The 565,000-nt window shown below is 40.0% G+C and overlaps 14 protein-coding genes, 1 long non-coding RNA gene and 1 pseudogene across 39 annotated transcripts in view; 7 read left to right on the plus strand and 9 right to left on the minus strand.

Moving 5' to 3' along the window:
* The window catches only part of ppfia1 (PTPRF interacting protein alpha 1), a 60,716-nt gene extending 45,617 nt beyond the window's left edge, over window positions 1-15,099 (minus strand). For 11 of the 12 annotated variants that reach the window (XM_086072470.1, XM_086072465.1, XM_086072472.1 and 8 more), the window contains exons 1-5: window positions 14,107-14,886; window positions 11,762-12,028; window positions 4,360-4,461; window positions 1,682-1,846; window positions 1,474-1,548 (exon numbers count right to left, since the gene is read on the minus strand). In XM_086072470.1, coding sequence (XP_085928596.1) covers window positions 1,474-1,548; window positions 1,682-1,846; window positions 4,360-4,461; window positions 11,762-12,028 — 609 coding nt within the window. In that variant the 5' untranslated portion in view covers window positions 14,107-14,886. Of the gene's footprint in view, window positions 1-1,473; window positions 1,549-1,681; window positions 1,847-4,359; window positions 4,462-11,761; window positions 12,029-14,106; window positions 14,887-14,965 lie in introns of those variants that run through there. The other variant, XM_086072471.1, reaches the window with a different exon arrangement.
* On the plus strand, window positions 14,202-18,101 carry LOC147178082 (uncharacterized). The gene is made up of 4 exons (XR_015094480.1): window positions 14,202-14,480; window positions 16,661-16,767; window positions 16,844-16,916; window positions 17,454-18,101. It is a non-coding gene; the product is annotated as an uncharacterized LOC147178082 (long non-coding RNA).
* A 3,800-nt stretch (window positions 18,102-21,901) lies between these two features.
* LOC147178083 (uncharacterized) lies at window positions 21,902-31,350 on the minus strand. 2 transcript variants are annotated; one of them, XM_086071606.1, is made up of 14 exons: window positions 31,184-31,350; window positions 29,612-29,817; window positions 29,334-29,471; window positions 28,221-28,359; window positions 27,576-28,134; window positions 27,206-27,347; window positions 25,346-25,492; window positions 25,212-25,256; window positions 24,934-24,998; window positions 24,642-24,832; window positions 24,139-24,539; window positions 23,834-23,933; window positions 22,688-22,883; window positions 21,902-22,598 (listed from the first exon to the last, which is right to left on the minus strand). In XM_086071606.1, the coding sequence occupies exons 1-14, from the start codon at window positions 31,301-31,303 to the stop codon at window positions 22,462-22,464; spliced, it is 2,586 nt and encodes an 861-aa protein (XP_085927732.1). In that variant the 5' UTR covers window positions 31,304-31,350; the 3' UTR covers window positions 21,902-22,461. The 2 variants fall into 2 exon arrangements, with proteins under 2 accessions (XP_085927732.1, XP_085927733.1); XM_086071607.1 differs by lacking the exon at window positions 25,212-25,256.
* Window positions 31,351-45,318: 13,968 nt separating this feature from the next.
* On the plus strand, window positions 45,319-62,540 carry cttn (cortactin). 2 transcript variants are annotated; one of them, XM_086071311.1, is made up of 16 exons: window positions 45,319-45,467; window positions 46,425-46,530; window positions 46,647-46,720; window positions 46,811-46,940; window positions 47,624-47,734; window positions 49,070-49,124; window positions 49,447-49,557; window positions 53,007-53,117; window positions 54,529-54,639; window positions 55,644-55,754; window positions 57,543-57,598; window positions 57,678-57,747; window positions 58,427-58,677; window positions 59,515-59,626; window positions 60,852-60,920; window positions 61,214-62,540. In XM_086071311.1, exons 2-16 carry the CDS (start codon window positions 46,447-46,449, stop codon window positions 61,348-61,350), a joined length of 1,593 nt encoding a protein of 530 aa, XP_085927437.1. In that variant the 5' UTR covers window positions 45,319-45,467; window positions 46,425-46,446; the 3' UTR covers window positions 61,351-62,540. The 2 variants fall into 2 exon arrangements, with proteins under 2 accessions (XP_085927437.1, XP_085927436.1); XM_086071310.1 differs by lacking the exon at window positions 55,644-55,754.
* Window positions 62,541-66,502: 3,962 nt separating this feature from the next.
* Window positions 66,503-304,804, minus strand: LOC147178085 (SH3 and multiple ankyrin repeat domains protein 2-like). Of its 3 annotated transcripts, XM_086070562.1 has the most exons (23): window positions 304,450-304,804; window positions 257,136-257,363; window positions 240,780-240,983; window positions 239,805-239,876; window positions 233,872-233,980; window positions 231,993-232,144; window positions 226,080-226,247; window positions 222,221-222,337; window positions 217,476-217,553; window positions 199,604-199,670; window positions 171,742-172,156; window positions 156,014-156,147; window positions 155,755-155,868; window positions 144,738-144,819; window positions 136,102-136,184; window positions 134,486-134,610; window positions 103,688-103,823; window positions 101,840-101,920; window positions 97,637-97,660; window positions 95,739-95,851; window positions 93,992-94,097; window positions 90,746-93,242; window positions 66,503-72,491 (listed from the first exon to the last, which is right to left on the minus strand). In XM_086070562.1, the coding sequence occupies exons 2-23, from the start codon at window positions 257,343-257,345 to the stop codon at window positions 71,981-71,983; spliced, it is 5,598 nt and encodes a 1,865-aa protein (XP_085926688.1). In that variant the 5' UTR covers window positions 257,346-257,363; window positions 304,450-304,804; the 3' UTR covers window positions 66,503-71,980. The 3 variants fall into 3 exon arrangements, with proteins under 3 accessions (XP_085926688.1, XP_085926689.1, XP_085926690.1); XM_086070563.1 differs by lacking the exon at window positions 226,080-226,247 and having other exon boundaries at window positions 304,450-304,803; XM_086070564.1 differs by lacking the exons at window positions 199,604-199,670; window positions 217,476-217,553; window positions 222,221-222,337; ... (5 more) ...; window positions 257,136-257,363; window positions 304,450-304,804 and adding an exon at window positions 179,539-179,783.
* LOC147178086 (uncharacterized) lies at window positions 244,098-245,678 on the plus strand (annotated as a pseudogene).
* A 47,321-nt stretch (window positions 304,805-352,125) lies between the features above and the next one.
* Window positions 352,126-359,316, plus strand: LOC147178087 (tubulin alpha-1C chain). Its single transcript, XM_086070833.1, has 5 exons — window positions 352,126-352,344; window positions 354,048-354,075; window positions 354,613-354,835; window positions 356,045-356,193; window positions 358,183-359,316. Exons 2-5 carry the CDS (start codon window positions 354,073-354,075, stop codon window positions 359,158-359,160), a joined length of 1,353 nt encoding a protein of 450 aa, XP_085926959.1. The 5' UTR covers window positions 352,126-352,344; window positions 354,048-354,072; the 3' UTR covers window positions 359,161-359,316.
* A 1,593-nt stretch (window positions 359,317-360,909) lies between these two features.
* On the minus strand, window positions 360,910-428,819 carry LOC147178088 (uncharacterized). Of its 6 annotated transcripts, XM_086070723.1 has the most exons (30): window positions 428,659-428,819; window positions 425,034-425,087; window positions 422,453-422,608; window positions 417,805-417,942; window positions 413,601-413,714; window positions 409,839-409,991; window positions 409,526-409,705; window positions 409,244-409,366; window positions 409,008-409,121; window positions 406,904-407,207; window positions 405,678-405,793; window positions 399,042-399,159; window positions 397,396-397,487; window positions 397,168-397,306; window positions 394,979-395,088; window positions 394,380-394,503; window positions 390,995-391,128; window positions 387,396-387,505; window positions 386,924-387,092; window positions 384,726-384,830; window positions 380,200-384,594; window positions 373,198-373,271; window positions 370,566-370,649; window positions 368,944-368,971; window positions 367,621-367,767; window positions 366,086-366,202; window positions 365,669-365,763; window positions 364,286-364,378; window positions 364,086-364,203; window positions 360,910-362,455 (listed from the first exon to the last, which is right to left on the minus strand). In XM_086070723.1, the coding sequence occupies exons 2-30, from the start codon at window positions 425,076-425,078 to the stop codon at window positions 362,297-362,299; spliced, it is 7,854 nt and encodes a 2,617-aa protein (XP_085926849.1). In that variant the 5' UTR covers window positions 425,079-425,087; window positions 428,659-428,819; the 3' UTR covers window positions 360,910-362,296. The 6 variants fall into 6 exon arrangements, 5 of the variants coding, with proteins under 5 accessions (XP_085926849.1, XP_085926848.1, XP_085926850.1 ...); XM_086070722.1 differs by lacking the exon at window positions 370,566-370,649 and having other exon boundaries at window positions 373,573-384,594; window positions 394,413-394,503; XM_086070724.1 differs by lacking the exon at window positions 370,566-370,649.
* A 1,109-nt stretch (window positions 428,820-429,928) lies between these two features.
* LOC147178089 (guanylyl cyclase-activating protein 2-like) lies at window positions 429,929-435,994 on the minus strand. Its single transcript, XM_086071138.1, has 4 exons — window positions 435,600-435,994; window positions 435,229-435,378; window positions 433,085-433,184; window positions 429,929-432,253 (listed from the first exon to the last, which is right to left on the minus strand). The coding sequence occupies exons 1-4, from the start codon at window positions 435,798-435,800 to the stop codon at window positions 432,126-432,128; spliced, it is 579 nt and encodes a 192-aa protein (XP_085927264.1). The 5' UTR covers window positions 435,801-435,994; the 3' UTR covers window positions 429,929-432,125.
* A 3,696-nt stretch (window positions 435,995-439,690) lies between these two features.
* On the minus strand, window positions 439,691-444,424 carry guca1g (guanylate cyclase activator 1g). The gene is made up of 4 exons (XM_086071431.1): window positions 444,136-444,424; window positions 443,899-444,048; window positions 443,350-443,446; window positions 439,691-441,243 (listed from the first exon to the last, which is right to left on the minus strand). Exons 1-4 carry the CDS (start codon window positions 444,328-444,330, stop codon window positions 441,122-441,124), a joined length of 564 nt encoding a protein of 187 aa, XP_085927557.1. The 5' UTR covers window positions 444,331-444,424; the 3' UTR covers window positions 439,691-441,121.
* A 7,095-nt stretch (window positions 444,425-451,519) lies between these two features.
* Window positions 451,520-457,560, minus strand: LOC147178091 (retinal cone rhodopsin-sensitive cGMP 3',5'-cyclic phosphodiesterase subunit gamma-like). Of its 3 annotated transcripts, none has more exons than XM_086071143.1 (4): window positions 456,588-457,560; window positions 452,487-452,602; window positions 452,372-452,409; window positions 451,520-452,299 (listed from the first exon to the last, which is right to left on the minus strand). In XM_086071143.1, the coding sequence occupies exons 2-4, from the start codon at window positions 452,591-452,593 to the stop codon at window positions 452,223-452,225; spliced, it is 222 nt and encodes a 73-aa protein (XP_085927269.1). In that variant the 5' UTR covers window positions 452,594-452,602; window positions 456,588-457,560; the 3' UTR covers window positions 451,520-452,222. The 3 variants fall into 3 exon arrangements, with proteins under 3 accessions (XP_085927269.1, XP_085927268.1, XP_085927267.1); XM_086071142.1 differs by having other exon boundaries at window positions 455,060-457,560; XM_086071141.1 differs by lacking the exon at window positions 456,588-457,560 and adding an exon at window positions 454,363-455,046.
* A 152-nt stretch (window positions 457,561-457,712) lies between these two features.
* LOC147178092 (retinal cone rhodopsin-sensitive cGMP 3',5'-cyclic phosphodiesterase subunit gamma-like) lies at window positions 457,713-460,449 on the minus strand. Of its 2 annotated transcripts, none has more exons than XM_086071145.1 (4): window positions 460,302-460,449; window positions 458,382-458,496; window positions 458,280-458,314; window positions 457,713-458,200 (listed from the first exon to the last, which is right to left on the minus strand). In XM_086071145.1, the coding sequence occupies exons 2-4, from the start codon at window positions 458,492-458,494 to the stop codon at window positions 458,124-458,126; spliced, it is 225 nt and encodes a 74-aa protein (XP_085927271.1). In that variant the 5' UTR covers window positions 458,495-458,496; window positions 460,302-460,449; the 3' UTR covers window positions 457,713-458,123. The 2 variants fall into 2 exon arrangements, with proteins under 2 accessions (XP_085927271.1, XP_085927272.1); XM_086071146.1 differs by having other exon boundaries at window positions 458,382-458,515; window positions 460,302-460,436.
* A 21,842-nt stretch (window positions 460,450-482,291) lies between these two features.
* LOC147178093 (ras association domain-containing protein 8-like) lies at window positions 482,292-487,581 on the minus strand. Its single transcript, XM_086070522.1, has 5 exons — window positions 487,452-487,581; window positions 485,756-485,883; window positions 483,150-483,797; window positions 482,810-483,066; window positions 482,292-482,715 (listed from the first exon to the last, which is right to left on the minus strand). Exons 2-5 carry the CDS (start codon window positions 485,856-485,858, stop codon window positions 482,596-482,598), a joined length of 1,128 nt encoding a protein of 375 aa, XP_085926648.1. The 5' UTR covers window positions 485,859-485,883; window positions 487,452-487,581; the 3' UTR covers window positions 482,292-482,595.
* Window positions 487,582-498,555: 10,974 nt separating this feature from the next.
* tpcn2 (two pore segment channel 2) lies at window positions 498,556-541,212 on the plus strand. 2 transcript variants are annotated; one of them, XM_086071603.1, is made up of 26 exons: window positions 498,556-498,659; window positions 498,733-498,915; window positions 510,654-510,706; window positions 513,195-513,271; window positions 518,649-518,826; window positions 518,909-519,025; window positions 520,125-520,231; window positions 522,200-522,272; window positions 524,763-524,862; window positions 524,943-525,008; window positions 525,100-525,164; window positions 529,175-529,266; window positions 529,743-529,824; window positions 530,656-530,745; window positions 530,835-530,954; window positions 532,716-532,775; window positions 532,890-533,018; window positions 533,657-533,706; window positions 534,148-534,247; window positions 535,498-535,569; window positions 536,930-537,003; window positions 537,197-537,302; window positions 538,704-538,786; window positions 538,869-538,950; window positions 540,034-540,125; window positions 540,212-541,212. In XM_086071603.1, the coding sequence occupies exons 2-26, from the start codon at window positions 498,777-498,779 to the stop codon at window positions 540,297-540,299; spliced, it is 2,295 nt and encodes a 764-aa protein (XP_085927729.1). In that variant the 5' UTR covers window positions 498,556-498,659; window positions 498,733-498,776; the 3' UTR covers window positions 540,300-541,212. The 2 variants fall into 2 exon arrangements, with proteins under 2 accessions (XP_085927729.1, XP_085927731.1); XM_086071605.1 differs by lacking the exons at window positions 498,556-498,659; window positions 498,733-498,915; window positions 510,654-510,706 and adding an exon at window positions 512,147-512,694.
* A 4,697-nt stretch (window positions 541,213-545,909) lies between these two features.
* Window positions 545,910-559,584, plus strand: pop4 (POP4 homolog, ribonuclease P/MRP subunit). Its single transcript, XM_086070414.1, has 7 exons — window positions 545,910-546,306; window positions 550,315-550,370; window positions 553,346-553,566; window positions 553,710-553,787; window positions 554,884-554,945; window positions 555,542-555,643; window positions 558,602-559,584. The coding sequence occupies exons 1-7, from the start codon at window positions 546,300-546,302 to the stop codon at window positions 558,736-558,738; spliced, it is 663 nt and encodes a 220-aa protein (XP_085926540.1). The 5' UTR covers window positions 545,910-546,299; the 3' UTR covers window positions 558,739-559,584.
* A 1,537-nt stretch (window positions 559,585-561,121) lies between these two features.
* plekho2 (pleckstrin homology domain containing O2) overlaps window positions 561,122-565,000 on the plus strand; it is a 31,455-nt gene continuing 27,576 nt past the window's right edge. Inside the window, exon 1 of the mRNA XM_086071590.1 lies at window positions 561,122-561,551. Coding sequence (XP_085927716.1) covers window positions 561,543-561,551 — 9 coding nt within the window. The 5' untranslated portion in view covers window positions 561,122-561,542. The remainder of the gene's footprint in view (window positions 561,552-565,000) is intronic.

Genomic DNA, 565,000 nt, shown 5'->3' on the forward strand with positions numbered 1-565,000 from the left:
AAATCTTGAATACTGTGCTTAAATGTAGGAAAAGGAAAGGGTACTAAAATATTCAAATGTATAGAAAATGTTAAATGACAATCCTACTCCAATAAATGTTTGGCAATACTCTATCATGAACAAGTCATGCGCATTACTGAGCTGGAGTCTTAGAGGAGTGAAGCAAAGCTACATTAAAATCTTGCTAGCAGCTTCAAGACTGCAAACTCTACATTTAGGCCACGTCCACACGGAAGCCAGTTTCAATGTATCCTCATAAGTTTCTTACCGTTTAAGCATTGACGGCGCGGTTTCGGAGCTTGAACCCGATCACTTTTGAAAGCGGGCTCCAGAGTGGAAAGATTTCAATACGCGCCCCGTACGCGGCCGTCTGGACACCATATGCAGGATACTCCTCCAGCGATGACGTAATGGTCGCAGCTCGATGACAACGCATTGTAGCAGATTAATGACGCTCGCGTGACTGTGCACGAATCGTCAGTCTGTCAACAACAATGGCGGATAGCCGTGTCGTAGTCGTTTTGCGCAGCCTCCTTTGCTTTCTTCTGCTTTTACAGCAAAATATTTTGCTCATTTATTCCTACGTTCAACAAGCGTGTTGTACTTGAATCACCCGCAATTGTCACTTCTCTTGTGTTCGTCTTCTTCATGTTGTTTTGATACATGTAAAGCCATGTTTGTTCTGTAGATTGCAATAAAGTTAGGGGAAAAAAAGTGTTCGCCTTCTTCGCTGGTTCTTCTTTTACGCTTTCCGTTAACTCCCTGTGGCTGTGCTACAGCGGCACTCCGGACTTGGCATATACATTACTACCGTTAAACGTCCTCAGCGTCTTCTTTTGGACACACGCAAGTCTTAACTTTACTTTACGGCAAACATAGTCTTGGAGTATTAAGTACAGTTTGATGTGAGAAATGTCTTTTGAAGTTTAAATACCACTGATTGCCACACCCACCTAAGTGAGGCAAAATTTGCTCTCCGCATTTGACCCATCCCGAGGGAGCGGTGAGCAGCAGTAGGAGCCGTGCTCGGGAATCACTTGGTGATCTTACCACCCAATTCCAACCCTTAATGCAGACTGTCAAGCAGGGCGGCAATGGTTCCCATTTTTATAGTCTTTGGTATGACCCGGCCAGGGATTGAACACACAACCTCCCAGTCTCACGACGGACACTCTACCACTAGGTCACTGAACTTTGTAGTCTTGTCTCTACAGCGGAATTATTAGATTAGATAAACAAAGGTGTCAAGTCTGTCGACTATCAAGAACACAAACTATATACAGTTGTGCTCATAAGTTTAAATATGTATGCTTACTGCTGCTGAACACAGTGGCCATATTCATGCATCATTTCTTGGTAATAAACTATACGGTTCATAGAACTGATAGAATAAAGTAAGAAAGAAAAATGAAAAATTAAGAACAGCAGTTCATCAACAAAAGAATATTGACAAAACAACAGAAATTATCTTACCTCTTTGTGTGACATGGTGAGTTGTTCCTCCAAAGCACTGCATCTTTCCAAGGCGACTCGCAGTCTCTCCCTTACCTAAAAAATTTGAAACAAATTCAGACGCAACCATAACTTTTAACAGTCAAAGAAATTATTGTTCACACTCTAGCAAATGCATGCACACAATGGTACTCAATAGCTAGCTTTGCATAAAAGATCCAAGTCCTACCTTCTCATCAAGGGCTTTATGGTGTTCAAAAAGTGACTTAAGGGCTTTTAGGACTTCCACTTCACTTGAGACTCCAGCGGGAGACTGAGCTTGTCGTTTCACTACTGTCATCCTCAGACTACGTTCATGACGAGAAACCAGGCACTCCAAATGCTCCAAGAGGAGCTGCACATATCACCAATTATGTGAGAAAATAATAACAATTATATTGCATTACACAGAATAATATTATTATTATATATATGAATAATAATTCAAGACACAATTATTTCCTAAATATAACTAGGTTATTCAAAATATGAAATGCTGACTATGATTGAAGGCTCAAAATACATTTGTTTTCATTGCAGAGCAGTTTTGTGAATCAATGACTTAATTTGAGGAGCAACTTTTATAATTTGGAGGACCTTTTTTTTTTGCAGGTTATTAGGTTAATCCCAGAGACCTGAAGCAAGGGTAGTATGAAAACAATAAAAATACTGCAATATAATCTTATCTGATTTATGCTTTCAACAAAATCAATTTATTTTCAGTTCTGTTTAACAAGTATGATTTTCTCTCCACAGTCCCAGACACTTAGTAATTTGTCAGTTATTTAGCTGTTAAAAATTGGATACGCTCTGCTTTCACACAGTTCTAGCCAGACATTTGTTAAAAATGTATTCAATCACACATTTCATCAGTCCATCAATAGTGACCAAAACGGGCATCCATCCGTACTTGACTCGGTTACAGGGCTTAAAGTAAAAAAAAAAATCCTGAGCCTGAACTTTTTCCAGGGAGCGGTGTTGCAGTGTCCAACGTGCCTATTTGCTGTTCGACCGACATCTAGCCATTACTATTTCATTCGTCACTGTGGATGGACTTGGCATTTGGGAAAATCATGAAATCCTCCCCAAATGTCAGGAAATCTATTTCATTATTCATTTATATTATGTATATTACAGTATATCACTGTGGGTTGCAGTCCCCTTTTAGTGCTGCAGCTATCGAATATTTAGGTATTCAAATATCCTACGGAAAATTCTATTGAATAATCAGGTAATTGGATAAAAATATATTTTTGCATGGTGAAAGAACAATTATGAATACAGAAGGCATTAAAAATATATTTTCACTTACTAATGATCGACCAAGTTTCATTTGTAGATAATAAACTTCTTTTTGTTTTTAATTAAATTAAAATTGTGCTTAATAGCACATTATTTTCCTCTCTAGAATGTTAAGGAGATTTTAGACAAATCTCTCCCCGTGGATTTTTGAATGACCTTCTGTTAAATATTAGGCAACCTCCCTCTCTACCCACTTTTAAAACACATCTTTGTTCTCTGGCATTTGACTCGGCATGAGACTCATCATTGTTTCAATGTTTTATGGTGTGTGCTGTATTTTGTTATCAATTTATTTATTTACTTACCCACTTAAGATATTTATTCATTTATTTGGTGTTATTTTTGTTTTAACCGTCTTTATTCTATGACTGATTTTTACTCCATGTACAGCACTTTGTATGAAATGAAATTCCGAGTTGAGTAGTTTTTGGTCTGTGAGAAAAAGTGAGGTCAGAACCACAATTGTGATTTTGTCGACCGTCAACTGCACATTTGAGTGAGCTTAGTCTATTAAACTCATCTCTAGGAACGGCAACTGTTTCCGTCTGCCAGCATCAAAGTGTGCAATCATCACGTCGATTAGACTGAATTTGAAAAGTAGTCAGATAGCTACAACCGCTAGTACCATTAGCACGCTAACACTGTAGATGCCCTAAACACTGGCAACAGGCACCGTGCAATAAAATGTCAGCGTAATTAAGTCTTCTTTTAATGCCCTTATTTGGCGATTGAACGTGATTTCTGTACGAAGTTGTTTTGTTGACTTTGGTCGCAATTGTTTATTGCCGGCAATAAGAACGGCAGACACACGTTCCGCAGGACGAGTCAAGTCATCCGTTGCGCCGCGACTGGCAAAACGCTCCCGGGAAAAACGTCAAAATAAATGCATCCATTGGCATTGCGCTCCACATATTACTTGGTATGGGGAGGTTTATTTTGAAGTGGGCCTTCTCCGCATTGCCGGTGTTTTGCCAGACGTGTCAAATATTCCCCACATGTATTTGTTTACTTCGCGGAGTACTTTAAGCCCTGCGGTTAATGACGATTACACTGATGGATAAAAACTCACTTCCGTCAGTGCATAGTCATCAAAACAGCAAAACAGGCGTCTGTCAGCGACAGACTGACAAGACCGTCCGTCAGTAGTAAGGAATGCCTACTTCTGCTTATTTGTTGCCATAGAGGCGATAATTACTGACTTGATAGCGACTCTGCAACAAGTTTAGCAGTACTAGCTAGCCAGCCGAAGCTCATTGCTAACTAGGTGGTGTGGCGTAAATAGTACAAAGCTTGTATCGACCTGTGACTACTCGCATGTATTGGTGTGAGAGCATCCAGCCCAGTGAAGCCTTTTGTGACCGTTTCTTAGTTCTGCTATTCAATGTGTTTTGATGAGACGCAAAATGCAAATTTTGACTTGCAAACTGCAATGTGAAACAGCTTATTTCGAGCCTTGTAATTGGTTAGTTCAATGAGATATAAACCTAAGATGGGAGACAGTAAAGATTATCTCCCATTTTTGGAAGTTCATACCACATTCAAAAGCATGACAACAGTTCAACTAACCCGTGTGTTGTTTCTCTCAGCTTTCAGTTCTGCAATCTCTTCCTCCTTTTCTAGAAGTTGTTCCCGGCACATGTTTACCTCTTTTGTTAGTGCTGCAAACTCCTACAACAAAACAAATGTAATAAAGTCTTTATAGCAAGCTCTTACTTCTGTGCCTGTCACTTTACAGGTCACAGTTTTCCCATTTACTTCACTGACACATACACAAGCGGAATCCATTATTTTGTTCAATACCAAATTACAAACTAACTGTAAACTTGTATTGCGCAAAGGCAACTGTTAGTTTTGTTGTTCTAGTAATATCATAATGACAGTATATAACTGAAAGGCCAATAAGTAGAGCTAGAGCAACCAATACACCATTGTTGTGAATCAATAGTTAATATTTGTGCTTGTTTGGCCATCTGATTGGTCTTTTGCAGGCTAATTCCTGATTCGTAAGGGGATGACCAACTGATTGGAGGTACCCCTATAATTCTTGGAGGATTATGGTTCCAATTATACCATTTTGACCCAAATTGTATAAATACATTCCAGTACCTGCACCTTTCTTAAGCTCCTCACCAACATATGAGGTTTGTCTTTCCTGTATACTTCTATAATTGTTTGTTCCTTCCGTCCAACACACTCCATCCACACACTTGAGGAAACTGGATGATTGTTGTATTTATTTTTCTGTAATGCTCCTTCTGTAATGTGTGTGTCCTATTATCTCAGTTTAAAATGTCCAAATGACAACTGCTGAGGGGAGGGGGTGGGGGGTGGTATGGTAACACTCAATAACTGTCTATGTTAAGAAAAAAAAAGAACAAAAGAACAACAACAGACAATCAAGAGGAGGGGAGGGATTCAGTGTAAATAGGAGCCAATGTGGTACTGTATTTTCCTTTATCCCCAAAAGTATTATTTTTGCCTTCAGTCCAGTCACGGAGCTACTCCAGGGTCTGGCCCAAATTCTGTTCCAGGGGTCTGGGACTGCTATTGGCTATCAAGGTCTGCCCTCTGCCAGCCAATGACACACCACTGGAGGCAGGCCTTTGAGTAATTACAGAGTAGCTCACTTCCTACATTCCAGAGCAGAAGCAAAGGTTGTGTAGTACAGCGCCTTTTAAGATCCTCGATTCACTCCCATGCTCAGCAGTCAACTCCGGCCCGCTTTTCTCAACTGATTTTCTTGGTCATAATAAATCGGCCTCTTGTCCTAAAAAAACCCAAAAACTATCCCTGAAAAGTAGGTGAAGCCTATTAATTTGAAAAACCATGACCTGCAGTAAAATGACACGGAAAATACTGCTTTTTCAAATGTTGTAACTGACAAGCTAGGAGTCAAAGATGAGCTCAATCAACAGTTAATTCTCCATAAAAGTAACAATGCATCAATCGGTATTCTGTTTACGCGACATAACACAGCAGCAAGAACAACACCTCCTAACCCCGGAACCAGAAGTCATGCAATGCCTCTCAAGGCAAAGCTGCTTGGTAAATGTCTCAACAGTAGAGGGCTATTAGGGATACATTTTGAAATTAAAATGTCTTTTTTTTTCTTCAAATTATCAAATTACGTGGGGTAGTTTAAGAACCCAATCTCCACTTATTACAACGCAAAATATTAATAAGAACATTGAGCACTACCACTTCAACTTATATTAATAATGATGATAAAATTGATTTTATATGGCAGATACCAACAGGCTTATCCATTCTGGGACCCTGTAATTTGGTGTCAGTATTTGTAAATGAGGGGCATGCTGATTTTAACTTGATTGAGCTGCCCTGTAGGCCTTTGAACAGAGGAGAGGATTATCGGGGAGTACATTAATGTGTGCCAACCCATTAAAGCCACAGTGTTCCAAAACACAACCTAAAATCTTTTTAGGTGTACTACACAAGGAATCGATCCTTTACACTTTTATATTAAATGTACATTACAAAAGGACAGTGGAATTTTGGTCTACAAATTCTTTGGTTTCTGAACAAAAATGAATCTGTGTTCATGCACTATTGACCATTTGCACCGACGTCACGTGATCACATGACTGCCCTATGACGGACGGCGGAAGGAAATGATTGTTGAATGGAAGTGGACGTGACCCGAAGCGACTTAGCGACTGCTATTTTACAAATTAAAAGTTATTATTGCCCATAGAGCCATGGAATCTACTACTTCAACCGAAGTTCGCCTGTCAGTCGAAGTGGCACATTTAGTAGGGACTCATAGATCGCTAGTTTGATAACAGCCCCTTACCTTGTGTTGCCTGCTGTTTTTACCAAGTTAATCAAATCGCCGACTTTGCCGAAATTCACAGCACACGATCTATATCATTATGTAGTCAATGCCGGTGTCTAACCGGCTCTCCTCCTTACACCGGAGCTGATTTAAACGCTCGTCACTGGCGGTCTCTGGGACGAGATGTTACGCTTGCATCGGGGGACAATATACCTCGTAATGCAAAGGTAAAACTTGTTCATCATGCTAACTGACTTATTTTGACACTTTCAGTTCTATATTGAAACGCTGTGATGATGTTATGTTGACCAGCATGGGGGGAAAAAAGACTATCGTAGTGGCAATCTATGCAGTCATTTCATAAAAAACAAAGACGAAATCCCCCATTATTAAACAGTCAAATGCACTTAATAGTTTTGAAGAAGGTACATTTTTAAACTAAGCTGTGTGTTTTGATGTTATGTTGACCAGCATGGGGGGAAAAAAGACTATCGTAGTGGCAATCTATGCAGTCATTTCATAAAAAACAAAGACGAAATCCCCCATTATTAAACAGTCAAATGCACTTAATAGTTTTGAAGAAGGTACATTTTTAAACTAAGCTGTGTGTTTGTGCAGTTGGAGTGGACGCTAACTATCTGGCACCTTAATGTGATTTGAAACTTCGTAATTCGACACTTCTGTTATTAGAGTGTACGTTTACTAGTAAAATGTATGAACATTTATCTACTAACCTCGCAAAAAATTATCGCTACAAATTCGTGAATACTTTGTGGGCTGCCAGTCCTTTCTGTTGATTGCTGCTATCCATCAACGTCTTTTGTCTTCATTAGTAGGTATGCGATAAAAAAAGCAAAATTTGGTTTACTCCTTTGTTAGTCTGTACAACCGACCGCACAGCAAGATATAACCATTTTATCAGATAATTAATTAGATGAAGGACTTTACGCTGTACAAGATTCAATGGTTACAATACAGGCAAGTGGTTCTTTTGCCGTCCAGCGTCCCGGACGGGGCGTTCCCATGAGGGCGGTTACGTCACATGCAAAAGGTCAATATCCTATTACCCATTATGTTTTTCCCCCCTCAGTTTCTGACATGCAACCCTCAAATGTCGAGTGGCAGTCATTACCGGTTAGCTACTGTTGGCAAAACACCACCGCAGTACATTTGAAGGTGGGTCCACAATACTTTGAACCAACTCAAGAGATTCCTTCTTTGCCTCTGGTTGTGCAAAACAAGTTATCTACATTAAACACCTGAAAAGTTTGGATTTCTGTACATGCACAAGTATGAACATCAAAAATTTCCAGCCTGCTCCACCAGATTTGTTGAGAAATAATCAAGTTATACTGCTAACGTCATCTAATTTTTTTAAAACATATTTTCTGTTTTCTAGCACTCAAAAATGTTGCCCCAAAAGGCAATTTTTCCTGACACAACCCCCCACCCAATTTTATTACCAGAGTTTCTCAATTTTGCATGTGTTGTACTCAGGTTGAAATGGCCATACCAACCACATTAAGCCTGTATCTTACTGAGCAGTGAAGGCTTGCGAGGGTTGTGCGCACGTAGACAATGTTTTTTCGTCAGGGTTTGTTCAAACATGCAAAGATGTTCGCCCGGCGTTCACAAGCAGTTTTTATGGTCACAAACAAGTTTTTCTTGTCGTCAGGGCAGCAATATTTTGGTATTCGGATATCCTACTGAAAATTCAATCAAATAATTGAGTGTTCAGATTTAAAAAAAAATAATAGAAAAAATTGCACTTGTCAACAATGGCTGCGCAGAGCGCGACAGAAGATTTGCTTTGTAAAAAAATAAATAATAATGAAGAAGAAGAAGAAGAAGCAGTGGCTCGAGATGCGCAACAAAATTACAAGGGGTAGGGAGGGAGTAAGCAGGCCCGGACCGGCGAGTGACAGAGTGAGCAGGCCAGGACGGGCGGGTGACAGAGTGAGCCAGCGAGCAGCCCGACAACGAGGAGCTAGTGTTAGCGTTAGTGGCTAGCAAAAACTCACTGAGTGGCTAACACTGAGCCGAGTGCAATAGACAAGTACTAGTGAGGGGTGGAACATGGAAGAACTACAAATCCTTTTGACCATCTAAAACAGAACCACAAACTTCAGTATGAAGTGTGTGTGAAGCTGCGCGCTGCAGGAGCCCCAGTTGTAAACCGTCCACAAGTTAAGGTTTGTCATATTTTGTTATTTTGTAATGAAGAAACCTGTTTATTATGTATTTATTCATTTGATGTTGCCACTGTTCACTGAAATATCTAGTTTCAATAAAACTAGTTGTGACATGTCATATTTGCCCTTAACTGCAAATTTTCTTGCGGTAGGGGTGTGGGGGGGGGGGGGGGGGGGCGTTGGGGTGCATATCGATATTACACCAAAATATGACTTTTGATCCATATCACCCAGCCCTACCCTACACAAACAAGGTATTACATACATCTGTCACATTGGGGACGTTAAAAATCATTTTGGAATAAGTGTATTTTTCTACAACATCTAGGTAGCAGTAAATGTCTATAAATTGTGATTTTTCTCTCTCATTTTTTTTATGAATCCGTGTATAATACCATAGGATGATTTGTAGTAATTATTTATAGTAAATAATGTGTTGTATTCATGGTATTTAAAAAAAATATATATTTTTTTTTACAATCATCGGACATCAGTGCTAACTGACAATTGATCTCTCTTTTGAATGACTGTGGTGGCTCAAAACACAACTCATTAATGCATCAAACTGATGGACAATACATTGGTCTCTGTATTGAGTGTCAAGCCTGATAATGTGATCATGTACGCCTACTTGTAACACTACTCCAATAAGAGACACCTGATACTACACAAGAACATCAAGACATTGAACATCCATCGTTATATTAAAGCTACAGCCCGTAGCCATTGACATTCAATTTTGTAGGCAAAGTTTTGCTTTTCCTTCAACTAAAAGACATTATACATGTGAAGCAATTTCACAACTTTCACGGTAGCGAATCAACATGTTCAGTTAACAACGTGCTATAGACGGGGCTCTTACAAAAATTCTACTTGAGGTGACAAAGGACAATACTAACAACAAAATCAAAGAATGTTACTTCGTTAGCTCTCTGAAGACCTGCCCATCTAATTTTTTAACAGTTTCCAAAATTAGGGTTGCCAGTACCATCTGTATTTTTTTTTAAGCATTGTTAATCTGAACAAAAAGCAGAGTACCCCTATCCAGTCTGTTTTCCATCTCTCCCACAGCCAACACAGGTTTTTCAAATAACCAGCAAGCTCTGCATGAAACCTGATAACAATCCTCAGCTGTGTTTGCTGAGGGAGAAATGGAAAACAGGGAAAATAGGGGTACTCGAGGACTGGGGTTGAGAACCAGTGTCATAATCAATTAATTGATGTTTAAGAATTATTTTGCTTGTTAAGAATTAGACCCTGCAATTGGCTGGCGACCAATGCATGGTGTGCACTGCCTCTCACCTAACATTAAGATGTGAGAGGCTCCAGCTAAACAGCAATCCATTAAAGCTTTTTTTCCCCCTACATAAGGCATGCTCCATAACTGCCCAAATGAGTACAAAGAGCCCTGACTATTTAACTGTGACTGCGCGTATCATCTTGTATCGTCCCTTCGGTGTGGAGTGTTCGTGGCAAACACTCCACACTGGGATTGAGGAGGTGTGGAGCGGTGGATGGTGACATCATGCTTGTCCCCGCGGCCACAACTGGGATGAAAACTGGAAAAAAAACTAAACAATACAAGAGGCCAGCTTCGAGCACAGCCCAAACTCCAACTAAGACTCCAAGAAAACAAATTTTTTTGGGGGAGTTTACTCAAATGCACAAACTCGCACGAGCACCATATATGCGAGGCTGTATTAAGCCAGAAGTGGCCGTCACACAGGGCTCTATACTAATTTTGGCACTGCTAGCACTGGTGCTACCAACTTCTTCACTTGGTCGCACCTTTTTTTTTGGCCCTGCAGTCAAGAGTAAAAAAAAAAGAAAGAAAAGAAAGTGGCAAATTCCAAAATGCACTTTTAAGGTAATGGATGGATGTTTGGAATCGGATCACCTTGAAGCACTTTCAGTATTTTACCAAAATACATAATATTTGGCTGCAACCAACAGAAGCACTGTTGATGGAATCTAAACTTGTTTGGTCCAAAGAAAAATAACATGAAATCTATGCTTACAGGCTCTTGTGCTACAGTGTTGTAGATCTCTACTACACAATAGATATAGAAAGGCTAGATGCCCCTGTTCAAATGCCAGGTTTGTGTACTTTCAAAAAATGTGGCCAAGATAGATTATTCAAAATGTTTTCAACCATTAATATGACTTATAAACTGTACAACTATTGAAAAAAAATGTATTATGAGAGTGAAAACACAAGTAAACTGAAATAAGGTGAGCATATGTGCACAACCCTCTTTATAAATGGGGACATGACTGTGTTCACATTGCATATAACTGGACTTTTCCTCCAAAACTGATGTAAAGAAGAGAAGAAAACTGGTCAGACTGGCTTCCAAGAGGCCAACAGAAACATCGAAGGAGCTGAAGACATTTCTGGCAACTACTGACTGTTTGTACATGTAATAACAATCTCCTGTCTTTTTCACACTGTATGTCTGAGCTATGTTGGATAGTGGCGGGACAGGAGCATTTGCTTGCAAAGAAAAACGGTGCATCCCAAGTTTTGGTATAGGTAAAACCGTAAAAGGTTACATTAGAGGTGGAAAAAAGTTTTGAAATTATTTATCTTGGTGTCATTCTTTCATATCAAGAAGACCTGGAGCAAGGAACAGCTCAGGTCACAAAGCGGCGCTCTCCCTCTCTCACTCCCCCTGGCTTAGCACCAGGCTAACCTTAGCTGTTCACAATGGGTACTCCTGCAAGCCTCTGGCCAATAGTTTTCATACTGGATTTGGGTTCAAATTTTCCGCCCTCTGTCTGCGGATGTGACATCATGTGCGCATTGTACACGTGAAGAAGGGGGTGTGTGTAGTTAAATTTTTGGCAGTAGCGATTCAAAATTAAATTTTCTGTTTCAGCAGCTTCAATATAGTTAGAGAACGGTGTGCTTGGTAATTCATCATCAGCAAGAAAACGATTGAAGCCTGGATAAAATTTAGACTGTGTCCATGTTCATTTTTACCTGTGGTAAAGCACTGTTGAGTTGTCTCTGGAGAGAGTCCCTTTCATAGCCGACCTCATGCAGTTTACCCTGAGCCAGGCTCAGGTTTTCTTGAGTCTCTCTCAGAGTCTCAAGAAGACGATCCCTCTCCTCTAACATGGACACCATCAGCGATTCAAAATGACCTTCAGAGTCAGACTGTAGTGGGGAGCCGGACCCTCGGCGGCCTGTGCCACCTCCATTAGGTCCTTCTGTCTCACTGATGGTGGGCATCACTTCACACATCATCTGTAATTGCGGATTGGAAAAGACATTAGGACATTGGCCGGAAAATAATCAGAACAACAATATGAAAGCATGACAAACAAATAATGCTGGCTTTTACAGGCAAAACAAGAGTCTAATAACTGACTACAATTACTTTCACTATAGGCTTTATATTTTGCGTGCAAGTTATTAAATTTTTTCAGTTTTAATATTAAGTAAATGCATGACGTTGCTGATAAGTGTTTATGTTCCAAATACTTTGGACAGATTTGAGGCCAACATTTAAAAGGTTTAAAATGCATTTGCTGCGTGACATAATCAACACACTCTATAGTCAACAAAACATAACTATTGCAATAGCCTATTGATCAAACAAATCAGCTGAAACATCTTACAAATGTTGCGGCAATACACTTGCTCAGCAAAAACAATCCTTTGGTTCTGTTCACAAAATAACTCTGGTCCCTGTTCAACCATAGGACAGTAAGCAAGCTGCATATTTAAAAGCTTATGGGAAAGGTTGCCATGACAATGGAGTAAAAGGAAGTTCTAGAGAATTACAATCAGCCTCAACAACCTGGAGATTTAGGTCCTTCAGACAGATTGCTAGACAACAGCTTGGAATCATGTGAATTGGATTTTGCATTCCAGTAAAGGAACAATTTGAACCAGGAATAAGTTAGTGGAAAAACAAGCAAAATGGCCACACAAAACATGCCAACAGCATTTATCTTTCATGAACTATTGGTTGTTTAACTGCATCTTCTGATAAGTGTAGTTAAACAGCTGGATGATTCTTACAAGTAAACCTAACAAAATGCCTTCAGTCCTCTCTAGCCTTCAACTAAAAAAGGGGGGGGCGGCACACACAAATCACATGTATTTCGTTAAACCAAGCCTAATTTGCTCTGAGCAATATATATATATATACACACACACACACACATATATATATATATACACACACACACACACATATATATATATATACACACACACACACATATATATATATATATACACACACACACACATATATATACACACACACACACATATATATATACACACACACACACATATATATACACACACACACACACATATATATACACACACACACATATATATATATACACACACATATATATATATATACACACACACACACATATATATACACATATATATATATATATATATATATATACACACACACACACACACATATATACCAAATATGCCTTATACACTTGCAGGGTTCTCTTTGCTGTGGCTCTGATACTACCTCCAAATGCAAACCATGACCGAGTTGTCTGCATCCCGCCATTCCGTGTCACTGAGTTTTATACAGGACAGAGACCCAGAAAAAGTGGTAACGTTGGCTATTACCCGTAATGTAAAAGCTAGACTAGAGCTGTAATAGAGGCAGGAAAGGGAAAGACTAGAGCGGTGTCAAGTTTGACGGAAACTCAGTTCTCTCACCCTGTTGTGCTCTTTTTTATTTTTTTATTTAATGTCACCCAGAAGCTTTTTGCGGGATGCCATGTTGCTGTGAGAAAGCGAACACAGTTGTGACAACATTCCGCTTTGCTGGGTTTTGTGTAAAAGGCAAATAAATGCCAGACCGTGTAGCGATTTTTGCAGGGTGTCTGTGTGCAACAGGTTAAGAGTTCATGAGATGGTTGAGGTAAGCATATGTGTAGTGACAAATGGTGGGTGCAAAATGCAAATACGTTATGGACATCCCATGTATCTCAAAAGACAAAGTTAAAATAAAAGGAACAATACTTGAATTTTATTCTTGCTCAATATCATCTCTCTGTACTAGACCTAGCTTCTGGACTACCTACTATATTCAATGATTGACTTATGAAAAAATTAAATAAAAAAACAAGAACCCAGTAACACATTTGTTGACTTAACTTTTAGTCCACTTTGGTAATGGCATTTTTCTTGGTAAAAGCTCATTAAGTCTACAATACATGTATAGAAGCTGGACGTCTGCACATGTAACACTGTACAAACCACTTAGCACACACCTTAATTGTTAATGGGTATTTATGATAGAATCTAACTACTGTTGTGTTAGTAGTTACCTTGTAATCAACAATATTTCCAACTGGAAGGTAAACGAGGTCCAGGTACTCCTATCAGATCGTGAGGAGGACTATCAAATATCCAGACATTAAAATATTAAATCCACTCAGACGCTGGGATATTGTGTATTAAGGCTTTGGATATGTTTTCCACTGTAGACAAGGCCTCAAATCAAGCCCATTGAGTAAGGGGCAAGAACGGCTAACTCAGTCAGAGCTAGCTAGCGTTAGGCAAGTAAACTGCTGATTGATTCGGTGATTGCATATCTAGAAGTGCTTTATTTACGTTTCAATCGAACAACGACTTTAAAAAGTAAAGCTCTTCCGGGTGGATGTAACAATTTCAAACAAGAAGACAGAAAACGATACAATAAGTAAGGTGACGTGGAAACCGCTATGCGCTTACTAGCCTTGGCTTAATTTAAAGCTAAATTCTTTGGCTTTAAATCCGTTTGGAGCCAACGTTAGCTACTAGCCTGCTAGGTGGCTAACGTTCGCTAGTTTGAAAGACTAACTTCGCCAAGATAACGACGCCGTGTTACCTAAAAGTTGATCAAATGCCAACATCTCTCGAGTCTATGTGCCCGACATCGTCTAAAGTGTCGATATGGTTTCGTAATGCTGAAATAAGACGATAAAATACACTAAAACGATTAATCGCTCGAGTAACATTAGCGCGTCGGCTAGCATTAGCTTCCCGTCGACTCAGAGCAGTAGCGTCACCACATCGGGATCAACTCTGAAACTTCCAGATAACGTTGAGCGTCAGTTTTCGTCAAGCAGGGAAATCCACAAGTCGTATAAAAATCCCACTGTTCGAGTTTCCAATGTTATATCCTTTCTTTTTGGGTATTTCCACGTTAGCGTCTGTCAGCCCAGTTCTTCCCTGACGCCACTGCCTGCCAGCTTGGGCAGTCGGGACAGCCAATGGTGGGCTTTCGGTCGCGAGCTCTTTCATTAGCCTCAGCCTGGTAGTCCACGGCAGGGGAGCCCTTCCCGGCTTTGCAACAGGAGAGGAGGGGAAAAGCTGCCACGCTCTGCTTTATGACAGCAACTCACTGGATAAAAACTGACAACAACAAATGTGACATAAGTATATAAAATATTTACGTGGCGTCCACGGTACGAGAAACCCACACCTTCAGAGTTTATTGGAGAAGTAGCTACAGCTTGGTCGGCATAATTAATTACAGTATTTGTGAAATGATCGGCAATGTAAAGCTAATGTAAAACCTATTAGGGAAATGTAACTATGTATAAACGAGCCTAAAAATATAATGTCCCAAAGTATATACTTTTTATTCCACCATTCTTTTGATTTGATTTTTTTTGCACTCTTGTGTAGCTATAATTAAAATGCATCTATTGTAAACAATTAGATCAATTTCAACTGCACAAAAATTCGAGGGATTATTAATGTTACAAATACTGTCCAGTATAGAACTGTACTCAAGAAACTGCATTTGTATATGTGACCTACATTCTTGGTTGAATTGCCGACAAAACAATTACGCCATCTTGTGGGAAATCGAGGCAGTATTACCCCCATTCATATCCAATGTTTATGATAGCTGAGGTTACTAACTGTTCTATCTATTGAAGTATATTCATATTTTTATTTAATACTACAAGTATACTTTAAATACCGTGTTTTTAATTACAGCAGATTATTCCAACGTTGCCTCTCCCACTTTATTACATCTTCACTTTATTATATATATATATATATATATATATATATATATATATATATATATATATATACATACATACATACATACATATATACATACATACATACAAACATACATAAATACACACACACATACATACATACTCCCATTACTTAAAGAGGAAGTCAAGTCAAGTATTTTTTTCTCTATTTCTCTCATTTGTTCCTGCTCATATTATGAAGCTACAGTAAGAATTGTTTCTCCTGTGTTCAACTGTAAGTTGTTGCCTGAAATAAATTAAATTAAATGAAAAAAAAAGGGGGGGGGGGGTCTTTACAATAATATGTGCTATGCACCCCCTGTATTTTAAGCACAAAATTCTGATTAATATGTCATTGAAATATGAATTAAGTTGAAAAATCCACCAGGTTGGGGTACCATGTTGCCTTTTGCCGTCGACTGAAAATGACATCACATTGCCTAGGGTTCAGCTTGTGAGCATCACATGCCCAAACCCAGAAAACAGGTGGGCCATGGCAGTCGTTCATTCTTGTCAACGTTCTTTCTCCTAAAACTTTTATGTTATGAAAGTGTACTTGTTTTCTGTGTTTATTGTAAACTGACAAGATTGCTTTAAAAAAAAAATATCTCAAAAATTTGCACAATTATTTGGTACTTTGTGTAAAGTGCTGTGAGTATACACCAGATGATGTGTACATACAGTATGATTTTGGTATGTTACGTAGTGAGGAACACAAATGTGCAGCACATTGGGATTTTAGGAATCAGTATAAGTCCTGAAAGTACATTTTAAACTGTCCTAACACGTGCTTAGGGATTCCCACATTGTTGTTGTCAAAAGCTGCCATGTCTGTTTGTAGCTGGCACAATTCTGTGGGCGTCAATTTATGTGGCAATGGACCTCACCACTGTTCCTCCAGTTCACAGCTGCACCGAGACGGAGCAGCGGTGGCATAAACCAAGCATGGTAACTGTCCTGTTAAAGTTTACCTACAGATTTGTGTTTACCCTTTTAATTTAATATTTGTCTTCTTTCACTGGAGTGTATGAAACCAGGACCAGTAAATAACATGGTGGTCCTTTCAACCCGGCCACGTGAAAGATGACTTGTGGAAGGTTTGTAATTGTATTATCCCACTGCCAGGTAGATTTACACACTTCTATCACATCATCTTAGTCTTCCGCTTTTGTAAACATGGCCTTATGCAAGCTCAGCAGACAAGATGGTTTATCTGTGATGGAAACAGCAGACTGACTTGTTTGCACAATTGAGTTGAGGGAACTCTTGTTAAGTGTTAACTAGTGTTCCTATGCGTTTGAGATTTCAAAATGCCATACTTTTTCCAGACCCTAAATTCCAGACTTCTCTGGGAAACAAAATAATAATAATAATAAAATTACATTTGAGTAAATAGATGTGTTATTCTTACTCTATGGGATAATTTACATCTACCCATAACGAGTTATGTCTCTATTTACGTCGGGATAAATGCTCAACGACGTGCAGAATTATTCCAGACCTGTTAAATGTAATAAATCAAATTCCATACATCTCCACACTTGGGTAGGAACCCAGATTTGTGTCAGTTGTAGTTTGATTTTCATGTTGTTGTTCTTTCTTCTTTTAACGGAAGCAACACTCTCAATGTCTAGGACCACGCACCGGACAGCAGATTTGCTTTGCCTGGAGCCTGCTGCCGTGCTATGGATGTCAATCACTGTCCATGCGGGTTCCTCCTCTATCCTGATGCCCCACGGATGGGCTCATTTTCCGATGGTGTTGTGTATGATTCAAAGGGACAACCAGTGTTTGGCCTTGTTGAATTTAAGTGCCTAAATGTACAGGTTATGTGGACTGTCCATATATCATAAGCAGTCAAGTCAAGTCATCTTTATTTATATAGCGTGAAGGCACACACTGTCCATGCAAGACCCATCCTTACTTTTGGCAGATTCAAGGCCAGATGCAAATTTCAGGATGTTTAGTATGTTTAGTAAAAAAGACAAAATATGTATGGTTAAAAACAAAACAAAAAAACAAGTCATGTTTTGAATTAAAATAACATTTCAAAATGGTTCATGATTTTTAGATCTATATACTTAATGGCAGTAAGAGAGATTAATTAAGAGATGATTTTAGAGGCCTGAAGAAAAAGGCCAAAAACATTGAATGGGTGTCTCTTTACAATTCAAACAATTTATTACAAAGGCAGTTGTTGAGATGCTTTAACTATTTATTAGGAATGTTTGTTAAATTTTTTAAATTTATTGTTAATTACACAAAGAACGCTGGTCACAAAGAACGCTGGGGTGACGACCGGGGCCTTCCCCCGCTGGGCCTGGGGTTCGGGGGTGTCGGCCGTCCTCTGGTGCCCCCATCTCCCCTTCTGCCCCCGGTGTTCCGTCCCTCCACGCGGCGGGGGGTGGGGTGGGCGCGGCTGCCCTCTCCGCTCCGCTGTCCGGCCCCTCTTCGGCGCCGGTGCCTGGGTGCGGGTGGTCCTGGGGGGTTGGGGGGCTGCCGGTTGGTCGGGGGGGGGGGGGGTGCGGGGGGGGGTCTGGGGGATTGGGGACCTGGGAGCGGCTGGGGCTGGGTTGGGGTGGATGGGGGGCGGGGGGCTCGTGGGGGGTGCAGGGGTTGGGGGCCGGTGGGGTGCCTGGCGGGTCTGCAGTGCCCCGTCCTGCTGCGTTGGGTCGGGGGCGCGGGCCGTGTTGGGGTGAGGAGCGCTCCTGCTCCTGGGTTTGCTCTCCGGCCGGTGGCCCTGGCGGGGCCCAGGGGTCGTCCTTTGCCGTTGCCGCGGCCTGGGGGGCCCTGAGGTGTTGCGCTTGCTCTGTCCTGGCAGGGGTCGACGGCTCCCCTCTTTGGTGGAGATTTTCATGCATGCCAGATCCACCACACCAGCATCTATCGAAACTCAGACACAATCTGCTTCCTCCTCAGGTCATTGAATCGGTGGAGGCTGGTGTCTGTGGATCTCACTCGGCTTCGTCTGTCCTTCCTTCCTTTCCTCAGTCTCTCCTTCGGTCTCTTGAGGTCTCCCTGATTTTTTATTTTTTATTTGGATTTGTTGGAATTTAGATGTTTCTTGGGTTGGGGAAGAATTCTGGTGGGTGGCCCGGTGGGTGGTGTCTGGTCGGTGCTGGATGTCACCTTCCTTGGTTTTCTTTGGTCCCCTCGAGTCTCCTGACGGCGGTGTTCGGTTTAGGTGAACGGTATGGGATTTTTTCTAATAGGTTTTTGGTGAGCTAACAAATACACGCACGCACGCACACACACACGCACGCACGCACATACACATACAAAAAAAAAAAAATATATATATATATATAAAAAAAAAAAAAAATAATAATAAAGAGCAATGATGATGACATTTCCGAATGAACAATACTGAGCTCTTTATAAAAAAAAAAGAAAAAGAAAAAAAAGAAAAAGGAATGTTTGTCAAATTTTTTAAATGTATTTTAAATTTTTTAAACTTCATTAAATAGACCTCTTATATGGCACCATTATTTGCACAAAGTGCATCAAGATGGTACTTGATTTCTTTCCAAGTCCTGTGTAGAATAGCCTCAACATCAGTTTCCCATCCATCAACACAGTATCTGAAACAAAATTTTAATGTGAATAAAAACACTGATTACAATAAAACAAATCTGGTTAAGATATCTAATCAACTGCCTTTGTGTTTATTTTTTATTGTAAAGAGAGTATCAGACGCTCTTTACAACATTACACTAATTAAACAGGGGAGAGCGCTGTTGTTCAAGTTATATGCCTGATACACAAAAACCTGTGGAGGGAACCTCCAACGTGAAAAAGATGGAGCTCATCGCTAAAGATGAATGGGCAAAAATATCAGCCGAGACATGCAAAAAGATGATCAACAACTATAGGATGTGTTTTATTTGCTGCAATAGCCAATAAAGACTTTTCTATTGATTTTTGAGAAGGGTATGAATAATTTTGGACAGGCCACCTTTTGTTCAAATCCAAATAAGAGCTGAGAAAAAAACAAAAACACAGTGATGCCTCTTGTACAACATCCGATTATCTTCTGAGAGAAACCTGTGTCATTTCCAATCCAGGAAAACTGAAGTGAGCAGTTGATTATTTGCTGTAAATCAGTGTGAACAGATTTTCCAATAGTTTAAAAAAAGTGAGATAGAATGAGTCAAGACAGCTAGTAGATGGTTTCAACTGCTGAACCAAATCCGTTATAGTTTATTGATCCATTGAAACAAATTCTGTCATGGTAATTGAATTATTCCAGGGTGATTTTAAGTGCTGAATCATTTTGTAACTTTTCTGGTTTATGACAATGTTTGAGCTGATGGATTGTACTTTCTCACCAAAGTAGCAGGCAAACTAATTGCATTTATCTTTTGAGAGGAGTTCCGGTGCTATTTGGATTTTAAAATTTGCAGCATGTTTATCATTTTGTCACACATAGGCTACCACTGACAACATATAGCATGGCTATTAATCTAATGTTGATATGTAGAGTAACTGTTCCATACTGTACTGGTAAAATGTGAGCAAACAAAATGCAACTTAACTGAGGTCAAGGCTTTGAATCTGGTCTCTGGCCTTGCTGTGTGGAATGTACGTTTTCCCCATGCTTGCTTTGCTGCGTTTTCTCCGGGTGTTTCAGTTTCTTCACAACCCCAAAACTTGCCTTTAGTTTGTAGGTTCATTGAAGACCAAATTGTCCTTAGGTGTGAACGTGAGTTGAAAGGTTGTTTATCTATATTTTACCCTGCAATTGGCTGGCAAGCAGTCCAGGGTGTACCCTGCCACTCGCCTGAAGTCGGCTGGGATTGGCTCCAGTTCACCTGCAAACCTAATGAGGATACGCAGTATTGAAAATTGACGGATGTGTCGGACCACAACTGGACGGTATGGGTTGAAATTTAGCTCCACACATCCAATATATCACAAAGATAATTGAGTAGATTTCAGGTCTTCTATTGCAGTACTCTCCTACAACACAGTATAGCATAGAGGAATGGAGATTAAAGTCACCTTTGGTCACGGGATATTTATCATAGTGCATTCCTCACAGCTCTGTGTTTACATCACAAACAAATAAATCCAATTATTCCATGTCACAAAAGAAAATCCATTATTACAACTTGGTTTGATTGTATATCATGTATTTTGTTAACTAAGGTGTTCTATTTCAACCACAGCCACATAATGACATTAATACAATTGCAAATCCTTTTTAGTAATACATTTGATACAATAACAAAATGTAGCACATTTGCCTTTTTTTATGTGACCTTTACCGGGTGACCCTGAATGCCCATCACGTAGCTATAACGTGGGCACTAGCCAATAGGGCTGTGCAAAATGCAGAATTTCAGAACTCAATTCAATTAATGAATCTGAATTAACTCCACCCCACGGGATGTTTAATTGATTTTGAATTGTGTTTACCGGCGGACGACAACCATACACCGAATCCTATTCGTGTGTGTGTGTGTGTGTCTGTTTGTGGATGAGACGACAGACGTGCGCCAAATCCAATTTGTCGCGCTGTGGGGGGTGCCAGCCGACATCCAGCTATTACTATTATATTTATTTTTGTCACCAACTTTGTTATGTCATGTTTAGTTACATGAGGGGTGGCCAAGTTCAGTCCTCGAGAGCCACTATCCAGCCTGTTTTCCTTGTCTCTCTCCACTAACTCACCTGATTAATGATCAGGATTGTTATCAGGCTTCTGCAAAGCTTGCTGATGAGCTGATCATTAGATTCAGCTGCACTGAAGGAGGGAGACATGGAAAACAGGCTGGATAGTGGCTCTCGAGGACCGAACTTGGCCACCCCTGAGTTACATCATATCCTGTGACTGATCAATAATGTTATTCAGAATAAATAGAAGTGCTTTGTGGATTAGATGCTCCCGGATTGCTCCATTTATACCAGTTAGCACTACGCAAAAGCCACGCAAATCTTGAGTGGATTCGGCCCTGAGTGTAACCAAGTGTGACAGCAGCGTGCTACGCAAACACCTGAAAAAGAAGCAGTGAAATGTGTGAACAAAAGCAGTAGAATGATGGCAATCTGTTGTGCAACACAATAAACAGTTAGCCAAGGATTATACTGGCTAGTGTATGATGTCTTTTTATTGGTTGTCATATCAAATACAGAATGTTTTTATAGAATTTCATCTCCCTGTATTATACAATTTTGCCCTTGATTCACCCTCCCATTGTGGTATCATATCACAGATTTTATGCTCTCATTTGCATCACAAATGAAAACAGCTGCAATGCTGGTTGATTGTCTTTTCTGAGTTGAATGATTAAAAAAAGAAAAAAAAAGAAAAAAGGAACACACAGGTAAGTTAAAATTAGTATTTTGAGCAAGCACAATGCTAAATTGCATGAAATATGGTTATTGTATTATCTACACCCAATTGCATAATAACAACACAACGATCTTATTTTCTTAACAATAACAAATATGTATGATTACATTTTAAAGCTGAATAATTTTTATGTATTTCGTCCATTTCAATTTAGACATGAATTCCAGCTGTTATTTTGCATAGCGAAATTACTTGTGATTTCAAACAAGCTCAAAATAAAAAAAAATTATGTGAAAATTTCGAAATTTAGAAATTTTGTGTGTGCATAATATACTCCCAGCAAGTGTTTAGCTTTCAAATGTTGGCAAACGTTGATATTTAGCATGTGACATTTTGGCTTTGTACATGACAACAGTGCCGATCATGCCAACAGCTGCGAGAAGACATCCGGCGGAGAATATGATGTTCATATTCAAATTCATTGCTAGAGAGAAAAAGAGACACAATTTTTAGACAGAGGAAGAATGAAGGTGTGCTGTTGTAAAAATAAAGTCATGTTTCACATCATGTTACCTGTGCCTTCATTACTCTCTGCTGATCTCTTAAGGCGCAGTGGTCCTTGAGAAACAAAATGGTTGGCACTCTGGATGACGGCCTCTCTCTTTCCACGATGGTGGCCATTTGCCCATGTGTCGTTTATACATCCACGTGAGCACCTGGTGTGGGGGTTCCCTGCCTCACACATCATGACTGAACAGCTGATGTACACCTGAATGAATGAACAAATGAGCTGTGGTTTAACGATTGACAGTAGTTAAAGACCCCTCACTTGAAATGCGATTAACATTTTCCAGAATCAATATCTTAGTGACGTGCAAACCTCTACGTCATCTAGTACAGCAAACACACAAAAATGTTGTATACTATATATTTCACTTCATTGATAAATAATTTGTTAATTTGTTGGACATCAGTGATGGTGTAAGTGATACATTTGCCCAGGTTTCCCCAATCCTGGTCCTCAAGGGCCTGACTCCTGCAGGAGATGTTTCCGTCCTGCAACACACCTGATTCTAAAGATCAGGATCATTATTAGGTATCTGTAGAGCTTGCGGACGAGCTGATTGGAGAACAGAAACATCTAAAACCTGCAGGACTCCAGCCCTCGAGGACCAGGATTGATGAAGCCTGAATTTGTCTGAGTTGGGGGCAGGCAGCATCGGTTCAGTTCCCACTCAGTGACAATCTGAATGTCCATTCAAATGGTGTCTCATTTCTGTATGTGCAACCATACAGAAAGTCATGTAGGGTAGGCTTCAGCACCCTGCAACCCTGAACAAGATGAGCAGTATTGAAAATTGATGGATGGATGCGTTTGTTGCTGGAGGAACTAAGGTCCCTATTTTCTTAGACGGACGCTTGTGCACTCAGTGAAAAAAATGGGCTCATCTTCATTTTCGTGTGGGTCAAGTCTAGTTTACCCTGTTTGGGAATTGAGCAGACTGTGGTACACCTCGCTAGCAGTTTTCCATACCCCCTGGCGCAAGTCGAGTTGTGGCCAGTCCCACAATGGCGCAAACTCCCATTTGTAACTCTGCCCGTCTATGAAAATGCCAAAAGAAAGAAAACTCCACCCATGCGCACTTTGCGCTAGACTGCTTATCCCCTTCCATTAGTATTACTGTGAATAGACAGACAGACAGACAGACAGACACTCACATGATCATACAATCCAATGAACTTGAAGGCCTCTATGCTGAACCTGAATTCATGTTCATGAGCAGGGGAGTGGATCTCAATTGTTGGATCCACTGGACATCTAACCAGAGCACATAGAAGGACATGTATTATCTCGTAACTGGAATGCATTACACTGGACAGTAGATCACAAAATTGATAATTTATTCCCAATTGATACTGTCTGTAATTTCAGTTCAGTTATGTTCGAGCACAGTTGTCAATACAATAAATAAAGCCTGGATTACACAGTGGTAACCCACACAACCAAAGAGCTGTCAGCTTACCCATTTTCAATGATAGAGTAGGTTGGCCGATAATTGGGGTTGTCATATGGAGCAGCTTTGCACGATTCCACAAAAAGTTCTGTGCTGTTGATTGAAGAGAAAGCCTCTATCTTCATGTAAATCCTGCTTTCAAGTTTATAGTCCAGCGGGTATAAGGTTGGACTAATCATGGTTTGGAACTGGTTGTTTGGGTAGAACTCAAACTGGTAGGTGAACGTGCCAAAACCCTTTTCCCAAACTATGATAGTCTTTCTGTGTCCAATGAAACTCTGGGTAACATTTCCCCTTTTGGCATACTGGCAGTGGAAGCCTACTTCTAGCCTGTGTTTCCTGGTGATGGTGTCTTTAGGATCGTCCACAGTGGTTATTTCATTCTTGAAAATTAGATTCTCATCATCCTCCTGCGGAGTAAAATGTTACTGATTCAGACAGTTCTTAAATCAAAGCCAAGGTTCACCAGAGGAACATAAGAGGAAATTAAATAGTACATTTCACTCTGTTACCTCCAGCTGAGTGCCACAAGAGTTAAGGGGGACGACAGCAACTAAATGTGTTCTGTTGGAGTGTGTTTGGAGACTGCACTCAATGTTGCCGGGATCATTGAGACGTAAGTGATCCAAATGGATCCAAGGGAGTGATGCTTTTTCAACTAACACCGTCATACTGGACTGGTCGCAGATCACTGTAGCGTTAACTGAAAAGAATATTGAGCTGAAAACTGCATTCATGTTTTTTGTTCCCTTAATGAATTTATTTGGCATTGCTTTCAAAATGAACTACTAACTCCTGACTCACCTGTCTTCTTCTGAACTTCAAGCAGAACACATATCATTTCAGATTGATAGACAAATTGATTGTACCTGCACACAATTGGTAAACAAATTAATATGATGAATACAATAAAAATGCATAAAAGTTAGATACACAGTACTGCACAGACGGACGTATGTTTCTCACTTTCGGCCAACTTAGACATGTAAATTTCTTAACACTACAATATTAAAGTGGTGACAACAACATGGCCATTGCACTTCACTGCATTTCATTTCCCGTGTGCGCAGTTACTTACTTACCCATAATTACTAGTATAGTAATAGTGATGAGATGGTGTAGTAATACTAGTAATGAACAAGCAGAATATATAAAGCTGTTAAAAAATTGCTTCCTCATATTATTGCTAACATATAAGTTTCAAAGAAAGACTGACCTTGATGTGACTGATTCAACTGCGAAGCAGAGTGGGAAATGTCTGCCCTCATCTCCATGCCTGGGTATCCACCTTATGACAAACTCATCATGTGTGGTTCTGTGCTTATTGGAATTGATTGGCCCACTCATAATGATGTTGTGTATCCTGGATCATGACAAAATAAAACAAAAAGATTTTGTCATTGTTAAATGTGATTAGTACAAAAGCATACCTCTATTGCAGTTCTTTTGTTAGGTAATTATGAATACAATAATGTATCTATATACCGGTATACACAGATGTAATCACACTTAAATACATAAATAAATGTCAATAAATAACTGTGATTTCTGCAGCACATTTAGCATGGCGTATTTCCCATTGCATTGATTGCTTTACTGAATGGTATTGGTTTAGTGGTGTGACTCTTGCTGTGTACAGTGGGATGTACCTCCTAAACATTACAACACAACACAACACAACACACTCTATAAGTGAAAGAAGTGGACTGCAGGCTGGCCATTTCAATACCCGGATCTTTTTCCTACGCAGCCATGATGATGTAATTGGTGCTGCATGTGGTCTGGCATTATCGTGTTGAGAAATGCAAGATCTTCTCTGAAAGTGATGATGCCCGGATGGTAGCATATGTTGTTCTCCAATCTGATTACACCTTTCTGCATTGACGATGCCTTTCCAGATGTAGAAGCTGCCAATGCCACACGCACTCATGCAACCCTATACCATCACAGATGCAGGCTTATAGACTGAGTGCTGATACCAACTTGGGTTGTCCTTGTCCTCTTTAGTCAGTATGATATAGTGCCCCAGTTTTCCACAAAGAACTTCGAATCGTGATTCGTGTGACCACAAAACAGGTTTCCACTTTGCCACACTCGATTTTAAAGAACCCCTGGCCCAGAGAAACGCCTGCGCTTCTTGGTCTGCTTTAGAAATGGCTTCTTCTTTGTACTGTAGAGTTTCATCTGGCAACGACGGCTGGCACGGTGGATTGTGTTCACCCACAATGTTTTCAGGAAGTATTGCTGAGCCCATTCTGTGATTTCCCTTACAGTAAACATTCCTGTTTGCAGTGCAGTGCTGTTTAAGGCCCCGAAGATCATGGGCATCCAGTATGATTTTTTAGCTACACATAGAGATTGTTTCAGATTCTCTGAATCTTTGAATTATGTTATGCACTGTAGATAATAATTACTTCTACCTTTTTGCAACTTTTCGTTGGTAAACACCTTTCTGATATTTCTCCACTATCTTTCTGCGCAACATTGGAGGAATTGGTGATTCTCTACCCATCTTCGCTTTTGAGAGACACTGCCACTCCGAGAAGCTCTTTATATACTCCAATCAAGTTGCCAATGGACCTCATTAGTGGTAACTGGTCTTTCAGCTGTTTTTTTTATAAGTGCAATTGACTTTTCCAGCATCTTATTGCTACCTGTCACAACTTTTTTGAGATTTGTTGTCACCATGAAATTTACAATCAACATATTTTTCCCTTAAAATGATTTTTTTTAACTTTTGACTTTTGAACTTTTGACTTTTGAACTTTTGACTTTTGAACTTTTGACTTTTGAACTTTTGACTTTTGAACTTTTGACTTTTGAACTATGTTCTATTCTGAACAAAATATTGAAATTTGGCACTTCCACATAATTGCATTCCGTTTTTATTCACAGTTTGTATACTTTTTGGGAATTGGGTATATATATATATATATATATTTATATTGTTACCTTGTTTCAAATACATTTTTGAGAATACACTGCATTCCTGTTTTTGCCTCACCTGCTAACCTACACTTGGGTCCACCAATCCTTTTTTTGCTTTTTTTCCACCATGACATAATCTTTGACTTACGTGGCATACGTAGCTTGCGCTTTGACTCTGATTTCCACTTCTTTGTTGACCTCTGCATAAATACGTTGTCCATTCTGGGGTGTTGGATATAACAACTTCGGTATGTATTGTCCCTCTTGACAGGATGGAGCAGGGGGATCCACTGAAAGTCAGTAAGAGATTATTTAAATATTGTAAGGCTCAGTTTCTCTGCATATTGTGCTAAATGTGCTGTGGTATAGTACAGTATATTGCCCATTTCCTATCCAGTATGTTCATTGCCATAGCTACAATGCAATCAAATGATAAAAAACACATATGTCTATGTAGTCAAGTGATTCTATCCCAAAGTCATATATTTTCTTAGTACAACAAGACCATGTTTACCCACCCAGAAAGGAGAATTGCAGGGGTAGTTTGCTGAGAGGTGGAGTTTGTGTGTAAGGGTTTCTTGTGGTGGGTCTTAAATGCTGTGCGGTTTGATGCCACTGCCTTGAGGTTGTTGTTGAACCTGTATTATGCAACCACCAAGGTTGAGGGGTTGTATTGGGGTATAGTGTTGGGTATCTTGTAGTGGGTCTTAAATGCTGTGTGGTTTGATGCCACTGCCTTGGGGTTGTTGTTGCACCTGTAGTGTGCAACCACCACCACCAAGGTCGAGAGGTTGTACGAGGGGTTGTATTGGGGTATGGTGTTGTTGCACCTGTAGTGTGCAACCACCACCACCAAGGTCGAGAGGTTGTACGAGGGGTTGTATTGGGGTATGGTGTTGTTGCAGGCTGCTGAGGCCACCACCTCTTTCTCCTGGCCTTCAAAGGTGACCTTGAGGAATGGAAGCCATCGTTGTAGGAAAGTGTGATGGGCTGTTGTGGAAAGTCCTCCACCACCATCTCAAATCCAAAAATACGGTGATCAGATGAAGTGTAGTTGTAGTGCAAAGTGCAAGAGTCCTGGTGGATTATGAAAACAATGTATTCATTTAAGTAAACAAGTTTTTTTTTTTTTAATTCATGCCATAATCAAATTTTCAACAAACCTGATCCAGGTAAAAGCCTACAGGTTGATTGCACGAGCCACATTCTATATTCCGAATTTGTCCATATCTGCATCGTACTCGGTCTCCATCAGCATCAAAGGCCATTGGCTTGTATGTCCGCGGGCAGTTTTGAGGAACTCTTGCAAAAACAACATCTAGACATTTTCCTGTTTTGCATTGTCATTTCTTTACATTGAAAATTATTGCACCGTGCATGGATTACTTTGAATTCATAACCAAATCATATTCTTTAAAACAAATAATAGAATATACATCTTAATTTGCCTTGTAAGGTTCAAATAAATAATTCATCACATTGTATTTCACAGGAAAGGTAATGTAAACTGTAACACAGTAAGTCATTTACTCGCAACCTTTTTCACTGAAGCAACCCCCTTCGCTCACAGCTGTTTTACTGGATTTTTACAGTTTTTGCAAGGCCCACAGAATCACTGTCAATGCATAATTTCAGTGCAATAATGTAGACACTGGTTACTTGTATTGTATATAAGTCCCAGTCATTATTAATGGTCATAGACTGCTATAGCCTGTATATACACATATGTATCCCCAATAGTTTTTATGCCCATTTTTATTTTGCACTATGTACATAATGTATATTTTAATAATCACTGCTTAAAGCACTTCTTCTCTTCTTTCATCAGGAAAATAGTATATTTCTGTTTCCGTTTTGCAGCAATTAGCATTAGAATATTGCTAAATTTAATCATTATTCACATTCCTGTTGAAAACAGTGGCAAAAAGAGCTTGTTGCAACATGGCCCTGGTTGATCTTCTATACTCTACTGCCACCTGCGGGCCATTTTTTGTAAGAACCACCATTGCTTTAAACAACCTCTTCATGTCACAAGCTGCATTCAAGCCTTCAGTATGCTCTAGCATAACAAAAACAACAAATAAATAAATGTATAAGTACGTGTATGGGAGTGAAGAACAAAGTATTAAAAAATCATATTTATACGTTTTGGGGTTTGAATGAGTTAATGTAGCTTTTCACTGATGAGGAGCAGTTATGTGGCTTTCACAAGTACAGCACTTATTTTGCAGCCACCTTGTCTTAAGTAATGAGAGCATTTTGTTCCTTGAGTTTACCGAATAAAAGGAAGCACGGCAGTAACTGGTGACTTGTTTGGCCCTCCGGTGTCAGATCTTGTACCCAAATCCACAGTGGTCAGCAGTCTCCAACTATGGAGGTTGTGCCTTGTTGGAATCCAGCAACAGCTAGCTGACCTAGAAGGTGTGGAAACAAAACCCATGAAATACTGATACTCTACTAAATATGCAGGGCATAATATGACCAAGTTCTGGAATTTCTTTATGCAAGACAAAGTTAGCAGATTTTAAATGAGCATAACAAAGAAAAATCATACCGCATAGAGAAAGGTCTGTTAGATGACACACGTCTTGTCATCACTGTTTCTGCTTCACACCATTGCCTGGTGTATCTCGGAGAATTGGTGCTGTTGTCAAGTACGACTCTGTGACTATTCACTTGATATCCACAGTCGCCATTGTTACAATACATGGATTGCATGTGGCCACACCCATCAAAGGTTGCCTTGAAGCTAATGTTGACCTGTAAAAAAAAGATCCTATTTAAGGGATCGTGTTGGCATATTTATTTGACACAGTTTGTGTCATGACAGAGTTTAAGAATACAGTCGCCCACGGCTTCGCATATGGGCATGTTTTTTTCCCTTCAATTTGTGTGTGTGTGTGTGTGTGTGTGTGCGGGGGGTGGTGGTGGGGGGTATAGGTTGTTTTTTCATTTTTACACTCTCATCTCCCGACGCTTCCCACCTTCACGGTTTTTATGGAAATCCATTGAATGTTTATCAGCGATATCTACCTGTTCATTTTAAATGCCTAGTATACAACTAAGGAACTCCTATGACTTGAATTTAAGAGCTGATCGAGACTTTTTCCAGAGGTTTTCTTGAAAATAACCAAAATCACTAATTCTTGCATAAATAGCTATGGCATTGTACTGCACAGTACATTTGACTCCATTTATATTTGACTCTATTTAGAGTGGGACCAAATGACTCAGTTTTAGAGTAGGCTAATATTTACACTTAGAAGAGAGTAAAATAAAGAATTGAAAAATAAAATAAAAGTCACTCAAGGGTTGATGAATGAACTCACGACCTTCAGCTTGGGACACTGCCACACTACCATCTGAGCTAGGTACTGTTTGCTTATCTCTGAGACCCCCAAAATCTATTTTAGTCTTGGAGTTGGACCGATATACTAATAGGAACTGCGTGACTCAGGGACTAGATCGGCTATCACCCAAGTTGAAGGTTGTGAGTTTGTTCCTCAACCCTTGAGTGACTTTTATTTTTTTATATATTTTTTTTATTATTTAGTTTACTCTCTTCCAAGTGTAAATGTTACTCTAAAACTGAGTCTATTTGGTCCCACTCTAAATAGAGTCAAATTTACTCTACAGAATTTACTGTGTGGCAATAATTTTTTCTTTTCTGAAGTATTCTTTTGTGTCAGTTAGTCACTTGATACACTTTTAGTGGCCCCAGATATTAAAATGAATAAGAAATTGAAAAAATAATTTGTTTCCCATGACTGTATTTTTTTTCTTCCAATACATTCCAATAGGTGTCAATTATAGGCAGATTTTTGCTATTCGTAGGTCTGCCGGTCTCTATCAACGACAAATAGCAGGGAATGACTGTAGTGTCATGTTGAATTCTTTCATTAAGGGTTTGTCATTATCTTTGTGTTTCAAGACGATGTATAAGGTGAAATGGCAAACGTCACCAATATACAGTAAGTACAGTATAGAGGATAGTACATGTAAGATTGATAAAATACAATAACAAAATAACACACAATGATAATTAAGTATGATGAATATTTGTCTCATTCTGTGGGGGAAAATGCCATAATCTTTGATGATCACATAATTATATTCAATTACTCACTGTAAATGTTCCATCAGAGTTCATTTCGCCACGGAAGTTGCTGAGTCCTCCATAGTGGTGTGATGCAGACACCAATGAGACCAGGAGCAGCTGCAGCAGGAGCACTGATGTGGAAACCATGATGCCCCATACGCTAGCTGGCTCTGAACTGTTGCCTATTTATATATGCACGCAATTGCAGACCTCCCACAGAACAAGGGACAATAAATTCATAGGTAGGTATAGTATGCTTGATAACAATGGGCTAAAACTGGTTTTAGTGAATAAGCAAACAAGGTCAAGATTGCTTGGTTCAGTCCAAATCCTTTGCAGACAACTTGCAACTACTAAATACACACAGTAAAAAAAAGAAAAGAAAAAGAAAGTAATAGAGCTGCCCTATTAAATTTCAGGGAAACTATCTAACCTATTTTTATTTTTATTTTTTATTATATTACTATTTGATTATGCTTGTAGGTGTTGTGTCTTTGCTTGTGTAAAGCACCTTGAGTTGCTTTGTGTATGAAATAAAGCCGCCTTGCCTTGCCTGTTGTGTGAAAAACATTACGTTACGTTACGTTATGGATCTCAGTGAAATTGAAATCACTTCTTTTTTTTTGCAATACAAAATTTAATTGGATGTCTACTGTAATCAGTCATCATTCCACAGTATTGAGTCACAATGAGACATCTAAGTTGAGGTTCTAAACTTTTTGTTTGTGGTCATCTTTAACAGCTCTACATTTGTTGCACTGAACTGAATATCTGCAACTCCTCCTTTCAATTTAATGTGTACCTTTACATTTTGCTTCAGCATATTTGTTGTAATCTTTCAAACAAACCAAACAGCTCATTATCAATGTGTTTTACAGTGTACTGTAGTATTATTGAAAATATAAATGCAGCTGGCTAAATGACAGAATGAAGAGAGCAGGGATTGTGAGAAATGCACTGCTGACAAAATGAAACTAGTTAACCATTGTTTTACTTGTGCCTAATTCAATCCAATATATCTTGAAGGAAACCATACGTATCAAATTCAGAAGCTAATTATTATTTTGAGCACAATATATTGCTAATCTCCTAATTTATCTGGGTTAGTAGCAGTTACAAACTGTCCATTTGTTTTATTTGCTTTGCACGGCTCTAAGGGGCGGGGGGGGGGGGGGGGGGTGTATTGTCTCTGTTTCTATTGTCCAAATAGTTCTTAATACAAAAGCGACACATTTGTGTTCATTTTTAAAACATGCAGACTACTACAATGTGACCATTAACCCTGATGCCAGTCAAACTGAAAGCAAAACATTTGACTCCAACTTCTTTGTATTAAGAGGAAGAAGGAAGAGTGAAGTACCTTCGTGACAACCAGATTTGGAACATAGCCAGTGTGGAAAAATAAACAAGGCAGTGAAAAATGGATTCAGTATGCAAAACAATGTAAGCATTAAGAAAACTAGGAATGTTTTGATAGATAGATAATACATTGACGAAAGCATCTAAACTAAAAACACAATTAGGGGAAAGATCATGACGCACATGTGGACAATCAAATAACATCCATCCATCCATCCATCTCCTAAAACGCTTATTCCTCACAAGAGTCACGGGGTGCTGGAGCCTATCTCAGCTGGCTTTGGGCAGTTGGCAGGGTACATCCTGAACTGGTTGCCAGCCAATCCAGGAAACTAAAGAGGTGTTGCAGGTTAATGTAATAAACCAGAAAAGAAAAACATTAAGCCTAATTTAAAAGTGCAAGATCTGACACATTGGCAGTCATTTTTGTGGTTAATTTAAAATGAATTTGATAACCAACTAATAACTACCCAGATAGCAAAACGACATTGAATAAATGTTGACTTTGCATCCAAATCATCAGTATGGTTGACATTGAAATATCCGACCATAAGCAACATTGAATCACTGTTGCAAATACCGATGACACCTGACAGTGAGATTGAAACAACATTGTTCTTCAGTATATCAGGCGATGGTTGAGTTAACATTGTTTTCTAGTTGATGGACTAGTTGATGTTGACAACTAGTTAATTTTATGATTGACGGGGAAATATGATTGAGAAGTCATTGAATTATGGGTGAGCACTGGGGGTTATGGCAGAAAAATAGTTGTGTTTGTGGTTAACCAAACTCAGTTGAAAACCATTCGCGTGCGTGCGTGCGTGCGTGCGTGCGTGCGTGCGTGCGTGCGTGCGTGCGTGCGTGCGTAAAGGTGTTTCTCATTAACTGGGAAGACAGCGATCACCAAGAACAAAAAAAAAAAAAAAAAAAACATTAGTCGTCTTCAGGGTCTTTAACAGCAGTCTTACAGAATTAATCACGTTTGTCATTATTACTTGTATTTAAAACGCTTTGCCTGACACAACCTGGACCAACATTACTTGTAAGAAACGCCCCGTTTTGCTGTGATTGGCATACAAGTAAATGCCAGCCTACTTAGCTTGGATGTTAGCTGTGTAGAACTTAGTTCAGGCAAACAATTTTTTTTCCAATCAAAGCACTAAACTCACTGGATACTACACAATGGAGCCTATGAATTTATTGAACACCAAGACAGCGCGGTTATTTTTCCATTGTAGCTCGCTCTGTTCCCTCCTGTAAGGATTGTCTAAAAGCATCATCCCAACCACTCTGACTGCCGACTTATAGTTAATGCGCAACACCTGTGCACGCCATAGCGTCAGTCATCGGAGCATGCTGATGAGCTGTCATTGGAATCACCTGCGTTGGGAATAGAGATCAGGCTGGATAGTGTGCCCCGAGGACCAGGGTTGAGAAACACTGGTATAGGCTATAGCCTGCACTTCACAATGATGCCTTTCAAGATCCACGCAGCAATCTCTCAGAGGGCTGACGTTCTTGTTGACAAACTGAACAACTTCAACATTAAAATGAAACAATTGTGTCTGTTCGACTAATTGGGGCAGGGACGCCTACGTAGCATACACAAATTTGTCACTTGCCACATGGCCTGCCATGCTTTGTTGATTGGCCGGAGATCTGCTTGATTTGCATGATGTGAATTAACTGTGAATGTCGTTTTGTTTATATGCTTCAGATTCACTGAAGAAGCAGAAGGGAACGGAGGCGTCGGAGTACACGTTTGCTGCTGTTGTTCAGAAGTGGCTCCATTAGAACCCAAACCGCGTTAGTAGCAAGGGACGTTGCACTACAGAATTTCATCAGACTTAGGAGGAGGCTAATTAAGTTTTGAATAAATTTACTGAACTTGAATGACATTTTTTGTTGTTATTCATTTAAAAATCATTTGTTGTTATTCTTTTAAAAATCATTTGAAATCCAGCCAAGTTTTCATTAGTCAGCCTAGCTTCCCCTGTCTGTAAATAAAGGGCCTTTTAAATATAGGCATATTTGAAGCATTCATATTGTCGCGGTTGATTCAACATTGAAAACATAACATTGATTCAACGTTGTTCCAATATTAATAATAATCAAAATAATGTGTCGATTTTGTAAGGATTTCAACGTTATAACAATATTAATCGAGGGTGCAAGAGTGATGACAAATCAACGTCGGGTGTCAACGTTGATTCAACGATATATGGTCGACAACGGAATGTTGATTCAACATCTTTTTAACGTAGGTCTGCTATCTGTGTATGGCCTGAGTCGACAGCAGTATCTGTGCTATGGTGTGGTCGAAAGCCAGATTGAAAGAGCTAAATGGTTTATTAAAATATGATCCACTTTAATTTGATGAGGCAGTTTGAATTTTATTAATTAAGTGCAGCATGGCGGGATTCACATTTCTGACGTTTGAATTTTGAATGTTTTCTCACGGTACTTTGTCTTCCTGACAACATTTCAAATACATACTATTCAGGTTCAGTGAAGATTTGCTAGATCCCTCTTTTGTTGTGTTTTTTTTTTTACATTTGCAACTTCCTCATTTCTCCATCTTTGTTTCTCTATTGACATGTTAGCACCTCCCACCAGAGATCCCTTGGAGGAAAACAACAGAGGAACAGTGAGTGCAAAGGGACAAATACTTGATGTTGACATTTCACAGATATTTCACAGGAGTCTTTCACAAATGTATTGACTCTGTGGCTGATTTATTACCATCAAACACACGTCAAGATTAAATTAAACGTAAAAGTAAATATATCAACACTGCTATAACTAGGGTGACTGTGGCTAAGAGGGTGGAGTGTGTCTTGTATATACACTGGGTGGGGTCACATTCACGGTGTAGGGGTAGAGTCCGCCAGTCGGCGAGCTGGCAAACTCAGTAACAGGGTTGGTTCTCACTAGGCATGCTGGCGTGACGACCGAGACCTTTCCCTGCCGGGCCTGGGATTCTGGGGTGCCACCCGTCCCCCAGTGCTCCCTCCTCTTCTTCCACGGAGCTTGAGGTGGGGTGGTGGGCGTGGGTGCCTTTGCAGAGCCACTGCCCGCTCTTGCTCAAAAAAAGAGGGTAGAGTGATCATCTAGTGACTGAAGGGGCTCCGATTGTCCTTGAGCAAGACACTGAATGCTATATTGCCCACAGGCTGGCATTGTAAATGAGAAACTGTTATCAATTGTCTTATAGGTACCCGGTTAAAGAAATAATAAATAAAAGCATGAGAACAACTTCCAGATTGCCACCGAAGCGTCAAGGAGTGATGAATTTGGCAATTATGAGAAATGAGATCCACCTTGTAAATTGTCCATAGGTGGAAATATGAGTGTGACTGGTTGTTTGTCTATCTCTATATGATCAACCAGTCCAATGTGTAGCATGCCTCCCGCCAAAAGTCAGCTGTGATAAGGGAGTATAATAAGGACAAATGGACAAGCTTGGAGATGGCCTCAGTGCACAGGTGCATGGACATTACCACAATTTTGGTGGGTTGAAGTTAAAGCCAGACAAAGTTTGGAACCCTACAGACCTCCAAAGTCAAAAACATAAAGGCTATTTGGCTTTAAAACTGGCTAACATTTTCAAGAAAAAGATGCGCCAAATCTTGGAGGTCAAAGTGATATTCATGTGCAAGACATTAGCAAATCTCATGAGATCTCATCAGTGATGGCAATAAAAACTCCACAAATTTTAAATCCTAATGTAAATTTTGCGGCAGCAGTAATTGGCCAAATGATTTAATTTATTCATGAAAGTAACACGTGTTATAATCACTAAAGTGTTACACAAACATTGACATCAGCAAGTATGAAATGAAAATGATATTTTATTAATTCTAATTCAATAATTGTAAATATGAGTTAAAAATATTCTGAATCGTCTTAAAGTGCAATAAGTCAGGTCTTTCATGAATAATAGATAGTATTTTTAAATTTACGTGAACAGTAAATTTCAAGAAAACATTCATTTATGGGAAAAAAGAGATATTAAAATAATCGATTTATGGTTTTATGAATCGATATCGGGCTCGAAAAGGAAAATGGATTTGATTTTTAAAACCCAGTCCTAGGAATTAGTAGTTGGCATGCCTGTCTCAGTCGTCTTCCGGCCCTTCTTAGTGGATATTACATTGCTCCATATATAATTTTTGTTTTACTAACTACTACTTAATTTCTTTGAACCGAAAGTAGTAGTTCATGAAATACAGGTATATTGAATCATGGGGAATCAAGGAAGTAAGTGTTCTCTTTAAAAAACAAACAAACGAGAGGCTTAGCAAAAACAACATCACAAGTACTAACTGACATGTTTATGTTGATAAAGCCAAAAAGGCTTATCTGGATTGAGGAAGACAAGGCCATTATTATGGTCCGATGGATTTAAAATATTTAGTTTAATTTTTTGTCACGAAGTAGGTTTTTTTTCATCTGGGTCACTGGTAATGTTTGAATGCTGTTCATAAAGGGACAATGCAGTGCCATGAACTTTTGAAGAGCAAACTTCGAATCAAAGTAGCAGCTAAATGTCTTTGGTTGATTAATTACCTTTGTATGCAGGTAAATGTGCAGGTTGGATACACTGTAACTTGTCAGTGTGAGCTTGACATCATTGAAATGCTTCAATGATGTATAGGCCAACAAACCTACATCTGGCACAAATAAATTAAACAAGTAAAACTGTTACGGTCACGGCGTGGAGGACCCAAATGCAGGAAGGTAGGAGAGCCACGGCAGGAATGCTGATAACTTAATCAAAAACAAGGAAACACAAGATCACGCCCGAGGGCGGATAAAACAGCGAGTAGTGTGGGATATGGAGTAGCTCCACGGAGTAACGCTACTAGTCAAAGCACTCGTGGTGTCCACAGCACCTGGAAAAATTGCACCTAGAACGGTAGCAGAATCAGAACGTCAGGTCTGGTGAGTAGCGTCGACATTGACTCCTTCAGCTCGCGGGAGTATTGCTCGTGCTGTCCGAGTGAGCGCCCATGGCTGGCCATGGCCTGGCACAGGCTGTTGGGGTCTGCGGGGTCCATTCTGGTCGGGTTATTCTGTTACGGTCACGGAGTGGAGGACCCAAATGCATGGTAGGCACTGCGAAGGTCTAATTTGGTAAACACCGCAGCAGAATGTAATGGAACAAATGCTGACTCCATTAGCGGCAATGGGTATTTGTTTTTAATTGTTATGTCATTCTTTCTATCGCAAAAAAAACAATTCTTGTTAACTGGAAAAATAAACAAACTCTGAATATCGACCAATGGTCTAACCTCCTCATAAATCACATCTTAATGGAAAAAATATCTGCCTCAAATAAAAACCAAATGTCAAAATTTAAAGAAACATGGTCTACGTATATAGAATTTTTTAACCTAAACCTGGTTACTTAATTTTGCCTGTTAGCGAGAGCCACCGCAGCGTGATAACTTACATTGATGTTTCTGTATTTGGCAATTTGTAACTAATGGTTGTGTTTTTATAGTCAGGAACCCAGCTGCTGCCAACAGGATCGAGCAGATTCGCCTCCAATGGGCACTAAGGGTCAATATTCGGATTCACTGCATGCCAGTGGGTTAATTCTATAGGTGCTGCCCCCCCCTGGCTGGGCGTGGGCGGGTCTGCCCCTCTGTTGGCTGCTGGGTGGCGGCTGCGTCTTGGCCGTTCCCTGGGTCTCTTGGGGGGTGCTGCGTTGCGGGGCTCTCCCTGGTGTCCGGGGCGGCGCCGCTCCGGCGCGGTCCGTCGCTCTGGGCCCGGCGACGCGGTTCGGGGCCTGTGGGCCGCCGGGGTGCCCCATGGTTCCCTCTCCCCTCCCCCTTCCTCCCCCTTGCTGCCTCTCCCTCCTCGCCTCTCCCCGCCCATCCTCCGCCTCCCTGTCCCTTCTCCCTCGTCGCCCTTCCTCCTCCTCTCCCCCTCTCTCTGCGGCCCTGCCGCTGCCCCTTGCCCTTCTTGTCATCTCCTCGTGGGGGGAGCGGGGGCTGTGGACCGGTGGGGTGCCTGGCGGGCCTGCAGTGCCCCGTCCTGCTGCGTTGGGTTGGGGGCGCGGGCCGTGTTGGGGTGGGGGGCGCTCCTGCTCCTGGGTTTGCTCTCCGGCCGGTGGCCCTGGCGGGGCCCGGGGGTCGTCCTTTGGCGCTGCCGCGGCCTGGGGGGCCCTGAGGTGTTGCGCTTGCTCTGTCCTGGCAGGGGTCGACGGCGCCCCTCTTTGGTGGAGATTTTCATGCATGCCAGATCCACCACACCAGCATCTATCGAAACTCAGACACAATCTGCTTCTTCCTCAGGTCATTGAATTGGTGGAGGCTGGTGTCTGTGGATCTCACTCTGCTACGTTTGTCCTTCCTTCCTTTCCTCAGTCTCTCCTTTGGTCTCTTGAGGTCTCCCTGATTTCACTTGCTGGATTTCACTTTCCTTTGTTTTCTTTGGTCCCCTCGGGTCTCCTGACAGCGGTGTTCGGTATGGGATTTTTTCTAATAGGTTTTTGGTGAGCTAACGAATACACACACACTCGCACGCACGCACATACACATACACATTCTCACGCACATACAAAAAAAAAAAAAAGAGCAATGATGATGACATTACCGAATGAACAATACTGAGCTCTTTTACAAAAAAAAAAAGAAAAAAGGAAATGTAATATTTGTATTGTATTATTTATATTTAGCTCTGGATGGAAATACATAATACAGTTTGAGAAATGTATCACAGTACAAAATATATGATTCCATGCAAAGCATACTAAGGATGACAGTGATTTTCATTATGCCCAACAGTGTGTAGTGAATAATGTGTGAGCCACTTGGTACAACATTTTGATTTTGATAAAGCTATATGTAATTTTGGTTGCAGTGCGTCATTTTGCAGGATATGTGAGGGATTTTGCAGTTCAGGTGTTCAAGTATTTTGATAAAACCAGCCTAGCTTGAAAAATTGTGTTTTAGCAATTGGAGAAAACTTTCAGTTGACTTTGCCTTTTGTCACCCATTCTGTTCATTACCTTTATTACCAGTTTAGTGGCCTCTGCCCTCCATGTTGTATCTCTGCTTTTTGCAGATGATGTGGTACTCTTGGCTTCATCAAGCCCCAATCGCTAACTCTCATTGGAGCGGTGCAGCTGAGTGTGAAGTGGTTGGGATGAAAATCAGCACCTTCAAATCTGAAACCATGATCCTCAATTGGAAAAGGGCGGAATGCCCTTTCTGGGTCGGGGATGAGAGCCTGCAAGAGTGTCAGAGCAAATGGAGGAGTTCAAGTATCTTGGTGTCTCGTACATAAGTGAGGAAAGGGAGGAGCTGTGATGTGGAGTCTGTATCGGTCTGTCGTGATAAAATGTGAAACTCTCGATTTACCGGTTGATCTTCATTCCTACCCTCCCAATATGGTCACAAGCTGAACAATAGGTCCTGACCGAAAGAACAAGATCTAACACAAGCGAGCGTGGCGCTATATTTATAACTGACTATTGTCATAGAGATACCTTCAGGTCGTGGCTATAAATTTCGCGAAAACTCACAAACTTCGTGTTATGACATCTTGAAGGCCTAAACACTCTTCTGAGCAAATATGAGGTAGATCCAGTTAACGTGGTTGGAGAAAAAAGTTGAAGACAAATGTTTAAAAAAGAAATTGCAAGTAGGTGGCGCTATCAGTACGAATAAATATAAGTTCGTAGATGTATATGTATACAGAGCTGGACTGTCATCAAATATGTGAAATTTTGAGAAGATAGGCTCATCTGGGTCAAGTTAACGCAGCTTTTATTGTCATGGTGAATCATCAGACTTTGCGGCACCGACACGGCCACGCCCCTTTGGCGAAAAGTTACAATATTCGGTGTTGGGCATGATCAAGATCTTAAGGCTTTTCTGACCAAATTTCAACTGGATCCCTCAAACGGGCTCGGCACAATATATAAAAATGTAAAGTATAACATTTCTTGTCACCACTAGGTGGCGCTACATGAATAACCGAATATTGTCATACAGATGTTTTTAGGCTGTGGCTATTAAGATACATGAGAAGTTTGGGATTTTTTGGAGCTTTTACAGCAGAGTTATTAAGCATTTCCTCTTTTTTGATGAAGGAAATATTAAAGGCAAAATTTGAGGCCCCGCCCCCGTCATATAGTATTTTAAAAAGTCAAGATTTTTTCCCCAGTTGTTTTCCCAGGTCTTGAGATGATACATGCCAAGTAAGAAGTAAATCGGATGAAAACTGTCAAATGGGCAAAAAGAATGACCACAGTGAATGTACAAAAATGGTCCAAAATTGGACATTCCAAAATTTAGAGCTCACTTCCTGTACATTTTAGGATATGACTTCCACTTTTTTGTGTGTCTCGGGGTGCTTCACGTGCCTGCCAATTTTTGTAGCCCTCAGTCAAATGTGCCGGGATTGGTGCATATTTTTCCACGCTAAGGGCCGCTATATGTTGTTATGTTGCTATGGCAACTTCATAATGTCAAATTTTTCGCCGAGCCCGAGGAATGTGCAAAGTTTGGTGAGTTTTCGTTAAATGTTTAGGTCCCCAAAAATTAGATCGTTTACAAAGAAGAAGAAAAAGAAGAAGAACGAAAAAACAATAGGGACCTCACAGCGGTAGCTGCCTAGGCCCTAATAATTCTTACAAAAACAAGAGGGACCTTGCAGCGGTAGCTGCTCGGGCCATAATAATACGAACGAAAAACAATAGGGACCTCGCAGCAGTAGCTGCTCGGGCCCTAACAAGGTGTGCTGCTTGTTGACATAATTCCCCCATGGAACTAATGATTGTTGAGTGTGTTGGGGGGTGGTTTTGGAGTGGCGTACTTCCACAAACTTAACTGTAATGCGATAGACCCTCCTTCCCTTTGGCACCACAAAGAACACTTCAATGAAGAATAATTACCCAGCTTTGCACAGGACTTTGTATTAAATAAGAGTAAATGTCCTCAAAGCAGATGTGTGGCCTAGCGAACAGGTGAGTCGGACCAAAGTTTGTCATCATCCCACGTCTCATATGGGCCTTCAACAGTTTCAGTTTTGTCGCAAATACATACATTAAGCTTTTCTGTAAACCTCCTCCGCCCTTCGGCCGTTAAAGTGCTTAACTAGCGGCGATTTTTCCCGCTAACTTTATCGTGTAGGATGTTTCTATACTGTCTGCTATGTTTTCTGCCACACAGCCACCTGCGGCATGCGCTAAAATATGTCAACAAAGGCTCTTGCTATTGACCATTTGCACCGACGTCACGTTATCACGTGACTGTCCTATGACGGACGGCGGAAGGAAATGATTGTTGAATGGAAGTGGACGTGACCCGGAGCGACTTGGCGACTGTTATTTTACAAATTAAAAGTTATTATTGCCCATAGAGCCATGGAATCTACTACTTCAACAAAAGTTCAGTCGAAGTTGCACATTTAGTCGGGACTCATAGAACGCGATATATACTTAAGTTGGAGATCGCTATTTTGAAAACAGCCCTTACCTTCTGTTGCATGCTGTTTTTACCAAGTTAATCAAATCGCCGACTTTGCCAGAATTCACAGTGCACTACCTATATCATTATGTAGTCAATGCCGTCTCTCCTCCTTACACCGGAGCTGATTCAAAAGCTTGTCGCTGGCTGAGTCTCTGGGACGAAATGCTACGCTCACACCGGGGGACAATATACCTCGTAATGCAAAGGTAAAACTTGTTTATTATGCTAACTGACTTATTTTTAAATAGTCCGTTCTATATTGAACGCTGTGATGATGTTATGTTACTATGTTTACTAGCATGGAATAAATGACTATCGTAGTGGCAAGCTATGCAGTAATTTCATGAATTACTTCAGAGTGGAAAAACTCCAAGCACAAAGACAAAATCCCCCATTGTTAAACAGTCAAATGCACTTAATAGTTTTCAAGAAGGTGCATTTTAAAACTAAGCTGTGTGTTTGTGCAGTTGGAGTGGACGCTAACTATCTGGCGCCTTAATGTGATTTGAAACACGTAATTCGACACCTCTGTTATTAGAGTGTACGTTTACTAGTAAAATGTATAAACATTTATCTACTAACCTCGCAAAAAATTATCGCTACAAATCCGTGAATACTTTGTGGGCTGCCAGTCTTTTCTGTTGATTGCTGCTATCAATCTACGTCATTCGTCTTCATTAGTTGGTATGTGATAAAAAAGCAACATTTGGTTTACTCCTCTGTCTGTACAACCGACCGCACAGCAAGATATAATATTATTTTAAGATAATCGATTAGATAAAGGACTTTACGGTATACGAGATTCAATGGCTACAATAGGCAAGTGGCTCTTTTGCCGTCCTGCACCCCGGAAGGGGCGTTGCCATGAGGGCTGTGACGTCACGTGTAAAAGGTCAATATATGTGGCAGACGGCGTGTGACTGCCACCTAGTGGCTATCATTTACAATGCATATACAGTACTTTTAAAATCCTTAGTGAGTCGTGTTTAGTGGACCTTAATTTATTTAGCTTTATGTTATCTTCCTTATCTTTTACTTTTTGAATTTTTCTATTTTCTATGTTGATTGACGTTCTAATACTGTAAATGTCCATAAGCAAAGTTTCAATAAAGGAAAAATCAATAAATAAACAAATTAAACAAATAAATAAATAAAAGAGACAGTCTGACTGCCTGAAAAAAAAATCTGCACATGACTGCTCAGGTCCATTCCAAAAATTACACTGAAAGGCAAAACGAAGTGTCCAATCGGCATAACAAAACAAAGGCGCCACCATGTGGTATGGTACTACGGATTGTTAATATTCATCAAGATTTGCAACCCTGTTACCTGTTGCCTGTGATTACTGGCCGTTGCACTACATTAACTTAACAGGATTGTGATAAAAAAAAGAAAGAAAGATATATAACCTACCATTGATCTGTACGATGAGCTAATCAAGCCTTTGATAGTTTATTACATATTATTGATGAATATGTGCAGAAAATCAGAAAAGCTTTAAGTTAAGGTTTATTTTTCAAGAATTTTTTACGCCCAAATGTCCTCTAATTCTGCAATGACCCATATGTCCAGCTCTGGTACAGATGCTTGCATCATCCTAATCATTTAGAGTTGATTTGAGGTCCGATTTCCTTCATTGTGCATGGGGTGGCCTGGCACTGTGGTAGTTGCAGCTCTTGGTGGAAAGGCGCAAATCTGACTGAAGTCTTGGAGACATATTACTAAGGATCTTCTATGCCTCAGTCTTATTTTACGGCGTGGTCTGCTAGAGCAGCAGCATTTCAACTGCGGAGAGGAAGAGACTGAACAAATTGGTGAAGAAGTCTTGAGACGTTAGAGGTGGTAGGCAACAGGAGAATGGTGACAAAGCTGTCATCTATCCGGGGTAACGCACTACTGTGTTTTTCTGTTTTTATTTAACTATAGGCTACATAAGTATTTTATGTGATACATATTTATATATGATGTGTGATGATATGTATTGCTGCTGGTAACGCTGTGAATTTCTCCACTGTGAGATAAATAAAGGAAGGTGTATCTTATCTTATCTTATAACCATCACAGCAGATGTGAACAGCATTAGTGGCTCAATAAAGCCCTATAGACATTTTTAAAAAGCTTAGAAACAATTATTTACATGCATAATATCTCAAAACATGAAGAACAACCTAAAATATGGCTAAATGATTTTAGAATCATAGTATGTCTATATTTTTTGACAAACAATCAGTTATATGTATTCTAATATTTCTAAAATGTTCTGACATTCATGTACAAATTAACTCTGGTTAGGGAACCTTTTCCCAGTAATAAAACTGCCATGACCTGTTTCTTGTACAGCAGGGACACCACCCCAAACATGTTCTTCTGAGAGCCACATACAGTAACCTTGCCAGCAAGCTTAATTCTCGCGGTATTTGTGAGTTCACAAACGCCGTAGAATATAGAAGATACCATGAAGAACTCCCTTGAATGAATCACAATTATCAATCTGGCTTGTGAGGTTACACATACAGAAATATAGAAAGTTGCAAGGGCCGCTTTTTTATTTTTATTTTTTACTTTAACTTGCTAAACATGCATAGTAAAATCAATCAATCAATCAATCAATCAATCAATCAATCAATCAATCAATCAATCAATCAATCAATCAATCAATCAATCAATCACACAAGCAAGCAGTTATACATAATTGTTTACATAATTTTCCCCTGAAACGGCAATTTTATCATTTCCAGCATAACACACATGGTTACTATTTATTTTCCCTGAAATAAACTACCAGGCAGCAGATGGCAGCAGATGGCAATCTCTCTGTGTCTCTCAGTCATTTTCTAATAAAGAACTTTGAAGGAAAAACGTTTGTAAAATACAGTATTAAATAAAAGCCTATATATAAATAGAGCCTTCCCTCCTTGCACGTGAATTTTATTTCATTTTGGTGAAATGTAAGACTTTGTTAACCAGAATTTGACAAAAATCTGCATTTTTTTGTTTTATTTGACAAAATGCAATAATTTTAAACATTTATTTTCAAAGATCTAAATTCTTGACTCAAGAACAAAAATCTAAGATAAATGCTCTGCTAATATCAAAAACTACAAATTGAATTGACTCTACAAATTAAAACAAATAAAACTTGAAACAGCATTAAAAGTTTTTTATTGAAGTATTTTTTGTGCTTTTTTTCTGAACGAAAAGTTGTTATTTTATTATTATTATTATTATTTTAAATAAATTAAACAAGGTCAGTTGATTGAACCTGCCCATTTACAAATCAAAGGAGCAGCACGGAGCGCACCACGCCTATTTCGTGACGTCATCGCGTCTGACAACGGGATACAGGGAGAACAGAAAGATCCCAACAGCGTTCCTCTCCATCTAGATTAGGGTGAGAGCACGTTTTATTCACCTGAAGGTCAAGACTGACTGTATTCTGAAAGCAGCTCCATCTGTCGTGGACGGTAAGCGTGGAAATATTTATTTAATTCGAAAATGTCTTGGCCTCGCCGAGTTTGCGCCGACTCCGTAATCGCAGTTGGCATGTTAGCATAAGCAGCTAGCGCATTGGAAAACTGGAGCAGCAAATGCCGCAGACAGACAGTCGCACAAAATTCCGCAACCCCAGCACATTAGATCACATTGCGTCGCTTCTGGCAACCCAAGTGCGAGTCAACATATGCCGACATAACTCACTAAGGTGTTCAACACCTTTCCCCCACTGTTTTCTGCATTATTAGACGGCGCTTAAAATTTTAATGCCATTTCATGAGTGGCCTGATTGCAAAACACTGACTTTACATTTGTGTAGTTTAAGTCGAAAACGAATGATGTGCACTTATTTTCGCAACGATTTTAACCACTGGATCGAAACTACGTACCTGGCTTAATATTATAGACGGCAACCGGTTAACTTGAGTCCGTCAACTTCTTCTTATTCTTTCGAATACCCGATTCTGACGCCTACCCTCTCTCGGCTACGCTTTATGAACCTATAGTGAATCATCCCTTATTTCTGTACTGCGAGAATAGCCAGAAAAATGACAAGTTATTGAGATTTTTACACGATTAGCAGAAGAAGGGTGTGGTTGTGTTGTGAGAGATAAGCATGTCATGGGTAACACACACGCACACATAATTGCTTCCTGGTCTGTGTTAGCTCATCTGCTGGCTCTTCTGTGTCAGACTACACTTCACCCAAAGATCCAGGGAATTTCCACTTTACGACACTCTTCTTATTTTTCCTTTTAACGCACAGATCTTAAAAATAAAATGAGTAAATAAAGCAATGTATTTGAGTATTTATTGGCCTTGCGCCATCACTCTAAATTACAACACTAAGAATATTTATAATACCTATCAGAAAGCGGCAAAACTAAGCATTATTCTGCATTTAAACATTTGATCTTTTTTGTGTCAAGGTTTGACAAGGGCTCACTGAAGATGTGGAAGGCAGCAGCAGGACAGTCAATTAAAGTGACTGTAAATGATGGAGGTGACGACTGGGAAACGGACCCCGACTTTGAGGTAGTTTTGCACACCATCCTTTCCTTAGCCATGTCTGCTTTCATGCTGCGCAGAGTCATTGTCCTGGTAACCATTTTGCCATGTTAAAATAGTCTGTTTTCTCCCTGTATTTCCAGAATGATGTCTCTGAAAAAGAGCAGCGCTGGGGTGCCAAGACAGTGGCTGGTTCAGGACATCAGGGGCACATAAAGTGAGGAATCTGAGAATGCAGATGTTTTCTCTGTCTGTTTACAGGACCGACCACAAAGTTGTCACTAAATTATTTGTCTTGTTGGAATAGTATCCACCACCTGCGTGAAACCGTGTCAACAGAGCATACAAGCTTGAAACAGCAGGAGTTGGACAACATGCCCAAGGCCTCGCATGGATATGGAGGAAAATTTGGGGTGCAGCAGGACCGCATGGATAAGGTGCAGGAAAGCAAAATGAGTTTTTGTTTTATTGACTTATTGTGTATACACCCCACAATCTAAAATTCATCTCTAGCAGCTAAATCTATAGTTGTTTTCTTGCTCTTTTATGTAATTTATATGGCTTCATTATCGGTAGCTCTATTGTATTATTTCACACTGTATGATCTTCTTTGGCAAGCCACTCTGTCCATTCAGACTTTCCTCTTTGATGTGTTCAGCCACTGCAGCATGAATTTGATGAGTGAGCGATGGATGTTTCATTGTGTTTGTGCTGGGATCTCTGATGAGTCAGATGTCACAACTGCTATCTTATGTATCCAGCGATATTGCTCTTTTATTCTTCCCATCCTACTTTCACCGCTGCAAACAACAGAATATATTGCTGGTGTCGGGCCAAAACCTTGTTCCTCCAAAAAAGTCACTTTTTAGGAGACTCCATAACGACATGTTTTTTTCAACCATTACCATTGCATCATCAAAGAGAACAAGCCATTTGCAACGCTTTAGATTGGTCAATAATTAGTAAAAATGACACCCACATGTGTGAACTGAGCAAGTGTGTGTGTGTGTGTATATATGTATGTATGTAAGTGTATGTATGTATTTATTTATGTATTGAGCGATTACGCAGTTTTTTTTTCTCATTCTTGTGCGACATTATCTTGATATGTTTTGGACAGTCTGCGGTGGGACATGAATACCAGAGCAAGTTATCCAAGCACTGCTCCCAGACTGATAACTCCAAGGGCTTCGGAGGCAAATATGGAGTTCAAGCTGACCGTGTCGACCAGGTATTTCCTGTTTCTTACCACTTCTTGAACATTTCTGAAGTCAAACTACACTTCTGAACATTATCATTGCAAAGCAAATTTTTGTCTTGCATTCCTTTTTTAAGTTAACGTATTTCCACCTGTAGTTGCAGTTAATTATTTAAACAGAATTTTTATAATGCTATTAAATATAATAAACTCAGGTTTATACAATAATGTAGCCACAAAAACGGCAAATTCATGCATCTTTTTTCTATCATCCCCCACCCTACCACTGCTCCATTTTTCTTGAAAGTGTTTGTCCTATGGGAGGAAAAAATACATTCAAAGCTTTAGGGTTGGACCATTATGGAACAAAAAAGTAATAATCATGGTTATTTTTGATTGAGATTGAAATCACGATTAATAAAATGATTATTCATTGATTTTTAAAACCTAATATTTTTTGAGCTCCTAAAACTCAACTACTCAAAACTATGATCATGCCTTATGCCATATGCCCATTCATCCCTTAATATTGAGCACTTTATTCTTGAATAGTCAACACTATAGCTACTGTATATTCTAACGGTAACAACTAAAGAACGGAAAAAGATAGAAATACACTTTTTTCTGCTGAAAGAAGAGACTCTAATCTTTCTTATGGTAGGTTTAAAACGAATGGTATTGAAGGGGTTTCTCCAATGAAAATGGCTGGGATTAAATAAATTAAAGATCGAGATAAGCCAAACTTGAAATCACTCTAAAATTTCGATTAATTGTCCAGCCCTACAAAGATTTTTGTACTCAATAACTTTCGTTACTTCCCTCTCTATGTAACACACTCATCTTGTCTGCAGACATATTTTTTCGCCCTTTCTTCTTTTTGTTCAATGTTGGGAAGTTCAGGAGCTTTTCCGTCGATGCTGTATTCAACAACACTTTCACTTTAAAGTCCATTGTAAACCTCAGCTTTACAGATTCCTTCTTGGTTCTGCAGACTGTTGGTTGTGATACCGACTAACACCGCACATGGTAGTATCATAATGTTAGCTGGTTGCTAAAGAATAGCTCTTCTCTAGGTAATTCAATCTTTTACATGGCACACTCGTCATTAAAACATCACACTGGCCTGCCATGCCCTTTTCTATTTACACATGCGTTACACGGACTTTGGACTTTTGCAGAGCAGCTGGGCGCCCCCCTCAGTCCGTCTACTGTATGTCTCGTTTATATATAACTGTGAGACAGAGTAAATATGCATTAAACACCGTTAAAGGGATTTTAGTATTTGTACATTTGATCTGCCATTATTACTTGCTTTTTGTTGACCTATTTTATCTAAATATTGTCTTCATTTCCCCCTTCTTATTATAGTCTGCAGTTGGCTTTGAGTATGCTGGGAAAACAGAGAAACACGCTTCACAGAAAGGTGATGTTGCAACTTGTTAACTGAGCTTTAACCCCAGATCAATGTTTGAAATTTGCAGTATTATCTGGGGCATGCTTCTGCCTGCCTCATTTGGTTACTTAGTTGTTCCTGCATCCATCCTCTATATTTACACTTGATGAGACTGTCAATAGTGTGTGTGCTGCACCAGAAGGCCAACAAACTGAAATTTCATACTTTAAATCTATACAATTACTCTCCATTACCAGAAAGTTACTATGTAGGATTAGATGTTAAACTGTGACCACTGCTACTATTTTGTCTCACTTTGACCTCCTGATCTCTCGTTTTTCTTGCTGTTTAGATTATAACACTGGCTTTGGAGGGAAATACGGTGTACAGGCAGATCGTGTTGACCAGAGCGCGGTGGGCTTTGATTACCAAGGCAAAACCGAGAAGCATGAGTCCCAGAAAGGTTTGTTTTCATTTCATGTCTTCAATTCAAGCATGAAGTATTAAGACATGGAACATTATACACACACATATGGCCTTTCCTAATTATTCTAGGGATGCACTGAAATGAGAATTCACGGTCAATGTGAATATTAAAATTTCAACTTTATTTATTACACCCCCCCCCCCCCTAATTTACCTCATGCCTCTTTCATATGTGGGTATAAATCTGATATGTATCCAATTAGGGCTTGGCGATATAAACGGTATATTTAACATAAGGCATACATTTTGCTGAAGGTAGAGATTTTGACTCTACCGTTTTACCGCGGTAGCGCATTTTGATGATGTCATTGTATCTGCGTCCCGGCATGGCGCACGGCTCGCTGTTTAACGACCAACTTTACTCGTCTTCGTGCAACTGTCGACTTCGAACATAAACTCTACGCCACCTCAAAATTATATATAATTGCCAATTAAGGATGCTAAAAAAGGTAATTAGTTTGTTAATTAGTCTGCCATTGTATGGTACAAGACAAGTCTGCAGCGTTAGCAACTAGCCACTAACGGGAGCGTAAACCTGGGATGGCAAACTGTGGTCCTCGAGGGCCGGAGTTCTGCAGGTTTTAGAGGTTTCCCTACTCAAACGGCAGCTGATTCCCATTAACACGATCGTTATCAGGCTTATGCAGAGCTTGCTGATGAGCTAATCAGGAATCAGCTGTGTTGAAGAAGGGAAATATCCAAGACCTGCAGGATTCCGGGCCTCTAGGACCGGATCTTGCCATTCCTGGCGTAAACAAATGATAGCGTTTGGCGAGACAAACTGCAGCTGCATTCAAATACTGTTGGACATTTCAAACTCAGACAGAAAAAAGTCCATCAATACATTAAACGTTAATAATTGCAATTCGCAGATATCTAAAAAATTTAAGCTTTCTATCAATCTATGAAAGCTGGTATAAATTAAGAAGAATTATGGGTGTGATATCACAGTTTTTATTTTTATTTTTAACTGAATTACAATCAAAGGTCCAACTTGTCACTTCTATTTACAATACAGAATCATCTACTAGGCTTTCAACCTCCATTTTAGTTGTTGGTATGTCAATGTATCAAAAATAAAGAAGATACCTGCTGTTTTATATAATTCTTATAACATTTACCAACCCTAACCCAACATTAGGAGCACCTTTACTTATAGTCCTTTTTAAACAGGCATTAAATAAAACATTGAACAGGAAATACACAGTCTGAGTCATAGTATAGCAGTTTTATTTTATTTTCATCAGTTACCAGAGTTTACATATTATAGGCTACCCCCTGCAATGTGTTCACATACTCCTGGTTGGGAAACACTGCATCGGACGACCTAATCCAAAATAATGTTGAAGGGCCAGATTTGATTGATGCTGGGCATGCTAAGAGCTGCCCCCTCTGCATTGAACAAACTAATGTTCACAAAAGTAAAGCACCCCCCCCCCCAATTTATTTTAAAGTAATAGAATTGACCTGTTTTAGTGCAGACAAATCTTGTTACAGTAAAATATTATATGTATATATGTTGAGTCGCTGTCATTTTTACATAATCTGAAACTACGCTATGAAAATTGTGACAACTATACATGAGCAAATACAGTCAAGCTGTATCCCCCCCCCCCCCCCCAAAAAAAGGTGCGACCAAAACCTGTGTGTTGCGACCAACTGAAAAAGTTAGTTAATATTTTTTGTTTGCACTATTTTGCACCAGAGACTGCAAACTTTTAATTTTTTAAATGTTATCGAAAGCACTGTAAATTTATTCTTTCATTGTTTATATTGTATTATATTGTTTTATATAGCTTCTATAAAAGACTATGTAAACCAGTAAGCAAATTATTTATTAAAAAAACTAAACAAAACACTTATTTCTATACCGTCATATATACTGTTACCGTGAAGGGATGCAGTTTATGCTGTGATATGAATTTTGGGCCATATCGCCCAGCCTTATATCCAATGCAGGGGCAAACGGCTGTGTACCACATGGACCACAAACAGCTGAGTGTCTGTTATTATTGTTATTATTATTAGGGCCCGAGCAGCTACCGTTGCGAGGTCCCTATTCACTGCGACGTCCCCATTATTTCTTTAGGAATTCTTATTATTATTCTACGCAAAGAATCGTATTTTTCAGACACTAAACATGAATGAATGAAGAATTCACCAAACTTTACGCACACACATTGGGCCTGGCGAAAATTTTTATATTTTAAAGTCTCCTTACTCGAATCCAAAAAAATGGGTCTGTAGCACCCAATGGATTTAACGGAGCCCTGTCCCATTAAATTTGAACTACGACTACAAAAATTGGGTGTTAGGCACGAAAATTTTGAGGCATATGTAACAGCCAACGATGTACAAAAAAGTCTTCTGGAGCCATGTGATAAACCTAACAGGAAGTGTGCCATTTTGATTTACTTTTTAATTTGATGCTTTTTTGTTGTTGCCGTTTTATAGGGGTCATATTTTAACTCAATCATAATTCATTTTGTTTTGAGGGTCTAAACATGGGCGAAAACTCATGAAACTGCACACATCAGACCTGTCATGGACATCAATATTTTATAGATTTCTTGTGCAATTTTCAATAAATGACTCACTAGCACTCTCCACAATTTTTTTTTAATGAAGTATTCCTAGTTGTACGTTTCACCTAGATTTGTGAAGATTAGAAGGCATGTCTATCAGCTTCAGACCTCCCCAAAAAGTCTCTTTTAGCCATATGCTAAACCTAACAGGAACTCCACCACCATTTTGATGTTATTTTGGGAATTGCACACCATTTTTGGCCTTTTAATAATAAATACTCGTGAAACTTTGCACACACAAGGCCTGGCAAAACATTTATATTTTAGAGGGTTCTTGTCATATGTGCCAGGACCCCAACATGCCAATACCCCAATGTGGCCAGGGTTGCAAGGGCTGCTTGCAGCTCCAGTGCTATTATTATAATATTTATAACGCTTGACCAATCACCTCGAAGTGCAATGATTAATCAAATAGTCATCAAATTAATTGCTAATTATTTTAAACGCCTTAATCAATTAAGCGCATTGATGCCTTATTTAATTTAACATTGTCCAAATCCTTGAAATTTTAGCCTCTCAACAGTAAATATTCTCAGACTTGTCGCCCTTCATGAAAACGGATTGTTTATTCTTGTGCTGATAAATACTGGTAAGATATTTCCATTTTTGCCGATTTTCTGATGCGTTACAGATCAAACCAGTAACTCAATCATCAACGTGTTTGTGCATTTTCTGCACATGCAGAAGTCTTTTCGAACAGAACTGGAAATGCACTTTGGCTTTAAATTTTTAATTGGCTGAATGTTCGGTACATCCCTACTCCAAACAGGTGCGGACCATCAGTGTTTAACAAGCATGTTTCTCTCACTTTGTTCCGCCATTTGCTGTGGCCTTTTGGCAGATTATACAAAGGGTTTTGGCGGGAAGTTTGGTGTGGAGACGGACAAAGTGGACAAGAGTGCTGTGGGCTTTGAGTACCAGGGCAAAACTGAGCGGCACGAGTCTCAGAAAGGTTGGTAACATTGCACAGATGTTGACAAGCTAACCTCATATTGTCTGCAGACTGAAATGCGAAGAATATAATATACATTCTGTTTTGTTTTTTTAAGTTTCCAAAAGGGTCATTTTTTCACATATTCGCAATTTCACAACAGTTCATTAAATGTTTCCGTTTGTCACATTCTGTCATCTCAACCTTTTCCAATCTTGAATTCTGTGGACACTTTCAGTACATTCTAAAATTATCTTAATTGTAGAACACGGAAAACATACAATATTGCTGTAAATGATCACACAGTAGAGTAGGAACAAGACTTTGCGTGTTATAAAAAGGGAGCTGGTGAAAGTGTTTTCAAAAATTGAGCCAGATATCCATAGAAATATGTACTTTATCTGTGTTAAATGGTTAATGGATCTATAAATGGATTTGAAAATGCACAATGTGCTCAATAGAAAACATGTTTGTTTGTGTGAATATTTTGCTGTGGAACATGCCATAGAACAGTGGTTCTCACCCACAGTCCTCGAGTACCCCTGTCCAGCCTGTTTTCCATGTCTCCCACAACCAACACAGGTGTTTCAAACAACTAATCAGCCAGCTCTGAATGAAGCCTGATAACGATCCTCAGCTGTATTGGCCGAGGGAGACATGGAAAACATGCTGGATAGGGGTACTCGAGGACCGGGGTTGAGAACCAGTGCCACAGAATATTGATTCTCAAAGATAATGCAAGGTTTTCTAACAAATCTGTTGGTGTGTAATCATTTACCTTAATGTGGATTACTGTAACATGACACAGGAAAAAAAAAATATGGCATAACGTTAAACATAGAATTGTATGCTTTTATTTTCTAATCTTACTGTAAAACTATGACTTCTCTCTTCCCTGTTTTGTCAATTTTACTGGAAATGCCTGTGCTACTGTGTTATTTTGTGTGCCCAGAAGTTCCAAATGAGACACATTGTGGTCTGTCCAGACTTGTCCGGACTCTAAAGCACAGCGCAACAGATAAACTCTCATGTAGCTGCTTGTCTGACATACTTGACAATGTTTTACTGCTTGCTTAGGTAACCATAGACTGCAGATATATCGGTTCAAATAAGAGATGTGAAGAATTTGCCATTATGCTTTCTGCTCCCATATATTTCTAAATTGCAACTAGTTGTTGGAGTGATGCTAGCTTGCATCCTGATGATTTTTTAAAACATTTTTTGCATGGCCCATCACTCTTAACATCTCTGTGTGTGATCTGCTTCCATTAGTGATATACAACAAAAATATCCAACTGTGTGTAAAGTAATTTACCCTTGAGTGATTAAAGTTGGCACTAAGGATACAAATACATTTCAATCGTTTCAAACCTTAATTTTTCTTTTCTTATTCATTGAGCGGACAACAACTTTGTGTGTCACGTGTCTACAGATTATGTCAAAGGTTTTGGAGGCAAATTCGGTGTGCAGACAGACCGGCAGGATAAATCTGCTCTGGGATGGGACCATCAGGAGAAACTACAGCTTCATGAGTCCCAAAAAGGTACTGCATTTGTGTGCTTTAGGCATACTTTGATTTTGTAGATGAAATATGAAGTTTCAGGCCTGCAGCATGTGCTTACACGTCTATACTGGGGCGGTTTGGACAGATAAACGGAAAAAAGATGATTCCCTTTAGTGCATTGTTAATTGTGTTCATAAGTTGGACAAAAAGTTAACAAATGCCTATCCCGCGATTACTGTTGTTCGTCGTTCATCGTCAGCGGCATGCAAAAAAAAAAAAGGACCGTCCGTTCGGGAAACTAACGGAATTCCCGATGGCCAGTCCGCCCCTGGTGTCAGGTGTCTAGTCTTCTCTTAACTGCTGCATGCTGCAAACCCCTCCCCTCCAGCCTCCAACTGCTTTCCCGTTAGAATCTTGGATGTTTTATGGGTCGAATCAAAGCTTCTTGGCTATCACTGCCTCCAGCGGGAGGCTCGTAACCCGTCGCTTACCCTGCAAGCAAGCCAGGGCTGCCAGATACTATATCAAATATTCCCCATGTAAACTGTGTACCTCACTGTCAAATCGGGAGATTAGCGGGAGAATCGGCAAAGCTGGCAAGTATGCCAATAACTCTGAAATGTCTTCCTCTTTCTCTGATGTGGCTTCTCTTTGTTGTGTGATGTACTGTATAGTCTTTCAAAGGATGATTACTTCCTCAATGTGCGAGTCGAACCAAAAGGGGAACAGAGAGAGGAAGTTAAACCTTAGAGAACATTTAGCATTGAATGTCAAGCATTAATTTAGGAGATACTCTTAAATACAGCAGTTATGGACAAATTCAATGCCGATGTATCGTGGCTTTGATTATGGTAGGTTGAAAACACTAAAGAGGTCTATGAATGTGTAAGTCAAGAAACATACACACTCAAAAGCACATTTAGCTTTTAATCACTCAATCTGTGTCTGTCTTGAGAGGTTTGCCCTTGGATGTGAATGTTTGTATTGCACTGTATTGTCTTTGTTTGTCCATATTGTATATATTTGTGTGTGTTATGTTGCAGACTATAAGCGTGGTTTTGGAGGGCAGTATGGGATAGAGGTGGAGAGGCAGGACCAGAGTGCTCTGGGCTATGAGTACAAGGAGAACCTGGCCAAGCATGGGTCACAAAAAGGCACAAATCATTGCTTCCCATATCAGAACCCCCACCTGGTCCTTGTCTTGCCTTCCCTTGACAAAATACATATCATCAGCTTCATAGCCATTGATTATTATTATTTTTTTAATGTATTTATGAGTTCTTGATCTCCCCTTCTTTTCAATATATGGCCATGCCTTACTTTCTTGAATCTCTGGCTTCCTCTTTTAGATGACCCCCACCAACCTTGGGCTGCCCTCCATATACAGTCAACTTTGCTGATAACGGGATTCTATTACTGATATGCCCCTAACCCACCAATATCAATTCAACTGAGGCCAATATGTTTTGTAGGACATATTAATTGTAAACAATAACTAAATATTTATTTTCCCTGTTCAATATGCCTCCATTAGTCTAAACATGCTATTTTGATCGCTATTGAGTTAATGGGATAAGAAGTAAGCAGATTAACCCAGCCATTTTCCTCAATTTTAGAGGGCTTCCGTTTTGACCTTCTACAGCCCTCTGCTGTCAAATTGACCTTAAACTTCCCTTGGGCTTGAGCTGTGAACGTCACAGCTCACCTGTTTTCTGGGTTTGAACTTGTGATGTTCGCAATGCGAGCACGAGGGCAGTTATGACAGTTTCACAATCTGACACTTTGAGTCAACAGCAGAGGGTGGTATCAGGCCAAAATTGCAGCCACCTCAGATGGTGATACATGGATAGATTAATCTCAATATTGAGTTACCCTGTCATATTATTATGTTTAAAGTGTAAAGTAGCTCAATGTAAAAAAATAACAAAAAAAATAGCAGATAGGTGGCAGGCAGGTCGGCGGTTAATGTATAAGTTAATGGCCTACCAAGTATCCCCACCCTATTGTAAATACACACACACTGTGTTATTAATCCGATTACAATTCCGCCTCCTATGAGTTTCAGAATACTCCAGGAAAGTGTTGTAGTTTTCAAAAACGATTGACTGATTTATTGGTCTGTGGACAGTGTGGTTTCTCTCTTCTCAAACAAAACGTACTCCTGATCCTTACGGCAAAACTTGTAGTAAATGTTGCTCAGCTACAACAGTCACTATAACTGTACAGTACAGTAACTATATGCCACAATTGTGTGTGGAGTTTTCCCTGGGTACTTACTTGGACTTCTTTCCCAAAAGATGTGTGTTAATGGAAGACTCTAAATTGAGTGCATTTGTGAATGTGAAAACTTTGGCGCCCTGCATTTGAGTGGCGACCAGTCCAGTGTGTACCGTGCTTCTCACCCAGTCGGCTGGGCAAGGCTCCAGATCACCTGTGTGGCCCAGTGCATTTCATTGCATGGTAGTTGCTTTGTGGCATGGTCATTGCATTTGTATCGATGCCTTCCGATGAGACCAAGCAGAGACTTGGCTGATCTTCAGTTTGCAGCAAAAGTGAAATGGTTGCTTGACTTAGCAAGCGCCTTGCTTTTAAAATTGTCTTTCTGCTGTGCTTTTTTCTGTTCCTCCCTTAAACAGGTTTGCATGAGTCCGTCAGCCTGTCCTTTTTGATTCTTGCTGTTTGACTGTCGTGTGAACTAATTCAACCACAGTCTGCTTCATCTGAGCTCTTATGAGGTTTCATACAAAGACCTTTTGAGATGCCTCTAATGGATTAGAAGATGGTCATTAAATGAATGGAGATATTAAATAACAAATGATAAGCAGCACAGAAAACGGATGAATGGATTGTTAATTGAAAAACAAGTTTGAATACAGACTTTGGTTGAAATAACTGACTTAAAGTCAAATAAACACTCTAATTTATCACTTTTTCTCCTCCAGATTACTCCAAAGGGTTTGGAGGAAAATTTGGTGTCCAGAATGACCGGATGGATAAGGTACATTTCTGTTTGCTTCCTTGTGTTCGTGACCGTGTAGATTATTACTGTTACACGCTTCTTTGGTTGTGCTTGACAGAGTGCAGGCACGTTCGAGGATGTTGAGAAACCCAAATCCTCTTACCAGAAAACTAGACCTGTGGAAGCTGGTAAGCATCGACCGGTGTCAGTTGTAACTGGGGGAAAACTGAGAAAAACACACCAGATTAAATGCATTTGACTACACTCTCGCTACATTTATTTAAAAAACAAAAAATTAATCGAGGGCAGCATGAAAGCAGACAAATGCAGTTACATCATTCAATGCCATGTTTGTTTATATTGGCCTCTTTCCAGCCTGTCATCAACTACGTCATAAAGGTTGCATGCGCAACATTGCAGCAACCGCCTCATAGATGATTTGTCGTTTAGCGTGGGATTTTGTAGTCTGATTCAAACAATGTCAACATGTCTAGCTGTCGTGTGTATGGGTGTGCGACTCAGAGTACAAAGAAGTTAATTTCTCTCAATTCCAAGAGGAAACGGGTCATAAACACAGAACGAGCGTGTGCTTGCAACCTGCTAGACTCGACCGAGGACATAATCAAGAACGCGCTGTCATTTTCTCATTTCAAATATGTTATCGTGGCCATTTTGGAGGATAACTTAAACAGGATTTTTTAAATTTTTCTTTTGCATTCACCGTTTTCCCACAGTTTCAAAGACGCAAATAAACAGACGATTTGATACAGCAGGCAGAATTTAGACAGATACTAGAACTCATTCCTGGCTGTGCAATCGAAATAGCTGCTCGCCGATCTCACTTTTCCATTTCTTCCTGTCATCAAGCTGGCAGCAGCACAGGAAGTATTAAGGCTCAATTTGAGAACATTGCCAGGCAGAAGGAGGAAGAGGACAGAAAAAGAGCTGACGATGAGCGAGCACGTCGACAAGCCAAGGAGAGACAGGAGCAAGAAGAGGCACGACGTAGAATTGAAGAGCAGGCCAAAGCTCCTTCTCCAGTTCCTGTTGCGGCAAGCCCCAGTCCCACTCCCAGCCCCACTCCACCTGTCCAGTCTACCTTTTCTTCAGAGTACGAGGTGGGCTTCCTTCTAACGTTTGACTTTGTCCTTTCGTTACAAATTCATGAATAAAAAAAGAGAAACCGAAAACAAGACTGCAATGACACAGCACAGTACTTTGTTGACATTTTCTTCAACAACAACAAAAAAAACATGAACAACTTTGAATTGTCTCTGCCATAATATACTGGAAACTTTATTTTGCGCTGTTAAAGTTTTTGTACTTTTGTGATCTCATTGACTTGGGTCTGACAAATTAATATTTTTTTGTTTTTCAAAAGTGTGTGTGTTTTCTTTTCTTTTTTTCTTAAGACTAAGGCAATGGCAGTGAATCATCCCCAACAAATATTGGAAATTATTTAATTCCATATATATGCATGGGTAATTATGTTATTGGAAGTGTATTCTGCTACATATTGGAATTCACCTTATAAAATCCGTAGGGCCCTTGTACCAGCAGTTTGTGCCCCAGAGTACCAAAAAGTGGTGTACAAACGGCATGCAATTCAAACACACACAAAGAAAATTGTATCTCACAGACTAGCCCATTTTATTATTATAGCGCCAATTCACAACAGAAATTACAGTATCTAAATGCACTGTACACATTGAGCAGAGAGAACAATGGGCACAACAACAGCCATTATCATAATGTACTTTATGATGCTATAAATAATGGCAAAGAAACTTACGTGGCATTTAGACTTGGAGTCATGGTTACTATTAAGTTGCTATTACGTCCATTGCATGATGTTAAAGGACATATTATACATTTTTGTGTCATTTGGTCTTAATCTGCTATATTAAATATGAGTAAATTGGCACACGTATAACAGAATGTATTATCCTCTTTAGAATGCAGATGATGCCTACAAAGCTGCTGATGAGAATGGAGAGCAGCTGTATGAACCAGAACCACAGGGTCTCTATCAACAGTCAGAGCCGCTGTATGATGCCCCTGCTCAAGGTAAGCCTCTTTTTAGACTACCTTCTGGTACATTTAAAAGTGGAAGTCAACCTTAAACATTTATTGACAATAATATGTTCTACGTGACCTCACTATTAATATTACATTTGTGGAATATGAGTTATGAAGCAAAATCCAGCCGTTTTTGTCCATCTCAGGTGACAGCCATTCGACTGTTGCTCAGGCAACGAACAATCACAGCTCACCTGCTGTCTGAAGCTGAGCTGTGATTATTGTTACCTGAGCAACATTGATGTCATCTTCAGCAAGTAGACAACCAATCACAGTCCATCTTCAGAAAACAGGTGAGCTGTGATTGGTCATTGCCTGAGCCCTGAGCAACTGTGATGTCATCTTCAGTCGACAGCAAGTGGCAAAATGGCTGCCCCCTGAGATGGATAAAAATGGCTAGATTTTGCTGCTTAACTCATATTCTACTAACACAATATTAACCAGAATACCATATTTAGACTAGTGAGGTTACATATAACATATTGTCAAGAATTATTTTCTTGGGTTGACTTCTCCTTTTAAGTGCAATACATAAATTGTCTTGTAGATTAATCTGAATCAAAAGGCTTCAATAATAGCGCACCAATGATGACACATTGTGATTTCCTAGGAATGTTGTAGAAAGGGATCATTTGCAAATGTAAGCACTTTCAGAAGAAAAAGAAAACGTGGTGTGGTTGTTTCTGTTTCCTACTTTGTTAAATCCTTGATTTAGGGATAATTATTGGGATAAATCATTAGCACACCATGTTACGCGCCAAAAAGCGACTGAACTAGACAACTGAGAAAAATATACACTCAGGCACTTCCTGCCGCATACTGGCTAATTGACCCTTCCTGTCCAAAGTTATCACAAAGACGACCTGACATTTTTGGTTGGACACTATCGTTTGCGCCGCTGCTGCAATTGAAGTGCAGCAAAACTGGTGGCCGACAGTCGGCCGCCCATGGAAACTAATTGCACAACCTCCCACGCTGCGCGACAGTTCAATCAGGTTAGACTACATTGCCCGGTGTGTGGCGGGTCTAACATGATCCACGTCTTCATGTGACAAGCTCCTCATGAATGATGAATAATATTTAATTAGTAAAGGTGGTTGGAACATATATTTTTTATGACTTAAGGTTGTATCAAACTGGTAGCCCTTCGCAATGATCAGTACCCAAGAAGTAGGTCAATTTGTGCAATTAATGAACGGTCGTCCTGTTGCAGAGGAGCAGCTGTACGAGATTGGCGAGGACGCTGGGGTGACTGCAGTCGCCCTCTATGACTACCAAGCAGGTGAGGCTACTAAAATTAGCAGTTAGTGGTGTCATACTTACACGTTTTATCCATGATTGATTATTTAATTGCATCTTAAGTCATTTTAAAACTGCATTTTGTTTACTTGGGTCATCTTGGTCTGATCTTTACATTTGTTTGATGATCTTTAACATGAAAAAAGGGAAACTGCAAAAAAAGAAAGAAGCAATTTAGAAGTGGCAAATACTGTCATGGCACTACATGTTTTTTTTTTGCATCTCAGCTACAGTTGATTTGTCTACATTGATGACCAATTAGAATTTCCGTTCCAGCTGGCGAAGATGAGATCTCCTTTGACCCCGATGACATCATTACCAACATTGAGATGATCGATGAAGGCTGGTGGCGTGGTGTTTGCAGAGGGGCTTACGGTCTTTTCCCCGCCAATTACGTTGAAGTACGGCAATGAGGTCACTCGGGCAAAAAAAGGAGAGCCGTCAACTTCTCTCCTTCTCAACTTTGCTCTATTTTCTCTCCTTTCATTTTCGAGTGCTCCAACACTGTGCAAGACATCTTGGGTCTTCTAAATCAGCATTCGTTTGCGCCTTTTGCGATCACACCAAACATTTGCTTCTTCTTTTTTTTTTTAAGTTTCAGTGTAGTAGACAGATTTACCTTAGAATGACTCAACAGCCAGAGAACATGAAAGTGGAAAAAGTACACCTAACAAAGTTAAAGCTTCTGCAGCATTGGTCTCCAACAAAAAAACAACCACATATTGTATATGGGGATCAAAAGGGACTGCTCCTTTTAAGTTTCCTTTAACCAAAGACCAGATGTTGACAAAATTGTCTCTAATGAGCGTGAGGTAAATATTTAAGGTGGCCACTGCATAGGGGATATGATGACCTGTCCAGTACCCCACCAGGGACCAAAACATAATAGTAATGATAATAACCCCTTGTCCTTTTTCAGTTGACCTATGCTTGCTGTTCCACAGTTACTTTCATTGCCCTCATTTTTACTATTGCAAAGAAAATGTTGAGCTTTGTTCAGAAGTTATAATGCAGTATGCAAATGTGTTTTCGTCCACCATTGTTGGACAAACTTGTACAAGTTTGAAGCTGTTCACATATTTAAAGGGGCCATTGTGGCAAACTTAACACTATATTACAGCTCATCGTTGATTATTGTTGATACCATGAATTGTGCACAGAGATCAAGAATTATGATGATTTGAGAGACGGTAGATTTTAAAAGCATATTTTTACTCTCATCGCTTTTCTTTTTTTGCTTCTTTGGATGTGGACACGTCTTGTGGATTTGTGTGTGTCCAAAATCATGGGTCTTTTGTCTGTCGCGGCATGAGGTGCGGTTGTTAACATTCTTCAGGAGAATCCGTGGCATCCCACATGGTGACTCAACATGTCCAGCTCAGTGAGGGCCCTTTACAAAAAAAAATGCCTGGAGTGGAGGTATTATATCACAGTAATGGGATGGTTGACATACTCCAAGCACTACATATTTCAAACAGGCTGCTGGTTGGTTGTGTAGCGTAAATAAGTGCGTGTGTGTGCGTTGGTAAGCGCGTGTGCAAGAGCTTTCATTCTTTTCCATCTTTTGGGGTTTTTTATTAATAAAGTGACCTTTTAAAATGAATTATTTTTTATCTGTACTTGTTTGCTTGAGTCCCATCACTTCTATTTTTTCCAATAAAAATAAAAAAAGAATTGTACGGTGGCATATATGTATATGTGATTATTACTTGGGCTACAAGTATCAATGTTTTTCCCCAAGCAGCTATTTTGATAGGAAAGCTGCATTCTGCAGGTAAGAGCAGCTGTTGCCAAGTTAAGCGAGAAGTGTTGCGTGCACCCTTTCAGTGGCCATGTCAGGTTCGCTTAAAGTTTATCAAATGCAACCACGGGATTTTCTTATTTTTTTGCATTTCTTCAGTTGTGCGTTTTAGACGATGTGTTTACTAGTAAGGACACTGCAATATTCACAATGCGCTTTTCAAGATGCTGTAATACATAGAAATAAGGTCAATTATTTTGAAAAAGACAACTTGAGCACCTGTTTTGTATATTGCTTAACTAAACAGTGGGACCCAAGTAGAGCAAATCAAGGATTGTGCTTTCATAAGGATACCATAGAAAAGTTCATTTATTACAGATATCAGTTCAAAATGTGAAATTCGAATAGATTGATAAAACACGAAAATACTTTGGAAAAGTAGTCAATTCCTACCTAATTTCTTAAGTAATTTTAAATGTTTATGTACTAAATTTTTTGAGTTGGTAAATTTTAGACTTTTGTTGGTAGCAAGCTCACAGGTCTAATAAAAAAATATTTAAAAAAGGTTCATGAGGAAATATTTTACAATATGTAGTGATTCCATAATAATGCAAGAAGTTTCACATCTTGACTTCGACTACATAAACACAAAACATAAATTACGGTAAGTTTTTCAGGATACAGTGTTCTGAAATGCACCTGTACAAAGGTCTAAATCACTTATGTGAAAGAATCACTGCTCAAATAGGCTACAGTTAACTTGTAAATTCACATTAGCATTGAATCTTCAAGAACGGGTTGTTTTAAATGTTCATTTCGGTACACTTTTATTTGCTATGCATTTTAATTCAATCATTTCATTTCAAATTTTATTATTTTATATATACACACACACACGTACGTATGTCCCCGCCCTAGGCTGCCGCCCAGCCCACTAAGCACCTAACCCCTTTGGCCCCTCCCACCGGTGGTGAGCCCATGGGAAGTGGGACACACGTTGCCTCTTCGGGCTGTGCCCGGCCGGGCCTCATGGATGCAGGCCCGGCCACCAGGCGCTCTCCAACGAGCCCCACCTCCAGGCCTGGCTCAAGGGAAACGTAAGACCATTTATTGCATTCATCATTAGAGGTCTTTGAGCCGTGCTTTGTCTGGCACCTCACCTAGGACCTGTTTTCCATGGGTGACCCTGCCAGGGGCATAAAGCCCCAGACAACCAACATAGGATCATTGAGACACACAAACTCCTCCACCACTATAAGATGCCGGCTCACGGGGACGCTGGAGAGCATATGTCTGTGTGTGTGTATATATATATATATATATATATATATATATATATATATATATATATATATATATATAATTTTTTTTAGCCCAGTATTGATTTAAAAACTGCATTTCTTATTGTTACAATAATGTTGTTCATGAGCAAACTCGGTAAAGTAGCCTATAATTTTACCAGTACTTAGCATGTAAAAAGTTAATGACGTCCTTCTCTAAATCCTTCACCATGCCTAATTTTGAGTTTTAATGCCTTTAACTTTTGGAATTAGCATCTTTGAGCATCAACAAAGAAAGTGGCAACAGTCGTTATGATGGATATTGTAAGGAAAAAAATGTGTATTACATAAATATATTTCTTTACCTATCAGCCAAAGAAGTTTCCTGTATTTGTTTTCCTACACATTTGAAAAATATGGGTTTACGACCTATATTTAACAATGAGTCATATTCAATAATCGAAAAATAAGGTGTATGAAGCTGTACGATGCACAATAGTGACGCCTGCAGCTGCAAGTACTTAAAATTTCCAAGAGGTGGCGCAGTTTCTTCTCCTTAGACCACAAAGGAACTTCAGTGTTTCTTTGAATATTAAAATGTTATATTTTAATCTGTTCTGTTGCAAAACATAAAATATCCATACATTTTTTAATTAGTTACATTTGCAAAACAAAACATACCTACTCTAGATTCATTAACATTGTGGGGGGGGGGGGGGGGGGGGTGGATGTAACGATGTAATTTAGAAACAGAAACCCCAAAATGAGAAGATTATAAAAGTTAAGTAAATACAATTTTGGGGACAAAATCAAGAAATAATTTTCATTTCTATGCACTCAACTATTTGTGCTTAATTAATTTATTTAATGATTTAATTATTTTGCATAAATTACTCCATCTTAATGACATGACATTGAGGTGATTGGGCAGCTCAGGTCTAATAGAAGCTCCTGTTGCAATCTCATAGGTTCTATGGGGTTCAGGTCCGGGATCATTGAGCCCGCTTAAAAAAAAAAAAAGGGTAAATAACAGTGTGATGTACAAAGTGTGAGGGACAAAGTTTCATTTTACTGTTGATCGGCACCTTTTTGGACTCCGAGAAGACTGAACATTTGTCAAGAACAAAGTCCATGAATCCTTGTTTGTTCGGAACACTTTATTGAGGATAAACGCTTAGTAACGTTGGAAAACAAATGGTATGCACTATTCAGGATGTTTTTATTTGATTTTAAAATGTCTTATGCTACTATATTAAACATACAGTACATGTCAGAAATGTGTGATTCTTTGACTGCGTCTGACTACCATCATGCTAACCGCTATCTAGCCTTAAAGCAAAGTCAATGCTGTTTTAGGTCAAAAGTAAAGCCTACTGTTTCGGGTCATGGAATGAAGTGGTCACAGTTGTATTCCTGCTTGTCTTTGTCAGTTGTTTATGACAGCCGGTTTGTCATCGTGTTGTTTCTTTGCCCTTGCATTCAAAGTTTCTGTGCTCTTGTCAAATGTTTAGCCCTCATTTGATCTAAGGAGATTGAAACATTTAAATCATAGCTGCTTTTAACTACAAATGAATGAAAACAAGCACCAGGTGGTTCATTATCCTTTCCGTTCTAATCTCGACATTCTACATGGCGGACAAACAATACTAAATCTATATTTAAAACTACGGATGGGCCGGTGCCGATACCAACCTTATTTAAAGGAGTCTACTCGCGAAAGTACTAGTACTGGACTGAGAAATTTGAAAATTGGCATTAATTTTATGGAAATTTTAAAATGATGTCATTGTTTTTGGGTGGAATACTATGTAGTTGTGGTATCGGCGTGAACTCACTGAAACAAGATCTAATTCTGAGCTGATCCCTAAAGAACCACAATATCAGTTGGATGCAGGTGTACAGCTAAACGCTTTTGGTGTGTTCGAACCATATGCTTTTGTTCTCCTGCGTTTTCATCCTTCCCCTCCCAGGACCTTTTTCCAAAATGTTATGCATTCTTGAGGAATAGTTTTTATTTTTTTGACAATAATTAATATGTTGTAAGCTGTCCCACTAGTCTGGTTGATATTGTGTTATCCATCTCAGGGGGCCATTTTGCCACTTGCTGTTGACTAAAGATGACAACAAAGTTGCTCAGGTCTCACAGCTCAGCTTCAGAAAACAGGTGAGCTGTGATTGGTCGCTGCCTGAGCCCTGAGCAACTGTGATGTCATCTTCAGTTGACAGCAAGTAGCAAAATGGCTGCCCCGAGATGGATAAAAACGGCTGGATTTTGCTTCATAACTCATATTCCACAAATAGAATATGAATCAGAATGTCATGTTTAGACTAGTGAGGTCACATATAACATTTTATTGTCAAGAAATGTTTAAGATTAATTTCCCCTTTTAATCTTTTTGAGCTTCCAAGATAGACCAACTCCATCTTTAGATAGATGCAGTGATCAGGTGCACATTTATATCACCTCATTTCTCTCAATCTGTGGTGCTCCCAGCGTAACATATGATGACATCACACAAGCAAGCAGTGAGAGGACAACAGCACTAGTGCAATGTTATATTTATTTCTTACAGTGACTTTTGGTTGCCATACAAGAATTCTTGAGGATTTGAGGGGGCGGGAGGGAATGAAGAGTGCACTTACAGGAATATTCTCTCTATTCATTTCAGTAATTAGTTGATTCTATGATGACTTTCGAAGCACAAAATTACAGCAACATAGAAAAACAAACACAAGTCTTTTCACTAATTACTGAAAACAGCTTAGTCTCTATAAAGACTTAATCAAAGAATAAAATCTAATAATGAAAGCAAAATAAGTTAAGAAAAAGACAGAAAGGGTTGGCCAAATGTTGAACAATGAGAATAAGTGGGAGCGGCGTTAAAAGGGGGGGAGCGGGAGCCGGAGTGGGTTTCGTGAGCCACGTTTGTCCTCAAAATGGCTGGTGAACATTTTTACTGTCTACATCTACTCAGCTCCACCCTGTTTTCACACAGCTTATAGTGAGTGACCTGTTGACCCACTGAGAGTAAACAACAGCCACAACTATTTTTAGTAAGTGTACTTTTAGTTTCTATAAGGTGGCCTGCAAACATATATTAAAAATGTACACATTGATATATATATATATATATATGTTTTTTTTTTTTTTTTCAATACACAAGTTGCACTCTCGAGTCGGGGATTATTATTATTTTTTTTAAGAGAATGACAGATAGGCAAGTGGCGGTCAGAAGATACCTGGTTTTTGTGGTCACTTGATTGGCCAACAGATCTGAAATCTACCGCAGTAGTAGGCAACAGTTCATTAAATACAGACAAGTTAGCATAACGTGATATGTCACTTTCAAATGGGAAAATAAAACACAACAAAGGAGATTCATTCAGAATAAATATTGCTTCTTACAAAACCCATAACTCTAATGATAATATCCACGGTTGTATCTAGTTCATATTTCTGTATTTGACACACACCAGTGCCCAGCATATTTTTGAAGATAATCTCTATAAAATGTCATAGAACTCTATACAAATGTTTAAAAATACTGTGCTTTTCGACCCCTGCTGACACGACACTGTTTGAAAATAAGTGGCAGCTTTCTAGCAGCATTGTCCCGTGCCAGCCTCTCTGCCGCTCATGTTCACAGAACACACAACGTTTGTCGGTTTCATGCAACTCCTCCAGCCCAGCCAGATGAAACCAAAGTTCGCTTTCTGAATATTTCTTTGCAGACACTGGGTTCCCCCATGTATCAGGATCACACAGGAAGTACACTCCCAAAAAATTGGCTTAGTAGCAAACGGAGCTGCGGGAACGGAATCAAAGGGGGACCCGTGACCTTACTTAAGGCATCCTCACTGGGATGATGGGGCGCAGCTTTGGCCGTCAGGTCAGACAGGAACCTTCCTAAGGTTGTTTCTGCTCAAAGCCTTTTAATATTTCTACACATGCACTCCATTACTCTGGTTCAAACACTCTTATATACACTACTGGACAGTAACTGTGGCAGTTACATCATAATAGAAAATTATCCCGTTAAATACTTTATATCCTTTCATCTAATCCAAGCAGATGAAAACATCGGTGTCATCTTGTTTCTTGCAGTGGTTAGGGCAGGGGAGTGAGTGTGTATATATGTGCGTTAACACTCGTTCAGCATAAAACCCTGATGCCGACTAGGGGCACTTTCTTGTGAAAGTTGAGCACTCCAGGCAAGTCTCAAGCCATGAGCATGCCTTGGAGAGAAATATTTATATTACTTATAATCGCTAAAGACAAACCTCTGCTAAGAATGTGCTTCCTACTAGTTTGCTTTTTTGCTCCACGTCATTTAAATGTAATTTATTGCAGCAGCATTTGCAGTGGATATTCAGGTATGCCATTTTGAGGCTCGTCATGTATTTATACGACCATCTCGATTATTTAAAGTGAAGATGTTTCATCTAAATAGAGCTTTTGTATAAATATGAAAAAAACAACAACATTTTGAGTCATACTGCAAGAATATTGGTTCTGTTAAGTCATTAGTTAAACCAAAATAGAAAAAGACTAAAGAAGATTCAATTCTGAATTCAGATTAACAAAATATTCTTCTATCTGCGCTTATGAAACAACACACACACTCCCATTCCAGTTAACACAAAGCTGCTTTTACTCTGTGTATAATTGAATCATTATTATTATTATTATTTGATGATGTCCACACTGATGGACTGATGGCATTGTTCGTGTGAAGGTGTGCACATATTGCATTGTATACCGCATTATACACGCCACTACACTGTAATATGCACGTGTCTTCATTTGACACCATCAGCCTACTTAGTGCGGCATGGCTCATGTGGTAAGAGCGGTCTCAACCCAAAGGTTGTGAATTCAGTCCTCAGCCCTTGTTGACCAAGTAAGATACTCAACTTTTAACAGTTGCTCCTGATGCTGTGTCATCAGCACAAAATAAACCAAGTTAATACAATTATATGGATTATCAATATGCCTACTTAAAATGCTCCGTAATGTTTTTGTAGTCAATTTAGGACTAATTGATTAATCTGTCACTTATTTTTTCAATTAGTCATAAATCAGATAAAATGGAAAACAAACCTAATTGCCCATCTGTTTTTCCAAAACAGGTCATTATTTCAAAGTGACAGTGCACAAACATTTTACTGGTTTGGTCTGTAAGGTGAGGAAAATAGGCAAAAATGTTGATCTTTGTTTTCGAGTAGTAGTAAGTAAAAAAGCAATTGATTTATTTTGGTTCAAAACAAAGTTAACTGTCCTCCGACTACAGAAATCGGAGAATATTTACTCCTAAACTGAAATTCAGTATTTCATTTTAAAAATATATCTAAATTATTTAGCGATTATCAAAACAAATGATTAATTTGACAAGTCAATTCATGTCAATTACGTGTTGCACCTCAAGTACTCATAACTAAGTTACGTCTACAGAAAAATCATCTAGGATTTTTGTGAATGAGTGATTTGAACAGTTTTACGTTATGTAAAACATTTCCTTCTATTACATTGTACTGTTAATTCCAAAATAGTATCTAGTAAAGATGAAAGTCGACACTTCAAAAACATTTTGATTGATTCAATTCTCAATCGCAAAATCATGAAAACTATTAATGTTTACATACTTCTGGACCCACAAATTTGAACTTAAATGTCTTTCCCCTCAAAGTTGCTTCCATTTTACGTTTTCTCTTTAACATGCATCATCTCCTCGTCGAGACTTGAGCTGATCAATCAAACTGTTCCCTGAAGATGTCTACTCTAATAAACTCAAACTTTGAGTCAGGGCGGTCAGCACTGCAGAGATTCACAGTGCAGCTCACTGGAAGGAATTACTTGATTTGAAGCACTGGCTTCTCTATAAGGAAGTTCTTTAACGTCTATCAACCACGCATGCACGCACACACACACACCAAGCGATAACAAGGTGCCCTTTTGTCATCAGACAATCTCATTTGACTTTACCAGGTGAGCATTCTTGAAGCACTGGATGGCATCACGAAGGGTGTCGGAGGCCGGCTAGCTTGGTGCCACTTTGCAGGAGCTTTGGCTCAAGGGTGTGCCAAAAAAATCAACTCTCATAAGAATCGCGATTCTCATTTAGTACGATTCAGATTCGATTTTAAATGTCCCAAAATAGATTTTCCATCCATCCATTTTCTTAACCGCTTGTCCGCAAAAGGGTGGCGGGAGGCGCTGGAGCCTATCCCAGCTCGCTTCGGGTGGTAGGCGGGGTACACCCTGAATATGTTGCCAGCCAATCGCAGGGCACACAGAGACAAACAACCATCCACACACACAATCACACCTATGGACAATTTGGAGTGTTCAATTAAACTGCCATGCATGTCTTTGGAATGTGGGAGGAAACCGGAGAACACCCAGAAAGGCCGAAGCCCTGACTCGATCTCACATCCTTTGCACTGGGAGGCGGACGTGCTAATCAGTCATCCACCGTGCCGCCCCAAAATTGATTTTATTTATATTATTTTATACTGTCTTGCCCTTGTGTGTGTGTGCCTTTATTGGGAGCGCTGTTCATGTTGTAACAGATTTGGCCACTTAGGGGCAGCGTGGTTCCGCGCGCTCTGATACACAGTTGTAACCACATTAGAAAGTAGAAGGGAAAAGTCACGATCAAGTTATGCCAATACAAGTTGTTTTTTTGCAGCGTAGGAAGAGCATATGTCGGTGAGTAGTGTTAACTCATTCACTCCCAGCCATTTTTACTAAAGCTTATGGCTGTTTTACTAGATTTTGACAGATTTTTCAAGGTCCACAGAATATTGTGTTCTATTGCTATAAAAACATGGAACCTACCAAAAGAAAGATTAGTCTCTTCTTTTATCAGGAAAAAAAAGGTTCATTTGTATCTGTTTCCCTTTTGCAGCAATTAGCATTAGAATATAACTAAATTATTATATTATTCACAAATCTGTTTAGAACTGTGGGGAAATAATTTTTTTTGCAACATGGCCCTGGCTGATCTCTTATACTCTGCTGCCACCTGCTGGCCATTAAAAAATATATAACTACCATTGCTTATTGCGACCTCTTCAGGTCATAGACTGTATCAAAGCCTTCTGTATGCTCGAGCATAAAAACATATAAATACGTTTTTGGGACCATGGCAATATTTAAAATATATATTTTTTAAATACATTTTTAGGAGCAAATTAAGCTTCTTTGTAAACATTCTTGAAGCATTTTGTATGAATAGCCGCTCTTTTGAGTGATAGAAGTGCCGCGAGTAGCGTGCTAATTAGCATTAGCGAGTCAGACTGAAGTAAATTATGACAATTCTTTGAACATCTATAAACTGAAGCAGAAATCATTGTCAATCAAATCATTGCGAATGGAAAATCGATTCTGAATCGAATCGCAGACCCAAAAATCGGAATTGAATCGAATCGTAAAGCAGTCAAAGATTCCCACCCCTAGTATTCATGCTTTACGTGTGCACGTCTGTGAAGACGGTGTCGTCTTACTCAAGGATTTGTGCGCAGTGAGTGAGCGTGTGTGTGCTTCTTGTGGCCACCAGATACAAATTCAAACGTGAGCAAATTGTTCTGCTTTTCACAAAAACAGGTGAAAAGTGTTTCTCTACAACTTAGATACACCCAGAAATATAACTCCGGTAGGACTCAAGTGAAGAAATATTCTCATATTATTCTCTAGCAAAGATAGAAAAGGATCAAAAAGGAGAGAAAAACAAAGACCAGCTCTGCTGGTTTTCATGTGGGCCACATGGAAAAGGTCTTTAGTATTCCAAAAGCTGCAGTTGGACTTGCCCAGTTTGAGGAGCCATTGTTCCACGGACAGTTGCTTATCCTCGCCTCTCTCTCTCTCTCTCTCGCTCGCCCCCCCTCCTTGATTACCCAGCACCGGCCGTCCTCTCCGGAGGCTGATTGGACTGGAGTGAGAGGATGAGAGAGGACAAAAAAAGGCAAGAGCTTCCAGTGTCCTGTGAGTGGGACATCCGTCTCTTGCGCTGTCCTCGGGGCTTATCTGTCCTGCAGCAGCTTGAGGGCTCTCTCGATGTTCATGCGGTGACCCACCCTGGTGACGCCAAGGTCTATCAGGTCCTCTTTTTGCAAGGAGGTCAAGTGGGCGCCCTCAATTTCATTATCCAGGAAAGCGTCTCTGTGCTCTCCCAGGTGGAGGCTCTCCAGCCAGTCAGCCACGTCGTACTTGCTCCACAGCTCCACGGGCTTGGAGGCAAAGGGCTTGCCCGAGGCCGCCTGCATGAGGGTCAGCGGCGACGGCGACCGAGAGCTGCCGCCGCACGACGAGCTCAAACTGTAGCCGCCGCCGCTGCCCATGGGAGGAGTGGGCAGGCCGAAGACATCCGTGAGGGTGGGCGACACCGAGGGCGGGAGCGAGGAGCAGGGGGTGAGGGAGGAGGCGGAGTCTGGAGGGCTGCAGGGGTGCGTCTGAGATGGGAGGCTGCTCGGAGGCGTGGAGGTGAGGGCGGCGGCGGCGTTGTCACGATTTCCTGAGTCGTCCGAGGGCGGCCTGGGGGCGCGCAGAGAAGGTGAAAGGTTACTATAGAGGTCGAAATCATACGAATCAAGTCAACTTCATCAGCCTGATGACCACAGACTAACCAATTCAATACATTCATCTCTTAACTGTACACTCAACTGTCTTAAAACTACTGCGCTCTCCAACTTTTTAATTGATCTTTTCTAATAAAAAGGTAAAATGTGCGCAGTTTATTAGTCACCTGTGATCAGTAAAGTATATTAAAGTCCATTCACAATTTGCAGAAAATGTTTGAATCTTTCTTATTTATTTCACTTTTGACAGTAAATCGAGATTTCAAAGAATACATCCCATCTGAAAGAAAATATGTAAGAAAATGGTAGCTGATAAAAATGAAAATAAAACAAGCTGTTCTGAATAATGTAAAACAGAATACATTTGTAAACATACAAACTACATACAATAGATCATGAGGATGATGATCAAGGACATGTTTATGCACTCACCACACAAATGCAATGCCACTAAAATAGCAGTAGATGGCAGTGTATACAAATTCTCTGTTGTGCCTAAATCAGTTAAGGACAAAATAGCAACTACAAGGACTTAACTCAAGTAAGGTAAAGCCTTCTCACTGGCTTGCTGTAGATTTGCTTTACAAGAGAATAACAATACTAATTTAACTATGTTCATTACTGCCGATAGTAAATGGGTCACCAAACGTCCTCTTTTCCCCCGACATGTACACTTTTTACAACTTGTCCGGCGCGTCCGGGTGTTTATAAATTCATAAAAATGTCCGGTTTTCATTGTTTTTCAATCAACATTGATGGAATGCCCACCTCTGCTAATCATCAATTCGTCAATTTTGTTGATGATTGAATATTGACGAGAAACTTCAAAAAAATTGACAAACTAAGCATTGACAGAAGCATGTTTTCGTTCATCAATGTAATTCCTCAATGACGGACATGTCCACTTCTATCTGCCATGCAGAGTTGGAAATAAGCATCGCTATGATGCTGTATATCGTTATGAATAAACATGCTGCAAATGATCAAAGCCTGCTTTGTATCACATTATAACAGCACAGGAAGTGTGATTAGAATACCGGTTACTTTGACCAGACCCTCAAAGTCATTATCTTTCACCTCATGATGATTGAGGAACATGGCTGGCAGGTCATTATTTCTTGGGCAGTCCAGTCATGGGTCCATTAAGTGAAATGCATTAAATGGACACAATCTTGCTCAAAACATTCATGGTGCAGGCAGGAACAAACTTAACCTGGCCTTGTGGTAGAGTGTCTGCCCTGAGACTGGAAGGTTGTGGGTTCAATCCCCGGTCGGCTCATACCAAAGACTATAAAAATTCCTCCCTGCTTGACACTTAGCATTAAGGGATGGAATTGGGGGGTTAGATCACAAAATGAATCCCTTCTGTTTACTGCTCCCTCAGGGGGTGGGTCAAATGCACAGAACAAATTTCGCCCCACTTACGTCGGTGTGACAATCAGTGGTACTTTAAAGTAAAAAGCGGTGATTTTGATTCAAATGGTTAAGTATTAAGAGATTTTTCTGTCATTTTGCTTTTTATGCAAATTAGTGTTTGTGACAATCGCTGTGATTGGCTGTGCTAGACAGGAAATACAGATCATTTGTTATTTTTCCCCAGTGATCTTTTTTTCTATTTCATTTAGGGTTGTCAAAAGTATCGATATTTTGTAAAGTATCAATACCAAAACGTCGTATCCGGATACGCTATCACTGTGTCATGGTATCGATACTCTGGATACATGGTAGCGTTCCCGCAGCGCCCGCAGCTTCGGCGCTGCCTTCTCGGCACGGCAGAAAGCCTCCGGCGGCCGGAGAGCCCACACCGCGACCTTTCTTGCTTAGCTACGTTACAGCTGCTTTAGTATGGCCAGTGCGGCGACAGGAGAGCCAAACCAGCCAGTCTTGGTGGACAAGAGAAAGCAAGATGCCTTGTGTTTTTGTTATTAGCCATTAGCCACGGTCTCACGGTTAGCTTTATGCTCAGTGAATGTGTACCTGCTTCAAGTTGTGCCTGAGAGCGTGTTTACTACAACAATGGTGCTCATTTGCAACGCAATAAGGGCAAGACTCACAAAGTAGCATATTGACATGCTTGCCTATATTGTAAAAAAAATCTTCCAACAGCAAAGAAAATTCAGACGAGTGATACGACAAGCTTAGACAGTCATCATAGAATAAAGTGCACTTTCTAAACCCTTGTATGCCTTAATAGATATGTAATTTTTTTATTTAATCTTTTAGAAAAAGGTGTAGCTGAGTGCAAATGCAGCATTTGATTTTCATTTTTACTGATTGTTTATTTTTTGTATGTTTACTACCTCAAAATATACTTGTATAAGCCTCAAATTTTTTCTTATTGATGTTTCCTATGTGTGTTTTTACCACAGACAACCCACAATTTTGTAATTGTGGCAATTTTTGTATGACATATTCGTTCATTTGTGTTATTTATAATTTATTTGCACGTGAAAATGTGATTGCCTTATTTTTTTTTCATTTTCTGATTATTCATAATTTATTTAATTATTTGCGGTCATGTTAATACAAATATTTTTCTATGCATTTTTAAAGTATTTTTTTTTTTTCTCTCTCTCTCCGTGGATTCGAAAATGGTATAAACTACAGAGTATTTTCCTGGGTATCAATATCCAGTTTTAAATTTTAGTATCGTGACAACCCTAATTTCATTACAAAAATATATCAAAACACAAATCAAAGTTCAGTTAATTGTCATTATCTTTACTACATGGAGACTTCATGAATTCAATGAACAAACTGAACTAATAAATAAGCATATCTAATGGGGTGTAATGCAGTAGTGTGACGTCATCGGCCAGCGAAGCTCTTCGCCCGGAGGAATGATTTGCATTTTCTAGCTAAATAGCTAATCAGTGATCTCCATTTGACACCCTGCACTTAAATTGAAACCATGTCTAAAATGCACATTGACTCTTACTTCTTCACAATTGTAAACCCTGCATTTTACTTAGATATGTTCCACTTCCTGCCTGTATTTTTTAATGTTTGGTATTTTATTTCATGAAACCATGACAGTAAGTGGAGTCACAATCAATGACTTTGGAAGCGTGCACTGTATCTACAGATAGGTGTTGGTAATGCCTAACGCATGGAGTTTGTTGCAAGCCTGACCGATAAAGTGGGCATTCCATCAATATTGACGGAATGTTCGTCAATGACTGATGCCCTTTTCGCTGAGGGAATGACAGATTGATGATTACAATGCAGTTCAACTTGTGTTATTGACGATGACGGAAGGGTATCCTGACTGTTGACGATTGACTAACGGCGGAGGCTCAAATTTCATTGACGCGCCCACCTCTGCAAATTAGCATGTGTTTATTTGGACTCTGCTGACAAATGTGAGGCAGAGTGCACCGTGTTGCTGGCGTATGTAAATTGTGACGGTGGCGGAAGAGAACTCAGAAAAGTGGGTAAGTAGTGGGATTTAGGACAGCCACAAGTTATATGTGTTGTAAAGATAAGTGAGTGCCAGGGAAAGCTGCTGCTAAAATGGGATATGAATATAAGACATAATGCAATATAATAATAATAATACAAGCAATATTACATCCAATTAATTCATCTGTCTTTCACCATCGTTATTGAAATAGATCAACTTTTGCGTTAGTAAAACATCACCGGTGAAATGTTCGATCCCTGAGTTGGGTGGACGCCGCAAGCAGTAGTAAAAAAAATTAAAAAATGATTGTGCGTTGGGGTAAAAAAGGTTGAGATTTAGAATGTTGTCATAATTTATTAATTTGTTTTATTTTCTACCCATACAGGCATACGTTAAAATAGTTTTAATGTATGGCATGTTTTTTTAGTAAACTTTTAGTATCATTTAAGTACTTTTTTGGAAATGAAAATATGATCACCCTACGATAGTCAAGTGTTTGTGGCTTCTGATTGTCTAGCAACCACTTCAGGGAGCGGGGAAAGACCCCCATCCCCCAACAGGACAAATGGTATTGAAAATGGATGGATAGTTTGCAATGAGGTATCACTATTGTATCATACAGTTGTGCTTAGCATTTTAATGATTTCATGCAGTTAAATGAGGTAAACAAAATATTAGCAGCAGCTTGCCGTGTGACCCTACACCAGTGCAAATTACAACCACAAAACTAATGAGCATATTTTTCAGTGAATACTTTCCATCAAATCATTTTCTATAGCGCTTGTCTTCATTTGGGCACAAGTGAGCTTGAGCCATTACCTGTTAATTAGAGTGACATTTGTACAATGATTGTGTAAAAACTCTAACTTCACTTAATTCACTTATTACAAATTTATAAAAATAAATTTTCAGGTTGTTCATTCAAGTTATACTTATTATAGTTTAGTTTTGGTAGTAGAACAAAGGTACTTTTTGGTCGGGTATTCAAATAAGGAGCTAGTCATGGCTTTAACCATATCGTGTTAAGCATTTGCACTTTGAAGCGTTGGGTACGCCTCGCTTTGTGAAGGTCACACCCTGAGGATCAAGCATTTAAGTTCATTTGTTAAAATGTATATGTACTTGTACATTTATGTTTTCAAAATTATTGTTGACACATTTATACATTTTGGCTCTTTTTTTTGTACAAGTAGCTACAGTAAGTTGATGTGTCGAATCTGCTGCCCTGCGTCATTCACTCCTAAAGTATGATAGCTTTTGATTGGTTAGTGTTTAGTCAGCTGATAGGGGATCAGGAAGTGTTGTCGCTCTAGCTTTCGTGCATGACGAGTAAAGTTTTAATCAAGAATGAATTGTCTCCATGCTGCCTTTTCATTTTATATACAGTGTCCCATTAACCACCAACAAATCCTCACTTAGACTATAGCTAGACAGCAAAAAAGCCCAGTGATGACAATCAGAGCATGTAGGAGCACTGCTAGGATATTTTTGGATTCATCCCAAAAAATGTCTCTGGTGCCCTTTAGTGGAGGGATCTGCAAAAGCATTTTCAAAAAAGAGAGAAAACTGAGGCACTCAAAGGTGTTCCAAGTAAAAGGCCTTTATTGCCACATGGCCAGTTGATTAAAAATTGCCAATGCGTTTTGGCCTTGGTAGGCCTTCGTCAGGGCAAGCCCAGTGATGAATTGACTCTCACAGAGTTGATTTCAACAATTGTTCAGAGTTTATATAGCTCCACACTTTCCAGAGTCAAAGTTAACTCTCCTCAGACGCAAAATATGACTCCTAAATGGTCTACCACGACAGGGATTATACCGGCGCACTCCGGTACCACAGGTAGTAACCTTAACCACTAGACTTTCCAGCCACATAGTGTTTTGGGTGTTGTAAATAAATGTAACATGTAATTTTGGCCCGGCACTTTTATTTTTGTATTTTTTTAAATAGCAAACCCTAAAAAAAGATACACTGACATATTTTATTGAGGCATAAAGCCGAAAATGTGGTCCTGTCAACATCGGCCCGTCACGGGCGAAAGCGTCCGCGTTTAGTGAAATGCGGAAAAAATAAATAAATAATAAGACCGATTTTTTTTCTTCTTGGCTTTGTTCGCCTCATAAAGTACTTGTCGAAAATAAGACGCACACTCGTTGAAATGTAGTTATGTGTTAATGACGGCCGATGTAATGACGGTTTTCAACATTAACCTTAACATCTCTTTTGCGGAGAGCATTTGAAGTAGGCTATGTTAATGTTGACTACAGTCCGACTGAAAATGAATTAATGGCCCCAAACTCCTTTTGTCTTTAAAGACTGTCAGTATTTCCCAGTGATAAGGAAGAAAGGGGGACTAGGAAAATGGTGCTGACTTGTCTCTCTCAAACTGGAGACGAGCAGGTGAAAGGCGGAGCCCTCTGTGGAGGTGATTTAAATCTAGGCAATCAACTCTGTGAAATAACACCTTCTCTAATCACTACACACAATTGAATTCTGAAAACATTAAAATTACACTATGGGAGTTAAAATGAACTCTCACAAATTCAACTCTGCAATTTTAACTCTCTAATTTTTGCTGTGTACATGTATGTGTATTTCTCGTAAGGTTCTGAGTTTTCTTTTTTTGATAAAGTGGCAAATTTGCGAGGTTTTTTTTCCACTGAATATTACCCCCACCCTATAAAAAAATTATTTATACGTGGCCCTAATACGCCGTCGTAGTTTTCCAGGTGTGCTGTTTCAACTTTTAAAGGCGAAAGTTCGAAAAGGATGGGCACACATTCATCAAAATTATCATGGCGATAGATTTCTTCAATGTAACTCAATAATGCTGAATACTTGGTTGTCTTCCACTAACACATCCAATTTCACCACTTCAAACTTCAGTGCAACCTAAAGCACTAAATGCTCTTTTAAATACACGACTTAATTAAGCGCCCAAAGGGTTAAAATTAGAATGCAATTTAGCACCTGCTATTTTGGGCTATTTGTGTCTGCTGAGGGCAGAAAACAAGCTAAATCTGATCTTCATATGGTCAAAATGACTTTTCTTTTGTACCAGCAGCATTCTACATCTACCCTAGATATGGCACTTCCCTGCTTTGAACATATGGAAGAGCCTGAAGGTATGTGAAGGGGGCTAAAGGATAATTCTGCCAAAATGGAAGTGGGCCATTTGAAGTGCATGGCCACTTACTCGATGTTGTTAATGGGCACTTTTCAACACCAGCGTCTCTACAGGAAAACATGGGAGGGTGGATGGAATGGAAACAGAGCACATTTAAGACAACATTAGACGTGTGATAAACATCATGTATGAAGATGCACGTGTGCGCACGTACACACACACAAATGCAAACACGCACAAACGTGCATAAGATAGGAGGCAGAGGAAAAACATGATGCATTAATGAACTGACAAGTCTCTGCCATCTGTCTGCCTTCTGCTATAACATCAACTTTCACTTCTCATGCTTCCTTTATTTTTTCCCATGGACTAGTTGCATTGGACTTCTGCAAAACAAAAAACAAAAAAACTTTTCCCTTTTGAATCAATCACTATATTTGACTGTTAACAATATTGCATATGTAATATAGAAATAAAGCAAACCTCAAAGCTGCTGAATGCAGAAAACTGATTTCTGAGTCCTCTGACAATTTATGACTGTACTTAATCTTTTGCTTCAGCTAGAACTGGAAGCTAAATATTTTCACTTCAAAATACGATGTTAGCATGCTAAATAAAGTATTACTTTTGGTTTATTCAGTAGTTTACGCATCAAGCTTGGTGTCCAATAAAATCAATGGATACATGTTTTAATACATCTTTTAGTTGCGCACACATTAAAAAAAAAAAAAAATTCTTAGGCACAAGTGAGCCGGATTTGAAAGACGCACAGTTCAAATTGCAGGCATTTTGTGAAATGCACAGCTAATAATTTGTGGGTTCCACGTGATCCTTCAAGGCAACGACCGAACATGACACTCATTGTTTCCATCTGTTCACTATTCAGAGGTAATTTACTATGTATAATTGGTCATTTGGATTCGTTTTTCAACTGAATATCTTTGTATGACAGTAGTGAAACTGTTCAAGTGTAAAAGTAATTAATTAAAAAATAATTTGGTACTTGTCCGAACTGTATCAATATCTAACAATATTATTATTATTATTATTATTATTTTTTTTTTTTTATAGAGCTCAGTATTGTTCATTCGGAAATGTCATCATCATTGCTCTTTTTTTTTTTTTTTTTTTTTTTTTTTAATATATATATATATATATATATATACACATATATACATACATATATACATATATACATATATACATACATACATTTTTTTTTTTTGTGTGTGTGGGTGAGTATGTGTGTGTGCGTGCGTGCGTGCGTGCGTGCGTGTGTTTGTTAGCTCACCAGAAAACCTATTAGAAAAAAAAAATCTCATACCGTTCACCTAAATCGAACACCAGGAGACCGGAGGGGACCGAAGAAAACCAAGGAAGGTGAAATCCAGCACCGACCAGACACCCCCCACCAGAACTCCTCCCCAGCCCAAGAAACATCCAGACCCCAACAAATCCAAAAAACATAAAATCAGGGAGGCCTCAAGAGACCAACGGAGAGACCGAGAAAAGAAAGGAAGGACAGACGAAGCCGCGTGAGATCCGAGACACCAGCCTCCACCGATTCAATAACCTGAGGAGGAAACAGATTGTGTCTGAGTTTCGGTAGATGCTGGTGTGGTGGATCTGGCATGCATGAAAATCTCCACCAAAGAGGGGAGCCGTCGACCCCCGCCGGAACAGAGCAAGCGCAACACCTCAGGGCCCCCCAGGCCGCGGCAGCGCCAAAGGACGACCCCCGGGCCCCACCAGGGCCACCGGCCGGAGAGCAAACCCAGGAGCAGGAGCGCCCCCCGCCCCAACCCGGCCCGCGCCCCCGGCCCAACGCAGCAGGACGGGGCACTGCAGGCCCACCAGGCACCCCACCGGCCCCCAACCCCCGCCCCCCCCCCACAACCCCCCGCCCCCCATCCACCCCCGCCACCCACCCCAACCCAGCCCCAGCCGCCCCCATGCCCCCAATCCCCCAGACACCCCCCACCCCCAGCACCCCCCCACCCCGCAACCCCCACCACCGCCCCCCCCCCAACAAAGCCGCCCCCCCCCCCGACCAACCGGCAGCCCCCCAACCCCCGACCCCCAGCCCCCGGGGACCACCCGCACCCAGGCACCGGCGCCGAAGAGGGGCCGGGCAGCGGAGCGGAGAGGGCAGCCGCGCCCACCCCACCCCCCGCCGTGTGGAAGGACGGAACACCGGGGGCAGAAGGGGGAGATGGGGGCACCGGAGGGCGGCCGACACCCCCGAACCCCAGGCCCAGCGGGGGAAGGCCCCGGTCGTCACCCCAGCGTTCTTTGTGAAAATTAACCCCTGTTACTGAGTCCGCCAGCTCGCGGACTGGCGAACTCTACCCCTAAACCGTGAATGTGACCCCACCCAGTGTATATACAAGTGTGTGTGTGTGGTGCATTAAAATTAGGAGCAGGTGAACCGGAGCCGATGGAAATGATATTCCCACGCTCCGATCCACCCGCCACCCAAGCATGTTGCTGAGTGTATGTGGTGCATTAAAAAAAAATAGATAGGGCGGGGGGGGGGGGCGGGTGGCGACACGGACAGGGGACCGCAGCACTGCTCAATACTGCGGCCCCCAACCGATGGCACCCCCACAAGCCCCCCCCCCCACCCACAAGTTGTGTGGTGTATTAAAATTGGAGGGGAGTTGTAGGGTGAAGACGGTGTTTCCACCCTACCCCACCCCCCAAAGTGTGTTATGTGCCCTATATGTCTATAAAAGTGTATTGTGCAAACCTAGTGTAGTGAGTTAAGAGGTGTGACCAGCGGGGCCCCCCCCAACCGGGCGGGGGCAGGAGGCGCACCGGCCCACCAAGCCCCCACCCACCCCACCAGGACCCCGGCGGGCATATGGGACCCGTCCGGCGGGGCGATAGGGCTCGCCCCCCGGATACTGGGTCCCGCCCGAGGTGTCAGGACGCCCACCGGAGCGGGGCGGGCACGACACCAAACCCCAGCCACCCCCGCCGGCCCCCATAGCACCGAGACCCGGGCCATGGATGGAGCCCCCGGCCCAGGGGAGGGGAAGGAAGGCGTACCGGGGAAGGGGAAGGGAGGAGGGAAGGGGACGACAAGAAGGGCAGGGGGCAGCGGCAGGGACGCAAGGAGAGGGGGAGAGGAGGAGGAAGGGCGACGAGGGAGAGGGGACAGGGAGGCGGAGGACGGGGTTCAAGTGTAAAAGTAATTAATTAAAAAATAATTTGGTACTTGTCCGAACTGTATCAATATCTAACAATATTAGATCACACCATTCAACAACCATCTGCAAAAAAGGGATGAGATATTCATTCAAAGCACACTGCAGTTTGATTTAAAGCATATATCATTTTAAGTGCTTTTGCACAAGTTCATTTTTGGGCTCACATGCCACACTCCTGGACCATGTTTTCCGAGAACCACCAGTAATCTATTATAACTTTTAAAAAAAACACACGCACAAAACACACAAAAAAGGAAACAGTTCAACTGTGATATTAAACTTAATATAAATGATATGAAAGTATTGTATTTCACTTTTATGAAAATCCTTTGCAGTTGGTGAGTGAAGTCTGGAGCCCATGCACATGACAAAGTCAGCTGGTGAGTCAACTATTACTCAACTCAAAAACACTCTTGGTAACGCCAAATAATGAACAATGACCTTCATTGAGTGATTACTGGCATTTTGCAAATTACAAACTAGCATTGCATAACTTTTTATTTGCAGTATAGCAGTGTATCCAACCTTTATTGAGTCAAGGCACATATTTTACACACATCGCGGCACTCCACCAAATAAAAAGTGTGTGCACCGGTTAAATGCTACCTAATCCAGCAGAGCATTTATTTATTCTGCCTGTTGCTGTGGTCATTGGTATAGATAAATGAACAAAGATTCATTACATGTAGTGAATAGAAAATTCAGACCAATTAAGTGTAGTTGGATAATGTTCTGAAGTGATGTAACAAAGTTATGTTGCAAAGTATCAACACTTTGGATATTTTCACTTAGGAATGTACTCACTTTTGTTGCCAGAGGTTTCGACATTAATGCTTGTGTATTGAGTTGAGTTTTGAGGGGACAATAAAGTTATACAAGCTGTACACTGATTGCTTTACATTGTCAAGTGAAGTGTCATTTCTTCAGTGTTGTCCTCTGTAAAAATGAAATATGTGATGCATCAAAATCAGGCTTATGTTTCCAAAAATAAAACGCGAGCTGTTCATATACAGTATTCTAATTTTACACTTAATTCCCTTTCGTGATGTTAATTCATAATTTGATGAAGTTAGAACAATTTAAATGTTGGCAGCTTGAAATACTTTGTTTTGAGAAAAACCTGTTTAAAATTTTTGGCAAATACATATTTTAACCCGTCAGTGTTATTTGTCCATTTTCTGGCTTTTTTATGTTTTTCTGTGTTTCATCAAAGAAAAAGCATTTGAAAAAAATACACTAGGGACCTGACATTTCACCAGGATTGTTAAAAAATGTAGAAGTTCAAAATGGTGCAAATTATGATTATTGCAAACAGGAGGGAGATATTCACTCAAAATTCTTGTAATAATGCCCGATTTTGGCTCATTGACTCCCGTTATAAATCATTGTTTTTGTGGCATCCAAACCAGATGCGCGAGCCACCTCAACTGGCTCCTTTCAACGTGAAGGAATGGCGGCTCTACTAAGAGTCCCTCCTGAAAGACCGAGCTTCTCACCCTATGTCAAAGGTAGAGCACACACTGCAGAGGAAACTTATTTCGGCCGCTTGTATCCGGGATCTTGTTCTTTCAGTCACGACCCACAGCTCGTGACTTAGGTGAGGGTAAGAACGTAGATCGACCAGTAAATCGAGAGCTTCGGCTCAGCTCCTTCACCACAACGGACTGATACAGAGCCCGCATCACTGCAGATCCTGCAAATCCAAATCACTGTCGGCAATGGAGACCAAACTCTGACACCGATCATACAGGGACCAAACAGCTTGTATCAGGGTGTTCGGTACCCCATACTACAGAAGCACCCTCCACAAGACTTCCTAAGGGACACAGTCGAACGCCTTCTCCAAGTCCACAAAACACATGTAGACTGGTTGGGCAAACTCCCACGCACCCTTGAGGACACTGCCGAGTTGAGAGACCCAGCCCCACAACATCCAGAGCTTTTAGGAACTCCGGGTGGATCTCATCCACCCCCTGGGCTTTACCACCGAGGAGCTTTTTAACCCCAGAGATAGGAAAGCCCAATCTGCTTCCTCAAAGGAAGGCTTGTCGGTGGAATTGAGGAGGTCTTCGAAGTATTCTCCCCACCGACTCAAGACGTCCCGAGTTGAGGTCAGCAGCACCCCCATCTCCACTATACAGTGTTTATGGTGCACTGCTTTCTCTGCCTGAGACGCCGGATGGTGGACCAGAAGCCGTCCGGAAGTCATTTTCCATGGCCTCGCCGAACTCTTCCCAAGCCCGAGTTTTTGCCTCAGTGACTGCCGAAGCCGCGTTAGGCTTGGCCAGTTACCTGTTACCTGTTAGCTAAGAAAATTTGATATGAGTAAATCGGGCAAAATTTTTGATTTTGGCCTCAAGCCGAAAACAACTTTGAAGATGCTATTAAGTTTACAATTCATCTAATGAGGCATCATCTGCCAAAGTTTGCTTGTTTAATTCTTGCTACTTGTGTGTGTGTTTATTTTACTGAGGTCATATTCTGGATTGGGATATTTGATTTAAAAGTTTTGCGTCAAAAGATTATTTGCCATGCTGTGACAATAAAGTTTATTGATATTTATTATTTTATTACATCTCAAATACATTTGCCCACAAAGAAAATAAAATTATGACATTTTGATGGTCCAACACAGTTTGTTGTTCTCTCTCTCTCTCTCTCTCTCTCTCTCTCTCTCTCTCTCTCTCTCTCTCTCTCTCTCTCTCTCTCTCTCTCTCTCTCTCTCTCTCTCTCTCTCTCTCTCTCTCTCTCTCTCTCTCTCTCTCTCTCTCTCTCAATGTAATACATAAGGAACACATCAGTAATGTATAGTATTTATAAGTTACTCCAAATATGTATTGCATTATGGGACCGGGCATGGCTTAAGGACAATCACAATTTGCCATCATCTTTTTATCTTCAGGTTTCATATTTCATAGCAAATATTTACATTTCATCCAACTTAAACGAGCATAAAGTGGAAAATTGTGGTGGCAGTATGCAGCTGATTTGTCAATGACGTACGTGACGTGTCATCAGTAAGTTAACGTCACGTTAATGACGACATTGAGCAATCAAAACATTACATTAATTACATCACATTATTATAGTACATGATTACACAAAAGGCATTTAATTTTTTTTTTACACAACGCTCTACTCTCCGCTGGAGGAACGTGCTGTCATGTAAACAAGCGTCTAACGCTCTTGCGACATAACTGGCTTAAGTGCATAAATGAAAGCATTCAATTAAAAGTGGAAATGGACTTGTTAAAGAAAGAGATGCTGAAATTGACGATTAACTATATTTGGATTATTCGCTGATGTTTGGATCACATGATGATCTGCTTTAAGGTAAGAAAGAGCACGTACAGCCGTGTCGCATAAATGTGCATCTCGTGCATATTCAACACGGCTGCACATAAGTCTGGCTTCTGTTCGATTTCGTGCTGAGGGACACATTATGGTGTTTGCCACTTTTATTGGTTGTTATGTCCATTTATATAGACATAACAACCAATAAAAGTGGTTGTTAAAAAATATGTCACATATTAACACAAACATAAACGGTGTTCTCTTGTGAGATACTGTCAGCTGGAGAAAGAAAATCTATCACTACATTACAAGCTAAGGCAGTAGTTAAGTCATATTTACAAAAGATATTCCAATGAAAATGAAAGAAAAATAGTGAGCAACTGAGTATCTTCTAGTTCTGCGTGACGACATATTTGCCCACCAATGTGAAATTTTGTGTTTTAAGTCTAATGTGTAAAATATCTGAACGTATAATAAAAAAGAAAAGCGGATACAGTTCTAACACATCTTGTGTTGGCCTTCAGTGATGCTATATTGATATGGTGGTGGGAGACCTTGCTTGCACCACGCCTACACATCTTACGAGTCCTTGCTTCTTTCCAGCACACTCCGCTTCACACATAAAGGGTCCTTGGTCACTCATTGGTGAACATGCACATGCTGCATTTATTTATAGAAGCCAGAGCTCGCTCTTTCTCTCTCTTTCTCACACACACACTGTGCTTTGTTACGTAATGGTGGTCTACTAAAGCAGCGTGGCACGTGACCTGAATAAAATGATGCTGAACTCTGCTGTGGGTTAGGCTTGCCATCCTCCTGCTCACGCACGCACGCACACATTCGCTAACACGTGCAAACATGTCCCTCCAACTCAGGCTGACATCACTGCAGGCCTCAAGGCTGCTCTCATCAGCTGGTTGCTTGGCAACCGTTTCGTCCACAGGCACAACCAACGCACATTTAATCTGGGAGGCTAAGAGACAGGGATAAAAAAAGATAGAAAGAGGGAGAAAAAAAATCCCTATCAGCATCCCAAGCAGCAAATAAAAGGGATGTTACCACTGCTAGCGAAGTTCATTCCAGTACAGTGACGAAGAAGAATGAGAGCAGGAGATTGTGCACGAAAGCATGCGAGCCGAAGATGAAGCGAGAAAGGGTGAAAAAAAAAAGAGCGCAAGAGGCCGGCCATGTGTGAATCTAGGCCATCTTCTGTGTGTCTATGTTGTCATCTGTTTGACAGTTGCAGCTATACTCTCCGAAGGCCATTTAACACGAGGGCATTGTCACCAGCTCTCTAAGCAGCTCACATTCTGAGTTTGTTCTTGCTAATCTACCTGGCAAACCTCTCCACATGCGAGAGATACCCATCCCCTCCCCCATCCTCAAGAGTGTGGAGGCTGATAATCGGAGACCCCACCGGTGTATATCAGTGGGTTTATACACTGACACAACCACAGAAAGCAACAAACAAAAACAAGAGATTACAAGCAATTGACAGAGTCTATCAGGATGTTCGACGCTACTTTAGGGCTCACTACTGAATGCAACCTGTTCATCAGACCAGCCTGACAGTGACTTTATTGAACTAATCACATCAGACAGCGTTCCTGCAAACTATACTCACAAAAAACAACACTCACTGTACAATATTTTGAGCTACATAAGACTGTGCAATTAGTGGCTTGTATAGCGAGGACAACTATAATGGTTTGTCCCTTTAAGGGGACATTATATGGAAAACTAACATTTTAAATGCTGGTATGCAAATACATGAGTTAAATTCAAGTACAAGAAAGCGGGGATGTTGAACAGCAGATCATTTGAATGAGACAGACTCCACAAAAAAACTTCCGATTTCAACAGGCTACCAATAACCCTCACTTTAGACATGGACTACATGTAAATGGCTAATTTACTCTGAGAACCAAATCATTTTTAATCCAGTGACATGATGAATGTTGCATTAACGTAAATGAATGATAAAACAAAGTAATGTGTTCACCAACCAGCAATACATAGCAAACTATCATAACTACTGTAGAATTAACATTGGTATAAAGTCATGAAAAAAAAGATACTTCATTATGCATTATTCATAACACATTTATCATAATGTGGAGTGGCATTAAAAGTGTTTACCATCACATCTGATATGGGGAATTCAGCATACAACATTTTTTCCCCTTGCATGAATCCTAATGCATTAAAATACTTCAAGCTCTATTCAGAACACCCCTTCGATAGAGGAAGTATATAGTCCAACTATACAGTATATATTGTACCATATATTCACTTTCACGAGAGGTAATGATAACAAAAAAAAGCTATGTACTAATAAATTTTAAGAGAGCCAACTTCTCTAAAACAACAGCTTTATAAGCCAGTGGGCAGCCATCTTGCATTGCCACAGTTACTGAAAACTTCTGTTCGTTTTTTGAAAAAAAAGATGAAAAAATAAAATAAAATAAAAATAAAAATAAAAAAATTAACAAAATAAAAGAAAAATACCCTTCAGTGAGTGTTTTACCCTTGGATCCCCGTATGGAAGAATGGTGTCGTGAATCGTGACTTAAGGAGGTTAGGTTTACATTTAACACAGATTTTTTTCTTAATGGGCTTTGCTTTCACGTCATTGTTGATGGTTCTGACTACAAGATGCAGACTAAACTTTGACAAGCACTCGGATATACAGTATACCTTGTAAGACAAAATGTATAATTGCATTTTTATTGATGAAATGTGCATGTAGCGCTTCTCCCAGACTTATTGGTACAACCGTATGCTACACGTGATGGCATTTTCGCCGTGGAGACAGAAAATAATGAGAAAACGCCACAGAGGAATCAATGTATTCATTCAAGTTAGGCATGCTTTGGGAGTGGCAACACAAGATGGCCGCCAGTTTCACCTCTTGCTAAACCAAGTAAGTGGCATTGTTAGTCTGTGATTTAAACCCACTGAGTGGAATTTGATATGTTGATTTGTGTTTGATTCCGATTCAGCATTAGATGCAAGAGTTCACTATCTTATTCCAAGACACTTTGATAGGACTAAAGGGGAGCCTAGCAGTTTATCAATAATCTGAATGCCAGACAATTAGAGAGAGACAAATAAGATTTGTTACCTCATAATGTCTTATTACATGATTAAATACAGGCAGCAGAAGTGAACACAGATCCAGGAAGAGACAAAAAGGGAAGTGGTCTGATGACTCTGGGAAAAGGGGCTAATGTGTTGTAGTATCAACTGCTTAAAACTATAACAGATCCATTCGCAAGCAATTAAACAGAAATAATAAAAATCTTCAACAAACTTGAGCCATGTCATTTTTGTCGCCTCGTCTGAGGACTAGCCTCAACTTATGAGGCAGGTGCTCTACCAGTGAGCTAAACACCAAACCATTATTTTTGTCTCTGATAATATTCCTGTCTTCCGAACATATTGACACCTTTGTAGTCTACCGAATCGTATCTAGACTATGGCTGGGTACCATATGGACATCATCATTTCATCATCATGAGAAAATGTCCCATAAATATGACGGTGACAAAAGTGAATGAATACGCAAGCGGAGAGCCGAGTATGGCACGAAAACAGACAATGGACCCTACCTGTGAGGGTGGACTGGGGGAACATGAAGAAAGAAGAGATGAAGGAATTACGGGAGACTGGAGGAAATGGAGATGAGCTGAAAAATGAAATGAGTACAAAGTATAAGGTCAACAGACCAAGCACACATGATGGAAATGAGGATAACATGATAGCATGTGGCATGAAGTGTGAGAACAGTGCTGCAAGGCAGGACTTGAGCAGCTGCTGGGCATCTCACTGTAATTATAAAAAATGGATTTAACCATTTTGATCTAATAAAACAGAAAAAAAGAAATGCCCAAAGCAATCAAACCTTTTCCAGTGCTTTCTACACCTCTCTGATGAGCAATGGACTGACTGTCCATGCAAAATGCATGCCACCATTGAATTATTTATTTTGCTTTTTATTCCCACCCCCCATTCAGAGATGTGAGGTTAAAAAAACATGAGCTGATGTAGTTTCAGGTACTGCTTCAACAAAACCATTGTCCCACTTCTTTGGGTTTTATAAACTGGATTCTGACGGATTCTGTCTCTCGTGAAACATCATATCATCAAGTAACTCAAGTCATATTTGACACTTGTCATTTTTGCGCACACAAAAAATCGTGAAATTGAGCATTGGCCAAAAGTCAGAAAAAAAAAAGAGAGTTAACTTTGATTTATTGTTGAGGCAATTGCACAATGCAAGCACAACCAAAATCAGACAAGCCAAATCAAATAATGACACGAAAGGCAAAGAATCCCTCTTAACTCTAGAAAACAAAAAATAAAATCCCTATCTGAAAATGAAGCCTCCAAACTCCCACCAAGCAGTGTGTAGAATTCTCTCAAAATCTTTGACAGGAACAACATGCTTGATTTATTTCACAAACATTTTATAACCTCTACTACAGGACAAACCACACAGTCTGATCTGAGGACATTTCATTAAGTCAGACTTTTAATTTCCATCATTATACACAAAGCCCTCAACACAAGGTATTCATTTAAAATCTGCAGGTCTTGATTAATTGGACTGCTAGAAAGCTGGCAGCAAATCCCGTTACACCACATACATTTTTAATCTCTCCCTGATTATCAATGATATTCCTCAAGTGTGAAAGTATGCCTTTGTTCTCCTACTGTGCTGTTAATTCAGGCCCAACGAGTTGATACGCAAGTAAACACCCAAATATAAATTGGATTCTGACGGATTCTGTCTCTTATTAAAGCAACAGTACAGTGTCCCAACCTCGACAGCCCTGTTAGTCTCCCAGCAAAAAGCTACTACAAAGAGTAAAGCATAAGATGTAAAAAAGCAAAGTATGATGTGGTGGGTGCAATTCTGACATACAAATACATTTATCGTACTAATATATCCACAGGTCACAAACCCAAAACAACCTGGAAGACCTCACAATCTGAAATTGCTAACACAAACAAATGAAAGGTGGTACTGTCTCGTCTTGCATTGCATATATTTCTGAGATAATATATTTATAACAGTATTAGCGTAAAAACTGTCTTAACAAAGGACTAAATGAGAAATATGTTCAGCCAGCAATAAGTCAACAGTTAAAAAAGAAGTGTGTCATCATATATACCTTGTTCCAAAGGTCCCTTGGTTTTCTGTGGGGGAGTCGAGGCTTTCTCCCGACTTGGGTGGCCTATCGCGATTCATGTGTTGCAGAATGGAGCTCAACTCTGTGATAACTGTGTTCTTGGTGTCTGGTGTAGATGGAGGGCTATGAAGCTCAGGGGGTTGATCACCCCACAGCTTTGATGTCCTTTGAGTGGGCGTTCTGGGAGGTTCAGAAGATGAAGTTTGAGCAGGAAGAGCCTGAGGCGGTGAGCCATACAATTCTGGTGGCTCTTCAATTAGAGCATCATGGTAAAGTGAAGTTCTGTTGATGACTGATTTTCCTTTGGGTTTGGGCGGTACAGGGGGTCTATCCACCAGGAAGGAATGCCCATCTGCAGTAGCATAGAGGCTCTCCAGAGTGGTGTCACAGAAGCCTCCCTCTGACGAAAGGGTGGAGATGCTGGACACGGTGCTGGTGGTCTCCATGTGCTGAGGATCTCCACTGCTGCGGCTGTCTACCTCTTCGATACCAGAGTCACCGATCCCTGACTCTGGGTCTGGCGGGGGAGGAGGGTATGAAGGGGAAATACTGTTCGTTACCCGTTTGTGTGGATCCGTGACAAGTGGAGGGGCATGGACGTTGTACGGTGGTAACAGAGGCCCCCCATTCCTTCTCTGTTGCTGAAGCATCTGTGCAATGGCACTGGCCTTTTCATCTGGGATGTCAATGCTGTTTGCAAACTCTAGGGGAGGTGGGAGTGGCTCTGTGAAGTCAAAATCCTCATCAATGTCAACTGACGCCAGAGGAGGAGGGGGAATACGGAAGGGTAGCTTCACAGGTTCATCCAAGGATTCCCCTAAAGGAATGCTACGTCTTCGTGTTGAGGAGGACTGGGGATTAATAGACAATGTTGGGCCACTGCGAAGATCAGGTTGATTGGGGTCTTTCAGCTCAGATGGCCTGTTGCTGTCCTGCCCTTCCAACTCTTGGTTATTTAACTTGTTGCTTGCCTCTGTGCTGGTGTGAACCATTAACAGCCCAGCTGACTTCGGAGTGTCAGCCACATCTGCCGGTGCACTTTTCCTCTCCTCAACTGCCTGATGTTGTCGCACCTCTCGGGCCGCGTCAGTCTCGTATTTCTGCTCCGTCATCTGCCTCCGCAACCCCCGCCGCCCCGGACGGCCCATGGTTGCCGAGGAGATTGCTGCAAAACTCGTCTCAATCCCAGATCGCAGCTTGGTGTCAATAAAGAGTGGCTGGTTGAGGTCTGGTTTGTGGCTTGGCTGGAGGGGGAGGGACTGAGCTTCGTGTTTGGGAGTTTGCGAAACCTGAGAAGGATTTTGTTGTTGATTTTGATGATGATTTTGTTGCTCCTTCATTGCTCGATCACGAGCTGCGAGAGCCAAAGCAAGAGGAGAATTAGGGTCCAAGGGTTTACCAGTGACAGGATGAAGGTAAGTCCCATTGGCCCTGTAGTGGCTCTTTGGCGGAGTGGCTGGGAGACTGACAGGGCTGTCGAGGTTGGGACACTGTCCTGTTTTAGTGTTTAGAGGCTCCCGAACAACTGTGGGCTCTGGGGTGTTGAAATCTGTCATGTTTCCACTGCCTCCCCCGACAGGAGGTCCGAGATGCACAGGTGGCGCCATCATCCTTCTAAGTCGCTCGTCACTACCAAACATGCCTTCATCGATGGACTTTGACTGCCGTAGGCGAGGTGTTGGGGCGGGACCAATTAAGTCATCATCCCCCATATCTATTGACTGAAAAACAATAGAATGTTTTTTGGCCTCAAGCCTTTTCTCACGGTCTCGCACCGCACCAGCAATAGCTGCCGCAAATGGGTTGCCGAGAGACATTGGGTCTTCAGGACGCAGACTGCCACTTCCACCAACAGTTGGCATTAGAGATGGATGTTCTGGAGTGGTGGGCTCAATCTCCATACTGCTTCCCTGGCTGCTTTTCCCACTGCTGCTTGTGGATGGTTCCTTGACAATGATGGTAGGAATGGGGATGGAAGAGCATGTTCGCTCAACAGGTGTAGTAGGCATGGAAACTGGGCCCGAAGGGCTTGCTGGCATATGACATGTTTTTTCTGGACTGTCCTCGACATTTGACTGCTTTACTAGCATGCCCTTCCTTCGGGCTGGTTTTGCTGGCACATACAAATTTTTATTGCCTACTTCGGAGTAAGGGTTTTCGGGCACCGGCGTGCGCCCTCGATTGCGCGTGCTCTCAAAATGCTCTGAACTCTGTCTGTGATAGCCTCTCCTCAATGTACCAACATCTGTGGTTCTACTAATAGTCGTCACTGCGTTAGGTGAGTTCTGGGTGAAGCTAGGTCTAGTGGAACCGTAACTCTTGGGTGTTGAGCCAGCAGGCGAGTTGTAGGCAGGTGGTGATGGGGGTGAAATGGCTGGGGGAGGAGGAATATCCTCTGACGTATCTGGCATGGAGAGGCTGCGGGAGAACTTAAGTAGAGGAGGCGTAAGGAAGCCCTGTTTTTCCTCCTCTGTTGTGCCTTAAAAAAAGTGAGCAGAAAGAAAATATAGATTTACAATATTTTTTTTTAAAACTAAATGTTACAATGAATACATTACCCGACAATTTAAATGTGGTTCTATACTTTTATTATTAGATGTCCTTAAATCATTTAGTGAGTCTTTTTTCTTACACTTGACGGTATAATCACAGAATATCAAATTAAAGTAAAGCTAAAGTGTGTGATACATTTATTCAAAATGATTTAAATTTGCAAAGAAAAAGCGGACAATAATAACCTTTTTGAAAATAAATGAATAAATAATGTTAACATGAAACTTTAATCAAAATCTAGTCACTATCCAGCTATCTAATCAATATGAAAGGTCCACCACAGTATTGACAAAAAAACATTTGCTTTTATTGACAAATGTTTCATCTGTCAGTTTTAAAGGATCAAATTTAGAAGACCAAAGAACATTGTGTCAGAAAATGGCCGTGAATTTTGCTGTCAGAGGAATAGTGTTATTAATTTGAGTTGTTGCTGCAATGAAGCACAGTGACACAACACTGCTAAATGGCCTCCAGTTTTATCAATGAAGAGTGTTCACTTTGCTGACTTTTGTAATTCCTCCATAATTAGCTTTAATAACATTTGAGCACACACAGCACGTTCTCAAAGCATTAATATACTACAATGATACTGTATAACGGCACAATTTACTGCAACTTTTCAGGTTGCCAGTCACCAGCCTTACATACTACATACACACTCAAATGTTTTCATACCTATGGACTTTTGCTTCCGAAGCAGGCCCTTCTCTGGTAGCCCCAGAAAGGCCCCTGGCACAGTGGGTGGAACCACTGCTACTCCCTGGCGGTCATGGTACATGGACTGCAAACGAGAATATGGTTAATAACAGGGGAAACAAGCATTTTTCATTTACCCCAAACCCAAAATAGACCCCGGGGTTACCCCCTTTTCTATCCCGAATATACTTGGTCATATAAATGTGTGGGGTACTATACCTCCATTAAACGGAACATTAATTTGTGTTCTGCGCATGCTGTATTCACAAGGAACCTTGTCTACAGTAGAGGAACTACTTTTATGCGCGGCAGCCATCTTACGTTGCCTCTGTCTTTGTGAGCCTAATTTGAATTTCTTGATTGTTTTCATGTTATTTTCTGTCTCTATGGTGAAAATGCCACAAAGTGCACACACACACGCACGCACCGCCCCCCCCCCTCCCCCACACACACACGTGCGTATAGGTCCATGCGCCTGTTATACAACCCACTGAAAATACACAAGCAGAGTTTCAAATATTGACAGCATGTAAACATAGTAATTGATGATGTCATAATATCTATTTCATTTTGGACGAATATTTTAACTAACAATGCAGCAAATAAAAAAAATAGACAAACAATAAGTTGTTTAGCTAAAGTAGATGCTCAGTCATCCTCTGGGACCAATACTCTTTAACAACTCCCATGAGGTCTTCAATAAGAGATTGCGGCCCAGATCCAGAGCTAGACAACCTTCTACAAGAACCCAAACACTAGGGGTGTGAATTGCCTAGTATCCTGCGATTCGATCTGTATCACGATTCATAGGTCACGATTCGATTTGATACCGATTAATCTTGATACGAATCGATAAGTCAATTATTGCGATTTTTTAAAACTAAAATTTAGAAAATACTAATCAGTAAACTTGTACATGTACACTGTAAGATTTGTATGAAAATGTACTTCAGGCTTATAACTGTGAGCCACTGTATTTAACAAACAGGTTGGAACCTGTTTCATGTTTGAACAGCATTGAAATAAAATATTAAGGCTTAATGTTCCATTAATATAACATTCTTCCATGCTTAAAGTGTGAAACCTAACCCTAAGTAAGACATTTTGTTGAATATTTCCATAAAAAAATTATCTTTAAAAATCGATTCAGTTGCATATGAATCGATACGAAAATTATGTGCTGTAATATCGCGATATATTGCCAAATCTATTTTTTTTAACACCCCTACCAAACACATTGTCATTATTATTATTACTTAACATATTTGTAGAAGATAAACAGTAAATACACACAAAATATGCAGACCACTCTCGTGCATTGTTACTCCTCCCGCATGACATGATCACTCAAATTGGTTATTCAGGCAGGCAAGCAGTGAGAAAAGAAACAGTAGTTCAAGGAAGCAAGCTAAGGGTAAAAGGCTAAAAGTTGTGCTTACAAGAAAACAGCAAAAGGAAAAAAGGAGGTTAAATCCGGTTGTCAAAATATAGATCCATCCATATATCCAATAATTTTTGCTGATTTAGTTAATCATAAAACACAAATTGCTCAAATTTAGCTATTACCAAGTCATCTTTGTCCGTGGCCAAATCCGAAAAAAAGAAAAGAAAAAAAGAAAAGAAAAAAAGTCTGACCTACCTAAACCTCATCAACATACTTTTCTAGAATTGTACCTGTTAGAATTGAATAATTAAAAAAAAAATACAATTGAGTTGTTATTCTTACATTTAATTCAGTGGGTGTAATCAAGCACCGACTGGATGGCCGTGGCTTGATTGTTGCGATCTTCATATCAACTGGAAATGCCTTCTGGGCGTGCGTCATCTCATCAACTTTATCTGGAAAAAATAAATAAATCATAATTTCATGAACAAAAAAGACCGGTTTTCAGTTTGCAAAGCTTCAATAAGGATCTCATGAGCTAAATGCAAGCTAATCCTTCACAAGATCCTTTCCTCCACGCTCAATTGCAGATGAAACTGCAACAGAAAACACTAAGACGTAAAACAGGGGGAGCAAGTGGGCTGCGATGGAATGTTTTGGGTGTTTCAAGCCTTGGAAGCCGTGCAAACGCAGCCGACACAATAGCATCATTCAAGTATTAGGGTTGTTCCTCAGTCAAGACCAAATGAGGAATTAATTGTTCGTCTGTCAAGTATGCCGGGAGTTTTCTGTCAGGTCTCACTTCTTTTTTTTTTTAATTGAATCTGCAACAGGTAAAAAAAGTCAACGGCATGCTTGTCTAGACTGAACTCCCCTCTGCGATGATGCCATTAGATAGAGCCCACCTTATGTTATGCTGATAGAAGCTACATGCTAGCCCTAATCTAGCCTCACATTACCTCCCTGACTGTTTTTCTATAGTATGTAGAAAGCTTCCATGCATTACGGGGTGTGATTACTTAGGGTGACTCGGAAAACAATCCTCTTCTTCTGCGCATCTACACACAGAGGAGAGGAATGGGGAGGAGGGATGTTAAGAGGAAAGGAAAGTGGAGGAAAGGAGCATCAATGACCTTAACTCCTTTACAATAGTCAGCACAGTTAAACGTACACACACACACACACACACACACACACACACACACACACACACACACACACACACACACACACACACACACACACACACACACACACACACACACACACACACACACACACACACACACACACACACACACACACACACACACTCACACACACACACACACACACACACACTCACTCACTCACTCAAGAAGATAAACATTCCCTTTCTTTGGAAGCTGCCTTCTAATTGGATTGCAGCTCCATCACATCACAAAACATGTAACACGGTTGCCCTGGTAATCTATCTCTGACTGAAACATTTCTTGGAATAAGCCTGTCTCTCTCCTTACGCAAACACATATACACATGCACTGTAGTCACTCACAAATACACAAACACAAAAGCCTGCAGTGACACAGGGGGAAAGAAGAAACACACTCATGAAGAAAAATAAATGACAACAGATTTTTTTTTGTAGGTCTGACCTTATTGATAAACATTGACCTCAAGCAGAGGTGGCAAATCTAGGTCCAGAAAGTAAAATCCCTGCCACAGTTTGGCTTTAGCCCCAGGTGCTAGCTAGCTAGCTAGCATCAGGGGTTAAAGCCAAAATGTCGTAGGATGTTTACTTTCTAGAACTGGATTTGTCACCTCGTATGTATGACTTGTTTTATTTGTATGTGTTTTGCAACATACAAACACGATCACAAACACAACATAGCTCAGCATGGCAAGTTTTGGACAGTTTTCTGATGTTAGTGTTACAAAAGAAGATTGTGCGTCATCCTGCATAAAAGATTCAAGAAACAATTTTTGGTGGACTACCAACAGGGCAGTATCTACTTAAAACAAAAAAAGACCCAATGGACAACACACTTTTAAGTTACAACATCAAATCATGCAGTGGCTGAGAAAGACAACAACAGTATCAAAAAACACAGTAAATCAAAAACATTATGCTACAGGAGTGACATTATTTCATTTGACTGAAGCTAAAGTCACAATTACAAAAAATATGAGTGTTAGTTCATCGCAAAAAGGTGGAGAAAATAAAGTAAATATATAATGTTAGCATGCCTATGATAACTTACCACCTTTCTTTTTCCTTAGAGTGGCTTAGGGGGTGACAGAAAACATTGTTGAGTCTTGCGAGTACAAGACAGGCCCCATTTCTTTGGAAAACATATTTCATCAATTTGTTTGCTAATCATATTTAAAAGTGAGTTCCTGTGCTACACCAGTAAACTTTTTATTCATTCTAATGAAATCAAATATTATTATTTTTTTTTTACCAAGCTAGCTATAATACATACAGTATGCATTACACTTACCACAGCTACAAAACAGTTATGTTAAGTAACTGGAACATCAACATGTAAAATCAGCAGCGCAGGAAAGAAAAACATGCTGACCACATTTATCCTCAGTCAGCATTTTTCTATGGAAGTCAAATTCATCCGCTCGCCATTTATTTATTCACCCTTCACTCCTTTCCATGCTCTTTGTTCACTTTTGACACAGGGCAAAATATTGCAATTAGTGATTATGGATCCAAGTAACAGTTCTGCCAGTGTACAGTAAATCATGAGCTGCTAAGAGAAATAATTTAATGACAGATTGACACATTGATTTTGAGCATTTGCCTGACTCATTTAGCATATAAAAGCACACAAATGCAGGCAAAAATGCATTTCAGGTCCCTGGTCCCCAGGGAGCATGATATATATATTTTTGGAGCTGAATATTATATAATATTAGGGGCCAAAAATGAGTGTTTTAATAGTGTTTTGGCTTTCCGATGGCCACAGTGTCATTGCAATGACTTTTTCCAGTTGTGTGGTGGATATAGACCAATTTAAGATGGTAGGGAGTCTGGACCAATTGCCAGCGCTGCTAGACACCCAACAAGCGGGGAAGTGGAGAAGCAGAGGCGAAGGGAGCGTGACCAGGTCGCAAATTAATCAAGGGAGGGAAACACTGTGGGGTAGCTACTGCAACATATTAACAACTGCGCAACAATTAAAAAAAACTTTTATTTTATTCCTTCCCCACTCCGGCTGTACCGGCAAGCCCAACGGTCATTCGGTACTGGGGCATAGCTCATTAATACTGGGGCACGTGCTCCAGTAAAAGTCCACCGGCGTAAACAATGTAACAAAAAAATTGTGTAGTCTGTGCCTGGCATTATTGTATGACTATCGGCAGATTTGTGGCTTGTTTATTACCAAGGTGACAAGTACAGTATATGCCTGCCACCAGGGTTCTAAATTAACACCCGCCAAATGTGTTAAAATTCATTTTGGCGGGTGGTGATAAAAACTTACCAGCCACTTTGGCTGGTGATGCATAAGGCTATCGTGCCGGTGTCTGTACCAGATGTGATCGGGCTGCCAGATTGTATCGGAGTCGCCTACTGATGGCGCCACGCTACAGGATTGGCTGGAGATTATTTGTATACAATTGTTCAATAAAGTTATTTGGAAAAAAAAATCCGGTTGACGTCAAAACGTTGGAAAGAAAATATTAAAGATGTCATTTAAATAACAAAATTGGACTGAAATTCTCAAAACGTAAATAAACCTAAGGATACTTGAAGATTTAAGAAATAAAAAGATTGAAGCCCCGTCGAGCTTGCCGATGACGTCTGGACAGCAGCACTAACGAAATGCGCGATTCGGACATGTTCACTTCAGTTTGGTTTCCTTTTTAGTAGTTCACAAATCACAATACATCACAAAAATAGTCTTAATGATAATAGGACCACATTAGTAATCTAAACTGACAATATTTATCACATCTCAGGCAATTAATTTGTGTATTTATCATTTATTTAATCTATCTGATCATTTATTCAATTTATCTTGCTTTTATATTCGTAGATTTATTTACGTTTTTACAATTTCAGTTCATACATTTTATTATTTAAATTACATATTTAATATTTTCTTTCCAATGTTTGTCGTCAATTGGATAATTTCTAGCCAATCCTGTGGCGTGACGTATTCGTTAGGCGACCCCGATATGATCTGGCAGGTCGATCACATCTGGTACCGACACCGGACGCCGGGCCCTTCCATGGATCTCCCCAGCTGCAGCGCCCACCAGAATCCCGCAGTGGCGGCAGTTGCCCATCGTGTTTGAAAAGTGTTCCTGAAAGTTTGCTGAACTTCTCCTCCACACAGACAGACAGTCTTTTGCTTAGTGCAACAACACATCATAAATATCAAAAGACACATCGACCGCGCTGTAGACCAATCGGGTAAGTGTGTCTATAATGACAAAATTGAGCAAACAAGTTAAACTAAGGAGTGGATCAACACACAAATGCCAATGTCCATGCAAATATTTAGCTCATAACATACACAGCATATACATACATACATACATATATACACACATACAGTATATACGGCATATACTGCTTGGATTAGGTATGCATTTCCTACGTGCCCCTCAAATGTAACTTTGTGTTTGTCAACACTAGGGTAGCCCATCAATAACATGGTTTAAGTACCTGCGACATCATTGTCTTTTCTTGGGGTTTCGCAAATATAAAGCTCTCCTTTTGTGAAAAAAATCTAGTTAACTCATTCGAACCCCAAAACGTGTAAAAATGTTTTTTTAATACTTTGTCCTTCACTCCCCAAAACGTATTTACACTTTTTTTTTTAATGTTTTTTTTAAATGCAAAAGCATACAGATAGCTTTGATGCAGCTTCTGACATGAATAAGTGCCTTAAAGCAATGGTAGTTATTTAAAAAAATAAATAAAAATAAAATAACAGCCAGCAGGATCAGCAAGGGCCATGTTGCAACAAGCTCTTTTTCCCAGTGTATTCACCAGGATTGTGAATAATGATGAAACATAGCAACAGATACAGATACAAATATACTTTTATTTACTGATGATAAGAGACTCTAATTTTCTTTTGGTCGGTTCCATGTTTTTATAGCAATAGAACACAATATTCGGTGGACATTGTAAAATCAGTCAAAATCCAGTAAAACAGCCGGGAGCGAAGGGGGTTGCTTCAGTGAAAATGGCTGCGAGTGAATGAGTTAATAGGTTTGATATTATTATACTGGTTAAGCCCTTTGAGAAACTCATAGCAAAGTTCACAAATAGTTAAGAGTTCATTAAATTACAAAAATATTGAAAACAGAGACGTTCATACAATTTCATTAAAACATAAATAAACATTGCTTAACTCCCTTTCTTTCTTTTTTTTTTTTTAAGAATCAAAATTGATAATCATTAGTGGAAATGGAATAAAATCGAAAAACCATAATCTGAACTGGAATTCAAACGATACCAGACAGTGACTCCCACATTTCCAATAATTACTGTGCCATAATGCTACATAGTGACGTTAATTATGGTCATTGGCTGTGCGAATGCTGGTATTTCATGCTACAGTCTAGAGTGCAACCAGTGCGAGAAACAAACTGAGGTAGTGCGAGGAAGGTAGATTATAACAGCGGAGCTAAAGTTTAAAAGAAAAATGCCTGGTGGAAATTTATTTTGGCTGGTAACTTTAGAGAGTTACCAGCCACAATGACTGGTGATGTAAAAAAGTTAATTTAGAATCCTTCCTGCCACTATAATTATATTATACAGTGTGCTAATATGTACTATCAATATTTCGAGGCTGTTATTTTCAGGTCAAATTATTTTTTATTTATTGCATTTGTTTGGCTCCATTTCTGCTCATCACCTAGTAACTGGATACATTCATTTCATTATCTTCAGCCTTTTTCTCATGCTTCTTTTATTATGCCTTTTTATCCTTCCTTTTCTTATCTCCTTCATTCCGTACTTTCTCATTATCCGCTTGTATACGTCTTGGCAACATGGCATATTAATGTCATGAGACTACTCTGAGGTGATGCTCATCAACACAGATAATACAAACTAAGTGACAGACAAATAAAGACATTCATATCATACTAATGACATTTTGTTTATTTATGTAATGGTTTGTTATAGCGACAGCGGCTTTCATGCAGTATGGCATGAGTGGACAAGAAATGAGGAAGGAGCGGCAAACTCAGACGGAAACTTGAACAGCATCATCGCCAACTAAAAGTCATTTGGCTGCTGCAAGCTGGCGAAAAAACAAGCTGGGCAAAATGGGCAGCGAAAAGTTGTGCAGCGTAAGGTGCTTACCTTTTTCCACTACTTATTCAGTCAATTAGAATATGATAACGGCACAAGCAAAAAGAGAGGACTTGTTAGACAATAACTTCCCAACCACTGACCACCTGGAGTCAAATGAAATCCAGCAAGCTCTTACCGAGTTCCTCTAATTCGGACGTCATTGACTTGGAGCGCATGGACAGGGCAGTGGTGGGAGCTCTCTTTGGTGGTGGAGGAGCTGAGGGTCAGACATAGTTAACACAAGTACCAGTCAAGTTATTAAGATAACAGAGGCCAGCACAGAATATCCGACAATAGTTCTTCACTCAATGACAACATTTCATTCACAGAATCAATTCAATTTATTGTGTTATGTTCTCAGATGAGGTCAACTGATTAGCATTAGTTGCAAGATACAGATCTGCCATAAGACTTTCTTACAAGTGCCTGTAAGGCATTGGGGAGAAACCCCCCAATGCATATAAATAATGCAGAGGCTAAAATACTCCAGAAACAGCCTTACAAATGTTTTATAAGGAAGAAAAGTGCATTTGTTACCCCCCCCACCCCCCCACCCCCCACAACCCCCTCCCCCCCCCCCCCCCCCACGCGCGCGCGCAAACACCCCCCCCCCCCCACACACACACACACACACACACAAAATACTTTGGTTAACGGCTCTCTAACTCATGATTGATATTGCATATAGCTCAAACAGCATACTGGCTGACTTTTGAATGCAATAGTAAAAAATGTCATAGCGTCATCAAAATGAATGATTCTTTCTTTGGGCCATGTAAACATCTCAAGTACGGTAACCAAATAACATTATTTCCTGTGTTCAGCACATAAAAAAAAAAACTGATGATGGAGAGATGACTGAATCTAATCCATTCCTTGTGTCCCCTGTGGAATACAGTCTTCACTAGGATATTGAGGGATTTACTCATCATATTGATGTTTTATAAGTTTATTTAGACAAGGAGCAAAAGTTAAATCATAAAAATACAAGTTACATAGCAAACTGTTAATAATAACTACATTTGGTTAAACTAATGGGGATAAACAAACTGGGTAGTCAACACTAAGCTCAATGCCTTTCTTAAAAAAATGGACAGTGGACAGTAAACTTCATAGAGTTAGTTTTATTCTACAAAAAAAAAGACTATGTTCGGTCCCACTCTAAACAGAGTAACTTTTACACTTGGAAGAGAGTAAAATATATTTTATTTTTATTTTTTATTACTCAAGGGTTGAGGAACAATCCCACAACGTTCAGCATGGGATACAACTCATGTTCAATGGCTAATTTAGGACGCTAAGAAACTGCTAATTAATTATGCCATCATTGTATGATAAAGCAGAAGTCTCCGACCTAAGTGGCTAGCAGCTAGCTGTTAGCATTACCTACGAGTGCCTGGCTGGTAGCTGTAAATGAGTTTGACAGCTGGTAACTGGCTTACTTGAATTATTTTTCAATATTCTGGACCAAGGCTACTTTGTAATTCACTCTCCATGTTTAAAGGAAGGGAAGGTCTTTTCGATTATTTAAAAAAATATATAAAAATAACTTTGTCTTCATTTATTTTATAAAACACTTTTGCCCATGAAAAGAAAAAACAGCCTTTTAGATTTTAGGAACACAACTTTAAGCCCTTAGTACCTTGTTATTTTACACATGGTCCATGTATAAAATAAGAATCTTTCTGCCTCATATTGCACTTAAAGTTGTGTTCCTGAATCCTAAAGGACTATATTAGACATTTTGAATTTATATATATATTTTAATTTAATGGAGAAAAAGTGTTTTAGAAAATAAATGAAGACAAAGTACTTTTTTTTGCTGATCCGAAAAACGATTTCAATCCGTGACTCAAACCGTGATCCGAACCGTGACTTCTGTGCACCAATAATACCGACAGAATCTAATACCAGCCCATGCCTTGATGTGACAAAAATGTCTTTTTTTCTGTTTTAATTCTTTTTTAATCATTCTTTAAAATACCTTTTTTCCGTGCTGTGTCCTCAGGGTCCAGATTCCGGCTCACTGTCACCACTTTGATCAAGAGGCGGTTCCCACCCTGACGGATCATGTTGACCACCTGTCTGTGGCCCACCTTCACCACATTCTCCTGATTCACCTGCAACATCAACACACAGGCACCCACACATCATTTAGTGGCAGGGTTTTAAAAATGCTATTCTGACAGGAAACTCATAAGCGATAACAGATAACAGATTTGTGCAAACAGGGTGATACTTGCAAATAAATGACTAAAAGTACATATCAACAGGGTATAAAGTGATTAGTTAGTAAATTCATCGCAGTGGTTTGGATCCTGCCAGCCTCTTCTCCGCTGTGTATGTTTGTGGTGACGTCTTGAGTATGTGTACGCTCGTCCTCTTTGAGATCCTAAACCTAACAGAAGGAGTGACATCAGGATCGTACATTCCCTTCTAAAGCCTGTTGTCATTGCACCATGGTTCATTGCTACTTAAATGGCACATTCAGGATAATGCACAAATGAACAGTTTTCTGCTGAAGAGACATAACATAACTACTTCTCACTTGAATCATCACAAATTGTTGCCATCCCTGGAGTGCTTTTTCTTTCATATAAAGTTTAGAACTACAGTTCGTAGTTTTTACTATATAAAATGTATCTTATCTTAATTTTAACTTCAAACATAAACAGAAGGTGCAGAGAGTTTCCAGCTCTATTATCAGCCGTATAATTCTTCAAAATGGCCGAAGCCAATATTCGTCAAAATGCTGAATATTGGCGCCAATAATCGGCACAGCCGATAACCGGTATATCCCTAGTTTACGTGTGTGTATATTTCAAGAGGTAGACCCGCAATCTGCTCACCTTAAAACGCAACCCATTTTTAATGTTATACAACATAGGTGTCAAACTCTGGTCCTGGAGGGCCGCAGTCCTGCAGGTTTTGGATGTTTCAGTTCTCGAACACAGCTGATATATGATCAGCTCATCAGCAAGCTCTGCATAAGCCTGATAACGATCCTGCTGATTTGAATCAGCTTGTGTTGGAAGAGGGAAACCTGCAGGACTGCGGCCCTCGAGGACCGGAGTTTGACACCTATGTTATACATCATTCAGCAGCTTGGAGAAGCACATGCTGTTTCCTTTCTTTTTGCATTGGGCTCCTTTTTGGGGTACTTTGAATAACGGAAGGGAACATTTGAATAACGCTTAGTTTTCTAATGTGGTACGTGCTCAAGTATACTTCCGTGTATTTATTTATTTTTTGCTAAAATACATTTCCCCTCCAAAAACCAAATTTCTACTTTGGAGAAACTTAATATGTATTTCTTCTTCATGATGCATTTTTTGACTGAATCAACTTATACTATGGAGCAACGTGTATATATATAAAATACAGTAATAATTTTGACTGTGTAAACAGTTTGTTTACAGCAGATACATGAGAGAGCAGCTATGGTTAACATGCATGCATTGATGCATATTAGTTTAAATTGATATGAGATGTATTGTTACATCCATAGGAAAAAAAATACAAAGTAACAACAGAGGGCAGAAGGTCTGGGCGTAGCAAAGCATGGAGGAAAGCTTGACGTCCTGACATCGTGTCACTCAGTAAATCGAGTTTACATACTGAAAACATCAGGCCGCGGCCAACAGTGTGAGACAATAAAGGACCAAAGCAAAACACACAAGACAGTCAAAACAGCTAGTCAACTTCCGAAAGACTTGAATAATAATAATAATAATAATAATAATAATAATAATAATAATAATAATAATAATAATAATAATAATAATAATAATAATAATAATAATAATAATAATAGGTCCGGACTTGAATCGGAAATAAATGCTGTGGGATAACCTTCAAAAGGTCATTCATGCATGGCAACCTTCCAGTGTTGCTCAATTAAAACAATTCTGCAAGGAAGAGTGCGCCAAAATATCTCCATAGAGGTGTGAAAGACATTGGCAGTTAAACAAAACACTTGATTTCAACCGGTTATTAGATTGCGGAGCAAGTACTTTTTTCACAACAGGGCCAGAGCCAGGTAGCTTTAAAAATGGCACTTTATCTTCATTTGTATACATGGTATTGCCATTTGTTTGATGATCCAAAACATTATAATGGGGGAAATGATGCAAAAATAATTTGAGAAGTGGGCAAATGTTTTGTGAGCTGTGATGTCCACTGACAATATATGAGGTATAAACACATTTGAGATCATCTCGAACTCAGTCTCATATTTTAGCTATGGAAATTCCAGCTTGATGGACTCCTCCGCACACCCTCCAGTCCAGTCCTTCTCTACTCTGTCATACAATAATATCTATAATAACATGGATAGCCAAAGTGCAGGATGATGACACTGACAGAGGGAGGAGATGGCATGAAAAAGGATTTCAGAGAAAGACAGTGAAATCTCTTTGGGTTTTAATCTCACATAGTGTATTGGGATCAAACATGACCAGGACAGGGATTTTATTAATTAAAAACACCACAACAGCTGTTTCACAATGACCTTTTCTATACACAGACACACACACATTTACTTTGCATAGGGTTAGGGTTATGTAACTCCTCCACCCTATTATACAACAGTGATGGTTAGAGAGAGACGTACAGTACAAACTCACATGGTCACACAAGAAACTTTCTGCAACTAAACTAAAAATGTTTTTGTATCCTCTTTGTATGAAACTGCTGTGACTTTAAGGACAACAAATCCCTCCTAAATTAAAGATGTACTTTACTTCTAGTTTGAAATGACTGTGAGCAATAATGCTCAACATGACTATGAATGTGGATTCGACTATCTAAGGTTGTACATACTGGATTTAAAAGCTAAGTGGGCTTCATTGTAGACACTCATGCAGTCACACAATGATTAATGTCACTTATTGTAAAAAATAACCTGGGACCACCTAGCTCTGAGGTCACATTCTAGATTAGAACAACTGATCCACTATACAATAAAAGTTCCCCGTTAATCAGTAATTATTTCCCATCATGTGATCAAGTGGCAACCTGAGGCCTTCCCAATCTGGGTGTGTTATGAGTTCCCTCATGTGTTCTAAGTCTTCTTCCAATTGGATGTGTCATCAGCTCCTTTGGATGCAGAGAAGTGGCAACACTACTCTGAGCTTCTTCATTTAATGTCCAAACTGCTTCTCCTGGTTTCACTATCCACTGCAATCTCTTTTATGACCAGAGACTGGGACCTTCAACATCTTTATGGTCTGTTGTAACTTTACTGCTGATGCCTACCAGTGCTCACTCGTGGCATTGTCACTGAAAATCAAGCTTTACTGGATGTAGTCACTTAAGCCTCATTCCAAAAGGAAGACTATAATGTGATTTCATTGTCAGATCAGGAGGTTTCACTGGTTTCCATTTTCCATGTTTGGAACTGAGGCAAAATTCTACCAAATGAGCATCTAAATTATAAGCAATGAAATGTTAATGGTCTGTTATTGGCTGGCCATATGATCAAGGTGTACTCTACCGCTCGCCAAAAGTCAGCTGGATTAGGGTCCAGCTCACAAGACCCTAGTGAGAACAGATTTTATGCCAACTTTTTAAAACCTTTGTTGGAATACAGGATCACTTTGGAAAGTAGTGGAAGGAAATCACTGTTTCAAACGAATTTGACTCCACTCTTCCTAACTGACATGATTACAGACATACAATAAGTCTCTAGCTAGCTGACTACGTGGCTCGTGACTCTCTAAAGTTACTAGCCAAACACAATTCCCAACAGCCAATTAGTTTTTTCCCCAGTGGAAATTATCTCAGATTTTTTTTCCTTTTTGAATCCCCTAAACATAAAGTAACAACAGTATGTCTATGGCAAATTAGAGCTGTGCATGTCAATTTTGGTGGCGATTGGTTGTAGTTATTAACACGTTAAGATTTTTATAGTGAGCGTGAGGGGTAGGAAGGCTGATGAATGCCAATATAATCCAACATTCTATGGTGATTGTTTTTATATTTTCACAGGTTGAACTGGACATATGACTCTAATTTAGGCCTTCATCAGTCTCTTAAAATAGCAATGTGATCGTTTTGTTTATGATTGGTCGTAGATTTCTGAAATTAAGCCACGTACGAGCTCCCCCTACCCTCCGCCACAGTCTCTCATAAGGTACAAAGATAACCGCTAACTCTGTTGGCCGAATTCATAGTAAAGATATAGAGGACCTTATTTAAATATTATGGTCTGTTTTCAATGATGATAATGACAGCGTGTGATGTGTGTTTGTGTTTTTGTACGTGTGTCATATTCCCAGTATGTACTGACCACGTTTCCGGTGAGGCTCGTTTGCTTGCAACAGCATCCCATTGATCAAAAACACAGATTCCCTCATAAAATTAATCCGAGGGAAAAGGCTTGGAACAGCCTCGGGTTTTGAGCATCTAACACTTTAGCCCCAACACGAAATCCTCAAAGGTGAAATGCTACTGTAGACTTGCGTGCTGCCCTTTCCTGATGATAAAATATGGTCTTTAATCCCGCCGAGTCGCTCGAATCCACTTGTGTTTTAGTTCCGTGTCACAGGGAAATGAATGAAATGAAAGCTTTAATGCTTTAATAAAGTTTAAAACGCAAAAAGAGCATCCCAGTACGATAGTGTTTTAATTTTTCGCGCACAAGAATCACTTAACTTCCGGGTTTTGTGAAAAAGGTCTATGCCTCTTGCACTAGCATTGGCTAGTAAATATTTATGACCACCCGCCAAAATTTATTTTAACCCGTATTCGGCGGGTTGGCGGGTGTTAATTTAGAGCCCTGAAATAGATACTCCAAGAATAGTAGATAGATAGTATGTCATCTCCTGGATGACATAAATACTGGATGACTTTTCGGTTCTGTGTTTCCTGAATACAGGGTTCCTACACATTTAGAAATGTCAAAATTCCATACTTTTCCATACCCTAATTTGGAGACTTCTCTGATTACCCACCCCCCCCCCCCCCCCCCCCAGAAATATGCTACACCGGAGTAAATATATCAGTGTATCATAACTAAAAAATTTACTTAATCTATTCTTAATATCTTTATTTTAAAGGTGCATGTTGCAATAATGACGCAAATTGAAGTGGTAAAATAACCATATTTTTCACCCACACGTGTTTTAAGAATTGTATAATGGACAGGAGGTACTACTGTGGCACAATGGCTGTTGCCCCGATTTTCCTGTAGAGTGAAATAATGATCAAAATGAAACTTTAAGCTTTTGTGAAGTCAGGCGCGTGCACTCTCTCTCTCTTGCTCCGCGGAAGCGCTGAAAGGCGTAAGTGTTTGGGAGTGGGTGGACGAGACCGTGGAAATACATGTGTGTGCGACGGCGGATAGAAAAGTGTGTCAAAATAATAATAAACCAATACTGTAGTGCGACCCTCCGTCTCCCGGTGGCTCCTTTTGTTCGACCATCGGGCCGAAAGCTTGGCGACATGCGACAGGAGTTGTCCATGGAGGTGACTCTGACCGAAGGAAAAATCTACCCTGCAGAATACCGAGCAGGAAAGGATAACACTGTCTAGTGTGACAAAAAGGGAAAAACTGAAGTCGCACAAGAATCGCAGGACGACGTGGATCAGCGTTAATATTGGAGAAGGTGGAAAAACCTAAGAGGATGAAACGGGACCCACAGCTTGCTTTTTTCTTCAGTTTCAACTTATTGACAGTGTTTTAACGTGGGGGGCGAGGTTGTGGTTGGGGGCGGGGCTTTGAGCGCGAGAACGCCTTCCAGCTTTTCAGGAGAGGAGAGAGCCCTCTCTGTTGGCTAAAGGCAATACTCATGGATAGAAGTTCAGCAGGAACTCCTAAACTGCCTGTAAGCCATAAGGTTATATATGGTTATATATGTTACTTGTGGCGTTAAAACCACCATGTTTGAAATTACTTTATGCATTATGTCATGCTAATTAGCTAACATGCTAACTGGTTTACTACAGCAGCCATTCCCACACCGTGTTAATACTTGGGCGAGCCGCCCAAGTAAACTAGCCGCCGCCCAAGAAGTTTTCATGAAAATTAATTTTTTTAAACTATAAAGCGCACTTAAATTGGTCTTACGTGTGCACCGAGTTCCGGAGACGTTTTCCTTCCAGCAAAGCTTCGGGGCTAATGTTGCTGCGCCAACGCACGCTTTTGATTGGTGGTCTGGTTCACACTCGTTCTTGGTTGGCTGATGGCCTGTGTTGGGACTTGCGGCGGGGGCGGCGAAGGCAGAAGAGAGTTCTCACTGTATGTATTCGAATGTGGAGATGGAACGAGAAAGTGAATACAAATAGATCAAATGAGACGCCATTCTGCAGTGTGACCTCCTGTCTCCTGTAGTTCATTTCGTTTGGACCCCCACCCATTTAGCGATGTGTAGCGACCGGGCGCTATCCGCGGAGACAATGTGAACTCCGGCGGAACTCCGTAAATGGCTTCAGCTTAAAGTCGAGACACGCTTACAAGGTACAATTTATCTATCAGTTACGCGATTGTACTTGGAAATACAACAGCCGCGAGATAATTCCACATCAATAAATCCATGGTTCGGAAGGTGAGGAAGCAAGAAAACGTCGGGGTTTGCCATCATTCTGGGAGGATCCAACCGCTGGAAAAGCATTGGAGCGATCCACCAAAACAAACTGGGAGGCCGCACCGACCGTGCCGCGGTGTGTGAATGGATTGTGAACGCCTGTTAAAGTGCACAGCAACGAATAACAAGAGAACTGTGAGTTAAATAGTTGAATTATAAAGCACAACTGAACTCACTATTTTACTCTAGTTGCCATTTTAAAACACATAGTGGAATGCTTGTTACCGTATTTTAGCATACATGCTACCATTTGTTTTTAGCATGCATGTGCCAAGTATGGTACGGTGCGCTAGTTTCGGAGCTGCAGTTACCTACAGCTAGCCACCATTAGCTCTGCGTGTGTGTCGGTCTATGTGTGTGTGCGTGTGTGTGCGTGGTGAGGACGTATGTGAATTGGAAAAAACAAGGCAAACTGTCAGTGCAAGATAAGTGTAAAATTACAAGAATTTTTTTTGCTATTGTAAACATGGCTTGTAAACCACCCAATCCAGCATTCTGTAAAACTACAAAAGAACAGCTTTTAATAATCCAGGAGACAAAACTTGATTTCACAATTTAGCAAATTTTCTACAAATTTTACGATTTAGCTAATTTTCCAAGATTCGATTTTAAAAATGACGATAAATCGAATTCATTCGATTTAATGCCCAGCTCTAACAGTTCAATGCTCACAATTTTTTGGTGTCCAAGTGTCTGAACAAAAACTATAACCAAACACACTGCTGCTTTTAAAGGTCTCATATTATTCAACTTTTCAACATACTAAAATAGTTCTCAAATGTGTAAAAGACATGTCTGTGACATGCATTCGTCAAAATTTACTTTGGATCTAATATTTTTGCTGTCCCTAAATCAGCCAAATAACAGCCTGTTTTAGGGGTGTGTCACTTTTATGTAAATAGCTGCACCATACCACGCCTAGGCCATACCCTTCTCCCTCGAAGGGGCAGTGATTTCGGTCATGGTAGCCATGTGCTAATTTTGTGAATGGAACCGGAGCAGAAGAAAAGAAAAATACAGACATGTCTTTTACACATTTGAGAACTATTTTAATATGTGGAAATGTGGCATAACGGTTTAACCTAAGAAAAAGTATCATAACGTTACTACAAAAACTATGTTGTAGCGTTAGTTTGTGATTGTTTAGGCAATGGTTATTTTGCCATAACCTGCAAATCTCCCGTGAACGTTATTTTGCCGTGAATGTCTCTGATTTGCCGTGAATGATTGTAGACATTTACAAGCGGTTATGAATAACACAAATGTGCACATTTAGGCCACTGCGCGGTCGCAACGTGCAAGCTGTCTCGTCGAGACCACTTACCGGCCGGTTAGCATCACAAAGTCATGTCAACTAGGTGGCAAATAAACCACCGCGGATTGATCTTGACAAAATAATATGCAACCGCTTCATATTATCAAACCATCGTCTGCTTTAGCATATCTGACCTCTTGTAACCTAACGACCTCCACACGACAAATGTAGCTCCCACTTTAGGCACTAAAAATACACTACTAATATGGTAGAAGGTGCACATCTCTTATTAGAAAGGATAGGAAGGAAGGCTAAATCAAATATGTTAAACTTACATCTTTCCCGTTTGCAGTCCTGTCACACTGTTGGGACGATCCATTATGTTTAAACGTGTTGCAAATCCAGCTCTGAACAGGCTTTCACTAACAAAACAGTCCTTTGAGAAATTATATCGGTACACGTTCTTCAAAACTAAAATGAATCCACTGTCTTCTCAAAGATTTGCGATGAAGGAAGCAACCACTTTTTCCTGATAATTGTTTCCCCTCTCCACGGAGCACTTGCGAGCAGAAAAAGAGAAAAAGAAAGAAGCAGCCAGCTTCTTGAATTTCAGTGGACGTGACAAACCTTTACCAGAGGTGGTGCCACTAACCCGAGGGGGCTGGGTCGAGTGCACGTCCGTGTCTTTTTGACGTCACTAAGTCACGGAAGTTTAATCTGCCCGTTTGAAGCACACATTTTAGAAAGGAGGAGAAAGCTAAAGAAGTCGCGGACGGACTTTTTTCATGCCTGGTTGGATTGTAGACAGGCCGGGGATGCATATTATTGATAAAAAAACCCACTAAAAAACCCATACTATGGGAACTTTAATATTACTGACGTAAAGGCTTATGGATAATATAACTCATTTTCTTCCATAAAGGTTGGTCAAAGGTAACGTTTGCTAAATGTTGCATCCAGGCACCTTTCCTAAGCAATTTTAGAATTCCAACAACCTATCCTCCAAGTACTTACGGGTCAACTCGCTCGGATAGGCCATTATATATAGGATAGGTCACAGTTAGAGATTTGCGTTTGTGTCATTGAGAGCATAAAAGTGATTATTGTATACAACTGTGACAGATGAAGCCTGGAGGCCATAAACCAGTGACTACAAGACATCATTACAACACAGCAACTTTATAGTTGAACATTTAGTCTAATCAATACACGCACGCACAGGCACACACACACTGTAGTAAAAAAAAAAAAAAGGCAACATTCGGTCATTTGAACCAAGAGGAACTAAAGTCATTATTATCATCACTAAAGTTCCACAACATTAAGCATCAACCTGCCCATTTTGCTGAAAGTGGTCAGCCGCAAACTCATCAGATTTTTAATCCACTTTAATGACAAGCATGTTTTTCTACTGCAGCGACGGATACCTAATCCGACAAATCAATTCTAATCTCACCAATAAATGCATCAACTATAATGACACATTTATAATCTGGTCTGGTAGCTGAGGTGTCAGGTCCTCTGATCTCTCCAATAAAATAGAGAGGAAGGAAGGGAACGGGGGCAGAGCAACCAGTTTATTAGGAATCTAGCCACAACACAAAGTTTTTTACAACTACATCAATAAATGTGTATTCGGCTGATAACAATACATAATTCAGACCATTTCAGTTCGAACTTCACCACACTAGACCAGCAGACAGTCCCCAGCTCACACATGACACCAATGAGGTAAGGTGGTCTAAGAAATGGAGGTATGGATTTTGAATGAATCAATTTGGACAATGATTCAGAGGCATTGTCGCACGCTGTTGTCATATTTATGAATGAAATACGATGACATCCACCACACACCTCGCTGAACCAGTCTACCTTTGCCTGGATCACATACACTAAAATCAACACCTGCACTACAGTTTAGACCTGCTTTTACCGAGTCTAAAAATTTTTTTTTTCTGTGACCAAACTATGGATGCGCCAGGAGGCGCAGCAGCTCAGTGTGCTGGCACGCCCAGCGTCTACCAAATTCACAAACAAGCCTAAGACCTATGAAAATAGGTCTTGGGTACGCCGCTGCTGACAAAGTACAGCAAATTAATTGCTACCTCACCCGCAACATTAACAAGGAAAAGCGGTACAGATGGATGGAAGTTATGTATACATTTACAAATCAAATACTCATTATTAGGGGTGTGCCAAAAATGTTTGATTCTCATAATTGATTCACATTTATATGATTCAGAATCGATTTTAAATGTCAGAAAATCGATTTTATTTCAATTATTTTATACTGTCTTGCCCTTGTTTGTGTGTGCCTATATTGGGAGCGCTGTTCATGTTATGCACGATTTGGCCACTTAGGGGCAGTGTGGTTCCGCGTATTCTGTTACACTGATAAGTTGTAGCCACATTAGAGAGTAGAAGGAAAAAGTCACGATCAAGCTATGCCAATAAAAGTTGTTTTTTTGCAGCGTAGGAAGAGCATAAGCCGGTGAGTAATGATAAAATGCTTCTCTGTATACATTCCTGAAGCATTTTTTATGAATAGCCGTTCTTTTGAGTGATAAAAGTGCCGCGAGTAGCGCGCTAATTAGCATTAGCGAGTCAGACTGGAGTAGATCATGATGATTTTTGCACATCTATAAATTGGGAGATTTGGTACAGTACATAGGCGTGTCTCATGCCCACTTCATAAACAATGTTCAGCCTCTGGCTAGCATTGGTTAACTTACCCTTGTAAAACTGTTCACTCAAACATTGCCTTAGAAATGTTTCCATAACAAATTGGAAGTTCACCCATGCCACAGAACAGATTGTGTTCCTCATTGGACCTTGCACTGTGTATAAATGCCACTTCTAACCACATGGATATTGTAACATACATTAGCACACAAGCTACAATTTATTGGTCACTACGGCATGATAAAGCTCTCGAGTGGACTATGACTCCTTCAAGTTATCGCGTGGTCATCTCCCATGATCCAAAACAATATATCAACTCCTTTGTATGCCGATTCATCCATCTTCCAGCCCTCAACCCACTTCTACCAAGCTCATTATTTTTAATGCTGTCAACTCAGATGCAAAACAGACTTCCAACTCTGCGTCTGCAGCATTTCAGCGAGGCTTTACTCTTAAAAGCTGCATTATCAGTGTGTCCACAGTGACGCATGGCATGCTCGTGGTTGCTAAGCAACAGTTGCTGTGTGATACTGCTGGAGGTGGGAGTGGTGCTGATGTTTTGATCACTGTTTGGAGAGGTGGATCATAATAACAAGTCATCGTTAATCAGGAATTCATTGGATTCTGTTTTTTTGTCAATGGGCGTCTTCGCCGAATGTCACTACCCATTTGCTTTTCCTCCCTGTGAAGCCAACTTAAAAGGTTTTGGTCTCATGCCGCATTTCAACAGTGGGCTTGATTTAAAAATAAACAGCAGCTCTCTGAGCATAGTGGGTTCAGGCATGTTGCTCTTTATATGTGCTGCACCGATAAATTCATTATTTATAGGAAGACAAAAAAACTCTCAAAAATATATAACTAATATATAAATATATAATTACTTTCATATACTGATAAAATGTCTTTACCCATCTCGAAATGGGAAACAGACTTGTCTATAGCTCCGGAATCTGACTTTTGGATTCAAGTTTGTGAAAACGTATTTAAAATGACAAAACACACAAATTTACAACTTATCCAATATCAAATTACTCATAGAACATACATTACTCAATATATGATGAAGAAAATGGGACTCTCAGACTTCTGACACTTATTTTCATGCTTTACGGTTATGCACTACGGGCCCGGCGACGCGGTTCGGGGCCTGTGGGCTGCCGGGGTGCCCCATGGTTCCCTCTCCCCTCCCCTCCCCCTCCCTCCCCCTTGCTGCCTCTCCCTCCTCGCCTCTCCCCGCCCGTCCTCCGCCTCCCTGTCCCTTCTCCCTCGTCACCCTTCCTCCTCCTCTCCCCGCCCTGCCGCTGCCCCTTGCCCTTTTTGTCATCTCCTTCCCCCGTCCCTTCCCCCTCCCCTGTCCGCCTTCCTCCCCCTCCCCTGGGCCGGGGGCTCCATCCGTGGCCCGAGTCTCGGGGCTCCGGGGGCTGGGCGGATGGGTGGGTTGGTGCTGTGCCCGCCCCGTTCCGGTGGACCTCCTGGCACCTCGGGCGGGCCCCAGTATCCAGGCTGGTCCCATATGCCCGCCGGGGTCCCGGTGGGGTGGGTGGGGGTTTGGTGGGCGGGTGCGCCTCCTGCCCCCACCATTGTTTTTTTAATAGGTTTTAGGTGAACTAATGAATACACACTCACACGCACGCACACACGCACATGCACATACACTAACTCACCCACATACAAAATAAAAATTAATAAAAAAAATATATATATATAAAAAAAAAAGAGAGCAATGATGATGACATGTCAAATCGGTAAAATTACAGAATAAACAATAAATACTGAGCTCTCCAGAAAAAAGAAAGAAAAAAAAAAGGAAGTGATGTTGCCACTCTGTTAATTTAAGACTGTAAGTCATGTGACTTTTTGTGTCTTTTGGGCTTTAGTGTGTTCAAACAGATCTGTGAGAGTAGACATTAGTATTGTGTTAATATTGAGTAAATAATAGGCCAAACTTGAAATGAGGTCTGTTTGCCTTACACTAAAATTGAACTCCTCTCAAGCGACCTTCATGAGATACCACTACTGTACATTTATTTGAAGAGATTAAGGCTCATTCACACATGTAAACACATCGATATCAGATCTGGGTGGGGCATGTGAAGTTAGGGGTCAGCAACCTTTCCTGTCAATCTGTCTGGATCCGCAAAACTTTTGAACATTGTGATGACATTTTCTGATTCTTTTGAGGTGCAATTTTGTGTACTGTAAGTGGTCATGTTCAACTTTTTCACCTACCTTTTGTGTTTCATTTTCTGATAACTTGTAAATTTGCATTCTGACTTTTTGGGGAATATTTAATTATTCATATTTTTTTTTATATATATTTTTTTATAGATCCGAAGGGATCCACAAGAGAGGGACCAAAGAGCCACATTTGGCTACAGGTCCACAGGTTGCAGACTGGGTTAGGCGGTAATCAGGAAGAAAACCCCAACCCTGGCATTCTGCGCGCTGTAGGCAAAGGCTACAGTACGGTACTATATTTGTGCCACAATTACAAGCACGTAAGAGGAAATTTTGAGCACAAAAGCGTTTTGAGTCACTGAGTGCTCATCTACCAAGTGCGGACATATGCACGCCAAACCAAAAGATTAAAAGAACAAAATAACCGATAAGATTATACTGTGCAAACTAACCCGATAAAACAACTTGAGAAAGATACAAGGTGTAGTCAGGAATTCCCAGTAGTCCCAGTCTTTGTTCTGGTGTTTTTCAGCCACCTCCGACTCTCAGCATCACACAGAAGTGAAGTCACAATCAGGTAAAACAACAAGGCAATAATAAGCCGACGAGAGTTCAAATAGACCTAAGAAAGTTGGTCAACGGTAATAATGCAAACTTAAACATGTTACTTTGACGCTATTTTGATCTGTTTAGTAGCAAGTGTCCAGTATCTCAATCACTTCAGTCAGCTCCACAAAAACATGTTATATTGTTAATCAACGATAATTTATGTTCCAGTGTGTTAAGATACTTCACAACTGTTAAGGGAGTCACGGATGGTGTAGTGGTTCCCTCACATGACTTGTGTGCAGACTGCGTGGGTGCAGTTGCTTGCCACTCAGTTCAGTTGTGAATTTGAGTGTGAATGGTTGTCTGTCTCTTTATGTGCACTGTGATTGACTCGTGACCAGTCCATGGTGCAGTCCACCCTTCCCTTGAGATCAGCTAGGATAAGCTGCAGCTCCCCGTGGTCTTGAAGAGGATAAGGGATATAGAAAATTAATTATTCAATCAACTTTAAGGAGAACCTAGGGACAAAAACCCGTTTAAGTAACTCCCTCAAGTATTCAGAATCTTGTGTGTTTACTTGACAGGTAAACCAATAAAACAGACATTAAATTCGGCTGCTAAGAATAGTGTATCAACTCTAAAATATTTTACCACACCCTCCGACAATATTCATTGCATTTGTTCTAAAATGAAATCCACAATTGAATGGCTTACGATCCGTGTTTATTTGAACAAGTATGAGAACATAAATAGTTCAAATTGGCAAAGCTACAAAAAGGGACCAATAGGCAAACACATAATCAATTCATAACTTATTGGAATAAGGTGGTCTTAACTCAATTATATGTTGATTCTGAACAGACATTTTTGCCTTGACTTAACTAAAAGTGTATTTAAACTAGGACAACTTAAAAATCTCAGAACCATCCTTTAAAAGCTGAGTACAAGATTAATATGCCTGGACAGCAGGGCTAACACTTTTTATTATTGATAAATACAAAGACTGGAAATGTGACTTTTGTAATAAAGTGGAATCAATAAAAAATGGAATGTAAAAAAAGAGTGCTTTAAACAAAAGAGTAGAATGAGTAGAAGAATTGTGGTTGATATGTTGCTTTAATAATTTTTTTAATGCAACATTCAGATGATATACAATCATTAGATATTAATCTAAAATTTTCAGGACAACTGGACTGTATGCGAGAATTTACAATTTGCAACAACATGTTATCTGATTGGAGCACAAAAGCTTTGTAAGGGAAGACATACTCCAGAAGAAATGAAAGTGTCTGGCTAGATATTTAACCAACTGATTTAAAACAGAATCTGTAGTTATGGTACTAAACAAAACAAAAAAATATATCCAGCAAAGGGGTGAATGAAAACAAGTCTGTTACTACTACCAGAGAATAATTAACATCTAACATTAACAATAAAAATGCAATCCTACTTCCTACTAGTTGCATTGGGCCGCTCGGCATGCTGGGAATTCCAGCATGAATGTTCTCTTTCGCTGGAGTGTTTTAAGCGTGTTATGTGTGCACAAAAACGGGGATTTTGTGTGCAAGATTTCATAATTATATTTTTATGTAAATTTAAACTTTCGTCCATTTTTTCCCTTGTGCTGACTGTTACTCACTCGCTTGAAATCCCTTACCGCTGAACTCACTGCCACCATACCCATATAGTGATATAGCTTCATCAACAATTTGAAGACGCAACTCCTTTTGAGATTTGGGGGCCTGGGGGCGGCTGGGGCTGGGTTGTGGTTGGTGGCGGGGGTGGGAGGGGGGCGGGGGGGTCGTGGGGGGAGTGGTGGCTGTGGGCCGGTGGGGTGCCTGGCGGGCCTGCCGTGCCCTGTCCTGCTGCGTTGGGTTGGGGGCGCGGGCCATGTTGGGGTGGGGGGCGCTCCTGGCTTCTGGGTTTGCTCTCCGGCCGGTGGCCCCTGCGGGGCCCGGGGGTTGTCCCTTGGCGCTGCCGTGGCCTGGGGGGCCCTGAGTGGTTGTGCTTGCTCTGTTCTGGCCGGGGTCGACGGCTCCCCTCTTTGGTGGAGGTTTTCATGCATGCCAGATCCACCACACCAGCATCTATCGAAATTCAAACACAATCTGCTTCTTCCTCTGGTCGTTGAATCGGTGGAGGCTGATGTCTGTGGATCTCACTCTGCTTCATCTATCCTTCCTTCCTTTCCTCAGTCTCTCCTTTGGTCTCTTGAGGTCTCCCTAATTTGTTGGAATTTAGATGTTTCTGGGGTTGGTGAAAGACTCTGGCTGGTAACCCGGTGGGTAGTAGGTAATGTGTGGTCGGTGCTGGATTTGACTTTCCTTTCTTTTCTTTGATCCTTCCTCGGGTCTCCTTACAACCTCACGACTCTAGCTGGATTCTGAAGTATTCGGTTTAGGTGAACGGTATGGGATTTTTAATAATAAAAAAAAATATTACATCATGGGTTAAAGCAATTTTTTTTTTGACTGACTTTGTTAAAATGACTGCAGTCAAATTTTGCAGTGCAGTGAAGCGCACATGGATTATTTTAAATGATATTGTACATGACAAGTGTATATCTTGTCAAGACGGGGATATTTTCAAATACAAAATATAAAGGCAGAAAACAGTATTAAATGCATCAATTTGGTTTGAGTAATAATTAGGACTTTTGGATTAATCCAATTCCAAATATGCTAATGAGGACAAAATAAAAAAATCACTACAATACAGTGGACCCCAGCTATTTGCATGGGATAGCAGCCCCCCTACACACACACACACACACACACACACACACACACACACACACACACACACACACACACACACACACACACACACACACACACACACACACACACACACACACACACACACACACACACACACACACACACACACACACACACACACACACACACACACACACACACACATCTATCCCTGGCAAGTTTACATTTTAGTTTTTATAAATTGCGGTGAAGCTAGCCGCCTGTTCATTTTTTACAGAGTGAAGCCAGCCGCTCTTCATTTCAAGTTCGCCCTTTTTTAGGATATACGGTAGTGTGCGCAAAGGGATGCTGGCGCGGAGACCGACATCCGGTTTTCAAAAGAAAATGTTACTGACAAGCAGTTTAAAAGATTTATTTATTTTTATTTTTATGGAAAACCGTTTAAAAGATTATTCAGTATAATACATCACCAATTCACGTTTCATTGGGTATGCACTCTTGTAGGGTAAATAGGTTCCATGACCTGGTATTGAGCTAGAACGTTGATTGATATGTACAGTATTAAGTTCATTGAAAATGAGAGAAAGGTTGAAATGGAGAAAAAAGAGGTGTGCATCATCCAGCTGACATGCCACTATGATGACTGATTTGGGGTCAATAGGTCACATGACCTGGAAGCTATTGAGCTAAAAATGCTAATATTTACAAGAATTTCTTCTTTTTTTTAAATAAGCGGAGACCTAATATTAAAAATTAAAAGGTGTGCCTCATCCAGCAGAAATGCCACTACGATGCAGGACTGATTTGGGGTTAATAAGGCCACATGACCAGAAAGCTATTGAGCTAAAAATGCTCATATTTACAGGAAAAACATTATTACAAATAAGCGGAGACCTAAAAATAAAAAATGAGGTGTGCATCATCCAGCAGACATGCCACTATGATGCAGTACTGATTTGGGGTCAATAGGTCACATGACTTGGAAGCTATTGAGCTTTTATTTATTTATTTATTTTACTTCTAATGAACAATTAAACTATGCCAAATGTATTACCAATTTCTCTTTTTACAGTCCATATTTTAGTTATTTTGTTTATAGGTTCAAATAAAGCATCAATCAGTCAACCAATCAATCAATCATCAGGCAAATAACACGCTTTTGTTACGTTGATGTTATCTTATTAGCGTAATACAAGGGTTAAAGTTGTCCGTCTATCCATCGATCCATCGATCCTCTATACCAGTGGTCGCCAACCAATGCGCCGCAGTGGGCTGCACAGTTGAAAGAATATACAACTTACTGTACTTCCGGTTTATTTATTATCCGAGGTCAAAAAACATTTTATTTTGAAAGGTTACCACATTCGCTCTGTTACAACTGTCTATGACGGACTTTTTAATCATGACAAGATGCTAATTATCTCCGTCGCATAGTGTTGATACTAAATGGTAAATGGACTGCATTCATAGAGCGCTTTAACTACACTATATGGTGCCCAAAGCGCTTTCCAATTAAATCTCACATTCACACACACAAACACTCATACACTAGCGGTCGACTGCTGCCATGTACACTGGGAGCAAATAGGGGTTCAGTGTCTTGCTCAAGGACACTTCTACATGGTCACCAGTGGTGAGGATCGATTCACAACCCTACGGATGGGAGACGACCACTCAACCACTGATCCACGCCACCCCACTAAATCCACAAGCTAGCAAAATGAATTAAAAACAACAACAACACACAGACGTATTTGGAAAGTTTCTTTGCAATGGGGAAAAGCCCAAGTGATGAGACAACACGAGTCTATGACCAAAAAGAAAGAGGAAGGTGCATTCACAGACAATAGCAGGAGTCCTACTTGAAATATGGATTCACGGCGACAGGTGATTCTCACGCACAAGGCCTGCTCTGCACACTGAACCGAGTAGATGAACGCAATGGTGCACCCACTTATTATTGTGGGAATGCTTCAGCTGTTATTGTGATTTTTATTCTCCACACTTTTTTGCCTTGAAACAACTCCCACATTTAAGATTTACACCGTTCAAATTTCAACTTGCTTAAAAAATGCACGCCCTCCCAGTGTATATATCTGATTCCACATTACTTACAGTATTCACACAATTTAACATTAAATATAAACTTTTCCCCATTCATTTTCAATGGGACTGACGTTGAACTTGCCACTGTCCAAACCCAGTTCCATACATACAACTGATCATCATTGCCATCGATCTGATACTGCTTGGTGGTGCATTGTCCAGTAACCAGGAGGTTGGAGGTTCAAATCCCACCTCCAACTGTACATTGCAAATATATCCATGGCCGTTATGCTAAGTGATATACATGTATACCAACTGACTATCATATCAAGAAATGGATTATAATTTCACTGAAATGATTAAAGGCTTCTTAGCTTTTAGCATCACATGATACTTTTCAAAATAAATACGCCATTAGCCACAAATTTCAAAAAAGTTAAGTTAGCTCAGTTGTTAGAGCACTTGCCTGCCATCATGGAGAACCTGAGTTGAAACCCTGCTTGGACCACATTTAGTACATTCGATGGTTTGATACCAACTATCATATCAGGAAATGGTTAATGTTATTTCACTGAAATTATTAAATTCATGTTTTCTCTAAGCATCAGATGACACTTTTCAAAATAAATACCCCCTTAGCCATAAATTTGAACAAGTCAAATCAGTTCAGTGCTGAGAGCAATTGCCTCCCACCAGGGAGAACAAGGGTTCAAACCCCGCTTGGACAACATTTTAGTATATTCAATGGTTCAATACCAACTGACTATAATATCAGGAAATGGATTATAATTTCTCCGAAATGATTAAAGGCCACCTTAGACAGATTGCAGTTCAAGTTTTTTGTGTAAATGTGTAATTTTCACATAATTTATCTTTCAATTTACTTAATAAACACATGCATTCAAATCTTAGCAGTCAGCTAATAGCATTCAGCTTTTCAGCATTCCCACGCAATTCCTGCAGAAATTGCACTTTGTCTAGATACAATATTGGTATTGTTATTGTGCGACATATATGATTGAGTGGACAGTCAGTGAGATGACATTATTCCCTTTATTTGTGGATGGCTTGTGCAAGTTTCCATACGAGATTCAGAAAGGCAGACCGACAGAAGGTTGAAAAAATATGCATCCGTGCACGGAAGGATGCACACACACGCACGCACGCGCGCGCACGCACACACGCACGCCCCCCCCCCACACACACACACGACAGGGGAGGCAGATGCATTTGCATGTTACACTGGTGCTTCTTCTGGTTATAGTGGAAGTGTTATATAAAGGAAAGTGTCCATCCCCCTCTATTGGGCACACATATGCATTTGCACACACAGGCGCAAAACATGAACTTTTTATGCATGCTATGGTTCCGTGAGCATAACTGTACTACACAGATGTGATCATGGTACAACTGATTTATGAGTAAGAACTTGAAGATGCACAATTTTGTTCTGTAACTTTGAATCGTGGCATGTGAGCATTACAATAGGAAGCACAGTATGAGTTGTAAGGGCATACACTGTATAATACTGTAGATTTACAGTATATGCAAGCAATTATGGAATGGCTAATGTAAGTTGGAAAAGTGAATGAGCCAGCCTGTAATGACGTGTTTTGTCTTCAGCATCTTAACTCATTCACTCCCAGCAATTTTCACTGAAGCAACCCCCTTCGCTCCTGGCTGTTTTACTGGATTTTGACTGATTTTGCAAGGCCAACAGAATATTGTGTTCAATTGCTATAAAACCTACCAAAAGAAAGATTAGAGTCTCTTCTTTCATCGGAAAAAAAAGTATATTAGTATCTGTTTCCGTTTTGCAGCAATTAGCATTAGAATATAGCTAAGTTTCATCATGATTCACAAACCTGTTGAAAACACTGACAAAAAGAGCTTTTTGCAACATGGCCCTGATTGATTTCTTATACTCTGTTGCCCTTGCTGGCCGTTTTTGTAATAACTACCATTGTGTCAAGCATTCTCTTCAGTTGAGAGGCTGCATCAAAGCCTTCTGTATGCTATAGCATAAAAAAACATATACATACTTTTTGGGAGCATGGCAATATTTAAAATAGAACATATTTATAAGTTTTTGGGATCAAATGTGTTTAGGCATTTCGTATAAAACCACAAAATTATGTAGATGGATAACCTAGTGTTTCACCTGGAATGTCGATGGTCTGTTGCTATACTGGCCCACAAGACCAAGAGCCATCATTTACTCTGTCCATCTAAAATTGGATAGAGATGGAAGGGTTTCTAAATGTCACCCTTGACCTCGTTGCTTCTGGACATTTGGCAGCAAGAAAAACATCAATAACAAACTGTTCTCCATCATCATCCCACACCACAGGAGGAGTCTGCTGCGCTCATCGACTCGTCTTACCTACTCAAAGTCAACAAGCAGACAGTCTCAAGTAGCAGTTATTCATGACAAGCAGTACCTAAAATACATAAAGGTAAATTATGTGAATGTCTCCTGACAAACTACATCGGGCAATTAAAGATTGATGCTGCTCTGAGCTCTGAATCATGAATGTGGACGTTCTGCTAATGTGTAGCACACGCACACACATACATGGGATGCAAACTGACAAGTACAGTACATAAAATAACAGAACTTTCATCTGAAGGCATGTTCGCCACTGTACGGTTTTGGCCAAGATGCACAATCACGGGAATAATCGGAAACTACTTCATTCAGAATGTGACCCAAATATTGCAACACTAGCTAAATTTGCCCACATTCATCTTCCTCCTTATTTTCTCTCCCAAGCACATCGCCACTATGACAAGCCCTAAATTTCAGTGCACCGTCGTCATGACAACAAACTGAGTTGGACGCACAGTGACGACGTATAGCGCTGTGTTTAGAGCTGACGTTAACTCCGCTGCAACCAAGATTCAATGTATGTTACCATGGACAGTGTAAATATTCAGTTAATAAATGACATGGTACAGCACATAAATCAAACCAAATATTCGGTGTGTTAAATACAGTATTGAAGAGTTCCATGATTCCAATGTTCGAATGAGTGACTAATTAAGATTGTGAATTCACCTTGTGACTGCCAAGGTAACTGTATTACTACAATATTGTCACCACAATGTGATGGGATGAACAGCCAGCATTTTATTTATTTTTTTACAGTTTTAATTTAAGAGCAGTGTTCCTTTCATAAACCAAATACAAACACTGGTTACAGCACCTAGCTGCTACATTTCTTGTTTGTACACCAGATTACATAGATGCTAATTAACTGTCTTTTATTCAGCCAATGTCTCTGTGAAGAGAATTTGCTTTTAAAAAACAAGCTACTATTTCAAAACAAAAATGCATGTCCAGGCAAAATTTACTATATGACTCTCTGGAGGTGACATCCATTTTTTAAATGAGATATTTGCACAAACAAATACATAACAGCAGTTTTACTAAATCAACATGAATCAGAGGTTGAAAAGAATCATGAAAATAATTCATTATTGGAATAATTAATAAAAACATTTTTTTGCAAGCAACACACCGCTATACAGTTAAACACACCAAAGGCACAAATTAATCAACATGGTCTGATATTAAACATTGTTGAGTGTCTTGCGGGGCCACAGCGAGCCAAGTTGTGGTGGCCTTGACAGAAGGCAGCTTTATTTATTTAGATCCGGTACTGGCCCATATATTCATGATACAGTGGAGATCAAAACTTTGGGCACCCCAGGTAAAAATTTGTATGATTGTACATAAACAAGCCAAGACGGAAGAATCTCCAGAAGGCATCAAATTACAGATGAGACATTATTTTAACATGTGTAAAATAAAAAATAAAAAATAAAAAAGAAGTTACATTTCATTTCCATCATTTACACTATCAAAGTAACCGAAAACAAAAAAATGGTGTGAGGTTTTAGCATGCACCGCCCCCTTTGGAAGGCTGAGACTTGATATTGTTATGGATTATTCACAATTAAGGCTAGGGAAAACAGGCGACCAAGTTGGTTGGGTCAACTACATGCGTCAAAGCTATTTTAATATAATAAAAAACATATTTGCGGCACCTGTAAGTTGCCGGAACCAATATTTTGTGTTTCCGCACGGACACTTATTGCTGACAGACTTCAACCGGCATTCACCAAAACGCTTCTAGGATGCTTCCTAGGGTTTGTTTGTGGTCTCTTTAGACTGAAAAGAGAGAGAATTAGCATCGCTACATGTCTGATGCTTGTAACAGAACAATCCACGTCAAAATTGCTAAAGAAATATAAGAGTTCTAATGAATTTATTGAAGCCAAACACACGTAAGATGGTGGCCCTACCTGCGTCAGCAATGAGACAAGGCGGTATCTACTATCTATGTTTGACATAGAGCAAGACTCCAAGTTGCTTTATTTCCACTCTTCCAAGTAGCGTGCATGCTAAGCCATCCAGCGTTTGCCGTAAGGACTATTACTATGGTTTTACACCACCAAAACCGTGCAATAACCGAGCCAAATTGACCCAGTTGGTTACAATGCACTAAACAACAGACGCAAGGAAGTTTGCAAACGCGGACTGTTGCGGACCTTAGAAACGAACTCACTTCGCAATACCATTAGCTAGATTAGCATTAATCGATGGAATAATCGTTAGGAGACTCGATTTTTAGAAAAGTCGTTAGTGACAGCACTATTTACAATCATTGACTAGAAAGATCAAGTGATGCCAATCTCATATTCAGCATTTATATTTCTTTAATTGACCTTGTGAATATCAGCAAACTGTATCTTTCTTGTCTAGAATTTTCAGTGAGGCAATTTCAAACATAAATACCAATTTCTGTTCAAACTTATTTCTAAATGGGTGGTATGGTCCTTTAGCAACGCACTGTTGATTAAAAAAAAATAAAAAAAGATGAGCTCTACTGTAATGTAATTTTGATAACACTAATTGTGCGGATCTCAAAAGTCATACTGTAAAATTATGTGTATAATACGCTCCTCAGAAATCACCCTTAAAAAGCTTATTTTTTCTCTCTCTCTGTTCCCCTGATTTGCTGGCATGCTTTATTACACTGGCCAACAATGTATTTTTTTTTTCAAGCGCCAAGGACATTTTAATGATTCTAGTAATTCTGGGCTGCTGAGCCTGAAACTGAAATACATTTCTTTGAATTGGCTCTAGTTTTAGTGAGATTGATATTTTTGACAATTAATAGATAATTCAGTTGGGGATCAAAAAGGCTTATTGTTTATCCTCTAATTAAAGTGAAACAAGCTCGTTGTTTAATGCTAATGCCTAATTTTCTGAATTGCTGTCATGTTTCGGTTCTGTGGGGTTGGTTTTTGTTTGGTTTTGAGTGTTCTTGTTGTTTTTTGTCTGTGTGATCTGTGTTTTGTTATGTTGTTCCTGTGTCCTTCCCCTGTCTCGTCAAGCTTTATGTGGTCCACCTGTGTTTGCCTGCACTTCCTCGTGTGTCAACCAATCAGTGCCTTCAGCCACTTGTGTCTTGCCCAGGTTTGTCTCGATGTGTCAATTAGCGTTGGTGTATTAAGGCCCTGTTCATTTCTCACAAAAAATATCATACACACAGAAACGTTTCAAGACATGCGTGTCCAAAAGAAGATGCTGAGGACGTTTAACGGCTGTAATATATATGCCAAGACTGGAGTAGCGCTGTAGCGCAGCCACAGGGAGTTAACAGAAAGCGCAGAAGAAGAATCAGCGAAGACGACAAACCACTGATCTGAATATATTACTGGATAGCCAATACGCCAAGACTTTTGAAGCCGCGAGGCCGCCAAATTACTCCACTTTTCTTGGCATACGATCCTATACATTTATAGAATCGAAACTGGAGAATATTTGAGACAGTACTTAGTAGAAACAGCATGATTTATGATGGTTTAAATTTGTTCAGCTGCACTGCTTAAAACAAGCTGTCAAGTAGGATCAGGTAGGAAAAAATGGTAGCTAAACTAACCACTGAAATGGACCAATGAAACGAGAGGTTTAGCAAAGAAATTGTGCATCACTGCCTGAAACAGAGACAAAACCACGTCGCTTTAGTCTTACCAAGGTGAACCCATACAGGTCAGTCATGCTGAGAAGAAGACAAAGGGGACCTCAGGAAATGGGTAGTGATAGAACATAAGAAAAGTAAAACTTTAAAGTTTAATTTAATCCCAAAAGTTTTCTTTACAATAACGTGTTCTATGCAGCCCCACTAGTGAAAATACGGTTTTCTAAATGATATAGTCATTGTGCTTTGGGAATATGAACTAAGCAGCAAAATCCACCTGTTTTATCTATCTCAGGAGGAGTCCATTTTGCTACTTGCTGTCGACTGGAAATGACATCACAGTTGCTCAGGGCTCAGGTAACGACCAATCACGGCTCAGCATACGAGTGTCTCAAACTCAGAAAACCGGCACGGTGCCCAGAGGCGTAGCTTGCCATTAGGCAAACCAGGCAATTGCTTGGGACCACTTAGTCAGAGGGGCCCCCAGAGGAACAACAGATTTTACACAAACCGCATATCTTATTTTTTCACATTAGGAGTGCCAAGGTGCAAGGTGTAAATTGGGCATAAGTAAGAGTTGTTTAGGACTGTCTGTGTTAGGAGAGACTTTTGGCTTTAATTTCAATCGAGCACAGAGTGAGATCACTGAATTGTTAACATATAGCCTAATAACTGCTTTTGCACAAGCCAAATCAAGGAAGCACCACTTTTGAAAATAGCTTGAAAATATGTTGAATCGATGTTAAATCAACCTTAAATCAACCAAGTTTTGACTTTTGCGCAGTTTAATAACTTTAATATTGAATATACAGTGCAGGCCTTATGTTTGGACACACTTTCTTATTCAATGCATTTGCTTTATTCTCATGGCTGGTTACTTTGTAGATTCTCACCAGTGTTTCCCACAGATTTGAAATCTACTTGGGTGGGTGGCCTCCGGTGGTTTGGATGGGAGGCGGGTTGGACGGGAGGTGGGTCTCAGTCCTGTTACTACGTCTCTTCTAGCCTCACGATCCACGAGTGATGGCGAACAAACTTTGCATGCGGTATATCTTGTTGCTGTTTCTTTTTAAATATATTTTTAATACATTTTCTTGAAAACTTCTTGGGTGGTGGCCCACCCAAGTATTAACATGGTGTGGGAAACACTGCTCACCGAAGGCATCAAAACTATGTATGAACTGATGTGGAGTTATGTACTGTGGCAGATACCCTTACCACCATCTAATGTCAGTATTGTTTGAATTTAGCTTTAGCTTAATTACTAAATTATTTAATATTTTCAGTTATAATTAAGTTCGTAGTTTTGTTTGTACACATATTTTCTAAGGGGTGCACACTGTAGTTAATATTTGTCTGAATATTTCCTGCATATGTTCTTGTTTGAGGGAAGTAACCAGGCTGGAAGGTGGGAGGGGTGAACATCTGGCACCTGCCATTGTTCAAGACTGGAGGGGGGAATGTATTTGTTTAATGATTTGTTTGGAGTACTTCTTTTTGTTAATTTGGTTTAAATGCACTTTAGTTTTCACTCGTTAGTGTTGATATATATTTTTGTTCATTTGTCCTATAGAAATAAGTTGGTCATTTTGTTTGATTTGTAGTCCCTCTTGTGTTCATTTAGGTAGGTCCATCCCTATTTAAGCCACCTGAGTTGTTTGTCTGGAGGTCAGTCCAGTTTGAGTTGTGTTAAGTCCTCTTTTAAATTGGGCCCAAAATGTTAGCTATTAGTTGACGTTGGAATTTTTTGTTAAATCTTTTTGCTCTGATTTGATTAAATGGAATATTTTTTTTTTGGGAAGTGCCTGTGTCCTTGTCCATGTTTGGTCCATTACAGTACTTAGCAAAAAAAGGTGAAATAACTGAAAACATGTTTTATATTATAGATTCTTCAAAATAGCCATCCTTTGCTCTGGTTACTTTTTTGCATACTCTGGGCATTCAACACCTTAAAAACACCTTTAAAACTGTTGGAAAACCCTTCCAGATGACTACCTTTTGAAGCTCATTGAGAGAATGCCAAGAGTGTGCAAATCCTCAATGTACATGGTGATGAAAATAAAGCATAGTATTGAATGAGAAGGTATGTCCAAACTTTTGGCCTGTGTTGTATTCTATTTTTGGTTCCAAATTTTGTTTGTTTAAATAAATGGAAGCCCCTTTACTATTATATTACTGTTTTTATTTTGTTTCAACAAGTTATTTGAATGAAGTACAATTCATGTTGATTCTTTAAGATGCAGATGTGCAATTTTAAAATTTCAAAACATGCATCTGACAAATGGTTGTCTGTCGTGCCCCGTGCCAACCCCCCACCCATACCCCATCTGCCAGGGCTCCCAATCCCTTCCTGTTTGGGGCCCCTGGGCATCCTTGTTACGCCACTGCCGGTGCCGTTGATCCCTATATGCAGAGTACGCACAGTGCGTAGGGCATTATCGTCCGCGGGGTCCCAATCTGCGCGAGGGGACGCATTGCGACATCATCAAGATAATGCACTTGACATGTTGTTCAAATGTACCGTCATCGGCCCCCTTGACCAACCAATGTCTCACTCTAAGGTTTGGTCAATAGTCGACAGCCCTGCCCATGTCATCAACAGAGTCTGAAATTAGGGCGCATTTTACCAAAAAGTATGTATGTGGCTAATGCCTGATTCCATTTCTCACATAGGGAAAGTCATGTCTGGAAGCTAGCATTAGCACACACAGGTTATGATGTGTTTGAAATAACGTTGCAGCAGCGATGTCATGTTTGGTTACGCTAATGTATTGTTGCGTCTACTATGGATTACGGAGGCATTAGTCAGTGAGCTCCCTTTTGTTAACACCCAAAACACAGCGAGTGTATGGCTGTCTGATGCTGAAACAGGAACAGCACACGCACACAGTCTCTCTCTCTCTCTCTCTCTCTATCTCACACACACCCAACAGAATACTGCAATCAAGAATTTGGAAACAGGGGCATTCAAAGTAACAGAACTTGGCATGTTTTCCACAACCCCTCAATAGCAGCACATGACAATGAAACACACGTAACCCAGCCTGTCTCAGCTGTCTTTGGGCAGAAGGCAGCGTACACCCTGAACTGGTTGCCAACCAAATGCAGGGCACACATAGACAACCAACCATTTACACTCACAATCACAATCCCACCTAGGGACAATTCAGTGTTTAATTAACCTACCATGCATGTTTTTGGAATGTGAGGGGGAAATCTGAGTATCCAGAGAAAATCCACAGAGAACATGCAAATGCTGCACAGGAAGGCTAAGGCTAACGTGCTAACCAGTATTTTTTTCTTCAGAATAGTGCCTTTGGCAATTCAATTTCCTATCCAATTTAAATAGATAAATCAACAAATTAAACATTAAGCAAAAATTTGTTGATTTCATTGTATTTCTTTATGAAATTTAGACCCAGTTGAGCGAGCGTCTCTAAGCTTGGTAGTGGTCCGGCATATAGTGCTATACTGGCCCGGGCCATTGGGCTGCCGTTATTGTCGGATCCTTAAATGGATCAAGTTTTGGAAATTTGTATCCTGAAGAGTAGGACAAGATGCCGAAACAATGTTCTTTCATATGGGTGCGTGTCAATGATGATGATCTTTCAGTTGTAGCTGAATTTAGGTTCCTTTCACTTCCATGCATTCAAATGCAGACCAAATACACAGCCAAAACCATTCTCCTTGTACAAATAGAAGTACCATGATTGTGATCAGTCCCTGCAGACCTATTTTGTTCATGCTAATTAAAGCATATGAGCTGCAACACTAACAATTGATGGCTTACTAGCTAGAGGCTGGGCAGCTGTGAACATTATACACTTATCAAAGCCCATGAATACAGTTTTGAGCATGATGATGCAACGTGGCAACTGCATTCGTGACTTAAGAAGGAAGGATACGCATAAGACATGTAAAGAGGTCACTGGAAAAAAAAATATACAACAAAGGAATCGGGTGTAGAAACTGGGAAGAGCAAGAGCTGCACACACGTAAACACTGATGCTCCATTTAGCAGAATCACAAAATAAACCAATTTCCATTGCAGGGATGCTCAAAAGGGACATGGTATAAAGTCATAAAAAAGCTTAAAATAGGTTTGCACTGTCCTCTGATTGGGTATTCTTAGAATGCTATCAATTGTATGTGAGGTACATGCTGTAATACTTGCTGGTGACACTCAATTGCGGGGACTAAAGAGACAAACATTCACACTTACAATGCTGGATAACTTCAGAGTATTCAATTAACCCACCAAGCATAGAAAGAACATGTAAACTTCACACAGGAAGGCCTGAGCCCAGATCCAGACCCAAAACCTCCCAACTTCCCAACTATGAAGCAGATGTGCTAACCACTCCTCCAACGTGCTGTTCAGGATGACATAATTTTTGTTAATGATTTGGGTTGTTGTTGTTTCTCACTCATCTTCAGCTTTCTGCCACCTCCCAAAGGTTTTGTCCATCCAGCCATCTTCTGTATTGCTGATCATTATCAGGATAATGATAACGTCTCGGGTATGCTGGACTGGTCACCAGCCAATTGCAAACCAAAGGTTTTATGACACATTTTGAATATTTTTGGGGGAACTGCTGACTCCCTCCACTGTGACCATAACCCCCATTACAGATGAAGAGAAACATCCTCAAAGAATCAGGCATGATGTTATAGTTTGTAATAACCATGTCAATGTTGTACACCTACACAAAAAGCAGCTGATATGTTGTTAACTTGTTCTAAACACAGTAAGCACTTTTCTCCAGGTCTGACGATTTGCTGGTTTTTCAATCGTTGTTGATACAATCATTTGACAGCGTGTCAAAGTCACTTGTTATCGCTGTACCACTTATTGGCTGTGATGTCACTCAGTGTGTTCAAATCAGTCACGATTGTCCCAATGCTATAGCTATAGTACAACTGGTTCAGCAGCGCTACAACTACATTGGCACTGGAGATGAAGGTTTAGACAACAGGTGAGTATTATAGTTATTTATTAGGGCAAACAGGCTAGAGTAAGCTTGGTGATCTACTTTAAAATTAGGTTTGGTGTACATCTCTAAAGGTGTAGCTACTGTATTACTGTACATTGTTCAAAAAGGAAACAATAAAGCCGCATCAGAAATTAAAAACTGAAGGGATCAACTGTATTATTTTCCCTATGTATGTCATAGTTGTTGTTGTTGTTTTAAGGTCAGTCAACACAGTATCATTAGCAACAGATTATCCATAAATCCAAAGATTTTGTATACTGTAGCACCTTTCCTCATTAGGGTCAGCAATGAGCTGAAGCCTATCCCATCTGATTTATACACCTTGAACTGTCAACCAATCATTCTAACATCGATAACAAGATCAGCTCATGTTTATTGTTTTATTTTTATTGGATGGATCGGATGGTATTTATTTACGACGACTCCGCTCGACCAATGATTAACAGCAGTTTATGTCACCCAAATTGGCACTTTAATCCAGGCAGATTATGTATTTGCACTAGTACCTATTATTACTCATTATTCAATTGTCCTTAAAAGATGCTCTGTGTATATTTCCAGGCATGACAAAAAAATCACAGCATTTTCTCTGACTACAAATAATGATAACAAACTATCACAAAGGCGCCACACCAAAAAGTTCACAAATTGAAAGACCAGATCAGTTTTCACAAATGCTGTCAGCAAAAAAGAAACTAACTAACTTGAATAATGTTGAATCTGTTAGAATAAATATAATCTGTCACTGAACATTTAACTGAAAAAATACAGAAAAACTAACCAAATAAATCTCTGCAGCACTGTATGACCATCAATCCAAAGCAACCTTTCTTTTCCCTAGGAAGATTACAATAATATTGGTGGTACTAAAATAAAAAGTCTTATGGACATTAACAAAAGTATCTTTCACCCTGGGTTAATAAACACGTACAAACAGACAAACAAAAAACTTTCATCTTCAATCGTTATATTAGTTAGGACAACATTGTGAGCAATTTGGTGACGGTAAACTAGAGACCAAAACAAACATCACACATATTTGCAGGCTGCTCACAGGAAACTCTCCTTTTGTTGTCACCAACCTGCAAATCTATTTAAAAGCAGAGTATGACATTCTCATCTTATTTTAATTGCCATTCCTCTGAATCCTGAGCAACGGGAATGTGGCGAATGTCTGGTAATTGTGTTGTATTCCATTTGTGGGGTTATACAGTATCGTTAATTTCCATGTACAGCTAGCATATCGCTGGCGCTGGGCCAAAAAGTCAAAATTTGCCAAATTTTAATATTTTTTCAAAAGTCTGTAGTATTGGTGTGGGTGTCAATTTTACTAATTATTGACCTATCTAAAGTGTTGAAAATGACTTGTGCTATTTGATGATGCAATGTTACTTGTTGAAAAAAACGTGTTTTTTGGAGTCTCCTGAAAAGTAAAAATTTGGGAGGTACAAGGTTTTGGCCCGACGCCAGCAATATACACAACAGCATCAGTGGCGCAAAACAAAGTTGACAAGGCTCAAAACTAACAAATTCTACAAGTATTGATGAGTTCCTGTCTCAAGCAAAAATGGCAAAACTGAGCAAAGGATACGGACTTAAGATCTTGACTAACCATCAACAATAACCATAAAGATATTCCAAACGTTCATTTAAGAACAAGATATATGCATTATTTTGTTGAACACAAACATCTCACCGCCAATCCCACCTGACTGTTTAAATCAAAGTTTTCCAAACCAATTACACTGCAAACAGAGCAAAAACGAGGGAGAGCATCTCTTACCTCAATGAGGAAGTCCCCCGTCCGGAGCCCCGCCTGCCATGCCACACCCCCCTCATCCACTGACTCCAGATACTGCAGAGCCGGGAAGGCCGGGGTGGGAGTAAATTCCTCAATGGGCGTATCCGCTTTGCAGGAACAGGGACAAAAAAGGAGAAGACAATATGAACACTTGCACAATCTGATAATTTTGGTTATTTTGCCACATATAGGAGTCAGCTCTTTGTTGTCTTAACCGTAACAATAAACATACACTCAACAGATGAATCACAAATAACCCAAGATGAGTCAAAAAGGGACTAGCCCAACTTTTGAGTTATTCAATAACTCAAGAAGTTGAGTTAAATGCACAAAATAACTCAATTTTGGGGAGCTTGCTTTTTTTTGGGTCCAAAGTAACTACATTTTTTTGTGTAGTTGTGTACAAAACAGTTGGTGCTTGGAGCTCATTAGATTGTGAAATTGGGCAATATTGTGGTCAAAAGCATAACTTACAACATTCTGTATTGTGCACTAAACACAACAAAAGGTTGCAATTCCCTTTGAGTTGTTATTAATTGGGTTATAGCCAAGTTTGTGTTTCTTCCTTTTCCCACACATGGTTTCATCTGTTGCTTGGCTCCCGGGGAGGTTACAGAATATTGTGGGCGGAATGGCAACATGTGACACTTCCTATAAGTCATCCTACTGGAAGACAGACAGCCCACAAGCATGTTCGACTGTTGCGTGATGGGGATGAGTATTTTTGGGTGTCCGGCTTTGAGGGTGACAGTGAGATATGGACAAAGCGGTAATAAAAAAAAAAGAGGATGGTAGACGGGCAGGGAGCAAAGAACAGCAGAATATCAGGGAGCCAAAGAGGATGTAAGCCTATGTGACAGCTCGAGCATGAGTGTATGTTTGTATGTTTGCGTATGTGTGTTCACCCCCTTGCAGGATAAGCTTGGCTGGGTCAGTTCCCCAGGGTGATGGCAGTGTGTGTCAGAATGACTAAAACATTCCTCTTGTTTTTCAAGCCAAATCTCACTTTCCTTTCTGTCTATCTCTACCTCCCCCTTTCTTTGAGTTGCTTAAAGATGCATGAAACACTAAAATGCATCTCTTGACGTAGCCGCAGCATTCAATTGCTCCACACAGTAGTTGAAATACAACGTGGATTATGACATGGTGAGAATTGTCATAGAAACCGATGCAGCAGTACAAACTGTCTATTTTTAGAGTCAATCTCAAGGCTTGCTGAAATATCAAACAGCTTGGTGAGGCCATCACATCACAGGCAATTCATGGTGTGTTCAGAAAGCTGATGGCATCTGCAAGGTGCACCGAACCACAATTGGAAAGATGGATTTGTGAAAATTAGGGGAGCTTCCTCAATTGCACCAAAAAGGGATCACAAATAAAGTTGTTTTCAAACCCAAAATGGTGACTTAACATGACGAACCAACCATTCTATATTGGATGAGTCAAACAACTACTACAAAATATTGCACATCTCAAAAAGTAGGCTAGGCTTTGTCATCCATCATGAGTGGAACTCTTGACTGTTTTCAACAGTGACTGACTTCAAGGGAATGCTGAGAATAACGCTTTAAATTCATTCAGAGAAGTGTGCGAATTACCTTTTGCCCCTCGTAGGACGAAGCCGAATCCTTCATTCTCCTTCTTCTGGAGTACCACCGCCTTCTCGTCCACCACGCAGTCACTGTGGAGAAGATGCCGAGCAGAGCGGCCGTTAGCACAGCCCATCATTCGCAGCATGGCCACGGACGCCCTGGCCGAGTGGAGGTTCATGCTGGAGGAGAGCGAGTCCGGCCAGGGCAGGGCGACCCCGACCCCACCCCACCCCAGCGGGCGCTGTGAATATCACACGGTATGACAGTGGCCCCGGCAGCCCGGCGATAGCATCTCCAGGAAAGAGACGAGCCAAAACACACACAAAAAGACGACGCAGACGACGTAATTCCCTTCTTTGCCCTCCCTCCTTCCGCCGGCGCTCCGCGGGAGCCTCCTGCGCGGAGAAGCGGGCTTCACGCCGCGGTTACCCCTGCTGCTTCTTCCTCTGCGGAGGCTCCTGCCAGCGATGTCGGTCGGCGCGCTTCGAAGGAGGCGTCATCAGGATGGGTGGAAGCGCCTCATGCCTCAAGAACATGAGACGGGTCGGGAAGGCTGAATCTAGTCGGTTTGAAGACTCGATGAGGATGGAGCGCGATCGTGATTAGGTGCGCGCCACTTCTCATACGCAGACGAGGAGAGCTGGTGTGTGCTTGTGAGCGCGCGCGTGAGAACGTGTGACCCTCATTTACGACTGTCTGCGTTTAACTCACCGAGTAATCGGTTAATTGATTCCAATAAATCCTGAGGCGTGTCTGACGGTTCAATTTACAATCGTTTGTTATGTCGTTGCAGTTACGCTAATTACTCCAAATAACACATTAAGTGCTGTCAAATGGAACTGTCATTGGTTACAGTTCAGAATGTCCCACAAGACTCAATTTCCAAACCAAAACATTTGTGAACAAGTAATGTTTCGCATTAAAAAGAATGGAAATATATTTAATCTCTTCAAGCATACAAAATTATTTTACAGTTACCATAACAGTTATTTAAAATAATGATACAGTATCTAGAAATAGGCCTAAGTAAAAACACACTTTATTGTAAGAAACAAAATGGCTTTTGTTAGAAAATCATTTTGCATTTAATGCTAAACCAGTAAGCTTTATTTTTTCTCGCTTATCATGTTACGGTACATGTCCAACATATTTTTTTCACTAGTAAAACGATTAGGTTTCCTAATACCAAGCAGTTTTCAGTTGTTGTTTTTAGCTAAACTGAGGGCAAATTTGGAGCAAACAACAAAGATAACTGCAATGCGCTTATACACGATGCTTTCCATAAACAGAATTCATGAATCGGGGCATTTCTGCATTGAGGTTACACCGTATTTTTTATTCAAATCATTCACCTGGTGGAATAGAGTCCAACTACCTGACCTGAATACATTCTAAAGTTGTTGTCTTCTTTCAAAAACATTTTTGGCCTCCTGCAAAGTATGTCTCATTGCCATCATGGTCAATCTAGTGTGGTGAAGAAACAACCAAAGAACCAGCTGCGGAACAGTGTGACAGGTCAAGGATGCACTATTAGACATAGGGGGGCATTATTCATCTTATATTGGGTGCAAGGATTACACCGAACACATACATGAGCCATGCTGGAGAGAAAGGGTACAATATAGAACAGAGCTAGAGCTAGAGAGAGAGAGAGAGAGAGAGAGAGAGAGAGAGGTGCAATCCTAGCAACTGTTCCCTTAGCAACGCAATCTGTCTGGAGAGGAAGGAGGCCCACACTGTTGATACACTGAAGGTTATCTCACAGCATTCCCTTACACACGCACGCACACACAACGTTCATCCACCCGAATCTGACAGCTTCGATAGGTCAGTGCACTGCAGCATGCAACACAAGCTTGACAATTTATCGACAATGTTATCTTTTTCTACAAGTGATGGCAGGGAGTAGGGTGGGCATTAGTGTTAAAGGAATCTGACTCTCTGAATGAGGACATGCTGGACGACATGCTGTGAGGATGAAATGCAAGTTGACCACAGGGAACATTTAGATTCTGGACTGCAAAATAGGGGGTCTGGTTGAATAATGGTGAAGAGATGTTCAGCAAAGACATATTTTAAACTTGCTGAACATGACTATTAGTCATTATGGATGGGGATTCCTTGTACCTCAGAGAAAGGACAAATAGTGAATTCAACTGCATAGACTCATCTGCGGTGTGTGACCTTTTTAATAGGCCCTCAGTCAACAGCTTCATCAGCACTTTATTGAGAGCTGATGCATCATGTAGAAAAAAATAACATCTGGCTCCTCTGCTTGTCCACCTTTCTCTCTCAGCATGCAGCCCCATGCAGGCAACAAAGACCGATTGTTAGCACACTAGTCCGACGTCAAGGGCAATGTTGCTAAAGGAATACCAAAACATGTACTTATCTAAGGCTGTCCATTTTAACTGCTCACACTCGGAATTTCATTTCATAAAAAGTGTTGTACATGGAGTAAAAATGGAACGAAGACAGGTAAAACAAAAATAACACCAAATGAATTAATAATTATCTTAAATACAGAGAATTTTACTACAAATCAAGTTGTCTGATTAGAGAGGTTCTGATTCACTTCAAATCGCTTTATCAACCTGTAACAGACTTAGGGTTAGGGTTAAAAATAATAATGATAAACTGTGGACGTAGCGGAGAATGTTAGATTCTAACCAATCAATAACAAAGGTGCTTTGTTATTGATTGGCTCCTGGCTTGTCAATCACACTTCTTGCGTATGTGCCCCCGAGTACGTAGTTTGCGTAGGCCTCTAACGTAACCAACGTTACCAGCGCGGCAGCAGCAGCGGCAGTTTAGCTTCTTCCTACTGTAGCTAGCTCCTCGCGTGTGTGTTCAAAGTTAACCAACAATGGCAGAGAAGGATACAGGACCACCAAGCCGCAAAAGCAAGACTGTTTTTGAGGTTGCTGAATGGAGGAGGCAAGGACTGAAAGAACAAAGTCAAACAAAATTCATTTTGGGCGAGTCTTTTCAGCGATGCCGTTTGCTAAAGCAGCAGAGAGGTCTGAAGACGGATGCTTTGGTCGCTAAGTTTCAGCTAAACAAGTAACTTCAGGTTACTTTTTGAGTAGGAACTATAGTTTATGCAGCTCAACGGTTTGTTTATTGACGCTAACTTTTCCTGCTTACACAGCCAATGCTTTGCAAGCCTATGTTGTGTAGCTTATGTATGAACAGTGGAGTAGTGTAAAAAATATATATATATTATTGTCATGCAGGTTGTGTTCACAACATGTGTAAATGCTTTTTCAGTATATGCCCATGTCATTGCAGTTATGACAATATCACGTTGACCCCATTACCGCACTCAAATATACAGATTGGTACTGGGTTATTGCATGGATACACACAGACAGGCAGATAGATACCAAGTCTAGTGCAAGGCTCTACATAACATAGCTCTCCTCCCTCATCATGTTAAATCCCATGTCTACAGTACAACATAGGGCTTTGCCAGGGTTCACAAATAAGTAGACTCTGGTCCAAATCCCGACCAAAAGATCAGAAATGTAAACCAGTGTCTAAAGCTGGACTAAACTAAGTTTTTGTTTGCGTTCGTTTTATTCCTTCATACTGTATAGATTTTTATTATTATTCAGGACCCATGGAATATGTCATACCTTCCACATATTAGTGTTTTTCTTACTATTGGTAATTTTTATTGCAATTTTATCAGTTGTATAGAGATTCATTTATATTGAGTCCTATTTTAAAGTAATATGCAAATTGAATATTTTGTTTAGTATTTCAATATACCCGGTTCCTTTGTCCCCAGCCTCACTTCCATTATTCCACTGTGTGTGGGTGTGTGTACACTTGTAGGGAGGGGCTGGGGTACGTATGCGTGTGACCCTGTGTTTGCGTACTGTAAGTGGGGAATGGTTTTAATACTGCAAATCAAATTTTGTTGCAATTTTGGTAATAAAAGTGCTTTATAAATAAAGTTGATTGATTGACAATACTTCATCCAATTGCAGGGATGCAGATTTCTCTGTCAAAGGAATAGAGAAGTTGGGCAGCAGCAGCAGCAGCAGCAGCAACAAGTCAGCAGAGGGCTATGGAAGTTTCCAGTATGCAGATGACATGCGCTCTCTGCAGTTCCGGAGCGTGGCAGGAGATGGTGACACCATACAACATCGCAGGCAGAGTCTTGCTTACACACCTGAGTTTCATCAGTTTGATTAGCTGGCTGTCTACAGTAGGGGTGGCCAAGTTCGGTCCTCGAGCGCCACTATCCAGCCTGTTTTCCATGTTTCTCTCCACGAACACACCTGATTCATGATCAGGATCGTTATCACGCTTCTGCAAAGCTTGCTAATGAGCTGATCATTAGCTTCAGCTGCACTGAAGGAGGGAGACATGGAAAACAGGCTGGATAGTGGCTCTCGAGGACCGAACTTGGCCACCCCTGGTCTACAGCCTCTCCCTTTGTTCTGCACTGGAAGATTCCCTTCATAGCTGCAGCAACGAGTTAGACTACTCTTGTTGTAAATAAATACACGAGACTCCTTAGCACATTTCCAGAGAAGGCGTTTCCTACGTAAAAAGCAGGGGGGGTTACGCATGCGCACTATTGAGGAAACCACAAACAGCCGTTGGGCAACTCGTTCGCCGCAAAATCCTCTCCAATACCTCTAAGTGGGTGAATGAATAAGTCAATAAAATAACACAAGTAGGTAAGTAAATAAGTAAATAAAATAAATAATAAATTAATAACAAAACAGGCATCATAAAACATTGAAGCAATGATGAGTCTCATGCAGAGTCAAATGCCAAAGAACAAAGATGTGTTTTAAGAGTGGGTATAGAGGGAAGTTGGCTAATATTTAACGGAAGGTCATTCCAAAATCCATGGGGAGAGATTTCTCTAAAATCTCCTTAACTTTCTAGAGAGGAAAATAATGTGCTGTAAATTAAAATTTAAGTTGATTATCTAGAAATGAAAGTTGGTCGATCATTATTAAGTGGAAATATATTTTTAATATCTTCTGTATTCATAATTGTTCTTTCACCATGCAATTTTTTTTAATCCAAATACCTGATTATTCAATATAATTTTCCGTAGGATATTTGAATACCAAAATATTCAATAGCTGCAGCACTAGAGGGGACTGCAACCCGCAGTGCTATACAGTTATACACATGATATAAAAATATGACCTGACACTTGGGGAGGACTGGCCATCGGGAATTTCATGAGTTTCCCAAATGCCCAGTCCATCCACGGCGATGAATGAATCGAATAATAATGGCTTGATGTCGGTCGAACAACGCATTTATGGTTCAATCCCCGGCCGGGTCATGCCAAAGACTATAACATTTGCCTCCCTGCTTTACACTCAGCATAACGGGTTGAAATTGGGGGTTTAGATCACCAAATCATCCCCGAGCGCAAGCCCTGCTGCTGCTCACCGCTCCCTCAGTGGATGGGTCAAATGCGGAGAACGAATTTGACCCCACTTAGATGGGCGTGACAATCAGTGGTACTTTAAAAAGTTCAGGCTCAGGATTATCTTTTTTTTACTTTAAGCCCCGTGTATATATTTATGTATATACTGTATGTGCTTTCACATTACATGCCACTTTCTTGAAGTACTGTACTTGACTGCATTTGACGACATCTGTTTTAAATATTGGCAATACAGTGGCACTCCAATGACTCAATGTAATGTTGTTTGGATGTGCGTGCATGTCTCTCCTCTTCTCCATTACGCATCCAAATAGCTGAATGCTTAATCAAATACTACAAATTGGGAACAAAATAATTCACCCTCGACTTATTTTTTAAGGGAAGTGTCAAAAATGTGTCACAACTTGTTGCTCTGTCAGTCGTCTGAGCTTTTTCTATGCATGCCTATGTTATGTGTTTATTGAAAACATTCGTAGGCAGTGCTGTTGCGTGGCTTCCACGGATACAAATTTTTTACAAGGGTAAGTACTTTGGCACAACACCTGTTAGCGAGGTGCTTGGCCATATATTGGACGTGTTCCTGCTTGAGCCAAAGTAACTTAAAAAAAAAAGGCTTACGGAAGGCTTTGTCATGCCGGTTGGCTTGCCGTGGCTGTCGGCCATATAAGCAAAAAAGTTCCATATGACACTTCGCGTGTCATGCTTCTCAACGAGGAGTGGACGGCCTCCTTCCGTGTTCAGTGCGTGAAGCTATCTTTCTGCGCCCTCTCGCACACAGGCTGAAAGAGGCGTGCGCTTACTTAAGGCGTTTTCCACATGTAAGTAGACAGGCAGCCATTCGTGTATGTGTACCTGCCTTTAAAACACGAGTTGGCGGGCTGTCTTGTATTAATTTTTTTTAAATGCCGGTGCAAAAAAAATTATACCGAGCAGTTTTTGTCGCAGAAACATCGAGGTACGGTATACTGGTACCGGTATCCCGTGCAACACTACTCTCTACGGCTCATTTACTCGCACAGCCAACATATTAGAACCTGCTCAGAAGTCCCCTCACCCATATGAGTGACAGCTAGTATTGTAAACCACAGTAAATCATCAAACCGGTAATCGGCCCATGCCTAGTTTAAGCATTAGGCCTACAATCCACCCATCCATCCATACTGGTCATTATTCCAAGGTGCCTCACCCCAAGTTTTGACTGGAAAATAAGTGGCTTAGAAATCAAGTCGATGTGACAGTATGAAGCAAGACCTTATTCATCAAATGGTCATTCATTCACAATTTTTTGCTTGTGCTTTTCTTTAACAGATTTTCATTCAGTGAGCTTTAGTCAAGGGGACCCACCTTTTGGATTTAAAAGCTTAGATCCTTCAATTATTAAGATAATTGCAGTAATTTCACACTTAAAGCATTACCCACCATAATTTTACGTCACTGCCGTGTGAATCAATTTCAAGTATTGTCATGATCAATATCAACTGGGACTATATCAGAATAACTAAATTACTCTAGTGGGTATATTAAAAATGGCTTGTGAATAACTGCTTTCCACTTTTTGTAGTAAGTAGAGATAAACAGTAGCTATTGTTTGCCACCACAAAGCCATACTGTTAAAGGGGAAGTTAAGTCCAACTTTCTTTACAATAATATGTTCATTGTGCCACCACTAGTCTAAACATAGTATTCGGATTAATATTGCATTTGTGGAATATGAATTAAGGTGGAAAATCCACTTGTATTAAGCCATCTCAGGGGGCTGCCATTTTGACACTTGCTTAAAGGACAAAAGGACATCAAAGTGCTTAAGTGTTCGGCTTGGGTATGTCACATGAACAACCCCAGAAAACAGGTGAGACATGATGGTTGTTACATGAGCCCTTCCTTAGGCAGTTATGTCATTTTCAGTCAACAGCAAGTGGCAAAATCTGTTCCTTAATCCTAAAATGGTATAGGTCCTATTTGAAGGAGAGGAGTGATTCAGTGGCAAATCTGATCGACATGTGGAGTCCCTCAAGGGTCAGTCATAGTGCCCCTTTTGTTCAGTCTGTACATGTCACCGGTATTAGACGAGAGAGCATTGGGGTTTTATCATTTGAATTTGGAAGATTCCAGTTCTAGTTCTTCCATTCAATTCTTGTTCTCAATTCAGATTCTTTAGAACAACTAATAAATAAAATAGAATGAAAAGAAAGGGGGTTATTTTTGGACAGATCATATGAACTTCTCTGTTCTTTAATCTCATTAGCTTTTGACTGTTTGTGAACTTACTATGAGTTACTCAAAGGGCTGGAGGTTAGCGGGGAGTTTGGGGTTTTCTTTGTCCATTTGCCCCCCGTTTTTCATGTAAACTTAGCTGAATATTTATCAGCTGTTTTGAAGAACTTTTCTGGTTAAAAAAAGTGTAGTTTTGTTTCCCAGTGCATTTCAATGGGCGTCACTTGTATGCAGATTTTTGCTATTCGGTGGCCATATCTGGTCCACCATAATACAAAAATGCTAAGCAGAAACTTTTCTATAAGTGAAATATATTAATTAAAAATAAGCAGTCATTTATGCATTTTCTTCTGAGTTCATGTGTAGCCAGCCCTCCATGAGAAGAAAGGACACCATTATGACTTTAAATGTGGGTTATGACCACAGCATGAAAAAAAATATATGCTTGATGATGATGATGATGATGGACAAATGACAGCTGTGATCAAATCTAACACAACCCAGCACCTGCTGATAATCAGTCATTTGAAATCAACTAATTAAATAGCTTAAGAGATGAGATTCTACATGTCCACCTTTCAAAGTTTGCAAATCAATAAAATGCACAATAGTGGTTGAATAATTTTGCGTGTAATAGCACATGGCTTTACACAAGCACGCAAATGTACACACACATTCGCAGCAAAGTAAGACAAAGTAAGACAGCAAAGTAAAAAAAACCTTCAGCACACAACATCTTGAAATGTTTGGGATTAAATGTCACATTTAATTAAATTCTTTACTCAACTAAAAAGGAAAAGCTTGTATTCTGCATTGCACATGCACTTGCCTGATGATTGCAAGCAAAATTAATAACGTTTAAAATGTATTTGCCGTCTGTAACAGCCTTTAAAATTTTGAAGAGATTTAAAAACATGGAAAGGTTGATTATATATGATATAAAGGCTGTTATATTGAGATAAAGTTAACGTCACAAAATGAAGAGTGTGTAAAGGTTTACCTGGAGGCATCAAAGCTGTCGTAGGAGCCCACAGTGTAGTGTCGGAACAGTTTCCGTCTGTCGGCACGATCAGCTCGGGAATCTGGCACATCACAACAATGAGATCAATGTTAATATCCCACCATTGGCCATATTTTCAGGAAATCCAATCCAATTACTTCTAAACTCATGCACTCACAACTGTCTCAGTAAAGAATGAAACACATCATATTCAGTTTCCCATAAATTGATGAAAATTTACACTAGGGTACAATTGGGAAAGGTAAAGGTTGCAAAATTAAGTTGGTTACCATCTATTTTGTGCATGTGTGTGTTAATAATAGAGAATGAAACAATTTCAAAGCACATCAAAGTGGACGTTGCTTCTGCTTTTGGCCATGCAAAAGAGGCCCTCTTTTGCTTAAAATAGACTATAGAGTATTTTCAATAAGATGCTATATTTGTTAAGGGGTGAACCGGTGAGGACTCTTCGGACGAGTGTCGTTGCATAAAAAACAACAACATATTTTTTAAAGTTCGGTCCTGTGGTCGAAAACAATTTAATTTCCATAAATTCCAATCCTTTTCCAATGATGTCAAAAGCACAACACGGAATCACATGCAGAAAAAGGAAAAATAAAGAACACTGTAATATGGCCCCAACAGAGACTTTCCAATTTTTCTCAACTCTTCCTGTCTTTACTGCTTGGCAAGTGGCCACATGATGTTGATTTTGTTATCTCCTGAGTCGGAGCCTGAAAGAATGAGCCTGGAGATGCCAAAACAATTTGCTGACTGCGACGAACCTCACAGTCGGTGATAATCATTTCCAGTGACTCTTCCCAAGAGTCAAATTAACATTTCATGCGATGATAGAATACAATTCAGTCAAATAGCATTTAAATAAATAAAAAGAGCCGATCCCAGACCCGTTGCCAGAGCCCAGGCTTAAGGGGGTCACATGAAATGTATGGGGGTGGGGGTGGGGGGGGTGTTATTATGAATACCCTACAGACAGCATTAACTTGCCCCATATATTTGGATTAATTCACGTAGCACTGCCGTGCATCCATCCATTGAATGGCTCCCGCTGACAAGTATTATCATAGACAGCATTTACAGTACATAAACATACATACAGTAGACGGCAACACTGTCGTGAGTGCGTTGACGCCGCAGCCATATTGGATGAGGCAAAGTGAAGCTAGTTGTAAAGATGCCCTGTTCACTTTCTCCTTACCTTTGATTGGATTATCCCATTCTAACTCAATCTTACTAATTATTTGACGATTTAATGGTGAATACAATTGCCACATCCAATATGGCGAATGCGCTGACATCACTTCAAACAGGCCACCTGTTTGAACGGTGTCTGCAGCAGAATTAAAAAGAAAAAAGGAATGCAAAATCCAACCTCATTTTAGATGCGCGATATGTGGCTCCCGTGGTTTCTTTTTTCAAGTGGCCTTTTAGTTGCCGACACCACTGTAGTATGTCCCTCCTCACTTGCTGTACACTGTTCGTGTATGCCAGCGTCCTCAGAACTCCTTATTTACAACTACGTACATGTTATACAGATATATCTAGCCATAGTACACAATACCAAACAAAAAAAAAAGCCAAAAAAAATACATAACTCTCGCACGCCAACACTGACGTATTCGTCGCATGTAAGCCAGCGTACCCAACATTACTGTCATTAAGGTCGTGATGGCTGATGCAGATAAGACTGGCCATCAATCAAATAAAATCACACCACTGTTTCTTCATATTTTTAATGTCTTAGTGATAAACATGAGTATTTTTTAAAACAAAAGATTAACTACTATAAAAAAAAACATCCATCCATTCATTTTCTTAACCGCACAAGGGTCGCTGGAGCCTATCCCAGCTGGCTTCGGGCAGTAGGCGGGGTACATCCTTAACTGGTTGACAGCCAATCGCAGGGCACACAGAGACGAACAACCATTCACACTCACAATCAAAACTATGGACAATTTGGAGCATTCAATTAACCTGCCACGCATGTCTTTGGAATGTGGGAGGAAACCGGAGTACCCGGAGAAAACCCACGCAAGCACCGGGAGAACATGCAAACCCCACCCAGGAAGGCCGAAGCCCGGCCTCGATCTCATGTCCTCAGCACTGGGAGACGGACGTGCTAACCAGTCAGCCACCGTGCCGCCCTATAAAAAAAAACAACAACAATATAATAATAAAAAAGTTCATTTTTAGAGATACATGCCTCAAATGTGGGGGCACAATCAGACCCCTATAACCCACCCATGTCGACGGGTGTGAGAGGGCATCAATGTAGGGTAATGAAGTTGAAAATAAATACTTGAACAACAGCCCTACTAATCAAAATTGACTGTTGGTAATATTGTAAATATTTAAAAAAATGCACACTTCCTGTTAACATGGACAAGTTCTCTACAAAATGACTTTACCCTTGATGCTGATGCAAAAAAAATGGAGGGTGTGTAAAATAACTAATTCTAGACAGCAGCACCTTCAAAATAACAAATATTCAATGAAAATAAGACAATTTCATTTCAGTGTAAAGATGTCTCTTGTTTTCTATGTTTGTCTTATTCAGTCCCTATAATGCTCTGTCTTTTACTTCACATAGCCTCTCAGACCAGCTGTCACACTTTCACAGACATGCCATTCCCCCTGATCCGGCTTACGTCTTGCAATCTTTGCAAGGAACATTTTCTTCTACCCCTAACTCTGATCACAGTGTCAGATTGGAGGAGGGAAGATGCAACTGGAAGAAGATGATCAAGCAACAGCACAACACTGATTTAAAAAAAAAAAAAAGAGGCAAGGAGTGCTATAAAGTTGATACAGTATAAGCAAGAGAAAAAATAGGTATACAGGACATTTCCGTTTTATTGATGACAGAATCATGCAATTACAGTTAAAGAAAATTTATGTTTCCCTATTAGGGCTTGGCAATTTGAACAACAGTTCCCTCTTACACTTTGGGTTACACTTTTTAAAATTTTTATTCTGTTATCCAAATGGAATTGAAACATTAAAGAATTAAGTAGAATCACATTTACATTTCTTATATATAGTCAATTGTTTTAATTGTATGTATTGTTCACTTTTGTTTCTAATCACCCAGTACCATGTTACATTCCAATTGCTCTTATAGCAACTTGGTATTTGTTATCATCTACATTCAATGTTGAAAATGTTCAGCGAGTAAACAGTGATATGTGTATGTATCACATGAAATGCATGTGTTAATAGTGTCAGGCGACTACAGTTTTTAAATTCGTAATTAATCGCATGACTTCAATAGTTAACTCATGATTAATCGCAAATTTTATATATGTTGTATCTGTTCTAAATGTCCAATAAAATCTTTTTTTCTAAGTTTTCATACTCTTAACATAAAAGTGAACAAAATGTTAAATTAATGGAAATATGGCTGCATATTTTAGTCATTGATACAGTAATTTCATAATAATTCATAAAATTGAGTTAAAATTAAAAAGATTTACTGTAAAAAACTAATGTGATATTGATTTGTGAGTAGGTCATTTACCTGCCACTAGATGGCATTATTCAGTGCATTTTTCTTTTCATATTCAGAGCTATTTAATCTTTAACATGAAGTGACTTGTGAAATCCTGCACATTTTTAAAAGTGTAAAATACAACTTCACCCCTCTTCTTCTTCTTCTTTTCCTTTCGGCCCCTGTTTCCACAAATATATGCATAATTATAAAAATTATTACAGCTAAATTTTGAAGTGAATGTGTCTGCTGCGTTGCGAGTAGAATTCCCCTAGTACAGGCTTTACAAATAAAGGGCGGTCATTAATCCCGCGTTAAACAAATTAGTGGCGTCAAAGAAACTTTAAATTAAAGCAACAATTTTGACACCCCTAGTTAATAGGGTTGAATCTGAACTAGGCACTAAATCACCTCTCACCCTAAATTAGGTGGGATATGATCCAGTTTCCCTGTGAACCTGGACAAGATTCAACAGATGGATAGGTGCATAAACAGGCATTAGTGTACCTTAGTTACACTGTGCTTTAATTTACTGGGCTCCAGAAGGATAATAACCTGAACTTTAACACAGCATGTCTAAGCAGGGCCTAATCCTGCTGCATCACAGCTATTGAATGAGCAGGATTAGCAGAAAAATGTGTGTGTGTGTTTGTGAGTGAGTGAGTGAGTGAAAGAGTGAAAGAGTGAAAGAGTGAAAGAGTGAAAGAGTGAAAGAGTGAAAGAGAGAGAGAGAGACATACCAAGGCAGAAAATGTGTTCTCTCATTTTTCATGAAGAAGTGTGCACATCACCCAAGACTGTAAGAGGTAGTGATGTTACGAAATGTGCCGAGGTTTCGGAGCATGTATCGAGCAAAAGTGGGCGTTACAAATTAAGCCCCGATTCGGAGGGCGTGTTGTTTCCATGAAAATCCCGTGACCGATGACAAACGAGGCCTCGGATTGTGCAGATGACGTCATTGGTTCATTACTTCATAAGACTGGAGACCTTGTGCCCTTTTGCGGGTGTTGTCAACATTTGTTGTGAGCTTTAAATTAGTTGGCGAGTTAGAGACTGACTGTGTGTGTAAGAAAATATTTTTGGCATGTAGAAGCAGGGATATAAATTACCACCTGCCAAATGCGGGTTAAATTTCATTTTGGCGGGTGGTCATAAATATATACTAGCCAATTTGGCTGGTAATGCGAGAAGCATAGACGTTTTTCACAAAATCCGGAAGTTAAGTGATCGTTGTGTGCATCAACTTCCGGTGTTGTTCACAGCATCTGAACAATGTTGCTGCGAAATATAAAAGTCACACTGTATCGTACAGGGATGCTGATGCTCATAGTTAATTTGGAGCCCTGTGTAGAAGTACTCATGGATTAGCACGTGGGTTTATTTTCAAAACCGATTTAGTCATTGTATAAAATTATCATTGCTTGTTGTAAATTGTTATGCATCCCGTTCAGCTGGTGCAGTTGATAAAACAGGGCTGTCAACTTCTGACCAAACCTTGGAGTGAGACATCGGTCGGTCCCCAGTCAAGTGGGCCGGGTTATGGTGTCGGTACCAGATGAGATGGGGATGCAAGATTTTATCGGGGTCCTTCTGTGGCCTGCACGCCGGCCAATGATGTCATGATACGGGATATAAGCGTCAATACCGTATTTTGTGACTTTAGGAATTAAATTGTGGTTAATGATTATTCGGAGAGAAAACATGGACATGTTGTATGAGGAAATATTTTACATTATACAATTACATTATTGCAGCCCAATCACATCTGGTACTGACAGAAAATGTCTGTGCATAAGCGGGAATGGCATAGGAACTGTCTTAACTTTAACTGACAGTTGCAACGTCCAATTAGCATGCAGTAACAACAGCGCCGTTTTCAACATTGACAAACACTTTTCTTGAGTATTTTTTCTTGAGTGAAAAATTAAAGTTAAGCGTAAGAGCATGAGAGAGGACGGAAATGCGTGACACTCACACTGAAAGCGTGACCCTTGACAGCCCTGGATAAAGCATTGCTCTTTCATTCCCTGTGTCCTTGACTCAATTCCCGTCTTAGATTTGACAGTTTTAAATACATTCTTATTTATACCCATAAACATTGTACTTACAATTATATTTCTTACTTGTGCCATATTTGCACGACACACCTATTGCTAAAACTGATGGTCATATCTCAATATATGGTGGCAGAGGATCAAGTGTTTCAGTCTTATGTGACTGTAAACGGTAGTAAGGCGGGACTAATGATCTGCGCCATAAAATAAACACAGATTTATCCAATTATTCCCCTAGATGTAAATGGCACTTCATTTATATAGCGCTTTTCCTCCTTACAAGGCCCTCAAAGCGCTTTACATTCGATTACTCATTCACCTACTGATGACGCATCATCAGGAGCAACTTCGGGGTTCCGTATCTTGCTCAATGATACTTTAATGTGGTCACAATGGCATGGGATCGAACACACAACCTCTAGGTTGGGAGGCGACCACTCTAACAGCCATGCCGCCCCCGGTGTGCTGGTGGCCAATGAGGTGTTTGGAGAGTGGCCAATGGTGGTGCCAGCCACCACAGCTCAGCCGTTGACTTTGAAGGGGAAGTCAACCTTAAATATTTCTTGACAATAATATGTTATAAGTGACGTCTCTAGTCTAAACATGACATTTTGATGAAGTTTACATTTGTGGAATTTGAGTTAGCAGCAAAATCCAGCCGTTTTCATCCATCTCAGGGGGCGGCCATTTTGCCACTTGCTGTCGACTGAAGATGACATTACAGTTGCTCAGGGCTGAAATTGGTTGCTATCTGAGTTACAACAAACTTTCTGGATCACTGTACAAATCATTTCATTGAATCCATGATTGTTATAATCATCATTATTATGTTTTTCAAATCACCTCACTGGATGGTAAGCAGCTCTAAGGGGACGTCACTACAGATTGGGTGAGTGGGATACATGAGGTCCGAGGACAGATTTCAGTTGCAAGCGGTCATCAACAGCTCATTCTGGAAACACACTCTCTTATGTTGTCCGTTGCCACATCGCCAAAAAGCAGTGACAATTCTCTGTCCACGCAGAACTTCCTTTTCCGTACACAGATGTTGCCATGCAAGATATGAGTGTGCCACCTTTCAAGGGAACCAGAGGATCCGCTTTGTTTAACGGCGTATTGAGTTGCCCGCAATATGGAACAGAGGCAGGTGCACACAGGTTGACGACGATTTGAGACTGTAAGGTGGTGATGGGATAGAAAGGCGAGTGTATAAAAGGACTGCAGCAATGACAAAACGGAAGAAAGTTGAAGTTGAGCATAGGATCAAATGTTAGAAGTTTAAGAAAGGAAGAATGTTGTGAGGACTTAGGAAAAGTTCGGAGATGTATTTAGGACCTGGAAGATAATTGGGTTGATACAGAAACAGTCATTAGGAAGACAGGTAGGAAGGTGCTTGACGTATCCTCTGGGCAGACAAAAGAAGACAAGAGGCTTGGTGGAGGAAAGTGGATTTTTAGAAAAGTGCACAGAAAAAGAGGTTAACAAAGAAGAGATGGAATAGAGAGAAAAGTGAAGAGAGCAGACAGGAGGTACCGGGAGAGGTGGCAAAGGCCAAACAGAGGTCAGACACAAAGTAAGGAGGAAAATTAGTTGCATAGATTGGCATGGCAGAGGGCTTGAACTGGGAAGGATTTGCAGCAAGGTTAGGGGTGAAAAGTTCAAATGGGAACTTTCACCGACCGGTTCTTTTAACTTCAATACTTGCAATACTATTAATAACGACCAGGAGACTGCATATTCTCAGTTGAACTATTTACTGGATGCCAGAAAGATCGCGTACACAGCTGTGGAGCCTTATCTGCTGAATGCGGAAGAAGGCCTGATCTATTTAAAATGGTCTCTACTCTTATACTGTCTTGGCCACCCGACCCCCACACGGGGGACGGCTCAGCCTAGTCCATGTGAAAATGTGTGACCTGATAGTCTTAACTGGTTTCAACTGGATAAGTGTGCCAGAGTGCAGACAGATAGAAAGGCGCCAAGCCAGGACAGGTCACAGCGACAAAACGGCATAGCTCAAGTCACCTATCTAGTCTAAGAGGCCTAATCTAACAGGGTGGTTATAGTATAGACAAAGATGGAAATGTACTGATAAGTGAGGAGAGGGTGGCGGAGAAGTGTGTTATACTATTATACGAGTCCAGGGCATGTATGAGAACAGTAAAACAGTGAGGGTGAGGTGTGCTGGTGAAATGACAAAAAACTTCAACATGGAGGTGGGACTGCATTAAGCGCTCTGATACCCTCTTGTTGGCTTTTTTGAAAGATGAGCGACATGACTTCATAGATTTGCATTGTGATCTATAGTGAAAGTAGGGAGCAGTTCGAAGCGAACTAGAAAGGTGTTGGTACGCACTGGAGAAACGGGGAATGAAGGTCACTCGTAACAAGATCAAGCAAGTGTGAGAATGAAAGGAAGCAGGCACGTGCAGAAGGGGGGGGGGGGGGGGGGGGGGGTTGGCTATGGAAGCCCGGGCACATGCCCTTTTGGCACTGATACCCAAATTTCCCCTTTGTCCTTTTTTTTTTTTTTGTGGTGTGTGAGTGAAAGTCATTTTCTTGCCTTTCAAAACAAAAATTCAACATCATTTACATAAATTGAACTATTATTACGATATCTTTGGTCACGAGATCCTCAAACATGACGTCATACTACGGACGCACGCTCTTATTTGAAGACAGTCCAAGCCAGGACGCTCGTCGCTGCGACTGCCGTCGGTAAGTTGGTTGCTCTGTCTCACTCACAGTAAACAAAAGCCAAGGTCATAGAGTGCACTGAGGACGCGGGGGACACGTTCCCCTCAGTTTAATAAAGACCACGATCCTTCCCATCCACTTTCGCCATGGCAAAAATCTCCGGTAAAACTAATGTTCCTCTCCCCCATCTGCTACAACTACTAATGCGTCTAAGGTGCACAGAAAATGTCAGAATTTGTACCTCTGAGTCAGAATTTTGATCAACCCTCTTCCTGAAGTCAGATCTCCAACTCAACAAGGCAGACGGATCTTACAAGGCAGACATAGAATTGATGCTATCAGCTAATCATGTAAACACTAGAGTTACATGTTTTCTTGTACTTTCACACAGCTGACAAGCGCAAGGAGCACGCAGCTCTGGCGTTACTATTGCGAGCAGTGCGACGAAAATTTGATGTCTGCTCAATGTGAAAAATAAAAGGAACACTTTCAGTAGATGTTTGTAACTTTTTTCTCTTAGGCTAGATAAGTCTTATGGCATGTACTCAAGAGTTTATTTGAAATATACTTTAAAGTATCTGTGGAAATTGCTACATGATCTTTGTTTTTATTATAACCATCAGCTTCTTTTTCTTTCTTTTTTTTTTTTACATTGGTGAGGTTTGCGGCCAGAGTGAGGTCCTAAGAAACTGGTAGCAGTGTTTTTCATAAATTAGTGGAACAATGAAGAATCAAATAAAACATAATCACAACATTTTCTCAAAAACAATCTAGCTTGCCTAGATGTGGCAGTTAATTGTTGAGAACAGTTGCGATAACTAAAGATTACAAACAGTAAACGACATTTGCTCTTACCTGAATCAAGCTCAATGTAGAATAAGAATATTTTTTACGCTACATGCATTATAGTAAAATCATAATAGCACTTGTATTATTTGAAATGTAAATTTCATGTACATTTTACATAATCATTTTTATTTATGTAAATTTGTTGTTCATAATTGATTATTCATGCACAAATGTTAAAACTGTTTTTTGTGGTTAATTGGCAGTGGCATTGCAAAAAAATAACATTTTCGTCATATGTGATTTATTGTTTAGCCATTATTTCAATTAAGAATTTTACAATGGATTTTTTCACATGCACGCACGCACATACATACACACATACAAACACACACCCCCTATCAATTTTTAATCCTCCCCAGCTCCCCACCCCACGCACAGCGGCTTGATGGCATGGGTTCGAAGCTTGAACCCCAAGTGAATGGACAGAGCAGGCCATGCACATTATCATGTGCCCCTTTTGGATGACTTCAAGTAATGGTCCAAGTCGTTGGCATCAACTGCTCAGAGCAATGTTGAGTGTGGAATAGTGGTGAAGTAGAGAGTATAGGCAGGATGGAGTAGGTGGGTGAACGTGTCAGGGATGATCTGTGACAGAAGAGCACTGGGAAATGTTTTGGAAGAAAACAATTACAGCAATGGTGTATGGTCAAAAAGACCAGGACGGACAAGATCAGGAATGAGCTAATCAGAGACTGGAAGCTAGGGAAGACAGATTAAGATGGATTGGATGTCCAAAAGAGAGATAGTGGATCTATCACTACAGGATGCTGGTATTGGATCCACCGCTTAAGAGACAAAGAGCAAGACAAAAGGAATTTATGGACGTGCCGAGGGAAGATTTAGCAGATAGAGGTCACATGAAAGTGACACTAACCAAAATAAACACAAGAAAGCAATGGGGACTGTTTAATGACTCGACTCAATCGGTAAAACTTTTGGCATGCATATGTATCTTTGTGCCCGCCCAATAAACAAGACACACGCACGCATGCCTGGGCCGTGGCCTTAACTGAGGCTACAAGCCTTCAAGTATATGCTATCCTTGGATGGGATGTGTTTGCAAGCTGAGCTCAAGGCACTTTGGGTAGGACACAACATTAGAGGAGCTCTGCGCCAAAGGCCTTGGGTCAAACTGTAAAAATAGGCCACCCAGAGGAAGCCAAAGAACCAGAGATAGCAGAGTAACTTGCTTCCCATCTGCCTCGATCATTGGTGACACACTAGCTTAGGAAATAGAGGAAATTAGAAGACCGGACTTGACCTAAGCAACACTGAGCTTTATGAGAATGTCAGCAATCAAACAATCAGACAGCAGAATGCAGGGAGGTGAGCGAGTCATACTGTAGCTACAGGGAAACATTTAGAAATGCTTGAACAAGGATAACTTGTGATGTATATGGGAAATGTACCGTTGTGTGATACAGCATTATCTTGCTGCAACAGGAAATCAACACACAGCTGAGTTAGCGGGCCAATGCAACACTTAGCTTTGTGCACCACAGCCTTGGGAGACACAAAGGCTTTGACACATGAAGCTCATGTCGTGGAGAAAAAACAGAGGTGGCAAATCCAGGTTCAGAAAGTAAAAACCCTGCCACAGTTTGGCTTTAGCCCCTGATGCTAGCTAGCTCCCTAGCAGATAAACGAGCACCATGGGTGCTAGTTAGTTAGCTAGCACCTGGGGCTAAAGCCAAGCTGGGTTTTTACCCAGGGTTTTTACTTCCTGGACCTGGATTTGCCACCTCTGAGAAAAAATAGCCACTTACCATTGCATAGCTTTGGGAACTCTAGCATCCTACATTGACCTTGCCACCCTGCTTCGCATAGAACTACTGCTGCAGCTATGCCCTTGACTGTACATTAATGTTCCATGCCTCATCAAAAGTCATCCTCTGGTTATTCAACTTACAGCTCCTCTCCTCAGTGGCCTTAGCCAGGATCTCCTCCACACAGTCGGCAGGAAACCAGCCCACCTGGCCACGGGCACTGCCCTCCCAGTAGCCACCTTCTCCGATGCTCAGAACTGGGCCGAGGGGAAAGGGAAGGGGAGGTGAAAAAGTACATCAGTCTCAATAACACGAACATTATAACTTTAATAAATAACAATAACGTTTCGGTCTGACAAGATCAATGCGATTGTGTTCTGAAAGAGTAATTTACAGTCTCACCTTTGACTCTGTCATTCTTACAGAGGTTGATCTCTCCTTCAGCCTGGGGAGTGTAAGGACGAACCACCACAAAGTGTCTGCCTGGAACCGCACTGTACAGCTTCCTCCTGGTACCTTCTCCATGACTGCTGGGACTGACAAAAGCAGAAAAAACATTGTTGTTACTGGCACTTCACATCTAGATACAATGATTTTGATGACATGGAGACCAATTTGTTAATACTTCAGTAGAACCACAGCTGATCATACAAACATTTGCACCTGTACAATTTAATTTTAATTTAATTAAGGGGAATTTATTTGGACACTCTGCTGAATATTTGTGTTACACACTACAGAGATAATCAGATTACACACACAAGAGATATCAGAGTGAAGGAGGTGCACACACAGTGCTTGAACTGATCAAGGGCACCTCAACAATAGGCCGGAAGCAGGCTCTGATCGTTCCAACAACAAGTTGCTATTTTACTTTTTGTCCATAGATGAGCAACTGCGGTCCACTTACATACACATTTTGAACGTGCAAACAGAATCCTCTTGTCAAAAGTAATAATCACTCTCTCTAATTTGATTTCTACAATGATTCAGATGGTTCGATGCGCGCTAATGTCACATTAAGGAATAAGACATGATGCCATGTACGACACACATACCCGGAGCTGAGAGTCAGCCTGCGCCTCGATCAATCCACCAAAATTGCATTATACTATCCATGCCAATAATTAAGACGTGGTTCCAGCAGGTGAGCACTTGGAGACCGCCTTCTTCCACCCCTCATCATGTGTGCGTGATCCCCCCATCTTCCTCTCTTCCCAGCACCACCCATAAATGCCACACAATCAGGTGTGTGCTACTATTTTTTGGGGTGATGATAAATCATTCAATTCATATATGTCTACAATGATTAGAGGGTTTTATGTACGCTGATGTCATATTTATATGAAATACGATGACACCACACACATCCGCGGTGCTCAAAATATGTCTGCCTGTGCCTTGATCAAATTCACCAAAATTGCGTTACACCACCTGCACCAGAACTTAGACCTGATTTTAGACTGGTCTTAAGTAGAGTCTACTTTTGGTCACCAAATTACCACACACGTGGGGGGCGTGCAATAGAATACGCCGGAACAACTATTGAGCATAGCGCGGTCTACCAGATTCAGCACCAACACAAAAATGAAGATGCGCCCGTTCTTACGCTGAGCGCCTGTCTACCAAAATAGGCCGCTGCGCAAGGTGTGTGTAATAAAAAAAATGCCTTCAGGCCACTAGAACGCCCAACGAAGCGTTATGCGGTCTATCAAATTCCAAGGCTTGAATTGGAACGTGCCCATTTAAACGTTGCGCGCACGGCCACCTGTCAACGAAAACAAGGCCCAAAGCTTAATCTCAACTCACAGGCATCCCTGTGATTCAAGAAAAAAAAAAAATAAATCAATTTAGGAAATTAAAACCAACAACAAAAAGAATCAGAAGAGATAAAACTATGCTAAAAATTAGCCATCCATTTTGCTTTTATAGCACTTATCCATATTTGGGCTATCTGAGCTGTATTTGAGTGAGAGGCACGGAACTATATATATATATATATATATATATATATATATATATATATATATATATATATATATATATATATATATATAGAGAGAGAGAGAGAGAGAGAGAGAGAGAGAGAGAGAGAGAGAGAGAGAGAGAGAGAGAGAGAGAGAGAGAGAATAATTGAGATCATTACAATGCCGGTTGGTGGACTACAAGTGATATTGTAGCGCCTCTTACTGGTCAATCTTCATACAACAGATGCAGTTACAAGTATTTCATTTGAGTCCTAAAAAAAATAACAGAAATGAATTGAGCTAAAGGTTAAAGTCCTAAAGGTATGAATGTGTGAAGCCTCTTGAATATAGCAAATAAGTGACAACATTACAGCCTTTTTGCAGCCACCCTTAGCTATAAATCAATACTCAGTTTTTATCATTAAAATAAAAGGAAAACAATTATAAATCATGGGTTACTCGTAATGTATAAATTTTTACCCCCCCCCCCCCCCCCCCAACAAAACCAAACAAAAGGCAAACAGCACAAAACAAAACTAAAAACAAAACAAAGAAGCTGTTTCAAATAGAATTTTCAGAGTCACATGGACTCAAACGAGCAGGGAGGTGAAGAGAAGAGTGAAGAGGACATAAAGAGAAAAAATGCCCTATCTATTTTTTTTAATGCACCACATACACTCAGCAACATGCTTGGGTGGCGGGTGGATCGGAGCGTGGGAATATCATTTCCATCGGCTCCGGTTCACCTGCTCCTAATTTTAATGCACCACACACACACACACTTGTATATACACTGGGTGGGGTCACATTCACGGTTTAGGGGTAGAGTTCGCCAGTCCGCGAGCTGGCGGACTCAGTAACAGGGGTTAATTTTCACAAAGAACGCTGGGGTGACGACCGGGGCCTTCCCCCGCTGGGCCTGGGGTTCGGGGGTGTCGGCCGCCCTCCGGTGCCCCCATCTCCCCCTTCTGCCCCCGGTGTTCCGTCCTTCCACACGGCGGGGGGTGGGGTGGGCGCGGCTGCCCTCTCCGCTCCGCTGTCCGGCCCCTCTTCGGCGCCGGTGCCTGGGTGCGGGTGGTCCCCGGGGGCTGGGGGTCGGGGGTTGGGGGGCTGCCGGTTGGTCGGGGTGGGGTCGGGGGGGGGGCGGCTTTGTTGGGGGGGGCGGTGGTGGGGGGGTGCTGGGGGTGGGGGGTGTCTGGGGGGTTGGGGGCGGCTGGGGCTGGGTTGGGGTGGGTGGGGGGCGGGGGGTCGTGGGGGGGGGGGGGCGGGGGTTGGGGCCGGTGGGGTGCCTGGTGGGCCTGCAGTGCCCCGTCCTGCTGCGTTGGGCCGGGGGCGCGGGCCGTGTTGGGGCGGGGGGCGCTCCTGCTCCTGGGTTTGCTCTCCGGCCGGTGGCCCTGGCGGGGCCCGGGGGTCGTCCTTTGGCGCTGCCGCGGCCTGGGGGGCCCTGAGGTGTTGCGCTTGCTCTGTTCCGGCGGGGGTCGACGGCTCCCCTCTTTGGTGGAGATTTTCATGCATGCCAGATCCACCACACCAGCATCTACCGAAACTCAGACACAATCTGTTTCCTCCTCAGGTTATTGAATCGGTGGAGGCTGGTGTCTGCGGATCTCACGCGGCTTCGTCTGTCCTTCCTTCCTTTTCTCGGTCTCTCCTTTGGTCTCTTGAGGCCTCCCTGATTTTATGTTTTTTGGATTTGTTGGGGTCTGGATGTTTCTTGGGCTGGGGAGGAGTTCTGGTGGGGGGTGTCTGGTCGGTGCTGGATTTCACCTTCCTTGGTTTTCTTCGGTCCCCTCGGGTCTCCTGGTGTTCGGTTTAGGTGAACGGTATGAGATTTTTTTCTAATAGGTTTTCTGGTGAGCTAACAAATACACACACGCACGCACGCACGCACATACACATACTCACCCACACACACAAAAAATAAAAATAAAAAAAATAATATATATATATATATATATATGTATATATATATATATATATATATATATATATTAAAAAAAAAAAAAAAAAGAGCAATGATGATGACATTTCCGAATGAACAATACTGAGCTCTTAAAAAAAGAAAAAAAAAAAGAGAAAAAATGACAGATTGAGATAGAGGAAAGGATTTTAAGTAAGTGGGTCACCTTGTCCTGTAGACTGCTCTCCCCGTCCAACCTTCATGGGCCTTTGGAGATCTAACCCAATTCAAATCCTAGGGAGCATGTGACTGCTTGCACAATTTTCTAATGGAAAATCATGAACTGCAGGCAAACAGCAACTGTGTACCCCGAGCAACTAGAGACTCTATAAAAACACAAATTACTTCAGTGACATGGAACACTTAGCTTATTTGATTGATAGCCAGAGACGCTACTAATGGACAGGCAAAATATATAAACGGATGTTCCTTAGTTTCTTATGTAGAGGCCTAAGCAGGTAGCATAATAAAATTGTAATATATTTTTATGGGCTCCAATACTGGTTGTTCTATTTTATAATATAGTCAGCACAGCCTGACATAACTGCAATAACTGGCATAATCAATGTAAGCTTTCATTAACATTCATTAACTTAGAGAGATGGGATAATGCATAGGTGTCAAACTCCAGCTCTCAAGGGCCGCAGTCCCTCTTCCAACACAAGCTGATTCCAATCAGCAGGATCGTTATCAGGCTTATGCAGAGCTTGCTGATGAGCTGATCACATATCAGCTGTGTTAGAGAAGGGAAACATCCAAAACCTGCATGACTCCGGCCCTCGAGGAACAGAGTTTGACACTTATGGTATAATGGTAGATGGCAAAAATCCATCATTGATTGCTGTGTTGCACTGCGGTAAATGTGGATATGCTGACATCTAATATGTACAACTCAGCAGGACTAGTTTGGATGGAACTCAAATTGACATGCAAGGTCAGCAGGTAGTTAGATGAAAAAAACATCAGCTGTGCTTTTTCGCAATTTCCCAGGTGGCTTTGAGGTGCTAATTAGATAGCGTTGATTAAGACCAAGTGTGCATAATGTCAGCTATTATTGGACAATCACTAGAGAAAAGGAGTGCAGAGAAAAAGATGTAAAGATAAGAATTGGAAAGAGGGATTTCATGTGTGTGATAACATAACACTGCCACACTGAAGTAGCACAGATAGGAGACAATTATATAATCTGGATACAGACTACCAATGACAAGATGGTTGCAAAAGCAGACAAATGAATTCTGCAGTCTCAAGCAGTGGATGTGATCAATTTTAGGATAAGAAAAATATGCTGTGTTGTTTACTGTTTTGTAATCCTGCCTATGAATTTCTTTAGACCTTGCATAAAAATAATAGTCATCTTTTATGTGTTGTGACCAATTCCTTCAATGGACTACACTTGACTTAACTGTACCTGTAACACTACTACTGTTACACTGAACATTGTACTTGACTGTTATCTGGAACAAAGTTGATACTTAGTTTGTCCTAACATTCATCACATATTCTTTCTCACCACATTTCATCAGGAAGCTATTGCCATGACACCGCAGGGTTGACTGACAGCTGCAACGGTGCACGTGTGTGTCCGTGTGTGTGTTTCTTGCATGTTTGTGTGCAGTATGGGCTCACATGTATGTGTGCTCCACAACTAGCAAACACCAGCTGGGAGTGCGGGGATCCCACAGAGAGTGTGGGTGAATGATTGATGAAGAGGGGGTGCGGGTTGAAAACTGATGTGACAGATTCATTGAGGTAGTTTCAGATATTGCAAAACATTCAGATCTCCTTACGGTGGGCTGAACAATAGGGTTCACCAATTCCGGTCCTCGAGGTCTGGAGTCCTGCAGGTTTTATATGTTTCCACCTACTACCAACACACCTGATATGAAAGATCAGGACTGTTATCAGGCATGATGAGCTGATTATATGAATCAGGTGTGCTAGTGGGCGGAAACATCTAAAACCTGCAGCTCTTCCACACTTTGAGGACCGGAATTGGTAGCCCTGTGAATAGACTATCCCCAACAAGATGCCAATATTGTTCATGTGCAATTAAAACAGGCAAATATATACCATAATAATAATCTCTCTCTCTCGCTCTGTGTCTCTCTCTCTCTCGTATCAAAAAATAAAAATTGAGATATTCATTTTTTTTCTTCCAAATTATATATAATACATGGACACATCTCAACAATTGAAAAAGTTACAGCAAATTTAATGTTGGATGGTTAAAATCCCTAGTTTTGAGAAAAAGTTTAAATTTTGGTTCTTGCATCTTTCAAATGTCTAATGTCCAAAGATATTGACCCCAAATTTTCAGGAACTGTTAGAAAATCACTGGAAAATAATTTCTAATAGCAGGTAAGATATCATCCAATTATTTGAACCCTTTAAACGTTTAGGAAGTCAACAGATGACATCAGCCTCAACATTCAACTTACAATTCATCTTCTGAGGCATCATCAAAGTTAGTTTTTTATATTGATGCTCCTTGTGGTATTTTCTTGTTTAAATTAGGTCAGCTTACATTAGTGGGAAATTTGATTGAATCATTTTGTGTCAATTAAAAGATTATTTGTCATTTGGTGTGGTCTGTGACAAGTAAGTTTATTGATAACTTATCATGGATGTTATGTCTCAAATGTATTTGGTTCATATGCACTGCGTGCATTTTGGGGCAGGAGACTCACTTTGGGAGGACCATCACAATAATTTTTCATCTTCAAGTTTCATATTTCATAGCTCATATTTGATTATAATTTCATCCCACTTAAGAGCATAAAGTAAAAATTTGTGGTGATATTGTGCAGACGAATTAAAGGTAGAAATAGACTCATTAAAGAAATATATCCTGGAATCGACGATTACAAACCTTTGCCGCGGTGTTTGGACTGATGATGACATTTGCTTCTGTTCCAAGGTAGGATGCCGTTGTTACGACGTGCATCATTTTGTTCACTTTCATGCTGAATGGTCACATTATGGTGTATTGACTTCTTGTGGTTGCTATGTCCATTTATATAAATCATTTGTGAAGTGACATTAGAGGCGAAGAACTCACCTGCGTAAAGTTGGCCCCCCACCCCATGCAAAATTTGATGGAAATAGTCCCTTTAGTTTGTGCTGCATTTGTGCCACAAAAAGTTGTGTTTGTGCTATTACCGTTTTGCAGTTATAAATTATTATTTTTAGGTCATCCAGAGTTCACCCAGCCCCCCATCTATTGAGAAACGGACCCGAAATGGGTCAATTGTTTGTGCTGCGTTAGTGCTGGTTTGTGCTGTTAAAATTTTAATTTGTGCTGTGACACTCTCTTGATCTCTTGTAGCTTTTTTTTTTTTTTACATTTAGTTCAAGCATCTATCCATCTATTTTTTCAACCGCTTATCTCACAAGTGTGTGCTGGAGACAATCTCAGCTGTCTACGGGCAGTAGTCTCCAATAACCGTACCATATAAGCATATTTATGTAAAATGTTTTTCTCATGCGCATTCTTGATTAGCATGCATTAAGCCCATGTGATTATTTCTTAAATTATAGCAGATGTGAAAGAGGCTCACAGAAAATGTGCGAACAGCTTGTGAGACTATATCATTAGTGACAAAACATTTAATTAATACAACAAATTGATACATGTATTAGAAGTTTGACATTGCAGCCTGCAGAAGAAACTTATGTTGCAACAACAATTTAATGTGTCAAAAAATAACACACGCACACACACGCACCCCCCCCCCACCCCCCACACACACACCCACGCACGCACGCACACACACAATATCAATATGTGTTCATCACTGCTTTGTATAAAACAACTGTCTTGCTCTTTAAATGTGTGAGGACACTGAGATGGATTCTGGATTGGCCTGAGGCAGATAGAGTCAGGAAGGCTGAGTGACTCCTTCTTTAGCTGAGGCCAGGAGATGAGCCATTTCATAGGTCTGGCAGCATATCAATTTTGGTACACACAAATCATGCTTCTCTGACAGCATGATTTGTGTGTACCAAAACTGCTGTTATGTCCTGTTATAACAAACACCCTGATAAAGGAAGATATGGCCTGATGAGCCATTCGGTCTCACTAGTTTTTAAATACTGAGCCAGTTGCATCAAAACATACTGTTGGTTTAGATTTTTTGGATAATGTTTTGTACACATGCATCTGTGTTTGACTCCAGTAGTGACAGAAAAACGTGTCCAGTCCAATGTCTTTAATGCTACCACTGTGAGGTAGGTGCACTGTACTTCAGCATCTACAATGACAAAATGGGGTTTTTGTCACCGAATGCCATATTATTTTTCTCCTGTTTTGCCTTGCACAGGGTGGCCAAATTTGGGAGATGGCTTGGCTCAGGATCTCCAAAGTCCATCAGTTTCTTTGCCTGTGATGCCCGACATACATGTGGTTCCATCCTGCCCTCAACCAGACATGAAGCGCTTTGAGCTGTTATTGTGCTGGGAGTCATCACTGATTGTAACAATTGAGCATCATCGGACTATTGATCTTGGGCTCTTTATCACAATTAATGATTTCAATATACCGGTAATTATTTGTGGCATTTGCTCATTTATGATGTGGGTCCAGGTGCCAGGCTTCAAAATTGTATTATTTTCTTTTTGGGGTTTGCCAGTACTTATCTTTGTATATAGCATTTGGAATAAATTATATTAATTATATTTATATATATAAACATTTTCAGTCATTTTGCACTGGGCTGGGTTTCAAAAATTGACCTAAAAGACAAATACCAACCATGTGGGTGAATACACTGTTTATTATTTGTGCATGGGCCCACGGTGGGGGTTAGAGGGACACTGAAAAAAGTGTTGAATTTGTATTATTTATTTATTTTACGAAGAAGAAAAGGACATTGGTTGCACACATGGAAGATATGTTTTACCAACATGAATATTGCGCAAAATAAAATCATATTCATCTTGGGTACGCATACCTTGTCAAGGTCGACAGTTGTGTCTATTTTGAGGTTGTTTTTTTTGTTTGTATGTTTTTGGCAGGGGGGGGGGGGTGTTAAGATGGGTGGACTCTAGATGACCAAAAACAATTTTAAGATACGTGCAAACAGCATAGAAAATTAAGGAATGACTTGTAGAAATGTGTTTATTAAGTACTCGTGATCATTAAGATGGACAAAACTGTTGGTATGACAGAAAAAGTATATGTAATAAGTTAATTAAAATCAGACTTCCAAATTGTGTTTCAACATTATTTTAATAAAACAAGTTCATGAGACGAGCATGGACATAAATAAAGGTATTTGTTGCGCAACGTTTTGTGGCAATCACGGCATACAAAGGATATTTTTATTGAGACTTCTGCACCGCTCAAAAGGTATTGGGCCCACTCTTCATAGGCAAATTGTTCCAGTTATCACAGATTTGAAGGTTGCTTTTTCCAGACAGCATGTTCCATCTCCATCCACAGGTGCATGGTTAATAGTACATTAAGCAGCACAAATGCCGTGACGTGATCACACGAAACTTCACTGAGCGTGGTACCATGATGAGACGAACCTTCTCAATAGACCACATCCAAAACAAATGAAGACTGCGTCGTCAGACAAAACTAAATGTGCCATATCTATAAAACCGTTGCAGCACAAACGAAAATGTCAACAGCACAAACCAGCACTAACGCAGCACAAACGATTGGCACCATTTTGGGTGCATTTTTTAGGAAATAGAGGGCTGGATGACATAATCATAAATTAAATATGCCATATCTCTAAAATCGTCGCAGCACAAACGACAATTTTAATAGCACTAACCAGCACTAACCCAGCACAAATAATTGGCACCATTTCAGCTCCATTCCGAAGTAAACGGGGGGCTGGATAACGTCATCACACAAAACTAAAATGTTTAATACCTATAAAACCGGGGCTGGGTGAACTCTGGATGACCTAAAAAATAAATTTATAATAACTGCAAAACAGTTATAGCACAAACAAAACTTTTTATGGCACAAACCAGCACAAACGAAAGATTATTTCCATTAAAGTTTGCTTGGGGTGGGGGGCCAACTTCACACACATGAGGAACTCCAGGTTATTTCGAGGCATGTTTCCGAGACACACTTTTAGCTTAATTCGGGTAAAAAAAAACATTGGCTAAAGTTGCACTTATTCTAATTAATTGCATATTTTTTATAAACTTCTACTACAATTTTAACTTTTGTGCTGCTGGACAATGAAAATAGAGACCTCAAGTGGGCAATTTAAAAAAAATATATATATTTTTTTGTCCACATAATACATTTTTGTGTCTAGGTCAAAACTAATGTTGCTGACATGCAGACCCTTTTGCTGGAGTGGGTCACATATAAGTTTACTTAAAAAATACACAGTAACAATAATAATAATAATGATGATAATGATATATGATGAACTTCCTAAGCCACTGAAAGCTATCTGACAATGAAGACGAGCTTTAATATATTTTTTAAAGGAAACATTTGAAAATAAAGCTTCAGTACGTTTAGGTGTTAATCTGCATTTTTTACCACATTATCTAAAGTAGTTCTAAAAGTTCTAAATGACGCTATGTTGGACAAACGGTTACCTGCACTACTGTCTGCTAAAAATAAATGAAAAGAAAACGAGAATTTAGCTTTTTGGACTTTTTGTCGCTTTTCCTGTTATACCGAACTTGTGCCGAACAGTGACCTCAAAACTGAGGTACGTATCGAACCGTGACATCTATGAACCGTTACACCCTTACCAAGATAGCAAAGTCAGGCCACATGTGCTACAAAATCCGGCCCACAATCTCAAAACCGATCTGGTTCAGTGTCTTTTTGAACAACGGGCCTGATGTGTGTGGTGTGTGTTTCCCAGATCTGCTACAACTCCATGCCAGAACTGGTCCATAGCACCACAAGACAAGTTGATATACAACCCATATCTGGCACACACCCGTTAGCCAAACATTATATTCTGATCAGCTTTGGACAGGATGTGGTCTGTATATGGCTCTTCACTACTGCAAACTATTTCATTCTTTTCAAGTATTATAATAATAATGCATCAGATTTATATAGCACTTTTTTGGACACTCACAGATATGTCACAATGGATGCATTATTCACGCAGTCACACTCTGGTGGCAGTTAACTACATATGTAGCCACAGCTGCCCTGGGGCAGACCAACAGAAGCATGGCTGCCAGTATGCGCCTACGGCCTCTCCAACCACCATCAAATATTCACACCATCCGCACACCACTGTGAGTAGCACTGGAGGAAATGTGTGTGAAGTGCCTTGCCCAAGGACACAACGACACATGACTTAAGGAGAGCGGGGATAGAACAGCCGACCTACTGGTTATTAGATGACCAGGTTCAACCTCCTAAGCCACGGCTGCCACTGTTGAGTGAAGTGTCAAAACCAGGTCTAGAAACTTTGGAAGGGTGATGGCTGCCGGTGTGCATCTGATTGTTTTGTATTGCTGGCTGCCGTGAAGTCACTTGTTGAACATTGAATTTCAAATTCACGCTTGGTCTGGATTGGCTGCCCCAGAACCGCCCTTAACCACGCATTTCGACCTTCTGTTTGATGGTTCAGCCCACATCAGGCACATAGCCGTGTCATGCATCTGATTGTTATGTGGATCTGGCGACTTGATCGGATCAGGCACAGCGTCAGCTGCTATTTAGGTAGTGACTAGCAAACTGCAATGTGAAACTGGTGTCACGGTTATCGGTCAATTGTAACTTTTACAACCTCACCACAGACAAAGGAATATCATTTCTTTGCCCTGGTCACGCCAAGGTGAGGGTTTGGGGGAACCAAGAGACAGCCTGTCTCATCCTCCACAGACCTCCAGCCCCACCCAGCCCTGAATTCAGGAGACTGACTGACACGAAGGAAAAAAAAAAACTTTTCAGAAACCTGAGACACCAGAGTGTCTTATTTTGCAACAGAACAATGAATTATGAAATGTTATGTGTTAGCCATTTTTGAAATGTTGACTCCATGAATCCTCCTAAAGTTGTTTCATTTGTGTGGCATATTAACTTTCATTTGTTTTAACAGTTGTAAGGTAGGTATAATTTCTTTTGATGTGTCCAACTGTACTTGTTTGCATTGATTGAATTTTGACCTTAGAATCTCATCTAACATGGGATCCAAATGCAACCTGATGAGTCTTTACAGAAATTCTCTCCAAGGCTGGTAAATTTCTGCCCTGGTCTCTGTGAAATCTGAGACCGGACACCTGGTGAGGACGCTAGCGGTAGCCAACTATAAAAAGACAGGTTTCATGCTTGTCTCTCTCTTTGGTCCTTTGCTCTATTGCCCTCTTTTCCCTTTCGCCTCGTTCTATGGCTCACACTCCTGGCTCCCCTGCTTTTTGGGGGTCCCCTCTTCATCTGGCACAGCTGCTAGCAGAGGGCCAGCACACGGCTGGTGTGACTGCCAGCATACGACGACCTCACGGCTCACCATCTATAAGTGCAACTTTGCAAACATTAACCAGATTGTACAAATTGGTGCATCCAATTGGGTTAAGCAATTAGGTTAAATTCTGGGTCCCATGTTGGCTTGATTAGGAAGTTCCATCACCTCGTTTTCTTGTTTATTTTTCTTTGATTATTATTTTAGTTCTCGTTTCTATATCCTGTCACAGTAGAGTTCTGCTTCTTTTAAGTTCCCAGTAGATTTTCCCAAATAGATTACAATATAAACATGCATAAAATCAAAACCTGATTGTGTACTGTGCGTGTGTTTTATCAATTTATATTAACCTCTAAGCTGAACAAAGAACTCACAAAATTGTTAAAGGGTACAACCTTCATTTTAATGACTGATTCAACGAGGTTCTCAACTGTTATCCTGCTAAAATGATTAGTTTAAATATTAAATTTGCGTCTCCTTCAATAATGAGTCAATTGATTATTAATTTAATAACTAACAATTATTGATTTAATAATTAATTAAACCATTGTACCCTACACTGGTTATTTTGAGCCTTGATATTTGGAACACACAGTACAAGCAAGTACCGAAATGTAACACTGTTTCTACTTTAAAATCAGCAGATGGAATGGAAGGAAAGAAGGTTAAGAGAGAACAGTTAAACCAACATGGATAACTGTTTTGAAAGACACCTGTGCAATATATTTGCCAAGAAAGTGTGTGCTCAAAGTTCCAATATTCAGTTACGATCCATGCATCAGTCCTCAGCATAATGCTCCAGTTCCACAAGGGTAAGTATGAGGCATCCCCAGTTAAGCTAAGAGACAAAGTCCTCTCAGCATTCCGAGGTATTTCCATAAGATTCCTACTGATTGGACATGCCTGAAAGGGAGACGCATGGTGGAGCATCAGGGGTACAATTCATGATCACACCACCCAAGCTGGCTTCTTAACATTTGTAGAAGAAAATACTTTGAATCTTCACTTGGAGGACTGAGTATTTCTTTATGTATGAGCCCAGACACCTGTGACAGAAGCAAATTTCAGCTGCTTATATCTACAAACGTGTCCTTTCCAATTAAGGCCAGGGTTTCTTGAATTAATGAATTCCACCAAAAGGTGTGAACATCGCAAAAGTGAAAAATAGGTGAAGTAAAACTTGATTGAATTTGAATAGCTATGAGTTGAGACATGCAGCCCCTCTGTCAATGACATCACTTTGTCGACACCCCCGAAGATTTTGGTGAAGCGTGTCATATGACATGATGTTTTGTGAGACAACCGTCCTCCTCCGTTTCTCTGCCCTTCTTTCCATTTCTATTTACCGTGATTGTAAACTCTGTTCTTTTATTCAGCCATCAACAAAAGCCTACTCCTCATCCTTTATATTACCGCTGTACTTTCACAGTTTCTCTATAATGTGCAGTGAAACTCCCTCCCTCCTATGAATTTGTACAGAGAGTGGGTAGTGTTGGTTCTGCACAGTGCTTCCAAATGAGTCCATCTGCCAAGGAGGAGGAGGAGGAGGAGGCGGCAGAGGAAGAGGGCAGTGAGCATGTGTCTTAATCGGGATTGACAGTTACATCGCTCCAAGATAAACACCCGTCACACTTTAATCCTCCGCCGATCACATGGTCTCGCTCTTGCCACAGATTGTGGACGGACGCAAACAAATCAGGTGGAGGTGGCGACACACACAAACAGATAGCGTACAACATGTCCTCTTTATTGCTCAGTAATGAGGGCAGGCTGTATGTCAGTGAGTTCCGGTGTGCTATGAAGACACAGTTGGAGTTCTCTTCTCACCTCTCAGTTATTAAATGCATTACTTTCACCAAAATTACAAACAAAAAAAGTGTTACCGAGAGTCCAGCAACACATTCTGATAATGTTTATGTGAGTTAAAATTTTTGGCATGGCTGAAATAGCTATATATTAACTTATGACTATTTAGCAGAGATGGGTCCATTAATGAATTTTGAGCATCAGTCAGCCATCAACAGCCGGGACACCCTCATCGTCAACTGTCAATTATTTCAAACCGAACCAAACTGTAACAGTCAAACCATCAAACCGCCAACGATATTTTAACCAGGTCCGTCATCCGTCATCACTAAATTATACAGTGAGGTCAGACACAGCGGAAGGAACAATTCAGCTTTAATGATATCTCAACATAGTCCACTTGACATAATTATATTAAAATTTGTATTCTCATTAATGCCGCCACATATAGTACGTGCACACGGTCGTAACTGTCGTGCACAGACAACGGACTCAATACTTCCCCTTTTTAGGACCCTGAGCTGTTCAATAACCTTAAAATGGCACCTCTGTAAAACATGCCTGCTAACGATTAGATGTGGACGAGAATGAGAACACAAACGTGAATGTGAAAGAAATTAACAGTTAAATTCATGTTTTATTGGTTTAGCGTATGAATCGCTATGACAACTGTGATTGACACACACATGGCCCAAACAACTGGCTGGCTGACTGGACAAAAAAAAAAAAAAGTACTAAATGGTATTTCATTTATATAGTGCTTTTCCACCTTACAAGGCCCTCAAAGCGATTTACATTCGACTACTCATTCACCTACTGATGACATAGCATCAGGAGCAACTGGGGGTTCAGTATCTTGCTCAAGGACACTTCAACATGGTCACAATGGCATGGGATCAAACCCACAACCTCTGGGTTGCCGGACGACCGCTCTACCACTGAGCCACAAAAAACTAACAAAAACGGGACATTGAAACAGGACCTATGTAAAAATGGGGCAAAGCAATGGGGCTGGCAAAATCTGCTGGGACTCGGAACATAAAGCTCAAAGCCATGACTGTCCCGGTTAAACCGCGACGTTTGGTCACCCTATAGGGTACAGAGGAGTTCTACATTACATTGCAAAGATCTAAGCATACTGCATTACTGCAATCATACATTTGATATTGATAAATATACAGGATATGCCAGATCAAGATTTATTTGATTATAGAGATGTAAATGATAGCAGAAATTAATCGTCCATATTATAACTGTTTTGGCTTCATGCCAAACGACAAAGATCAGGCGAAAATCATATGCAAAGTGTACAAGGAGAGGATGAAGACAAGTTACGGCAACACTATGAACTTAATTCCATCATCTAAAACGGCAGCGTCCCGCACTGTACAGTGAGAGCCAAGCTAATAACTCAGAAGCAGCAACAACAGCTCATACCTGTGCCTCCAAAACAGCAGACCGTTACAGAAGCGTTCACCAAACTCGACGTCGCGTTACGAGCTGCCAAGTCGTAAGTTATTGATAAAATGTATTAACCGTGCTAAAATCTAAATCGTGATATTCAATTTTTGCAGGATTACCCACCCCTATAGTGATCCCTCGCCACTTCACCGCAGATCCACTATTTCGCAGATTTGTATTTGGGTCAAAAATTCATACATCATTACAGGGTTTATTTTGGCTAGTACCTTGCTATATTGAAGACTTTTCCAGAGACTATAAAACCCCCCACCCCCCACATCACCCCTCCCAGATTTACTGTATTCTTTAGTTATGCTGCTATTTTCCTTATTATATTTACAAGGGTGGGAACTGTGTGGTGGCTTCGTTATGGCTCAGTAGAAGCATAACTCGCCCCAAACACACAACCACCCCCACCCCCCACCCCCCAAAAAAATCACGGGTAGGCGTGGAACGTAACTCCCACGAAAAGTCACGAAACACTGTATTCTGTATTCTATAAAGACGGTTTGAGTTGACGCTCACCTGGGTTGGCGCTGTGAGGGTATAGCCCGCCGGGCCTCCTCCCCCAGTCGGCTCAAGGAGGGTGACCGGCTCCTTGACCCCCTTCCCATGGTCCGAACCACCACATTGCCATTGGGGCTACCGCTGGGCATCTGCTGAAGCAGCTGAGGTGACAGGCTGCGATGTAAAGCTGAGGAGCCAGGCTGTGAATGACCCTGCTGGGGGGCCCTGTTGGGGTGTTGCTGAAGATGGGGTCCCCAGTTGCTGGGTGAACCGTGCTGCTGGTATTGACTGACTGTTAGGTTGTTGTCACTGTTGGAGCGCACCAGGACCCGTGGAGCTGATAAAGATGCGGGGGATTGGCTGTTTCCACTGCTGTTGCCAGATGATGGACCTTGGCGTCGTTTGGAGTATGCCGGAGCCTCACGGAAAGGCACTGCAAGGAATGAAGGGTACACAGAAATAAACAGAAACAGAATAAACAGACATCAGCAGAGTGTCCAGATCAATTTACAGAGGTGGCAAATCCAGGTCCAGAAAGTAAAACCCCTGCCACAGTTTGGCTTTAGCCTCAATAAGCTAGCTAGCTAGCTCCCTAGCTATTTCCCATGGTGCTCGTGAGCTAGCTAGCCATGATTGATTGTCAAGCAAATACTGAGAGGAAGGCTCTTCTGGACAACTGTATCTGTACTCACACAACAGGGTGTTGAAAAGCAACATTAGGAGGGAACAACTTGAATCAATCTATTGAATCATGAATGCGTGTAAAAGTCATACTTTTATATATGCTCTACTTTCCCTATCTAAGAGCTCAGTGGCCTAGTCGTAGAGTGTCTGGAAAGGTCGTGGGTTCAGTCCCCGGCCATGCCAAATACTATAAAAATGTGACCCATATGCCTCCCTGCTTGACACTCAGCATTAAGGGTTGGAATTGGGAAGTTAGATCACCAACTGATTCCCGAGACCGGCTCTCGCTTCTGCTCACCGCTCCCTCAGGGGATGTGTCAAATGCAGAGAAAGAATTTCGCCCCGCTTAGGTGGGTGTGACAATCAGTGGTACTTTAACTTAACTTAACTTTAATGTACACACAAATACTGGATTGGGAGTTCTGGAAAGTATTCACACTGACCTGATTTTCCCAAAAGCTCCGCTATTAAGAACAATAAACTTGCTGTGTGTTTGAGAGTGAACGGAAGTCCTGCAACTACAAGTACAAGTACAAGCGCTTGCTTATGAAAATTTTACAAAGCTAATCCTCCAAACTGGTGTCCCACAAAGCTCTAGAATGTATTAAAAAAATGATTCAAGTCATCTCCACATTAAATTTACAACCTCTCTGAAAGCCATAATGTATTCCTCCCAAAATAAGAAAAACCTCCACTTTTGAATTGCCCTCCATCACTGACAACACCAAAGTTCCAACTGTCAGGAATGTTGGATGAATGCTTGACAACCAACTATCTTGGTCCGCCCACATCTCACCAACAACTCAATCTTGGAGAGTCTTGACGGTAATTTAATTGCAGACTTGGATGACAATTGAAGGACACTTACGCTCTGATTTATTCAGGGTTTGTGCACACAAAAACAAGCGGAAACTGGGTCATTTTAGTGACAAGTGATGTTGGACTCTGCCAAAGCAGTTTTCCAGGTGTGCTGTCGTAAGTTTTAAAAGCAATATTAGGCATAACGGGCACATACAACCAATTGCCATTCACTCGCGACAAGTTGAATCGGACAAAACGTGTGGCTCCTGCTGTCCACAAAATTGAGTGATTTTGCTATTGCAGTGCTCTCCCAAAAGTTTCATGATGAAAGGAGCACAAACTCTCTTTTAAATATGGCAGTCTCCACCACTTTTACACCTACAACTTACAACAACAACAACAACTTACAAGCTGTTTAGGATCGTAGGAAAATATCGCTAAATCTTAATATTTATACTTGTACTTGAGTAATGAACATCACAAGACTCTTGATGGTGGAAATAACGAGAAATTGAATAGAATACGACCAAGTGGCAGTGCTGAATGTCTTGCCTAACTGAAAACTGATGTTGACCAAAATAACATGAGGATAGTGAAGCTTGTAGTCATAACTACAAAATTCTGAACCGAATAAATACATTTTCACTCATTGAATACTTCTCCCCAAAGTAACAGGCATTTAAAAAATGGATAAATGTAATGTTAAACAGATCTGCCAGGGCCACGTCTTACCAAATTGGGACCCCAAGCAAATGTTGAAGGGTGTGTGCGTGTGTGTGAATGTGTGTGTGTGTGGGGGGGGGGGGGGGGGGCTTTTTACTCTTGGAATGGAATCTCGCACATGCACAAAAGTACAGGGCAAGCCAATTGACTTAACACAACCCGTCCAAGAAACATGAAAAACTACGATCAACAAAGGGAGACAGGACAGCAAAGCCCAGCAATTTGCTATTACGGTGGCCCAAGATCTCGATTAAGAAAATAAACAATTAGAAGGAGAGAGAAATAAAGGCTTCAGCTGCGGAGTTCACCCAACTTGGAAATCAAAGACGAGCCTCCGGTTTGGAAGTGCAGGGCGCTGGCAGGTGAAGCGAGAGTACGCGCTGCCGCCACACCCAATTAGAAGGTACAGGAAGCAAACGGAATTCTGTCAGGCAGTTCCTTCAGATTAGTTAGATGTCGATTCTCATCATTGCACCAACGCATCCCCTCGTGCAAATTGAGGCCCTCCCACAGAGGATGGGGCCCGGCCTACACACGATGCATGTTCGGTGTGGGCTGGTCTCAGCCATGCCCATGCCAATTTTAAAGCACTGTGTTAAATCTGTAAAATAATTCCTGGGTGATGGACAGACAGACTGAAATAAAAGCATAGGCAACAAGTCAGACAAAATACCATAACTACTTGAGGAACCCTCAGTGATATACAGTTGTGCTTGAAAGTTTACATATCCTTGGGGTAAACTTATATAAAGTAGATATGCTTCACATGAAAGCCTCTGCTGGTAACTCCAATTTAAAACGCCCTTTCATATTTTATATTTAAACTCGGGAAAGTATTCTGTACGTACACATCCATCTGGTCTATGCATACATTGACCTGCCAATTCCTTTCCCTATACACATTTTGTCCAAGTTACTTAATTAATACTGCACATCTAAATCAAATCTTTCATCTTAAGCCAATATAGGACATTAATGTCTCTCCAGTAACACAGAGGCACGTATTGAACTGAGCAAGTTCCATGACTACACGCAGAGCTCTGCTTTCTGTCCAACCGTCATTATCATGATTATCAGAATTAGAGTGAGAAGAGTTGCACTCCACTGGCCCATGGTGCCTGTGCTTTGGTGTCAGACTGAACCAGTAATGCAGGGAGGCCATGATTTCCTCATGGACACTTCCTTTCGTTACACTGTGAGATGACGAGCCATCACCAGTGCTCCTTGCAACTACAGCAATGCATGCGGGCAGCGCAGAACACAGCCGGAAGCCATTTCGATAAGGGGCACATGATAACGAGCTGATTAGTCATCGCAATCTCAGCTAGCAAACGTCTGCGGTTTGCTGCAGTGAAGTTCATGCTCTTCGCTTTCCTAGCTCAGATAACCTGATTCATGGAGTCATCATCACATTCCCAGAGCAGAATTAAGGCCTTTATCTCGCTGTATTAAACAGACGTGTTGATGAAGGGAAGAGGTGCTAATATCGAATGAGCTAGCACAATGTGATGCCACCACTCTATCTGTGTGAGTACCACAGTGCCCGTGGTATTGAAGCTTGTGGAGCTAGTATTATTTCTCCCTTGTATCATCAACCTGTGCCCAATTAGTGATTTCAGTCATTTATTTTCAGGTAAAATCCTGAAATTAAAGGTATTCCAAAATGCAAACATTGAACACATTATTAATAATATAACTCAACTGGCTAGTTAGGAAATTAGCATTGATGACAAGCTTTTATGACAAGCTGTCTGCAAGTCTGTATGTACCTGGATATGGAAGTCAAAAAGCAGTTGGTGAAGGTGCCACTGTAAAATTTGACTTGTAACAGCTTGTTTAGTTATATACAGTATATTGTTGACCACCTTATGGTTGTCTTAAAAAAGGTTTGCTATTAGCAAAGTCTGTTATTATAAATGCGTTTTTTATACTCGCAATGTCTTTGACCTCATTCAGTATTAGAACACTGTTAACTCTTTCACTCCCAGCCATTTTCACTGAAGCAACCCCCTTCACCCCCCGCCGGTTTTACTGGATTTTGACTGATTTTACAAGGTCCACAGAACATTGTGTTATATTGCTATAAAAAACATGGAAAAAGAAGAAAGATTAGAGTCTCTTCTTTCATTAGAAAAAAAATATATTTGTATCTGTTAACATTTGCAGCAATTATCATTAGAATAATAGCTAATTTTAATCATTATTAACAAACCTGTTCAAAACACTGTGAAAAAGAGCTTGTTGCAACATGGCCATGGCCAATCTCTTATACTCTGCTGCCACCTGCTGGCCATTTTTTGTAATAACTGACGTTGCTTTAAGCAACCTCTTCATGTCAGAAGCTGAGTGTCGAGTGAAAAAAACAACTTGGCGGTGTCACCGTATCAGGAAGAGTCTTGCTCTATACTATAATAGATACCGCCTTCCTGTTGCTGACGCACAGAGGGCCGCCATATTATATTATATGTGTCTGACGCCAATAAATTCATTAGAGCTCTTTTTATTTATTAAGCGATTTTGACGCGGATTGCTTTGTTACAAACATAAGACATGTATCGATGCTAATTTTCTCTCTAAAGAGACCACAAACAAACAAACCCTAAGAAGCATCTTAGTTAGTAGTGGGGAATGTCGGTTGGAGTCCGTCAGCAATAAGTGTCCGTGCGGAAACACGAAATATTTGTTCCGGGTGACGCAAATATGTTTTTTTAAATTATTAAAATAACTTCGACACATGCATTTTTGCGTCGACCAATTTTTTGTGATCGACCCAACCAACTTGGTTGAAATTTTTTCCCAGCCCTAGCTCTAGCATAAAAATAAACTAAATATGTTTTTGGGAGTAAATGACAAATTATTATTATTTAAAAAAACGTATTTGTACGTTTTTGGGTTTGAATGAGCTTTAATATACTCTTTGAAAGTATATATTCTGATTGGAGGCATAGCACATAAAGTTCATAGTCAAAAATTGAAAGTAACTGACACTTTGGTGTGCTAGGGGTCAGGTATCTTGTTAACTAACCTTGATAAAACAAAAACAGGTAGCCACATCATGTTGTTGTTCATCTCTCCATATTCTCATATTGCAAAGGAAGCACAGCTTGGGGGAGGTGAAAGTTCATTCTCTAGATGACTCTGGCTTGAAGAAGGGAGGTCGGTCAAGTCCCATGACAGCTACAAGTACAAAAAGTGGGACTCGTAGCTGGAGAGGTGCCTTCCTATTGAACTGTCTTGCTGCTCTGGTGCTGGAACGTGAGCAGAGGGACTAAAAGTATTAAAAAAATGAAAAAGCAACTCCTTTGCTATAGATTTCTACATCCGTTTGTTGTAAAACACTGTAGATATCTTACTTTCTAAGCAGTAGCGCATGCATGTATGACTGATCTCAATTCCATAGTGTCCATTACCAAACACAGTTTATTGGTAGACCAACAAGTCTATTTGTGAACATACCCAAAAAGCCAGCTAAAGTCATACTCATTAAGTTAATAATGATTAAGAAAAAAAAAAAAGATTTTTCAAAAATGGTCTTAACACTTTAAGACATGTTTTGTATAGTGTAAATTCTGCTTCTTTATTAATTGTCTTATTGCTTTGTATTCTATTACAAGTCTGTAGGAGTTTTATCAACTTTTGTTGTCCTGCTGTCCACTTTACACTGATTTATGTATTTGTTGTGTTAAGTTCTCAACTCCTACTACTTGCAATTTGCACCTGTCCTGTAAAGTATTTCGTGAGCATTATCTGTGAAAAATGCAAAAGACAATATTTACTGGCAAGTTACCAAAACAATAAAACTCCAACTCACTGATATATATATATATATTACAATGATTAAAGATAACTAAATGTAGACGTGAATTAAATGAGTGTAACTTGAAAATTGGAACGGCCTAAAGGTTGTTCAATTTAGAAACTGACCCAAACATTCAGCAACCAATCACACAAATACTAACATGTTGGATGTTAGAATATTTAGGAAATTTCTGCTAATCTCGGTGAGACTTGAAATCAGAGTGCCCATAGAGGGCCATGATTGTGTGGCCAGCGCAAGTCTAGCACAAAATACAGTCGAACTGTGCACATGGCACCTAGCTAAGAGTTTTATTTGAGTATTTTCCTAGACTTTGCACAGGTAGAATTGGGTATAAGATGGCATTTGCACCCTTGTGCAACATTGTGGGATGAAACGCAGCCGACTTCCAGACAATCAAAGCGGCTCCCCTCATTCCCATTCAAATCAGAACGGTGGAAGCGCACACATGTTTGTCATTGCAGAAGCAAATTGTCATGCGAGGGTCCAAGGAATGAGATTGGTGCGCGCAAAGTGCGGTTTAAACAAGTAAACTGCTAGATCTCCCCAGGCAGATGTCGTCGTTTGCTACGCATGTGACATGGACAATTGGAGACCGTCTGGCACCCCCTATTGTGCATCCATGTGTGACACCCCCCACAATTCAATCAAAAAAATTTCAATCTAGTCGTGTTACACCACCTGTGCCAGACCAAGTTTTTGTGAGTTGAAAATCGAATCTACTTTTTGTCACGTAAAACTAAACTTGAAATAAGAAACTGAAATAAATATGTGCCCGTTTTTACACCCAGCACAGTCTACTTCCTGTGCGTCCACATGCGTTCGAGGCGTGGCATCTGTGTCTGCCGGAACGCTCAGATGGGCACAATGTGGTCCCAAACATGGTAGACTAGGCTTGCCCTGGCATCAAAATGAAGATGTGTCTGTTTTTACAAGTGCATACATTAATAAATAAAATAAATAAATAAATCCCAGAGATCAATCATGACTACCTCAAAGATTAATGGAAAGAATAGCCGATGAGCTTTCAAAGAGCAAAATCTTGGACAGAGAGCCAGCACTGGTGAGCATGGAGTAGATCCCACCTGGCTGTGGTAGGTGGGGCTCAACAGTCACCTGTCATGCAGGACGCATATAGCCAAACATTCACACCAAAGAAGAGAATTAGAGTCGTCTATTAACCTAAAACTAAATACATCAGCGAGATGCAGCCCCGCGGCCGCTGCCATTGAGACACCAGCAGCAGGTGAAACCACCAACACGTTTTCGCATTCACACTCTGACAGATGGGGGTCGTTTGGATTCCGTTTGGCTGAGGGGAACAGAGCATAATTATGTGGTGGGGCGCGTGTGTGTGTGTGTGTGTGTGTGTGTGTGTGTGTGTGTGTGTGTGTATGTGTGTTTTTTCTTCTTTGGAGTTCAATTTTCTATCGCTTTTGGTGACCCAAAAACTGCTCCAATGTCTCGCTCTCCCTCGTCCGAGAAAAAAAAGTCAATTAGCGGATTTTTCCCAAGCACTGTAACCTAAATAGGCAGCGACCTACCTACATTCTGACACTCATATTTAAAATAATAATAATAATTATGAGCATCTTGACCGATGCATTGAGACGTACCAATGACAACAGCCGTAACTTCTCAATGTGGTTAAAAAAGAAAGAAAGAAAGAAAGAAAGAAAGAAAGAAAGAAAGAAAGAAAGAAAGAAAGAAAGAAAGAAAGAAAGAAAGAAAGAAAGAAAGAAAGAAAGCTGTAAATCTGATTAAGTACGCAAAGTTATAAAATGTCCTACCTTCCTTTTTTAAGGCATTGATGATCGACTTCATTGTGATTCCTTGGCTGCTCGACTCGCAGTTCGAGCATGTCCCGGTACGTTCCTTTTTTCTGTCTGGTCCGGTTATCCTCTCAGAACCACGGACAGCGAAAACGCGCAGAGGAGTAGAGACGGGCAGCAACCATAATCCCGCTCGCACTTTTCCTCTACAACTGCCTGCCTATCTGCCTGCCTGCCTGCTTGGAGAGTCTGCGCCACCCCTTCCACTAACACGCGCTCTCCGGGTACATACTCAAGCGCGAAGTAACTTGCCCCGCCTCTCACACACATCCCATGCGCCACACTACAAAGAAGCGCACAACAAATCTTACTGTTCTGAACTTGAAAATCACACAATAATTTGTGGGCAGTCACAAAGAATAGTGTATGAATGCACTCAGCGAAGGACGTTCAAGTACCCATGCAGCGACCTTTCTGTTAATGCTTGTCGGGCTAGGGTATTGTACTTCCAGGTGTCATAAATCAAAAATTATGACACCAGCTTCCACTTTACCCCAAAAGTTTGATTGTGGGATACAAAAGTAAATACAAAAGGTCTACACACCTCTGTTCGAATGTAACGTTTTTTTTATATTAATAAAAAAAGACCAAAATACATCATTTCCAAACTTTTTGCGCCATTCATGTTACCTATAACCCTTACAACTATTGAAAACAATGTAATCTTTTCAAGAAGGAAATATTAAATAAACGACTGAAGTAATGTGGTCGTGTGCTAAATTTGAACATGGAATTTACGTCTGTTAATCTGCGTTACAGGATACTATCTATTTCACCAACAAATGAACATGGCTGGGTCATTTATTCAAGCAGCAGAAATGTCATTTAATTAGCCAGCCCCTGAACGATCATGTTAACTATGTCTCATGTGCCAGCCTGTCTATTTTTTTTTTTTAAATCACTTTACCCAATGAAATGCAAATTATGGACAGTGTTCTGTCTCTATTAGAAATAATTCACCTGACGTAACAACTGACACTTCTCACATTTAAGGGTAATTTCAGCATTGGAGGACATTTGGGCTGCAAAATAATTAAACTTCTTCATTTTTTTTGCTATACTCTAAAAAGAGAATTGTTGAACCAACTTATATGTTAATATATTCCCTTGAATTAAGTTAACCCAAATATATTAAGCTTAATGAACTCATAATTAATTAAATCTAATATATTCACTTTGGATTAATTTAATTAAATTGTGTGTAATGATCAATTGAAGCAATTTTATTAAGTTGGTCAACAATTCAATTTGTAATCTTAAATTGGTTTAACAATTCTCTTTTTAGAGTGTATACATACATTCATCAATAATATATAGTAAACTATCAAAAAGGCTTGATTACCTCAGTTTACAGATCAATGGTACAATTTTGATCACAACCCTGTTAATGTAGCGCAACCATGTCAATCTAAGCACAGCAACAGGTGAACTATTTTCAAGCATTCTTTCCTTTATTTCTCTTTTTTTTTAGATTTGGCCTCAGGACAAGTAAATTTACTCAGAAACTGCATATTTTAGTATTTTGTATGGATTACAGCGTTCCCTCACTTTTCGCGGGTGATACGTTCCACAACCACATTATTATTTCCACAGTCCAAAGCAAACAAGTGGAATGTTCTGCAATGGCCAAGTCAGTCAAGTCAGATTAAGGGTGCATTTCACTTGCTGAAGACAAAACTGAAAGCAAATTGCCCCAAAATCAAGCAAGAACTGCATTACAAGCCTGGCAGAGAATCACCAGGGTTGAAATCCAGCATGTGGTGATGTCTATGCATTGCAGACTTCAAAGGGTTGAAATGCAAATATAAAAAATTGAAAATTTGATTTACAATTGTCAATTTGTAATTCCTACACCATTCAACTGATTTGGGTGTAAAAACCCTGGATTAAAGCCAAAAATCAGCACATCTTTTTTTTGTTGTTGTTGTAAATTTCAAATCCATTGTTTTAGCTTCATCCATATTATTCTAATTAAATTTTTATCTGTTTAGGTATTACTTTCTTGTGTCACTCTCACACATAGAAATAAAGTTAGAAATAGAGTTAGAAATAGAGTTAGAAATAGAGTTCCTCCATCCATCCATCATGGTATTGTTTAGAGTCAAAAAGATAAGAATTGTGTCGATGTCCCAATATTTACGGATATTGCATTCCGATACTGCTTGGTTGAGGAGCAGCTGATGTAGCGTGTGTGAACAAGCAATGGATTGGTGAGCAGCTTCTTCATGAAACAAATCCTTGGTGTTGCCAAGCAACTCAGAGGGGGGTGGCTTCATATATCATTAAAGCTACACATGCACATCAGCATATACATCAACCGTATGACGAAATGCACATTCAAATGACTTGCGTGTACTTGCTGTTATGTTGTGCTTTAATGCCACTCATGACTTCATGTTGACTGGGTAATGATGGCTGGATCACGGAGCTGTCTCCAATATGTAGTCCTCAATAGCACCATATATAATGGTGATTAAAAAAAATCAAAAAATTGAGCTCACGACTATGAACCACATACCAGATGGAAACATGCAAAATATATGTTGTCATAAAACACTGTGTGAGCATACAATTTAACCTCCATATGTATTCACTACTCCAGCCTTGCTATCCAAACTAGTCGAGATTGTATACAAATACCATGACTGTTTTTGCTCTTGTGACACATCAATGAAAATCATATTCTTGCATTGAAGATGAACATGCATGGGAGCCATGGATAGCAACCTGTTTCATAAAAAGCATTTCTAACCTGGCAAGACAGATTTCAGAATTGTTTTTACATTTCGGTAGACAGGCGAGCATGTGCTCAGGGGAAAAACTGGTGCATTTAAATTTTTGTAATGGGACAAGTAAAGTTGACCATGTTTGGGAATTTAGCAGACCGCGCACAAAGGGCACTTTCTATTAAACGTCCCTGGCACACCTGATGATTTGCTGACAGAAAGTAGTCTAGCATTTAGACTAGCTAAAATCAGGTTTAAGTTGTGGCACAGGCAGACAGATTGTGAGCTCTGCAGACTTGCGTGGTAGATGTCATCGTACTTAATTTATACATAAGACAACAGCGTGGGACAGTCCCACAGAATCATTGTAGAAATTAATTCACTGAAAAACAATAATATTATCCCAAAGCTATATGGGTGGATGTGTATGGGGGTAACTTATCACACAATCGGGGGTCTCCAAGTGCCTCTAAGTGACTGGGCACCAAAATAAGGCCTTTATCATGTAGATTCACTGACAAGATTTTTGCAGTAAAATGTAAAACCATTAATGTAAGGTAAAAACACTGTTCTAATGTCCAAGTTAAATTGATCGATCCCATTATGCCAACTGAAAAAAAGAAACATGTTGGCATGTTTTATGAGTGAATAAAATGTGGTTATCTCACCAACAAAATTGTGACAGTTTTATTCTGCTCTGCCACATGCAGCCAAAAATAACATGAACCAGAGAAAAAGAGGAGGAGCATTAGAATAAATGAATAGATTAGAGGTGTCATCATCATTTATTAATATGCACATCTAAATATATTTTTCAAAAAGACTGATAACCAATATTGACCGCATTTGTATTTTTTATTTTTTTTTTCAATTTTTTACACAGCTATCAAATACACCACTGCCATTTTAACATCACAAATCTGTTGCTTTAAACTATTCAAATTAACTTTGAACCTCTAAATCATAAATGAAAAAATAGATAATATATACTGTAAATAAAGGAGCTTACTTTTCAGTTAGCAAAGGAGGTTAATAGTAAACTTGACTGAATGACATGAAAATACTGACAACAAAAAATCTACAACTTCAGCCAGAGGCGATTCTAGCGTCAGAGGTTTAGGGGTGCTTGGGTGGTTTGAGATTGTGATAGGTCGCTTGTCGTGGTTTTGGGGGTACTTCCTGCTCCAAAAATTGCATGGGAAGTCAGTGAGAATCTAATAAAAGTTATTCAAAGGAGGAAAGTACTTAAAATATAAACATATCCCAACCCTAATTTCTTGGGAAGGGTACGCTTTTTAATACAACAGCTCCTCAACCCGTGCCGGCCTAAAAGAAACCATAACATATAACATATATTAACAGACATTAATTTAATACAGAAAGTGTGTTTTATTGACTATAGATTGCTTGTCTGTACTGTTATAAAAACATACATAAAATATACATCAAAAAAGAAATGTGCTTTAATCTACAAAAAATATCAATGTACAAGTCTGTGTATGGGTGAAGTGCAGACATATATAAAACATATTAACAAAACAAATTGACTTTAGCACTAGTTTGTCTCTGCCTTTTTACAGCTCGTCTTTAATACAAATACTTCAAAATGGAGCATATGTCTATGACTTACTCCGTAGGGCTACTTTTATCAGTGCAGGCACACACACGCAAGCACGTACACCACACAAACACGTTAAGTTTCCCTCATTAGGAAGTAGCAACATGATTGAGGAGCAAATAAGCAGACTAGTAATGAAAAATAATGGGTTGGTGTTGAGTGGTAGAAAGTAAAATACTTTTCACATATTCTGGTGTAAGTAACGAACACTTAATTTCGCTATTCTAGACAGACATACCTCATGAATGGACTGAGGAGGATGACATGCTCTGCCCTCTCCACCGCTTGCTTGAAAGCAAAAGCAGAGGGGTCGATTTGGATGAAACCATTTTCATTCAAATGGGGGGTGTACTGTTTTTTGTTGTTGAAATATTACTTTTAAACTCTATGGTTTATATATATTATAGCTATAAGTTTCTAGCTTGTTAAAAAGAAAACATAGTAAAATATATCTGTATCTACTCCAAAATTTGAAGCACCCCCAAAAATGGGCTAAATCCACGTATGACATTTGGAAGCACCTAAGACACCACAAGTCACTGTCACTGCATCAGGAATTTCCAGTTTAATTTTCATAACCTTTAAGTCAAATCTCTGGAAAAGTGTGACCGTGTCCCGGTCTCCCCGAAGGAACTTAGGTCACATTTTATCTCAAGAAAAGCAATTTAAAATGGAAGCTGAATACTTAATCCATGGTAAAATTGTTCCTTTGTAGCAAAGTAACCTCTGCTATATAACTTTGCCCATGGATGTGTCTAAACTCTGCTGTGTGCTCGCTAAACGGAAGTCATTTTCTGTCATGCAGAGTCTATAATCTAACTTACTAGAAAGTCTGAAAATAGAAGTGAGAGAAACAAAGTTTGAGTGTGTGCGTGCGTGCGTGTGTGTGTATCAGACAATTTGTTTGTGAGTGTATTTACAAGTGTGGTCAATAGTTCTCTGTTGGATTATCGCAGAGTGGCAGAGGATGGTCTATATGCCCATCTGTCCATCATTCTTAGACAAGCTTACAGCTCTATGGAGAGCAGCAATACAACAACAATCTTCAACGCGCACTCTGACTATACATTCTGTCATTGACTTTTTTTTTTTTTACTGAAAAACTCAGCAACCTATTATGCAGTCCACATTATGCCAAGTGATTCCCCCCATGTTAATAGCTTGACTACACTGCTACACCATGAAATGCTTAGCTGGAAGTCAAGTATTCATTATTGTCTCATAATATGTTGCAATATTCATGTGGATGTGATGAGTATATGGTGCAATCATAAAACTAAATAATTGTACTACTACACTAATTTGTTGTAAACACCCCCATTCACCAACAATTGTTATGAATATGTCTTAATTTAAGAAAGTTTCCACAAGTATGTAGTTTGCACCAAATCATATTTTTCATACACTTAAGAACATTCCTTTGCATACAAATGTAACATGATTGAGCAAACATTGTTTAGCTCAACTTAGTGGCGGCCGGGGCTCAGTGTGTAGAGATGGACGGTGCGAATGTTTAGTGGTGGTCGGAGGGGCCTTAGGCGCACACTTGCCACGCTTCCGGCAGCTGTGGCTATTTAAGTAGCTTACCGCCACCGCAGTGTGAATGTGTGAGTGCATGAATAATAGTATCCATTGTATTGTAAAGCGTCCTTGAGTATCTGATTAGATAGAAAAGCGCTATATAAATTTGATGTATTATTATTATTATTATAAGTCTAGCATTAGATAAAAAGTTCTAACTCATTCACTCCCAGCAATATATTTATTGCTATACAAACATGGAACCTACCAAAAGAAAGATTAGAGTCTCTTCTTTCATCAGAAAAAAAGTATATTTGTATTTGTTTCCGTTGTACAGCAAGTTTCATCATTATTCACAAAACTGTTGGAAACACTGGCAAAAAGAGCTTGTTGCAACATGCCCTGGCTTATCTCATACTCTACTGCCACCTGCTGGCCGTTTTTTTAATAATAACTACCATTGCTTTAAGCCACCTCTTCATGTCAGAAGCTGTATCAAACAAAGCCTTCTGTATGCTCTAGCTATATAAGAAAATTTAACGTATAAATATGTTTTTGGGAGTGATGGACAAAGTATTAAAAAAACATATTTATACGTTATTGGGTTTGAATGAGTTTTTTAAATTAAAACAATTATTTGTGTGTGATAGTGTGTGACTATCCCCTTAATGAAGGGCTTGTAAAGGTAATGAAATTGTGAGGTATTCTATGGGATGGGCAAACAGGGAACTCAAAGGGCAGCCTTGGTGCGTTGATTTTTCTAAGTGAAAGAAGTCCAAATGAGACTTGTTGATCCTACAGAGGCTTGTGGGGAGACGTTAAAACCCAGAAATCAGACAGATTTTATTGGTGTAGAAGAAATATTGCCACTCCAAATGACCAATCGCTTTGTATTTGTCAAATTAGATTAGCACTTTGATTTATTAATTTTTCCTTTCAGACCCATTATTACAACAGATTACATAAATCCCATCATTTGCAACATTAGCATCCAAAAAAAAGGCTGACGGGTTGAAGCCATGGCTTGTAATGTCTTAGTGATCAATAAACAACTCAACATTAGTATTTTAAAACACAAAATTAGTTTTAGATTAGATTGGGTTAGCTACTTTAGCAGATGGATTGCAAATAGTATTAAACAATGACCGTATGTTTAAGAAAGAATGTATGTTTGATCAAGTGAGGAAATAGATGAGAGGATGGCTTTCCAGGTGAGTTTCCAGAATTTTGTGAGTCATGTGACTCAGAGATTTGGAGATGAAGTCTTTTATGAAACCTGATTTTTGAATGAAAATAAAAACGAGACATTGGACTGTGCTTGACAGTTCCTCAATCGTAATTGGTTGTTCCTGATCATCTACAAAGCAAGGGATTTGAAGAAACTGTCCAGTTCAGGCGTAACGGCTACCATTTCTGTAGCGTTTAGGGACTGATAAAAGTTCTTGAATTTCCGGTTAATTACTAGGCTGTCCTGAAGGTGTGGATTTCAGGGATCTGATATGACGCAAAAAAGTCAAGTGTTTTATGGTCTTGTAATTTACTTACTTTGTTTCCATGTTCAAAGAAATTGCTTTAACGAGAAGCTCCACGACCCGTTCAGTAAGCAGCTTGTCAAATTAGGTTTGTTATATTAGGTATTTCTTTATATAGGGAACGGTGTTGCAGCATAAATGCAGAGGTGGGTAGTAACACGCTCCATATAATTCCAGGTGAGAAAGTTGAGGCCCTTCCCCTTAACTGGACAAGCACAGCCTGGCTGAGTCACATTGCAAATAGAGAGACAAGTCAAGTACAGGGCACCACTGAAATTAAATACTTTTATTACATCAATATATAAATTGGTAATTGGTCACACGTTCACAAAAACAGACAAACAGTCTATTAAACTACCACACAAACAATTACTATACATGTCTTTATTGGACATACCATTTAAATATTAACTTTGCAGGTGTGGCAGGGTGATTGCTACCACCTGCACTTGAGGATGTCTGCTCCTCTTGGTCAGCCAGGGTGAGCGTTTGATATAAAAGGGTGTAAACATCTCTCTGACTGTTTGGCTTCGAGCTGTGCCCATTTCCGGGTCTCGGTGGCCTCCACGATTGTTGTCAAACGTGCATGTCTGCTTTACCAGAAATCTTCCCTGCCCTGACCGTGGCAAATTTGAAGGCCGCCTGATCGGGACGGGTGTGCTACGGCAGTAGGAAATAAAGGGCATTGACGTTTTATTTGCCACAGCCAGTTTGCTTTGCTGGGTTGTCGTTTGTTTTTCCGTGCCAACTTCGCCAAGCTAGTCCTCGTTTGGGTCAGCTGATAATGCCAGTCTCCTGGCACTACACCTTGACCGCCTTGTGTACATGGCTGCCCCCTTCATAGGTCCATCACTGTGCCATCTCGGCTTCAAGAACAACATTTTAACAATTTGTCCAAAAATATCTTTACAATAGCCTTTTTATTTGAACATTTATGACGGAAAACTAATTAGTAGAGTGGGTACTCCTGCAAGCCTCTGGCCCATAGACTGGATTTGGGTTCAAATTTCCCGCCCTATGTCTGCGGATGTGACGTCAATAGCGCATTGTGTATGTGAAGAAGGGGGTATGCAGTTTCATTTTTCGTCAACAGGTGGCAGAAGCGATTAGAAATGGGATTTTCTGCATTCAGTAGCTGTAAATAACATTTGAACAAATTGCGTAATATGTTTGGAGTGATCAGTGTGGTTATGTAGTTTGTGATTTTTTTAATTTATTTTTTATTCATATAAATTCCATTTTCATTTTTTTTTTTTTCAAATTGTTTCATATTATTAACTTATTTGTTCTCTAACCCTCAGAGCTGAGCCCACTGAAAGTCTTGTGAGACCTTTCGTATGCTTTATATATTAAATACACTTCTATCTTTTCTTTCAAACAAACACTGTCTCATGTACATCAATAGATTCACCAAAATATGTATGTGGACCCCTGGATATATAATGTAAGTGCACTTGATTTACCACTGTGATCAAATTAGATAAATTTTTTTTTAGACTATGATGTGGTTTTCTGCAAAAGTTCAATTTATAACCCATTTGAGTTTAGGATTTGTTCCTTATACGTTAAAGCCCCAGTCTGTATTTCTTAGCGTCATTTAGCGGTGAACAAATAATTCATTCATTTTAAAAAGCGTTTATTGATTTAAAAAATATGTAAAAAAAATTAAAAAAAATAAAAATTGTAATCTGTAATTTTTTTTATATAATCGTAGGTCTACTAATCACTAAGTATTGTGCTGGTACATAGTTGGAGTCTCAGTTTACAAGAGGCTGCTATGTTTTGCCGCCATCTTCCTGCTATGGATGCCCAAAGGAAAACTTTGCGAACATAGTTGGTGGTACGCTTGCTAAGTGTGGTCTCTCTGAGCCACCGTAGTGTGCGTGCCTTTAAATGCATACATTTCGGCTGCATTCTTTGCTATAGCAACATCTAGTGGTCTCTTTTTACACTGTATTGCTTTAAACAAAGAAGGAATGCGGATTTTGGATGCAAGTCCAAGCTCTAATGTTAGGTATGGTGTGGTGTTCTGGTCGCTAGTAGTAAATTATCTTGGAATAGATGTATTCATTTGTGTTATTGAAATAACTTATTTTTTCAACATTCTGTTTATCCGACAAACACTATATCTATAATATTGTTTTTATGTTTTGTTTTTTTACTCTTACACTTTGTGAACATCAATGGCTTTTGCCCGGTGTGAAATGTTTGGCATGGTTCAAACGGTAATATTTTTTTGTGATATTACCTTCATCAGCACTTCACTCAGCACATGCATGCATACACATTATGGCAGTTCTGAATGTATTGCTGATGCAAGATTTACCCTATTCAAACATTGCAAACTATGTTAAAGCAGTCTGCATTTCCACTCCCTGAGCCAGAAAACACACACACACAACTATCTAATTACAGCTACCTCAAGTAAAAAAAATCGATCTGTCTGTCCGTCCGTCCGTACCTCCCTCTCTCCCTCCCTATATATATATATATATATATATATATATATATATATATATATATATATATATATATATATATATATATATATATATATATATATATCATACAGCTACTTTATTATCATAATAATACGTAAAACCAGCTCTCCATGCAGGGCTATGCCATTGATGAGGAAATGTCAACACCGTATATTTTTACATTCCTGTCCAGTCAAATAGTACAGACAATGTACAGGATTGCTTTATTGAAACACAATCTAAAAGTTTTATTTAAATATTAGTCCTAACTCCATACGCAAATTCCTATCATTGTGTCAACCATGAAAGGGGCATGTAAACATTTTAAATTGTTTATATAAAAAGACAGATCTCTGGAGTGCTTGTTTATCCATCAAGTGTGACATTACACAACTACAGTAAATTAAATATGAGTTTTGTATATGTGGACGTGTTTGCTATGTGCACCAACATGGATCTACATAAACACCGACAAGTGTTATGAAGTATGGGGTATCCTTCCACAAGATAAACTGATTCAATTGTCTAAACGGGCACTCTTTTTTCATACTCTAAGCTCCACCTCCGCAAGTTGAAGTTGCTTGCCTTGTCTTAACCCTTTAGCTGGGCCCTGGCCATCATGGTAAACAGCAGATGTACTAGGCATTGCCCCAGCAGAAGAGGGGTTGGGGTGAGTAGCACCCAAAGTTCTGGAAGGCTTGAAAATTGTTCAAGTGTGTTGTATTTCTTGATCCTTGTCACAGACATGTTATTAAGACAACCAGGGACTATTTAAAATTGATTGAAAAATAGTTTAAATGTCTTTCCATTTTATAGTAAGTCTGTATATGCCTTTATTTTCATGGATTAAATCATTCCCCCTGTGTGCATGTGTATCTTATACTGTAGCTATTGTGTGGTTAAGTATCGTTAACAGTTCATAAATTTGTAAACTGTTGTATAAACTTGTTTCCAACAACAATTTCTTCTGTCTTCATTTCAAAGCATGTGTCTTGGTTGCACATCTTGCAGTCATTTGTGTGTGTTTTTTGTCCAATCAGATTTCATCTTCCATGTGTTGCTGTATCAGCGTTCAACTTCCCAACACCTTCAGACTCAAAATTGCAGGCTACGTACAATTGAAACAACACAATATATATTTTTTTAAGAGTCTGAACCAATCATATTGCAAGTTGAATACAAAGAAAACAAACCAGCTCGAAGGCCTCAGCATTTTTTTGTCCTCTGATTTTTAATGTATTTGTTATTAGAGCTATTCTAGTGGTATTTCATTACAACATATGAAGCCGGGAGAGGACAAGGAACTGTATAGGACTGAAAATTAATTTTCAAGGCAGACTAAATTTGCGACTTTATGAAGTGGCAAATTTGCTACTTTATAAAGTGGCAGATTTAAGAGAAATAAACTCAGAAACTTACGACAAATACGCGTATAGCAATAGTCTAATGTGAGGATTCGTTGGTGGTTAATGGGACACTGACTTTGTCCGAATGTGCACCCTACTCCTTATATAGTGCCCTACTTAAGGGTCACGCCATTTTGTAGTGGCGTCCGAATGTCCAGGAAACGAAAATGTAATGCACTCTAAAAAGTAGTGAACATTGATGTTCACTCAACCGGGTTCATATAGACCACAATGCATTGCGAGTATGAAAAAAAAACATGGCGCGAGCAACAGCGCAAGCGCGAGAATCAAAGCGATGCATTAAATATATACTACGGAAATAATTAATTTTTTTTAGTTGAAAATATGTACAACAAAGGAAATAAAGTACCGTTTTAAAACATTTTCATTCACAATAAATAGTCAAAGATTTAAGCACCGGTGCGTCGTAACAGTTACGGTTGGTCACGTGATATGCGACGAGGAGAAAGTAGTGAGCTGGCTGTCCGAATCCCCAAACAGAATGAGGGCACTACATATTAGGCCACTATGTAGTAAGGTGTTAGGGGACAAGGGAGGACATTCTGACACAGCCACTGTTTATAAAATGAAAAGGTAGGATGGAGATGGATTCATTAATTAATTTGAACTTTACCCGTCATACACGGCAGCTAGAGCGACACAACTTCCTAATCCCCTATCAGCTGACTAACACTAACCAATCAGAAGTTAGCATACTTTAGGTAAATGCTAGTGAATGACGGAGAGCAGCAGATTCGACACATCAACTTAGCTACTTGTAAAAAAAAATAAAAAAATGTATGAATGTGTAAATAATAATTATGGATTATTGCTCTTTTTTATTTTTTTTATTATTTTTTTATTTTTTATTTTTTTTGTATGTGGGTGAGGATGTGTAAGTGCGTGTGTGCGTGCGTGAGTGTGTGTTTACCAAAAACCTATTAAAAAAATCCCATACCGTTCACCTAAACCGAACACCGCCGCCAGGAGACCCGAGGAAGGACCAAAGAAAAGAAAGGAAAGTGAAATCCAGCACCGACCAGACACCACCCACCGGGCCACCAACCAGAGTTCTTCATCAACCCCAGAAACATCTAAATTCCAACGAATCAAGGAGACCTCAAGAGACCAAAGGAGAGACTGAGGAAAGGAAGGAAGGACAGACGAAGCAGAGTGAGATCCACAGACACCAGCCTCCACCGATTCAATGACCTGAGGAAGAAGCAGATTGTGTCTGAGTTTCGATAGATGCTGGTGTGGTGGATCTGGCATGCATGAAAATCTCCACCAAAGAGGGGAGCCGTCGACCCCTGCCAGGACAGAGCAAGCGCAACACCTCAGGGCCCCCCAGGCCGCGGCAGCGCCAAAGGACGACCCCCGCTAGGGCCACCGGCCGGAGAGAAAACCCAGGAGCAGGAGCGCCCCCCAACCCCAACACGGCCTGCGCCCCCAACCCAACGCAGCAGGACGGGGCACTGCAGGCCCGCCAGGCACCCCGCCGGTCCACAACCCCCGCCCCCCACAGAATTCACAGAAATAAACCCAAAGAGAAATAAAATGATGGCTGATCTGCAGGGAACCTCTTGTCAAGACATGGATCCACTAATTCAGTCAGGCTGTCTGTGCCCCAGTCTCAGGCTAATAGAACACAGACTAATCTGCACTAATCTGATATGCAGTCAAATGCGGATATATTGCATACTGCCACCTCCTAGTGACAATCAAATTTGCAGGGAAATGCTGTAACCCACTTACTCAACACCAACTCCAATTTCCATCAAGGAATCTCTCCATGGCCCCCAGTACCTATCAGAGGGGTTAAGCAACCTAAGGTCTTCCAACTCTGGTCCCCTCTACCCCCTGCTCTTGTCTGTGGACTTTCTGGGGCCAGAGCTTTCAGGATGGCAGCCACCCACCCTCAAGAACATGGGTCAGCAATCTTTACTGTCAAAAGAGCCATTTAGGCCAAATAAATCACTAAAAATCTGTCTGGAGCCGCAAAACATTTGAACATTGTGATGATCGGAACATTGTTAGTGTAAATTTTATGTTTTGAGGATCCAAGAGCTAATTTGAGCTGCCCCACAACACTAAAATATGCAGCATCCAAGAGATAAATGTTCTTCTATCCTTCGTCTTCCATTTTTTGATTTTTTGGGGGTAATTTTTCAGACTTTGTTTTTTATACATTTTTTATTTGTCTGATGCATCAAATTTCTGACAATTTTGGCAATTTTATGCACATATTTTAATTGTAATAATTTTCTGCCTCCTTGGCCTATTAATTTTTTATTTTATTTATTTTGTTTTGCCTTTTTTTTTTTTTTTTTTGAATTCCAAAGACATTCTATGGCAAATTTCTGCCGTTCTTTTTTTGTTTTGGGACGTTTTATGGTTACTAATTAAACTTTTTTTTCCTGCCTTTTAAAAATGTTATTCTCTGCTGTTTTTAGCAATTTCATGGGCATTTTATGGTAATTTTCTGCTTTTCCTCTTCCTTTTTGAACATTTTATGGTCACTTTTTGGACATTTTAGGTATTTTTTAAAAACTTTTTCTCCACCTTTTGTCTCTTTTTCTGACAACTTAAACATTTTGACTCATCCATTTTTGGAATGTTTAATTATTCTTTTTTTATTTAATTCATTAATTTAAATAATATTTGATCTAGAAAATAAAAAGAAATATAAAAAATCCTACTATTTTTTTTATTTTTAGATATCCACAGGGAACAAAGCTCACCTCTTTCAAAAAGCTGTTGATGTTTCGTATCCTTATTTTGTTGTGTCTGTCCACTCTGTAAGCGGTCTTAGGTTCCATCAACAGTATTATATAAACAGGGGTACACATAAGTAGTGCGTAGGTGCACATACATACTGAAAATAGTCATGTACGCACCAGATTCATTGGCTTCAGTGCACATTTGTCAGTCAGTCCGTCAGTCAGTCACAGACATCCATGCTTACAGTTGGAAAGACACGGGCGGCGTGGTTAACATTCTTTGCCCGGTAGACAATACATGTTTGAAAAAGTAAATAAAATAAATAAATAAAGACTTCAGCCACCAGGCCCACTTTTTGTCCTTTTTCAAAGAAGCCCAGTTAACCACCGACAGCCAGGGCAGTTTATGCTTTGTCAGCGGGTACATTTTGAACATTGCCCGCCGACATGGAAAATGCAAAAAAACACAAGCTCACATCGTGGAAACATGTTTGTTACTTGAGCCAGCGAGCAAAGGAATTTACTCTTTAGTTGTTGGAATGTCAGTGCATGACACCACAGTGAACTGCGAACAATACTTTTCATTTACAGTGCATTTTGTATTTTGTACTATTTTATATGATTATTTTTTGGGTGCTTTTTATTTTGTGAAGTTTGTGTGAAAAATATTTTATTATTTTATTCATCTTATCAATAAATATCAAAAGGAGAAGAAAACACTGTGTTGATGATTTCATTTAAGTTACTTAGTGGCAATTAATGATTTATTTAAAGGCAAAGTGATAAAGCAACACAAGTTACCTCCAAATGAATTGTTGTACCCCCCGCCAACACCACCCACACTGTGAGCCATTAATTGTCTTGTTTCCACAACAAAAGAATGTTAGCTAAAATTTATCCAGTCACTGGACAGACCTGTGGGTGGAATGGTTAGTTTTGTCAACAGACTTGTTTAGGGGCATAGTGGTGTTAACTTGGTTTTTGCTTGACGTGTCTACGAGGTCCGCACGTCTCCATGTGACCACGCCCCTGCGTGTGGCGTAGCCTACACATTGCCCACACACCAATGAGAATAACACACACATGAGTAGAAAACACGGGGCACCCACCTCTGCAACAGGCTGAGCCCATGGTGGCCAGTGGAAGATCCAGGAGTAAAATTGTCCCATCTCAACATGCAACATTGACACATCAGTGAAAACAAAGCAAAGATGTCCAAGCACAAGAATACACAGACTGAACGAACAGCTTCTCTAAAATTCAAACATTTGCCTGATATGAAGAGAGAGGGAGGTTTCATTTTGGTTGTGTTTGAAGGTAATCCTGCACTATGTTCCATTTACAGTAGAAGTTGGTCAGGTCAGTGCTGTCTGATTCTGCCCACTAGTGAATGGTGTCCATGAGAGCGACATTTGCAGGATTATGTTTTTAGATTAGATTAAATTTGTGTCTCTCTTTTCATTCATTTCCCACTCAAACTCATCTTTTTCTCTTTCTTTAATATATTTATTTGCTTTTTCATATTTTCTCATTTTCTCCGAGGCCCTTGTAATCCCCAAGCTCACTCTGTGCTCTACAACCTCGCAAACTGGGCTGAACCACAATCCAAATAAAGATTTGTGTATTTCACTAGTAATGTTGGATAAAACTACTGCACAATGTTAAATAAACCTGGAGGCTAGACAAATCAATGCTGGTATATAAATATAGAATATATAGAATATATACAGTCAAGTCCAACGCCAACTTTGTTGTGGTAATTACATTTATCACAGCTGTAATGTCGGTATAATATAAAAAATTTCAATTTTATTGAGTGTGACGTAGTCGGTTTCTGAAGCAAATTGGCTGCTGTGAGGCAATGTGCGATGAAAGTATGCTACATTCTAGGAAAGTGGGAAGTCGGACTTCAAAGACTGGCTTCAATCTGACATTACTCGTCAATGATGAACCCTATGGAGAGACAGACCGCGAATGACAAAACGTAATTTGAAACAGATATTTATCTTCATTTGTTGTTACTTTAATTTGACATAGGTTCACGTAACACAACGTGATTTGGAATGACTGCGTTAACTTGAACAACAAACAATTGATCAGAATCGGCCATCTTTGTTGTTTACAATTTCCTCAAACGCTTTGAGGTAAAAACTGGGACAATCTGAGTGAGACAAATCCGACTTCCCACCTATCTATTTAATTTATTTATTATTTATTTTTTACCTTACGCATTTGCAATACCTTGACTTTACTTAGGTAAGTATATAGTTGTAGCAAAAAAATAAAAAATAATAATAAAAATGCTAAAATACAAAAAATTGGAACAATGTCTTTCTGTGTTTTTGGCCAGGCATTTCTCCTTGTTTATTTTAGGTTTCAGCTAAACGTTTTTATTTTGGTGCATCCCTAACATATATTTGTGAGTGTGAAATGTTGGTAATGTTACACATTAACCATGCAAATCCAAATGGCCAACTCTGATACAGTACAGCATGTACTGCATTATAGAGCCTCATTGGGTTCAAAAGGTAAAATAAGGATAGACGCAGCTTGAGCTGAAGTTTGTTCGCTTTTGGCATTGCACTTGTTTAAACACTCAGGATCTGATTTACTTAAATCCCATAGAATGGGTGTTAAATTGTGTGTTAACTGTAACACAGGGATGCTCAATTGGCAGCCCATGGGCCACATACTCTTGGCGTGGGGTATTTATTTATTTATACAAACCCCCAAATTCTTCCCAAAACGCTGATAAACTTTCAATATATGTAGACGCCCCCCTCAGTACATTCGTGGGCCCCCACCCCGTCAGCTCCGCCCTTTGCACACCACTGCGACTGCCACATCCAAAATCGTCACTTTTCAGGAGAAAAAAGTTTGTTCAACTGTTAACATTGCGTCATTAAAGAGAGCAAGCACTTTTCAACAATTTGGATAAATCTTCTTTTCCTTCTTTTTCCAGTTTGGATCAATAATTCGTAAAAATGGCACCCACACTGACTGACTAAAATTATAGTTTTGAAAAAACATGAAAATTGCCAAATTGTAACGTATTAAGTTTCGGCCTAAGTAAGGTTGAAGTAAGGGAATTGGAAGTTCTGCATACATATTACGGAGTTAGAGAAAAAAAAGTCTCCAAATCAGCCATGAACTCTTTGACTGCCAAGCATTTTCAGAAAAGAGGATATGTGGGTGCCAGCTGATTTAAGCATTTTTTACCAGATGAAAGATTGAACTCTCATCTTTCATCAGAAAAAAAAAGTTAGTTTCTACCTTATTCCGTGTTTCAGTAATCAACAATAGAAAATAGGTTAGTTTCATCCAAATGCTCTGTTTTGGACCAAAATACAGAGAAATCAAGCTTTTTGTGAAACGATATTATTTCATGCACTCTAGTGAATTTGACACCTTTTTTTTTTTCCATGAATGATGCCACAAACACCTAAACAGTGCTTTACTTCTGTAAAACACCACCAACAATGAAAAAGTGTTTTTTGATAGCAAAATACGTTTATTTACAACAGTGTAACAATTTGACAAAACAATTTGGCAAACTATTTACAAATGTGTACAACTGTGGTACTATTTACAATTGTGTGGATGTTTCAACTACACAGTTTTTCTTTTTGTGAGGTATATTGTATAAAACTCCCCTGCGTGCAAGGGGACGCAGCAGGATTTGCACCACAGATTAGTTTCACTGCGATTGCCCCTTCGCGTGCACTTTCTTGCCGGCCTTTTTTTCCGGGGAGTAGCAGATATATACTGCAGTGTGTGTTTGGCCATGTTGTCATCAAGTCTACTCTCAGGATCATGATACGGTGACCTGGTGTTACGTCTGGCTTCCTCATGTACTTCAGTTCCTATACCGGGTGGTAAGAGATGTTCTGATCCATCTTATCCACTCCATTCATGGTGGCATCGTAGTCCAGAACCAGTGTCTTCTCCGTGATCAGACTGTACCCACTCCTCCGATGAATATGCATTGGACTCGGGGTACTCTTCATCGTCCGATTGAACGTCCGCCTGTGCAGAAGTGCTCGTTTTCCGCCGTTAGCATCGCTAGCCGGTGAGCTTTACGACGCGATCGAAGCCGCCGCGTCAACGCTTCCAACTTCGGTGTCAACGCTTCCAACTTCGGCGTCAACCTCAGAGTCACCATCATCATCATCAATGTGCTCTTTAGCATTGGTCGATGCTTTTCGTCTTTGAAAAAAATGCTCAAGCATGAGCTGCTTGCAACCGGTCGCCATTTTCGCTTCCTCAGCCATTCTCCCCTCAACACTCTAGCTCCGCCTCACGTCTTCTACTGACGCCTACCCGATCTTGTCCAAAGAGAGTCATCGCTGCCATCTAGTGCCCAAAAATAGTCATTATATTAACTCGACCTGCTTGATACTTTCAGCACAGCTTGTCAAGGCTTTCCTCCACCCGTTTCCCCCCAAAAATAAAAAAAACATAGTGAATGTCTTTTAACGTCTTTGGCGGCACTCATTTGGATTTTACTAAACGTTATTAAACGTTTTTGGCGGTCAAAGAGTTAAGAAGCTTCAAAATTGCAACGCTTAATAGACGATCTGTCGCAATAATTTTTGTTTCTGGCATTTCAAAAAAAAATTAAGAATGTTCCATGTTACCAGAATCGGTCAGTCTCTTGTGGCCGTTTTACGAAGAAGGAACTAGAAATTTGAAATAAGAAGAATAGAAAATTGCCATTAATTTCATGCAGTTTCAAGGAAAAAAATGCTATATTGGGATAGATAGGTATTATTTAAAATTATCTGTCATTGTTTCCTTTTGGGAAATTTTATGTATCAAAACTACTAGTGGTACTGGTACTTTGTATTGATATCCGCTACTAATCAAAAGCTGAGTCTGGCATTGGTCTAAAAAAAACCTCTCTTGTTTTATTCATTAACTTTAATAATTAAGATCAACTTGTGCATGTTTGTGTTGTGTTGTTGTTACATGTATCACCCAAAGATGCATTTTCAATACAGTATTACTATGCTCCATAAAAAACGTATTTCTAAGTTTTTTAAAAATGTTTTTTATGCTAGAGCATACAGAAGGCTTTGATGCAGCCTCTGAACTGAAGAGAAAGGTTGAAACAATTATAGTTATTACAAAAACGGCCAGCAGGTGGCAGCTGAGTACAAGAGATCAAGGCCAGGCTTGGGCCATGATGCAAAAAGCAGTTTTTTTCCACAGTTCTAAACAGATTTGTGAATAATAAGAAACTTAGCTATATTCTATTGCTAATTGCTGCAAAACGTAAACAGATTAAATTATTTTTTTCTTGTTGAAAGAAGAGACTCTAATCTTTCTTTTGGTAGGTTCAAATTTTTTATAGCAATAAAACTGAATATTCTGTGAGACTTGAAATATCAGTCAAAATCCACTAAAACAGCCAGGAGCGAAGGGGGTTGCTTCAGTGAAAATGGCTGGGAGTGAATGAAGGACTCCACACTCAAGAATCACACTATTCCTAAACAATTCTATCAAATTTTAAAGTGTTTTAAATACCTTATCAACTCTCACACGAACACAGAAAAAAACTCTGACATCTTAATCCCAAATCCTACACACCACGCACGAAACTGAGCATCATGTTGTATAACAACACCCCCCCCCCCACACACACACATACGCACGCACCCCCCCCCCCCTCCCCCCCACACACACACAAAGGATGGAACAGTAAAACCTGAGGAAAGCAACCAATGGAAATCCCACATAACGGCCACTCCTAGCCATCAAGGCATCTAAAGCATTGGTCTTTTCTCTCAGCCTAATCGGACAGAGATTGAGCTGGTGTAAACATAAACTTTTATCCTCTTGCTACTCCTAATCCCATAGTGGAGATTATACTGGGAGGTCGTTTAAAAAGATCGTGGCATGGAGGATTTGTAATGTATCCCTGCAGCGATTCGGAAATATGCACTGGTGTCTGAGAAAGAAAAGATGAGGGATGGAAGGAGAATGGAACCAGGCCCGCACTATATCGTCTTATTACTCACCTATATCAGTCTCTTTGTGGTTCTTGATAAATTCAGCAAGATCGAAGTTCCCAGCAATAATCGCAACCTGAAGAGAGAAATCAAGAAACTCGAATTAAGAATGCTCTGAATTTTTTTTTCAGCTAAACGATATTGGGAAAGCTGTATTAGTTTTCACAAGCAGGTGTGTATTATTCATGTGTCAACGGATTTAAGTAGAAACAGAAAAAAAAAGAGAGAGCAATGATGATGACATGTTGAATCGGTAAGATTACCAAATGAACAATACTAAACTATCTAAAAAGAAAAAAGAAAAAAATATTTAAGCAGAAATGAGGGAGCTGTATATATTTGATCTAATCTCTTTCAGGATGCCGATCACTCAAGTTGAATGCAATAAAATGAAATTATTCTTCCCCCGCCTTTAATGAACTAGTCACGGATTCCTCTGACCTCTAATCTTGTGGTTTTAACCATCTGTACCGAGGAATCTAATAATCTGTCTCACACACACCCACACACACACACACACACCCACACACACACACACACACACACACACACACACACACACACACACACACACACACACACACACACACACACACACACACACACACACACACATGGACTCAAGGGAAACCCGGCAGCATTATATAAGCATGCCTGCTCTGAATTCTGCAGAATAAATAAATACGAGGAAGAAGAGAGCAATGGAGAGCAAGTGTGTTGTAAAGCTGCGGTACTCTGCCCCCTTCCTACACAGTTGACCTTCTTCTAAACACTGAATTTCTCAGACCCAACACTTGGGGGTCTCTTTTGATTACGCTGCACATAGGTACGGAACTTTTTTTCCCCTGATTAGTTCTTTAATGTAATGTATGGCTCTAATTATAAATACAAAGGCTTACATTAAACTTAAATAGCAGTTCATTGAGTAAGTATCTCAAGTCCCTATCTAGAAAATGAAACACCTCCCTTGGAGGTGACAGGAAAGGGTCATGTCATGTCTTTCAATGTGAATGGTGACCACATTGCAAGCTAACAATATGTATCTTCCATTTTCACATTGTGTGGGCATGTGTGACAAATCTTTGACAGACTACTCTGGAGAGAACACATGATCACCGTGCACAGGCAGAGGATGGGATGCAGTGCCAGTAACCTATTGGGACCAAATGACAACCGTGTTAGCTGAACTTGTCATCTTAAATTTGACGTTGTAGATGACTTCAGGTTTGTGATGTGTGAAGCAACAGTCAAGTGTTGTGACACTTTCAACACAGACAATAGCTCACTGGATTGGTCAATGCCTAATAATGAGTCCTGGATGACCGCACTTCTCACCCTATCTCTGACAGAGACTAGGGCTGTCTTTAGCAAATATTTTTTGGTCTCAACAACCAATCACAGCGCAGCTTCAGAAAACAGGTGAGCTGTGATTGGTCATTGCCTGATCAATGTGTAACATTGTGTTTAAAACTTGGGGTACGCCTATAAAACTGCTTTGGGAGAGACCAATTGATTGGCAAGTGTGCTGAAATGACCCAGACAAACAGAAAAAATTGTGATTTTTTTTTTCTACTTGAGACCGGCTCTAAGTTCTTAGATCAGTCAGATGTTCCAAAATTGTATTGATAAAAAACTAATATGTAGTTATATAAAATGTAGTTGTATAACAAAATACTTTTTTTCAGCTATGTGATAAGACATGTCTGTAGATGTGTTTAGTTATGTGCCTGCTGCATGTGTTCAATGCATATACAGTAGATTGAAAGAGTGACACACTAATTGTAGTGTAATTTGGTGACTTGGTTTTAAGGTGAGCAGTGGCTCATTTTAATTTTGTATAAGGCAAGGCAGCACCCCAAAACCAGCTGCTTTCAACAGGGCCTCATTAGAAAGGGTGATAAGGGCACTGTAATTAAAATAAATAAATAAATAAATCCATATTACTTAAAACGATTGATTTATGAGCAAAATGGCACAATACATCTTTAAAGCTTTAAATTCTTTCTAGTGCCATTTTAAATGATGATGCAAGAAAAAAACAACTAAAAAAAATCACACACAAAAGCAACTGGAAAGACAAGTGCAATGTATTCTTCATTATCATCGCACCACCCACTATCACCATTGCTACTGCCAACACCATTTCACTGCCCTCACATTGATTCTTTTCCTGTCCCCCTCTGGTTGCCATGGAGACATATGGTTGTGTATAACAGAAATAAATACAGTGTTGGGGGAGGGAAGGAGAAGCAAGATTATAGTTGGGCACTTGCAGCTGACGTGAACACCGAAAATGAGTCTGCTAAAACTGGGAGGGTGGGAGCAGTTCGGCTCACCAATCAAGAGTACTAATGAGGAGTAAGAAATTATGTTATTAGTCAATTATGGCAAATAACATGCGGGAGGGTTCTCATAAATTCTAACTATGACATGGAGAATCACTATTGCAAGGTTCCAATCGTCATGTGTATCCACAATCAAGTCATGGCTGCTCAATGTTGGATTAAAAACAATTTGGTGTGTTTTTGGTTTGGAAGCTGGCTGGGCCTGAGGTAGTGTGAATGCAGACTGCCGGGTTGGGACCTCAAAGTGGCCAAGCATGTGTCCATCTCTTTAGCTACTACAATACTATGTATCCTTCTTCAAATGATGATCAGCCACACCTGCCTAGGTTTGTTGTCTGAGAGGTGGTTCTCAATTCACCACTTGTAGTCAGTTTCTTTTTTGCCGATCATCCGTAGTCAAGTCCTATCTAGCAGCACTAGTTCTCAGAGCTGAAGGCAAAGGGGAGCAACTTGATACAGAACTTGATCCATGCTTTTTGGTGTCCAAACACCCGGCCGGATTCATCCATGCAGAATAGTGTGCTCAAAGACACTTCACTCAAGCTATGAGAAACAGTCCAGTAACTATAGGAGGATGTCAGTGGTCCACTTGATGATCACTTCTGGCCAGAGGTGGTGTTTTCATTCTCAGTGGTGTAACAAATATTGCCCGTCACCCTTAACTTTTTTTTATTTTGCCTTTTTAAACACTTCCCCCTGGGGAATGTGTGTGCAAGCCTCAACCTTGTGTTTTCTCAAACCAACCAGAGACGGTTCCAGTAGAAAAACTCTTCGAAATTCCTTCCTGCAGGGACTAGATTTCATTTTTACAACCCACAGGAAACACATACCTCAGCGCCTACCGAGATCTAAAAGCCTGTTTAGCAAGCAGACTAGCGATAAAACTGCTTTTCAGTCCCCAGACCACTTTTATGGTCTGGTCTATCTACAGGAATCAGCCGTATGTTTTTGGAAACAACGCCCCTTGGAAGTTATACGATACAACAGTGCCCTCCAGCGGTCACTATCGGTATTATCTTCAAGAATCCTGCCGCTCCTAATTAATCTGAAGTCTACATAATTCGGGACATAAACGGTTTCTATGTACTTGACTGACATCAAGTGACTTCTGTTGTTTATCTTTGTACACAACCTCTATGTCTATTTCAAATGAATGACGTGCGTAACTTCTGCAGCCATCTAAGTTTAGCTAATTAGTAAGCTTAGCGGATTCAAAAACTTTATCATCGTGGTAATGTTTGAAATGTGGTGGATTAGTAATTATCTTATTAAAGCAAAGAACTCCATAAATAATTTAAGTAGCAACTTTAGATTATGAATACTTGATAATAGGATTTTTATCCCCTCCGTGAGTCATCACCTTATCGTGGTGGAGGGGTTTGCGCGTCCCAATGAGCCTAAGAGCTATGTTGTATGGGGCATCATGCCCCTGGTAGGGTCACCCATGGCAAACAGGTCCTAGGTGAGGGACCAGACAAAGCATGGCTCAAAAGACCCCAATGATGAATGCAAACTTTGGATCTTGGTTTCCCTTGCCCGGACGCGGGTCACCGGGCCCCCCCTCTGCAGCCAGGCCTGGAGGTGGGGCTCGAAGGCGAGCGTCTGGTGAACGGGCCTATACCCATGGGGCCCGGCCGGGCACAGCCTGAAAAGGTAACGTGGGTCCCCCTTCCCATGGGCTCACCACCGGTGGGAGGGGCCAAAGGGGTCGGGTGCGCAGTGAGTTGGGGGGCAGCCAAAGGCGGGGGCCTTGGCAGTCCAACCCCCGGCTACTGAAGCTAGCAGGGAAGAAGCCCGAGCTGGTGTGCGAGACTAAGAAGTTCCGACTACATATAGTCGGACTCGCCTCCACACACAGCTTGGGTTCTGGTACCAATCCTCTCGAGAGGGGCTAGACTCTCTTCCACTTTGGAGTTGCCCACGGTGAGAGGCGCAGAGCAGGTGTGGGCATACTCATTGCCCCTGGCTAGGCGCCTGTACGTTGGGGTTTACCCCAGTGAATGGGTGGGGGGACGGGTCCTGACTGTTGTTTGTGCTTATGCACCGAACAGCAGCTCAGAGTACCCACCCTTTCTGGAGTCCTTGGAGGGTGTGCTGGAGAGCGCTCCCCCTGGGGACTCCCTCGTTCTGCTGGGGGACTTCAACGCTCACGTGGGTAATGACAGTGAGACCTGGAGGGGCGTGATTGGGAGGAACGGCCCCCCCGATCAGAACCTGAGCGGTGTTTTGTTATTGGACTTCTGTGCTCGCCACGGACTGACCATAACGAACACCATGTTCAAACACAAGGGTTTGCACTAGGCACCAGGACACTCTAGGCCGCAGTTCGATGATCGACTTTGTAGTCGTGTCATCGGATTTGCGGCCGTATGTGTTGGGCACTCGGGTTAAGAGAGGGGAGGAGCTGTCAACTGATCACCACCTGGTGGTGTATTGGCTCCGATGGCGGGGTAAGATGCTGGTCCGACCGGGCAGACCCAAACGTATTGTGAGGGTCTGCTGGGAATGTCTGGCAGAATCCACTGTCAGAAAGAGTTTCAACACCTACCTCCGGCAGAACTTCTCCCTTATCCCTAGGCAAGTGAGGGACATTGAGTCAGAGTGGACCATGTTCCGCGCTTCCATTGTTGAGGTGGCCGATCGGAGCTGTGGCCGTAAGGTGGTTGGTGCCTGTCGTGGCGGCAATCCTCGGACCCGCTGGTGTAAGGGATGCCGTCAAGCTGAAGAAGGAGTCCTATTGGGGCTTGTTTGCCTGTGGGACTCCGGAGGCTGCTGACAGGTACCGGCTGACCAAGCGGAATGCGGCTTCGGCGGTCGCTGAGGCAAAAACTCGGACATTGGAGGAGTTCGGTGAGGCCATGGAAAACGACTTCCGGATGGCTTCGAAGAAATTCTGGTCCACCATCCTACGTCTCAGGAGAGGAAAGCAGTGAGCCATTAACACTGTGTATAGTGGAGATGGGGTGCTGCTGACCTCGACTTGGGACGTCGTGAATCGGTGGGGAGAATACTTCGAAGACCTCATCAATTCCACCGACACGCCTTCCTTTGAGGAAGCAGGGGACTCTGAGGTGGGCTCCCCTATCTCTGGGGTCGAAGTCACTGAGGTGTTTGGAAAGCTCCCCGGTGGCAGGGCCCTGGGGGTGGATGAGATCCGCCCCGGAGTTCCTAAGGGCTCTGGATGTTGTGGGGCTTTCGTGGTTGACACGCCTGTACAACATCGCATAGACATCGGGGACAGTGCCTCTGGATTGGCAGACCAGGGTGGTGGTGCCCCTTTTTAAGAAGGGGGACCGGAGGATGTGTTCCAACTATAGAGGGATCCCACTCCTCAGCCTCCCAGGTAAGGTCTATTTAGGGGTGCTGGAGAGGAGGGTCCGTCGGGAAGTCGAATCTCGGATTCAGGAGGAGCAGTGTGGTTGGCAGAGTCCTCGAGGGTGCATGGGAGTTCGCCCAACCATTCCACATGCGCTTTGTGGACTTGGAGAAGGCGTTTGACCGTGTCTCTCGGGGAGTCCTTTGGGGGGTGCTTCGGGAGTACGGGGTACCAAGCCCCCTGATACGGGCTAGTCGGTCCCTGTACGACCGATGACAGAGTTTGGTCCGCATTTCCGGCAGTAAGTCGAATTCATTTCCAGTGAGGGTTGGACTCCGCCAAGGTTGCCCTTTGTCACCGATTCTGTTCATAACTTTTATGGACAGAATTTCTAGGCGCATCCGAAGCGTTCGGTTTGGTGGCCTCAACATTGCATCTCTGCTTTTTGAAGATGATGTGGTGATGTTGGCTTCTTCAAGCCGTGCTCTCCAACTCTCACTGGAGCGGTTCGCGGCTGAGTGTGAAGCGGTTGGGATGAAAATCCAAGTGGAGGAGTTCAAGTATCTTGGGGTCTTGTTCACGGGTGAGGGTAGGTTGGAGCGGGAGATCGACAGGCGGATCGGTGCAGCGTCTGCAGTGATGCGGGCTCTGTATCGATCCGTTGTGGTAAAGAAGGAGCTGAGCCGAAAGGCAAAGCTCTTGATTTACCGGTCGATCTACGTTCATACCCTCATCTATGGTCACGAGCTGTGGGTCGTGACCGAAAGAAGAAGAAGATCCCGGATACAAGCGGCCGAAATGAGTTTCCACCGCAGTTTTCCTCCGCAGGGTAACTAGGCTTTCCCTTAGAGATAGGGTGAGAAGCTCGGTCATCCGAGAGGGACTCAGAGTTGAGCCGCTACTCCTCCGCGTTGAGAGGAACCAGTTGAGGTGGCTCGGGCATCTTGTTCGGATGCCTCCCGGACGCCTCCCTGGAGAGTGCATGTCCCACTGGCAGGAGGCCCCGGGGACGATCCAGGACACGCTGGAGAGACTATGTCTCTCGGCTGGCCTGGGAACACCTTGGGATGGGGAGAGGGAAGTCTGGGCTTCCCTGCTAAAGCTGCTGCCCCCGCGACCCAACCCCGGATAAGCGGTAGATAATGGATGGATGGATGGATGGATGGAGGTTTTTTATCGTTTCTTTTGCGCCTACAAACAAGCAAAGTCAACGTGGTGCCCCCAGAGGTTGCTGAGGAAATTACAACTCCCCTCAGTACCGTCTAAATTTCTCATAAGCCATTACGGCAGAGGAGGGAGAACAGCTAGCTTCCTTTGACTTTGAAGGCCTCTGCAGGACGTTTACGCTGTTGATGCCCGAATGTTGCCCACAGTTAAAAATGAAAGATTACATTGTGGAATACGCCTTGCAGTCTGTTTGGCCTGCTAGCTGCACAGCCTTGTTGGGGACCTGCAAATTCTGCAATGTTTCTGTTATGATAGACACAGAAGTCCTGAATTTAGCAATTTTCCTCTATGACCAGATGTGTCTGTCTCTCTTGTGGGTTATTATGGAAGAAAGAAAAAGATGAGAAAAGTGAAAAGTTGGTAACAAGAAGATATAAATAACTTGGAGATTCTAATAAACAGAATGGTACATTAAATGAGGTCCATTATAGAATGAAAAGCTTGGAAGAGCATAGAGGGTAGATAGAAAAGAGGACATATCAAAGACAGCAAAGAAGAAGCATAGTGTTTTCCCACCTTAAATGCCCTTTATGAAAGAGAAATGGACATTTGACAGCTACATTTTGTTTATTTGTTTATTTGGTTTAGAATAAAGAACTGGGCTGTGATATACACACAAACACACACATTTAGACACTGCACTGAGTCTGACACATTATCAAACGATATAGTCTCACACCCACACAGTGATCTAATTAGTAGCACAAACATCAGCACAATGTAAACACGTGCCTCATTCAGCTGTGCCTGAGCTCCCGGGTTAATAATGTGGCTACTAATGATGCTGCGAGCAATAGTCAAATGTGCAGCGTGCCCACTCTCTTTAAGGATGGTTAGACCTGATGATTATACAAATAAAGAGCTACCATTAACGAGAAGCGTGTCCTTAACAGTATTCTGCCCATAGAAATATATAGTCATGTATTGTACTAATGCAATATTTTCAATCATAACACATTTCAAATGAGTGTGATTGTAGACAATACAAAAAGCATTATTGACATATAATATTTTGGAATCCTCCTCTAAAAATGTAATTACATAAAATGTTGCCAGCTACAAATATTTGGACAGAGTAGAGCACTGTTTGATTCCTTTAGGTGCGTTCGTAAATGTACTCCAAGCGTGTTCTGCTACATTCCAACCATTTGGAAAGTCAAGAGCATTGCTAGCATGTGCCGTTTGGTTAAGCCTGGTTCACAAGGCAAGATTTTAAAATTGTCGGATGACTTATACACTGTGAGACGCCACACGTGAAGAGAAAAAATCACAGGAGTAACAGTTTTGAACGTACCGTAAGTGGTGTGCAGCCACATGGCACAATCAACACAGCACACATGAACCGAGTTAATTTATGAATGTGACAGGAAGTCTCGCAAAATCTCTCGAGATTAAACGTGACTTCTGAGTCAACAAACATGCAGGACCAGTTGCGAAACTTCCTGGTTTGCTTTCAGCCGCAAAAGCGGCATAAAAAGAAAAGGCTTTTTTTAAAGGAGTGTAAATGGGCTCTGGGTGGCGAGGCATCGTTTGCCCTCGGTGCTGGTGGCGCGGGTTTGCTTCCCTGGAGACCACGTTTGTTCGTGTAGTATGTGTGTGTGGATAAAAAAAAAGAGTGTAATAGTGCAAGCACTGACTTTCTGCTGCGTCATGACTGTTTTGATTTTGGATTCCCCATTGTCTTCCTTGCCTGCTCACTTTCTGATTGGCTGTGTGGTGGTTTGTCCTAGGGGCACTCCGCACACGGAGCAAAGTCAGGCCAAAACAATACCAACATGTGGAAGATCACCGATTTCAAGTCGGAGGTGTCACGTTTCGGTTCTATGGGGTTGGGTTTTTGTTTGTTATGGGTGTTCTTGTTGTTTTTATCTGTGGTTGGTGTTTTTGTCATGTGTTCCTGGTTTCTTCCCTTGTCTCGTTGTCTAACCACGTCCACTTGTGTGTGTCTTCCCTTCCCCAGGTGTGTCTCATTAGTGTTAGTGTATTTAGTCTGTTGTGTTTGTCCAGTCGGTGTGGGTGCATTGTCGACGTAATGTGTGGAAGTTTGTGTGTCTCATCTTTGTCAAAGCTAAGTCTTTGTCACAGCCAAGTCTTTGTCACAGCCAAGTCTCCGTCACAGCCAAGTTTCTGTTACAGCCAAGTCTTTGTCACAGCCAAGTCTCCGTCACAGCCAAATCTCCGTCACAGCTAAGTCTCCATCACAGCCAAGTCTCTGTCACAGCCAAGTCTTCATCACAGTCAAGCTTTCGTCACAGTCAAGTCTTTGTCACAGCCAAGCCTTTGTCACAGCTAAACTTTTGTCACAGCATAGTCATCGTCACAGCCAAGTTTCCGTCACAGCCAAATGTCCGTCACAGCCAAGCCATCTTCATAGCCGCAGCCAAGTCATAGCCATTCTACAGCTAGTCAAGTCAAGTCAAGGCAAATCAGGTCCTGTCACGTCACGCTCGTTCCAGTCTAGTCACGTCCTGTCCAGTCACACTCGCTTCAGTCTAGTCACGTCCTGTCCAGTCTCGACGACCAGCCCAGTCACGTCCTGTCCAGTCACGACAACCTGTCCAGTCGAACTACGCTATGTCAGGCCCAGTCCAGTTACATCCTGTCCATGCCAATCCAGTCATGGTTGTTTGTTCACCTATTATATTGCACTTAATTCCTGTCTCACTCTCTTAATTGCCTGCATTTGGGTCCACTATCCCTCAACCACTCAGGTCCGTCATGACAGGAGGTCCTTCCAAGGGCCGATATCGGTATGAGCCGTGTGTGGTGTCAACACACACACGGCATGATTATCTGTTAAGATTATTGTTTGAATGTCGGCGCATCCTTACGATTGTCGGGATTGGAAATTCCGGGCTAAAATCGGGCCAATTCTCCTGCCGTGTGAACCAGACAATCTGAGGGTGCCCCTTGTATGCTTTTGCTTGTTATCATTACTATTTAGGCTATTATACAGAAGCTGTATGACCTTTCCCAGTTGGTAAATATGGTGTGGCCCAGTGGTGGGTCACACAAGCAACTTGCACTTACCTCAATGAATTATGGTCCTTTAGTGGCCCACATCTGGCATCCACAATGTGGGCCTCATATGGCCCATATCTAAGCCATAGCTGGCCCTACTGTGGCCTTACGCTGGGCCAGAAAACTGGTGCCGGATATCACCCTTAATTCAAACTTAACTAAGCCACTTCATTCATGTGCTATGTTTGACTCACATAAAAAAAGACTCAACAATTTCAGTATTATTAAAAGGTGTTCAACAGGATCAAACCCAAAACTTCAGGGATGGCAGACAACCACTGCTGTAAGTTCTCTGTCACTAGTTTCAATATTTGGATGTGGTGTAAGGTAGTTCGCCTCAGCTCTTCGGATTCTTATAATACTTTGTGGGTGTTTGTTCACCTGACAATGTCAAATGTAAAACAACGGTGAACAGCTTTTGCCATTTTTTTGGTAGCGATTCAAGGGTAAGTATTTTATTTTCCTGTTTTACATTTGACATTTTATGGCTTCATATACATTTTGGTCTAGTTTGTTTGACACATACATTGGTGTACAATCCTTGGTAAGGAAACAGTCAGGTGGACAAACACCTATAAACTAATATGAATCAAGGCACACTACCTTCCATCACACCCAAATGTTGAAACTAGTGACAGAAAATTAAACTGGGGTGGGATGGCTCAGTGGAAGAGTGGTTGTTTCCTTTCCGTGACGTTGTGTGTTCGATCTCCAAAGCCTCTAACATATGCTGTCCCTCTGATGTACTCATTCCTGATTCTATCCATCCTGGTCACTCCCAAAGAGAACCTCAGCATCTTCATCTCTGCCACATCCAGCCTGCTTGCACACGCTTCAGCACTTCTTTTCCACACTCTCCACTGCTCTGGACTGTTGAACCTAAATACTTAAACTCCTCTAACTTCTTAGTCTCTTCTCCCTGTAACCTCACTCTTCCACTTGGGTCCCTCCCATTCACACACAGATACTCCGTCTTGCTACGACTAACATTCATTCCCCTCCTTCCCAGGGCAAACCTCCACACCTCTAGCTTCTCCTCCACCTGTTCCCTGCTCTCACTACAGATCACAATCTGCAAACATCATAGTCCATGGAGATTCCTGTCTAACCTCATCTGTCATCCTGTCCATTACCATAGCAAACAAGAAACGGCTCATAGCTGATCCCTGATGTAGTACCACCTCCACTTTGAACTCCTCCGTCACACTTATAGCACACCTCACCACTGTCTTACAGTCCTCATACATGTCCTGCACCACTTGAACATACTGCTACTCCAGACTTCCTGATACCAAATCGCAGTTCCTCTCTGGGCACCCTGTCTTAAGCTTTCTCCAGATCTACAAAGGCACAATAGAGCTCCTTCTGACCTTCTCTGTACTTCTCTATTAACATCCTCAAAGCAAATACTGCATCTGTGGTACTCTTTTTTTTGGCATGAAACCCTACTGCTGCTCACAAATGTTCTACTCTTCGTTCTCTTTCTTCTCATTTTCCTCATTCATCAACTCTTCAAAGTACTCTTTCCATCTTCCCATCACACTACTGGCAACTGTTAACATACTTCCATCCCTATCCTTTATTACCCTAACCTGTTGCACATCTATCCGATCTCTGTCTCTTTTCCTTGCCAACCTGTATTGATCAGTCTCTCCCTCCTTACTATCCAACCGAGCATACAAGTCATCGTAAGCCCCTTGTTTGGCCTTTGCCACTTCTACTTTCACCCTACGCTGTATTTCCCTGTACTCCTGTCTACTTTCTCTAGTCCTCTCAGTGTCCCACTTCTTCTTAGCTAACCTCTTTCTCTGGATCCACTTCTCCTTATCTCTTTTCCCTCTAGATGACACACCAAGGACTGTCCTACCTGTCTCCCTGATCACATTTGCTGTAGTTGTCCAGTCATTTGGAAGCACCTCCTGACCATCCAGAGCCTGTCTCAACTCCTTCCTGAAAGTCATACACCACTTTTCCTTTTTCAGCATCCACCATTTCGTCCTCTGCTCTGCCTTTGCCGTCTTTGTCTTCCTCACCACCAGAGTCATCCTACACACTGCCATCCTATGCTGTCTGGCTACACTCTCACCTACCACTACTTTGCAGTCGCTGATCTCCTTCAGATAACACCGTCTACACAAGATGTAGTCTACCTATGTACTCCTACCTCCACTCTTGTAGGTCACCCTATGTTTCTGCTTCTTCTGGAAGAAAGACTGAAAATGTTCTTCAAATGAACCATCTTTTAATAATACAGAAATTGTTGTTGAGTCTTTTTTTTTTGTTTTGGTGCGTCAAATATGGCAGTATGGCACATGAATGAAGTGGCTTAGTTAAATCTGAATTACGGTTGATATCCAGCACCAGTTGTCTGGCCCAGCTATGGCTTAGATATGGGTCTTATGTGGCCCACATTGTGGATGCCAGATGTGGGCCACTAAAGGACCATAATTCATTGAGGTAAGTGCAAGTTGCTTGTGTGGCCCACCACTGGGCCACACCATATTTGCTGACTGAGTTGCTGCTCACTAAAACAATAAAACAATGTAAAATTTAAAACATCATGAGCTCACACAAGTGCTGTTAGTGTTAACCACATATGAGGTGTGTCAAAAAGGTTCTAACACTGGTGTTTAAGTGATGCGGATGGAGTTTAATGCATTCTTCCAGCCTTCCACATCTCGAAAACAGGTCCCCTTGTTGACCCCCTTAAGCTTGGGAAAGAGTAAAATAATCACCTGGAGCCATGTACAGCCAGGTGGTTGCTCCAGCATGGTGATGTATTTCTTGGCCAGGAACTGAATACTCAAGCATTTGAACAGGCACGTGTCATGGTGAAGCACCCATGAATTTTTCTGCCACAACTCCCGCTGTTGGATGAATATCTGGTCCACCTTTATCCTCTTCCACTTATCCGAGGTAGGGTCACGGTGGCCACTGATTTAATCATATTTATATTTATTTCAAAATGCTTTTTTTAGATGAACTGCCTTAGTTTGAGTCTTTCTGACTTGCCTGGGATGCCTCCTAGTCAAACTACGTAGTGGCTTTGTCTGCAATTGTCTTTGCACAAATCAAACTTCCACAGCAAATGCATACTTTCGCATCACATCTGAAATATTTAAGATGCCGATTATATATGCTTTTGAATTAATGGCAGCTAACTTAAACAGCTGTAGTAGTTCTGTAGAACCTTCTAGATAGCTACATCTAAGTGTCATTTTTTTCTTATGCTTTCTCTAATGACCACAGTAATGTTCAAAATCTCCTCCAATGCCAGCCACTTAGAACACAGGCACACATTTGTTGGAATCAGCTTTTGGCTTCATGTGTAGGTGGAGAGTGCAACCATGATAAAGATAATTAAGTGCAAGAGAGCGATATTTTCCTCTTGAAAACAAGTGAGTCCACAGCATGTCTAGTGGCTGCTTGTCATTGTGTTGAGGTCACTGTCCGTAGGAGAGCTTCTGTTTGTGCCTCTTGATGCCTTTGCTGATTTTATCCAGATTTTTCGCTGAGAACTAGTAGCTGTCATGTCAACCTGTTCTTTTTTTCTTCTGTAATCTAAAAATAATAAAAACAAGATGATGCCCTGCTCACCTGGAAATATATTCCAATGGCTGGGAAGCAGTTGCAGTTTCTTTTTATATGCTAATAGTTATTCTGATGCTAAATTACCGAAACATTGGATAGATAGATAGATGGATGGATGGATGGATGGATGGATAGATAGATAGATAGATAGATAGATAGATAGATAAATAGATAGATAGATAGATAGATAGATAGATAGATAGATAGATAGATAGATAGATAGATAGATAGATAGATAGATAGATAGATAGATAGATAGATAGATAGATAGATAGATAGATAGATAGATAGATAGATAGATAGATAGATGACTGCTGTGTCAAACCTATTGTGCACATAGTGTGAGACTAACGTACTTAATTTAACCAATCGGTTACATCTAAGACTATTTAGCGCAACTAATCAGAGGATGGAAAAATTTGCCATCACACTACATCTGCTATCAGGCCCGGTACAATGAATCTAAAATTAGATTGGTAAATAAAAAAAAATAAAAAAAATCATATTCCCCAAAAAGGGCGGCACGGTGGCTGACTGGTTAGCACGTCCGCCTCCCAGTGCAAAGGTTGTGAGATCAAGTCCGGGCTTCGGCCTTCCTGGGTGGAGTTTGCATGTTCTCCCCGTGCTTGCGTGGGTTTTCTCCGGGTACTCCGGTTTCCTCCCACATTACAAAAACATGCATGGCAGGTGAATTGGACACTCCAAATTGTCCATAGGTGTGATTGTGAGTATGGTTGTTCGTCTCTGTGTGCCCTGCGATTGGCTGGCAACCAGTTCAGGGTGTACCCCGCCTACTGCCCGAAGCCAGCTGGGATAGGCTCCAGCAACCCCCGCGACCCTTGTGAGGACAAGCGGTACAGAAAATGGATGGATGGATATTCCCCAAAAAGGAAAATTCATTGTGTCCGGTAGCAAAAAGGATATTCATACATCATACACAAAATCAGCCAAATAAAAAGATCCATAACATAAGATAAGTTACATTGTACTAATAGTACTAAAATGTGCATTAACAAGATTCGTTTGACAGCCTAATAGCAGCTGTTGTTGATATAATGTTGCACCTGCAGTTGACTGACTTAAAGTGGAACAAAAAGTACTGTGTGTGGCTTCACAATATATCCATGTTGCTAACCGCTTATTCCTCACAAGGGTTGCGGGGGTGATGTAGCCTATCCCAGCTGGCTTCGGGCAGTAGCCGGGGTACACCCTGAACTGGTCGCCAGCCAGTAGCAGGGCACACAATCATCCACACTCACAATCACACCTAGGGACAATTCAGAGTGCTCAATTAACCTGCCATGCATGTCTTTGGAATGTGGGAGGAGACCCGAGTACCCGGAGAAGACCCACACAGACACGGGGAGTACATGAAAACTCCACCCTCGATCTCACACATATATTAACTTTTAAGTAAAATTGTGTTGACGGTCCGCACTGTACTGAGTGAAGGTATAAAGGTATATTGTTTACATTTTCAAAGACATGAGCCGTTATCGCAAAAGTTAAGGTTCAAATGACGCATGTCAACCTTATCTCTCCCTTTATGTAGCACTTATGCAAATGAAGTGCTTCAAAAGGGTAGCTGTTGAGAATCGTGAAGGATGCTGTTTTACTAAGTAAAGAGGATTATTTTTTAACTCAGGCGTAGGTCAGCCATGCCACCTAAACTCTTAGTTTTTCCCTGAGATTGAGATGGGAGTGAGTCACCACAATTTATCCACTACAATTGTACACATGTACTGTATAATGTATAAGATAGAATGTAGCATACTTTAAGGAAATTGAGGGGAGGGGGGAGTGCACTATTGACTGCAAACAGCAATGGTGCTGTCAATTCAGTTGCAACTACTTTGGAGCCTGTAGAGGAAGAGCAGGATGTCAACTAAGGCCTATGCAGATCTCCGCTAAGACAGAACTACTCCAGGCATGATCATTCTGCTTAGTACAACACTGGCATGAAAACAGGAGTTCAGAACATTCTGAAATATATTCTTCCATTTTGCTAGCAACTTTACGCAATAATGAAATATGAATAAACTGAGTTTACCTGGGCTAGTTAAATTAGGACACAAACTCATCTAATCTCTACATTACTTGAACTGTGTATGTGTATTTACTGGCGGTCCCTAAACTTCTTATGTTGACAAGCTCATGGTTCTCAACAAGAACTAACAAGCTATTTTATGTGACATGAAAAGATCTCAGAGCATCGGTCCCGCGCATCCATCTGAGTAGGGGCATTGACAGCCACACCCTATTTGATGAAAAAGTTTCAATGAGCAGAAAAATGACGGCCAGGTAATACTCCAGATGCAAATCAACCAAGAAAATCTTCCATTCAGCCATTCCCCCTGCATGAAGGGGCATTCATTTCAGACTGAAAGGCATAAAGTCCATCAGATGGCAGATGTTCTACAACAAGTTTGAAAATCGTCCATCTGCATGCTCACACCACAAAACACTTTCATCAATTTTACTTTAATACTACTAAATATTAGGGATGTAACGATATCCAAACATCACGACATGATATTATCACAATAAGAAGGTCGCGATACGATAATTATCACAATATTGTGGGGAGGTTGGCGATACAAAAAAGAAAGGTCACAATATTGTAAAAAATCTTACAAAAAAAAAACACACACACAATATTGTGCCTTTGTACATTACAGCAATATTGCTGCTAATGCATGCACACATTAAGTTCCTATACATATTGACTCTTTTCACAAGTATATTATGTTCCCCTTCATCTGACCATTAACGTGGATTTTAAACATAGAAGGGCCTAAACATGCCTTGTGAAAATATATCTGCACTAAAAAGCTAGCCACCAGAGAGTGCTAGAACTGCACAAATGGCAATCAACCCAACTTTTTTAACAGATGTTCTGCTTTTAATATTGTGGCATGACGACGATGATATATTGTGGCAATTTTAATATAACAATATCACAATATTGCCATGATTGTTACATCCCTACTAAATATAGTATTTCATTATTTGTGAAACACCCGGTAAACAAAAATGTGAAGATGCTGCTCCACAGATATACGTACTTGCTAAAGTGTTTTGTATAATACTTTTTTTGTAGTAATAATTACAATTTTAGTCTTTACTACCCTTTTCTTGTAATAGTAGGTGTTTTTAAATGTCTTTCGTTCTTTCGTTTAGAGTGGACCCCTAATATGCACTTTGTTAAATATTAGCTTTATCTACATCTTGTGATTCTCAGGCAGGCTTCATTTTCATGGCATATCATTATGAAATAAAAAATGCAATTATTTAAGAATAAGTCAGCAAAAGTACACACATGTTTTGAATACAGGTCAGGAGCTAAAACTTGAGGCCTTCAAGATAATAAAATACAGTGGTCCCTCGCTACTTTGCGGCTCACTTATCACGGATTCACTATATCGCGCATTTGTATGTGGGTCCAAAATTCATTTATTACGAGGTTTATCTTGGGTTGTACCTTGCTATATCGCAGATCTCAGATATCAGATCTCAGATATCAGATTATTAACCTGCACTCATCCTCTTGCCCACCCCCACCCCTCTTCGGATTTACTGTATTCTTTATTTATGCTTTTATTTTTCTTATTATATTTACAAAGTTAACATGTGTTTAGAAGGTGGCTTACAGCTCAGTATATATATAGATAGATAGATAGATAGATAGATAGATAGATAGATAGATAGATAGATAGATAGATAGATAGATATAGATATAGATAGATAGATAGATAGATAGATAGATAGATAGATAGATAGATAGATAGATAGATAGATAGATAGATAGATAGATAGATAGATAGATAGATAGATAGATAGATAGATAGATAGATATGTGTGTGTATAGATGTGTGTGTGTTTTAAACGTCCTCTACTTCCTGAAAATTCACCGTGGGTGGCCGTGGAACATAACACCCGCAAAAAGTGAGGGAACACTGTATATCGTCGCTGTCCTGTGAAAAACACTTAGGTCGTTACGTTTTTGTTGTCTGCATTCAGTTTCATCCTATAAATGTAAAAATGTTTAAAAATAAATTTTGAAAGACAAAAATGTACCTAAGTGTTTTTCACAAGGTAAGCGACATGCTTGTTCTTCTTCATAAAATTGGCCGATAAATGATCTCAACGACAAAGACTCACAAATGAAACGCATATGCAACAAACCTAATCCAGTATTTTGCGGAAAGACATTTGTAGTCCTTGTTGAACCTAACCGTGGCCATATTGTTACCATGGAAACAATTGTGAAATGTACAATAAATGCTTTCCATATGTGCTGAAAGCTGAACTCAAGTCAGTTTTAATGATTAACATCATGCAATGAAAGAATACTTTTTTTCTTCTTTTTTTTTAACTCTACCTGAAAAGGACTCTGGCTGTTGTAGTTTCTCACTTCTTTATCAGCTCCACGAACAAGCAGCACCTTGGCACAGTTATCCTGGGGAAGAAAAAACACATATTAAAAAAAAAAAAGAAGAGAAGGATCTAAAACATTATCGAGGCTCTTCAACTCTCCTACTTTGGTCAGGAGAAAGGTTGCTTGTCTTCCAGTGACATAAGAAGAATTGTCCAAAGCAAAAGAAGTCAGTACAGCAGAAAGTGTTTAATATCATCCCATTCCTTGCACAAGAGACAACAGAACATCTACCACCTATGTCAGGAATGCAGCCTCGCTGGCTGTTAAGTGTGTATCTGTTCCTCCACTCCAAAGAAAAAGAGAGGGAGGACGAGAGAAATCGAGAGAGAAGAGCGAGGGAGAAGAACAGAGAGATGGAGACTGCTGAAGGGCTTGAATCTGCTACACAAATCGCCCACAAAGTGCTCAACCACGCATGGACTGTGCACGCACACGTACAAATACCTTTTTTTTTTGGATCCATTACAAGCTATTGAGGTTTAGAAAATGGCTCATACTGACTCCTATGCAGATATTGATACATAGCAATGCTGTTAGCAATAAATAGTATCACAGATTCAACATCTAAATACTCACACATTTGATATCACAGTGTTATATGACTTCAGACAGAAATGTGGGACATCTTCGGTATATTTTTGCTAACAAAACACAATAATCATACTGTAAGGAGAAACAACAATGAAATTGTCCAATAGATAAACACCAGCAATTTAGTTTAAAAAAAATCCCAAATGGGGCCAATTTTGTTGTCATCTTATTTGAGTTGTGTGCAGCAAAACAGTTAAATGCTGCTTCACCATATTCGGTTTCAACTCTGGGCTTCACTACTTGACCTGATTCTGCACACCTCAGAGCCATTCAAATCTATAACACATTGAAGTACATGACAAAATTTTTTTGTTAAATGACAAAATATGTTTGATTTGTTTAAGTGATTTTAAGTGACTACCGTTAGGCTATGCTAGACTAATATTGCAAACTTGAAATTACCATTTTTTTGCAGACTGACAGGAACGAGGTTGGTTCTTGGGTAGATTATTGTTTTACAGCTCAGAATTGTATTGTGACTCAGGGGTCTGGAATATGTAAGGATGTGTGTAGGCATAACAAAGTTGCTAGACATTTTTTACAAACGTTAATATGGCCCCTCCGTGAGTCATCCTCTTATCGTGGTAGAGGGGTTTGCATGTCCCAATGATCCTAGGAGCTATGTTGTCTGGGGCTTTATGCCCCTGGCAGGGTCACCCATGGCAAACCGGTCCTAGGTGAGGGACCAGACAAAGCATGGCTCAAACAGACCCCTTATGATGAGTACAAATATTGGATCTTGGTTTCCCTTGCCCGGATGCAGGTCACCGGTCCCCCTCTAGAGTCAGGCCTGGAGGCGGGGCTCGAAGGAGAGCGTCTGGCGACCGGGCCTTCACCCATGGGGCCCGGCCAGGCATAGCCCAAAAAGGCAACGTGGGTCCCCCTTCCTATGGCCTCACCACCTGTAGGAGGGGCCAAAGGGGTCGGGTACGTTGCGAGCTGGGTGGCGGCCAAAGGCCGGAACTTTGGCGGTCTGATCCCCGGCTACAGAAGCTAGCTCTCGGGACATGGAATGTCACCTCTCTGGCGGGGAATGAGCCCGAGCTGGTGTGTGAGGCAGAGAAATTCCGACTAGATATAGTCGGACCCTCCTCCACACACGGCTTGGGCTCTCGTACCAAACCTCTCAAGAGGGTTTGGACTCTCTTCCACTCTGGAGTTAGTAAGAGGCACAGAGCAGGTGTGGGCATACTTATTGCCCCCCGGCTTGGCGCCTGTATATTGGGGGTCACCCCAGTAGACGAGAGGGTAGCCTGCCTCCGCCTTCGGGTGGGGGGGATGGTTCCTGACTGTGGTTTGTGCATATGCACCAAACAGCATTTCGGAGTACCCACCCTTTTTGGAGTACTTGGAGGGTGTGTTGGAGGAACGGCCCCCCAATCTGAACCCGAGTGGTGTTCTGTTATTGGACTTTTGAGCTCGTCATGGATTGTCCATAAAGACTCAATGTCCCCCGACTCCCTCGGGACAAAAGAGAAGTTCTGCTGGAGGTGTGAGTTGTCTTTCTGACAGGGGATTCCGCCAGACGTTCCCAGCAAACCCTCACAGACTCTCACAGTACGTTTGGGTCTGCCCGGTCTGACCGGCATCTTCCCCCGCCATCGGAGCCAACACACCACCAGGTGGTGATCAGTTGACAGCCCCTCTCTTCACCTGAGTGACCAAAACATGCGGCCGCAAATCCGATGACACGACAACAAAGTCGATCATTGTACTGCGGCCTAGGGTTTCCTGGTGCCAAGTCCACATATGGACACCCCTATGTTTACTGCTAATTATACAGCAAATTACTGTACTTTGTTTTTACTCAAAATGCACTTTTTTACCCACAATGCCTTGCTGTATGCATTTAAATACTGTAAAATGTAAAAACAAGAAAACGCTGTAATTTTTTACTGTAGATTTTACAGAAATTTGTTACAGTGCTCCTCAATTCCACCGACACGCTTTTCTTTGAGGAAGCAGGGTCTGGGCTCTCCTATCTCTGGGGTCGAAGCCACTGAGGTGGTAGGAAAGCTCCTCTGTGGCAAGGCCCCGGGGGTGGATGAGATCCGCCCGGAGTTCCTAAAGGCTCTGGATGTTGTGGGGCTGTCGTGGTTGGCACAACTTTACATCATCGCGTGGACATCGGAGACAGTGCCTCTGGATTGGCCGACCGGGGTGGTGGTCCCCCTTTTTAAGAAGGGGGACCGGAGTTTGTGCTCCAACTATAGAGGGATCAAACTCCTCAGCTTCCCTGGTAAGGTCTATTCAGTGGTGCTGGAGAGGAGGGTCCATCGGGAAGTTGAATCTAAGATTTAGGAGGAGCAGTGTGGTTTTCGTCCCGGCCGTGGAACAGTGAACCAGCTCTACACCGTCAGCAGGGTTCTCGAGGATGCATGGGAGTTAGCCCAACCAGTCTACATGTGTTTTGTGGATTTGGAGAAGGCGTTCAACCGTGTCCCTCGAGGAGTTCTGTGGTGGGTGCTTCGGGAGTACGGGATACCGAGCCCCCTGATACGGGCTGTTCGGTCCCTGTACGAGTTTGGTCCGCATTGCCGGCAGTAAGTCGGATTCGTTCTCAGTGAGGGTTGAACTCCGTCAAGGCTGCCCTTTGTCATCGATTCTGTTCATAACTTTTATGGACAGAATTTTTAGGCACAGCCGAAGCGTTGAGGGGTTCTGGTTTAGTGGCCTCAGCATTGCAGCTCTGCTTTTTGCAAATTATGTGATGCTGTTGGCTTCTTCAAGCCGTGATTTCCAACTCTCACTGGAGCGGTTCGCAGCTGAGTGTGAAGCGGTTGGATTCGGTTGGACTCGGGCATCTGGTTTGGATGCCTCCTAGACGCCTCCCTGGAGAGGTGTTCCGGGCATGTCCCACTGGCGGGAGACGCCAGGGACGACCCAGTATACGCTGGAGAGTCTCTCGGCTGGCCTTGGAACGCCTTGGGCTGGGGAGAGAGAAGTCTGGGTTTCCCTCCTAAAGCTGCTGCCCCCACGACCCGACCACGGATAAGCGGAAGTAAATGGATGGTTGGTTAATCTGTTTTTTTATTGGCAGTTGATGGCTAAGTGGGGTGTGGTTTCGGAGCATTCAGCAAGTATGCCCACACAGTAAAAGACAATGTATATTTGTTTTATTATTTTATTTTTTTAGGCCTTTCACTTGCCAAAATGTTTGAATCACTCAAATTTGGCAGGGTTGTTATACATTCTTCTGTGAAATGCCAAATTTAAGACATTTATTTTTACTTTACATGGTACAATTACCCAAGTCATTTGTATGTGTGTGAGGGAAAGAATGAGAAAGAGAGAGAGAAAAAGAGAAAGAGAGAAAGAGAAACAGAGAGAAAGAAACAGAGAGAGAGAGAGAGAGAGAGAGAGAGAGAGAGAGAGAGAAGGAGGGACATACCGAGGCAGAAAATTTGTTCTCTCATTATTTTTAATTTTAATTGTTGTTCCCTTAATTGTTTTGATTTTTTGGTTTTGAAAGGGAACACTTTGTTCCTTATAAAAAAAATGTTGGGAGCAGTTAATTGATCCAGTATTAATCACCAGCTTAACTGTGACCTACAGGTTCCAAATTGTTAGCATGTGTACTGACATTACTCAAAGACTGCACCGGATTTAAATGTTTTTCATCAAAAACTTGTTTAGTAACAATTGTCTGTTCACTAACTTCTGGAAGAACTGGAACCAGTAAAAAAGCTTACAAAACCAATGAATGTACTCGTTAAACACACACAAACCTGTTATGGCAACCGCTGCTTGATAATATCATTGAATCCGTTTGTACAATCTCTTCTCAGCTGTAGTAACATTAGCACTGAAATGAGACTCAGCATGAGAGGTGCCAAGGATGGTGTGATAATATAATAGACCACGAGGTGATTTGAGATTGCATGCAACACCAGAAATGCTCTTCTCTCATTACAAGGCAGATGGTAATCAACATCTAATATTTAAAGTACAGTTACTTATACTGTAACTTTAAATTAATATATTTTTTTTCTAAATGATCCCTAATTTCTTAGGCATTTCTCGTGTCTAACTGTAAAAATGTTTATGTTAACATTCAAAATTCACAACATTGAACAAACTTTGTACCCACTCCTCACCTGGTTATACAGTGCACAGATGTGTAAGGCAGAGTTTCCTGAGGCGTTCTGAGCACTCATATCTGCTCCATAGAACAGAAGATGCTCCAGGTGTTGCACGTGTCCATGTCGACAAGCCTGAAAGCACAAGATAGCAGCGCATATGAAATGCAGTCTTTCCTCCCACCAGCACAAAGCAGATGTTGCAGTAGCATCCACTTTACACTAGATGTCAGTGTGCTGCAAATTTCATTGGAACCCAAACGGGAAGAAATCACCCTCAGTTTGAACCCAGCCTCTGCAAAATAGGGGAATACATATAAGGCAGCAGAAATTGAAAGGCATTAAATGAAGTCCAAATATGAGAAAATGTACCAATCATTAAAAAAGGATTAAAGTGTAAGGAACTACATTTCTTGAGCAGATCACCAGAAATGTTTTGGTGCCTTAAACAAGACAATCACATTCTGTTACTGTTTTGCCCAAAAATGTGTACTGAACTATAACTGTATAAAACGAGGATGGAGTTTGTAATATTTAAAATGTAGTTATTTAGTCTAGCATTTTATGTGACAGCAAAAATGTAAAATTACAACCTGAGTTCTTGTTTTTGAATGTAAATTGAATGAATGTAAAATTATGATGTGATATAGTACGTGCAATGTTACTGTACATATTTACAGTCAATTGACTCAGAATCACACCATAAGGAAAAACAGAATGTCTGCGTCGAGGTGGAGGATGCAGGATGTTTTGCATTTACTTTATTTCCAAGAACATGTACAGTGTAAGTACTGTTATTTTACTGTTTCAAATCCTTTTCCTTTGTTTTAAATCTTTTATTACATATTTTTGTCAGTAACAACTAATAAGTGACAAAAAAAACATCACTATCGATATGATATATTTGCAGATAATACATAAAAAACATAAATGGAAAATAAAATTAACAAGCAAAAACAAAAAAAAGTTATTTTGGATGACATATTTTCATTGTTTTTTTTGGGGGGGGGGGGGGGTCTGGGAAGTGTAATGTGCACGGCTTACCCAAGGTCTATAGAAATTATTGTATTGTTTTTGCATAATTCTACTAAGGAACACAACACAACCCATATCACCATGAGGCATTTAAACAATGCATACATGCTTGGTCAAGGTAAAGAATTGTGTCAATTCTTCTCCAACACATAGATTAGATGATGTGGAAATCGTACGGGTATTAAATTGAGTTGAACGCATGTTGAGTGCATTTTGTGGAAAGTGATAGCAGGGAAAATGCTTTTTTTTATCACTGGATCCAAACTGCCTTATATCGAAAGGAATGGCTAATTAAGGTAAAATGCAAACATTGTGCCACCAACATGTTAAGATTATACACAGTAGCTCAGAACAGAATTCCACATATAGATGAAAGTTACATCCAGCTGGACCCACCTACAATGTTACTGAGAAGTTGAGGTTTATGCTCAGTTTTTTTTTCTATACATACTGTATAGGGTTGGCGAGGAAGCTGCCATTGTAAAATGGTGCACAGGTGCTACTATCAGTATGTTCACTGCAAAAATGGTCTTTACGCACTCCAAGAGTGCGCCCTTGCCTCCTAGTGTCAAGTGTCCCACTAAAGTAGGCATGATTTCCTTTTTTCAAACTCAGAGATCTACCGATCCGGTATTTGGATTATTTTTCAGTTTTGTTCATGTTAGGGTCAGGTATGGCTAACACTCATCGTGCAGATTGACAGGCGTATGCATATACACGCACACGCGTGTGCACTTATGAGAGATAAGCAAAGAGAGCGGTGCGAAGACACGAGAAATGGTTTTGTGGTTAGGTACGGCAGGTATGGGATGTTGATGAATGATCTCGGAAGCTTGGCTACTCGAAAAGAAGATCTTGTGTCACAAAAGTTTGGGCACCCCTGATTTTCTTATTTACAGCTATTGAACTGTGAACCAAGATAGCAATAGCATTAACTAAAGTTTTAGCACAACATAATGTTCATATAAATTTTTTCTTTCATCATGTGCCATGGTGCGAATGAAGCAGCTACTTCTATAGTATCCCGTGCAGAGGCACCACTCCCTACACAGCAAATTCTGTAGAGTAAATTTTACTTTTAATATGTGCCACCAATCCCCATATATCCAGTATTTTTTTTTATTTTTTATTATTCTGATTGCTGTAATAAATTGCAGTGGTTGAACATACAGTATATGGTATCTGTCATTATGGAGAGAGGCATTTTGTGTGACATAAATATTCATGAAACACCCTATATTGACCATTTGCACAGACGTCACGTGATCACGTGACTGCCCTATGACGGACGGCGGAAGGAAATGATTATTGAATGGAAGTGGACGTGACCCGGAGCGACTTAGTGACTGTTATTTTACAAATTAAAAGTTATTAATGCCCATAGAGCCATGGAATCTACTACTTTAACCAAAGTTTGCCTGTCAGTCGAAGTTGCACATTTAGTCGGGACTCATAGAGAGCAATATTTACTTAAGTTGGAGATCGCTAGTATGAAAACAGCCCCTTTACCTTCTGTTGCCTGCTGCTTTTACCAAGTTAATCAAATCGCCGACTATGCCGGAATTGACAGCGCACAACCTTTATCATTATGTAGTCAATGCCGTCTCTTCTCCTTATACCGGGGCTGATTTAAAAGCTTGTTGCTGGCCGAGTCTATGGGACGAGATGCTACGCTCACACCGGGGGACAATATACCTCGTAATGCAAAGGTAAAACTTGATTATTATGCTAACTGTCTGATTTTTACATAGTACTTTCTATATTGAAACGCTGTGATGATGTTATGTTACTATGTTTACTAGCATGGAATAAATGACTATCGTAGTGGCAAGCTATGCGGTAATTTCATGAATATGACTCCGGCTCCAGAGTGAAAAACTCCAAGCACAAAGACGAAATCCCCCATTATTAAACAGTTAAATGCACTTAATAGTTTTGAAGAAGGTGCATTTTAAAACTAAGCTGTGTGTTTGTGCAGTTGGAGTGGACGCTAACTATCTGGCTCATTAATGTGATTTGAAACACGCAATTCGACACCTCTGTTACAATCTTTGTTAGAGTGTACGTTTCCTAGTAAAATGTATGAACATGTATCTACTAACCTTGCAAAAAATTATCGCTGCAAATCTGTGAATACTTTGTGGGCTGCCAGTCTGTTGATTGCTGCTATCAATCGACGTATTTTGTCTTCAATAGTAGGTATGCAATAAAAAGTATCATTTGGTTTACTCTGTCTGTACAACCGACCGCAAAGCAAGATATGACCAATTTATAAGATAATCGATTAGATAAAGGACTTAACGCTGTATGAGATTCAATGGTTACAATACAGGCAAGTGGCTCTTTTGCCGTCCAACGTCCCGGAGGGGGCGTTCCCTAAACAATTTAGTAGTGAAAATAGTAGTGAAAATAGTAGTGAACATAGTGAAAATAGTTACTTTGCTTGATAATGAGTACTTTTATTATGAAGTAATTCAATTACTAACTCTGTTACTTTTTTAGGAAGTAATGAGTAACTATACTTACTTTTTTAAAGTAACGTTCCCAACCCTGCTGAAATGTGACAGAATGGTGAAGGGAAAGGATTTCAATATGAGCAGTCTGATCAAACTGATGGTCTAAAGACAGACGGGGGCACATACGCACACATTGCAGACATGTGCATACTGTTGTCATAGCTGCGGGGCAACTTGCCCATGCCTTTTATTTTCTTCAGTGGGTAGCATCTGTGTGTCTGTCTGTGTGTTCACCCAAAGCAAACTACTCCAAATAACCAAACAGCCCAAAGTCCCTCTGTGAAAATGAATGAAGCTGGTGAGTCTCATGGTGTGCTTGTGTGTACCTGGTGAATTTCATGCCAGCCATTTTCATCCTGGCAGCACACAGAGGCGTGATGGTTCAAAAGGAGCTCCCCGCAAACTGGGTCTCCCCCCACAAGCACGCTGTGATACAGAGGAGTCAGACCACGGCTGTCCTTGTAGTCTGGAGATGCCCCCAGCTCCAACAGTGTCTGCAAAATGGGGGCATGTGAGGGTGTGAGTGGCAAATCCAAAACAAATAGGACAGAAAGAAGGGTATCTGAATTATTGAATAAGCTGTGTCAACCATTGCAGTCATGACTCTCATTTACAAACTGGAACCTACGTGTCTGTGTCATCTCTGACCTAGCTGCCTGGTACAAAAATGTATGACTAAAGTGCCAGTAAGTCGACATCAGAAGAAGAAGAAAAGTGGATACTGCAAAGTTTTACAGTGATCAACTCATTTAAACATTACTGACAGGTAATGATGTTAAAAAGCTTTACGATTGAAGCAAAGCAGCAGGAGTCACTCCCTCTCCTTACTTCCTTATTTGATCGACTATGTCATTATTATTAAGTAATTTTTGTTCTAATAGTTTGTTATTTTCATTCTTGTTATACAGTGGTTTGTGGCACACGCTAGAAGCCAAATGGCATGCATAGGAATTCAAAAAGGCCAAAGGGCTTGATGGGTGCTGGTCTGGGCGCATTCTGTGGGTGGACGGAACCTTGTGGTAACTGTGGTCCAAGTGTGGTGGACGGAGGTTGTGGCATTCTTCAAGTACTGTATAACACAGAAGGGGCTACAACCGGCCTCAGTGAGCCCAATAGAGATCCGGACGTCACGTGACAAATTCTCTGAACGCGCCCCCCGTGGCAGCAAAGTAGCGGCGCAGCGTTAATGGACTACAATGGCGAGGAGGGCTTAAACTAGTGTTTATCTGTCAAGAGCATTGACAGCCACTTTGATGAAAAGAACATGATATACATACGCGAGGTGGACAGGTTGGATTGCCTATGAAGTGCCAGGAGTGCTTTTTTTCATCTCGGCAACGCTGCTATGTGGAATTACCCCCTCTCTTACACCGGTACTTTTAATCAAGTTTGTACAATTTTCCCTTTATGTGTGTTAAAAATTATATCGAAGTTAGCTGTTTCGCGCAAGTCTTGGCAGTGTTATTTATGTAGGCTAGCAACTTAGCAGCTGCTAATTGGGTCGCGGCCGCCATCATTTGTGCCTTAAAAAGTCTTCTTTATGGTGTCAGTTATTAAATTTAACTGTGTAGTATCTATTAAATCGTAACAGCACAAACGGACAAAATTATTTTCCCCACATTTTGCGTGTGGTAACAGTTAGCATCTGCTGATTCAGCCACCATGTACAAAGAGCCCGATATACAATTGAGCTACATCTACACGACTAACAGTAATTGACTCGCCCGATATAAAGTGATTGCTACACAAACAATGAGGAGGATCCCAAATCCTCCGTCTTGTTGTTCACCCTTTTTATGGCTGCTGTGATCCATTGGCTACGCATTGATTCAACTTTTGGTGGCCTGGAGAATTCTCAATAATTTTGTTGCCTCTTCTCGTTGTGGCAGCTGGTCCACAACAGCTATCAGTCATTGTTAAAATGTGGCGTTTGCCGTTTACTCAAAGTGGCAGACGCATTTTCTATGCTGGCAAAATGGCTGCGCTAACGCTAACGCCTATTTTGGGACGCGTGTCGCCAACGTCCAGATCTCTATTATAATAAGCTGGCAAGTCTTAATACAGCTTATGAGGGGAATTTTGCTTATCTACTAAGATGTGGAGCAATAACTGAATGACATTTTAGAATCGGCATTCCAATATTAGTTTTAATCAGCATAAAAATCTAACTCAGCATTTCTTTTGTCAAATTGTTCCCTAGTGTTACCTATATATAAAAATGTTCCAATGCTAAACACTTTATTAACTTCAAAGTGATTACTTAGCATTTTGATGCGGCGGTTGATTTTAAGAAATACAAGGTGACTTTATATGCGCTTTTTATGAAAATGTGTAACTGTCTAAAATACCAAAGACAGTTAAATAAACAATGCGCATGTCAAAGGATTCCCATTATAAAACTGCCTTTTTACAAAAATCGATACAATTAAGTAATGAAACAGAGGTGACACGTCAGAAACATCAGACTGCAAAAGATCATGTTTAGCATATGCCAATAAAATAGAACATTGTTATCCCTTAAAGGTATTAGAGAGGATTTTACAACAAATAAAATTGTCACATTAGAGAGGGTTTTATTACAAATTAAGTTGTCTGATTCACTTAAAAATCGCTTTATCAACCTGTAAAATATATATTATTCATAAGCTGTAGACGAGGCGGAGAATTTTATATTATAGTCAATTAATAACGAAGGTGCTTCGTTATTGATGGGCTCCTGGCTTGTCCATCACACTTCTTGCGTGTGTGCCCCGAGTATGTAGCTTGCGTAGGCGTAACAGTGTTTACCAGCACCAACAATGGCAGAGGCTACAGGACCACTGAGCCATAAAAAGAAAGACTGTTTTTGAGGTTGCTGAACGGAGGAGACAAGGATTAAAAGAGCGAAGCCAAACAAAAGTCATTTGGGCGAGTCTTTTCAGCGATGGCATTTGCTAAAGCAGCAGTGAGGTCTGAAGATGGATGTTGGTCGCTAACTTCAGTTTATTTTTTGAGTAAGAACTATTCTTTATGAAGCTGGTTAAACATGTAAAGTTGTTTAATGATACCAGCGTCAATGCAGCTCAACGGTTTGTTTATTGACGCTACGTTTCCTGCGTAAAAAGCAAGGAGGAGGGGAGGGGGGGGGGGGCGGGAGTAGGGGTTACGCATGCACACTATTGAGAAAACCACAAACAGCCGTTGAACTACTCGTTCACCGCAAAATCCTCTCTAATACTTTTAATACCTCTTAGGCTGCAGGTGAAAGACATTAGTGAGTCTGTGTCGTCTGCAATCATGCCAGAACATGTGTATGCTTAGCAATGGGATTCCAACCACAAGCAGGTGAATAAAACATGACGCAAGCGTAGGTCTGATCTATGGGTCTGATTTTTAACGGTTTGTACGTGCAAAAACAGATGCAAACTTGATTGCTCATGTTGTGAAAATAGTTTTGAAATGCAAGAAATAAATTATTACACTATATCTAGAGAAAAGTGCACACTTGGAGCATCTGAATGCACACCCGTCGCCATGGGTGGGCCATAGGGGGCCGTGCCCTTCCACAAAGACGATTGTGCCCCCCTCCCCCCCCATTTGTGTCACAGATCTCTAAAAATGCTAATTTTGTGTTTTTAAATACTTATGTTGAGTTATTTTACTAATACATTAAAAATATAAAGAAAAAACAGTTGTGTTGATTTTGTTTGATTGATGGCCAGTCTTATCTGCAACAGCCAATCACGGCCTAACTGAAAATAATGTTAGCGTGCGAAAGCCATGCATATTTTTCAAAGTGAAGCGTCAATTTTTTTTTTGGTATGGTATTGTGTACTCTGGCAAGACATGTCTGTAAAATATGTACGTAGTTGTAAATAAGGACGCTAGCGCATCACAGAGTACGGCAAATGAGGAGGGACATATTACATTAGTGTCTGCAACCTGAGAGCCACTTGAAAAAATAAACCACGGGAGCAACATATCAGTTGGTCATTTAAAATTAGGTTCCATTTTGCTTTCGTTTTTTTCTTCTTTTTAATAACTGCTGCAGACACCGTTCAAACAGGTGGCCCGTTTGAAGTGAGATGTCACTGCATCCGCCATATTGGATGTGGCAATTGTATTTGCCATCAAATCGGCAAATAATTAGTAAGATTGAGTTACAAAGACATAATACAATCAAATAATGTATTCCTTATTAATCAAATGAGTTGTGGCTTGATGATACATCTCCAAGGAGAAAGTCTTCGAGGCATCTTTATGAATAGTCTCACTTCGCCACATCCAATACGGCGTAATCATGATGGCGTCGATGTGTTTGCACTGTAAATGCTGTATATTATAATACTGCCACAGGAATCTATCCAAATATATGGACCAAAGTAAATGCTGTCTGTCGGGTATTCATAATAATTGGGCTCTGGCGACAGGTCTGTCTCAATGATTTAGGGTTGATTTGGAGCCACTCACAAAAAGGAGTCATGCTATATCACCTATGACAAAACCATTTTCAACTCTGCATGTCCACGTGTCTGGGTAATTTCTGCGCATTGTGGAAAAAGGTGTTGGCCTCTATCAGAGGATTTCTTTAGGTGCACCATCTAAAGTTCTAGATGCAGTGTTTTATGCACGGTAGGCAGATAATAGATTTATTTTCTGTAAATGTTTTTTGTCTTCCACTTTCTCATCCAATTCAATCACTTCAAATTCCATTGTGTACTTACAGTATTATCACAAGTTCTATAGTAAAAAAAACATCAGAGATACCTAACGCACAAAACCATCTTTTCAATACGGTATTCTCTACAGCTTTTACACCTCTTGCCAACAGGTACATAGTCTGCTAAAGTTAGTGGACAAACAATTGAGCACCTGCTATTTGGGAACTTAGGGCCAAATCCACTAAGAATGCACTGTGTCCGCTGATAGCGCCATAAAGTGCTCTTCATTTGCACGTGCAATTTGCTCTCTTAACGTCCTATAGACCCTTCTAGTGTGACGTCACATTTAAGTGGCTGTGGAGGACAGGGCGTCAATGCGAGTGAATTAGAAAATCATCAATGTGACGTAGAAAATAGGTCAAACAGTTGATAAATCAGCGACCAATGCTATGGTGAACTTGTGCGCAGGCTACGGATGCTCTAATCGCTCAAAGAGAGATGACATCATTCTTTTGGCTGCCGGCAGTGATTCTAAACCAGGCGAAAGACAGTGAGGAGTTGAGTGAAAGACGGCACGGTGGCTGACAAACCTACGACGCGACTACTTTTCACCCACAAAAAGTACGACGCTTAAATCATTTTATATCAGGTAGTTTTTATCTTTTTCATATACAGTGGGTCATAACATTAACGTCTGATTGTAATTTCCAGGCAGACGTGATGAATGTGCCATATTATCTTTACTGAAACAATCATTCATACTTTTTTTTTTTTGCATAAGTATTCAAGTAATTTTGAACCAAAATTTAACGATTTAACATGATTATCACAGCACTTAAACTCAGGCTTGATCTCTGCTGAGGAATGTGTTGCAAACATATGGTCATTTTGTTAGCAGCTATTAAGCTAAAATAGCTTGAAAACTTCGATATACAGCAAGACGAGTATAACCGGACACAAACAATTTAATGAATGACAATTTACACCATGAAAGTAGTGATCGACGTACTGTTTCAACCAAAAACAATATACCTTAAGCTTCCACTTCCACTTTGCCCTCCAACCAAAATGTTTTGTATCAATCCAGTGTTTGCTCCGGCTGGTTCCAATGAGTCGCAGTAATGTAGTGTACTACTCGGGACGTTTTTTTGCGACACTTGACTCACCTTTTAACGAAAACGCTTGCCGAAAATCAAGCTTTCTCCATTCATTTGTTATAGGGGGCTTGTCCTCCAGGAGACAGAGCGGTAGATAAGCAGTGACGTCAGTCAGCTAGAAAGGGTCTATTCAGCAAGGATATTGCTCATTTCATGTACTGGCACAATATATAGCTGATGTTAGTGAATTAGATGCTGTTTATCAATTAGTCTCATTTGCATAGAGGTGGGAAATGTCTCCGCCAAATACAGTATAGGCATATTACCTAATTTAAATACGCGCAAAAGCCGCCAGCGCACCATGGCGCAATCTGGTTGGCAGCGCAGTTAGTAATGAATTTAACCATCTGCGCATGCTTTGTGGATTACACGCTCCCTGATTGCTAGCGCCGCGCAATAGCCACGCAAATCTTCGCTGGATTCAGCCCTTAACATCTCTTACCATGAGCGTAACCTGGTTCTTGGAACGTGCTGCTTTATGGAGGGCTGTCATACCATCTTTTGCTCTGAAGTCCAAGTGAGCGCCCCCATTCTTAAGAACCTTGATCATCTCCACCACGTTATCCAGATGTGATGTAACAGACAGGGGGCTCTCTAGAGGCGACATAGGGATATAGGGTGTGATGGCTGTTTTATTGACATAGGCTGTTCTTTGGGTATACAGTAAATCAACATTTCACAATCAGCTTCAGAATGTTTTTCTGTTCAAGTTCTACAAAGAATACTGTGCACACATTGAGAGCAGCGAACTTGGCTCCTATGTTATGAATGTTACCCACTCCATCTATAGGCCATTCTCAAGGTTCTTTTCCGAGATATTTCAGTTTTACCTTGCCCGGTTGTGGTGTTTAGGTCAGGGGATGTCATTTTTGTCAAATGAGGGCCTGTGAAACTATTTGAGGCTCTTTTGTGATTAGGGCTACACAAACACCAATAATTTACTTAGCTGATGTGGGCATCTACAGTAGTTTGGCTGCCTCCCAGAAACCGTTTTTGCTTCAGTGATTCTGCTTGGCCTGTCTGTACCCATCAGCTGCCTCCAAGGTCTCACCAGCCAAAAAGTCATGGTAAGACTCCTTGACCGCATCCCTCACTGCCTATATATCAACGGCAATGACAGGCGTTGACCACCTTACGGCCACAGCTCTGGTTGGCCATCTCAACAATAGAAGCATGAAAAAAGAAGTTCTGCCGGAGGTGGCAGTAGAAGCTGCTTCTGACACTTTAGTCTGCCAGACGTTCCCAGCAGACCCTCACAATATGTTTAGGCCTGCCAAGCCTAGCCTAGCCAGTAGTCAAATGATCAGCTCATCAGCAAGCTCTGCAGAAGCCCGATAATGATCCTGATTATTGATTTAGGTGCGTTGGAGGAAGGAGACATGGAAAACAGGCTGGATTGTGGCTCTCGAGGACCACACTTGAAGACCCCTACTTTAGGCTAAATTTGTTTCCACTCATTTTGCCACCTTTACTAATTGACATTCTTCTGTCATATGACAATGCGCAGGATTAAATTAAACTAAAATTGTAGATCAAAGTTGGCGAGCTGGGCAAGTAGTCTTTTGGCTTACTGGCTTTAAGTCAATACATCAGGAAAACAATGGAATGGGCAATTATTTATGATGACTTTTACAGTTTGATTAGAACTGGAGACAATATAAAGTTTGAAGGTGATTTATAAGTCATGTTTTCTAATGTACATTTAAATCTACCTGTCTAATTAAAAACACTGACCCAGCTCACTACTCCGATATTTTGCTTCTACACAATTTCATTCTGTAATTGTTTGGCAGTTTTTATTTCAATTATTAAATCATCACAATACATTGCTCTTATAAGATATATTGTTGTCATTAAGCTAGGGTTCCAATAAAGTATGCATTTGTGTGACACACCAATATCAGCGTATCTCAGATTATACAGTAGCTTTAAGTCATAAGTATTGCTGCTTCTGGGAAATTAAGTTTAAACCTACAAATATGGGCAGAAGGATGGGCAGACATACATATAAAATAATGAGAAAATACATTACATTATAATATATGCAATTATGTCATAATAATCCATCCATCCATTTTCTGAACCGCTTATTCCTCACGAGGGTCGTGGGGGTGCTGGAGCCTATCCTAGATGGCTTCGGGCATTAGGCGGGGTACGTCATTATAATAATAATAATTATTATTATTGTTATCAACATCATCATCATTATCATTATTATTATTATCATCATCATCATCATCATTATTATTATTATTATTATTATTATTATTATTAAAGAAATTCATTTTAATACTTATAGTTATCATTTGGTGTAGACTTACCACCAGTCTCGCTGTCATGGTAGTTGGGATCGAGGCCTCTCTCGAGCATCTTAGACACTTTAGCCACCTGGTTGTGGAGTATAAACTCCATGAACTTCTTCAGATTGGCCTGCAAAGCCATGGAAGACAAACTATTAGAATATAAACACAAATGCACTGATGGTTTAGGCAGCACAAGCCCATTTTCCACTTGGTACTGGTGTGAATGCGAGTGTGGATGGATGGATGGACAGACGGACAAATAGTGGTAGTGTGAAACCACTTTAGAGGCCCAGAATGGGTTTAAAAACAGGTTTTTACACGACAATGTAGGGGTTTAACAATAACATCGGGTGATAAAAAAAAATAAGAGGATGTGTTTAGAAATGAGGAACGAAATAAATTGCTTGTTATGACGCAGCAATGTAATAAAAGGCTTCTGTAAGCAAGAAGCCTAAAGAGGGAGGGGACAAAATTTAGAGAGTGGTGACAGAGTAGAATGGATGATCGTTTTTTCCAGTTCTGCTCCCATTTGCTTTAATTCCAGGCCACATGATAAAAATAGATAAGAGAACAGCTCCCTCAAGGACAGGAGAAAATGAGGAATGATATAGCAAAAAAATATCAAGCCAATGAGTAGCAATCATTTCATAGACTGGCAAGGAAAGCTGGGATGATGAAGACAAAAGGCAGAAAACACCTCAGCAATTTTGTCCAAAAATCAAATCTCACTGTTATTAGTTATCATTTGTGCTTCAAAATAATTTCAACATTTCCAGCCAGCCATTCTCCAGTGTTGTGGGGGTGTTGAAGCCTATAGAGTGGCCGATAGGCGGGTACACCCTATGCTGGTCGCCAGATAAATGCAGGGCATAAATAGACATACAACCAGTTTGGCAGTTGAAGTAATACAGATGGATGGATAATTGCAAAATGTTCGAAGAATTGCAACTAACCACAAATTGCAATACTTCTTACCACATTTGTTGAGTGGAATAACAAAAAAGTAGGACATTGTTTCTTGGCCATTTGTTTGCATTTATATACAATTTGCAGACACATCTATAGATAGCTAGATTTTTTATTTAATTATTTGTTTGCTCTACACACACATTGTCTATTTTGTTTACTGTATTGGATATTTTCATATATACTGACACACACACACACACATATATATATATATATATATATATATATATATATATATATATATATATATATATAGTGGCGAGCGGTGACCTATTTTGGGAAATTTTCATTATTAGTTTTTATGTTAAATATGTAATCATTATTTCATACCACTGTCTGAATATAAAATTAAAGCGGAAATATTCAGGACTGATGCACACACAATGTAATGTATCCAGCTCTGTTGTGAGTGAAAGGACACAATCACATGCAGTCAAATTTGTCAATACGTTGGAATTTACAGTAGTGTTCCCGCGTTTCTCGCGGGTGTTACATTCCAAAAACTACCCGCGATAATGGAAATCTGCATTAATAATTATTTTTTCCGTTAATTATATCTATTTTTTTGTTTATTATATATGTTTTTTCGTTTTGGTATGATTTTTTGTTTATTATGAATTATTTTTCATTCATCATATATGTTCTTTTTTCATTTGCATTCATGTTTCCATTAAAAGTATTTTTTTATTTACTTATTATAAATGAGGTAACAAAGTATATATTTTTTGTTTATTCTAAAAATAATTAATTCATACTAGATTTTTTTCATTTATTATATATGTTTGTGGTGAGGCTAACTCCTCACCACACACTTTATACATGCACTTTTCTTGATAGGCGACATTTTCTCTCATACTGTATCTCTTATTTAAACACAGTAGGCCTATACACTCTCAGTGTTCAAACCTTTGTAGATTTTAAAATAATAATAACAACAACAAAATTAAACTAATATACAAAACGTTTATTTGAGAAACAAAAATGTAACGTTGATCGATCAATTTTTTCCGGCCGGTATGTTTTCCGAGAAAAAATAAATAAAAATAGTAATAAAAACACACACACACACACAACAACAACAAAACTGCGGTTAGAAATGGCACTCTTAATTTTAATGACGATGATGAGGCTGAGAAATCCATTTTGACCGGGAGGCTCGGGAGCGCATTGCCGGCCATTGTCAGGCAGTCTCGGTACGACAAGCTGGTCGGCAGTCGATCCGAAGCGCATACGCAGCCGGTGTAATATGAACAAGCTGGAAATGGAAACAAATCGGCGGAGCGGACCCACAATGCACACGCATGCGGTGTAATCTAGGGTTGAGCCATGGGGCGGTGGCGGACGCACGAGCATTCCAGGGCATGAAATTGGGAAACTGTCGGGCCTCTATCTCCAAGTCGCGAAGGCGACGGGCAAGGTCGGAAAGCGACAGGCCATACACCGTTGGAAAGGTCTCGTCGAGATGAATCCGAGTGTGTCTCCGGTAGGACGTGGGGCTGGGGAGATACGGCTGGCCAAATACATTTTCAAAAAGTTACAAGGTCCACCAATCAGGGAGGAGTGCTCACACAGCCCGCATCCACCACTCACAACCACAAAAAAACAAACGACCACAAAACATTGTGGACTGTAGCACCGGGAGAGGAAGAAATGACATCGCAGCGGAGCCACAAGAGGTTTCAACCAACAATCAAGTTTGCTAACCTGTAAACAGCCAGCTTTAGTACATTTACATGTATCTCCACAATTGAGTAATAAACAGTTCTCTGTGGTTACACACATTTTCAGCAATCATTTTCGAACATCTACAATGTATTGAGAAACAAATCACTGAATTCACTCGACAAGGTCTTTTAACAAGCTGATTGAGCCAAGCAAATTTAGTGTGAGCACAGATCGAGGGCTGGTCCTTAGATCTCACTGATGAGTCATTGCTTGTTTAATATTTGGAAATGTCAGGAGTTCATAGTCATATTATTTTTGTTGTGTGGCTGATATCCTGCCTGTGTTTTTTCCTTCACAGTATAGAACAGGGATCTCCAAGTTTGGCCCTTTAGAGCAACTTTCCAGCCTGTTTTCCATTTCTCCCTCCTCCAACACAGCTAAATCAAATGATCAGCTCATTAGAAAGCTCTGCAGAAGCCTGATAACGATCCTGATTAAATGACAGGCTGGATAGGTGCTCTCAAGGTTCGAACTTGGAGACTCCAGGTATTGAAGAATGTTTAATGGCAGTGTGAGTATGAGCTTTCGTCAACCACAGAGCACCAGACATTACTGTAAATGATTGTTATGGTATTAGATCTGTAACAGAGATACAGATCAAGCCAAAAAAATAGCAACACTGTAAAAAAATAATATAACAGAATTTTAAAAATGTTTCTTCTGTATTTTAAAAATATCATTTAATTTACAAAAATAAACTCAGATTTTACATATCAAATGTAAAAATAACATGAAATCACTGTAACTGTAAAAACACACAATACTGTTCTTTTACACACAAAAAACACCATTAGAAATACATATATTGATTGTTAAAATACGTTGACAAATGTATTGTAATTTCACAAATATTTGTCTGTTATTTAATGGGATAAAATGTAAAATCCAACTTTAAAACCCCAACCCAGCTGACTTAGGGTAAGAGTCGGTGCACCCAGGACTGCTCACACAGTACTGCGACTGTCCATTTTATAACTTTAAAACTCAAATTAATCTGTTGCTCATGAACCAATAAAGGCTCAGTCTAACACATTCAAATCCAGGAAACACTCTGATGTATTACTATCATTTCACATAGACAGTGATGTTTATTGTTTTAGCAGTGCAAACGTGTATTTGCTTCACATTCTTCTGCACTTATTTCCTACCATCTTGCATTTGTGTAGCATTACAGTAGTATGCCAAAAACAGCAAGTAGCCAGAAACATTTACACTTTGGCTGCAAAACAGGATTATATACACTGTGGAATAGCTGCCTAAGGTGAGCCTAAAACAGCTCGGCAGAGGAAACAAATCTTCAAATCACTGAACACACTTGACTTTTACTCTTGTGGGTAGGACAGAGATGGAGTGAAAAAGTGCTCTGCTGTTGGAGCTGGCATGGAAAAAGAGAAAACCTGCGGTTACAGGTTTTCATGCAGCATCACGCTGCAACTAATTGATATGAAATCAGCACCATAGACTTATTTTGAATTTCTCAGCTCAAGCACAAGTGTAGTATTACATCCTTCCACTATATTTTTAACAGTTTAATCTGAATTTTCACTTTTCAACATTGCTCTTCCCAGCAGATTTTTTTTCTTTGAATTTTAAATCTCATAAGAGGAATAAGATGCATTTCCTCATTTGTAGTTCTTAACCATCGGGTCCTGAGTTACTAAAATGCCAACAAGCAGGCACTAAATTGCATATTCACTGACTAACTTATTGCACACACTGCTGGCAACGGGTGTGACAATGTTTGAAACTGCAGAATTCAAAAGTGAGTTTTGTGCTTTATGTGCTTTATGTGTTTTTGTGCTTTGATGGTTGAATGAATTAAATCGATTATTTCACATACAATAGAATACAATCCCAGGGACTATACAACATTGCCAAATTAGATGTGCACTTATTACTGAAAAGGATGTTTGTCCAAATATTGTTTTGTGTTTTTATTTTAGCGTTTCGCTCATTCACACCACTTATTATTCTCCTGCGGTTGTCATTATTTTTAAATGACTGATACTTGAGGGCCTGGCCCATTGAAACATTTTAATAATCAGTTTCAAAAGAAACATTTTTACAAAATGTGAAAAAATTTTGACTACCCGTAATTTTACAATGATGCCATATTTGTGGCTTTCTGATCGAAAACTTTAAAGCTTGTTTGTAGATTGAGGAAATTGGCCTGGTTACTGAATCAGTGGCCCAAGCGTTGATGCAGTAGAAGACTGGAAGTCTAAAACTGTTTAAACTGATTTTTACAGTTTTAGACAACTGTTTTATATGCACATTAAACTTTATGCTTGGAGCCATTCTAGAGCAAAACCCAGGTATTTAAAATAATTGATTATCTAAATTTATTTTGTCAGTTGTGAGGTGAAATTTGACTAAAACTTTCTTCCGCATTTGTAGTCTTAACTGATTTTTTTTTTAGCTATTAAAACAGCGACCATCGTCAGTTTAAGATCGCTAAAGGCTTGATGGGTTGTTATTTGCTGATACATAACACACTATGTCATTAGCATACTACTGCCATTCAGTGTTTTTGCAAATAATCGGTAATTTATGTAAAAACTAAACAGAATAGATCTCAACACTTATACTATCCCAACCTGCAGGAGGAGCACAGGTGTAAACCCTACTCTTCAGTCGTGGAATCTTTTACGAACAAAACGGTTCATTTAAATCTATCTCTAAATAATTAGGGCCCGAGCAGCTACCGCTGCGAGGTCCCTCTTGTTTTTATAGGAATTATTATTATTATTCTTGGTAAACGATCTCATTTTGGGACCTAAACATTTACAAAAACTCACCAAACTTTGCACACTCCTCAGCGAAAAATTTGATATTATGAAGTTGCCATAACAATATAACAACATATAGCGCCCCCTAGCGTGGAAAAATATGCACCATTTCCGGAACGTTTGACCGAGGGCTACAAAAATTGGCAGACACGTGAAGCGCCCCGAGACACACAAAAAAGTCAGTGGAAGCCATATCCTAAAATGTACAGGAAGTGAGCTATGAATTTTTTAATGTCCAATTTTGGCCCATTTTTGCACATTCACTGTGGTCATTCTTTTTGCCCATTTGCTAACAGTTTTCATCTGATTTACTTCTAACTTGGCATGGATCATCTCAAGACCTGGGACAACAACTGGGGAAAAGTACCCCAAAGTGGCCCGGGCTGCGAGGGCCCTTTAAAGCTGCCCGCAGCTCTAGTTATACTTAATTTTTTGTATATCTTATTTCTGTTGTAGGCAAATTATTACCTTCGTATGAAGCTTGGCAATCTGTTTCTCATCCAAATTGGGCTGCCTGTAGACTCGACTCTTGTAGCGAAACTAAAATGACAAAGACAAAAAAATAAGACATAAAATAACAAATCTAACAAGAAAAATAGGCAAAATAAGATGTTTATAATAGAGTTAAAACATGAAAAAATGACATGTCGAATCGGTAAGATTACCGAATGAACAATACTGAGCTCTCTCAAAAAAGAAAAAACTGGGGAAAAAAACATGAAAAAAAACAATGCAGGGGTTAACATTACAACATTTCAAAAGTTTTTGTCTGACTTGTTATGTATAAATATATAGAATGTCAGACTTTTAATGAAAGTTTTTCAACTTTTTCATCCATGTGAGTGGTGTGTATACACGTCGTTCACATTTAAACAACAACAAATACATTTACTTAGGAGATCTTGTCAAGTGGCAATATTCTAATGTTACAACTTGCAGTTCTGGCTCATGTTTTTTTTTTTTAATAGTTCATTTTAGTGTTGATTTCAGCAATGCAACACTGTAATGCACTATTAAGCAAAATGACAAAACTGAGTCATACATCAGTATAATGTATTTCAACTTGTGTCCACTTAATGATTCAGGAATCCACACCAAGGGCTCTGTTTCCATGACTGGTGTAAATAAGGCGTGTGGCGAACTCACCCGCAGGTAGGTTAGACCCACAGACAAGCTAAGGCTAGCAAATCTGCAAAACCGAGGACGGCACTGCTGTGGGAATGGTCACAGCTGACTTCTATCATGGCCATTTGCAGCAGTTTCTTTTGTTCCCTATAAGTGAGGTGTGCCAATTGCGTACTAGAGGCACTTGAAGACTGCCAAAACCCTGATTAACATTTGTTACATGTGTAGTCTGAAACATTTAAAATGATGCGTATTGTGTATTTTCTGCTTACTGATTTAACTGTTGTAGCAAAAAAAAAAATCAAAATGGATGTGTACCTCCAAACATGGAACACCTTTACTGATTGGTTGAGGGTACTCTCGGAGGTTACGTTCTTCGTCCAGAAACTTGCCATCTCTCCCACTGATGGCAGGCTGGAAAAGGCCGTAGTTGAGCATGTCCTTCAGGCTCTGATTAAGTGTACACAGGATCCGCTGTTTGGCAACCCAGACCGTTGCATTAGGGTTGAACCGCATACATTTCTGGTTTTGGGAGTGAGAGAGACAACAAAGTATGCAAGAAAAATTAATGCCATAGATAAGAAAATCCACACAATTTCTTCTGAACCGTTAACATTGCAATCCTGTCTGCGACTTTAGATTTGTTGAAGTTTAGATTTTGGAAGGTTTTGACACAACGCTCAAATTATCTGGTAAATATCTGAAATGGCTTCTCAATACAGTAGAAAATGAATGATTATCACTGAATTTAAACTAAATATAGTGATCATTTTTACACTAGACTAATTAAAATAAAAAGTCAAAATCTTGGTCAATTCCATTGAAATAAAAAGATTTATCATAATAGATTGTTGGGAATGGTAATTTATGTGGAACTACGCTGGAAGTTAAATATAGAGCATGCGAAAAGCAAAATCCCCAAAACCATAGTTATTCTCTAACTCTAACCGGCTCCATACGCAAGTCAACTTCACGTTTTAAGTGGGGAATATATTCCAAATGGATCTCTCTGTAATTCACGTCTCAGGAAAATGCCACAATCCGGGACTGCAGGCATCCTCAAAGTTCAATGGGTCACACCTCTTTGGTGGCTGTACAAGTTCTCACCAGTTACGCAGGTGGGTGTGTCAGAAACCAAGACGGGATAATTGCCGTGAATTGAAAGTGTTTTAAGAAAGGCGGGTAAGAAATTGACTTAGGCGCGAACGGAAGAATATGCCCCTAGGTTGTTGGAGGCTTTCTGCCCCAAAAAGGGTCATGAAAGGCACATAGGTCCTGGGTGAGGGTCCAGAAAAAGCACGGCTCAAAGACCCCTTATGAGACTGATACTTAAGATACTGATATTTATTAATTTGTTTTCCCACGCCCTGTTGCTTGTTTCGGGGATCGATGTCGAGCACCTGATGGCAGGTCCTACATCCATGGGGTTAACATAGGTTCGTCCTTTCTACGTGCTCACCACCTGTGGCAGGGGCCAAGGAGTCAGGTGCAGTGTGAAATGGGTGGCAAAAGGTGGGGAACTTGGCGATTCGATCCCTGGGTACAGAAGCTAGTTCTTGGGATGTGGAACATCATATTTCTGGTGGGGAAAGAGCTTCAGTGTGAAGTCGAGAGGTTTTGACTAGATATAGTCGGGTTCGCCTCTACACACAGCTTGGGTTCCGGTAACAGTCTTCTTGAAAGGGGTTGGACTCTTACACTTGGAGATGGTGATGGGTATGTTAGGGTTCATTCCGCCTTTCCTGCCTGTTGTTTGTGCCTATGCACCAAACAGCAATTCAGAACACCCACCTTTCTTAAAGTCCTAGGAGGAGGTGCTGGAGCCCGCTTGTGCTGGGAACTTCAATGCTTATCTCGGCAGTGATAGTAAGACCTGGACGGGAGTGAGTGGGAAAAGTGACTTTAACCTGAGTTTCAACTCCAGCAAAATTGTCCCACATCCCAGGGTAGGCAGAAGACATTGAGTACGAGTGGACCATGTTCCACCCTTCCATTGTTAAGGCAGAAGATGGTCCGCAATGACAATTTTTGGTGGCAGGGCAATATAAGTAGATAAGATACGCCTGGAGTTCCTAAATGTGCTGGATCTTGCAGGGCTGGCACTACTCTGCAACAACATGTGAACATCAGGGATATTGCCTCTTGAATGGCAGACTAGGGTGGTTATCTCCCTTTTAAGAAGGGGACTGGAGGGGTTGTTCCACTTACCAAGGAATCACACTCCTCAGCCTCCCTGGTGAGGTCTATTCAGGTGTGCTGAGGTAAAATATCAGATTCACAAGGAGCAGTGTAGTTGTCGTCCTGGTTGTGGAATACTGGAGAAGCTCTACACCCTCGGCAAGGTCTTTGAGAGTGCATAGGAGCTCACCCAACCAGTCTACACTTGCTGTGTAGACTTGGAAAAAGTGTTTGATCGTGTTCCTCGGGGAGTTCTATAGAGAGTCCTCCGGTAGTATGGGGTATCGGGCGCATTTATATGAGCTGTTCTGTCCCTGTATGACTGGTTCGGTCCAATTGCCGGCAGTAAATTGGATTAATTTCCAATGAGGGGTTGACTCTGCAAAGGCTGAACTTTTTCACCAATTCTGTTCAAAACCTTTATGGGCAGAACGTCTAGGTGCAACTGAAGCATTGTGGGTGTCTGGTTCGGTGACTTCAGTATCATATCTTTGCTTTTTGCAGACAATGTAGTACAGTATTGCTGGCTTCATCAAGCCGGGACCTTCAAATTTCACTGGATTAATTTGAAGACAAGTGTGAAGCTGTTGTGATGACAATCAGCAGCTTCATAGCTGAAGCCATGGTACTCTTGGAAAAGGTTGTTTTGTTCTCTCCAGGTGGAAGAGATCCTGCCCCAAGTAAAAGAGTTCAAGTACCTTTTGTTCATGAGTGATGGAAAAAATGAAGGAGGTCGACAGGCGGATCAGTGCAGCGTCTGTAGTTATGTGGACTCTGCATCAATCTGTCATGGTTAAGGAGCTGAGCCATAAGGCAAAGCTCTCAATTTAGCAGTCTATGTTCCTACCCTCGCCTATAGCTATGAGCTGTGGGTCATGACTAAAAGAACAAAATAACAGATACAGGCAACCAAAATTTGTTTCCTCCGTAGATATGGCGAGAAGTTGTGTCATTCAGGAGGGGATCAGAATCAAGCCGCTGATAACTTCGCATTGAGAGGAACCAAATGAGGTGGCTCAGGCATCTTGTCAGGATGCTGCCTGGACACCTCCCTGGTGTGGTGTTAGCTTCTAGGCATGTCCCACAGGGAGGAGGCCCTAGAGATAACCCAGACACACTGGAGAGACTATGCCTCCCAGCTGGCCTGGGAACACCTTGGAATCCTAACGGAGAAGCTGGAGGAAGTGGGTGGGGAGAGAGAAGTCTGGAATTCCGTGCTCAAATTGCTGCCCTTGCGACCGGACTGCATACAAAAAACATACCCTTGACCCAGAGGTCCTCTCAAATTACAGGCCCATCTCTAATCTCCCCTTCATTTCTAAAGTGCTTGAGAAAGTAATCGCCACCCACCTTCAAAAACACTTACAACTGAACAACCTCTATGAAAAAATTCAGTCTGGTTTCCGCCTCGCCAACAGCACAGAGACTGCACTGGTAAGAGTCACTAATGATCTCATCATGTCATCCGATGCTGGCTCTCCCTCTCTCCTCATGCTCCTGGGCCTATCCGCTGCCTTTGACACCATCGACCATGGCATCCTACTCAACCGGCTGGCTCCACCACACCTCTGGACTCACTGACACTGCCCTCAGCTGGTTTCAGTCATACTTGACAAATCAGACAGAATACATATCCCTGGGCCACTCTAGATCAAACCTACACACAGTCACCTGCGGTGTTCCCAAGGGGTCGGTTCTCGGCCCCATCCTCTTCACTCTTTACCTTATTCCACTTGGCCAGGTCATAAGTCATCATGGTTTTTCATTCCATTGCTATACCGACAACGCACAGCTCTATGTCAATGGTACTGCTGCAGCCCAACCCTTTTCATCACCGTCATCCCCGTCACAACTCACCACCTGTCTGGAGGAGATAAAGATATGGATGGAGCACAACTTTCTCCAACTCAACAGCTCCAAAACCAAAGCCATCCTGGTGTGCACTCCACCAGACCAAATCATCACCCATAACCAGCATCACCTTTTCTGGTTCCATTATTCCTCTTTCATTTACAGTCACTAATCTAGGAGTGAAAATGGACCCCCAGTTCACCTTTGAATCCCACATCAACCACCTCTGCAACACCTCCTTTTATCACCTCCGGAACATTTCCAAACTCCGTCCAATCCTCTCCCTCTCAGATGCCGAGAAGCTGGTCCACGCCCTTATTTTCACCAGACTGGACTATAGCAATGCACTTTTCAAGATCCCCAGCAAGAGCCTGCAGAGGCTCTAATACACCCCAAACTCTGCAGCTAGGATCCTGAAGAGAGTACGCAAATATGAGCACATTACCCCCATCCTCCGCTCACTTCACTGGCTTCTCTTCTCTACCAGGATTGAATACAAGATTTCTCTGCTCACACACCAATGGCTCTATGGTCATTCCCCCCTCTACCTCAAAGAACTCCTCAATCCACAAAACACAACACATTCCCACTGTTCTACCTACTTAAACCTCCTCCACAAACCCAGGACTAAATTCAGGACCATGGGAGATAGGACCTTCTGTGCTGCTGCCCCACGTCTGTGGCACGACCTCCCTGACACACTGAGGGCACTACAATCTATTGACTGTTTTAAAAGAACTCTTAAGACATTTCTTTTTAGCAGAACCTTTGGTCCCCCCTCTTAGATGTTTTTTTATAACTAAAAAATGCATGCCGTTTTCTTCTCTACTTGTAGCCCTTTGAGATCTTGTAATGGAAAGGGCATTACAAGTAAAATGCATTATTATTATTATATAAGCCAAATAAAATAGATGAAAATCAGTTGTTCTAAAACAAAAACCCTATGCCATATATATGGACAATGTGGCATCACGGATGGTATGGTGATTCACTTGCCTGAGTTACATGCAGGCATGCTGACTTACTGAGTTCAAGTCCCACTCACTGATGATGTGAATATGAGTGTGAAAGTCTGTATGTCTCAAAATGTGCCCTGTGATTGACTGGTGACCAGTTGTGTGTAGTCTGACTTTCACCTGAAGTCTGCTGGTATAGGCTCTAACTCCCTGTGACCCTTAACAGGCTTAAGTGCGGAAGAGAGAATAGATGGAAGTAATTCAACATTGTTGAGCTTTTTTATTGTTCTGAGTCACGGTACTGTATACTGCATGCCAACAGGGCCACTCTGCTCATTGTGACTGGAATTCAACACTAATTGCTTGGCTCTGGTTCCCCTAGTCTTAGTGGGCTCCATTAAAAAAATCTATTCAGGTTTTCTGGCCTTCCTTCAAATATGAAATGATTATGAGAGCTTCACTGTGGCAATTTGACTAAAAATTAGTCTTTACAGCTGGATGTGCTGCTCAGGGTGATAGCAACCCCAATCAGTGATAAAGTCTGTAGGGATAAGGAGTCTATGAACTTTACCCCCCGAAATCCTCACAGCAGGTGTGAAATAATAAGAACTTAGAAAAGCAGCAAATAGAATAGAAATGCATTGTCACCATCACAGGAACAATAAAATTAAGTTAGGCATCCCACAATTGTTACTGCTACTTCACCGATAACTTTCAAATTTAACATTACAAGCTTCACCTTCAAAACTGAATAATTACTGTCGACTATAATTAAATCATAAAATAGGAACACAAGTAATTGGTGTGGACATAATGGGACTGCCGACTGGTTGCCCAACTGCATCACTGCCTGGGCCGTTTAGGTACTTACAGTATACAGTAACTCATTCTGGGTGCCCAAGTGCATCAACGGATGAGCTTTCAAGTTTGCTGTGGTCTTGTAGAAGTGTAACTCCAGTGCCACCCTTGACTTTTTGCTACACTTCTACAAGGCTACAGCGTCCAACTTAGGTCAGAGTGCAATTTGACTCTTCAATTTATAAAAATAGACAACTTGGCTCCTCAAATATAAAATGTAAAAGTTGGCATTGAAATTTGCGTCTTGTATTTGGCCCCGCAAATGAACACAGGGCCAGATAAAATACCAACAGTTACAAACATTCATAAGAAGAGTAATGATCTTTCAGTGTCCTACACTTGACCAAAAAAACAAAAAAACAAAAAACATGGAAAATATTCATATAAATCACAGAATGGACATTTGATGCTTGTTATAAATAGCAGGATTGTTTTGTTGCAATAGCAGCTTGTAAAATTCTCCAGGCGGCATGGTGGTAACTGGTTGGCACATCCCCCTCACAGTGCAGAGGTTGTGGCTTCAAATGCGGGCTCCGGACGTCCTATGTGGAGTTTTTATGTTCTCCTTGTGAGATGTTTTTATGGGTTCACCAAATTCCTCCCACATTCCCAAGACAATTGTAAGTAGGTGTGAGTTTTGTCTATCTGTACCGTGGGTGTGCGTGCCTGCGGCTCTGTTACTGTCACTAACTACACTACTAAAAAAACTAAACGGAAATAAGAAAAGGGAAAAGTAACATAATTAAGATATTTGCACATTTGGATTATTTTTTAGCTTTGTGACCTTTAAAAGTTTAGATGTCCGCTCTTTTACGCTGGATACTGGATCAGCTGAAAATCACGTGAACAGATCCGATTTCCAATCTCGGGATTGGGACATCCCTACCAGTGACACCTTCAAGCCTTCATTCTTTTCCCAGTCCACCTTGGATACAGACATAAAAAAAACTACTAAGGCAGTTTTTACACCAAGTAGCCTACCATAAAACAAATATTTAGCACTCCAAGTGTAACAACATGATAACCAACATTAAAATGCAGCAGCACTGGCGGTCCAAGTATTTATTAACAATGAATCATACAATGTTTTGCTCCTAAAACATATACAACAGTATTGTTGTAAGTAGGGATGCACCGAAATGAATTGTTTTGGCCGAAACCGAAAATGAGAAATGCTTGGCCGAAAACCGAAACGCAGAGAAAAAATTATGCCAATTTTTTTATTATCATTGCATTTATTATCATTAATTAAAATTATAATATTACGCAGAGTGAGCAACTAAGCATTTTCTGGCGGTGCAATTGCACTTTATAGTCAATGTACTTCGCACCGGCCGGCACGGATGCGTGCGGTGCGGATGGCGCATTTGTAGGCTATTTGTAGCGGGACACGGTGCGGCGCACTTAAAATCGGCACATTCACATTTTCACCAACGTTTAAAAAAATAAATAAATAAATCGCACCAGTCAATCGGCTTTGGGAACGGACTGCAAAGTCACACACGGCGTCCTGTACAGATCTGTGGTCACCCGGAGATAGTGGTAAGTGTTTACTTGTTTAAAACTGTTGATAGCAATAGTGCTAACATTAGCTAAAATATTTAGCACGGCCACCAGAATGCAAGTGAAAAAGTAGAAGCGCTCGATGGGCTTTCATCAAAGAAAAAAAGGAAGGCGCTGCAGGAGAGTGGCACACCTGTAGTGCAGTACTCTGCAGCACTCTCTTTTTTGACATAGTTTACCAAGCGACACTCTCCTTCTCCGGTGTGCACAATGAAGCTGCCGGTACTCACAAACGGCAGCGAGCAGCAAGGCGGAAACTCACTCCCTCACTTGTTTGCAGCGGTTTTTTTGGTTGTTTGTATGTTTTTTGCTAGCCCCAGCACAACATCCTCTTTCGGCCATATTCTTTTGGCTTGAATTTTATTACAATACATATTTTTTGCCATTTTTCGGCCGAAAATTTTGGGTGGCCGAATATTCGGTGTATCACTAATTGTAAGCAGTTTAAACAGTACCACTATTCTCAAACAGTGGTTCACAAACTTTTCCAAGAATATAAAACAATTTTACTTAATGATCATTCATTCATTCATTCATTCATTCATGTATAGGCACAAATACAAGTAAACATTACCCAAGAACCTTAATGCCTGCCTTCAGAAAAAAAAAGTTTTCAGACCAGCAACCTATTTTTTGTTAATGACATTCAACAGGATGTGAGCTAAAATGTCTGAGTAAGATTTACAAAATTCTGCAGTCAGCACAGTCAGCCTTCAGCACTGCATGTTCTGGAGGGCTGTAAATGGTACGTGTACACTTAAAAGATTAACACTACCAGATGCAACATTTTATCCAGCCAGGACACAAACAGTGTTTGTCTTTAATTCAGGAAATACAGGACAACTTTATCCTGGCTAATGCTGAGATGCAGACAAAGTTCGCCACCAAAAATGAGGCTCACCACATGTCTTCCCCAGACCCTCGCTGGGTGTTCCGGTGGACACAGCTACCGCGGCCCCGGTGCATCACATTGATGGTGGGCAGTAACACAGTGTCGTCACCGGTCCGTCAATACCGATGGGAAGTCCGTCAGTCCTTCACTGATGGACTCCTGTTTTGCTTGCAGACTAACGACAGGCAAAAACTTTGAAACACTGAGGGAATATGTGCTGAAGGAAGCGATTTTTGTCCATCACCCGAACCGTCACTAACCCAAAAAGCAAAGACAAGGGGTAGTCTGGAAAGAAGCACAATGAGGAACAGTAATTGTATAAGAATTTATATTTTTTGTGTAAAGTAGTCCAAACTGTTTCTAAATGAATAAAATTGTGTACTGTTACCCTTGTAAACAGCTTTTTACTGATGGCCCCAAAGTAGCGGTGATAAAGTGTGATTTAGCGATGACGGAAGCGCGGTTAAAAGAACAATGACATAGTGACGGAGTGACAACGGATGGACTTGGCAGGCCTGAAACGACGGACTGATGATGATAGAATGGTGGTTCGGCCGCTGGCGAATGACGAATGTTTCAATGACGCCCCCACCACTGCAACCTACAATTCGGTGAAGAAAGTAGATTTTAGACTCGTAAAAAGCACGTCTAAGTGGTGGAGCAGGTGGTTTGTTTGTTTGCTTGTTTGTTTATATCCACAATGCATCCAGATACAAGACAAAAATTATTGCTAAGCAATCATTTACACTGTTAAAAATGGACTCCCTCTGAAGCTCAAAGCTTATTAACTGGGTTCCAGTAACCCACCACTTACATTGCAAACCCAATTAGGTTGATATCCACATAATTTACCAAAACTTGCAATGAAAAGTATGCCCGTCACATTTTACAAGAAAAAGAATAACAACTTTTTTTTTTAAACAAAAAACACATAGTTTCCACTTTCCAGTGTGGTCCTAAAACAGATTTGGAAAACTATGGGTTATGTTTACTTTTTTTAAACAAGTATAACCCTCGTAACCTCTCTGTTCCATGTACAAGAGAAACTGTTTCAATGCTGAAAGAAACTAGGCCGCAAAATTATCAGATGCATATAGAGGCCAGCACCAAATGTCACTGTGCTGAAATGATCCAGAGGCACAAATGTGCAGAGTTGAAAGGAGTTTTGTCATAGGTGATATGGCATGAATCCGTCTTGTTAATAGGTAGCTAGATCATAGATAATACGGTATCTTAAAAATTGCATTGCTAAATAGACAATACATCGTGATAATTTTTGTTTGTGGCATTTAAAAATCGTTTACAGTATGTTTTTGTTTTTAAAAAAATCTGCTCTCCCTGTCGACTCTCAGATGCACCGTTTAAAAACTTTAAATCAGTCATCCTGATTCATCTCAGATTTGATCAATCACATACTCTCTCTTTTGTGCAATAACTTGACATATTGTCAGGGTCATGCAGTGACTTTTGGAGGGGCAAGTAAAAAACAAACAAAAAAAAAGGGCACATGATAACGTGCCTGCACTGTCCACCCATTTATGGTTCAAACCCATGTCACCACCGAGCCACCATGCGTGGAGGGGTATTTTTCGGCAGGTCTAGATGTTAATATTTTATTCTTGGGACTATACTCAACAATTAACTGCCACATCTCAGCAAGCTACATTGTTTTTGATAGAATGCTGTTATTGTTTTTGTTTTTTGGGTTCTTCATTGTCCCCCTAATTTCTGAAAGCACTACTACTTGTTTCTTATTAGGACCTCAATCTGACTGCAAACCCCCAAAAATGAGCTGTTGGTTAAAATAAAAACAAAGATCATGTAGCGATTTCCACATATATTTTAAAGTACTGTATATTTCAATTCAGCCATCATTGAGTACATGCTACAAGACTTGTATATCTAATCTTAAAGTTACAAACCTGTACTGAAAGTCGTTACTTGTATTTTTCACATTGAGCAGATGCATACTTTTTAGCTGTTCGCTACCTAAATTTTTGCAGCGCGGTTAGACCCGTGCTGCTCGAGATGCTAACGCCAGAGCTACGTGCCCCTAACGCTTGCCAGCCCTTGTAAAAGTATAACAAAACTTGTAACTCTAGTGTCTACATGATTAGCGGATAGCAACAATTCCTAATGGAAGAGGAACGTTAGTTTTACTGTCTGAGATTTTTACCGTGGCGAAAGTGGATGGGAAGGATCGTCATGATCTTTATGAAACTGAGGGGGACATCTTCCTTGCGTCCTCAGAGCCAACCACGCCCAAATGACAGACTTCATTGTAGTTGATAGGCTGATTACAACTTGTGTCACTGCATTTCAACTGAAGCTAGGCTAGCACGCAGTATGCTCTGTGATAATATAATAATATAATATCTACAAGGTCTATCAAATAACGCATTTGTTTTGCTTGAGTTTTCGGCCTTCTTTGACCTTGGCTTTTCTTTACTGTGAGTGAGACTGCGTAAATAAAAACGGAGCGACAAATTTACCGACCGGAGGTGTAGTGGCGAGCGACCTGGCAGAATGAGGGCGCGGACTCGTAGTATGACGTCATCTAATGATCGCGTAATAATAATCATTTGTTTTATGTAAATTTAGTTGCTGAATTTTTGTTTTGAAAGGCAACAAAATTACTTCCACAAACCCCAAAAATTTTAATAAATAATAATATCCATCCATCCATCCATTTTCTTAACCGCTTTTCCTCACAAGTGTCATGTTTGATTTCTGTTTTTGGTTGTGTGTCTCCCTTGGTCTTGTCAACCAATCCGTGCCCTCAGCCACTTGTGTCTTGCCCCAGGTGTGTCTTGTCGTGTCGTTAGTGTGTGTGTATATAGTCTCCTGTCTCTCCTCTGTCATGGTTGGATCATTGTTGCTGTCACCACTGGTGTTTTATTGTTACTTTGATTTTTGGTCTTTTCCCAACTTTGTTGGTTTTGTTTATTTAGAGTTACCCAGTACCCCTGTTAATGTTTTTGTAAAATAAATTATGTTTAGTAGAACATGCATCCCTGCCGTGGTTCTCCTGCCTCCCTGCATTTGGGTCCTCCCCTCCGCAACCGTGACAACAAGGGTCGCGGGGGGCGCTGGAGCCTATCCCAGCTGGCTTCGGGCAGTAGGCGGGGTACACCCTGAACTGGTTGCCAGCCAATCATAAATAATAATAATAATAATAATAATAATATAAAAATAAAAAATAATAAAAAAATAATGGACAAAGGGGCACTTTGGGCATCAGTGCCAAAAGGGCACCCATAAATCCCCACTCTGATCCCCACTCTGCATGTTCCTGCATATTGTTGATCTGCTGCTCTGGCTACAGCTATACAATGCTACACATATCAGAAACTTGAAACTGCATTCACTACTGGATGAATTTCTAATTGGTGACAAAAGTTTAATGTCACTTCTAAACAAGATGAGAAAAACTAGGTAGTCATAGTCGGTTGTATATTTTTTCATAGAATAACCAAAATCATACTATATCGTGGTATACCATTATTGTAATATAAAATTGCCCATAATGTGATTTATACTTTATTCTATATTGCCCAGCACTATTTGGTGCTGGAGTAATTTTTTTTGTACGGGGAAATGTGTGTTTCTATGTTATATAAATATGTACATATGAACTATTTCTTTATATGAATTTGCTGTATTGGTAACAATACAGTATATGTGTTTTTCGTGTGCAAAAATCTGTTATTATTATTTGTGATTTTGGGTACTTGGCAATACCTTTGTCTATATTTCTAATACGAGGAAGTGCTCAAACATTCAATGTCTCAAAAATTTAAGATACATAATTATTATTTTTCAAGTGCTATGTGCTAACCAATACAAACTGATTCATTAAGCAGGAATGTATTTTCCAAAAGTAAGCAGACTGAAAAGTCACCAATAGCAAAAACAAACAAACAAAAAAACAGTCACCATAGTTGCAGCTCGACTGCAAGCTAAGGAGAAGGAACAATTTGGAGCTTGGCAGAATAATGCCAAAAAGACAAAGGCGGCAAACAATGGACCATGCATCTATCTACCTGATGGCACCAGTCACAACATCCATATTCCACTGCAATCCCAGGTACAATGAATCGTTCACTTGTGTACAGTGCCGCAGAATCAGAGCAAAACAATGGAGCTGTTTACACGGACAAGTAGAAGTGAAAGAGTAAAGAATACAAACAGACAATCTGAAATGTGCTGCTGCTGCTGCTGCTCATTGCATAGTTAATCATGAGTCATATGAGTTTTTGCATGTCAAATTAACATTCTGGTTGCGGTTTACTAAAGTTTGCATGTGAAAAAATGGGCACAAACTAGATTGCACACAGAAAAAAAAAAAAATTGGAAACTGAACTACAAATTATTTGCATCTGCCAAATGCTGCACATAATTCAAGGACAGTATTGTCTATGTTCTGGGAGGAGTATGTGCAAAACACCACACCTGAAAGGCAGGTGCAAATCAGCATGCAAAGCGGTTCCAGGTAAAATGAGAGGCAGCCAACAGAGCTTTTACACTCGTGTAATAAAAAGTTTTTAAATGCCTGAAACTAATTATTGTGATTATATCCGACTCAGTATACTCTGGCATTATGCATTGACCCTGGGTACCCCACATAGCAAACGGTGAACACCATCGTATCACATACGGCTTGAAGCTTAACTGAGTGGAAATTGTTCATACTGGTGTAGGTGTTGGGGTTAGGCTCCAGCATTAATGCTAATTGATGTTCCACCATGAAATGTGTTCATATTCATACTATTCTGTAATATGTACTTATTAATATTTCATTATGAGTAAATATTCCATAATGATTATTTTACATCATACTTTTGAAAATAATGACTTTTAATTTAATTTCCAAGATTGTATAAAATAAAATAAACGTTTTTTAACAGTTTTTTATTTTATGATTTTAAAAAATTGTATAAAAACATTAAAAAAAAATTTTTTTTGACAATTTTGGAAATTAAATTAAAAGTCATTATTTTCAAAAGTATGAAAACATTTTTCTTAATTTTTTTTAAAAAGTCCATTTTTAATTTCATAATGTCCTTTTCCACAATTGTCTTTTTATTTCACAATGGCGATTTTCAGCAGAAAAACTTGGTCTGTCAATCAAATCTGCTTAGTTTTCCTAGACACTGGTCATGGCCATTGTTTTGGCGGCAACAGAAGAAACAATGGCGGACTTCAGTGGTGTTTCTGCAGCTCTGCTGACTCTAGCGGATCAAATAGAGCATGAGAATGTGTCCCTTCTGAAAGACACTCCTCTCCTGCAGCAATTCTTTCTGAAACTTGTGATTGCCATTGCCCTGCAATCTTCACAACTCCACGCGTGAATCGATACGGCAAGTGCTGTTGCTCATGTCTGTATGACTCAGCCAGTCACTTAACTGGCTCCGCCTCATGTGATTTGATTGACAAGTTATTCTGTTAAAAGATGCCATTGTGGAAAAAGACATTATGACATAAAAACTGACTTTGTAAAAAAAACGTTTTCTTTTCTTACATAAAATAAATTCAATGGCATTATTAAAAAAGAAAAAAAAAAGAAAAAAGGATGGCATTGTTAAAATAATTATTAGAAAATATTTAATCATAATAAAATATTTGATGCATATTAAAGAATAGTATGAAGAATTTTCATAATGATACTTCATTTTAAAATGTAATGGCCATATTACATAAATATCTGTTATTTATCAAACTCGTTTTTATTTATTGAATTATGATACTTTTGGGCTTCCATACAGAGCCTCCACTAAACTTTTCAAAGTGAATAAAATGTAACATAAATTCATTAATATGCAAGTGAAAGAAAGTAGGAGAGAAAAGGAAGAAAAGAATGAGGAGAGACTTGACCTGACTTAAATTTAAAAGCAAGAATTGTTGTGGCAACAACTACGTTTACATGCAGTCAAAAACCTTGTGTTTTGAAGGCGTTATTGGCTTCACATAAGCATACTCACTGGGGAAATGCCAGAAGAAAAAAAAAGTTGAGTTAAATACAAAACAACAACAAAATGGCTCGTGGAAATCAGATTGGGTTCTCAGGTCACTTTAGAAAGTCACCAGCTGCACTGGCTGGTGATCATTAAAGTACATTTAGAACCTGTGTGCAATGTATGTAATTCGTATGTTCTGTGTTTAATTTTGCATTAACTTCAACTCGAATCTTAATAAACAGCACAACAGATGTTCAGGATCGAATCCACCACCTTCTGGTTGGGAGATGACCACTCTTCCACTGAGCCATGCCACCCCTGTGAAAATGCTACTTATTTCATTTACACACCAAATAAATTGTTGGTATATGTTGACTAGACATTGTTGGTCTTTTCACACTGGCAATTAAGAACATTTGATGATATTCAGATGTGCCACTAACTAAACATTTTTTAATTGGGCCCTGAATTTTAAATTCAATATGTACTGTAATTAATGATTCACTTGGACCATTAGTGCTCCAGTTTATCTATACAGCACATGGAATTGCATTATGTAATCATATACACCATAATCTGCCCAGGGGAACATTTTACTTAAACACCTATAGAACATATTACACTCATATACTGTAAATGCAAAATATCTGGGACTTAATTAAAAAACACATGTAAAACTGATGGCTTTGTGAGGATGCAATGCAAATAAAACATGCACAATTCCCTCAGCACATATTAATAAAATATGTAATATATACAAAGCATCCACACATTAAATGATACTAGTGGTGTAGTGGTACACAGATCACATACCGGTAATTGTGTTTTACAACAATAATTAACAATATTTACAATTTCATATCTACCAATGGATGAAATAGTGGAGCTTGTAGTAAAATATTTCACGAGCGCACACAAATAAGAGGACTCCAGCCCCTACCCAGATTGGCAGAGGTGCCCTGGCCTGATGATCATGGTGGATTGGGACGGCCGGTAGAGAGCTACGGACACCAGAAGATGACCACAACAAATCGGTGACAGCAACTCGGAGAGGTAGCCAGATAAATGAAAGGTGACTGAATGAATAAGACCAAGCTTTCCATCCACTATGAATGGGAGCTTGCTCTCTTAACTCATTTGCTCCCAAAAAACGGATAAATATGTTCTATTTTAGATATGACCAGGTATTTATATTTTTTTTATGCTGGAGCATACAGAAGGCTTTGATGCAGCCTCTGAACTGAGGAGAATGCATGAAACAATAGTAGTTATTACAAAAACGGCCAACAGGTGGCAGCAGAGTACAATCTGTTTCCCCCACTGTTTTAAACAGATTTGTGAACAATGATGAAACTTAGCTATATTCTAATGCTAATTGCTACAAAACAGAAACAGATAGAAATATACTTTTTTTCCCTGATGAAAGAAGAGACTACAATCTTTCTTTTGGTAGGTTCCATGTTTTTACAGCAATAGAACACAATATTCTGTGGGCCTTGTAAAATCAGTCAAAATCCAGTTAAACAGCTGGGAACGAAGGGGATTGCTTCAGTAAAAATGGCTGGGAGTGAATGAGTTAGGTGAATGGACCCAGCAAACAGCTAAAAAATTTGGGTCTATCTGGTGGGACCAGCATCTTTCCTCACTATTGGAGCCTACACAGCACCAGATGGTAGTCGGTTGACAGCTCTACCCTCTCTTCACCCGAGTGTCAAACCCATGCGGCTGCAAGTCCAATGACACAACAACAAAGCCGAAGATAGAACAGTGGCCTCGGGTGTTCTGATGCCAAGTGCACATGTGGAAAGAAGTCCAATAACAGAAACCTGCTTAGGTTCTGATCAGATTCCTCCCAATCACGTTTTTTCAGGTCTCATTGTCATTGTTCACGTAAGCATTGAAGTCCCCCAACAGAAAAAGTTGAGTCGTAAAGAGTGCTCTCCAGCACACCCCGGCTCGGGATACGGCTCTTTTCTGAGTATCGGAGAGAATCAGATTCATTTACGTGATTGGACCGATCTAGTTTCGTGTATTTTTGTAGTGTTGACGCGCTTTACAGCTGCCTTTTTACAATACCATAATAGCACCGCACCGTGGCCTTAATAGAGAATGGAAATATCATACTATGAGATTTTGATTTTGTTAGATCCGCATTTTTTAGTATAAAATATAATTTCACTGTGCAGTGTTCTTATTACTCTCAACATTGTGTGAAAATGCAAGTTGCTTCTCCCATCATTCGTGCAAAGAGGGAGCAAGTTGTTTTTCTCTATAGGAAGACTAAAAAACAAAATTGCAAATAATCATGTTTAAAGGCAAATTCCATCCTCTATTAGATAGTGAGTTCATACATAACACAATGTGTATATTGTATTTAAGGCTCCCTTCCCCCTTTGTGTCATCCATCAAAGTCACTCACCGTCTGCTGCAGGTCGGGGATGATAACGCGGATGACCAGTGAGTTTATGTGAATGTCGTCCATAAGGTGTGGTGATGGTTCAGCGGTGGCCCTTATAGTTTCATAAATGGTTTCTTCATGGGAGCTTTCAGAGGCACAGTCGTCGGAGTAATCGGAAAAACTCTGGGCCATCTCATCCTCACTCGAAGTAGGGCTCCGAGGGATAGTCATCAGGCCTGGAAGATTTAGCTGGGTCAGACAAAGAAAGAGCAATAGTCAATCAGTCAGTCTCACTAACTCAATTGCTTTGTTACAAATGTACATATGAAATCATTAGTTCTGTTTGAGGTCTCCTAAGAGGATGCGTGTTAGTTTGATGGTTCATCCTCATCCATTACACTGCCCATAAGAAGGCACGTGGCGGGAAAGCGTCACAAAAGGTTATACCTCATTAAATTGTGAGTAAAAGAATTGCAGAATGAAGGCACACAATATGAGCCCAAAAAATGATGATTCAGAGACTGCATTAACTGTAATAATTTGAGTTAACCAGACAAAAAAAAAAAACTAATGTAAAATTATTAGTCACAGCTTAGTCAGGCTTTCATGACCGACTTAATTAGAAGACATTCATAAAAGGAGGATAACAGGTGTGCGTCAGATATGAATACCTTTCTTTTAGTCACACCATAATATTGCTCTTACTGCTGAAGCTGTTACTTGAATTTACAAGATGTGACAATTTTTTTTCGGAAGAAATACTCATAATTTTGCAAAAGTGTTAGTTGACAGTCAACTCTTTTGAATTGAAACTGAAAGTAAGCTCCAAAACTGGCAGTGGAAAAATAGACACACAGTTAAAAAGTGTACTGAATGTGCTGAAGGTTACATTTTTGCAGAAGCCTGCTTTGAAATTCATTTAAAATGAACTGAGCATTAGATTGCCAGCATCAAAAGGATGAGTGACCATTTGCATTCTAGTCAGTTGTTGATTCTTTTTTTTTTCTCTGAGAGAGCTCAGTATTGTTCATTCGATCCGATTTGACATGTCATCATCATTGCTCACTCTATTTTTTTTTTATGTGCGTGAGTATGTGCGGGTGTGTGTGTGCATATGTGTGTGCGTGTGAGTGTGTACTCATTAATTCACCTAAAACCTATTAAAAATCCCATACCGTTCACCTGAACCGAATACTTCAGAATCCAGCTAGAGTCGTGAGGTTGTCAGGAGACCCGAGGAAGGATCAAAAAAAAGAAAGGAAAGTGAAATCCAGGACCGACCAGACATCACCTACTACCCACCGGGTTACCAACCAGAATCTTTCACCAACCCCAGAAACATCTAAATTCCAACAAATTAGGGAGACCTCAAGAGACCAAAGGAAAGACTGAGGAAAAAAAGGAAGGATAGATAAAGCAGAGTGAGATTCACCGACATCAGCCTCCACCAATTCAACGACCAGAGGAAGAAACAGATTGTGTTTGAATTTCGATAGATGCTGGTGTGGTGGATCTGGCATGCATGAAAACATCCACCAAAGAGGGGAGCCGTCGACCCCGGCCAGGACAGAGCAAGCACAACCTCCAGGCCACGGCAGCGCCAAGGCACAACCCCCGGGCCCCGCAGGGGCCACCGGCCGGAGAGAAAACCCAGGAGCCAGGAGCACCCCACCCCAAAACGGCCCGCGCCCCAAGCCCAACGCAGCAGAACGGGGCACGGCAGGTCTGCCAGGTACCCCACCGGCCCACAGCCCCCGCTCCCCCTAGAATTAATTCTTAAGCATAGGTCTCCAACTCCGTTCCTTGAGGGCCGCAGTCCAGCATGTTTTTTCAGTTCGTCAGCAAACTCTGCAGAGGTTGTTGGAGGAGGGAAACGTCTAAGTACTGTCGTCCCTCCTCTTCTTTGATGTCTTGACAAATACACACACGCACACACACAAACATATATATATATATTTAATTTTTTTTTTTTATTGAGGTTGATAGCTGTACGCTGCAGGTGAGTACTAATTATCTGTTAGCACCTCTGTCCCCCCACTGACCATTGGTAAAAGTCACTGATCTGTGTAGTCTATATCAGGGGTGCTCAAGTTCGGTCCTCAAGAGCCCCTATCCAGCCTGTTTTCGATGTTTCTCTCCACTAACACACCTGATTCATGATCAGGGTCGTTATCAGGCTTCTGCAAAGCCTGCTGATTAGATGATCATCAGATTCAGCTGTGCTGCAGGAGGAAACAATGTTGACTTTTTTCAAGCTGTAATAAATAGAACATTTTTTTTTAAATAGATGAGTATTTTTTTTAGGCTTGGATAACTTAGCCTGAGTGTCAAGCAGGGAGGTAACAGGTCCCATTTTCATTGTCATTACCTAGCCAGGAATTGAACCCACAACCTTTAAGTCTGAAGTTGGCACTGGAAAAAAAGGAAAAATGAGCTTAGTAAATATAATGAAATTAACCTAATTGCACTCGTCTGTTTTCATACTTGTATTTTTTTTTCATTTATCTTATTACTAGATTATGCAAAATCTTAAAATAAGAAAACTCATGGAACACCGTATTTTTTTTCCATTTATCTTATTACTAGATTATGCAAAATCTTAAAATAAGAAAACTCATGAAACCCCAGTTCAGGGCCTTTGATGTTGGTTAGTTGTCATCTTAAAATGTGGGAAATGCTTGTTTTAATCCTCACAGTACTTAAAACTGGCTGTTACCACTCAATGCCAAGGCTGCTTGATCAAATAAGATAATTAAGTAATAAGTATGTTAAAATAAGCACAATGATATTGCCTGACAATTTCATTTAAAGTAAAAAATAACTTGTCAAATCAAAATAAGCAAATTTGGGTTAAATTTAAGAAATTATATCTTACTTAAGATTTTAGTTTTTGCATTGGGGCCCCAAGCAAAAAGGGTTTGGGTGCCCCGGCGGGCATTCATAGTATACATAGTACGCCATTTTTAAAATTGCACATCTGCATCTTCAATAAACAATCAAATCACCATTAATTGTGCTTCATTCAAGTGACTAGTTTTGTTTTAGTTTGTTTAACTTTAGCAAAAATCCTTCTAAATGAGTCAGAAAACAGGAAAATAAAATTACTAATTGCATGGTCGTTTAAAAAAAGCCTGACTATACATGGTCGTTTAATAAATAAAAGACGCCTTACTATACATGGTCGTTTAAAAAAAAAACCTATATATGCTCATTACAAAAAAATGCTTTTCTATACATGGTTGTTTAAAAAAAAAACGCCTCACTAAATGGTCGTTAAAAAAAAAGCCTTACTTTACATGGTCTTTTTTTATTTAATTTTAAAGACACCTTTTGATACATGGTCATCTTTTTAAAAAGGCCTTATTAAGGTGTTTTTTGTTTTTTTTAACAACCTGAATAGTAAGGCGTTTTTGAGACCATGGTAAGGCGTTTATTTTATTTATTTTTCAATAAAAATGGTTGTTGTTTTTTTAAAGAAAAAAAAAACACCTGACATGGAATTTGACACGGTCAATTGTCATTGCTGCATTGCTAATGTGAAGGATAAGCGGTTTGTGTCAAATCTGTTGGCCCTCTGGGGGCCCCAAGCAGTTGCCTGTCTTGCCTATTGGCATTTTATAATGCATTTGACACACCAGCATCAGAACAGCCACATGTCAAATCAAGTTCCAAGGGATACACATTTTTGGGGGATAACTACATTGCCACAACACCATAAATGTTAGATATATCCATTTTCATGTGATTCATGTAGTTATGACACATGCTGTTTCTAACAACAAAAAAGCAAAACAAATTACAACAAAGCTTGCATTTATGTTTGTTTGTTTTTTCCCATGCCTACAGTATAATGTAGTTTCATTTTCTGTCAAGGCAATACTTGCTTCCTATTCATGCTCGCAACAGGAGTCGACATAAAAGAAAATTGGCCTAGTAACAGATGATTGTAGGAGAAGGAACTAAAACATATTTTCAATATTTTCAAGCTCATTTTAAAGGTCTAAAGTAAAAAGTAATATGAGTTACAGGGATCTTTATTGAGCTGTCTGTAAGATGAGTTGGTGGCTTTAAAGCAGGGTAAAGAATATGTGTGTGTTGTGTTACATAATTTTTGAGGCGAATATGCAGGTTATGACTGCTGCTGTTAAGAAATTAATTTGAATGTTGCACTATTGATGTTACAACTTACATTCCTATTTTAGATACAAACATAGAGACACACTCATTTGAGATAAATTATAGGGTTACAGTAACAATACATAACATGACATTGTGTATACATGCATGCATGTACACTCTTAAAACAGTTAGTTAAAAATAACCCAACTATGTGGTGAAAAATGGGTCTTTTAGTGAAAAAACAACTCAGAAATATCGATCAGATCCTTTAATTGGGACAAAAAATTGGGTCATTTTGTATAAAACAACCCAGCATTTGGGTCCATTTTTGATCCATTATTGGGTTACTTTTGACCCAACTGTTTTTAGAGTGTATAATGTGCATACATAGCTTCTCTTCACATAGCCGGTCCAACGGAGTAGCTAGGAAGCCATATCCGACCGAGAGCTGCATATCTTATCACAGAGGGGCTTGGGCCGTGTTGATCCTGGGTGGTGTCTTAGCTGGTGTTAAGGTACCTCACTTTCATGGTGCAATTGTCCTCCAGGAGCAGGTTACCATTGTGCAGAGATGGGAAAAGTATTGACATCCTCTACTTGAGTAAAAGTACAATTACTTGTGCAAAAAACAACTTTGGTAAAATTATTCACTCAAATAATTACTCAAGTAAAAGTAAAAAAAAAAAAAAGTGCAGGCTCTGAAATGTACTTGACGAGTAAAAGTAAAAAAAATATTTTTACCAGATGTTTCCTCCTACATCAATTTGAAAGAAATTAACTAATGGAGAAACAAATGGGTACACATCAGCCAGTTGACTCTGACTTGCCCTGCGTCGAGTTGACAGTGTTGAGTATCACTCGCTCATGTTGCTGGTCCACTCCTCGCTAGCATGATTGAACCTTATTTCATAATGTGACTGGCCATCTGCAGCGTTCTTCTTACCTAGTTCAAATTACCCACTGTAATGGCAGCGCGCATTGATCTCATATTTACGGGTTGCCCTAATCTAGCCAATTGCACGTCATGTGATAGCGTGTCGTAGAGCCAATCACAAGCTGGGATGTAACGCTTCATATGATTGGCTCTGCCGGGAGACACTGACGGCTGCTTTTCCTTCCAGGTCAAGTATTTTAATTGTAAAGTAACGACCTTGAAAACATATTTAGTAAAAAGTAGAGATACTCATGTTAAAATGTAACCGATAAAAGTAAAACGTAGTCCAAAAAATAAATACTCAGGAAAGGACAAAGTACTGAAAAAACCTACTCATGTACAGTAACAAAGTATTTGTACTTAGTTACTTCCCATCTCTGCCATTGTGACATACTGAATGCCAATAAGACAGGTTAACTGCTGCTGACTTTATGTTGTTGGAGTTGATGTTGAACATCTTTCAAGTTCCTATAAGTCTTTGTATCTCAGACTCTGTCGCCCCGAAGCTGTCCGTAGAGCACCAGGCAGGCCAGTCAATATGTTGGCATTAGAACCGTGTGGTCAAACCATCATAGTTGCCTCTTTGGTATGGTTTGGTATGGTCTCAATGCTCATGGACCCAGTACGTTGCATTATATCTGTGTGTGGGAAACGGCCCTGACCAGTGAAGCCAAGAATGTGTAGGAGGCCTCTAATGTTCAAAGCCTCGAGATCAGGGACGTGCAGTGACCTTTGGAGGGACAGGTGCTCAAAGTAAAAAAAGGGGTACATGATAACGTGCATGCGCTACCCACCCACTACGTTTCAAACCCATATCACCACCGAGCCGCCATGCTTGGAGAGGGCGGAAACATATTTTTGCATGTACGAAACACATTTTTTGTACCCATGAAACATGCTTTTGTACACAGTATTTCCCATTACGCTTGCGTAATTGTGGCACAAATCTAATGCCATACACTTTAGGATGCCATGTTGATGCCTGCCTTACTAAACTTGGTATAAAAATGTTAACGTTGCACTGCCACTAAAAAACAAAAAATTCCTAACCTATCGGTCGGTGACATTCACACAAAATCAACCAAGACAGCTACTGTGACTGTACTAAAATGTGAACAACTTTTCAAAAACTTTAACATCAGAAGTGGGTTATTTAGAATCTCAGGAAACAAAATTCAAAAACTTTATGTAACCAAGTGGTGCAGATATCAATGCAAAAATAAGTAAGGCACACTCCATCCATAAAATTATTGTGTAACAGTTATTTCTACACATTATACAGGACAATTACCGACCCAGTACAACAGCCCAACACAATCTGTACAAATCTGCTTACTAGTAGTTCCTGCTTCATTCAGTTCCTTCTCCTCCACCTCCTCCTTCAATGAGGCCAACACACCTCCCCCCTCCTCCTTCTCCTTCTCCTCTCAGAACGGCACCACCTCCTCACCACCATGACTGGAGTCGCCTAGTCCTTTAATACTTCCTCCACTAGTGGCCTTAACAGCTGATATTTCTGCTGCTAATAATAAATGTATATATAATCATAATAATGTTAACTATTGTGTTCTTAATACACATAGCAATCGATGTAAGGAAAACAACACACACAAAAATATCTCTCACACACACGAACAACCCCCCACCCCCCACCTCACACACACATGTATGTTTATGTGAAAGTAATCCAGCTAATTTTTCCACATATCAAATAATATGGAAGCATTCCTTAACTGCTTACTGTGATATGATCAAATCACAGATGTAGGTCTTCTTGTTGATTTTTTGATGGTGAACATTGCAACAACAATCAATCAATGATGCTCCATTACCAAATCATTTCCATTAAATGTATGGACTACTACTAATATTGAGCCATATTAACAGGCTTGGGGAGTAACGGAATACATTTGCCGCCGTTACGTAATCAGATTACCAAAAAAAAAAAATATTCTGTTACAGTTACAGGAAAAACGTGTAATCAGATTACAGGTACATTTGTTAAAAATGGGGATTACTTCGAGGATTACAATTTATACGATGAGAGAGAGCGAGAGAGCGAGGGAGAGAGAGAGAGGCAGAGAAAGAGGGAGAAAGAGTAAGAGAGAGAGAGAGTGAGAGAGAGCGCATGCACGCCCGCCCGAGTAGGACCGTTGCTACATGTCGGGGAGGTGGGGACGAACAAACTGACTAGTCGTGTCCTCCACACGCAGGCAGTTTGAAAAAGCTTCACGGACGGGAGGAGGAAATGGTGACCGGTATTCACTGGAAATTACTCGTCTTGCTAAAGAAGCAAAAGTTTGAGCTGAGAGTTGAGAGTCCAGCGGCATGCTATGCGCTGTAGCTTCTTGCTAGCTATTCCGCTAGCCTCCAACCATAATGTGAGTTACACCTTCCAAACAAATCTTCCTCCCACCAATTCACTATTTAAACATCATACACAACATGTACACGGCTAAATCTATCTATCTATCTATCTATCTATCTATCTATCTATCTATCTATCTATCTATCTATCTATCTATCTATCTATCTATCTATCTATCTATCTATCTATCTATCTATCTATCTATCAATCAATCAACCTATCCATAGCCTACCGGTACATGCTTTTTAATTACACAAGGATTTTTGCTATTTGTAGGCTGTCCGGGTCCCCATCACCCGCAAATAGTAGGGGCACATTGTATAGAATATATATTGTGGTGATATTTATTTTTATTTTGTCTTCCTGGGCATACTTGGTATTGGAGAAATCCAGTAGTAAGTAATTAATTAAGTAAGTAATTAAGTTACATTACTTTAATATTATGATACTTGGATTACGTTACTAACTACATTTTTTAGCAGGTAACTTGTAACTGTAACGGAATACATTTTAAAAGTAACCCTACAAACCCTGCATATTAAATGTGGTGTCCACCGGGCCTACCTGTCGACGTGCTGCTGCATGGAACCTGCCTCAGCATCTTTGGGCCCCCTTCCTCGGTAATTTTTGCACATTTGGCTTGCACTTTCATGAAGCATTTTTATTTTCTTCCATCTTATTTTTTCGGCACCATCCATTTCCTTCTCACCTGTCTTCTTTCTTTTCGACATTTTTTTCTCTCTTTTTTCCCTTGCTATATTTTGCTACGAGTCCGGGCTTCGGCCTTCCTGGGTGGAGTTTGCATGTTCTCCCCGTGTTTGCGTGGGTTTTCTCCTGGGTACTCCGGTTTCCTCCCACATTCCAAAGACATGCATGGCAGGTTCATTGAACGTTCCAAATTGTCCATAGGTGTGATTTTGCGTATGATTGGTTGTTTGTCTCTGTGTGCCCTGCGATTGGCTGGAAACCAGTTCAGGATGTATCCCGCCTACTGCGCGAAGCCAGCTGGGATAGGCTCCAGCACCCCCGCGACGCTTGTGAGGATAAGCGGTTAAGAAGATGGATGGATGGATATATCTTGCTAGTTGCAAGCTCCTACAACTTAGGGGGTGGGGGGCTGGCGCGCTCGTGCGCTCCTGTGGTAGTTAATTGTCTGCTGCAGCGCTGCTTATTATTGGTCACAAAACGACAATCCAACGAAGCATAAAGGGTCAGTTGGTCACGCATTGCTAAGTTTGTGTTTGACGCTGACTTGAGCCAGCCGTGTGTGTCCTCCTTGCAAGTGATGGCCGGTGAGCGCGACTGCGTGGCCGTCGGGGGCTTGTTGTGGCTTTATTCACAGCCTGTATTTATATAATAGTGAGCTGGCTGTACATATATTTTCTTAAAAGATGGCTATGTGCATTGTAAAACACAAGGGGCGCAAAATAATAATAATAATATTAAACGCCGGTCCAAATCGGCCTTGGACAAACCTCGGCCGTTAGGAATTTTTCCCGAAATCCCCAAAGGTCAGCGCACGCCACTAGTGCCGATCTATGAGGGGTTTTTTTGGCGGGGAGGGGGGGTTCTCGGTGGCCCACATTGGTAGTACTGGTGTGTTTGGCAAAGCTTCTCAATTTTGGGGAAAGAATGGCTGGTAACAGAAGGCACATAAGGACGCAGATGGTCCGCTGCATAAAAAAAAAAAGTAAACAGTTTGCACGCTTGTGTGAATACAAGAAATGAGAGAAAAGAGCAGCTTCTTCATGTCATAATCATTTTTGTTCCAGCTTGAGTTAGAATGCTCATTGCTACATGGAAGAGCACTCTTTCTCGACTAGGCTTTCAACAAACTTGCTAACTTTAAAACTGCACACACACAATAATTGGTGGTTGGCTTTCATTTGTGTATGTACGTTTTGGCCATCTCTTATCCAGTCTGTATTGTCCAGTTATAGGTTTCAGGGGCCTACTAAAGTGTTACTTATTTGTTCAGTTGCTCTCAGTCCACTTCCTGTCAATATTTTTCATCCAGACAGCATGTACCACTGCTTAATTATGTCCTAGTGTACTTTTGAGTTTCCTGCTGTCCTTATAATTTGATTTCTCAAGAACCTTTATTAAAATATCAAAAGTCAACTGTATGTCAATTAATCTCAAGAGGCTCTAAATGTTGGTGGTATTTTAAAGCAATATAATAAAGCTCATATACATGCAAATTAATAGCCCAGCAGTATTGTTTAATTTCCACTTTATTTAAATGGCAATGATGAGGATGACTGTGACTGAAAAGCAGAGTGACAGGCGTAATCACCAGGCCATTCATGCTGCACTGCATGACACTTTGTTTGTTTTGGTTTTATGTGAGCTAACACTATGGCTTTATTTAAGAAGAGCCATCTTATATCAGGGAAATCATTTTTGTCTCCCCTAAAGGGATATTATTGCTTGTATAACAATATGCCTGCCAAATAGATTATGATGTTTATTGTGCATTTGCTGCTCTAAAAATCTGGCCTCCTCTCGGAATTCCTCTCGACAATCATTTTTATAAGCCATAATCGGGTCTATATGGTGTCTTCAAGGCAAACAATAATTTGCACATTAGTGATAAAATAATAACTATAGGCTATCATAGTCAAAAACGGCTGCTCACTTGTTTCCTCAAAACGTCATTGTTTACAGAATTGACTTCATAGCATGACTAAGCATATTGTATAATTTTGTTTTCTTCCAGACTACGTTTGGCATTCCCCTTCCTCCCATGTTATAGACAGCAATGGTAAAGTTCCACCGGCGCCACTTCTTGGCTGTCATAAATGTAATGATGTTGCTATGAAATATATAATTTTAGCAACATCCACATCATTTAAAAGTTCTGAATGTCTAAAATAATATTACTGTACTCCAAAAATGCTGATTTCCTTTTAACTTAATGGCATGGTCAACTATGCACGATGGAAGACATTATTTTAGCGACTATCTGAACTACAAAACAAAGACTGCCCGCATGAAGACACAATCTTTAAGCCCATTCTTACATTAATACCATTCAAGTTTAATGTTCAACAGAAGGTTTAATGGAAAATGTTCCATAATACAAACATGACCTAGTTTTGCCTAATGCTTACATCTGAAGCCTATCTGCACATAATGAATATTCATGAGGAACTATTTTGAGTAACAGGAGGGAATAAACTATTCAACCTGACCTGGAAATGAAGCCACAAAAGATAAACGTGTGGGTGGACGTGAATATGAAGAATACAGAATCTTTTTTTTGTCACGTATAAATGTACATTAAATTTGACCTCTGCATTTGACGCATCACAGCAAATAAACACTGTTAGTGGCACACATAAACAAGAGCAGAGGGCTTCTTAAGCGCCCAGGGACCAGTTGGGGTTTTGGCGTCTTGCTCAAGGACACCAAAGTTTCCGGAGATGGTCTTGAGCCGGCATCCCCACAGTGGTAGGTGATGACCTGAACCACTTGGCCACAGCTGTCCCCATTAATTAAGTATTTAGTGCAGTATGCAATCACAGTTATGTTTTATGAGTTGCTGGTTCACTGGTATAATGATGACTAATGACAATAATAGAACAAACCAGTCGCGATATTGAATTAGCGACATTTCAAAAATGTTTAAAGGGACACTTGATTGGGATGGACATTCGCACTTAGGTCTGTACTTTGTATGTAAAAATGTATTCAGCACTATAACCGCCCCCCCCCCCCACCCCCGAAATACTCAGTAATGATTTAATGAGTTTTATACGACTACATTTCTAACATCTTAATATCACACAAACACACACCTCCCCAATCTCAGCCTGTCAATGTCATTGAAGAAAAGAAACAGGCATTTTACTGTTTTACTGGATTTTGACTGATTTTGCAAGGCCTACAGAATATTGTGTTCTATTGCTATAAAAACATAGATTCAACTCTCTTCTATAATCAAGAAAAAAAAGAAAAACATTTCTATTTGTTTCCGTTTTGCAGCAATTAGCATTAGTATATAGCTATGTTATATCATTTTTCACAAATCTGTTTAAAGCAGTGGGGAAATCAGCTTGTTTGCAACATGGCCCTAGTTGATCTCTTATTATCTGCTGCCACCTGCCGGCCGTTTTTGTAATACTGCTTCAAGCATTCTCTTGAGTTCAGAGGCTGCATCAAAGCATTCTGTATGCTCTAGGATAATAATAAAAAAACATTAAAAAAATTATAAATACTTCTTTGGGAGCATGGTAATATTTAAAATATAACCTATGCATATGTTTTGGGGAGCAAATGAGTTAATTACAGAGGTGCCATTCAGTCTACTGAATTTTGGGGGCTGTTTTTGATGGATTTGAATACATCACAAAACCTGAGCAGGTGATCATTTACGTCATGTTGTGTTGACGGAGAATTTACCTCAGATTTCATTGGATAACTGAGTGAAATGAGCCAAATTATAGAACATTCGATAAAACCACTATCATTACTATGACATTCAATGAATGTTAACATACTTTTATTTATCTGTCTCCTGCTTTTTGTTATTTCCTGGTGTTGCCATTACCTCCGCCATTGCTTCTGCCTGTGTTGCCGAGGGGGCGTGACGTGACTGTAGTAAGAGAGAACCTAGGGAGGTAGTCGTATCTTCATGAAAAGGGATCCTGCAGCCCTTTCCTGTCACCTTACCCCTACAGTTTACGGTGAATTGGGAAACTTCTTCGTCGTTGTGAATGGGCATTCTAAAGGCTGAGAGACAAGACGAGCGGTAAGGGGCGGTATTGGGATTGAGCCTTAGGAAGCAATGAGAGAGGGGTTTCTCACATCTCAACATTATAAAAACCAAGCGCAGATTTCGCAAGTGCAGATTCTGCCGCTCTGCCCTAATGCACATTCACCTGTCAAAAAAGACTACAGAGAAATATGACCCAAAGCCTGCTGGTAACCTATGGATGGAGACAGCTCATCAGAGGCTCAACCAGTGACAGTAAGATGCATTTACAGTCACTTTATCATCTACCATGCAGGAAACTGAAGCAGACAAGAGTGAGGGTGACACTAACAAACACTATCCCCTGGTACTCATATGAGTAACCCACATTGTACTTTCTTCTTTTTTTTTTATACTTAAACCTCTTTTTTTGTGGAATACTTGATGCGGCCCAGGAACACCCAGACTCCATCTCCAGCAAGATCCCATGCCTAGATCCAGAGGCTCAAATATTTCTCCTTTGGGGACGTGACATCCTTCAAGTACACAAGGTCAGAGAGCATCGCAACGGTCCTCTTAATGCCCCTTATGCTCAGAGGCTCGACCTTGGCTGGGTTGTTGTCGGCAAAGTCTGTTTGGGATCAGCGCACAAGCCAGAGTCTGTCACCTCCTTCCAAACCAACGTGCTTGAAAATGGACGCCCATCTCTCCTGTCTCCATGCCCCATGCACCTTAAAGTGAAAGAAATGTTTTGCAACACAGCTTTTGATGGCAGCAGTCTTGGCAACTCAATCTTTGAAAAGACCAAAGATGATGATAAAGTGAGCCTTCCCTTCAACGCACACTAGCAAGAAAACCTAAAATGAAGAGTCATTTCCTGGACTTCATGCAAAAAATCTTTGATCGCGACCAGGCAGAATTGGCTTCAGCTTTGGCAGAGGGAGGTGAACGATGGTATCTATCCATCTTTGGTGTATACCATCCGCATAAGCCAACCAAAATTAGGGTTGTCTTTGATTCCAGTGCTCAACACCATGGCGTCTCATTGAACGATGTACTTCTCACCGGTCCAGATTTGAACAATAATTTGCTCGGAGTCTTGCTGCGATTCCGAAGAGAGCAAGTGGCTGTGATAGCGGACATAGAGAAGATGTTTCACAGTTTTATCGTAAGGGAAGACCATCAAGACTTCCTTCGGTTATTCTGGTTCAAAGACAACAATCCCAGCAAAAAAATTGTCGAGTACAGAATGAAAGTTCATGTATTCGGCAACAGCCCGTCACCGGCGGTAGCCATCTATGGTCTTCATCATGCAGCACAACAGGGAGCAAGTGAATACGGCGTGGACGCTAAACACTTTATTGAACCAGACTTTTATGTCGACGACGGCCTTAAGTCCCTTCCATCAGCTGCTGAGGCCATCAGCCTGCTTAAGAGAACACGAGATGCTGGCTATTTCCAACCTGCGGCTCTATAAGTTAGCATCAAACAATCCTGAAGTCTTGGAACCTTTTCCTCAAGATGACCATGCAAAAAGTCTCCAGAATTTAGACCTTTATGACAGCTCAGAGCACATCCAACGTAGTCTAGGGCTCAGCTGGGACCTCAAACACGACCTTTTCACATTCAGAGTGGGAACTGCAGAGAAACCATCCACACGTAGGGGCATTCTAGCAACTGTAAACAGTCTTTTTGACCCCCTTGGACTTGCTGCGCCAGTCATCATTCAAGGGAAATTCCTACTGCGAGAACTTACCAGTGGCGAGGTCCTCGACTCGGATAGTCCTCTTCCTGACGAAAAGAAGTCTGAATGGAAAGTATGGGAAAACTCCTTACAAAGTCTGAGCAACTTCAAGATTCCAAGAGCTTACACTCCGAGTACTCTTACCACCGCCTACAAGAAGGAACTCCACATCTTTTCGGATGCCTTGATTAAAGCCATAGCAGCTGTAGCCTACCTAAAGGTGTTCAACAACACTAAAAAGTGTCACATTGGCTTTGTCCTAGGAAAAGCTAAATTAGCTCCTGCAGCCGCCAACACAGTCCCGAGATTGGAGCTGGGAGCAGCTGTATTGGGAGTGGAAATGGCAGAGTTGGTGGAGAGAGAGTTGGATGTCAGCATAGACGCAATGCAGTTTTACACAGACAGCAAAGTTGTTTTGGGATACATATACAACTAGACCAGACGGTTTTATGTGTACATCGCCAACAGAGTGCAGCGAATCAGAAAGTCCACCAAACCCGAGTAGTAGCACTATGCACCACCAAGAATCCGGCAGATGTTGCGACTCGATCTGTAACTGCTGCTGAGCTTGCTGACACAACATGGCTCACCGGGCCTCATTTCCTATCCTTGCCTGAAGGAGTGTCCACTTCAGAAGAGGAGCCTTACCACCTTGTTACTCCAGATCGTTCTCATGCTACCACACTGTCTGTCCTTCCAGCTACTATGGGATATCATGGGTTTGAGCGGTTCTCATCCTGGAAGTCGTTGGTGCGAGCCATTACATCACTCAGTCGAAACACAGTGCCACTAAAACTCAATTTGAAGATTGTAGTGGTTGGCATCATTGTAAAAGGCTTCACACAGCAGAAAAGTTGTTCAAAGCGGAAATGCTTATCATCAAGTGTGTACAAGAAGAAACCTACAGAAAAGAGTTCTCTTGCCTGACTGCCGGGAAGAACATTTCGAAAGACAGTTCGCTGAGGAAACTGAATCCTTATGTCGATAATTATGGTCTTCTAAGAATTGGTGGCAGGCTCAACCAGACTGCACTTGACACAAGAGAAAATCTGCCTTTTGTCATCCCAGGCCGCAGACATATTGCAATGCTACTCGTCAGGCATTATCACGAAAAGGTCAGACACCAAGGCCGTGTCTTTACAGAAGGGTCTATCCGCACAGCAGGGTTCTGGATTGTTGGTGCCAGAAAATGTATCAACGGGATTTTGCGCAAGTGCATTATATGTAACAAGCTTCGTGGGAAAACTGTTGAGCTCCGAGCCACCCTTCACCTACGTCGGACTCGACGTGTTAGGTCCTTGGAGTGTTGTCACAAGACGAACCCGCGGCGGTCAGGCTAACAGCAAAAACTGGACTGCGCTTTTCACGTGCATGAGCACATGCGCCGTGCACATAGAGTTGATTGAGGCAATGGATGCATCAAGTTTTATTAACGCCTTGCGTCGTTTCTTTGCTCTGCGTGGACATGCTAAACAAATATGTTCCAACTGCGGAACCAACTTTACAGGTGCCTGCAAAGAACTGCATATGCTCGTAACAAATCCCGAATAGCCCAATGTCAGGAAGTACTTGAGTGATGAAGGCTGCACTTGGGTTTTCAACCCTCCCCATTCCTCTCACATGGGGGGAGTTTGGGAACGCATGATTGGCATCTCTCGACGAATACTGGACTCCCTGCTTATGCAAACCAGCTTTTCACGCCTCACGCATGAGGTGCTGTCAACCTTAATGGCAGAGGTCGTGGCGATCATTAATGCCAGGCCGCTTGTACCAATCTCTTCAGACCCGGACTCACCTTTTCTTCTGACCCCTGGTTCACTCCTGACACAGAAGGTGTGTACTTACCCTCCTCCTCCAGGAACCTTTGACAGCAAAGACCTCCGTCACCAGCAATGGAGACAGGTTCAACACCTGGCCAACACCTTTTGGAATAGATGGAGACGCAAATACCTGCCAACACTTCAGAGCCGTAGCAAGTGGCAGGACGTACATCCTAATTTGAATGAAGGCGACTTGGTCCTGCTAAAAAAACAGCCAGGTGAAGCGAAATGAGTGGCCCATGGCTCCAGTCAAGAAAACGTTCCCTGATCAGGATGGAAAGATCCGGAAGGTCGAACTCAAAGTTACAAGAGCTGGGTTAGCAAAGACTTACCCGAGACGATTCTTCTGAAGAGTGCGGAAGACATGGAACAAAGTTAACTATTTCTGTTGTTTAGATGTGTTTTGGTTCTTCAGATAGTGGTATTTGAGACGGGGAGTGTCATGACCTGTTGGAGCTGTCTTGTTTGTGGTGTTTTGTTTTGTGTAATTGTTTTTTGTTGTTGACTCCGGCTGTGTTCCGGTGGATGATCACATGACACCTCCAGTTAATGGTGGGCAGTGCGCAAATCACACGCTACCTTACGCTACTATTCTATGGCTACAGTTTTCACGACTTGACTTCCTATGTTGCTTGTGCCAGAGAAACGCATCGCTTGTGAGTTCCTTTTTTTACTGTAATGCTGCTTTTCATTTCATGAGGGCATTTTATTGTTTATTTGCATTTGTAATGCCAGTGATGTTGCAGTTAAGTGTAGATTGCATTCTAGATTATTTTCATATTATGCACAGCTACTTGTGTGGTCATTTGTGTGTGCATGTATATTTTAGTGACATATTATTGTATTGTATGTTTCAGTTTTACAGTAGAAGAAGAGGAATAAATAGAAAACAACAGTGAAAAGGCAACTTTACTCCAGCCTCTTCATTTATTTTGAAAACTGTTCGCTATCTGTCAATTTGTGTTGGACACACACACGGAGGACAGAATAAGCTCCATTTGCATTCGGTATGACTGCAGTATATGTTGTATCCTCGTCCACGGGCTAATATATGAATGGACCAACAATGCCGCTTACTCGCCAATGGGAGAAGTGAAGCCACCGACGGCCATCTTACATTGCCTCTCACTAACAGCCTAACTTGACTACAGTGATTTCTCCACAGCATTTGCACATTATTTTTGTGTCTGTATGGCAAAAGCGCAACCATGTATGGCATACAGGTGTACCAATAAGTCTGGGAGAAGAATTATATACACATTTCGTTGGTAGGAATAAGATCTAAAATTTTCTCTTATATGTATATCTCTGAGTGCTACTCAGAGATTCGTCATCATGTTGTCAGAACCATCAATAATAAAATGAAAGCAAAGCTCCTTCGGACAAAATTAGCTGCAGTATGTAAGCCTAACTGTCAGTCACAATTCACAAAATGGAGATAATATATTCTAAATGGTTGATGCAAATCATGAAGTCCGTTCTTTGAGAGGCTCTCATTACTTCATACAGGGATCCTAGCATAAAATACGCTTCTAAGAGTGTTATCAGTGAAAAAAATAAGTAACAGAAATAACAGATAGTCAATGGTGCGCTGCAGAGTGCTTGCGTACTGAGCTGCTAGTTCAGCCTGGAACCATCACGTTTTCCCCCACCAAACCATCCTCCCCATCTCTTACATGTGCAAGTCTTATGATCTGTTATGTGTGCTGTATGTGCAAATTCACCCAACCCCCCAACCCCCCCCCTCCTCCCTAGTATCTTCCCTTCTCATCTAAGATCTCAGGGCGCTGATAAACGACAACCGACAGGCCTTTCCATACTGTCTCCCTATGTTGTTTTTCGTGTTTTTTGGACGGGTTGAGCCTGTTAAGTCAATTTCATTGCTCGGTATTGTGCATCCGCAATGATAACAAAGATTAATTCATTCATTCAGTCATTCATTCATTCGAGTTCCCCAGCTTTGGGAGATAGTGTGAAAAGTTCCACCCTTACAGTATACATTGGATGGAGAAGAAGGGCATGAAAAAAAAATTGCTTCTCTTTTGTGATTCACTGGCCAGTCAGTACAAGGGAAAGCAAAGCTGTAGAAGACCATACATCTTCTGTAAATATAATTGAAGTCACAAAAATAAGAGTGATGTGCAGTATTAGTACAACTGTATTTTATCACAGCTTTCACATTTGGCCTATAAGTATGATTCATATGCCCAGACGCCCGATGTCATTCCTCTCCACTTGTTACATATAGATAACAGTATCGTTAAAATACATCAAAGTGACAGCACTGTGCACAATAATAAAGAACATAGATAGACTAAATTGTTGGTATTCTTACATTAAAGGGGAAAAAACTCATGACTTTTGTGCCATGTAAAATTCCCAAGTTTCCGTCTATCCATGCTATTCTCAAATTAAGAAAAAATAATAATAATAAAAGATACCACCTAAAAGATACTTTTCTTACATAACAGAATTCCTTGCTTATAATAAGCAAATTCCACTAATTATTTTGCCAAATTTGTCTTATTTTAAAACCTGTTACTGTTTTAAAAGGGCTACATTTTTATACCAGTTTTAAGAATTCTTGCCAAGATTTTTTTTTGGTTAAAATTTGATTTTTTTTGTAAATTTGAGGCCATTTTTGCTTGTTTATAGTCTCACTATGGCAATTGTCCACACACCAGACTAAGGACAGTTAGACCAAGATAGATACAAACATTGAGGATTAAATTATTGTTGCACCGATACAGATACTTGTATCAGGAGGGGTCCCGATACGGCACTAACACACTAGCATCGGTATCAGCAAGCTTGAACAAAAAAAAAAACTTTCATTTACCGATAATAATAAGTGAAATGTCTATCACATGACACTCACTCATGTGTGATCACAGGTGTTCAGTGCATGCCGAGCCTGTTAAGGATAAGGTGGGCTGATCGTAGAAACGCAGACAATGATAAAAGTTTTTATACAAAAAATAAATAAATCTAAAAGCTGTACACAATAGCAAAGTATGAACAAAAGCCACTTACCAAAAGGCAAGGGGCAAAAAATGAACACAAAAAGGTGCATGCAAAAACGCAGAAGTAAATCATTAACAAAAAACGCTGAAAAAGTGTAAGGTATCTAATCAACAAGTGCTGACAAAAATCCAAGATTGAGGCTAGGTAAGTAGCGATTGCAAAATCAAAACTGTGTTTTTGTACGTACTGAAACCCATGCGGAACATGTGATTTGGAATGTTATTTACTTTTTCTCTCCCATGATATTATTTCTGTCCCTTATGGCGTCCAATTACAGTTATACGTTGATTGCTACTTGTGTACATTAGGTGAGCCAATAGCTACTTTCCTTTCTTACTGGAAGGAGTTGGCAACACTACTCTACTGTTTGAATGTGATATTTTACAATTGGCCACCAGATGTCGCTGTGCTTGATAATGACGCAATTACGTCCATAATCATAACAACATTAAACATTACTTGTCATAGCACATGGCTGATGCACAATTTGAACACCAGAAGAGAGGGAAGAAGAAATGTAACATGTACAAATGAATAGTGAAATCGTCAGTGTAGAGTATACACCTCATTTAACTTGTTGCAACGTTGGTATTGTCACATTGTGACTCTTAATTAGATTCAGGTTCTCCAACCTCATTACACACATAATGCATTTAGAGCCCAGCTGTGATTTCAATGAACAGCCTCCAAGCCACCTTTGCCTTTTGCACCGAACCACAAAACCTAGAAAGTGGGATATAACCACAGCAAAAACTCATCCCCACAATCACAGTCAGATGAGTGATGACGTCAGTGGCAGCATACGGCGTGACAGAAAACTTTCATTTTAATTCAATTTATTAAAAAATGACCCTCAAGGAGAAATTCAACCCCCCACTCTAATATACAGTATACCTTTGTTTCAGTTTCTGAGTAGTTAATGTTTGTGACAATTAAGTCCAAGGTGGGACCTGAACTCAAACTCCATAGCCCAAGTCCTTGCAGACTTGTCATTGACATGGGCCCAGACACTTATCAGAAAAGGGTCAACTACCTTTCAACTCAACAAAGCGGAAGAAGTGGATCTTGGGTTCCCAACTGTGAGTAAGTCTGTGGCACAAAGTGGCTGTCCTGTTGCAGCTCTGACTTCTGAAATTGCTGAGATGTGTCAATGCAGTGTATACAGAACAGTGGTCTGAACAACAGGTGGAAAAATGTCAGCTTTCATAAGCAGTGTAAAAAGAGATACTGAGGGATTTCTCTGAGACAGTGGCACTACAGTGTTCCCTCACTTTTCGCTGGTGATAAGCCCTCCTGCAATAGGGGAATTTCTGCGAAGAGGTTGACACCAAGGAATGGTCAGTTTTCATTGATTATGGCGGCACCATATGGACAAAATCGGTAGTGTTTTGCCTGAAGACCACATTTCCCATGAGGACCAGCGAGTGAAAGCCGGGCCAATGTTGATCTTTGACTGTCCTTTTATCTGGATTTTGTCTTCTCAGAAAAAACTTTTTGGTTGTTTTGCAGCGTCTGCCATGACAGCAACAATCGCCCTCACGCTTAGACGATCGAATCAACATCTGCTTTTGTAACAAATGGGAAACGGGGGAAGTTACGTATGCCGTAAAGCAGTTGGTAATTGTAGTTTTGAGGAAGCCTATTTAAAAAAAAATTAAGCCGTTTTGGGGTTGTTTGATATATATTCTAGTTATATTGGATGATCTAGTATGTTGCATACAATAAGGATATAATTCATTTTATAGTCATTGCACATTATTTATAACAGGGATGGGCAACCTGTGGCCCCGGCCGCTCTCTGAGTGGCCCGTTGAGGTGAGGTGAATCTTGCCATCATCATTGCTTGAGTAATTCAGGGAAGCTCCTTTTATACCGAATCATGGCACCCACCTGTTCCCAATTAGCCTGTTTGCCTGAAAATTGTAGTGTCAGGCTTGTGCGTACAGTATCGGTGCATTCAGTAAAAACAATATGAACCCAAACGTGAGTGAGAGAGAACAGCATGTCAACACGCAATGTTACCGCCAAGTGTGACAGTACACATTTTAGCTTCACTATTTATTTGTGGAGTACAGACATGCTAAGTGAAATTCCCACTGTGGGTAACTGCAGCTCAAAAGTCAACAAATAATTCAACAAAGAATCACTGAGCACTGATGTTATTGTAGCCCTTCCGCAATGATCACACAAGAAGGAGGGCTGAGTGTACAGTCCAGACCAATCATTGATTTCATTGTGTCTTCAAAACAGTGTTGGATTAATAACAGCATGAGACGAACACGCTGATCTGCAGTCCGCTCAAACCAAATTTACAAATAAGGGAGGTATAATGCAACACCATGCTAACAAATTACTCTATGCAGACTGATTAATTACCCATATTGAATAATAGCCATCCGTTTTCAATAGTGTATGCCTTTAGGTATGAAAGTGTCTCAGAGAGGTAGCAGTAGAATTTCTGACTGAGTTGTTCAACAGGATCTTAGATAGTGAGAAGATGCCTGAGGAATGGAGGAGAGGTGAGCTGGTGCCCATTTTTAAGAACAAGGGAGACATGCAGAGTAATAAAGCTAATGAGCCACACAATGAAGCTATGGGAAAGAGTAGTTGAAGATAGACTGAGGGCAGAGGTGAACATGTGTGAGCAGCAATATGGTTTCATGCCAAAAATGAGTACCACAGATTCAGAAGGTCAGAAGGAGCTCCATTGTGTCTGTGTAGATATGGAGAAAGTTTATGATAGGGTGCCCAAAGAGGAACTGTGGTTTTGTATGAGAAAGTCTGGAGTGGCAGAGAAGTATCTTCAAGTGGTGCAGGACATGTATGAGGACTGTAAGACAGTGGTGAGGTGTGCTGTAGGTGTGACGGAGGAGTTCAAAGTGGAGATGGGACTACATCAGGGATCAGTTCTGAGCCCGTTCTTGTTCGCTATGGTAATGAACAGGACGACAGACGAGATTAGACAGGAATCTCCATGGACTATGATGTTTGCAGATGGCATTGTAATCTGTAGTAAGAGCAAGGAACAGGTTGAGGAGAAGCTAGGGGCTGGGTTGGGGTGGATGGCGGGGGTGTATGGAGGGCGGGGGGGGGGGGGGGGTCGTGGGAGGTGCGGGGGTTGTGGACCGGTGGGGTGCCTGGCGGGCCTGCAGTGCCCCGTCCTGCTGCTTTGGGGGCGCGGGCCGTGTTGGGGTGGGAGGCGCTCCTGCTCCTGGGTTTGCTCTCCGGCCGGTGGCCCTGGCGGGGCCCGGGAGTCGTCCTTTGGCGCTGCCGCGGCCTGGGGAGCCCTGAGTTGTTGCGCTTGCTCTGTCCTGGCAGGGGTCGACGGCTCCCCTCTTTGGTGGAGATTTTCATGCATGCCAGATCCACCACAACAGCATCTATCGAAACTCAGACACAATCTGCTTCCTCCTCAGGTCATTGAATCGTCTGTCCTTCCTTCCTTTCCTCAGTCTCTCCTTCGGTCTCTTGAGGTCTCCCTGATTTTTTGGGATTTGTTGGAATTTAGATGTTTCTGGGGTTGGGGAAGAATTCTGGTGGGTGGCCCGGTGGGTGGTGTCTGGTCGGTGCTGGATTTCACTTTCCTTTGTTTTCTTTGGTCCCCTCGGGTCTCCTGACAGCAGGTGTTCGGTTTAGGTGAACGGTATGGGATTTTTTCCAATAGGTTTTTGGTGAGCTAACAAATACACACAGGCACGCACGCACGCATGCACATACACATACTCACCCACATACAAAAAAAAAAAAAAAAAAAGAGCAATGATGATGACATTACCGAATGAACAATACTGAGCTCTTTAGAAAAATAAAAAATGAAAAAAAATTATGGAACATTAATTCTTCTTAAATATTAAGGACATGATAAAAAACTCCACAAACATTAAAATCCAAATTTAATTATGCGAGGAAAAACTGTAACTGCTTAAATGATTTAGTTTATTAATGAAAATAACGCGTTATAAGGCAGTGATTCTTAACCATTGGCCCGTGAGCACCATCTAATTGGCCGCAAAGGAATTTCAGTTTTGTAACTCTGGGCCACAGGCAGCTTTTTACACATGTAGCAGGGTATTTTTAAAACTGAATATTTCCTCCTCTCCCCATGTAGAAAAAAACGATCTGTAATATTGCCCGTTAGTGTTGTGCTAAATTCATTCATAATCCTCCATATTCTGTTTAGCCACGCTGCTGTAAGCATATTGTGGGTCAGGGCACGCAGAGCGCAACGGCTCATTTGGGCACGCAATCGACGAGGCTGTTCCAAAATTAGAAACAACGTCGTGGAACCTACGTTGAATGAGCTGCTCTTGATGCTCGCAAATATCTTGCATCTGATAACGGCAAAATTATGCAGGGAAGTTATGCAGCACGTCGGGATTTCATGATTTCTTCTATTTCCGGGTTTCGTTATGCGCTCAGGCTTTATAATTTTTGTCCAATGGGAGCAAAGATCAGTGACGTGGGTCAACGTGATTACGCAATATAGTCCCAATTGCAAAAAGCATAGTGAACCACACCAAACGGAAAAAAAATAAAGTCGGCTTTTGGTCTGGACCCAAACAAGCAAACATAAGGACTTTTCTGGTCTGAATACACCGATAAATGAATGGACGCTGCAATTAATTATGTCCTTGCAGAATTACTCACCGTTTCCTTGTTGAAAGTTGAACAGCGAGAGGTGCTTTGTGCATTTTTAGCTGGTAAAGATGCTCATGCTTTTCCCCCCCCCCTAAGATTAGACCGAAGACGACGTTTTCATCAGTTGCGGGAGGACAGGCCGCGAACGCGAGTGAATGAGAAATCAGTAATGCAATGGTTAACTTCTCAGCGACCAACGGTTGCTCTAATTGGGCAAATGGAGATAGGAAACCGTTCTTTCGGCTACCAGCAGTGATTTTATACCAGGGGGAAAAGTTTACTAAAACAAATTCAACTGTGGGACATGTTATTTTCAGCAATCAGACACACAAAACATGTACCCAATGTTGGAATATTCAACATTTATTTATAAATACAAATTTTTCACATTAATTTATCAATATCATAGACATTTTTTCGTAAGTCTTGCAAACATTTTCCCATGATAATCATAACACTTTATCAAAGTTTACTTGCCAACTTTGGGTTGTGAATTATTTTATTTTATTTTTTAATCAGCGTGTTTGTTTGCAGTTATTAAGGTAAGCTAGCTTGAAAGGCTTCGACGTACAGCAAGACGAGTTCATCCATACGCAAACGATATAATAAATGACGTATTGATAATCTGGGTAAAGTGACGTCAGCGAGAAGGGTCTATTGTACAGAATGTCCCACCTTACCTAAGCAAATCACCATGGAACAGTCCCAGAGATTGATAATGTGAAGAACTCCCTTGAGTGAATCACAATGATCAATCTAGTTACACTGCCTCATTTGTTTAAAAAAAAAAATCACATAAAAGCACACAGAAACCGAGAAGTTGATTCCGGCGCGTTGGGCATCTTATTGGGTGTCAGTGTTTACACATAAATAAATGTCATTCATGACCACATTGCGTCATGTCCTTTGATAAACCTTAACTAGATTTAATTCAGTTGTTAAATGATGATGATGTTATCTGGTCAGTCGTGCTCGACCCTCGGTGACTCGAACAGATTTCCTCCATGACCTATTTTCTACCTCACAGCATAGTTCAGCCAGTGTCTGTCCCATGACTCTCATCACACTATCAATCCATCTCGTTCTTTGCCTTCCACGCCTCCTTCCTCCTTCTACCTTACCCAGCATGATATTTTTCTCCAAGCCATTGGCTTGCATCACATGTCCAAAATAAGTCAGTTTGTGCTTCAGTGCCATTGATTCCAGGTACCTTTTAGGAGAGGCATATTGTATCAATAAAGCGTTAGATACCTTTTCTGTCCAAGATATTCTCAGGACTTGCCTCCAGCACCACATCTCAAAGGCATTTATTCTGCGTCTGTCAGCTTTGTTTATCGTCCAATTCTCACTACCATACAAAACTACTGGAAACACCAATGTAAAAACAAGCCTAACCTTGGTGCTGGTCTCAATACCATGATCTTTCAATATGGGGCGTAGTCCATTTAAAGCTGCTCTGCCAAGAGCCAACCTTCTTCTGTCCTCCTTCGAGCACCCACCATCAGCAGTTACTTCTGATCCAAGAAAGACAAAATTATCAACAACATCAATTTTATCTCAACCAAGATCAAAATTTGTTATTCTGTGACTGTGGTCATTATCTTGATTTTCTCGACATTTAGGTGTAGCCCCTAACTAGCGCTTTGTTTTTTATCTTCAACAGTAAGCGTTTTAGTCCGTCTTGGCGTCTTCTGTTTCAACTAACACAGTTGTGTCATCTGCATATCTTAGATTATTTATATTCCTCCCTCCTATTTGTATTCCTTCAGGAGAAGACTTGAGCTCTGCATGCCTCATAATGTTCTCACTGTACAGGTTAAAGAGGTATGGAGACAGTATGCAGCTCTGTCATACACCTATAGGAAACCCTTCGTGTTCCCTGCTTCCGTCCTGACTGTCGCCTCCTAAACATAATAAAGGTTTTTCATCAAAGCAATTAGATCCTCAGGGACTCCCATGTTCCTGAGAATGGTCCACAGTTTGGGGTGATCTACACAATCAAAGGCTTTTGAGTAATCAATGAAACACACACATATTTATAGGCTTTTGGTATTCTCTAGTCTTTTCCATAATCCATCTCAGATTTGCTATATGATCACTGGTACCCCTACCCTTCCTAAAGCCTGCTTGCTCTTCAGGCAGTTCTCTTTCCACATATGGCTCCAGTTGATATTGTATACTTTTCAACAATACTTTGCTAGTGTGTGAGATCAGTGCAATTGTTCTGTTGTTGCAACAGTTCCTAGTGCCCCCTTTTTTCGCGATAGGGATGTATACTGACTTAATATTGTTTTCCTCCATCAAGCTTTTGTTTTCCTTGTCTAGTAATACTCCCAGTCTTGGCTTGAATGTCCCTGTGATTTGCCGGATCTTCAGGAAACTCGTTCTCCCTTGTTCTTGATCTTTTTCTAAAACTCTACATTGATCTTCGAGGTACTTAGCTTTGTCAGTTCTGGCCCTGCGTTGGAATTCGGCATTGACTGTTTCATTGCCTCCTTGTTTCCCGCTACCTTTGCTTTCCTTCTCCTCTTTGCTGTTCTTAACGTTTACACAGATATCCACGGTTTATGCTTCTTCTTTTTCCCAATTGGTATATGGCTGTTAGCTTCTTCAGAAACTGATGTGCTTACCTCTCTCCACATATCTTCTGTAGAGTTACTATTTACTTCCAGAACCTCAAAACGATTGGTTACTGCTATTGCATAGGTAAATGGTATTTCTTTTAAATTGAGTTTTGGTGTGGCTATATGTGACTTATTTTTACTGAAGCGCACCCGTAACTTCATCAGTAGTAACTTGTGGTCTGATCCGCAGTCTGCTCCTGTTCGGGTTGTGACAGAATTGAGCTACGCCACATTTTCTTACACAAAATATAGTCAATCTGGACTTGTGATCTGATCCGCAGTCTGCTCCTGTTCGGGTTGTGACAGTTAGAATTGAGCTACGCCACCTTTTCTTACACAAAATATAGTCAATCTGGTTCTTAGTGTTACCATCCAGCGAAGTCCATGTATACAGTCTACTTGTCTTCATCTCAAATGTGGTGTTGCTGATGACCATGTCATTGTCAGCGCAGAATTCAACCAATCTATCTCCTTTTATGTTTCTTTCTCCCAGTCCAAACCTACCTTTAATGCCTGGTTCAAGTCCTTGGCCAACTTTAGCATTAAAGTCACCCATGACTATAAGCATATCTTTAGATGGTGTGGAGTATAGTTTTTTGAAGCTCGGCATAGAATTGACTTATGTCGGCTTCATTTGAGTCTGCTATTGGTGTGTACACTTGAATCAAGGAGATGTTGATCCTTCGGCCTTGTAAACGTAGAAGGATTACTCTGTCACTGACTGGGTTATACCCTAGTACAGATTATTTTCAACAATGAAAGATACTCCTCTATACCAGCATGTTTCATGTCCAGAATAGTATATCTTGTGCCCATTTGAGGTGAAGTGCCCATTACCAGTCTACTTCAATTCACTGATGCCTAGCACTCCTACAGTCCTGTTCACTGTTATTGTCACCCCTTTATTTTTTGCATGATCTCTACAATATCTTCAGAAATAAATGGAAATGTACCAAATTTATATTATCAGGACATTTTAATTGGATGTCCAAAGTAATTCAACAAAAGAAATAGTTTTTCAACTTACAAAATGTAATTCCAAAGAAGAAATAGAAAACTATGCATGTGCAGCAATAATAGCACCCCTCTTTGATATTTGGTTGCACACGCTTTGGCAGTGATAACAGCTTCCAAACGTTTCTTGTCGCCATCCCTAAGCTTCTTGCACTTCTCCGCTGGTATTTTCCCCCACTCTTCCTTTGCAAATTGTTCAAGGTATTGAATGTTTTCAGGTTTCTTTTGGCATTTTTTCATTTCAGCTCATATCAAAGATTTTCAATCGGATTGAGATCGGGTGTCATTGCTGGCCATTTTAAAACAGTATTTTTTCCTTTTTAACCATTCCTTTGTGCTTTTTGGATGTGTGCTTTGGATCCTTGTCTTGCTGGAGGACCCATGACCTTTGACTCAAACCAAGTTGTCTAACACTTAGTAGGACAGGTCCCCCTAGAACATAGGTGTCAAACGCCTGTCCTGGAGGGCCCTAGTCCTGCAGGTTTTGGATGTTTTCGTTCTCCAACACAGCTGATATATGATCAGCTCATCAGCAAGTTCTGCATAAGCCTGATAACGATCCTGCTGATTGAAATCATCTTGTGTTTGAAGAGGGAAACCTCCAAAACCTGCAGGACTGTGGCCCTCGAGGACCGCAGTTTGACACCTATGCCCTAGAATGTCCTGATCATTCTCTGATTTCATGAATCCTGTGATATGATAAAGGCCTCCAGTACCAGATGTAGCAAAGCAGCTTTATGGATCCTCCACCATGCTTAACTGTAGGGAGGGTGTTCTTTTCCTTCATTGCTCTGTCTGTAAACAAACTGTTAGCGTGCATTGCCGAAAAGCTCTATTTTTATCATCTGCCCAGAGAACATTTTCCCAAAATAATTGTGATTTGTCCAGGTACTCCTTGGCAAAGGTTAGCCATTCTTTTATGTCTGTCTCAGGAACAGTGTTCACCCATGAAGCCCTGTTTTTGGTTCAGTGTGTGGCGTATGGTACTTCTTGTAACCATGATCCCAGACTGTTCCAGGATGGCTTTCAGGTCTTTGGATGTTTAACGTGGTGTTTTTTCCACCATTTGCACCAACCGTCAAGGCCTTCTGTCATCGATTTTTAAAACATCAAAGTCATCATTCATTGGTTAATTCATGTCAATTGCGCACATACCATTTAAAACAGGAAATTCTCATTTGTGATTTACCAAAGGTGAGGCACAATGGTGTTTCCATACTGATTTACAGGAAAGGGTGCCAATACCAGTGACAGAGCATATTTCAAGTTTTCTATTATTTCCGCCCATTGTTTGTTGTTTTAAATTGTTTTTTTAATCATTTGGTCTTTCAGATAAAACACAAGTTCTCCATTCAAAAAAAATGTTTTACTTGATTCATTTTTTAAATTATTTTATTTGTTTTTATTTATTTTTTAATAATAACATTATGTACTTTACCTTCATGGGTGCCTATAATGGTGAGCAGGACTGTATGTCAAGTCTCTCCATTTCTTGTTTTACAACATCTAAATTCAACCCTGACGTTCCATGTAGCCATTTTATGTGGCTTAGTAAAGCAGGTCCCTCTATTTCCTTTGCTCGAAATGTCAGTCCCTGGACTTCCCTGAGGTTTTGATGCAGTAGCGTCATCACTCTCATAGCCGTACTTTGCAAAAAAGCCCGCTCTTCCCCAGCAGTACATTGGACACCTGCCAGCCTGGGGGGCTCACCATCCAGTGCCATCACTGTTGGTTGTTGTCAATTTAGTTATCATCTCAAGAGTTTTCTTGGCAGCCATTTCAAGAGTGCTTTGCCAGAGCCTCTCCCGAGCCAGAGCCTCATTGGCCAGTACCCTAGAGGGGACTGTTCCCAGGGTACACCACGGGGAGATGAGGTTGGCTTGGTTGAGCCATGGACTACCAGCAGATGACTAATTAAAACTTTTGCCCTTCAGATAGCTGATCCAGATTGGCTACTGGTATGGTTCACCCCTTGTACCCCAGTTATTAAATACAAACAATAATGAGTCAACATAAATCATTTCTGAATGGGCCCCAGGCCACTTCTTACAAGAAAAGTTGGGCCCCAAGGTAAAAAAGGTTAAGAACCCCTGATATAAAGTGTTCCGCAAACATTGACATCACCAAGGATGAGATGAAAATATTTTCATAATTCTAATTCAATAATTGTAAATCTAAATTAAAAAAATTGTGCAATAAGTCGGGTCTTTCATAAATGTAAGAAAATACTTTCAATAAAAATACTTACAACACTAAATTTGAAGAAAACAGTAAGATAAAAAAAGGCCTTTAAAATTCTATTTTCTTATGAATTTATGGGAAATAAAATATATTAAAATAATCGATTCATGGTTTCATGATTTGATGTCAATTATTTGATGTGTTTTGTTTTTTAGCACAGCCCTACTAATCACGCTGAGATCATGGGTTCAAACCCCATATGGGCCATTGTCTTAGCTTATGTGTTCATCCTGTGTTATCACAACTAAATGTATGTGAATTTAGTGTTTGGAAGACAATTGTTTAGTGGATTAAGGGAGAATGAGGTGACATATATAATTTGTCTTTCAGTTTTATGCTAAATAGACTGAAAGGGAAAATTTCAACAGAACACTCACTCTTCCTTTTTAACCGAAAGCAGCAGTTTTTAGGTCATTGATTGATGACAATTTCACCATGCTATGGCCTGTTAGCTTAGTTGGTTAGAGCATTGTGCTAATAACGCAAAGGTCCTGGTTTCAACCCCCGTACGTTCATGAATGAGGTCGTGGGTCAGGAAAAAATTAGCACCAAACAACAACAAAATAGCACTAAACAACAAAAAATGAGCACCAAACAATAATATCTGGTGCTCATTTGAGGATCACGCCAAAATAGTTTAGTTCACCCCGGCTAAAAGTCCTCTGAAAACTCTTTTTGGTCACATACCTAATTCAAATGATTCGTTTTTTGCAGGGCCTGTTGATGTGCTGGTCATCTGAATCAGGTTTGTTGGCGCAGGGAAACATCTACAACATGAAAGATAGGGCCCTGCTCTATTGGCTTTTGGTTTTATGCTAAATTGTATGAGAGGGACTTCACACTCATGACTCTTCATACATTGTCTTTCAAACCAAAAAGCAGCCGTTTTTAGGCTGTTTTTATGATTTATCAACATTTCAGTGTTTTGTAGCCTGTTAGCGCATGGCATGGTGCTAATAACGCCAAGGTCATGGATTCAACCTCCATATGGGCTATTGCCTTTCATTGTGTCTTATTCCTTCATGTATTCACATTTGAAATTATGTGCATTTGGTTACTGTAAGACAACTTATTTAGTGGATTGACATAGTCTTAATGAACTGGCAGCTAACATTTACCTTCTGCTTTTATTCTAAATAGACCGAAAGGAAAGTTTCACCACTAATATCAGTAACTTTTTTTTATACTGAAAAATAGCAGTTTTTAGGCCATTGATTGTCCAGAATCTCATTTTTCTGCGGCCTTTTAGCTCAGTTGGTTAGAGCATGGTGCTAATAGCACAAATGTCATGTGTTCAATCCCCATACGGGCCAATGTCTTTGTTTATTTGTTCTTTCTTTCGTAAGCAACACAATGTGACCCCTGCCCTGTCGGGGTGCCAACGAAAGCACTTGGGGCTAACAGATAGGGTGTGGAGCTTGCCCACCTGCTTAGCGGATGCTATCGCAAATAGAAATGCCGTCTTAGTAGACAGCCAGCGAAGTTCCCCTTTGGTCAACGTCTCGAAAGGGGATCTGCACAGTGAGTCGAGCACCAATCGAAGGTCCCAGGCGGGGACTCGAGGCGGGTTCCTAGAACGAAGGTGAAGGGCACCCCTGAGGAAGGAGGCCACTAGGCGTAGAAGGGTAATGCCCCTTATTGAAAACAGATTGGAGTAATTCTAAAACAGTGGGAATAGGGCACGTCATGGGATCCATCCCACATCTTGCACACCACTCCGCAAACAGCTTCCACCTGCTAGCATACAGTGAACGAGTGGACGGAGCCCTTTAACAGAAGACGAGCACTCAGTCAGCAATGGGTCTCGACCCTCAGCGGCCAGACACAGATGGAGCCGACAGGGATCGGGATGCCAAATCTGACTCCGCTGTTGGGACAGCAGATCCAACCGACTGGGCAGGAGCCACGGTTCGGAGGAGCAAAGACTGTGGAGGAGAGGGAACTAAGTCTGGGCTGGCCAAAAAGGGGCCACCAGCAACGTGTGACCCTCCAGAAGGACCCTCTGAAGGGTCAGATGAATGAGGGGGAGAGGTTGGAAAGTATATAGGGCTGCTCCGTTCCCTCAGGGAAAAACAGAGGGAACAGTGAGTGGACTCTTCAGAGGCAAAAAGATCTACCATCGCTTTGCCAAAGCGACTCCAAATGGCGTTCACTACCTCCGGATGGAGACGCCAATTCCCCCTGAGGTGGACGATGGCGGGAAAGGGAGTCCACCGACTGATTGACAATGCCCGGGAGAAACATGGCCCTCAGGCTGCCAAGACGGGGGCCGGCCCATTTGAGAAGCCTTCGTGAGGATCGTAGCAACTGGGCGGACCTCGTGCCTTCCTGATGATTGATGTGATACACAGTGGAGGTGTTGTCCAATCATACCAAGACATGGCGCCCTGCCATGGAGGGCAGAAAATAAATGAGGGCCAAATGCACCACCCGCAGCTCCAGCACATTGATGTGCAGCGACCTGTCCCCTGCAGACCCCGGGCTTTGAGCAGTCCTGTGTTGCCAAACTGCACCCCATCTGCTCAGGCTGGCATCAGTGGTGACACATTTGTGATGTGCAGGTACCACATCCAGCAGCACTCCCGTCGCTGCCAAACAGACCAGCGACCCCAAGGTGCGAGAGCACCCATGAACCGACTAGACACTTGAAGACACTTTCGACGGTCCAGCAGCGGGTCGAGCCAGAAACTGAACAGCCACCGGTGCAATGTGGCACAAGCGCCGTCAGGGACGTTAACTTGCCCAGCAGACGCAGAAAAAGGACACAAGGCAGCATCCCATTGGCACGGAAGAGAGAGATGAGGCATGGCACATCGTCTAGCCTCTGTGGGGATAGCCGAGCAGTCATGGAAGTGGTGTACAATGACATTCCGATGAACAGTCTGCTGAGAGGGAACGAGAGAGGACTTCTTCAGGTTCACCTTGAGTCCAAGTCATGACACATGATGTAGAAGCGTAGACGTGTCTCGAAGTGCCTGAGCCCTGGACGATGCGCATATCAGCCAGTTGTCCAAGTAGGGGAACGCCTTCATGCCACTTGACTGCTATTACACGTGTGAACGCTCTGGGAGAGATTGACAGCCCGAATGGGAGTAATCTGAATTGTCAGTGGTGACCCCTGTAGGCAAAGCGGAGAAACTTTCTGTGCTGAGGAGCAATAGGGACGTGGAAGCAAGCGTCCTTCAGATCGATTGACGTGATTCATTCCCCTCGGGCGATCATCCTCAACACGGCTGATGTAGTCAGCATGCGGAAGGGCAACATCCTGAGGTAATGGTTGAGACCTCTCAGATCCAGGATAGGGCGGAATCCGCCTGTCTTTTTTGGAAGAAGGAAGTAGGGGGAATAGAATCCCACTGGATGAGCCAAGGGATCCACTGCTTCGATAGCGGATTTGGCGAGGAGGGTCGCTAGCTCTTGATCTAGAGCTAGTGCATTTTCCACCGGTTGGAGAAAGGGGGCCAGCGTTGGAACTGAATCCTGTACCCATGAGACAAAGTTGAAAGCCCCCATGGGCTTCAAAGCGAAGGCATCCCAGTAGTTAAGATGCCAGATTTAGTGGTCCGGGAATGGACGAGGCGTGGTGTGAGTAGCTGGGGGCTGACTATGGGGCCCTCGGCCAGAGAGACGAACCTCACGGGTGTCCGTGACATGTCCCTGTGAGGGACGACGAGCTCCAGATCCCCCCCGAAGGTCAAAAGCTCTGCACAGTATGTGGCAGAGGGGCTTTGACGGAGCAAGGCTAGCAAATTTACGCCTCGCGTCATTGGCACGCACTGTACGTTCCAGCGCTCCTGTCACTGCCGAACCGAAAACTTGACCTGGAACTACAGGGAGGTTACGAAGTGCCTTCTAGGACGGCTCTGGCCAACCGACCTGACGGTGCGCCTGAATGAGAAAAGACACCATTGCCAAGTCCCTCAATGCCATGTTACAAAACGATGTAGCCTCATCCACTTCGTTGTCTCTCAAAGCTGCGGAGAGAGGAAGTAGGAGATGCGCCTGGGCATTGCAGCTTCAGTCCTCGAGGGCCCCTTTCCTGCATGTTTGAGATGCAATCATGCAACTCTACTCCTGATTCAAATGATCAGGATCATTGTCAGGCTTGTTGATGATTTGATCATTCCAATCAGGTTTGTTGGAGGAGGGAAACATCTCCAATAGGGGTCATCAACTCTAGTCCTCGAGGGTCCCTTTTCTGCATGTTTTAGATGCCATCATGCAACCCCACCCAACACACCTGATTCAAATGATCAGGATCAGGCTTCTGTAGAACTTGTTGATGAGCTAATCATTAGAATTTGGTGTGTTGGAGGAGGGAAACATAAAAAAAACAGGCAGGATAGGGGCCCTCGAGAACCGGTGTTGGTAACCCCTGCTCTATTGGCTTTTGGTTTCATGCTTAATTGACTGAAAGGGAAACCTTCACCACTACACTTATTAAGGCCAGGTTTCATTTATTTTGAATGTATATTATATGCTAAAAACATGTTATTTTGTCAAAAATACTGGCATATTGCTTGGAAAGTCATAATCATATTGAAATTTGTTTCTAATGACCATTTTCCTAGACCTCTGCTACTGACATTTTTTATGCTAATTCCTAAATAGAGGCCGCATGTGGGATGACACTGAATAGCAAACGTTTGAAATAACACATTAAAATGAAAATGAGACACTAGACAAAACTATTTTTACATTTGTCTGTTATTTTGTTCATTATAAAATATGACTAATCAAGCCGATTTTATCCAACAAAAAAATGTGTCTGCTTCACACAATTTGCATCTTTGGTTTCCTGAGTCATGTTGATTCTAACGGTCAGGCCCTCCTCTTTCTTTTACACATTGTTCACATCTTTTGAGGAGACTAAAGATGCCAATACACTACAAAGTTCCCAAATGAGAAGAATTGAGTGTAACAGACCTTACTAATTTTCCTCTTCATCATCTGCCCTTCCCTCTCTCTGCTTCTTAACGCTTTTTGTGTGATTAAACAGTTATCCTCAGAGGCAGATGCATGACAAGCCAAAGGCTTTTTGTTCTCTTACATAGCAGACGGTGTGAAAAAGTAATGTACCAAGATATTGTTTGTGTTTTATAGGCTTTCTAATGGTTTCACTTGGCATTTAAAAAAAAAAAGTTTGCAAGACTGACTTACACCACTTAATGATTATTATTGTGTTATTTTACTGAGCAAACAGCATATAAAGATGTGAGGAGAGGATAAAGTGAAGCTCACTTTGATTTGAAGCAGTGGCTCAGAGAAGTAATTTAAGTCCTAGTGTGTATTCATAAAGAAGTAATGAAGAAGTGAGATGATGGTCTGCTATTCACTGAAGCAGTCTTATCCGTCTTTATCTTACCCTACCTCCAGAATGTAATTTCCTCTCATCAGCTCTTTTTTAAATAAAAATCAGACAATAACAATAGAATCAATTAATCACATTTTTAGCTTTTGTCATTGCTTTTAGTTGAGACGTTATGAAAATTTCATAACTAAGTTATTGTGAATGTAATGATTACAGGTCTCAGTGTTGTCATGATATTCCTAAAACAAATTAAACCTACACTCACAGTGGGAATTCTAATAAGTTTCATTTTAGATATGGCAAAGATATTTTTGAACATTAGAAACGGTAAAAATCTAAAATTTAATGAAATAAGACTAAGGCGAGCATGATGAAAAAATGGTGTAAACATACCAAGGTGTCTAAACCAGAATCACTTGAACAGTATGGTCTGGATCTGTAAACCACCATCCAGCTTCAGTGTTTTCCGATAGCTGCGATAGCTACAGTTGTGCTTGAAAGTACATACCTTGAGGGCATGTAAACTTATAGGCACACTGTATAGTGAGAAAAGGTTTAATGTCCATAAAATCCTAAATTAAGTCAGTCATTAAGCAACATTTAGCTTTTGTACATTTTAAGTGGTGCTCATAAGTTTACATACCCCAAGGGTACCCTTGGGGTATGTAAACTTTCAAGCACAACTGTACATCAGATCATAGCTATGTAAAATGACTAATGCAGTTGTAATCTGATTCTTTTCATTAGCTGTGTTTTGATACTTTTCGTCTGTTTTCAATTTCCTCTCGGTTAGTAGGTATTGGCAACTTAAAAGGGAGGACAGATAATATTAGGAAGGAAACGCAGTTCTTTGCAACAGCAAAATATTTTGCTGTTACAGTCTTACATCTGAAATGGAAAAGACAAACAGCAGTTTGACCTTGGAAGGTACAACCTGCATTGTGGCGTTGGATGAGATGTGATATTCAAGTAATGCTAGCCTTTTTTTTCTGACCCACATAATCATAAACATGGTGTGATGCAATGGGAATCCTATCATTTACTGTATTATTATAGTCATTATTCCATTCATCACATTTATTCATTCTTCATTGTTCCAACTTAAAGGTTCCCTATGTACTATATACAGACAAGAAACTGGCCTGTGTTCCAGATTCAGGACTCACATGGCCACATGCTCAGGGGGTTCGGAAGCATTATTTGGCCCTGCATAAACTGCACACACACATACCCTTGACATGGCATACATAAACATGAATGTTTATAGAACCTGGTGAGGTGTTTACCAAAAAATGTATTCTCATAAGAATCGCAATTCTCATTTAGTACAATTCAGAATCGATTTTAAATGTACCAAAATCGATTTTATTTAAAGTATTTTATACTGTCTTCGATTTGTTTATGTGTGCCTTTATTGGGAGCGCTGTTCATGTTGTACCCAATTTGGCCACTTAGGGGCAGTGTGGTTCCACGAGGTCTGAAGTTATTCCAATTAAAGTCGGGGTTTTTTCAGCATGGAGCCGTTCTTTTGAGTGATAAAAGTGCCGCGAGTAGCGCACTAATTAGCATTAGCGAGTTAGACTGGAGTAGATCATTAGGATTTCTTGAACATCTATGAATTGAAGCAAAAATCAGTCAATCAAATCATTTTGAATCAAAAATCGTTCTTAATCGAAAATTGATTCTAAATCGAATCGCACATCCAAAATTCGGAATAGAATAGAATCGTGAGACATTAAAAGATTCCCACCCCTAGTGTTTACATAGCTCGGCTTTTCTTTCCCCAGGCAATAGCTTTTTTACTGTGATACACAACTTTGAAGGAAAGTCTAATTGTAGCGCCATTTGTTGATGTTGACTACTAAGACAATGGGTTGATAATCATTTGCTTAGCTGTTTTCTTATGCTTTAGTTCCGAAATAGCAAATGGTATCTTGATACCACTGTCGTTATTTGGTGCTTTTTTTCAGGTGGACAAGTAAATTAAATGATTTTACGCGTTTTCTGGATTACTTTGATTGTTTATTTCTAATCTCCAACAGGCAAAACGTGAGTTTGATCCTGTGGCTCGATGCCCAATTCACACTGACTGCGGAATGGACGCGGTGCTTTTCCGTACGGCTGCCGCAAGGAATAGAAAGCATTCGAGTCTGCATGTCACTGTCAATTCACACCAGCTGCAGTCCGGTGCGTATGCGGTGCGGAAGGGATGCGGCGCTGCGGAAGGTTTCCGCAAGCGTTCTATTTTTTTCGGACGCCGCATGCGGATTTTCATGAAGCTGAAGAAATTACACGAGCCGGACAGGAAGTTGAGCGTTGGCATCAAGGTAGATCTGGTATATTTGAAAATAAAACAGTTTGCGAACTCAATTTTGGGGTGAGGGAAGCTAGCTAACTACATAGCATGACATAAGTCGGACATTTTAGACAAAAAAAATAGCTCAGAATAAATTAAACATGACAAAATACCAACATTTAAACACAAAACGTACTTACCCATAGTAGAAATCCCAAAAATAATGTCGATGTAACAACAGGCAAACGTGGCTATTAATTACCAATAGGACTCTATATACACGGTTGTTATCGCGTGAACTCAACTCTCCAGCGTCAACCCCCGTGATCTTGTGGTCTGGCGGGTGCAGATTTCCGGACACGGATAGCTCACACAACGCACGCAGTGTGAATCGGTGTGAATCGGTTCTGCAGTCAGTGTTAATTGGGCGTAAGAATTCCTGCAAGCTTCTGACCAATAGTTTTCAGCCTGGATTAGGGTTCGAATTTCCTGCCTTCTGTCTGCGGATGTGACATCATATGCAGATTGGGGCATATTCTCCAGGGTGCGTAAATCAGAAATGGCTGCGCAGATTTCCCCACTTTAATTGTGCCAATTACACACCTTCATGAAATGTACGCACTCTGCACTGGGTGTGTCAGAAGCTGAGACGGAAGAATCGCCGCTCATTTGAGGTGCTAAGTGAAACAGGTTACAGTGTTCTGTTAATTTCACCAAAAGCACTCATTATATTTGGGATAAAATGTGAATGTTTTTCTTCTGTTTTATGACCTGTGCATGAGAGAACATGGACTGGTGTGCACGCTGTGGATGACGGCTGCGCAGTGACGTCACTTTACGTGCGCGAGCCTCGGCCACTCGTTAGTCGCGACGATTGATCCTATGAAAACTTGGTGTTATATTAATTGGGTTGCACCATGTTAATGAGTCTATTGCTAAGGATGTTTTGCGTGCTTACTCGCTGGTGTTGTGCTTGCTACACAACATTTTTGAGCCGTGGTCCGTCGTTGAATGGAGCTAATGCTGCTAACGTTGGTTAGCGCGCCTTTTACTGAGATTTGCTTTTGATCTCCAGGAGAGCTAACGAGGACGTCGCGGCTGTACACACTAAGTCTTTCATGCACACAGGCTGCTGTAGAAAATAACCAAATTTGACTCAATTTGTTAAAAAACACAATACAACGCAGAGGAAAGCCACCCCCGCGGGTTACATTAGAAAGGTTTGTAAGAAATTGACTTCACGGCAAACAAGAAAATATGCCCCATTGTCGACGTGAGAAGGGACTGTGCAGTTTCAAAGTAGATGTGAAAGACTGATAGGTCACTAAAGAAAGTGTTTGGATGAAGTTATCATTGCAAAAGGAGGTGCAATGTCTGGTTAAGTGAGAGGTTCACATACTTTTCCACCCATGAGTTTTTCTTAAATCAACAACTTTTGTTAAAGAATGAATGACAATATTATCATTGTTTTTGTTCAAGTCCATTATTTTCAATGTCAGCATTGTAGATTGGGGTATGACTAAACATTTAATAAGGTAATTTCAATATTTAAAAAAAAAAGAAAATGTGACCATGCCTGCAGGGTTCACAAACTTTTGAGCAGCACTGTATACACACAATAGTGTTATTGTAAAAGCTACCTTTAGCTGGGATAAATGTCATCTTCCCAGAGACGCTAAAAAGCTTTATTGTAAATGGATGAATGGCTAGTATAGCACATTTAATACAATATGCACGGCAAAATGTTTTTCAAAACATACTCGCATGCTGTTCACTATATGGTGTTCTGTTAGTAGCAGCGTCCGACTGTGTGGCTCCGCTTTCATTAATTTGACAGCACATGGATTTCACATTGGAGCATCTGCCATCTTTTTGTTAGTGATGGATTTTTTTTCATGTAGGTTCACGTGGTTCTAAGCAAAGCGGATCTATCACAAAATGCTGAAGGCAGATCATTTAAGTGTGCCATCAAGAGGCTGCTAATTCAGACCGTCCGGCTTAAAAAATTGTAGACTTCAAACACATCTGATCGTCAGATATGTTGCATTTTATGATCAGCCACTGACCAATTGTAATGTCATAATTACCCGTACACCATTGGCTATTCAATCCCAACCCTCGGCCAGCGGGGGTTGACTGTATAGTAAATAAACAAGTTGTTTAATAAATAAATTGGACATTTTGGTCCATCTTCTGATCAGATTGGTGTTCTGTCATTGTGTTTAATAAACTTGCTTGATCGGTGATCTGCTCCAAAATCCTGACCACCTAATTTTATCATTTCAGATTATAAACTACTGGAAAACCACCCACCATCCAATCATCCATCCATCCATCCACTGTCCGCTTATCTGGTGTTGGGTCGTGCAACTGGGCAGGCTTTTCATAGATGTCGCAGCTTGGCACAGTTAGAAACAGGCGAATTGCGCCACTTCGCTGTCAGTGGAAGCGGCTCCTCTCATTCCATGTAAAATCAGCGCGTGAGTCCTTGACATCGGCGAATCAAAAACTGATATGTGGACTCCATGCAGGAGACCAAAGAACGCAAAGTACATCTATATGGAACTGCAAGCAGTTCTCTACGGGTGGATGAAGTTGGCCAGGGCACCCCCTCATAGCTGTGTCGCGGCCAGTGGGGTGATTTTGAAAATATTATAAAGACGTTACTAACAATAATAATAATAATAATAATAATAATAATTATGATAATCCTTAATTAATTGACTACAATGATTCCGAGGGCTTGATGCATGTTTTGTTATATTTCTGAATGAAATACGATGACATCCGCCAAACATATCCGTGGAGGTCGGAGTCTGTCTGCATGCACCTCGATCAAATTCACCAAAATCATTACACCACCTGTGCCAAGGGCACAGAGCACTCTACTAAATTCTCAAACACACTAAATGAGGCTTGCAGAAGCATGAAAACTTGCCAGTTTTTACGCTCAAGCACAGCTGTGCTGTCTACAACTATCGAGCCCACAGCACCGCCATTAGTGATGGTGAGATGAAGCATCAATACTTTCAGTCAACCCTAACCCTTACAAGACATAACATGAAAGAAACCTCAAGAAAGACATCCCACGAAACAAAACTAAAACACAAATCATGATGGTACTCATAGTATGACAACAATGTTCAAGGATACACAAGCCAACAAAATAAAATGTTCAAACTGTCCACAATGTTGTAGTACAGTACACTTGTTAAGTTATTCACAAGTACAATTTATTCTCACTTGATCTACAAGCTGGTTGTTTACAAATGTTTAAGTACAATTTTCATTTAACATTTGCATGCAATACATTTGAATTGCATCATTATTTAAGTAATTGTTTTATTTTCCTGTAATTAAGCATATTGTTGAAGTTTAAACTGCATATTGTTACAGTGGTTAACGTAAATATTAAACATTCTTTATAGGAATTAAAGCGCTGAGTTGTTTTTAATGACCACTTGGGCCACTATGCTCCTGTATTTTGATGGTCGTCATGATGGTGATACTTGGAAAGGAAGAATTTTTGATGCAGTGACTGATGTAAAAAGTTTAACAAACACTGATCTACGGTAATGGAATGCAAATTTAAAAAAAATATTTTGTTGGAAATAAAAACAAAAGAATATATATTCACAACAGATAAACAAAAGTATTATCATGATGACTCTCTTCATGTGGAATAGAGCATTAGTGTCATGTTTGGTTTCTGTGTCTCCCTTGGTCTTGAGTGTAATCCTGCCCTTCCTCGTGTCAACCAATCCGTGCCCTCAGCCACTTGTGTCTTGCCCCAGGTGTGTCTTGTCGTGTCGTTAGTGTGTGTGTATATAGTCTCCTGTCTCCCCTCTGTCTGGGTTGGATCACTGTCGCTGTCACCACTGGTATTTTGTTGTTAGTTTGATTTATGGTCTTTTCACAGCTTTGTTGGTTTTGTTTATTTAGAGTTACCCAGTACCCCTGTTAGTGTTTTTGTAAAATAAATTATGTTTAGTAGTATATGCTTCCCTGCCGTGGTTCTCCTGCCTCCCTGCATTTGGGTCCTCCCACACCGCACCGTGACAATTAGGGCATCAAACAGAATGTCCATCATGGCCTGGTATTTATGTTGATAAGGTTATGTATGCGTGTGTATATATATATATATATATATATATATATATATATATATATATATATATATATATATATATATATATATATATACATACATATATATATACACACAAACACAATTCCCAAAAAGTTGGGACACTATACAGATTGTGAATAAAAACTGAATGCAATTATGTGCCAAATGTTTATATTTTATTCAGAATAGAACATAGAGAACAGGTCAAAAGTTTAAACTGAGAAAATTTATAATTTTAAGGGAAAAATATGTTGATTTTAAATTCTATGGTGTCAACAAATCTCAAAAAGTTGGGACAAGGCCATTTTCACCACAGTGAGGCATCCCTTCTTCTTCTTACAACAGTCTGCAAACGTCTGGGGATCGAGGAGACAAGTTTCTCAAGTTTAGAAATAGGAATGCTGTCCCATTCTTGTGTAATACACGTCTCTCTAACTGTTCAACTGTCTTGGGCTTTCTTTGTTGCACCTTCCCCTTTATGATGCGCCAAATGTGCTCTATAAGTGAAAGAAGTGGACTACAGGCTGGCTATTTCAATACCCGGATCCTTTTCCTACGCAGCCATGATGTTGTAATTGGTGCTGCATGTGGTCTGGCATTATCGTGTTGAGAAATGCAAGATCTTCTCTGAAAGTGATGATGCCTGGATGGGAGCATATGTTGTTCTCCAATCTGAATATAACTTTCTACATTGACGATGCTTTTCCAGATGTGGATGCTGCCCATGCCACACGCACTCATGCAACCCTATACCATCACAGATGCAGGCTTATAAACTGAGTGCTGATGACAACTTGAGTTGTCCTTTTTCTCTTTAATCAGTATGATATAGCACCCCAGTTTTCCACAAAGAACTTCAAATCATGATTCGTCTGACCACAAAACAGGTTTCCACTTTGCCACACTCCATTTTAAATGACCCCTGGCTAAGAGAAACGCCTGCGCTTCTTGGTCTGCTTTAGAAATGGCTTCTTCTTTGTACTGTAGTTTCATCTGGCAACGGCGGGTGGTACGGTGGATTGTTTTCACCCACAATGTTTTCTGGAAGTATTGCTGAGCCCTTTCTGTGATTTCCCTTACAGTAAGCATTCCTGTTTGCAATGCAGTGCCGTTTAAGGGCCCAAAGATCATGGGCATCCAGTATGATGTTTTGGCCTTGACCCTTACAGACAGAGATTGTTCCAGATTCTCTGAATCTTTGGATGATGTTATGCACTGTAGATGATGATTACTTCAACCTTTTTGCAATTTTTCGCTGGTAAACACCTTTCTGATATTTCTGCGCAACATTGGAGGAATTGGTGATTCTCTACCCATCTTCTGAGAGACACTTAGAACCACTCCGAGAAGCTCTTTTTATACTCCAATCAAGTTGCCAATGGACCTCATTAGTGGTAACAGGTCTTACACAGCTGTGTTTTTGTAAGTGCAATTGACTTTTCCAGCCTCTTATTGCTACCTGTCCTAACTTTTTTTTAGATTTGTTGGCACACACACACATTTGTTGGATTTACAATCAACATATTTTTCCCTTAAAATTATACCTTTTCTCAGTTTAAACTTTTGACCGGTCATCTATGTTCTATTTTGAACAAAATATTGAAATTGGCACTTCCACATAATTGCATTGCATTTTTATTCACAATTTGTATAGTGTCCCAACTTTTTGGGAATACTATGTATGAACTGATGTTGAGATCTTGAGACACTCATCACCTCCTCTGTACCAAAGTATTTGGCTGAGAGCTGTTGTCATTAACAAATTGAGGTCATTAGAAAGCAATCTACAGCCATCATTTTTGGATAAGCCTGCAGCTGAATGGGACAGTGTTCACATCTGCCACAATGTGCTGCCATGCAAAGAAAGTGGATCCCTGGGGAGAAGGACATCTCCACTTTGCTTTTATTTTCTAGTTTGACTTTTTATGACACCTGTCTGTTGACCTCTTTATTTTACTGATCATTGACCACTGAAGTTACTGAAAGACAATAGACAGCTTCAGTCAGTGATGTTAAAACATCCCTGCAGCCTGTTGACGCTTTCTGGACACCACTGCTTGACATTTTGAATTATTTTATCAGCCCCATTTACTACTGGTAAGTATGAGCCAACTGCAGTGGTCAGCAGATCCCAGAGCAGCTCTGAATGCATTTGGAACGGAACCATAGAATTTACCCACTGACTTCCCCAATCAAGTGAAAAAGTTGATGTATTGGGAAAAAAAATGTTGGAGATGTATCCAATGAGCAATTAATTAAACCACCCATGACAAACTTGGCATCAGGAAAAAATTGTTCCTCATCCCTCGATTTTCTATAGTGCTTGTCCTCACCAAAACCAAAAAGATTTGAGAAAATTCCCTGGGAAGAGAGAGTCAAAAGTGCTGTGTGCAAAAATATTCAACACACCAGAGTCAACACTTTGTAGAACAACCTTTTGCTGCAATTACAGCTGCAAGTTTTTGGGGGTATTTCTCTACCAACTTGAGACTGATTTCTTTGTGCATTCTTCTTCACAAAATAGGCGAATCTCAGTCATATTGGGGGGAAAGCTGTAAACTTAGGTCTGTATGGAGTTTGAAAGGGCCATTCTAACATGAATCTGACCCATTCAATTGTAAAAATGGCTGGATGTTTATTTCATTCACTCCCAGCCATTTTCACTGAAGCAACCCCCTTCGCTCCCGGCTGTTATACTGGATTTTGACTGATTTTGCAAGGCCCACAGAATATTGTGTTCTATTGCTATAAAAACATGGAACCTACCAAAAGAAAGATTAGAGTCTCGTTTTTCATCAGGATTTTTTAAATGTAATTCTACTATTCACAAATCTGTTAAAAGCAGTGGGGAAAGAGCTTTTTGCAACACGGCCCTGGTTGATCTCTTATACTCTGCTGCCACATGCCGGTCATTTTTGTAATAACTACTATTGCTTCAACTATTCTCTTCAGTTCAAAGCCTTCTGTGTGCTATATATAGTCTTTGGGAGCATGGTAATATTTAAAATAGAACGTATTTATACATTTTGGGGAGCAAATGAGTTCATGGTTATTTTTCTGCTGTCTTTTACTGACACCAACAGGTTCACATACAAAATTGTATTTTGTGGCTAAAACATCCACCTTCCCATCATCTCAGACCAACTTCACCATCACACCTGAAGTAAAGCTTCTTTTTTTTCTTGTGGAATATTTGATTATGTTGCTTTGGTTGTACACAGAGAGAATCAGGGGAGGATTCAGATGCAGAAAGAGACAATAATTTATCATCTGAAATCAGGAAAATACATCAAATGTATCATAAAAATGCCCAGCCCAAGCAGTAGCTATTAAGCAGAATGTGGATCATGTAAATGAGAACGCCAAGGGTAAGTAGCTCTTATCTATGTAATGGTATAGGGGCTTTCTGTAAAAGCATTATTATTACTTTATCTCTGGGTGAACATCGTTCACTAACTTATCCTAACTTATATGCTTAGACTTAACATTAACTAAATCAGACAGCAGTTAAATGGCACTCTTCATTGTTCTGGTTTTATGTCACGGTTGAAATAGAAAGACAGTTTTTCATAATTTTGTAATAATCCTCAGCATCACACATTTCCACTTTCCCAGGAAGAATGCTTGAGTTCTAACCATGGGTGAAATCAATCAGTGAGATTTAAAGCTACTAAACAGTACATGGAAATTCACAAACACGTTAAGCAGAGTTAATCAACCATTAATGTATCATCTGCGCTGTTCATCTAGTGCTGGATGATGTGGAATTCGATTATAGCTCTGTTGACAATTGTACAAGAGATGGGAGGGGCTATTCTGGTAATGACAACTTAAAATCAGACAAAAACTAATTCTGAAAGTCACTTTTTTCTAAACAAGGTCCCTGAAAATGTTTTATATCAGAGAGATCCATTAGTCCAGGGGTAGGGAACCCTGGTCCTCGAGAGCCGCTGTCCTGCCTGTTTTCCATATCTCCCTCCATCAACACACCTGATTGATGAACAAGATCGTTATTAGGCTTCTACAGAGCTTGATTAGCTGATCAGTTGAGCCAGCTGTGTTTGAGGAGAGTGAAATGGAAAACAGGCAGGGACGGTGGCTCTCGAGGACCAGGGTTCCCTATCCCTGCATTCAACCTATTTAATATGAATATTGCGACATGTTCCTACTTTGTGTTGTTATATCATTGCTTGATTTGTTTCTCCATTTGTCGTATCACTCTTTTATTTTCATTATTAATTTGTTTATTGAATTAATTGAACAAATAGTGTTTAAATTGATGCCCTTGATCTTATTAAAAACATTGTTACAGTGAACAGGACATGTACCGTACTACTAACATCTTTCCAGCAACAAGTCCCAATTTGAATATTTTTATTCACATCAGGAATCAAATCTGCGACCCTCATGGTCTCTAAAACAACTTTGTGAAAGAAGTACTTGAGCGCTAAACACAAGCAAAGATGCAGTCTCTACACATTGCTGATTATCTTAATACTCTGCAGGGAACTAATTTCTACCATGTGTGTTGTGACCGGGTTTGGATTCTTGATGTTGTTATACTTTTAGACTTTTATTCTGTTATGTTTACTTGAGCATGGTTCTAGCGGGAGCTATTGAATTACACATTGTCAGAACGTCTAGTTTTCTTCTATGTCCTAATACTTACTTTGTATTTTTTGTATAAAGACTTTTACTTTTCCACTTCTGTGTCCTGTCTGCTTTTGGGTCTAAATTCTGTTCCTGACAATGTGAATGGCGGTTCAGACACTCAAATTAATTTGCTGTGTTCAAATGGCCGGAGAGCAGGGGTGAAAGTGGGCCGGAACGGTCCGGAACTGCGTGTACAACGCATGTTTTTCAATAGATACATAAAAACCACACGTGGGCTTTGTTTTGAAACAAGAAAAAAGTATTTATCGCGGAGAAGCAAAAGAAAAGCAAGCACTCGCGCTGCATTCAATGACCACATACACAGTAGGAAATCTCAGACATACATTAAAAAAAAAGCTCAGACGATTGAATGTTACTGTTTTTCTGTTATGTTCCAGATGTTAGAAGTTCAAATATATGTTTACAAGGAACCTTTTAGAAGAATCTCCACTTTTCTGTGGTAAAAGTTATAATATCCCACGGCAGGGGATGCAATTTTTGTATGGGGGTAAATACTTTTGGCACGACAGTGGAACGCTTCCCCCTATTTTGGTGTGAACATAACATAAAGTGCTTCTGAATTGTTCCAGTGTGCTTGTGTAATCCGTTTCCAACTATATCTATTATTTATTTATCCCACGGAGTCCTGTCCACCGGCTCCGTTCTCTGTGTATCTGACAAGTCACGTCGTTGTGTGCACTTCGGTGATTTTGTTATCTGCTATTTTGCACATCATTAAAAAAAAAAACATTCTGGCTGTGCAGCGACCTTTATGTTACTGATTTCCAGCAAGAAATTCTAGCCACTTTCACCCCTGCCGGAGAGGTTATTGCTTCATTTTATTTGAGAAATATAGGATCTATCAACTGAAATGTGTCTCTTCAAGAGAGGTGTTTGTCTAAAATTCCAGAACCAAATTGAATAGATAGATGTGGAATAAACCTCCCAACAGGGGAGATGCACAATCACTTGTGGTCAACAAACATCAAGGTCCGTCAGGCTCTTTTTCAATGTCACTCTTTAAACATAAACACTTTACTAATTAACCAGATATTTCTTTGAAATGTTATATGAGGCTATTTTTGTTGACATGCTAAAAAGTTAACCTTTTCAATAATTTCCACGTAGCTTCAGACATGACATGCGGACCTCAGATAGATACGAAACAAATTTGTAGCCAGGAAGTAGGTAAAACTTCAGCACAAAATACTACGTTGTCATCACTAAGTAGTTATGTTGCACCTTACAATGTACTAATTTCTTGAAAATATAATAATGCATGAAAATGCAATACAATTTTCACTCAACACAAACAAAAATGTAATAAAACCTTATAATGTAATAATTTCACCAATAACGTAGGCTAATTTAAAAAAAAATCCTGACAGATATTGTAATACCGTTTTTACCACAAATGTAATAGGCCTACCTTATTGTAAAGTTAAGGTGAAATAGTTTGGCGACTTGTTAAGCGCATCGTCACCAGCACCCATGCAGTCAATCACTGCACAAATTCATTAATTACTTGACCTCTTTGGCATCACAACATGGCAAACACCACATCAAATAATCAATGAAGATCTTGTTAGTAAAATCACGCCCTTATAACAGAGGCTAGGTTAGAATTTATTGAGGTCTATCAAAACGTTAACACCCGAGGGACTTTATTCGCATCCCCCAAGTTAGGGAATGTTTCCATTTAATGCACATTTATTTGGTTTTACCTTGGCCGTTGTCTTTGATCCACTCGTCCTGTTTTAATCCCTTGTGGTTTCGCCCAGTCTTTCTCAATTCTTTTAACTTGACGAGTTGTTTCTGAGACCAGATTCCGGCGAACCCGGACAAACTTCCAAGGAAATGGCTGCTATGGCAACGGCGTGAGCAGCACCGTTACGGGTAATCCGAGCCGAGCGGAGCCACAACGGATGGGGTTAGAAGCGGGGCTTTAAACTCGATCTTCTGGCGAGGAACCCGACTGCCTCAGTGCCGAAATTCGTTCTGAGGCACCAGACTGCCGGCCGGCGTGGATCCGAGTGAGCGCACGGCAACAGCGAGCTGGAAGGTTGGCGGGGAGGGACGCAGAGGGAGGGACCATACAAACCCCTCCGGATTACACAGGTGGATGATGCACGCCCGAGGATCAGACTCTATTTTTGTCACCTCAAACCTCAACTGCTATTGATATTTAAACACCTGGGATAGAGGACAAGTGGTAAAGAAAATTAATTGTTTGCTAATTTATTAATTTACTACCACTTATTTTGTTCAGGATTATGGTTGAGTTATGGAGGTAAATATGGTGCAAAACTAACTTGTAAAAAAAATTTGTACCTGTAGAAAAAAAGTCTAAATTTGTATCTGTAAAAGTCGTGATTTGTATCTGTAAAAAAAAAAATTGTATGTGTAAAAACACATTTGTACCTGTAAAAGTCATGATTTGTACCTGTACAAAATTTTTTTTGTATCTGTACAAAAAGTGTAAATTTGTATCTGTAAAAGTTGTGATTTGTACCTGTAAAAATGACAATTTGTAGTCAAAGAAGTCGCCACTAGGAGTCACAAGTGTTTTTTCTGCTGCTGTCCAGTCACGTGAGTTTTGCACTATATATCTCGCTACAAAAGGTGCAAAACTGATTCGTACTTGTAGAGCGCCGTGATTTGTACTCGTAGAAGAAGAGGGCGGGCTCTGGAGGATTTGGGCGGGCTAAAGCTCAACCTCATTGGTTAAGCGAACGACCGTGGGTTGAACTCAAATGACGCCCATGCACAAGTCCGCAATTCCAAACAAACATAGTAGCCACACCAGTTTACGCGTCATTTTGGAAGAAGAGGACGTCCCAGGTGTGAAAATTTCAACACGGTTCAATATACGAACACCGTGTGGAACAGCTTAAACGTTGGTTAACATGCAGAGCACTCCAAGTGGGCAGAAAGAAAGTTTTAGTATGAAGGTAAGATTTATTGTACGAACATAGCTCGTAATCCGGTGCTAGCTAGCTAGCTCATCTCATGTTGTCACGAAAACTGAACACATTGAAGTCACGATTTTTATTTCAAGATTTGAAGCCTACCAGTGTAAACATACGATCAATAGCTTGTACCTGTAAAAAATAATAATAATCTAACAAAAATACCTCATAAACTGCTGCTTAGTGCTTAGATGTGAAAATTACTATAGAGCTACAGAACCTTATTGAATGTTTTACAAGATAACCTAAACCTATAACCAAAAGTGGACAGTACTCAGCTACTTGTATTTGACTAACATTATATTCAAGCATCTGTACTCTTACTATCATAATAAAATGAAAACAAAACGTTTTTACTGCGAGTGGCTCTTTAAGCCGCTACAGGTATTTTAACCTCAAACCTTTATCCTCTGTATTGAATCATTTTATTTGAAATATTACAATTTCTTGATAAATGTCAGTATTTTTGCAATGTATGCTTTGCAAACAGTTAAAAAGAAAAAAGGCTTACACTCTTAGTTTACTCATCACTCACAGTACTCAAATATTTGTGCAAGTATTTTTTCTGCGCTTTTAATTTCAACTTGAATACAATTTTCCAATGTAACATTACTCTTATTTAAATATTGGCTATTCTGCTTTTGAAATGCTAGTCTATCTGTATCACTAAAATGTGAGCAGTGTCACTATCACCTAGCTACTTTAACAAAAGTAACTAGGTCAAATGTTAGTTTATTTATTTTTAATTAAATGAGAATCTCATAAATTTCAAAATCTTACTCAAAAGGTGGAGACAACTGCTGGAGACACTGCTGAAGCATCAGTGAACAGGATGACCCACTCCATCAGCAAGCAGCCAAGAGACAGGAGATGACACCTCGGGGTATTCCATCAAGCCGGATTATGGACAATTATTTTGCAGATCTTCTGTTGATGTGAATGTAGCAGGCGGTGGTCCCCTCCCCCACATGTGGCAGTGGTCTTAGTCTTTTTTTCTGGTGGCTACAATAATGGGCAGCATATATTTACAGCTCAACACCTATTTAGTCTTATTTTTTATATATATATTGTTATAGGCTACTTGCCGACTTGTTGCCATGATCGCTTTTGGCTACTGTTGAGATTGTCACGGTGTGGTCCCGGAGCGGCGTGGTGTCTGTCGGCGTGTGAAGTGGAGGACCCAAAATGCAGGGAGGCAGGAGAACCACAGCAGGAGTGCGAAACTGGCGTGCTTTATTTGACAGAAAACACTAACCAGGGTACTGGTTAATGCAAACTAAACAACAAACTGAAAAGATACAAAATCAAAATGACAGCCAGAACTCCGGGGTTGACCGTGACAAGCGGCAATGATCCCACCTGACTGATCACCACCCGGGAATTAAATACACTGACACTAATTGGGTAACTAGCCACACCTGGGGCCAGGCATAAGTGGCTGAGGGCCCGGATTGGTCAACCCGGAAGAGCTGGAACCCATTCAGGACCAATCGGGACCCTCAACCAAAACCAGATCTTCCCAGACATGACAGAGATGTAACAGTGAAGAAGGAATATGTAGGTCAATTCGAAGTGCTTTACATTAAATCAATAATTAATAACACGATTAATGTGAAATACACATCTAACATGAAACAATTATAACTTATATATTTAGTCTTTTTTTTTTTTTTGCCAATGATATTTCCCTCGTCTTATTGATAGCAGCAGTATTGCCTTTTTTGGTGAGTCTTGAATTCCTCATACAGCCCCATCAATAACTTTTGTTCTGTTAGTGAGAAGAATACTGTTCTCGTCTTGGATGGATGCAGAAACGGCTCTTCTGGACATCAAATAAAACATTTCAAATGATGCACAATCTTGTTTATTGAATGATACATGTTATTTGAGCTGACTATTTCAAATAACTCTCAATATGGATTAAATTGTACTCCTTTAACATTTCAAACTCAAAATTGGAAGACATTTAGAAAGCATAATTTCTTCACTTTCCCAAAGGTGATTGCAGTGAAATTCTCTCAGAACAGTAACCAGTGTATCAAGGATTCTCATTTGTTGGACTTCACAGCCACTTTAAAGCAGGTTTGATGTCACACCATGTGCCACCGTCGAGAGATGGATCAAGAAGTAGCATTGATTGACTGCATGCTGGCATCTGTGCAAACAGAATGGTTGAGTCAGCATATTCATACAATAAAAAATAATCATAGCTTCCTAGCTGGGTCATTATCAAAACACAGCCACTGACATTATACGTAATTAGTTAAACGTTTAGCTTTATCTTGTTAGCCAGAAAAAAAAACGAAGATTTTGTCACATCTTAATATCAGAAATAGTGGTAATGCTGATAGACACAGACATTGTTCATAAACATTTCCATTTGCATTATTTTTATTTGGCTTCAGTGTTGAAAGCAAATGTGTATGTTTAAAAGTGTAAGAGCCTTTTTTTTAACTGTTTGCAAAGCATACATTGCAAAATACTGACATTTATCAAGAAATTGTAATATTTCAAATAAAATGATTCAATACAGAGGATAAAGGTTTGAGGTTAAAATGCCTGTAGCGGCTTAAAGATCCACTCACAGTAAAAACGTTTTGTTTTCATTTTATTATGATAGTAAGAGTACAGATGCTTGAATATAATGTTAGTCAAATACAAGTAGCTGAGTACTGTCCACTTTTGGTTATAGGTTTAGGTTAACTTGTAAAACATTCAATAGGGTTCTGTAGCTCTATAGTAATTTTCACATCTAAGCATTAAGCAGCAGTTTATGAGGTATTTTTTTTAGAATCTTACCTTCATACTAAAACTTCTTTCTTTCTGCCCACTTGGAGTGCTCTGCATGTCAACCAACGTTTAAGCTGTTCCACACGGTGTTCGTATATTGAACCATTTTGAAATGTTCACGCCTGGGACGTCCTCTTCTTCCAAAATGACGCGTAAACTGGTGTGGCTACTCTGTTTGTTTAGAATTGCGGACTTGTGCATGGGCGTCATTTGAGTTTAACCCACGGTCGTTCGCTCAACCAATGAGGTTGAGCTTTAGCCCGCCCAAATCCTCCACAGCCCGCCCTCTTCTTCTACGAGTACAAATCACGGCGCTCTACAAGTACGAATCAGTTTTGCACCTTTTGTAGAGAGATATATGGTGCAAAACTCACGTGACTGGACAGCAGCAGAAAAACCACTTGTGACTCCTAGTGGCGACTTCTTTGACTACAAGTTGTCATTTCTACAGGTACAAATCACAACTTTTACAGATACAAATTTACACTTTTTGTACGGATACTAAAACATTTTTGTACAGGTACAAATCATGACTTTTACAAGTACAATTTTTTTTTTACAGATACACATTTTTTTTACACATACAAAACAAATTTTTACAGGTATTTTTTTTTTACAGGTACACATTTTTTTTACAGGTACAAATCACGACTTTTACAGATACAAATGTAGACTTTTTTTCTACAGGTAAAATATTTTTTTACAAGTTAGTTTTGCACCATATTTACTTCCATATTGAGCAGGATCCTATCCCAACTGACTTTGTATAAGAGATTGCAGTTCCTTGCAGGTATACACACTGGTTACTTGCCAGTCGGGTTAATGATGTGGATTTAATAAAATAAAAAATAAAAATGTATTTAGAGGTCAGAAGGATTTAAGAAGCCTGCATTATGTTCTGGTACTTGGTACTGTGGTACTGTATTTGTAACTAAACAGATTCAGCAACCTGCTATTTAAGCAACCAGTCTGTGAACTTGTCTTCCCTCTCCCGTTTACTTGCTCTTGCTGTACGTGTGTGTCCCAGAAATGGTAGAGTCAAGGGTGCCCCCTGCAAATAAATGGTAATTACCATGACAACCACCCTACAAGCTGGAATTGGAAGATGCTGTTCATGGCAACAGTGGCAGGCAGCCAGTTCAACAAACAGACTCTATACCCCAAGCTGTGAATGCCAGGATTTGCTAGTGTGTACAAATTTATAGGCAGAGTGAAACCCTTTATTTATTTATTTATTTATTTACAAATAGCTCAGACTAAATTTGGGATAAGAAGTGTGTGCTTTGCCTCTGTGAAATCATCACGAAGAACAGTTGAGTGGATTTTTTTTCTCCCACGAACTGTCCATTTCCAAATCCGGAGAAAAGAACAGGGAATAATTTATTTCTCACAACAGTCACATTTTCTACTTTAATGACCCTTAGTTTTCCTAACGCTTTCATTTGTTGCTGCTTTCATTTTCAAATTCTCAACCAGAGGTGAATAACAATGCTCATGTTGACTGCCTTAGTTATGAGTCTTTGCCAATGACACTTTTCCGAGGCTTTCATGTTCCTTTTCATAGCGAACAAATGTGGGGAGGTGGTAACTAGGCCTACGTCTGCCTCACAGTCAAGAGGTCCTTGATTTGAATCTTAGCACCGCTCACTGCAAAAACTGAAATCTATAGTAAGATATAATAATTTCTTAAATTTAACCCAAATTAGCTTATTTTGCTTTGACAAGTTATTTTTTACTTAAAATTAAATTGATTCTGCTTATTTTAAGATACTTATTGCTTAATTATCTTATATGATCAAGCAGTCTTGGCATTGAGTGTTAACAGCCAGTTTTAAATACTGTGAGGCTTAAAACAAACATTTTCAACATGTTAAGATGACTAACGAACACAAATTATTTTTATTTTTAATTATGATCCCCATTAGCTTCCACAAAGTGGTCGCTATTCTTCCTGGGCTCCTCAAATAATTCAACAAAAACATACAACATTTTAAATTACTCTGTGGTAAAAATGAAAACACTAAACAAAAACAGTATTAAACAGATAAAGTAAGTAGAAACAGACAAACAACCGTACACAATTTGAAAGGTCACAAAAATTGAAATTGCAGGTGCATAAATGAATAAATGCAATTACATCGATTACCCATTTGATAACGTTATTCAACTCAGCCTGAAGTTTCTCTTTCAGTAAAATTGAGGATGGTGATGTACAGAACAAAGTTGAATCATCAGCATACATTAACAACTCAGCATTATTAACAACACAGGGTAAATCATGAAAATTGAAAATAAAATATGTCCTAAACAACTTCCCTGAGGGACTCCACAAGACATTTTTCCACTTGTAGAATCCCTGCCATTAAAAAAATACTCTCTGTGTTCTACCATACAGATAACTCTTAATCAAAGCCAGTGATAAAGGAGAAAAAACATAACATTTTAGTTTAGCTATAAGAATGCTATGATCAATGATATCAAAAGCAGCAGTAAAATCCAAGAGTACAGCTCCAGTAACTTATTTTCTATCAATAGCTTTTAACCATTTATCAGTCATATGCATTAACGCTGTGCTGGTAGAGTGCCCCTGTCTATATGCGTGCTGTGCATTTGTAAATAAGCAATTTCCACTAAAGTAGTTAAATATTTGATTGTACATAATTTTCTCAAGCATTTTACTAAGAACAGGAAGTAAACTAATTGGTCTACAGGTGGAACCAGTGAGACCGGTCATACTGTCTTTTGGAAGGGGTATAATTTTAGACACCTTCCATTCCTCCGGACAGATTCCACTTAGTATGCTTCTATCAAAAATATGACATATTGGTCCGGAAAAGCAAACTAGCAGCCACTAGAAAAAACTTTGCATCTAAGTTATCAATACCAGGGGATGTATCATCCAAAAGGGATCACAACATTTTCTCCACAGCATCTTGGTTAACTGGATTAAATGAAAAAGAAGATGTTTTGTCACTAATAATGTCGTTAATTATATTCCATGTAAAATTGTCATCATATGATTGCATGCTGACTCTCAAACTGTTAATCTTGTCAATAAAATAATTGGCAATTTCCCTTGGTTTGGTAATATCCTGACCAGCGCATTCAATAAAGAGTTGATCTTTGTTAGATTTCCTACACATAATTTCATTTAACGTTTTCCAAAGTTTTTTGCTATCGTTTACACAGTTGTGAAGTTTTTGTTTAAAATAGCGTCTCTTTTTTATGTGATTTAGCTTGGTGACTTTAGTCCTTAGCCTGCGATAGAAAATTCCATCCGAGTGGCACCCCGATTTAAGTGCCACAGCCTTAGCTCTGTCCTTTTGATGCATCAAGGACCTCAACTCATCATCAATCCATGATGCACCATTTCCCTTCATAGACCTCTTTTTAAGTGGAGCGTGCTGATTTATCAACTTCACAAATCTAGCTATGAAAATGTTCAGTGCAGTATTTAGATAGTTTTCTTGATATATATCCGAGCACTTTAATTCTCTAACATCACTAACAAATGGGTCAGCATTGAATTGTTTGTATGACCTCCGAAAAACAATCCTAACCCCTGACTTCGGTATTTTGTTTTTTCTTGTCAAATCAATCAAATTATGATCACTACATCCCACAACCACTGATCATCAAAGGCCCTAAACTGGAGTTTGATAAATTGAATTTTCTTATTTTAAGATTTTGCATAATCTAGTAATAAGGTAAATGGGGAAAATACAGGTCTGAAAACAATCAGACAAAAATGCCTTTTTTTCTTGTGGAACTTGTGAGTTCGAGTGGCTTGTTTAGTTATTTACTGAGCTTTTTTCCCCCTCTTTCCACTAAATGCACCACCAGCTCAGTGGTCTAGTGGTAGAGTGTCTGCCCTCAACATGTAGGTTCCATCCCTGGCTGGGTCATACCAAAGATAATAAAAATGGGACACTCAGGCTAAGTTGTCTATCCGTAAATTAATACGTATGTATTTTCAGAAAATAGTTTTATATATTACAGCTTGAAAAAAAATTCAGTTTTACTTATTAGTCTAAAAATACTATTTTCAAGACCGCTGTGGTTGATATGGGCCGAGTATTATTTTCTTATTTTTCAAAATCCTACAGATACATTTAAGTCAAATGTTCTTGTTCCGTTGGCAGATAATTTTGCTTATTTGAAGTAATAATTTTCTATACTTTTACTATATATTTTTTCTTAAATTACCTGAGAAAAAACCCCAAAATTTTAACATGCGAAAGCCATGGCTTTTGCATGTTATCAAGTTGCTAACATAACATGCATCCCTGCTGTGGTTCTCCAGCCTCCCTGCATTTGGGTCCTCCAACTCCAACCTTCACAGAGGGGAGACAAGAGACTATATACACACACACTAACGACACAACAAGACACACCTGGGGCAAGACACAAGTGGCTGAGGGCACGGATTGGTTGACACGAGGAAGGGCAGGATTACACTCAACAAGACCAAGGGAGACACACAACCAAAAACAGAAACCAAACATGACAGATAACATTTCAGTAACACTTTTAGGGCTTATTGTCATGTCATGTGAAGCCAGGCTCAAGTGTTGGTTGAACAAAATATTTATTAACAAGACAATAACTAGAGTAGGGGGAAAACAGCCAAAAATATATATATATATTTTTTAAACTAATAAAAATCGCAAAGAAACACAAGACTCACCACAACAAGAAACAGGGACAGGAATGCCCTTTGAACTCGTAAAAAAAAAGGACCTCAACTTTGCTGACCAACTTCAATCTGACATCACATGACAATGACGATTATTTGTTGGTGCTATTTGTTCACTGGGTCAAAATACATTTGAAGTGTCCAGAAGACATAACTTCCGCTCTCCGCTGATTGTTTTTTCCCACTGTCTGTTTGGTTAGGTTAGGCCCGCCTCAGAAATGCCCTTGATGACGACTGCGTCCAGATTACCAGCCATGACTTGGGCTGACGGATTTTCCAGCAACATGTCAACATGCGTACCCAAGCACAAAATGGACGATGGTGCTCCAGGCAGTATTCTTTATTTGTTTCCACTTCTCAGATAAGTATCTCATATATAGTCTTGGATTCTGAAATTCTCTTTAAGACTTTGGATTTTTAAAGGGATTGCTTTTACTAAATAAGACAGACAGACGTGCGCGAACGCAGTAGTTTAGAACAAGTGAGATGCGTTCCTGTTTATTACAAGCCAATATGTTGTTGGTTGTAACCGTTATTTGCTGTGAGTTGTCACTCAAATCAAATTAGATCAAGTTTACCAGAACCAAAAAACCCTGAGGGTTATTACAGCAGTAATGTAAGTACTAATTCACTTTGACACAAAAGAAAAGTTAAAAAATAAGGAGAAACAGAGAATGAAAAGTGAGGCCCTGGCAACATGCCCTCCTTGTTTCTCGATAGTCTCAGTGGATGTTTTGTTGTATTCAGCGCTCAGTGATCTCGAAGAAACAGATGCAAATAAAATATTTCTTTTCACGCAATCCTTGCACTAGTATCCCATTATAAAGAAGTTCCTGTGGGCAGTAAATAAAACTACAGAGCTGACTTCATCTTTGGGCAAAATATGGTAATTAACTGTAAGATCTCCACCCAGAGAGGCTCTGCCCTGCATTTTCTCTTTGAACTGGCTGATAAGCATTTTCTCAGGGTGCCTTCATAGCTTTGTAAATAAACAATTACGATTTGGAATGCAAGATGAGGGAAATGTCTTTGCTGTGTTGTGTTATGTTAGATGTGCTTTAGCATGCTTTCTGGAATAACTTGATTTCTCTGGCTCAGCTTCTCCCAACATACAGTATTTACAGCAGTTATTGCATCCAAAGTATAGCCTACTTTTGCTTTCATGTCCATCTGTATGTGTTGATTATATTTGAAATTGATTTGATGAAAGTAATTAGTTGTAATTGTTGTAGTTGTAATTAGGCTTGTAATAACAAATGATAAATCAGGAAATCGGTTTTGATTTGAGGAGCTGGATCGCATTGTTACTTTTAAAAATGGTTTTATTCTTAAATCATATCAAGATACCCATCAAATCGTCTTATATGATAGATGTACACCAGATATAAATCAATTTGACATTGCTGATGATTTGCTGTTTCTTTTAATTAAATTCACTTCTAGAGCTTTTACGTAGCACATTAATAAACGTGACAAAAACTACATCCGCACCATATCAAATTGAATCGTAATCACACTGAATCGAACCGAATTGTTATCAAATAGTTACATCCTTAAATGTTTACGTTTTCTGTGACAGCAACCTGTCACTTAAACTGCTCCTTTGCCAGGTGATGGTGCTGTGCAGTGAATGCTGTGGATTGTCAGCATGTTCAGTATCTATCTATCTATCTATCTATCTATCTATCTATCTATCTATCTATCTATCTATCTATCTATCTATCTATCTATCTATCTATCTATCTATCTATCTATCTATCTATCTATCTATCTATCTATCTATCTATCTATCTATCTATCTATTCATCCGTCCATCTATCTATCTATGGAAGGAAAGATGCCACATTATGAACGAAAAAACTTAAGTCTTATTTTTATTTTATTTTTTTTAATCTCAAATGAGGATAAGAAAGTGACTGCTTTGCCCATATGTGCCAAAAATAATTTCTCTAACATATTCCTCAGTGACCCTGGTCTCACATCTCTGTATAGTTTGTTGCCAGTCAGCTTCTCTCAGAAGGTGACAGCTATTTTTACCCTTGCATATAATATTCACTTTCTCAAATACTAAATTTTACTCTATTGTCCAAGCATCCCCCTGGCAAGGGTGAACCATGGTGAAGCAGAATTGCTTTGATTGTTCCAGACTCCCACAGGATTTGGTCCCAGGTTTGCCTCCAACATAACAGTATAGAGGGAGTTTTTCTTCTTCTTCTTTTTTTTTAATTCTTACCGTGTCCTCAGCCAACTTCTTTTCTGGCTTGCATCCCCAGATGAGCAGCCATTTAAAAAACTCCTACATTTAATTGCTCCAGGTGCTTTGAGTTATATATATTTTTAATGAAAATATCTACAAATACAAACTTGTGTGACATGGATAGTAGAGGCTAAACCGGATTAGTTTAGTTTACTACTCTGCATTGCCATTTAAAGCTTGAAGTCAACTAATCACACCGCATCTCGCCAATCAGGCAATATACAGTGATGGGCATGACAGTTATTTAAAATTAACTGAATTATTAGAATCAGTTCATTAAAAAGAACCGTTGAAAAGATTCGTTCGCCAAATCATTCAGCCCCACAGCCCCAGCAGGAAGCTTTTTCAATGACTCGTTCATGAACACCAATAGCATGGCTGTATGTTGGATAAAATCCCGCCCCCATCTGACGCTGGCTGCTGATTGGTCGTTCGCGAAGATTGACGTGGCATGGCTGAGCTCAAATGAACAGATTTTTTTTTTTATCATTTCAGGAAGTGATCTGTTCACTCATGTTCACTGAAAAGATTTGTTATTTTTGAACGAAACGGTCGTGAACAACGCAACACGGGAGTTGCGACTTGCCCTCCTTCTCTCATGGCACAACTTAAATGTTCTGGTGGAGCAGTGAAATGTCCTGCCAACAAGGTGACACAGTCTCCATCTGCGCAGGTCCAAGTTTTGGATGAGATTAGCGGTTAGCCTTTCTAACTTCATCTATCAGTCGCTAGTCTTAAAATATTCATACCAATGGGACCACTGGACAATATTTGTTCATGTTTTAATGCCAATCCATCAAAATGTCGTCACGTAAAACCAGTCCATGGCACAAAAAAGGTTGAGGAACGCTGTACTGCGCTAATAAAAACGTATCTATATCAATGACATCATTGATTCATCAACATCACATTAAAGTTGTCAACAGTCCATTTATTTAACCCAGTGTTGTCCAAAAGTCCTCGAGGGCTGGAGTCCTGCAGGTTTCTCTGTTCATTGGAAACAGGTGTGTTGGAGAAGAGAAACATCCAAAACCTGCAGGACTTTGGCCCTCGAGGACTGAGTTTGGACACCACCTAATACAGTGGTCCTAAACCGCGGTCCTCGAGTACCTCTATTCAGCCTGTTTTTCATGTCTCCCTCAGCCAACACAGCTGAGAATAGTTATCAGGCTTTCATGCAGAGCTTACTGATTAGCCGATCGTTTGAAACACCTGGAAGAGGGAGACATGGAAAACAGGCTGGATAGGGGTACTCGAGGACCGCGGTTGAGAACCACTGCCCTAATAGATTTGTGGAAGAAATACGACTCAATCTCTTATACATGCCGCCATAAACAAAGCTGGATATGGGAACTTGGTGGTAGGCCAGGAATGGGCTACTGGCAGTCCGCGGGCCTTGATGAGCGATGGATGAACGGACGGGCGGGCAGACAGACGGACAGATAGACGCATGGATGATTTAGTAACAAATTCTAATAACTTTTTTACGACTCCGTTTAGTAGAAACAAGAAGTGAAAATCACAACGACCGATGAAACACATGATGATGATGATATTTTACTTTAAATGTGATATTGTACAACTGTATAAATATGTAGGGACTTATACATTATATAGGCCTACATATCATTCAGCAACACCACAAGTTCCTGTAAAAGTGCATACTGTATGACGGAATTGACTGAATGAGAGCCACATTATTTGCACACAAAGCTATTTTGTTGCGCAATTTGTAAAATGCTCTCTTTACATCATACGATACAGCAACATATTATTTCCAAAATCTATTTCTTGTTGCAGGTAGCATGATTTGTTCTGTCAGCGCATCAGTGTATAAATAAAGTCCACCACTTTACAGTAAAACAAGTGATGTGGAAATGTTGTATTATGTATGGATGGAGGAGTATGGGGGTTTGAGCTGGTAGTGAGGGAAGGCCTTGTTGCCATGGCAACTAATAGACCATGTTGGGCAAGTCATATCCAACTGCCTTTCGATGCCCATGAAGTGCTGGTGTGGGCCAAACAGATTCATTTCATTATAATAAGCAGAATCTCTAACTTCCAGACACACGCACCGGTAGTAAATTGAGCCAACTTAAGAATCAACAAAATGTTCCTTATGGGGGGGAAATATCAGGATGGACACTATGGTTTTCAATAACAGATACACACGCATCAAAACACATACATGGGCTAGCTATGTGGCTGTTGATCCACATACACAGCAGCAGCAGACCTAATTGCAAAGTGGGCCACTATATAGGGCACTCTGGAAAAAAGATAATGGGCTAAAAAGAGGATAGAAGGCAAATGAGAGCAGCGGTACAGTGCCGTGTCCAAGCCAAACTCAGCACATGCTATGATTTCATATGTAAATTCCACATGTTCATTAGCACAGAATGTTAAATGTTGACATACACTGTATTAAAATACAGTATGTGATCTTGTTAACTGCTTGTGATTAGTGATCGTCTGCAAATGGCACATATAGAAGAACACTGAGAACTCGTTATATATTAAATAAATATGCTTGTTTCAGTAGTAGTGAGTTCATAATCAATAAAGAAACCAATAAATATATTTTAAGTAGGATGGGCGAGTACCGATACCAGGTATCAGGCTGATACCAGGCAACATTTCATGGTATCGGTACTCGCGACGGATATATCGATGCTGGTATTGGCCCCCGCTCTTGTGGGGAAGACTGGAGGTAACAAACGTTTTGTTCCGTCTCGTTCGTTTCCTGTGTGTCTCCTTATGAGGTAACACTTGTTAATTTCATTACTTCCAGCAGCACCATTTTGGTGTGCGTTACTTAGAATAAGTAAGTACGATTGTTGTGATATCACCTATATCTGTGGTTCAATGTGTTATATATGTTTGTAGGTCACGTAACTTCGCCGTGTTTAATTGCCTCTTTTACTTTTGCCACTCGCTTAATTGCCTCGTTAACGTCGTGAGCTGCAGTGCTAAAAATAGAACAATGCCGTTTATGGCCCTCGCAGACGCTATACGTTATAGCTCTTATACATGCTCCATTCCATTTGTAATGAACGGAGAACGTGAATATTGTTCTCCAGTTTTTTTCTGGCCACTGGCCAAAAATGAAACAAATGTTTTGTCTTATTTATCGATTTTTATTCATTTTATTTTTTATTTAAATAAATTAAATTTTATGTATCACAAGTACTAATGGTATCGGCACTTGATTGTATCGGTGGCGAGTACTGAAGATTTGAGTATCGGCATCGGTCTAAAAAAAAAAGTGGTATCGAACATCCCTAATTTTAAGTACATTTTTTGTTATAAGAAAAATTATAGAAATTGTCCTGTGTTTGGAATTGTACTGTTTAAGTTCAACAAATGAAGAGAGAGAGAGAGAGAGAGAGAGAGAGAGAGAGAGAGAGAGAGAGAGAGAGAGAGAGAGAGAGAGAGAGAGAGAGAGAATTTGCTATTAACACCATTTGCACTGACGTCACGTGATCACGTGACTGCCCTATGACGGACGGAGGAAGGAAATGATTGTTGAATGGAAGTGGACGTGACCCGGAGCGACTTAGCGACTGTTATTTTACTAATTAAAAGTCATTATTGCCCATAGAGCACTACTTTAACCGAAGGTCGCCTGACAGTCAAAGTTGCATATTTAGTCGGGACTCATAGAGCGCGATATTTACTTTAGTTGGAGATCGCTAGTTTGAAAACAGCCCCTTTACCTTCTGTTGCCTGCTGTTTTTACCAAGTTAAACAAATCGCCGACTTTGCCGGAAATATAGAGCAGCCCTCCAAATTAAAAGCATGGATTTCAAATCAAGATATAATTAAATGTCACACACTAAACAGCTTGAGGAATTCTTAATATTGTAGATATCACTAAATTACATGAAGCCCTATAGGAGGATCCTGCATGATGGCATTGTTTATGTTTCGTGCATTGCATCACAGGAAGAATCGGGAGCTGAGTGGCAAGAAACAACGTGTTTTACATGAAGTTCGCTGGTTTTGCACATTTGGAGTAGGATTAAGAGAGGCAGATGGTTCGTTCTTGTTGTGCCATGAAATGTATGGCCCGTCGGGGGCCTGATAAAAAGTTTTTAGCGCATTCCCATCAAACGGGGCCGTGAAAAAGGAAAGAAATGGCTGCGAGCCGGGAGGGTATAACTTGACATTCAAAGCCTGGATTCCGGCTGATGCTGGTAAGTACTTGTACTTGTGACTATATATTTGTCATTTGGAGAGGATTCAAATACATAAAAAAAACAATAAAAAAATTAATAGAGTTTGTGCATTATAAAATCCGCTAAGTCATATTGTTTTGCGGTTTTATTCAGGTGTTCCAAAGCACGATCGACCACTCCACTGACTTGTTCCTCGTCTTGAAATGGGCTATTTTGGATTGCTAAACCTGAAGGCTAAAGAAAAAGCAAAATAAGGCAACGAGTATCAGAATTGTGTTTTGGATGGACTATATGCACAAATCACTTCCGCATTTGACGTATGAGTGCACCCAACTTTCCAGTGCGGGGAGACTTCAGCGGAGCGCACTGTTGATTTGATGTAAAACTCTAAGCCTAAATTCTAACCCACTGAAAAAGAAGAGGAGTCACTCCTTGCTTTAACACAATGTCTATCAGAATTTTAAAACTACTAATTAGATCACCGAAAGCCGTCATTTTAACGGCTTGAGCTCTGGTAATGATGTCATTGCTTAAAATTATTATTACACGTAAATACAAGCCGTTTGAGTAGCCACTAAAGCTATTTTTCAATGTAAATGTAAATTATGTATTGTAGCTCCTCTTCCAGAACTACTGGAGTTCACTTGGTGTACTGTCATCTCTCATCTTCTTCTTCTTCGATGCCTTGACAAATGCACGCAACCACACTCGTGAAAAAAATTATTAAAAAATACTCCAAAACGTTGACAACTGGTCGAGGAAAACAAACGGCAATGGCATTACCAGAAAAGGCGGTGCGTTTTGAGATTTTCCCGGAAATACGTCACGGCTATTTGTGCATAGAGTCCATTCCTATAAATGCGAGAAAAAAAAAAGTGCCTTGTTTTATACTTGAGTGTCCACATATTGTTCATCTTATCCAAATAAATATTGCATTCTGCATCCGTGTTTTGATACCTGCCTGCTATAGTTGTAAGTCCTATCCTGACGGCTGCATTAAAGGTGCTACAATGCTAGTATGCTAATGCTATGTAACATGACTGCATGTTTGTCCAAGACTGAATTTGAAAAGAAGAATTGTGTAAGCTCTGATCGTTAGTTGTTAACTAGAGACCAGATGCCATGGAAATTCTCACATAACAGGAACGACAAGTGACACTGTACTAAAGTCACTGCATTTCCAAAAATAAATAAAGAAAAAAGTGTGGTGCTTGTTGACATAATTACCCCATGGAACTAATGATTGTTGAGTGTGTTCGGGGGTTGGGGTTTTCGGTTTTGGAGTGACGTACTTCCACAAACGTAACTGTAATGCGATAGACCTCCTGCGCCTCCTTTACTTCTGCACCAAAAGTACACTTCAATGAAGAATAATTACCCAGCTTTGCACAGGGCTTTATAGTAAACAAGAGTAAATATCCCCAAAGCAGATGTGTGGCCAGGAAACAGGTGAGTCGGACCAAATTTTGTCATCATCCCACGTCTCATATGGGCTTTCAATTGTTTCAGTTTTGTTGCCAATACATACATTAAGCTTCTCAGTATAACTCTTCCGTCCTTCGGCCATTAAAGTGCTTAAATAGCGGTGATTTCGCTAACTTTCTTCGTATACGCTGTGTCTATACAGCCAGCCATGTTTTCTGCCACTCAGCCATCGCGCATGCGCTAAAAAAAAATGTCAACAAAGGATCCTCCCATTGTATTAAATTGAATTCTTTGCACTTCACTGTATTCCTTAAAAAAAAGTTGTACAACCACATATTGTATTTTGATTGGGAGTTTTTTTCTGGCCACTGGCCAAGATGAAACAAATGTTTTGTCTTATTTATCGATTTTTATTCATTTTATTTTTTATTTAAATAAATTAAATTTTATGTATCACAAGTACTAATGGTATCGGCACTTGATTGTATCGGTGGCGAGTACTGAAGATTTGAGTATCGGCATCGGTCTAAAAAAAAAAGTGGTATCGAACATCCCTAATTTTAAGTACATTTTTTGTTATAAGAAAAATTATAGAAATTGTCCTGTGTTTGGAATTGTACTGTTTAAGTTCAACAAATGAAGAGAGAGAGAGAGAGAGAGAGAGAGAGAGAGAGAGAGAGAGAGAGAGAGAGAGAGAGAGAGAATTTGCTATTAACACCATTTGCACTGACGTCACGTGATCACGTGACTGCCCTATGACGGACGGCGGAAGGAAATGATTGTTGAATGGAAGTGGACGTGACCCGGAGCGACTTAGCGACTGTTATTTTACTAATTAAAAGTCATTATTGCCCATAGAGCACTACTTTAACCGAAGGTCGCCTGACAGTCAAAGTTGCATATTTAGTCGGGACTCATAGAGCGCGATATTTACTTTAGTTGGAGATCGCTAGTTTGAAAACAGCCCCTTTACCTTCTGTTGCCTGCTGTTTTTACCAAGTTAAACAAATCGCAGACTTTGCCGGAATTCACAGCGCACGACCTATATCATTATGTAGTCAGTGTCGTCTCTCCTCCTTACACCGGGCTGATTCAAAAACTTGTCGCTGGCTGAGTCTCTGGGACGAGATGCTACGCTCACACCGGGGAACAATATACCTTGTAATGCAAAGGTAAAACTTGTGATCATGCTAACTGACTTATTTTTAAATAGTCCGTTCTATATTGATGGCCATTATTGTGATGATGTTATGTTACTATGTTTACTAGCATGGAACAAATCGTAGTGGTAAGCTATGCATTTAATGAATATGACTCCGGCTCCTGAATGAAAAACTCCAAGCACAAAGACAAAATCCCCCATTATTAATAATTATCGCTGCAAATCCGTGAATACTTTTTGGGCTGCCAGTCCTTTCTGTTGATTGTTGCTATCAATCGACGTATTTTGTCTTCATTAGTAGGTATGCGATAAAAAGCAACATTTGGTTTACTCCTTTGTCTGTCTGTACAACCGACCGCAAAGCAAGATATGACCATTTTATAAGATAATCAATTAGAATAAAGGACTTTACGCTGTATGAGATTCAATGGTTACAATACAGGCAAGTGGCTCTTTTGCCGTCCAGCGTCCCGTAGGGGGCGTTCCCATGAGGGCTTTGACGTCACGTGCAAAAGCTCAATAGTATGATAAGCAGAGTTTATGTATTGAAAAAAAACATTTGGTGTTACAGTTGTGTTAAACATTCCAATGTATTCACCCCTGCTACAAGTTAGCAACTGAATATGTTGGTTGCCAATGAGCTGGTCATAAAAATGCATGATTAATTAACACCAAATCTATAAGCCTGGATGCCAACATGCAGCTTTGGTGGCCCGGGTCTATTGTTTTTTATTTGTTTATTATTTATTTATTAGTTGGTCCCATTTCATCCCTCATAACAGTTACATCTTATAGCAGGTAGTTTCATCACTGAGCCAAAAGAAGAATGAAGCAAATCGTTTGTTTTCAAAATGGTACAAAAATCATAGTACAGACTTGACACACTTTAAGTGTAATTAAATGCAGATGATATCATTTGACATTAATCATGCAAGTAGCCCTCAATTGTGATGAGGACGGCACTTAATGCCATCGATCCTAATGGGAGGATAAGATCACAGCGGGGCCACTGATGATTGCATCCCCTCAGATTTATCTGAAAAGGCTTCTGCATCCTTTCCGAGCTATTGCAAAATCTTTTTCTCTACCTTTGCTGTCACAGAGAATCTTCACTGATTTCCTCTCGTGGCGCAAACCTCCGTATGTTGCTTTATCATCATTAGTGACCAAAGGCGGCTCAATTGCCTACATCCTCTGTGCACAGTGGTGGCAGAAGTCTTAGAATGTATGCCATTATAAGAATTTTCAATCAAACGCAAACCTTAGCATATTGATTTTTCAAGGACAATCAATCAAACAATGAGAAGTGAGACACAACATCTCTCAGGTGTGCAGCTTTTACTCATTCATTGACTGACCACAGAAAATTTTAAGTTTAACAAACTATATGAAAAATGTCTGATTCCTGTATTGTGGAGGAAAAAACAGTGGCTGTGTGTGTTTATAAAGACCGCAATTAAAAAAAATATATATATATTAAAGAAATAAAAAATCTAAACTGTTTATCTTAAGGAGGTGCCCATTTGAGTGGAGGTCTTTATTTGTCCAAATGGTTGCCTAAAGGTGGAGCTAGATATGCTGATGTCTGGTTGATAAAGAAGTCATATTTATTTTAACTATTTGTATATTATATTATATTTGTCATGATAAGTGTGAATGGTTGCCAGCGAGACAGGAATGGAGAGCTACACTGTATGTGAGGAACTTTATTAAAACATGTAGAAACAGGTGAGTGGACGAGGACTGGACGTGACGTGAGGAGGCTGTGTCACCAAGACTGGACTGGATGAAGAAGGCTGGTCGCCATGACTGGACTGGATGAGAGGAGGTTGGCTTGACTGTGGCTGGTTGGGTAGAACGTGGGCAACTTGAAGGTGACGTGGGCGACTGGACGGTGATGAGGATGACGTGACAAAGTCAAGGGTGATAAGACTAAGACGAGGGAGACTTGATGGTGACGTAAGCGACTAGACGGTGACAAGGATAACTAGATGACGAGGATGGTCAGACTGAGACGAAGAGGACTTAATGGTGACATGAGCGACTGGACGGTGACTAGATGAAGACGAGGGTGACTAGACTGAGATGAAGATGAAACGAGGGCTTGACTTGGATGAAAACACACCCACGACTTCCACACATAACCTTGATATCTACAATGCTCCCACACCGACTGGACTAACACAACAGACTAAGGTCCCGTCCAGACAGAAGCAAAGCCGGCTTTGTTCCTCAAACAAATCTCGTACACACAGAAGCATTTCAAGACTTGCGTGTGTCCAAAAGAAGGCGCTGAGAACGTTTCACTGCTGTAATGTATGCCAAGTCTGGAGTGGCGCTGTAGCGCAGCCACAAGGAGTTAACGGAAAGCGTAGAAGAAGAATCAGCAAAGAAGACGAACACTTTTTTTCCCTAACTTTATTGCAATCTCCAGAACAAACATGGCTTTGCATGTATCAAAACAACATGAAAAAGACGCGTGATGAGAAGTGACAATGGGGGGTGATTCAAGTACAACACCGCTTGTTGAACGTGGGAATAAAGAAGCAAAATATTTTGCTGCATCAGCAAGCTAAGGAGGCTGCTCAAAACGACTACGACACGGCTATCTGCCATTGTTGTTGACAGAATGACGGTTCGCGCGCAGTCACGCAAGGATTGGAGCATACGTCATCAAACTGCGAAAATGCGTCGACATCGAGCTGCGACCATTGCGTCATCGCTACAGGGGTATCCTGCATATGGTGTCCAGATGGAAGCGTACAGGGTGCATTTTGAAATCTTTCCACTCTGGAGCCCGGTTTCAAAAGTGATCGGTTTCAAGCTCTGAAACCGCGCCAACGTGTGAACGAACTGCCTAACCGGTAAGAAACTTGTGAGGATACATTGAAACTGGCTTTCGTGTGGACATGGCCTAAATACACCAACACTAATGAGACACACCTGGGGAACACAATAGGCTGAGGGCACAGATTGGTCACACACACTAGGAAGGGAAGAAGTTGGACATTTAGTGTGACAACTTATCCATTAGTGGGGCAACATATTACATGTTCACTCCTTCTATTTGATGGCTTAAAGCTCTGCACTGACACAAAGTATGAAAATGAAATTAATACATAAAATGTGGTCTTTCATCTGGTATACAATTTGTTTATATATGATGTATTGATTCCAAGAAATAAAAAGTACAAAAATTGCTACAACCAGGCCCGGTCTCCTCTACCTTTAGAGCCAGTCCCCAAGTCCTTTAAATGATCAGCTCATCAGCAAGCTCTGCAGGAGCCTGATAATCCTGATTGTTGAAAAACATGCATGACACACGTCCCTCGACTCAAAGACCAGACCAGACTTGACACCTGTGCTGTGCATTATGTCCTGTATGCACAAACCCTCATAACGAGGCACTCTAAATGAACAGGGTTTGGAGGGTTACTTTTAAAATGTAATTTGTTACAGTTACCTGCGATTGGCTGGCAACCAGTTCAGGGTGTAACCCGCCTACTGCCCGAAGCCAGCTGGGATAGACTCCAGCGCCTCCTGCGACCCTTGTGAGGGCAAGCGGTTAAGAAAATGGATGGATGGATGTTACAGTTACAAGTTACCTGCTAAAAAATGTAGTTAGTAACATAATCCAAGTACCATAATATTAAAGTAATGTAACTGGATTACTTTTGGATTACTCCAATATTGAGTATGCTCATGAAGACAAAATGAAAATAAATATCACCACAATATATATTCTATACAATGTGCCCCTGCTATTTGCGGGTGATAGAGGCCCGGGCAGCCTACAAATAGCAAAAATCCTTGTGTAATTAAAAAGCGTGTAGGCTATTGATTGATTGGTTGATTGATTGATTGATTGATTGATTGATTGATTGATTGATTGATTGATTGATTGATTGATTGATTGATTGATTGATTGATTGGTTGGTTGATTGATTGATTGATTGATTGAAGGCCATATGCTGTTTTCGAACTGTCACTGAAAGCAACCACACCTAACAGTTTGATAGATAGATAGATAGATAGATAGATAGATAGATAGATAGATAGATAGATAGATAGATAGATAGATAGATAGATAGATAGATAGATAGATAGATAGATAGATAGATAGATAGATAGATAGATAGATAGATAGATAGATAGATCGAATGATGATGCAAAATAAACTTTCATCCCAGTCACAAGTTTAGCCGTGTATATTTTGTGCACGATGTTTAAATTGAATTGGTTGGAGGAAGATTTGTTTGGAAGGTGTAACTCACATTATGGTTGTAGGCTAGCGGACTAGCTAGCAAGAAGCTACAGCTGCAGCTGGACTCTTAGCTCAAACTTTTCCAAGTAAGTTCCAGTGAATACCGTTCGCCATTTCCTCCTCCCGTCCGTGAAGCTTTTTCAAACTGCCCGCGTGTGGAGGACGACTAGTCAGTTCGTTCGTTCCCACCTCTGCGACATGTGGCAAAGGTCCCACTCGTGCGGGCGTGCACGCGCTCTCTCTCACTCTGTCCCTCTCTCTCACTCTGTCTCTCTGTCTGTCTGTCTCTCTCTCTCTCTCTCTCTCTCTCTCTCTCTCTCTCTGTCTCTCTCTGTCTGTCTCTCTCTCTCTCGCCATCTGATTACGTTACGGCGGTAGATGTATTCCGTTACTCCCCAAGCCTGTAAATTAGAGACAACAATGTTCATCCATTTTTATGGCAGGTTTTCAAGAGGACTGGAACGCAGTTGATCTTGGTGAGAGGTTGACTGCACCATGATCAACAATCACAAGGACCAAAACAGAGACAGACACGCCTATTGATATTTCATCGCAAAGACCCAAACTTGGACGCTTTTACGCTCTGAAAGGAAGCCCCAGTCAGTAAATTATTTTTCCTAAGAAATTAATTAAGATACTAATTATTGCATTTTGCAAAAAAAACATTTATGTCAGAAGAAAACCTATTAAATATTTATGAATCAAAACCAGTTCATCAACCTTTCTTAAGCACTTAGTTTTCAAATATTTATCTTACTTTCAGGCAATAATATTTGAGTCCAAGTACCTTACTGATACCCACTCCAAAATACCAGAGGGAACCTCCTTCAAGGTCAAATCATTTGAATTTAAGCACTCTACTGGTTAAAACTTTCAGCAGTTTTTCTCACCACTAATGGTTCACTTCAGGGCAACGATACACAGTTACCTCAAACAATATTCTGGTGAATTTAGATCACATTAAATAAATGTATCATGTTATGTTTTAAAGGCACCAGAGTATACACAAACTACAAAAATTATATAATTAAAACAAAGTAAAGTATAATTGCTGCATCTTGTGACAAATGCGACATGATGGCTAAAGAGCCTTATGTGTCTTGCTAGAAAAAGAAGTGGTGCTCATTATGACTCTGCTGCTTCAGTCACGGGAGCTATTTCTTCCTATTTCTTCTTTCCACCTTTACACACCTCATTGGGACCTGTTTGCTGCTTTTCTTTCTGATTTCATTAAGCTATGCATTTGTCTTGAGATCCAGTGATTATTATTATCTTTTTCTGCATGCGTAGTAATAGCATCAACATTGCCAACCTAAAACTCAACTTACAGGAGTATGGAATGCTACAACCAGCTATAAGATACTGTACATCATTTTCTCAAACGAGGGGTCAGTAGATTCATAAATACTTTCTCAGTTGTGACTCAGCAAGAGGTGGAATATACCTACAGTGAACATATCATCCCTGTCCTGTGAAAAACACTTATGTGAATTTTTTTTTATTATTATTATTTATTTATTTTACATTTTTACGTTTATGACCGGATGCAGACATCCCAAAAACTTTTTTAAATAATAATAAAAGGACATACGTGTTTTTCACAGGACAGTGACAATAAAATAAATAATAAATAGAAATTGACACCTCCAAAAAGTTTATTTAATTGTACTAGATGCCCCAAGATGGCTTTTCACCTTACTTTGGACAGTTCACCTTAAAAGGATCTTTGTGCAGTTTGTCACTTTTTTACTTGCGACTGCCACCTCTGGCCCAAAGCGTAACTGCAGCATCTGTGTCATGCTCATTTATGGTGCGTGTGCGAGTGCATGCATGATCTTAAAGGGATAGCCACAGTTGACAAACGAAGACATGACTTCAAATGAGGTAAGAAAAGTTCCGTTCCTCCCCAAAGAAACTGTAGAGTGTGCTGGTCCGCACACTCTACTATAAAAGGAAGATAAAAGCTGATAGGTGCAGTCAGAGTAAAACAGTCAGGGCTCTTTGTACTCATCTGAGTATTGGTTGAGCATGCACGATGTAGAAAAAGCTTTCATATTACCTTTTTAAATGGCATCATGTACATTTAAAGGGGAAGTGAAAAAATACATCTTTACAATATGTTCTTTGCGGCCCCACTAGTCTAAACACGATATTCTGATTACTATTACGTTTGTGGAATATGAATTAAGCAGCAAAAGCCATTTTACCACTTGCTGTCAACTGAAAATGGCATCACAGTTGCTCAGGGCCCAGCTTGCAAATGTCACATGACCAAACCCCAAAACAGGGTTAGGAGGGTTACTTTTCAAATGTATTCTGTTACAGTTACAAGTTACCACAATATTTATTCTATACAATATGCCCCTGCTATTTGCGGGTGATATTGACCCGGGCAGCTTATGAATAGCAAAAATCCTTGTGTAATTAAAAAGCATGTAGGCGATTGATTGATTGATTGATTGATTGATTGATTGATTGATTGAAGGCCATATGCTGTTTTCGAACTGTCACTGAAAGCAACCACACCTCACAGTTTAGACAGACAGACAGATAGATAGATAGATAGATAGATAGATAGATAGATAGATAGATAGATAGATAGATAGATAGATAGATAGATAGATAGATAGATAGATAGATAGATAGATAGATAGATAGATAGATAGATAGTGTTAAGTTATTAACATTGTTTTTCAATTTCAATTTATATTTTAGCCGTTTTGGATTTAGTTAACTCAGTATGGCTAAATGAATAGAATTGCATTCTTATGTGTCTCACACTCCTGAGAAAATAAGGGAGTATATGTGTCTGGTATCTGTCTCTTTCGGAAGAGACAGGCTGATGTATGATTGTTTTTCTCTAATCTGATTTATAGCTATGGGAACTTGCTGAACTTGCTGATGGGAGGAGAAGGGGGATTCTCTTGTTTATACTGAGTTGTGGCCGGGTGTGTTGTGGGCTGATGGGAGGAGACTTCTAGTCTCCCACTTTTCTGAATAAGTATTGATGCCCCACGTTGGACGAGACAGACAACCTGATAGAACACGGCTTCAGTGTCATCAGCTTTTTGTCCTCAGAAGCTTCTGATAATTATTTACCTTTGCAAAGGGACTTCTTCACCAGAATCTCACCATTCAGTTAATTGAACACGCAAAGAGTACAATACTTAATATTGTCTACTTTAACAAATGGTGACTCCGACGCTGAATTATAACGAATGGTATTTTGACGTGGAGCTAGATGCGGCGTTCAAGGACGGGCGGAACTTCTAGGCCTAAATAAATAAAGTACGGTAAGTGGAGACTTTAATCCACGTAGGGAGGTTCTGTCTGTTTGGGTCCGCTGCAGCTGGTTTTTCGTCTTCCAAATTGTCTAAATTTTAAATGAGATCTGTGTGAACAAGTTATAGTTTGATGTCATTAGAGAGTTGATAATTCCGACGATATTGAACTAAACACGTCGTGGAGTGGTGCATTTTGAAGTGACGTGATGCAGACTCATAGAGATGAAGCTTTTTTTGTACAGGAAGAAATAGCGGTTAATTTTTTGATTTGTTTTGTTTCTCGTCAACGCTATGAAGAATCCTTAGACCATAATATATATTGAATAAAAGGGTTTGCCGGATGACGTAAAAAGTCTTTCTTTTTTACTAAGGATCGCGAAGATTATGGTAAGCGTTTCTGTTTATATATAACAGTTTTGACCGGATTGGGGGACGAGTATCATATTTGTTCATGGCTCATATTGAAAAAGTCCTCGTTACACGTAATATGTCTTTTATTTGAAAAAGCGCCTGTTTGAAATTGAACAGTATTGAGGGGTCCAGGTTGATTACAGTAATAATTGGATTTATCTTACTGTATTTGCAATCGAGAGATTACGTGATTTATTTTAGTTTTTGCATTCCTACAAATTGTAGTTTTGGGGTCAGGATTACCGTATGAATACCTTTTGTTCTACGGTTGAATTCGTTAGTGCGTGACAATTTATTTTGAAAATGAGCGCCTTGCAAAAATTTTGCAATATAGGGAGAACAGTTTAGCTCAGCGGGATTGGATAACCGCTGTGTATGAACGAGAGGTCACGTAATTCTTATGTCTGTCTGTTGTGTGGCCATATGTGTTAACATATTGAACTATTAATACTAGAAGTGAGATGTCACTGTATTGATAAATATTAATACTACTTGCGTAAAATAGAAACCGAAAGTAAAAATAGCCTATAAACAAAATGGAGGCGATTTCGACCCGGATACAGAATGGTTTGTCCTGAATGCGCTTCCGGTTCAGCGGAAAAATAAAAGCGTCGATGAACAATGAAACCGCGAACTATGGATCGATTGTATAAAAAGCTTTCGCTGGACAAAATGGTATGTCAGACTTTTGTATTTTCTTTGTTGGTAATGATATAGTGGCTGAATTTGATGCTAAAAAAACTCCAGCATTTCTGGAGCAGTTTACGGGTGGTTTGTTCGAAGTTAACCCGTTTACTGAAATCACCGTATAAAACTGCGGTTTAAATGCTATAAGCTTTGTAGACAACGAAATGATAGAATAACACCGTTTATTATTTTATAATGACTAAAGAGTGTGTGCGTATGCATTTGAGTGTGTGACCTGGCTTTTGAAAGGTGGGGGTTTGGGAGTGAGAAATGTGCATATGGGGATTTTGTTTGTTTTTCTTCAATATTTTAACTAAGTTTGGTGTTGTTTTGTGTGAGATGAGACTGTTGTGATAGTGGCGTTTGTTTTATTAATGGGAATGGGATAAAATAGGTTTTGCGATTTATAATGTTAAGATCCCCCCCCCCCCCCCCCCCCCGTTTCTAGGTTAGAAAAAAAGGTGGGGGCTGTGCGTTGGAGCATAATGTGTCCTCGTAATGGGACTTTTTCTTTGTCAAAATGGTAAGAGAGGAATGATAAACAATATAAAATAAGTAATAGTATTTGAAAGATATTGTTGAGTTTTTGTAAAAGACTATTAAATTAGTGTTTTATTTATTTTTATTTTTATTTTTTTTAGTGACTGAGCTAATAGTCTTTACACTTTAATGATTGAAAGATGGTTGATTTGTTAACTTTCCCTTTTCGGGACAAATGAATAAAGAGTAATGATAAAATAATGGCATTTTGTTTGAGCTATGTTGAGTTGATATAATTATGCCTACATCTGTACAGCTGTGGCTGGAAGTAAGATAGTTGAATAAGGAGTTATGTATGTTTTTGAAATTGACATAATGATAATGATTTTTAATATTTTTTTTTTCTCTGGGTGTGTCATTTCAGAAACTGATGTTTGAGTTCCAAGGCAGATGAGGGTTTGATGGCCTTCACTGATTACAAACTGCGAACGGGATGCGCCCCAGCTGCTTATACGTTGTATTTGCAAGTATGGCTAGTGGCTATTTGGAAGGGGTATTGAAAAAAAAAAGAGGCTGTGTTTTTTTACGTAACATTTTTGAGAAAGCAGGAAGTGAACTGTCTTGCTATGATCCCATATCCTCAGTCTGGCATTTTTAATACATTGTATCAACGAGTGTGCATTTTTTGATCAGGTGAGCTCTCAGAAAGACTGTGTGTCATCGGATCCACATTGCAGACAGCGTCTGAATGGATGTGGCAGAGATCAAAGGTCAAAAGCCCAGAGCAACAGTCTTCTCGTCCTGTGCCTCAAAGAAAATGATGTTCAACTTCCGAAATGCCCAGTGACTGTGTACAAGCCTCATTACAGAGATGTCTCCTCTCATCGAACTTTGTCTGACACTGCCCCGCCCTGAACATTGACAACAGCTGCCGTCCTGCCTTCTGCTGGGGGACTGGACTAAGAAAGTTGGTGGTCGGAATGGGATGTGATCCTTGTTCAGAGATGTGCTGCACGGTGTATGCAGGGCATTTTTAATGTGTTGAGTGGGGAACTGTGATCTATAGCAAGATATTTCAGGAAATTGAAAACGACATATGTAAATTTGAAATGAGGGATTGAGAAAATTTATTTCAATCTATAGCCTACTAAATTTTTGCCTATATTTTTGGGAGACTCAGTTTCTGAATTGGTACAATGGGAATTTTATTAATATGATGTGATACGATATATTTTTATTTTCCCCGTGAGGAACTTTTTTGGACTTCGTCCAGCTGCAGCTATAGTATAAAATAATTAATAGAATAAAATGAGTAGTAACAAGTGAAAGACTAACTAAGAGTTTGATGGCTAAGTTTGATTTTTTTTTAACAGCACTGTGATTTATAAATCCCAGAAATATTTTGTGTGCTGTGTTTTTTATGAGCCCCGCTAATATGTAAAAGATTAGAAGTTTGAAGATAATTTTTAGTTTGATTAAATCAAGGAAATGGTAGATATTTGTAAATTTTGTGTGATTTTATCCTCAACCCCACTAATCTGTAAAAGAGGTGAGGTTGATTGGCAGTTTAAATAATTTTCGGGACTCTAGGAGAATTAGAGTAATATGGTTACCTCTATTTTTTATGGCCCCAAAGTCATCATATATTAGTGTCTTAAATTGTATCTGCTTGTGCTCATTTTTATTGTGGTGTTTTGTAGCTCTTTTGTTTACCTCTTAGCCTGATTTAGAGGGTTGTGTTAATTACGACGTTTTTTGAGTTATGAGGTCTCTATTTTATCCTCCCTTTATCTTGACGTGTTTGAAAAAATCAGTGGATCTTTGTCAAATGAGGGAGTTTATGTTTCAGAATTTAACCAATGTAGACGAGTTAGAAAATTAAAATCAAACTTAAAAACGAAATTAAAAAGGTTGTGGGGTATCGGCCTACACTCCAATTGACAGGATGAGTTTGAATAGGATAATTCACAGTTTGAATATGAAGAAATCTACCAGAGGAAATCGATCGCAAAGTAAGTCTGAAGAAAGAGGACAATAATGCATATTCGCCGAATGAAGGTAATTATATTATATTATCTTTTATCTCAGAATCACATTTGAAAAATGTAATGTTTGGAGCCCAGTGTTTGCAAAAGAGTATAGATAATATGAATATATGTGAGCTTTTTCCAGGATCATCAAGATTCGGCCGATCATGGGATTCTGGGAAGAGAATATATGATATGAAAGGCAAAGTTATGCAAATTTAGAATAAATTTAGTCGTGGTAAAAAAAATTACCTATTATTGGACAAAATCTAATTGAAAAATAAATATTTAGAAGCTCTGTCTTATATTAATGAATGAGCGAATGTCATTCAACTCAATCAAAGGCTGGGCTCTATTTTAATGTCACAAAAATAGATATTTTCCTGTTCCAACAGCACAGGACCTACGGATCTTAACCAAATAACATTTACTAATCCCAACTAACAAAACTATAAGGTTTTTTCCTCCAAAAAATTTATGTGAGTTTATGAGAAACTAAAAATGAAAAGTTTCTGCACTCAGGAGAACGGCCCCAGGGGGTTGGAGAGGACATTCCACATCTGGTCTACAAGGCTTCCGGAGACGTGCCAGGCTCGGCTATCTCATCAACTGATGATCATCAATCTTATCACCTCCGACCTGGAGCCACGTCAGCTGACCCAGTGTTCGGTTTTGGAGCGATCAAGTCAAGTGCCTTTTCTTGGGCAATCATTCCATGAACAGTCACATTTTCGGGCAGAATAATCCCGGTGACAAATCGAAGAATTTGGGTAGTCTACCCCAGATTCTTAAAGAAGAGAAAGAACTATTGCGTCACTTTTTTCATTCAACAAAACTTCATCACAAGATGGCTTCAAAGAACACATATTCGTCTGCCGATACATTGACATTTTTTAATGAACAATATTTTATGTTAAGCCTCACATATGCTATGCGTATTCCACTAAAAATATTTTAAATGTATCAAATTGTTTTTTAATGTCATATGATTGCTAAACTACCTCCTCTTTTGCTAAAGGGATGTTTTAAGGATAATTATTTTTACCACACAACCATTGAAAAAAAAATGTTTTAATGTGTTGAGCTCTCATGAGCTCAAATGAGGGATTGTTAAGTTATTAACATTGTTTTTCAATTTCAATTTATATTTTAGCCGTTTTGGATTTAGTTAACTCAGTATGGCTAAATGAATAGAATTGCATTCTTATGTGTCTCACACTCCTGAGAAAATAAGGGAGTATATGTGTCTGGTATCTGTCTCTTTCGGAAGAGACAGGCTGATGTATGATTGTTTTTCTGTAATCTGATTTATAGCTATGGGAACTTGCTGAACTTGCTGATGGGAGGAGAAGGGGGATTCTCTTGTTTATACTGAGTTGTGGCCGGGTGTGTTGTGGGCTGATGGGAGGAGACTTCTAGTCTCCCACTTTTCTGAATAAGTATTGATGCCCCACGTTGGACGAGACAGACAACCTGATAGAACACGGCTTCAGTGTCATCAGCTTTTTGTCCTCAGAAGCTTCTGATAATTATTTACCTTTGCAAAGGGACTTCTTCACCAGAATCTCACCATTCAGTTAATTGAACACGCAAAGAGTACAATACTTAATATTGTCTACTCTAACAATAGATAGATAGATAGATAGATAGATAGATAGATAGATAGATAGATAGATAGATAGATAGATAGATAGATAGATAGATAGATAGATAGATAGATAGATAGATAGATAGATAGATAGATAGATAGATAGATAGATAGATAGATAGATAGATAGATAGATAGATAGATAGATAGATACTGAACATGCTGACAATGAGTCAATGAGGATGACGATGCGTGACATCAACTGCAAAATGAACTTTTATCCCAGTCACAAGTTTAGCCTTGTATATGTTGTGTATGATGTTTAAATAGTGAATTGGTGGGAGGAAGATTTGCTTGGAAGGTGTAACTCCCATTATGGTTGCAGGCTAGCGGGCTAGCTAGCAAGAAGCTACAATGCGTAGCATGCCGCTGGACTCTCAGCTCAAACTTTCGCTCCTTCAGCAAGATGAGTAAATTCCAGTGAATACCGGTCGCCATTTCCTCCTCCCGTTTGTGAAGCTTTTTCAAACTGCCCGCGTGTGGAGGACATGACTAGTCAGTTCGTTCGTCCCCTCCTCCCCGACATGTCGCAATGGTTCCACTCGTGCGGCCGTGCAAGCTCGCTGTCGCTCTGTCTCTCTCTCTGTCTCTCTCTGTCTCTCTTTCTCTCTCTCTCTCTCTCTCTCTCTCTCTCTCTCTCTCTCTCTCTCTCTCTCTCTCTCTCTCTCTCTCTCTCTCTCTCTCTCTCTCTCTCTCTCTCTCTCTCTCTCTCTCTCTCTCTCTCTCTCTCTCTCTCACCCTCGCTCTCTCTTGCACTTGAAGTAATCCCCATTTTTAATTAATGTAACTGTAATCTGAGTAGGCTTCATGTTTTTTCCTGTAACTGTAATGGAATACAGTTAAAAAAAAATGTTTAATCTGATTACGTAACGGCGGTACATGTATTCCATTACTCCCCAAGCCTGCCCAGAAAACAGTGGAACTGTGATTGGGCATTATCTTAGTTACTGTGATATAATTTCCAGTCGACAGCAACAAACAAAATGGTCGCCCCTGAGATTGATTAAAAATTGGATTTTGCTGCATGAAAACGCACAGAATGCCGTGCTTAGACGAGAGGCAGCACATAGAACATGATATAGGGTGGGTTTCCATCCACCTATTTTTATTCGAATTTTCAAGAATTGCGAAAAAGAAACTGAATTGTGGTTTTTGAAGCATAACAAAAAAAGGAAAATGCGCATTTTGGCGATGGAAACAGATTTTGCGAATAAGCGACTACAAGACAGTATATACGTAGCACGTTTTGACCAATACTACATCACACGGACATTTGTAGTCACAATAAATGGCGGATGATAAAGTAAGATATATTTGAGGAGACGAAGAAACACGATTCTCTTTATAATTAAAGAAAAAAAACATTAATGCAATTTTAGATGGCTTTCTTAACTCTTTGACCACCAAAAACGTTTAATAACGTTTAGTAAAATCCAAATGAGTGTCGCCAAAGACGTTAAAAGACATTCACTATGTTTTTTTCTGGAAACGGGTGGAGGAAAGCCTTGACAAGCTGTGCTGAAAGTATCAAGCAGGTCGAGTTAGTATAATGACTATTTTTGGGCACTAGATGGCAACGATGACTCTCTTTGGACAAGATCGGGTAGGCGTCAGTAGAAGACGTGAGGCGGAGCTAGAGTGTTGAGGGGAGAATGGCTGAGGAAGCGAAAATGGCGACCGGTTGCAAGCAGCTCACGCTTGAGCATTTTTTCAAAGACGAAAAGCATCGACCAATGCTAAAGAGCACATTGATGATGATGATGATGATGGTGACTCCGAGGTTGACGCCAAAATTAGAAGCGTTGACGCCGAAGTTGGAAGCGTTGACGCAGCGGCTTCAATCGCGTCGTAAAGCCTCACCGGCTAGCGATGCTAACGGCGGAAAACTATCACTTCTGCACAGGCGGACGTTCAATCGGACGATGAAGAGTACCCCGAGTCCAATGCATATTCATCGGAGGAGTGGGTACAGTCTGATCACGGAGAAGACACTGGTTCTGGACTACGATGCCACCATGAATGGAGTGGATAAGATGGATCAGAACATCTCTTACCACCTGGTATAGGAAGGACACGAGGAAGCCAGACGTAACACCAGGTCACCGTATCATGATCCTGAGAGTAGACTTGATGACAACATGGCCAAACACACACTGCAGTATATATCTGCTACTCCCCGGAAAAAAAGGCCGGCAAGAAAGTGCACGCGAAGGGGCAATCGCAGTGAAACTAATCTGTGGTGCAAATCCTGCTGCGTCCCCTTGCACGCAGGGGAGTTTTACACAATATACCTCACAAAAAGAAAAACTGTAGTTGAAACATCCACACAATTGTAAATAGTACCACAGTTGCACACATTTGTAAATAGTTTGCCAAATTGTTTTGTCAAATTGTTACACTGTTGAATGTAAATAAACTTATTTTGCTATCAAAAAACACTTTTTCATTGTTGGTGGTAGTGTTTTACAGAAGTAAAGCTCTGTTTAGGTGTTTGTGGCATCATTCATGGAAAAAAAAGGTGTCAAATTCACTAGAGTGCATGAAATAATATCGTTTCACAAAAAGCTTGATTTCTCCGTATTTTGGTCCAAAACAGAGCATTTGGGGGGAAACTAACCTATTTTCTATTGTTGATTACTGAAAAACGGAATAAGGTAGAATCAAACTTTTTTTTCTGATGAAAGATGATAGTTCAATCTTTCATTTGGTAGTATCTGTGTTTCCATAGTCCAAACACAACATTTTCTGTGGACCTTGAAAGATCAGTCAAAATGCTTAAATCAGCTGGCACCCACATATCCTCTTTTCTGAAAATGCTTGGCAGTCAAAGAGTTAACATCAGCTCTCAATCAACACTTCACTTACATGCGGGAAGGAAGCCAACAAGACAAACTACGTCCGTTCAGTCCGTCAAAACCACCTGGAACTCCCCATTGTCCTAAAGTTCCGTCACTACGTCATCTCGCGGCGCATATTCGCAAAAGAGTGGATGGAAACGGGCATAAGTCGCATGTCCGTTTTGCGCATTTTCACAAAATTCGCATAAAATTTCAAAACATTTGAATGGAAACCTGACTATTTTAAAGACATTTTTGACGTCCCCTTTATATTGCTTGATACATGTTTTTAAAAGGCATTGTCATAAACAACCTCAATGTGAGCTACAGTTTATGATTACTTGCCACCATTGGACATGCTTCTAAAACAACAATATTTGTGTTTTGAATTTTGTTTTATATTTTAAAATCCCTGGAAATTCTATTTAGCACATACATGCAGACATGTAAGGAGCGATGTCAGTCATAGGGTGTGCATGCTTGGTTGTTTCTCTGAATTGAGTCTGCGGTGGTTCAGTGCCTTGATCAATATCTAGACAGCAGTCGAGCAATTTGCAGGGCAATTTGCATTTGTTTATGTCAGGAGTCTGCTTGGATGAGCTGCTGCTCTCGCGGTATTTACAATATGAAAATTTAACTACAATACTAAATTGTGATGAGTCACACCTTGCCATGAAGAGACAAAGTGAGTGTTGTCCGAAATTACGTGCAATATTTTTGGACTTTCATTTGCCTCTTCACAGTAATTATGCTTTGCTGACATGCTCCATTTCCTGTTAGTGTATACGGATGTAGAAGGGTCATACATTTGTTGAAAGCACCTTTACTGAATCTTGCTAGTGCTCATTCCACCACCACATATTACGGGTGCCCTTGTTCCTTATTTTCCTATCTCTCTCCTTCAATCCATCTCTGAAAGCACATTAATCATAGCAGTCTCCCACGTTTTCACCTCCACCTCCCCTTTTCTCGTACTCCTCCGGTGTTCCAGGCAAGTGGGTCACTAGCAACTGCAGGACTGCTCGCTTTCACTTCAAGAGAATTGCATGTATGAAGGGAACAGCAGAGAAACAACTTTTTAAAAGAAGCACTATGTTGTTTTAGGCCCAGAAAACACAAAATGGCTGACAGTAATGTGAAGGGTCCATGTCTCTTTTGGTCATTGGATATTACGTTTGGAAACAGATATTATAAATAGAAAAACGACTAGTTATTTGATTTTTGATTTAAAATAGAAACACCAAAATGTAAATACAGCTTGATTTTCTCGTTTGGATGTCTGGAATGGTTAGGAAAAGTCTAATAACAGTTGGATTTCCAATTTTTATTTCAGGAACGAAATGAGGATATATCAGGAGATACAAATCGAAAAACGGCCCACCGCGAGCATTTCTCATACTGGCCAGGAGTTGGCACAGCGTTGCGTCCGAAAACAATGTCGTGTTCTGTAATGATCCATCAATATCCTAAATTTCACAAACGCTAATTAGACACTTTGAGAAAAAGAAAGAAAGAAAGAAAGATTAGTAACAAATAAAACGTTACAGAAAATTAACAAAAGAAAATGAGGTGAAATAGGAATCCAAATCAAAAGCACAGATTTCAAAATAAAATATTTAAGCATCACACAAAACAGCTTGAAGAATACTTAACACTTAGTATAAAGTTTTTAGGGATTTAATAACATTAATAACCTTATGTGGCTGTAAATAAAGTAGTAGTAAGAGTAACAAGTTTATTATTCTTTTTCATAGGGTGTGAGGAAAATGAAACAAGGGGTGACAATATGACTTCCTTAAACGAATTAAACTAAACAAGTGTATGCGTGCAAATTTCATTCATGTTAAACACTGATGTCAATTGTTTATAGACTTTGAATGTTTTTGTACATTTTATACAGTGTTAATAAACAGCACATTATGTGCAAAAAATCTTCTGCGTGCTTAATATGTACTTAAATATATTTCAACATTTAGAGACTCCGATTAAAATTTATTATGCAACGAAATATTTGGCATAATCTTTGGATACCCTGAAGTTCTTGCAAACGTGTTTTGTTTTTACAAGTAAGCAGATTGACTGCTATTTCAAATCATCATAATCATAATTTTAAACAACTAAAGTTCTAGTTCTTGTTACGGTCACGGAGTGGAGGACCCAAATGCAGGAAGGTAGGAGAGCATCGGCAGTGATGCTGATAACTTAGTTTTAATCAAAAACAAGGAAACACAAGATCACGCCCGAGGGCGGATAAAACAGCGAGTAGTGTGGGATACAGAGTAGCGTCACGGAGTAATAACCCGACACTCCTTGCTGCTTCTGTCAGGCTTTTATCTTGGCCTGATGAGCTAATGGGCAGCAGGTGTGTTTGGCGGGATCCGCCCTCCAGCTGTTTCCCCAGCAACTGCAAGGGAAAACAGAAACAGCTGACCCAGTGTTCGGTTTTGGAGCGATCAAGTCAAGTGCCTTTTCTTGGGCAATCATTCCACGAACAGTCACATTTTCGGGCAGAATCATGATAGTACCCCCCACACACACACTAACGAACACCCCCAGGCGGACCACCTGGCAGAGAAGGGTGCAACGAATGGAAGTCACGGACAAGTGACTGGTCCAGAATCCAGGAGCGGGGGATCCACTGGCGGTCCTCGGGACCGTACCCCTCCCAGTCGACCAGATACTGCATCCCCTGCCGCGCTTTCGAGAGTCCAGTATGGCCCTAACCGTGTAGACAGGCTGCCCGCTGACGCCCCGGGGAGGCGGTGGGGGCGCGGCCAGCGGGCACAAGGCTAGCAGAGACAGGCTTGAGCAAGGATGTGTGGAAGACTGGGTGCACCTTGAGTGTGGGTGGCAGGTTGAGCCGAACTGCCACCGGGTTGATCACGGAGTCGACTTCAAATGGGCCGACAAACCGAGGCCCCAGCTTCTTGGAACTCCCCGCTAACTGCAGGTCCCGAGTGGAGCGCCATACCTTCTGTCCCGGTCGGTAGGATGGTGCTGGGATCCGGTGCCTGTCCGCGAGTCGCCTGTTGCGGGCCATTGTGCGGCACAGGGCCTTCCTGGCGTCCCGCCAAACCCTGCGATCCCGGCGGAGGTGGATATGGACCGAGGGAATGGCAACCTCGCCCTCCTGGGAAGGGAACAAAGGGGGTTGATAGCCATAGGCAGCGTTGAACGGGGACAAACCTGTGGCAGAGCACACGAGGGTGTTGTGGGCGTATTCGATCCATGGAAGGTGGGATGCCCACGAGGAAGGATGCTGATGGCACACACATCGGAGCGCCGCCTCCAAGTCCTGGTTAGCTCTCTCCGTCTGTCCATTTGATTGGGGGTGATAGCCCGAAGACAGGCTAGCCGTAGCTCCTAAAGACTTGCAGAAAGCCTTCCACACCCGGGACACAAACTGAGGCCCCCTATCGGAGACGAGGTCGGATGGGATCCTGTGGATCCTGAATATGTCCCTTATCAGGATATCCGCCGTTTGCAACGAGGTGGGCAATCTGGGCAGGGCGATAAAGTGCGCCATCTTGGAAAACCGGTCCACCACCGTAAGGATCAGCGACTGCCCGTTGGAATTTGGTAGCCCGGTAACGAAATCCAGCGCCAAGTGCGACCAAGGACGGTGGGGAATGGGCAGGGGGCGGAGCTGACCGGCTGGCATATGGCGAGAGGGCTTATTACGAGCACACACCGTACAGGTCGTGACATACTCTTTTATGTCCTTGCTTAGCCCTGGCCACCAAAATCTCTGTGCTATTAGGGACAGCGTTCGACCCACCCCAGGATGACATGCCACTTTTGACACATGCCCCCACTGCAGCACCTCTTGACGAAGGTGTGTGGGTACAAACAACTTATTCCCAGGGCATGCTACCGGGGTCTGCGTGTCGCCAGTTGCTTCCACCACCTTCCGCTCTACCTCCCACTGGAGGGCTCTCCGGCACGATCGTTTCGGGTGGAGACCCCTCGGCGGCTGGACCGTGCATGCGGGACAAGGCATCCGGCTTGGTATTCCGGGATCCTGGTCGGTAAGTGATGATATAATTAAAACGTGTCAGGAACAGGGACCAGCGTGCTTGACGGGGATTTAGTCTCTGAGCGGACCGGAGGTACGACAAGTTTTTGTGGTCCGTGAAGATCTGGAAGGGTTCCGCCGCGCCCTCCAGCCAGTGCCGCCACTCCTGCAACGCAAAAATAATGGCCAGCAGCTCACGGTTGCCCACATCGTAGTTGCGCTCCGCCTGGTTGAGCCGACGTGAGAAGAAGGCACAGGGATGCAGCCTCTGGTCAACCGGGAACCGTTGGGACAACACCGCCCCCACTCCCGTCTCTGAAGCATCAACCTCGACCGCAAATGGAAGAGCCTCGTTAGGGTGTGTCAAAACCGGTGAACATGAAAATAATAATTTTAATTTAACAAAAGCGGCCTCAGCCTGCTGAGTCCAAATAAACGGAATCTTGGTAGACGTCAGCCTCGTCAGAGGTTCCGCTTTCATGCTATAGTCGCGGATGAACCGACGGTAGAAATTAGCGAACCCCAGGAACCTCTGCAAGTTCTTTCTTGACGTGGGTGTTGGCCACTCGACCACGGCCTGGATCTTGGCCGGGTCGGCTCTCAATTGACCCCTCTCCACAATATAGCCGAGGAACTGGACCGAACTGGTGTGAAACGCACACTTTTCTGCCTTCACGTATATAGCCGGTTTTCCAGCAGTCGCTCCAAAACCAGCCGAACGTGTTGTCGATGTTCTGCTAGATTTCTAGAGAAAATCAAAATGTCGTCAAGGTAAACAAAACAAAAGTGATTAAGCATGTCACGCAAGACATCATTAATGAAACATTGAAACACTGCGGGAGCGTTTGAGAGGCCAAAAGGCATAACCAAATACTCAAAATGCCCAATGGGTGTTTTAAACGCTGTTTTCCATTCGTCGCCCTCCCTTATCCTAACCAGATGGTAGGCACAACGAAGGTCTAATTTGGTAAACACCGCAGCAGAATGTAATGGAGCAAATGCTGACTCCATTAGCGGCAATGGGTATTTGTTTTTAATTGTTATGTTATTCAGACGACGGAAATCGATGCAAGGGCGTAGAGTCTTGTCTTTTTTCTCAACGAAGAAAATCCTGCCCCTAGCGGCGACTTGGAAGGCCGAATAAGCCCGGCAGCCAGCGACGTTGTGACATATTCATTAAGGGCTTGGAGTTCCGGCTTGGCTATTCGGTACAGGCGTGTACTAGGCAGTGGTGCGCCAGGAACCAATTCTATCGCGCAATCATAAGGTCGATGCGGAGGGAGAGATAAGGCCCGGTCCTTACTAAAAACTTCCCGTAAGTCATGGTATTCTACTAGCACATTTTCTAGGTTAATCGGTTCCATTATTGCTTTAGCTGGGCTACGGTGGTGGTTTACGGCTGACTGCAGGCAATGTGAGTGACAAAACAAGCTCCATCTCTCTAACCTAGGCATGCCCCAGTTTATGTCAGGGTTGTGCCTGGCCAGCCAAGTCAGACCCAGGACCACTGGGGCTGACCTGGAGGGCATAATGAAAAACTGTCTAGTCTCCACGTGATTTCCCGATAAACGCATATGTAGACTCTCTGTTCTATGTGTAATCACCCCCAAGAGGCGCCCGTTGAGGTCATACATCTCCTTGGTTTTCTCGAGTCTAACCACCGGACATTTCAAGATGTTAACAATTTTCGGGTCGACAATACAATCATCAGCCCCAGAGTCCACCAAAGCCGTCATCTTTACATTCACCCCACCCCATGTCATTTCTCCTGACAATTGGAGCCTTTTAGTGTCCAACTGGCCATTTGGGTCACCTGATCCCGTGGACTGGGAGTACTCACACTGGTTGTTGCGTTGGGGTTGAATGGTTGTGGCTGGAACGGGTGCGACGTCCCGACGTCTATCAGGCCGCCTCCAACACGTGGCCGATTGGTGTCCGGGCCGACCACAATATTGGCACGCCTGATTTCTCCACCGGTTCCTGCGTTCCGCTGCAAAGAGCTGTCCTCCCCCCAGCTGCATAGGCTCGATGCCATCTCCCGCAGGAGGGCGTCGCCACGAAGCGTCGGGAGGCGAGGCGCCGAAGAAGTGCCCCGCGGACGTGGTCGAAACCGGCTGAGCGGCAGTGTCTGCTGCCTTAGGTCGTCGCTCCTCCTCCCGTTCCCGCTGCCGCTCCCGCAACCTGTTGTCCAAGCGGATGGCCAGGTTGATGAGTTCCTCCAGACGGGACGTCTCGTCCCGTGCCGCCAGCTCGTCCTTGATTCGCGGGCTGAGTCCTCGCCGGAAAATCCCACACAGCGCCGCTTCGTCGTAACGGCTCTCGGCCGCCAAAACCCGGAAGGAGATGGAGTATTCCGCCACGGACAAGTCGGCCTGCTGGAGGTCCAGCAAGCGGCTGCCCGCTTCCTTCCCTTTTACTGGGTGGTCGAAGACGTTTCCAAATTCCGCCAGGAAGGCAGGAAATGAAGCTCGGAGCTCTGGATTGGCTTTACTGACCGCCATCGCCCATAATGCCGCCTGGCCGGAAAGTAGGCTCATTACAACGGCGACCTTGGCGCCATCGTTCGGGAAGGTGTGCGGCTGTTGATCGAGAACCAGGCTACACTGGTGAATGAATTGTTCACACCCACCAATTTCGCCAGAGTAGCGGGGAGGATGGGGAATATTGGGTTCCCGAAGAACAAAGTTGCCAGCTGATCGGGACACGGAGGAGACAGGTGACGCCCCGGCTGGTCGTAAGTCTTCCGCGGCCGTGTCTTCCGACCTCCGCTCCACCTTCAAGGTGAGTGACCCGATCTGGGCGGTTAGCGTCGACATTGCCTCCTTCAGCTCGCGGAAGTATTGCTCGTGCTGTCCGAGTAAGCGCCCATGGCTGGCCATGGCCTGGCACAGGCTGTTGGGGTCTGCGGGGTCCATTCTGGTCGGGTTATTCTGTCACGGTAGAAGTTGGCTGTCACGAAACGGAGTGGAGGACCCAAATGCAGGAAGGTAGGAGAGCCACGGCAGTGATGCTGATAACTTAGTTTTAATCAAAAACAAGGAAACACAAAATCACGCCCGAGGGCGGATAAAACAGTGAGTAGTGTGGGATACAGAGTAGCATCACGGAGTAATAACCCGACACTCCTTGCTGCTTCTGTCAGGCTTCTATCTTGGCCTGATTAGCTAATGGGCAGCAGGTGTGTTTCCCCAGCAACTGCAAGGGAAAACAGAAACAGCTGACCCCAATCATGACATCGTCAAGGTAAACAAAACAAAAGTGATTAAGTATGTCACGCAAGACATCATTAATGAAACACTGAAACACTGCGGGAGCGTTTGAGAGGCCAAAAGGCATAACCAAATACTCAAAATGCCCAATGGGTGTTTTAAACGCTGTATTCCATTCGTCGCCCTCCCTTATCCTAACCAGATGGTAGGCACTGCAAAGGTCTAATTTGGTAAACACTGCAGCAGAATGTAATGGAGCAAATGCTGACTCCATTAATGGGTATTTGTTTTTAATTGTTATGTTATTCAGACCACGGAAATCGATGCAAGGGCGTAGAGTCTTGTTTTTTTTCTCAACGAAGAAAAATCCTGCCCCTCGCGGCGACTTGGAAGGCCGAATAAGCCCGGCAGCCAGCGACGTTGTGACATATTCATTAAGGGCTTGAAGTTCCGGCTTGGCTATTCGGTACAGGCGTGTACTAGGCAGTGGTGCGCCAGGAACCAATTCTATCGCACAATCATAAGGTCGATGCGGAGGGAGAGATAAGGCCCGGTCCTTACTAAAAACTTCCCGTAAGTCGTGGTATTCTACTGCCACATTTTCTAGGTTAATCGGTTCCAATATTGCTTTAGCTGGGCTACGGTGGTGGTTTACGGCTGACTGCAGGCAATGAGAGTGACAAAACAAGCTCCATCTCTCTAACCTCGGCATGCCCCAGTTTATGTCAGGGTTGTGCCTGGCCAGCCAAGTCAGACCCAGGACCACTGGGGCTGACCGGGAGGGCATAATGAAAAACTGTCTAGTCTCCACGTGATTTCCCGATAAACGCATGTGTAGACTCTCTGTTCTATGTGTAATCACCCCCAAGAGGCGCCCGTTGAGGTCATACATCTCCTTGGTTTTCTCGAGTCTAACCACCGGACATTTCAAGATGTTAACAATTTTCGGGTCGACAATACAATCATCAGCCCCAGAGTCCACCAAAGCCGTCATCTTTACATTCACCCCACCCCATGTCATTTCTCCTGACAATTGGAGCCTTTTAGTGTCCAACTGGCCATTTGGGTCACCTGATCCCGTGGACTGGGAGTACTCACACTGGTTGTTGCGTTGGGGTTGAATGGTTGTGGCTGGAACGGGTGCGACGTCCCGACGTCTATCAGGCCGCCTCCAACACGTGGCCGATTGGTGTCCGGGCCGACCACAATATTGGCACGCCTGATTTCTCCACCGGTTCCTGCGTTCCGCTGCAGAGAGCCGTCCTCCCCCCAGCTGCATAGGCTCGATGCCATCTCCCGCAGGAGGGTGTCGCCACGAAGCGTCGGGAGGCGAGTCGCCGAAGAAGTGCCCCGCGGACGTGGTCGAAACCGGCTGAGCGGCAGTGTCTGCTGCCTTAGGTCGTTGCTCCTCCTCCCGTTCCCGCTGCCGCTGCCGCTCCCGCAACCTGTTGTCCAAGCGGATGGCCAGGTTGATGAGTTCCTCCAGACCGGACGTCTCGTCCCGTGCCGCCAGCTCGTCCTTGATTCGCGGGCTGAGTCCTCGCCGGAAGATCCCACACAGCGCCGCTTCGTCGTAACGGCTCTCGGCCGCCAAAACCCGGAAGGAGATGGAGTATTCCGCCACGGACAAGTCGGCCTGCTGGAGGTCCAGCAAGCGGCTGCCCGCTTCCTTCCCTTTTACTGGGTGGTCGAAGACGTTTCCAAATTCCGCCAGGAAGGCAGGAAATGAAGCTCGGAGCTCTGGATTGGCTTTACTGACCGCCATCGCCCATAATGCCGCCTGGCCGGAAAGTAGGCTCATTACAACGGCGACCTTGGCGCCATCGTTCGGGAAGGTGTGCGGCTGTTGATCGAGAACCAGGCTACACTGGTGAATGAATTGTTCACACCCACCAATTTCGCCAGAGTAGCGGGGAGGATGGGGAATATTGGGTTCCCGAAGAACAAAGTTGCCAGCTGATCGGGACACGGAGGAGACAGGTGACGCCCCGGCTGGTTGTAAGTCTTCCGCGGCCGTGTATTCCGACCTCCGCTCCACCTTCAAGGTGAGTAACCTGATCTGGGCGGTTAGCGTCGACATTGCCTCCTTCAGCTCGCGAAAGTATTGCTCGTGCTGTCCGAGTAAGCGCCCATGGCTGGCCATGGCCTGGCACAGGCTGTTGGGGTCTGCGGGGTCCATTCTGGTCGGGTTATTCTGTTCGACAGACACCACGCCGCTCCGTGACCACACCTTGACAGAATGATCCCACCATAAACGGACCCAGCGGACCAAGAGGCAGGTACCGTTCCAGTTTCGGCGGCGCGCATGCAGCGCCCGCTTCCAGTTTCCAGCGGCGCGTGTGGAGCGCCCGTTGCCAGTTCTGGCGGCGCTCGTACAGCGCCTGTTGCCGATGTTCTGACGGCGCTCGTGTAGCGCCCGTTGCCTGTTTTTCCGGCGGCGCGGATTGCAGCGCCCGTTGCCGATGTTTTGGCGGCGCTCGCGTAGCGTAATTTTTTTCCGGCGGCGCTAGTTGAGCGCCCGTTGCCAGTTCTGGCGGCGCCCGTACAGCGCCCGCTTCTAGTTCCGGCGGCGCACGTCCTGCGGCCGCCACCGGTTCCCGTTCCGGCGGCGCACGTCGTGCGGCAGCGGCCCCCGGCCCGTTCGCCTGTGCCGCTGCAGCCCCTGGCCCGTTCGCCTGTGCCGCTGCAGCCCCTGGTCCGTTCGCCTGTGCCGCTGCAGCCCCTGGCCCGATCGCCTGTGCCACTGCAGCCCCTGGCCTCTACGCCGGAGCCGTCATCATGGTTCCGCTACCGACGTGGACTTTTGTTTGGGACGTCTGAGATCCGTCCCTTAAGGGGGGGGGGGGGGGTACTGTCATGTTTGGGAAGATCTGGTTTTGGTTGAGGATCCCGATTGGTCCTGAGTGGGTTCCAGCCCTTCCGGGTTGACCAATCCGGGCCCTCAGCCACTTATGCCTGGCCCCAGGTGTGGCTAGTTACCCAATTAGTGTGAGTGTATTTAATTCCCGGGTGGTGATCAATCGGCGTGGGATCATTGCCGCTTGTCACGGTCACCCCCGGAGTTCTGTCTGTCATTTTGATTTTGTATCTTTTCAGTTTGTTGTTTAGTTAGCATTAACCAGTACCCTGGTTAGTGTTTTCTGTAAAATAAAGCACGCCAGTTTCGCACTCCTGCTATGGTTCTCCTGCCTCCCTGCATTTTGGGTCCTCCACTTCACACGCCGACAGACACCACGCCGCTCCGTGACCACACCTTGACAGTTCTAGCTGGAGAAAAAGAGCTCCAAAGCATTCCACTACCCCAAGCTTTAGATTAGGTTATTTTGGTGATGAGCAGTGTTGCTTGCATTTGCACCAAACATAACTTTGTTAAATGATGGTCAAAAAGTTCATCCTTACCATAATAGCCATAATAAAAGCTCACAAATGTACAATCTATGCATCTAATTCTATGCATTATGTTCTATACATGTCCTTTGTTTCAGGCAAGACCAGCATCTCTCTTACAACCAGTTCCACTTGCTATTTCCACATTTAAGTCAGTAGTATTTTGAACACTTAACCAGTAAACCACTTGTTGCCCCTTCATAGCCTACTGCGCTGACCCTTCCAGTTAATAGGTAAAATGATATCTTCATTATTAGGTGAAGGCAGGGTGATTTAGTGCCCTTGGCAAAAGTGTAGATTGTAGCCCCCCCAGACAACTACAAGTAATACAACTAGCATAAGTACAGTGCAATACAACTGTTTAGTGCAATTTGTGCTGACATTATTAACTACAAAATGTTTTCAAGCTATGTACAATATATTTGTGTAAGATACATATAAAAAGTAATAAAAATAATGAGGTCAATGACGGACGCCAATTTTGTTAACAATTGATGGGAAACTTCGAAAAATTGACAAAAATCATTTTGATGTTTATTTTTATAGACAATTGTGATTGACTGACATACATGCCTCTACCCTAGGCCCGTTTTTCCTCCTCCTTTCGCCGCTTTCCTAATGCAGTACCTGAGGGATTGGACCTTTTCATTGTAAAGGTTTTTGATGTATAGACAACATAAGCGAGCCATCCATCTATCAATAGATAACACTCTGAGATGATGCGCGACCCCTTCCCCTACCTTTCACTGTAAACAGCAGCAGCAGGTCAGATTCAGGTTGCCAGGTCATGATCTCATATTTATTTGGACTAGAAGTCATAAAAAAAAGAATTGTATAAAATATACATGCGGTATAATATAACATATATAAATAATGGAATGTAACAATATAAAATAAATAAAATATATATGCTTTATAACATTTTGCAGCATCCTTGGTTAAAATAAAGGCGGTCTCTCCAACTGATGGTTCACAACTTTTATTAAACCTTCCTTTGTGTGAACACACTGTAAGAGCTACAATACAAATAAACAAAAATTGCCATTAATAACTCAAACGGTATGCTTTGTGTATCCTTTTACCGTATTTAAGCCATATACTAGGGTGACCATATTCCCATTTCCAGAAAAAAGAGAACACTTGTCTCAGCCTTGAAATTGTGGTACCGGTCGCAGTTACACAGTGTACTTCACCCATTAGTCAGGCAATGCCAACCGGACATTTTCATGAATTTAAAAAAAAAACGGACAGGACGTAAGAAAATGGTCTGACCTCCCAAAAGAGGACCCATTTGGTCACCCTACAATATACTATAAATGAATTGCCTTCAATTATTACCTTTTATAACCATGACAATCTCTTGAGTACAAGTTATATTGTAAATAACATTTTAACCTTGCCGTTTGCCATTAAAAAATACCTTAAAACAAAAATAAACCATACAGAAATACAGATTCTTAGTCAATAAAACAGAATCTTGAGCAATAGCATTGCTAAATATTTACCGTTAGCACACTCCAGTGTACGAAAACAGTAACGTTTTATTATGCAGTAAATTACACAATGAACATGAAATATAGCAACATTAGTTAAACAATGAAACATTGCTCCATTACGAACCTCGTTCCCTTCTCAGCGAGGTGCTAAAGAATCGTTCACTGAATTAGTTGTAACTGCACTCGTCTTCTCTGCACTTGGAAGACGGCGCTACTAAGTACGTCGGTTACTTACGTCAGTTCGGTTTATGAGACCTTTTCCTGTATCCTTCAAAATAAAAGTATAAACTATATTATAATAGCACAATAAAACAACGCAATTCTACAATACAAAAATGTAAAAACACAAATAATAGCAGGGTCACTTACATATTTTATTTTAAAAAACCTGAGGGGGGAAAATATTTTTTATCTTCTTTTTCTTGCCCTGCAATTTGACGCCCCTCCACTAGATAGCGCCCTAGGCGACCGCCTAGTTTGCCTATGCCCTGGGCCGGGCCCTGGGTGAAGGGTGAATTTTGTTCAATTTGGAAATTGGCGCAGAAACTTCAGCAGAAATCTTCAACTAAAAGAATGACTATTAGGGAGATGTTAAAACCAAGCAGAACGCAAGAACATTATTCTAAATGCATTAAATAAATAAATAAATAATTATAATATTATTAATGCTACTGATTTGAATAGGAACTAGTCAGCAATGTTTTCTATAGGTCATAGCTTTTATGGATTTTGAATGGGTCAACTTTGCCATCTAATGGTTTCCTGTAAACATCGCATACCACAAACAGGCACTATTATTATAAATGGTAAACGGTAACATTGCACACATTAATCATATTATCTTATTCGCATTAAATAATGAACTGCGGCTGACCCTTCCCTCCGTGGTCATCCAACTAAACGGGTCTGGCCTGCAGAGATCAAGCCTCCAACATCCCACATTCAGCACATATCCACCGCAACCTGTATCAAAACCGCACATTGGGCACATTCACAGTCAGAGTCTTCAGAGGGGGCTGGTGCATGTGGCGATGTGGACAGTGGACCCCATCCCCATTTCAACATGTCCTATCCTATTAGTTAGTTGTTGAATCCCTTCTTCACAGGGTGTACATTCCCTTCACATTGGATAGAATGTGCTCCTATTTATGGTTGTCATCTTTCTGTTCTACTCTGTTTTGTGTTCTTTCTGTTCTAATACATAATTCCACAGGAAAGTCACTCAAACTTTGTATTCATGCCAAAATCAAAATATTCACAATTTTCCTGAAAGGTAAGGATAGCGGTAGGCCTATCTCTTTCGAGAGTGGCCTGGTCAGAGTCCTGCCCTAAACCTCCAAGAAATGCTTTGGCACGCATGCTCTCAAGAAGAGCAATTCACACCAGAAATCCCCAAAATATTTCTAGGTTTGAAACGGTCATATAATTGTTTTCTGTGCTGTAAAACAATATTGCATCTATTTAGTGACCTGAATGAGTTGGAAAACATTATACATAGCTATCAATATGATGGAGTAATTTTGCTCAACAGCAAACAGCCATAATAATTTATTCAGGCCGTATATTTGATACAGATACATAATAATAGTAATAACGTAACAATTGATCATTTTTCATACAGCAGTTGAAGTGATAATTACTTTACGTTTGTTTCTGAATACTTCCCATTATGACGGAAACGGACAATTACCGTGATGAACGTGACCTGACTATCACGAACGTATACATGACGAACTCTCGTGGCTGAAGCCAGAGGGCGGCCATCTTACGTTGCCACTGACAACTTCTGTTAGCTAATTATACATGTTTTCAATTTGCGTTAATTTCATTGTTTATGGTACGGACAATATGATTCATATTGCAGGTGAATCTTTTAGTATACATACATTCTAAAATGAAATTCATAATCACATTCTTACTGAAGAAATGTTTATGTGGCACTTCTTCCAGACTTATTGGTCCAAACAAACGTCACACGCTGTGGCATTTTCACCGTGGAGACAGAAAATAACGCGGAAAAAGGATAAATTCGATCTATTCTATTCAAGCTAGGAGTGCTTAGCGAGTGGCGACGCAAGATGTCCGCCTGTGGCTTCAATTCTTGCTACGGCAAGTAGGTGGCATTGTGAGACCATCATATATATACGTCTGTGTTGACTATGGACATGTCAGGCGCCGTCAGTCTTTTATCACGTTCGTTAATGTCTATTACGTGTGGTCAGTTACAACGCATGGTGATGACGTCACCCCACGCGACTCTTTCTTACGTTTCATGTCTTTTATGACATCTTCTCTTCAGAGTTTGCGCTTCCTTAGTTCAACAGACGAGTGAGTGTGGAACTTCTTTGTGCAAAAGTCAGCGTATGTCCATAACAGTGTTTCCTGCTGTTTTACAAAGTAAGTAAAATAATTTCACGTATTAACAGTCACACTGTTTGCTCGGGAGTTGGTTATCGATAAACTCCCATTAGAAAAAAAGAAGAAATGATTGTGGTGAAGATTAAGGCTTTGTTGGTTGCCTTTTCTCATTTTGAATACTTGTAAAACTTTAAAATAGAATATTCCTAATCTTGTTGGATTTATTGTCCTTTATGACTGTTTTAATGGCTATGTAACCAAAATATTAGTAGCCCTACCACTGAAACCTACCCCTATCATTACTTTATAAAGGTTGATAGTTGTATGTATTTATCATTTGTTTTCTTTAACCACAGTTTGTTGAAATGGTCGACCATTTTGTTGGGTGGAGTATTTTTTATATTTTTTATTTTTTTACGAAAATAAGGACACTTCAACATGGTCACAAGAAGAGTCGAACACACAACCAATGGTTTGGGAGAAAAACATCCAACCACGGAGCCATGCTTGCCCTTAAACTGAAACAATTTGATTGAAAGACTTTGCTTCGGGCAGGCACTCTTAAATGTGTTTTATTAAATTACCTTTTTAATAACATTGTTATGTTATTGATTATGGTTTACATTACCCTAATGAGCAGAACTGTACAAAGCTAATTGTCGCTTATAGGGGAAGTCAACCCAAAAATGTTTGAGTCAAACAGCGAAACACTCGTTTTTATACATTTCAGGGGGGCGGCCATTTTGACACTTGCCATCAACTGAAATTGACATCACAGTTGCTCAGGTAACAGCCAATCACATCTTAGCTCAGGTAATGAGCAATCATGGCTCAGCTGTTTTCTGAAGCTGAGCCATGATTAGTCATTACCTGAGTCATGAGCAACTTTGATGTGATTTTCAGTTGACAGCAAGTGGCAAAATGGCCGCTCCTTGAGTTAGATATAAATGGGTAGATTTTGCTACTTAATTCATATTCCTCAAACACAATATTAATCAGAATCTTGTGTTTAGTGGCGGCATACACTAAAGAGCCAGTGTAAAATCAAGTGCAATCTAGTGGTAAACTAATCATTCATTAAAAACAAACAAAAAAACACTATTGATATCAATAATATGCACACACAAAAAAGTCGACTTCAGTCGACAGCAAGTGGAATTTTTTTTTTTTTTTAAATGTAGTGCAGTAATTGTTCATGAAAAATAAGTCATCACATTAATTAGCAATAAAATATCTCTTACTGTTGAAAGTGTCTCAACAAGTCAAGTCTCCCTTTAAATCTTATTATTTATACTTTCTCTGAGATACCGTACTGTGCATGCTTAAAAATTGATGCATTCTATTAGTTAACCACTAGATGTCACTATTTAAACTGTGCCTTTTTATAGATTTTTTTCTTTTAGTTTCTTCTTTTTTAATGACACAAAAATGCTATGAATCATCACCAAAATTCACATGCATATCTACTCTGTACTTCAACATTTAGAAATAACTAAACAATTGTCACAGTATTTTGGATTTTATGGGCACTAAGCCTTTTTGTTACCATATAGATGTGCTCATGAGTTTATTTAGAACAAGCCTACAGGATACTCATGTGGTGTTTGAGGGCTACCCGATGCCCACTGGCACCATGTTGGTAATCCCTAACACAGTCCAAGTGTGAGGTTTCTTGCACTTCATGAATAAATGAATTCAATTACATGGTTTTCACCTGTCAAAACTGGTGCTTATTCTTTCAGAGAACTCTTCTATCCTTCAGGAAATATGGTGAGTGTTTAATTTTTTATGTAAAATTGAAGCTTATAAACTCGACATGTAATATGGCATTATAGTCATTACTTTTTATCTCTATAAAAACATGCATAATTTGTGAACCAAGGTTGAAAAGGTGCTAGGGCAGCAAATTTGGAAGCTTTCCGTTGGAAATTTAGCTAAGGAACTTAATAATATTCAGTTGGACAAATTAGACACTTTCCACGGACATTGAGGAGAATGGGAAGGAATTGACCAGAATTTGGTGCAGCTTGTCCCGTCAAGGCCCAGAGGTGGCAAATCCAGGTCCAGACAGTAAAAACCCTGCCACAGTTTGGGGTTAGCCCCTTGTGCTAGCTAGCTCTGTAGCAGGTAAACAAGGTAGGTAGCTCATTAGCTGGCACCTGGGGCTAAAGCCAAACTGGAAAGGTTTTTATTTTCTGGACCTGGATTTGTTAGCTGTGATCCAAGATCTTGCAATATATTCAATATTAATGCCATCCCAGTCACAAAATGACCTTCGTAACATGATTTATTTTCCCCCTCCCGCAGCGTGAGTGTATCTCGGTGCATATTGGACAGGCTGGCGTTCAGATTGGCAATGCCTGCTGGGAGCTTTACTGCCTGGAGCATGGAATCCAGCCGGATGGGCAGATGCCCAGTGACAAGACCATCGGCGGTGGAGACGATTCCTTCAACACATTCTTTAGCGAGACTGGAGCGGGAAAGCACGTTCCCAGAGCTGTCTTCGTGGACCTGGAGCCCACCGTCATCGGTAATCCAGCTCATCTTTCGAGGCTCACAGAATGTTGTCTTTTATGACTACGTAAAGACAGAAAGTACCAAATGAAAGAGTAGACTCTCTTCTTTCATCACACTTATAAAATGTTTGCTCTTACCTTATTCAATTTTTTTTTGTTAGTAATCATCTATTTTGGACCCAAAAATGCAGAAAACAAACATTTTGCAAAAAGATACATTTTACGCACAACGGCGACTTTAATCATTTTTGCTTTAGTGACACTTCAAACATCTGTCAGTCCTTGTCTATAAAATACCAACAGTAACAATGAAAATGTGCTTTTGATGATGAAATAATGTATTTAGTAAAATCCCCAGTGTAACAATCTATTATCTTACATTAGTCAAGCTTTACAAACGATTGCTTTACACACTATTTTGTAGTATTATTGAGTAGTGTGTGTGCATCAGGGCTGTACGAAATTCACAACTGATTTGAGAATGACATAAATTCCAACTTTATTATTGAATTTGAATTGAGGTGGCAAACAGGAAGCAGAATTGCAATTCAAATTGCAGGAAGTCGAGTTGCAATTCCATCTAATTCAAAGAAATTCATGATGCACAATTAAATTGTATATAACACTGAAGTTTTACCGTATATAAGACAAGACTATACATGAATTTCATACAAATACTGTGATGGCGCAATAATTATAGTAAAAGTAAAGTGTAGTAATTGTTTTGTTGTTGTTTTAACATTAAAAGCCTGCTCAGAAAAAATGGGTCATTAAAATTGTAAAAACTTTTGAAATTGTTTGATACGATGGTAGAACAGCACTTCAATTCCCAAAATACCTAGCTTCATATATAAGCCTTTAAAATGGCTGCCCAATCATTTTGGACATTTTGTATGGAGCACATTCTGACTGATATGTGATCAGAATGACTTGCTCTGAATTGCATTCAATTCAATTCCACTTCCTGCAATTCTAAATACATGATACCTGAATAATAAATAATCTTTATCATCTTTTCAGTTTTTTTTGGGTGAAACTCTTTGTAGGAGATTTAATGTGACAAACCGTTCGATCAAATCCAAGCTGCTTGTAATGGTCGAAAATTCAATAAGAACCGCCATGTTTTGAATTGATACTGATCTCATCCAAAAGAAACCCAATGCTATACCATCTGCTGGCATTTTTCTTGTTCAAAGAGTTAACCTTGCACTTACCGTCCATAGACGAGGTGCGCACAGGAACCTATCGACAGCTCTTCCACCCTGAGCAGTTAATCACTGGCAAGGAGGACGCAGCAAACAACTACGCCCGTGGTCACTACACTATCGGCAAAGAGATCATTGACCTGGTGCTGGACAGAATACGGAAACTGGTGAGCAACTCATTCTAACCCAAAAACTTATAAATATGTATTTTTTAGTGATAGAATGTTTTTTTCCAGGCCGATTCGATACCAATTATTAGTAGTCAAGGATACCAATAACAGATATTTGGAGCCGATATAAATTTTTCAATAAAAACAAAATATGGGCGCAAAAAGTCTTTAAAAATACAAATTCCAACACTTTGTTGAAATGTTTTAAACAATATGTTTATTGAACACATTTTCAGATTTGCAAAATGTTTTTTTTGTTTTTGATCTTACACAATAGACATCTTTGTTTTAAAATCCTAACAAAACATTCAGGGAGCTCCCACGGTCATCATTATTTCTTAAAAGTAAAAAAATGTTAAAGGTTAACTAAGGCTATGTTCACACTGCAGACAAATGCGACCCAGATTGGATTTTTTTGCCCAAATGCGACCTGTATCTTGACTTTTTTTTTATGTCAGTCTGAACGGCTCAATTCCGATTTTTCACATCCGACCTGGGTCACTTTCATATGTGGTCCTAGATCGGATACGTATCTGAATTTTTGCAATGCAACCGCAGTCTGAACGGCCAGGTCGCATATATCCGACCTCGATGCCATCAACAGTCCAATATGCGCTCCGCGCGGGCGGGGCCATTAAGCTTGATTTATGCTTGACGCATTCACGAGGTCCGCACGGCTTGTTTCGAGTAAGAGCTTTATATTTGACCATAATTTAATCCCACTTGAAACATGAAGTCCAAAGATGACATTTGTGGTGGTGATATTAGTAATTTAGCCACGCAGACGGCTCATTTATTACGCGCGGCAATGACGTGACGTCATCGGTAGGGAGGGGGAAAAAAAGGAGAGGTCTTCGTGAGATGAAGTGCTCGAACAGGCTCGCCTCATTTTTACAAAATATTATTTCTACCTCCTCCCGCATCACTCCTCTGTAGATATGAGATGGTAAAAATATGGGCCCCGACGACGGACTTATAAAAGTCTGTGGCCTTGACATGCTGGACCATGCGTATTTACTTCCGCAAACACAGCGTTGTGAGTGACTTTGTATCTTCTTTTGCGCATGCGGGTCACTTTGGGGACGCATTACGTCCACACAGCAGACGGAATGAGGTCGCAATTAATAGGTAATGTGAACGCTTACTCAAAAAAATCGGATTTCACCCAAAAATCGGAATTAAGCATTAAGACCTGCAGTGTGAACATAGCCTAAGTTTAATAAACAAGTAAATATTGTAGCGCCTTTTAGTTTTCTACAGTAAATACATTTCTCAAAAATTTTACAATAACTGAAATGTTAAACGTTCATCTATACAGTATTTGTTTTACTTTCAAACAAAAGTTGCAGAGTTCCCACGGTCAGCAGCATCTCCTATAGTTAATCAAAAAAGGAAATAAATAGTTCCCTGAGGTTAACCGCAGTTTTAAATTAATCTATTACCGGCCGTTAGATTTTTATTTAATTTGTAAAGGCCAATACCAATATTCGTCAAAATGCCAATATTGGCGCCGATAATCGGCCCTGCAGATAATCAGTCTATCCCTATTTTTTTTGTTTTTGTATGCTAGAGCAAAAAAAGAAGGCTTTGATGCAGCCTCTGACCTGAAGAGGTCGCTTAAAGCAAATGGTAGTTATTACAATAAACGGCCAGCAGGTGGCAGCAGAGTATAAGAGATCAGCAAAGACCATGTTGCAACAAGCTCTTTTCACCAGTGTTTTTTGAACAGGTTTGTGAATCATGATGAAATGCTAATTGCTGCAAAACGGAAACGTATAGAAATATACTTTTTTTTCCTGATGAAAGTCTTTTGGTAGGTTCCATGTATTTATAGCAATAGAACAGAAATTTCTGTGGGCCTTGCAAAATCAGTCAAAAACAGACGGGAGCGAAAGGGGTTGCTTCAGTGAAAATGGCTAGCAGTGAATGAGTTAAACACTTGTGATGACATCTGACCTCTAAACATTTGCCCTCCGTGTCACCAAGGCTGACCAGTGCACGGGCCTCCAGGGTTTCCTGGTGTTCCACAGCTTCGGCGGCGGCACCGGCTCCGGGTTCACCTCCCTGTTGATGGAGCGTCTGTCTGTGGACTACGGCAAGAAATCCAAGCTGGAGTTCTCCATCTACCCAGCGCCTCAGGTGTCCACAGCAGTCGTGGAGCCCTACAACTCCATCCTGACCACACACACCACCCTGGAGCACTCGGACTGTGCCTTCATGGTGGATAACGAGGCCATTTACGACATCTGCCGCAGAAACCTGGACATGGAGCGTCCTACGTACACCAATTTGAACCGACTGATCAGTCAGATCACTTCCTCCATCACGGCTTCCCTTCGTTTTGACGGCGCCCTCAACGTGGATCTGGCAGAGTTCCAAACCAACCTGGTACCGTATCCTCGTATCCACTTCCCTCTGGCTACATATGCTCCCATCATCTCGGCTGAGAAGGCGTACCACGAGCAGTTAACTGTAGCCGATATCACCAATGCCTGCTTTGAGCCAGCCAACCAGATGGTGAAGTGCGACCCCCGTCACGGCAAGTACATGGCGTGCTGCCTTTTGTACCGTGGTGATGTGGTGCCCAAAGATGTCAACGCCGCCATCGCCACCATCAAAACCAAGCGCACCATCCAGTTTGTGGACTGGTGCCCCACCGGTTTCAAGGTGGGAATCAACTACCAGCCCCCCACTGTGGTTCCCGGCGGCGACCTGGCCAAAGTGCAGCGAGCTGTGTGCATGCTGAGCAACACGACCGCCGTCGCAGAGGCCTGGGCTCGCCTCGACCACAAGTTTGATCTGATGTACGCCAAGCGTGCCTTTGTTCACTGGTATGTGGGCGAGGGGATGGAGGAGGGCGAGTTCTCTGAGGCCAGAGAGGATATGGCGGCTCTCGAGAAGGACTATGAGGAGGTCGGGGCCGACTCGGTTGATGATCAGGGAGAGGAAGGAGAAGAATATTAAGACGATTGCAGGAAGCAATGCAATGTAATTACTATGTGATTCGGAATGTATTTGCTGATACGTTTGATTGCTCAAACCAGAAAATGAGTTGGATCACTCAACTTTTAAATCCAGTATGCATTTTAGACAAAACTGCCAATTAAAGGATATTTCCAACCTTGTTATCCCAATGTTGTCATTCATACAGGTCGTTGTATTCACGACATTCTCTTGTGGGCAGGCGGAACGTATTCTACGACTACGGCAATCAATTTCATGCCCTATGTAACATACCATAGCTGTTTTGAAAAACAATCTAAAAGTCAAACAGTGGCAGTTTGTGATGAAATTGATTCTTAGGCAGAATCTAGAAGATAATCGTCACCGATTCAAAAACTTGTCATACAACATAAAGTCCTGTATCCCCCATTGCTCTCTTGATTGAAAATGACATAAATGGTAATCATGTAAACAATTGACTAGTTAAAAATTAAAAGTGTTGACATGCAACATTTCAATTAAAAGGTGGTTGCAGATTCTTTACGACAGGATGAGTGTTTCCAACCTTGTGTCAGTCAATTAAAATGTAATTGTAATTAATCACATGACTTCAATAGTTAACTCACGATTAATCACAATTTGTATCTTCTAAATGTACAATACAATATAGTTTTCATACTCTTAACATAAAAGTAATTTTTTTTTTCAACTAATAGAAATATGGGTGCATTTTTTTTACTCATTTATACAGTAAATATAATTCATAAAATTGAGTTATAATTGAAAAGATACTGTACTCTTAAAAGAATGATATTGATTTGTCATTTTACTGCCACTAGATGGCATAATTGCATTTGTAAAATGGTGACAGCTCGGTGCGTTTTTCTTTTCCTATGAAGATCTAATATTTAACATGAAACTTTTCTTTTGTTCTGCAAATTTTTAAAATTGTAAAATATAACTTGACCTGTCTCCACAAATATATATATATATATGTATATATATATATATTAAATTTATTACTGCTACATTTTTGACATGGACGTGTCTGCTGCATTGCGACTGAAATTCCCCAAGTAAGGGGCAGTCATTAATCGTGCGTTAATAAAGTTAGTGGCGTTAAAGGAAACTTTAAATTAACACTAATTTTGACACCCCTAAACCTAAACCACTTCTCCTCACTCGGGTCATGGGCATGCTGGAGCCTATTCTAGCTGTATTTGGGTACAACCTGAACAAGAAGCCCACAAATCACAAGGTGCAAATAGACAAACATTCACACAAACATCTATGGACAATTTAGAGTCTTCAATATACCTACTAGGGATGTAACGATAACGGCAATATCGTCATATTGCGATTTTAAAACTGCCACAATATCGTCATGTCACGATATTAAAAGCAGCACATCTGTTAAGGTTGATTTCCATTTGTGCAGTACAAGCCATCTTCTGGTAGGCATGTTTTGACCCTTTTATGTTTAAAATCCATGTTAATGGTCAGATGAAGGGGAACGTAATATGCTTGTGAAGCAAGTTAATATGTGGAGGAACTCAATGTGTGCGTTCATTAGCAAGTATGTGCCTCAATATTTAGTGTTATTAGAGATTCTAGGTGTTTAATATGCATTATGAGTTGTTTTTTTTTCTCGATATGTTCTGTATGTATGAACACCATGTTGGTTTCAAGGATGAGGGTGGTGCGTTTAAACATCAGGCCTTCATGTCAAAATAAAACCATTTGAAGCAATAAGCAGTCACAACAAGAAAATAAAGAAAATCAACTGGCTTTATTCATATCTTTAGATATGGTGATCTGAGAATAGTAGAGCAAAACAGTATTGCACCAAGTGGAGCCTCATGTCATCAAGGCCGACAGTATCACAAACTCTTGAAAACAGAGCAAATATCTGCACATTTTTCAGTAGTCGCATCTTTTATAAATAGCTTCTGTTTGCTCATAACATCTATTAAATACAGAGCGAGGCCATTGTGACATTAACAGATCAGATAGGTGCAATTCTACAAAAAAAAAAAGATTAATACACAACTAATTTCTTTTATTCAAAGAAATGTACAAACTTAGTGTAACTCAACATTGTTTTAGTGTAACTCAATATTGTTTTGTCTCAAGGTTTTATCTCAATGACATTCACATTTATGTAAAATCAAGCTAGGATTACAGAAATGCATAGACATAAAAAAAAAATTCAAGTGAGATTGGACAAAATAACATATCAGTGTTGTCCATAAATAGAACATGAAAATACATACTCAAAAATACGGAAGAGGATTAGGGCCAGTGAAGACTTTTATCTCAGAATTCTGACTTTAAAATAATTCTCACTTTATTCTTAGAATTCTGACTTTAAAATTCTGACTTTAATCTCAGATAATTCTCATTTTATTCTTAGAATTCTGACTTTAAAGTGAGAATTCTGAATTTAATCTCAGATAATTCTCACTTTATTCTTAGAATTCTGACATCAATTTTAGAATTCTGACTTTAATCTCAGATATTTCTCATTTTATTCTTAGAATTATGACTCTAAAGTGAGAATTAAAATCAGAATTCTGAGAATAAAGTGAGAATCCTGCCAACCCTTCACTGGCCCTAATCCTCTTCCGTACAAAAACATATTTTTGTGTTGCTCCTCAGAATTGAAATGAAGCATTTTATTGATCTCACTGTTGTAGCGCTTCTGTCATTGAGATAATAATAAACTCAGGTGCAGTTCCAGTGCATAGATTTACTCAGCATAAGGATTATGTGCAATGTAATAAACAAGCAGGAAAAAAATGTACCACCATTTGTATTTAGGAAATAAACAAAATCAGGATGAGAGGTTTGATTTCCTCCGTGATTAACATGACAGACGGCTTTCGATTTTTGTAAAGGGTTTAAATCCAAGGCTTCTCTCACCCTTTTCCTTTTTTTTTAACATGGATCTGGATCACTCTTTTAAGGCTTTGTGTGGCATACCACATTTACAGATACGTGATTTACAACCTGTCAACAGAAAAGACAATTGACTGTCCAAGGATGAACATTCCAGTTACCTGACTGTGCCAGTGTTTTATAAAGCACCAACCATTAGCTTCAAACTCAGCTGTTTACTTCAACCTCTGGACCAACGTCCAACTTGTCGATTACCTTTTCAGAGGGCACCAGTAAGGCACATTAGGACAAGCATGTGAATTGTGACCAAGTAGGCAAGAAAGAAGTAACGTGAGCGTGCGCGGCTTGTCAGCAGCCGAGAAAAGTACAGGCTTCGTCCTCTGAACCAACGTCTGCATGCCACCAGCCCACCTTTCACCTGGGAGCACAAATCAGACACGCACATCTGAATGACGCAACGTAATTACACACATTTACAACAAGTGGCCAAAAAAGACATTCAGTATCGGGACAGTCGTGCAAAACGACTGAGCGAAACAAAACCTGACACGGTGACTTCCGTGGGTGGCCAGTGTTAGAATAAATGTACATAAGTTATCCCATAGTTACTCTTTAAGTATTGCAAAGCATTTGCATTGTGAAGAAAAGAAGCTGCAGTTGCAACACAGGAACTGTGACCTTCTTACAAGATAGCGGCTGGAACATTTTGCGGTTAAACAGTTGCACTTTGACGGAAACTTTCAGCGCTGCATTGTCGTCTGCGCAATGACTCATATCCGAGATGATTGTCACGTTGCTGCTGAAACCCTTTAGAGCAGCAATAGGCTATATAACCAGGGCTTACCGAATAAAAAGAGCTGGTTTGGCGGAGTGTGCTTCAGAACGGGTAGGAGATTGTAACTGTGCACATCTCTGTCCGTTCTCCTCGCCAGCAAAATGAATTTAAGTCTCTTGTCTTCCTTCCTTGTCTGTTGTTTATTAAATGTTCTAGGTAATTTATCGCAAAAAAACCTAATTAATTACGCAGTCATTCTATGATACAGCAGAAGAAGAACATAAGTGGCTAGCGGCTAGCTGTTAGCATGATCAATGTGCATGAGTGTTTGGCTGCCGGCTGGTAAGTAAGTTTGACAGCTGGTAAATTACTTAATTTAATTCTTTATCAATATTCTGGACCAAGGCTACTTTGTAATTCACTTTCCATGTTTAAAGGAAGGGAATGTGCTTTAAATTGCACATTGAGGTCTTTAAATAGAACTTGTCTTATTTATTTTACATAACACTTTTGCCCACAAAAAAAAAAAATTCTACTCAAAATGTGAAACTTAGCTGTTTAAATTATAGGAACATAACTTTAAGATATTAATACCTTGTTATTTTACACCTGATCCATGTAAAAATAAGAATGTGTCTGCCTCATATTGCACTTAAAAGTTGTGTTACTAAATCCTAAACAGCTATATTAGACATTTTGAATTTGATTATTATTTTTTTATGTAATGGGAAAAGGCGTTTTACAAAATAAATGAAGACACTACATCCTACACGGCTATATTAGGCATTTTGAATAGATTTTTCATTTTCATTTAACGGAAAAAGCATTTTACAAAATAAATTAAGACAAAGTACTATCTTTTTCTTTTTTTTTTGCTGATCCGAAAAACGATCTGATCTGTGACTCAAATCCGTGAACCGATCCGTGACTCAAATCCGTGATCCGATCCGAGACTTTTGTGATCCTTTGCACCACTAGTCACAACCCACAGCTTGTGAGGTGAGGGTAGGAATGTAGATTAAGCAGCAAATTGAGATATTTGCCTTTCGGCTCAGCTCCTTCTTCAACACAACGGACCAATAGGCTGTCACTGCAGATGCTGCACTGATCCATCCGCCTGTCAATCTCCCGCTCCATTGAAAATCATAGTTTAAAATAGAAAATTTTAAAGTTTACTACTGCAATTATTGCATTTTAAATAAATGTATTAATAAATAAATGATGGCCCGCCCAACCTTGCTGTAAGCTCATAAACCTAAGAGTGTTGTTTTACCTTCCGTGTTATGAGAGGCTGGTTTGGATTGAGGCTTACGGCTTCCCACTCGTCGTCAGCGTCTATCTCGATGCTGCTGAAGTCTCTCCGAAGATCTTGAGACGCACTTGAACTGATGCTGTGGAACATAACATTCGCCTTAGAGCACATCTTCACTGTGAGTACATGACAGTTCATACAGGATTTTTTTGTGTCAACACCTCGTTTTGCTAGCCTCAGCAAGATGCAAAGCCTCTTCAACAGTCTCCCTTCGGCAACGTTCATCTGCCAGACTCCGCTCCACCTCAAGTAGCCTCAAAGTGGAGCAAAGGAACACTCTTCAGTCAAGCTCACCAATCCTTTTGACACAGCGCTACAAGAAGTAGTATGGTGGACTACGAAAAACTAAATTCATAAATACCCTCAAGTGCATATAGGTTGAGGCTTCTATTTTTTTGGGATAATATATAAGACAATATTAACTCTTTTACTGCCAAACGTTATCCAAAAAGACAAACCCTCGAGTGCCACGGGATTTCAAGCATTTTCCCTCATCTTTCAAGGCAAACAGAATATTGTGTGCTATGACTACGTAAACAGGGCGAATACCATATGAAAGATTGGATTCCATTATTTCATTAGAAAAAAAAGTATGATTCTTCCTTAGTCCGTTTTTTAGTAACCGCCATTTGAAAGTAGGTAATTTGAGCGACAAGCTAGTCTGGAAAAAATTAGTTTTGCGAAAAGATACATTTTCTGCACAACAGTGACTTTGACACTAATATTTTTGGTTTAGTGACGCTCTGTGAATTAGATTTAATGTGACAAACGCTTTGATCAGTCACGACATCCGTTGTATTTCCTAAGATCAAGCCATATTATCATGTCATTTCAATGGCGTTTATCCACGGGCTGTTATTGAAAAGAGATACAATGCTGCTATCTGCTGGCCATACTTAGTGGATGTTTTTTTCTTTTTTCATCTCATTCATGAAACCAGAGCTGCCCCAAGACATTGCGCTGCCCAATAAAAAACAACAACAACAAAAACGCAGTTGACATCAATTAACGTTGATGGTGGTACTCGTTAGGATTTCTGTGCAAGTGTTTTAAAAATAACAAAAAAACATCAAGAAAAATGGTCAGAACCACTACGTTGTGCAGATCCCTAGAACACAAACATGGATGTACACAACAAAGTGGAGTGAACACAACTACTGGAAGCAAATATCAAATGGATTTAATAGTATGGGGTACGTCTGTAATTGAATTAATCTGAAAAACAGTTTTCTTGTGCTGCTGTTTGGGTTAGCAAGAGAGTTAGTAACAAGTTCAAAATAGGCTTAGCGATTGACTCTTTGATGTCTGTTTGAATAGAGTCAATAAACTGAGATAGTTAACTTATTTTTCCTGATGGGAAAAGTAAGGCGTTTTCTAAAGGAAATGACATTATTTGCGAAAGCCAATAATTCACCTCATTCTGAAAAGTTGACCAAATTATATATTATGCACTATTAGGAAGCATATGAGGGAAATTGCTTGCTGATCTTTATCAACGACTCTTTTGCCGATTGGACAAGCCCAAAGTCACAACAAGAACTCACCTTTCTTGGAGCCGGGCGACTTCAATTGTTTGAGCAACAACTGTGTTGTTCCTTTCCTGAGGAGCTCCGGAAGCCACCTCTGCATTTACTGAACCCTAAAAGGCGGGCAAGCACAATACCACAATTCATATTTCCAACATTGAAAACAACATCACACTAAATAAATAAAAAGGAACACAAAATGTACAAACATCCCATTAGTAACCATCATGAGTATATCGCAGCAATATAATTGACGGTGATCACTCTCACGTTATGTAAACCCAATGACAGAACTAAACAGAAAATATCGATACAGAGGACATTGGGGCATAACAACCACAAATCTTTTTTTTTAACTGAAAGACAATTTGGAGTGGGCACCATACACTTACCTAAGCAGAACAGAAAATACATGTCCATGTTGGGAACCTTTACCTGCGCCTGGCCTTGGATTTCCAGCCAGTGACATCGATTTTGAGTGTCCCTCAGGGTTTGCGATACGACGCTTAGCTGGGTGGCCACAGCAGCCTTTTCCTCCATTGCCTGCTGTAGCTGTGGACGTGAACAACAACAAGAATCATTTGCCACTTTCCCCCCTCCATTATTTATTCAGAAGACCAAACAATATGGCTTAACATTTACAATGGTTCTTGTTCCTTTGGGCTTTTTGTCTGTTTGTATCCTTCAAGGGGTATCAGTGATGACAAAGCAGCAACAACAAAAAATAAAAACATGCTAAATAAAACTTAGAAAAAGTAAACTTTCACTTCTATTTAAAGGGAGAATTTGCCGTTTTTGTTGTTGTCCTTATCCTATTGGAAGACCTGACCTGCAACCGGGACCAACATTTCAGACACTACAGCACATTTCGCCACAAATGTCCTTGATAGTCATGAAATTTCTTCGCACCCAGCATGAGTTTAAGACACTTCTGCCTGATTTAGCAACGCAACCCCAGAACATAACTGAGCGTGCTGCTTGTTTCACACACTTGCTACCTCAGGGCCGCAGACTCACACAGCACAGAATGAATACAAAACAGAACAGAATACACAGAAAACGTTTGCAACGTTAGTTCACGTTTGAAACGGTAAGACTTATTATATCCCAGCCTATCAATAAACTGTAAATGATTTGACTAGGGATGTTCAATACCACTTTTTCACTGATGCTGAAATGAGTACTCTAAATCTTCAGTACTCACCGATACCAAGAGCCAATCATAAGTACTTATGATACATAACATTTTCACACACAAAGAACAATGACCTGTATATCCCAATTACACTTAATTTCCTTAAAATTGAATTAAATTAATGGCAATTATATTGTTTTTTTTTCAATTTGCTCATAATAGTATTTTGCATAGAGCACACACTAAAGTGAATATAAAAAAAGATAAATAAAATGAAACAAATAATCCAGTGGCCAGAAAAAAATTCCAATCAAAATATGAGGTTGTACAACTTACTTTTAAGGAATTGCAAATAATTAAATTCAATACAATAGTGCTTCAAGTAATTTATTAATATCTATCATGTTAAGAATTCCTCATGCTGTTTAGTGTGTGATGTTCAATTATCTCTTGTTTTGAAATCCATGCTTTTAATTTGGAAGGCTGCTCTGTATTTCTGTTTCCTGTTTCACGTTCTCCGTTCATCGTTGATCTCATAGCAGTGCGGTAGTCAATGATGATATACAGCTAATTAAATTGTTGAATACAACTGAAGACTTATGTGTCCTCTTACCGTCAATGAATGCAAAATAATCGTTTCAGCCTTTAGTTTCTGACTGAAAAACGGCCATAAGAGCCACAGCCGATACCAGTATTGATTCCCCTCATGAGTACCAATACTTTGAAATATGGCCTGGTATCGCCCGATACCTGTACTCGCCCACCCTAGATTTGACCCCTCCTGGCAATTAAACTACAGTATGAAAAGTGAGACATGGCATGCACTGTTTCAAACCTTTGAGTTAAGTTGCTGAAAGTACTGGTCTCGTTGCTGGATGTCAAACAAGCAGCGCTGCAGCTCTCTGTGAAGCTGGACCCTCTCCGCCTCCAGTCGACTCACCGCCACTTCCATTTCACTCTGGCCTACCGGATTCACTGTTCCCTATTGTTATGCACAAATAGTAACCGGGATGAATGATTGACAGTGGAATCCTTATTAGAAAGGAAACATTGAACAGATAATGTTAAGCCACGGCTGCAACACTTCCAAATTTGAATCACACGTAAAAAACGTTGCAAAGTCACATGTGCCAGCCAATCCAAAAAGCTATTTTGCCTCACGTTTTTTTGCACTTTTTGAAATGCCCTAAAATGCCAAGGGATGGTGCCAATGCACAGACCAATAGAAAATTTGTCATGCTCTCTGTTAGATGGCTTTTGCTGCCATCTTAGTGCCGAGGAAATATGTTGAAGTGACACACTGATTGAGAGACTAGCTTCATATGTCAGGATGGAGCAAAATTAGGCTAGGAGGCGGATGGAGTTAAGCGAGATTTGTCGCTGTATGTACATGTGCACTTTGGTTTTGGAATACAGTACTTTGTCCTTCATTCCCTAAAACATATTTATACGTTTTTAATGTTTTTTTATGCTAGATCATACAAAAGGCTTTGATGCAGCCTGTGACCTGAAGAGGTCGCTTAAAGCAACTGTAGTTATTATGAAAAATGGCCAGCAGGTGGCAGCAGAGTATAAGAGATCAGCCAGGGCCATGTTGCAAAAAACTCTTTCCCCACAGTTGTAAACAGATTTGTGAATAATGATGACACTTTGCTACATTCTAATGCTAATTGCTGCAAAACGGAAACATATACAAACTGCAATAGAACACAATTTTCTGTGGGCCTGGCAAAATCACTCAAAATCAAATAAAAAAGCTGGGAGCGAAGGGGGTTGCTTCAGTGAAAATGGCTGAGAGTGAATGAGTTAATGGTTAAATTGTAAGATTTCAGAAAGTTGAAATGTCATTAAGCTGTATTGGGGTAATAAAATGTGATATATTTACAGTTTAAACTTAATATAGGCAATTAAACCTTTTTAGGGGGGTTGTCATGGTCAATTATGCACATTTTGACATTGTTCAAGGCAGGGCTCGGTCCCTGTGATGGGAAGTACTGCAATTCAATTTCACCATTACCTATAGGGAATTTTTTTATATATTTTTTATTATTATTAAACTAAGCAGCCTTCAAAGGAAATTATTGTATTTGACATGAGTGGTTTCATTATTTATAGCACACATGCCACAGAATCAGAACGTGAAAGTATACAAATTTACCTTGACTGGTTGTGTCTCTCTTTCAGACCTGCAAGCAGTAAAATAACATTCATTTGCTGAGATTTATTCCTCTTTGCTATAGAAGTGTTAAATATCAACACTACTATGAGTGTGAAACAGGCTTGTAAACATACAGTATGCTGGTAAATGATGCAGGATGACTTGATAACTTTGCTTTTGACGAGTAGTTATCAACAACTGTAACCTATTAAAGGGGAACTAAACCTCGTTTTTTTTTTCCAGAATATGTTGTATGTGCCAGCACTAGTCAAAATACAGTACTCTGATTATTATTGCAATGGTGGAATAAGAATGAAACAGTATAATTATTCAATATCAGGGGGGAGCCATGTTGGGTGAAATCAGACTAAAGTTTTTACTGTTTTAGGTCAGAATTTCACGTTGCGGGTTGAAATCAACTCCAAAACATTTAACACGGACATTTAAACACTCAATTTTTTAATGTAAATAACAGTCTTAGCAAAACAAACTGCACAAATTTGGACAGCAAATTTACATATGTATTATATTATTAAGTTTTACATGATCAGCTTTGAGAAAGACCCACCTGAAAATGTAAAAAAAAAAATCCCAATAATGTAATATGTATTACGTTATCTGTAAAAAATTTATTACAATATCAGTCAGGATTTTTTCATTACAACATTGGTGAAATTATTACATTATTGGGTTATTATTGCAAATTTTATAACATTTTCAGGAGACATTACATTACACGGTCAACTAGAATTACCAAAAGTATTCCTATTGGCTAAATGCCAGGATAATGAGAATGATTTTTTCCCCTCTAGACTATTTTTGATTACTTTCTGCAAAGTCAGAGGTTTACATACAGTAAGTGTATTTAAATAATGCATCAGATGTATATAGCATTTTTTTGGACACTCAAAGATGCTTCACAATGGATACATTACACATTCACACACTGGTGGCCGTAAGCTACACAAGTAGCCACAGCTGCCCTAGGGCTTTGCTTTGAAACCATTTCGGAAAACCCAGATGGTGATGGCATTGTGTTTGGAAGATTCTGATAGGATGATTGACAACAGTTGACTACAGTAACTACATGTATTACTGCATCAATGTGCCATTCAGGCGTTGCATGGAGGCAATCTTGACAACAGCCCACACATTTTCTATAGGGTTCAGGCAGTGGGTAATATGGGACACTGGGAAAATTCCTGGTGGGCAGTGATGCTTTACGGGCTGCTTCTTTTCATATGGGCTGGCTATTCAAGTGTCTTCGGTAAGCCTACCTGTGTTATTGCCTTCTTGTTACAACATTACTACAATGTACATATGATGAGGGTACGCCAGTATGACTAGAGAGTGATACGGGAAAGCATTTTCACTCTGGTCTCATCCCACTAACCTTGCCAGCAAAATGAATTCTCGCGGTATTTTTGAATTCACAAACTCCGGAGAATACATCTTGTACCACTCCCGCTGATACGTTTGCAGCCGACCTTTTTTCGGTCAGACTAATCAGGCGTTGTCAAGGGCGGGACGAAACCAATAAGCGCCGATGGCGGGGGGGAAACTAACAAACCTAACAGACAAATGGATGCTGCAATTAATTCTGTTCTCGCAGAATTACTCACCGTTTCCTTGTTGAATTTGAACAGCGAGGGGTGTTTTGTGCATTATCTGGTAAAGGTGTTCGTTCGTGCCCCCCTCTCCCCTCCCTAAAACGAAACGGAAGATGACATTTTTATCCGTTGCCTTGATTGGTCAAAACAAACGCGTGAAGATGCCGCATCGTCCAATCAGCTCGAAGTATTGTCAAGTCCCTCCTTTCCCAAACTGATCTGCCGAGTGAAGTCACAGATTGATAAGGTGAAGAACTTGGAGGTCAGCTACATAAAAAAAAAAAACGCATCAGTCCGAGTTTTTTTCTCTCCTACTGGATAATCCCACTCCCGTCTGCTCACGTCAACTTTTGTGTAAAAAAAAAAAAAAAAAAAACTTTACTTCATAAAACGGCGCATAATTAAAACTGCAAATTTTGTTGGAAAAAAAATGGTTTAAACCATTTTGAAAAAGTGTGTGAGCGGAGTCAAACGTTTAAGTCCACCCGACGTTGAGGCAAGCCTCAAAATGCACTCTACATCCAGGGCTACTTGCATGAGTCCCAAAACAATGCCAGCCTCTAATACTGCACTACCTTTGTTACCAAGCGTGTCACCAAAAGTCACAAAATTTACTCTCATCTGAAAAGAGGGTGTTGGACCACTGAACAGGAACATGGGTGTTTTGGAGCTTTTTATTTTTTAGCTAATTAACTCTTTGACCGCCATAAACGTTATAAAACGTTTAGCATAAACCTAGGGAAGGGCGCCGAGGACGTTAAAAAACGGGTGCAGGAAAGCCTTGGGCAGCTGTGCTGAAAGTATCAGGCAGATCTGATTAGTAAAAGACTCGTTTTGGCCCCTAGAGGGCAGCGATGACTCTCTTTGCACAAGGTTGGATGGGCCGCCCACCGTGGGCGTCAGTAGAAGACGTGAGGCGGAGCTAGAGTGTTGAGGAGACATGGCTGATGAAGCCCACAATGGCTGACCAATCAACCGGTTGCAAGCAGCTCACGCTTGAGCATTTTTTTCAAAGACGGAAAGCATCAATCAATACTAAAAAGCGCATTGATGTCGACGATGATGATGACTCCGAGCTTGACGCCAAAGTTGGAAGCCTTGACGCGACTGTTATGATCACGTAGTAAGCCTCACCGGCTAAGCGCGGCTAGCGCGGCTAGCGCTGCTAAGGCCGGAAAACGCGCACAATAGCCGACCGGGTACTTCTACACAATCGGACATTCGATCGGGCGATGGAGAGTTGGCATCGACCAATTCAGATTGATGATGATGATGATGATGACTCCGAGCTTGACGCCAAAGTTGGAAGCCTTGACGCGACTGTTATGATCACGTAGTAAGCCTCACCGGCTAAGCGCGGCTACCGCTGCTAACGCCGGAGCTTTCACATGTGGACATTTTGTCGGACAATGAAGAGTACCCCGAGTCCAATGCATATTCATCGGAGGAGCGGGTACAGTCTGATCACGGAGAAGACACTGTTTCTGGACTACGATGCCACCATGAATGGAGTGGATAAAATGGATCAAAACATCTCTTACAACCCGGTGTAGCAACTGAAGGACACGAGGAAGCGAGACGTAACGAAACCGTAGCATGATCCTGATATTAGACTTGATGGCAACACACACTGCAGTATATACTTGCTATTCCCCGGAAAAAACGGCCTGCAAGAAAGTGGAGCACGCGAAGAGGCAATCTGTTGTGCAAATGCTGTTGCGTCTTCTTGCACGCAGGAGAGTGTTACAAAAAGAAAAACTGTCGTTGAAACATCCACATATTTGTAAATAGCACCACAGTTGCACACATTTGTAAATAGTTTGCCAAATTGTTGTCAAATTGTTACACTGTTGAATGTAAATAAACGTATTTTGCTATCAAAAAACACTTTTTCATTCTTGGTGGTAGTGTTTTATAGAAGTAAAGCACTATTTAGGTGTTTGTGGCATCATTCATGGACAAAAAGAAGTGTAAAATTCACTAGAATGCATGAAATAATATCGTTTCACTAAAAGCTTGATTTCTCCGTATTTTGGTCCAAAACAGGCGAAATTGGGTCAAACTAACCATTTTCTATTGTTGATTACTAAAGAACGGAATAAGGTAGAAACAAACTTTTTTTTTCTGATGAAAGATGAAAGTCCAATCTTTCATTTGGTAGTACGTGTGTTTCCATAGTCCAAACAGAACATTTTCTGTGGACCTTGAAAGATCAGTCAAAATGCTTAAATCGGCTGGCACTGACGGCATCCCTTTTCTGAAAACGTCTGGCAGTCAAAGAGTTAAAATGCGACACCATGTGTTTCCAATATTGAACTTTCTTTTTTTGGGTGGGATTGAAGTGGGGTCATTAGCCATAATCATCAAAATTACATTACATTAATGATTCTATTTAATGGGAATGTGGACTCTCGTGTGACTAAAAAGACTTGAGAATTGTTGCCCACATAAGTGAGTAAATGCAATGTTGTTGTTTTTTAATGGTTTTATTCACAGATTTAAGTAAACAGCATCAGATAAAGAATATATGCATATTTAAAAATAATTTAAAATAAAGTTTTTGAGAGCTCGTGTTTAGTTCTCTTTTAAGAGTACCCACTAAATACAAGCATCCAAACAAACACACCCATCAACCATAATCTACCTTGAAATTGCTGTTTGGTTAGGAAAACTGTTGGCTTCTTTCTCAGGTGTCAATCTAGGCCACAGCTCATTCATCTACAAGACAAGAAATAGTAGAACAACAGATTGTCAATCAAATGAATGTTAAAGTCCCACCCAACATTAAATGTCATCTCATTCACTGCCAGCCCAGTTAAAATGGATTTTTGACATCTATAGCCGTCAATGGCACTGAATGGCTGACGTGCACCACACCATAACACCATGCACGAGGTAGCAATAGCATGTTGAAAAAAAGCAAATCTGACTTGACCCCACAAGCTGAATGCAAAACACTGTCGAGGCATGAAGTGCAAGCAACAGCCCAAATAAAACCACTGCTGAAGACATTACTTACCGCCCCATGTTTTTCAATCTGGAAATCACTTCCTTTTGACCTTTTCACACTCATGGTCCTGACAGTGTTTAGGCCTGACCCTTGCCTGGACTCAACCACTCTTGTAGCCCCTGCCAACTCATCAACCAGCCTGTCACGATCATTTTGAAGGCTGGCCATGGATTTGGAGAATGCAGAAAGCTGCCTGCTATAGGTGGAATTTTCCAGGACAACCTGTTGCAGTTGTTTTTCCTTCTCTGTCAAATCTTTTGTTAGCTTGCCCAGCAACTTGTTCAGCTCTGCATGAGAATCTTTGCTTCTCAACGCTCTTAATTCATGAACATGGATCTCCCTTTCTTTGGTAAACATGGCCACATCAGATGTAGCGTCCTGGAAACTGCGCTCAACCTTGTTCAGAGCTGCCCGAGTCTCCTTGAGCTCTTCATCATAGCTGTTTTGCAAGACCTTGAAGTCTTCGATAAGCTGGTCACGGTCATTCTGCAAGGCTGCCATGGCTTTACAAAGGGACTCGTTTTGAGCCTTTAGGTCTTTATTTTGCCTTTGGGCTTCCAATAACTGATGCTCCATTTCCAGTTGGCCTCTTGCAAGCTCTGTGACCCTTTGCTCAGCCCTCTCTCGCTCAGTCCTCATTAGATCCACCTTACGTTCATAGGCAACCAGTTCAGTATTGTTTTTATCATCTGCATTAGCTTGTTTTTTGTCTGTTTCATTTTCAAGCAGCTCCATTTGTTTCTTTAAGTTATCAATTTGGGTTTCCTGAGAGAGAAGTTTTTGCTGCAGATCAATGCATTCAGCTGTTTTAGCCGCCACAGTTTGCTGCAGATCAGCAACGACTTTGCCCTCTTTTGTAGCCTTCTGACTCACTAATTCACTTTGCAGTTTTATCAACTGTGCTCTAAGTTTAGAAACTTCTTCCTTCAAAGTACAAATAACCTCTCTTTCCTTTTGGAGATCTGACAGAGCTTCTGTGTATTGCTTTTCCGCTGCAGTCTTTTGGTTTTCAAGATTTTGTATAACGTCCTCCTGTTTTTTTAACAAAACTTTCAACTGATAGTCTTTTAGGGATAAAACTTGATTAAAGTCCTCTCTGTAACGAATGAGTTGGGCCCTGAGCATAGCGTTCTCTGAATTCAGGTCATCCATCTGATGTAATAATTTCTTAATTTCATATTTAAGGCCTCTAGTTGCACCACCTACATTATCAGGCGCGACCTCTTCACTTTTAAGTTCGAAATTACTCTTTGCCTTGAGTATTCTGTATTCAGACACCAGCCGCTCTTTTTCACTCTGTACAGATGCCAATGACTTCTTGATAACTTCCATCTTAGCCGATACCTGCTCTTTTTCCTGGACTGACTTGTTCAAGCTAATTTGCAGATTTCTGAGTTTGGCCTCAAGTTTTCTGAACTCTTTATCAGCCTTTTCCCTTTGGTGTTGTAAAGTTGTTAACCTGTCTTCATAGACAGCTTCTTCGGAGTGACAATTAGCCTGAAGTTGCTCAAGATATCCTGACATATGATCATCCCTACAGGACAAAAGAGAAGAGATCTCAGCATCTTTGCTTTGAAGAAGGGTTTTCAATTGAAGGGAAATTCCATTTTGGTTTTCAAATTCGGCCTGCAACTTATCATTCTCAGCCTGCAAAAGAAGCATTTGAGAGTCCAAGTCGGCATTTATCTTTTCTGTCAGGTTGCCATAAAGATGCAAATGGGAAATCTCATCTTCTTTGTCAGCAAGCTGTATTTCAAGAGTGCTTCTATCTTCTTGTACTTTTTGAACTTGAACACTGTGATTATTTACCTGCACAGTTAAAAGTTCTACAGTTTCAGCAAGTTCCGCATTGCTCGCACTCAGAACCAAGATCTGCCTCTGATGAGCAGCAGAAGCAACTGAATACCCATTTAGTTCACTCTCCAGTCTTAATTTAGTTAATCGGAGTTCATTCACCTCTTTTTCGCTCAATCGCATATCATCCAGTAATCTTTTCATTGCAGAACCTTGTTCGATGAGCTGGTTATCTTTCTGCTGCAAGGAGTTTTGAAACAAATTATTCCAAAGTTTTGTAGCATTTTCCCCATGAGGAGTGGATGATAAAGCAGACAGTTTTACTTCATTAGTCTCAAATGTTCGTTTTAGAATAGTCATCTTCAGATTTTGCAAGTTTATTTGTTGCTTTAGCTCAGTGACTTTTTTACTCTCGTGATTATTCAAATTCTTTAGATCATCTATCTGTTTCTGCAACATAACTTCATTGTCCTTAAATGAATTTAATTGTTTTTCAACGGTAGCTTCCGTTAATTTTGTTTTCTCTGTGAATGCACCTTCAGAGCTAACATTTTCTAGAGCTAGTTTAAGGTGGTCTCTTTCTGACTGAAGCTTTCCTATTCTTTCTGTGGCCTCCTGGATTTGAGTCTTGCATGTGATCAGATTGGCTTCATCTAGTTTGTTTTGCTCTTCAACAACAGACATCTTGTCAGAGCATTTACTTAAATATTTTTTCAAGTTTTCACAAGTGAACTCTGAGGTTTTCAAAGTGGTCTCCAAATGCAAAATGTGCTCTTGGTATTTAATGCAGTTTTGTTGCAATTGATTTATTTCTTGATGCTTTTCTTTTAGAAGTCCTTGCAGTTCTTTATTCATGTTCTTGGACCCTTCCTTGCCTCGCTCCACAGATTTGAGCTTACCCTCAAAGTCTCTGACTAATTTTAGATGCCCATCATCTTTTTCTTGGCGAACTGTGTCATTGATCTCCTTGCTAATTGCAAGCTGAGAAGATAGCTGGCTGTTTTGGGCTTGCAGGTACTCATTTTCATTTTTCACTTTGTCTAAAATCTCTTGAATATTTTTTAGCTCCTCTTGCAGAAGACACTTATCATCTTCTAAAATGCTAACCTTTTCATTAAGACTAATCGTTTCTTGACTGTGCCGACTCATCATGTCTGTAAACTCGTCTTTTATTCGCAGCTGCATTTCATGATCATTGTGCATTTTTTCAAGGTTTTCAGAAAGAGATTTATTCTCTTTTTGCAAAACATTATTGCTTTCAAATTGAACACTAAATTCGGCCTTGTGGGCTTCAATCTGGGCAGTCAATAAACTATTCACACTTAGTGCCTTATCAAGTTTAAGCTGCATGCTCTTCGATTCCATACACTGTTTTTCCAAAGCGTTAAACTTTTTAGTCAGTTCTCCGTTTTTAATCTGTGTATCTGTAATCTTGTGTTTGCAAGCCTCTGCTGACGACGTCAGTTGTAGAATTTCAGCCTCATAGTGTTGATTTTTGTCACTCAGGTCACATATTGCCATCCTGTGGGTTTCATTGATCTCAGCTAGTTGTTTTTTAATGTTGGCATTTTCTTGTTGCAGATCCTCAAGCATGTGTTTTTCTTCTGAAAAAGTCAGCATTTTCTCTTGAAGTCTTTCATGTTCCTCCTCCACTTGTCTTGCTTGACCCTGCAGAATTTCCATCTCAGTCTCATATTTGTGCAATTTTCTGAGGGCATCCTGTCTATCACTTTTGGCTCCTTCCAGAAGTTGTCTCATTTTGTTCATTTCCGTGCCAACATTCTCATATGCTTGTAAAAGGGTCTCATAGTCTTGTTTAAGTTCTGAATGCCTTGATTTCCATTTGGTCAGCTCTTCAGTCTGAGAGTCTTTCAGAGATTCCAGCTGGCAGGAAAATGCTTGCTTCTGCTGGGTGATATTCTCTATGGTTTGCTTCAAGCTCTCACATGCATCTGATAGACTACAATTGTCATTAAGGATACGCTCTACTTCAGAAGTAAGCTTCTCTTTATCAGTGTTAACACACTTCATATCAATTTCAAGATCTATATTTTGTTGTTTTAGTCTTGAAAATGAGGATTCCAGGGCAAGACATTCAGCTTCCTTAGTGTTTATTTTTGCTGACAAATTTCCAACTTGCTCTTGCAATGATACCTTTTCCTTTATGAGTTCTTTCCTTGAGACTAAAGCAGCTTGAAGTTTCTTGGTTAATAGTGTCATTTTATTTTGGTTATCCTGATCATTTACTTTGCCACGATCTTCTTGAGAATTATGAAGATGTTCAATTTCTCTTTTCATCCTCATAATGGAAATTTCATGGTTTGTACATAGCTGCTGTAATTGCAATTGAAGTGAGGCAATCAGCTCATCCTTTTCTGATATCGCGAGCTTAGCTTTATGTTTCGGAGCTGATTCAATGTCTTCAGTAGACCTTTTTACATGTTCTTCCTTGATGGACGTTTCAGGAATCTCTTCATATATCAGCTCTTTGACACACTTGCACTGGTTCAGCTCTGTATGAAGCATTCCTAACTCGGTCCTGAGTTCATCAATTATTCTCAAGGCATTTGCATTGTCTTGCTTCAAAGATACCACATTTGTTTCATTTTCAGCATAGCCCAACTGTGCTTGTTCAAGTATCTTAGTCAAACTGTATTCCTTCTCACACAACCGTTGCTGTGCCTCTGCCAAAACTCTCTGAATGGTTAACACTTGATCCAAATGAGTCTTGTTTTTTTCCGTTTCTTGATACATTATATTATTTGTTTTCAGCTGACTTTGCTTCTCCTGTTTGAGCATTACCTCAACACCTTTAAATATTTCTTGGCATTTCACAACCATTGCTGTATCTTCTTTAAAAACCCTGTGAGCTTGGAGATTCGGGGCCAAAGTTTCAGCTCTTTCCTCCTCCTTTCCTTGAGCTTTGTCTTTAATTTCCAATTGTGCTAGAGAATGGGACTGTGTGTCACTCTCTGCCAGAGAATTCTTTAAATCTTGCACCATTTCATCCTTCTCCTGAACAAGCTGTCTTAAAATCTTCAGTTCATCTAAATTAGAAAACAAGGTTCTCTGGAGTCGCTCCAGTTCCCCAAGATTCTTATTATATGTTAACTGAATGGCAGTGAACTCATTTGTCTGCTGACGGTGTTGTTCCAAGAGAGCCTTATAGTTATCTTGCACTTCGTTTAATTCTTTGGTTAATTGTTTTTCATTTTCTTGAGCTTTCTTCAGAGTCTCTTTTCGTGCTAGTAATGCAGCCAGGGTCTTTTTCTGTAACAATCCCCTTTCTTTAGATTGATCTGCACAACCTGTGATTTTTTTCTGAAGCTCTTCCAAATTTTTCATCAGGCTCTTCTTATCCTGTTCAAAAATATCTTCTTGCTCAGCAGCACTTGCCTGAAGCTGTTGGATTAGGACACTTTTCTCATTGAGTTTTTGCAGCATTTTTGCCAAACAACTTTCTTTTTCACTTACTGTCGATTGCAAAATGTTTTTTTCAGATTCCAGTTGTTCAGTTTGCATTTTGTGATAATAAATTTCCCTTTCTTTATCAAGGCATTCCTTTTCAATGAGAGAAATCCTTTCTTCATACACTTTTGCTGCAGAATGAGCTTGTGTTGTTGTTTCCATTAGTTTGTCTTGTAAACGTGAAATATCAGAATCATTATTTATACTGTCATATTTTTGTACCAAGTCTTCAATTTTTTTCAACAGATCCTTTCGAATAAGGAGGGAAGCTTGAAGTTTTTTCTTTATTATATCTTTTTCTTTAGAAATCCTTGCTATCTCACATTTTAGGTCATTGTTTTCTTTTAGCAGTTCAAGCTTTTCCGAAGTCTTCATTTCATTCTCCCTGAGCAAACATGAATTACGCTCTTCAAGTTGCAGCGAAATCTCCTTGTACTGCTGAGTGGATGTGCAGTAATCGTGTTTTATAATTGCTAATTGTTTTGATAGATATGCGTTTTGGCCATCAAGTTTCACTCTTTCATTTAAAGCAGACTCCATGACTTGGGAGATAGATGCATCCTTTTCTTTTAACTGTTGACTAAGCCCAACAAGTAATTCCTTTTGCTGACTTATCTGAATGGTCATGGAGTTGATTTGATCATCTTTTGTTTTAAGTTCGCCATGTAACTTTGAGTGTTCGAGAGAAGCTTCTGTCAATTTTTCTGCCTCAATCTTCAGATGAGTTTGTAAATTATCTATTTTTTCCTGTAAAAGTGTAATTTCTTGACTTTTTTCAAAATTACTCTTATTTTCTTTATCAATTGCATTTTGCATTTTTTGAAAATCTGCTATAGTACTGTCAAACTTATTTTTCAAAGCATCTACCTCAGAGTAATGACTTGCTTCAACTTGTTTTATTATTTGATGTAAATGTGATTTGTCCTCATGTAAATTGGCGAAGACAATGTCAGCACCACTGAATTTTGCTGGAAGTTGTTCTAACTCCTGTTCCACAGCTTTAAGTGCCCGTTTCAAATTTTTTGTCTCGTTATCCTTTTCCTTGACTAATACCAAGACCTTTTCAAGTTGTATCCTTGATGTTGATGCCTCAAACTCTTTTGCACTAAGCAGATCAGAACCTTTTTTAATAGCGGAGAATGCTTCAGCCAGTTTGTCTTGCAAACTGTCTAGGTCCTGTTTCAAAGCATTTACCTTAACATCTTTAGATGCAATTTCATTTTCAACATTACTCAGTTGCTCTACAAGTAGCTTCTTATCATGTTTTTCTCTATCTAGGACTAGCAGCCACTCTTTTTCAGTGTCCTGCAGAATTTGCTCCATCTTACGATTACTATCTTTTAACCGAGACATTTCCTCATCTTGAGCACTAACCTTTGTTTGAAGGCTCTCCTTGTCATACACCATTTGCTGGATGCTTTCACTCATGCTGCTGGACTTCTGCTCCAATTGAACTTTCAGCTCCCTCTGGGATTCACAAATTTGATGATGTCGCCTCTCCAGTTCTTCCTTCTCTGCAAGATGTTTTCTAAAATCCTCGACTAAGCGTCTATTTTCATCATTGACAGCTGTGAGAGACCTCTGGTGCTCTTCCCATGACAAACTAATCTCTTCATTAAGCTTCTTATTGTGCAATTCAAGTTTCTGTATTTCAGAAATCAGGTGAGATGTATGTTTGGCTTGGGCTGTGTACTGATTGTTAATCGCATGTAAAGCCATTTCTCTCTGCTCCAGGTTTTCTGTCAATGCATTCATTTGCGCCACAACTTGAAGATGCTGAGCTTTTAGTCTTTCTATTTCAACTGTCAATAGAGTGACACTTGCTTGGTGAGAGGCAAATGCTTCATCCTTTTCTTTTGACAGCTGGTAATTCAGGTTCCGTGTCTCCTCAAGTTTATGCTGGTTTGAAGACAGCTCATCTCTCAAAGTTTCTATGGTGGTCTTTGCTGTGTCAGACCTTTGGGACAGTTGCTTTCTCATATCCTGCAAATCCTTCAAATTGGCTACATATTTTTCTTGCAGGTTATTAAGGGCGCTTTGTTTTTCTTCAGCTGACTTTTTGTGGTCGGAAGCGTCAGAGGACAGTATTTGCATTTGATTTTGTAATTGTGACACTAACTCTGTGCTTTTCGTGAACTGAGTTTTGAAAAGTAACAACTCATCGGCCGTTCTCTGTAAATTTTGAAGAGATTGTGATTGTTCCATAAGACTACAGTCTCTTTCTTCTAAAGCTTTTTTAAGATCTTTTGTTTCTGTTATCTGCATTTGCAGGGTATTGTTAATTTTAAAAGCAGATTCTTCAAGGTGTGAAATCTGTTCTTTTAAGCGCTCACACTCTTTTCCTTTGTCTTGGAGATTAACTGTCAATTTTTCAGTCACAAGCGAGACATTTCTTTGATCCTCAAAACAAGACTGCTCTTTTCTTTCCATTATATTTTTTAATGTTGTTGACTCTGTAGTAAGACTTTGGACTTGATCTCTAAGTTTGCAGACAGAATCTCCAAGCTCTGTAACTTGAGCCCTTAAACTAAACGTTTCATTATCTTTTTGTCTCAACTGCTCCTCCCGCTCAGAAATCAAGTCATCTTTTCCTTGGATGGTTAAATTAAGATGTTCCTTCTCTGACTGTGCAGTTTTAATTTGGAGTTTGCTATCATTAACTGCCGTTTTTAGATGTGCATGTTCTTCGTGTGCTTTGGAAAGCTCTACACAAGATTTCTGAAGCTCAGATGTCAATCTTACATTCTGATCATTTAGTGCTTGAATTGCATCTTTTAAATTAATTACCTCACCTTTTATTAGTTCATTCTCTTGTGTTAGTTGATGATTTTCTAAAGTGAGCGTATCTACAGAATCCTTTAGGTTGGTAATTTTAATCCGCAACTCTTCAAAACTTTTGTTCGTAGCTACATGTTGACTCTCAAGTGTAATCATGGATTGACTACATTTATTTAGCTCTTCTTTCTGGTTTTCAAAATCACTTGTTATATCTTTTAACATATGTTCCTTTTGTTCTATATGTTGCTTTGTCTCTAAGCATTCTTGCCTGACTGACTCAACCTCACACTGCATCTGCAACACAAGGTCCTTCTGTAGCATGACTTCATTCTGATGAACAATACATTCATCTGATTTCTGTTGAAGCATTGTGTCCTTCTCCATTAGCGCTGTCTTTAGTACAGACCCCTGTTCTTGAAGCATAGATATGGTGTCCTGCAATTGCATTTGCTGGATCTGCTGGGCATCCAAACGGGAATTATTTTCTACCAACATTTCTTCTTTCTCAACCATTGAGAGGTTTAACTGACTAATTTGTATTTTTAGGTCATTAACTTGCTCCTGCAATGTTTGAATCTGCTGATCCCTCTCACTCAGTGTTTTTGAAAGAGTACTACATTCATTGGTTTTCTGAGGTAAACACTCTTCATTAGACATTTCCTTTTCATGGAGGGCCTGCTTTGCATTACTTAATGAAGCAATAAGCTCATTCTTTTCATTCAGAAGATCATTAATTATCTTCTTATCATTTGCTATTTTTACCTCAAGTTCAGATTTCTGTTCTTTGAGCAGACTAATCTCAGTGTTTAATTCAAAAGCCAATGAAATCTTCTGTGCTAACTCTTTTTGTAGTTGTTCATTATTTTCCATTAGACTAGTTATCTTTATGCTATAACTAGAGTTCTGCTCAAGAGTGACTGTGAGCTGTTGATCAAGGTTTGAAACTATATGTATTTTCTTGTCAAGCTCATTTTCTCTGGATTTGAAATCTGCATGAAGTTGTTTGTTTTCTTCTGCGATTGTATGCATTTCACTTTTAAGGGTCCTCAGCTCGGTTTCCCTGGAGTCTGCTTCTGATTTGAGTTTTCTGGACTTTTCTTCCATTTCATTGATTTCATTTTTTAGAGCTTTGACAGTCTTGTTTACATTGTCAAGGTCATTTTTGTGTTTTTGGCACTGCTGTGCCATCATTTCTCTTTCGCCAAGATCCTTGCAAAGCTGAGCGCGTTCAGAATTAAGTGATTCAACTTCCACTTGGAGCTTAGACACAGAATTCTTATGGAAAATAATTTCATTCTGCAAATGATGACACTCTTCCTGTTTTTCCGTCAAACTTGTATCCTTCTCCAATAACCCAGACTTCAGACTGCAGTCCTGTTCTTGAAGAAGAGACAATGTTTCTTTCAGCTGCATTTCCTCACTTCTTTGAGCCTCCAATTCTGCTTGAAGATTAGCAGCAAGCTGTTGTTTTTTTCCTACGGTAATGTGTAACTCATCTACCTCAGAAATGTAGCTCTGTAATTGGCCTTGCAGTTGTGTGATGGTGTCTTCCTTCTCCCTGAGTAACTGGTTGAGATTACGACATTCATTTGTTTTGGCCAGGACAACCTCATTGTTTGAGAGTGTGCTTTGTTCAAGAAGTCTTTTTAAATCAGTATTTTGTAAAATTAAATCTTCTCTATTTTTTTCAAATTCACAAATAATAGTGTTGTTTTGTAAATGTTGCGATTCTAATGCGGATAATTTGACATGCAAAGAATCTCTTTCGTTTTTGATTTCTAAAATTGTCGCTACTCTTTCAGTTACTTCCAGTTCAAGTCTTGTGTTTTCCTTTGTTAAGTTTTGCACTTGCCTCTTTAGATTGTTGTTAAGTTCAAGAGCAGATGCAACCTTTTCATTAAGTTGGTTTGCATTCAGATTCTGCAGTTCAAGGTTTTCATTGAGATTTTTAAGCTTTTCTTGCAACTGCTCTTTCTCAGTCTCCATATGTTTTAAGAGATCCTTCGTTTTGAACATATTTTCAATGTTGTCATCAAGTTCTTTGCACAATTTCTTATTTTCAGATTCCCTGGCTTGCAATTCTGCGCCATAGCTCTGTCTGTCATCCATTGCCTGTTCATTATTTGCCTTCAGTTGGCTTTCTAGCGATGCTATGATTTTCTTGCATTTCTCCATCTCTTGTTGAACATTGTCCTCACCCTGTATTCGTTCCTTTAATTCTCTGGACAACGACTCCATGTCATGACTGTATTTTTCCACTTGGGATAGGAGTTTATTCTGCTCATCCTTTATAGTTTTAAGTTCATTTTCATATGTCTCTTCTTTATTAAGAATATTTTTGTCATTGTTAGTATTTATTTCCTTGAGATGCAAAATGAGTTCATTAGACTCTTGTTGCCTTTGAGTAGCTAAGGTCAGTTGTTCCTTTAACGAAGAGATGACTGTTTTACATTCAGAAAGTTCAGTATGATGGCTCACAATCAGTTTTTGAGTCTGAGATTGGAGGTCCTGAATAGTTTTCTTATCGTCCTTGGCCTGTTTTATCAGGTGGTCCATCTCTGCTGCTTTAGGCTTGCTTTCTTCTTTGGCTTTATCTAACTCCATCTCAACATCCTTTAGATTCCCAACAAGCTCTGCGATTTTACTATTAAGGGCTTGCTGATCTGCAGTCTGCGAGTCTCTAACAATTGTGGCTTCTCGATTTGCCTTGGTCAGTGCATTTTCTACTTGAACCAAGTTTTCTTCTTTGAGTCGAAGCTCTTGCTTGAGAAATGTAACCTGTTCTGTATATTCCAAAATGTTGCCATTGAGTGCTTTATCTTTTTCCAACAGAATATCTTTCAATATATCGATCTCCCGCTCACAACTTTGAAGATCATGAATGAGTTGGGCCCTTTCTTCCAAGTGTGACGTGTTTAACTTGTCTAATTCCTCATTGGTTTGGTCAACCTCAGTTTGTAATGTATCTAAAATGATGTCTTGCTTCTGAGTCTGTAAAAAAAAAAAAAAAAAAAAATCTGATTAAGTATCAAGAGATCAAGGGATACGTTTTTTTCACAAAAGCAAAATATAAACCTGCCAAAATTAGTTGAATATTTAAAAAGAGATAGACTAAGGCGTACCTTGTCTCTCAGCCCACTCAGCTTCTGTGTGAGATCAGTGACTTCTGCTTTTAACTCAGAGCAGTGTTTCTCTGAGATACTGCTTTTCTTGGAAACAATTTCAAGCTGAGTATAAGAAATGAAACCATTAGATTAACCAATATCAAGCCACATCACTATGAATGGCTAAAGCTGGGCATACATGTAATTTTATTTTTGTAATGCATAAAACATTCCTATCAACTTTCTTGGAACATTGCACGGGCTAAAAAGGCATACACTGAAGGGGAGTTCGCTAAACGGGACGGGTACAGTTTACGTGTGCCCATGTGTGTAATGTGGCTCTTTGCAGTAACACAGTAAAAATTGTTGCTCTTAGCCTCCGACTGGTTGCCCACCCACAGTATAAGCCCTTTGCACTGGGAGTTGTGTAAGGCCTGTATTGCAGGTTTACATTGCAATTTTGTGGGTTGTCTTGCTATTTTACTTTCTTCTAAGTCGAACCAAACCTTGCCTTGGGGGTGGAAACAAACAAACCTAACAGACGTATCAATGCTGAATTTAATATAATTCACCGTTTCCTTGTTAATGTTGAACAGCGATTGGTGCTTTGTGCATTTTTATCTGGTAAAGATGTTCTAGCTCCACCCCCCCTAAGACGAGACTGAAGATGACATTTTCATCCCTTGCCTTGATTGGTCAAAACAAACGTGTAAACATGCTGCATCGTCCAATCAGCTCGAAGTATTGTACAGCAAGTTCCTCATTTGCCAAACGGATCTGCAGAGTGAAGTCCCAGATTGATAATGTGAAGAACTCCCTTGAGTGAATCACAATTATCAATCTGGCTTGTGAGGTTAAGTCGGACCTGTCAAAAAAAAGTAATTTTGTTTCTTGGGAGGGGTGTGGGTTACGATTGTTTCGCAAAAACCGAGACCATTAACATAAGAGCTCGTTGCCCCCAAAATCCCCGTTCCCTCAGCATGGGAGTGTTCGTAGATATGCTCCAAGCACGCTGCTTTACTCAGACCATTCGGAATCTGAGAATGTTGTTTAAATGTGCCATTCGGTTATTCACAGTGCCACAAAATAAGGAGTCAGTGCATGCATCCCTCCGTCCCATACAATCCATTTTGTAAACTGCTTATTCCTCACAAGGGTCGCGAGGGTGCTGGAGCCTATCCTAGCTGTCTTCGGGCAGTAGGTGGGGTACACCCTGAACTGGTTGCTAGCCAATCACAGAGCACACAGATGAACAACTATTCACACTCACAAACACACCTAGGGACAATTTAGACTCTTCAATTAACCTACCGTGCATGTTTTTTTGGAATGTAGTACGAAACCGGAGTACCCGGAGAAAAGCCAGTTGATGAGTGAAGCACCGTGCTTGCTCTTTACCACAGCAGCAGACGAGGACGGCAATCTGGTGTCTATCAACTAGCAGCAGCTATGTTAATTTTTTTAATTTTTTTTTTACAGTTGTATTCTAAAACGGCTTACCTTAACTACAATTATGTGTTGCATTGTCACCAAAAGGTACAAGCCTGATGGATTTCATAAGCCTTTTAGATCCTTGTTATTGAGAGGGAAAACATAAGTTGCCCTGACTTCCGTCCTTCTTCTTCTCAGACGTATTGAAACGTAAAAATTAAAACGAAGAAGACGTAGACAATGAAGAAGCATGATGGTCAAGGCTTATGAATCCACCAGGATTGTACCTTTTGGCGACAATGCAACACGGAATTGTAGTACTAGTTAAGGTAAGCTCTAAGATACAACTTTAAAAAGAAAAAATTACAACTAGTTTATAGCTGCCATATTGTCGCCTTCGTCTGCTGCCATGGTGAAGAGGGAGCTCGGTGCTTCGGTCATCTGATCTCAGCTGTTTATAATGTCCTTTAACTGCATGCACTGGCTACTTATTCTGTGGTACTGTGAATAACCAAACGGTACATTTGAATAATGTTTGGAGTTTCCGAATGGTCCGAGTGAAGCAGAGCGCTAGGAGTGTATTTCCGAACACACCTACATTTGCTGCTGGAGTGCAGTTTGAGTATGTATACAGTCTATAATCAGCAGCTTGGTACTTATTTGTCACGTATTTTAAAAGTTAAACTTATTACGTGTCGCAAGTGTTTAGAAGGGGTTTAATTAGCACAACGTATACAGTATGCCCAGCTTAATAAAAAAATTAAAAAAAGATTCCCAACTCTTACAACTTGCTCTGTTTGAAGAAGTTTGTCAGACATCTCTTTGTACTGAATCTCTTTTTCACTCAACAATTCTTTGAGGCTGTTGATGAGCTCAAGTTTTTCCGATGTCTTGGCTAAGATATGTTCCTTCTCAATGAGTGAGCTTTCCAGGCATTCTTGTGTGTCACTGAACCTAAAAACAATAGGCATACAAGGACTATTAATCTTCTGAAATGAATAGTAAATACCTGTTTCCTTGTAAAATGGGAGATAATGCGTCGAGCAATGTTATAACATCAATATTCCCAAACTTTAAATATTACAGTGGTCATTTATGTTCAGGCAATTGACATACTGTAACTGACCACCAACTACAAATAGTGTAATCTTAAATTACGAAACAGCACTGAAAACTTTACAATCATATAACAAAATTGTCATATTAAATGATCATATTAAAAAAAACACATTTTAATCTTCACTTGGAATAACCTACCCCTTAAGTTGTTCATTGAGGCTGCTAACCACCAGCTGATGTTTTTCTGCTTCCCTGTTATGTTGACTACGCACACTGGCAAGTTGGGTCTGTAATTTATCTGTCTCATTCTGTAAGGGCAGAAACATTAGGAACGTCAGGATTTAAATAATTTAATTAAGTCCTGGACATACACAAGTGGACAAAATTGTTGGTACATATATGTTAATGAAAGAAAATCCCACAATGTCGGTCACAGAAATTACTTGGATCTGACAAAAGTAATCAGTTACATTTTATGAATTAAACATTTTATGAAAGTTAACCAATAAAAACCAGACACTCTTTTTTAATTGTGGCTGACCAGAATTATTTTCAAAAACAAACCCATTAAACAGGCTTAGGCAAAAATGATGGTACCCTTAACTTAATATTTTGTTGCACAAAATTGTTGAGGTAATCACTGCAATCAAATATTTTTTGTAACAGCTACACCTCTCAGCAGATTATTTTGGCCCTCTTTTCATGAGTAAACTGCTCCAGTTGCCTCAGGCTTGAAAAAGTGCTTTCTGCAGATGGTCTGTTTCCGCTCCTTTCACAGATGTTAAATAGCATTTAGATCAGGGCTCATAATTGTAAGCCACTACCACAATAGTTTAAGGTTTTGCTCTTAGCCATTCTTGGGTGTTTTGGGACATTGTCCTGTTGCAAGACCCATGTCCCGTGACTGAGACCAATCTTTCTGACACTGGGCAGCACATTTCTCTCTATAATACCGTGATAGTCTTGACATTTCATTATACTGTTTGCAGATTGAAGACATCCTGTGCCAGATGCCAAAGCAGCACCAGAACATAACAGAGTCTAATCCATGGCCACCTTTAATTTTTCTGAAGTTTTTTTTTAAGTTATTTCGTTACCATTTGTATTATCCATCTCTTCAATTTGTCATCAATATTGCTCCTGCGGCGACATCGAGGGAAGCTGGCTACAACCCCGTCCCGTGGATCCTAAATTTCTGCCTAATATAGTTGCTTGGAGATGGTCTTGTAGACTTTACAGTTAACATGTTTGTTTGTAATTTTATTTTAATCTTCTGAGACAACTCTCTCCTTTGCTTCCTCTGGTCCATGTTTAATGTAGTACACACCATGTCACCAAACAACACAGCGACTACTTTAACCTATTGAGGTCAGGAACGCATTACCGCGTTTCTACCTTTAAAGCTGGGAAAGTGAATGGGTCTTTTTTATTTATTTATGTATTTACATATTCTCAGTCTCATAGCAGATGAAATGCATCAAAGTATACACGTGAGGGTGATGTGGGCCTCGTTTTCCCCCCCGAGCGTTTATGGCTGACGCTGATTCGGGAGTTATTAAATAAATGAGAGTAGTGATGGACGACGCGGACTTCGAAACAATGGAACCATTTGACAATGATATACGGTTAAGACATATGTTTGCAGACAATGAGGATGTCGAAGATTTCGACGGCTTTGAAACAGAATGGAGGATGAATTATCACTCGATTCCCGAGGTTTTTACAACGGCATCCCAGTGTTGAAGGTAAATATACCCGTAGATGCTACACTGTTGTTACATTTTTACTGAAAAACTCTGGGCGCACCTCGGTATTGAAACAAATATTTATGGTGACCTTACAGTACAGTATCGTAACATATGATGTGGTGCACACTTAAAAATATAAACTTGCAAGCACAATACAGCATTTTATGACATCAGTCAGTATTTGTTCGTATCTGTGAATGTTCGTAAGTCCAATGTTTGTAACTAGAGGACTACCAGTAGTTAACAAAAACGAAATAACAAAAAAAAAAAAATTAAGAGACATTTATGTTATGAAATAAAATAAAAATGCTTAAAAAAAAGAGAAAACTAATTAACTAAAACTATAACATATATAATATGAGCGAAAATGTCTTCGTTTTATCTTTGTCAATTAATATCACACCTAAGCTTTCAGGGCTCATTTTAAATTTATTTTAGTATTGCAGTACTAGTTGAGAATTGTAGTTAGTTTACTGTATTATACAATACTTAGGGATTTTTTTAAAATAATGCACTTGAAAAATACAAAATTACGAAAAAACTAATAGCAAAACTAAAAACTAAACTAAAAACAAGTATTTCTGGGGAAAAAAACAAATAAAAATGAAAACTTACTCTACAAATAAAAAAATAAAAAAATAACTACAATGAAAAATCTTAAACTAGTATAACTTATATCAGATTCAAGTTATTTCTCTGACAACTGTTGTTTTTTTCTTTCATGATCAGTGTAGTACAAACAATTTTGTCCATTTGTATAATTACCACTGCACACAGATGTCAATGACATAATGATGATCAAAAAAATAATTAAAGTCTAAGGCCCTCTTTACACGTAGCCGAGGGGGTTTGCAAACAGGAGATATTTTTCTGCGTTTTGCCCTGTTATCCACACGTCCCGGGGTTGTTGTTTTTTCATTAAAAACGAATGTATCCAAAAACTCCGGCCAAAGCGGATTTCTCCAGATGTGCGTTTGCGTGTGACCGTCGTAAACGGAGTTTTGAGTCATCGCGCTACACATGTCACTTACAAACATATAATTGTGCTTTATGAGCACAACTGAAAATGTACAAAAGTTGCTTAGTGACACAAAAATGCGATCACCAAAATTCACATGCACATCTCTACTCCTGTCAATTTCATCCTCGGAAAATATCAAAACAATTGCCACCGTATTTTGGATTTTATGGGCATTAAGCCTTTTCTCACCAGACAGTGCACTCATAAGTTTACATATCCCTTGGGTATGTGAACTTTCTAGCACAACTGTGTCTCAAGTTGTTAAAAAAAGACAAGTGAAGCTTTTTTTTTAATTTTGTATGTATACTCTTTGGTTTCCTCTATGCTCCATTTATGTTGTACTCACTCTGATTGACAGTTTACATGTATTTTATAAAAAAAACAAAAAGAAAGAAAAAGTATTGTGTTCTGACAGTCTGTGCTTGTGTGACGTATGGTGGAAGTGGGTCGAGCAGTATTTGGCTTAAGAAGAGGCTTGGCATGCATCTAAATGAGATTAAAAACGCACTTCCCGTTTTTGTGCGCATTTATGTGGATGTTTTTTTTTTTTAAACAAATAAGGTATTGGGGACGAGGAGGGGGGATCATATTTGGTTTTAAAAATACCCTGCCACGTGAGTTCAAGGCCACCTGTAGTGTCATGTGTCGACCGAATATTAGACTCTGTTTGAACATTGTTCACAAAACAACTAATGTAAAGTTCATGGTTAAACACGCACACCACACCATTAGCAGTCACCGCCAGAGGTGCTCTCTAGCGCACACCTATGTGAAAGACCTAACAAACCTGAGGGACCCAGTTTGGCTGCTCATCTTCATTTACATCAAACGTCACCTGTGTTAGAAGGGTTTGTAACAATATCCCAGTCCTCAGGGGCAGGGACATGCGAATGACTCAGCATTTTTTCATCAGTCGGTGAATGTTAGTGTTAGTTTACTGTGTGTTGTGCTGTATAGGGGGGACATGGTGTGATGTTTTCTTAAGTTTTTAAGATCATAGTTCACATGTGGTTGAAGGGTGAGATTACCTGTAAAGTCTCAATGCGCGCCTGCAGCTGGAGACGATCTTCCAGACCTTGACAGCGCTCTTCCAGGCTCAGTATCTGCTCTTGTAATTGATTTCTTTCACGCTCCAGCTCCTCCACGACAGTCCGCAAACCATCTTTAATTTTCAGGAAGAAAAACAAGCAGAAATAAGTTTGTCTGATCAGGGTATACACTCCTATGCCAATCTACAGGATATACACAGATATTGTCATATTTATTTTTTATTGAAACCATTAATTTTCCCAAATTGCTTGACTTTCTAGCTAACATTGCCAATGACTGATGATTAAAACTAGAAAAGGTCATTAAAGGTAACCACCAATCATGGCTCAGTTTGCTGACCAAATCCAGAAAACAGGTGAGCCGTGATCGGTTGTTACCTATTTCCTCAGCACAGATTATGTCATCTTCAGTCGGCAGCAAGTGGGAAAAAAATATTTTAAATGTATTGTTCATGAAAAATAATGAAGTTATCACATTAATTTCTTCTTACTGTTGAAGTGACACCGACAGCTAAAAAGAGGTTATTATTCTAGAACATTCTCAATTTGCCTGTAGTACTCTGGAATGCCTACTCGAGGAAATTACAGTGGTTACGTCTGTAGCGGCATTTAAATCTTGATTTAAGGCTTATTTCAACACGCTTGCATTTAGTTAAAGGGACTACACCATGGTATTTTAAGCCCTTCCACAGTTAACTATAGGCATATAATGATGAAATCTTACCTTTGACACAATCACGATGTAAATATATATATTTTTTTGTAATTTCTTATGAAATATGAGTTATTTCGGTGGCTATTTTTCTTACCCGGAAGTCAAACGAAAGTCAAACGCTCGGTTCAGTAAAACCCCGCCTCTCCTCGTGGCTACCGCGCCCCTCTCATGACGTAGTCCGAGTCAGCTGCTTCGCGCAACGCCCACGAAACACACAGATAGGTTTTAAGCCAATTTTTAAAATGGATTCTAAATTTCACGGACTGCTAGATTTCTGCGTTTGGTCACGCAAGCCATCAATTCTTGAATAAACATTTGAAACAAAACATGTCCTTGCCGCAAGAAATCGTGGGAGAGGAGGGGAGCAGAGAGGTTTGAGAAAAGAAGGAGGAGGGGGGAAAAAAAGAACCACAGCGGGTCACAAACCCGCACCCTATTGCTTATGGGGCGAGCGCACTATCCACTACACCATCCATTCATTTAAAATCAGCCGATGGATTTTTTAAGACAGTCAATTGTCATTTCATTGCAAATGTGAAGAATAATTGATTACTTTGAATTCATTTGGACAGAATGTTTATTGATAAAGGCTACTTTTGTCATTATCCCATGCGGGGATGGGGCCGCACGCAATGACGTCAAACCGTGTCAACAGCTTGTTTTCTCAGGTTGGGAGGGGCTGGTGCTTGGAGAGCAGAATAACTTCGAATTTCTCTTACAGGGGCGAATGGAGGAAAACAACTTTTGGTCATGTTTTTAATGAGGAATTAGTATTTTAACATGGCTCAAAGCTCCAAAAAGTAGATTTTTCATGTTGCAGTCCCTTTAAACCACACCTGACATCTGGATTTTGGCCTGTCTTACTGCCACTTTTCTTGTCTCCATCCATTCTCCTGCTTGGAGACGGAACTAGGCAGCCATGAGTGAATTGAGGGTATCGCTGTTGCAGTGGAGGATTCTTCAATGACTAACCAGGACAGTCAGGACCTGTGTAGGCCCAATTTCCAAGGAGTCCAGCTGTGGTGCTTCATATCAATCAGCTGTGGTGCTTCAATCAATCAGCTAAAACTAATATGGAAGAGCATCTATTTGATTATCTATCATACCACAAGATTAATGCAACACATTCTGCACCTACTTGTTAGAATAAATGTACAGGGGTTAGGGCTGGACAATAAATCGAATGAATTCGATTAATCGTCATTTTGAAAACCGAATCGTTGAAACATTGAAAAATCGTGGAATCGAATTTTGTCTTCTGAATTATTAAACGGTGTTGTTCTTAGGTTCTGTGAGTTGTAATTTTGCTAACTATGAATGTTACGTTTATGTTAAAACTGATTTTGAGTCAGTATACATTATTGTTGTCTGAACATTTTGGACAGGATTTTTTTGAATAAATTTAATCTTTAAATACATGTTTGTTGGGATTATTAGATTAAAATCGTAATCGTCCTGAATGACTGAAAAAAATTGGGATTTTATTTTTTGGCCATATCGCCCAGCCCTAACATAAACTACCCATATTTACTCTTATAGTATTGCAAAGCATTTACTCAGCAGTATAACCTTGTTTGAATCAGAAGTTGTCTGTGAAGAAGAGCACAGCGTGAGAAAGAGCATGAATCCTACTTCTGCAGCTGCAGAACAGGAACTGTGCCCTTATCACAAGATAAGCACTGAAACATTTTGTTGTTGGAGTGCCGAAGAAAAAGATGTCTGTATTATCTGCGCAATGACTCAAAACCGCGATGGTTTTAATGTTGCTGCTGTGTGCCCCTCTCCCCTTTAGTGCAGCAACGGCTGTGTAACTAGGGAACGCCCTGTAAAACATAAAAAGAGAGGGCTCGGGAGAGTGTGCCTCAGAGCGGGTAGGAGATTGTAATCTGTGCACAGCTCTGTCCGTTCTCCTCACGAGTAAAAATAATCTAAGGTCTCTTGTCTTCCTTCCTTGTCTATTGTTTATTAAATGTTCAAGGTTGGCTGAACCTGACACTACTGCAACCTGATCATCCTGGAAAGGGCATCTCTCCATCTGTGTTCCCTTCTCCAAGTGTCTTATTTTTCCCCCCCAAATTGGGAGTTTTACATTGGGGACATTTTCTGTAGTTTTGAAATTGAAAAGTGAATGGGGTCATCTGAAACATGTCGTGTACATTCAGCCACCCCACCACCACCAAAAACAACAACATGCAATCAATGGGAGGAAAAAAATAACCACAGGCTTGCAACATACAATACCTTTTAAAAGTTTAGATACAGTTTCTCAATGAATAGCATGAGAAAGTGTGTCAAAATGTTTGACATGTTGCTATAGGATTTCACCAAAGCTCAGTGCATTCAAAACACTAAACCCAGCAAACTAGTCAATTCAACCAGCATGCACGTTGTGGTGAAAATGTGAAAACATGAAGGTCCTCATTTGATTTAGTATGACAATTTTCAGAAAACAAACATGACCCAGACACCTTACTTGTCACACTTAGTATGGCTTGATAAATGGTGGAAAGACAAAAACAAAAAGCTACAAAACAAACAAAAAAACATGTACCGGTATTTACTGCATAATGTTATGATAAACAAAAGATCAACCCAAAAGTGAGGACAACCAGGTACATGCTGGTGTAAACTGTCTAGCGGTTCTCCCACCTGTGTCAGGTGTACTGTACTCAGGCCACCAACCTCCCATATTTTCTCCTTCCATTGGAGTTGTGCTCTCCGAGGTGTTTTGGTAGTCCTGGAATGGGGCTTTTCCATCAAATTCAAAATCCTCCTATGCACAAGAACAATTCTATGAAGCAGATGATATAAAACAACTACTGGTTTCTTTAAAGTAATACTATTCTAAGTCTGGCAAGTAAATTAACTTAGAGCAGAGATTATTATAGAAGTTGGCCTATTGGTAATGCATACATTATGTGAATCTACAACAACTGTAGTCTACTTATAACTAATAAATTACTTAAAATGCTAATGTCTTGAGAGCAAAACACATATATGAGTATGCATCTCATAACCCTTGCAGGACGCTGTAAAGACATCATGGAGAACAATGAAGAGAACATAAGGCTATAAGGGTATATCGATTTTTTTTTATTTTTTAGAACAAACTTTAATGAATTTTACAAATGGGAATTCGTAGTCAATTAAAATGTCAGGGTAAACCTGGATGCACAAATACACGTAATATGTGATGACACAACTAACAGCAAACAGTAAACTCACAATAATGGAGTGTATATGCCTACCTGCACGCTTCTTTGGGCCAGTACAGCCAGCTTCTTGTGTGCCCTGTGTTGGCTGAGCCCCTGAGCTTGAGCCAGCTCCTCCTCCAACCCCTGCTGCCGAGTAGCCAGTGCTGGATCGGAGCAGCCAGGAAAGAACCAGTCATCCTCAATCAGTTTTGTGCCACAGGGATAGTGGGTATTTGGGTTGGATTGAGGATGTAGGTATGTATGGAAAATGGCGTGAAACAAAGTTTGGATTGTAGATAAGACAGGAAGATTCTGATAGAGTTCAGTGAAGAACTGTGATCACAGATAGTGGTAGTAGAGGGTGGAGGGAGATTGCCATTAAAATTGTTTTTTTAAACAAACAGTGAAGACAATATAATGCAGGTAAAGATTTGAGTGAATATTGAGAAAGAAGAGAAATAATGTGGGAAATAAGAAGAACACGCTGAAAAACTGTGGTCGGAGCTGAGACATGGTTTACCGGTACATTAGAATGAAAAAGTGACTGCCTCAAACATTTGGGAGACAAGAGAAGAAACTTGACTGAAGGCAGGAGAAACAGACCAATTTTCATAAATCATTATATAAGCCAATCATCATCATGATCACTGACTACAGTAAGAATGTTATGGCTTCTTTTAATTGCAGCAAGATTTTCATTTTGTCAAACAGGATGAAAGATCCTCGATGTGGCTTTTTCTAAATCATGTACAAAACATGTTCCCATCTGTTTTGTGACAACAGGCTGACAAAGTGGAAGCAAAAGGGGCAGCTCAAGGCAAGAGAAGAAAATAGTTGAATGGACACAAGGAAATTAAACAAGGTCTCACAATAAAATAGTAGCAAATGAAAGAATAGAGCCAAGCAGATACTTATCAATATATATATATATATATATATATATATATATATATATAGATTAAATTGAATACATGCTATTGACAGCAACAGCCATTTTGTGTTCATGTGTCACACATTCCTTTAAACTGTAAACAGAGTTAAATGGTTATATTGGGAGCATTTGCCAGATACTGGAACTGCAGTACTATTACAATTGTAACTTGTCGAGGCAGTCTTTTTCCCCATCTCTCAGTGCTTTCTGAAAAGGTACTAATATGGAATGTGAGGTTGAAGTTATCAAGCATAACTGGTGTGTGGCAGCACAGATGCAGTGGGGTGCAAATAGAGGCAATTTTTCATGGTACATCTCTGAGACGGCAAATTTATGGAAACTGTGAAACGGCTATGACAACCAGTCTTAGCTAATTCAGCTATCCTCACTTAGAGGGTAATGTAAAATAATCTCTTTAAAAAAGATCCACTTCCACACAGCTGTTCCACCACAAGTATATTGCTGACTGAATTTCTTGAACTATTACTTTAATTCATTATAGCTTGGTCAACAAAGAAATATTGGAGAAATAATTTAAAACAACTAAGACAGAAAAACAGTGTGTGAAGAAATTAAAAGGAAATTAGCACCGAAGAGTGGGGTAGGAAGATGAACTAAAACTAAGACTCAAATGCGCAGTCTTCTACTGTACTGGCTGCAGTTCGACCCATTAAAGACAACATTCTGGGAAACTGCAGCCAGTACAGATAGTAAGCGCTACACTGCAGCTCAGGAATAGCCTGCGTGCACAAAACTGATGGGAAACTGTTCTGTGGCTACTCCCATCCATGGAGCAGGAGCTGGAGAGGGCAAGTGGGGGGCAGAGGTCCTCATGATAGGACAGCACAGGGTCAATGAAGTAGTCCTCATTAACAACGGAGAGAGCAGTGAATATAATAAAGAAACGGAAAGTAATGTTCAGTCAGACAATAGGACACATAGTAAACATTACAATAAAAAAAACATTATTTTGTATCACTAATTATGGTATCAATTAAAGAGGGTGGTGGAATGATAGGACAAAACAAGAGGTGGAATTCACACTTAGTTGCCAGTTTGTAAGCCAATTAACTATGTATTTATGTAACATGTTTCAAATATCTATGTCCATGGATTAATTAGCCTTTATCTATGTGTTTCAATCGTAGAAAAGAAAGCAAGTCTATCCAATTAGATTAATCAAATAGAAAAAATAAATCTAAATTAACACTCAGCACTCATTGCACAATGCTGATAGATTAGATTGAATATGATATTGGAGATTTCAAGACCTGTGACATTATTTGTAGTCACCCTCTGGCAAAGCTCTTACCCTCTCTTTCTTCCTCCATGTGGCTAATGCGAAGGACCATGGCAGCCTTCTCTTCCCTGGCATTCACTGCCTCATCTACCATCTCTTGCCACTCCAAGACCTGGCTTTGAGCATCATCAGTGCTTCCGGACTCACTTGCCTGTGGTCAAGAGGGTAAGTCAGGAAAGAATAACCATAATAAGCACCTCACTGAGAATGCACGGTTGGCCAGACCATTTGAACCCAGACCTGAGAGGTGGCTCTCTTTGTAAACTGTTCCAAGTCTGCTTGCAGTGACCTCTGCTGTTCCTCATATACCACCAGTTTAGCCTCCAACATTTCTGTCGGTAAAAGAATCAACACAATGTGTAAGAATACATGTAAATGATTGTTTAGTGGTAGATTTTGAGTCGTAGTCAATCCAAAAATGTTCTTTGCAAAAATAGGTTGTATGCACTCCCACTAGTCTAAACATGGCATTCTGATTAATATTGCATTTGAGGAATATGAATTAAGCAGCAAAATCCACTCATTTTTATCCATCTCATGGGGCAGCCATTTTGCCACTTACTGTCAATTGAAAATGACATCACAGTTACAAAATGGCCACCCCCTGAGATGGATAAAAATAGGTGGATTTTGTGGCTTAATTCATATTCCACAAACGCAATATTAATCAAAATACCATGTTTAGACCAGTGATGCTGAGTTAGGGTTGGTTGGTATCACGGTGTTACGGTATGCCTGGGTGTAAAAAAATAGCAACAGTGTTGCTTTCAATACCGTCATTAAAATAAAATAAAACTGCAGTGCATATAAAATTTTTGGGATAGCACACATACATTTGTAGTTGTGTTTTCAAATTCAAACTAGTTTTACTATAACAATTAGTAACAATTAGTATCATAACCATTACCAGTACCATAACAATTTAAAATTAATAGTAGGTTTTTATGACATTCACATAACCGCCCAAAGGACGGAACGAGACCAGATGGCAAGTTGCGCAGCTCGAGACTCAAGCACATTGATTGCCTCCAAAAAATAAAACTGCTGCAATAGGGCAGCAAATGTCAATGAGGCCTGTATACAAATTCTGCATAAAGACAGTAATGATGTGAGATGGAAATACTTCACATCTTAGGACTCATCTGAGGAACTACAATCCCCCACTGACTGCTACAAAGAGATGAGTTTGTCGCAGAGTCCAAAAAGTTTACCAACTACTATTATAGAACAGCTAAGTCCATAGTCATATGACCTCCAGAACCACGACACATAGCTCCATTTATACCAAAAATTAGGAAGTGCCTCGGTTTCGTCCATGGACACACATCAAATCGAGATGGCAGTACACAGGTGAGCGTTTAGTGTGTGTGTGTGCGCGTGCGTATGTTTGTGTGTCGTGTAGGTGTCTAGTGTGCACCCTCAGCACCCACAACGGGGGGAATAAAAAAGTCAGAGAAACTGTTTGTGGACGTGTAGGACCACTAGACGTTTGTGCGGGTCAGCAGGGAAAGTTTAAATGGAGCTTGGCTCTGCGGGTAAAAAGAGTGCATGGCGTGCGCCCACGTCAGCTGCACACTTCAACCAAAGACAGCACGCGCCAGTTTGGGAGTGACAGACATTCAAAAGCACTCTGTCACACAAAATATTATTACAAATACAACTGGAACACACAGTGAACAGATCTGTGATCATTAACTCGGTTGGCGGTGGTCAGCGCAAGACACAATGAATGTAAGTCTAAAATTAGTGACGGTATTACCATGTAACCCACTGAAATGAGGAGACAGTAAAACGGTGTTAAATTTTGAATACTGCCCAACCCTAGGATGCAGATTTTCCGATATGAAAACAAAATAATGCCACAACAAATTCCCAGTTTTAAGTACCATTGTTTGCTTTGAGCTCCTCGTACTGCTCCACCTTCCAAAAGTTTTCCTCTCGATTCATCTCTAGTTCCGTAATCCGACTTCGCAGGGCAGTAAGATCAGGAGGGGCAACACCAGCCTTAAAAGGAAAAAGGACAGATGGCTAGCAGGTAAGACTTGCATATATAGTGGTGCTAGGGCTGATCGCAATCAAGATGCCAGACAATGTGATCACGTGATCATCAAAGCTGCATTTTTGCAGCGCTTCTGACTGATCCAGAATCTCGTGTATTTCACACATAAATGTCACCGTCTCCCTCATAGGTGTAGTCAGAACTTTTTGATTAGGTCAGGGTGATTGGTGATACAAAAACTCACCAAAGGGTAAGTGCATGTATATTATGTATAATAATGCCGTAGGTGCACACTGGCAGCCACGCTTCCGTCAGCCTGGCCCAGGGCAGCTGTGGCTACTTAACTCTTTGACTGCCAGACGTTTTCAGAAAAGGGATGCTGTGAGTGCCAGCCGATTTAAGCATTTTGACTGATCTTTCAAGGTCCACAGAAAATTTTCTGTTTGGACTATGGAAACACACATACTACCAAATGAAAGATTGAACTTTCATCTTTCATCAGAAAAAAAAGTTTGTTTCTACCTTATTCCGTTCTTTAGTAATCAACAATAGAAAATGGTTAGTTTCACACAAATGCGCTTGTTTTGGACCAAAATACGGAGAAATTAAGCTTTTAGTGAAACGATATTATTTCATGCACTCTAGTGAATTTTACACTTCTTTTTGTCCATGAATGATGCCACAAACACCTAAATAGTGCTTTACTTCTATAAAACACTACCACCAAGAATGAAAAAGTGTTTTTTGATAGCAAAATACGTTTATTTACTGTGGTACTATTTACAATTATGTGGATGTTTCAACGACAGTTTTTCTTTTTGTGTAACACTCCCCTGCGTGCAAGGAGATGCAACAGGATTTGCACAACAGATTAGTTTCACTGCGATTGCCTCTTCGCGTGCAGAAGCTACACTTTCTTGCCGGCCGTTTTTTCCGGGGAATAGCAAGTATATACTGCAGTGTGTTGCCATCAAGTCTACTATCAGGATCATGATACGGTTACGTTACGGTGGTGTTACGTCTGGCTTCCTCATGTCCTTCAGCTCCTATACCGGGTGGTAGATGTTCTGATCCATCTTATCCACTCCATTCATGGTGGCATCGTAGTCCAGAACCAGTGTCTTCTCCGTGATCAGACTGTACCCGCTCCTCCAATGAATATGCATTGGACTCGGGGTACTCTCCATCGCCCGATCGAATGTCCGCTTGTGTAGCTCTGCGTTTTCCGGCGTTAGCATCGCTAGCCGGTGAGGCTTTATGACGTGAGAATAACGGGCGCGTCAATGCTTCCAACTGTAGAGTCAACCTCGGGAGTCACCATCATCATCATCATCAATGTGCATTGGTCGATGCTTTTCGACTACTCTCCATCGTCCGATCGAATGTCCGCTTGTGCAGAAGTGCTCGGTCGGTTGTGCTGCGCGTTTTCCGGCATTAGCATCGCTAGCCGGTGAGGCTTACTACGTGATCATAACGGTCGCGTCAACGCTTCCAACTTCGGCGTCAAGCTCGGAGTCACCATCATCATCATCGTCGACATCAAGGCGCTTTTTAGTATTGATCGATGCTTTCCGTCTTTGAAAAAAATGCTCAAGCGTGAGCTGCTTGCAACCGGTCGCCATTGTTGCTTCATCAGCCATTGTTGCTTCATCAGCCATTGTCCCCTCAACACTCTAGCTCCGCCTCACGTCTTCTACTGACGCCCACCCAATCTTGTCCAAAAAAAGTCATCGCTGCCATCTAGGGGCCAAAACGAGTCATTATACTAACTAGATCTGCTTGATACTTTCAGCACAGCTGCCCAAGGCTTTCCTCCACCCGTTTCCAAAAAAACCCCAAAAAAACATAGTGAACGTCTTTTAACGTCTATGGCGCCCCTCCGTAGGTTTTTACTAAACGTTATTTAACGTTTATGGCAGTCAAAGAGTTAAGTAGCTTACCGCCACCACAGTGTGAATGTGTGAGTGCATGAATAATGTATCCATTACTCTGAAAAAAGCGTCTTTGAGTGTTTAGAAAAGTCCAATCCAATGCAATATTATTATTATTATTATGGTACCTTTTTAAAACGACCTATGTGGTCGTATTTAACGGGTCTCCAAGTCATGGACGAACACTACACCAAAAGTCATGAACACACACAATACCACACCACCATTTGTGTGTTGTGCCTTTAAATGACGTGACTGACTATTTCGTTCCTTTGGGGCGAAGCGGCAACATTCGCTAGCAGGCAGTCTTTCTTTAGTGGAAATTACGTTCCAAAAATCTGTACTGTGGCGCTTTCTAATGAGCACAAGGAGCAACTGATCAGTGCTATGCATTTTCACAGACGTAGTTTACAGCTTTTCAGATGAAATAAAACCGTAATTGATGGCATGCCCGCAACAGCGAAGCTTTCAAGAACTTCTTAAGCCCCTAACCCTCTGAGTTGCAAAGGTTGCCGAACGTTGCGAAAATTGCGTTTCGTCAAAGTTCGACAGGGTTCTGAATTGGTGGAAATATGTCACATTTGTGTTCGTAATTATTTGTAGTTGTCACAATTGTCCATTGTTTCCCCAACATGCGCATTTGCTCGAAATCCGATCCATTGTAATTCATCGTAATTAGTCATAAAACGTCTTAGCAAAGTTTTTTCCGAGGTTCCGTTCATAAATTCACTCTGACGTCCATATACTATGGTGAGAGAGCGCTTGTGTTCAGGCGGAGCGCGCTCTGTTTGGAGGAGTGCGGCTCTGCTTGGAGCAGCACATGCATTGTAATCACATTTCAAAAATGAAAAACAAAAAGCTATATTGGAGACATATGTTGACATATATTCTAGTTTGTAATTCATGCTCAATATGCCTATTCACTACTAGCAGCGCCCGGACAGTCAATCCGGTGATAAAACTAGGGATGCACGATAATATCGGTGGCCGATAATTATCGGCAATTATCGACCAATTTGACGTCAAACAGATAAACCAGATAATAAAGAAATAAGCCGATAATTATCTGCAATTATCAACATATTTGACTTCATACAGATAAACCAGATAATTAAAAAATTAAATTAAATAGACTTGCCGCGTTGGTCGATCTGTTGTGGTTGTGGCTCAAGTTCTTTACTGTGTCTCCCCAAAATATTACCCTCACAGTTTTGTGTTGCATTTTTAAAACATGACTGTTTTGTTTTGTCAAACTCAAAATGAGTTACTGGTTGTCTTTGAAGCAGAGATATCAATTCAGCTTCATGGTGTGTTACACAATGTTTCGACGTGTTTGTACTTATAGTAGGACTCGAAAGTATATTTTTATATTCAAGATTTTGCAAACATTTATCGGCTTATCGATTAGTGAATAATGACGAAACTTAGCTATATTCTAATGCTAATTGCTGCAAAACGGAAACAGATAGAAATATACCTTTTTCCTGATGAAAGAAGAGACTAATCTTTCTTTTGGTAAGTTTCATGTTTTATAGCAATAGAACACAATATTCTGTGGGCCTTGCAAAACCTGTCAAAATCCAGTAAAACAGCTTGCTTCAGCGAAAATGGCTGGGAGTGAAAGAGATAAGTGTCAAAATGATGACATACCATGTACACTGTCTTATTGGACTTTTTTGTGCAGTCCACGTAATCACCGTTACGTGTTACATGCATGTGACACGGCCCTATTCATTTTGGACTTATTTCCTGGTTTATTGTCCTATGAAAATGTGTATGGCGTCGTCAAGTGCTGCCATAATTAGCACTGCTACCCATCTGCAGGTTTCATATTCTTCTTTAATTTGGGGGGAAAAAATACATTTGCGAAAGTGACTGACAACCGGTCCGTTACAGTGGCCTATGAATGAAATGTGTAGACATGTGATAATCATAGTCTGGAAATATTAGAAAGAAACTCAAAAGCGTTATGTATATGAATGTGCGGCAGCGCTTCTGTGTTAAATATTATCCCAAATATTGCCAGTTTCGTTCTAATATTTTTAGATTAGTTAAACATATGTCTGCACATACTCGTAATTTTGGTGACAACCAATCGTGTTTTTTGGATAGACATCATTTTTTTGTCTCTAAAAGGTGGAGGAGTCAACTTACAACATGAGCCAAAATAAGAATACTGTGAGTTTCATTCTAATATTTTCAGACTATAATAAGCACATGCCAAAACATGTTCTCAGAAATTTTGGGGACAATCAGACACGGTGGTTCTCATTCATATATAACCGTAATAACATGGGTTGCTGTGTTCGCCAGTCACTTACACAATAAATGTCTTTTTTTTTTCCTTTCTCAAAGGAAGAATATTAAACCTGAGATGGGTAGGAGTGATATCTAAATTATGGCAACACTTGAGGACGCCATACTCATTTTCATGGCACAATTAGACCAGAAAATAAGTTCAAAATGTATGCGTCAGTGATGATGTGACTGGACAAAAATATCCCAAAATTATATCTTCTAATAAAAAGGAAACAAAAAATGTTAATCTGTTGAGTGGGTCAATTTGATTGAAATTGCAGGTTAATTTGTGCGTTGTATCAAAATGACAGGGACGACAACCTCATAGTTTGCAAATTCAACATTCGCAACGTTCGGCAATGTTCGCAGCTGAGTGGGATACGGCATTTAATTACACAATCAATTCACTTTTTTTTTTTCTTGGAGCAATACTGAGAGCTTAATTTGCGCAGATAGAATGATTTGTTCCCTGGGTCTCTTGGGGGGTGCTGCGTTGCGGGGCTCTCTCTCCCTGGTGTCCGGGGCGGCGCCGCTCCGGCGCGGTCCGTCGCTCTGGGCCCGGCGACGCGGTTCGGGGCCTGTGAGCCGCCGGGGTGCCCCGTGGTTCCCTCTCCCCTCCCCCTTCCTCCCCCTTGCTGCCTCTACCTCCTCGCCTCTCCCCACCCGTCCTCCGCCTCCCTGTCCCTTCTCCCTCGTCGCTCTTCCTCCTCCTTTCCCCCTCTCTCTGCGGCCCTGCCGCTGCCGCTGCCCCTTGCCCTTCTTGTCGTCCCCCTTCCCCCCTCCCTTCCCCCTCCCCTGTACGCCTTCCTTCCCCTCCCCTGGGCCGGGGGCTCCATCCTTTGCCCGGGTCTCGGCGCTCCGAGGCCGGGGGAGTGGGTGGGTTTCGGTGTTGTGCCCGCCCTGCTCCGGTGGACATCCTGGCACCTCGGGCTGGTCCCATATGCCCGCCGGGGTCCCGGTGGGGTGAACGGGGGTTTGGTGGGCGGGTGCGCCTCCTGCCCCCGCCCGGTTGGGGGGGGGCCCCGCTGGTCGCTCCTCTTAACTCACTGCACTAGGTTTGCACAATACACTTTTATAGACATATAGAGCACATAACACACATTGGGGGGGTGGGGTAGGGTGGAAACACCGTCTTCGCCCTACAACTCCCCTCCAATTTTAATGCACCACACAACTGTGGGGGGGTCGGGGGGTGCCATCGGTTGGGGACCGCAGGAGCGGGGGCTGTGGACCGGTGGGGTGCCTGGCGGGCCTGCAGTGCCCCGTCCTGCTGCGTTGGGTTGGGGGCGCAGGCTGTGTTGGGGTGGGGGGCGCTCCTGCTTCTGGGTTTGCTCTCTGGCCGGTGGCCCTGGCGGGGCCCGGGGGTCGTTCTTTGGCGCTGCCACGGCCTGGGGGGGCCCTGAGGTGTTGCGCTTGCTCTGTCCTGGCAGGGGTCGATGGCTCCCCTCTTTGGTGGAGATTTTCATGCATGCCAGATCCACCACACCAGCATCTATCGAAACTCAGACGCAATCTGCTTCTTCCTCAGGTCATTGAATCGGTGGAGGCTGGTGTCTGTGGATCTCACTCTGCTTCGTTTGTCCTTCCTTCCTCTCCTCAGTCTCTCCTTTGGTCTCCTTGAGGTCTCCCTGATTTGTTGTAATTTAGATGTTTCTGGGGTTGGTGAAGAACTCTGGTTGGTGGCCCGGTGGGTGGTGTCTGGTCGGTGCTGGATTTCACCTTCCTTTGTTTTCTTTGGTCCTTCCTCGGGTCTCCTGACGGCGGTGTTCGGTTTAGGTGAACGGTATGGGATTTTTTTTTTGTAGGTTTTTGGTGAACTAACGAATACACACACGCACGCACGCACAAACGCACGCACATACATACACATACTCACCCACATACAAAAAAAAAAAAAGAGCAATGATGATGACATTACCGAATGAACAATACTGAGCTATTTTAGAAAAAAAAGCAAAAAAATAAAAATAAGAATGATTTGACACCGTGTGAGAAATAGTGAACGTTCTGCGTGGATGTCAGGAAGCATAGTTTGTAAACCCAAGTAATAGTTGTCCATAAAAATTGTCAACAGATTTGTTATAGAACCAAGTTTTCACTAAGAGGTTCCACCTCAATTGCTCCATTTTTTTTCTGGAACTGTGGAGGGTCTTAAAGCTCGCACGTCATGGCAACAAAAAAATGTGGTTACATTACATACAATGGCCAGTGGTATGATATTAACATTCTATATGTTCAATAAATACTTAACAAATAAAACAAAACTGATCAAGTTTGTTGGTTGGTCATCTGACCTGACTTTTTTTCAGCTCATCTTCCAGCTGTCTGATTCGAGTTTTCGACCAGGCTTTTGTTTTCAGGAACTTGGCCTCCGATCTGCTGGCTTCCTCCGTTTTTTGCTTTGTTTGGGCTACATGCAAAAAGACAGGAAAGTTTTACATTGATTAAATTGAACAAAGAAGAATAATGGAAGGAGCCTACTGATTGACTGGTCATTTGCATATGAGGGATGGTTTTTCTGCATGCAAAATTTGAAGGCCGCTCACGTTAATTATGGCAGCAACTGGCTCTACGAGCGCTGTCATAATGCCAGAGCTCATAATGATTATGATATTACTGCACCATTAGAATCTTTAATTGCGATCGAAGTATTACACTGCGGTATAATGCCACAGGTCTGATGTATCAGAGTATCATATATAGTTGAAAGTCACTCAATCACTCAAAATTTTTATTTCATACTACAAATGTGTCATACCATTTTATCAGTAACTTGGTTCAGGGCATGGAGGTAATGTATATATATATATATATATATATATATATATATATATATATATATATATATATATATATATATATATATTTATATTTTAGGGGTGTTAGAAAAAATCGATTCGGCAATATATCACGATATTACAGCGCGCAATTCTCGAATCGATTTTATAACATCTGTTTTTTATGGGAATATATATATATATATACACATACATACATATATATACACATACATACATATATATACACATATACATATACACATACACACATATATATATATATATATATATGTATGTGTATATATCTATCTATATATATGTATGTGTATATATCTATATGTATATGTATATAGATATATATACATATACATATATATATATATACACACATATATATATATATATATATATACAAACATACATACATATATACACACATACATATACATACACACATACATATACATACACATACATACACATACATATATATATATATATATATATATATATATATATAGTGTTTCTAAAATCAAAGGTTTATTAATCTTTCTTGGAAAAGCAATCTGTGTGTTGTTGTTTTTTCAAGTGGGCCCTTAAATATGTTGAGAAAGATCTGCAATTATTTTGGTATGCACTTTTCCAAAAGGACGCTAAATTTAGATACTAACAGCAGAACATCTCTAACCACTGTATATGATTTTCTAAAACCGAGTGATTGGTTTCAGAAAAACACCTACCTTTCAACTCCGCTATCTTCTGGACAGAGGCTGAATCACCAGATACGTTTTCAGCTCTTAGGGCTTCCTGGATGACAGATGGTGGTGCTACTGAATTCCTTCTCAGTTCATCTATCTGGCCCAAGAGATCCTGCTTGGTTTGATTCAACTGCGCCTGATGCTTCTCTGTTACTCGCTGAATCTCGACCTGCTGCTTCTCCATTAGGTCGCGGAGTTGGGCTCGCATCACATGCTTTTCTGCTTCCATTTTGGATTCAAGACTCTCTCGCTCAATGTGTAGTCTCCGCATCCGCTCTGTTAGCTCCTAGCAACAGGGATGAAGAACTTCACCACAGATGCTATCATACACAGAAAACTAGCTAGTACAGTACATGCAAGAATACTCCATGTCCTTAGTTTAAATTGAAGAGCGTGAGAAGAGGTAGTGACTTATGATGATTATTGCCAGTCCTGAAAGCAATACTTAAGTTAACGTTCAAGTACATTCACAGAAAATAACTTTGGAAGAAATCAAAGTCACCTTGTAGTATAAAAGAGCTTTTAAGTATCTGGCATTTGCAAAACTTAAGTATCCCAAGTAATTTTCTAATATTGAATGTAATTAAGCACTGGAACTTAGTAAAAGTGATTTTAAAAATTGAGTGGTTAGAATTTTAATTATTTTTGATTTATTTCAATTTCAGTTGTATTTATATAATTTACTTCATATTTACTGTCCAGGTGTTAAAGATCTGCGTATTGGATAATTGGCAAAGTTTGCCAGACCAGACAATTCTAAATTACCTGCCTTTCATTTTCATGATCTCCACGTAACCATAGCCCTGCCACATCAGTACAGACATGGCTATTTTTCCGTTTTGTGGTCTGAGGTTCAGGCGTTACTGTACGTTGGCGAACTATTTCTTTGCATTTTATTTGGTAGCAGCAAGATTGTTTGGAGATATGTATCAAGGTAAAAGTAAACATTTTATCAAGGAACTGTAGCAGAGTTTAAGTGTAAGTTGCCAGAAAATAGAGTACAGCTAAAAGTTGTACTAGTCTTGTAACAAATAGAGATGGAACGAGACACAAACCCCACGAGACGAGATGTCGAAATTGAGTCCATGAGAACAAGACGAGAGGCTTGCAAAATTTGCAACATGCTTAATATAAATTTTCCAGTATTGAAAATATTTATTTTTTATTGAGCAGAATGCAAGAAACTTAACCATCTAGCAAATGTAAACAAACAGGAGAGTCACTTTTGTTACAGACTATTTTTCCAAATGCATGTAGCATTAACAGCAGGAGCTGAACTCTTTCCTCTCTAACTGAATAGTTTTAGGGCTGCAGCTATTGAATATTTTGGTATTCAGATATCCTACTGAAAATGTTATTGAATAATCGGGTATTCTGATAAAAATAACAAATATTATTTTGTTTGCTTAAAGAAAAATATATATAATTATATTACAAATTATAAATACAGAAGAGAAGATTTTGGTCTCAGACAAGGTGACGTCAGAACGTCAGTAGCGATGTTGCCGGTTAAATCAACACATTTGAATAAGCCTGGTTTGTTAAAAGTCGTATTAACGCCTTCCAAAAGTAAACAAACGTCCTTGCACTTGCTTAGTGGTGCTAGCCGCATTAGTGGCACTAGGCGTCAACGCTGGAGCTGGAGCTGCAGCTAAATGCTGGCAACAAGGTGCCGTACAATACAATGTCAACACAATTAAGTACATTTTTCATTCATTTAAAAAAAAAAAGGAATTAATTATCAGTTGAATTTCATTTTAGAAGCGGACACCGAGGCATGAAAAATGCCTCGTAAAGAGAAAAGATCTCGTGCTGTGCAGGGACGAGAAATCTCGTGGTGTTCTAATCCCGCGAGATCTTGTAGTATGAAATCTTGTCTCATCCCTATTAACAAAGGATTTGTACTTCGTTACAGAACAAGACTGTTCACATCTGTAACACATCCCATTATGTCCAAGAAACACTCAAAAGCAATATAAAGTTTAGCTTTCAAAATGAACAATATTACTGTCAAGAAATTAAACTAATTTACAGGATGTTGCTATTGTTATTGCCCAATAACTTAACATTGAGTCAATTTCCTAACCTTTATCTGCTGGTCCCTGCTGTCCACCTCTTTCTGAAGAACATCAATGACCTGTGCTTTTCCAATCAGCACCTCCTCTTTCTCATGAAGTTTCTGTTTTAAAGCCTTCAGAAGCTGATAAGAAAGCAATGAAAACAAGTGTATGCTTGAAAGGTTATTCAAAACTTGTTCTGTTCACACTTACTGTTTTTTACCCAAATTCAAGGAATTAACATCAACAATTATCTCATCACAACCTGCTCAAGATCAGCACTGGCATCAGACTTTGCAGCAAGTTTGAAGAGCTCCTGTTCATGCATCTGGTTGATTTCAGTCAGCTGGTTATCTTTCTGGAGAATTATCTCTTTGAAAGTTTGTATCTAAACCAAAGACAAAATTGGTCATAGGTGCAAACCAAAATAACAATTATTTCAAAGCAAAAATTAGTGTTATGGTAGTATTTACTAGAATTAAATAATACATTCTGTGTCTTTTATTTGAGCGTGATAATCCCGCACAACAACAGCATAGAAACCTACATTCTGTTTGTACATGCTCTCTTTCTGACTGTACTGCTCCTTCTCCGAGTCCAGAAGCTCCTTCAGGCTGTCTGTCTGCTCCTGGAGCAAACTATAGCGTTCCTCTGCTTCGCCAACTTTTTTGTTCAGACTCTGCACCAGCTGCTCAAGTTCCTGCATCGCTCCATGGTCTTCATCTACCTGAGAAAGTATAGTACAATGTAATCTCAAAATGTGGAAAAATTACATTAATTATTATTATAATTGTTATTGATTGTTATTGACATTAAATTTGAAGTACATGATTGTGCAAATTGTTTCAGCGCAAAATAACCTTTTGCTGCATTGATGTGATGGAATGATCTCCTGCCATTGACGTTTGCAAGTGAATAATGTAGGCCTCCTTTTCTGCCAGCTTCCTGTCCTTCTCTGTCAGCATAACATCCATTTCTTCACCTCGTAGCCGCTGGGCTTCTAACTCGGTCCTCTAAATAAACATTGTGAATGTTTTCAAATTTCATAACAAACCCCATTTGCCCACATTCATTTTAATGTACTGAGATTAGTAGCACTAAACAAAAGAAGTACACAAATGAGAAACAAAGAAAAAAAGAGTCTGGTGCATATACAGTATGTATGCAGGAATACAGATGCCAGGTCACCTGAGCATGTCAACTACAAGATAAAGTGAGTAAAAAGAAATACGAGACTGCTCTTGAGAAACACAAGTTATTCCAACGCAAGGATCACCAGTATGTATACAACTCCTGGCAAAAAAATATGAAATCACCAGTCTTAGATGGTGTCATTCAGTTGTTGAATTTTGTAGATCACAGACATGACACAAAATTCAACTATTTTCAAATGGCAACTTTCCTCCCATTTGTTCCTCATGTGTTTTCCTAAGCGTTTTTCAAGGCATTGTTTTGTTTTCTGTCTTGGCACCTTGATGTCTGCCTTGGTCTACCAGTATGATTATGCTAAATAACCTGTCCATGTTGTTTGTAGTTGGCCCAGATTTTAGACAGAGCTGACTGTGAACAACCACTTTTTCTTGCAACATCGCGTGATTTAACATCTTTAAGAAGTTTGATAATCCTCTCCGTTTCAATTGACATCACTCGTGTTGGAGCCATGATTCATGTCAGTCCACTTGGTGCAAAAGCTCTGAAAGATGTGATCACTCTTGTTTAACTGCAGACTAACAAGAGGGATCTAGTCTGATTCAGGTGTTAAATTTTGGAAATGAAAAATTACAGGGTGAATCCATGTTGTTTTCCCTCAGATTTGAGTGAATCCGTAAATGTTACCTTCTGCTTGGTCTAAAAAACATTCTTTATTTATTTTAGCGTTTCTTTAAAGATAGAAAGTTGTCATTTGAAATGACTTTAGTATTGTGTCATGTCAGTGATCTTTTTTTTTCTACAAAATTAACTGATTGTGCATATTCTGAGAATGGTGATAGTTTATCGTAGAGTCACTGTCATGTCATGATTACAGACGATAGTGCCACTGGTCTGTTGTCATTAAGCCCTAAAAGGCGTGGCTTCTTAAGGACTGGGAAAGTAGTGGAGTACTTAAAAGGTAGAATGTGCAATAAGTGACCACTATATGTCGCTATGATAGAATGTAGCCAAAGTGCATGCATTTCGAAGCACACACACCATGGTGGCTCAGAGAGACCACAATTTGCAAGCCTACCACCAATTCTTATTTTCATGAGTTAACGAGCATCTCGGTGAGTGACGACGACTTGGCAGCCGGGGTGAAGCCCGGTGATTATTTAGCCAGAGCAGCTAAGAGTGGCTGGCAGGAATTAGTCTAGGCTGGAGTGGCTAACCAGAGCGGCTAGCGGGAGAAGCTAGTAAAAGCTTGCAAGAGTAAAACAGAAGGTGACAAGCAGTGGGAGCCCGAATCACAGGATTTAGCGGCGACCGCCTGCTGAGGAAGGTAAGCTGCGGTCGACCCATTCGGTCCGACACGAGATGCAAGCACCACCAAGGCCAACTATGTTCGCAAACTTGTCCTTTGAGCATCCGTAGCAGGAAGATGGCGGCGAAACATGTCAGCCTCTTGTAAGGTGAGGCTCCAGCCATGTAATGTAATTAGTGATTATAAGAGCTACGATTATATACAGTGCTGCTCAAAAGTTTGTGAACCTCTTGAGCAATTTGGACTTTCCAATTGTTTCAACCTGATTTTGTTGTTCAATCTGACCCATTACATTTTATATGAAATAACAGCTGTAGGTTTATCAATTTAATGCATTATTTTCTTTTCTTTTTATCAATTGTGTAGTAAAAACGTAATTAAAAAGAGTTTTTGGTCAATTCATGTCGGTGCAAAAGTAAGTGAACCCTGAGTTCCATTGCTTAAAACAAGCAGTCAAGTAGGATCAGGTAGGACAAATTGGTAGCTAAACTAACCACTGAAATGGGCCGGTGAAATTGTGCATCACTGACTGAGACAGAGACAAAACCACATCACTTTAGTCTTACCCAGGTGAACCCATACAGGTCAGTCATACTGAGAGGAAGAGAAATCTCAGGGGACCTTAGGAAGTGGGTAGTGACAGCACATCTGTCTGGGGAAAGCTATAACGTCATCTAAAAAGAATTTAGCTTCATCATTCCACTGTGAAGCAGATTAACTGCAACTAGAGAACACTGAAAATACTACAGTCCTCCCTAGAAATGGACGACCTTCTAAAATATCAGCAGTCAGACCCACAAGACAAATGATAATTCAGGTGAAAGCCAACCTGTGCATCACATCGAGGAATTTGCAGACCTCTTTTGCTGCATTTGGGACACATGTGCATGCTTCAACAATCAGAAGAAAAGTCAATCGACAAGGCTTTCATGGAAGGCTTGCAAGGTAGAAGCTTCTGCTCAAAAAAAAAGATCAAAGCTGTCTATCTCAACTTTGCCAGTGAGTACCTGGACAACACTGAAGCTTTTTGGAAGTCCCTTCTGTGGATAGATGAGTCCAAAATTGAACTCTTTGGTCACAACTAAAACAGTCACGTTTGGTGAAAAGTCAACACTACATACCAGCAAAAGAACCTTCACCGTAGAGTGATGCATTGGGGTGAGAATGTTAAATTCTGGACTGGCTTTTCATCCTAAGGACCTGGACACATAATCCAAGGAATCATGAACTCAGAGGAATATTGTGAAATCCTGGAACATAACATGAAGCCGTCCTTTGTAAAAATACAGCCTGGTAGAAGATGGATCATGCAACATGACAAAAATCCAAAGCATTTCAGCAATACAACCAAGGAATGGCTGAAAAACAACAATATTCATGTTCTGGATGTGCCAGATCAAAATCCTGACTTAAATTCTTTCAAAATACTGTGGCGGGACCTGAAGCGAGCAGTTTATGTTAGACGCCCATCCAACCTCTCTCAATTGGCTGCATTTTGCAAGGAAGAGTGGCAAAAATTCACCCAAAGTAGATGTGAAAGACTGATAAATCACTAAAGAAAGTGTTTGGATGAAGTTCTCATTGCAAAAGGAGGTGCAATGTCCGATTAAGTGAGAGGTTCATATACTTTTGCACCCATAAAATCTGAGTTTTTCTTAAATCAACAACTTTTGCTCAATAATGAATGACAATATTATCATTCTTTTTGTTCAAGTCTATTATTTTCAATGTCAGCATAGTAGATTTGGGTACGACTACATATTTAATAAGGTTATTTTAATATTTTATACACAAAATCTGACCATGCCTGCAGGGTTCACAAACTTTTGAGCAGCACTGTATCTATATATATTTTTTTTAAGCACTTTGATGTGATAAAACATATTTTTTGCATAATATTGAAATCAATAGTGTTTTTTTAAATTGAATGAATTATTAATTCACCATTTGAAGGCGCTAAATGGAACACACTGTCAGTTTAAGCAGGCTGGTACATGGCATGTCTATAGCGAAGTGTTGAAAATGTCCGTTAAGATGGGAGATAGCTCATCTGCACAGAGCTACATTCAGACTGAACATAATATATCACAATGTGACGCGTGTCTCATGTGTTTGTTCACAGGGGACTTAAACTTTGTAAAACGGGAAAAATTAGATTTCTTGCCTTCTTTTCAATCTCCTTTTCACGCTGTGCAAGATGATGTTCTAGTTCCTCAACCTTCTTCTTCAGCAAGACAATTTTCCCACGAGTTGCTTGCTCTCCTACTTCTGATGGACCCTATGAGGATATTGAACGAATTACTACTGAAATCACATACAGTGAACATAAAAAGCATACACACTCCTTGTTAAATGTCAAAAAGTTGTTGTGATGTAAAATAAATAAATAATTTGACCAAGATGAATCATTCAAAAAATGTCTACCTTTAATGGGGCCCTACATCCTGAAAAACAAACTTGATTAAATTTTAACAGAGAAAAATGGACACCCTCAAGCACCTCCTGTGTTGCAAACCTTTGGCTTTTATTGCCGCACTGATTATTTTAGAGTAGGAGTCTATCAGTGTGGATCTTCTTGATGTTGGAGTATTTGCCCACACTTCTTTGCAAGAAATGTTCCAAATCTGTCAGATTGCAAGGTCATCTCTTGTGTACAGGCCTCTTCAGATCACCCCACAGATGATCACAAGGGCTGAGGATCGAACTCACAACCTTTGGGTTGGTTGATGTTCACTCCACCACCAGAGCCACACCATCTGGTGACAGCCATTCTTTCGTTGATTGAGATGTGTGCTTTGAGTCATTGTCATGGTGACAGATGACGTTTCTTCATCTTCAGCTTTAAGGTAGAAGCTGACAGTATTTGAACTCATTTTGACATGATACCAACACTTTGAATGCGCAAAATACCTCGATGTCGGTACTGAAATGATACCATGGGAAAAACTTAAAACATCAGTACAAAGCAGTGAACTAATTAGCTGATAACTAATCAACTTTTAATGTATTTGTATTCATTCAAATCATTATTACGAGGATACAAATGCCTTTGATAAAATAAAAACAATGATTTTTTAATGTTAATGTTTTTAAAACAACTGAGCAAGTTAACATTTTCTACACACTACTGATACAGTACTGTACAAAAGTATTAGAGCAGAAAAAAAAATTTTTTGTATATTATTTCAGTCTTTGGGCAGTATAAAGTCTCATTGAATATTTATCATTTGACATCCCAAGCACTAATACTGGAAAAACTGGCAGAAAGGAGGATCGAAGCCTCGTGATTTGATTACATTAATTTCTGGACTATAAGGCGCACCCAATTATAAGTCGTGGTAGCTAAATTTGGGGAATACTCGAGTTTGTTACACATATAAGGCGCACCCGACTGTAAGCCGCAGGTGTTTTAATGTTACCGTTAAGGGTTCCAACTTTCTTTTCCATAATGAGGGCGCAAATTGTCTTGCTCTCGTTCTGTTTATCCTACTGTATTTGGGCTCACTTAGTTTGTTTTGCTCTGCGTTCCTTTATAGTGCACCCCCATTGTGATCTGATGATAAGCCGCACCTTTGTATTAGCCGCAGGGTTGAATGCAAGTGAAAAAAGTAGCGGCTTATAGTCCAGAAATTACTGTATGTATTTTAACATAAGTGAGCAGATCAACCATTGATTGTAATGAAGTAAAATAGCAAAGTGATTTCATCTCCATCATTTTTCTTGCATGTCAACTTTTATAGATTGTTAGAAAGCCCACATTGTTTAGATATTTGTAACTATTAACATTTAATGCATTGATGGAGGGTGTTTTTTGTCTTAGTTTGAAATGTCCTGTTTTGTGCTAAAAGCAAGTCACATCAGACTCAGTGTTTTAAACATTGTGTTAACTCCTCTTATGATCCATCCTGGCGCTGATACAGCAATGAGTCTGGTTTCTAGGCTAGTTATGATTCTCTCCGTTTTATAGATAAACCATAAATGTTGAGTATATTACAAACAATATGACAAATATTAAAGTCCAAGCATCTACCAGTTGCATGGCACGAGTGATCCGAGAAACCCATTCACTTTTATAATAAGTACGTTTTTGAACTGGCCATCACTTGATAGGTGGAAGACCTAACCGGCCATACACATTTTATATTTTACAACAGTATTTATAGCTCCATGTACTTGTGGATGAAATGGATAAGCGCCCATTCTATCACCAATATGCATAAAGCGAGTAAATGGGCGCAATCAAAGTCTTTTTTTTGTTAGATGGTCGTAAACGTGTTAAAGAACACATCCAGACTCATATTTATTTGTTTACAGGAGAATGGTTTAACTGTTATTAGAAATGATGTATCGTGCGGGTCTTATTGCAACACTCTTTTAAATTGTTCGTAATTTCCTCCACCTTGTCCAAGGCCTAGTTCCACCTGATCAAAACCTGCCCCAAAGAATGATGCTGCCACCACCATGCTTCACTATATGTATTAGGTATGGTGTTCTTTTGGTGATGAGCAGCGTTATATTGCGCCAAACAACCATTCACTTTGGTTTCTTCAGACCATAACACATTTTTCCACGTCTGTGGGAGATTTCAAGGCTGTTTTGTCAGATGGAGACCATCTTGGATGTTTTTCCTTTAAAAGTAAGGCTTCTAGTATTCCACTCTACGCCATAGCCCAGACATACAAAGAACATGGAAGATTGCTGACACGTACGAAACAGCCAGTACTTGTATTATGTTTTCTTTGATTTTTTTTTAATAAGAGAGACGTTCTCCACTTGATGACTGCCTTCCTTTACTTTGTTCAATTGTATATTAAATGTTATGGAAATTCTCTTGTACCCTGCTACTGACTCAAACCTTTAAACAATTGGATCCCGCTGACACAGTTGAAGTCATCTGCAGACCACGGTTTGTGCTCTGAGATGGGTCTACAAAAATAACAAGAATAGCATACTAGAAGAGCTCAACTTAATTTAGGGTTAATCAGAGGCAGAAATGGTGGCAGGTGTGCGCTGACTCCCATTTGACACAAGATTGAATCTGAATCGGGCTGCAATTAACGGTTATTTTAATAACTGATTAATCTGTTAATGAATCAATGAATCAGATTTTTAAAAATACATTTAATTTCTATCCTCAAAAACGTTGATCATCATTGTGTACCAAAGTAAAAGCAGATTTTTGCAAATGTCTTAATTTGATTCAACACAGTGATAATCAGTCTGCTTTCATGGAGGACTACAGATATGGGAGAATATTTGCTGTTTAAAGGCAAAAATTTCAAGGGGTTGGACAATTTTAAGTTGAACAGCAGGTGTGTGCATCTCTCCAATAAAAGACAATTCTATAGGTATCTCGATAAATGGGGTGCGAAACGATTCAGGGTTATGTTCAAAGTGAAATGATTTGATTCAGTTCAGTAGGATTATGGTTATTTCGATATGGTAAATCTGAATTTGAGAGGGTATGATGCAATGAATTTCTTGTTGTGATTTTACAATAGGGCTGGGCAATAAATCAAATTAATTTGATTAAGCATCATTTTCAAAAGCAAATCATTGAAAATTAGCTAAATTGTGAAATCAAGGTGCATATAAATAAATACACTCTGACTCTTGTCTTCTTCTGGGTTATTAATTAAATGTTGTTTTTAAATTATGTTATCCAAACGCTATTGCAAGTTGTAATTTAGCACAAGTGGTAGAATGATGAATAGGTGGTTTAAAGCAATGGTCCTCAACCCTGGTCCTCGGGGACCGGTATCCAGCCTGTTTTCCATGTCTCCTACAGCCAACACAGGTGGGAATCGTTATCAGGCTTCTCCAGAGCTTGCTAATTAGCTGATGATATGAATCACCTGTGTTGGCTGCGGGAGACATGGAAAACAGGTTGGATACCGGTCCCCGAGGACCAGGGTTGAGGACCACTGGTTTAAAGGACGTGTTTATATTACTACCAACTTAATTGTGGCATTTAAGCAAATTGTGCATAAGACATGAATAGCTTATTTTTTTTGCACAAGCTATAAATGTTAATTTTATGTATAAACATATTTAATATTAGTACTGGTATACGTTATTGTTGTCTGAACATTTTGCAGAGATTGAGATGTTATTTTTTGGCCTTTTTTTGAACTTGTCAGTAGGCTACTGTAAATGTGGCACTGCCTTCAAAGATATCCCTCCAAGAAAAGAAAATGTAATATGTATAGAATCATTTTAAAGTAGAACAATTTGATTATGAAAACGTATTGGAAATTCCTTTCAGCAATTTAAAATAGCTGGTTTGGAAATAAGGATTTAGTTCAACAAAGCGCTGCAGTGATTATATTTATCTCTTATTGGTGAAAAAAAAAAGAGAGAATGTTTACCTTCTTCTTGTGTGTTGGTGTATCTTGGCCTCCCATCTGTTTCTTCAGTTCTTCCAGCTGTGTGGTAAGAGAAGTCACTTTGGCCTTGTTTTGAAGACGCAGCTTTGACAGTTTGGCCTCACACGCCTCCTTCTCCATCTGAAGCAGTGACAGCATAGTCTTTGTTCTTTTTTTTTTTTGTAGCCAAGCGTTCAACTGAGTACCAAACAGTTTTTTGCAGCATTGTGATCCACTTTAATGACGTGACCAGCTTTATAATATTTAGACCAGGGGTTAGCAACCTTAAATACTCAAAGAGCCATTTGGGCCGTCTCCCACAGAAAAATATACACTAGATGTTTCGTTGAAGCTTACTTTCAAATAATATAGTCAATGTCCCCTTGTGTCCTCCTCCTAATTAAAGCCAAGCTTAAATTATCCAATTTAATTTAGCTGAAAACTATTATTTATTAAAGACAAATATACGGTACTGTATATGTGTAACGGATGCCATCTTGAGCTGCGCAGTTGTTGGTTAATAATAATAATAATAGATTTTATTTGTAACATACCTTACATTTATAAAATAAAGCTCAAAGTGCACATCACAGGCACCAATAAAAGCAATGGAAACACACAGTAGATAAAAAAACAGACAATTAAAAATCTGAGTTGTTTTTTTATTAAAATAAAAAAAAAATAATAATCAGTCAGGAAAATATTTTTTAAAAGAAAGGTTTTGAGTCCTTTAAAAAAAAAAATAATAATAATAATAAAAAAAAAACTATCGTCTGTGGAGCTATGAGGGCGTCTGGAAAAGCATGCTTCAGACGGAGAGCAACAGACTCAAAGGCCCTGTCACCCATGGTCTTGAGCAGAAACCTGGGAGGGTGCAGATGGTGCCTGTTGGCCTGACCTGATTCTATCTAATGTATGTGGTTTGAGAAGTTTGGTGAGGTAGGTTGGGGCTACACCGTGCAGACAGCGATAGGTGTGTGTGTGAAAGAGGATTTTGTATTCAATACGGAAATGTATGGGAAGCCAATGCAGAGTGCGCAGGAAGAAGGTGATGTGCTCATAATTACGCATTGTCATCAGGACCCGGGCAGCGCTCTTTTGAACATATTAGAGCCTTTGTAGGCTTTTGTCACTCATAAAAGAAGTGAATGTGCTATTGAACCATTTGCTTATGATTGCAACAAATCCCTTTTAACAGGTATTTTTCCCGATAAAATGAAAATAGCTAAAGTGATGCCAATTTATAGCAATGGTGGAAAGCATATATTGTGTCCAATTATGAACTGGTTTTCTTTTTGCGCCAATTTTATAAAATACTTGAAAAACTTTTTGTAGAAAGGTTTGATAAACATGATTTATTAAATGACCACCAGTATGGCTTCAGAAACAATCGATCAACAGTGATGAAATTTGTAGAAAATATGCCTATAGCAATAGATAAAAAAAAAAAAAATACTCTGGGTATATTTATTGATTCATGTACAGCATTTTATACCATTGATTACTCATTATACTCCTGCAGAAATGTGAATGATATGGCATGAGAGATGTTGCATTTAAATGGTTAAACAGTTATTTAATGGGACTGCAACATGAAAAATCTACTTTTTGGAGCTTTTAGCCATGTTAAAATGCTAATTCCTCATTAAAAACATGACCAAAGTTGTGTTTTCCTCCATTCGCCCCTGTATGAGAAATTCTAGGTTATTCTGCTCTTCAAGCACCAGCCCCTCCCAACCTGAGAAAACGAGTTGTTGGCACGGTTTGACGTCATTGCGTGCGGCCCCACCCCCGCACCGCCTCTGAGGACTAAACGCACGGCCACTATCTTTGAGACCTCCCGCCATGGGATATTGACAAAAGTAGCCTTTATCAATAAGCATTCTGTCCAAATGAATTCAAAGCAATCAATTATCCTTCACATTTGCAAAGCCAAAGGGCAATGACAATTGACCGTCTTAAAATCCCAGAAAGGGTTCTGGCTGACACTTGTGTAAACTCCAAGTAAAACTTATTGCACTGCTATGCATGACTGCACAGATGGTATCGTGGTTAGCACGCTCACCTTGTCAGCAGCAAACTCGAGTTTGAGACCCACTCATGGTAATTTTTTTCCCCCTCTTCTCCCCTCCTCCTCCACTACGATTTCTTGCGGCAAGGAGTGTTTTGTTTCAAATGCTTATTGAAGAATTGAACATCCATCCAATTTCCACATGTAAAGAAGACATGGATGTACTACAACGACTGGCCGGTCTTGCAGCGCTCCTTGACAGCAGAGGGACGCGGCAACTACACGAGGAGTGGCGGGGTTTTACTGAACCGGGCGTTTTGATTCCGCATTGGAAAAGTAGCCAGCAAAATACCTAACATTTCATTACAAATATACATCACGATTGTGTCAAAGGTAAGATTTCATCATTATATGCCTATAGTTAACTGTGGAAGGTCCTAAAATACCATGGTATAGTCCCTTTAAATGATAGGTTTCAATATGAAAAAATATATAATGCTGAATCACACTTAAGAAGAGTAACCTCCGCAGGGTTCGGTTTTGGGGCCTAAATTATTTATACATTGTAAAAAAAAATCTTTCAGCCATTATGTTATTGTAACTTAAGTGTATAATACATTTTCAATTGTTAACGGATGTTCATATATTCAAAGGCGAATAACTCTGAGGTGAGTTGTTCAAACGAAAAGGTCAAATTTGAATACGTGAACTTGACTTAATGAGCTAAGTTTAAAAGTAAAAGCTGGATCTTGTAGCTACAAAGCCATATTAATGTGCTGCACAAATAGTGCCTGAAAGTTACATTTGTTATATATGGCCTTTAGTGGAGTAAATCAATACTATTCTAAACACTCTATCAGCCGACAAGTTAAAAAAGACTATTGAGGAACCTTAATCTGAACAAAGGTGGTGGTGACTTGGCGGAAGAACACACCAAATCAGTCTGCTATCTGCCACTAGTGCCACTTACTGCTAGTGGAACATTCACCTGTCTGGCCAGAACTCATACTGTTTGTTATGTTGGCACAATTTATATATAAGTAATGGACAATTTATAACTTTGTTGCTTAATTTGATGAAACATACATTGGTGCACTGTATGCAAAGAACTTCAAGGCCAATTTTCAACAAAGGCTCTTATGTTAACGGCCTAATTTTTTTTCTGTGTAATTTATTTAAATATTTGCAGTTGCAGTTCAAATATTTTTTAAATTTGTTATTTATTTTGCTCAAGGAATAACATGAAACATGAAACTAATTAAAACTATAGAAAGGGAATTGATTGTTTTTAAACAATTGTTTGATTGTAATAAGTTATTAAATTAAAAAAAGAAAACTAAAGTTATGGTGTGCAGCTCAAGAGTGCTATAAAACTTAATTTAAATGGTATTGAAATTGAATGAGTTACTGAACGAAAGTTATTGCAAGTGAGTGATTATTGATCATAAATTGTGTTGGAACTTGGAAGCCACAGATAGAATACACTAATTGTAAATTAGCTAAATCGGTGGCTGGTCTTTATAAAGCAAAATATTTCCTAAATAACATATATTGTACTCGCATGCCATATTGTGCTGAAATTCGGGGAAATGTATACAAAACAAATATAGCCCGATTATTAAATTACAGGAAAAAAAGAGATTAGAATAATGAATAAAGTTGGCTACAGAGAATCAACTTATCAATTATTTATAAGGTCTGGTATTTTAAAACGTATTGGATATTGCATATTGTGTGTATTGTGTAAAACACTGGAAATGCTTTTCCGTGCAGTAAACAACAGCCTACCTGCTTGTATTCCGAATTTATTTAAGTTAAGAGCTGGACACTATAATTTAAGGGATTTATTTATGTGAACATATAAAGTGAGGACCGACATAAAATACAGATGAGTTTCAGTTTTGGGTGTAAAATTGTGGAATAGACTTGATGGTGTGTTGAAGCTGTGTACTTCACTGTCAGGGTTTAAGAAAAATTTAAAATGTGAATTAAGTAATGCTTATAATGCCATTGATAACATGTAAATCATTTAGGAATTAAAATGTCAATGTAGTATTTATTTATTTTGTTTTGTTGTAATTCTATGTAAGTCATGGGACTGGAAAGTGGAAGCAGACTGTATGGGATCTATAGACAATAATAAGTCTGGTGCTTCAACCTATTACTTTTTTGGTTAATTGATCTGTTTGAAAAGGTGTTTGTTATCTTTTCTGTTTTATGTATGGAACCAAAATAAATTATTCATTCATTCAGTTTTCTACTCCATGTTTGTGCCGCCTCCAGTTCCATGACAAATCTAACAGCAACCTGCTACACAAAAAACATGTAAAAAATTAGGTAAGTGGATGTTAGAGCAAAGTTGTGGTGAGCTGCTGTCCAACACTGTGACATAAGCAGTTTACAATTGCATTGAGTCATGAGAAAGGCTGCCGCACACTTGTCCCTTTTTCGTCACACCTTGTATATTGATTGCAGTAGAAATTGTATACAACATATATAATGTATAATCAACATTTAAACAAGCCACCACCATAAAAGATTAATGATTTAACTGTGCACTACGTGGTCTGATGATAAGTGTAATAGAAAATGGATGGATGGATATATAATTTAAGACTGATGGAGAAAAAAAGTCAACACCTTGAGCTGTTCATCTTTGTTGAAAAGTGTAGCATCCTTCTCTCGAATCAGATCTTTTAGCTGAGTGACGAGCTGCTGAGTTTGAACAAGTCTGTCTGCCATTTCTTCAGCTTGAACCTCTCCACTTCTGCTGCCTCCATGGGGAGAGCCTGGAGCCTGGAAGAGGGAGCAAGGGAGATGTGAGGGTATATCTACATTTAAAACTGAATTTTTACAATACAATACAATTGTGTGGTAATTTGGTCATTTGTTTGAGTGGGTGTGGAAAATTAATAATCGAATCATAATTTGCAGACACGGATCAAATGGTGCAACATCACCAGAACCAGCGAATGGTAACTATCTAGCGCGAGTGCACTTTTTACAGTTTGACAGTTACGCCCTTTAAAGCATGTGGAAACGCCAGCTGAAACATCTTGAGATATCATGTGAATTGAGTCCATACACATGAAAATCATACCTGATGTTTTGAATCATTTGAAGTAACACAAACACAAATATGTGTGCTGATTGTGGGGCCATAGAAAGAATAGAAGAAATATATATGTTTTAAGACGAGTTGGGGCCTGTATATCTTTTAGTGGGTGGTCATTCCATAGAGAGGGACTGCAATGGAAAAGTCTCGATCCCCTCTGAGCCTACGCTTAGTCCTTGGTACCTCTAGTTGCGTATGGTCCACTGAGCTGAGGCACCACCAGGCAGGTGTGTCGGAGTGGAGCAACTCAAAGAGGTAAAGTGTGGCGAGACCATTTAAAAATTTAAAAACAAAGAAAATAATCTTAAAATGAACTCTGAAATGTACAGGGAGCCAGTGAAGGGAGGCCAGAACTGGAGTTATGTGCTCCCTCCTACGAGCTCCAGTTAGTAGGCAAGCAGCAACATTTTGGACCAACTGGAGACGCTTGAGGGGAGGCCTGGCTGACTCCAAATTAAAGTGGCTTACAGTAAACAATATGGAATGTAACAAAGGCATGGATTACAGTTTCTGAGTGCTGTTGAGAAAATAGACGCTTTCCTTCAGCCAGTTGTGTAAGATTACATTTTTAAAAAGCTGGATTTCCCCATCTAATTTAAAATCACGGTCCAATTTAAAACCCAAGTTCGAGATCGTTTGCTTTAAATTCAAGAAGTTCAGCGCCACCCAGGCCTTCATTTCCTCCAGACAGGACAAAAGCAGACTGAAGGACATAAATCTGACTGTCATCCGCATGGCGATGGAAGGTAAAGAACCACTGCTCAATATCAACTGAGGCTCTCATGAGCTTGATTGCTCATTTCATCAACAAAACTGGGATTGAGTTAAAGGCGATGTTTAGGTCCCACGTGGGGCAATATATCAGTAAGACTTTCTTATTTTGACTTATTTTGATTAAACACAAAAGATAATCAGTGTGTTTTCATGAAAGACTACAAAAATAATTAAAGTTAACATTAATTTAGAGACCTCTAATATGATGCATACATATTTGATATTGTCTAGTAGTATTCATCTTTACCTAATTCATGAAGTTTTGACTTTTTATGTGTGATGCAAATCAAGTATTCTACCACAAATTGTCAGTGAAAAAGCCTACATGTGGAATATTGTACACGAGGATGGGAGTGTGGCAGAATGTAAGCTCTTGAGCCCTGATTGCCTTGTCAAAAGCCTTGTGCTCAGCAGTCTTGCTGATACGAGTCTATCCAGACAAAAACAACAGACTGGAAAGTTTGTACCACATTTGTTTGTACAAGCGGCAGAAGAAGAGTGAAATCGCTCTTAAAAGTTGTCTCATTCGATTTTTATTGTCCATCCCACCAAGCACCCTCCAATGACACTGTCAGAGAGGTATCAATTCAAGAATATGGTTGTTTATTATCAGTGCTGTAGAATACAGTGTAGCACTGCATTGTTGCGGTTCAGCACCTACAAATTTACCCAATCACTGTTTGTTTTTTTTTCAATGGACGTCAATTACACAGGGATTTTCACTATTCACGGGCCGGCCCAATCCCTATCCCCCTGCAAATAGCATGGTCCACTGTAACTAAAGCAGTTTTTAAAATGTAACGTCTTAGATAATGAGGTAGCCAACATATTAGAAACACATCAAAATATTCAGAAATACTTGCGTTTGAAATTGCCACAGTAAAAATATTTTTACACAAGAAAATAGAGTTTGCGAATTTAAGAAATAAAGTTTATTATATAAAAAAATATTATTGAAATTGCCACAATAAAAATGTTTTTACACAAGAAAATACAGTTTTCTGCTACACACAATGTGAATTTAAGAAATAAAAAGTTGATTATATAAAAAAAGTAATTAATGTCAACATTCTTTACATTGTCATATTTGTATTGTTTTATAAAACCCTTGCTTCAATTGCCTGGGATTAACCTGCAAACAATTGTTCCTCAAAACTAGAAATTTGCTCCTCAAATGAAGTCATTGATTAGCAAAACTGCTCCACAAAGAAAAAAAAATGGGTGGTTTTTGGATACATTGTGTAAGTTTCACTGGGCACGAATGCCAGTCAACAAGTTCAAAAATGTGACCACTTACCAGTATGTCATTAAAGGTTATGTGCAGATACTTACTCCTGAGCCAGACTCTCCCTCGTCATTGGAAAACCACTTCAGCATGGTTCAGATCTTAAAACACAGCAAACACAAACATATCATGTATTCAAAATCTGTAAGCAGTCGTTTCCTTAAGGGTTTAGAGGTTTATTATTATCATTTGGAACACACAATGGTCACAGTCACTGACATATCCTAAAAGTCAACAACTTAGTAATAAACCAACATTTACTGAAAATGAGCTTTTTAAAATCAGTCCTTGTTTTATTTTACAACAGAATTACATGGAAATACAAACTCGTAAAAATTGTCTTGACAAAAATCAACAGTACCCTTGATCTAATATTTTTCTGCACAAACTTCTTTTGAGAAATTCACTGTAAACAATTTCTGTAGCTCTCCTTCAGCATGCCTCAACAGGTATTTTGGTCCACTATTCGTGAATAAGCTCCAATATTCTCAGGTTTGAAGGGTGAGTAAAGTTTGCAAATGGTTGCAAATACGTTTGCCAGACGTTCACAAACAGTTTTAATGGTAACAAACCACTTTTCTTTGCCACTTATTTATCATATTTTGATTCCTGGCAAAAACAGTGGCTGAGACTCCACTGCCACTCGTGAAATGTTTTGGCAGAACCGTTTTAATGAATTAATGCTTTAACATAGTATTCTTATTCGAACGCTTAACTTAAAGTATGTTGCTTGTAAAATAAAGTGAATCAGTTGAATTTACAGAATATATGAACGTCATGGTGCATGGTCAGGATTAGGGACATTTGATACAACTTTGTTTCCAACCGATACATACTCAACTCTTGAGTAGTCCCCAATACTGATACCAAATACAGATACCACTTGTACATAAAATTCCCCACCCAAAAATGACAGATGATTTTAAAGAAAGACCTACAGTGCTCAGCATTAATAAGTACAGGTTTGTAAGAACACCTTTAGTTTCCTTTTAGAATCAAGATTTTTTATGCTATACTACATAATACTCCTACGAATGTGGGCCATTGATTGCAAAAAAGATTTGTGAATTAGTACACACAAAAAAGTAGTTTTCTTAACAAATTTGTTCAAGAACATTTTGCACAAGTAAGGAGACCCTGACAAAAAGACTGACAACTTGTTAATTCCACGCCTAGCAGACATGATGCTATCCATAAAAGTCATGAAGGTCATCGACAATACTACAGTAATTTCTGGACTATAAGCCATTACTTTTTTCACTTGCATCCGACCCTGCGGCTGATACAAAGGTGTGGCTTATCCATCAGATCACAATGGGCCGCACTATAAAGGAAGCGAAAGAGCGTCAGGCAGAGCAAAACGAACCAAGTGAGCCCAAATACAGTAGGAGGGACAGAACGAGAGCGATTTACGCCCTGCCCTCATCATGGAAAAGAAAGTAGTGGGAACCCGGTGCAGTAACATTAAAACACCAGTGGCTTACAGTCAGGTGCGGCTTATATGTGTAACAAACTCGAGTATTCCTCAAATTTAGCTAGCGCGGCAAATTTTAGCTAGGCGTGCCTTATAGGCCAGAAATTACTGTAGATGTAGTCGTTTTTGTTGTGGGTTGCATACATTTTTTGCATTAGTTAATTTGATTAAACTTGAGATTTTGTAATCTATGCATTCTATTACAACCTTACTTTCATGTTGTGAGTTAAGTGCATATTCTACAGAAAACTTTTTGTCAAAATTTTGGAAAGTGTTATGTTCATTGAGATATTGAATAAAATCTTGGGTGTACTTATATATGCTGAGCACTGTATATATCCCAATATATTATTCTTCCATAAACTTGCATGAAATTAATGGCAACTTTCTATTCCTACAATTTCTAAATTCTAGTTCTTCATCATACAACGACCCCGCCGCAAGTACCAATAACTTAGAATGAGACTGGTATCGGCACCGATACCGCTGCGTTGCCAGTTTTTGTTCAAACTGACGGGAGGATGGCGTGAGCCTGCTTCGGTTACCCAGAGATATGTTTTTACGTGAAAAAAACAGAGACATGGAACTGCACATTTTACCGTCGAAAGCCATTCAGAAAAGAGAAACAGGTAGTCAAACAATTTCACTAGACGCCTGGCGTAACAATGCCTGATATGAATAACAGCGATCGGGGTTAGCATCAAGACGTTAAACACAAAGGCTCGTCTACTAGCTTTGCTGCTAATCAATGAACAGTGCCGCATTATTTCACCAGACATTGGGTTTAACACTGCCTGATATGAATAACAGGAATCAAGGTTGGTAATTGGCATCTAGATGTTAACGAAAGGACTCGTCCATTAATTTTGCTGCTAATGAATGAGCAGTAATGCATTATGTCTCCCGAGCACCAGGTGCAACACAACAGCGTTCAGCGATTTCAATAACAAAATACGAGAATCCATAACACTTGGCAGCTCAGAAAATAGTAAAGCTCACTCCTCACTTGTCTCACTACATTTCAATTTAAGCAAGCTGTCAGTATAACACATTCTGACTTTGTAATAAGTCTACAAGATAATCAAATTACGAGGCAAGTTTTGTGTGAGTTTTATGCATTAAACACTACTATATGTCCTTGGCTTTTGTGTACTGTGAGAATGCTTCAAATAAAGCCACACCATGTAAAAAGTGACCACTAGATGTCACTATAGTATAGAATGCAGCAGAAATGCATGCATTTAGAAGCATGCAGAAGCACGGACACTACGGTGGCTCAAAGAATCCACACTCCGCAAGCCTACAGCCCAATTCTTATTTTGTGTGAGCAAACGAGCATCTCGGCGAGTGACGGTGACTTGGATCTGGTGTGCAGGTTTATTTTTCGGCCACATGTGGCAGAAGCGATATGAAATTCAATTTCTTCCATAGAGTAGAGCAGCTTTCTATATTATGACCTTACTTTTAGTCCACCACACTTGACATCAAATTAGGCTTTATGTAGGTAGCCCTTGAAGCAACAGGTAAAAAAAAGGTCTAGTTAATTAATTGTAACTGAGTAGTCAACTTTCTAAACATACCCGGCTGACAAGGGGGAAAAAAATCAGGTCTGACCGGTTTCGCTTCACATACCAAAGAAAGCTGCATGTATTACTAACTAGCAAATTGGTACTAAAACTAAACTATTGCAATTACCCTTGGTAGCGTTATTTAGGAATGTAAAATAAAATAAAGCACTTTGTTAACGTTGTAATGCACCCTTTTGTTAATGCACTTTTTCATGATTAGAATGGCGTGACTAAGGCTTAGAATAAAATACGGGGGCAACATGAATGCACTGCCCATAGTGTTAAGGAATGATAAATAAGTGCTTTATTTTCAGCTATTGCTTACGATCACAAAAGTATGCTTCAGTACATTGCTAATCGTCAAGTCACCGAAATGCCAAATAATACCTATCTGCTACCTTCCGCACAAGCTAACTGCTAATGTGCGCCATAGTATAGTTAGCATTTAAAACAACTTCAATTTAATATGGGCCTTAGGTCCACATTAAGACCAGTTCAAGGCTGCAAGTGAATAAATAAATAAAAAGACTTAGCCTGGCAACTTATTTCGCTAGCTAAATGCTAACAACTAGCATTTGCTCAGTTGAGCAGATGAGCTGCTACCCACAAACGGTCATCAAATTTACTTACCGGGCGCTCACGTTTATGACGATTCCATTGATGACCTTTCCACATGGGTATAGCACACAGAATATATTATCATTCTATCCCAGTAACCAAAACATTGCAAGTATAACATCAAAATGAATATAGCAGAGTTGTCAACAACAGGACAGCTGAGGAAATAGCGCATGCGCACATGCTTCCGCTATGCTGTCAAGCTGCCCACTTGCATACTACGCATTCCCATTATGAAAAAGCAAAAGGTGCCTTTATCAGATCGACAAAAAATGATGGAAGAGATTTCAACATATATATATATAATTATTTTTTTCCTTGTTTTTTGTTGTGTTTTTTTTGTTTTGTTTTTAGATTACAATCAACTTTTTTTTTTTTTTAAATAACAGTATCCGGAAGTATGATGATGGTAATGACCATAGACAAATTGCTACATACTGCTCAAATTATATACTTCTCAGAATTGCAATAAGACTGTATCTGCCGTATTAGATTCAATTAAAGTGAATAGCATTGATGACACAGAATGTGATATTCCTCAAACTTAACAAGCAATAACTCTATTGGGGTAGATGGAATTATTTCAATTACAATTCAATATAAAGCATTTGCAGAACAATTACCCAAACTTTTAAATTAAAAGTTTTCACAGAAAGTGTTAATAATGAATCTCTCCCTCCTGACAGGGACACGGGTTGCCTCATGAATTACAGGGTTCCAGGAATGCAAGATCATAGGGGATAAGCCCTTCAAAAAGAAAGGAAGGGATGGTGGTGAGGCCTTTAAAGCCCTCTTGAACTTACTGTCTTAGAGTGGTTAGACAAGAAGCCAGTGTTGATTACATTGTTTCGTTTGCTTATGGCATTGAACCTTAGAATGTATGCAGAAGATGATCCAAGAAAGGAGAAAGGTTTGTCCAGGCGATAAAGCCACACTGGCAATGTTCAAGTACAACATCCGCAGGTGTTATGTGGACTTGGTGTTTTTACAGGATGGCCTCTCACTAGAAATGGACAGTGCATGCAGTTTTCCACTTCTTTTTTTTTTGACATGGCAAATAATCACCAATTCATGGCTGCAAAGGGACTGCCAGTTTCTGGGGGAAATGGCCATCACCTGAGATGGGTAAAACGGGTGGAATTTTTTTTTAAATTTCTGCTTTACTCATATACAATTCACACATGTGCACAGCTGGACTGTGCTTTGTGATAAAATCATGACATGAAATATCTTGTCTTTGTAGTGTATTCTATATACAATACAGTTGAAAAGGATTTGCAAATCATTGTATTCTGTTTTTATTTAGATTTTACACCACATCCCAACTTCATTGGGATTCATACATTCAAAAATGTTCCAACCAATAATCCAATAAACAAAGATAATAGCATGTTATTTTTTTGTGACAATTTATGGTGAAGTTTGGTTTCATCTTTGCCATAGCAGTTGGAAAAGCAGATTAAGCAAATCTCATCAGACACACACACAAACACACGCGCGCGCACGCACGCATACATTTCTATGGACTAATAAATGTAAAACCGTAATAAGAGTCTTTCCAAGTCCTTTCCCCAAACTTGATTATAAAAAAAACACCTAAAGTTCAACTGTTTCGTGAAATTTACATAAAAATAAAAAATAAAACAGCACAAAAAGTCCATTTATATTTGCTGGATATTTATGTATTGAGGTAGCTGCACATACACCAAGCTCACTGGTACACAGTGATGAGAGTAAATTAAAAATACAAACAAAAAAGCACCAGAGGCCTCTTCGGAAAGTCAAATCTCCTAACCTTTATGCCACCTGGTATCCTTAACCTTTGTTGGATTATGTCATCGTGTCAAGAAGAAATGAAAAGGTCCTTCCTTTCGAACATAGGAAAGGACAACACGCAAAGAAAAGAAAAGGACAACACGCTTTTACACAAATTCTACTCCACTTTTCCTAACTGGCGACATCATGCGATGGCGAGTATTGCTGCCATAAGTCTCTCGCTTGCGGACTTAAATAAATACATAAGACAGTAATTGTTGTTTTTGTGAAGGATCAATTATGATATTTTGGTTGCTTTTGAAATTACACATTCTCAAATAATGGAAAGGTATTTATAAAAGGTGTTTATTCGTGTTTGTGTGAAACCACACCTTTGATTTTGTTTTGAACGTATATTTCGTGTTTGCATTGACTATCCACTTGTGACAAAAAAGTTTTATTACAACTTTTGTTAAAACAGCGTTTTATACCATTATTATTAAAGCCTTGAGCGTGAAACTTGAGCATCTTTGATTTGTCTGTCAACTATGTCGGTGCCCTGTTGCTTTAGATCTTGCTGCCATAAAGGATATTGGGTAATGTCTTTTCGCAAAGGTTGGTAAGTATGAAGGACCAAACTGCCAAAAATTTAAAATTAATAAACATTTTGTTGTTGTTATTTCCATTTATATTTATTTTTTGTATTTAATTTTGGATGTATATTTTTATTAGTGCTGTCAAAGTTAAAGCATTAACTGATTAATTAATCATAAAAAATTATCGCATTAATTATGAATTAACACAGATTAATCGCATTATTCATTTTTACCATAGATGATCCTTTAGCGTGACAGCAGTTGGCTATCTAGCACAGGTTGTGTTTGAGCAATAAACATAATTACATGCATTAAAGTAAAGCATTTAATAAATGTTTGCGTATCACATTTAGAATATTTGTTCATGTTAAAATATTGGGGTCATTTTAAATTATGCAAGTAATTAACTGATTAGAAAAAGAGGAGGATGAGCGTGTGCAGTGGATCCAAAAAGGTTGAAGATGTCCTCATAACATTAAATATAAAAATAATTAACACATAACCGGTGCTCTTCAAATTTGGCGGGAATTTAAAGATTTTAAAAAGCCTTTATAATTAAGCGATTAATCGTGATTAATCAAAATTCTAAAATGTGATTAATCTGATTTAAAAATGTCATCGTTTGACAGCTCTAATTTTTATATACATTTTTATTTTCACTTTTATTCAATTATTTATTTATTTGTTTAGTCATCTATCTATTTTTAATTTTGGCATTTTTGTTCCTCCATATGTAAGAAGTAACCTTTGCTAAAGGTCGCATATAAGCCCCTTTGAATGCTGCTATTTTCCAAGTACTTTCGGATCATCTACCTCGGATAGGATAGGAAAGGATAGGAAATTAAATTTCCTAGGCAGAAACAAGAATCCGAAGAGGCCCCAAGAAAATGTCTACTCCACAAAAATAAAAAATAAAATAAATAAAATGGAGAGAAGTGAAAAGTAAAAGAACCAGTTACACTCCAGCCTGCTTTTTGGCATATTTCAAACATGTATAGTGTAGAAATACACAAGTAGTGTTCTGTAAGTACACGAGATGATAAAAAAAAAAAGCAAGATGAAACATGCAGTATTTTTAGAGAAACACAGTCCACACAGTGTAATGACTGAGTATTATTGATGTGAGTATTATGAGTTTGAATTCTTCTCTTGGTGTTCCATAAACCAGTCACAGGGTGCAAAATCCAACTTGAGTTGGTCCATTACCCATGGGTCCTTTTCAGCTCCTTCAATAAATTCCTCCAGGGAAATTTGACCTGCACAATGCATATGAGACAATGCAAGTTACACACGGTTTAATAATTATTAAGGGTGTCAAAATGAGTGCGTTAATTTTAAGTTAATTTAAAGTTCATTTAACTCCACACATTTTTTTAACGCTATTATTTTTTTAATGAGGGGAAATCTGGGGGAATTCCAGTCGCAACGCAGCAGACACATCCACGTAAAAAATTAGCAGCAATTTAATAATAGCGCATATATTTGTGGAGACTGGGGTCAAGTTGTATTTTACAAATTTAAAACTGTCCACAATTTAACAAGTTACTTCATGTTAAAGATTAGGTAGCTCTAATGTGAAAAGAAAATGCACTGAGCTGTCACAGTCTTACAATTGCAATTATGCCATCTAGTGGCTGGAAAATGACCTCAACACAAATCAATATTGTTTTTTTCCAGCACAGTACATCTTTTTTATTTTAACTAAATTTTATGAATTATTATGAAATTACTGTATCAATGACTAAAAGATGCAGCTATATTTCTATTAGTTTAACATTTTTTCCACTTTTATGTTAACAAGCGTATAAAAACTTATATATAAATATTTTATTGTACATTTTATCGTACATTTAGAACAGATATAACATTTGCGATTAAATATAATAAAAATAATAATAATCGCCTGACACCCCTAATAATTATTGAATTTGTGAATGTACTTAGTACTTGGAATTATTATTATTTGTAGCCACTATACTCTCTCTATATTTACTCAGAAAAGGGAAGAGTATCTTACCTCTGCATGTTTTAGAGATAATTGTTATTGTAATTTCAATTGCAATAAATTTCAATCAAACACAACTTACTGTCTTTGTTTTTGTCCACTTGCATAAAGATTCGATCACTTATATCCTCAATGTTCTCTGGAGCACCCGGTTGAGTGTTCTTATTTAATTTGTAGATAATCTGGAAAATTAAGAAAGACATTAAAGATTTTAGTGAATAAGGATTACATTAAAATGTTCATAGCTGGAATCATTCTTTCCACAATGTTTCTTTTAATCTTTTCATCTTAATTTGTGATCTCAATCCATGCACACTGGTTACCTGCAGGGAGACATATTGCACATGTTCCCATAATGTGTTTAGGATATTTTGTTACAGTCCAATGATAAACCTTTGACCGTAATTCCAAAAGGTATATCTCTGTCACTAATAGAATGCTGCTCATCACCAATAGAACACCACACTTACAGCCTCATGCTTTGATACTGTTTTCATCAGCTGGAATTGGGGTGTTAGATAAGGCGAAAGGAACTATAAACTGGTGGAAAAATAGTGTTTGAAATATTATATCTCTGTAGACAAGTGGGCATTTATCCTTTTATTAAGACACCTAGAAACAGTTTTATTATTTATTTTCTTTTTATATATATATATATATAATATTCATATTCTACCTTAGAGTTGGACAATTCTTAAAGGGGAAGTCAATGATTTTCTTTACAACAATATGCTATATGTGTCCCCACCAGCGAAACGATGCCATTCTGATTAATATTGCATTAATGGAATATGAGTTAAGAAGCAAAATTGACCCATTTTTATCCATCTCAAGGGGCGGCCTTTTTGTCACTCTCAGGGAACAACCAATCATGGCTCACCTGTTTTCTGAAATTGATGTGGGATTGGTCGTTACCTGAGTCCTGAGTAACTGTGATGTCATTTTCAGTTAACAGCAAGTGACAAAATGGCCGCCTCCTGAGATGGACAAAAAATTGGTGGATTTTGCTGCTTAACTCATATTCCACACACACAATATCAATCGGAATACCATGTTTTTAGACTAATAAGTGCTGCGTAGAGCATATTACTGTAGAGAATTGTTTTGGATTGACTTCAGCTTTAAGATAACTTTTATAAGTCCCACAATTGGAAAATCTTTGCCTTCAACTTATTCGTAAGCATTTGGGTAATAGCGCTTTCAGTTCCAATTATGAAAGGGGAGGTCTATAAAATATTAGTTGGATGACTTTACTAAAGAAAACGTTTTTGAGTGGCACGTTCAAAAGGTCTTGAGTGGATGATCATCACAACCCATCAACAGAAGTGAGAAATCAATCAATCAATCAATCAATCAATCAATCAATCAAGTTAAGGTAAATGTATGATTGTCACGAATGTAAATATTGTAGATAAGGTTGAAAGCCAGAAAGGCCCTCGTGAATTGGAATTAGATCATGTGAATAGATGGAACCAATGTCAATTATTATCCGAATGATGAGAAGACAAAATCTCATGATCCAAAGTATACTACATGTGTGTCTTATATGGTCCCATGGCTGTAGATGGAACAGCTTCACTGGTGCTTATGACTGCAAATAGATGTTACAGAAACAATTTTCAGGCGAACAGGGCCACACTCTAACCCTGCTCACATCCAGCTAATTACTACAAAACAGATTTGATGGTGTTTCACAGTACAGAAAAATAATGACCTTCAAGGTGCTACTAATTAAGGCACGCACAACTTTATGAAGGAAAATAAATGCAATATGCTTCAATGGCCAAGAGAGAGAATGCTTCTCACTACGTGAAGACAAAAATTAATCCAGCAAGACCCAGAAACAAGCTGCAAGAGAAGGTGGCTAAACATGTCCAGGAGGGAATTTAGTGTTCCAAATGGTCCCAATGGATTTTAAACAAACTTTTAACATATTTAAATTTCCGTCAATTGTTTAAATACTTTGACACCTTGAAATTTGGGTCATCTGCCACTAATGACTAAATGGTAGAGGCCATTTTCTTTAAAAACAACAGCAGCAAAACGAAACACGTTTTTATGCCACTGTGGTAGCTAAAGCCTAATTGTTCTCACTCTACTGTACGTATATGTAGTTGTGGTTATATTATCTGTCGACAAATTGCAACATTCCCCTGGCTTGCCTCAATCACTTGAGTAAAGATTGACTCAACAACAACCAAAAATATAGCATATAATATTACATACCTTGACAATATGCCTCACTTCTTCTCTGTCCAGACAGCCATTTCCATCTCTGTCAAAAACCTTGAAAGACCATTTTAGTTTGTCCTCAAGTTTCCCCCGTAAAACAAGATGTACGGCTGCCACATATTCCATGAAATCAATCTTTCCATCCTAAAAAAAAAAATAAAAAAATAAAAATAAAAAAACAAGGAGAACATAATCATTGCATTTCAGCAAGGACTCACAAGGTGCAACACTTCTGAATCTAAGGTTGAAACTCAGTAGTAAATAATGTAAATTATACAAAATATTACACATTGACATCATAATTATGATGAATTCCTGAAAAGGTGAGTATTTACTAATTGCATTACTATTGACTGTTACGTTACCTTATTTGTGTCAAATGATCGAAAAACATTTTCCATGTATGCTGATTCTTCCTCTGAGGATTCACTGTTGACTCGAAAAATTTTCTTGAATTCATGCAAGTGTAGATTACCGCTTGGACATTCACTTGCAAATCTTCGGTACAGCGCCTGGATGTTTTGAAGGGTAACTTCCTGATCACTGCCACTCTGTGCTTGACCCATAATTTTCAACAAAATAAAAAAAAATTGATAACCTTCCAAAAATCTATATAAAATTTGTCAAGCAACATCGCTATGCATGACCAATTATTCCTGGGTGCAGCTTTACTAGTGCAAAATGAATTGAATTGTTTCATTATTTAAGCAGAACGCCATTTAACTACTGAAGAAGCAGTTACAGTAATAGTAAGCATGAGAGGAAATGGGCATACAGTATGTACTGAAGGGTTACAAAGACCTCTCAGGGAGATTAAGGATTACGTTAAAAGCCAACCTCCACGTGATTTTAGGTCAATGACTAATTCCTTGAGTGGTTGTCTGTCCATAGTTAACTAGACTAATCCACTAAAAATAGACCAGTTCTCTTTCTTGTGCCAAGCCAGACCACCAGTTCACGGATAAGCCCCCGCACCTATGGTATTTTGACTAGTTCGGATGAAGACTGTGATTCTCAATTAGTGTGCCATGAGAAATGATACAATATCAATTATTTTGACAACACATTTTCTAATAACAAACTTTATGCTAATTTATCTATGCCAACTGCGCCAATTACTACCGGCAAAACAATCAAATGTTCTTTCACTAGATGACAGAAAATACATAATTAATCTCTGTATCCACTTTTAACTACATTCACTGCCATCATTGACGGCTATAAACGTCAAAATTCATTTGAACTATTTCTATTAGTTTAACATTTTTTTTCCACTTTTGTTAACAAGAGTATGAAAACCTAGAAAAAAAATATTGTACATTTAAAACAGGTATAAAATTTGTGATCAATCGTGAGTTAACTAGTGTCGTCATGCGATTAATTAATATTTAAAAAAAATTAATCGCCTGACGAGATGATTATTAATAATTAGGGGCGTCAGGCGATAATTTTTTTTTAATCGTAATTAATCGCATGACTTAGTTATTTAATTTAGTTAACTCACGATTAATCACAAATTTAATATCTGTTCTAAATGTACAATAAAAAAATTATAGGTTTTCATACTCTTGTTAACAAAAGTAGAAAAAAGATGTTAAACTAATAGAAATAGTTGAAATGATTTTTTGACGTTTATAACCGTCAATGGCAGTGAATGAGTTAATGAATCCTTTTGCTAAGTGGTGTGCCATGAGTTTTTTTTTGCCCATGTGAAATATGTGTCTTGGCTCAATAAAGGTTGGGAAACACTGGACTAAGCAAATAAAGCGTTACATTGTGGCTAAGTGATTGCATATAATATCAATCTATTAACTAATTTGCTCCCAAAAACGTTTAAATACGTTCTATTGTAAATGTTTTAAGTGTCCCAAATACATATTTATACGTTTTTTTATGTTGTTGTTTTTTATGCTAGAGCATACAGAAGGCTTTGATGCAGCATCTGAATTTCAGGGAACGGGTGAAGAAATGGTAGTCAATACAAAAACGGCTATCAAGTGGCAGCAGAGTATAAGAGATCAACCAGGGCCATGTTGCAAACAAGCTGATTTCCCCACAGTTCTAAACAGATTTGTGAATAATGATGAAACGTAGTTATATTCTAATGTTAATTGCTGCAAAACGGAAACAGATAGAAATATACTTTTTTCCTGATGAAAGAAGAGACTCAAATCTTTCTTTTGGTAGGTTCCGTGTTTTTATAGCAATAGAACACAATATTCTGTGGGCCTTGAAAAATCTGTAAAAAATCCAGTAAAACAGCCAGAAGCGAAGGGGGTTGCTTTAGTAAAAATGGCTGCAAGTGAATGAGTTAATAAATTCAGATGTTAGAGTAACCTTGACTGTGATCTCACTTGTTTATCTTAGATTCTTAGACACTGGTACTCAAGGACCGGGGTTAAGAACCAGTGTCTTAGACCGACAGTAATATCAGTTGAGTTTATAGCTGTAGCTGCTCAAGGGGCAATAATTAGCCAAATTAGCAATACATTTTCCAAAACGATATGTCAACATCTCCATGTTGTTTACCATTCACGCAGTGTCACAAGAGTTGACTGGGCCACCTGAGTCTGAGTGTTGACCACTCGTCCACACCATCCAGAAGACCGTCAGCTTGTTCACTTCCAATAGAGCTCCTCCTGTCGGCTGACTTTTATGATGAATCAGGAAACTGGCAACTCCAAACAGCAGGATACCTGTTATCAGGATTCCAATCATGTAGATGTCTTCCACGTCCTCGATGGACAGAATATAACTAATTTGGCAACACTGCTAATGTGGAATTACCTCCTCTGTTGCCGGTGAGTGCTTTCAAATCTGATCATACAAAGGCTTTACAAGTTTGTACAATCCAGATTTATTTCCCCTTTACGTGTGGTCAAAATGCCATCGAAGTTGGCAGTGTCACGCAAGTCTTGGCATTGTTATTTATGTATGTTAGCAACTTAGCAGCTGCTAAATTGGCCGCGACCGCCGTCAATTATACCATAAAAAGTATTTTTTATGGTGTTGGTCAGTTATTAAATTCAACAGTGTAATATATTTTTTGTGTGCGCGTGAACATGTGCATGTGTGTGTGTGGGGGTGAATATGTGCACGTGTGTGTGTGTGTGCTTGAATGTGTGTGGGGGTGTGTGTGTGTGGGTGTGGGTGTGTGTGTGTGGGGGGGGGGGGGGTGCGTGTGTGCGTGCGTGTGAGTTTTTGCTCATTAATTCACCTGAAACCTATTAAAAATCCCATAACCTTCACCTAAACCAAAGACTTCAGAATCCCGCTAGTCGTGAAGTTATCAGGAGACTTGAGGAAGGATCAAAGAAAAGAAAGGAATGTGAAATCCAGCACCGACCAGACACCACCTACTACCCACCGGGTTACCAACCAGAATCTTTCACAATCCCCAGAAACATCTAAATTTTAACAAATTATGGAGACCTGAAGAGACAAAATGAAAGACTGAAGAAAGGAAGGAAGGATAGATGAAGCAGAGTGAGATCCACAGATATCAGCCTCCACCGATTCAGCGACCAGAGGAAGAAGCAGATTGTGTTTGAATTTCGGTAGATGTTGGTGTGGTAGATCTGGGATGCATGAAAACCTCCACCAAAGAAGCCGTCAACCCTGGCCAGGACAGGGCAAGCACAATCCCCCAGGTAAAATTTTAAAGTTTGTTCTTGTTTATTTGAAATATTTTTTTAGTGTACTTGCAGGTATGGCAAAATACGAGTTCCAATTAATCCACAACATTTGTCTTTTACATGCAAAGCTTGGTTGTATTGCATTTAAGCATCATCTCTCAAAAATATAGGGAAGGGCGAGTACCGATATCCAGCTTTATTTCAAGGTATCGGTACTCGCGACAGCGGCCGATAGCAGTATCAGGAGCTCTCTTGTGGCCGTTTTACGATCAGGAACTAGAAAATGGAAGAATATAAAGTTGACATTAATTCTATACAATATTAAGGGCAAATACTATATTGGGATGTATAGGACTTTCCTTAAAATTAACTGCCATTGTTTTAGGGAGAGGGAAACTTTATGTATCAAAACTACTAGTGGTTTTAGTACTTGGTATCAGTGACTATTCAAGAGTTGAGTACTTGTACTAGTAGCGGTCTGAAAAAATGTGGTATCGGACATCCCTAAAAAAATAAAAATAAAATAAAAGGATATATACAATGAAATGATTTGATCCGAGTGACAAATTAATCAAATCCCATTCTTATTTCAACTTTTGAAAAATATTCAGCATTTCTTTCAGAAATTGTGTAATGATGCTGAGAGATGATTGAAATAAATAATGACCATTATACTGGTAAGTAAGTGAAGTAATTTGATTTCCAAAAAGTGGCATCCTTAACAGGTTGTGGGCAGTAAAGGATGACATCAGAGCATTGTAAGTTTATTTCAATATTTCTTACAATAAATTTCTTACACATGACATAGCTGTTTCTTTCACAATGTTGCATCTAGGAGAAAAATTCCAATATACTGAAAACATTTTGGGTAAGAAATTTAAAATTAGCACCCACCTGCCAAAATTGGAAGATATTGTGCTTTTATTGAATTTTCATTAGCAATGATCATATTAGACTCAATATGTTTTGCCGTGTAATAGCTTCCTCTTTGTGGTCACAAAATTAAAGCTAAAACTACAAGTAAACAGTGAACAGGGATTTTGTGTGTGTGTATATATATATATACATTTATTTATCTGCCCCAGGGCAAAACAAATTACATCCACCCACACAGTATGTGATGAAACTCTGTATACATTAAAATTAATTTAATGCAAATGTTTAATGATTAAAAACAGTTTCCACAACACACATGCTTTTACAAATATGGGTTTGTGTGGCAATGGCCTAGATACCCACCATACATAGATTGTCACAGCAGAGGCAGCTGGGGAGAATAGCCCTGGAGGTATTGTCCAAAAATAAATAAATACATGAGGTAGGTAGCTCAGGTCAATCAGTATACACTATATTTTTCACACAATCAACATTTTCTTCACTCTTCAAACTGTTTGAGAACTCAAACACAATCATTTTTTGAGGTAGTTTGCAAGATAAAGCACATGCTTCATGTCATTCCTGCCAGGTTCAATATCCACGACTAAATTTTCCGCTTTTCATATCACTTGGCCTAATGTAGTTGGGGCAGGTTTGAATCAGTCCTTGCTGATTTAAGGTGAGAGACAGAATGGACTGATCACCAACCAATCAAAAACAGACAATCATTCATTCACACCTAAGGGTGATTTAGGGTCTTCAATAAACAAAACATTCACTTCATGGCTTTGAAATGTGAGAGGATGAACAGTTTTGCTACTATTTTGTACTCATACTGTGAGGTATGTATTTGTACCACTTGTCTAGTGATCCTATGAGAACTTCACTTTACTAACAATACTGTTCATCAAAATAATGCTCTACGAAGTAGGTAGTAGAAACACAATGTGTGTAATTAGAACAATGAAAATAATTTACAGTAATGTGTAATTAAAGTTACATTTTACAAAAGAAATTATAGTGTAAGTTTCTAATCGTTTCGAGGTAGTTGGTATTTATTTCCATAGAACATCAACTTAATACTGTTAATTAGTCATAATGACTGCATATACTGACATGTCAGTGCTCTGGTTTCAACAGCAAACTTCCTCCCCATATTGGGCTCACTGAGCTCGCTGCCAAGTCGGGATTGCAGCAAAAATTCTGGCCTTCAAACCAGCAGCCCAAATTACAGCAAAACTGAGGCCATAAAAAGGTTGACTGCCCTTCAGCTTCAAATCAGAAGAAGCTCAACATAGAAAGAGCAGACAAAGTCAAGGTATGAAAACACCTCATCTGTCACTCTTGAACCAAAGCTGAGGATCCCCTCACTAAGATCATGGCAGTTTGCCACAATTTTGGATGACCCAGCTTGAGGCGTTGACGTCCAACTTGAATAGGTTCATCACCCATTCATCCTTCTGAGCTCCCGCCATGAACTCTGATAAGGATATCTGACCTGTGTGACACAAGCATAAGCACATACGTGACTTAAATTCAATGAAGACTCTTACGTTGTCATAACCCAAGACTGAGAAAGTCCTTGATCTTCTATTTTATATAAATGCTGAATTTTAACCAGAGAAAATCGGCACATTACAAGAATATTTTACTTAAGTGACGTATATCCTAATGCTAATGATCCTTGAATACTAGAATTTACTGTATGATAATAGGTAATAGATTATTATTTTTGTCATAATAGGTTGGCTAGGGGAAATTTTGGATTTCTACGGCATTATTCTCAGTGCCCTCTCAACAGTGACTCTGGATGCCCTTGTAACCCCCGGGCCCCACTCCAAATGAAGATGACATAATACTATTATTTTATAATTTTCTGATGTTGCACCGAACCAAAAGGCGGAGCTAATGCTAAATAGGATTCTTTAAGTGCATTGCATCACTGAAAACAGCAATCAGGGCCTTTTTTGAATTTGCGTTGTTTGAATGTGTGTAGCTGAATGGTTTTTTTTAAACAGTGCGAGAGAGAGAGAGAGAGAGAGAGAGAGAGAGAGAGAGAGAGAGAGAGAGAGAGAGAGAGAGAGAGAGAGAGAGAGAGAGAGAGAGAGAGAGCGAGAGAGAGAGAGAGAGAGAGAGAGAGAGACAGTGAGAGAGAGAGAGAGAGAGAGATGTGTTTTCTTTTGTTAGAGTGGTTAGTCGTAGTAGTTTTATTGTTCAATAGGAATGACAAATTTAAAAAAGAACCAGTTCAGGGTGTACCCCGCCTCCCGGCCATTAATAGCTGGGATAGGCTCCAGCATGCCTGCAACCCTGATGGGGATAAGCTGTTCGGAAAATGGATGGATGGATGGATGGATTTTGATTTTGGTCTTTTGGGCCCTGGGTAAATGAGCCCTGGGTAAATGAGCCCCTCTGATAAAACATTGAGTAAAATTGGCTTACTACTTGTTTTGATAATGACATATTTAACACATTTTCCATGTTCAAATTTAATGTGCGTAATAACAATTGTTTATGAGCAAACTGCAGTTTCAAGCAAATGTTATGAACACCAGTAGTTATGCATTTTCATAAAATGCATAATATGAAAGTGTTGACTTCGGATCAAAGTGAGCCACTGGAACGTTGAAGGTGCTCAATCAAACAAAAGCTTTGTTACCATGGTTCAAGTATACTTAGATAAATAACCTTACCAAAAAGTAATATACTCTACGTACATAATATAGAGTATACTTAAGTATACCTAAGTTTATTTTTGAGTGTACTTATTCTTGTACTAAAAGTAAACTTTAAGTAAACTCCTTGGGACTAAATTGGCGCATTTTTGTACACCTATACCTTATAAAATATTAAAGTATTCTTTATAGTATATTTAAGTACATACTTGATACTTGAAAGTACACTTTGTGGTATACTTATGTCCACAGTTTAGTTGACAGCAAAAAACGAAGTAATAAATTGGCAGTGATCGAAAAAACTAACTCTGGGACCAAAGGTAGCGAACTTAACATCTAGTCTATCCAGCCACATGATATTCCCGGCTTTATAAATAAATGTAACCTATAATTTTGGTCCGTTATTAACAGCGAGTGCCTTCCAAGTATATACTACAGTATGTAAACTTGTAGTATATGTTTCAGTATACTTACAAGTATACTTAACACTTACTTGGTGGAGTATACTTCCAAAAAGTACAAGAAAAATAAACTGGAAGTATACTCTCCAAATTTTGAGCATACTTCAAAAAGTAAAAGTACATTCTAAGTACCGGTATATACTACAGTATGTAAACTTTTAGTATATGTTTCAGTACTTACAAGTACTTAACATTTACTTGGTGGCATATACTTCCAAGAAGTACTCTCCTAATTTTGAGTATACTTCAAGTATAATGTACTTAAATATACTTCTGTTTGGTAAGGGTATTTTGAATGTAATTTATTATTATTTTTATTCATTTGCTTTTGTGTGTAATGTGCTCCTCAAAACTGCTTCCTTCTATTTGTTTGCTCAGAGATTTATTGATTATAGATTTAAAAAAATAAATAAGACACCACCACCACAGTATGCATAATCACATTTTCTAATGAGAGTGATTCCTTACCATCGCTATTCTGGTCAACCAGTTCAAAGATTCTGTCGCATATTTCAGACGGCGTCAAATCAACATCAGCTGTCTGGAGCTTGATTTTGTAGAGAATCTGCGTGATATGTAAAATGGGTCACACACACAAGCATACTTTACAGAAAATATGTTTTATAATAACTGTTGCTTTTCAGAAGTTTCGCAATGTTGTAAAAACAAGGCACATACAGTATTATGTTATAGCAAGGTTAAAGCATTCAGAGCCATTTATGTCAGGTAAGTCCGTTTGCATGGTGGTGGGCTAATTTGACTTGGGCTTAGAATCTTACTGTAAAGTCCAGCCAGATATAGCAGGACCTAACCTACCTTCTCATCCAATAAAGTGAAGCAGCCATTACAGGTACTATATGTGGCCTTGCAGCCCTAAGCTGTTTAGTGCACTTCAATAAACACTCTGGAAACATTATGAAACATTTTCATCATGAAAAACCGCAAAATGAAAAAAAATATTTGAAGGAATCATTCAATGACAAAACACAGGGGTGGTTAGGGTGCGAGTTGGCTTACCCTTATTATCCGTTTCACCTCTTGCCGGTCTAATTTTCCATTTCCATCCTTGTCATACATCTTGAAAGACCACTTGAGCCTATCCTCTAGGTTTCCTCTTAAAATCAAATGAAGCGCTGCAACATACTCCATGAAATCAAGTGCATTGTCCTGTGATCAAAACAGTCATTTACAAAGGAGGCGGGTGTGAACCCAAGATTATTACAATTCATTGCTTTGCTCAGTCACTCATTTTACCTTATTGGTGTCAAATGAGTGGAATATTGTTTCAATGAAGAGCGACTCGTCTGCAGAGGTGCTGGGTACTCCAAAGATCCTCTTAAACTCATGTAAATGTAAAGCACCACTTGGACACTCCTTCATAAAAATTATGCACAGCTCCTGAATCTGTGCTAAATCAATCTCCTCACTGTGGCTTTCCTCCTGTCCCATAGCCCTGACTTGCCTTGAAAACAAAAACAAAACAAAGCCTGCTGAAATTGCTAAGATGTCTCCAGGTCACAAAGACATGGACTACAACAGTCAGTCAAACAGTATGTCCAGCTTCTGTCTTAGCAAGTAGCAGGAAGGTACTCTTAAGAGGACAAGAGGATTAACTCACTGACCAATTGACTTGATCGGTGCCTGACAAGATGTATGCTGGGAAGTCTGCCCATTAGTTTTCCTGGCTTGCTTCATCCAATTCCTGTGTTTATAGAGTACAAATCCCAAGCTTAGCAAAATATGTCAATATAAACCACATGACATTGCTTTTCTCTGTTATTGGATACAAGTGTAGTGTATTTACAATCAGGTGGGGGCGGGGGCAAGTGGTGGTGTTCAGCGGTGAGGTGACATTGGGTGGCGGGGGATAGGCTGGGGTGCTGAGTGAAGGCCTACGTCTGTAATTGGCACCGCGCACCACAAAACACTTCAAATCATACTCACTGTCCACCGGTATTATGTAATGTTACCGTGAATGTCATATTACCTTTACTAATGCTACAGTTATCCAAATATCCTGAAAATTGCAAAAACATTTGTGGATCTCAAAAACACGTGAAAATCACGAATTTATTTGTGTGAATATTTTTGGGACAAATCTCTCCCCATAATCGAGGTGACATCATCAGGGAACTGGCTGTTGGAGACTGGTGTACCTCAAATGGAATGGCCTGCACTTTCTCCAGACCTGAATTCTAATGAAAACCTGTGGGATCAGCTGAGTCGCCGACCGTGTTGAGGCTGGAAACTCTGTACCCCAGAAACTCAATGACCTGAGAACTGCCCTTCAAGAAGAGTGGGATGCCAGACAATGAGTTGACTTGTGAACAGCATGAGTTGTGGTGTTCCCACTATTGTTAAATTTTCTTTCAATGAATTGTTTGAAATGAGGAAATCACCAGTGCATCCTCCTACTTAAATGTTCTACTTTCATGATATGATATCACTGTTGCGTGAACTTTTTGCATTTCACCTGAAAGCCAAATATCTCAAAATGTTTGTGAGTAGTGTATATACAGCATTGTTAGTTTTGGTCATAGCACAGTACTGCTTTTATTGTCCATAGAGGGCAAAACAATGAAATAAAAAAAAATAAAAACTATAAAAAAGTATTCATAAATGACTTAGTTATCACACTTCAAAACACTTAACATTTTTGTTTAAAAAATTGTGTTTCGGGTTACATTATTTATTACTACACAATTAAATTAAGATCAATTATCCGTACCAGATACGCCTGTTCGAATATCCGGTTCACCTCTAATGATTTGCATCTTAAACCTATATTAAATTTAATATACTTTACAGAAAACATTTTTAATGTTGAAACTGTGTAAAGTTATTGTGTTTTGCAAATACTCTATCATTTTGAATTTGATGCCTGGAAGACATTCCCAAAAAAATGGAACAGAGGCAACAAAATACTGGGAAAGTTAGAGGAATGGTCCAAAAATAAAAAATAAAAACTCACCAATTTGAAATATTGCACAGGTGAACAGGTTTATTGTAAATAGGAGAGTGTCATGACTGGGTATAAAAGGAGCTCAGTTGCTCAGGTTTACCACTTTGTGAACAACTGCATGAGCAAATAGTCCAAAATATTCAGAATATTTCTCAAAATCCAAATCCAAGGAATTTAGTTTTTCATAATCTATAGTCCGTAGTGTCATCAAAGGTTTCAGATAATCTAGAGAAATCGCTGCACAACATTAAATGCCCCCTGACCATCGATGAGCAGCGCAGGCAGACAGATTCTGCGCTCCGCGGATGTGTGGTGGATGTCATCGTATTTCATTCATAAATATGACAACATCGTCAATCAAGCCCTATGAGGAGTCAATTAAATACATATATTAAAAAAAAAAAAAAAGTCAAGTTGTTATTGTTGTGGACCCAAGTGCAAATAAGCAAGGTAGCAAGCAGACAATCAGAGAATGCAGGAGCGCTGCTATGATATTTCGGGATTTATCCCCAAAAATTATTTTTGGTGCTCTTCAGTGGAGGGATCCGCAAAAGCATTTTCAAAAAAAGAGAGAAACTGAGGCACTCAAAGGTGTTTCAAGTAAAAGGCCTTTATTGCCACATGGCCAGTTGATTGAAAATTGCCAACGCGTTTTGGCCTTGGTAGGCCTTCGTCAGGGCAAGCTGAAAAGGACAACTGCTTATATAGAACTTAGTCACATGTTTACAGTGGGATGGACACACAGTCAGCTGGTATTCATCATCCAATCAGCAAGCAACAATCAGCAATATTTTTAAAAGTCAATAATTAAAAAATGAAACACAATATACGATTTACAATATATAATATACAATTATTTACAATGTCTTTTTCAGAAGAGATCTTAAAGAAAAGGAATGAAATCCAGTTCACCATTCAGACCAGGAAACTTTGTGGCTCTTAAAGTGTAGATCCAAAAATACTCTCTGTGCAGGAGTCTTTTTAATCTCCTCCCCTTATAGACTCAGGTATATGCTCTATACCATAGGCTTCCAAAGTTTTATTGCAATTATTTATAATGCAGTGCCATAGGGTATAGAGCATTGCCTGTTCTTATAGATTGTTTGTGCTCGGCAAGTCTGGATTTAAAACGGCCACAAGGGCATTCAAGTTTATAGAGCACATACGTAGTGTAACAGTTGATAAACTCATTTATATTATTGTATTTTTGATTTAATGTATTTGTAAAAATATTGGTAGTCTTTATGGTGTCACAATGCACACAGTTTCCGCATGTAAAGTTTCCCGTTGTTTTACTGAGTCAAGTCTTTTTTTGCAACGACTAGTTGACTAGTTTATTGCTAAGGATTTCCTTTCCAGAAGCTGACTGTTGGAGTATATGGAAGTATTTCTCTGAGTAATTTGTCACTTGTAAGGATTTTTTTTCAATTATATGTTTAATTTTGTTGGCTTCGGAGGTATAAAGTGTTACAAATGACACTTGATTTTTACTTTCTTCGTTTTTTTGTTCTAAAATCAGCAAATCATTTCGATTTTGACTTCTAGCTTTCTGATGAGCTGTGGAAATAATTTATTTTTTGTATCCTCTGCTTATGAATCTTTGTTCCATATCTTGTGCATGATGGTCAAAATGAGTGTTATCATCACATATTCTTCTCAGTCGCTGAAATTGACTATAAGGGATGTTTTTTTAGTAACCATGGGGGGTGGTAACTATCAGCTCTCAAGATTGTATTACGGTCAGTAGATTTTCTATAGATTGTAGTATGAAGATCTTCTTTATCATCTTTATAGATTTTTAAATCAAGAAATGTGATTTCTGTCACAGAAAATTCTAAACTCAAATTAGGATTTGTGTTTTTATTATTAAAATAGCCATGAAATTGAGTCAATTCCTCTTCTGATCCAGACCAAAATAGCAGCACGCCATCTATATAGCGTCCCCACCATACTATTTGATCAAGAAACATATTGGAATTGGAATAAACAAATTTCTCTTCCCAAAAACCCAAATATAGATTTGCATAATTAGGTGCAAAGCAAGCTCACATTGCTGTACCTTTCTGTTGTTTATACATTTGGTTGAGAAACAGAAAAACATTGTTGTCTTAAGTCCATTTTGTTAGTTCCACGATAAATCCAGCAGGAGGCAGTTGTTCAGGAGACCTTCTTTCTAAATAATGTGTAAGGGCCATTAGTCCCTCCTCATGTGCAATATTGGTATAGAGTGAGTCAAAATCCATAGTAACCAAATATCCAGGGCCAATGTTCTTTATTTCCTTCAGTTTATTCAAAACGTATGTGCTGTCCTGAATGAAGGATGGTAAAGAAGATACCAAGCTTTTAATGTGAAAATAAATGCATTTTGACAATGGTTCACTCAGGGACTCATTACCACTAATTATAGATCTGCCGGGTGGACTTTCCAAGTTCTTATGAATCTTGGGGAGCATATAAAATACAGGAACAGAAATGGATATTCACAAAAAAGAAAATCATATTCATGCTGTGTTATCCAGTCTTCATTTTGGCATGTGTATTAAGTTAAAAAAGGTCAGATTGAAGTTGTGGTAGAGGATTAGACTGTAATGGAGTGTAGTACTCACGGTTCATCAGCTGTCTCATTGCCTCCGTGAGGTATTGGTCTCTCCCCCTGACAACTACAGTTTCTTCTTCCCTATCCGCACATTTGATGATAATTTCTTTCTTAGTAGATAACTCATCCAACCCCTTTTTCTCTTCCAAAGATAGATTGTAAGTAACTCTTTTTGTTCGAGTTTTTTTTCTTTTTTTATAAAAGGTATTTACTGTTGGATTTCTAATATTAGGCATAAATGTGAATTTTGGCTTAAATGTTCTTGTTGTACTCGGTTGTACTCCAAGTTGGGGGGCACTTTGATTAGAGTTTGTATGATGCCATAATTTGAGCTGTTTTATTGAATTTAAACAAATCCCCTTTTGTCTGAAATTCTTTGGCTCTACTTGTTGGACAGCACAGCAGTCCGAATGGATGTAAGATGAATATCGGATATATTGATCACTTCTCCATCCGTGATCGATTTCTGGTGTGTTGTCGTTGATTTGGAGTATTTCTTGGTTTTCCCTCAGCCTCTTCTGGTCTTGCATTTTGACGTCTCCGAGTTCTGTTGTCTCCTCTTGGTCTCTTTTTTATTTTTATTTTTATTTTTTCCTTCTTCTTTTTTTTTTTTAAGAGATCAGTATTGTTCATTCGGTAATGTCATCATCATTGCTCTTTTTTGTTTTTGTTTTTGTATGTGGTTGAGGATGTGTATGTGCGTGCGTGCGTGCGTGCGTGCGTGCATGTGTGTGTGTGTGTATTCGTTAGCTCACCAAAAACCTATTATAAAAAATCCCATACCGTTCACCTAAACCGAACACCGCCGTCAGGAGACCCGAGGGGACCAAAGAAAACAAAGGAAAGTGAAATCCAGCACCGACCAGACACCACCCACCGGGCCACCAACCAGAGTTCTTCACCAACCCCAGAAACATCTAAATTCCAACAAATCCAAAAAATCAGGGAGACCTCAATCAGGGAGACCTCCTGACTCTTAAAAAAAACAGTTGTTTGCTTGGTCTTCCTTTTCAGAGTGCTGTTCTTCACTGCTTGGAAGTTGAAATAAGACAGTCCTTTTTCTTTGTATTGTCTTGTTGTAAGACTGTTCAAGTTGTTTTCCATTTGTAGACTTTACCTTCCTTATAGTCAGTTTGATCTCGTTTGAACTTAGCTAATTTAGCTTGTGTAATTTCTCTTTGCAATTTAGCCAGTCCTTCTTTTATTTCTCTTTCAAAATAAATCTGTTGTTTGTAGAAGTGCAAAGCTATTTCTTCTTTCAACTGAGTCATTTCATTTTGTGTTGAAATTTGTTGTTTCTTTGCCTCCTTAATTAGTAGGAGAATAAGGTCCAGAGAGCATTTATTAAAAAATGGCTTCCCACTTGTTCTTAAATTCATCATCATCTGCATCAAATGATGGAAATTTCTTGATTTTTAGTCCCAGTGGTATCATCCCTTCACGCCAGTAGTCAGACAATGTAGTCATCTGAAGCTGTAACTTCTTCTTTTTTTCTCAGAAGCTTTCTCCAGATTTAGAAAGAGTGTTTTGGCATGGTGTTTCTTCAGGGGACTTTCACTCAATCAAGTGTCAGGAATAATAGTGTTCTCACCTTCTTCTTTTGAGTAGGAGAAGTGGTTTGTAGCCATTATTGATCAAATGGTAAATAATTCAGTTTAATGAACGGAGCAGCTCCAGCTGAGGGTGATCCCTTCATTACCTTTGAGTGCAAACAATCAGAGCATGCAGGAGCGCTGCTAGGAATCTGCACTCCGCTGATGTGTGGTGGATGTCATTGTATTTCAATCATAAATATGACAACATCGGCCATCAAGCCCTCTGGTAGGAGTCAATTAATAACATATATTTTACAAAAAAATTGTCAAGTTGTTATTGTGGTGGACCCAAGTGCAGGTAAGCAAGGTGGCAAGCAGGTCGTAGAAAACACACACACTTTATTATAAAAAATAAATAAAATAAAATAAAGGTATTTGGAGGAATTTAAAGAAGAAGCTTAATTAACAAAATGCCATAATAACAGGGAGAAGTTAACTAACCCAAACACTAGTATGAACAAAACTAAAGTAGAACTGAGGGTGCAAGCCAACACACAGGAAACACGACATGGCAAGGACATAACACGGACAATGAACTGACAAGCACTGAAAGAAAGCTGGCAACTAAGGCCCCGCCCACATGAAAGCCCGTTTCAATGTATTCGCACAAGTTTCTTACCGTTTGGGCAGTTCGTCCACATGGCAGCGCCGTTTCGGAGCTTGAAACCTTTGAAAACGTTTAGAACCGGGCTCAAAAGTAAAACGTTTTCAAAACACCATGGCCTACCCTCCTCTGCCTCTAATTGGCTGATACCCTCTGCCTACGCTAATTAGATTGCCTAACTTTTGGCACGAGGACTGATGAAGCAATCGGAGGCAGAGTAGGGCGGGTAATGCTGAGGAAAACAATCCTTCAAATGCTCCCCTAAGCCACAATGGCGACCCAGAAATTTAGCTCAGGCGATCTGATTTGCCCTCGTATACAGGATACTTGATCGCGACGTCAGGTGGACGCTGCTGGTTACACACTAATTACCGGTACATGCTCTATAGTTAGTTTTATAGTCGCTAAGCTGGTACTTATTTTTTAAGTACTGGTAAGTTAAAACACAAGAATGGGGACAAAGCAATACTGAAGTCTAACCAGACTGTTTTCCCCTTTTTTTGTTCACTAATATTGTAATTTGTTTTATAACATATACTTTGTTTGCTTAATGAATCATGCTAAATACATTTTACATTATTTCAAGCTGCTTGTGTTACCAAACTGTTCTTAACAAGTCATGATAATTTTATTACTGTGAGTGAGTACAAATGACAGATTTTTGAAATGTCACCGTTTCTAAAGGAGGATGTTTTTCCGGACTACTAAAAAAAAAATGCTGAAAATTGAGAGTATACCCACTTCTCCAGGGACCACTTCACCACTGCCACCAAGCCCCTGCTTCAACTCACCTGCAACCGCAATGAGGAAACACTATACAATAGGATGGATGGATGGATTGAGATAAACATAATGATTGACAACAATGACTTCTATTTTTACAAGTGGTGGTTTATTATACTTTTTGCTCATGATGTCACGCCAGATATCAGCATCTCACAAGACATCTAAACATCCTGCAAAAACAAACAAACAAACAAACAAACAAACAAACAAACAAACAAAAAACCCAAAAGATTGCAAAAACCAAATAAATAAATAAATAAATAAAGCAGAACACACTGGCCTGGTGCTTTTATGACTTCTTTAACTGGGCGTACAGTACTTAATGTTACAAGTTTGTTGGGCTTGCACAACAGTTACCATATACTAAAAATTTCTTTAACCAAATTTTCAGGTAAAAAAAAAAAAAGAAAAGAAAGAAATTAACTAAATTTTACAGTAAAAACAAATGATTTATTGGTTGATGTAATGGTGCAAAAATAAATGCTGGTTTCTATAAATTAGTATTTGTGTATATTTTGGAGGAATGCTCTGTCAATTTCTTGAAAATCTTTTTAAAACATTATTTGCATGATAAGGGAATTTGTAGATTGAGACGTGACATTTGAATAGCAGAAAGAAGAGACCCCTTACAGAAAATACACTGAGGTTATCAATCCAATATGGCAGGTCGTGACATGAAAACCTCTGTGTGAACCTGAGCTTCAGATATTTCTCCCACATGTATGAATTGACTATTCAGTAATGCTGCTTCTATGCATATATTGGAGTCGTCCATCCGATGAGGGCCATCCTGCGAGTCTAGACAATGCCAAACTGAGCCAGGTCGCTTAGCTCCATGTCACCAAATGCCTCCCAGGGACAGATCACTGCAGAGTCTGAAGAGCAGAAGGACAAAAACACTTATAAAACGTTAAAGATGTCCCAGACTCAACTTCTAATCTACTTACCCCCAAGACCCTCCATCCCTGGAACATCATTGTCAAACCTTTTGAGGGAAAAAAAGTACATATCAGTGTGTTCTGATAAACAATGTCCAATTAGGTGGAATATTATCAAGTTTACCCTTTCTGGCCAGCTTTGGGAGCCTTGCTCTTGAACTGTCTGGTTTCCTTCTGTTTGAATTTAAGAGGAGCGGCCTTGTTTCCTCTTTCTCCTGCTGCTGCGTTCATCTTGGAAAACTTTCATCAAAAATGGAAAAAGGGAAGAACTTTTTCCACCAAGATGCACTTTCAAACAGTCGTCTGCGCCCTCATAATATTTTCACATGTCTTATGTAACTGATCAGTCTAATGCTAGTGCTTAAGTCAAAGGTCAGCTGTAACCGAATCAGCGTGTATTAGGGGCCAAATATTGCTTCGAACAAGATCACACTAATCCATCTCATGTTCTGGGACAAAAGTGGATTAGGACAAGGATTATAATCTATTATTCACCAAATGATCAACAACATCAACACTAACAGGGTTTTCATGGAGCCACGTAATCCGATGAGAATTAATCCGAACAGCCAAACTAAATGAAAACGGTCCATGTAAACACCTCAATTGGAATGAAAAGACTGAACCCGATTGGAATTTTGGATTTATAGGGGTGGGTTACAGTGGAGAAGTTGTGGGTTCAAATATGCAAGGGCAGAGCCTTAGTGCGTGGAGTTTGCATGCTCTCCCCCTGCCTGCATGTGTGGGTTTTCTCTGGGTACTCTTGTTTCTACCCACATTCCAAAAACATGAATGGTAGGTTAATTGGATACTCAGAATTGTCCATTAGGTGTGATTGTGAGTTATGCATGGTTGTTTATCTATATGTGCTCAGTGATGGGCTGGTGACCAGTTCAAGGTGTACCCCGCCCAGGGTTATTATAGTTTTGGAATTTTCATTTTAGTTAGTTTTGATTTCGTTTTAAGTTTTGTTTTGTTTTTTAATTCAGTTAGTTTTAATTAGTTTTCAGTGCTCTTCTGTTCATTTTTATTAGTTTTAGTTATTTAATAAGTGCTTAGTTTAGTTTAGTTTTAGTTAGTTTCAGTATTAGTTTTAGTTTTAGAAATGTGTATTACTTGTGCGCAATATTAAAAAACACCATGGTAAAAATAAATCTGCTTAAAATCGAATTTAAAATCGTCCCCAAAGGCTCATGCATTAAATTAATTACCAATGACCAAAGACTAAAATGAAGGGCAGTTTCACTATACTTAATTATAGTTTGTTTTAGTTAGTTTGGTAAACGCAAAATGTAGTTTCAGTTAGATTTTGTTCTTTTATTTTATTTAGTTAACTAAAATGTTTTTTAAATTTTTGTTTTAGTTTTCGTTAACTAAAATAACCTTGACCCCGCCTACTGGCAGAAGACAGCTGGGATAGGTTAAAGCACGCCTGTGAGTCTAGTGAGAATAAGCGGTTGGGATAATGGATGGATGGATTTTTGTGGAATTCGTTTAACACCTGTAACGTGAAAACTAATTTGTGTGAAGTGATTTTAATAAATGGAACAAAATTGTGTTAAATAAATTCTACATCATGGTGTTTAGTAAATTCCACACAATAATTGGTAAATCTAACAATGTCGGGTTGATTCAAAGATGATTCAATTACGTTTAATATATTCAACGTAATAATAGTCAGGTTTCAATCCATTTGTTTTAAATTTTTTAAGCAAATTTACTGAAAATGCGCAAAATGGACAAGCAAATTATGCCTGTTTCCATCTGTTCTTCTTTTGCGAACATTAGTGTAATGTAGGTGGCGGTATACACCATAGAGATGTGATCCACCAGTTAATTAAAAGAAGAAGAAAAGCAGGAAGCGACATCGTTTGCTTTTGTAATTCTTGATAAACCATAGCATTTCTTTGGTGTTTTTCATCTAAAATAGCATTAATATTTGCTTCTTTAATTAATTCATAAAATATTTCTGTTTTGTCGTCCCCCCAAACATACCTTACTTTATCATCCGCCATTGCTTTGTGACTACAAACGTATGCGTGATGTAATATCCGGTCAAAACGTGCAACGTGTATCCAGTCTTGTCAGCGTTTATTTGCAAAACCTATTTCCATAGTCAAAATTAGTATTTTCCTTTTTTCGATACGCTTCAAAATGCACCCCCTCCAAAACGTAAACACTTTTTTGCGAATTTTGGGCACTTTTTCAAATTTCTAGCGTTTCCATTCAGTTTTATTTTCGCATTTCTTGAAAATTTGAATAAAAATGGGTGGATGGAAACCCCACTAATGTTGAGTAGATTCAACATAATAGCACTGAACAAACTCAACACAACTATATGATGTATTAATAAATTAAGAACGTCTGCTGAAATTTAATCATCCCAATTCTTCAAATTAAAATAAAATAGTTTTGTGGGACCAGTTGACGTTAAATCTGTATTTCTTTGAGTGTACAAAAAAGCAGATGAGTTTTGCTCTTTTCACCTTTCTATTAGAATTACATTTACCACAATGGCATTTAAGACATTTTACATTTGCCTTGAGAAATGCTGAAGATAGGAACAATCGATACCAATTTTTAAAAATGTAATAAACATTATATAATCATCATATTGTGTAAGAAATATCCCATACTTGGCATCAATGTTTAGGAAAAAGTATCTCTATCAGAAAATCACACAAACAATTAACTTACTTATTTTGTAGGAGTGCTGAATTTCAAAGAAATTTCTCTTTGCAGAGAAGAGTCAATAAAGTAGCTGCAAGACAAAGATTGAGCCTTCTTTCTTCTTGCAGTCTCACTGTTGGTCATGTCATCATGTTATCAACTTGCCTTTATAGCCATGGCTTACAGTAAGCACCTCCTATCAATGGTTTAGTGACAAATTTGGTGGTCATACAACTATAGGACTATTAGGGTATTTTGAGTGTTGACTTAAAGGGGCAGGGGGGTTAAATCATCATCTTCAGTAATCCTAGGGTCAACATAAGGTAAATAAGACACTGTAGACTAACCCTGAAAATACAAACAAATAAGAAAGTAGTCAGTCAAAAGTGTGGACTTATTATAATGAAAGATTGACTAGTACTACGGTCTGGTTTGAAACCCTACTTAAGTCACTACAAATCTCTAACGAAGGCCATATTTGTGTTCCTCACTTTGGTTCCTCAGTGGTTTCTTGATTTATTGTGCAATGGCTTAAAAACATTTTTTCTTCAATGAGAATGTATTGTTAATAGCAATGCACTGACGCCTCTTTTGCAAACATTATACAATGTGAAAAGTGTGACATCACGCACGTCCCTGCTCTTCACTGACTTGAGCAGGATTATCTATATGGCTGGCTCAAAATATACCACTTTAAAGACAGAGGTTATGAATAGATTGCTTTCATAATTAGGGGAGAGTGGGGTAAGTAGTGCCAATTTTTACTTAAAGTGCCTTTTACGCAAGGGGATTACAGGAATGCCTCCAATTAAAATATGTTCATATAGTTTAAAGTGTTGTGCATCCCTGGGCGCAATCACTTTGGATCTTCAATACACAGTTTGAGAAATATAGCTTTAGAAAAAAAAAAGTGTTTTTGTGGCACAACTTGCCCCCAGTGTGGGGTAGGTTGTGCCATTAGTCAAGAAGACACATAACCCAAGTGAGCAGAACAACCAGATTTGTTACCTAGTGAATGCTCGGGAGGGAAAGCCTGAGACAGTTTTTTTTTCTTATCCCTATATTTTTCTTATGGCCATCCTGCAGATTTTTATCTCTCCAACCAGACGTATGGTCTTCCCCTCTTTTACTGCTCTTTACAGCTCCTCAAGAGGAGTTGAAACCCTGTCTGTCTTCCTTTTGTATCTGGTGACATGATGAATTTTGGTCAAAAATTAAGAATGGCACATACCTTTGGTGACCCAATGTTAGAATACAGTTTACACCAACAATAAAATACAATAAAGTAATATAGAGTAAATAATCAAAATTTAGGGAAAGTGTGTGAAGTGTGGAGTTGTGCCATTGGCACAACTTAACGCAGGTCCTTTGGCACAAATTACCCCAGCACACAATTTTGAAAAAAATGCATCCACCAGCATCATGCTAACCATATAGAGTCATGATGTAGCTTACTAAAGCACGAAAACGTGTGTTTTCAAAGTTGTCTATCATTGTTCATAGAAATTTTACTTTGGAGGGCAAAAACATGTTTTTTGAACTTATATGTGCTTACCTCTCAAGCCATGTGTCTCCATTTTTTTACCGGATGAGCAAAATGGATTGGAAACTCTTGGGAGAGAGAAAAAAAAAAGCAGACCGGACACAGTAACCGAAGCATGTGGCAAGAGAATTTTCGTATGATCTACAGGTTTTATAAAGACTTGTATGAAACAGCAGAACAAAAGAAGTCACTACCTGACAACCCCATCAAAAACATGATAGGTGATAGACAGACATTTGAAGAAAAAAAAAGAAGATGAGCAAGGTCCTATATCAAGCATACCGCACACTAACGGTAGTGTGAATATTACTTTAGGCAGACAAAATAGATACTTATGCAACAAAAATATAATTCAAGTCAAATCAGATTTATTTGTTTAGGAAGCCCTTTATCACAAGAGAGTCTTCTTAAGTCAAACCCACAGTTGACAGAGTTTAGAGACCGGGCAAGGAAAAACTCAAAATCCCATTTGATGAAAAAAAGAAGAAACTCTTTCTGGTTATGAAAATATATAATTTATTTAGGTAACTTTTAAGCGAGTATTTCAATCGATTTCAGATTTATGGATTTAAGCACATGCCATCAGATTATTTACTCACTATGTATATAGGGAGTATTTCAACAGATACCTATAGGATTTTTTTCAATAATTCTTATGGAGTATTTTCATATAAGTTCAGGATAAAGTATAACTCTAAAAAAATTATTCATGCCGTTAGAAGGTAAAGCTTAAAATCAAGGGGTTTCTATGAATTATACAAAAATAGATTTATTCCATGAAAACATTATAATCAATTGATAACTTATTGTAATAATAATAAATCTAAATTAAAATAAAGAAAGCTCAACAATAACTCAACAATATATTGATTCTGAACAGACATTTTTGCCTTGACTTAACTAGAAGTGTATTTAAATTAGGACAACTTAAAAATCTCAGAACCGTCCTTTAAAAGCTGAGTACGAGATGGACGTGCCTGGACAGCAGGGCAAACACGTTTTACTATTGATAAACACAAAGACGGCAAATGTGATTTTTGTAATAAGGTGGAATCAATAAAAAATGGAATGTAAAAAAAGATGAGAAGAAGAGTGCTTTAAACAGAAGAGTAGAATGAGTAGAAGAATAATGGTTGATATGTTAATATAATAAAATTTTTAATGCAACAATCAGATGATATACAATCATTAGATTTTTTAATTTTTGAGGACAACTGGACTGTATGCGAGAATTTACAATTTGCAACAACATGTTATTGTGCAACCATTATACAGTACATGTACTAAACCCAAAGCAGTACAGTGTGTTACACTTTTACAAATGCTGGGTTAAACTGGATGACAACCTCACAACAGAGACCTCTTGGGATCGACTCAAAAAAGGTGATGCTTACAGCGCAAAATATGAAAAGTCATACTTGTCCAAGAATTCTTCCATTCATTTCAAAACATCAGATGTTCCCACTTAATAACCATACCAGCCTCGTCTCCATTAGTCAAAGAGAGCAATAAATATGCTATGAATAAGCTGCGTTTTAGTACCACAATTTAGACGATGCCAAACTGGGCCAGATCACTCAGCTGTATGTCCCCCAAAGCCTCCCAGGGGCAGATGACTTCTGCATCTACAAGAAAGAAAAAATTCTGAAAAGTTCATAGGATGATGGGGCTGTCTCACTTTGTGCTTTTTCCTGTGATGGTTACCTCTGATGCTCTCCATCCCAGGAACATCATCAAATCTAAGAAGAAGATTCCAATGTTTTATTCAAAGTTAATGAGCGATATTAGTGGTGACTATCAACTTACTCCCTCTGTCCAGCTTTGGGAGGCTTGCTTTTAAACAGTCTGGTCTCCTTCTCCTTCAACTTGGGAGGGTTGGCGTTGGCACCCTTGGGTTCTGCTGCTGCTGCTGAATTCATTTCTATAAAACCAATAATTTGCTGCAAAATTTTCAGACAGGAAAACACTTCATATATGTGCAGTTCAAAAAGGTAATTATAAAGTTTTTTCTACATCATGCATGCTCCACCAATGCTCAGATTAGTACAAAATAATAGCCCTGACTTTTTTTTTTTACTCCGACAGCGCCTATTAGCTTGTATATTCCCTTCAGGGTGGAGTGTTTGCGGCAAACACTTTCTTGGGGGAGGGGTCATGCTTGTCCCCGCGGACATTTAGTGTTAGTGTATGACAAGATTGGGATGGAAACTGGAAAAAGAAACAAACAAGAGGCTGCCTTCGAGCATAGGCCAAAAAGAAACCAATAAGCAAATGTACATTAAAAGGGATAAGACATTTTACACTTCACAAGTCACACCAAGTGAAGTTAAACCAGCAAGATTAAGGAAGCTTAATAACAGGCTACTCTTATTTTGAAAAGGTATTCTCACCACTTTTGGTGCACTACAGAACTGACTGATGCTAACTTGGAGAGCAACGGTAATCGTAGGAGGCTTTCCCATCATGCTTTGTTGCTTGTACTAATAACTCTTGTGATGGTGTTTTGCCTCTTTTATGTGTAATTTTTGTACAGACAATGTTAAATATAGTTATATTGTTATTGTTTCTATTCGTGGATTAAAGTTTTGCTACTTTTGATACTAGATTATTGTAACTCTGTGACACCCTTAGTAACAGTCAGTGCTATACTGTATATAATAATGGCCTGTAAGGGTGATTGGAGTTACAATGAGATTAAATTTAAAATGATGTGGACACGCTTTATTCACAGGCTGATTTTGAAACAAATGCGTGGGCTCCAGCCTGCCGATTCATGGGTAGCCCACCGGGAATTGTCCCGCCCTTCAAGATGGCCCAGTCCAGGCCTGTTGACAGACTAGAACAGTAGTTTGCCTAAATAGTCATGAGTCTGAGTGAACAAAGATTGCATGCAGTGTTCCACAAGGCTCCATTCTTGGACCACTTCTATTTACGGTAATATCAACACGCCACTTCTTGCACATATTATGTAGCATCACAACATCTCGTATAGACTCAAGCAGATGACACGCAACTTTACATTTCCGTCTCATAATAATATAAGTATATTCATCAAATCATTGCGTGAATGGGCCAGAATTTTCTCAAGCTCAATTCAGACAAGACGGAACTTGTAATTTTTTGGGGACCTAAAAATGAAAGGTCCAAGATGAGCGGTCACCTTGCCCCTATGTCAATGAACGCTCCAAATCAAGCCAGAATTCTTGGTGTAATTATTGACTCAGATGTAAATTCAAAATCGCATTACACCAACTGCTGCCACAACTTCAACCCACTTTCAATTGGTCTAAGATTAAACTTCTTTCTGCCACCAAATTGTGGGGGGCGTGGAAAAGAAAACACCCTCGTCCGCCCAAACGTGCAGCACGATGCAATGCAGTCAAATTAACTAGATTTGCCCTGGAACAAAAATCTAGATGTGCCAATTTTTAGGCGTGTGTGCTTTGCGCGCTAAGAAAATAGAGCCCTAAATCTTCTTAAATTTCAATATACAAAACTGTTGGGTCAAAAATAATTAGACTAACCTTGGGTAAAAGTAACCCAATGTCCTCAAAATCCACAGCAACCCAGCAAATGGTTTAGGAAAACAACCCAGCATTGTATGGTGTATACAACTGACTAGTCATAATTCTTATGCCCCTCCACTATAAATCAATTATCGATCTGTCAATCTACAAAGTTCAGAACAACTCATAAAATAATGTGTAATGTCAGCAGGATTCTAACCTGTATGTTAGATTGGGGTTTGTTTGAATCCAGAAGAAGAATTAGTCTGGAAGTCCTGGGGAGAAAAAGATGCAAAACAAAGAGAAGTTTCTCTTTCTTTTTGCACTCCCTGTTCTGTGCTTTCACTACGCCGTGCGCTTTATATAGGGGATATACACAAAGCCGTTAATACAGCTGAGACGGAGATATTATCATGGGGGATAATCTTAAGAATTTGAGAACAGCATGTACCTGTGTTGGAACATGTGCCTCATCTGTTCATTCATGTTTGTTAGTTTTTTATGTGCACTGGCTGCTCATTCTCACCAGCAATTATGCTTCTTTACAACAACCTGGCTGTATATATCACTAATTTACTACTAACTACAGTACTCAAGTTTGATCTGTATTATTATTATTTTTTCTTCTTTTTATAAAGAGCTCAGTATTGTTCATTCGGAAATGTCATCATCATTGCTCTTTATTATTTTTTATTTTATATATATATATATATATATATATATATATATATATATATATATATATATATATTATTATTATTTTTTTATATGTGGGTGAGTATGTGCGTGCGTGCGTGCGTGCGTGCGTGCGTGCGTGCGTGCGTGCGTGTGTGTATTTGTTAGCTCACCAAAAACCTATTAGAAAAAATCCCATACCGTTCACCTAAACCGAACACCGCCGTCAGGAGACCCGAGGGGACCAAAGAAAACCAAGGAATGTGAAATCCAGCACCGACCAGACACCACCCACCGGGCCACCCACCAGAATTCTTCCCCAACCCAAGAAACATCTAAATTCCAACAAATCCAAAAAATAAAAAATCAGGGAGACCTCAAGAGACCGAAGGAGAGACTGAGGAAAGGAAGGAAGGACAGACGAAGCCGATTGAGATCCACAGACACCAGCCTCCACCGATTCAATGACCTGAGGAGGAAGCAGATTGTGTCTGAGTTTCGGTAGATGCTGGTGTGGTGGATCTGGCATGCATGAAAATCTCCACCAAAGAGGGGAGCTGTCGACCCCTGCCAGGACAGAGCAAGCGCAACACCTCAAGGCCCCCCAGGCCGCGGCAGCGCCAAAGGACGACCCCCGGGCCCCGCCAGGGCCACCGGCCGGAGAGCAAACCCAGGAGCAGGAGCGCCCCCCACCCCAACACGGCCCGCGCCCCCGACCCAACGCAGCAGGGCGGGGCACTGCAGGCCCGCCAGGCACCCCACCAGCCCCCAACCCCCGCACCCCCCACGACCCCCCGCCCCCCATCCACCCCCGCCATCCACCCCAACCCAGCCCCAGCCCCAAGTTTGATCTGTATTATGATTGTAGTAGGCCTATTGGACAGTTGGACAACATCATAGACCAACAGGAAAATAATCTCCTGATTTTTAACTACAGTACAGTAAACTAAAGCTTCATGAAGCACCTGCAATCATTTTTTAAACCTCTAGATCAGAGGTGGGGCGCGTTTTGAAATAATTCCACTCTGGAGCCCGCTTTCAAAAGTGATCGGTTTCAAGCTCCAAAACTGCGCCATCATGTGGACGAACGGCCTAAAAGGTAGATATTACGCTTGAAGCAGACACTCGAGACAAGTGTCGAGCGTTCGCGGCAGAAGATTCACAATCGGTCGTCCCAATGTCTCGCTAGATCTGGTGGAACATCTAGTGACGTCACGCTCGAGGCAGACACTCAGCAGGTGTTTCGATGCCGTGCTTTATTCGGTGCAAAATCACGTGACCGCGGAAGTGAAGCGTTGTTACGTCACACGCGTGTCGGCCGTGACTGTCGTGTGTTGCTTAACTCCAGGTAGGGAGGGGTCGAGTCTGTCAATTTGATTCTGAGTCAAACTCACAATGCTTCTTGGGGGCAAGATTGAGAGGAGGAGAGCTTTTTTGCATATTGAAATCACTGAGAATGAGGAAGGGTGCACTAAAAAGAATGAGTAATATTTGCTTGGGGGAAAAAAAACCTAGGAAAGTGTTTTCACTCCAAAATTAAGTACATTTTTCAAGTAGAGTTCCGAGTTCATCTTATCAGATTGTTTGTTTGTTTTTTCCAATAAAAAAAAACTACTAGGATTGAGGCACGAACCCACAACCTTCAGTGGGTGACAGCTACGCTAGGAACTGAGTCACGCCACTCCTGCTGTGTTGCTGGTGTCAGGTAAAATCCTCGTACCTTCAAGCCATTTTTTGTTCCATTTAGTCACACCAAAAATACATTAGCCTATAATGGCAAACAACAAGACTTATATGGCTCACATGATTGAGTGTCTGCCTACCAACCAGAAGGTCATGAGTTCGCTCCTCAATAAATATAAATTTAAATAAATAAATAAACTGGGAAAATGTACCCAAAACTCTCGTAAAATTTATAATATAATAAATAAGTTTAATAGTTTTTTTCCCAAGTAAATATCACAACTCCCCACCCCTTTTTATTTAAAAAAAAAACATATTTGACTTTGCAAGTGTAATTTCCAAGTTCAAGGGGGCGTTCCTGTACACACTTCCTGGTTTGAACTCGGAAAAGTCCGACTACCGACTATCCTCGAATGCAGCATAAGTCCTTCCTTGTCTTTGTCACACCTTGTTTCCTGCACCTATGAGTCCTGTCTGGTTTATTTTGGTATGAGTAAGTTTATTTCTGATTATGGTTTGTACTTTGTAGATTGTTTTAGACATTGTTTATTTTTCATTATCACAGTACCTTATTTTTGTTTTTTGTTCTTTTTTTACACCTACCTCGCTTCTCAGCTTCCTCGCTTTTGGGTCCACCACCATACTCAAATGTGACAAATTGAGATTCTTAATTGTCCATAGGTGTGAGTGTGAAAGGTTGTTTGTTCATGTCCTGTGATTGGCTGGTGACTAGTCCTGCCTCCAGCTCACTCGGAAAAGTTGTATAGAAAATGGATGGATGTTGAAACAAAAGCAAATCTAATTGTGGCCTTCCTCATGCCCTATTTCACATGTCATCAATTTGCTTAATTCTTGATACTGTAGCCTGTTACAGTTCAAATGGATTCGATTACATAGCATTAGATCAGACTAGAGCAGAATATTCTCATGCGCATAGTTTTTACAAAATATATGATAGAATTCACCGAAGCAGAATCACAAGCGTTAAAAGTGTTCTTAAAGAGAGCTAACTTGTTACAGGTGATACACAGCAAGACAGACACATTATCAATGTCACAAACAGCATTTAATATGGAACATGCTGGTAAGTATTTAATTGGATTACTCAAGGTGGCCTTGATTATGAAAGTATTATGCATACTACAATCCTGTATGTTAACCCGTGGGCAGTATTTTATTTTGAAATGGCTTGGTCAAAACCATCAAATTTCTGATGTAATCTCCTTTCTCAAGATGGTGAATTTGGGATTTTCATTAGCTGTGATTTATAACTAACCCAAAAATAATAATCAGTGGCGTCTCTGACATGAAAAAATGAGTGGGCCACAATAGTGGGCTATGGAGGTAAATATGGTGCAAAAGTAACTTGTACCTGTATCGCAATTTCGCCCTATCGACTCATCAGGGCTTCTTGTCTACCCCAAGAGCGTGTACAAAGCCAGGCTATGCAAGCCTGGTTTATGTTAGCTTTGATTAGACGCGGCTGCAATGGGTTAGTGGAACGACTTGGCGCTTTATTCGGAGATGGTGTTCCTTCCAGCCTCGCTTTTTTGCATGAGACTCGCTTTTTTTAGCTGCGTTGATGGAATACCCCCCCGATCTTCAAATTAAGGTTGACACTACCACAGTAATGGATGCAGAAACAGCTCTTCTGGACATCAAATAAAACATTTCAAACAATGCACAATCTTGTTTATTGAATGATACATGTTGTTATTTGATCTGACTATTTAAAATAACTCTCAATATGGATTAAATTGTACTCCTTTAACATCAACTCAAAATTGGAAAGACGTCTAGAAAGCATAATTTCTTCACTTTCCCAAAGGTGATTGCAATGAAATTCTCTCAGAACAGTAACCAGTGTATCAAGGATTCTCATTTGTTGGACTTCACAGCCACTTTGAAGCAGGTTTGATGTCACACCATGTGCCACGTCTAGAGATGAATCAAGAAGTAGCTTTGATTGACTGCATGCTGGCATCTGTGCAAACAGAATGGTTGGGTCAGCATATTCATACAATAAAAAATTATTATAGCTTCCTAGCTGGGTCATTATCAAAACACAGTCACTGACATTATACGTAATCGGTTAAACGTTTAGCTTTATCTTGTTAGCCAGAAAAAAACTACGATTTTGTCACATCTTAATATCAGAAATAGTGGTAATACTGATAGACACAGACATTGTTCATAAACATTTCCATTTGCACTATTTTTATTTGGCGTCAGTGTTGAAAGGCAAATGTGTATGTTTACAAGTGTTAAGAATGATCATTTGAATTTCACTGCAAAACTTGTTTTAACAACACACGGGATACTGTATGTACAGTATAGGCTTTTGAAATAAAAACTGCAAATATGTCATCATGAACTCACATCATATGAAAGGGTGTCGAGCTTAATATATCTCAGTTCAAGTATACAGGTAGTTTTTGAAGACATTAAAGAAGTGCAGGGACAAGCTATTGATCGTATGTTTACGCTGTCTCAGCTATGGCAATACAAATGGACCAGGTAAAAGGAAATACATTCAGGACAGAAAGTCACAGTCCAAAAGTAGGCTTCAAATCTTTAAATGAAAATCGTGACTTCAATGTGTTAAGTTTTCGTGACAATTAACAACATGAGATGAGCTAGCTCGCACCGGATTACGAGTTATGATCGTACAATAAATCTTACCTTCATACTAAAACTTCTTTCTTTCTGCCCACTTTGAGTGCTCTTCATGTCAACCAACGTTTAAGCTGTTCCACACGGTGTTTGTACATTGAACCATGTTGAAATGTTCACGCCTGGGACGTCCTCTTCTTCCAAAATGACGCGTAAACTGGTGTGGCTACTCTGTTTGTTTAGAATTGCGGACTTGTGCATGGGCGTCATTTGAGTTCAACCGACGGTCGTTCGCTCAACCAATGAGGTTGAGCTTTAGCCCGCCCAAATCCTCCAGAGCCCGCCCTCTTCTTCTACGAGTACAAATCACGGCGCTCTACAAGTACGAATCAGTTTTGCACCTTTTGTAGCGAGATATATGGTGCAAAACTCACGTGACTGGACAGCAGCAGAAAAACCACTTGTGACTCCTAGTGGCGACTTCTTTGACTACAAGTTGTCATTTCTACAGGTACAAATCACAACTTTCACAGATACAAATTTATACTTTTTTCTGCAGCTAAAGCTAAGCTTTTTTTATACAACTAAAAATATTTGTTTACAGGTACAAGTTACTTTTGCACCATATTTACCTCCATAGTGGGCACTTAGCATCCACAAGCAGCAAAGCCTACACAATAAATTCTAATTTAAGATCACAATCCGGAGAAAAAGCGCTATATAAATGAAGTATCATTTATGCATAGCCTTACAAATTAAGGCTCAAAATAGGGGTGTGCAATTAATCAAAATCCAATTACAATTTCAATTATTACACTCCACAATTACAAAATTAGTATAGTCGGAAACAAAATTAAAAGATTATTAATACTTATTTTAAGCTGTTTAAACATGTATATGTGCACCTTTTTTATTTTAAAATGACTCATTTAATAAATCTTGTTTGCTCCAAAAGGAATTTACATAATTATAGTGTTTCAAATTATTTTATTTGTCTTAATATTTTTTAATGTTTAAATATTTTCTTGTTTTGTATAAAAAAAATAACTGTTTAAATAATTGTGATTATTCAAACGAGTGGCCACTCTTGCAAAAACTCACTTTCACTTGAGCCACAAGCTTCCTTCATAACGAGACAGTTTCAGTGTTTTCCCCCCTCTGTTTCTGCAGCGCTGCCTCTCTCTCTTTAGCGATGACGTCATCAAAAAATCTACTTCATTCATATTGTTGGATTGCTATGGGTTAGATGCCATAGACTTCCGACATCCGGGTTTCACACATCAGCGTCGTTTCCGGCCACTGATGGCCGCGTTCCAATACTCGCACCCTCACCCCTGCGTCCCCCCAACCGCGCGTACATGCCCTCCCACCCATCGGCGGGAGCGCGCAGGGCGTCTGAACTCTCTGAAATGCTTCGGACAACTGAGACAGATAGACTACACATTCGCACCCCCATACAATAGAACAACATACTCAGCCATCAACGTGTCTCAAGATGTCTTAATAAGCAAAATCAAGACATCTCAAGACATTTTGGAACATCAAGACATCTTAAGACAAACATTTGAAGACACCATTCCTTGACAGAGCAGCACATGGGATGCCCCCCAAACAGATTTTTGTGTCTTTGTCATGGTCTGTGTTTTGGTTTCGTTTTATGGGTCATGTTTTCCATGTGTGTCTCCCTTTGTCAATGTCTCGTCAAGTTTTATCATGTCCTCCTGTGTTTGTTATCCCAGTTTTTGGTGTTACCCAATCGGCTCCTAAAGCCACGTGTGTCTTGTCCAGATGTCTTTCGTCTCGTTACTATGTGTGTTTAGTTCCCTGCTTTCTTTCAGTCCTTGTCGAGTCATTGTCGCTGTCACACCCATGCCATGTCCTGTTGTTATCATTTCCTTGCGTAGCCGTGTTCCTGTTTGGTTTGTTGCTTTGACTTGTGTTTTTGGATATTGTTGATTTTGTTATTTTCAACAAGTACCTTGTTTGTCTTTTTCTTAATTAAATGCCCTTTTTAACTACATCCTTGCCTGGCTGCTTTTGCTCCCTGCATTTGGGTCCTCCACCAAACTCCACCCTCCTGACAGTCTTGACAATGAATATCTTAAGACATCTTAAGTCATATTTCCATCCAGATCTTAAGATCTCTTGAGACATGGTATCATGACAGAAGCAGCACATGGGATTACTCCCAGACAAATGTTTGTGTCTTGAAGACGTTAAATGTCTTCAAGACGTCTTAAGACATATTTCCTTTGTCTTAAGACATGCACGTCTTAAGATGGCTTGAAACATGCAGGTATCAGAGAGCAGCCCCCCAAAGAGATGTTTGTGTCTTGAAGACATTGAATGTCTTAGGACAGCTTAAGACATATTTCCTTTGACTTAAGACATGCACATCTTAAGGTGTCTTGAGACATGATATGGATGACTCAAATAAATGGTCAAGCTATCTTGTTTCAATGGCAGTATTATGATGATAATGATCTATTGATATTTTGCTGTAAAACCTTATATAATCTTATTGGAGTGTCGAATAAAAATTTAATGTCCCCCCCCAATATTTAATTTACACTATTTATAATTTAGAGCCCTGTGTAACGGAATTATTATGGTACGAACTAAGAATAATAACTTAAACATGTTATGAATAAACAAGCAATGTTGCTTCACATGGAACAAGATATGGTGATGTAGTATGATTTTTTTTCTGCAAAAAATATTCTCAAAATAAGATGAAGATAAACTGGAAGTGAAATAGTTGTTGTTTTGTGCTTAATGAATAAATTATTGAACTAAATTAATATCACGCAAAGAATAATCAATTTTAAATATACAAACACAATACATTAATAATGATTACAACAATATGTCATACTGTATTAAATAAAATTTTGTCATTCAATTTAAAATATAGATTTGAATAAATTAATCTCTGTAATTCCATAGAGATTTGAGAACAAAACAAAACACAATCAAACAAATTAAAAACGTCAAACTATTAAATTAAATTATATTTTAAATTAAATTTCGACACACACACACGCACGCGCGCAAGGGGCGGGGGTGCGCTTCCACAGGTGGGCGTCGGACGACATCTGATGATCATCAGACGCGTCAAGGAGGCAGCGTTTTTTTCTTTTGTTTTTAATGCTGTTCGACAATCCAGACGGCAACTATACGGCAAATGGAAAGGTGAATAAAATAATTATTTCTTCATACCGTGTATCTGTTTCAAATACCCCGGGATAACAAAGTGCAAGGTAAAGCTGCCATCACTGTTGTGGCAGTGTCGTGTGTTGAAAAAAGTTTGTCAACGCATCACCGTAGTTGTTCGCTAACTAGGTACAGTATGCTAGTTCAGTGTCAAAGTGAGTATTTCTACTGCTTTACAGTGGCCTACAAACGAACAAATTTCAATTATTGTGGTTACGTACGGGGTTTTCGAGCCAAGGCAGCAACGAGGGAATCAAAAAGTTTGTCTCCCACCCACCCCCTCTTGCTAATAGCTAGCTAACAACGATAGCTATTGTAATATAAAGTAGAGCATTTCTGTCGTGTTACTTTCAGTGACCCTCAAACAAATGTATGTTTCGGATGTTGTTTTATCTCACGCTGTGCTTGTGCGCGTGTGTGAGGGAGCAGGTGTTGAGTGTATTCTGCCCAGATTTAGTTATAACTGTTTTAATTTAGTTATAACTGTTTAGATTTAGTCATAACTGTTTTAATTTCCTCAGTAGAGCTTTGTTTTGCGGATATATCCTCGCCATGAGTGTTATCTCAATTTCTGCCAGGTGCAGTCAAAAACTGCATAACCTCCGCTATTTTCCCATCAATGGGCCATTTGTCTGTAGCTGAAGTCTTATCTTATACTAAGGAATGTCCGGTCTGAAACCTCCTATTGAATGCTGTGGGTGTCTGTCTTGGTCGGGGGGAGAAAGGGGGGCTGGAGGCTGAGGGAAAAAGTAGGAGTTGTAATACTTTTTCAAGATAGTACCTCAAATGGGCTTTTGTTTTGTGTCTGAATAGTGTCCTTGAATTTATCTCTGTACGTCCGTCAACTTTGGTTGAATTGTTTGCTGGAAGCTGTGGTACTGCCCTTCAAGATAGTATAAGAATATTGGGAGTCTGCTGTAACGACACACTTGCGAGGAACAGCTGTGCTTCTGTAAACCCGCTTGTGTCCGGAATATTCTGTAAAATAAATCCTTCGAAGGAACTGTTCACTGATCTCCAGTCTGTATTCAGAAAATCAACATTCTCACTACCCGGAACAAAACGAACACGCAGAAGACAAAGATTGTTTTCCAACAAAATGTGGGTGCGGGTGGTTGAGGTGTTGATCAACAGACAGAACTTCTGGCGCCAAAGTAATTGAAAGGTAAGAGGACACTTATCCTCCTAGTTGATTTTCTGCCTGTTGACTATACTCCGAGACCTTTAATTTGATTTGTGACTAAATTATACATGAGATCTAAGTGAACAGGTATTAGTAAAGTATAAAATACAAGTTTGTTTCGTTCCATTACGGAATCCTAGAAACACGAAGTCCTTGTTTTTGGATTTTACTAAGACAAATATGGGGTAATGTTACAAATGAAATAAGCGCATGAGAAAGAAAAGAAATAAGAGAATAAGAAGTTCGAGTGGTTTTGATAAATTAAGGCTCAAGTGCTTTTGTTTGGTCCTAGTCAGGCACTTTTGAAATAAGAGGAAAAGTTCGACCACTTCTGAGAAATTAAGGCTCGGACACTTTTGTTTGGGAATTAGCAAGTGTCTTTGAATATGGAAAAAGTTCGACCACTTCTGAGAAATTAAGGCTCGGACACTTTTGTTTGGGAATTAGCAAGTGTCTTTGATTAAGGAAAGTGAAGGCCTATTAAACTGTGGTACCACAAAAAGACGTCAAAATAGAGAGCAAAAATAAAATAAATGAATAAATAAAGACAAAATGAAGGTAGGGACAGTGTTTGGTTTGATTTTCGGCAAATACCAAACCATTCTGAATGAGTGTGCTTGGTGAGTAAATCAGGAATACATGTGGGTGCGTTGTTTTTGTGTCTAAGTGAGAGAGAGAGAGAGGAGCGAGATGGGAGGGGGAGCAGTATGCAAGGAGTGTGTGACTTCGGGGTGTGAAGAGAGAACGAGGGGGGGATGAGAGAGAACAGGTAAAAAATGCGTGTGAAGTATGTGTGGGAGGTGTGCCTGCAAGAGATAGAGATGGAGTGAAACAATTGTTGAATAATTGGATGAAAACTTGTTGTGAGGGGGGATGGTTTCCTTCATTGTCAACCGCCGTTTGTTTGGTGTTCATTGATGAAAGAAGTGGAAAAACATGTACATTGCTCAGTTACAGAATTAAGTGGCAGAATTAAAGTGTGATGTCCAGAATCTTTCAGGTGCCCACCCGAAGCCCAAATCTTGCAGGCCCACTGATGTGAGTGTGTGTGGGTGGCAATTTGCTGCAGGCAGTGCAGAGAGCGGTTACGGGACAAATGTTAATAGCAGGTGATATCCGTGTTCTTTTTACACAATTATGTCTGCTTTTATAGTTTAATATTTTAATGTAAAGTTTCGTTTTTAATTATTATTTTTCCTCCCTGATAATTAGACTCTTAAGCGAGAAAATTATTTAACCTTTGTTTTTCCTCCCTGAGTGTCATTCCAGATCTGATGTTCGCTCCCAAAGCAGATGAGGAGGCATTCCCAAGTCTGTGGCACAGGCTGGGGTTGACCGGTGGTTCTCACATCTTAAACATCATTTAAGGAGACATGCTACAGAAAAAGAGTCTAAGGTACAAAAGTACAGAAACACAACTTGCTATGGTGCAGTTGAAAATTTTGAAAAAGCAGGAAGAAAACATTTTTGCTGTGATCTCATCTCCCTCTGTCGATTCCGAGTGCATGATGTATCAAGCAGGTTCATTCATAGGTCAAAGTGTGCACCCTGGGTGGCTCAACATGTGGTTCAATTTTGGACGGCCTGGTCATTGGGCCCGCGATTGCAAACAGCTACTTCAAGCGTCTGGGTGGAGAGACAGAGGCCAACAAACTGCACGTGGCTACAATCAAGGAGAGAGAGCAACCGCAGCAGCAACAAGGATATTCCTTGAATCCACATGCTCAGTGACTGTTCAATGTTTTTTCACAGACTCTTTTGCATTATTTTGTGTTTGCACCTAACTGTCCAGTCAGTCTTTTGGGCAGAGATCTCCTCTCATCAAATGCACCCCTGATGGACTTATCCTGGAATTTCCGGATGATAACACCTACTGCTGCTCTACCTCGTCTGCATCCAGTGCCACCTCCCAGTGCCCGCTTGTTGAACAATGCCCTGTGACATGCGCCACTGCCAACATCTACTGGGAAAGAGTGGATATTGACTCCAGTGATTGGCTCGAATCTAAGCACTTCTGAGCTCTCTGGTCACCTTAGGTTCGTAACCTCAGATCTTATGATATGGTAACTGATTGTATGCATTGCACTCTGTACTATGACAGATCAGGGGATGAGATCTATAGCGAGGCATTTCGGGAAATTGGAAACAACATATGGGAATTGAATATGGGATGATTGGCAAAATTTATTTCAATCTTAATTGCTCTATTTCCCGTCACTTGATGCTTATTGGATTCAGTCTAATACATTTTTACCCACTTCCGTTTTGGAGCACCAGCCTCTGGATTGGCACCGTGAAACAACCAACAGCGATTTTGCTGGTTACTTTTTGATTTTTCCCCACATCGCTGTGGTCCATGGATCCCACTGATGTTGATCTCTGTAACGTCTCATCTATTGTGTTTCCCCAATACTCTGTAAAAGAGGCTGGGATGATTAGCATTTCGGAAACAATTGACGGTTTGCTCAAAGCAGGAAGTGTGAAATTTCCGACTCTGATTATAACACGCCTATTTTACCGGTTGAGAAGAAAGATATTGGAAAGTTTCGTGTGATTTATGACCTGCAAGAGATTAATGCGGCCGTCTTAACTCCTACTTTTTCTGTCCCGAGTCCTCACTCGGCATTGTCTCAAACCTGGCTAATGCTGGCTAATGCTTTCTTTTGCATTACAATCGCCTGCCTCAAGACTTTGTCCTTTCAACTGGACTCTGGTACAGTATGTGGATGACCTCTTACTGACAGCTCCATCTGACACTTCTTGTCTTGAATCTCTGTACGTCCGTCAACTTTGGTTAAACTGTTTGCTGGAAGCTGTAGTACCGCCCTTCAAGATAGTATAAGAATATTAGGAGTCTGCTGTAACGACACACTTGCGAGGAACAGCTGTGCTTCTGTTAACCCGCTTGTGTCCGGAATATTCTGTAAAATAAATCCTTCGAAGGAACTGTTCACTGATCTCCAGTCTGTATTCAGAAAATCAACATTATCACTACCCGGAACAAAACGAACACGCGGAAGACAAAGATTGTTTTCCAACACAGGTTTAGTAAGATGTTGTGAAGTACTGTTGAGTACTCGGGGCAATTGTCCAACTTTTTGGTCAGAACAACCAAATATTGCCAGTTTACAATCCGGCTGAACCACTATTTTACATTGTTTAGAAAAACATTTAAATATTTCAGACCCAAAAATATTCAGTACAGGGCAAAGCCAAAACAAATGTGCAAGTGAGCCTACAGCAGTACCACATCTATCACACAAAGGAGACACAGATTGAAAAATGTTACTTAGTCTGGTTTTGGAGTAATGAATCCCATGTTAAAACTTAGAATTGAATTAGTCTGTACCTGGAGTTAACAGAACATATTTGTATGCTAACCAGTCCCTCCTTCCATAACTCTTCTGAAACATCAACACCAAAATCTACAGCCCAGGCTTCTCTTAGGCCCCGTCCAGATGGAAGCAAAGCAGGCTTCGTTCGTCAAACAAATCTCGTTCACACAAAAGCATTTCAAGACTTGCGTGTGTCCAAAAGAAGATGCTGAGGACGTTTAACGGCTGTAATGTATATGCCAAGTCTGGAATGGCGCTGTAGCGCAGCCACAGGGAATTAACGGAAAGCATAGAAGAAGAATCAGCGAAGAAGACAAACACTTTTTTACTTTACTGCAATCTACAGAACAAACATGGCTTTGCATGTATCAAAACAACATGAAAAAGATTAACACAGGAGAAGTGACAATGGCGGCTGATTCAAGTACAACACCGCTTGTTGAACGTGGGAATAAAGAAGCAAAATATTTTGCTGCAAAGGCAAGCTAAGGAGGCTATCCGCTATTGTTGTTGACAGACTGACGGTTCGCGCGCAGTCATGTGAGAATTGGCGCATGCATCTTCAATCTGCGACAATGCGTCATCATTGAGCTGCGACCATTACATCATCACTAGAGGAGTATCTTGCATATGGTGTCCAGACGGAAGCGTACAGGGTGCATTTTGAAATCAGAAGTGATCGGTTTCAAGCTCCGAAACCGCGCCATCATGTGAACGAATGGCCTAACCGGTAAGAAACTTGTGAGGATACATTGAAACTGGCTTTCGTGTGGACGGGGCCTAAGATAACTGGTATCCACCGGTGTTTTAAAAACACTAATAAAGCAAGGCATCAAATGTTTCGACTGTAGCTGTAGAAGTAAAAAAATCATAAAAGCTGCATGATGGCTTGGCTAGGAATTCTGGGATATCCTGCACAAAATGCCTCATTTGGAGGTAGGGGAAAAAAATGTGAATGGGGAAGATGGTATCTTTCTTGAAGTTCAGAAAAATAAATGTTTTTATTGTTGCCTGTAAGTCATCTATCTCTCAAATCCTCAAAAACACTGTCCATCAACCCAGGTTTAAAACATTTTTTGTTAACGGAGCATTGCTTGAAACCTTTGGGAAACCGAAGTTTTTTTTTATCTGCGTCAAAATTTGTGAGGAACTTTTAAGAATGAAATTGCCAACTGTTCGTTTAATAGGTAATAGACTACAAGAAAAAAGCAATGCTGGAAAGGGATGTACCTGAAGCCAACACAGATTCAACTTTTACCCATAGTGGGTTAATACGACTTTGGTCTTCTATATTGGAATTCGACTGCCAAAAAGTAAGGGCCCTCAAATTAGCAGCCCAGTAGTAGTGTTTAAGTATAGGAAGACCTAAACCACCTTCCTTTTTATCTTTTTGTAAATTAATTTTGGAAATACGAGGAGGCTTATTTGCCCAAATAGATTCTGTTATTAATTCATCTAACTGTTTAAAATATATAAATGGCAAATATATAGGAAGGTTTTGAAACAAATACAGAAACCTAGAAACCATTTTTATGGCATTAATACCACCTATCAATGAAAGAGGAAGAAAAATCGAATTTCTTAATATTCTTTTTTTGTTTATCTATAGCGTGCAAAAAGTTTCATTAAAATAATTGCTTAGGATTTATTGAAATTTTCTGTCCAAGATAAGTACAATTATTGGAACGATTCTAAATGGCAAAGAGTTCAAAAACCCCTGACTCAAATTATTCGTTAGAGGCATACATTCACTTTTATCCCAATTGATGGTGTACCCCGACAATTTACCAAACCATTTAACGTATTCCAACAAATTTGGGATAGAAATCGCTGGATTAGACAAAGCAATAAGTAAATCATTTGCATATGAACTCACAAGATTTGTAAAAATCCCAAATTTTATACCATGAATACCGGGATGACTCCTAATTCCTATTGCAAGCAGGGTTTGGTGAAAGATTCTGGTTGGTAACCCGGTGGGTGGTAGGTGATGTCTGGTCGGTGCTGGATTTCACATTCCTTTCTTTTCTTTTATCCTTCCTTGGGTCTCCTGACAACCTCACGACTGGCTGGATTCTGAAGTATTCAGTTTAGGTGAACGGTATGGGATTTTTAATAGGTTTTAGGTGAATTCATTAGTACACTCACACGCACGCACACATGCATACACACACACCCGCACATGCACATACCCACGCACATACTCAAGCACATACAAAAAACAAAAACAAACAATTTATGTGATTACCGAGTCTCATGGCCAACACTTTAGTTATATTTTTTTAATCACAGTTTAAAACAGCAATAGGTCAGTAATTTGTAGTCAGTTTCATGTTTCCCTTTCTTTGGAATTAAGCAAATATTTGATTCATAGAGAGAGTTAGGAAGCCTCTTATATTTTATTGATTCATTCACCATTCGTATTGAGAGGAATCACATATTTCTGAAAAGCCTTATAGATTTCACAGCCAAACCCACCTGGCCCCGATGCCTCTCCGGAAGGAAAAGCATGAATGGCATTTACAAGATCTGCCTCTTGAATTGGAGAATCAAGTTCATCTCTTGAACTGATGTCTAATTGAGTAATATTTAAATTCTTGTAGAAATCTCTAATTTCAGTTACAGTAACAGTACGCTTACTTGCATAAAGTTCTTCATAGAAGTCTCTAAAACAACAATTTATTTATTCTAAATTAGTAACCAAATTCCCTGATTTTGAATTAATTTGATCTATAGTACGTTTTCTTGTTCATTTCTAAGTTGAATTGCTAACACATTTTCAGGTTTTTCTCCAAGTTCAAAATGTTTCTGTTTAAGTTTAAGCAAAAGGTTACTGACACGTTTATCTATAATAGTATTATATTCAAGTTTAAGCTTTAGGATTTTGTTGTAATCAGATTATGAAATGGAAGTTCTATATGCTTCTTCCAGCGTTGAAAGTGTTTGTTCAATTTCTCTAATTCGGGTGTTAGGTTTTTGTTTCTTACATGAGTCGAATGAAATAACATAACCCCTCATAAATTACTACCTTGAAAGTCTCTCATAAAATCATATCGGAGACTTCCCCATTGTCACTAGTTAACAAAAACTCATCCATACGCGTCATATACTCCACAAAGGAGTTATCCTCCATTAAAAGAGGATTAAAACTCCATCTATATTTGGATTTAGACAAAATGTGATTTAACTGCAATGAAATTGGACCATGGTCCGATATCAGAATGTTGTGGTATGTGGAGCTTGTTATATTGGCAAGCAATTCAACTGACATTAAAAATAAATCAATCCTGGTGTATGACTTATGAACATGAGAATAAAAAGAAAAATATTTGTTTGTAGGATGTTGCAATCGCCAAACATCTATCAGGTTCCTAATTTTAATCAAGTCATTCAAAGTTTGAATAAATGTTATATTCGGAGATGGCTTAGTTGAAAGTCTATCTAACTGTGGATCCAAATAACAATTGAAATCCCCTCCAATAATGACATTTGTACATGAAGTTGAGACCAAATCAAAACATTTGCGGAAAAAAATCAGGACAATCAACATTTGGACCATATATATTAAGCATTGTTATTGGAAATGAATTTATATGGCCTGTAAAAAATAGGTATCTTTTATTTGGGTCCACACACATAGAGTCCAGATGAAAATAAATATTCTTATGAAAAAGAATAGCAACTCCTCTTGCTCTACGAGAAAAAGGTGCTTGGAAAACCTGAGAGATCCATTTAGTTCTCAATCTTCGTTGTTCAGTTGCACTTATATGTGTCTCTTGAAGAAACATTATATCAGCCTTTAGTGACTTTAAATGTGAAAAAACTCTACTTATTTTAATCACATGACCGAGTCCCCTCACATTCCACGAAACTATAGTTAAGCTACTGCCTTCTTCCTCCTCTCCCCCTCTCTCTGCGGCCCGGCCGCTGCCCCCTGCCCTTCTTGTCGTCTCCTTCCCCCCTCCCTTCCCCCTCCCCGGTACGCCTTCCTTCCCCTCCCCTGGGCCGGGGGCTCCATCCATGGCCCGGGTCTCGGTGCTACGGGGGCCGGCGGGGGTGGCTGGGGTTTGATGTCGTGCCCGCCCCGCTCCAGTGGGCGTCTTGGCACCTCGGGCGGGACCCAGTATCCGGGGGGCGAGCCCTATCGCCACGCCGGACGGGTCCCATATGCCCGCCGGGGTCCCGGTGGGGTGGGTGGGGGCTTGGTGGGCCGGTGCGCCTCCTGCCCCCGCCCGGTTGGGGAGGGTTTCGCTGGTCGCTCCTCTTAACTCACTACACTAGGTTTGCACAATACACTTTTATAGACATATAGGGCACATAACACACTTTGGGGGGTGGGGTAGGGTGGAAACACCGTCTTCACCCTACAACTCCCCTCCAATTTTAATACACCACACAACTTGGGGGGGGGGGCTTGTGGGGGTGCCATCGGTTGGGGGCCGCAGTATAGAGCAGTGCTGCGGTCCCCTGTCCGGGGGTTGGGGGGCTGCCAGTTGGTCGGGGTGGGGTCGGGGGGTCGGGGGGTGGGGGGTGTCTGGGGGATTGGGGACCTGGGGGCGGCTGGGGCTGGGTTGGGGTGGGTGGCGGGGGTGGATGGGGGCGGGGGGTCGTGGGGGGTGCGGGGGTTGGGGGCCGGTGGGGTGCCTGGCGGGCCTGCAGTGCCCCGTTCTGCTGCGTTGGGTCGGGGGCGCGGGCCGTGTTGGGGCGGGGGGCGCTCCTGCTCCTGGGTTTGCTCTTCGGCCGGTGGCCCTGGCGGGGCCCGGGGGTCGTCCTTTGGCGCTGCCGCGGCCTGGGGGGCCCTGAGGTGTTGCGCTTGCTCTGTTCCGGCAGGGGTCGACGGCTCCCCTCTTTGGTGGAGATTTTCATGCATGCCAGATCCACCACACCAGCATCTACCGAAACTCAGACACAATCTGTTTCCTCCTCAGGTCATGGAATCGGTGGAGGCTGGTGTCTGTGGATCTCACGCGGCTTCGTCTGTCCTTCCTTCCTTTTCTCGGTCTCTCCTTCGGTCTCTTGAGGCCTCCCTGATTTTATGTTTTTTGGATTTGTTGGGGTCTGGATGTTTCTTGGGTTGGGGAGGAGTTCTGGTGGGTGGTGCCTGGTTGGTGCTGGATTTCACCTTCCTTGGTTTTCTTTGGTCCCCTCGGGTCTCCTGACGGCGGTGTTCGGTTTAGGTGAACGGTATGAGATTTTTTCTAATAGGTTTTTTTGGTGAGCTAACAAATACACGCACGCACGCACGCACGCACGCACGCACATACACATACTCACCCACACACACACACAAAAAATAAAAAAAAATAAAAATATAATAATAATAATAATAAATAAAGAGCAATGATGATGACATTTCCGAATGAACAATATTGAGCTCTTTAGAAAAAAAAAAAAAAAAAAGTTAAGCTACTGCCGCTGTGCATATTAATATTCAAAGTTGACATTGTGACTGAAATAAGAAATATATCTAGCAATTCACCAAAAAACACTTAAATCAAAAACATAAGTAAAAACATTTGACCTCCAATAAAACGGTCGAGCAGCACACATAAACATACACACAAACATACACAACTATACACCCAACCACCTGCATTATACTTCCCCCATAGAAGCACAGCAATCCCTTTGAACTTGGATGCACTAACTAACAAGCTAAACAACACAAGGAGGACTTCACTCATACTCCATTGTCCGCCATGATATGACTCAAAATTGTTGTTTCTTGTACAAAAAATAAATATGTAAATAAGCAATACAAAAAACCACACACACACAAAACCTCTTAGTTTGTGAAATGAGACAAAAAAGTCAAAAATATGGCATGAACCGCCCTTAAGGCTACATTCACACTGCAGGGCGTGAGGCCCAATTTGGATTTTTTTGTTAAATCCGATCTTTTTATGGACCGTTCACATTACAAAAACAAATGCGACATCTAATGTGAATGCCACACGTCCATGATGCGACTCGCATGCGCAAAGAGCACACATCAAATGACATACAGTACACCCAAAATGAAGTCACGTTGCGGTGTTCACGGAAGTAAATATTGTCCCGACTCGCACTGTTTCAGCTCCAGCCAAGCCGCCGAGGCAAGTGAGTTTTATCAGTGTCATGTGCAAATCTAGCTGTGCCAACGCACGCTACAGATTGGTGGTTTGTTCTTAGGAGTTTGATTCATATGTCTTGTCTGCATTCATTATGCAAATTTAGCTGTGCCCGCGCTCCTGGTTGGTGGACAGTTTTCACGCTCGCTCCCTGTTGGTTGCTATCCTCGGCTTCCTCGTACGCCAGTTTGACAAACAGCAACAGAAATACGTTGAACTTATTTTTTCATCTCATGTCGCCCGAGTAGCGAGATTGGAAGAGGTAATTTGGGGGAAATGAGGGGACACTCCTCAACCTCTTCATTTCATTGAGAAGTCTACCAAAGATGACGTTTGGTCATCGCCTTTCGTGGTGAACCGTCTGCAGGGCTGAATGTCAACTTTATGCTTCATAGTTCAAGTGTGATTAAATTAAAGACAAATAAAAATTTAACACTTACTCAAAACAGCTTTGTAACAGTTGACGTATGAATCGGATGCGTGTGGATGAGCGTTCACAGTGCAGATGCATCGCATACATATCCGATTTATATTCACATACGAATGATGCCCAGGTCGGGTTTGGAAAGATCGGAATTGTACCATTCACACTGCATGAAAAAAATCTGATACTTGTGAAAAATCGGAATTGAGCTGCAGTGTCAAGAGAGCTGGTTAACATGATGCAGAGGAGGTAGGTGGACATATTGTGTGTTCAGGAAACCAGGTGGAAAGGGAGCAAAGCTAGAAGTTTAGGACCAGGGTTTAAGTTATTCTATCATGCTGTAGATAGGAAGAGAAATGGAGTAGGAGTTATCGTGAAGGAGAAATTTGTTAGGAGAGTCCTGGAGGTAAAAAGAGTGTCAGATAGAGTGATGAGCCAGAAGCTACGAATCAAAGGTGTGATGATCAATGTTGTTAGTGGGTATGCGCCACAGGTAGGATGTGAGCTGAAGGAGAAGGAAAACTTCGGGTTGGACCTTGATGAAATGATGCAGAGCATCCCTAGAAGTGAGAGAGTTGTCATTGGTGCAGACTTCAATGGACACATTGGTGCAGGAAACAGAGGTGATAAGGAGGTGATGGGCAAGTTTGGTATCCAGGAGAGGAATGCAGAAGGACAGATGGTGGTTGACTTTGCAAAAAGAATGGAAATGGCTGTCGTGAATACTTTCTTCCAGAAGAGGCAGGAACATAGGGTGACCTACAAGAGTGAAGGTAGGAGTACACAGGTAGACTACATCTTGTGTAGATGGTGTAATCTGAAGGAGATCAGCGACTGCAAAGTAGTGGTAGGTGAGAGTGTAGCCAGACAGCATAGGATGGTAGTGTGTAGGATGACTGGTGGTGAGGAAGACAAAGATGGCAAAGGCAGAGCAGAGGACGAAATGGTGGAAACTGAAAAAAGAAGAGTGTTATATAACTTTCAGGAAGGAGTTGAGACAGGTTCTGGGTGGTCAGGAGGTGCTTCCAGATGACTGGACAACTACAGCAAATGTGATCAGGGAGACAGGTACGGCAGTCTTTGATGTGGCATCTGGAAGGAAAGGAGATAAGGAGACTTGGTGGTGGAATGAGGAGGTGCAGAAGTGGATCCAGAGAAAGAGGTAAGCGAAGAAGAAGTGGGACACAGAGGAATGAAGAAAGTAGACAGGAGTACAAGGAAATGCAGCGTAGGGTGAAAGTATAAGTGGAAAAGGCCAAACAAGGGGCTTACGATGACTTGTATGCTAGGTTGGATAGTAAGGAGGGAGAGACTGATCAATACAGGTTGGCAAGGAAAAGAGACAGAGATGGGATAGATGTGCAACAGGTTAGGGTAATAAAGGATAGGGATGGGAAGATGGAAAGAGTACTTTGATGAATGAGGAAAATGAGAGAGAACAAAGAGTAGAAGATGTGACTGTTGTAGACCAAGAAGTTGCAAAGATTAGTAAGGATGAAGTGAGAAGTGTATTGAAAAGGATGAAGTGTGGAAAGGCACTTGGTCCTGATGATATACCTGTGGAAGTACAGACGTGTCTAGGAGAGGTAGCAGTAGAATTTCTGACTGGGTTCAACAGGATCTTAGATAGTGAAAATATGCCTGAGGAATGGAGGAGAAGTGTGCTGGTGCCCATTTTTAAGAACAAGGGAGACGTGCAGAGTTGTGGGATTTACAGAGGAATAAAGCTAATGAGCCTCATAATGAAGCTATGGGAATAGAGTCGTTGAAGCTAGACTGAGGGCAGAGGTGAACATTTGTGAGCAGCAGTATAGTTTCATGCCAAAAAAAGAGTACCACAGATGCAGTATTTGCTTTGAGGATGTTGATAGAGAAGTACAGAGAAGGTCAGAAGGAGCTGCATTGTGTCTTTGTAGATCTGGAGAAAGCTTACGACAGGGTGCCCAGAGAGGAACTGTGGTTTTGTATGAGGAAGTCTGGAGTAGCAGAAAAGTATGTTCAAGTGGTGCAGGACATGTATGAGGACTGTAATACAGTGGTGAGGTGTGCTGTAGGTGTGACAGGAGTTCAAAGTGGAGGTGGGACTACATCAGGGATCAGCTCTGAGACCTTTCTTGTTCGCTATGGTAATGGACAGGATGACAGATGAGGTTAGACAGGAATCTTCATGGACTATGATGTTTGCAGATGACATTGTGATCTGTAGTGAGAGGAGGGAACAGGTGGTGGAGAAGCTAGAGGCGTGGAGGTTTGCCCTGGAAAGGAGGGGAATGAAGGTTAGTTGTAGCAAGACGGATTATCTGTGTGTGAATGGGAGGGACCCAAGTGGAAGAGTGAGGTTACAAGGAGAAGAGACCAAGAAGGTCGAGGAGTTTAAGTATTTAGGGTCAACAGTCCTGTGCAATGGAGAGTGTGGAAAATAAGTGATGAAGCGTGTGCAGGCAGGCTGGAACGGGTGGAGAAAAGTGTCAGGTGTGATGTGTGATAGAAGAGTTTCAGCTAAAATGAAATGAAAGGTTTATAAAATTGTGGTGAGACCAGCGATGTTGTTTGGTCTGGAGACAGTGCCACTGAGGAAAAGACAGGAGGCAGAACTAGAGGTGGCAGAGATGAAGATGCTGAGGTTCTCTTTGGGAGTGACCAGGTTGGATAGAATCAGGAATGAGTACATCAGAGGGACAGCGCATGTTAGAGGCTTTAGAGATAAAATCAGAGAGGCCAGACTGAGATGGTTTGGACATGTCCAAAGGAGAGATAGTGAGTATATTGGCAGAAGGATGCTGAGTTTCCAAATGCCAGGCAGGAGGTCTAGAGGAAGACCAAAGAGGAGGTTTATGGATGTAGTTAAAGAGGACATGAAGGTAGTTGGTTTGAGAGCAGAGGATGCAGAGGACCTTAGGGTTAGATTGAGGCAACTGATTCGCTGTGGCGACCCCTGAAGGGAAAAGTCAAAAGGAAAAGAAGAATGCCTTACAAACACAATTGGTATTTATTTGAATATTATTATTCTTGATAAAATAAAATTTTATAAATTATTAGCTATAAAGAAGACCAATTATGAGCCTGCATAGTGTTTAACAGCGCCATCTGGTGGGGCCCAGCCCCACTGGCCCCAAATGCAGAGACGTCACTGAAAATAATTATGATCATAATGACATTTCATGTCTCTTTGTGTCATGAACTATATTTTCATGAACATTTTGTTCACTGTAAACTGCAAAACAGCAAGCTAACTATTACAGTCCCATTCCATAATGCCAGAATTTCTGAGGAAAGCTTCAGCGACAGGCAAAGAGTGTCTGGTCGCCAAGTGAAGTGCCACTGCTCTGCTGGATGAAATGCTGCAAGTTACATTGTCTCAGCTCCTTCTTCAGTTCCTCAATTGTCTCCCATTTGCCCTAAGGAATGATGCATATTACAATTGCAAAAAAATATACATTTATAAAAATCTTGCTGAATATGTTGATCTGCAGAGAAAAAGAAAATTCATACCTCAAGCCTGTCCTCTGTAGTTTGCATCTTTTTCAAATTCCTTAACAATGATTCATCGAGTTCCTCGCTCTGCTGCATGCAATGGCTGAGCTCCCATTTCAGCGTCCTCAAGATCTCTTCAGAGTGCTGAGGGTCCACCTGAGAGGTTTCAAGTTGTTTGTTGTGCTCTAGATTTGAAGAATGGTCCAGAAGTTCTTTGATTCGATAACTATTATCAAGTACTGATGTCTCGATCTGGTGTAGACCACTCTGCAATGCTGTTGTGGTACATGAAGACAGTATTTTGTTTTAAGATGGTCCAAAAGTACACACATTTCCTACAATATAAATATTATCTTACCTTGTTCTCTGTCTATTTGTTTATGTAACCTTTCTCTCCATAGCTGATTCTGAATTAGCTCTTCCTCATTATTTTCGAACCATTGTTTCAATCTGTCTAGTTCTTCTGCAGAGCCCAAATTCTTTCCAAAAATTGTAGCAGACACCATTTCCTGTTCCCACCACTCTGTCTCATCCTCCACATCTTTAAGATGAAGCTGCAAGTCTTTCAGTGTCCTCTGTTGCTGCAGAATCTGCCTAAATATCTCCTCCTTGGAGGAGGAGTACGAAGTGCCATTTACCTTTGGTGGGTAGTGAGGATCAAGAACATTTACAGGGGAAGGGTTCAGTTCACGTGAGGTCCTGGAAGCCTGACTGGATGTAGTCCTTCTGGGTACTACTGGCGCACCAAGACTGAAAGTGTGAGTCTTGTCTGCCTCGCTGTGTTGCAAGGTTTCTGACTCTTGCGGTTTGAGCAGAGCAGGATGAATGACTCGGGTTGTTTTCTCTTGCCCATCGCTCAGGCTGGGACCAGTCCGTCGCAGAATGAACTGGACCTCAGCAGCCAGCTGTTCGAGCTTATTTAGATGCTGCAGCGGATGTTCATCAGCACCCAGCTGTCTCTCTGTGCCCCGTAATTTCAAGATTAGAATGTAACGACCAGTTTGCCCTGCGTAATAGAAATTAGGTTAATGTAAGCCACAAATGCATACATACATAAACTAATCAAAATATATAAACACAACACTTTGTGAGCTGGACTTGAAGGTCTAAAACTTGTCATGGTTTGGGCGTACTTCCCGCTCCAAAAATTGCATGGGAAGTCAGTAGTCAGGTTTCCATCCAATTGTTTCAAATTCTTAAAGCAAATTTACTGAAAATGTGCAAAATGGACATGCGACTTATGCCCGTTTCCATCTGTTCTTCTTTTGCAAATATTGAGAGGGGACTCCGCCGCTGTAGGTGGCGGTATACACCATAGATCTCCACCATCTTTTCACAGATATGTTTATATCATTTACAAACTTGCTCCAGAAATACAAAATAAAAAACTGTTGGTTTTTTTACATTATCTGCAAGTTAAAAATATGATAAAGAAACAAATTCCAACACTTCGTGGTACGCTCCAACCGCCTGCTTTGGCTAAAGATATTACAAAGCTCCGACAACAACAACAAAACTCTCAAAAATATATGTTACTTTCGTTTACAGATAAAATGTATTTACCCATTTTGAAATGGGAGAATGACTTGTCTATAGCTTCGGAATTTGACTTTTGGACTCAAGTTTGTGAAAACGTATTTAAAATGACAAAACACAAATTTACAACTTATCCAATATAAAATTATTCATAGAACATATATTACTCAATATATGATGAAGAAAATGGGACTCTCAGACTCTGACATTTGTCTCCAGTGTTTACAAAACACTGCAGACACTTATTTTCATGCTTTATGGTTATGTACTCCGGTTATGTATTTCTGGACTAAAGTCTTAGAAAAACGTTCCGCTATCTTGGACTGTAGGATACCTTTATCTCCAAACTTTTGTTTGCTAGGTGACTTAACAACAACTGACTTAGCACGTAAACAATTTCAATCTCAATGATATAACCTTCTCATAAATCTGTGATCTGTAATCTGTGAAGCTCACTGCGAGTGCTCAAATGGAACACTCACCGGGCAGCTGAAGGCTTCCTGCGGTTTCTAAAGCCACAATACTCAAAGCTGGAGCCATGACCATGGGCCCGCCGAGCAGAGGCCCCATGCTGCGGCTAGCTTGAACGCTTATTTAAGTGGATGGCCCGGTCTTGTGCCGTCTGCCACGACTCACTTTTTTTTTTTTTTTATACAATCATTAAAAAGTCATCCACTAGTACATACTAAATTGTAAATATTGTTCAGCGATGTTGTAAAACACTATTATGTTTATTGTATATACTGTGTTTTTATGACTTTGCCGATGGCTGGAGCGCGCCACCGCTGCCTCGAAAACAGGAAATGGCTGTGTGCAACAGTTGCTCCGTGATCTGTTTCTTCTTCGGTACAATAAAGTAAAAAAATAAAAATAAAAGAAAAAAGTTTCTTCTTCGGTTGTTGCTTCAAGTCTTTCCGGTACACTGCTGTTGATACAGCGCCTCCATAATGGTGCAACGCTGCAACTGCATTTAAAATACGTTGCTGCCAAACTGGAGCGCTGCGGCTGTGTTGAGCGATATTAATCGCTCAGGCAGGAGGAAGCAAACAATTTAGGTGGTGGCAACCGCCTTCAAATTTTCTACATAGGAAAAACCCTGCACATTTTGTAGCACCCAGACCCTTACACGTTGCAGTAAGAACACGTCTGCATGGTAATGATTATTTCGATAGTTGCTCAAGAAAACGAATTTGACTAACATTTTTGGTTCCGTTTCAAGGTGTAAAGCAGGGGTGGCCATCTTCGGTCCTTGAGAGCCACTATCCAGCCTGTTTTAATTGTCTCCCTCCTTCAGCGCAGCTCATCAGCAAGCTTTGCAGAAGCCTGAGATCCTGATCATGAACCAGGTGTGTTAGTGGAAAGAAACATGGAGGCTCTCGAGGACCGAACTTGGCCACCCCTGGTGTAAAGTGTGACAAAACTGCTTACCAATTGCTTGCGCAAGAGAAATGACAACATCCTGACAAGAAGTGGTGTGGGATACGCCACACACCACTCGGGCCACACCCTCCACCCACACCTTCATCTCCATCACTGACACGCAGCACCACAGGAAGCTAGGAGGACAGACCGACAGTCAGGGTCAGTGACTTAAACAGCACTTTAGCAAAATGCAGCCTTCCATCCTTTTTCTACACCACATCACAATTCACATATAGACAAAATAAACCACTTACTCTCATATTTACACCATCACGGAGTGTAAAGTGAATCATTACAGAATCAGTAAAAGTCAGTCATATATGATATGTCAAGGATGGGCAACTTAATTGCTGTAAGGGGAAGGACCATGCGCTTATGACAAAAGGCTATTTTAAATAAAATGTGCATACGTGCAAAATACGCTCTTAATATTATTGTATTTTTGACAATACATTTTTCAATGCATGTATGAAGGTCCAACAAGTCGAGTGTTTGAAGCTAACAACAACATGAGCATCATCTGAAAAATTTCCCCAGTGCTAAGGGCTCTCTTGCATATAAAGTTAACACAAAGACAGCAAACCAATATTAAGCACAATAATTCATTTTGTGCATTTTTTTCTTCTTTACAAAAATCAACTTACTCAAAATGTTTGTCCTATAAAAATATTATATATATATATAAATATTGGGCCTTTTCATGTTGTAGTATAGAGCAGTATAAGACTGTGTAAATGCAACAAAGCCATATCTGCAATCTTGTGGTGATTGGTTATATTACAACTTAAGAATTACACTTGAACCCTGCATATTAGCAGTTTAGCACTTTTTTCTTTCTTTTTTCAATATCTTTTCACAATTTAATTTTTCACGTTTTTTCTGAGATTTATTCCCCATGTTCCTCCATTTTTCATGCAAAACGTACATGAAATATTATTGCGTTTTTTGATAGTAGGACACAAGTTGCCCATCCGTGCATTGGATCATCAGTGATCTAAGCAAAAGTCAATCGTATGTGATATGCAATCCATACATTCAAACATAAAAATCTATAACACTGTCCTTTTATCATTTTGATTTGTATTGCTGGATGAGGATGAGTGCTTGAAGAACAACAAGTCATGTTGAGCATGTTATAATGAAACAAACCATCTATCTGAACATTCTGTTTAAATCCAACAAAAGGAATTTGAGTTCTTACCGGGCAAGTTTATCTTTCGTACATGAGAACAGATGTTACTGTGTTGGGGTTTTGTCTCTATGTACACGTTTGAAGGAGGCAGGAATGTAGCAGAACACGCCGACATTCCTGATTGACTCAGACTGCATACGCCATTTACAATATTCAAAACATCCTCGGTAGCATCAGAACATTCCAGAAAAGAGAATACAGTATTTGGAAGTTCACTGAAATTATCGTGAGAATGATAAATCCATTTTTGATTGGTTGCTTTCAACAAAAAATTGTAATTATTCCATTTTGCTATGCGATTCAATTTGTCATTCAATTCTCTCTGGTTGTTACTTTAAATTTGGTTCTTAATGATTGTAATCTGACTGATTTTTCTACCAAGGATGGGATTGCTGTTAATGGGTGTGGCACATTTACAGTATTTTTGTCACTTAAAGAAAAAAGTTTTCAGCTACCAAACGTGATGTTTAAAAACAATCAATACCAACTGCTACTAAAGTGTACACTTACCTCTTAGTTAAAGTCTCTTGATCTTTGATACGCCCGATTCTGTACCTGGAGTTGTGTGGTTAAATTTGTGAATGTGCAAAGCAGGCCTCACATATTCACCTACGGACTCACTCCAGCTTAGGAAGAGAAATGAAGTGCAGGAATGTGGACCGGTTAGGTGTTTTGTGAGAAAAAGTGATGTAATTCGTGGGAGGAACCTTTGTGTATGTACTGCTTAAAGTTTTGCTATTTCAACTGAAATGTTCTTGTTTTTGTAAATCACACTATCACACAGGTATTTGAATTTTACCAGACCATGAAAATTCACGCACTAACAAATGTTTACAAAACACTACAGACACTTATTTTCATGCTTTATGGTTATGTACTCCGGTTATGTATTTCTGGACTAAAGTCTTAGAAAAACTTTCTGCTATCTTGGACTGTAGGATATCATTCTCTCCAAACGTATGTTTGCTAGGTGACTTAACAACAACTGACTTACCACATAAACAATTTCAATCTAGACTTGTAGCCCTTACTATCGCAAAAAAAAAAAAATCTTGTTAACTAGAAAAATAAACAAACTCTGAATATCGACCAATGGTCTAACCTCCTCATAAATCACATTTTATTGGAAAAAATATCTGCCTCAAATAAAAACCAAATATCAAAATTTATAGAAACATGGTCTACTTATATAGAATATTTTAACCTAAACCTGGTTACTTAATTCTGCCTGTTAGCGAGAGCCACCGCATCGCGATAACTTACATTGATGTTTCTGTATTTGGCAATTTGTAACTAATGGTTGTGTTTTTATAGTCAGGAACCCAGCTGCTGCCAACAGGATCGAGCAGATTCACCATCAATGGGTACTAAGGATTAAATATTCAGATTCACTGCATGCCAGTGGGTTAATTTTATAGGTGCTGTCCCCCCCTGGCTGGGCGTGGGCGGGTCTGCCCCTCTGTTGGCTTGTGGGTGGCGGCTGCATCTTGGCCGTTGCCTGGGTCTTTTGGGGGGTGCTGCGTTGCGGGGCTCTCCCTGGTGTCCGGGGCGGCGCCGCTCCGGCGCGGTCCGTCGCTCTGGGCCCGGCGACGCGGTTCGGGGCCTGTGGGCCGCCAGAGTGCCCCGTGGTTCCCTCTCCCCTCCCCCTTCCTCCCCCTTGCTGCCTCTCCCTCCTCGCCTCTCCCCGCCCGTCCTCCGCCTCCCTGTCCCTTCTCCCTCGTCACCCTTCCTCCTCCTCTCCCCCTCTCTCTGCGGCCCTGCCGCTGCCCCTTGCCCTTCTTGTCGTCTCCTTCCCCCCTCCCTTCCCCCTCCCCTGTACGCCTTCCTTCCCCTCCCCTGGGCCGGGGGCTCCATCCGTGGCCCAGGTCTCGGCGCTCCGGGGGCCGGGGGGGGGTGGTTGGGTTTGGTGTTGTGCCCGCCCCGCTCCGGTGGACCTCCTGGCACCTCGGGCGGGCCCCAGTATCCGGGGGGCGAGCCCTATCGCCCCGCCGGGCTGGTCCCATATGCCCGCCGGGGTCCCGGTGGGGTGGGTGGGGGTTTGGTGGGCGGGTGCGCCTCCTGCCCCCGCCCGGTTGGGGGGGGGGGGGGGCCCACTGGTCGCTCCTCTTAACTCACTGCACTAGGTTTGCACAATATACTTTTATAGACATATAGGGCACATAACACACTTTGGGGGGGTGGGGTAGGGTGGAAACACCGTCTTCGCCCTACAACTCCCCTCCAATTTTAATGCACCACACAAGTGTGTGTGTGTGTGGGGTGGGGGGGCATAAGGCAGTATAGAGCAGTGCTGCAGTCCCCTGTCCGTGTCCCCGCCACCCCCCTATTAATTTTTTTAATGCACCACATACACTCACTGACATGCCTGGGAGGCGGGTGGATATCATTTTCCCTCTGCTCCGGTTCACCTGCTCCCAATTTTAATGCACCACACACACACACTTGTATATACACTGGGTGGGGTCACATTCAAGCTTTAGCGGTAGAGTTCGCCAGTGGGCGAGCTGGCGGACTCAGTAACAGGGGTTAGCTTTCACTAAGAACACTGGAGTGACGATCGGGGCCTTTCCCCGCTGGGTCTGGGGTTCGGGGGTGCCGGCCGTCCTCCGGTGCCCCCATCTCCCATTCTGCCCCCGGTGTTCTTGGGGGGCCTGGGGGCGGCTGGGGCTGGGTTGGGGTGGATGGGGGGCGGGGGGTCGTGGGGGGAGCGGGGGCTGTGGACCGGTGGGGTGCCTGGCGGGCCTGCAGTGCCCCCGTCCTGCTGCGGGCCGTGTTGGGGTGGGGGGCGCTCCTGCTCCTGGGTTTGCTCTCCGGCCAGTGGCCCCTTTGGCGCTGCCGTGGCCTGGGGGGCCCTGAGGTGTTGCGCTTGCTCTGTCCTGGCGGGGGTCGACGGCTCCCCTCTTTGGTGGAGATTTTCATGCATGCCAGATCCACCACACCAGCATCTATCGAAACTCAGACACAATCTGCTTCTTCCTCAGGTCATTGAATCGGTGGAGGCTGGTGTCTGCGGACCGCACTCTGCTTCGTCTGTCCTTCCTTCCTTTCCTCAGTCTCTCCTTTGGTCTCTTGAGGTCTCCCTGATTTGTTGGAATTTAGATGTTTCTGGGGTTGGTGAAGAACTCTGGTTGGCGCTCCGGTGGGTGGTGTCTGGTCGGTGCTGGATTTCACTTTCCTTTCTTTTCTTTGGTCCTTCCTCAGGTCTCCTGACGGCGGTGTTCGGTTTAGGTGAACGGTATGGGATTTTTTAAATAGGTTTTTGGTGAACTAACGAATACACACACACTCACACGCACGCACGCACGCACACACGCACATACACATACACATTCACATACTCACCCACATACAAAATAATTTAATGAAGAAAAAAAAAAGGAGAGCAATGATGATGACATTACCGAATGAACAATACTGAGCTCTCTATAAAAAAAGAAAGAAAAAAAATGAAAAATTCACGCACTAACAAATGTTAATGAAAACATTTTGTTTTCACCTACTTGGTGTGCGTCTGTGTGTTAGGGTTGAGGATTGACAGCTATGCCCCCCAAGTACAGTAGTAAACAAAGATAAGCACGCACATACCACAAACTTGTACAAACATCATGGGGAGGAGTGAGTCAGTATGTTGAACCGTTGCTGTACTAATAATGGCTTTATATAATAATGGCTTTAAAAAAACAACAACAATCCAAGTTTTTTTTTTAAATAAAATGTAACATTGTTATTAATAAAATAACAGTCATAATAAATGAATTAAATGTATACTTTATTAATATAGGTGGTAAATTAGTGAAAGAAATCCCTGAGCCAACAAATAAATATGAAAGAAATAAGTGTATTAAGTACAACTCCTACACTATGTTCCCCAGTAAGGTAAATTATATAGAAATATTAAATGTTTAACATTCATATGGCATTCATAAAAAGCATGATACAATATGTAGTGCAACCTTTCACATCCATTTTAATCTGTCCTTCAAAACTGGTATTTTCCTATCTGAAATGAAAACAGCAAAAGTTATTCCAAATTATAAACGAGGAGAGAAACATCTATTTACCAATTACAGACCTAAATAGCATTACTACCACAGTTTTCAAAATTTCTACAGAAACTATTTGCACATAGACTTGTCAACTTCATTGAGAAACATTTTGATACTATAGTTTAGGGTTCACCAATTCCGGTCCTCAAGGCCCAGAGTCCTGCAGGTTTTAGATGTTTCCGCCTACCAACAGACCTGATACTAAAGATCAGGATCGTTATCAGGCATGCTGATGAGCTGATTATATGAATCAGGTGTGCTAGTGGGCGGAGACATCTAAAACCTGCATGATTCCGGACCTCGAGGACTGGAATTGGTGAACCCTGCTATAGATGATAATATACAGTATTAATGAATTTTTTTTTTTATATATATATATATATATGTTCTAAGAGGTATGGAATATACAGGAAATGGCTAAAAAGTTACCTAGATGATAGAAATCAGTATGTGCAGTTTAACAATGAAAAATCAAAATAGTTGAAGATAACTTTTGGGGTCTCCCAAGGGTCTGTGCTTGGTCCTAAATTATTCATTATTATTATTCATTTGTTCATATTCATGTTAATGATATCTGCTGTGTCTGTATTTTATTTTATTTTTTCAAATTTTGCATCAGGTATGGCATCCGCAAGTATAAAGTCCATATTATACTCTAAAAAAAATTGGGTCAAAAGTAACCCAATTATGGATTAAAAATGGACTGATCTCCTTTATGGGTCAATTTGACCCAACTTACTGGGTTGTTTTATACAAAATGACCCAATTTTTTTGTTTGAGTTGTTTTAAACTAAAATACCAATTTCTTGACTCAAAGTTGGATCAAACTGACCCAAGTAGAGGATCAGTCCATTTTTGACCCATAGTTGGGTTATTTTTGACCCAACTGTTTTTAGAGAGTATGAAAGACACAAATAGACATTTTCTTACAATTCCGAATTCCTTTGGGCCATACAATAGTCAGGTTACTATCCAATTGTTTCAAACTTTTTAAGCGAATTTACTGAAAATGCGCAAAACGGACATGCGACTTATCCCCGATTTCCATCTGTTTGTCATGATACGGGGTGCGTAGGATAGGGTGGACCCAAAGGCGAGGAGACAGATCAGACTGACACAAAGGGAAACTTAATGGTGACGTGGAGGACTGGACGGGAACTAAAACAACTAAACGAAGACGAGAGTGACTAGACTGAAACAAAGATTACTTACATAAACTCGAGCTTGGCTTGAACAAAAAAAACACGCACGGATTCCAAACTAACTGCGACATTGACACCTGACATAGACAGACTTGTGTCATCAGTCCTGGGTAATTTTTCAAGTCTTTTCTTTTGCGTAAGTACCTTCTGTAATCGTTACTCTAGTTTACCTTTTTGCTGTTCTGGTTTTGGTTACTTTGGATCTCACGCGTGTTATGTGCTCTTTTGTTTGTACTTTGTACTACTATATTTGCTACATCACCTTTTGGTGCTTTTTAGTTGTAAATAAACTGGTAAAACGCTCATTGTGCTTTGTCTGCTTTTTGGGGTCCTTTACTCATTCGTCAACTTGTGACACTGTTCTTCTTTTGCGAATACTGAGAGGGAACTCTGCTATAGAGATGTGATCCATCAGTAATTTAAAAGCAGAAGATGAACAGGAATACCAATAAACCAATAAAACGCAAAATTTGGATGATGTCAAAACTTCTGGTTCATGATTGGATCTTAACTAACCAATCACAATCGCAAGTTGATTTGCATGATGTTCATGTTAAAAATGTTGCATATATGCTAACAACTAACTAAAAACATGAGATAACAGCCCGCAAAATACCACGTTGTTCTTATGTGGGGAAATAGTCCAAATCAGCACACAAAAAATAAAGAAAAAATAAATTTTGCCCAGCAGAAAAAATGCAGGTCTGAAGGGTTTAATTAATTCAAAAAATATTTCTGTTTCGTGTCCCCCCAAAAAATACCTTACTTTATCGAAATGTTGGGCCCTTTTTCGAATTTCTAGTGTTTCCATTCACTTTTATTTTTGCATTTCTTGTAAATTCGAATAAAAATGGGTGGATGGAAACTAGGGTGGCCAGGCATTCTGATTTAAGCAGGACAGTCCTAATTTTCACTGTGTCCTGCGTCCTGCACAACCCTAAGGAGGACGCTAATTTGCCCCCCCCCCCCCCCCCCCCCCCTTCAAAAGAAAATGAGCCGCGGTTGAATTTATGTGAACCAACATCAGAACCACCCCACATTTGTCACAACTGGTCTGTGATTGGCTAAGCGTGGCTTAACGGCAGCGCTGGCAAACACAAAAAAAAGGCAGCGCTAGCAAAAATGCCAAAACGCCGGACAGTCAGGGCAAAGCAGCCAGAGAACGTCACGCGAGGACGGAAAGCATAAAAGCAAGAAGCGAGCAACAGATGCGTCATCATTGAAGACATTTTTTCCTTGTTATTTGCTTTTTAAAAATAAGTTATGTTTTGTGACACGTTGCTTCTTTACAGAAGCACGTCACTGCATCATATTCGAGTTGCTAAAATAAACTAAATACAGCAAAAATTTTGACTCCACAACGATTAAAAAAAAAACTGCTGCAAAAGCAAGTGTAGTCAAACGATCAAGTCAGTCAAACGATGACTGACCTGATACCAGAGCCTTGGCACCAACAGGGGACGCCTAAAACAAAAAGCAAAGACTATTCAATCATTACAAATTTAGCATGTGCAGTCACCATAATGGAGAGTAAAAACCAAAGATAGACTGTAATGGTAAAATTATTTTCAATTTGAATTGCCCAGTTCTTTTCTCAATACAAGTCAAGTCAAATCAGGCCAGGTTTATTTACCAAGTTCTTAATCACAAAAGATTTTCAAAGGACTTCAACTGATACTTTTGTTTGTCTGAAATACTGTCAAAATTGCTACATTTTGCTATAATTTTCTGATGGAATAGATGAACAAAAAGTGCAACAGAGCGTACCAGCCTAACTTCTGTTGCACAACAGCACCATCTACCAAGGAATTTAATGTACTACAATAGGGGAGGCTATTGTCAAGTGTCAAGAGAGCAATTTTTATTTTCTGGCACTTTTAATATGCCCTCTCATTGTCCATAATCTTGCTCATCTACTTTTTTTATTTATTTATTTATTTTTCCTGGAGAGCTCAGTTCATTTGGTAATTTTACCGATTTGACATGTCATCATCATTGCTCTCTTTTTTAATTTTTTTAATTTTTTTATAATGTTTTTTAATACATTTTTATTTTGTATGTGGGTGTGGGTGTGTATGTGCATGTGCGTGTGTGCGTGCGTGTGAGTGTGTATGCATTAGTTCACCTAAAACCTATTAAAAAATCCCAAACCGAACACTTCAGAGTCGTGAGGTCGTCAGGAGACCCGAGGAAGGACCAAAGAAAAGAAAGGAAAGTGAAGTCCACCACCCACCGGGCCACCAACCAGAGTCCTTCACCAACCCCAGAAACATCTAAATTCCAACAAATCAGGGAGACCTCAAGAGACCAAAGGAGAGACTGAGGAAAGGAAGGAAGGACAGACGAAGCAGAGTGAGATCCGCAGACACCAGCCTCCACCGATTCAACGACCAGAGGAAGAATCAGATTGTGTCTGAGTTTCTATAGATGCTGGTGTGGTGGATCTGGCATGCATGAAAATCTCCACCAAAGAGGGGAGCCGTCGACCCCCGCCAGGACAGATCAAGCGCAACACCTCAGGGCCCCCCAGGCCACGGCAGCGCCAAGGGACAACCCCCGAGCCCCGCAGGGGCTACCGGCCGGAGAGCAAACCCAGGAGCAGGGGCGCTCCCCACCCCTACACCGCCCGCGCCCCCAACCCAACGCAGCAGGACGGGGCACTGCAGGCCCGCCAGGTACCCCACCGGCCCACAGTGAGCCGGAGCAGAGGGAAATGATATCCCCACGCTCCGATTCACCTGCCTCCCAGTCATGTCAGTGAGTGTATGTGGTGCATTAAAAGAATACATAGAGGGGGGGGGGACACGGACAGGGGACCGCAGCACTGCTCTATACTGCGGTCTGCCCCAACCGATGGCACCCCCCCAGTTGTGTGGTGCATTAAAATTGGAGGGGAGTTGTAGGGCGAAGACGGTGTCTCCACCCCCCCCCCCCCCAAAGTGTGTTATGTGCCCTTTATGTCTATAAACAAAGTGTATTGTGCAAAACTAGTGCAGTGAGTTAAGAGGAGCGACCAGCGGGGCCCCCCCCAACCGGGCGGGGGCAGGAGGCGCACCCGCCCACCAAAACCCCACCCACCCCGGCGGGCATATGGGACCAGCCCGGCGGGGCGATAGGGCTCGCCCCCCGGATACTGGGGCCCGTCCGAGGTGCCAGAAGGTCCACCGGAGCTGGGTGGGCACAACACCAACCTTTTTATGGCTTTAAGTGCGTTTTCAGCGCCTGATTGTACATGTGAAGTGAACCTTTCAAAATCTTCTCCAGGAAGATGAAGACAAAGGAGAAGAGAAAATCCCCAAGTATGCAGCCTCCTGACATTCCACAGGAAAAGCTGTCATATGGGTATGGCATATTTAGCATTGCTCCTGTCCAAGGAAACAAGCCGGTTGGATTTTATGCCGTGCCAAATCTGGAAGCCATAGCCTTTCCTGTTCAGTTCCCAACGGGACAGAACACACTTGATGAGGCGAGAGAAATTAAGATGTCACCGAGATTGAATTTCAATGCGAGGTTATTCTCTGTTGACACTCGATTTGCCAACGATTAGAGTTACCTTTTCTTTGCGCAGTTTGTGACAGAAACCAATATGGCCACTAACAGCATGTCCATTCAGGACATGCTGGGGGAGAGCCCTCACTAGGGATGGGAGGAAAATTTCTAACAGGATGCTTCAGGACAAAGATGAACTGGAGAAGCTCATCCAAAATGAGGATGCAATGCAGCCCTTGAGAGGCACACCAGCCTTTGGGGAGTGTGCCATTAAGGACCTCCATGCAATGACCAGGCAGTTGGGCACCACTTTGTGCTTTTATTTGCGCTTTTGCAAATATCAAGGCTAAATAGATGATCAATATTATGGACGAGAGAGCATATTAAAAGTGCCAGAAAAAAATACCTTTGCTCTCTTGACACGTGACAATAGCCTCCTCTATTTTAGTAAATTAAATTTACCAACCAAAGATAGGCAGTAATGGTTAAATTATTTACAATTTAAATTGCCCAGTTCTTTTCAAGTCAAATCAGGCCAGGTTTATTTATGAAGTTTTTAAGTGCACCGTTAACAGTAAGTAAGATGTAAAAATGTAAAGTAAGATTTTTACGCTACATGCACTTATAGTAAAATCATAATAGCACTATTTGTGTTATTTAAAATGTAAATTTCATGTACATTTTACATAATCATTTTTATTTATGTAAATGTGTTGTTCATAATTAATTATTCATGAACAAATGTTATAAAATGTTTTTTTGTGGGTGATTTGCATTTGCATTGCAGAAAAATAACAGTTTTGTCAATTGTCATTATTTCAATTAAGAATTTTTCTATGGATTTTTTTCCCACATGCACGCATGGCATGCACATATATACACTCATACAAACACACACCCTCTATCAATTTGTCATCACCCTCAGCTGCTCGCCCCACGCACAGTGGACCAGTGGTGGCATGGGTTCTAAGTTTGAACCCCAAGTGAGTGTGCCCCTTTTTTTTTTCTTTTTTTTTTTTACTTTGAGCACCTGACCCTCTGAAGGTCACTGCATGCCCCTGATCCTGTTTGAAATGTAAAGGCCTATCAGTTTGATACACACTTCAGAAATTTGTTCAAATTACTTTGCATTATATACTATTAATAATCAATGAAATTCAGCTACAGTATCTGAAGATACTGAACACATTAATGATGTGTCATAATAATTATCAACAATGATTTAACAAGGTCAGAAACATGAATATCCAACCATCCATCCATCCATTTTCTTAACCGCCTGTCCTCACAAGGGTCGTGGGGGGCGCTGGAGCCTCTCCCAGCTGTCTTCGGGCAGTTGGCGGGGTACACCCTGAACTGGTTGCCAGCCAATCGCAGAGAAACGTGAATATCAATATGCAAAACTTTATTTTTCATTTTTCTTCTTCTTATTATTTTTATTTCTGCAAGTGTTTACATTTTCAAATGATCACTTCTACAAAATTCCTAGGAAATGTCAATGTCCCATCAATGATATTTGATCCAAAAGCTGTTGGTGACCACAGGCCAGTCGTCATTAAAAGCAATCACAGCCAGGTGGGTTCATACAGGTATCTGGGGGTCTACATTGACAACACACTCAGCTGGAGGGTACATGTTGGAAGTCTCTGCTCCAAACTCCAACAGCGTCTCTATTTCCTACGCAGACTTAGGGTCTATGGAGTGGAGCAGAGGATCATGCTGTTGTTCTACCGGGCTGCATTGGAAAGTAACATCAGATACGGCATTGCGGCCTGGTACGGCAACCTGACTGTGCAGTCAAGGTCACAGATTGCCGGTCTGCTGCGGACTGCCATGAAGATCATGGGGGTCAGGAATCATCCTTCCCTACAGATGCTTTATGAGCAGTCCGTCACCGGACTGGCACAGAAAATTGTTACTGACCCGACTCACATTCTGCATCATGAGTTTCAGCTACTGCCTTCCGGCAGGAGATTCAGGGCCCCCAGAACCAGGCTGAACCGCTACAAGAACTCATTCCTGCCGACATCCATCAAACTGCTTAACAACCGACATTAACTCAGTACAATAGATATATGGTGCAATGTTGTGTGTGGAATATATGCAGCCGTGCTGTACATACTCATGTATATATATATATATATATATATATATATATATATATATATATATATATATATATATATATATATATATATATATATATATATATATATATATATATATATATATATATATTTAGGAGTGTGTGTGTGTATGGGTGTGTGCAGTCCTCATGTATGTACTTCTCTACACATGTATACTTCTGTGAAGATTTCTTATTGCTGCACTTCTTATTTAACTTTAATTTATTATTACTATTTAATTTAATTGTATCTCTTTCTATTCTGTTGTTTCTTCCTTACTGTAACTGCAGCTGGACGGAGTCCAGGAAAAAGTTCCCCACGGGGAAAATAAAAGTATATCGTATCGTATCGTAATGGTGAGCTAATTTTTGAACACCCCCGCGGGGTATTCATGTGGTCCTTGGGGCTACTTGATGCCTGCGGGTATCACGTTCAAGGTTAAGATTAAGCCCAAGTGTTTAGTTGAGTAGAAGCACATATGTGCCTAAAGCCAATCTGTTTCAGCGTTTTTACCTTATGGACCTGGATTCCCTTACCCTGTTTATTTGTTTGATCGTGCATTCCAATTTCAGTTTGCTCGTTGCCATTTTTCCCTTCAATACAGAGATAATTTATTATATCATAATATTCTCCTTAAATGATTACAATTACATTTTGTGTTGGGGTTTTTTCACCCCAGCAAGCTTTTGCAGCAGATTGCAACATACGCAGCCGGTGTAGGTGGAGTCTAGAGATTGGGAAGTCAGTGTAAAGTGACACGAGACAGGACGGAGGAAAAGCACAACAACAGTAACTTCCTTATGGCACGTTTCCCTGAACAGATTCGAATTTGTGATAGTGCTTCGTAAAATTTTGGTAAAGACTCCGTTTGAAAGCTGGTCCACAGCGACACTTTTCACACCAAACAAAGAAATTGTTACTTTTACAGCGGAGTGGCACGAGCGGGGAAATACCAACGGGCGGCTTTCTTGAATGGAATCAAAGTATCTGGTGGCAGAAAGTGCCGATGCAACCCGCAGAGATTACGGATGCCGGTCGAGGAGAGAACACGGGGACTCTACAAGACCTACGTACCCGGTCTGCCTTTCGGGCAGTGTCTGTGAACAAACAGGTGACCTTATCTATGTTTACTTTCAAATGAGTCACGACTCAGGAACGACTACGGACTCGATCCGGAAATGTCAAATTCCAGCGCTACTTTAGTGTTTTAATTCGATTACCTGCTGCTGCATTTAGACACATATGGTTAACTGGGGTGGCCAACATTTTCTTGACCGCAGTCCGGTCGAGTAGACGTAAAATGTCAAACTATGACGTGGGAAAAACTTTTGATTTCTGCCCCCCAGCAGCGAAATAATTTCTACGGCGGACCATGATGTAACTACACGCCATTTCAACGTGGTCTTGATCCATGAATGTAATCCTTTTTTAATTAATTTAACATTGAACTAGACTAGACTTTAATACTGAATTTAATCATGTAGTGACCAATATCAGTGTAATGCATATGGGATATGCTCATAAATATCTTGCTGTACTTCTTTTGAGTACACTATAAAATGTTCTTGTACCATGCTTTTTCCACATTTCTCTGCAGCAAATTGGAGAATTATTTGGAATCAGGTATGTTGTAACTTGTCAGTGGTTTTGTGTTCGAGGGAATTGCAATTGATGGAAGGAGAACAGCAGCCACTTACATGTCCTAATTACTATTAAGCAGTTGTGCTTAAATTAGTCAAACTTTGATTTCCTGGCTATTTTTAATCTCACAATATAGTTTGTGCTGCCGTCGGGCCGAAACCTGGTAAAATTCGGTAAATTTCATATTTGTTCACAGATCCAAACTATGTGCCAAGTGCATGCTTGTGTGTGTTTTTGGGAGGTCCAAGGATTCCACTTGACACCAGCTATTTACACTCTAGTTTTTCTGCTACCTTTGATGAAACGTCCCCACAACAGTGAGCCTTTTGATTATGTACACAGTGTTGTAAATTCAGACAGAACTATGTGTGATCCGTTGACCCTCTCCCAAAAAGTATTAGAACAGGTAGGTCTATTTATTTAGATTTTTAGTAGATGCAAAAATTTGAGTTTGATCTCAAAAGATAAATGAGACCCCATGTGAAAAAAGGCTATGTGGTTAAAGCAGTTATCTGCCTTACATAAATTGAGTAGAATTGTCTTTATAAGGACAGTATATGTCAAGTAAAATATCCAATTATGGCCCCTTTCATAATAAAAACAACCCATAAATTATATGGGGGATTTTCAAACTATTATGTGAATATTACAAGTTGCAAATATGTTTTATATATGCAAACTAAAATGTCTGATATATTAAAAATAACAATTCAAACTAGAAAAATGTCCTTAAACTAGAGCTGCGGCCAGCTATAAAGGGCCCTTGCAGCCCGGGCCACTTTGGGGTACTTGCAGGTTGGGGTAGTGGCACGTTGGGGTAGTGGGACATTGGAAGCAGAATTTCGTTGAAAATGGCATAGTAAACCTTTACATATGATATATATTATTTTTTTGCCAAGTGTGATGAGTGTGTAAAGCTTTTTGGTCAATGTAAGACCCTCAAAAATCAGCGTCCTATTTTATTTTTTGGCAATGAGTTTCCCCCATTGGCATTGTTTTAAAAGTGTACATGTGTATATATATATATATATATATATATATATATATATATTAGGGGTGTTAAAAAATCGATTCTGCAATATATCGCAATATTACAGCGCGCAATTCTCGAATCGATTTGATATGTGACCGAATCGATTTTTAAACATCAATTTTTTATGGGAATATTCAACAAAACGTCTTACTTAGGGTTAGGATTTACACATTAAGCATGGAAGAATGTTATATTAATGGAACATTAAGCCTTAATATTTTATTTCAGTGCTGTTCAAACATGAAACAGACTGCAACCTGTTTGTTAAATGCAGTGGCTCAGTTAAAAGACTGAATTTTCAGATAAATAAATAAATGTTCATACAAATCTTACAGTGTACATGTAGAAGTTTACTGATTAGTATTTTTTAAATTTAAGTTAAAAAAAAATCGCAATCAATTTGTAGGTTCGTATCGGGATTAATCTGTATCGAATCGAATCGTGACCTATGAATCGTGATACGAATCGCCAGGTACGAGGCAATTCACACCCCTAATATATATATATATACACACACACACACATCATAGTTAGTTTTACTCATAGCACAATATTGCTTTTATTGTCCAGAGAGGGCATCATAAATAAATAAATAAAAGTACATATATACGGATTGTTCTGATGTCACTGAACATTTTGTGATGGAAAGTAAAAAAATATATACATAAATGACAGTTATCACATTTACAAATAGTATCCAAATTTTGGACAAAATACCTTAGGTGTCGTAAAAAAAAATTGACGACCCAAAGGCTAGGTGGCGCTATATTTATTACTGACTATTGTTATAGAGATACCTTCAGGTCGTGACTATAAACATACAAGTAAAGTTTGGGATTTTTTGGAGCATGTACCGGGGAGTTATCACGTATTTTGTCTTTAATCCCGAAGGGAATATGAAGCACAAAATATGATGCCCCGCCCCCGTCATATAGTATTTAAAAAAATGCACACAAAAAATGCCCCTTGTTGATGGCCCAGGTCTTGACATGGTCCAGGCCAAGATTGGAGTCAATTTGATCAAACGTGTAGGAGAAATGAGCAAGAATTGTAAATGTTGAACTGTAAATGTTCAAAAATTGGCAAAAATCATACATTCCAAAATTCGTAGCTCACTTCCTGTTTATTTAAGCATATGGGTCCAAGAGACTTTTTTGTAGGTCTTGGGCTCCTTCAAATACAATTTTTGTCCCGTGGACCTTGCTTAAACGTACAACCGGGGCTGCTTCGTTAAAATTTTCTAGGGGGCGCTAGTGAGTAATTTTTGTAAAAATCGCACAATACATGATAAAATATTGCTAATTTTGCCAGGCCAGATGTGTGTGCTAAGTTTCATGAGTTTCTGTGCATGTTTAGGCCCTCAAAATTGGCGTTGTTTTCTTGGCGAACAGTCCCTCATGAAAACTCTCAATGCCAGTAGGTGGCGCTATCATTATGAATAAATATAATTTCGTAGATGTATTCAAACCTGGACTCTCATCAAATGTGTGAAATTTTGAGAAGATAGGATCATCTGCGTCAAGTTAACGCAGCTTTTATTGTCACGGTGAAAAGTTACAATATTCGGTGTTGGGCATGATCAACATCTTAAGGCTTTTCTGACAAAATTTCAACTGGATCCCTCAAACAGGCTCGGCACAATAGATAAAAATGTAAAGTATGACATTTCTTGTCACCACTAGGTGGTACTACATGTATAACCAAATATTATCATATAGATGTTTTCAGGCCATGAAAGATGCATGAAAAAGTTTGGGATTTTTTGGAGCTTGTATAGCAGAGTTATTAAGCATTTCCTCTTTTTTGATGAAGGAAATATTAAAGGCAAAATTTGAGGCCCTGCCCCCGTCATATAGTATTTCAAAAAGTCAAGATTTTTTCACCCAGTTGTTGTCCCAGGTATTGAAATGATACATGCCAAGTTAGAAGTAAATCAGATGAAAACTGTTGGCAAAGGGGCAAAAAGAATGACCACAGTGAATGTACAAAAATGGGCCAAAATTGGACATTCAAAAATTCATAGCTCACTTCCTGTACATTTTAGGATATGGCTTCCACTGACTTTTTTGTGTGTCCCGGGGCGCTTCACGTGCCTGCCAATTTTTGTAGCTCTCGGTCAAACGTGCCAGGATTGGTGCATATTTTTTCCACGCTAGGGGGGCGCTATATTGTTATGTTGTTATGGCAACTTCATAATATTACATTTTGTCGCCGAGCCCGATGAGTGTGCAAAGTTTGGTAAGTTTTCGTAAATGTTTAGGTCCCCAAAAATGAGATCGTTTACCAAGAATAATAATAATAATTCTTACAAAAACAATAGATAATAAAGATTATTTATGAATTTTATAGTTTGGTTTTTCCAGTCAGGTAACGTGTTTTTTTGTTTGTTTGTTTTTTTGCCCATGGTTACAGACGCAAGAACGAATTTTTTTTAAATGTTTGGGGGCTGATAAAGAGAAAACTATAGTGGGGGAGAATGGGATGCTGAGGCTCTTGGATCCGACCAAAACTATTCAAATGGTGCATGTGCGTAATGTGTAGTCTCTTGACTTGAATTGAGTTACCGAGAGTTGGATGACTGAATGAATCTGATGATCTGAAGTCCACTTGTCTATTGGTTGCAAAGTGGAGTTTTCATGTTGTGAGAAGAGGTTATAAATCTGGAAAAGTAGTTTTAAACCTGCTCAATGCCGGAAATTGAATTTTCAATCGCGACTGCCGCCTGTGGCCGAAAAATTAAACTGCACACACCTTCTTCACATACACTGCGCGTATCATGTCATATCCGCAGACAAAGAGTGGGAAATTCGAACCCGAATCCAGTCTGAAAACTATTGGCCAGAGGCTACCAGAAGTACCCATGGTGAATAGCTAATGTGTTAATCTACTAATTAAAAGATGTTTGAGTCATAAATAGTCAAATAAAAAGGCTATTGTAAAGGTATTTTGGGGCTAAATCCTCCGCAGAAACGAGAGGGAGGGGTGGTTTAGGAGAGTGTGGTCCGTGGTGTGATGAAGAGTTGAGAATGGGTAGAATGGCGTAAACAAGCTGCAGGGGGCACAGACAAGATGGCAGGCTAGAAAAAAGGAGGAAAACGCAAGTCAGGATTGTTATTCAAAAAATCTCTTGATCCAAACACTAGACAGTAGCTGGATCTACAAACACACAGGAAAGCAATGACAATCTGGCCGTGCGGTGGAGCCTGAGGCTCGCTTAAATAGGACTGCTGACCCAAAAATGTCACTGTTTTTTATTTGAGATCTTTAGAATGAAAATTATTTTTGTTGTGTTAAAATAGTTGTGTCTGAGGATTAGATGAAGCCTTGTTCCACTACAAAAAAAGCATACATATCTAAACTTGAAATTGACCCAAACACAATACAAGGGTTTAATAGGCTGCAGCCACAGGTTCCTCCGGTGTTTATGACCTGTTTCCTCTTGGAATCGAGAAAAATGAACTCCTTTGTACTGCGATTCTTACACCCACACATAAAACAGCTAGGCATGTTGATATTGTTTGAAACTAAACAAAAACAAAGCCATAAAAATAAAAAAAGACACACGAATCTCCCGTTGAGTTAGTGCTGCGCACTCAACCTTTAATGTAGGCTGGAAAGTGTTTGAACAAATCTTAATTGTTATATTTTCTTTATCTGTTGCTCTTATGGTGTGTTTACCACTGCGTATTAGGGCCACGTTTTTTTTGTTTTTCGAAGTTGGTCTGTCCTGGTCTAAGGATGTCCTAAATTGTTTGCAAAATGCTCACAAATTCAAGTAGGAAGATTTTGATGAATCACACATCCGTACACACGTTTTGCGCACAAACTGGAGTCTACGCGCGTTAGTGAATGAGGCCCAATGATTTTATTTTCCAGAATGATTTGGCACCTGCCCACAAAGCCAAAACTACCAATACCTGCTTTAATAGCCATGGTACAACAGTACTTGATTGGGCAGCAATCTCGCCTGACTTTAAGCCCATTGAAAATTAATGTTGTATTGTTGTCCAGAGGAAGAGACGAGGGAACAGAGACGCTGAAATGCAAAGCATCTTGGGCTACAAGAACACCTGAATTGTGCCAAAGGCTGCAAATAGTTTTTGTTCCGTTTGCTGTTTAAACAAAATAAATAAACATAAATTACAAAAAAAGAGGGTGCAACTTTGGTTTAGCTTTTGTGTCATTCATACATGTAAAATTGTTCATGTAAAGTTTGAACTGTATCTGCATCCTAATGTCAGTTGTTTACCACAATGATACATCTTGTGGTGTGCATCCTGTGTGAAGAGAAGTGACTCATCATGTGTACTTGTTACTTCTGTACTGGAAAATTATAGTCAAGTGTCTTCTTGTCTTGACTTTTTAGTTCTTTGTTGTAGTGGAGGTATGGTTACCATGTCTGACTCAAAATTGTAAGGTTCTAGCCGGTTTGAATCTTGGTTTAGGCACTCTTGTGTGAAATGTGCATTTTTATGTTCTCTTCATTAGGCATAGTATTTTTTTAATTTGTGATTCATTGTGCAAATAATAATCATAAACTAGAGCATCGGTTAAAGTTCTCCGTTGTGGCGACGGATTTCAGTCATTTTGAAAATGAGACGGGGGTGCACCCCATAAACAAGTCCCTACTGCACGTTTGTTGTTTATGGTCCCATCACTAAACTGACATTGCTTTCACAGGGGCTTCATATTCTTAAAAGCATTACATTTATTAATTTGGAAATATCACCTTTAAAAGGCTTGAAAAAGTATTGAATTTTAATATCTGGGTATTAAATTTCATGCTGTGTGTAACTTGTCCGTCGAGAAGCACCCGGTCATATTTGTAGAAGTGCAGGGTTTAGTGCTGACGGGACATATCGAGAGTCGAGTCTTCCACACACTACGCGGCCAATTTGAATGCAGTGGGGGAAGGAGGAAGTGGTAATCGCTATTCACTGTTTGGAACTTACTCACTGAAGAAAAGGAAAAAGTTTAAACTGTTAGCATGTTACGGCGTACTGCTACGGGGAAGCTAGTTGCTAATCCGCTACATGCTAACGTGAGTTAGAGTTCCACCTTCCTTACTAATCACGCACCGATGTGCTATTTAAACACCATATTAACTAGGGCTTAACGATTATGGAAAATAATCGAATTTAGATTTTTTTCCCTTAAAAAATTGCAATTTCATATGCAATTTTTTTTTTAAGGTCCTTTTTAATGAATTTTTTACCCAACATAAAGTTAATTATAATAAACAATATCAGATCTATTATAGATTAAAGGATCTTAAGATAAATTCAAGTAAAGCCATTATATCACAGTTTTTACTACAATTATAGTTATAGTTACAATTTACCACTTCAACATATCCAACTTTTCATGTTGCATTAAACATGCTGGATGCTCATGATCTTCGGGTCCTTAAACGGCACTGCACCGCAAACAGGAATGCTTACTGTAAGGGAAATCACAGAAAGGGCTCAGCAATACTTCCAGAAAACATTGTGGGTGAACACAATCCACCGTACCAGCCGCCGTTGCCAGATGAAACTCTACAGTACAAAGAAGAAGCCATTTCTAAAGCAGACCAAAAAGCTCAGGCGTTTCTCTGGGCCAGGGGTCATTAAAATGGAGTGTGGCAAAGTGGAAACCTGTTTTGTGGTCAGACAAATCACGATTCGAAGTTCTTTGTGGAAAACTGGGGCGCAATATCATACTGACTAAAGAGGACAAGGACAACCCAAGTTGTTATCAGCACTCAGTTTATAAGCCTGCATCTGTGATGGTATAGGTTGCATGAGTGCGTGTGGCATGGGCAGCATCAACATCTGGAAAAGCATCGTCAATGCAGAAAAGTATATTCAGATTGGAGAACAACATATGCTCCCATCCAGGAATCATCACTTTCAGAGAAGATCTTGCATTTCTCAACACGATAATGCCAGACTACATGCAGCACCAATTACAACATCATGGCTGCGTAGGAAAAGGATCCGGGTATTGAAATGGCCAGCCTGCAGTCCACTTCTTTCACATCTAGAGCACATTTGGCGCATCATAAAGGGGAAGGTGCAACAAAGAAAGCCCAAGACAGTTGAACAGTTAGAGAGACACGTGTTAGACAAGAATGGGACAGCATTCCTATTTCTAAACTTGAGAAACTTGTCTCCTCGATCCCCAAACGTTTGCAGACTGTTGTAAGAAGAAGACGGGATGCCTCACTGTGGTGAAAATGGCCTTGTCCCAACTTTTTGAGATTTGTTGACACCATGGAATTTAAAAGCAACATAGTTTTCCCTTAAAATGATACATTTTCTTAGTTTTAACTTTTGACCTGTTCTCTATGTTCTATTCTGAATAAAATATTAAAATTTGGCACTTCCACATAATTGCATTCAATTTTCATTCACAATTTGTATAGTGTCCCAACTTTTTGGGAATTCGGTTTGTATTATTATTTCTTAAAAATAATCAGTGTGCATACTACTGCCCTGTAAAATTTGTGTTTATTGACCGCAGTCAATTTAAACATTAGAAAAAGTCAGTCAAATGAAATTTTTTTTGCTTTAACCCTTGAACAAGAGCTGCGAGAAGCTATAAAGGGCCCAAAGTTTGTGAAGTTCATCAGATGAAATCTCTTGGGGGAGTTTAATAAAATGTGGCCCGCTTTAGCTAAAGGGGCCATATGTCACAAAGCTTAAGTTCATGTTATTGACAGAATTAAAAAAAACAAAAATAACATCCTCAACATCTCTACTCCCATTTACCCGCAGCCCAAAAGTTGAAGTCAAAGTGTATGTGTATGAAAATAAGTGATTAGTAGACAACATTCATCAATAGCTTGTGTGTTTTTAGCCAACTAGTCAAGCAAGGCTTCTAATGTTGTTTCACAAATGATTTATATAAATCCACACAACAACCAATAAAAGTTGAAAATACAGCATTATGTGACCCTCCAGCACAAAAGCGAATAGAAGTCGCACGCATGTGTCGCCCAACAATGGCAGTAGTTTAATGCATCCTACCCTACAGAAGCAAGTGTTGTCTTGGGAGCCAGACACCGGTGAATGTTTTTTAATCCACATATAGTTAATTATAATCACAATACATAATTTTATGTATTCATGCAGTAAAGCAAGTTATGTCACAATACAATATCACGACGGAGTTAAACGCTCCTCTGTTTACAAGCAAGCACCTCCCACCAGAGCAGATTACTGTATATTATTATTATAGTGGAAACATTTTGAAATGCCTTGTATGTAATAATGTAATGTAAATATTAATAATGTAATGTTTTGATCACTCTTCGTAATTTCATGCAACGTTTACTACTGATGACGTATGTAAATTAACCAACTGTGTACGTGGCAGAATTTTTACTATCACCACAAAGTTCCACTTCATGCTGTTTAAAGTGGGATGAAAATCAAATCAAATATGAACACTGCGACCTGGTATTGACTCAGCATAAGACTTGGCATGTCTGATTTTTACTTAATGGACAGCACTTTGTATGCTGCTATGGTTGTTTTTTAAGTGCTCTATATAAAGTTCAGTTGAGAGTTGAGATGCCCGAGTCACCTCATCTAGCTTGTCTTTATGTGGAGGAGTAGCAGCTCTACTCTGAGCCTCTCTTGGATGATGGTGCTTCTCACACTATTTCAACGTGAGAGCCCAGACACCCTGCTGAAGAAACTCATTTCACTCACGACCCAGGGTTCGTTGACAATCGGTGAGGGAAGTAACGTAGATCGGCTGGTAAATTAAGAGCTTTTGCCTTTGACTCGGCTCTTTTCAGTTTGAGTGTTTATGTGACCTTCATTAGTGAATCTGTTGCTGTGTGGCGATGGTCAAGTTACTGTGGAAGCGGTGCAATTTTGAGTTTCAAAATAAAAGCCAAAAGGCCAGTGTTGTGTGCTGTGACTGACAGTTTACGCCCACTTTTAGGTGGATACTATATCACATGAGGGGAAATTAGATCGTCACAACAGAAATATTCACATTACACCAAAAAATAGAAGCAACCAACAAAGTAAAAAGAAAAAAGACAAATACCAAAACGAATTTGAGGGGGACCCAAGGAAAAGTATTTTTGAATCTAAACAGGAGACAGAGATTATAACATGTTGCTGTTGCACCGTGGCAAGTAATAAACGTTGGTTACGTTCCAAAATATGAGTGCTCTCTGCTACATTTTGGACCGCTGAGAAATGTTTAGAACGTTTATTACATTTTATATACTGTAACTACATACTCATCATTGCAAAATTGAAGTAATAAATACATTCAAAGAAATATTGAAGATGTCTTTTTTTTTTTTACTATTAGGATTATGTTGTGAAATTGAACAGTATGCAGAATTATTTTATATACATTATTTTTATCCTATAAATAAAGCAACTCACTCGATAATCTAATAAACCCAACAAACATTTATGTAAAGGTTTAATTTATTCAAAAATAATTCCTGTACAAAATGCCAACAATGTGTACTAAATCTTTAACTTTTCTAAATCTAAAACTTTTACCATAAACTTAACATTCATAGTTTGTGCTTAAATACCACAATTAAGTAGTTGTGAGCTATTGTAAACATGTCTTGTAAACCACCCATCCAGCGACACTTAAAACTCACAAAAACATTTGGATGTAACAGAACATAAGAACAACAGCTTTTAATAATCCAGAAGACAAAACTAAATTTCACGACTAAGCAAATTTTAAAACAAATTGTTCTGGGAATGGGCGGTACAGTGGCCGACTGGTTAGCACATCCGCCTCAGTGCAGAGGTTGTGGGTTCACATCTGGGCTCCGGCCTTCCTATGTGGAGTTTGCATGTTCTGCCTGGGTTTTCTGGTTTTCTTTTGTTTTTTGGTTTCTCCTAATACCCCCTTATTCCAAAAATATGCATCATAGGTTGATTGAACGCTCTAAATCATCGGTGTCAAACGTACAGCCCGCGGGCCGATTCAGGCCCACAAAGGGGTTTAATCCGGCCTGCGAGATGATCTTGTAAAGTAAAAAAATAAAAAAAAGAGTATTGTTGGACCAATTAATCAGACGGCCAAAATCAAAACATATAAATTTGTAATTTCAGAAGCAATCCTCAGATGAGCGATGCAACTTGTATACGGAATTGACCTGGATGTCATTATTTTACACACAACCTAAAGTTAAGTTTTTTGGAAAAAATAAAAACAGACTAACATAAATCAAATATTATGCTGAATATGACACACATTTAGCTACTGGTAACACAAACACACACGACATGGATTAACGTCCTATACCTTTATTAACTGTGTCACACAATGCATTCTGGGAACATTATATTTGCAAAACAGGACAACAGATAGATATAACACATATGGGCCCAGTGTTGCAGCATTCCATTTGCATTCGTGTTATTTTTTAGAAAAATATGAGCCCCGCTATTTAGGGCTGTCCTCACATCTGTGTATAACTGACGTGATTTTACCAGTCCGGCCCACTTGGTAAAATATTTTCCTCCGTGTGGCCCCTGAGCTAATATGAGTTTGACACCCCTGCTCTAAATTGTACATTGTACATCTGAATGGTTGTCTTTTGTAACCTGCGATTGCCTGGTGACCAGTTCAGGGTGTACCCCACCTGCCGCTGAAAGACGGCAGGCATAGGCTCCAGCTCGTGAGGATAAGCGGTTCCGAAAATGGATAGATGGATGTTCTGAAACTAGTGAATTTCTACAAGTTGGCAGCGCTGTGGTAATCAAAGTGTGAATGATTCTTTCTGTCTTTGTGTTAGTCTTGCTAATGATCCTGTAGCCAGTTTACGGTGTCCCCTACCTTTGTTAGTTAGCCCTTTCTTCTTGAATCCTGGCATCTTTTTATCATAGCCAACTTAGGACTTGCCCCAACACGGAGGTTGAACGGCAACTTCTGTTATTTAAGTAGAAATCAAACCAGTCAGACCAGTTCCACTGACAACATTTCACAGACATTTCTGTTTATCTTAGTATAAGTAAGTAATCTTAGTAGGGCACGGTGTTTAATGCTTTCTATTAGTCAGAAAGTATTGTGCGCTTAGACTCGTTACAGATACAGAACAGTTGCTATTATTTCACAATGCCGTTAACTTTGGAATATGTTCAGATTGATCTCTGAGACAAAGATGATCTTGCTACTCACACCGGTCTCTCTTCCGACAGATGAGGAGCTCTACATCCAACAAGCTGTTGTTCTCATTGAAGATGCCATTCAGGTAAATACATTTTTTCTAATTCTGTGGCCTTAATAGAATAAATTAGGGTGTGAACATATGAAGGACTGTGTTGATTCAGGGTAGATAATAATTAATATTCTGCAATTACTTTCATGTTAACCTGAATAACATATGCTATTATAAACTATCTGACTTTGACAAACCAAGCTTTGATTGCATTAGTCTAACTCACATAGTTTTTGCTAACATAACTAATTCACAACTGCTATGTTGGTATTTACTTGAGGTATGAGGTGGAAAAAGTGGGTATTTTTTTTCTTTTTAATCAGAACTAACCTACCACTTTCTAAATGTAGGGGAGACTGGGGCTAGTTGTATCACTTTTTATATTTTTATATATTTCTTGGATCAATACATCATATTCAAACACAATCTATACCAGATGAAAGACCAAATTATTGGGTATATATTTTTTTATTCTTGTCATTTTGATACTTTGTGTCAGTGCAGAGGCATAAGCCATCAAATAGAGGGAGTGAACATGTGACATGTTGCCCACACTAATGTGTAAGTTGTCACACTATATGGGGTAAGATGTCACATTGGATTTTGCAACTAATAAAACAAAGACAAAATTATCCTTGTTCTGCTGTTTTTGCTTGTTTGTTTTTACAACCAGAGAAATTGTTTATCATTGATCTTGTAAATTTACCATTGAGCAAGCTTTAACATAAAATATTATGAAATAGATTTAAGGTCTTTAGGTATTGTTGGCCTATAGGTCATAGCTATCAGCCTCAAATGCCTGTTTTGCTTCCTTAAAACTGGAAAATCCATTTAAAAAAAATTAAACCTGGCAAACTAATTTCCTCACTCTTCAGACTCATCATCTGAAGATCAATTCTGGCATACATAAACAGAGTTGCCAGAAGTGTATTTTCCATTGGCCTATTCTTTCCACAAATTAATTTTGGCAGCCACTTAAGAGATTTTGGCGCTTCATGTCTCTGTGTAACCATTTTATGAACTTGCTTTTACTGCACGGAGTGTGTCTGCTAATCGATACCCGTACAGCTTTCCTTTCTGGTACGAAATTGCAAATACAGTGCCTCAAACGAATGAAGTATAAAACAAGTATCATCATATAAGTTTGAGAATCGATCTTATTGGTATCAGAGATGTTGTCTTAATCTGTATTGGTCCCTCTTGCCACTCCTGCAGGTGTAACGGCCTTCTCGTCACAGCACATTTGGTGCAGTTTTTGTTGTCGGTGTGTGTATTTTTGGTTGGAAACTTCACTCCATGTTGTACATACATTCGTCAAGATCTTCTGAGTTTTGGATGCGAAAAGACCATTATGGAACGCGAACCGACTACTATACCATTAAGATGCATTGGGGGGGGGGGGGGGATGCTTATTTTTTGTTTGTTTTTTAGTAACGGAAATTATTCAAAAAAGGATGGGGGGGGGGTCGTTGGAAAAGAAAAACCCTACCAAAACACAAATGAAAAATATTCTGAATTTATTTATATTTTTTTAATTGAGGGGAAAATAATCAGTGAATATACAAATCCACGGGTGCCAAACCACGAATATGTGGGAGTCTACAATATAAAGAATATTTGTCTTCTTCCTATTCACTTGGTCTAAGCCTATAAACACACAGCCATGAACCTACAATATTAATGTGTCACATGCTAAAACGATTACTACTCAGTGAAGTTGCACAAAGGCTATTGTGCTTTCTTTTTTAATTAAAGGATCTGTATCACATTATTTTAAGCCCTTCCACAGTTAACTATAGGCATATATATGATTAAATCTTGCCTTTGACACCATGGTGATGTAATTTTTCTTGAAATATGAGTTATTTTGCTGGCTATTTTTCTAACACGGAAGTAAAACGCCCGGTTCAGTAAAATCCCACCTCTCCCTGTGTGGCTGCCGCGCCCCTAAAACTCTGGAGCTCTCCGGAAACTGACCGACCTAGCGGCGGATGGCTCCTTGGGCCCGCCTCCACTGCCAGGTAGGCTGCGAGAGAGCTGAATTCTATATTATGTTTGAAATATCCCCGCTGAAAATGTTTCTACTTTCTAGGCAAGAAAATACAGTGTGCTGCTATGCACAGTGGGATTTTAAGAAATAAAAATAGCTGATTATACTGCTTGTGCATACTTCCGTTGATGCTCAGTAAACGGTACGCAAATTTATACAGTAAAGAAAGAAGTTATTTAAATAGACATATTGCTCAATCTTGTGATTGGATCATCATTGGTTATCTTTTTTTTTTTTGTCACTCTCTAATCAGCCACAAAAATCCTGATTGTGTAAAGCCTACTTTTCAGACCTCATTTTTAAGGGATGTAGCATTTAAAATATTGAATTTGTTCATCTCTTTCCTGCTCAGGTGGAGTTTTCTTGTACTGCTTTCCTTTACACTTGACCATTTTCCCTTGCCTTATATATGTCCCTTTTTACTGTATACAATATACACTTGAGTCAGCATGTTTTCTTGCCTGCTTCCAGTATCGGTCCATTAACCACCGGGTGGATTCAAGCTCACTTCGTCTGTATCGTTGGTACTACTCAAGGATATGCCAGTGGTTAGTTTAAACCTTCTTACTTTCTTCATTGTCTTAAGATATGTGTTGTTGATCCCACTCCATTTAGCCCAAAACTCAATTGGGTCTTTAAAAACAAGATTTATAACCAACCACATTTTCTTGATTACTTTTTTTTTATCAATATACTGTGGTATTTAGGATACAAACCAAATTCCAATGAATTTGGTATGTTGTTAAACATAAATAAAAACAGAATACAATGATTTTTTGAAATCATGTTCAACCTATATATTTAATTGAATACACTGAAGAGACAAGATACTTAACGTTCAATCTGATAAACTGTTTTTAGTAAATAATCATTAACTTAGAATTATGTGGCTGCAACACATTTCAAAAAAAGTACTGAGAAAGTTGAGGAATGCTCATCAAACACCTGTTTGGAACATCCCACGGTTGAACAGGAACAGGTGGGTGCCATGATTGGGTATAAAAGGAGCTTCCTTAAATTGCTGATTCACAAGCAAAAATTGGGCGAGGTTGACCTTCACCTCTTTGTAGGGCTGGGCGATATGGCCCAAAAATAAAATCTAAATTTTTTTTTTTTTAGTTATTCAGGACGATTATGATTTTAATTCGATTTTAATCTAATAAACCCATCAAAAGTTTTTTTAAAGGTCTAATTTATTCAAAAAGAATTCCTGTGCAAAATCTTCAGACAACAATATTGCAGCCATTTCCACACAATGTTAATACTAGGGCGGGCCGCCCAAGTAAACTGGCCGCTGCCCAAGAAGTTTTCAAGAAATTGTTACGTATTTTAAAACTATAAGGCACACTTAAAATTTGTCTTATGTGTGCACCGAGTTCCGGAGACGTTTTCCTTCCAGCCATTTTTCGGGGCAAATGTTACTGCGCCAACGCACGTTTCTGATTGGTGGGCTGGTTCACGCTTGTTCTCAGTGCTAAGTTATTAACTAAGAATGTTAACACACAGATATGCCTACTACTTATAGCCAGTAACCTCTCGCCAGTGACAGAAATACGAATGAATGGGACAAATATTGCTTATTCAAATGGAGCTTTATTCCATGCATTTTAGCATCAAACAATTTTACCGGACACTCAGTTTAACGGTGCCTGATATGAATAACAGTGATCGGGATAAGCATCAAGACATTAGCCAAAAACGACTCGTCCACTTGCTTCGCTGCTACTCAATGAGCAGTGACGCATTATTTCACAGGGTGCAACGCGTAGCGTTAGGTAATTTCAATAACAAAATACGAACAATCCATAACACTAGTCAGCTCAGAAGATGGTAAAGCTGTCACTATCAATTATTTTAAGAATTGATTATTCAATCGATTATTCCATGGATTAATCAAATAATGGGATGGAATTTTATTTTGCGTTAGTGTATTACAAAGCCATTTCCCCCCCACAATTAATGTTTAATAACCAATCATTGTTCCTCCATTTAGAAATTTTTAGTGATTAAAAACAAACAAAACATCAATACAGCAATATAAATAAGAGGAATTGATGTTGTACTCACCAACCGTTTGAAATTAATTGGTTGTTTGCAAATGTCTTATTTTGATTAAATACAAAAGATAATCAGTCTACTCTGATAAAAGACTACAGAAATCAGAATAAATACAAAATACTATACGATTTGGATGATTTTAATTTAAACGTTGGCTCTTTAAACGATTACTCGATTTAAAGTAGTTGTCGATGAAGTTGATAATCGATTACTTGAAGTTAATTAATTAATTTTGATAGCTCTAAAGCTCACTCTTCAATTGTGTCACTACATTTCAGTTTAAGCAAGCTGTCAGTATAACACAATTGGACTCTGTAAAATGTCTGCACGATCGATCAAATTATGAGGCATGTTTTGCAAGAGTTTTATCCATTAAACACTACTATATGTCTTTGCTTCTTGTCTACTGTGAGATTGCTTCAATTAAACAATAAAAATATAGCGACCAACTCACTGACAACTCGTCATTCCTATTTTCAGAGTGAAGAGTGAAGTTGACTCCTTGGTTGTGCTACGTCACGCACGCACAGAATAAAAAAAAAAGGGGGGGGGGGCGTGCCAGTGAGCTATCGCTATTTTTATGAGGTTGTTTCAATGCGTTTTTACCACAACAACCACTGAATCATTTGTACTTGTACTCTTTAAAAAAAAAAAAAAATCTTTTAGGGTGATTTTTGTCTCATGTCCTTTTCACTTTAAATATCTTGTCTTTGTAGTGTATTAGGGTGAAGATGATTTGCAATTGTATTCTGTTTTTATTCATGTTTAACACAACGTCCCAACTTCATTAGAATTTGGTTTGTAAAAGCCGATACTGTACGTATGTGGTAGCCTACATTAAAATGCGACCACAATCCATTTGTCTGTCAAAATAATACTTTGATCATAAAATCTTTTAATTTTACATTACATAATTTTAGCATTAATTGTCATACAAGGACTGTATTAGTTAGTTAACCAGTCCAGTATTAATCAGTTGAAATTTGAAAGAATATTTCATAATAATAATTGTCATACAAGGACTGTATGAGTTAGTTAACCAGTCCAGTATTAATCAGTTTAAATTTAAAAGAATATTTAATAATAATAATAATAATAATAATAATAATGCATTATATTTAGAGGCGCCTGTCTTGGCACACCGTACATTATGTTCCAAAAGACGAGATAAGAACACAAATACAAGGGCAGAGCAAAATGGCATTAATTTGGGTAGGCAGTTTAAATTTTTAACATTTTAAACACATGAACTGTTATACAGTATACATAAAACATATTGACCATTTGCACCGACGTCACGCTCCCCCTATATTTTATTTTATGCACCACATACACTCACTGACATGTCTGGGAGGCAGGTGGATCGGAGCGGGGGGGATATAATTTCCCTCTGCTCCATCTCACTTGCTCCCAATTTTAATGCACCACACACACACACACACTTGTATATACACTGGTTGGGGTCACATTCACGGTGTAGGGGTAGAGTTCGCCAGTCGGCGAGCTGGCGAACTTAGTAACGGGGTTAGCTTTCAATAAGGACGCTGGCGTGACGACCGGGGTCTTTCCCCGCTGGGCCTGGGGTTCCGGGGTGCCGCCCATCCCCCGGTGCTCCCATCTCCCCTTCTGCCCCCGGTGTTCCGTCCCACCACGCGGCTGGAGGTGGGGTGGGCGCGGGTGCCCTCGCCGCTCCGCTGTCCGGCCCCTCTCCGGCACCAATGCATGGGTGCGGGGGGTCCCCGGGGTTTAGGGGCGGGATCTGGGGGGCTGGTGGTCAGTGGGGGTGGGATCGCGGGGCGCAGCTTGGTTTTGTGGGGGGGGGGGGGGGGGGTCTGTGGGTTTGGTGGCGGCTGGGGCTGGGTTGTGGTGGGTGGATGGGGGGCGAGGGGGTCGTGGGGGGAGTGAGGGCTGTGTTGGGGTGGGGGGCGCACCTGGCTCCTGGGGTTGCTCTCCGACCGGGGCCTGGGGGTTGTCCCTTGGCGCTGCCGTGGCCTGAGGGGCCCTGGGGGATTGTGCTTGCTCTGTCCTGGCCGGGGTGGAGGTTTTCATGCATGCCAGATCCACCACACCAGCATCTATCGAAATTTAAACACAATCTGCTTCTTCCTCTGGTCGTTAAATCGGTGGAAGCTGATGTCTGTGGATCTCACTCTGCTTCATCTATTCTTCCTTCCTTTCCTCAGTCTCTCTTTTGGTCTCTTGAGGTCTCCCTAATTTGTTGGTATTTAGATGTTTCTGGGGTTGGTGAAAGACTCTGGTTAGTAACCCGGTGGGTAGTAGGTGATGTCTGGTCGGTGCTGGTTTACACTTTCCTTTCTTTTCTTTGATCCTTCCTCGGGTCTCCTGACAACCTCTAGCTGGATTCTGAAGTATTCGGTTTAGGTGAACGGTATGGGATTTTTAATAGGTTTTAGGTGAACTAATGAGTACACGCGCGCATGCACGCGCGCACGCACGCACGCACGCACGCACACACACACACGCACACGCACACGCACACACGCACATGCACATACTCACGCACATACAAAATAAAAAATACTTAAAAAAAAAAAAAATCAATGATGACATGTCAAATTGGTAAAATTTTCGAATGAACAATGCTGAGCTCTCAAAAAATTAAAAAAAAGAAGAAAAAATCGCCGACTTTGCCGGAATTCACAGCGCATGACCTAAATCATTATGTAGTCAATGCCGTCTCTTCTCCTTACACCGGGGCTGATTCAAAAGCTTGTCGCTGTCTGAGTCTCTGGGACGAGATGCTACGCTCACACCGGGGGACAATATACCTCGTAATGCAAAGGTAAAACTTGTTTATCATGCTAACTGACTTATTTTTACACAGTCCGTTATATATTGAAAAGGCTTTGATGTTATGTTACTATGTTTACTAGCATGAAACAAATGACTATTGTAGTGGCAAACTATGCAGTAATTTCATGAATATGACTCCGGCTCCAGAGTGAAAAACTCCAAGCACAAAGATGAAATCCCCCATTATTAAACTGTCAAATGCACTTAATAGTTTTGAAGAAGGTGCATTTTAAAACTAAGCTGTGTGTTGGTGCAGTTGGAGTGGACGCTAACTATCTGGCTCTTTAATGTGATTTGAAACACATAATTCGACACCTCTGTTACAATCTTTGTTAGAGTGTACGTTTACTAGTAAAATGTATGAACATTTATTTACTAATTACAACATTTATCTACTAACCTCGCAAAAAATGATCGTTGCAAATCCGTGAATACTTTTTGGGCTGCCAGTCCTTTCTGTTGATTGCTATCAATCGACGTCATTCGTCTTCATTAGTTGGTATGTGATAAAAAATAACATTTAGTTTACTCCTTTGTCTGTCTGTACAACCGACCGCACAGCAAGATATGACAATTTTATAAGATAATCGATTAGATAAAGAACTTTACGCTGTACGAGATTCAATGGTTACAATACAGGCAAGTGGCTCTTTTGCCGTCCCGCGTCCCAGAGGGGGGTGTTCCCATGAGGGCTGTGACGTCATGTGTAAAAGGTCAATATCAATTGAAATACACCACACGTAATTTATTGTTAAAGGTAGACTGATATGCATGTTTCTTATCACCAAAAATAGATTAAAAAATCAATCTTTGGAAATGATTTTTCTACAATAAATTGGGTAACAAGTCCAAATTGTAAAATTTTTCATACCACCAAAAGTTGTTGATTATCTGATTTAATAGCAGCAATAGCAATAACTGTGTATGAAAGTATTTTTTTTCTTTTTCTTTTTTTTCTTTTTTCTGTGTTGTATTTAATGCCCATCAAATTATTGAATCCAATAATGCACATCCATTTGAAGTCTCTGTGATTTACCATTTATACCCATGCAGGGGCTTAGGCCTGACCATTGCAGTGGTGCTGTTGCTGGCATTTGTGGAGCGTCCGTCTTCCCTTTCTATAAGCTCCGACGCTCGATATCGCTCTCCACCCTGGGAGCCTCCTTGCGGCTTCACTGAGACCATTGAGATAGTCTGTCTTATCGTCTTTACCCTTGATCTGGCTGTAAAGGTACATCCGTTCAAACTTTGCTTACAGGACAGCATATAAAAAGAAGTATAATCATCCTTTTCTTCTTCTGGTTCATTCTTAGAGCTACTTGATTGGCTGGGATGAATTCAGGAAGAACAAATGGCTGATGAGCTATACCATTGTCATTTCCGTCTCCATCATTGACTGGGTGTTGTCCATAAGCATGGTCTGTGATGAGGTAAAAATTTAACTCTTCATACTTACATACTAAAATGCTATCTATCTATCTATCTATCTATCTATCTATCTATCTATCTATCTATCTATCTATCTATCTATCTATCTATCTATCTATCTATCTATCTATCTATCTATCTATCTATCTATCTATCTATCTATCTATCTATCTATCTATCTATCTATCTATCTATCTATCTATCTAATCATTGAGTGAATGCAAGAAAATGTACGATCTAGCTCTAAAGTGCAAATGTAAACATAAACAGGAGAGTCACTTTTATTACAGGGTCATTTTTCAAATGGTGCTACCATACAATAACAGCTGCAGCTGAGTTTGCTCCTCTTACTGGTTAGTTTTAGGGCTAAAGCTATCAAATATTCTGGTATTCGGATATCCTACTGAAAATTCTATTGAATCTATTATTGACATCAGCATTGATGAGATGAAAATGTTTTCATAATTCTAATTCAATAATCGTAAATATAAATTAAAAAGATTCTGAATAGTTATAAAGTGCAACAAGTCAGTCAGGTCTTTCATAAATGTGAGAAAATACTTTTAAATTCACGTAAACAGTAAATTTAAAAAAACGGTCAGATACAAAAAATATGGCCTTTAAAATTATATTTTGTTGTTAATTTATGGGGAAAAAAGAGATATTAAAATAATTGATTCATGGTTTTATGAATCGATATCACGCACGAAAAGGAATATCGGTTCGATTTCGATTATTAGATTTTTTTAACCAAGCCCTACAAAATTATAATTATATTATAATTTATAAATACAGAAAACATTCGTCAATAAAACGAGTGTCCATCAGCGACGCTAACTGTCCGCGGGCAGCACATTGGGGACCCCTGTTGTATAGAATGTGGAGGCCTGTTAACAATGTATTTGCTTTTCTTTTTTTCTTTTTTCTTTTTAAAAGAAAGGCTTTTCTTTATCACACACAGACTAAAAAATGAATTGGAATTGTTATGTAATGTTCGAGAATCACAGGCTAACTTTGCTATGAAGATTTTTTTTTTAAGTATTGAATGATATAAAAACTAAATTAAAAAGTGATATTTTTCTTTCTTTTCTTAATGGTCAGAAACTGAGATTTCGACGACTTATTCGACCATTCTTCCTCTTGCAAAACTCATCCCTGATGAAAAAGTCACTGAAGTGCATCAAGAGAACTCTGCCTGAGATTGCCAGGTATTTACTTTTTTACATTGAGCAAAGACAAGTTCTGTTTTAATTCATCTTTCAAGATGGATCAAAATATTATTGAGAGCACCCAATAATGTCTCAGAAGCAACTCCGAGAAGGAAACAAAAAGTGACAAACTTGGCTTCAATGTATAATTAGATCCACCACGTAGAAGTTTCATCATTTGAAATGAACTTCTAAAAAATATGAAAATTTTGTGATTTGAAATGCGCCTTTCAAACTCTCATAACCAGAGCTTCCAACTGTTCCGGATTGTCTGTATTTTGTTACTCAAATCTCTGAACCTCGTTACACCGGGAACATGTGGTGTTCTGGATATTTAAAAAATAATAATAAAATCATGGGTCACATTGCCCAGAAAGGTTGAAAATGAGCAAAAATACTTGGTAGATAATTGCGATCGATGTTTGACAACACGCCACCCTGCCGGTGGCTCGGGTGACATCATCGTCGCTGTGGAAGCTCCACGGACGTTAGCAGAGTAGGAGACGAGTCCAAAAGTTAGCTGAAAGCTAACGACTTGAACTGACCACGATCCCTGCTAGTTTTAAGGGATTTGTATCAGCGGCGAGAAACAAGAGCAGTCACTCAAAGTGAAGTTTCATTGGCAGATTATTATGTCCAGTAAGGCGCAGACAAAAATTCTGTGGTAACAACAACTCTATCCATTATAAACACAAACGCCATCACACTTCACGGCTCGGTGAAACGTAGCTAATGGTGAGTGACATGTTTAATCTTTTGTTTTTATTTTGGTCCTTGAAACTGTCTTTACATGAAATTTTTTTTGTTTAAAAATAAAAATGTGTGTTACGTGTGTGCATTGTTGGAATGTCACTGCAAAGTCAATTTAAGAATTTAAGACAGACAGTAAATTTATTTTCAGAGGTGGCAAATCCAGGTCCAGACTACCCTGCCACAATTCGGCTTTAGCCCCAGCTGCTAGCTAGCTAGCTCCCTAGCTAGCTCCAATGGTGCTTGTTTACCTTTTAGCTAGCTCCCATGGTGCTTGTTTACCTTTTAGGGAGCTAGCTAGCTAGCATCAGGGGCTAAAACCAAACTGTGGCAGGATATTTACTTTCTGGACCTGGATTTGCCACCTCTGTTCATTTTAATATATTTTTTTAATATGTTTATTATTTGAAGCATTAATATTAATTGGTTCAATATAATGTCTTGATTTTAGTGAGGTTTGTACTCAGTCTCAGCCAGTAATGAAATTCCACTATATATAATAATTGATAATTACTCATAATTTGATATATATAGTCAAGTTGTTTCTGTGCGCTTTGCACATTCCCTGGTAAACCAAATATTGACTTAAGAAAATTAACTCCATGTGATGGAAAAATAATTTTGTATTTAATTTTATATGACTACATTCTCATCTTTACATGATTGATGCTATAAATACATTGACATAAGTAATTATGATTCCAGAGAAGTGATTATTTTGTGTAATTGATTGGTGTGCAGATTTTTTAAATCCCACTACAAAATATACTGCATTTTAATGCAGTATATTTTCCCGCGGTTATGTTTTTGACAAAAGGTTAAAAATATGGAAATTCAGACAAATTGTTCTGGAAGTGAATTTCGACAGGTTGGCACTTCCCTAGTTAATTCAGTTAGCCTCCCGAGTCAAATGCCCAGAGCTACTTAAAAAAATTAGGTGATTGGGTTTCAAATTGTATCTGCATGCTAGTATATAATGGCTTCTCCCTTGATCCATGTGAGTGAATTATACTTTTGAAAATAAACATGTATAAATTAATTCAACCTGATTGCTTCAATGAACATCTTTTATTTATCTTACATTGGCATGTTTCATTTATCGATTGCAAAATGTGTAGTAGGATACTGTACCGCGATTATCTATCGAAGCTTTAGTTACATTTGCTGTTAAGCTTTTCAATGCCCATAACAAGTGTACCTTTGTTTTTGTACCTGCAGTGTCATTTTGCTGCTGGCGCTTCACCTCTGTCTTTTTACTATGATTGGCATGTTGTTGTTCCCGAAAACTGAGGTGAGTTCTTGTAAGTATGTATACTCAACCCTTAAGATGGTCCTCAACCTTTTTTTGCCCCATGGACCAGTTTCATGTCAAGTAATACTTTGACTAGCATACAGTTGTGCTTGAAAGTTTACATACCCTTGAGCTAAACGTCGCTGAGTAACACAAAAAAATCCTGTGAATCATCACCAAAATTAAAGCCGCTCTCTGTAACAATATTCTTTTCATTTGACCATTTATGACTGAAACATCTAATTAGTAAATTAACACCTTCGCTGTTAATTTAGTAAACGTTAATTTTCACACTGGATTCGGATTTGAATTTCCCGCCCTCTGTTTGCGGATGTGATGTCAAGAACGAGTTGTACTTGTATATGTTAAGAAGGGTTTCATTTTTTGTCAACAGGTGGCAGTATTAAATTAAGTTTTCTGTGCTCAGTAGCTTTAACAAGCACATCTCTACTCATCACTACAACCTCTGAAAATATCAAAACGATTGCCACAGAATTTTGGATTTTATGGGCATTAAGCCTTTTTCTCACCATACAGTGCGCTCATTTCATGCACAACTGTATGCGTCAAGTTATCCGACGTGACAAGCACAACTGTATGCGTCAAGTTATCCGACGTGCTGCTGCTGTCACTTCCTGTCATTAGCCTACAGGAATTCCTCCTTGCCCACTGTTTACAGAGGTGATCTTAAATCTAGAATGGTACATCGCTACCACCTACTGGCAGTTTTCTCTCATTACCACTTTTTAAGTGCTTGAAAATTAAAGGAGAACAGTATCAGGCACTCTACTCCTCCCAATGAAAAAAACTTAACAAATGAGAAAAGTCAAATAAGAAAGCACCTGAGGCACTCTGCTGTAAAGCCTCTTTTCCACCGACGGTATCTACCCTACTCTACTCTACTCTGCAAAAGCCCCGTCTCCACCAACAAACCTACCCGGCTCTACTCTACTCTACTCGCTTTTTCTGGTACCTGTTCCTTTGCGATTCTAAAAAAACTAGCCCAGTTCCAAAACGTAATGTAATTATTTTGAAGGCCAATGATTGGTTTGAGACATGCAAACCACTACCCTGGGATAACAGCTGCCGTTAACGATGAAGAGAGGACAACAATGGCTTCCAAACAGATTAATGCTTGGACTTTTGAGGAGGTGCATACCTTTTTAACATTATTGAATGCAGTCTTCTGGTTGCTGCAATATTCATTTGATGTCTTCAGGCTGAAATAAACAGGCACAAACCATTGTTTGCGCTCTCCATTGTTTTTGCCTGTGTGTGCAGTGCACGCTAACTGCGATCGCTTTAGCATGACATCACTGGCAAGGTGAGGAGGGGCTCCCATATGGTGGCTGTGGTAGTGGAGAGTCACTGCTTTTTGGTGTAGAGCCAAGTAAAGTAGAGTACAGTAGGGTAGATACCTTCGGTGGAAACGACGCTTTAGAGAAATTTATTGCAGACGCGTTTCGACTTGGTCATCATCAGAGCTAATGAGGCATAACAGGTGCGCAACACATTTAAAGTGACAACAGTCATGTGACTACACGTAATCCATGTTCTCCGGAGAAAGAGAAAAATAATAAATATACATAATATCTATATTAAAAATAACAACAGCAGAGAAGATTAAATAAAAACAGACCCAACTGGAGAAAAAAACAACTGACAAATTGCAGTTCAATGAACCAGTGTGGAACGCCATCAGTGACACTTATGTAAAAATCAATGGCTATAAATGCCACCATTTGGGGAACGCACAGTCAAGTAATTTTATTTATATAGAGGGGAAGGGCCGTAAATGTGGAAATCCCCTTTCAGGATGACCAGGCTGCAATGGATGCCGAATGGGCAACAATTTACACAGTATGTGGTGCTAAACAATTTTAACTAGAATAGTGCGAGAGTTCATTTAATAAGTTGGAGCACTGCAGGAAGACACCGTCAGAGAAGTGGGTACAGCTGCATAAGAACTGAAAAACAAGGCTGCCCTAGGCTGTGACGGACATATTAATTTGACCCAAAAAAAGCCCACCATCAATGAAACATGAAAAACGAGAAACAACAACGCTGTAGACTCGAGTCTCAGAGATACGGAGAGAAGTCGTTGACTGTTGCCGCCCATGGGGTACTATGGGATAACTTCAATGAACATGGCTCTAGCTGGGGCTACTGTGGCCTGCTTTTTTATTATTAAAATGTTTTGCCATGAATAAAGAATGTTTTGAGTTCTTATTGCATATTTACGTTCAGCCAGACGTTCTTTAATTTTTTTTTTATTTAAAGGTCAGATTATTATTTTTTTTTGCCCACAGAGCTTGAAGAGCACCTGCTATGAGTAGTTTTTTTTTTGGGCCATTAGTTTTTTTGTTTTAACCATTTGGAACTCTGTCACTCATTTCCGACTTCAGTTCTTTCAACTTTCATGTATGTTCATGTCACACAAAGAATGCCTTCTTTTGTTTTACACGTGTTTCCCTCTGTGGTTGCATTCAGGATCCACTTAAAAATGAAGAGTGGAAAGTGTATTTTCGAAACCTGCCTACATCACTTACTTCGCTGCTGGTGCTGCTCACTACAGCAAACAATCCAGATGGTATTGCATTCAGTGATTATTTTAGCTAGCTGATCACCTTGTTTATTTTTTATATTTACAAATGTTGTGATTTTGTGCAGTGATGATTCCTGCCTACTCCCTAAACAGAGGATATGCCATTTTCTTTGTCACCTTCAGTGTCATTGGTAAGATGTTTTCTTTCAGTTCAATATTTACCTGTTTCTTGAAATAAAAGTTGTTTTATCTTGTAGAATGTATCTATCTGTTTCCTTTCAGGAACTTATTGCTTAATGAACTTAATGACAGCCATTATCTACAACCAGTTCAGGGGATACTTGCTGGTAAGTCACACATATACTGTATGACATCATACAGCCTAAAGGGCAGAATTTCTTGCACTGATTGTCAAAGTGGCCACTATAACACACTAACCTCAATTGTTTTAAATATGTTGTCTTTGTTCACCAACGCACAATAGCACGCTAACCTCAATTGTTTTAAATATGTTGTCTTTATTCACCAATGCAGTAAATTGTATTTTTTAAATAACTTTTATCTTATAATTAGGACAATAAAATTAAAAGAAAGACTTTGAAAAAGGCCACATTAAAATGACATCCACAATATCGACACAAATTAACATAACATCACAGTTAAATCAATAGATCGGTCTAATTATTATTTTTTCTGTATTTTTTAAGTTTGCTGACATTATGAGCACAAACCACTATTAGCCATTCACTCCCAATTGACCTTTTGCATAAGCCCACCCCCTCAGTTGATGCTTCTGGGTCCGACATCCATCTGGACACTTAATAAATGTACGTACCAAAGCATGTCGGTGAGCATTTTTGGAGCAATACAAGCGTGATATCTTCTAGATCGAGGCAAATTATGCAGTGGAAAGATATATTCATAATATTAAAACATACAGAAAAGAGGACTTCACAACTATCGATGCTAAATCATACAGGTTTCAAGATAAGTCCAGTACAACAACGGTCTCTCTCTCGCTCTCGCGCTGCATCGAAAGCATCGGCCTGGAGCATCCCGGGTTCGCTGGTTCGTCCTCCCGCCAAGGTCCAGGAATTGCACCCTCCAAGCCAGGTCATGTTCCAGGAAATCTGCCAAGATTTGATCACAGGTTGAGCGGTTGAGCATGAAGCCCGCTTGTTGGGGACAGCTGAGGAGTATTCTGGTAAACCGCTTACTGGGGATGGATAGGAGGGTGATGGCCCTGTGGTTGCTGCAGGTAAGCTTGTCACCTTTCTGCTTCCAAAAGGGGAGGATGATACCCCCAGTCCAGTCAGTTGGCAGCTGCTCTATCACACACACACCGCGTTTATGATTTGGGTGAGCCACTGGATGATGCAGTCACCGCCCGCCTTCAACATCTCTGCAGATACAGGGCACCTTGTTGTTCTTCAGGCGTTTCAGTACTGCCTTGACTTCTTCAGAGGTGACAGGGTCCATGCGACAGTCATTGTTGGTGGAGGCCAAGATGGCCGTGGTAGCAAGGTTCACGTCGAGGGTCATGAAGCACTCGTGAAAAATGGGGAAGCACTCACCACTTTCAGGGATGAATGGCCAAAGATAATGATATCCTGATAATATACACGAAGAGATAATCCTAAATATAACTTTGATTTCCAGTTTTGTGGTTGATCTCGTCTCTAGAGCTAAAGTGAATTTGACAACAGAGCTAAAAGCTAGTAACTGTTGCTAATTTAGCGATTATGGCTTTAGCCTAGTCCATTATAGCTATTTTAACAGGCACTTGCCTTGGAGCAAACGTAGGAATGCTTGCTTATCTTGTTGACATTTAGCTGGGAGTGAGGCTGTCCACACTGTGTAATCCACTGAAGACATGAGCACTTTGATTTATTATTTTGCTTGTTGGAGGTCGACAGCTTGTTGGAACTTTGTTTGGTATGTTTTTATTGAAGCTGACAAGTTTTGTGGATCGATTTTACAATGGATTTTAATGGAGCGGATACAAGCTTGACGGACCTTAACCGCTTGGAGGCGTGGTTTGTGAAAGGTAAATTGCCAGGGAGAATTCCATGCGTCCCTGCACTGCAAGAAAGTAGAATGTTGCTAACATAAAGATCACAAATGGTGAAGGCGCCAGATCTACTGGCAGATGGTAGGAGACACGCTGAGCTAGACAAGTTTGTATTTTCCGGGATGAAAGTGTTAAACACAGAGCTGAAGTCCACAAACAGGATCCTCAGGTAGGTCCTTGCGCCGTCGGTGCTCTCTGCTCAAGTACAGCCCATGTTGACTATGCATCATCCACTGACCTGTTTGCCGGGTAGGCAAACTGCAGGGGATCCAACAGGGTTCCAGTGATACTTTTTAGGTGAGCCAGCATTAGGCCCAATATTGCAGGTTTCTTGGGGACTGTGATGATGGTGGAGTGTTTGAAGCAAGATGACCTCTCCAAGGATCTGTTGAAGATCAGACTTTCACACAGGAGGGAGACACTCTGAAGCCTTTTTGAGCTTTTGTTGCTTGAAGAGCAGTCTCACATCCTGTTTGTGAATCGTCAGGGCATGGGAGGTAGCCTGGGGTGTGACTGAAGGGTTTGGTCGTGGGTGTGGGATGTGGAAGTGTCCTTTTCAAATCTGCAGTAGAATATATTAAGAACGTCAGCCAGTCCCTTACTGTCCTCTACTTGAGGGGATGGTCTCCTCTAGTTTGAAACTAATTTTAGGCCGTTCCACATGGACACGGAGTGTTGAGTAGTAAACTATTTTTCCAGGTTTTCTGCATAGCTTCTTTTTGCAATGTTAATTTCCTTTGTCAGCTGGTTTCAGGCCCTGTTTGTTACAGTTCTGTATCTCCAATTCAAAAGGTGTCCTCTTTGGCCTTTCAGAGTTTGGCAGTGAACCATGGCTTGTTGTTGTTGAACAAGTGGAAAGTTTTTTTTAAATCGGAACATGCATGTCCTCACAGAAACAAATGTAGGCTGTTAGTGTCCGCATGTTTGTCCAAGCTGCCAGTGTAGTTTTAGAGGCACTACAATCAGTGCAGTCCAAACATTCTCACTTCTTCATTGTTTTTATTGCAGGTTTTGCACATTCAAATTTGTACTTGTATAATGGAATATAGTGGATTAAACAGTGACCAGAGAAACCCAACACTGTGCAGGGAATAAAGTTCTATGAGACTTTCAATCATATTTAGCAGTGATGCAGAATGTTGCCTTACTTGGTGGGACAATCGATGTCCTGCTTATATCTAGGAACATCATGGTTAAGTTTTGCTTTGTTAAAATCACCCAGGATGATGAGGTGTGAATCTGGGTGCTTTAGTTTCAGTTGGTTTAGTTGGTCAGCCAGCATTTGTGGTGGGATGTAAACACCAGCAAGTATGAAGGTGGAGAACTCGTGTGGTGAATCAAATTACTATACGTGCAGGTTTGCAGGATATTAAACAAAAAAAAGTAATTTATTTCCAAAGGAAAAACCAAAAGGCAAACAAGACACTTGGAATCAAAACTACTAAACTAACAAAGGACCCAAAAGGTAGATACAAAGTAACAAACGAAACACACTAAACTCACCAGGGCAAAGGACAGGACAACTGACAGACTATGAGCAAATGCAAACAAATGATCCAGTAAAGATAGGAGGAAACCAAATCGAAGCAAATTAACAACACAAGAAGGAACATCTGGACATGAGAAAAGTGGCTGAGGGAGCCTGATAGGAAGACACAAGGGGCCGGGTAGACGAGCACATGTGCAAACAATAGACTTAACAGGACAATATACGAACCACAAGAACACAAGACATAACATGAAACAAAACCAAATACAAATCTAAACAGAAACACGGACCATGACAAACTTGCAGTAAAAAAAAAAAGAAAAAAAAAAGCAACTCCCCTCCAGCGTCAGCATCGCCTCCATGTTCCAGAAAGGGCTGCCATTCCTGCAGTTAGTGTCTCCAAAAACCTTTGTGGATTTGTAAAAGTTGACCAAAAATGGCATGCGTTAATATATAAGTAATGTAGGTATAACAGCAATAATAGCGAGCGCAACACAGAGGCGACCACTCACGTCTGCACCATCATTGGTCTGACAGATGTCAAAATACTTTGTTAAAGAAAATCTATAATAAAAAGTGTCATTTTTATTTTTTCAAATATTGATGAATCAATACAAAATGTTCAGTTGGTAGTGAGAGCTGTCAGTGTGATGGGGAAGGTTGTTGTGGGGATTACAAAGGGTAACCAAGAAAAGTTACAGGCCAAGGTGTACTGTAGGTACAATAGCTGTTTTTGTTGTTCCTTTTTTGGGAGTATAAAATATTTTAACAGTTAGCCTGTCTTGTTTATCATCCAGATGTCAGTCCAAACATCCATAATTCGAAGGCGTCTGGGAATCCGAGCAGCCTTCCAGGTCCTGAGCTGTCATGATGCTGAGAATGCTGCTAGGTAAGATTGCCAATTGATGCAAACGTGATGCCTGTACATATGCGATGCATTATAAAATATGAAACAAAATTACTTGAACTCATCAAAAAACATCTAGGGGTCTTAAAGTGTATGTAGGATTCCCACAAAATGCATTATGTAGACACACATGCACACGATCTTCTGTTCTTTTACGATACACTCAACCGGGAAATAAAACGTTACAAAGTTTGCCTCGCATCTCTTCCAGCAGCACTGTTTCACTTTTCATAAGTGGATGTGATGTACCTTGTTAGGTTGATTTTACAGTAACACAATTCCTTTTTCTTTTTCTTTTTTTGCTGCTCCCAGCTAGCACAATTCAGATATGGGCTATATTGTCAGATCGGAATTACGCCCATTTTTATGAATAAATAGTTGTATTTCAGTGTATGCTGTCAGTTAAAAAATTTGAAAACACAGATACCCTAACAGTATTGATATTGATTTGATTTTAGGGAACGTGTGCCAATTGATGCTGTGCTACAAGTGATGTCCAGGATCAAGATGCAAAGCTACTACAGAGAGGCCATCACTTCTGTTAGAACTCATTGTGGTTACATTTAGTATACGGATCGACCACTTGAACCATATTTTTTAAATTCAGCATAACGGTCCAGCCAGCATGATGTAGTGCCATGAAAAAGTATTTACTTCTTCTCAAATTCTCATTTTTATACATAGTTTCCTTGAATGTTTGAACAGTTGGGAAACTACGCAGAAAGTATTTGAGAAGAGGAGACTGGGGTCACAATGTTTATTTAAAAAGAAAACTGAATATTCATTTCATAATTTCCAGACAAAGCTCACCTGTTTAAAAACAGCTAAATTTAGGCATAATTTTTTTTTTTTACATGTATTGTCCGCTTAGCGTTATAACATGGCATATTTAAAAAGATAGAGGTCACAGATGGATTTTGTAAAAACAAAAAAAACTAGCCTTTTGATTACTTTAAACACTAGTAACACTTTTTCCAAACATGGCTCGTTACACAATAGCCTCCCACCAAAATCGTCTTCTTCAGTGTCAGAATAGAGCAACCCCTCCTTTGTTTCAGTGTCAGAATAGAGCAACCCCTCCTTTGTTCCACATTTTCTCAGTCATTGTTGTCATTTTCAGTGTCACTTGTGTCACGAGGCAAATTCGCCGATGAGCTTGTGCAGTCCTCTTCATCACGTAACAATGCAGCCTTTGAAAATCGGTTGGTAATAGTGGGTATTGACACTGCTCCACACTCGGGATCCATTGGCAAACCTCAGCAATAGTTGCTCATTCCGAAAGTACAGTAATGGTTGAAATGGTTAACTATACTAAATTAAAACGCAACACAACCTTCAAAAGATCTTTCACTTCCGCTTTGATTGTTTCAGGAGACACGTCAGTATGAAGCTGAAGGCTTTATGAACAGAGAGCAGTTCAAACAGATATTTGATGAATTGGATAAAGATCGCATAAAAGAGGTACAAGTTCTCAAATCAAATGCTAAAAACAAAGATAATGCATGTTAGTTAATTGTTGAAGCTTATTAATAGGCCTTTGTTCTTCACAGCATCCTTCCGTACCACAGTATAGCTCTGCAGTATTGCAGAAGCTGCAGGTGATCGTCAGCCACTACTATTTTACAGTATTTGGCAATGCAGTGGCGTTGGCCCATGTAGTGTGCATATGTGTAAGTAAAACACTCACCTTTTTTTTTTTTTAACATACACAGAAAACCATTGTCATGTACCAGTGTAAAGACAATCCCTTTAGCTGGTCCTTTAACCAGGTGTCTGCAATCATCCAAAAAGCCGTATTGCTATATTATACCAGTGGGACCTAAGCCTTCAGTGGGTATCATGCAACATGTGGCCGGCTCTTCTCATTCCATTACACAGTACAGATTAAATGTCTCTACAAACACTGGTGAGGCAGTCCATTATACCCACAACCACTGTCCCGCCAAAGGAACTAACTGAATTATTCCCCCAAAACAATAATTAGGCACAAGGCTATGTTCAATATAAATCCAAGCAGTACTTACTTGTACATACAATGTTCCTCATATATATTTATATTACAATAGAGCAGTGGTGTCAAAGTCCGGTCCTCGAGGGCCCGAGTCCTGCATATTTTAGAGTTTTCCCACGTTCAACACAGCTGATTCATATTTAAGCTCATCAGCAAGCTCTGCAGCATAATTATCCTGATCATTGAATCAGGTGTGTTAAAGTAGATAAACCTCAAAAACATGCAGGACTTAGGCCCTCGAGGACCGGATCTTAATACATGTGCAATAGAGGAATTTAATGTATTTGAGGATGATTACCAGAAGTGGGCAATTGGGCATTTTACATATTTTTGCTGTTCCATCATTCGTAATTTGTCGGCGCCCAGCGCCCCCTTCAGTCGTCATCGTTCTGCCATTTTTTTTCAAGCCAAAGCAACCTGTAATCGCTATCTGCAAAGGTGGGCATTCCATCGGTATTGATAGACCGTCCGTCACTGGCATCAGTAATCCTTTAAGTTGAAAACTGCTTCCATGGATGTCTCCACTCTCCTGTGTGTTTGATTCCAGTGTAATGTCTATATATGCAAATATGGCTGTACAAACCTGTGCTCTTGATTGGTGGACTGGTTTTGCGCTCGTTCCTGGTTGGCTAAAATAGCCTCCTTAGCCAAGGAGTCAACAAGTCTCAGCAGAGATCCTTTATTGACCACAGGAGTTATCACTCACACACACATATATTCAATGCAGTCATTTTAAGCAAAACAACGAACAAACACACCAGAAACCGGCAGCTTGTTTTTTTTAAAGTTCCTTGCCATTCGTCATTCATCCAGACCCGATGGACTGCCCACCTCTGGTGAATTTCACTAACGCAAGAAACACACTTACATTGATTTACCAGTAATACAACATCTCCAAACCACTCTAAACCTCTACACTACACTAGCCGTTCACAATCAATATTAATCAATATGAAAACATTAAATAAAATGTCATACTCATAAGGAGATGCTGATGTAGGTGGAGCAGACCTCCCTTCTTTGCTTCTGCCTGTTTGTGTAAGATAATTGTTCCACTTATACATACTGCCCTGTAAGTACCCAAAATATTAATTTCCAGGTTGAAACAAGCTAGTCAGCATCAGTGTTGGTTGACCCAGCCGATAAAGTCCAGAAAAGTGTGCCTTGAAAATGAATTAATGAATGAGTCATGTCCAACATTGTTCTCCTCTGTAAATCAATCTTTGATGCAAATTTTAACTCAACCAATTAGAGTAATCAAAACAGCTGAACCAATCAGAGGCCTTAAAAACGATATTGGGTTGTTACAGCTCCCCCAGAATTTGCACACCCATAGCGCCTCGAGGTGTGAGGAGGACCTAATCGTGTGCTCATGAAAACAAGTCAGATGGTCCTTGACTGATGTTTGTTTGTGATTTAGACTATCTTGGTATTGAACTCAGACAAGTCCACAGCAGAGAGAGATAACCATTGCATGGAGGTGAGCTCTACCATAAAATTTCTGTTATCTTTGTATTAGCTTGAACCAGCTGATGAGTATAGTATATTACTGTGACATTTACCAGCACCACTTTCTGTTTTCCTTCTATTGTAGATTATCAACATGTGTTTTATCATCTACTACCTGTTTGAAATGTGTGTGAAGATATTTGCCTTGAGCTGGAAAGGGTACCTTTCCTACAGGAACAACATCTTTGACGGATTCCTCACCATTCTGCTACTGGTAAATTAGTGTGGCACAATCTTCCACAACCTGCCATTGGAAAATTTGAGCATAATGTGTTTATAATAATCTAATGGTACCTAGGTGACATGGTAAGGGGAAAATATTATTTGCGTTCTCTCACAAAGATTTCATTCTCTTGCAAAGATTGCATTCCCTCGCAAAAACTGTTGCGTTCCCTCGCAAAGTTTTAGTTTTGTCTGTGAGGGGGACGGAATTTTTTTTAAACAAGTTGATGTACTTCCGAGTCAACTTCGGTCTGGCTTTGCGAGAGAACGCACCCTACACCACCTTAGCGGCTCCGTATTAACATGTAAAACTCAATACAAAACAATATACATATTTTTTAAGTACAGAAATACATAAAACAACTGAGATAATGTGGTTGCACAAATTATCACTTGGAACGTGGATGTGTTGACAATTAACCAAAGCTCAAAATCCTTATTTATGGGGCGATCTCTACTTCCTAAGACGCTCACCACTTGCTTGTGCACAATCTGTTAATGTGAACATGATTTAGTGCCTGCTTCTTCTTTTTTTGCAATCTAAATCAGGCCTTTTGTGTCTCAACAGGATAATTTATATTATAAATAATCATAAATAATTTGTCACTGAACTTGTTTTTCTGCCATTAGGTGCTGCAGATAACTATTTATGTCACCTACCGCCTTCCTTATTCACCTGTGTAAGTTAATTTTATTTTTTAATATGTTAGACTGATTATAACGCCTCAAGGGAAAATTGGATTTATACTGTGCTATATATATTTTGTGTTGCACACCACAGACGTAGACCCAACACCCATGCAGGCATCCAAGGCAAACAAACGTATTATTTTTTAATTACTTGAACCATGACAAACCTTTTTCAAAATCCAAGTCCTTGTGTAAGGTAGTCAATTATTTAGGAAATTGTGCATTGTTTTTTTTGTTTTTTTGTAATACAGTGGACTGCCCCCTGCTTTTTTTTTTCTCAGGATTTTTTCCTTTTTCATGGCAGTTATAAAGAATTATTCACAGATTTTTGCTATTGCGGTTGGGCTCGTTGCGTATTCCTGCGATTCGCGGGGGTCCCCTGCATAAGAACAACATTAATTTGCACTCAATGTTTATGTATGTCACCACAGGAGCCCATCCTCTCAGGGAATGTTTTCTCTGTGGGAAATGGTTCGTTTTGTTAACATGCTGATTGTCTTCCGCTTTTTGCGCATCATACCAGATATCAAGGTAGGTAGCAGCCTGGTGGGTTATTCAACATTGACAAGGAATTTGTGTCCCCCTTTGATTTCTAAATGGGTAGCACGAACCACCGTTTTTTTTTTTTTCATTGAGCAACAATTTTGCTAATCAGTTAATATTGAGGAGCAATTTTTTTGCAAATTAAATTCCAGGGACCTGAAGCAAGGGTTTTATTCAACATAAAAATATGACAATATAACTAATGAAAGATTTGTTTCCTTTTTCTTATATAGTCAACAGTTTGTATTTCTTAAATCCATATAGGGGCATATTCTCCCATTTGTGTAAATCAGAAAAGGCGTGTTGCTGCACAAATTTTTTTGGCTGCTCAGATCCACCCTTCGATTTGACTACTAAAAGGTCATGTCAAACAGGTTCCCTGTTTATGCATCGCCTGGACTGCACAGGCGTCTTCGCTTTTGCACGCTCCGAAAGCTGTAGCAAATCCAGTGCCCCCAAGAAATTGAGAGTGTTCTCTGATGGATAGTGACTGTGCAACGTGTTTAGCCGCACTAGTTAGCGAGCCAAAGCTCATGGCTTGACAGCTGGTGTGGCCTAAGTACCACCATGCTTGCATCGGCCACTTACTTGGTGTGTGTAGGTGACGTAAGCGCATTGTCCACGCTGACGCTCATGCGTAGTGATGCTTTTTGGGACTGTTCTCGCCGTTCAAGTATTGGACTTTCAGTTTTGCTATTCAGTGTCTTTTTTTAATGAGGAGAAAATTTGAATTTTGACTTGCAAACTGCGACACAAAACCGAAACCAAAAAATATTTTAATTTATAGACACCAAAAAGTAGCAACCTAACATTTTTTTTTATTATATATGACAATAAAGGCGATTCCGATTGTGGTTCTTACGGAAGAGGATTAGGGCCAGTTAAGAGAGGAAAAAAAGGTTGGCAGGATTCTCATTTCATTCTCAGAAATATCACTTTAAAGTGAGAATAATAGCACAAAAATTGGAACTGTCACAATTCTTACTTTAAAGTCAGAATTTTGAGACTTAAGTTTGAATCCTACCTTTTTTTTCTCTCTTCACTGGTCCTAATCCTCTTCCGTAGGTTCTTGTGGTCTTTTATAAAGATCGTTTTTTTAAGATAAAGACAAGACTACATTGTTGCTGTGATATTTTTTTTTTTAGTAAATGTGTTGTATGGGATTAATTAACCAATAGAGTAGTCTCATGACAACATATTTCTCTTCCATGCATTTATACAAGTATTTTGTTCGGCAGATTATGGCTTTGGTTGCAAGTACCTTGTTGGACCTGGTGAAAAACCTAAGAGCTTTTGCAGGGATTCTGGTGGTAAGTTAAAAAAGCTTTCCTAAATGAATTAGATGTTGTAAAATTTTGGCTCTTACCCATAATCTTCTGATTGACAAACATTGGAATGAAACATTAGTATGTCTTTATTACTGAAACTGTACTGTGTCGTTGCTGTATTTCTTTTTGTATAGCATAGATTGATTTCATATGTACTGTACATACATATGTCGACCAAAATGTAATGAATTGAAAAACAATGTTAATGGTTTCAATATTCGTAGCCAATTAAAATCAGAGTAACTATTAACAACGCCTCTAATTAATTAGATGTTATGTATCACAGGCATGACATTTTGTTCAGTTTTGACTTCAGTTTTATTTTTTGTGATTTAGCGTTTGTGCAAAAATAATGTAGGGTTGCTTATTTTATATTTTGTTGCAATGTTTTAATTTTTTGTATCTGTAATTTATTTATTTTAGCAATATCATAATATTGCCTACCAGTGAGTATGTTTAAATACAGTCAAAACCCCTTTTAAAACCCGAATATTGGCAATATTCAGGTTTTGAAAAACCTGAATATGCTCTTATTTGGGTTTTTAAAAACCCGAAAAAGCCCCGTGTTGGCCCTTTTTCTAACTGTAATTCTTCGTCATATTAATACATATTGAGGTAACTCGATTAAATAGGGTAGGGCATTGCTTTGCCTTTTGTGCATGCTCAATTCACAAGTTATCTTGGGGCCTCTTCGGATTGTCATTTTTGCCTAGGAAATTTCCTTTCCTTTTCTATCCGAGCAAGGTGACTTGAAGTACTTGGAGGATAGGAACATTTGAAATTGAATTCTACAAATGTTTAGGAAAGGTGCCTGCTTGTATGCCACCTTCAGCGAAGGTTACTTCTGACCAACCTTTACAACAGCATATTGCCCACAATTCTTTACGGCAGACGCTCAAGATTCACGCTCAAGACTTTAAAAATAATGTAAAAAAACAACACACTCATTTAATAAAAATAGTAGTGCTGTCAAAATTAAAGTGTTAACTCATTGAATAATTATACAAAGTAATTGCAATATCATAGATCCTTCACAAAAACAAATTAGTATATGTAATATTTTTATTTCATGAATATTTTATATATGATTACTAGTATCTTATAACTAGAAATCCAGAGAAACCATCGTAAAGCCTCCTTCCCCAACAAGCAAGTGGTGTGAAATGGATGAATGCTTCAATAAATCATTCATAATATACTCAATTATGATTTTTTGTTTTGTTTTCGTTGAATGACTTCAAAGGTGATCTGAAATATCACAGTACTGCATTAATTTTTTTGTCTACATAGAAAACAAGCTGATAAAACATTAAAATGGGAACGCACATTGTTCTCTCTGCAGGTGGTTTACTATGTGTTTGCTGTGTTTGGCATCTGGCTGTTTGAGGGTGCCATTAAACCACCAGAACACATGAGGTATCAATATACTTTTCTTTTCTTTTTTATCACACCTGTTGTTAATAATAATAATAATAATATCTGACAATTTTGGTTTGCGTCTCAATGTTTGTGCTTTTAGCTTAATTTACTTATGCAACTAAACTCACACAGAAAGCTTAGCCGTGTCTTCCCTCATTTTGTAATGGGCTTGACTTTTATGTGATTTCAGCGTGCCCTATAATACAACCACGGAAAACATCACCTCTAACTTCAGCACTGAGTGTGGCACCTATGAACAGCTGGGCTACTGGCCAAACAATTTTGATGACTTTGCTGTAAGTGTGTGCTTTTTGTTTAGAAAGGGTTCTGCCATGGCATTTACAATGTAATCTGGATTTTATATTTAAAATGGGCAAGGACTCAATTCTGAAAAAAAATATGGGTTTCAATTGTTTTTGGCTTGCTTTTGTGGTGTAACTTCTACTTTGGCAACATTGGGGTCCAAAAACACAAAAGTGGGCTTGTTTTACCAGCAAGGAAGAAGAAAATTTTTATATTTTTTGAAGATCAATCCACTGATTTGGCATTGTGAATTTTGAACATGAGAGAGTACAGGTGGTCCCACTTGCGTCTTGGAAAAGCTGCAAAGTGATTGTTAAAATTTTCAAGCCACGGACTTGACTACTGAAGAATGTTCAAATTATTTTGCTTCAAAAATGTTACTTGTCAGCACTTATATCATTAACTCATTCACTCCCAGACATTTTCACTGAAGCAACCCCCTTCTCTCCAGGCTGGTTGACTGGATTTTGACTGATTTTGCAAGGCCCACAGAATATTGTGTTCTATGGCTAGAAAAACATGGAACCTACCAAAAGAAAGATTAGTGTCTTTTTTCATCAGGAAAAAAATGTATATTTGTATCTGTTTCCATTTTGCAGCAATTAGCATTAGAATATAGCTAAGTTTCGTCATTATTCACATTCTTGGTGAAAACACCGGCGAAAAGAGCTTGTTGCAACATGGCCCTGACTGACCTCTTATACTCTGCTGCCACCTGCTGGCCCTTTTTTTAATAACTAAATTTGCTTTAAGCCACCTCTTAATTACAGAAGCTGCATCAAAGCCTTCTGTATGCTCTTGCATAAAAACAAACGTGTAAACACGTTTTTGTGAGTGAATGACAAAGTTTTAAAAAAAAAACCCGCTTTTACATGTTTTTGGGTTTGAATTAGTTAACATACACCAGTTAGCCCATTTCATGAGCAGCTATACGTTCCTGCGCCAACATTGCCTCCACCATATTTGAAACTAATATGATAAAACTTTGGATTCGGAGTTGTTCCTTGTTGTTGTTCTCCATCATGTTCCCTTTCTATACATTTCTTTATTTTAGACCATATATGATATCCTGCTGAGTGATGTGCCTAGTTGAGCACATGAAATAGCAAGTGACACGTCTCTGAATGTTAGCACTCGAACAACCAGATGAAAGTGTGTTAGTGTGATACTTTGTTCTTCTTACTACAAGTGTGATGAATGTGGCACATGGATATCGTGTTACATTTCTCATGTCTTTTACATGTATATCATCTGCTCATTCTAACTCTAATTGCTGTCATTATGACCTAATGTATTTGCAGCATATATCTATAGGCTATTGGTAGTTGGTCATACTGACAATAAAATGACCCAAAAATAAAAATGAAAACGATCGCTCTCTCCCTGTCTTGTAGGCGGCCATCATTTTGCTGTATAATGTCATGATAATCAACAACTGGCAGGCCTTCATGGAGGCATATAGCAGATACACCACTGAGTGAGGAAAAAAGAAACAGTCAACATAAAACAGCAATTGAATATGACGTAGAAGCAACTTAAATGTGTTTGACGTTTCTCAGGTGGTCCAAAATCTACTTTGTGTGTTGGTGGGTCACCTCCTCTGTCATGTGGGTTAACTTGTTCGTGGCACTCATCCTAGAGGTTAGTACACTCAATGCACAGACAAATATATTCAAATATATCGTGGTGAGAGGGAACAAAATGTTTATAGTCAAAGATTAATTTGTCAAGGGTGGAGAGGCGGGGAGCTTAGGCTTTAATAGCCAATTATAGGAATTATGACTTGGCTAAAACTTAGAAAAGTTTCGATTTAACTTTGACTTGGTAGTTATGATACTCGACTTTCGACTTGAAATACATGACTTACCAGTTTGTATTTAAAAATCTTTCTCATGTTTAAACAATGTTTGTTTTTTGTTTTTCACCAGTGTGTGCCACTTTTGAAAGAAGTGCAAGTTTTTAGCACACTCAAACTAGCAAGCCACCAATATGCTATGAGGTGTAATGTTAGGCCACCAAATGAAGCAAGTATCTTACGGAAATATGGCAAAACGACAACTGTGATGTCATTTTCAGTCGACAGCAAGTGGCAAAATGGCTGCCACCCTGAGACTCAAAATTATCAGCTAGCTATATCTTGGTTTGCCTATCAGTCAGCAGTGTGTGTGTCTGCGTGTGTGTGAGATTTTGGCACTTGAATGATTAAATGTATTACATGAATCTTGTTTCTGTCTCCTATGTCCAAATGTCATGTGGGAATAATGCCTGAGCCCTCCTCCCCAAACATTTTGTCAAGTGTCCCTTTTCCCCCACCACAAATCCAAGGTGGCAACCCTAGGCTGCATAGAACATATTATAAAGGCAACATTTGGGTTGGCTTACCCTTACCATTTGAGATCAACAGTATGATGAATATATTGTTGAGATTTTTTCAATACATGTTATTGTACTTATTAATGTGCTTAAATTATCTTAAATAGGCAATATGATCACAAAGTATTTGAGGGAAGAGATGCAGTACGTGAGGTAGACCAGTGGCCCAAAGACAAATGTGCTAGGCTCCAGATATCCACAACCCTAATGAGTACAAATGTTATAGGAAACCGATGGATTGAAGTTGTAAAAATTGTTTAAACTTTTTGCGTGTAGTTTCTAATCGACAAAAATTTGTGTAAATGGAAGATTTTCTTCTGTCGGAAATAATTACTCTTTGCTCTCTACCAGAACTTCACCTATAAGTGGGATCGCAGTCACAGCTGCTCTGTTACAGATGTGGAGAGGATCAGATATGAAACATCTGTTCAACTCATTTTCAAGTATGTAGACATGATGTTTGTTACAGTTAATGAAGATTGTTTTTGAGCTGACCCAAAATGTTTGCATCTAATTTCCATCTCTATAGAGAGCAAGTCAAGGAGCCAACAGAAGAAGAATTGCTTTGTCAGCTGCAACAACATCACCACCTACACTTGCACTGGGGACACACATGACAAACAGTACATGCAAGCTCTGGCATTATAGTTTGTTGTGACGTTTTTATTATATGCCAGTAGAAAATATATTTTGGCTCATAACGTGATCCATAAAAATCCTTATGGGGCGGCGTGGCTCAGTGGTTGAGTGGTCGGCTTCCATCCGTAAGGTTGTGGGTTTGAGCCTCACTCCTGGTGACCATGTCGAAGTGTCCTTGAGCAAGACACTGAACCCCGATTTCAGCGCCTTGCATGGCACAGCAGTCGACCACTGGTGTATGAGTGTGTGTGTGTGTGAATGGGTGAATGTGAGGCATAATTGTAAAGCGCTTTAGGCACCATATGGTGTAGTTAAAGCCCTATATAAATGCAGTCCATTTACCATTTTTACCATAAAGTTTTGTTGGAATCTGAATGTATTGTTATCCTGCTAAGCTCCCCCCAAAAAATGACCAAATGGATAAAAGAATACAGACAGGTTTACCCAAGGTGCAAAATTTTTAGGGCATTAATAATGTTTGAATTAAAAATTAATTTGCTGTAGAGGTAATAATGGATTAATTTATTTACTTGTCTCAGTGATATTTGACACTGATAAAGGGAGTTACAAGAACAACGTGAAATACGCCTCAGTCCTTAAAAAGAATCCTTGAAAGGTAAAAAGTTAGCACAATATTTTATACTTATTAGATTTTACAAATATTTGCATGAACTGTTAGACACTGTATTCATTAAACATGGGCTTTTAAGTGTGACAATGGTGGCAACGTGGACATAATGGTGAATATTGTTGTTTTCAAGTGGTACTGTTTTAATTTTTCATTTGCTGTAACATGTATTTTGCTGACAATCATAGCAAGATATTGAATGAAATTATTTATATTTTTTGTTGAAGTTTGTAAATAAATAAATAACACTCAAGTAACTTCCACAGGTATTTTACTCAAACTAATTATTTAATGGGGGGGGGGGGTTGAAGGGACTGGAAGTGCGTGCGGACGGCTTTACATTTTGGTGCTCAAAAATCAAACATGCAATCACACACTTAACGCTTATCAAAGAGTTTACCGCAGCAGGCACACACACGCACACACAACATGAAGCGTTATAAAACTGCTATGCTAAAGTGGTCATTGGGTAAATTAAACACATTGCTTAGCTTAAGAAGAGTCATCATGATTTCATTGATTTGACTGCCCTGCGATTGGCTGGCAACCAGTTCAGGGTGTACCCCGCCTACTGCCCGAAGCCAGCTGGGATAGGCTCCAGCGACCCTTGTGAGGAAAAGCGGTTAAGAAAATGGATGGATGGATGATTTTGACATCACGATTGATAAAAAGAAAAAGATTATTCATTGATTTCAAAACTTAGTTATTTAACTACCAAACTCAACTAATCAAAACTACCATCATATTGTCATGCCTAAACATCTCTGTAAGTTGAACACTTTATTCTTAAGCAATTTTGTTGTTAAGTACAAAATAACCTTGTAAACATCTTGCAGCCTCTTGCATTTTCATTCTGCTGTATCCACATCTTTACTGCATTGCATCTTTGCACACTCAAACCACAAATAAGTATCACCCTTATTGCTTTATCATACAGTATTTATTTTATCTTATGCCCTATTTTAATTTTCACAAGTCTCAGGACTTACCTAACCTGGGACCTCAGGTATCATATTTCGTGCCATATCAAGTGAAAACGTGTGTTAGTATGAAAATAAAAATTAATTGAATATTTGAAAACTCAACTTATTAAATAGAACTTGAAAGTGCAACCAGAAAATAAATTTGTAACAAAAGTAAAATTAGAATATACTAAAATACAGTAATAGCAGTCAATTAACTTTAGCATTAGTACTGTAGATGTTTTTAAAACAAACCTCTTGTAATTAAATATACAACGTGTGTTATTCGTTTTGTTGTGAGTTTCCGCCATTGAGGAACTGGGGATTTGCTCCCGTGACAGACTACACTGTCCACACAAAGTTTTTATGTCACAGGACATGGTAAGCCAATAACATACAGATCTTGCATGTGCCATCACCCTTTCATAGGTCAGGTGAACAGTTAAAGGTGTCCTCCGGGACCAATAACCCTGGGATTACCACCTGGGTTATTTGCCCTAAATTAGACAGCCACACAAACCTGCTCAACAGTCCATCAATGAAAGACAGTGTCAGTCTTTGTAAACCCCGACTAGCATTTTTCAGCCTTCATCTAGAGCAGGGGTGGGCGAACTCTGTCCCTCGAGGGCCGGAGTTCTGCAGGTTTTGGAGGTTTCCCTTTTCCAACACAAGCTGATTCCAATCAACAGGATCGTTATCAGGCTTATGCAGAGCTGTGTTGGAGAAAGGAAACATCCGAAACTTGCAGGACTCCGGCCCTCGAGGACCGAGTTTGCCCACCACTGAGCTAGACAAGTGAAGTTAAAATATAATCAACGACAGCTTTTCCTTTTGATGATATAGATGTAAAGCTATAATTTGCCGGCGTTATTCCACCATTTAACACACAGCACTTGTGTTGTAGTGCCGACTCATAAAAATAAATAAATAATACAGAGCCAGATATAAAGTCAAATCACATTTTTTATTCTGTTCATGTAAAAAGGTACTTTCCCATGATTTTTTAAATATTTTTTTTTATGAATGGCTCGAACATGAGCAGTGGGCACTTCACATATAGGTCTGAACAAAAAACACTTGTGGCGGACAAACCAACAAACGCAAAATATACGTTTCACAGCATGCAGGCAAGACAGACCACCGGCAGGGCGGACTAAAAGAGTAACCTTAGTATAACCAATAAAAGGACAACATGTAGCAGCAAAAAATACTGTAAAAACAAACAAAAATACAGTAACTACCATTTTCAAAACTTCTTTAATCATCACAAAAAAAAAGCATCTAAAATGAAAGTTGTACCTGTGCGTCGTAAACGCCCCACAACAAAGCTTGCTTAGGTGACTCCTTGGCACCAAAGCCTCAATATGGTGAAGCCATACAACTTAGTTATTAAAACTAATTCCCATGATTGTTATCCGCATTATACGCAAAACATTAAAACAGTCCGCTTACCAAACAATTTCAAGATCTATGCGTTTTTAGCACACAATCGCAAGTCCGTGCACTGCGTTCATACCTTCTATAACCAATTGGTGGCGGTAATGCATCATTAAATTGTTTGCAGTTGTGCCAATGGCCAATAAACAAGAGTAAGCCCTGGCACACACACGCACACACAACATGAAGCGTTATAAAACTGCTATGCTAAAGTGGTCATTGGGTAAATTAAACACATTGCTTAGCTTAAGAAGAGTCATCATGATTTCATTGATTTGACTGCCCTGCGATTGGCTGGCAACCAGTTCAGGGTGTACCCCGCCTACTGCCCGAAGCCAGCTGGGATAGGCTCCAGCGACCCTTGTGAGGAAAAGCGGTTAAGAAAATGGATGGATGGATGATTTTGACATCACGATTGATAAAAAGAAAAAGATTATTCATTGATTTCAAAACTTAGTTATTTAACTACCAAACTCAACTAATCAAAACTACCATCATATTGTCATGCCTAAACATCTCTGTAAGTTGAACACTTTATTCTTAAGCAATTTTGTTGTTAAGTACAAAATAACCTTGTAAACATCTTGCAGCCTCTTGCATTTTCATTCTGCTGTATCCACATCTTTACTGCATTGCATCTTTGCACACTCAAACCACAAATAAGTATCACCCTTATTGCTTTATCATACAGTATTTATTTTATCTTATGCCCTATTTTAATTTTCACAAGTCTCAGGACTTACCTAACCTGGGACCTCAGGTATCATATTTCGTGCCATATCAAGTGAAAACGTGTGTTAGTATGAAAATAAAAATTAATTGAATATTTGAAAACTCAACTTATTAAATAGAACTTGAAAGTGCAACCAGAAAATAAATTTGTAACAAAAGTAAAATTAGAATATACTAAAATACAGTAATAGCAGTCAATTAACTTTAGCATTAGTACTGTAGATGTTTTTAAAACAAACCTCTTGTAATTAAATATACAACGTGTGTTATTCGTTTTGTTGTGAGTTTCCGCCATTGAGGAACTGGGGATTTGCTCCCGTGACAGACTACACTGTCCACACAAAGTTTTTATGTCACAGGACATGGTAAGCCAATAACATACAGATCTTGCATGTGCCATCACCCTTTCATAGGTCAGGTGAACAGTTAAAGGTGTCCTCCGGGACCAATAACCCTGGGATTACCACCTGGGTTATTTGCCCTAAATTAGACAGCCACACAAACCTGCTCAACAGTCCATCAATGAAAGACAGTGTCAGTCTTTGTAAACCCCGACTAGCATTTTTCAGCCTTCATCTAGAGCAGGGGTGGGCGAACTCTGTCCCTCGAGGGCCGGAGTTCTGCAGGTTTTGGAGGTTTCCCTTTTCCAACACAAGCTGATTCCAATCAACAGGATCGTTATCAGGCTTATGCAGAGCTGTGTTGGAGAAAGGAAACATCCAAAACTTGCAGGACTCCGGCCCTCGAGGACCGAGTTTGCCCACCACTGAGCTAGACAAGTGAAGTTAAAATATAATCAACGACAGCTTTTCCTTTTGATGATATAGATGTAAAGCTATAATTTGCCGGCGTTATTCCACCATTTAACACACAGCACTTGTGTTGTAGTGCCGACTCATAAAAATAAATAAATAATACAGAGCCAGATATAAAGTCAAATCACATTTTTTATTCTGTTCATGTAAAAAGGTACTTTCCCATGATTTTTAAAATATTTTTTTTTTATGAATGGCTCGAACATGAGCAGTGGGCACTTCACATATAGGTCTGAACAAAAAACACTTGTGGCGGACAAACCAACAAACGCAAAATATACGTTTCACAGCATGCAGGCAAGACAGACCACCGGCAGGGCGGACTAAAAGAGTAACCTTAGTATAACCAATAAAAGGACAACATGTAGCAGCAAAAAATACTGTAAAAACAAACAAAAATACAGTAACTACCATTTTCAAAACTTCTTTAATCATCACAAAAAAAAAGCATCTAAAATGAAAGTTGTACCTGTGCGTCGTAAACGCCCCACAACAAAGCTTGCTTAGGTGACTCCTTGGCACCAAAGCCTCAATATGGTGAAGCCATACAACTTAGTTATTAAAACTAATTCCCATGATTGTTATCCGCATTATACGCAAAACATTAAAACAGTCCGCTTACCAAACAATTTCAAGATCTATGCGTTTTTAGCACACAATCGCAAGTCCGTGCACTGCGTTCATACCTTCTATAACCAATTGGTGGCGGTAATGCATCATTAAATTGTTTGCAGTTGTGCCAATGGCCAATAAACAAGAGTAAGCCCTGGCTGCAGAGCGCAGTTCAAGGCGTGCCTCAATGTCAGGTGGACTGAACGTTTGACTCCGCCTACTCGATTTTCGACCCTTGAAACTTTTTTATTTTTATTTCTTTCTTGTTGAACCTAACCATAACCCTACCACATAACGATTACAGTATGTTTTGAACACTTTATTGAACAACAAATATTAAAAACTGACCAAAACCTAAATACTAACCTCAACCGCCTCTTCCTCAAACCGTTTAGTTAGCTCCGCCCCGGCTAACTGAGGCTCGAGTGTTCGTAAATTACAATGCTCGATTATGGGTTTAAAAAAAAAAACCGTTACTTTACAAGACGGCATCATTAAATCTGCAAATTTTGTTGGAAAAACTTGTTTAAACCATTTTGAAAAATCCGTGAGACCGGAGTCAATCAAACGTTTAAGTCCACCCGACGATGATGCGCACCTCGAACTGCGCTCTGCATCCAGGGCAACTTTATAAACAACCGTACTGCTACAGACGCCAGGCCGATATGTGGCGGAGTTGGAATCGAAGAAGAAGTTGAAAAGCTAAACGAAGAAGTACGCGCTGTGGACACGTGAATAACAGACGGGATTTACAGTTTGGATTTTTACATTTGGACAAGGACATACATAAACATGGATGGTACGTAGCCTTTAAGGATGATATGATAATTCTTCAGCCTCACTTTTCCAACCCCAACATTACCTTTCTACTCTTCCAGCAGTTTCAGTATGGCGAGGCTGCATGCTATATTTATATTTTAGACGTGGATATTTTGCTGTGACTGGCAACGCGCCACCTAGCGCTGTTTTGCTGTGAATCGTTCGAGCACTACCGATGACCATATTTTCAAATCCAAAAAAAGAGGACACTGTACGGCCTCGAGATCGTGGTACCACTAGTGTTGACAATATTGGCGCATGCGCGGCTGGTTGTGTGGCAGAAAATAATAGCGGGCTCAGCCGCGCTGTATAGATTCGACGTATAACAATAAGCTTAGCGGGTGAAATCGCCAGTATTTAAGCACTTTAACGGCCGAGGGACATTATTCAAAGGCCATATGAGATGTGGGATAATGATAAACGTTGGTCCGACTCACCTGATTCCTGGCCAGACATACATCTGCTTTGGGAACATTTACTCTAGTTTAATAAAAAGCCCTGGGCAAATATTCTTCATTGATAAGTGTCCTTTGTGGTGCCGAAGTAAAAGAGGTGCAAGTGGTGTATCGCATTACAGTAAGTTTGTGGAAGTACGTCACCAAAACCAACCATTCTTCTTTTCAAATCCAGTCTTGGAGAAACATGCAGTCATGTTACGTAGCATTGTAGCCGCATTGCAGCTGTCAGGATAGGACTATAGCTACTGCGTACACATGTGAGGCTTGCAGGTATCAAAACACGGATGCAGAATATCCTATTTATTCGGATAAGATGAGCAAGATATGTACACCCAAGTATAAAACTAGGCACAAAAAATATATTTTGTCTCATTTGTCCATGACACAATTCTGACACTCCTTGCATTTTGATCCTCTGTTTGTAACGTTGGATGTTTTTTTTCTTTAGCCTTCAGGTTTAGCTATCCAAGATAGCCCATTTCAAGGCGAGGAACAAGTCAGGGTGGCTGTCGATGGTGCTTTGGAACACCTGAATGAGATTGCGAAAACAATATGACTCATACTGAACAAACTCGATTTCTTCTTTTTTTAATCCTCTCCAAATAACAAATATATAGTCTCAAGTACTTACCAGTAATAGAGTGAGCCTCACAAACCCTGTCAGCATCAGCCGGAATCCAGGCTTTGAGCGTCAAGTTATACCCTCCTGATTACTCACAGCCATTTCTTCATTCTTTTTTCGCGGCCCGTTTTGGTGGGAATGCAATAAAACTTTTTATCAGGCCCTCGTCGGGCCGTACAATTGATGGCACAACAACAATGAACTGTCTGCTTCTCATAATCCTCCTCCAAATGTACAAAACAATTGAACTACATGTAAAACACGCTGTTTCTTGCCACACAGTTCCCGATTCTTCCCGTGACGCGCGCAACAAACAATATCGTCACAGGATCCCCTATTAGTCACGCAATGTCAACCGGAAATTTTCATACATTTATAAAACTCCCGGACGCCCGCACAGGACGTAAAATATTGGTCTCTCCACCCAAAAGAGGACACTTGGTCACCTGCATTATCAATGGTGTACTGGCTCGTGTCATAATCGACAAGGCGCTCACCCCAAAAGCGCAAGATCACAGGTTCGAGTCCAGCTTTTATTTATTTTAAACTACAATTTCATGACAACACAACACCCTATATGCTCAGATGGTTATGTTAATAATATTAATAATAATAACAATACATCAGATTTATATAGCGCTTTTTTTCTGTACACTCCTAGACCCTTTACAATGGATACTAGTGTTGCACGGGATACCGGTACCAGTACCGTACCGCGATGTTTTGGCGTCCAAAACGGCTCAGTATCTTTTTTCTTTTTCTTTTTAAGCACTGGTACTTACAATAATAAATACGAGACATTTCGCCAACTCTGCTTTAAAGGCTGTCCGGCTGTCTACCGATATGTGAAAAACACCTTAAGTAAGCGGCACGCCTCTTTCAGCGTGTGTGCGGAAGGGCGCAGGAAGATGGCTTGCACGGAAGCGCTCGCTGGCCGTCCACACCTCATTGAGAAGCATCAGTTTTAGAAACGTTTTGTAACAAGAGCAAATGCTTTTCACGGAGAAGCAGAAGGGAAAAACACCAATCACTCCTGCAGTGGACTCAAGGTGCGTTCAATGAATAGGCACACGATAGGAAATCACAGTTATGTATAGAAAAAGCTCAGACGACTGACAGAGCGACAGGCTGTGACGTATTTTTGACTTCCCTTAAAAAATAAGTCGAGTGCGAATTATCTTTTTCTCAGTTTGTAGTATTTGATTACGCATTCAACTAGTTGGGACCGAAATGGAGAAGAGCAGAGACATACACGCAGTCGCACACTCAAGCAACATTGCATTGAGTCATTGGAGTGTCACTGTATTACCAATATTTAAAACGGATGACATCAAATGCAGTCAAATACAGTACTTCAAGAATATGGCATGCAATGTGAAAGCACATAGTATATTCAGTATGTAGTATGTACATAAATTAAGATGTATAAATCCTAATATTTTGAATTAATAAAATGTAAAAATAATTTAAAGTTCTTTTGTCAGTTTTAATTTTGCTGCTGTTTTAGATTTTTGTCAAGGTACCGTTTCATTACCGGTATAGAGGTATTTTATACAGGTATGGTATTGAAGTCAAAATGTTGGTATCGTGACAACACTAATGGATACATTGTTCATGCACTCACACATGGTTATGGTTTGGACTAGGCTGGTAAGGCCGACAACAGCTTGAAGGTTACGATTAGGCCGGTAATTCCGATAGCAGTTTATTTTCGATGGCAAAACAGAATGAAAACTTAGTGAAAAGACACAGAAGATGGTGAAGCAAGGTAGAAACCACACCCAGTGTATGACTCCGTCAGGCGATTAACCAATCAGAGCCGTTCACGGCAAAATAGTTGCTAGCAGGAGAGTTGCAAAATCTCCACTGCCTTATATTTTTGTTTGAACAGAAATGCAACTTGAAATTGTAACTACTAATGACTCTCGGTAGTCTGTCCTAACAAACCATAATACAAGTGACATTGGGATGTTGTGTATATGTAAATAAAAACAGAATACAATGATTTACAAATCATTTTGAATCTATATTCAGGTATTTGCGTAAAATTTTAAAGATTGATTGATTTACAACAGAAAAGCAGCATTGTCAGATTTTTTAAAGACAGTTCCCATGATAAGTATCATTTCCTGCGACAAGTACGAGGTTACGATTCCCGTAGTTGGAGTGCCGTCACAATGATGTCATATTGTGTGGCGAATAGCAATGCGCCGGCCATCTTGAAAACGGGGCAAGGAGCCACTGACACCCACCACCCCAGACACTATACTAAGAGCCTACGATACGAGCTGTATACGTCTAATCTGTACGTATATGTCACTGATCTGTGTATATTACTGGATAGCCCATACACGCCCGTGTAAGCCGTTGAAGCCACAATGCGGCCGTCTTACTCCTCCTATCTCGCTATCAACTGTACGTATATGTACAGATTAGACATATACAGCTCGTAGGCTCTTAGTATAGGGCTGGGGGGCAGGGGTTGGTGGTTGGAATGTGCTGCTTTGAACACCCCCTTTTTCTCCTTGGTATCAGCCAACGTCACGAGTACGATACCTTAAAATAAAGCTGGTATTGGTACCGAAACCGGTACCGATACCGGTACCTCGCCCATCCTTACTTTTTAATTATTTTGAGGGAACAATAAATTCACCGTTATATAAGCTGCACACAGACCACTTTTCATTGTGTGAAAGTGTCCTTTTGTCAGTGTTGTTCCACGAAAAGATATAAATAAATATCTACAGAAAGGTGCAAGGTGTACTCATGTTTGTGAGATACTGTAACTAGTAATGCTGCTTTCCAGTCCTAGTGGGAATTATCACCGAACGTTCCAGCTTGTCTCAATGTTTTGCACTAAAATGTCATTGCTTCATATTTCTATTTATATCACGTTTTTTCCTTATAGAAGCAGATGTGAATGCCACTATTCCTCGTGACCTTGTTGAAGTTCTTGGCGTTGAGGTGAGTAGATCACATTTAATTTGCTTTGCGAGCAATAAAATGTTTTTTCACACAACAACAAATCGGGAAATCGGAATGTAGTATCACTGTGTTACCTCAGTTAGTGTTGCAGTAACTAGTTACTGTAACTTAGTTACTTTTTACAATAACTAATACTCTAATGCATTACTTTTTAAAATAGGGATGCACGATAATATCGGTGGCCGATAATTATCGGCAATTATCGACCAATTTGACGTCAAACTGATAAAAGAGACAATAAAGAAAGCTGCCGATAATTATCGACAATTATCAACCAATTTTACGTCATACAGATAAACCAGATAATAAAGAAATCCGCCAATAATAATAGACTTGCCACGTTGGTCCATCTATTGTGGTTGTGGCTCAAGTTGTGCCCAACTCCTCAACCCATTCCCTCTCCTATAGTGGTGTTGCACATTTGTGACATCATAATGCGCACGACCTTGTGTTCACAGAAGATACATCATGGCGACATGGCAGTCGCCAGTGTGGGCTTTCTTTTCTGTATTGCGTTTTTAAAACATGACTATTTTGTTTTGGCAAACTCAAAATGAGTTACTGGTTGTCTTTAAAGCAGAGCTATCAATAAAATGCTGCTTCATGATTCTTTACACAATGTTTCAATGTATTTGTACACGTTAGGACTTGAAAGTATATTTGTATTCAAGCTCATTTTGCAAACAACTATGGGCTTACTTGTCAGTTATCGACATCAGCACTTTCTAAATGATTGGTTATCGGTATCGGTTGAAAATAGCATTATCGTGCATCCCTATTTTAAAATAAAGTAACATTTAAAGGTCTCATATTATTAAACTTTTCAACATACTAAAATAGTTCTCAAATGTGTAAAAGACATGTCTGTGACATGCATTCGTCAAAATTGACTTTAAATCTAATATTTTTGTTGTCCCTAAATCAGCCAAAAAACGCTCTGTTCAAAACTGCCTGTTTTAGGGTGTGTCACTTTTATGTAAATAGCTGCACCAGGCCACGCCTAGGCCATACCCTTCTCTCTCGAAGGGGCAGTGATTTCGGTCATGGTAGCCATGTGCTAATGTTGTGAATGGAACCGACCGGCCATGGGAGCAGAAGAAAAGAAAAATACAGACATGTATTTTACACATTTGAGAACTATTTCAATATGTGGAAAAGTTGAATAATAAATAAAGTTGAAGAATATGTGATTGTTCGGCAAATCTCCCGCTGCCGTTATTTTGCCGTGAATGTCTCCGATTTACCGTGAATGCTTGTAGCAGGGATGTGATTTTTCCGCTAATTCGCGGAATTCCGCTTTTTTTATCTCCAAAAATAAAATGTTACAATTTTTTAAGTGGTAAAAAATCCGATTTTGTCTCTCGACAGCATTCCATTTTAGTGTTTCCGTAACTGAAATGAAACTGATCTTGCGATTGGCTGAAGTCTCCGTGTCGACCAATAAACGCGCTTGTTATAAAGGCATAGGCGTATGCCATTGTTTGTTGACCAATAAACGCGCTTGTTATAAAGGCATAGGAGTATGCCATTGTTCATTTCTCAGACGTTTTTGCCGGGTGTTCAAAGAAAGATGTCCGTGATCGAACGCAAAGATGCTCCGCGAGTTAAGGAAATTGACAAGATCGTAAAAACAAGTTTCGATGGGACTGGTTAGAGAAGGATATATCTACAAATGTTGGAAAGAAGACTGTGACGAATTTGTTCAGTGACTTTATTCGGAAGATCGATCGTGCCGGGAAAGCGCTTTGCATTTGGTGCCATGATACCATTGACTATGGTGGGAGAGGTTTCAAAGCTCTTGAAAGTCACGCAAAGAGCAAAAAACACGTGAAAGAACTTCAGTCAAGAACAACAAATTATTCCATCGCTGGAAGTTTCGGTGCCCAAACGAAAACTCCAAAACTGTACGGCCTCCATCCCTTATTGACATCACAATCGGAAGCGGTAATAGAGAGACGTGAACCTGTACCAGTTGCTGACAGAGTCGTGAATTTTGAGGTCGGTGGTAAACTTTTCAAATTAATCGAAATCAAATTTTCGAAAATATTATAACGTAATAAAAATGGCCATAAATATTTAACATGGTTAATCATTGACACAAACTCAAATGAATGCTGCATGTTTGCACTTTTCAGGTTTCAATATGTTGACTGTCTTGATGTATGCAGTTACAGAGATGATCTTAGTTAATCATGCATTCGACGAATGCATGATTGTGTTTTTACCAGAGCTTGCTGCATGAGGTATTTTATGTTTTTGTTATGCATTATGTATTAAATTAAGAATGATTGATTAAATGATTTATTGCATGGTAAATATATATGATGATATTCTCAGTGATAGTTTTTAAAAGCAAAGGCAGTCCAATGTTTTTGAATGTGACTGATTTTGAGTTGACTAAAACTGCAATTTTATATGGGATAGTTCAATATACATTGAAAATTTATGCTGTTGTTTTGTCTATTTCTTTGTCATCTGAGTGCATTGAAAGTACTTAAAAACACGGAAAACCCATGAGCTCTGGACCTAGCTGAGTGCCCGCGGCCCCCAGACCCCCGGCTAAATTTTCAGATAATTTCACTTTGGTCAAATCACATCCCTGTTGTAGACATTTACAAGCGGTTATGAATTTATGCGAAAATATACCCAACCCCCTACCCCTACTAATAATCAGCATCGGTATCGGCCCTGAAAAAAACATATCTGTCTATCTCTAATATATGAGACCTGGCTGTTCACACTGAGGTCGCATCGCAAAAATCCAGATATGTATCCGTATACGTATCACTGTACTGACAAAAAAGTTAGATATAGGTCGCATTTGGGCAAAAAAAACAGATTTGTGTCGCATTTGCCTGCAGAGTGAACGTAGCCTCACATATATAAACAAATGTCTGAAATTACTTTACAGAGTGTCTACATGTCATCTTGCTTTCTTTCATGTCGTTTACTAGCCTCAGGTTGTCTCCAAAGCTCATGCTATCACTAACTCATTTCTGAAGAGTAACACTGATCTGCGTGAAACAAATGCAAAAAGTCTACTGAGTCATAAGGCACTGATCCTGGAGTACTTCAGGCCACAGAAAAAGAAGCTGAGCAAAAAGAGCACCAAAGGATTAAATGCTGAGCAGAAGAGGGAAAAGAAGCTGTTCCATGTAAATAGCGAACACCAGAGGTTAGTCATGGATCTGCAGTCAAATATAATTGTTTCTGAATCAAAACAATCCAGCGTTGTCATCACTGTAATGTAAAGCTATATTTCAGATGAGTCTGTACTCTTTCTTCCAAGTGTCACTGAATTGGTCATTATCATTGCAGGTATGAGCTTTTTTTACCTCTCCATTTTCTCTGGAAACAATATATTGTTGACCTTTGCAATGGATTGAAGCCAACAAGGTAAATAATCTCAAAATCTTTCATATATAGAATTCTATGAAGAGCTGCAGCGATTAATCTATTAATCAACAACTAATTATCAAATTAGTCTAGTTATTTTAATAGTTTAGAGAGCTTTTGTTCAATGTTATTTTTTCCACATCCTTGGTATTTCAGCCTCTCAACACTAAATATTACCATTAGAGATGTCAAAATTAATCGAGTAATCGATAATCAAATTAATCGACAACAATTTTCAAGTAATCGTTTGGAGCCACTTTTTTATTTAAAATTGTCCAAATCCTCTGATTTCAGCATCCATCCATCCATCCATCCATCCATTTTCTGTACCGCTTGTCCTCACAAGGGTCGCGGGGGTTGCTGGAGCCTATCCCAGCTGGCTTCGGGCAGTAGGCGGGGTACACCCCGAACTGGTTGCCAGCCAATCGCAGCATATCAACAGTAATTGTTCACTGATTTCTGTAGTCATTCATGACAGAAGATTGATTATCTTCTGTGTTTAATCAAAATAAGACATTTGCAAACATCTGTTTATTCTTTTGAAAACAATGACCAAACCGGCGGTAACATAGTAGAGCATCACTCCTGCCTTTTAAAAAAATCCCTATATGAATACAAAGTACCAAAGTGCTAAAAAACACTAATTACTGGTTAATAAACAGTAATCAGGGGGAATAATTTTTTTTTTAATACACTTTAATGGAAAATGAAAATGAACCCGATTAATATATTGAATAATCGATAGATTAATTGATTCTAAAAGTATTTAATAGTGACAGCACTAATGATCAGATGATAAGTTTGATGAGGAGACTTACTATCTTTGTGATTTATCAATTAATGGAATGTAATAATAATAGCAGCATGGTGAAATAGTGGTTTAGGCATTTGGCAATTGGCTGGTGACCTGTACAGTGTGTGTTCTGTCTCTATCTGAAAGTCAGTTGGGATTCGCTCTAGCTCACCCACGACCTTAGTGAGAACAGCAGTATTGAAAATGGATGCATGGATGGATTAGTATTTGTTATTTAGCTTAGTTATGTATCGTGCATTTCTAGGATGCTTCATTAGGTTGACAATTGTGCTTCTATTGCAGCAATCCGCAGTCTGTGCAGCAGAAACTATTGAAGGCGGACTTCCATGGTGCCATTATCACAGGTAAGTAAATTGTTATTTAAACACCATTTAGATAACACTGTGTATCTTTTTTGGATCGTGTTGCAGCCATAAAATTCCAAGCTAATGATTATTAGCTGAAAACAATAAAGTGTATCAGTTTAAACATTATCATGTCTTTGTACTATATTCAGTTATATATAGCATGAACATGATTTGCAAATCATTGTATTGTGTTTTTATTTGTATAACAGCAGGTGGCAACAGAGTATAAGAGATCCGCCATGTTGCAACAAGCTCTTTTGTGTTTTCAACAGGAATGTGAATAATTATGAAACTTAGCTATATTCTAATGCTAATTGCTGCAAAAGGGAAACCGATACAAATATACCTTTTTCCTGATTAAAGAAGATACATTAATCTTTCTTTTGGTAGGTTCTATGTTTTCATATCAATAGAACACAGTATTCTGTGGGACTTGCAAAGAAACACGGCTGCACCAGCCACAGATCCCGTAGAACCAGACTCTACTCAAAACCACCGCTGCAGCAAAAAATCCCACACACAAATAGATCATGGTTGTTGTTTTTCATTAAATGTGTCCTTGCCTTTATCTGTTTTTTTTTCTTCTTAAACAGTGGTTCGGTCCAAATGCCCATCATATGTGGGCGCTACAGGAATTCTGATCCAGGAGTTCAAGCATGTTTTCAAAATTATTACAAAACAGGATAAATTCAAAGGTAAACAACTGTTTCTTCTTATTTCACTTCAGAATACTGCAAATTTAATCGCTGGCTCCATTTCATTTGTAGGAAAAAAATAATCTCGATTCTTACAATGATTGATTTTTACAGCCATCGTTATTTGTTTTGATGGTACTGGATTTAAGACAACACACTAGGGCAGGGATATGAATCGGAATGGAATCGTCACGTCGCATCATGATGAATTTAACAATCTATCGTAAAATCCAGTAAATAAGACAAATTTCTTTGCAAATAAATTAATCCAAAATCGTCCCATGGAATTATAAAAGTCCCCTCAAAATGTAACATATATATTTATAGATGTTTACCAGTATCTAAATGCTACAGAAAAAGGCGTACTTACATTAATTACAACATATTTTGTCTAATGTTACACATTTATGTAATTAAGTACCTTGTTTACAAAAAATGTTGGTGTGTAAAGACCATCAGCAGAACTAGTCAAGCTCTAGAAGCAGCAACAGTTGTTCATGCTATCCATCACTGAACACGCAGCCAGGGGTGAGGCTAACTTCAAAATAAAATATTTCCAAAATGGCTACATGTCGCAGCATGACCGCTGACTAGCCTGACTTGACTCTGTTTTTTGTTTTTTGTTTTTTTTCACTCTGTTTACGGTGTCTTGTAGACTTTTGTCATGAATGTCAACAACACAACAATTGATTGATTGAATGTCATCTTTAAATCAAGTTCAATCGCTAATTAAGGACTTAATTACGCTGACATTGTATTATACGGTGCCTGTTGTCAGCATTGAGCGCTGGCTCCGGTGTTAGGATCTCCAGCGTTAGCCGCTATTTGCCAGCTAGCCTGCAGCAAGCAGTTTAACCTCTGATCTGAATATATGACTGGATAGCCGATAGGCCAAGACTTTTGAAGTCGCGCTGCCGCCATATTACTCCTCCCAAGAAACGTTTCTCGGCATACCATCCTATACATTTACAGTATCGAAATTGGAGAACATTTGATACAGTACTTAGTAGAAACAGCATGATTTATGATGTTTTAAATTTGTTAAACATAAACAAGAGGACTTCAGACATTTTACAACTTTCCTTAAATACATGTACAAATGATATGCTTAATGATGTTTAAAGGAGGAAACTTTTATGTATTTATTAAAGAATTATAACTGTAATTCAACAAAAGATGCCTCTGCCAAATCTAATATTGGGGTCTAAGTAACTGAGTGATAAAAGAAAAAGGGGGTCTTCAAAGCAGCACATACCGTCCACTTGTTAATTTGTTTTTAACTTGTTAAAAAATAGGGACCACCCTGCCACATACCCCCACCCCGCCCCCGGCCTTATACTAACTGCCTACGAGCTGTATATGTCTCAGCTGTACGTGTACCGTATAGTTTATACAGTAGTCTGCTTGCGAGTTAGGATGCCCAAGATGGTCGCCCTGTGACTTCAATGGCTTGCATGGGTGTGTATGGGCTATCGGCTATCCAGTCATATATTGAGATTAGTGACTTTAACCCAGTAAGACCGGGAGCGCGTTACCGCGTTTCTACCACTAGAGCCGAGAGCGCTGTTGCGCTTTTCTACCTTTTAAAGCCGGGAAAGCGGGTATGTCTTTTTCTTTTTTGGGGGGGTCCAATTCTCGGTGTCCAAATGTCCAAAAGAAAAAAAGTGCACTTAATATTACCCACGATGCACTTGAAAACACTGAAAAGCAGTGAACATTGATGGTCACTCAACTGGTTGATGTCGACCACAATGCAAGGAGAAAGTAGTGAGCTGGCTGTCGCCAAACAGACTGAAGGCACTACACATTAGGCAACTATATAGTGAATGAGGAGTTAGAGGATAATGGTAGACATTCTGACACAGCCTTGGTCTCTTAGCCGATGAAATGCATCAGAATATACACGCGAGGGTGAACTGGGCCTCGTAGCATTTCTTGGAATTTTTTTTCCAGCATTCATGGCTGACGCATCGATTCGCAGGAATTATGAAATAAATAACGGCAGTGATAGACGAAGCACTGAGGTCTTCGAACCAGTGGAACCAGTCGACAGTGATATATTGTTAAGAGTTGTTAAGTAATATATATGTAGACAATGACGTTGTTGAAGATTGCAACAGCTTTGAAACTGAATGGTGGACAGATAATTACCCTCAATTCTCCGAGGTTATTACAATGGCCCAGTGTTCAAGGTAATCAATATACCCGCAGATGCTACACAGTTGCAGTACAGTAATTTTTGGACTATAAGCCGCTACTTTTGTCACTTGCATTCGACCCTGTGGCTAATACAAAGGTGCGGCTTATCCATCAGATCACAATGGAGCGCACTATGAAGGAAGCGCAAGAGCGTCAGGCAGAGCAAAACAATCCAAGTGAGCCCAAATACAGTAGGAGCGACAGAACGAGAGCGAGACAATTTGCGCCCTCATTATGGAAAAGAAAGTAGCGGGAACCCGGTGTGGTAACATAAAAACACCTGCGGCTTACAGTCGGGCGTGGCTTATATGTGTAACAAACTCGAGTATTCCCCATATTTAGCTAGCGCAGCTCATAGCCAGGTGCGCCTTATAGGCCAGAAATTACTGTAGTTCGATTTTTACTGAAGAACTCTGGGCGCACCTCATATTAAAAACAATATATAAGCGCTGACCCGAGCCAACACACTCCAACTAGGGCAAAAATGTCAGTGGTCTCACGTCACTGCACAAAAGATGAAAACTTATATTGGGTTATTAATCGGTATGGGGCTCACACATTATTATTATATGTACTCAACAAAAATATAAACGCAACACTGTTGTTTTTGCTACCATTTTTTATGAGATGAACTCAAAGATGTAAAACTTCTTCCACATACACATTATCACCATTTCTCTCAAATATTGTACTGTCTGTTTTTCTGCGAGCATGAGTTATCCATTCTTCCAATTCATTTATCTTTTCTTTTTTAAACAGTAATTCCAAAGAGGAACAACGTTTTTCAAGTCGAGATAAATGGCTTCATCTCTTGCATCTACGGAAACAAGTTTGAGCATAGAGCCAGCGAACGCTCAGCAAAGAAGTTCAAAGCCAGTGGAACCATTGACTTGTAAAAAAAGAAAAAGAAAAATAGTAGGGTATGCTTATATAGTTGACTCAACCAATGAGAACTGTTGCATTTGGGTCATTTTTTTATTTTATTTTGTGTGGGTTTTTTAAGTAAGAGTCTTTATTTATTTAATGTTTTGCTTATGAATGCTGCCCCCGTTAATCATGTTCGTTTAATCTGTCAAGAAAAGTTGTTGTTTTGTTTTGTAACAGTAGGCCATGTTCACACTAACAGATTTTTCTGTTTGGCGTTTTTGTCATACAAAAAAAAGGTATTTTGGAAAACTCCAGTCTGAGTGAGGACTTATTAAAATAATAATTCTTAATTGGAGAATAATTCCTATTTTTTTCCAAATCTATACTTTTGGTCAGTCCACCCTGTGTGTGTATGTATTAATCAATCTAAAGTGTTGAAAATGGCTTGCTCTTTTTGATGATGCAATGTTAATGGTTGAACAAACATGCTGTTTTGGGGGTTTGCTGAAAAGTGACTATTTTGGAGGCACAAGGTTTCAGCCGGACGCCAGCAATATGCAAGGCATGAGTACCTTTAACCCCCAATCCCATGACTTCCTATTCACCCTGCACCCTTTGTCTCGTTTAGCTCTACTTCTTTGGGGAGGCAAAGACAAAAAAAATCCCTCTAGGAATTGGGAACGTACTATTGCTATCCAATCCGCTATGTCGTCACCTTGAGCCGCCGCAGCTGCGTGCTGGTTGTGACGTAACGGACGTGACAATAGCGAGTGTTTACTAAAACGCACAATTGTGCCAATTTCTGCCAAAGTATAGAACATTCGATAAAACCACTATCATTACTATGACATTCAATAAATATTAACATACTTACATTTACGTGTCTCCGGCTTTTTGTTATTTCCTGGTGTTTCCATTACTTCTGCCATTGGTTCCGCCTGTGTTGCAGAGGGGGCGTGACTGTAGTAAGGGAGAACAGAGGGAGGTCGGCGTCTATCTTCGTGAAAAGGAACCTGCAACCCTCGTCTGTAACCCTACTCCTACAGTTTCTGTGTGTGTGTGTGTGTGTGCGTGCGTGTATACATGCGTATGTGTATATATACACGTGTGTGTATATGTAAATGTATGTGTATATATGTATTTGTATGTGTGTGTGTGTATATATATATATGTGTGTGTGTATATATATATATATATATATATATGTATGTGTGTGTGTGTGTATATGTATTACCGCAGATTAATCACATTATTAGTTTTGACCGCAGATGATCCTTTAGCAGACAGCGGATGGTTTCGTTGAGAGAGACAATATTTTTAATCACTTAATTAAAAAGGCTTTTTAATCAACATTTTTTGCCAGCCAAATTTGGAGAGCACCTGTTATGTGTTCATTCTTTCGACATTTAATGTTATGAGAACGTCTTCAACATTTTTTGATCCACTGCACATGCTCATCCTCCTCTTTTTCTAATCAGTTACCTGCATAATTAAAAACAATTACCCCTATATTTTAACATGAACAAATATTTTGAATGTCACATGCAAACATTTATTAAATGCTTTACTTTAATGCGTGCAGTTATGTTTATTGCTCAAACGCAACCTGCGCTACCTTTAAAGTAACCATCCACTGTCAGGCTGAAGATCATCTGTAGTCAGGGCTGGACTGACACAAAAAAATCGGCCCTGGCATTTTGACTTGGGCGCATCGGCCCGATTTTGGCCGCCAGCCCGAATCCTGCCTTACATGTAGTTCTGCCACTGATGTTTACTGATGTGATGATTTTTCAGTTTGCGATCTACAGTATATTCGAACTGGACCGGACTAGTCCCTCTAAATTGTGGGTCTGTCTCTTGGGGTAAAATGTAGGAAAAATTATTAAAACGCACTGCATCGGCCCCAGAAGAGGCAACCCACCAGGCATCTCCCCTTATGCCAGATGGCCAGTCCAGGCCTCTCTGTATTCAAATATGCGCATGAATTAATCACAATATATTCACCTGGAGTTACAGTTGTAGGGTGGAATAGTGGTTAGCAGCGCTTTCCTCACAGCCGAGAACATTCTAGTTTGGAATCTTAGTTCAGGCCATGCTGTGCGGCATTTGCATTTTCTAGTCGCCTATGTGGGTTTTCTCCAGGTGCTCCGGCTTCCTCCTACATCCCCCAAAACAAGCTTGTTAGGTAACAGAAGACTTAACTGCCCATAGGCGTGAAAGTGAGCGTGTATGTTTGCTTGTCTTATAAATGTCATGGATATAATGGTGAGGTGAGAAGGTCATGCTTTACCACCACTTGGCCAAAGTCAGCTGCGATAGGATGCAGGTTGCCGGGGTCTTGGACCCGCTAGCCTGTGACCCTAACCCTTTTCAAGCGATATAAAAAATGGATGGATGGCCTTTCAACTAAGAAAATGCTCTCAAAATGCCCATAACCAATGGGAGCCACCTAAATTAAAACATTACACACTATTGTGTGTAAGTAGTATGAATTGTTGTGGTGCACTTTTTTTTCTTTCTTTTTTTTCTTTTGCAGAACTTGAAAGAGAATGCCTCGGATAACGCTTTCAGAAAGGCTCCTACTCGACATATAATAACATTTTGTCAGAGGTCTAAACAGGAAGTCAAACTTGCATTTTTTTCTTGGCAGTAAAAGAGGAAAAGGTACTCTTCATTGGTTTATAAAAGGGCACAGTTCTGTATTTTTTTTTCATTTACAGGAAGTGTTTGCAATGTGACCGTCAAGGAGGACCCACATTGTCACAAAAACCATAAAACAACGTCAAGTGATTTCAGGCCATTTGCAGTTCACACAACGGATTGTGCCCTTAACATGGAAAATGTAAGTCGCTACTCGATTGTTCTGCTCGCTGTTCTTTTCTGCAATGTATGTGGTAAACAAACGTGAGTTTTCACTTAACCAGAGTTTGGTAAAGTTGGCCAGTTGAAAAAGCTGCTAGTTTAGTTAGTTTTGTTTTTATTTTCATCTGTTCACACTTTCCAACATGTCTTTGGTTTGCTTCGGTTAAAAACTTTGAATGTATGTGTGTATGACTGCTCGAATTGGGCATGGTCAGGAAAGGAAAACATATAAATACATTTTAATTTAGTGAAAGTGTTTAAAAATATATAAAAAGCACTGATCTGGCAAAATAAATTGTATAAAAGTCATTGAGTACACATCAATTGCCTTTATATTCATGTTTAGTTTTGAGCAATATTTGTCATTTTCTTTTTTGGTTTTTCACACAAATCAGAAACTCGCCTCGAAACAAGCTATTCTAATAAAGTGTGTCATTTATGTTTGCGTAGCTCTGTTGAACAAGCAACCTTCAATGTGCATCTCATGCAGAGGCATTTTGAGGAAGCCGATTTAGCAGAAAAAGGAAGTCGAGTACTGTACGGAAATATCCTACACCCTGCAAAGAACTTGAGCACAGCATAACCTTTAGCAAATTCAGCTTTTTAAAAGCAGACCCTAAATTATCAACAACCGTCAGGATTAATCAAGGGGGCCAAAGCAATTACCGAGATTTGCAGATCATGTGCAACTAAAGAATTTAGAGCAGTGTTTATCAAACATACACCAAGTCGTCTTAATTTTATCCAACATTTAAAAATGTTGTCTCAGTTTTAGTCCAGTTTTAATCATGCTTGTTAGTTTTTATTATAGTTCGTCAACCTCATCATCCTCATCCCCTTTATATTTAGTAAATTTTTAGTCGACTATACTGTAAATCTAGCATTTTAGTCTTTATTTTAGTCCAAGGAAACATCATTTTATTCATCTAGTTTTAGTCAACAAAAACTGTTAACGTTTTAGTCAGGACAGTCATTTAACCCCTGTATTTTTTATAAATTTTTTGTCAGCAGATTATGTTTAACATGTCAGATCTAAATCTATTTTGCATTTAAAAAAAAAAATGCATATTTTTGATGAAAAACAACTTCGCACACAATTACAGTACATCAACAAGTGGCTACTATGGCTCCATGGTACGAGCTAGTAGGTTAGCCAGCAGTAGTTAGCGGTCGGATTAACATTATTGTTGTAAAGTTATAGCCGTTGGGTTAATGTTACGAACGTTATAACTATAATTGACAGTTTTTTTTTTTTTAACCTTTTCACCGTTAATCCGCTTCCATAACCTCCTGTCTGTCCCATGTGTTTGTACATGTTGCACTCGCTAGCTGCAGATTTGAAAGGGAGCGTGTCACTGTGTGTCACATGACAGTGTCACAGTGACAGATAAACCGAGCCAAGATTTACAACATCATATCATTTTCGTCTCGTTTTTGTTCATGAACTAAAATGTCCATAGATTTTAGCCTAGTTTTTATTAAGAGGTTAACAAGGTTAACAAAAATGCGTACTGATTTAGTCCTGGTTATTATTTATTGAGGGTTTTAGTTTTAGAAAAATCTGTGTTGACAAAATTATTTTTGTTTAGTTTGCGACGAAATTAACACTAACACCAAGTATAATGTTTAAAATCCTACCACTATAATGGCCAACATTAAAATACAGTTGTATCGTAGGCCTAAATCCATCCACTTACCAAAAATTAAGCTTACGTTTTTTTTTTTATTCTTTAAAGCGTGTTTAATATATATATAATCACTGTAACATGTATAGTTTGAACAGTAAAACTTGACTGTAGGGGGCAAACTACTTAAAGAATGATTAAATGCAATTGTATTGTGCTTTAAAGTCAAATATAATAGAAAGTTTTCTGGTGGGTTCTACCGTTTGTGCCATATTTGATTGTAATGCTGCGTTCAAACCAGACACCAAGCAAGGTAAGTACGTACCGGTAACTATACAATGCTTGGTTTGAATAATATTTTTTACAACAAAAATGACTAAACATGGTTTGCTCCAATTCCTCCCAAGTATCCGTGACTAAGCTTTGGGCGTGCAGCCTGCACAGACTAGAGCCAAATGCTGCCGTATGATAATACATGATGTGCGTGGTGTATCTAAGTAGTAGTAAGTAGTAACTGCGGCTATGGTATTGAATTTATGTCATTGCACATGTCACAAGTACAGAGCAAAAAAAATCCCTTAGCAGTTACAACCCACCAAGAGACATAACAAAGAATGACTACAAGCCTTTTGAACATTTCTCAAATTCCACAACTAATAGTCTATACACAGTTATCATTAGCGTTCCTTACTTTTGCAGGATTTAGCTTACCGTTCATGTTTTTAGGTAGGAGTTAGCCAGGGCTGTCAACTTTTTACCAAACATTGGAATGAGACATTGGTTGTGTGTGTGTGAATGTGTGTTTATTATTATTATTATTTATATTTTGTGTTAGTTAGGTTGGCCGTATTCTGATTTCCAAAAAAGAGGACATACAGCTGATATGGTACACAGGTTACTCAAAGATGCCATACATTATTACTATTTTAACGTACGCTCCCTCTCTATGCGCACTATAAAACAAAAAACATAACTCTATTGAATCTTACTTGATAAATGACTAAATAATAATGACATAATGTCCTAAATCATGGGTGCTTAACCTTTTTTGCCCCAAGATCTACTTTTTAAGATCTATTGCGGGCGGCGTCGGGGATCAAACCCATGTCGTGAACACGCCCCCTCAGAGGGCTACAAGTAAGCTAAAATTCTGGGCCGCTGACACAGCTCACCACCTAATTTCAAGGCTCAAGGGTGAACTGACTGCTGTTGTATTTGGCTCGTTCAACTGGTTACGTAACTCACCTCTCGGTCCGGTATTTCAACAACGGCGGTGAAAGACCGATGAATGAACAGGATGTCATAGTGCTAGCATTATTATTATATTGCATTATATATTATATTCATATTCCATCCAATTTAAGCAGCAAACAATTTTCTCTGGCACTCATGTATTGTAACAAGACATTGTATTGCTTGTAGCTGGCCTTACTCCCACACATGTCACAGATCACATATGCCGGTAACAACATGCTGCACTTCGCCTCCCATTTGTCGCACAAAGCATCAGTCAAATTCAACACATGCTTATTGGTCCCGTGAAAAAACGTAAAAAAACCCCAGACATTTTCATGCATTTATAAAACCCCTCCAGATGTCCCGAAAGGATGTAAAGGATGTTTAATGTCCGGCCAAAAGAGGATGTTTGGCCACCCCAATTTTAGTAGAGCCTATGCACCTTGTCAGTCTCACAAAGAATAAAAGTAGGTTACCTTTAACCAACAATGGTGTGTGGCCTGCATAGCAGGAAGTTGTTAACAGCCAACAGTCACTTGCAGCTAGTGATCCGAGACACTCAAGTTGA

The sequence above is a fragment of the Leptonotus elevatus genome, chromosome 3 (genome assembly GCF_054856555.1).
Source record: "Leptonotus elevatus isolate MCC_2025b chromosome 3, RoL_Lele_1.0, whole genome shotgun sequence".
Taxonomy (NCBI): Eukaryota; Metazoa; Chordata; class Actinopteri; order Syngnathiformes; family Syngnathidae; genus Leptonotus; species Leptonotus elevatus.

Bases quoted from the DNA above. Each gene is read 5' to 3' on its own strand.
- LOC147178085 (XM_086070562.1), bottom strand. From the start codon at position 257,345: ATGACTATCCCTCGGAGCCCTACTTCGAGTGAGGATGAGATGGCCCAG. The intron at 232,145-233,871 runs GTAAGTCTACAC...TGTCGCCTCTAG, and splicing joins CCATGACAGCGAGACTGGTG to AGAGCCCCCTGTCTGTTACA. The intron at 95,852-97,636 runs GTAAGTTATCAT...TATTTTTTCCAG, and splicing joins TCTAAGGAAAAAGAAAGGTG to ATAAAGTTGATGAGATGACG.
- tpcn2 (XM_086071603.1), top strand. From the start codon at position 498,777: ATGGAATCAAAGTATCTGGTGGCAGAAAGTGCCGATGCAACCCGCAGA. The intron at 519,026-520,124 runs GTAAAAATTTAA...CTTAATGGTCAG, and splicing joins TAAGCATGGTCTGTGATGAG to AAACTGAGATTTCGACGACT. The intron at 532,776-532,889 runs GTGAGCTCTACC...CTTCTATTGTAG, and splicing joins GAGATAACCATTGCATGGAG to ATTATCAACATGTGTTTTAT.
- LOC147178089 (XM_086071138.1), bottom strand. From the start codon at position 435,800: ATGGGTCAAGCACAGAGTGGCAGTGATCAGGAAGTTACCCTTCAAAAC. The intron at 433,185-435,228 runs GTATGTAATATT...TTAATTTTCCAG, and splicing joins AAGTGAGGCATATTGTCAAG to ATTATCTACAAATTAAATAA. The intron at 432,254-433,084 runs GTAAGTTGTGTT...TGCATTGTGCAG, and splicing joins AGTGGACAAAAACAAAGACA to GTCAAATTTCCCTGGAGGAA.
- LOC147178087 (XM_086070833.1), top strand. The intron at 354,836-356,044 runs GTAATCCAGCTC...TACCGTCCATAG, and splicing joins CCTGGAGCCCACCGTCATCG to ACGAGGTGCGCACAGGAACC. The intron at 356,194-358,182 runs GTGAGCAACTCA...CGTGTCACCAAG, and splicing joins TGGACAGAATACGGAAACTG to GCTGACCAGTGCACGGGCCT.
- LOC147178088 (XM_086070721.1), bottom strand. From the start codon at position 425,078: ATGCTGAAGTGGTTTTCCAATGACGAGGGAGAGTCTGGCTCAGGA. The intron at 397,488-399,041 runs GTACTTAAAACT...TTTTACCGACAG, and splicing joins GGAGCTCAAAGCAAACAATG to AAATGTTGGAGGCTAAACTG. The intron at 373,272-373,572 runs GTAAGTAATGTC...CTTGTCTTGTAG, and splicing joins AGATTGAAAAACATGGGGCG to ATGAATGAGCTGTGGCCTAG.
- cttn (XM_086071311.1), top strand. From the start codon at position 46,447: ATGTGGAAGGCAGCAGCAGGACAGTCAATTAAAGTGACTGTAAATGAT. The intron at 54,640-55,643 runs GTACTGCATTTG...GTTATGTTGCAG, and splicing joins GCTTCATGAGTCCCAAAAAG to ACTATAAGCGTGGTTTTGGA. The intron at 57,599-57,677 runs GTACATTTCTGT...TGTGCTTGACAG, and splicing joins AGAATGACCGGATGGATAAG to AGTGCAGGCACGTTCGAGGA.
- LOC147178083 (XM_086071606.1), bottom strand. From the start codon at position 31,303: ATGGTTTCCACATCAGTGCTCCTGCTGCAGCTGCTCCTGGTCTCATTG. The intron at 28,360-29,333 runs GTAAACTCAAGG...TGTTTTTGCAAG, and splicing joins GCCGTGCTTCCTTTTATTCG to AGTTCCTCAAAACTGCCCGC. The intron at 24,999-25,211 runs GTAAGTAAGTAA...AATTGTGTGCAG, and splicing joins TACTATACTAGTAATTATGG to GTACAATCAATTTGTCTATC.
- pop4 (XM_086070414.1), top strand. The intron at 553,788-554,883 runs GTAAATAATCTC...CTTCTATTGCAG, and splicing joins AATGGATTGAAGCCAACAAG to CAATCCGCAGTCTGTGCAGC. The intron at 554,946-555,541 runs GTAAGTAAATTG...CTTCTTAAACAG, and splicing joins CCATGGTGCCATTATCACAG to TGGTTCGGTCCAAATGCCCA.
- LOC147178091 (XM_086071141.1), bottom strand. The intron at 452,410-452,486 runs GTAAACTTGATA...TTCCCTCAAAAG, and splicing joins CCCAAAGCTGGCCAGAAAGG to GTTTGACAATGATGTTCCAG. The intron at 452,300-452,371 runs GTAAGTAGATTA...TCTGCTCTTCAG, and splicing joins AGGGATGGAGGGTCTTGGGG to ACTCTGCAGTGATCTGTCCC.
- guca1g (XM_086071431.1), bottom strand. From the start codon at position 444,330: ATGGGACAGGAGGAAAGCCACAGTGAGGAGATTGATTTAGCACAGATT. The intron at 443,447-443,898 runs GTAAGCCAACTC...CATATCACGCAG, and splicing joins AGGTGAAACGGATAATAAGG to ATTCTCTACAAAATCAAGCT. The intron at 441,244-443,349 runs GTAAGGAATCAC...TGTGTCACACAG, and splicing joins GGTTGACCAGAATAGCGATG to GTCAGATATCCTTATCAGAG.
- LOC147178093 (XM_086070522.1), bottom strand. From the start codon at position 485,858: ATGGAGATGAAGGTGTGGGTGGAGGGTGTGGCCCGAGTGGTGTGTGGC. The intron at 483,798-485,755 runs GTAAGCAGTTTT...TCTATTACGCAG, and splicing joins TTCTCTTGCGCAAGCAATTG to GGCAAACTGGTCGTTACATT. The intron at 482,716-482,809 runs GTATGAATTTTC...ATCATTCCTTAG, and splicing joins CTACAGAGGACAGGCTTGAG to GGCAAATGGGAGACAATTGA.
- LOC147178092 (XM_086071145.1), bottom strand. From the start codon at position 458,494: ATGAATTCAGCAGCAGCAGCAGAACCCAAGGGTGCCAACGCCAACCCT. The intron at 458,315-458,381 runs GTAAGTTGATAG...TCTTCTTCTTAG, and splicing joins CCCAAAGCTGGACAGAGGGA to ATTTGATGATGTTCCTGGGA. The intron at 458,201-458,279 runs GTAACCATCACA...TCTTTCTTGTAG, and splicing joins TGGGATGGAGAGCATCAGAG to ATGCAGAAGTCATCTGCCCC.